At 47.9% G+C, this 576,716-nt stretch overlaps 12 protein-coding genes across 18 annotated transcripts; 3 read left to right on the top strand and 9 right to left on the bottom strand.

The window, feature by feature from the left end:
- The first annotated feature begins 25,619 nt into the window (after window positions 1–25,619).
- LOC144932922 (UDP-N-acetylhexosamine pyrophosphorylase-like protein 1) lies at window positions 25,620–36,045 on the top strand. The gene is made up of 10 exons (XM_078857321.1): window positions 25,620–25,793; window positions 27,169–27,265; window positions 27,801–27,993; window positions 28,600–28,775; window positions 29,731–29,903; window positions 30,211–30,404; window positions 31,418–31,558; window positions 32,571–32,726; window positions 34,226–34,280; window positions 35,906–36,045. The coding sequence occupies exons 1-10, from the start codon at window positions 25,620–25,622 to the stop codon at window positions 35,960–35,962; spliced, it is 1,416 nt and encodes a 471-aa protein (XP_078713447.1). The 3' UTR covers window positions 35,963–36,045.
- Window positions 36,046–38,966: 2,921 nt separating this feature from the next.
- LOC144933179 (uncharacterized) lies at window positions 38,967–78,478 on the top strand. 2 transcript variants are annotated; one of them, XM_078857798.1, is made up of 13 exons: window positions 38,967–39,010; window positions 46,611–49,212; window positions 51,490–51,551; window positions 53,920–53,946; window positions 55,268–55,730; window positions 56,968–57,029; window positions 61,642–61,668; window positions 62,041–62,347; window positions 66,849–67,128; window positions 68,942–69,022; window positions 69,442–69,534; window positions 70,312–70,424; window positions 71,502–78,478. In XM_078857798.1, the coding sequence occupies exons 2-13, from the start codon at window positions 46,978–46,980 to the stop codon at window positions 71,517–71,519; spliced, it is 3,768 nt and encodes a 1,255-aa protein (XP_078713924.1). In that variant the 5' UTR covers window positions 38,967–39,010; window positions 46,611–46,977; the 3' UTR covers window positions 71,520–78,478. The 2 variants fall into 2 exon arrangements, with proteins under 2 accessions (XP_078713924.1, XP_078713923.1); XM_078857797.1 differs by having other exon boundaries at window positions 68,942–69,061.
- Window positions 78,479–100,097: 21,619 nt separating this feature from the next.
- LOC144933177 (uncharacterized) lies at window positions 100,098–134,454 on the bottom strand. Of its 2 annotated transcripts, XM_078857795.1 has the most exons (18): window positions 134,350–134,454; window positions 129,921–131,627; window positions 128,205–128,266; window positions 127,342–127,368; window positions 126,441–126,780; window positions 121,490–121,543; window positions 116,731–118,368; window positions 115,274–115,751; window positions 112,994–113,314; window positions 111,676–111,771; window positions 111,002–111,118; window positions 110,199–110,312; window positions 106,738–108,228; window positions 105,603–105,731; window positions 105,232–105,321; window positions 104,552–104,659; window positions 103,265–103,380; window positions 100,098–101,437 (listed from the first exon to the last, which is right to left on the bottom strand). In XM_078857795.1, the coding sequence occupies exons 2-18, from the start codon at window positions 131,397–131,399 to the stop codon at window positions 101,378–101,380; spliced, it is 6,720 nt and encodes a 2,239-aa protein (XP_078713921.1). In that variant the 5' UTR covers window positions 131,400–131,627; window positions 134,350–134,454; the 3' UTR covers window positions 100,098–101,377. The 2 variants fall into 2 exon arrangements, with proteins under 2 accessions (XP_078713921.1, XP_078713922.1); XM_078857796.1 differs by lacking the exon at window positions 103,265–103,380.
- Window positions 134,455–136,744: 2,290 nt separating this feature from the next.
- On the bottom strand, window positions 136,745–164,905 carry ABCF1 (ATP binding cassette subfamily F member 1). The gene is made up of 25 exons (XM_078857794.1): window positions 164,724–164,905; window positions 162,183–162,223; window positions 160,179–160,268; window positions 159,358–159,487; window positions 158,534–158,598; window positions 158,285–158,401; window positions 156,958–157,131; window positions 156,268–156,384; window positions 155,743–155,826; window positions 154,791–154,913; window positions 153,648–153,748; window positions 153,102–153,187; window positions 152,112–152,251; window positions 150,457–150,605; window positions 149,066–149,149; window positions 148,257–148,381; window positions 147,155–147,267; window positions 146,287–146,455; window positions 145,179–145,253; window positions 144,637–144,707; window positions 143,244–143,276; window positions 142,444–142,612; window positions 139,880–139,944; window positions 139,281–139,353; window positions 136,745–137,839 (listed from the first exon to the last, which is right to left on the bottom strand). Exons 1-25 carry the CDS (start codon window positions 164,794–164,796, stop codon window positions 137,556–137,558), a joined length of 2,751 nt encoding a protein of 916 aa, XP_078713920.1. The 5' UTR covers window positions 164,797–164,905; the 3' UTR covers window positions 136,745–137,555.
- Window positions 164,906–177,227: 12,322 nt separating this feature from the next.
- CASZ1 (castor zinc finger 1) lies at window positions 177,228–306,839 on the bottom strand. The gene is made up of 24 exons (XM_078857793.1): window positions 306,793–306,839; window positions 280,218–280,393; window positions 227,640–227,685; window positions 218,286–218,384; window positions 217,635–217,758; window positions 215,120–215,318; window positions 209,972–211,241; window positions 207,518–207,586; window positions 204,138–204,228; window positions 202,738–202,902; window positions 200,520–200,692; window positions 196,775–198,951; window positions 195,542–195,632; window positions 195,188–195,239; window positions 193,027–193,160; window positions 192,537–192,659; window positions 191,418–191,981; window positions 190,368–190,566; window positions 188,992–189,163; window positions 188,224–188,357; window positions 184,915–184,966; window positions 182,599–182,811; window positions 178,817–181,135; window positions 177,228–178,679 (listed from the first exon to the last, which is right to left on the bottom strand). Exons 4-24 carry the CDS (start codon window positions 218,360–218,362, stop codon window positions 177,667–177,669), a joined length of 9,411 nt encoding a protein of 3,136 aa, XP_078713919.1. The 5' UTR covers window positions 218,363–218,384; window positions 227,640–227,685; window positions 280,218–280,393; window positions 306,793–306,839; the 3' UTR covers window positions 177,228–177,666.
- Window positions 306,840–312,633: 5,794 nt separating this feature from the next.
- On the bottom strand, window positions 312,634–319,644 carry MRPS16 (mitochondrial ribosomal protein S16). Its single transcript, XM_078857320.1, has 5 exons — window positions 319,551–319,644; window positions 317,863–317,919; window positions 315,294–315,430; window positions 314,505–314,628; window positions 312,634–313,895 (listed from the first exon to the last, which is right to left on the bottom strand). The coding sequence occupies exons 1-5, from the start codon at window positions 319,642–319,644 to the stop codon at window positions 313,768–313,770; spliced, it is 540 nt and encodes a 179-aa protein (XP_078713446.1). The 3' UTR covers window positions 312,634–313,767.
- A 6,044-nt stretch (window positions 319,645–325,688) lies between these two features.
- LOC144933174 (arginine-glutamic acid dipeptide repeats protein-like) lies at window positions 325,689–375,174 on the bottom strand. Its single transcript, XM_078857792.1, is given in 26 exon segments — window positions 325,689–331,133; window positions 331,681–331,870; window positions 333,792–333,935; window positions 334,449–334,746; window positions 334,748–335,581; window positions 335,583–335,627; window positions 337,105–337,279; window positions 338,114–340,740; window positions 341,471–341,578; window positions 342,919–343,029; window positions 344,715–344,776; window positions 345,627–345,821; window positions 347,033–347,125; window positions 348,609–348,777; window positions 350,182–350,262; window positions 350,468–350,566; window positions 351,343–351,442; window positions 354,917–355,059; window positions 355,657–355,705; window positions 356,744–356,848; window positions 358,481–358,577; window positions 359,657–359,762; window positions 361,105–361,175; window positions 363,809–363,937; window positions 364,608–365,754; window positions 374,857–375,174. Coding segments are annotated over 25 exon segments (6,318 nt in total). The 5' UTR covers window positions 364,861–365,754; window positions 374,857–375,174; the 3' UTR covers window positions 325,689–331,099.
- Window positions 375,175–380,244: 5,070 nt separating this feature from the next.
- Window positions 380,245–388,498, bottom strand: SPAG7 (sperm associated antigen 7). The gene is made up of 7 exons (XM_078857790.1): window positions 388,352–388,498; window positions 387,694–387,761; window positions 385,637–385,725; window positions 385,045–385,129; window positions 383,749–383,832; window positions 382,983–383,151; window positions 380,245–382,516 (listed from the first exon to the last, which is right to left on the bottom strand). The coding sequence occupies exons 1-7, from the start codon at window positions 388,431–388,433 to the stop codon at window positions 382,287–382,289; spliced, it is 807 nt and encodes a 268-aa protein (XP_078713916.1). The 5' UTR covers window positions 388,434–388,498; the 3' UTR covers window positions 380,245–382,286.
- Window positions 388,499–404,739: 16,241 nt separating this feature from the next.
- On the bottom strand, window positions 404,740–425,564 carry EXOSC10 (exosome component 10). Of its 4 annotated transcripts, none has more exons than XM_078857786.1 (25): window positions 425,428–425,564; window positions 423,820–423,956; window positions 423,334–423,448; window positions 422,207–422,311; window positions 421,486–421,648; window positions 420,661–420,760; window positions 420,066–420,141; window positions 419,411–419,521; window positions 418,741–418,884; window positions 417,909–418,099; window positions 416,868–417,024; window positions 416,096–416,244; window positions 415,442–415,492; window positions 414,298–414,409; window positions 412,844–412,894; window positions 412,405–412,486; window positions 411,311–411,366; window positions 410,948–411,049; window positions 410,473–410,547; window positions 410,038–410,122; window positions 409,512–409,585; window positions 408,591–408,741; window positions 407,741–407,793; window positions 406,993–407,081; window positions 404,740–405,546 (listed from the first exon to the last, which is right to left on the bottom strand). In XM_078857786.1, the coding sequence occupies exons 1-25, from the start codon at window positions 425,527–425,529 to the stop codon at window positions 405,513–405,515; spliced, it is 2,565 nt and encodes an 854-aa protein (XP_078713912.1). In that variant the 5' UTR covers window positions 425,530–425,564; the 3' UTR covers window positions 404,740–405,512. The 4 variants fall into 4 exon arrangements, with proteins under 4 accessions (XP_078713912.1, XP_078713913.1, XP_078713915.1 ...); XM_078857787.1 differs by having other exon boundaries at window positions 406,993–407,078; XM_078857789.1 differs by having other exon boundaries at window positions 412,414–412,486.
- Window positions 425,565–427,208: 1,644 nt separating this feature from the next.
- Window positions 427,209–432,969, top strand: NOC2L (NOC2 like nucleolar associated transcriptional repressor). Its single transcript, XM_078857785.1, has 2 exons — window positions 427,209–427,321; window positions 429,280–432,969. The coding sequence occupies exon 2, from the start codon at window positions 429,293–429,295 to the stop codon at window positions 431,780–431,782; it is 2,490 nt and encodes an 829-aa protein (XP_078713911.1). The 5' UTR covers window positions 427,209–427,321; window positions 429,280–429,292; the 3' UTR covers window positions 431,783–432,969.
- A 1,927-nt stretch (window positions 432,970–434,896) lies between these two features.
- On the bottom strand, window positions 434,897–460,668 carry LOC144932919 (alpha-enolase-like). Of its 2 annotated transcripts, XM_078857318.1 has the most exons (14): window positions 460,430–460,668; window positions 454,999–455,085; window positions 453,868–453,963; window positions 452,884–452,942; window positions 451,295–451,364; window positions 447,381–447,514; window positions 445,957–446,185; window positions 444,412–444,530; window positions 443,190–443,268; window positions 442,371–442,450; window positions 438,369–438,490; window positions 437,006–437,114; window positions 435,895–435,953; window positions 434,897–435,537 (listed from the first exon to the last, which is right to left on the bottom strand). In XM_078857318.1, the coding sequence occupies exons 2-14, from the start codon at window positions 455,081–455,083 to the stop codon at window positions 435,468–435,470; spliced, it is 1,311 nt and encodes a 436-aa protein (XP_078713444.1). In that variant the 5' UTR covers window positions 455,084–455,085; window positions 460,430–460,668; the 3' UTR covers window positions 434,897–435,467. The 2 variants fall into 2 exon arrangements, with proteins under 2 accessions (XP_078713444.1, XP_078713445.1); XM_078857319.1 differs by lacking the exons at window positions 452,884–452,942; window positions 454,999–455,085; window positions 460,430–460,668 and having other exon boundaries at window positions 453,868–453,879.
- A 7,474-nt stretch (window positions 460,669–468,142) lies between these two features.
- SRM (spermidine synthase) lies at window positions 468,143–481,150 on the bottom strand. The gene is made up of 8 exons (XM_078857784.1): window positions 480,967–481,150; window positions 477,353–477,473; window positions 476,011–476,103; window positions 475,493–475,646; window positions 474,669–474,752; window positions 472,353–472,498; window positions 470,921–471,043; window positions 468,143–470,063 (listed from the first exon to the last, which is right to left on the bottom strand). The coding sequence occupies exons 1-8, from the start codon at window positions 481,095–481,097 to the stop codon at window positions 470,043–470,045; spliced, it is 873 nt and encodes a 290-aa protein (XP_078713910.1). The 5' UTR covers window positions 481,098–481,150; the 3' UTR covers window positions 468,143–470,042.
- Between the last annotated feature and the right edge of the window lie 95,566 nt (window positions 481,151–576,716).

Raw genomic sequence — 576,716 nt, 5'->3', positions numbered from 1 at the left:
ATCATTGGAAAAGCGTCATAACCTAGTTTTAAAAACAACATACAAATGGCATGCAGGGGAACTCAAAGCCAGGCTATACCGGTGCACTACGTGGAGGGGTTTTTTAAATCCTTTATATTAAGTTCGCTTGCTTGCTTAGGACCGTGCAAATCTTTCGGTCGTTTTTTTACCCCACTTCCCGTGATCCAATCGAGCTGACATTTTCAACACAGACTCGTTGTGCGTGACAATTAATGTTTGTGGAAAAATTTTTCCAAAATTTTACACTTTTTAGGACAAAAATATTATATTTAATTTCCAATTGCTTAACGGTGCAATGCAATCATCTGACCCATAGGTGGCAGCCATCTCAAGCCAGAGGACGAGAAGACTCTAGCCGCCACACATATAACGGATTTATAGTGAAAAACTTTGTTTTTACGGGTTATACTTATTTCCGTGTGAAATAAACATCGGCGGAAATGTAACCACCACAAAAAGTCCGCGGTCGCACAAATGAAATCTTGCCGAGGCGTTTTCTGCGTCAAAAAGCAGCGACTATGAGGCGTGTGCACTGCCACCGTTCTTTGCACAGAGAGCTGAGACGCAAACTATGAGACTAGGTTTTCCCCTTTTTTCTGGCAACAAAACAGGTGTTAAGATGTTAAAACACCAAACTGAAACCTTTTACAAGGAATCATGTCTGCATTAGCCACAATACTTGTGGTCAGAATGCAAAAAAAAAATACTCTGATAATATATGCATTGTCTTTGAAACGGATTGTGGTTAATGCAGACATGATGTAAAAGGTTTCAGTTTGGTGTTACAACATCTTAACACAACTTTTTTGTTGCCAGAAAATAGGGAGAAACATATTCTCATATTTTGCTACTGGCAAAGGAGGTCCCAAGATGTAGCTGCAGAAGCGTCGTCTTGAGGAGCCGAAGCAGACGATCCGGCAAACACCGTCCCAGAGTCGAAGCAGACGATCCAGGAATAGAAAAGCCAGCTGTCTTGTTTGCAATCATCCCTAGCCCTTCTACATCTATTGACAGATATATAGACATACCCACGGTCAATTTTTTCCCAATAAATTTGAAGCCACTGGGGGTCAAGAAGGAGCTCACTTTGCAATCACACGATGCCTCACGCTCCACAAGGCAGCCCTTGCAGCAGGGAGCACAGCCGCATTGAGACTGAGCGTGATGACACTGAGGCCACGCTTCGTGGTGTCCACGTGGTGACGACAGCTCAAGAGGAGCCCAGCAAGGGCACCCGGCCCCTGACCCAGAGCTCAGAAATCTGCAAGAGATGTCGGTGCCAGTGGCGGTGGTACCACGGGCTGCTGTTGTGCTTCACCGTGCTGATTCTTATCGCTCTGCTTCTGCTGGTCGTCACGGTCGCCATCACATGCAAGGTCCATGTGAAGAACAAAGAGGTAATGGGGGGGGGGGTGACGGGGGGGGGGCACAAGGGTGGGGCCCGGCATATGTCGGTGGCGGGTTATTCGTAGTGTATCTCTCTGCAGATATGATATTTAATCTATGAAAATTCATATCGGTTAAGCATGTGAATGCCGTATTGATTTGCCTTTTCCAAAATCTGACTGATAAGTACGTGTACGTGGTTAGGGCTAAAGACATCCTTTCCTTAACTCGGTGAGCTTCGTGGAGATGGGTTTACAACGTTCTTTTCCCTAAAATATTAAACATTTCTTATGAAATCGGTGCAACCATTCCAAATTAATGTGGACAGTTGAACTGAGATTACGAGAAGTAAGCTTGTGTAATTATAGTGCATATTATAATCAGTGCCGGATTATCCTAGTGGCAAAAGTAGCAATGATTCAAGCCCCGCAACTTTAAAGGACGCCGCGCAAAATTCTTTCAAGCTATCAATTCCCGTTCAGTGATTCTGCACTTGCTCTATTACTATAGTACTATACTGCCTTCAACTTTTATGAACGACTGGGTGTTTAAGGTTAGCGATTTGTCGTATTATCTGGCTTTACAGCAAATAAACAAAATACAGTTACTTTACTATGCAAATAAAAAAATTATGTTTTAATATTTTTTTTTTATTTAGGGCCCCGTTATAACATACTACAGGCCGCGCACTAGCTTAATATGAAACTGATGATAGTGTATCTGCCCTATTGTACATGGACCATGTTATTGATGGTGATTAAGTGGTCAAACTCTAGTCGATCAATTCAAATTAATTGGAAAAAATGTTATTTGTTTTTATGTTACTGAAACTAAAAGTAAACACTCTTCTTTCGAAATGTAAAAACAAAATCTTGGAAAATACTTCTTCCCTAAGAAGCCAGCAACAGATAACAATAGTCTCAGTACTATTTTAATTTATTCAAACTGTCGCATACCAATCTCGACTCAGTCAAATCACACGCAATAGCAAGGCACCAGGGTCGCAAACGGGTACCCGTACCCGGCCGGGTACGGGTAGCCGGGTATCGGGTAGGGTACGGGTATCGGGTACCCGGTTGCGACCTCTGCAAGGCACATACAATTAATCAACAACAATGTAACGGTAACATCCTCCATGAAAACGTGCATCTGGGGCTTCCCTGATTAAAATAAAGAATGAGGTTTGATCATTATAAACGGCGAACAAGAAAGCCCTGGGGATTTATCTGACGTGATTTCAACTCAATCCCGTGACGTATTTTTCGTCGTGCTTAAAGAAAAAACCCGATAAATTTATGAACTTTAAACCATGCACACGTTCGCAATGCATATACCACACCGCAAGTGTGTAACGATAACGTTTACAATTCACTTTTACATAGACACACTGCGCGATTAACGTTTTGTTGACAGGAAATTACGCTGCTAGACATTGAGCTACTGCGGAATTTTAGAACTGAAAGTTGTGTCTTGTGTTAATTGTGTGGTGAAATTATTGTTCTGCTCTGTAATGTGAAAGGTGCGGTGTCCATAATAGCCAATTGTTGGCTGATAGTGATCATTAATGAAAAGGTAAGAATAATTAATGACAATATTTAGGTTGATAAGATTCATATCTGGCGTTCTTTTTTCCGCTTTGTAGCAGAAGCAGGAACACCTAAAATTCGGTAAGCACGGCTTGAACTTATCTAATGAGGCACACGAAGACTCACACCCACACTTAGATTTATTAATACGTTGCTGCTGACTTAAGTGAAATGATTATCGCTTTAAGCAGCTCAATGTGTTCTCGCTCGACATTTGCTCATCACAAATGATGGTTTTGTTTATTCACAGATGAGGTAATCAACAAAATAGACGTCATGTCAATTCGATCTCCACTTCCAAGTGCTCACCTTCTAGCTCTATGGGAACACACCGGTCCAGGTGAGTGTCATGCTGCGTGACGTCACTCGTCAGTTTTAAGTGCAAATTGTTTCAGGAAGCAGCCGTGAAGCGTTCATGCGATGTGTACTATTCAATGCCTGGACTAATTCTGGGGTATGAGACAATGCAAGAGAAAAAAATGTCTGACTGGCCATTATACATTTTTATTTGTTCTCTTTATGGTAAGTTATTTTGTTTGGCTATACCAGGGGTCGGCAACCTACGGCTCCAGAGCCGCATGCGGCTCTTTACGGGCTGCTTCTTGACAATATGTACGTATGTACAGTATGTACTCAGATGCATTGCGGCTCTTGAAATACTGAATTTTGTACCGAATTGGAAAGAAATGGCTCTTCTTGTTATTTTGGTTGCCGACCCCTGGGCTATACCTTACCATGCTGATCACAGTGCATATTGGTCAATGGAGACAGAATTGACGTGGGGACATATAGCATTGCAATGCCTATTTTGCTGCACCACCATCTGACGCCCACCAGCCATGCAGCTGCCCAGGACTGTACCTGGCATTCACTGTGGTCGCCCATCCAAGCACTGGCCAAGCTTCTCTGCTTAGCCTGTGGGATTTCGTCCAAGTTTGAGCACATTAATGGGTGATTTGGTGAGAGCCTAATTAAACCCATGACCCACACGGCATGAGGAGGCCCTCAACCAGCAGTGGATTGACATGTAAATGTGTGCATGCGTACTAACGCTGGATTTTGTGTTTACTAGGCACATATACAACCAATTGGGACTGCAATTTTACAATACATGGAGAATCCTTCCTCATGGGAGGCATGAGGTGTGAAGATGACATGCGTAAAGTCACCGTTCCCCTTGATGGAATATACAGAGTGTACGCTCGCATCACACTCGCGTGCAAGACAAACTTCGAGCAAAGTGCCACCTTAGTGGTTAACTCTGACAGTTACCGATTACCACAAAACCTTTCCACTGTTATAGTACACAAGTGTGAGTATGACTCCAGGAAAAGAGTGGCCTTGATTTTTGGAATGTTTGAACTTCGTGCAAATAATACATTATCTTTGGCTTTGTCAGATCCATCCTTACTGAGATTCGGATACGAATTTACATCACTGGATGTATACATGGTGTCAAATTAAATACAGACCAAAATAATTTAAAGTTACTGTTATCCAAGTACAAACTACAGTACTGCCACATCATAATAGATATATATGTTAATATCGTATTATATTCTCAATGCCAGACATTAGGAGTGGTGAAATGGAGTTTATTTGGGAACTTTATAGAATGTATATATCCAGGCGGTACTGGGTAGACTGGGCCCTACCATAAACAAGTGGAATTTTCATCACTCGTGTAATTAGGGAGACAATTTCACTTCATTCAGCATGAACAGGGGATATCACAATGCCATTTAAATGTTGGATACTGTATAGAATGTGACATTGCTAAATATGCAGTGTTTGTGTTGCAGTATAAGTAGATTGACAGCACAGTACCTGAATAGTAGTATCGTGTACCATATTTAATCTCCATATACGAATGCCAACTTAGATGTAAGGAAACTTTTTTTTTTACTCAAACTAAAGAAACCTTGGTAAACGTTCATCTTATCTTCAGTGAGTATTTTGTCATCTCAACAAAACTCGGGGATCACAAGCTTAGCTTACTCCTCTTTGCTCCCTGTGGAGCATAAGGCCACAACAAGCCCACGCCATGCCGGACGGTCTTTAGCAGCCTTCGCTGCTTCACCCCAAGCATGGCCCATGGTCTTCAGGTATCACCAGCAGTCATGGAGTTAAAAGCGTGTATGCATTTCCTGCGAGAAACAACCATGACAATAGCGGTAGAAGATAGACCAGTAGAATCTTGACTTAAAGCTTTCGTGACTGCAGGAATTCATATTCTTGGGTCTTTCGGTAAAGTCACGTAGATAGGTTCAAAGAAAATAACAAAAAATAACAAAAAACGACGACGTTTCGATCGCAACACAAGCGGTCGTCTTCAGGAAAAGGAGGGTTAGCTTCCAAGGCAAACTGTTTATAAGGGTTTGAAATGGGTGTAGCCCAAATGTCAGCAGCCAATGATAATGTAAGTGGTGGGCAGCCAGCCTGACGGTGGTTGGTCTTTCACCAATCAAAAGGCTGACAGGTGAAAATTAGCATGTTAATGAGAGATTAGCATGCTAATGAGAGATTAGCATATTAATGGAATATCGCAGATCCGCAACCAAGAGGTCGGCGAGCGAAGTGGCTGTGCTAGTGTGAACCCTGTGAAAGCGCAAGTTTGAAATGGGCGTAAAGTACAACTAACATCGGAAGGTGGTAGGATAGGAACATCATAGCCAATTATAACTTAAACTGGTTGATACGGTCCTTCCAATGATTGCTCAGTTTGTACCCATCTTCTCGGTTGAAATTGTGTCTGTGTCTATATATATATGGATGGCTTCATGAACGAATCTTTGTTGATAGCCAGTGGGCTTGCAAAGTACCTTCGTCTTGGAGAAATCAATTTCGTGTGAGCCCACCGCATTGAAACAATGATCAGCCACAGCTGAGGTATTGGTCCTACCCTGTTTCAGATCTGCCTTATGTTTCCCCAATCTAACTACTGTCGCAGACACAGCTTAGTTTGTAGACGGCGGGGTATTGCATGTCAGGGATCACATCCTTCACAGATGGGATCAGATCACAAATTTTATGTACTGTGTTAAATCTTATGTATGCTCATGATTTTGGAAATATTTTTAGTGACCCCTGCTATGTATGGCAATGTGATGGTTTTGATTGGGTCCTCAGATGGTTCTTTCCCAATGGTTGGGGTGATAGCTTTACGGATTGTGTAGTCTGAATATCCATTCATCTTGAGAACTGGGTGTACGTGTTCCAGTTCACTGGCTATGTGATGATGGTTGGAGATACATCGAGCTCTATGGTGTAGAGTTTTGATGAGGGAATTCTTCTGGGATGGATGGTGGTGGGAGTCAAGTTTTAGGTAGGCATCAGTATGGGTGGCTTTCCTGTAGACAGTGTCCCATTGAGCCATCTGGTCTCTTTCGATTAAAACATCCAATAACTTGCTGTCCATTTCCACCTCCATGGTGAATTTGATGGCTGGGTGTATGGAATTGATGTGGTTGAGGAATTGGTTCAGAGCTGCTCGACCATGTGGCCAGATGACGAACGTGTCATCTACGTACCTCTTCCACAAGGACAGACGTAGAGTGGATGCCTGGATGGCATCTGTCTCAAATTTCCCCATGAAAACATTGGCTACAACTGGAGATAAGGGAGAACACATTGGGGTACCTTCAACTTGTTTGTAGAATTTCCCATTCCAGGTGAAGTAAGTGTTGGTGAGGCAGTGTCTCACCAGGGCCGGTACATAAACATTCAGTCCTTATTGGACCAAATCTTCAATGATTGCAATGGTGTCAAGCACAGGAACTTTGGTAAACAAAGAGACAACATCGAAACTAACGAGCAAATCACTTGGAGATAGTGAGATGTCCTTAATTAATGATACCAAGTGAGCTGAGTTGAGTACAGCTGAGGTGGGCTTACTAGTGAATGGTTGTAAGGTCTCAGACAGAAATGGGTCCAGTTTGTAGGTGGGTGAGTCAATGGTGGAGACGATAGGACGAAGGGGTGTCCCTTCTTTATGGATTTTTGGTAAGCCATACAATCTGGGTGGTCTAGCAGCAGATGGTTTTAAAGAAAACCGCTTGGTTGGTTCTATCAATGATGTCGAATCAGTGATGATATTGACTTAAAACTTTCATGACTGTACGAATTCATATTCTTTGTGTCTTTCGGTAAAGCCACATAGATAGAAAAATAATCAAATTAATAAAAATAATAACAATGTCACGACGTTTCGATCGCAACACAAGCAATCGTCACCAGGTGAAAAATATAGCGGGAGAGCTGCTGAGGCAGGAAAGATTATATGTCGGGAGCGCTGCTAAGGCAGGGAGTTATAAAGATTTTAGATGGGTGTAGCCCAAGGGTCAGTGGGCGGGGCTAGAGATGAAATTTGCATGTAAATGTAAGATCGGGTAAATCTTGGCAAACGAAGCTGTGGCCGTTCAGGTGACGGACGCTTGTGTTGCGACCGAAACGTCGTATTTTGTTTTGTAATTTTTTCTATCTACGTGACTTTACCGAAAGACCCAAAGAATATGAATTCCTGCAGTCACGAAAGCTTCAAATCAAGACTGAATAATATAATGTATTTAAATGCACATTAAATGTGTTCCGGTTCAACAAAAAGGGAAGCATTGTTAAATGTGTAGTGTTGTTTGTAACGGTCCTTATCCAATCCCACGCTCCCTCGTGGGACCCTCTGATTGGTTCTTTACAATCTGCGTTTTAGATCCTCTTTTACCTCATCTGACCCCTGGCCGTTGGTCTGGCAGGAATCTGTGTTTACGATCCGCTCTCACCTATCCCTGACCCCGGCCGTTGGTCCCAGAGCGGTAACTCTACATTGTCCCTCTAATACATAGTGGCCCCGCAGATTACCGAATAGAGTGTCTAGCACCTCTAGAAATGCATAAATAATAAGAAATATTGTACATGTGCATGCAACACTGTAATACATACTGTATAGTGAATAAAACAAAATGAAGTAACGTAAATAAAACATTCAATAAATCTGATTTATTTCACTTACCTTTAGTCTTGATTTTGGCTTTCTTGTCAGAAGGGGCACAATGAGTACCACAATTGCACACATTGGCTACGTACGGTGCGAAATAAATTAATCATACCACCAACGACGACAAACGGTCCCCAGTATGGCCTTAACAAACTGTTGGGGCAAGCACTTATGAAGGCCGGCATGGCACACGAGGAGGTGGGTGGATAGCACCACGCCCGGCCGCCTTTGTCTCCCGAGTGGCGATGTTTACACACCGCACCAGGTACTACATTTTAATCTGAGTCTACCTGCGGAAGGCCCAGGACAAGTTCATAGAATCGTCACTAATGTTGGCTATGAGCAGGTATCGAACTCAGGTCGCCGGGATTCGTAGCGCAGTGCGCTAACCACTACACTACCGCTCTCCATACCCGTTTTGGATTATCATCATCAGTAAATACATTTCTTTTTTATTTAGTTGGCATACAGTAGGTACTTATTTCAATGGTGATGTGTCTATTTTTGGTTACCGTGTACCTAATCCTATAATTCAGGTAAGGCTTAAGTATTGGATATCGCGGTTTTGGCATTCGCGGCACTTTCCAAGAACGTACCCCCAGCGACATTTAAGGGTCTCCTGTACCTCAATAAATTTGGCACGCATGGTCAAATCCGCGATGGGAAAACAGTGGATCTCAATACTCAGTACAGTCGTTTATCCAGTGTTCATGTCTTAACTACGGTATATCTGCTTGCACCAGATGTATTCTCTGCTTTTAAATGACAGCAGCACATTTTCATTAAAATTTCCACGGGTAAACCAGTTGGGTGAGGGTTGGCGTTATCGTCTTGCTCGGCCCTCGGGACATAAAACAGTAGGGCAGGCGTTTCAGGGCTACATATACTGAAGTGTATTTTGCTAAACTGTTGGTATTTTTTTTTTACACATTTACATAAACATTAAAGACACAAGCCACAGTGGTGCGATTGTGGCCATACAATCCAAACTATGGACCACAGCAAAACCATTGTAGTCTGAGCTCCTTCAAAGGAGTATCAAAACTACACAAACTCTCTCCTTGAAGCCCTATTGGCGTGGCAAGCGGACCTCGACAACTGGCATTTAGCTCCTGGACATATTGCCGTATGAAAAAATAGAACACAATCAAGTTTTACTTTTAAATTATTTGCCATCGGCCAGAAAGGAAATTGGTATACGTGTAACCCATGTCCATTGTCTCGTTCTCCTGGCTGTGATGATCAACGAGAACACACGGGTTGGTGTTCAATAAATGAAATTGTCAAAAGAGTTTGAGCGGCACTCCGCGTCATATACCTATTTCAGCTGTCGATTCCTGTGACATTGCAGCACACCCACGCTGCAATCTCTCATGCACCTTGCCACTGCATACAGGGAAGTCTCCAGGAGATGATGACGATCCACGACGGTGCCCGTTTGTTCACGCACGAACGGACAAAGAGGGCCTGTAATGTGACCACAGGATCACGACTCGGCCAGCAGACGCAGCACACTTAATCGAAACTTTATTTTACCAGGCTAGGCCCGCTGAGCTGTATAGCTATTTTTCAGAAGCGATCTGGCCACAAATTATAGATCAACGAAGTGGCTTATCGCGTGGAAATTTATAGCAGCAGCCAAATACTTTTAACGCATGTTTCTAAATGTGGAGGAAAAACCCGGAGGACCCGGAGAGAAATCCACGCGCCCACAGGGGGAACATGCAAACTCCAAATATACAAGCGTTAAAGTCGGGGACCTCCTGTATACCAGGCGAGATAGTTAACATATCGCCACTGTGCCGCCCCCTTCCCTACTCCCCAACAAAGGACAGCGCCTCGTATTGTAAATTTTCCATAGTTCTAGATATTGTAAAAAATATATCGTTTAACTATTTTTCCCAAATGATGGTCATTTTAGATTTGACAACTCTAGAATTATGCTCCAAAAGCGAGACGTGATATTGTGTTACTCTGTAATTGCGGATGACTTTAGATTAGAATTCATATGTTCGAAATGCGTGCGCACACATCCTCAGATCTCAGCGCACCGCGTGACTCTGAACTACACGTGTCCAGAGGAAGGGGCAGGGGCGCAACTGTGGGAGGGAGGGGTATGCAGCAGAGTTATGCGGCGCATCGGGGGCCAGTCGGCCACAAGGGGGCCCTAATTAACAAATAAACAAGTAAAAATAAAAAAAATATATTCAGAAAAAAGAAATACCATGGACTAAACCCGATTAACACATCTGGCTATAATTTCAAAAGAGCAGCATCAAATCTAGATTTGAAGTTTTCGTGAATGCAGGGATCCATACTCTTTGATTCTTTCGGGAAAGTCACGTAGGTATAAAATATACCGAAAGAACCAAAGAGTATGAGCAGCATAAAGTTGCGCGATCAACCCCCTTTGAGGAAGTCCCCGACCGATGGGGCCGGCATGAAAGCAAGACGCAAGTCATAATTGTGAGTTATTGTAGCTTTAAATATTTTTTTTTATTAATACTGTCACTGTGATACTGTCTTCTAAACCCAATACACGGTGCAATACAAATATATCGATATAGTTATAGCCTACATATTGGATACGGGGTTAAAAACATCCATGGCTTTTTCAGGAAAAGTGAGTCGGGAGGAGGGGGGGCCCACAGTCACGTCATGCATAGCCCCCCCCCCCCCCCCCCGTTGAAACATACCCGTCAACCCCTTACCAGTGCCTATCTTATTTCAGACCAATTCAGACCTTATTGGTCACCCCGTGCCCTTAATAAATCTCAACGTTCATCCTACAAAGTCTCATCACAAGGGAGAAACACAGACAAATAGACAAAAATATTGTTTGCCCGACTTGAAACAGTTGTACGCCGTATGGAACTAAAAACTCAATTTCCCTCTACAAGAATACGGAGTAAACCGTATGGGTTGACAGCGATGTTGAAATAGGTCGTCAAGCTTCCTGAGCGGGGGCTAAAGGACTGCCCATCTGCTCGAAGCCAATCGAGACCCAGCACTCTCCACGCCACTATTGTTTTCTATTCTGGCGTGTGACGATACGTTCAGGAGCTAGATGCCAATGTCGAGGTCAGCTGGGGCCCAGGAGAGAGTTTGTGCCAATGTCGAGGTCAGAGAGGGCCCTAGGAGAGAGTTTGTGTTGTTTTGCTATTCCTCCATTAATGGAGCATAGACCACATCGTGGTCCAGATGTCTTGTGACCCCAAATTAATTGACCCATATTTCTTCCCCGTTGCTTATTCCTTTATATTTTCACACCCATTAGTATAAAAAAAACAAGATAATTAAATGGGGGGGGGGGGGGGGGGGGGGGGGAGGTGGTGTCACAAGACATAGGGACCACCCTGTCCAGTGGTTTACTTATAGTCCATAGTTTGAGTTGCATAACCACAGTCACACCGTGGCTTGTATTTCATTTTTAATTAGACTTTGATGTCAGTATTTGTTCCAATTTGTCCTGAGATCTATAAAACATGTTATACATCTTTTATAGATCTCAGTATTGGCCGCCACTGCTTGAGACCGGCAATAATGTAATCGTCATTTATTTAAAGGACATTAACATTTCTATAATTAAAGTTACAAAAAGGTAATCTGGTCTGCCTCACAATTGCCTGCTCACACCACTGATGACGGAAGAACCTCCACTAAGACGGAGCTCTATAAAGCCCCTTCTTTCGGGCATTTAACCGACGGTTCAATGCTATGATGACAACTGCACGATTCAGTAACCTGCCACATCGCGCCTTTACACGTCTTTATTTTCAACAGCAATAAACATTAGGCACACGTTCATCCAACCCCACAGCAACGGTCATGGGGCCAAGATTTGCTCTGCCCAAACTTGCAGCCACGCCCATTGGCCCGAAGACCAATGGGCGTGGCTGCACTCCTCCCCCCGGAGGTGCGTGACGTCACGTGTGGCTCACGGTTCGCCAGCCGACACGGGTCGGGTAAAATGCGTCGCGAGGAACCACCGAAATTGTTTCAACAAAAATCCAAGATACTGTATTACAGTTGAGAATCTTAGTTTCAGGCTGGAGGAATCCGGTGGAGCTGTGAAGCTCTTTTTTACACGGGGACGGGTCAGCAAATTACAACGACAACAAAACGAAAGGAGTGCAAAATAGAGAAAAAAGGTAAGCAAGTCATTAAATAAGAATACACGTCACTTACATAAGTCCGATTTTTCTGCACGAAATGCAAGCTTGGACAAGGCAGCAACAACAACAAAACAGTCCCATACCACACCAAGATAACACACAGTCCATCAATAAAATGGCACGTTAAAATGTAACTATCGATACGCGGGTAATGATCAAAGTTGCCACCTAGGAGTTTGCATTATTATTCATGGTGTTACGCCTATTACTGGCTTTACAGGGTTTATGGAATGTGTGTAGGCGCATTCATGATTGTGAGTACAATAAACAATGTTGCAGCCCTTTTGTCAGTCTAAAGCTGCACGATGTTCTCCCTGCATTGTCCTGGGGCAGCTGTTGTTTGGCCATATTTCACTGAGATGGCCAATTTCGGTTTGTGAAGGGGGGTAACCCTACACCGGTTCAAGTTTCACACTCGCCGGAAATTATTTTAGCCATGGCCGCGACTCGAACTCAGGTTTGCTGACTTCATCCCGTAGTGCGCTAACCACTGTGCCAACGTTCCACCCAGTGGCGCTGTAATGTAGAAATAATATTCGTCAAAAGTCAACATTATTCTAAACAAATAGCTGTTTGGCTATTTATAATCTACATTATTGGTTTTAAGCTCGTCGTGGAAATTCCACATTCATATGGCAGGGGACACATGAGACAAGTGAGATCACAGAGATGGCATGCCTATGCAGATGTAAGGACAGTACGGGTCTATAGAGGGACAGCAAGGCTCCCCGGGACCATGGTTACTAATTATCATGTTCGGGTACAGGGTCATGTTAGGGTAATGTGGGACCTAAATAGTTGTTAATAATTATTGATGGTTTAAAGCTTTCATGACTGCAGGGATTCATCTTCTTGGTTCTTTCGGTAAACTCACGTAAAAGGGAAATAATAAAAAGAAAACATAATAAAATAAATTTACCGAAAGAACCAAGAAAATGATTGATGGGCCAAGCATTGACAGGATCACGTGAGGGGAAGCACGGGACCCCAACGGCCGTAAATGGTAATAAGGGCAGAGAGATATTCTTAGGGTTTTTCGGTAAAGTCACGTAGGTAAAAAAATTAAATTAATAAAAGTAAAAGAAAAGAAAAATCACGACGTTTCGGAGGCAACACAAGCTTCCGTCTTCAGGTGGAACCTCCACAGCACGCTTGCTGTGCACGCTTGCTAAATTACTCGCGGTTGGGTCCCGTCCATAAATGACGTCACGCGATTTTGGACGATTTTTTACCCCCCCGCCCCCTCGTCACACGGCGTAACAAAAAGTCAGACCCCCCCTCAAATATGACGTCACAAAGCTCTGCCCCCCCAACCCCAAAAAAATTTTAACATGCTTCAAATCGCTTTAAACTATTGTCATTGTAGTGCTTATTTAATGTGGCGCTGCACTCTGATGTAGGAGAAAACATGTATTAAAACAAGTCTATTTAATTAAGTAGAACGTGTTGACTATATTTATTTAAAGTTGCGCATTTTGATGTGACGTCACATTTCTCAAACCCCCCCCCTCGTCACACATCGTCACAAATGTCTGACCCCCCCCCCCCCCAGGTGCGTGACGTCATTTATGGACGGCCCCTTACTCGTTAAGTTGTCAACTGACTTTATTCATAAAAAATATACATAAAGAACAAGACGGTGTCTCTGAGTGCAACATTACACAGGTAACTGGAACACCAGGCCAAAGCTACTTAACCACTATCTATAACAGCCTTGAAACTCATTATGGAGTATGTTAAATACGTAGACAGTAATTTGGAAAGTTAAAATCATTGAACACTTAAAAACTATAATAGATAGTTCCACTCTGAGACTGTTAATTTTAAAGTGCTAAAGTATTTGCAGACAATGGTGCGACATCACTGCCCACACACACGATGATTAGGTATCCCATCATCCCTCTGGGGTGAGTAAAATATGTACCACTGAGTAGGACATCAATAGTGGTCAATCTATGGACAAACTGGCCATGCCATGGTAATATCGAGTTTCCACCGCTGCTTTGGGTGCAATTTTAGAGTTGAGTGCCAACCCAAAGCTTGTTTGAGCAGGGAAACACGATGATGTGCTACTCTGAAGTGACTTTTCAGTTTTAATCTACGCCACCTTTGTCAATCCACTGCTGGCTAAATTCCTCCTCCCCCACATTGTGTCAGTCATGGTGGGTGCCTGGCCATACCGCACCACGTTGGTTTGGTGGCGAAGGGGCGCTCAGGACTGCTTCAGATATCCTTGGCGCCACTGATTTAGCCGTGGGCAGAAATGAAGTGTCACAATAGTCGTCTTCATAACGCAATACAGGATGCTCCGTGTTCCCGCTCCAGTCATGTATATCGTGTACAGTATTTGATCTGTAACACCTCAAATCGACCCAACACTCTGGTTGCCCGTGCTGTCACACATCTCTCTACCCACCCACCCATCTGCCCACAACGCTGCAACTCTCCAGGAACTCCTGCGAATCGAAGAAAATAGTCGCCTTCCCATTCCCCAGGACCTTAATAACGTCCCTCGTCATCACTTGTGGCCACGCCAAGCCCCTTTTGGACCCATGCGCTTAACCTTCAACAATGCGAATTCAACTCCGATGAAGCCTGGAGAGCTGAATGGAGTTCAATCGAACTCACAAACAAGCACCACTTTGTGAAAGACCCAACGCAGAAGATCCCTGGGTTTGATCATCTATGAAGCTCATAGTCCACACTAAATCGCATCCACTGCACAAACCATAGCAGATGCGTCTAGCTGATGCACAAATGGAAATTTGAAATCTCTCCAGCATCTGACTGTGGTCATCCAGAACAGACCGTACAATATATAACGACGCAATGGCCGATCCACAAATACGAAAGAGACATCACAGCGATGATACACTCCGCTGCTCTTGACGCAGTTGTCTGGCTTGACCACCTGAATGTGAAATTGTAGATGTCACTCTGCATCGCCTTATATGGTTATGTGGTGTGTGCTCTGCTAATATTTACACATAACTTTACATGTTGACTGAAGACAAGGATACAACCCTGGCATTCTCTTGTGCATTACTTGTAGTGTGGTGTTGGTACCGGGGTACGCACACGCCAAACCGGCTGACTTGTAATACTTCCCGGTGGAAGCGAGTGTGTCATCCCGGGCCAGACCTCCTGGGGGGAGGGAGGCTGCGGGGCGTGTAGGGGTTCACAAAGCACCGCCCTAGGGGAGAGCGGTACAAACCTGATCTGGGCGGTTGTGTAAGGGACGCCCAGGGCCTCCTGAGGGGAGGGGGCTGGGGGGCTCGTGTGATCCCACAGAACCCCGCCCCTCAGGGGGAAATCGTATATAAGTGGGTCCCGGAGAGCAGAGCTCAGTTCGACTCAGCCCAAGACGAAGAACCAGTGAAGACTGAAGGCCAGCTAGCGGGACCCTGGAACTCCTCTGACTCGCTGCCCTTCTGAGGGCCAGGCAGAGCAAGCCAGAGGTGCGACCCCCAGAGCAACGAGGCCCGATGTCCTTGTGAGGGCCGGGCTCGTGTGGCTGAGGTTCGGGACCTGTGCCGAAGCTGGGCCAGGCTAGCTAGCCTCCATTTGAGGAAGGTCTAGGACAGAGGGAAGTAGGGACTTAACGTGGAGCGTTAACTGGGGACCACTTCCCCTGAATAGACCGGGTGAAGAGGCCGATACCTCTTCGAGTGTTAGAGTCGTTACTCTGCTGTATTGAAGTTATCTGTAATCAATACGTATTGCCTCCATCAACCATTCCCGTCGTCACATAATCTCATTACAGTAGCACCGTTGCAAGTGATCATCTCAAACATTATCGAGTGCCTGCCCCATTCACCAATCCGCATTGACCAGTGTGGTGAAGTATGGTTAAATTTACCTCCATTTCGGACGTGGCATGAGGGGGGGGGGTGCTTCATCCAGGAGTAATAAAACTTAAATTTTATAAAGCGTCATTCACGCTAATAGCATCCCATAACGCTGTACATTAATCTCCATATATAGAAAATGCAAAGTTGTGATTACGTGTGTCTGTTCAAAATGTTTAGCGTACTTCCCGACATGCAACAAACTTTAAATGTGCCATGTGGATACTTTCCAGACTGTACACCATGCAACAATTATACAAATAGACTTTTTTTTGCTCGGCAGGTGAGCTGTGAGGTAACATCTGTCATGTGACCCGCGCACGTGGAAGCGTAACGCATAGTAGTGTAGTGGTTAGCACGCTGCGCTACGAACCCGGCGACCCGAGTTCGATTCCCGCTCACGGCCACCACCGGTGTCGATTATTTGAACCGGTCCTGGGCCTCCCCTAGGTCGACTCAGCCTCAAACGAGTAACTGGTGTGCTGTGTGAACATCGCCACTGGGGGGATAAAGGCGGCCGGGCACGGTGAATCCAAGTCCCGGGCGAAGCTGGGTAGTAAAGCTAGTTATATATAAAGACCAAATCCCACATACAGCCACTACCACCAAGCAAATGTAAACCCTATTACCAAGCAAAATAAAAAAAAGATTAATAAAGTCGTGATCAGTTGGGGTTAATTTATTCACGGCCTCACGATTCAGCGTCAAGATTTGAGTCAATAATCGATCATTATTTTTGTTAGTTTTACATTGTGGTGAATGTAGTAGGCTCCCATGGCTGGAATGGTAATGTGAATCTGTTATGTACAACATGGATTGAAAAACATTCATTCCCATGTAATTTAATGTATCTATCTACCGTCAGCATAAGGATCTCTTTCGGAATAAATATAGTCACTCAAATATCAAATGTAATAATATAGAATTCGTAACGTGCCCAGTTTACGTTCACTCTCAGAGAGATTAGATAATGAGTCAGAGGCGTTGGAAACCACACACAAGCAGGAAGTCAACCAGCACTTCCGATTAGCGCGGTTGGCTACGTACGGTATTAAATAAGTTCAACATACATACATAAACTGTCCAAGCTCTCGTGTCCTGTATTTGGATTTTGGCCACCTGCATTAATGAGTATATATGTATGGGAGGAAACTGAAGTGAACAGAGTAAACCAACACGTTCGAGGGGAGTTCACGATCATTCATCATACGGATGGAAATTAATGAGCCTCAGTACGAGCTGCATGAGAACTCATATAGCTGACACAGTAGGCGCTCAGATAGCGTTGAAACTGGGATGTAGTCGTTTTAAATCCACACAAATGCTATTGAAGGGCTTGGCCAAATACACAACAATAATAATGATTATTGTTAATTATTCTTTACCAGTGCTGTGTTTTGTTGTTGTATGGTGCCAAGTCCTGGACATTGCTTCAAGCTAAGGGGCCGTCCATAAATGACGTCACGCGATTTTGGACGATTTTTGCCCCCCCCCCCCCCTCGTCACACGGCGTCACAAATATGACGTCACAAAGGTCTGCCCCCCCCCCCCAAATAAAAACATGCTTCAAATCGCTTTAAACTATTGTCATTGTAGTGCGTATTTAATGTGGCGCTGTAATCTGATGTTGTAGGAGAAAACATTTATTTAAAAATTATATTTAATTAAGTAGAACGTGTTGTCTATATTCATTAAAAGTTGCGCATTTTGATGTGACGTCACATTTCTAAACCCCCCCCCCTCGTCACACATCGTCACAAATGTCTGACCCCCCCCCCCCCACTAGGTGCGTGACGTCATTTATGGACGGCCCCTTATTTGGATTGGCTACAATCCTTCCACACGGGATGCCAACGACGCATTCTCGGCATACGATGGTTCGACTTTGTCAGAGATATAACCATTGCATCTGCGACCGGTCTCCTAGTGATCGAGAGCTTAGTTCGAGGAAGTCGCAAACTCCTGCAGAGCAAATTGCGCGCACTTCAGTTGGCGGTTGACCTTCAAAGCGGACTTGCGACCCTCAAATGAATCCCTCCGTCCACGTGGTCATCCCCCATGATACCTGTGATGAGATTGTATCACTGCCGACGATGCTCACCTGACGTGGTCGACACGGCGTGACACGGACAGTCGAGAAAGTATAAACAAAGCCCTCTGATGGGTACTGAACGGACCTGAAAGGGGACTGGTTAGAGGCAGGGAAATGTAAGGGATTGAGAGAAGCACAACATGGAAAGAGCGGCGAAACAGAGGATGATTGACAGGGAGGTCGGTTGGGATCGATTCGGAAAAGTGGAAGGTGATTGGCTGGAGGGAAAGTGGGTCAAGGAACCTTCGAGAAAGGGGCTTGAGGGAAATATATAAGGGGGGAAGTGCGAGAGCTCGGGACGCTTGGATAAAAGGGAATCTTTGAAGACCGTGCCTCTGCCTGAAGAAATAAAGACTCCTGCTGTTGAAGGCTGCTGTGTCGAGTGTCACTACACGTGGATCAAACAAATCACTCGAAACGCCGGTGTATGGCAGCAAGAGCAGTTGATGCGAATGCTGTCGCAAGAGGTCACACGTTTGGCGCAACGATCCTTCACTATGCGTGATGCATTAAAACAATTCTATTACCACGTGGCATTAATGATGTTTGTTTTCAAATACAGGCGATCTAGATATATGCTCCGCGTAACTTTGCTGCGTTCAAGTTCGGTCTTGCTTTGGGAGTTTACTTCCTCATATGTGTGGTTCATCATGGCGACCGCACAGAATAGAAACACCGTGAAATTGTACGCAAGCACGATTCTGATGAATGGCGTAAATTCCCATAAAACGTCAGTTTAATTCCCCACATTCAAAACTGACGTCCCAACAAATTCCCCGCGTACGTGTGAACGATATGTGTTTTAGTATGTATGTATGTTCAACTTGTTTCGTACCGTACGTGGCTAATCCTGCTAATGCGTGGCGTGAGAATATGTAACGGTTGGCAAATCACAGCAATAATATTCACAGCCCCCTGTCGTCAGTCCAGTGATGGACTGCCGCCATGCGGATTTAGAAGTCGTCGTGGGGGTGATTGGAGCATACTTCAACACACTGGTCAGTGCAGATTTGTGAAGGTGGTAGAGCATAAATGTGGGAGCGTAGAAGTACAGCGCAACCACGGATTGTGCTACACAGCCCTCTACTGCACGTCTCCGCAACCGCCTCTGACAACTTGGCGTGCCATCCAAGCATGATCCAGGCTAAAACCTGCTTAGATTCCCAGATCTGATAGGGTGCATTACGGGTGATTGATTGGGTCATAGGATATTCAGTAGAATGGCCGACAAATATGTATCCTGCGTGCAAAGGAGTCATTCGATCATTTAACAGATTTTCTGGCCACGAAAATATACGCTCGGTCACGATCCCGGATGTGAAGGGCTCCTTGACATTGCAGAGCTCACTTGTAGATACTACACGCTCGTGGATTTAAAATGCCATGATCCCTCTATGTGTGGTGCAATGTTGATTTAGTTTTTCCCTTCTTGATGTCCATTCTGTAAATTTGACTTGAATCCAAATTACTGCTGCGTTGGCAGTTGTGCATAAGCACAAATAACACAAAATACCTTCACAGATGTATCAACAACACTGGCCTTACAAAGTAAAAATACGAAGGAAATTACCTTCATTTATCTGCTATGAAGAAGGGCCAGCGCACGGAACGTCACCAATTATATATATTTTATCTTTTAAGGTCACATGCACAGTGGTATCGATGTGTTTTACATATAGAGCAGTGGTTCTTAACCTGGGATGCACGCACCTCCAGGGGGTGCGAGATGCCCTTTCTGGGGGTGCGAGACGTGGCCAGATTGTTTTTAGAATGTAAATCATCGAAACACATATTAAGCACGGGCACGTAAGTACAACTACTTTGTTTCATCAAACCCATGTGTTTATTAATTATGTCCATTCTGTAAATTTGACTTGAATCCAAATTACTGCTGCGTTGGCAGTTGTGCATGAGCACAAATAACACAAAATACCTTCACAGATGTATCTACTTTGTTTCATCAAACCCATGTGTTTATTAACATTATTTAAAACAAATTACGATTGAGAACAAAAGGGGTGCAAGGCTGCAGTAAAGGTTAAGAACCACTGATCTAGACAACGTGATTATCGTCGTGCAGGACCTGTGTCGAATTAACGACAGTGCATGTTGGTATTAATATTCCCGTACTTGTGTAGGCCTGTACATGCTTTGTAGAATGTTCATTTAACGACGTCTATTGACTATGCGAATTTGCACAACGCTTTTAAGGAGTTGCCAACACTGGCTCAGCCCAAGCCCAGCGTCACGCACTTGGCAATTGATTCAACCTTTGGGGCCAGCACTTTGGCAGTGGGCGGTGTCGGCCCACACGTGTCACCTTTGGGCGAGACGCGCTGAGTGTAAGTTACTAAGTTTTTCCCGCAGCGTGTGTGTGTCTGTGTGTATGCATATGTGGGTGGGTGGGTGTGTTTGTGTATGGGGTGTTCACTACCGAGTCATTCGTTCCCCCTGAGTCATTGCACGCTCCACGAAACCACGGCGAGCGAAAAGACCGGCGATCCATCCCCGGGTGTCGAAGCGACACTTGAAGAGCGTCGCTGCGTTGTTCATTGAGTCAGGAGGTGGGTGATGGTGGTGGTGATGTGTGGTGGTGGTTCATGTGTGATAGTGATGTTGATTGATATATGTAATAATGATGGTGGTTGATGTGTGATAGTGGTGGTTGGTGGTGGTTGATGTGTGGTGGTGTTGGTGGCGGTAGTGATGTGTTGTGGTGGTGGTTGATGTGTGATGATGGTTGATGTGTGAAGTGGTTGGTGGTGGTTCATGCGTGCTAGTCGTGGTAGTAGTGATGTGTGAAGTTGGTTGATGTTCGATGGTGGTAGTAATCACGTGTGATAGTGATGTTGGTTGCTGTGTGATGGCCGATGTATGAGTGATGGTGATGTGTGATGGTGCTTGTTGAGTGTTTATAACATAAGGTTTCTATGGTCAATGTGTTCTCTTGCGAATCTCGTGTACAACTCGCAGATTTGATCCCTTGAGTAAGGGCGCAATACAAGTCTGAATTATAATGTTTATTACTCTATTTGGTGATGGTGGTGGTGGTCGGGTGTGACAGTGGTGGATGTGTGCTTAAACGAGCCTTGGGGTGAGCTCTCATCTCCACTGGCGGAGCTTCGCCTGCAGTGGTGGAAATTCCACATTCCCATGGCGGGAGCCGGTTTTTCCCAGAGCTGGACCCGCTGCTCGGGGGACTGCTCTTGCGGGTATAAGATACTGACGCTTAAATTTCGATTTAAAGATGAAGCTGTCGTGACTGCAGGGATCATATTCTTGGTTCTTTCGGTAAAGTCACGTAGAAGGGAAACAATCAAATAATAAAAATTAAACAATAAAATTCTTAGGACGTTTCGTTTGCAACACAAGCAATCATCATCAGGTGGGAAAACCACAGCAAGAAATGTTTTCTTGAGAAGTTAATTGTTATATTATTTCCATTCTACGTGACTTTACCGAAAGAACCAGGAATATACTGAAGCTTGTGTGAGCGCCGTGAACTTGTTTACACTTACACGCAGCTCGATCTCAAAACTACTGCTGGATGACACCCTACTCAACGCGCCGTTTCGGTAGTTTTGACCATACTTCACCGCGCTGGTCAGTGCGGGTTGGTGAGGGCACCCGGGGAGCATAGACGCTTACAACATAGGACGACAATGGATTTAGCCACCACTGCTCTCTGCGATGTAATTCCCCGCAGGAGCCTATAAGACCCCGTTATGCACGGTGCTTGCACAGATGCTATTGTGTTGTCCGAGACCCATTTATGTATCTAATTGTTATACAAGTACTGTATACTATTGTCCCGATGTCTTGTGACCCCCAGTTAATTGACCCCTGACAAAAAAAATATTCCTTTCCATATTCAATTCTGTTTTAAATAAACGTTGGTTTAAAACTATATGTTTTAGACAATTAAATGGGGGGGGGGGGGGGTTGGCGGATCACAATACATCTGGACCACCCTATACAATGTTACCCCATGAGGTATCCCCCCCCACCCCCACATATTTACAATTAGCTATGTTCAGTGTGAACCCTAAGAATCGCGTTTCTGCCACGTCAGTGAAGTTCCCAGTCGCCACATCCCCCCCCCCTCTGCCTTCATCACAGACACAGCAGGGCCCCCCCCTCTCACTGCCCTCATCACAGACACAGCAGCCCCCCCCCCCCGTCTCTGCCTTCATCACAGACACAGCAGCCCCCCCCCCTCTCTGCCTTCATCACAGACACAGCAGGCCCCCCCCCCTCTCTGCCTTCATCACAGACACAGCAAGGGCCCCCCCTCCTCTCACTGCCTTCATCACAGACACAGCAGGCCCCCCCCTCTCTGCCTTCATCACAGACACAGCAGCCCCCCCCTCTCTCTCTCTCTGCCTTCATCACAGACACAGCAGCCCCCCCCCTCTCTCTGCCTTCATCACAGACACAGCAAGGGCCCCCCCCTCCTCTCACTGCCTTCATCACAGACACAGCAGGCCCCCCCCCTCTCTCTGCCTTCATCACAGACACAGCAGCCCCCCCCCTCTCTCTCTCTGCCTTCATCACAGACACAGCAGGGCCCCCCCTCTCTCTGCCTTCATCACAGACACAGCAGGGCCCCCCCCCCCTCTCTCTGCCTTCATCACAGACACAGCAGGGACCCCCCCCCCTGCCTTCATCACAGACACAGCAGAGCCCCCCCCCCTCTCTCTCTCTGCCTTCATCACAGACACAGCAGGGCCCCCCCTCTCTCTGCCTTCATCACAGACACAGCAGAGCCCCCCCCTCTCTTTGCCTTCATCACAGACACAGCACGCCCCCCCCTCTCACTGCCTTCATCACAGACACAGCAGAGCCCCCCCCCCTCTGCCTTCATCACAGACACAGCAGAGCCCCCCCCCCCCTCTGCCTTCATCACAGACACAGCAGGACCCCCCCCCCCCCCTCTCTCTTTTTGCCTTCATCACAGACACAGCAGGACCCCCCCCTCTCTCTGCCTTCATCACAGACACAGCACGCCCCCCCCCCCTCTCTCTTTCTGCCTTCATCACAGACACAGCAGGACCCCCCCCCCTCTCTGCCTGCAGGGCACTCCCACTCCCTGGCGACCTGTCTCACGGCGTCATCGGCCAACAAGCTCCCTTCATCGTCATCACTAAACACTGCCACTCCCCTCACTCCTTTCGTGAATTCTCGCCTTGTTAAACAAGATAAACACAATTAAACTTGAGCTACCGTACATCATCATCATCGAATAAGGCAAATTTCAACAAAATTACCTGCAAAATGTACTCAATTGGGATTATGCACGAACAATAGTCGGCCACCCTTCTGTGAATATTTGGCAGCACCTCCCTAGAATCGAGTCATGAGACTCCGTGGGCCATTCCTGGGTAAGCAAGCCTACATGTTAAACAAGCATCATACTAATTATTATGTATATCATCAATAATACATTCTCTCTAAATCACCCATTCTTATCATTATCATCCTCATAATTAAACACTGCCATTCTCTATCACCCATCCTCGCCATTAAACACTTCCCTTCTCTCTCTCTCTGCCTCCCACCCTGTGGCACTACTCCTCCGTTAATTCGAACCACATTAAAACTGAGCCCATTACAATTTTCAAAAGAAACGCAAATTTCAGGAAGTTGGGTAATAAAAAAAACCAAGGATCCAGCTTTGTAACACGTTGGCAAGCCATGGCATGTTGTGCCTACGCGTTTGAGGTGCCCCAGCGATGAAGACGACGTGTGAAGTGGCGGTACGGTACTGTATTCTGACCACATTGTGCCAGGGTGGGTTATTTTTGTCACAACATGTCTTCGCATCCTGGTTAAATCTGCTGTGACCTCATTGCATGGCACCTGGAGGTCGAGGTCAGGTTAAAGTTTAGGGTTGAGCTTGTAGGCTAACGTTAGATTTAATGCTAAGGCAAGATGAAGGATTACAGTCAGATTATTGAATAATGTCAAGGGAGGATTCAACATGAGCTCAGAATAGAAAGGGACATCGTAGACGTCATCCGAAGGGGACGACTCATTATGTTACGTCCCGCGCGCAGGGTGGACAAAGAGAGATTTCAGAACATCGCTCTGTATGTCAACAACGGTGGAGTCCAAGGACTAGAGGACATCTGAAGAAACATATGGCTCGATGACTTCAAACAAGAAGCAGAGAGTCTAGAACATCGATTTCCAACCCATCGGGCCACAAGGCTGTAGGAAGTTGTCCGTGGAACTGTTGTAGAAACGAGTTACGGTCACAAAACACCAAATATTGTACCGCAAAATTTAGTTTAGGGTTGACGGTGATCCAATGGTCCAGAAAGGTTGTGCGGACCACTGGTCTATAGAAGATGATCTGAAATGGGGAATCGCACTCCCATACGTGGTTAGGCTAGAAGATCGTCAATTGCTACTCTTTCTGCACAAGCAGACTAGATAGGCAGACATACAGTTGGAAGCAGCCATTAATGGGCTGCCAGCCTGTACCAACCCATCAGTAGTGTCCCCAAGGGATGAAATCAAGACAAGTCAAAAGATTTACATTTCAGACTAATTTTTAGATCTAAGCCCTGGATCCAATAAACTATTAAACCATCCAGAACTTTCTTGAATATGAAGCTTTTGTGACTGCAGGAATCCATACTCTTTGGTTCTTTCGGTAAAGTCACGTAGGTGACGGACGCTTGTGTTGTGCCCGAAACGTGATCTATTTTATTTTATACTTACGTGCCTTTACCGAAAGAACCAAAGAGTATGGCATCCTGAACTTCATAACACGGGTTTTTGTTGGGTTAGATCGCGTAAATATATGAATGTGTCGTTAAACCCACCACCACCAGACACAGCTAATTAATAAGGTTTGTCATGTAAACAGAACATGCCAATCAGTTGTACAGCACACCTGTGTGTCGGAGAGCCAAACCACAACATTTACAATATGAGTACGACGTTTTGCTAGTAATCACAAATAGCATCATCAGGCGACAGCCAGATTTATGGAGAAGTTCTCCTGTTTCGTTCCTTAAATAGAGGGGTAATATCTGGTGTGGTGGCATGGTCATGAACTCTATCATCATCCGTTATTGTCATCTTTGTCACTGTCATCATCATTATTGCGAATACATTGAGATGCAAACCATCAGATATGTCACCGGTGACTGCCCAATACAACCAAGCGTACTCTGATGGAACAAGCAGACACCACTCATCAACCACTCTGGATGCTGCGGAATGGCTCACAACATTAATAACACAATTGTAGTCTCTTTATTTATTTTCAAACACCATACGAAAGGAGGAGATGGTCATGAAGATCACCATTGAGGAGATGAAAACGGCCGACCGTGCATAACGCTGCCTCCGCTGTGACCACATCGCCGCGTGCCTTTTGCCGGGCTTTCAAGCCCCAGCGATGAACACACGTGCACATCGCTTGTGCACATCGCTCATGCGCCCCACGGTGTCCAGGGCTGAATGCTCGGTGTGGCGATTTCTGTGTCCGTGCCACAGAGAGAGACAGCCATGTCGGCGAACGTGGACGAGCAGCGTGCGCGCTACGAGGCAGCCGGCCAGGGCCACGTGTTCCGCTTCTGGGAGCAGCTGTCCCAGGGTCAGCGCGACACTCTGCTCTCCCAGCTGAAGGACATTGACCCCGAGGAGGTGGGGCGATCCTACCGGGCGATGCAACGTGGGCAGGTGAGACCCGTCATATCATCACCGAAATTGTCATCGTGCATAGCTGGCATTACTGTATCATCATCATCATCATCGTCGTCGTCATCATCATTCGTTGTTATCATTGTTCCTTATCGTTATTATCAAGATTATAAATGCCTTCATCATCATCGCAGCAGACTAATGCCTAGCGAGTGCTGCGTACTTAGCTAGATGGCAGCAGGCCATCGGAATGGTTGAGATGAGAAGTTGTTATAAGGCTCTCTTCTTTGCCGAAGCATTTAGTCGTCCTGTAAGTGCATCGTCACAGTCATAGTAAGCATCGTCGACGTTATAATTGTCAACAACATTCACATCATCATCATCATCTCTGTCATCATTATCGCTATCTCCATTACATTGCGGTCATTGTCACTTTGCAACTAAGATGGACATGGCAGAGGCAAGAGGTCAACGTCATACTTCTTGCTGCAAACGTGAAAATAAAAAATATGTTGCAATGCGTCTCAGTTTGGAGATGCGAGCCTCTGTGGCTGTGAGTAGACCCAGTCCCTTGGGCCTATGTACGCTTCAACGCACAAATTACTCAAGTGTCCCCAACGCAACACATTTCAGTGGCGATTTCCAGAACAAATGAGAGGGGAAATAAACACAAAATTGGCCTTCGACCAAATCTTTGAGAATGCGCCCAATCTCATCAAAACCTCAGAAGCTAAGCATGGGTGAGCCGAATGATAGTGCTTGGATGGGCGACCATCACACGTGGTTACAAAGCGGGCAGCAGAGGGAAGTACAGCAACATTCACTGTTGTACTGGACTTCTATGCTCTCACGTCTGTGCTCCCCGCCTTCACCAACGCACACAATTACACGAGCGGTGAAGTACATCCTTCGGTTCAATGCCCCATGCCTCGCACTGTGTGGGAAGGCGGTCATCCAGCAGTGGATTGACAACAGTTCTGCCTGCACGTATGCAATTGCAGGCGGGCAGCGATGGTGACTTTTTGACCCCTGTTTTAAAACTATTAAACTATTTTTTTTATTTTACCAGCTAGGGCCCACTGAGCTATATAGTTGTTTTTCAGAAGTGACCTGGGCACAAATGATAGCTCAATGAAGTGGCGTTATTATTTATAGCAGCCAAATACTCAAAACGCATGTTGATTCTAAATGTGGAAATCGGAGGACCCGAAGAAAATCCACGCGACTACGGGGAGAGAGAGAACATGCAAACTACATATACACAGCAGGCGTCAGGGTAAAGATCGAACCCATGACCTCCTACGTACCAGGCGAGGTAGTTAACATCTCGCCACCATGGAGCCCACTGTTACGGTGTGTGTGTACCGTGCCCCACGCGGTTCCTGGGTGACCCCTGCCCCCTGCACAGGGGGAGTCCGAGGCTCCAGAGGACGTGAAGCCGGTGCCGGAGGACGCATTTGGCAGCATGTTGCGCTCCCCCGCCAGCCTGCTCAGCCAGTGGGAAAAGCAAGGTGAGCGCCGAGCCGTGCTGGTTCGGCTCGTATAGCCCCGTCCCACCACCCTGCACCCCGCCCCCACCCCATCCCTTCACCTTACACCCCGCCCCAACCCCCGCTCCCCCCGTGCCCCCCCCCCCCCACCCGCCCAAAATGTCTCTTAGCACAGACATATTAACAATAATACATTTGGTAATCATACATAACTATCATAACAAGTGTGCTACGTTTCACAGACAGGTGCAGCCTGTCTATAGGGGGCGATGTGGTTTTCCTCGAGTCAGTCATTTGCGGGGATGTCGTTGCTAAAATGTGGACCGTGACACTGGCACACGTCGCCTAATCTCTTTCGAATGACGTCGCGGGAACCTTAATGTCCACCGTGAAGCGGACGGCGGGACGCGGTTTGCTTCATACACGCGCGTTGTGTTCACGAGGGCTCCCGCCACGGTGTGACACCACCGCTACCCGGTGGCGATTGACAACTGTCGTTGCTGCCGTTTTGTTTGGCGTAGTTGCGGATGCTGTGGGTTGTTGTGCGCTGCCCTAGGCCTGGAGCAGATCGCCGAGGGGCGGATGGCGGTGCTGCTGCTGGCCGGTGGGCAGGGCACGCGTCTCGGCATGTCGTGCCCCAAGGGCATGGTGTCGGTGGGACTGCCCTCGGGGAAGTCCCTCTTTCAGCTCCAGGCAGAGCGCATTCGTGCCCTGCAGAGGCTGGCCGGCACCGCTAAGCCCGTGCCCTGGTGGGTGTTCCACAGTGCGTGTGAGTGGTCCCGGCGGAGGGCTTTAGTTGGTACCAATGCATAGGGCTTCATGGCCATGCAGTGTAGCTTTCTTCCTGAAGAGGTTTTCTGAGCAGCGAAACTTTGGACATCGTCCCGAACAACGCAAGGTACAACGCGAACGCACGTCGGAGAGTTTTAAGTAGCTTCGCAAAAGAGAGGTGATGAACGTACCCACTGGGCCGGTTATTTGCCATGCGCCAAATTAATGTACGCGGACAAAATCACGTTCGGTGTGGGTGTGCTGGCTGCGATGCAGAAGCACGCATGTCAAAAACCACTCGCGTCTGTCAATAAGGCCATCATCCCTTCCAGCCTCACAAACCTATCTCAGTGCTGCGCTTGAGCTAATTGATGTTATTGTTCCACCTTTCACAGTGGCCATCTTCTAAGCTGCCTTTCTTTCACTCTCCTGCCTGTCATCCCATCATCGTTCCTCCTTTTAGTGAGAGGAGGTCCCGCCCCAAGCGTTGTTAATCTGTTGTGAATCGCAGCGTTATTGACGGTCGGGGGTGGGTGGTGGAGGCCCATTTGCATTGCGTATCGTTGGCTCGCGTGTCGCACCAGGTACATCGTGACGAGTGCCCACACACATGTCCCCACCGAGGCTTTCTTCCGGGAGCATGCCTGGTTCGGGCTGGATCCGGACTCGGTGCGCTTCTTCCAGCAAGGGCAGCTGCCGGCGCTCACCGTCTCCGGCAAAATCATCCTGCAGGACAAGGGGCTCATAGCCATGGCTCCCAGTGAGAGGCTCGCACGGGGGGGGGGGGGGTCGCAGGGTGAGGTCGCAAGGGTCGCTTGTACGGGGGGGGGGGTCGCACGGGGCGGTCACAGGGGGGGTCGTATGGGGGGTTCAGATTGCTTTGATGAGGCGTGGCACGAGGTCCTGTGTTGGGGAGATCAATAACAGTGGCGAATATTTGAACCAGTGATGTGCCACCGTTAGGTCGACTCAGTGAGGTGTGAAAACATCATCACTGGAGAGACAAAGTGGGCCGGGCGTGGTGTTGGCCACCCAACTCCCTCATAGCTGCACTGTGACAGCATTCATAGGTGCTACTTGCTAACAGCACTTACTCCAATAGCCTGTTAAGGCTATAGGGGGGGGGGGTCTTTGTCGTCTTTGTATCATCATTATCGTCGGTTACAATCTCTCATGATCTATCCTCCAAGCCAACAGTCAGCTAGGGAATCTATCGTGGGGATCTTGCGTATTTATTTGAACGTGCTAGTGCAGGGCTCTTCACACATTTTCAGAGGGTGGGGGGGCACCTCCGCTGATAAGACATCAGCGTGGGGTTTGTCACACCACCTGCAAGGAGCGTTTTCACATTTTGCGTCTTGTTGGTGGGGGACCGCGCATCAGGGGCCACACTAAATGCCAATCAGGGGCTGCCAGTGCATAGCTGTTAACCCGTACGGGTTACCCGCATTCTTATACAGGAAAATTGAGTTTTCAGGTCCATATGGCATACAGCCGTTTCAATACAGGCAAATATTTTTTTGTCTATTTCTGTTTCTCCCTTGTAGGATGAACGTTGAGATTTATAAGGGCACGTAATGACCAATAAGGCCTAAATTGATCTGTAATGAGGTTGGCACTGATAAGGGGTTGACAGGTATGTGGCCCGTGGGCTTTGCAATGAAGAACACTGCGTGCGCGTGTGCATGTGTGTGTGCGTGCTGTGCGCGTGGCAGATGGTAACGGCGGCGTGTACCGCGCACTCAGCTCGTCGGGCGCGCTGGCCGACATGCAGGCACGCGGTGTGCGCCACGTGCACACCTACTGCGTGGACAACGTGCTGGTGCGTGTCGGGGATCCCGCATTTCTCGGCTTCTGTATCCACAAGAACACCGACTGCGGCGCCGAGGTGAGATGAATCCTCGTGTGCTCGCGATGAGCGTCACGCGCCACGTCGTCGGCGTGATGGGCAATATTGACGTGAGTAAGAGATGCTCACGAAATGTTGCACCCCTTTGGTTCAACGTGCACAGCGAACATGCACAGCAGACGCAAGACAAAGATGAGAATACTCATCACCATGTAGCCTTAAAAGACCGTTGGGGGCAGGAGCTGTGGTGCTAGCCACTCAACACACACGAGGTGTTGAGTGGATAGCACCACTCATGTGTTATAGCATGCTGTGCTATGACACGGCGTGGCCGTGTGTGGTGCAGGTGGTGGAGAAGGTGGACCCCACAGAGTCCGTGGGCGTGGTGTGCCGGGTGGGCGACCACTATCGCGTGCTCGAGTACAGCGAGATCTCGTCCGAGTTGGCGTCACGGCGGGACACCCACGGCCGCCTGGAGTTCAGCGCCGCCAGCATCTGCAACCACTACTTCAGCGTCGATTTCCTGCAGAAGGTGGTGCGGTAAGTGTGCGCGTCTGCACGTCAAGCACAGCCGCTCCCATTCACCTGCCCAGAGTCTTTCAGTGCCGCTCCAATCAGCCGGTGCCTAGGTCAGTCGGTCCCATGATCCCCTGCTCAGGGAGGCTTCACCACTCCGTCATTCGAGCCACTGAGTCTGTTTGTCCCTTGAGCCTCTTTAGTCAGGGATCCTTCACCACTGCGTACGACAATTTAGATTCTATCTTGATTTGAAGCTTTTGTGACTGCAGGAATCCATACTTTCTGGTTATTTCGGTAAAGTCACGTAGATAGAAAAAATAAGAATTTATAAGAATTTCTTATTTTTTCTATCTGTAATAATTCAATATTTTTTCTATCTACGTGACTTTACCGAAAGAACCAGAGAATTTAGATTCTCTCTACATCGGTAGAGATAATCTAAATTGGTCCTGGGTCTCCCTGAGGGCAACTCGGACCTTAAAATAAGCACCTGGTATATGATGCATAAGCGTCAGCACTGGGGAGACAAAGGTAGTCAGGCGTGGTGAATTGTACACCATCACTCCCTTGTGTGCCGTGCTGGCCTAAATAGGTTATCGCGAACAAAACTTGCCTCAGCATGATTTATAATTGATTTGTCGGTCAGATTGCGTGAGTAAAATGTGTGTCATCAACCCTCCTCCACCCAACACGGCCAATTAATAAAGTTGTCACATAAACAAATGTGCCAATTTATTACTGCTTCAGCACCACGAGTGTGTTGTTGGAGAGCAATTCACACACATTCATTAATATGGTTCGATGTTTTGCTGGTGGTTCCATCCAGCGTCTTCAGGCAATTCCCAGAAGCCTGAAAATGTCCTCTAGTCTTGGGCTTTATATAGGTGGTGTAATGTCATCAATGTGCGCTCTCACCCAAAAATCTATTACGAATCATGTTGATCGCAAAAGCCTCTGTGCGTTAAACTTGCCTCGACGGCCTACGTCGGCTATACGATGGATCCTTTGCGTGTTTTATGTTTTGTTTCAACCAGGCAGTACGAGCCGCAGATGCTGTACCACGTAGCGCACAAGAAGGTGGGCTACGTGGACGACGAGGGTCGACCCGTGGCACCCGACAAGCCCAACGGCATCAAGATGGAGAAGTTCATCTTTGACGTATTCCCATTCTCAAAGTGAGGGGCACTCTCGCCAGGCGGTGCCACCTCGCCAGGTGTCACTCGTTTACCCTGCCCCCCTCTTTGTAGCCCGGCACCTGGCCCGTTGTTATGGCCCCTGGTGCAGTTGAAATTCCTACACCAAACTCAATGGCGACAGATGATAGCTCAACGAAGTTGTTTATTGTATGGAAATGCATATCAGCCAGATACTCTGAACGCACGTGGAGAAAAATCCACACGACCACGGGGAGAGCATGCAAACTGCAAATGTAAAGGCGTCAGGGTCAGGATCAAACCCACAATCTCCTGCATACCAGGCGAGGTATTTAACATCTCGCTACTCTCCACAGTGCAGCAGTAATCGCCATCTGGGTAATGGTCGAGCATTGGGAATTCATCAGAAGCCATTTTGTGGTATCGTCACTATCCTTTGGGATTTTTCCTATCACAGATATCGCCTTGTTGTTTAGCAAGTATGCCAAGTAACATTTTGCTCCCTATGCAATTGGATATTCTTGTGATTTGGGGGTCACAATTCACTTATCAACTCTTCTTTTTATCATTTGCATTGTGTTTATTTCGTTCCATCAGCCTCAATGTGATTTCACGTTGTATCTAATTTTCACGAAAGATAAATGACTGATTTTCAATTGCATGATTCAAATACGTATATATGTTTAGAGTAAGAAGATACTTCAGGTGATGAACTGCCAAATCATTACACGCCATTTAGAAAGGTTAATTATATTGTCCTGACTATGTACCAAATTCACATAATGACAAAATGCCCCAAACACAACACGTTGGCGATTTACTCCATTTCTAGTAACGGAGATCTCACCACACATTCACCAACAGAAATTCAGAACAACAGGAAATGTATCTGGCAACGCATGAATCGGCTCCGATATCTCGTGACCTGCCTCTGATTGAGCAAGGCCCTTGACTGGTCCTGGCTGCCTGTGGGACTGGGTCCGATGGCCCACGCCCTTGACGCGTTTAAGCGTGCGTACACGCCCTGTTACAGGAACTTCGCCGTGTTCGAGGTGCTGCGTGAGGACGCCTTCTCGCCGCTGAAGAATGCGGACAAGCCGGGTCAGGTGGATTGTCCGAGTACGGCGCGGAAGGCCGTGTACAGCCTGCACGCACACTGGGTGGAGAAGGCGGGGGGCCACGTGAGCAGGTTCGTGACATCATCATCATTATTATTATTGTTAGCCTGACGGTGGTGGCTGTGGACGTGTCCTGTAATCCAGCACTGTGGAGGGGAGGGCCGGTGGATCACGGTCATGTTGTGAAACTCCCTTCTCATGAGCATCCAGGTGCCATAACCTTGCTCGCCGGGAGAAGGCAGTACAGCAAAAATGTGGACTTCACCTGTTCCATCTGTATGGGACAAAGTGTTTCCCCTACACACACGTGGGTTTTCTCCGGTGCTGTAGTTTTCTCCCAGATGTAAGCCTTCATTAATTGACCGATAACACCTTAATAAATAGAGGACTGCAGAGCTTTGGCAGTTTTTGGCGCCGGCTCATTGCGTAGCTGCCTTCCCGCTTGTCTGTGGTTCTTTGCACCTCTGAGTCGTCGTCTCTCTACGACAGGAAGCGAATACTGTGCGTATTTATATTATTTTTACTACTGCTATTTTAATTTTACCAGGTAAGGCCCACTGAACTATAAAACTCTTTTTCAGAAGCGACCTGGCCACAAATGATAGCTCACCAAAGTAGCTGATCATGTGGACATTTATATCGCTAAATACTCTAAACGCATGATGTTCATTCTAAATGTGGAGGGAAAAACCGGAGGACCCGGAGAAAAATCCACGTGACCACGGGGAGAGAGAACATGCAAACTCAAAATATACATGCGTCAAGGTCATGATCAAACCCACGAACTCCTGTATACCAGGCAAAGTAGGTAATATCTCGCCACCGTCGGGGAATATTTAACGTCCACTGTGAAGCAGTCAGCGAGTATTATTACAATGGTTAATACACCCGCAGTATTAACCAGGGAGGCCGATGGAATCGAACCGTGAACCTCTACAACAAGCAGCGAACGTGCAAACCTGGGCCATGGTAGAACCTATTCAACAGCTGCTAAATCTTACTGAGCATAGTCAGACAGCTGCAAGTTAAAATCCCTGCTGGCATTAACTCTACCTATCATTATTTCCACATCTGTAAAATGCATGAGTCAAAAGCAGATTTCCTATTAACCCTTTCGTACACGTACATACACGTACATCATCAAAATTAAACCAGAAGAAAATTATTACGTAACTTTATCAGTACCGAGGCTCTCACAAGGCGCGTATGGCACAGTTTGGCGCCAGCTATCATAGAGTGCGGTCGTGTCACTACAGTTCTCTGCGGTGAGTGCCATGTCTTTAAAAACAACGGCGTTATGCCTCTCTAAAGAAAATTAACGCTAACTGCTTGCGCGTTCTGAGATTCAGCAGTGAACAGGACACCCACCATGCAACTGGCAGATGTCTCGAAATGGAAAAGGGTTAAAGATACTGATATATGTAATCGGAATGTGGAATTTCCACCAATGGAGATAAGAACCTCCCAACACCCGTTTGAGCAAGGACACACTTTTTTCTTGCAGAAGTGGCGTGAAGTGGAATGCTTCAAAGATTGATATTCACTTGAAAATGTTTGTTTTTGTTCACAGTGGCTCTGGCGGAGTGGTGTGTGAGATATCGCCACTTGTGTCCTACGCTGGTGAGGTAGGTACCACTGGCAGCTGAAAGAAGGGACTTTGCTAGCAATTGTTGTAATAAGTGTTTTGTTCATTTGCACAGAGTGCGGGAAGTGACTGTGTTAACGCTTAGTATTTCCAAGTGTCCGTATAAACATTTATGACAAGGCTTGTCTCATTGCTACTGTCAAGAAGCGTGGGATTTGTTTTTTACCAGAGGTCAAGCTTACTGGCAGTCTGTATTTATTATTCTCACTAAACATGAGAAGAGTGTAATTCTTGTAGCCGGCCAATTTTTGGCAGGTCAGCAAAATATGCGCAGTATTGGATAAAAGGGACATCATCATTATTATACTGGCATCGTGCCACACACCTATAATCCCATTGGTGGTGGAACGTACGTACAGTAATTCACTGACATCATGTATGCAAGACACCCCGAGACATCCATTATTTTTTTTTTAAATGCAACATAGTTCGTAAATGGCAGGACATCTAATAGGTTGCAATAGTGTATGTGGGCTTTACTTGGCAACTCAAATTTCATCCCACATCCTTGAGGGGTCCTTCACCGAGAAGTGGATTGATATTGCTGTTCATAATATTGTAAAAATAAGCCGTAATTTTCCGAATGGTATCACAAAGTCCTGAGCCGATTGTGACTTCTGCCACTGCTAATGAGAATTAGGTCATTGTATAGTTTGGCTGGTGCACTTTGGGATCGTATGTAACGATCCACTCATTGTGTAAAACCTGACTTTACCAAGTAATTGGGCAAGAAAGATATTATTCAGGGGCCACAGCCGCACTCCTGGAAGCTGGGGGGTGTCCTACGAACAATTGGTTATCAGTGGTTATCGGTGACGTTGCAGATCTGCTAAGTTCGCGCCCCCCCCCCCCCCCCCGTTCATGGCCCAGCGGCGATGAGTTAGCTGCTTGTTTCAGAGGTTCACAGTCCGAAGCCAGCGGCTGCCCCGATTAATACTGCGTGTGGCCATTAAAGATCCCCTGACGTCATTGGCAAGGCTAGGCCATTGTGTGCCGGTATCAGGGGCCACGTTTGTCAATTTCTAGAATTGTGCAAAGCAATCGTCGCCCTCCACTGACAAGCTTCCTGTTAGCAGGTCAGTTGCTTTGTCACCTCGTGCCACAGGGTCAGTTGCCACTGGGGGTGCCCTGTCAAATGTTTGACATGAGCCATGATGTAATTCACATCTACGCAACGACTGTCTATTGACTCAGTATTGAGACCGACTGTTTTTTTAACCGTCTCTTTAAAGGTTTCGTCATCAGCATGAACAGCATTTGCGTTGCCTTGTTGACTCAAACAAAACCATGATTATAATAGAGGGTTTTTTTTAGTTAGGTCATTCAAATATAAATGTGTCGTTAAACCCGTCACCACCTGACACAGCCAATCTAACTCAAAAACAAAAACTTCTCATGGATAATATTGGTCGCGAAGGCCTATATGTAAAAAAAAACGTGATTTTTTTCCAAAATATTGTCAGTATTTCTTAGGCATGACACCGAGGACATCCACTGAGAATATTTAAATGTGACACAGAAGACATCCAGAGTGGCCGTGCAGGGGAGAGGAAACCGCGTGTAACGGTCGAGTTCAATGTGTACCACTCTCCCTTACCCTGGCAGGCTCTGCAAGAACGCGTCAAGGGCAAGACTTTCCCTTCACCATTCGTTCTGGATTAGTAGAGAGTTTGAAGAAATGGCCGTGCGAACAAAAACCTTCGCCTCCTGCTATAAATACAATAACACTGTCATTACAATGTGGGAAACGGTAGTATTGTATTTTTCTGTTGCAATATATACAGTAATCTAAATGAGTTTTACTGTGTAACACAATTAACTCTTTAATGGTCGTATTTATTCCAAAGGAATCCCATTCATTTTTTAAAATTGGTTCGGTTTACATTGTTGCCTATCCTGATCTCTCTAGAGCTCTGCTTCTGTATCAATCGTTGTCTTTGTTTTTTTATTTGTTTGTGAAAACTGTTCACTTTGGTTGCCATGGAAATGTTGAAATAACAATATGCAGGGTGTGACTGCCTTTGTGTGAATATGAGCCACATGTAATCATTTAATGCAACATTCACATTTGTGGATGACACCGTTTATTCATAATTGAGATGGGGGGGGGGGGGTGCACCGCGTAAAATTGTGTTGTAAACCCTCCTCCACCCGATAAAGGCAATTAATAAAAGTGTCAGATTCATAAAACGTGCCAAATGTATTCCTGCTTCAGAACCACCAGTGTGTTGGAGAGTAATCGTACAAAATTGAAATGGGTGCTACGTTTCACTTGAGATTACATCCAGCATATTCAGGTTAACAAGAACCCGGATAACACAATTACCTGAAGTCACAATAATAAGTGGCTAAGGATTTCTTTAATTGCAAAAGGGAACGTGTTTTATTATTCAAATCGTTTTTCAGGAGCATTTACTTAAGGCAACCTCAAACTGCTTTTGACTTCACATAATAACCAATTAATAGGGCCTCATCAAAGCCACGCCTGTGACCAACACAACCGGAATGTGCCCAATCTCGTGAAATTTCACAAGTTCGGCAGGGTTGAGCCTGGATGACTCTGGGATGGGTGACTCACCATACATGCAAGGTCTGTCATAAGCTGCCATGTAATCTGCTGGGCAGCAGAGGGCATTGTACGAACCCCCCATAAACCAGTGTGGTGCAATATGGTCAAATTAATTCCCACAATGCTCTCATCCAGGAGTGGATTGGCAAAGGATTGGCAGATTTCACAGGGAGGTTGTATATAAGGCTCATTGGGCAATGGTTGAAATGTTAAAATCATGTTTTCATTGAGATAATGGCAATGGCTGAAGCAGCACAAACATTAGTTTTGTTTCTTTTATCGCCTTTGTAAATTTTGGGAATGGAATGCCATAAGTTTTAATAATCAGGATGCCGTGTTTTAAAGTGATGTATGTAGATTCATTGGTTTCCAAATGTATGTTAATCACACTATCCCACACCACACTTGTGTATTTTCATTTGTCAAGCAAATGCGCACCAAGGTGAAATTGTATGTTTAGCATGGAAACGTTACAACACATTGCAAATCTTTCTTTTGTGCGTACAAGATATGTACGATAGGGTGTTTATGAACTTTTCAAAAGGCTATAGGCAGGGCTTAATTTCTCAATGATTATTTTCCAGTTTGCTGGTAGGCATATATGCCAACAACCCCTACATACAAGAGTCAGTAGTATCTGCACACGGGGTGGGGGGGGGGGGACATCAGTGGGGGCGACGCGCTAAGCACTGAGAAACCCTCAGCATAAGCTAGAATCAAGCGCCCACAGGCCGCCGAAATTCCAGTTTCCCAATATGCCATTTCCCATTCATAACGGGTGAAAATGTTCAGCGTTTTTAATTAATATTAGGAATTATGAGATTTTGGACTTACATTTTTGTTTGTAAATTCGAGCAAAAAAATAAAACATTTACAGAAGATATAATTTTTAAACGTAAAGAACTTTGGGGCCATCCATAAATGACGTCACGCACCTAGGGGGGGAGGGGGGTCAGACATTTGTGACGAGGGGGGGAGGGGGGGGGGTTTGAGAAATGTGACGTCACATCAAAATGCGCAACTTTAAATAAATATAAACAACACGTTCTGCTTCATTAAATAGAATTGCTATAACAACACTAATTTTGTTTAATTTTCATTATTAATTATTTGATTACTTAGATTTACTAAGGTCACCTTTATTTATTGCATGAAGGAGTATTTGCTTCTCCATGGGAGAATGCTTCTCCATGGGAGAATTGAGAAGCATAAATTTTGTAAAAAATGTTAATGATTGTTATTAAACATTTTTCTTTTTATGATTCTACTTGGGCTTTTCATTCTGTGGAATTAATATGTGATTGTTATAATTGTACTCTCCATTTTGCTTCGTTCTACTACAAAGTTTCAAGTATTTTTTTTAGTTATAATTACTTTTAATATTTTATAATTATAAGAGAATTTCAATAAAATATTCTGAACATCTGCAGTTTTAGTTAGACGTTGAATATTTTCAAGTGAATTTTATGCTAAATTTCAGCTTTCCAACGCCTCCTTTTTAATACATGTTTTCTCCTACAACATCAGAGTGCAGCGCCACATTAAATACGCACTACAATGACAATAGTTTAAGTTATTTGAAGCATGTTTTATTTTCAAAATGTAAATATGGTTTGGGGGGGGGGCAGAGCTTTGTGACGTCATATTTGAGGGGGGGGGTCTGACTTTTTGTGACGCCGTGTGACAAGGGGGGGTTCAAAAATCGGCCGAAATCACGTGACGTCGTTTATGGACGACCCCTTTAGAGGCTGTTTTTTTCTTCTTCCGGTACGAAATGTTACCGTACTGGTACGGTACGCATTTTTTTTCAAAGATACGTACCGTTCGCACGTGGGCGTGCGCCCGGCAGTCACGTGGTCCCACTGCGGTGACGTCACGCGTGCAATGCCCCGGCGATCGCCCCCACCGCACGTTTAACCTGACCGCGCAATAACATTTATTTTTAGTTTACGGCAAAAATAAAAATTACTTATCCTCTATTAGCGTTTTAGTGTGGAAATAAAAGTAAGGTACGCTCTCTCCGTTAGTAAAACTAAAATAGTAAAAAAAACATGTTTTACGAATACTGTATCCGGAACTCAATGTGACCTCTGACCCATGTGAAGCGTGGGCCCAGTCGCGCTGGACTAGGCTGCGTGCGGGTAAGAAACCAAACTCGTCGCGAATTTTCATTCGTTTTGTTAAAGCGCGCACACACACACACACGGGACCACCGAAGCAGCGGCAAATGTTACCGTCGTTGCGAGCGCACGCGACAAGGGGCAAGGGCAGAGGCAGAGGAGGAAGGGGGCTGACGAGGGGAGAACGCGCCACGGGCCTCGCGATTCTTGGGGTTCGACGTCGGAGCGGAGGAGGTTCGCTGTCGAACAGCGTTGATCGCCGCCGTTCTGTCGAGTGCCCGGGGAGGTTAGAAGTCTATATTCTTAGATTTTTTTCGGTAAAGTCACGTAGGTAAAAATTTCAAAATAATAAAAATAAAATAAAAATCACGACGTTTCGGAGGCAACACAAGCTTCCGTCTTCAGGTGGAACCGTCACAGCACGACTGCTGCATCAAGTAAAAGTAATTTTAATTTTTTACCCACGTGACTTTACCGAAAAAAACCTAAGAATATGAATCCTTGCAGTCACGAAAGCTTCAAATCTAGGGTTAGAAATCTCTCCATCACGAGAGAGGGAGAATAGAGAGAGAGCTTTCGAGAGAACCCCCTCTCTACACCCTCGTATTGCAGACCAATTCAGACCTTATTGGTCACGCCGTGCCCCCTTATAAATCTCAACGTTCGTCGTGCAAAGTCCCATCGTAAGGGAGAAACGCAAATGGATAGACACAAATTTGTTTTATTGTTGCTCGTATTGAAACGGCTGTGCGCCTTATGGACCTGAAAACTACATTTTCACGGTACAAAAATGGGTAAATCGTGTTAGAGGGTAGTACGTGGGTAGTACGTGGGTTCAAACTCTGACGCCTGCGGTATATGTGGAGTTCGTATGCGAACTCTCCTCGTGGTCTACCATGGCCCAGGTTTGCACGTTCGCCGCTTGTTGTAGAGGTTCACGGTTCGATTCCATCGGCCTCCCTGGTTAATAATGTTGGTGTATTAACCATTGTAATAATACTCGCTGACTGCTTCACAGTGGACGTTAAAGATTCCCCCGATGGTGGCGAGATGTTAACTACTTTGCCTGGTATACAGGAGTTCGTGGGTTTGATCATGACCTTGACGCATGTATATGTGGAGTTTGTATGCTTACTCTCCTCGTGGTCACTGAATGGATTTTTCTCCGGGTCCTCCTGGTTTTTTTCCACCACCACATTTAGAATCAACATCACGCGTTTTGAGTATTTGTGCTGCTATACGGTTTGCACGTGATAATCCATTTCGTAGGGATGTTATTGTGGCCAGGTCACTTCTGAAAAAGAGTTGTAGGGTATAGCTCAGTGGGCCTTACCTGGTAAACTAAAAACGTAATTGAGTATCATCTGGAGTTTAAAGATGGGGGATTTTGAGAGGGCGTAGAGCAGAGCGCTGCAGCAGTCAGGATATGATGAATGCGTGGATAAGGGTCTCGACAGTAGCTGGACTAAGAAAGTGGCCGAGTTCACGTAACATTAACTCACGTATTATATTCATTTTCTATATATATAACAGGACCCTGCGGGGTGGGATGGTAGGAATAATACTTAGTACCGGTACAGGGATATCGACCGGGTATAGAGGAGTTAAAGAAAAAATTACTGTATTCTAGTGTAACGTTAATTAAAAGTGTTTGTTTTGACAATAAACGCTGTGAGATTTAAAGACTCGTAGTCTTTCATTTCCAAACGATCACATCTGAGATTAATTGACCACGACCTTCTGCACTGGGCCTCGCGAAGCCTCCCGCACTAGGCCTCGTGAAGCCTGCCGCACTAGGCCTCGCGAAGCCTTTTCTGCAGTAGACTTAGCGAAGCCTTCTGCACTAGGCCTCGCGAAGCCTCTGCAGTAGGTCTCGCGAAGCCTTCCCTGCAGTAGGCCTCACGAAGCCTTCTCTGCAGTAGGCCTCGCGATGCCTTTTCTGCAGTAGGCCTCGCAAAGCCTGCCGCACTAGGCCTCGCGAAGCCTGCCGCACTAGGCCTCGCGCCGTGCTTTTCGTGCACAAATAAGGCGATTAAATGTATCTCGTCTCTGTGTTAATAAATGTATCTTGTCTCTGTGTTAAAAAAACGTGCTGCGTTTCAGTAAAGTAAATTTGAAGTGAAGTTTAAAGTTTCGCCGTGAGGCGCCGGAAGCGACGGCCATCTTGTTTAGTTCACAGATCGCAGGGGGAGCGGGCGGCCATCTTGACGGACGGACGGACGGACACATTAATCTATTGGTGGTCTGGTCCACTTCGTTCCTACCAGTAAAAGGGAAATCTGTGATTATGTGTGTCTGTTCGAAATGTTTAGCATACTTCCCGATATGCAACAAACGTGAAATTTGGCATGTGGGTAGCTTCCAGACTGTACACAATGCAAAAAGTATAAAAATTTACTTGTATTTGAGGGGCAGGGGGGAATAATGGATACATTTTGCACGCAAGTGAGTGGTGACGTCACATCTCTGTCATGTCACCCGCATGCGGCAGCGTCACGCAGTGTGCCTGCTGACGTCACCCCCCCCCCCCCAAACCCTCGTAGGCCGTGTATCCCGCACATGCGCGGCTGGGGGGGGGAAATAATGTATATAATATACTAGGTTACAAACTTTTAATTTGCTATGTGGCTAGCTCCCATACTGTACACAATGTAAAACGTATAAAAATAGACTTTTGTATTTGGGGGGGGGGGGAATGACCATGAAGTGTGTGACGTCATACCCGCATACAGGACTGGCGAGAATCGATATCTGGTGAGCGTTTGTGGTATTGATTAAACGGGAATAGGCCGATTCTAAATAAATCTACATCCTTCGAATCCTTTGCACGATTTATAGATAGGAATCTTGGCCCGCGAGCGTAAGTTTTTTTTCCACCGCGCGTTGGATTTCATTTTTATTAATGAGGTAATGATCAAAGTTTTTTTTCATTTGTATATATTATGTTTTTAAGTTTTTAGTAGTTTATAAATATATTTTTCTCCTGGGCAACGCCGGGTACTTCCCGCTAGTAATATATACATGCTGTTTAGAAATCAAACAAAATGTACAATCGTAATAATAACATGTTCATAATGATAACTCATATAGCACTTAAATAGAAATCACGTTACTATAATGTTTGGTTATTTATAACGGTTTATGACTGTCCCTGTAGATTTGTATCCAATCATAGACCAGATATGTGTCCACAAAGGCACAGTGTCTTGAATAGTGCTTACCCTATTTGCCGTCCTTCCCAATTCTTCCTTCTTTAAATTTAACTTGATGACATATGAAGTCATGCAACTTGTTTAGGGGATATGGATAGGGCTCATGGTTAGAGGTTAAGTTTAAGACTTTCGGGGTTAGGGTGAGCTTTTTGGGGAATTTCTACTACGAGTTCAGGGCTGTGAATCGGAGATGAGCACCACCTCAATGCTCATTCGAGCATTGAGTTTTTCAGCATTTTCACTTGGGGGTTATAGTTTAGCGTTAGTGACTCGGTTTGAGACAATAGTGTCTAATGGGAGGAGAGAGGATTGAGATGAGGCAGTAGTTATTTGGGTAATCCGTAGCAGCGGGTGTACGAAGGGGTTTTCCAATGAGGTTTGCCGCACGGTGTAGGGCAAAGATGGTAAGGCCATCGGCACCATCACCAGAATAACTTTTTTTTTATTGGAGGAGAGCATGGTTAAGACTTCAAGGCCTGACATTGGTAGGAATTTAAATTTATTTTTAGTGGGGGGGGGTGGGGTAAAAGGTCAATTTGAGGGTCAAAACGGGTACAATCGGACCGGGGATTCTACCAAATAAATGGCCTGCAGATACAAAGTGTGCGTTAAACCCATTTCAGAATTGGAGTTTGATCAATTAGACAACTGCCACTTTGCAAGAGCCTTGGCTGTACCCCAGTCAGACATTTTACCTTCAAGGGTCTTCGTGACTTTCCCGGAAAGTTTGGAATCATCTTGTAAATCTAAGAGTGTCCTGGAAATACCGGTGTTCAGTCTGCCGAATTAGCTTGGTACAGCAGTTCCTTAATACTCTGTAATTGGTCCAGTTTGAGTGCAAATTAGTTTATTAGGGAGCTGTGTTTTTGATGCGGATAAGTTGGGAGATTTCCAGAGCCTGGTTTCCCTTAATTTTGAACTTTTTCAATGCAGTGTGTTTGTCACATATGGTGAGAATGGTCTTTCTAAAGCAAATCTATGTGGTGTCTCAGGTGGGGATTTCACAGACAATAGATACATTGGAATTGGCAATATCGTGGGCAAAAGCCTGATTATTGAAACACTTCAAGGAACGTTTGAAGATGATTGTATATGAGAATGTATGTCGCTTTACTTGTCTGGTACCAAATATGATAGAATGATTGCTAAGTTGATTTCCCAGGACAGCCACTTAAAAAAAAACTTTTCGGGAACATTTGACATAATGACATCGAGAATTGAATTGCGATCTGGATTTTTCATGTTGGGCCGCGTCAGTGAGCAGATGAGTTGGGAAAGATTGAATTCGTCATTGAGCGTTCAGGCTTCCATCGGGGAATTGTCTCGGTCAGTTCCAGTTTGAAGTCGGCAGTATTAATCAGTCCCCCTCAGGAAGGGCTGAGATGGAGCTCAAGAGGAGTTCTAGTGACTCAGAGCTATGTTTTTTTCCACAGTCGATATCAGCTCATGAGGATGAAATGTCATTTGTCGAGGAGGTTTATTTCCAGTAAGAAGGCTTCAAAATGGTTCTGGTCCATGGTGGATTGGAGTATTGGAGTAAGAAACATGCGATGTCACTTCAGACCTAGGTCAGGATGCCACCGCCTTTTAAAGTCGTAAGGAGTTGAAGTTATCTATACCAAGTGTGTCAATGTGTGTGTTTTTTACGTGAGAGACAAGTTTCAGCAACAATGTCTGGGCAGAGTTTGTCAAATTAAATTTTGAGATTGTCTAGCTTTTTTTAGAAATTTGGAATATTCATTTGAAGGATTCCCAGACCAGAATGCCTAGCAAATTTAGAAGCATTCAATTAAAGAGAGAAAGGAAGAAGCGGTAAAAGATCTGGGATGCATTCTATTCCATCTAGAGGGAAGAAAAGCAAGACAAGTAGTCTGCTGAAAGATTTTTCGCGAGATTAACTGGTAGGGCTAATTAGGGAGGTTTTTTTGCAGCACAGGAGAGAAGAGAGGATAAGTTGGGAAAGAAACTAAGGAGTTGTGAGAAAGGGAGAGAGAAGAACGGAGAGGAGAGGAGGTGGAGAGCACTGTGCTGCGTAGATTTTTTTACACTCCACCGACCCGGCATAGCCAACCACACAATGCTGTCACGTGTCCAGGTGTTTTAATGTCAATTATTATTGTGTCACCTCACTGGGAAATTGAAGAGCAATTCTAATAACAAAATTTATCAACAGACACGACAACTTTTGTTTGGAAATTTGCTCATTATCATGAGGGATAAATACCAGGGCCTGAAAATATGAATCTTGGAATTGAGATAAACTGAGTCAGTTGATAAAACTTCCATAATTATGCGCCACGACATTAGAGGGAACAGCCAATCATATTTCAAGTAAGTTTTAGCAATAATTTATTTTTGTATGTTGAACTTCTTTCGCACCATACATAGCCAACCATGCTAATTGGAAGTACAATTAGATTATTACATTGTCCAAATATAATGGACTAGCATTACTACCCGGCTTCGCCCAGGACTTTGATTCACCACGCCCGGCCGCCTTTGTCTCCCAGTGGCGATGTTCACACCACACCAGTTATTCGTTTGAGGCTGAGTCGACCTAGGGGAGGCCCAGGATCGGTTTAAAGAATCGTCACCGGTGGTGGCCTTGAGCAGGAATCAAAGTCGGGTCGCCGGGTTCGTAGCGCAGCGCGCTAACCACTACACTACCGCTCCCCCCACACACACACGCGCGCGCGTCCATAGGTACACATACACGCGCTTGCTGCAGACACACAACTTTCAGGGTGCGTACGGCAGGAAACGGCTAAAATAAAAACCAATGCTGCGCGAAGAACGCCTTAGACCTGCAACACATTTGTATTTCACTTTACCCGCGGAGGGTTGGGGGGGGTGCGTGACATCAGCAGGCACACTCCATTACGCTTCCGCATACGGGTCACATGACAGATGTGACGTCACAGCTCACTTGCCGTGCAAAATATATGCATTATTGCGACCCCCCCCAAAAAATACAATAGAAATGCAAGTCTATTTTTATAATTTTTGCATGGTGTACAGTCTGGAAAGTACCCACATGGCAAATTTAAAGTTTGTTGCATGTCGGGAAGTATGCTAAACATTTAAAACAGACACACATTCACAAATTTCCCTTTTATATAGATAGATAGACTAGCGGGAAGTACCCAGCGTTGCCCGAGGGAAAAATATATTTTAAAAACTTAAAAACATAACATATACAAATTTAAAGATGCATTTGTTCATTACCTCATTAATTTTAAATAAAATAAAACCCAACGCGCGGTGAAAAATAAACTAACGCTCACGCGCCAAGATTCGATTTTCTAAATTGCGCAAAGGAATCGAAGATTGTAGATTTCTTTAGAATTGGCCTATTCCCGTTTTAATCAATACCATAAACGTTCACTAGATATCGATTCTCGCTATTCATGTATGCGGGTTGATGCCACACACTTAATGGTCATTTCCCTCCCCAAAATACAAAAGTATATTTTTAGACTTTTTTCATTGTGTACAGTCTGGAAGCTACCCAAATTCCAAATTTCAAGTTTGTTGCATATCGGGAAGTATGCTAAATATTTCGAACAGACACACATTCACAAATGTCCCTTTTATATATAAGATAGATGCATCATAATAGTCACTCACAAATCTATGCGTTTAGATATGTTATGGTACCATTTACTACTATTTTGAGCCAAGAATGTCTGTGTGTCCCGCGCGTGACGTCACCTCACGTCGACCAGCCCCCCTCATTAATAATCATCAACAGATTACGTCCTCCACAGGGACCTTACCCCTCATTAATAATCATGAGCGGGTGACGTCCTCCAAATGGACACTTCCCCCTCCATTAATAATAATTAGTGGGTGATGTCACTCCACATGGGGGGGGCGAGGCACCTCTGCCCCCCTCCTCAGCGTCAACTTACAACCCTCACTACAAAGGCAGAAGAACCCTCACGTCACGCGATCTCCGTAACGCTATTGAGACATAGAAGTAAAAAGGACGTCATGATGAACAAGGGATTATCACCTTTAAATGAAATAAGTCTGTGTCACTGCGGCCTTACAAATTGCACACGCATTGATGCAATGAATATCACGTTGCGGTCAGCTTTTTGTTTGCAAGTTTCAGATTTACTGCAATACACCCGTCCTTGGATGGGCAAAAGGCTAGTAGTTCATAATTTCCAAATCTAAAATTCTTTCACAATTTCAGCATTGCTTTTCTGTTTAAAGGTTATTAGTTTCCTTTGCAGAAAAAAACACAAATTTACAGTGTCACAGATATTTGAGCCATATATTTATAATGCTCGTACCTACATTACTTGAAATGGCTGATCTGGTGTTTCATGACTGGCATTCAGTGCACGTGTACAAGTTGATACTGCTGTTCTGTGGGTCATGTATGTTATGTTTTCTTCCAGTGGCAGGTGTTAAGGAGTTGACCTGATCTTGGAGTCGTGACGTCATCGCAGTGGGTCGGAGATGCTTTCTCACCATCTTCTGAAAACATTTTCTAAGAAGATCCTAATCTGACAATTGTTCTGCAGTCATTTAGCAAGGATAAGTTTAACTCATGTTACATATACACTGAATCCTTTCACGTCGATTCTTCATACCGCCACAAGTAAATCCACAGAAAATGTTTTGGCATTTAATGAATATTTATACCTGAAATGAGTAATAGAGAATAATATAATTTTTCATTATCCATTTGGTTATATTTTTCAACCTCAATAAATTGGACATTCAATTGAAACATTCGATTTGTAGTTTAATTAATGTGACAAGATGACTGATAAAGGTTACCCTGTTAAAGACTGGGATTTACCAATGCCTAGCGAAAGTACAGATGATCAATGTGTGTTTGAAGTGCTACAAACATTTGGACTTTCACAGGAAGACTTGCACAGTCTTAGCCAGTACTCAGCAGAAGAGCTCACTGTAGAAAACCTTCCAGGCATCCTTCAAACCTACATGAAGAAAAAGTTAGTGCAGACACAGATATCAAGTACGGATCAGTCGACTCATTCAACGCCACCTGCCTCTCTCCCAACATCAGTGCAAGGGCAACAAATAAGAAAGTATCCTTCACCTTCGCCACAGTCTATCTTGCACTCAAGATCTGGACATACGCTGAAAGGAAGATTGGATCCGTCAGCTTCATCGCAACCCGTCTCTCGTTCAGAACCCCAACGTGTGCAAAAAGAATGGGGTCATCGTTCACATTTATCACCGTCTGTCAATTATGAGAAACCTCCATGTGAGAACAATCGGAGCCCTCGCCGGTCTTCTTCACTGGCAGCTGTTTCCCGCTTCACAGCTTTACAGGTGCAAAAAGCACGGGAGCCATATCGTTCACGGTCACCTTCGCCGCTGCCTGTCATACGCTCGACGTTTGAACATATAAATACGTCAGGAACTGGTCAGCCGTCTTCAAAGCCATCCGCATTTGTCGCCCACAGTGACATGGGCGCCAGTAGCCTCGCACACAAGGTGGATAACTCTTTTGAGGATGCTCGAGTTGTGGATTATGATCATGGCTTTTCATCTAAAGAGAGAGTGAAAGAGAAACGGTTCACATTTTCCGATGCCACAAAGGCGAAATTGGACCAGTTTGGACAGACTTATGAAAGAAAGTCACCGGTGGAGAAACCCAAAAGGAGTAATTATACCCAAGATGTAGCTGCACCTTTGCAGCATCATGCAGAGAAAATACGTGTGATACAATCTAGGCATCGGGAGGCTCAGAAGGACATTGTAGAATCCCAACCGTCTCGGCATCAAACAGAGGATTCTAGTTCATGTTCCGGGACTAAAATAATACAACCACAATCAGAAAGTACTGAGAAATTAAAAAAAACACAGCGAGGGCAAGGGGTCGATTTAAACCAGCGCATTGATGTTCTTCGATTATTTCTACTTGATCAACAGAAACTACAACATTCTAAAAACATTCAAAACAAAGGACAACAAATTGAAGGCCCCTCAGTTGAAAATTTAGAGCAGAAGCAAATACAGAACCTTGCAATCGAATTGAATCCGCTGCCGCAAGAACAGATGCCTTCAGTTAACATTACCCATCAATCAATGCAGGGCTCTCATGGCTTCCAGCAACATGTACCAATATGTGCACCTCCAGTATTTGAAAGTATACCACCACAGCCAGTATTTGAAAGTTTTCCACCACCACAGCCAGTATTTCAAAGTTTTCCACCACCACAGTTTTTTGGGAATATAGCACCACCACAAACAAACATAATATCAGGATATGTCGGACTTTCTCAACCAAACCCACCGATTCATGGTCATCTGGGTGGTGGTAATGTCTACCCACCATTCCTAGGATATGCTGGACCTTCACCACCAATCCCACCTGTGATTGTGGATCCAAGCATTCGAAATATAGCACCATCTCCATTCCCAGTATATGGTAAACCTCCACAAGTAAATCTACCAATGCCTGCGACTTTGGGATTCAACAACGTACCTCCTTATTTTCATGGAAATCCAAGCCCTTCACCAAGTTGGCCACCGATGTTTCCTCCTCCCCAAACAATCAACAATGTTTATTCAACTTTCCCAGGAACTGCAGGACCTCCACAGACAAACCCAACGATGCCTCCGCTGCCGACAGGATATCCACCGCGAATGTATTCCATTACACAAACACCAGGCACAAAGGTCTATCGACAATGGATGATGAAAGGACCCAATAAATCCTCCAACAATATCAGAATTCTGACAAATGTGTCACATGGGTTAAACCCTTATCAGCATAAATCCTCTTCCACCTCCGAGACTGTACAAGCCAAATTAGAAACTCCAAGTGTTTGTGAAGCAAAGAAAACAGAGCTCAGCGCTGATCCCCGTGGCAATGAAGTAGACAACAAAACATCGGATGATATGTCATTCAGACAAAGAGGTTATCCCTTGCTTGAAGAGATGCAAAATTATATTGGGGATTATCGACACAATAAAACTTTGAAATGCTTCTTATGCAGTTGCAGTTTTGACAACCAAACGGTGAGTGTATATCTCATGATACTCTGAAGATGATATTTAAAACCATAATATAGATGAGCAGTGTCTCCTTCATATATCTGTGTCTTCACACCTATTGCGTTATGCAATACTGTATATACCTTAACATCAAACTATTACCTATATCTTTTTAAAGGGAGAGTTCCTCGTCTATTACATTTGGCAGGTCAGCAGCATTGATTCAAGCAAGCCTGACTGCTGATCTGACAATGCTGCTGAAATTGTCCACTCCCACAAGGCCCTGAGGCCTGTTGAGTTGTGTTAAACAAGCCTTTTATATTTTCTATATGTGGAGAGACATTTTACGAGAGTGAATCTTGTCTGCTAATATATCAATTATGCTAATTCTGTATTTGTATATTATAATTGAAGCCAGATTGTCGTATGTAAAGAACGGCTTCATGGGGATCCCTTAAATACATCATGTGTAGACTTTGTTTTAAATGTAAAGTGCAGTGAAGTTGTTTTTATGTAAAAATGTATTATCCTCAGCCTTCATGATATCTGTAAACATAGTTATGTTTTTTTGTCATAGTGGCATTTTTCGATGTTCTAAATAACTTGGCTACAATTGGAAATATTTACTGAAATTACGAATGAACAATCTGCCAATGTCTAGCGATATTTTGGGGGCGTAAAATAACATTGTGATGTGATGCATAGGTGCTTTTGCTTTGAACATGCACCAGACTGTTCCTTTACAGTATCTCCATGAAGATAATAATAGGTGTTCAACTAATTCATGTCGATACAAAGCTTTCGTTTAGACTCTCAGTTCAGATTTGAGTGGAACTACTTTTAACATTGCCCTCGCCTTAAATATCCACTTTAACCCACCTCGTGTTTTTACTATGTCTTTAGTACGCTCACAAATGTGCGAGTTTATCTAGTATGTAGATAGGGGCCTACTATTAAAATATAGTGAGGACAAAATATAATGTATGGACAACAGTGCTACACATAATAAATATACTGTAGTACACGATGATAGCTGTGCGTTCTATTATCCATATTTATCCCAAAATATAACTACTTTTATTCGTGGAATGGGCGTGGAATAAAAGAGGTCGAATTGTACGTGCCATATATTTATCATCATTGCCTTCAACATCATCGCCAACAGCAGGATCATCAACATCATCCATTGTATAGCCACCGGGCTGTCGCTGTCCTTGGGGACCTGCGATGTCACAATAATCTTATTCACATTAACAGATCTCGGCTCTCCATCTCCACTGTAGGCGACTTTGACGAGTTCTCGTTATCGCCGTGTGTAGCGCGAATGACCTCCGCCAATGCTCGGACCAAGGCCTTGCACAGATCACGATTGTACTTGGCGAGATACCACCATCATCTTCAAGGGGTGGCGAGATATTAACTGCCTTGCCTGATATACAGAAGGTCGTGGGTTCAATCCCGACCCTGACACTTGTATATTTGGAGTTTACGTGTCTCCCCGTGATCCCGTGGATTTTTCTCCGGGTCCTCCGGTTTTTCCCTCCACATTTAGAAACATGAGTTGAGAGTATTTGGCTGCTATACATTTACACACAATAAGCCACTTTGTCATTTGTAGCCAGGTCGCTTCTGAAACAGCTATATTGCTCAGTGGGCCTTGCCTGGTAAAATAAAAGTGGTTTGTTTTATGAACACCATCGTAAATCCCATCACTCTTCAGCGGGAGAACTCGGAGATGTTATTCCACGGATAAATGTGGATATTAGGAATGATTCAGCTCGCCGACGTGACTTATCCACGGAATGGGCACGAATAACAGGTGCCTGCAGCGGCACTATCTAGCTGTGGAAACTGGCCAGAAATTACTGCGAGACTCCTATCAATGGAATGGCCGTGGATAACAGGAGGGGTATCTGTACCATGGATGACAGGAGTTTCTGCTAATATATTCTAATAGATTGTAGTCACGTGGTAGTCGCGTGGATGATACTGTTTCAACTGCGTTCGTACATGTCCTTGCTAAGTTTTGTGGCACAATGCTACACATTGGAAAGACTTTCTCTAAAAGCTGACGTGCATGATTCTAGGACGTAAGCATTTATAGGCAGATATTTTATCATGAAGTTGGCGCTTATTTCCATTGTATGGAGTTGACAATAGTAATTTTGTTTCTCGTGAGTTTCAGTCCTCTGCCAGTTAATAGGCTTTGTTTTCCACATGCAGACCTATTTGTTTTTCTAAATGCTTATTAAATTGGTGATTTTGATTTACGTTTGCGTGTTCATGATTTTCTTTGCCCAGGAACTGGACGACCACCTGAGGAATCCCTTACATAAGATGAACATTCAAATTTTCAGTATCCAGTGAGTGCTTTGGAATGTTGTCATCATTCATTGTGAATATCAGTACTAAATATTTCCTTAATTTTTTATATGTTTTGCTGGTCATTGCAGCTGTGCGTGGTCCTGAGTGAGGCGAATGCCACGTGTTAATTTAATGTTCGTAACTGGAATAACAATTTTGCTGTAATTTATGTATGCCTAATGGAAATCTCTTGGCAAGGGTGATGTGTAGGATTGACTTTCTCAGCCATTGATTTGTATGAAATTTCTGTGCAATTGTGTATAACTTTGTTGGCATGAAAGCTGCGTATTGTACTTAATAATTTGGGTGTGGCATTCCCCCCCCCCCACTCCTCTGACATTTACTATTATATTTACCCAAGAATGTCAGTGTGTAATGCGCATGACGTCACTCCACATCGATCAGCCCCCACATTAATAATCATGAACAGGTTACATCCTCCAAATGGACACCCCCGCTCCATTAATAATAATTAGCGGGTGCCGTCACTCCAAATGGAGGGGCGAGGCGCCTCCTCCCCCCTGCTTAGCGGCAACTTATAACCCTCACTACAAAGGCAGAACCCTCACGTCACGCGATCTCCATCACGCTATTGAGACAAAAAAGTAAAAAGGACGTCATGATGAACAAGGGATTATCACCTTCAAATGAAATAAGTTTGTCACCGCGGCCTTACAAATTGCACATTAATGGATGCAGTTAATTATCTTGGTTCTTTCGGTAAAGTCACGTAGATAGAAAATAAAATTAAAAAATAACTTGCTTTTTAAAATAAAAGCAAAAAACCACGACCTTTCGATCGCAACACAAGCGGTCTTCATTAGGCAGAGAGAAAAGAGGAGGAAAGCCTCCAAATGCAACAAGTTGCTTTAAGTACATTTTTTTGTTTTCTATTTACGTGACTTTCCCAAAAGAACCAAGAATATGAATTCCTGCAGTCACGAGAGTTTTACGTCAAAATTGGATGCAATGAATATCACATCGCAGTCTGCATTTCGCTTGCAAGTTTCAGATTTACTGCAATACACCCATCCTTGGACGGGAAAAAGGCTAGTTTAAAATAACATCATTTGCAGTTAAAGTGTTTGTCTTACAAGTAAACCGTACTGCACCGTGCAGGCAGCAAGGGTTGGTGAATCTCACAAATGTTACAAACTTCCTGTGGCCATTAAGGTGCTATACCCTGGTTTTGCCAAGGGAAAGGAGTACAGTAGAACCCCTCTTAACGACTGTAATTTAATTCTAGATTTGAAGCTTTCGTGACTGCAAGGATTCATATTCTTAGGTTTTTTCGGTAAAGTCACGTAGGTAAAACATTAAAATTAATGAAAGTAAAATAATATATAATAAAATTATTTTACTTTCATTAATTTGAATGTTTTACCTACGTGACTTTACTGAAAAAACCTAAGAATACGACTGTAATTTGTTCCACGAAACCGGTCGTCAAGTGATTTGGTCATTAGGCGAGTATAGGAAATACATGTTAAAGGCTTAGTTTATTCTGATAGCATCGAAAGTTACCCTTTTTCACCATAAAAAACTTATTTTATAATATTTCAACTGGATATTAATACATAAAGATACTAACAACATTAACACATAATATTAAAATAAACATGGTTAATCAATGCGTTAATTTAAATTTACTGTACCTACAACAGCCCGTAGTTAACAGGGAAATGGTGAGTAAGCGAACACATTGGGCTCGATGGAGGACTGTCATTAAGCGATTACAGTAGCATAGTGAGAGGTTCTACTATACAGCAAAAAATGTGGACTCGACCTGTTGCCGTTCGTATGGAATAGTGTTACCTCCTCGCACGCGTGAATTTTCTCTGGGTGCTCCAATTTCCTCCCACGTGGAAGCACTCATTAATTAGCTGAAAACATCTTAATAAATAACGGGCAGCAGAGCTTGGGCAATTTTTGGTGCCAACTCACTGCCTGCCTTCCTGCTCGTCTGGTTCCTCCTCGTGCCTCTGATTCAGTCTTTGAGAGTGAACGATTGCTGTGCATGTTACAAGTTGAAATTATTATTTACCAATGTTCATTGTGCACAGTATATATCATCATATGCCTTACATATAATATTTCTTGCTAGTCTCACGCAAATATAAGACCATGGTTACTCTTTGGTTCTTTCGCTAAAGTCACATTGGTAGAAAAAATAATAGATCACGACGTTTCAATCGCCACAAGCAATCGTCCTCTCTCCCACCTGAGGACAATTGCTTGTGTGGCGATCGTGATCTATTATTTTTTATACCTCCGTGACTTTACCGAAAGATCCAAGGAGTATGGATTCCTACAGTAACGAAAGCTTCAAATTAAGATAAGACCATGGTTATTTGTCTTTCTTTGTAGGTTTCGCGTTGAATTGAACAACATGAAGTAAGTGTAATATTTATTTTATGTACTTACCTATAGCTGTCTTGTCATTGTTTAAATCATTTGTTACTTTTCCAGCAACAGCTAATTTACAGTACACTATGATGATTTGTAGTCAGGCCCAGTTAAAGCTCACATAAATGCAAAATGTATGATTAAATAGTTACTTACATTTCTATGTGGAGTTATTATGAACACTGTGCATTGCACTTCATAACTGAGGTCAGATTGTACCAGTCGCAAATATGTGGACAATTTCTCAGTTGTGGGGATGCCATAGCATTACATATGGATTTGTTAATAGCTACTGCTTCATTTATAAGTTATGGAGTTAACTTGCTGCACGTAATGTTCGTTTGTGATGTTGAAGAAAGTGCGGCCTTGCGGTCCGCTTCTGTGTGTCCTCTTAACATGAGGGGTTCCCGTCTTCTGCTCATGAATTTTGGCACGGAAAACAGTTGTGCCAAGCGCTCTTCTATCCCATTGGTTAAAGGGCCTTGATGTGCATATTTTCGCCCATCCTTCTGGTTACCACAGTCATGCACAAAATCAGCAGGGACAGGGCAAAAAATATTCTGTTAGCCCTATTTTATGGATTCATAATATAGGTTTTTTATTTTATGGAGTCAGTGTTATTTGTTTTAGAGCTGGTGGAGGTGTCATCAGTGGACACTCTGTGCAGGCTCCTGTTAAGGCAGGATATTCTGCAACACTGGTCTATTTTGCACTCAAGGGGAATTTTTCAATCCAGCAGCTTGGAAAATATAACCACTTAATCTGACGACACATCCGCTGGTTCGTTGGTGTTTCTGATATCAGCTTGCAAGCCCATGGGGGCTGTTCATGCCATTGTGTTGGGAGTTTCTTATCCACCTCAGGAAGTGTGACATTGCACTGGACGTCCTTGAATTCCTGGTGAGCAATTCCATAAAGACTTAGCGGCAGCCACCATCGGAGCTCAACTGGCCACTGTTATGGCATTCTCACAAGAGATTTTCTGTGGTTCCTTTTGCCAAGAGTCCATTCATTCACATAATTATCAAGGGGGTGTCATCCACATCATCACCTGGTCAATTTAAGGCATTGTATTTTGTATTGTTCAGAGGCCCTCTCGGCAGGACCCATGCCACCTAATCAGATCTTCCCTTCGAGATGTGCTCTGCAAGGGTACACACACGCAGAGCATCTAGAATATTTAAGATGTAGCATCTGATATGCTGCCGCGATCATCTTTGTTCATGTAATGTGGCTGTGTTTGTGTTCATATGACAGTTCAGGGGTAACTATCACCCCAACAAATTATTAATCATGCTTTCTTTTTTAGTTATTTCAGATATGATACCGACAACATGAAATCGACAAAGGCAGTTCCAAAACATCAATCTGCAGATGGGGTTAAACCAGATCTTTGTAAAGATGGAAAAGATGCCAAGCCTGCTATAAATGTTGAACCCCCTAGCAGTGTTAAACCTGTGGTTCAAGATAAATCAGTTACTGATAACACCAAACCAGTTACTGATAACACCAAACCAGTTGATACGAAATCTACCGGTATTGTTACCACTGCTACTGTGGCCAAACAAGCGTCTAGTGTTTCTGTAGCTACCCCTGTCAGTTCCACGAATACTAATATCAGCAAAGCAGTCCCGGCTGCCATCGAGAATCCCAGTTTTCTGCAGCGTGACCAACCAACACAGGCAGAGATTTCCAACTACAATGGGTTTTTCCCAAGAAGGAACGGCGTGTTTACATGCCATTTTTGTATGATCGTCTGTAAATCTGCTCAGGTAAGTGGATTTTTCCACCTACAAGTGTTAAGCTCTTAAGTAAATTAATGAATGTGAATTAGATTTTTATATGCAGCATAAACCCTTAGCACACCCAACTATGTTGTAACAGACATCGGTCTAAATGTGATGAAAACGTGTCAATATCCAAAATAAAGAAGCATTCATGTCTCCACATATCCATCTCTCAACATAAAAACAAATTGCACAACCCATTCTGAGAGTGCATTATTTCAGCAGCATTGATTTCAAGAAAAGCAGACTGGACTGGTTTTGACACACACTCATCAGCAGCACCAGGCTTGATTAAATGCTGATGAACTGCCAGTCTCGCAGGCAAGGACCCTGTCTCTAACATATTAGAACCTATTTCGACATGCAAATATATGATACGTATCTCACAATAATCAGCGTCGCTGTGGTGAAGCAGACAATAGAACGCCTTCACATATCCATTTCTCCAGTTAAAAAATAAAAGTTTTTTACACAACCTAAATCCTCGCGCTGCATGCGGGGCCGCCTTCTCCCTCAGCCTTAAGATGACAAAAGCGCACCATAAGCACTCGATCGCTCATTCATCATTTGCTTTGGCATCTTAAGTGAGTGCATATTGCAGGAGGGGGTGAGGTTGACATGGTTGTGTTGTGTCGGTGTAACTTGCAACTATAGCCCATTGTAGCCCGTTCTTGAGCTCTCCAACCTCTCAATTGGAACCGTTCCATGAGTTGTAACCAGGAAGGTTTGGTGAGCTCACAAGAAAGGCGAGTGGGCTACAGGAGCTTATTTGACCGACACGAGGTGAATTTGACCTCCGTAGAGTACATTGTCACTTTTTTTTCTTTTACTTCATTATTCAGTACTGTCTTCTGCATTTACCAGGGTAATTTTGTTTTGAGCATTTCTCAAGTTATGATACCTCTTTCATGGTTTTGGCTGTGTAATAATCAGGATTTCCAAAATACCTTGGCTAGTCACAACTGATCCACTGCCGCCATCTCCTTGATTTTGGTGCTGTCATACCCTTGACATTTGTATGGAAAAGAGGGAACGACACGCGGTCTGATTAGTTGATTCATTTGTGACCATACAAACTTCAGTGCAATCCAATTTGGCTGTGAAATAAAAGAAAGCATGTTTCCTAATTACTGTTAACATTGCCAAATGTTTGTCCTTTCATTTGTGAATCACTTAAGTCGCATGTGTGTTCTCTCCCCCCTCCCACCCCCCTCGTTGACAGGAAATGTTGGTCCACAGGAATATACAGGAACATTCGGGCCACCGGAATGCATTTGGCAAAAGGTACGGTTGAGCATGGTTTCAGGCTGCTGTGACATAACGACTAAGATATTTCACCATACGATTTGTGCACGCGCTGTGCGATGGAAAGACAGTGTCATACAGAGAGACGTGGAGACAGACATAGAGAAAGACAGAGAGAGGGTCCAAGTGTGACAATAACCTAAAGATGGAGATGGATACGAAGAGAAATGTATGGAGACATCGAGAGACAGACACATGACATGTAGTGTTTATAAAAAGTACTCACACCGACACGGAGTAACAAGTCACCTGCTTACACTTTATTTCTCCGGTCTCGCGCCAGTTGTAGGCACTCCTATATCTATATTCTCAGGTTTTTTCGGTAAAGTCACGTAGGTAAAAAACATTAAAATTAATGAAAGTAAAATAAAACAAAACAAAATAAAATTCACGACGTTTCGGAGGCAACACAAGTCTCCGTCATCAGGTGGGACCGTCACAGCCGAATTAGCTGCATCAAGTGAAGCAATGATTCAAGATGTAATCCCTTATAAGCAAGTTGAAGGGAGGTGGAGAGGGGGGGGAGCTTATCAGGCTGTGGTAGCCAATGAATGGAAACGTATCGGGAGGGAGGAGGAGCGGTGATCAAAGACTGCACGCAGTGCTCAACACAATGAATGGAGACGTGTCGGGACGGAGGGCGAGCGGCGATCAAAGACTGCACGCAGTGCTCAACACAATGAATGGAGACGCGCCGGGACGGAGGGCGAGCGGTGATCAAAGACATCACGTAGTGCTCAACACAATGAATGGAAACGTGGCGAGCGGTGATCAAAGAACAATGAAGAGATTACTGTTAAACACTGTGGATGTTAACACTCGGTGAAGTAAATTAAAATAGTGCCTGTCAGATAAGATGGTCCAAAAAGTGTAATTAAGTCTTTTTTGCGTGGTTAATAACATCTTTCCAGTGATTACTGAGTTTGTACCCATCATCACGGTTGAAATTATGTCTGTGTTTGTATATTTGTATGGCTTCGTGTACAAACCTTTGATGGTAGCTCGGAGGTTTGCAGAGAACCTTGGTCTCGGAAAAGACAATTTCATGAGAGCCCGCCGAGTTGTAGCAATGATCGGCAACGGCCGAAGAATCAGTTCTGCCGTGTTTCAGATCTGACTTGTGCTCGCGGACACGATCAGCAACATGACGTTTTGTTTCTCCAATGTAGCAATCACCACAAATGCAACTCAATTTGTAGACTCCAGGATACTGTAAGTCAGGAACGACATCCTTCACAGATGGAATCAGATCACGGATTTTATGCACTGTACTGAATAGGACTTGGATCTTATGTTTGTTTAGAATTTTGGAGATCTTTTTGGTCACGACTGCTATGTATGGTAACGTGATAGTTTTGGTCAGAGTTTCATGTGGTTGTTTCTGTGTGGTGGGAGAGACAGCTTGGCGGATAGTGCGGTCAGAGTATCCGTTCATCCTGAGGGCCCGATGTACATGTCTTAATTCATCAGTCAGGTGGTGTTGGTCAGAAATGCCATGGGCTCTGTGGTATAGCGTTTTGATGAGAGAATTCTTTTGAGATGGGTGGTGGTGGGAATCCGGTTTCAAGTAGGAATTTGTGTGGGTTTTTTTTTTTATGGTGACATACACTTGACTTCTCCCCACTCTAATCTATTCTGCACCTCACCTATCCTGCACTCAGAAACTCTGCACTCAGTGACTGCACAGCAACTCCACACTCAGTGACTGCACACAGCAACTCTGCACTCAGCGACTCTGCACACAGCAACTCCGCACTCAGCGACTCTCCATCTCCACCGCTGCCTCATGCCCACTCACTCGTCTGTCCCGGGTGGGGGGTTCAGGTAACACCCGCCCGGCGACGGTGTGAGGGTTGAGGTCTCGTTAAGGGCTTGAGTGGCAGCGGCGAGATGTCTTCACTCTTGGTTCCCGGCAACTCCCCCGCGCACGCACACTCCTGCTTCTATATCCCTCCTCATTCCGAGTCCTCACGTGCTCCCCCTTAGGCCGCCGCCGGCATGGCGCCTGTTGCCCTCATTAATCCCTTATCATCACTCCCCATCTCCCGTCACCCCAACGCCAACCTCCGGCCTCAACGTTCCCACCTGCTCGGCCTCGTTTGCATCCGATTCTCCCCTTAATTACTGTCGGTTTGTCAGTGCAAACCTCATGTTGCAACGCGCACACCTGTTTGTCCTCAGTTGCATCCGTTTAACGGCACGCACCACCTATATCTCTACAGATATACAGAGAGACACAAACAGAGACAGAGGCACTGATAAAGAGAAGCAACAGATACCAAGAAACTTGGAATATGCAGGCACAAAGATGTAGATGCACAGAGAGACAGATTAACGAAAATGTACTTCTGGACTTATATAATATTTGATACTAGTTCATAAAGCCTGTCGTCGCCAGGAAAAAGTTTTGAATAAATATAATAATTAACCTGATTATTTTTTTACAATTTTTATCTTCGATCATTGTTGATGACTTGATTAAACTTATATTTAAAGACGTACCAATCAGAAACCACCTAATTTAAAGATTCCATTTTTTATTATTAAAAACAAAAATTAATTAATTTAATACTCTGAGGTTAAGCTCATCTTATCTTTTACCGTTTTCTAATTATTAAGATTTGAACATAAAATACGGATTTTTTTCGTTCAAAACCGCTTTCATCCGAAATATCTCAAAAACCAAAGATAGAAATGGTTTTCACTTACATTTTATTTGCTGTTTAGCGCTCTATCAAACGAAAAAACGACAATCTTTATATTTTGAACGGTTTCTGAATGAGGCACACATTTTTATGGGGCACTTAAAATCAAGATTTGGAGGCCTTAAAATAAAAAATCTCGGATTTTCAGTTTTCTTTGTGTTTCTGTCCTAAAAGCTAACTACCAAATTTCAGCTTTCTACCTTGTCGGGAAGTACTCGAGAGGTTTTTGAAACGTACATACATATATACACCTGAGGACGGCTGCTTGCGTTGTGGCCGAAACGTCGTGAGAATTGTATTTTATTATGTTTTATTTTTATTATTTGATTATTTCCCTTCTACGTGACTTTACCGAAAGAACCAAGAAGATGAATCCCTGCAGTCACGAAAGCTTTAAATCGAACAATATATACATATAGATTACTCGTGGGAAGTACCCGACATTGCCCGGGCGAAAAATATATTTCAAAACTTCTCTTAAAAGCATTACATATACATACACAGATACTAAGCTATTGTTTGTCCATTTGTCCACCAACAAAATTATAAGAGGCTTGCATAAGTCCAAAAAGTAATATAAAGTAGGGGATAAATATAGTTAAAAAAATATTTTTACCCCCTCGTAGGTATATAAACCTACACACAATACATACAACAGAGTATGTAATATCTATTGACTTTGTAGTTGTATCTACTGACTGTACAGTAGTATCTACTGAGCCAGTAGTATTTACTGACTGTAGTAACTACTGACCACAGTAGTATCTACTGGCCCTACAGTACTATCTACTGACTGCAGTAGTAACTAATGGCCGTAGTAGTATCTACTGACCCGACAGTAGTATCTACCGACTCTATAGTAGTAACTACTAATTCTATAGCAGTATCTACAATCACTACAGCAGTGCATACCGATTGTGGTGGTACCTGCTTTAACTACAGCTGTGCATACCGATTGTGGTGGTACCTGCTTTAACTACAGCAGTGCATACCGATTGTGGTGGTACCTGCTTTAACTACAGCTGTGCCATACCGACTGGTGGTACCTGCTATTACTACAGCAGTGCATACTGACTGTGGTGGCAACTGCTATCACTACATAAGTGCATACCGACTGTGATGGTGCCTGCTTTAACTACAGCAGTGCATACCGACTGTGGTGCATCCTGCTATCACTAGAGCAGTGCCTACTGACTGGTGGTATCCTGCTATTACTACAGCAGTGCATACTGACTGGTGGTACCTGCTATGACTACAGCAGTGCATACCAACTTTGGTGGTAACTTCTTTCACTACATCAGTGCATACCGACTGTAGTGGTGCCTGCTTTAACTACAGCAGTGCATATCGACTGGTGGTTCCCTGTACATGCTGGCGATGTATAAATTCATCTCTCTGGCATTCTGTCTTTGCAGCTGTGCTTATAAATAACCAAGTTGATTGAATATTGCTTTGAATTATAATTTTTTCTGCATTGCTACTTGCCACTCATCATCAGGCTATTTAATACAACATGTGTATGTGAACAACAATCATATTTACATTTTGCAACCAAAATCAAGCATTTTAAGTTCACCCAGTTCATGGGCCAGACCATACCTTTGTACCACTTGAATAAATTAAACTTCATTGTCACCGATGTCTCTTAATGGATCAGAAAAAGTGTATTGGTGGATAACCAACCGTGTGGAAGAGTTGTATTAGTTGACAGCGTTATGGCCTGAATTAATAAATTGGTATCACTGTAGTTCTGTCAACTTGTGTGATACCGATCAAGGAAATATCTAGCCTAGGCCTGCTCTATATTTGCGTACCTGCTGACGTTGTATGCTTGGTATCAAAACACTGCTTGCTAACTTCATACCCTTCTGTTCCTATCATTATAGGTTTGCTAAAGAGCTACAGTGTATGAGGTATGTGGCAATCATTGTAAAGAACCCTTCACAACACTTAACACCTAATTTGACATCATGTCGTATGAAGGTTTGATAATAATTGTGTTAATTTGGATACTGCACCATTCTTATAGCGACAAGGCTATCATGATGGCTTTGCATTTCACAGATAGGTATAGTCTGCCAGTAGGGGGTAATGTTGCTGTCTGGTTTTACCCAATTAAGCAATTTGCGAATATTCTAACTTGCCAAATTTAGACTATGACCCCAGCACACTGCCAACTCCTTTTTTAATAACACCATAGCATATATAAAATTGCTGACCCCTTTCTCTATTTGTATTCTTATATTGTGATATCTTCTGTTGTGTTCTTTTATGGACATTTCAAGACTACGCAGAAAAGTAGATCGTCCTCCGAAAGTTGTGGCAGCAACTATAAAATCTGCTGACGACACTGAGCAGTCTGCTCAAGCAGCCAAAATCAAGACATCACAGCCACATGCACTGTCTGCCAAAGACACAGCGCCTGTACAAACTGAGGGTGGGAACATTTTACAACCAGAAGTACCTGCCACTGCGTCTACGGAGTCTGTTCAAACAGCTGATGTGAAGACGTCAGATTCAGCATCTAAGACTGCGCCCGTCGGCGCTCCTTCAAAGCCGTCAGATGTCAAGCCTCGGCTTGTCGTCAAAACCGTGAGTACTTCTCTGCCTTCAAATTTTCATTTGGTATCGAGTTAGTATGTGCACGTGGAATAGCGAGTAAAAGTGAAGTGGATTGTATAAAATTGGTTAGAACACTGAGCCAGTACCACTTGTGTCCTGGGTTCAAATCCAGGTTTCAGCCACCCGTAATTAAACCATATTCTTAAGTGTAGTGGGTTGTTAGGCCTCAGCCCTCTCACCGATAACTTAACAAAAACTTCAATTTAGTTTTGAATTGACTTTTGATGTATCCCAGATTTGAGGGGTTGTAAAAGTAAAATTTAACATGCGATTAATGTTTTTAATTGGGCATATAAAATGTGCCCCTAGCGCAGATAAATATGCCTTCTGTGACACGGGTTGATGTACTGCTTGCTACGGAGTTCTAAATGTAAATTTCACCTTGTCACTTGAAGCTGTGATGAAAGAAAAATAATACTCACATGAATGTGGTCACATAGCATAAGTCTTTTTGAAACAGGAAACCAGCCTTCGGGTCCCTGTAGGGGTGTGTGTGATTCTGCCTTCATCTGTCAGTAGACAAGCACTGATGAAACCATTGGTTGGAAGTGACTTGTCTTTGGGTTCTTTCCAGAATAAAAAAACCAGTCTCCTGTGAGCAATGTTGCCTTACACATTCTTTATATCACAGACATCTACAGTATATGATGAGGGTCCTTCAACCTTAACCTGCATTTTTGTTCTCGAACATTTGAAAGTGGCACTGTTAAACCATATCCTATTTGATAATTGATTTTTTACCCTTCTATCTGGCAACAAAACTGACACCTTTTTTTTTTGTTGCCAGATAGAAGGGTAAAAAATCAATTATCATATTTTTACTGGCAAATGAGGTTCCCATAGCATATCCTATTTGTACAATGTGGTTTATATTTACACCGGATCTAAATGCAACCACATTTCAAGGTACTCTATTGCTACACGTATGCGGTTGTCCCATTGGCGTTATAATAGCGTCATAATTTCAGCCATATCCACATTGACTTCTGGACATTTGCTTTTATGTCGTTTGGAACCCACCTATGCATTATTAAATCTAAAATGAAAACTAATTTTTTTAGAACAGGTTTTTGCATTTAGTTTGTTGTCCTTCCTCCGATTAGCACGGTTGGCTATGTACGGTATGAAAGAAGTTCGACATACATATGGCATTCTTATTGATTTTAAGGTGCAACAGACTTTTGATTGAGTTATTTGTTTAGCGCATGTGTTTGCGCCAAGCCAGGCTTCATCATTTTCAGAATGTGACGCATCCTAGCATGGCACGTTGATCCACAGCGGGTGCCGTGATTGCAGAAAAGTAGAGGGCGGGCGGGCAGGCGGGCGGGCTAAAGAGATCGACGTGCAGCAGCAGCAGACTTGGGTTAGCGCGCATCTTGCCAGCTGCAGAATCCTGACAGACGTGTGGAGGGGTAGTGTTACTCATAACTGGAAACTAAACAGGGAGGGACGTCTGTCGGAAGAGTTCTTGAGATGAAGCACATTGTCGAACGTGACTGCGCGTCAACGAGCTCGGTACACGACATCCGATCCCAGACGGGCGTGCACGGTGTTTTGCCGTCGAGTACAAGACTGCGAATGCCGACGTCCGTGGAGTTGGAGCACTGGCCTCCATTACGAGCCAGTAAAATTGCCAGGGAAGTTAATACGAGTCTTCACTTTCCCCGTGGCTGTCTTCTAGAGATGATCGTGGCAGCTTTGTGTCGGGTCCGTAGTTACACCATGGTAGACTGAGTGCAGGTTGTGTCTTGGCCTCTGCCCATTGAGGCACATGTTAATATCGTGGGCAGCACTGGCGGTGTGAAGGTGGAACACGCTCAACAACGTCTTGGTAACACCCGGCTGAAGAGGTTACATTTCGCAGTCGCCTATTGACATCATTTAGCATTTTGTCCAGTTCAAGAAACGTCTGGGCCCCGAGCTTTGCAGCAGATGTCGTCTGCATAGACTCTAAACAAGGTTGGAGCGAGCATGGAGCCCTGCAGCAGGCCGTTGATTTGCCTCCTCCAAGCACTTGTCTTCTCTCCCATGTGTACTCTGAACCTTGTGTCACGCAGAACAAGTTCAGCGACATCGACCACCCATCTCAACAATACTATGCATCATGCACATTGCTGCAGAGATTGTTCCAGAACCAACGTTAACATGGCTAATCATTGCATAAATCGCAGCATGTGAGCATATTCATCATCCATCACTTGTATCTTGTGCATTTGCAAACCTCTTGTAACCCCAATCTCCTATTTCATTAGAAATTGCACAATGCTGATTTTCCACAACACAATACACTTTTCCGCCTTATTCAAAATACCCAGACTGCTTGGATCATCTGTAATGTAATTTTACACAGGAATTGACATATATAGCCCATCACCTTTGCACCGACATTCAGACGTCTGTATTTTACATTTAATAATAACAAACGTGTGCAGGTTAATCTTGAACAACCTTTGTTACCCGACATGAAGATCACAAATTCTATTTGTGTTTTGAGATGGCCATGACACTCGGGGATTAATTCCTCTGCTAAACATCTGGGCTGGCACGGCTGAGGTTTTGGGTTCATTTCCAGATAAAAAAATTATTCTCAATTAGCTAATTGATCGCCCTAAGCATGGGCATCAATATCTTAGAAAAAGTAATCATGCTTTAGGATTGTAGTTAGCCTTGCCCACCTGTTGAAGAATACATTTGTACATTTAACATAATTTTAATTATTGTCTTTATGACATTGCAAAAGGTTGACGACCACAAACAAATGAGCACTGTATGAAGTTGGCTAGAGAAAAAAAACATTGTAATCAGTTCTGTGGAAAATTTTGCAGAGCCGTTCTTGGATGTTGTTAGCTTGAGGCTCTGCTTTTGTGTATGAGATCTGGTTGATCCAGACCATCATTCCTCTCGGGGTAAATAAAATGAATACACAGAGTAGTTGTTTTATGTAGAGACTCACCTCTGCCTTGAGAATGTATACTTTATACAACTCGCTTTGGGGCTGCAAACAGGAGATTAGCACCACCTCAACACTCATTTGATTGATATGACTGACATTAAAATATGGATGTAATTGGGCAATCATGTTTATTATTGAAAGTGATAGTTTGCTTATATTTGAACAACCACCTCCAGTGGTGTTGTGCCGTTCTCCAATTTGACGTGTGGCCTGCCCATCTTGGGGGAGTCCAGGTGGGGTTTCATTTGAAACACAAGGGTGGAAGCACAAATAAAATGTTCTGTTTTTGGTGAATAAAATGGCACAGTTGCCCATAATGTGCGGTTTTAGGGATGAATTGAAGTTTTTTTGAAATGTGATTTTCAAAGACAATTTCACATCCCTTTTGGATCTTGTACATTGTGTATCATTGTAACGCGTCTTCGTCTTTACAAAAGTAATGTCACCCGATGCCACCTGACAAGACTTTTGGCAGTAAGAGCATGGACATAATGTGATTTTAGTGATGTCACTTCCTGTGGTGTAATTTTAGTGATGCGACTACACCGTGATGCCATATTTATTTTCAAAAAAATAGGATTGCCCTAAATTTTGTATCGAGGCTTAATTTTTCTTATTTTTGCGGCTTAATTCCAAGTAAGAACTGGATGCTTCATACCAGGTATGACAGTGGCAGGATTCCAGCAGCCCAATTAGTGCTTTGTACAGCAGTCGTAGTTATTCGGAGTTGAAGAAGGCATTGGCAGGGAAAAGAAAACCTAGCTTATTTGATGCCTTCTTAGTCAGATTGGTTATACAGCCATTCTATGACATGTTGGCTGAGGTTGTTGTACCCAGAAGGTTTACACAATGGATACAAGTATATCAGTGTTAAATATAATGGGAGGAACTATGGACTTGCCAGTCATACGTGATATGATCGTTGACTGGGTTGTTCAGTTTAACGTGACCAGGTTATTATTGTCACCCCAATCAAGAATTGTTTTCAAGTCGGTTGTGATTGATGGTGATGCTTCTGTGCATTGGGGAAGTAAGTGTCTTATTACTTCAGCCTGTGACTGAAATATGTACAATGCTTGTATGTTGAACTTCTTTGGCACCGTATGTAGCCATCCATGCTAATCGGAGGTGCTTATTTGAGATATAGACAGACTATACAATATCCCTGCTCTTCTTTGCCTCTACTTGTTTAATCTAGCCACTTTCCAGAAATTATATGTTGTATATTTAACTTTTTGGATTGTGATGCACCTCATTGACTTAGTCTTACTCACAAATGTTTATTAAATGAATGTAAAACATGGTGTAGATTTGTTACATGCAATTATTATTTTTTTAACCACGATCGTTGCCCTTTAAAATGAGGCGATGTTGCATACGTCTCAATGGGCTTACATTTCATCTCCCGGTTAAGTAAAGGATAATTACATACATATACATATATATAAAATAGAGACATAAGGAGAATAGAAATATATACGAGGAAGGGTGTATTCACCCGAAACATCATCGTTGAAGGTGGCAGGAGCAGAGTCTCGGAACAGGCGTCCGGGGAAGGTGATCGTCCAGCCCCGACACGCAACGAGCAAAGCTCCGGGAGACGGGCACGCCGGCGTCCGGGGAGATACAACGGTGACGACTACGTCAGCCTCGACGAACAAGAAGAGAGACGACGATGTGCCGGGTGGAGAGACGAAGACAGCGGAGGAAGTGGAAAGACGGCAGTCGCACGGGTGTCTGACACGAGAGAGCGCCGTTCATAGCTTGCAGAAAGGGCCCACAGCCAAGGCACTCGGAGGTGTGACCTGCGTTAAGATTTCTCATGATTGATGTTCAGACCCAGTACGTTTTGCATCCATAAGTTTTTTTATTATGGAAAGGCTTCCTCCTGTACTCACACTCCCTAATAGTTCCTTGGAGAAAAATAGTTATTCTGTGTTTTATGTAAAGTGATTGAGGAAAAATGTGAAGATGTTTTTACAACTGCAAGCTCTCACTGTGTTTATAATTAAGGCAACGATTTTGTCATGGATGTCACGAAAATCATTAGTTTGAATATTGAAGTCTGGGAAATCTTGGAAATGGCTGTTGAAACACACTTTAGCTTAGGCACTTCCAAGGTTGCACTATGGGGAAATCGAACAGTGCTGGCAACCATGAGCAAATCGGCTTGTGGAGGTACACAGAGGGAGTCAGATGCACAGACAGAGACTTGGAAATGTACACGCAGAGAAACGGAGACACAAAGTTATGGAGATACATACAGAGACATGCATATACACAGATGCAGAGATACAGCCTCAGATACAGAGATATGCACACGTGGGTGGTGCGGGGGAAAGGGTGCACCACTCCACCTTATTCATTGTTCTTTCTGTGAATTTTTGGGGGGGGGTTTCCTGCATTTCAGCTGTGAAATTCAAGACAAATTTCCGTGACAAAATCGTAGGCTTAATGGAATTATGTCATGTATTGATCCGTGAAATACTCATTTAGTCTCAAGGCAGCTCTTCAAGAGGGTCTTGCATTGTGATAATTGGCCAATTCCCTCCAGGTTGCACAGTGCATTCACCCTTTGCACAGGGGAGTGATCCTCTGATTTATTATATTAAAATAAATTATAAAACCGCATACTGGACTTTCAAATCCTGTGTTCTTGAGCTCTGGGTGTTTACGAGCTGCCTGGGCTAAGCTGCCATATAGAAGATTATCAGGATTAATTGGAAACTCCAAAGACGAGATAAACTTCCTAAAGCTCATCTGCAGAGTTGCTGTGTTTGATCACAGAAGTCAATTTGGTTTTTGTCGAACCTGCAGACACTTAATCATTTAATGATGTAGCAAAGAAGACTTGTACTATTGCTTTGTTACTTCACTTCAAGATTTCTAGAGGGGGACTCCTTGTATGCAGTCCCAGGATGAGCTTTAGAAACATGTTTTAACAATGTGTGTATTTCCCATTTTTATTGTCATGTACGGCAAGTTTACTTAGAAATTTTAAGGTTTCTGTCGGGACAAAAACTGGATACAGCAGAGTGTGTTAAACTAGGACCGTTGTTGTAGGTGGACTGGAATCGAAATAATGGAAATTAAGAGTGGTGCCATAGCAGATTTTGTAGTACTTTGGGAAATCTTAACTTGACGATGAAAAGAAACAGCAATGAGCCTGAAGAAGATTTATTTAATCAGGGTGTATCTACTTGCCATGACATGAAACGTGTCCGTTAACATCAACAGTAGAAGAAACACTGAAAAGTGTACAAAAACATGGACAGGATGCACGCTTGGAATTGCATTGAGAGGCAGAAAGAGGAGCACATTTATTGAGAAAAAAATATACGTAGGTTACGGATATAATCCAAACTGTTAAGCAAAAGTGGGTTTGGGAGGTACATGTAGCCAGAAGGGATGATGGGCCAGAGGTTCAGAATAATTGGCGTCGAAGAAGCAGAACGAATCTGAGGGGGCGTCCACCGATGAGATGGAGCGATTAAATTAGTTCAGGTTCTAGGGTGGAGTATTACCTTACAGAATCCTTAAGAGATGGCAACGGCTTGGAAACACCTTCATCCAGGAGTGAATTGATCTTGGACAATTATGATATTCCACAGAAACGAGCAATGATGCACGAGCACCCAAGGAGAACAAGCTGATGATGAAACGTGGTGCGGCCCATGGTGAGAAACGTGGAGGTGAGGCTTGGAGGGAAGCACGTCCAACCCTTGTATCGGGTAGGCGAACCAGTGAACACGTCCATACGGTTGCCAGGGTGACTGAGGAAGCTAATGACTATATCAGCACAGTGGGCAAGCATTGTTGAGAGCCTGGGTTCAACTCTGGGCAGGCACCAATGGATTAAGCCGTCGCCCAACACGGCAGCAATCCGTGAATTAATGTTTGGCAACATTGGTGGTCTCAGAACCTCGCACATTAGTGCACTAAAAGCCCATCTTCATACGTTAGATTTGAACCGGGGTACTCGCCGATGTGAACTAAACTATTGCTGCACTGGAGTGAATGTGGTGTTGTTGGCTTGTATTAAAAGGATTGCCTCGTGCAGTCATCACAAAAGACGTGCTTCAATGTAACAACCTACCCCATCTTGTTCCAGATGCTGAACAAGGTAAAAATGAGAAGCCAGTTTCCAAGAAAGCCAAAATTCGGGCAAAAGACACACCCCCTCCCCTGAATATAGACCCCATTGGTGAGTATCTTTCCTAAAAAATATTCACCTATGGTGACCAAAATTTCATAACATTTAGTGTCTTTGCTGAACAAGTGGGGCCTCACAAGACCCACTCGCTTAAGGCCCTACAGCCCAGCGTAGCTGCACTGCAGATAAGGAGCAGCTGGGTGGAATATCTCCCAGTGCATATTGTGTTTATGAATGAAGGTGCTCGGTTCCTGTGAGTGCTCACACCATCCTTAAACAGGTGCAGTGACGAACTCGGAGACAGTAAGACCTGGAGGCACTTCTTTATTTAGCAAGCACCATCAGGATAAACACTATTATTAACACCGTCTATTGTCGGTGGCACTACTTAGAACAGTTGGTAGGCTCTCTGACTAGTGGCGCCCCGGGATGGTGAAGATGGAGCCGACGACGAGAAGAATGGTGACGACGGCGAGAAGAATGGTGACGATGGACTTGAGCAGCACGACGGGGATCCCACTTCCAGCAACAGCCACGAGGTCTCCTACAGGGGCCCCTCATACACTCAGCGTGGCCTCGCTCCGCCCCAGCCACGCCCCCTTTCTGGAACCTACTAGCGAGTTCCCGAGGCTTCTCGATTGGCCCCTTCTGTGACCTTTCCCCTAGATCCCCCTCGTGTATATCATGGCCTGCTGACGTCAGTACTGCCGTACACCGCAGATCCCCTTTTTTGCCAGCAGCCAGCGCTATGCTACTACATAGGTTAACCGACTCTGGGTTTAATGAACCCCCTCACTAACTTTCGCCCCCTGCCACTTTTTTTTGTAGGAGTGGAATTCATGCTGCCGGGCTTCTATTGCAAACTGTGCTGGAGTTTCTTCGCAAAGGAAGAGTTCGTCAGGAAGCACTGCCACAAACACGAGCACCAACAAAACCTGCAGGCATGTCTCTTGGCTACAGTAGTAATGGGAGAGTTGTCTCGTTATGCAGATGCCTCTCTTGTAATGACACTGGGTATTAGCACTTCTCCACGCTTGGTGTAACTGGGCCCAGCAATGTACTTAAAACAGCTTGCATGGATTATGTGAGATACTCCAAAAGTAATGCCTCCAATTTTTCTCTCTTTTAACCTTTTATTTAACTGATACTAAATGTTGGAGATTTATTCATAAGAATGTCTAGAACATGTCTACATTTCAACTTTGTTTCCATTATAGTTATCTGCACTCGCAGCAATATGTAATAAGGATCAGCATTCCAACACAGTAATGGGGTTGATCAAAGTCTCGTGATCATTTGCAAACAGCATCCTATACAGTGCCATTTTCAGAATGTTGACCACAGGTTATCTTCGTGGGTCAAATAGCTGGAAACCTGATGGTACTGGATCTGGGCTGTATGGTGGATGGGGCAGCATGGTCCTCCCCAATTGTGTAGTGGCTTCTGATATTCTCCAGCTTGTATGTGCTCTAGTTTTGTGTTTAATGTGAGGGAGTTTTCCATCTGACAAATGTTTCTTAATTTTTCCAAAAATTAGAATCCAACATTTTTAATCAGTTCAATAAACAGTTCTTGAGGAAAAAAAGAGGCATTGTTTTTGCAGTATCCCTCGTAGCTTAAAAAATGAGTAACAATCCGTGTAGCTGTAGCCAGAACCTTGATTTTCATGAGGTCAACATGGGCCCCAGGGAGACAAAGGTAGCTGTTGGCCATAATCACACCCTAATGTGCTGAGTCGGTCGCAATAGATTCTTGCTCACAACATTTGTCCTCAAAGTTGTGCTAAAATGTTACGCTAAAAAAGGAATTTTTTTGGGTAATTCACATTGTGGCTCTTGATAGAAGATTTTATCCAGCATACGTATTCCTGCATGATGCATCCATCCGACTTCCACGCCACTGGATTGAAAGTTTGCCTCGGCACAATTCCGATGATTATAAGAACGTGCAGTTGCCAACATCCTCCAGATTGTTTCAGAAACAGTGATGTGTTGCCTCTTTTTTGTCTCTGCCTTTAGAAAAAAGAACCTCAGTGAAGGAGTCCAAAAGGAGCCAACACAAGAAGTGGCGGGGAGAGTCACAGGAAAAGTTAAGTTTCTTCCTGGGCCTGGACAAGACCAGACTACTGAGATGCAAATCGTTAACCATGGCTATGGAGTGGTTGTGTGGTACTGGAAAAGAGGCGTTGTGTGTCCACTTCTAAGGAGATCCTGAGTTTCAATCTTGACAGACATCTGTGACCAAATCAGTTGTAGCGAACTCCGCGTAGCCACTTATGTATGTATGTATGTTCAACTTCTTTCGCACTGTAAAAATCCAACCATGCTAATCGGAGGTGCGACGCAGAAGTTATAACGACGCAGAAGTTTGATTTCAATGGGTTCTATTTAATTATCCTAAGCCAGCTCATGAGAGCTGAATTTGGTATAAATTTGTATCCGATGATTGTCAAGTGGTGGACCACTTACATAGCATGTGTAAGTATGAAGGATGCAGCAGTCTTCAGTTTTTTTAGGTGATAAGATCTTTTGAGATGCCAAGAGTAGTTTTGTGATATATTTTCAGCATTATCTATCAACGATGTTATGAAAATGGAACAAGACGCTTCATGTTACGCCTTTATAATGGGGAATCGGTGTTGCAATGGGCAATTAATATATTAAATGTTTATTTTGTTTAATAGCAAAAATAATCTCACAATGTAGCCGATTTAGTTGCTTCCAAATAATTTCAGTAAGGTTTGAAATATAAAACTGAATTCCAGATTACGAAGTGACGGCTGTGATGTTTTTTTTTCTCATCGACAATACCTGACCTAAGAAAGCCTCTTGCTGGTTAGTTTTTTTTTATATATAAAAAAACATGTTCCTCCTTAGTAGTGCTGAATTGTATTTTCCTGAAAGCATACAAAAATAACAATTTAAATTATTCATTGTTACGTTCAAGGTGCACCATTCACCCCAAGCGTGGGTGGGGTATTTCTGGTTGGGACACGCTTCCTCTAGCTCTCGTCACACAACTGCAGATGTCAGGAGTTAAAAGAATACCCGTGGCCCAATCAAAGTGTAAATATTGCCCTTGGATTACAAGCGCCTGCGAAAGCTTGTTCATTATAAGTGCACCATTCCATGTGACTTTTGTGTTGCATGTGAGTGATAATTGAGTTGTTTTCTAACTGTTAATCTTGGTTTAATAAAAAAAAAATTGTTGATTATAAAATGTATTGTGGCGCCACGGGAGACGCCGCCAATCAGCTGGTACCCAGCTTGGCGACATCACCCCAAACCTCCACCTCTCCCCCTCTTTTCCCCATGATGAAATACACACCCCACAATACATATGGCATCATCCTCTAGACGGCCATTGCGCCCCCCTCAACCCTTGCTTCCCCCCCCCATTATCGGTTGGACGCACCCACACAATAGGTCCTGATGAGGTCAATTGGCTAAGCGGGTTTTAAACCATGGCATTGCAGACAATGATCAAAGGCTTCCTGACCATCTGGGACCAATTTGCTTGAGCTCAAGGTGATAATTAACAGTGGGCGCAGGTGGAGTCGGACTCCTTAGTATGTTACATTTTGACTTGAAACTTTCGTGACTGCAGGAATTCATATTCTTTAGTTCTTTCTGGTAAAGTCATGTAGATAGAAAAAAAAAAAAAAGTGAAAAAATTATGAAAATAATAACAAAAAACTATTCATGTAGACTGTAGCCTGGTTCTTAATCGGAGTGAGTGTACTGGCAGTCTGTAATGTAGACTGTAGCCTGGTTATTAAGTTTGATGAGTGTACTGGCAGTCTATAATGTATACTTATTCTTGGTTCTTTCGGTAATAAAAATAAAATAAACAAAAAACCACGACGTTTCGATCACAACACAAGCGATCGTCTTCAGGAGGAAAGGGGGGAGGTCACCGAAGGCAACCGTGTCACAGTATGTTGTCACAAAGAATTGCCGGTCCCCCATGATGAGTTATATATTCGAAGAGATAGCGCTGGGTAGGGGTGGAGTGAAACGGCAGGACAAGGAGCCCAATGGAAGGCATGAGTGATTTACAGATGCAAGTAAGCGCACGATTGGCTGTGCAGAGATCACAGGTCCAAGCCTTTGATGTGAGGACATAAGAGCCATGAGACGGAGTGTAGTGCTGTGATTAGCTCGGTGTGGGAGTGCGAGTGGACATCATCGAGTCGTGTGAGTGGACATCATCGAGTAGTGTGTGTTGACGTACGTCGGGGTGTGGCGCGATGCGCGCAAATCGCGAGCAGCCCCAGTCAGCCAACATGTCTTATCGAAACGATGTTAATGGGGGCGCCAGCTACCCAGGCGGCGTGTGCCAGACAGGCATGGTCTGACGAGGTGGATGAGAGGGAAGAGGAGAGGGTGGCGTCCCACCCTCCCCGTGAGGGCGATGGGGTGGACGTCGAGCCTCACAGTATCATTGTTAATTCTGTAATACTCCAGCTTTGCATTATGGTTTATTTTGATTGTCTTCCTATGCTGTTGTTGCTTTGAAGGCTGGTGTGGAATTTATGTAATGTTGTCCATAACGTGGGAACGCCACTTGAGAAAGTATGATCACCGAATTGGCAGGAAAAGACTACACATTTTAAGTGCTTGTAAAGTATTGGCTGGGAGTTAGAAAACATGTTTTAGACCTACTTGTGTTGGATGAATTAAAAAGCAGTTGATGGAGGTGAATTGATTTAGGTGGTTTAATCATCTGCTGACAGAATATTAGCCAAAGGAGCAAACATCCACGAGGTTAACCACCGTGGAGATTGAGCAAATAAATCAAGTTGAGATTAATTGCGTCATTGCAGAATCATGGGGTATGATGATGGCTTGGAAATGCCTTCCTTTAGTTTATGAAAGTGGCTGATGAATAAATAAAGTTTTTTATATGTGTAAGGACAGTGCGTGGCTTAGTGGCCACTAGTGATGGTTACAGTGACAGGAGGGGGCAGGGCTCCGAGACAGTAAGCCAAGCAAGGAGAGCTGCGAGAGAGACTTGTCGAGAGAGGGGCGGGAGCTGAGCTCAGAGGAGTATAGAGGGGAGCGGAGGAACGGGGCTCGGGGCCGCCGTGGGGAGTGAAGTCCGGATCGTCGTCGCTGCGATCATCGCTGTCGTCTAATTTGTTTAAGTCAACGATCATCGACGTCTCCTTATATAGTCAACCAGCTGTATAGGGAGCGTTGTGTAGTAGCTACATATAGTCAGCCTACGTCCTTCTGTGACACTTAAATAAATATAAAACATCAAGACATCATCTCCGAGTGCTACATTACATCTGGTGTCCGGAGAGGCTAAAATAGAATTGTCTAAGAATTTAAAATGTATAAACCCACCTGTAGCATCTTTGGATAAGGACGACAACCAGCAGACCCCCCAGGCAGCCCCGGGAACCGGGGTCCCGGTGACCGACCCCGTGGGTGCAGGATGGACAGCGCCGTAGACGTAGGAGGGAGCCGCTCCTCCCCAGCAACACGCCACGGAGGGGTGGCGGGAGTTGGCGGCTCAGGTGGACCTACTCCACTCCATCGCACAGCTCATGGTGATGATGGGAGCCACGGCAGCGAGAGGAGATGCTGCCGAGAGGGTGCTGCAGGTCCCGCCGGAGAAAGAAGAATGGCCACCTGCAGCCGGGGTTCCGCGCTGGGAGCCGCGCGGTTGTCGGCCACCATTTTGCGGGAGGCGACACGACCGTCGGCCGCCATTTCGCAGGCTGTGTGGGAAGCAGCAGAGTCGGTGGCAACTCCGGCAGCGAGGTGTCAGCCTGGAAAAGATGGGGTTGGCATTGAAGATGGGTGTTGTGCTGCCGGTGGCTGAGGAGGACACACAGTCATGCGGCAGTGGTCTCGGGTGGCCGCGTGGACCGGGGAACCTGGGCCAGGTGACGGCACGGCCGCCCGATCAACATGGGCCGCCGCGGGGCCAGCGGAGGAAGGTCCGGAGCCAGTGGGAGAGGTGGTGGCAGCGGTACGCGGATGGGACCGGCGGCGAGAGGAGACATCGCGACGATCCCGGGAGTGGCGATCCCAGGAGGAAGCGACCCCTCCGCTGCGGAGATCCACAGTCACCTGCTTCCGCTGTGGCAGCTTGGACACTTCACGCGGGGGTGCCAGAATGACGCCCGGACATCGTCGGCATCGCCGACATCCTCTGTCCCTTCGCCAACTACAGCCCAGCCCCGACAGTCGTGATGCATCAAGACACCCGGCCGCAAAAATCACATTACGCATCTAGGCCGTCACGCATTTCAGAGATCATCTCTACCCCTTGTCCCCTTGTATGGCAGGCGACTGGCAAGTGCAGCCGGCAAATGGGTGGCCGAATTCAGGCTCAAAGTGGAGAAAGCTGGCGTGCCGAGTGGTAGCAGCCGCAGCAGGGTCGTCGGCGGTAGCCGGGTCCATCCAGGGGGTGGAAGTACGTGTCTTGGTGGACACCGGTGCCTCGGCTGCTACTATATCCAAAGTAATTTGGAATTGCTGCCATTGATAAATCGTGTGATGCCCGGTGGTAAATGCGTGCGTGGCGGCTAATGGAGGGAGTATGGGAATTGTGGGGCAGATAGAGGGCTGCATCAAAATTGTGGAAATTGAGATGTCAGGACCAGTAGTGAACTCAAAGATGCTGGCGGTGCCTTACCTCTTGGGCACTGACTTTTTGAGATGCCCCTGAAATTTTTTCCCCACCGGGGGTGTGTTGAGATGCCGTCGGAGCGGCGAGTTTTTTTTTTAGATTCCCTGCATCAGCGTGCGGTGGAGAATGTCACAGTTCAGGCCCTGGTAAGGGAATCTCTAGAGATCCTGCTGATGCTGGTTGATGCACAAACAATTTTGCGGGGGAATCAGCAACCGTTTCTACAGATCCTTAATGTGGGTGTAGGACCAGCTGTAGTTCAGGCATTAACGGTGCTGGCCCATGCAGCAGCGGTGGGTAGCGAGGCTGTCGACACCTCCGCGGAAGCAGTTATAGGCGTGGTAGAGCAGGCAGTTGAGGACGACGAGAAATGGATGGACAAATTGTGTGATGAGAACCAAAAATTGTCCCAGGTGCGCAGCGGCTTCAGTTGCAATCGCTACTGCGGGAGTTTTATTACGTGTTCAGTAAAGGCAAATTTGACATCAGCCGTACCTCCTTGCTGCAACACCATATTGACACGGGAAATGCAGCCCCTATTCGACAAAACCCATATAGGTTGAGCCCGCTGGAAAAAGAAAATATACAGCAGGCAGTGGAGGAAATGTTAGCGGCAGACATTATTTCTCCCTCCACTAGCCTTTCGGGAGCTCCTGTGGTGCTGGTAAAGAAGGCCGATGGAACCCTGCGGTTTAGCGTTGATTTTCAGAAATTTGTTAAAGTTTCAGTCACAGACGCATAGCCGCTCCCACGAATGGACGATTCCCTGGATGCGTTGTCGGGCGCTCGGTTTTTCTAAACTTTAGACCTGTTGTCGGGTTTTGGCAACTTCCCCTGGATGAGTCATCCAAGCTGAAAACAGCATTCCGAACACCCGAGGGATTGTACCACTTTAATTGCCTTCCGATGGGGTTGTATTCGGCCCCTGCCACATTTCAGAGGTTAATGGAATTGGTTCTGGCAGGCCTGCAGTGTGACTCGTGCCTCATATATCTTGACAATGTCATTGTGTTTGGCCACACTTTTGAGGAGCACTTGCAACAGTTGCGTTCTGTGTTATCTAGGGTACGGTTGGCTAATCTCAAATTAAAACCCGCCAAGTGCCATTTGTTGCAAACATTGGTGCGATATTTGGGTCACATCGGGAGTGATTCCAGAATAGCGACGGACCCCGACAAAACGGTGTACGTGCGCAACTGGCCATATTTCAAGTCGGTGGGGGAAGTGCACAGTTTTGTCGGGTTTGCGTCCTACTACCGGCAGTTCATCCCACAATTCGCAATGGTTGAAAAACCCCTCCATGCTTTGACTGCGAAGGGCCAGAAGTTTAGATGGGAGGAGGAGGCCGCGTTGCGTTACGTGAACTTCTTGCCAGCGCGCCTTCCCTTGAGTATTCAAGTTTTTCCTTGACGTTCATTTTGGACACGGATGCGAGTGACACGGACATCGGGGCTGTCCTGTCAAGTTAAGAACAGAGTGGAGAGAGTGGTGGCATATGGGAATCGCGTCCTGTCGACCGCGGAGCAGCGTTACTGCATAACACGGAGGGAACTGTTGGCCATTGTACATTTTTGCAACAGTACAGACACTACCTTTACGGGAGGGGTTTCGTGGTCCGCATGGATCACGCGGCCCTCCAGTACTCCCTACATGTAGACCAGCCCTCCAGCCAGCTTTCATGCCGGCTGGTCTATCGAAAGGGGTTATGGCACAGTAATGCTGTAATCCCGATTGCTGTGGAGCGAACAGCGTACATGTTCATTGGGTACGGGGCGGTGTAAACTGCCGGTGGCAAAGCCGTTAGATGTCATGGCGATGTTAAGTGACGCTGCACCTGTCAGGGAGGTCGCGAAAAGGGATAAAGCATTACACCTCACGCATGCAGAGTGGGGACAGCTGCAGTTGGAGGATGTTTCATTATTGAAATTGTGGCGGCGTGCCGAGCAGGAGCACGGAAAACCTGGCCCCGTGATAGTCTCGCTGATTGTCCTTCGGGAAGGACTGCCTATACGGTGAGACGAAGGGTTGCAGCGTTTTGGCATTGTAGTTCCCACTGCCCTGCGGGGTAAGCTAATGCAGGTGCTATACGAAGAGAAATTGTTATACCTCGGCTTTCGAAAAACATTGCTAACCCTGCAAAGAGACTTTTTTTGGCTGGGAATGTCGGATGTGTACCACCTTGTTATGGGTTGCACCGACTGCACGCCGGAAACCACCTGCCAAAAAGTGTCAACCCCCATTGCAGTCCATCACAGTGTCCCGTGTCTATGAGCTGGTCGCGTTTGACATTCTGGGACCTTTCCCCTGTACGCAAAAAGGGAATAAATTCCTCCTTGTCTGGGTGGAATATTTTTCCCGGTGGTCAATGCATCGGCTATAGACGCAGCAGACAGCTGCGTCTATAGCCGATGCATTTTTGCACAGCTATGTGATGGATAAAGGGGCTTTCGAGCAGTTCCTTACAGACCAGGGCAGGAATTTTTCCTCTAAGCTGCTGCGCGAGGTGTGCAACATGCTGGGCACGAAAAAGATTTGGACGTCGCCTTACCATCCTCAGACAGATGGCATGATAAAACGCCTCCACAGGACCTTGACATTGATGCTTTGCCAGGCAGTCAATGAGACACAAACAGATTGGGACTTGTACGTTCCTGGGGTCCTTGCAGCATATAGGATGGCCCCTCATGCCTCCATGGGATTTTCCCCGTTATAATGTATGGGTGGGAAAACGAACCCCCCATTGAGGTTAAATTTGGCATGGCCTCCGGGAAAAAGAAGTCGACCATGCCCATGCCCCTGCAAGTCATGCTGGATTGGGTATCGGAAGCACACGAAGCAGCCAGAGAAAACTGCCAGGGCGCAGGCCGCTAATGAAAAGAACGCGGCCCACCGGGCGCATGTGCTCCCGTGGACAATAGGGGACATGGCACTGCCCGCAAGTATCGCTGCATACATCCCTTAAATTGCACCGGCCATGGCAAGGCCCTGTGGAAATTATAGAAATTAAGCGCCCACAGTGTGTGCGAGTGCAGGCGGGACGTCACCGTTGGTTTGTCCACCCATTGTGCCTAAAACCTTATGTGCATTCCCAGTTAGATAGCTCATCGCCAACATCTGCGCGGCCGGTGTCTGGTGTGTCCGGCGAGTCGGGGCTGCTGGCCAAAGTAATCGTAGGCCTGGAAAAGTGCATTGTGCCGTGCGCAGCTTCCGAGCCTCTGATGTCGGGGGAGCCCCAGGATTCTTCCACGGGTGATGGACCGCCGACAGGGGACCGGTTGGTTTCTTCTGGGATGACCAAAGAGGAGCCCACCCCTTCCAGGCTTGTGTGCAAGCCCCCGGTTTGCAAGCCCCTGTTGCCGGGGGAGGCTCAGCAATCCGCCCGGAATGATGGACCGGCATCAAGGACCCAGTCGAAGTGCTTGACATTCCGTTCGCGGATCGCCGGAATTTGCGTTGTGTTAATGTTCATCGGTTGCTGCGTTGATTGGGTTGGTTCACGCCACTTGTGTTGTATCAGAAATGTGTTTTTCTTTTCTCTCGGGTGAGTCAGGTTATACCGCTCATTCGTCCTAATACGCGTTGTGTTCGTCGGTCTTCGGGTTGTTTTTAATACAGATGGTTCTGCCCTAAGGTTAAATTTAAAAAATGAGTGTTAGCTTTGATGGCTATTTTTGTTAGAAGGGGGGGAGGGGGGGTGATTTAAGGACAGTGCTTGGCTTAGTGGCCGCTGATGAAGGAATACGGTGACAGGAGGGGGCAGGGTTCTGAGAGAGTAAGCCGAGAGAGGGGTGGGAGCTGAGCCTAAAGGAGTATAGAGGGGGACTGAGGGAACGGGGCTCGGGGCTGCTGTGGGGAGTCGGGGTAGGGATCGTCGTCGCTGCGATCATCGCTGTCCTCATCTTTGTTGGAGTTGCTGCAATCGTCGATTATCGTCTAATTTATTACGTTAACATCGTTGCTGGCGGCTACATCGACATCTCCCAAAAAAAACAACCAGCTATATAGGGAACGTCGTGTAGTAGCTATATTTAGTTAGCCTACGTCCTTTTGTGACACTTAAATATATATAAAACATCAAGACATCTCCGACTGCTACATTACATATGTGTAGTAAGTCCAACTGAGTCGCAGATGCTGTTCCTTTTAGAGGCAACACATTTATTTGTAACATGTAACACAAGGGGTAACTACCCCTTCACCAGATACAGCCTAGGGTGGTGACCACCCAGCTAACTACTCTATGCAGAGGAGTTACTGCTACGAAGGGTCGGGTCCCTACTCGGCGTGACCACGTGTTTGCCTCAAAGACGTAGAGCTTCCAGCTTGAGATGTTGGGCTTCAGCTGGTGGACTTGGAGCTTCAGCTTGTAAAATTCAGCGACCCTGGTCCCTCTCAGGGACCCGCCTTATATCCCTCTACGGTCGGGGCTGTTCCGCCCTTGGCCCTGCCCGCCTTCTGGAGCCTTCTAGCTCCCTCTCGATCCCTCTCGAGAGCTCGACCTGGACACGTGATCACCCCCTAGCCCCCCCACCTGGGGGCCTCTCTATGGACACTCTAGATCACACTACCTGATTTGCATCACCTAGATCCAAAGTTACGTCGCTGAAAGAATCATCCGTCATTTTTCGTATCTATCGCTTTGGCCTTCACCTCCACCTACCCTGTACACAAACAACTTTGTATCGCACGTAAAGAAATGTACCGTACTGTCAAGTAGAATATATTATACAGTTTTTTTTCTGATTTTTATAGTGAACTCTATCTTATTGTACACTATAATTCGTGTTCAAATTTGTTTCTGTACGCTAGTGTTGAGTACAGTGTTTTTAGTAATTTAATAGAATGTGGGTACGTCTAGGATGAAGATGCGCGCATGAACACAGCTTCACCATATCTTCTGTTGTCTTTGTTTTGCTCTCGTAGAAAAATTGCTTTGATTTACGTCGTTTAGATATTTGTCGTCGCACCTTTCAGGAATGTGTCCCAGACTTGAAACAGGGTATTACCGTAATTAAGAATAAAGTACTGTACTTTACTATGTGGTTTCGAAGATGAAACTAGAATCCTCCAAATAAAACAAGGGGCACTAAATGGGCCATAACTTACATGTGTAGTGGGTTCCACAGAGGTGCACACTCGAACTTGGAAGCAACACGTTTATTATTAATACAATGGGGTAACTATATAGCCACTTGAGGGGATAACGACATAGGGTGGTAACGACCACTACTACATAAACACTCTATGGGATAACAACTTAGGGTGGTGACCACCACGGATAACTATATACTCCAACCAGGTCAGCTAATGCCCTGCCTGGTCCACGATGCCGTGCGTGAAGACCGAAGACGTAGCCGGCGGATTCCATTCCCAGTGACGAACAGCCAAGATTGCTGTCGGGAGTCGGCCTTTATTGGCTGCGGAGTGACCAGGCTCCACCCTTGGCCACGCCCCCCTTCCAGATCCTTCTCGGAGACTCTGGGCCCACATTACGTGTCCCTCTCACCTCCTCTTTGGCCCTCGTTACTACCTCATCCGGTCATGTGCCTTCTCGGGTTCACCCAGACTACCATGTCCTCACCCGATCTCTCTCTCGCTGTCACCCAAACTATGCCCCCTAGGGGCCCTTACGTTCCGTACTCATCCCGGTGCTAGAGAGAGACGCTACACCACAGAGACACGATACACGCCACTACACATGTGTAAAGACAGTACGGAGTGATAGAGGGACTATGGTTACTAATGGACATGCTAATGATGATTGATGGGACAAGCTTTGACAGGATCAAGTGAGGGGAGCACGGGATCCAATGGCGGGAATGTGTAATAAGGGTGGACATTGACAGAGCCAGGTGCGGTGAGGAGAATTCGAGAATAGGGGCGTGGACAGATCGGGCGAGGCATAAGAGCCGGCACGAACCGGACCTGGGGGCTGTTGGTGTGGGGAATCGCCATCGTCGTCGTCGCTTTGGAACGGGTCGTCTCCATCATCTTCGAGTTGTCTTGAGACTAGAAGCTATGTTGTCTCAGAATAGAGTCGTTTAACTACCCAAGTGTATATAGTCACTCGTGGTTACTTGTTGAGTTGTCAGTGGATTTTATTCATAATAAATATACTGAAAGACAAGACGGTGTCTCTGAGAGCTACATTACAGTGGTGTCAGAAGTGGCTATTGTAAAATGCCGAAGAAAGGAAATAGTAATAACCCACCTGTAGCATCTTCAGAGATGCAGAAGGGAGACGACTAAGGAGTTCCCCCAGCAGCCCCGGGAGCCCGGTGACGAAGACCGAGGGTGCAGAGAAAGCGGCACCTGCGAAGGAAGAGTGGCAAGACCTGGTGGCGGAGGCAGATCGGTTCCGTTCGACCATCACTGAATTGGTGGCGACGAGGAGAGCGGCGACTTTGAGAGCCGGCGCAGCTGAGGACAAGCTGCAAAGTCGTGCGGTGGGGATTCCCGCGCTGGAGACCATGCGGTCGGGGGCCGCCATTTCGCAGGAGGCGACGCAACCGATGGTCGCCATTTTGGAGCCTGCGCAGGAGGCAGCGGAGGCAATGTCTTCTCGGGCGGCGGGGCGAGGAGCCGCCAAGCAACCACAAAGGTTGTCCTAGATCAGAGAATTGGCGGCGTGGGGGGGGGCGGGGGGATTGCAGTGCCTTCACCTGCCGGTTTGGAGCAGCATACCGGTCTGTCGGCTGGACGGACGAAGGAGAAGGCGTTGAGAGCTCTTGACGATGACGGCCTCGCAGTGTTCTTGGCCATCCCTGAGGAGAATAGTGCTACGCTTCAGGATGCCTACAAGAAGATGTCTGCAGTATACGACCCACCGTTGGGCCCGAGGGATGCCTGCAAGCGTGCAAAACCTTGCAAAGATGGACTGGGGTGGCTGCATAGATCGGAAAATCTCGGCTTGGAGACGAATGGGCCGGCCAACCATCCAAGATTGTTGTGGAGCCATCGCAAGAAGAAACGGAGTCTACGGGGGAAGTTATGGCAGCGGATCATGGAGGGGACCGGCGGCGAGGGGGAACGCCGGGACGGCTCCGGGAGTGGTGATCCTGGTCCAATTCGGCGCCTTCGCCGCGGGCGCCCAGGCTCGCCTGCCAAGCATCGTGGGGACATTATGGAGCCCCTTGCGTTCATTGCCTCGTCAACAGCTACGGCCCGGCCCAGGCGAGTCACGATGCACCAGACACCCGACCGCTAAAAATCACCTCGCACATCGGGGTCATCGGGGATTCGTAGAGGCCGAACTCGGGCACGCAGTAACTGAAGCAGGCAGGCCGAGTATTGGTAGGGGTGGCTGGTTCATCAGGAATAGTAGATAGTGTGTATGGTGTTAAATTTTGTGTTAAGGGATGAGTGCCTTGGACTTGTGATTCTGGAGTCGTTTTGTCACGATGCCCTTTAAATTAAGGGATCGTTGTGGTTCGCTGTGGTGATTGCGTGTGTAGCGGTGAACGGAGGAATGTGGGGTGTTGTAGCCTGCATCAAAGTGAGTGGAGGTTGAGAGTGGTGCCAGTATTGGATTGGGATGCTGGCTGTGGCCTATCTGGGGCACGGATCCTGACCAGGATGCCCCGAAATTGTTGAATGACCAGGGTGTGTTCGGATGCCATGGGGCCACGAATGTTACATGGATCCCCCATCAGCGAGCATTAGTTGGCTCAGGTAAAATTTAAGGAATCTCTAGAGAGCTGCCTGACACGAGAGTAGTGGTCCCGTCGTGTTGCGGCAGACGGCTTGACCTGATGGCCCGCAGGTCGAGACCCTCCGTGGCACGTCTAGAGCACTGGGCTGGGCTCATATTGCTCAGGAGTAGTGGTCCCGTCATGTTGCGGCAGACGGTTTGACCTGACAGCCCGGAGGTCGAGACCCTCTGTGGCACGTCCGGAACAGTGGGCTGGGGGCTCACTTTATTCGGTGATAGTGGTCCCGTTGCATTGTTGGAACGGTTTGACCTGGCGGGCAGGAAGCGGAGGTCCTCCTTGGCCCATCTAGAGTAGAAGGGCCGCGGACTCACACCGTTCTGCTAACGCTGTTAAGTGGAAGTTTGGAAGCGTTCCTGCATATCCTATTCAGGGATCTGGAAATTGCGGGGGTTTATGTAAAGAAGGTATTGCTTAAGCGAGGTTAGCAAGGAGCGATGGATTGGGACCAACCGTTGAGACAGGAGTGTGTTCGGACACATGCTGTGAAGCGTGGAAAGGTGAGTTGTTGCAGTTAAACCGAAGTTGTTCGGGACACAGGAGGTTGAGTGCGACTCCTGTTGAATGTGATTCCTGTTGAGTGAATGTTGGCCGTGGAAGCTCATCCCTATGGATGTTGGATCGGGTCCGGCCTCAGGAAGTGACAAACCTTCATTACCAATAAAACCTGTGGGTCAGGCTGGCTGGTATGTCGAAACTATGTGAGTCAGAGGAGGTGTAGTACAGGATAGAGCATGGCTGAGTCGGTTGCGAAGTGCCCATTGCTTTCGTCCCCGAAATTGCACTGGCCAGGGAAATAGCCAGTGGAGGTTGTTGAAATTTGACGGCCGCGGTGTGGGCAAGGGCGAGTGAGATGTTGCCACTGAGTTGCCCATAAGTTGGAGCCATATGTTCATCTAGACTTGAATCATTCATCCCCAGTGTTGTGCGGTCGGGGTCTGGGATGTCGGACGGGCCGGGCCAGTGGGCCGGATTAATCGGACACCGAGGGATGTGTGTTGTTCCGCCCGAAGACCTCAAACCCCCCCCCCCCCCCGCGGGGGCTTGAGTGAAAGCCCTCTTGGCCATTGACGGCCATAAATCTGCCCGGGGAGAAGGACCGACGTCAATAAATGGACATTAAGTTTACGGATCGCCGTGAAATTGTTGGTTGCCTTGTGTGTTGTTGGGCGATCGCGTGTTCAAAATAAAGTTTTGACCGCGGGGGTTGCGTTGCGTGTGTGTTCGGATTTTGGTATTGTTGTTGGGTTGGTTGTGGTTGTCCGCATTGTTCTTATAAGGAGTAAGTTGTTCCCCTTCAATCCTAGAACGTTTGTTATGCGATGCATTGTGTTAAAGGGTTGATTCGGCCTAAAAGAAGTTGTTTAAAATTGTGTTAGCCGAGGACGGCTATTTTTTTAGATAGGGTGGGGTGATGTAAAGACAGTCCGGAGCGATCCCCGGGACCATGGTTACTAATGGACGTGCTAATGATGATTGATGGGACAAGCGTTGACAGGGTCACGTGAGGGGGAGCACGAAATCCTATGGCAGGAAAGTGTAATAAGGACAGAAATTGACAGAGCCGGTGAGGAGAATTCAAGAATAGGGTCGTGGCCGGATCGGGCGAGGCATAAGAGTCGGCGCGTACCGGACCTGGGGGCTGTTGGTGTGGGGAATCGCCATCGTCGTCGCCTTGGAACGGGTTGTCTCCATCGTCTTCAAGTTGTCTTCAGACTAGAAGCTATGTTGTCTCAGAATAGAGTCGTCTAACTACCCAAGTGTATATAGTCACTCGTGGTTACTCGTTGAGTTGTCAGTGGACTTTATTCATAATAAATATACAGAAATACTAGATGGTGTCTCTGAGAGCTACATTACACATGTAATGGCTTTCTTTGATCTTAAAACACCATGTTAACCAATAATGCGACAATCATGATTTGCGCTGTCATTTCCTTGGCCTGCCGCTTTCTTTATATAGCCGATGTGGACATGGCGAATGCCATTTTACTGTAACTGGGTGTAGGCGTTTCATTGATCAGGGCAGATGTGTGACAATCAGATGTAGCAATGTTATATACTGTGTACTTCAATTTACACTCCACTCCCTAGTGCTGTTCTCTGCTACTTTTAGGAGGTCTCCACTCCTTTTAGGAGGTCTAAACTGCTACTGCTGGTCAACCTCCACCCAGGCGGCATCAATTTCTCCAAGGTGGCTTCCATTACACAAAGATACAAAGATGGCCATTACTAGACTGAATATGCCTCTACACAAGGGTGTATTTCATTACACAGTGGTAGTAGCTTTACTCCATGATGGCCTACACTACGCCAGGATTGTCTACATTTCATGGTGTCCTGCACTAGGCCAGGATGGCCTGTGCTACGCCAGGATAGCCTGCACGACTCAACGGTGGCCTATGTTACGCTGGGATGGTCTACACTACTCAACGATTGCCTGCACTTCCACGGTGGCCTGCACAACGTCAGGATGGCCTGCATTCCTCCACAGTGGCCTGCAGTCCTCCCAATGATGGCCTTTGTCATGAGATTGATTGGTTTCACAAATTAGATAGTCTTGTCACAGTTGACAGCGTTCTGAGTGGAATCACTTGTGCATTGGTTTCCAGTTTTTGAATTAAGTGGGCGACGGTGGAGACGCGATGATTCTGAATGGTATTTGACTACATTTGTAGGGGGATGCCCTGCCATTGTTATTGCTTAAATTGGGAAAGCATGGGACAGCACCTGATCTTAATTATTGAATTCGTGGGCGAAGGTTGCACAACACCCAGGATACTGACTATGCAAAGACAAGCTCTTAAGTGCATTAAGCACTGTGTAAGTGCTGTTGTGGATTCTGGCTGGGGCAAGATACACGTTTGAATGGATTGAGATTTGATATAAGTTATATCGTGTACACATACAGTCTTTAGAAAATTGTCGAATGTTAGTATAAAGTGTAGCAATGAGGGCAAAGGAGTTTCAGAAGTAAGTTGTAAAAAAAGACTACAGTATTATACTCTTGTGTTGCTTGACTGGGAATTTCTAGCTCTTATTAATCTATAAGGTCTAAATGTACTTTTTTCAACGGTTTAACGTAACTTGATTTGTCTTTCTCGTGGTCAAATTTTGTAATGAAAATTTCGTCCTCTTCCCGTTGTCCAATCAATTCCACATTTTGCACACATACTCAGATCCGGTGACAATGCATTCCTGTATCAAAATCGGTATCAATTAATTCGCTACTTTAAAGCAATTTACATTGTGTATGGACGCCTTATTATTTATATATATGTAATGAGAGAGCGCACTGACGGGCGACGGAGGGCTGCATAGGCACTGCTGAATCAGTCATAGCCAATTAGAGCTAACGGTTCCATCTGGGCCAAAGTGAATTGGCGGAGCTCGTGGGTACATGCGGGAACCATCGGGAAAGTTCTGAGGGGGGCGTGGCTATAGGCGGAGCTTTTTTAGGTGTCAGTGTCAAAAAGGTGTCAGTTTTGTTGCCAGATAAAAGGGTAAAAAAACAATTATATTTTACTGGCAAATGAGGTTCCAATGGTGTAAATGCTTACCCCGAGCTCTCATACTATGATGGTGCATTGTCTTTGAGTTGTGTGCCTTTTGGCGGCATCTGGTCCAAAACCATGTGAGACTAGGCTCTAAGGAAAGCTGTCTCGGGTGTGGACCAATCAACTTCAAGGACAGTGCATACATGATCAGAGTTATGTTTTTTGTTTGCATTATGACTGCAGGTATTGTGGTCTATACAAACAGGACTCCTTGTAAAAAAGGTGTCAGTTTTGTTGCCAGATAAAAGGGTTAAAAACCAATTATCATATTTTTTACTGGCAAATGAGGTTCCAATGAAGGATTGTGCTATTTATATATGATGTGTGTGTGTGTATATATAGTATCTTAACTTAAAAGTATTGTTTAAGATTGACGTAACTTGTGTGTGTGCATACATAATATTTTATCTTTTATAGATTTAGATAGCACGTTATTCCAAGGCACTTTACAACAATTATAAAATCATACACAAGATGATGGTGTTTGAGATAAAGTGGGGTTATTAAAAGTGGTGATGTTATGGTGATAGGATAACAGGCATTAAGGAGGGGTTGGGGTAGGCCTGGTCGTCACTGGGGGTGGGGGGAGTACTGTAATATCATTGGAAGAGTCTTAATTTTGATGATTTGGTGGTTTGTATAGCGAGCCACCCAAGCTTGGAAGCTACGGAGCGATCGGAGCTAAGTGTGGTCGCGACTGCACGGGGGATGTGGCCATGTTTGGGCGTTACTGCTAAAGGCGTGGTCCATCTAGGAGCCACCTGGAGCCACCTGGAGCCACCTGGAGCCACAAGTTCCCTGTGAGTCTGGACGACTCGAGGGAGCTCGGAGACCTCAAGAGAAAAGGCCATCTCGCTGGTGTACAGATATTCAAGTGGCAGACACGCTCGTTGCATGCACACAGCACGATGTTGTGAGCTGTGACTTACCTGTCAAGAGTACAGAGATACAGGGGGCCCTCGATATACGTCGGGTTAGGCACCGGAAAGTTATGACTTATAAGGAAACAACAAAACAGTAACCAAAATACGTACCGTACATGTACACTATCTGCACTATACTGCACAACACATAATCTACACAACCAATTTTGATTTCAAAAACACTTAATTGAAAACCATTTTATGAGCATTTCGACGCAGCCCTTTACACTTTGAAAGTTTTCCTTTTTTTAATAGAAAACGTATTTGTGACATTTTTAAGCAGACTCAAACAGAAAACTATATTTGTGTAAAACACAATCTTAAACGGCATTTTAAAATGATTTTACCTTAACCTGCAATTTTTATCTTACCTTGAGGAATGGATGAGTTGTTGTTCAAGGGTTGCGATGATATCTTCCGATAAAGTCTGCGCCGATTACATGGAGCACTCGCGATGCACGTGAGAGAATATGATGGGACTGAGAAGATGACAGCGCACACGCAAAATCCGAATTGTACAGCAGTCCCTCCACCCCCCGCTCCTTCGAGCTGAATTCAGCAGAGCCGAGTCGAAAACGATCATCGTTACTGGTGTTGGCCGTCAGTGAGAACCGAAGTAAGGTCACCGGGCTCGTAGCGCAGCACACGAATGAACCTTATGGCGGGACCCCGGAGTCCCATAAGCCCCCGGCTCTCGCGAAAACATTAAATTATAATGTTAACAAAAACTTTGCTCTATTTCACCAATGGGTTTGAAGAATGGTGGCAAGTGTTGTCATGTTAGACTATGCCTTTAAAACTGAAAACTACTTGCCTGCAGTACCTTTATTTAAATACACTATCGATAAAATTATTTACACCCCTCTGTCAATAATCGTGTTTCTCAGTGTGGATTTGTGAACACACTTTGTATACATGAAATAAGTACGCATTTTTAATGCACTGTTCATATTGTAACACGCGTTTATACCAATGTTGCTCTACAGAGTAGTGGGTCGCCGCTCTTGTCCGCATTGATACGAGCGGTATGTGCCGACTGTCTAAACCGCAAAAAAAACCTATCTGCATAGATGCATACGGACAAGAGAAGTATTATCAAACAGGATGAATTAATGTTGCAACGCATCTCATCTGTTAAATATCTGCAGGTAATAGGATTGTCATCGATTGATCCTGGCTGCAGACATTGGTAGGTCACAAATCATGAAGATAAGAAAACAGTTTCACTGTATTATGCATACCGTTATGACAAATAAAGGACTTAAGTCGTGTAGGCAGTTTGAGCAGCTTTGGATAAGACTTATGATCCTGCCCATACCCGAGCATGGAGTGCATTTCCTTGTTCAGCTCTTCTGCGCTTCGTCCTCGCTGCGCTTGGACACGACATGACAACAGAATGATCCGCGCCAGGTGGGTCACGGCGTTTATGTGCGCGGTGGGATGAAGTCGCCAAAAATAAATTACGATTTTGACTTCCGTTTATTCGGGATCCCGGGGTCCTGCCATAAGGTTCATATATGCGGGGAAATGTAATGTGTTCCTCAAAAAAGCGAGTGATGTGAGTGCGAAACAACATATCGGGGACCCCCTTGATGTTTCCAAGTTGAGCTATGCTTTTTTTTCAGAACAGCTTTGAGACCATGAGATCAGAGTTGAGCTGTTACTTCTAAGTCATAAGGATACAGACCATAGGGTCTTGAGTGAGCGACTCGGTGAGATTGAATCGTACACCATACAGATATGATAGCTGTGTTTTGGTATGGGAGAGTGTCCACCTAACCCTTGCCACCAATGTAGCGTTGGTGTTTTGCATATACACGCGTATAATAATTATTAGGCTTTGTTTTATGGGTCTGTAATTGGGATTCTTTGTCTATATTTTCTCCGAATAGCCTGTGATTTTAATACGACTTACCATTTCAAACCAGGGCTTGGTATTTCACCCCCCCCTCCACCCCGATACAAACAGTCCCGTGAGAATGTTAGTGGAGTCCTTGACTTTCACCAGCTTTAACCCAGCAACCCTATGACAGTCTGCCCTACTACACGGTGACCACTACTCTGCGCTGACCTCCACTACTGACCGCCATTTTGCTTCTATTCTCCCAACTACGCTCATGCTTATTTTGAACTAGGACCCAATTCCTGAAGACAGAGGGTCCTTGCCTATTTCTTCACCAGCATTGATTCAAGTGAGCCTGACTGCCGATGAGACGCCGAGTGTCGAAACCGGACGAGAGTTTTGCTTGTACTGAATCTGCTGCTGAAATGCACTTCCAGGAGACTGGGGGGCCAGTGGGTGATTTAAAACAAATTAGGTGGAGGCAGATGGATGGAGACATTGTTAGCTTATACATTTTGTTCCTCTATGCCAAGGTGGCCTCTGCTACTCCAATGGTGATATCCACTGCTCCACGGTGACCTGCACCACTCCATGGAAGCCTTCGCTACTCCAATGTGGACTCTTGCTACTCCTGAGCGGTCATCGAGAGCCTGTCCAAAAAATCATCTACAAAGACTGCATCGAATTTGGAGAATGCCCATTCATCCACAATTGCTGTGCTTGCCTGTAACGATCTTACATCATATCTGCAGTTAACGTGTGTTCCCCTCGAAATCACGATTACCCAAATCTGAATACTTTGAAAAAAGTTATTCGCCCTTGTGCTTTATGACACTGCCATTCGCCACTAAGTGGCGGTGACATCACGGCGCTTGTGCCAGGCTATGTGCACGTTTAGGCCACGTGAAGTGTCGAATGCCCGCTGGCAGGAGTTCACAGGGCAGACGCAGGTGCCATGGGTCGACTGACTGAGATGACTGGCTGATCCACCACCTGTGCCCCCTATTGTGCCAACTTGCTGTGCTTTAGCCACCTGGCACTCTGCTCATTGTTGTGAGCGTCGCACTGCCCTCCGTTGTTGCTGGAAGGTGACTGCCTCCACCTGCCCAGTAGCATCCTTGACACCGCTGGTACCAGTCATTGGCAAGTCCACTTCGCTCCACATCCTCTTGTAAAACATCACTATCTCTTCTCTAGCCCGTGCCATGCCTGTTTAGCCCCCTCTATCTGGCCAAACAAAAGCTGTTTAGCCATGCGGCGGCTGGGCATGTGGGCGACATGAACCAGCCAACGCAGCCTTGCCTGCCGGAGGAACCTCGGAGGGTCCCCCCTTGGTGAATACGGCCGCCATTTTGGGTGGGGTAGAGACGGCCGCCATTTCGCAGTTCCCGTCAAGTTCGCGTGTCATGGCCGCCATTTTGTCCACCGCTAAGGAGAGCGGTACGTCGGCCGCTGATTCGTCGCTGCCGCGCGAGGCTTTGCCGTCCATCGCGACTCCCGCTGCGAAGGAGAGCACCGACCGGAGTCGACGCCTGCCCCACGTGCGCAAGTTTGTGGCAGCGGGCGGCGACTGGAGTGCTTTTCGCTGGAGCTTCGAGGCCGCCTACAAATCCGTCCGATGGTCGGTAGAAGAGGCGCTCATTGCCTTGCCCACCATGCTGGACGACGATGTGTTGGCCGTGTTTCGCTCCATTCCCGCCGACAAGAAGAAGACCCTTACACAAGCCTTTCAAGAGCTGGCGGAGGTCTACGAGCCGCCAGACGACAGAATGAGGAAATTTCAGCACCGTAGGTGGGGAAGCTGAGAGTCGCCCCTCACCTACAGAAGTGCCTTGATGGCCTTGGCAGTGGATGCATACTCCAATGTAACACAGGATCTGTTAGACCCGCTGGTGATGTAATGCATGTTGGCGTTGGCTAGGGAAATGGATGTTGTCCTTCCTACGTGCGGCCACGAAATGAAGACGTCCTTGTGGGTCGCGCGTTGCCTCAACGCACATGAAAATTTGAAGCGTTGGGCACAGATGGCGGCAAGGACGGGGGACCCAGCTAAGAATGGTCAGCCCATCGGCTGGTCTCCATCGAAAGTGGTCGTCATTCCCGAGGAGGCGCCGTTGATGGGCGATGTTGCAGCGGCTATCCCTCGCTGAAATCGGTGCCCTAAAGATGGTCGGCGTCGCCAGAACATCTCCCGGCCGCGACAGGACGACGATCTGCTTCCACCGGCCGGAGTTCCTGTTCTTCTTCCGCCCCTGGTGGATGGACCGGCTATGCACACACGCTCTAAAACGTCTCGTTTTTCCTGAAGCAGTTTGGGTCCCTTATTGCGTGCAGCTAGTTCTATTGCATTGTTCTGTTAATGTTCCGTTCCTCTCTCTTTAATTGTTGCACTTCATGATTGATGGCACTCGACATTATGCCTTGCTCTTCCTTAGCCGGGACGGCTAGATTTTTTTCATCATGGGGGGGGGGGGGGGTGATTTAATGAGAGTGCCATCTCCTGTATTATGTGAGGCGTTTGCTTTGCAGTTATGGTTTATCTGGGGTAAGGGTTTACATTTAGAGCAAAGGTGAAAGGGCAGAGCCACCCGGGAAGCCTCTGGAATGTTCCCAAAGGTTTCATGAGGGGCGTGGTCAGAGGCGGGGTTTAGTCGCCGGGGAGCGTATACAAGCGGGGGCCGGAGCAAGGTGCGGGGTTGGTGTGAAGAATCAAGAGGAGCTCCCCATCGCTGCTGCTCCGCCATCTCCATCGGCGACGTGGCGGCTCGACCTCCAGCTGCTCAACCGCTCCCTAGCACGCCGTCAGCCAGCAGCGTGTTAGAGAGTTGGTGAGCGCCACGTGGCGCAGGGCAGCGAAGCCGCCTGGGCGGAAATCATTCCGTAGTGAGAGAGATAAGAGACAACCAAGCTGTACTGAAGATTTATTAATAAACGACTTGAGTTCTTATGTCGGAGCCACTTATTACACTACTATAGAGTCAGTAGTTACTACTAAAGAGTCGGCATCTACTACTATTGAGTCTATAGATACTACTGCAGTCAATAGCACTACGGTCGGTAAATACTGCTACAGTCAGATGCTACTATACAGTCAGTAGATACGACTATGGTCAGTAGAAACAACTATAGAGTGAGTAGATACTACTGTAGAGGTAGTAGATACTACTACAGTCAGTAAATACTTCTACAGTCAGTATATACTACTATAGAGTCAGTTACTATAGATAGTACTGTAGGGTCGGTAGATATTACTAGAGTCAGTAGATAATACTACATTCAGTAGATACCACTATAGTCAGTATATACTGCTGCAGAGTCGGTAGATACTATAGAGTCAACAGATACTGCTATAAAGTCTGCACATACTACTATAAAGTCAGCAGATACTATGGAATTAGTAGTTACTACTATAGTCATTAGATAATATGTAGCAGAGGTGTGGACTCGAGTCATGTGACTTGGACTCGAGTCAGACTCGAGTCATGAATTTGATGACTTGCGACTCGACTTGGACTTGCATAACAATGACTTTGTCCCACCTATGAGATGTGGACTCGAGTCATGTGACTTGGACTCGAGTCAGACTCGAGTCATGAATTTGATGACTTGCGACTCGACTTGGACTTGCATAACAATGACTTTGTCCCACCTCTGATATGTAGTCATTAGATACTACTGCAGAGTCGGTAGTTACTGCGAAAGAGCCGGTAGATACTACTATAGTCGGTAGATACTACCGTAGAGTTGGTAGATACTACAATAGTCAATAGATAATAGTACAGTCAGTAGATTCCACTAAAGTCAGTTTATACTGCTGCAGAGTCCAGTAGTAATGACAAAAGAGTCAGATACTGCTATAGTCAGCAGATACTGCTTTTGAGTCGATACTACTGGAGAGCCAGATACTACTATAGAGTCACTAGACACTTTTCACTCTATTGTATGTAGGTTGTGTAGGTATATATGCCTACGGGGGGGGGGGTCGACAATTTTCGGAAATCTTTTAGATAAACTATTTACCCGCCACTTTCTATAACTTTTTGATTCAGGACTCCTTCAAGCCTTTTGTAATTTTGTTGATGGACAAATGGGACGCCGGTCTTTCACAATAGCTTAGTACTTGTGTATGTATATGTTATGTTTTTAAGAGAAGTTTTGAAATATATTTTTTCCACCGGGCAACGCCGGGTACTTCCCACTATTAGTGAATAAATTGAAGAAAAACATTTTATTTTCACGTACCTTGTGTCCTGATGCTAGCTTGCTTGTCAGAAGGGGGCAAGGAGTCCCCACAATTGAACCTTATGGCGGGACACCGGGGTCACGAATAAACGGAAGTCAAAATCGTAATGAATTTATTTTTGGCGACTCCGTCCCACCACGTACATAAACGCCGCGACCCACCTGGTGCGGATCATTCTGTTGTCATGTCGTCCAAGCGCAGCAGCGAGGATGAATGCGCAGAAGAAACAAGACTTTGAAACGTTGATTAGCGCATCGTATAGAGCTCGTCGAGAGGAATAGATTGCCGTATCGTTCGCCTTCAACAGACATAAAATGACGTCGCAAAGCAGTTGATGTGAGAGCCGGGGGCTTATGGGACCCCGGAGTCCCGCCATAATGTTCAATTGAACACAGACACACACGAGGGCATGCGCGTGCAAAGTCAACAATCCCTTATCTCGCTTTAACAGACTTTAGGCAAGTGCTGTTAGCGAGCAACGCTTTTAAAGACCGGGCACGGCACACGGGGGGAGGGGTGGGGTGGCTTTCCACTACCACGCCCGGCCGCCTTTGTCTCCCCAGTGGCAATGTTACACAGTGCATCAGGTACTCATTTGTGGCCGGGTCGACCTAGGGGAGGCCCCCAGGACCGGTTCAGATAATCATCACTGCTGTTGACGGAGTATGATTTGAACCCGGTTGGCCAGATTCGTGGCGCAGCACACTACACTACCACAATGGGACATGCAAACAACAGCCTCCATTCGCCACTCAGTGGTGGTGACCTCACGATAGTGCCTGCGTCAGGCCATACACGAAGGCGACGACTAAGATCCTTCATATAACCTGTAAAAGACTGTTAGCACCTATGAAGGCCAGAATGGCACACGAGGGGGTGGATGGCCAGCACCACGCCCTGGCTGCTTTTGTCTCCCCAGTGGGGAGCCAATTTGAGGCCGGGTCAACCTAGGGGAGGCCTAGGACCGGTTCATACATGAGGGCAGGCACGCACACTCACACGCACATTAAATCTCACGGCGGATCGCTGCAGTAAACAAAAGTTATGCGGTTTGCAAGTCGAAAGGTTAAAAAACATCTTATGGAGGTTCGTTCGTAAGTCAGGTGTTCATAAGTTGGGGAACTGCCTGTTATTGTTACACTCTTATTGAAGCTACCGTGTTGTCTGCTTATCTTCTTTGGAATATGACGCTTAATATCTTCGAATCTACGAAGCTTTAACGAGCTGAAATTTTCTACACACTCGTCTACTCACGTGGGAATTCAAGATTTCATAATAAAAATGATTATGATTGCGATCGCTAAAATAATTACGTAGTTATAATCTTAATAAATAGCATTTTCGTTTGTCATGCCCGTTCCGACTTGCGGAGGGCAACAGGGTTACCGTATTTTCCCGCATATAACCCGCGGGGTATACCACTTTTTACAAACAAAACAAGACCCTGCGGGGTATATGGAGGTGCGGGCTATCCTAAAAATATTTTACACGTGTGACATGTCATAACTCGCTTAATGTTTTCATGGTAGGACTATCCACTATGCAACAATTACCTTTGACTAAAGCACTGCTGAATAAACCACTCACTAAAATTGCACATGTTATCACGTAAATGATTCGAATTGTTTGTTAAATGAAACGACAATGTTTGAAGTGGGCGCAATACTTTCAGTGGCTGTAGGGGAGTGCGACATTTTCAGCTGAGGCTATGGATTGCACAATGGGAAGGGCCTTAACAAGCGTCTACCAGACGCAGAATCATAATTGTTGAGTCCCTTAGGCCGCTGCTATTAGTTGAGCACTATACAGTCGTGACCATGAGCTTTTTTTTTAAACTTCCAATGGCTTTGTTGCCAGGAGGCAATGGCGTTACCGTAGTGCCGCTATTGTCTGCGCAGCGCGCAATCTACCAGTGCTAAAACTGTACAGGGGTAACTACCGGTCCAGTAGCTGGTAAGCCTAACAGTACGCTTACTTACGGTACTTATCTACCAGTTATGTTACTTATTTATTGGATATTTACTTTTGTTACTTATTTACTGTTTTAAGTTCACTCGTTTCCGGTTAGTTTGTTTTCTTTGTGCACGTTATGATTATAATGTTAACAATTGATAGTGGAATGTATTACAAATGTAAACGTTGTATTAATGATGGAATTAAGCTGCGGTAACGACGTTAAAGATATGAATGCATGCGGGGTATATGGAGGTGCGGGCTATCTGAAATTTGTTTTACACAAAACGCTATTTTTGCGGGGTATATGCGTCTGCGGGTTATATGCGTATGCGGGTTATATGCGGGAAAATACGGTATACTAAAGTTGATCGAGCAGGTGAGAACGGTTGTTTTCGAATTAAATGCCGTAATGCTATTCCTGTTTTAATTGCTCAAATGTTTTCATTATGATTGTTGATATTAGTGCTTTAAATTAAAATGCTAAATCTACACGTTGAATACGGTCTCGTGATATGCACTGCTGTCCATATGCGCACATTATAGCATTGCAGTATACATGCCTTAACAGAAGATGCCTTAACAGTCTTTCATACAGTACAGTAATGATCGCAAATACGACAATAAAATGTTATTTCACGACTTTGAAATCGGCATGATCGTTATCGGGAGGTAATGACAGGGGAGTCAGCTTGCAGTACGAATGCACTGGTGGCTATGGAATGATCGAGAATTGGTGCGTGGCCAGGTGACGGAAGAGGACGGTGGAGTCTGCTGGTAGAGCTAGCGTCTAGAACCAGCTAGAAGGTTCAGGAATGGGGGCGTGGCCTCGGTCCATATAGAATGGAGATGAGCAGGAGACTCGGCTGTTGGAGTGGGGTCTCTTGCCTGTTCAAGTGAACGTGTCTTCAATAAAAGAAACCACCTCAAGAAAGTGTCAAGTCGTCATTATAACTGGTGTCAGAAGTGGGATCTTGTCATCATGTCACGATATAACCGTTGAGGGAACCCACCGGAAACGACTTCTGATGAGGAAAAGAGGGAGCGGAGACCCCCTTCAGCAAGCCCTGGGCGGCGGGGATCCGGTGAACAACACAGCAGGTGAGGACGAAGCTGCGGCGGCAACGAGGAAGGAGGCCGACCGACAGTAACAAACTACAGATGGATGGGACGAGGTAGCGGGACGTCTGGACTGCCTGTTGGCAGCAGTCTCGCAGCTCACCGTACAGCTTTTCGTGGCTGCGGCAAGATGGGGAGCAGCAGAGAGCATGGTGGGGATCCTAAATGGCGGCCAAGTAAACTACAGCTCCAAGTGCGTGGGAGAGAGCAACGGACCATCCACGGTGGATGACTCCTGTAAAGGAGTTTGTGCTTCCTCCATCTGATGGATCTGATGGATGGAGGAAGCACTGAGTGCCCTGCCTACCGCCCTTGATCACGACGCCCTCGCGGTTCCGAGCTGAGATGGCTTAATGGTGAGTGGACTAGTGGCCACAGGAGGTAATGACAGGGATCAGCCTTCAGTGCGAATGGACTAGTGGCCACAGGAGGTAATGATAGGGGAGTACGCCTGCAGTACGAATTGACTCGTGGCTACGGTAATGATCGAGAATAGGAGCGTGGCCAGGTGACGAAAGAGGACAGGAGAGTCTGCTGGTAGAGCGTCTAGAACCAGTGAAAAGGTTCGGGAATGGGGGCGTGGCCTCGGACCGTATATGAGATGCGCGGGAGACTCGGGGCTGTTGCAGTTGGGGTCTCCACCTGTTCAAGTGAATGTCTCCAACCAAAGAAACCATCTCAAGAAAGTGTGTCAAGTCGTCATTACAATTTTATGTACAAGGGTTGACAGGCAAGAAATCATTGTCATGAAAAAAACTTAGGTAAACAAGCTTATTAATGCACACACTTTAGTTTGCACTCTAAAGTACAAAATCAATTATTGACTTCCAAATGACTCACATTTGAATGGCTTAATAAAAGTGGGTGACTTACATAAAAAAATGAAACATCAGAAAGGACGCCACATACTTTTATTCAGCACGTGAAATGTGATTAATTCTGGTGAAAATTATGTATTTTGTACTTGAGAGTGCAAATAAAATTGTGCATTGAAAGGATTGGGTTTTTGTGCTTCTGTCCATTAAGGAATGGTGCTTAACACTGCCTTCTCTTTTATTGTTTTTCAATATATGCGAGTGGCTGATTGGCAAGTGTAGCATTAGTGTGAGGAACACGAATTCATAGCCAGCAGGGGCATGAACATAATGAACACTTTCCAAAAGTAGTCAGGCGAATGGACATGGAGATATTAACTTAATTCTATTGGAAAACCAACCCCCAGGTTGGCATGATACAACATACCTAGAGGGAAAGGCTAATCACAAAGACTTAACCAAAATATAGGTTAGGAGGTATAAGTATCTAGACGAAGTCGGTTCATATACTTAATTGTAAACTGATAAGACGCCCCCAATTTAATCCTGCAATAGCATATTAATGGACAATGCAAACAAAACGAGTTATTTTAAACCACAAGTGCCATGATCTGATTTGAAATAGGAGTATTTTGTTACATTTTTTTTTTACAGAAATAAAGTAGAAAGCCTGGAAGTTTATTATGAACCAGTATGCATCTCGGCAGCGCACAAGAATAGTTGAAATTTATTTCAGAATTGTTCAATTATTTCAACAGACTATAGCAGATATTTTAAGACCCGAATGGTTCCAACTTTGCATCGGGCGATTTCCCTATTTCTGGAATCAGGAACGGTGGATGCAAAGTGTGTTGGCAGACCTCGAACCAGTAGATCTCAAGACTTCTATTGAGCAACGGAGAGTGTCAATAAGTGATGGAAAATGCCGTTGAAAGAGCACGGATTTTCCAACGCAACGCAGGCGGTCATAAGTTATTATTCTTCATACATGATTATATCGAGTCTCCACGAATTAAATAATTTTCGATCATTTAGAGTTTGTGTTTTTATTTGTAGGCAAAATAATCGGGTAGTTACTTATGGCTCACCCTGTATAAATGATGGGTTATAATTATATGAACAAGACTTGGGGAATGTTCTGGTAAAGTGGGATGCTCGTCTGTAAAATGAGTAGGGGAGAGATTGCAAGAAGCCATTTGACAAAATATTCAGCAGTTAATGTTTCTGGTAATGGAAACGTTTATTCCATGCTTATATACAAATGTTCTACCACAAATTTGTGATGGGATAAATCTATTTTCACGACTTGATAAAACAAATTTACAAATGACCGCAGTCAAATGTTTTTCTCATAAAAGCAGTATCAGCAATTCATAACCTGCATGGTAATTACTTCTCAAAATGTTACAAGACCGTGAGTCATAATGCACTGCAGAGTTTTACTCTAGTCATGAATAATCAAGAATTAAGCCATAATGGTCATTATTTGTCCTGGAAAGCCTCAACAAAAATCACGTTTTTTCTCACATTAGGATAATCAATTCCTTTTAGTGTTTTGTATGTGGGATAAGTGCCAGGAGAAAACCGGCACATGTGGAGAAGGAACACTCAAATTGCAAAAATCGACATGGAAGAAACGTACTATACAGGTAACCCCGGCACACCTACGACCTAATGTGTTGCTGGACACAATTCGAGCCGTCTAAGTCGAACCCTTATATCCCAGTTGCAATGTTATCAATTGGGGTTCCGTATCTGGAAACCCATTACATACCATAAAAATACCAAAATTGACCACAAAAATAAATGAAAATAACCCTAACATTTATTGCAACTTAACATAACTTTTACAAACATTAAGTAAAAATAATATTAAAATATACTTATATTTGAAAATTCTCAAGTACTTTTCTGCGTGACAGTTCCTCTTCTCAGACACAGAAGAGGTCGAAGATTCGAGTTTTCATCTCATGTGGGGGGGGGGGGTCTTACTATAAGAAAGGTCGTAAAAGTGTGGGGTTGCAAGTCAAGCCGTCCTAAGTCAGGGGTCACCAGTACTATTATACACTTGCCATCTCGACCAGCAGGCTGGGATTCTCGCAAATATGAGAAACTGCGTAATTCCGACTTTTTTGCTGAAAGGTAAATTTTGGCCAAGACATTACCAAGTTATGCCGTAAATATCGCCGTGCTGCAGCGAGGGTTTCATTGGTAGTTTCTTGAACCATTGACAAACATCCCAGTTCCAACAGATGCGTATAACTTCGAGCTTTTAAGCAAAAAAAAGTAAAACACAATCTGCAATGACTACTTGCGGTCACATCACATTTTTTTCATAAACAAAAGAGTAGGAACACTGCTACAGGTGAACAGTGCAGACAGGCGTTCACTGCTGGCATTACACAATGTTGACAATGCCTTGTGTGGTATAGAGTACATCTTACAATCTTACACTGAAATATCCATAACTGTACACGACTAGAATTCTGCATCAGGCCAGATACCCGTGAGTGCCCATGGGTGATCCACAAGCTGGTTTATTTCGGGTCTGAACAAAGTCTGTACTATTGATTGCGGGTCACGTTCATTGTAGGTCCTCTTTGTACACGGCTCTTTAGCTTTCTTAACAGAACTTTAAACATTGGGTGACACATTTCAAACTTGAAATGCACATTTTCACTTTCATATAAACATCTGGACTCATTCTAAGTAACAGCCACTGCATACTATTGGCAAAGTACTATGTCAATAGCTCGTCTTTAATGGATGTTGTTGCTGAAACACCGCGAGAATGTAACCAGATGTAAATCATCACTGAATATTTGTTGCAGGTTTTGGTTAGATTACAGGTCAATAAGTTACACCTGTGCAGGACTGCTGTATATCACTGATATTAATAAACACAATGACGGTTGTATCATGCTCTCAGCCTGTTTCCACACCAGTGCACCACCCAATTGCGTGTAAGCTGTCATCAGCAGGTTAACTCTATATTTTGCCACATGCCCATGACAAATCGCTTCTATGGAGGAGTTTCACAGTCACAGGATATTATTCCGGATGCAAGCCACAATCGTAACACCGCTGTCACTTTCCATCGCCACTCGCCTTGCACGGTTCACTCTGCGCCTTCTCCTCCATGTATTTCTGGAGAGGAAAATCATCATCATCAGGGTGTGCTGGCAATATTATACATCAGCAATAGTTTATTAGACTGAAACACCATCGGTAACGATCTAGCTAAACACAACTCTTGACACACAAACAGCCATCACACACACCTTTTATGCCACATTCAACTTCCAGTGCTGCATATTTACTGAGATAATACATTTAAAGAAATTAACACACTCATCGACCAGCTGAAATTACCTGATAAAAGAGCCACCCAGTATGGAGGCCTTACTTAAAAGCAGACACAAAGGTCCATGGGTTCTGTCTGTATATGTAACTCAAATCCAATGGTTCCTATTTTAAGTCTTGAGTTCTATGTTCATCTGTGTGTCTGACAGTAAGCCAGTCCTTTGTAAGTGTATGGGCTATCTGTTTTGAGTCCTGACTAGAACTCGGCATCAATAACAATACAATTAAAGTTCTCTTAGAAAATAATCAATGACCTCACATCAGCTATCTACTGTCCATCTGCTTGACTCTGATCTCTATGTTAGTCAACAGACACAAAATCTTGGGTTTCATTCTTGACTCTAAGCTGTCCTCTCCTCACATGTCCTTTATGTGCAAGACCATCTTCGCAAAATTTATCGTATCCGTGACTCTCCAATATGGCTGTAGAAACAATAATTAATGAAATTGTAAAATCCAGGCTAGACTACTACAATTCTGTTATTTAGTCTGTTGTCTCTCATCCAACGTTTACAGTACGTTCAAAACGCAGCTGCAAGAGTACCCACTCATACCCGTAAGCATCATATTGTAATGTTGTGACCTGCCCCGACTGGACATCTGTGAAAAAGAGCTTTATAACTCATCAGATTCCTCCAGTAAGAATATTCTGATATTACCCCCATTTTACGATCCGTCCACTGGCTACCTATGTAGTCCAGAATCACCACAAAGATTGCACTCACGGTTTTACAAAATTCTTCACGGGTTAGCCCCTGCCGATCTTTCTCCTCTGATTTCAGTTTACTCCCCTCCCCGGGTTCTCCGTTTATCTTCTCTAGATCTGCTCTCTAAAACCAATGGTGGACGAGCTTTCTCATTCGCAGCCCCTGCAGTCTGGAATACCCTCCTCCCAATGCATTATCCGACAAATCATTTCCATCATATTATAAAAATCTGACGAAAGGCATTTTTAGTCATCCAGGCATACGCTGAACAATGAGTTAGTTACATAATGGACATTTGACCGACTGGTATAAATTAGTCTAAACTTCTTGGCACTCCACCGGCCTTCCTGTGAAGGTTTTCTGGCTTGGTTGGGAAGTTGGGATTGTGGTCTCAGATGTTGTAGGCCTCATCCACTCATCTCTCTGTTGTAAAAAAAATTATGCTGTTGTGTCTTTTAGTTTGGTGCCATTTCTTTATTTGATTATTCATTTTTAGTTTTTGGTAGTACAGTTTTTATTTGCTTGGTATTGATTGTATGTGGGTTTTGGTGCCTATATATATAATTAATCTACAGCATCATGGGCCGCTATTAGCATGAATGATTCTTTATAAAAATGTTATTATTTATTTGGATGGCTGCAGTTGTGACACAAGATGCCTTGTGTAACGTTGGAGGAAATTTGGCAAGCCCTGCCACCGGCACTGGCCAGATGGATTGGTAGCACTGCTAGTTTTCATTCACCGATCGCAGTACAGTGCCCATGATACATCGTACGGTGTAATAAATGCACAGGCGGAAGCAGTCAACATTATGATCACGAATATACAACTGATTAATTATTTCACTGGAGTCTGATGCTACTAAACTGACCACCCCCCCCTTCCCGCGCTGGGCTGACGTGCCTGGTAGTTCAGGTGGTGCTGGGCGCTTCTGCAGTGCTTAATCTTGGCAACTTCACTATTGGTGGAGAGGATGCGGCAGAGCTTGCAGTAGAAGCTTCGGGTGATGTACTCCCAGCCTGAGCACAGCAGATGGCTATTGTTAAAAACACCACGACCGCCACCAATGACTTGCTCGGGCCGCCCGTTGGTCTGCGGCGTGGCAAGAGGCAACTCCCTCATCCTCATCATCTGCGAGTCTCCAGCAATACAGGAAAACCTTGTCAAACGCGGCGATTACGTTCCTGGAAGAGACCATGTTGGGCAAAACTACGTTTGACAAATAACAGACCTTGTGGAGTCCGAAATTATCACCCCCCCCTCCCTTATTGTTTAACTAATTGTACATGATTTTCCCCCAACTTGGTATCACATACAAATGATAGCATCGCCAAATTCCATCTCCAAAACTCGTGCGGTCTGACTCTTTAATCATGGCCCCAAGCGTAAGTTGAGTGGTGGTGATTGTTGTGAGAAAAAGCAGAGACAAGTAATGACTCGAGTGCAAACAGTGCAGTTGTTAGATAGGATTAGTACAGTACTACGGTGTGAATGAATCAACTGAGTATTATTTATATACCATGTGTGTTCTTTGTGAATATTTTTTGTGTGATAATGTAACACATACTGTACACAACACGCTCATTCATAAAGCAAATGTTGACACAGTGTCGCAAGCATCTAGCCATACACTAATTGAGGACGATAGTCATACGGACGGCTAGATGGCAAATCATTCGCGTTCAAGTGACAGTGTTAGGGGCGAGCGTCAGGCTGTTAGATGCGAGTGTTGGGCGTGAGTGCCTCTGTGCGGAGAGAGTAATGTCTCGAGGTGAAATTAAAAAATAAAGCATCCTTTAGTACAGTAAGAAGGGCAGAAATCATGTAGAATTAGTTATATAATGAGGGAGGGGGTGATCAATTCAGACCCAGGAATGCAATCCATTTTTCCTGAGGTCAATTATTTGTCTGATTAGCATAGTTGGCTATGTAATGTGTAAAAGAAGTTCAACATAAATACATACATAGTCGAACGCGGTTTTGCCCAACACGGCATTTTACAGGAACGTAACCCCTGCTTTCGGCGAGGTTTTCCCATAAATGTTTACGTTAAATACACAAATGTTTCGAATTGTATTGTATATTTTGTTATTTATAACTTAATTTATATATTCAGGTGCAAGCCTATAATAGCAGCCCTCTGAAGGCAACTTTGGGATCACAGGCAATGTCCGAGAGCTGAAGTCTTACCAGGAGGGTCCTGCTGCGGGGTGTCTTTGTGTTCAGACGACCCCATTTCATTTGCCTGGCTTCTGGCTTCATTGACTGGCGGATTTCCCCCTTCACGATGCTCAGTGTCTAAGGAAGGACAGCGAGGAGAAAAGCAGGAATGGAAATTTAAAAAAAACACGTGAATTTCCTCCACTGCGTTGCAATAGACAGCAAAAAATGTTGCTCAAATATCTGGCCAATGTCTACACTGCATCTCTGTAACGGACCCTCTGAATACAAGCACTCACATTCGTACGTGGCCTGTTGCAGACAGGCTGGGCATTAGCCATTCACGTAACGAGGACTACATCACAGGAACATGTTCACAAATTCTAATGCGTAACAGTATTCCCTCGTTATTCACGAACTTTCTATCCGCAAATTTTGGCAATCCGCGAATCGCATCTGGAACTCTACACGACTGCATCTCGAGAGAAAGTGATCAGATAAATTAATGACGGATAAAGTGATGAGAATGTGATGAGATAATTTTAATGTATTTAATAGCTTATTTTCGTAATTATTTTAAGTAATTCATTAGAAAGAGGGATGTCTGTAGGCCAATATAACTATTCCCAAAGTGTACTATTCACGAACATCTCCGGAACGTATCCCTCGCGAATAACGAGGGAATATGGTACTCAGTGTATCGCGCTTACCGGGAGGCTGCTTCTCTGAACTCGGAACATCTTTCGGCATCGACGCATCCTCTACCTGGATCCTGGACTTCTTAGCTGCCGGCTCCTCCTCTGGGAAGGGAAGAAGAGCGACCAGAAAAAAGGGAAAAAATTATGATTAATCATGCACCTTTAATTACCATGGTAAAAAATATATATTTTACTTCACGGCTTTGCTCGTTCTCATTTCTCTCTCAAGGTGACAAAAGAGGAGCAATGCTGTTGATGCTACACCTCGCCATCAATTCCTCCAAGCACTATTCTGAGATCCTCATCATTGCCACTCAGCTTTAGAGCTTTCCCGAGGTCTGCAACCTCTGGGTACCTTAAGTTAATCCGACTCACTGACCCACCTGGATTCTCTCTCTTAGAGGTTTGGCCATCCCCCAGAGTCTGGTTTTCCTCTGCCTGGCTCTTGGCTTCCTCGGCGATGGGTTCCTCCTTTTTACACTGCTCAGATCCAGCATGAGGATCTTCCAATCCTGTCAAAAGTCACTCATTAACAGTGACTCCACAAGTAAATATTCATCAAGTCAACAGGAACATAGCAACACCAAATTTAACATGGTGGCTTTTTGTGTGCAGTCATTCTCACTGGGTTGAAATAATTGGCTTTTCTATCCTTGAGAACCTGGTTTTATCACAAGTGGCTGCCCAGACTAAAAGCCAGCACCACTAACAAGCAAACACACTCGAGATTAGACTTAGATTGTTTACATTCCTTGTCAATCTACTCCTGAATGAAGGCCTCCCATGCCATGTCAGTCACAGAGGGTTGTTTGACCCCAATTCACCAGTGTCAGGATGACGAAAGAGACCCAAGGCTAGTCCATCCATTACTCGCCAGTGATGTTAATCTTGGCTGGGAATAGACCTGCGTATCACTGCGTTTAAAGAGTGGTGCATTAATCACTGCGTTACCGCCCAATCCTTATATTCCTCAAATTTTTTCTCAAGTTTCCTGTGGTGGGGAGATGTTACGTCTCGATGGGCTCTCACTTGGTTTAAATAATGCTTGAATAATATTTTATATGCAGAAGAACCAATTGTGGTGCACGAGAGTAAGATTCATTTAATAATAGAGGTTTTTTGGGTTAGATCATGTAAATATATAAATGCGTCGTTAAACCCACCACCACCCAACACAGCCAACTAGTAAGGGTTGTCACAAACAGAACGTTCCAATTCGTCACAAGTACAGCACACCGGTGTGTTGGAGAGCCAAGCCACAACATTTAGCAGCATCTGGTACTAGGAGGAGAGCATACAAATGGGCACAGACATCAGTACAACACAATTCAGCTGTCTACACTATACAAGATAAAGCCATCGGCACAATAAAACTATCATTACCCATGATCTATACACTATTAGATTAACGCCTTCCCAACTCGTCACAATGGAATACACACAGCCATGAATGCAATACAGAATTGGCATTACAGCAATTTTCTGGATTGAGGGGGTAAGTTTTAAAATAATGCTTACTAGAAAGCTCTCCTTCTGAGGCCTTGGCATCTTTTGGCATGTGATGTTCCCTTGGCTGCTTCGTGTCTACCCCAGACTGTTTTGTCTCTTCCCCAGACTGCTTCGTATCTACCCCAGACTGCTTCGTGTCTACCCCAGACTGCTTCGTGTCTACCCCAGACTGCTTTGTGTCTACCCCAGGCTGCTTTGTGTCTACCCCAGACTGCTTTGTGTCTGCCCCAGACTGCTTCGTATCTACCCCAGACTGCTTCGTGTCTACCCCAGGCTGCTTTTTGTCTACCCCAGACTGCTTCGTGTCTACCCCAGACTGCTTCGTATCTACCCCAGACTGCTTTTTGTCTACCCCAGACTGCTTCGTGTCTACCCCAGACTGCTTTGTGTCTACCCCAGACTGCTTCGTGTCTACCCCAGACTGCTTCGTGTCTACCTCTGGCTGCTTCGTGTCTACCCCAGACTGCTTCGTGTCTACCCCAGGCTGCTTTGTGTCTACCCCAGGCTGCTTCGTGTCTACCCCAGACTGCTTCGTGTCTACCCCAGACTGCTTCGTGTCTACCTCAGACTGTTTTGTGTCTACCCCAGGCTGCTTTGTGTCTACCCCAGACTGTTTCGTGTCTACCCCAGACTGTTTTGTTTCTACCCCAGACTGCTTCGTGTCTACCTCAGACTGTTTTGTGTCTACCCCAGGCTGCTTCGTGTCTACCCCAGACTGTTTCCTGTCTACCCCAGACTGATTCGTCTCTACCCCAGACTGATTCGTCTCTACCTCTGGCTGCTTCGTGTCTACCCCAGACTGCTTTGTGTCTTGCCCTGAATGCTTCGTGTCCACCCCAGGCTGCTTCGTGTCTACCCCAGACTGCTTCGTGTCTACCCCAGACTGCTTTGTGTCTTGCCCTGACTGCTTCGTGTCCACCCCAGGCTGCTTCGTGTCTACCTCTGGCTGCTTTGTGTCTACCCCAGACTGCTTCATGTCTACCCCAGACTGCTTCGTCTCTTCCCCAGGCTGCTTTGTGTCTTGCCCTGACTGCTTCGTGTCTATCCCAGGCTGCTTCGTGTCTACGCCAGACTGCTTCGTGTCTACCCCAGACTGCTTTGTGTCTACCCCAAACTGCTTTGTCTCTACCCTAGACTGCTTTGTCTCTACCCCAGATTGCTTCGTGTCTACCCCAGGCTGCCTCGTGTCTACCTCAGACTGTTTTGTGTCTACCCCAGACTGCTTCGTCTCTTCCCCTGGCTGCTTCGCGTCTTCCTCTGGTTGCTTTGTGTCTTCCTCTGCCTGCTTTGTGTCTTCCTCTGGCTGCTTTGTGTCTACCCCAGACTGCTTCGTCTCTTCCCCTGGCTGTTTCGCATCTTCCTCCGACTGCTTCGTATCTTCCGCTGCCTGCTTTGTGTCTTGGTCTGGTGGCTTAGTGTCTTCCTGTGGCTGCTTCGTGTCTTCTTCTGGCTGTTTCATGTCTTTCTTGGCTGTCGGCTCCTCTTCACCCTGCTCAGATCCTAGGAGTTGGAAGATAGTTGTTAGTTTGTGGTATGGCCCCTCACTTCTGCTACAGCAGAGGATACAGACTAATATCTTCCTAATAGCCTTTAAATACACTGTCTAGGCCAGGGGTCGGCAACCTGCGGCTCCGGAGCCGCATGCGGCTCTTTTGAACCTTGACCGCGGCTCCGGGGCGGATGCTAGCGAGGGGAGGAGGCGCACTGTGACACCTGCTCTGGCGTTGCCGCTGCTGACAGGTCGCCGCTCAGCTCCACACTGCCCGCCCGGTGACAGGCAATAACGTTGCCGTTGCTTTGTCACATGTTTGGAAGAAGTAAAAACCTTCCTGGGCAGCAAAGAGCTCACCTTTGCTGAGCTGGAACAGCCAGAGTGGCTGGAAAAATTACATTTTATGGTAGACATGACAGCACATCTAAACACGCTAAATACAACCCTTCAGGGGAAAGGAGGCACAGCCCTGCACATGCTGGAGGAGGTTTTGGCATTCGAGCGCAAGTTGACAGTGTTTGTCAAAGATTTACAGAGAGGTACACTGTCTCACTTTCCCTCTTTGAGAGAGTTCAAACAAAGTCATGATACGATAAATTTGGAATATTTCAAGTCTGCAATCACCACAATGCAAAGTTCGTTTGGGAAACGATTCTGTGAGTTCAGAGAGGAAAAAACGACATTATCCTTCCCTGTCACTCCCCTGGCGATCGATCCATCCCTATTGAATGACTGCATTTGCAGGTGTAAGTCAACCTGATCTTGAGATGGAACTGGCCGATATAGCCGACAAAGATATATGGGTGTCCAAGTTCAAATGCTTGACCGCTACTCTTGAGGATGTTGCCCGTCAGAAGGCCATTCTGGCTCAGAATCATAAATGGAGTGATATTGAAAACCTTCCCAAACAGGACAAACTTGTATTCGAAACATGGAATGCCATCCCCAACACTTATATAAACATGAAAAAGTATGCATTTGGAGTCCTGTCGATCTTCGGCTCCACATATGTATGTGAGCAGGTCTTCTCCAACATGAACTATATTAAAAACAAACATCGATCACGCCTCACAGATGACAGCTTGCAAGCCTGTGTGAAAATGAAGGTGACGTCTTACAGCCCTGATGTGCAGACACTGTGCACTGAGGTTCAGGAGCAAAAATCCCATTAACCAGGTAATTTAGCTATTCATTTGCAAAAATATATTTTACATTGTTAAGTGAAAAAGTCCTTTTTTTATTCAGATTGACAGCTGACTGCACGATCCTGTATATAGCAATAAGGTAAGAAACAATATATGCGGTGTTATATTTGTTTTAATAGTTGCAATGGTTTTGCGGCTCCCAGTTTATTTTTTCCTTCGGAAACGGGTCCAAGTGGCTCTTTATGTCTTAAAGGTTGCAGACCCCTGGTCTAGGCAAGTGATGTTAGCAAGCACTTATGAAGGCCAGGGCAGCACATGAGGGGATGGGTGGCCAACACCACGCCCGGCCACCTTTGTCTCCCCAAGTCTGATGTTTAGACACTGCACCTGATACTCAATTAAGGTGGAGTCAAAATCTTGGGTAGGATCAGGACCGGTTCAAATATTCACCACTATTATTGGTCATGAGCTAATATTAAACTTGGGTCGTCAGGTTTGGAGCGCAGTCAACTAACCACCACACTACCGCTCCCCAGTGGATGGGCACAGCAAGACTCCCATAGAGTACAGCGAGACACCCACATCATCAGCAGCAGAATAGAGTGAATGAAATTGGTCAGGCATGGCAACACACCTGCAGTCCAGCATTGTGGAAGCAAGGGAGCATGGATATTTAAAATTGAGATGAGGGTGTAAATGAGGATCTGTTGTGTGGTTAGGGTGTTCTGGGAGTTAAGGCTTTTGTCAAGTGATATGAGAAGACTTCGGAAGGTGTTAACACTGTGACATTTCATAGGCACAGTCCAGTGCATTTGTAAATGTCTCACACTCACCAGGTACCTTCCCCTCTGAGGTCCGTGCATCTTCAGGCCTAAGGGCTTCCTCTGCCTGCCTCTTGGCTTCTTCACCTACCTTCTCTTCAACCTGTTCAGAGACACGGACTGGGGCTGGAACGGAAGACACCGGGGTGATGAGTGAGGCCATTTCTAGTGTTAAAGTTTGAGACGAACATTACAGCACGGTGGCCAGTCAAAAAGTGAGCCGAACAGTCACATAAAATGCTGTGGGTGCATTATCGTCGCATTTGTGTTTTTAGAAGTTTTACTGTTATTATTCACAAGAATTTGTGATCATCAAAATACATCGTAATGGGACACGGGTTTTGTATGGGATGGGATAAGTGTGCTTTATGAATTACGTATTGGATTCTCATTTGGATGAGGAAAAAGTTATGTGTTTCAAGGGTCACCGCTACAGTATTTATCAAGGGTTGAAGTGCAGAAGTCACTTAGACTGCAAACAGCATCCTTGGCAGGAAAACTAATGTCAGCAATTTTGTTTTAATTCTCCCAACTATATTTTAATAATGCTATTGGTGTCTTCACACAAATTCCTATACGGAACTCTCCCAGTGAGCACACAACCACCGGTCCTGGAAGATGACATTACACAGAACCGCTCCTATAATCACTTCAATACAATTCTCGAAATGTTATGCATATGGCTCAAATAAAACTATTGGTGGCATGTAAATTCTCAGAAATGGAATGAAACAATTATTTTTAATTGAATTCAATAAAACAAGAGACTCATTGCAGGAGCAGCACAACTGTTGGACTCAAACCCGTTCTCTCACCAGGAGGCTCCTGCTCAGAGGTCTGGCTGCTGCCCGGTGTCAGAGTTTCCTCGATCTGGCTCTTGGTTTTGTCGGGTGCCAGCTTCTCTTCACCCTGCTTCGGGCCGATGTCAACACCTGGGAGTTGAACGACCACAAGAATGTGCACCGTTAGTAATGGCAGAGTTTGTGAGATTCGAAGTCTCCACACTTGAAAAATGCATTTGATCATCACAGGTGACTCTGGGATTGAGCCCAATGCTGGCTCAGTGCCTCTAGACATGCTCATTGGCTCTCTGAGCCACCTTGCCACTAACTTTCAGTCAAATTATGTCCTTTATCTGACAGAGCTTGTATACAACACATTTACAAAACAATTCCTGGTTGAGTATGCAAGAGACTGACTGAAATGTATCTGTTGTGATCCACATGTAATAGATCAACAGATCAGCGAACATTGGGGATTAGTGCCCTTGAATTGGTTTAGTTTTTATTTTACCAGGTAAGGCCCACCGATCGAAAAAGGTCTTGTTCAGACGCGACCTGGCCACAAATGATAGCTCAACGAAGTGGCTTATCACATTGAAATGTATAGCGGCCAAATACTCTCTGGTCGAGTCTTCAGACAATACACGGACATATCGGCATCGTGGGCGTGTGCACTGAATGCGTGACCCTTCACAAACATCACTCACTTGCGTCTTTTCGTACTCTGGACCGGGTGACCCTGGATGTTGGTGCCACCATCTCCACCCGGGCTTTCTTGGCTGCTGGACTGCGACTGCCCTGCTCTGATGTCAGCAAAGACATTTGAGATATACGGATATCCAGATCAGTCTCCACAAAACTTTAAAATCTCATAGCTTAAAATAATTTCATTTACTCAGGAAACGAGTCACAAAAATACTCGAGAATGGTCCGGCATCGGTAAGTTTGGACAATTATTTTTTATGTTTTGTATGTGGGAGGAAACTAGAGCACCCAGAGAAAAAACAGTAGGACAGGATGATGCTCAGAGGGTCACACGGATGGATTTACAAGCCACTTGATAGCCCCCTTGCGGCCAAGTGGATTTGGAAGTTGAACAAATCTACACAATCCATCAAGCATTGCCTTTAAAGTGCTGGATCACAATACCAGCGTTACACCAACCTACAGGATAGCACTACTCCATGCATACGTGCAGCTTAAAAGTTTTATTATGTTCACCAAATGATGGACATTTTTTTAAGGGATACTCTAAAATCAATTCGAGGCTTTAGTTCATGAAAATGTCAAGCACATTTGACTTTTTTAACCATTCAACAACGTTTTCTGTTCACTTGGACAAGTGTGGGGCTAGGGACAGCATTCAGTCATGGTTATAGAATTCATCAGTGTCATGTAACCATTTGCAAACAACACCCTATACAGTAGTGTCATTTGGAAAACATTGCTCAAAGAGGCCATCCTCCCGATATGCCGAACTAATAAAAATGTGATGGTTGCAGCTCTGAACTGTGCAGTGGATGAGGCAGCAGTCGACCACAACTGTGCAATAGCCTCGAATGTTCTGGGCTCGTGTGTGATCTGGCATTGTTGCGCTGCCGAGGAGGGTGTTTGTCATGTGAATGTCTGGGCGTATTCACTGAATATGGACTCAGAATTTCATCAGCATCGAAAAAACACGTTAGACATTTAAAAAAAATATATACTGCATATTGAGAAACATATTTTTAGTATCCTTAGAAAACTTTGTAAGCAGACCAAATGCTATGCCATGAGAGCCACAAAAGGGATAATAAAAATTCCGTCACACAAACCAACCCGAACAATATCCAGTTAAGTTATTTTTTTTTAAATAAGCAGACTAATTACACGTTATCAGCTTCATAAAGCATTCCATATATGATTGCCAAATAGTGATTAATCTGTGAGGTTAGATTTAAGATAGCGAGGATAAACGTAAACTGCAGGACGCAATGCCATTCCATGCAGCTTGAGACAGAAGGAAACTTCAAGACACACCCTTACCCCTTAACGGCACACTTAGAGTCGCGCTTCGTTGGCGTCCAGCACGGCGCCGGCCCCTCTTGCCCCCTCTACATCCCGGCTGTTTCTCCACTTCCTCCTCCTCATCCCTCGTCGCTCCGCAAGGAACCTCTTCCTTGATTGTAGATGGCGCCGCCATTGCGTCTCCCTGCTCGCCAGCTTGCTCGTCTGGCGTGGCCGGGTTGGATTCCACCGTGACACACACACTCGCTGTTCCCTCCATCTCTGTCGGTGCCTCGTCCTTTGCTGCCTTATGCTTTCCTTCTTCCTCCTGCCTCCCCTCCTTCTCCTTGGCTTCCCCTGCTGAAGACGGTGCACAGGCATTGTTAAGAGCAGTGTAGCAGGTCTATAATGCACTGATGGTTGCTAAATTGAAGTGAGACTGGTACACTGTTGACATTTACAGCAGCACTCATGATCACAAAACCTGGTTAAATTATCACCTTTTTCCCACCAGTGGAGATGTTTACTACACACTGCACTAGGTGCTCATTTGAGGCTGAGTTGACCGAGGTAAGACCCAGAACCAGTTCAGATAATCACTGGTGTTGACCTTGAGCGGGAATCGAACCTAGGTCGCCAGGTTCGTAGTGCAGAGCGCTAACCGCTGCACTATTGCTCCCCTATAATGTAAACACAAACGCCATGACACATCATTCATTATTTTCAAATGTGAAATTCGACAAACATCAATTATTTTCCATTCTCACAACAATCTCAACCAGAGGATTTATGCCAGTTAACGATATCCATTTTGGGGAAGAGAGTAGAACAATTAAACTTCCAGAATAAACACCTCACTACAGACGTAAACATCTTCGCGTCTCCTAGCGTAGATACTCCTCGAAGATGGCGGTGTAATCAACCGCATCAGAACATCAACAGGCCGATGCCCATATCTCCTTCATGAATGGAAATTTCAAGACAAGCCACAGAACGACTGTGGCCATGCAACCCAAATTGCGGACCATACAAGTAGACCACTGTAGTCTGTGCTTCTTCAATGGAGGAATAGCAAAATTATACCAACTCTCTCTTGATATTCTAAACTATTTAGGTCACTTACAGAGTCGACATAGTGGGGTCGGGAAAAAAGCTCTCCATCAACAACATGCTCCACCTGGTGAGAAGAAACCTGAATAGATCAGGCGATTCTGATACAAGCTAAGACTTCAATAATCATGCTCCTCCTACTGTCATTATACAATCTGTTGCTGCGCTGTCAAGCATGCCACTGCTATTACTAGTGTAATGAGCCAAGAATGTCTGTGTGTAATGCGTGTGACGTCACTCCACATGCCGCACCCCCCCGATCATTAATATTCACGAACGGGTGGATTTTTACACTCACGCAAGAAGGTCGAGCGGAAATATTTTTATCCGCAAATTCACTATAAGTTTGACGTTTATATATTGAAAGTGAATCTAACAAATAATTCTACGCAGCAACAAAGTGGATTTGGTGTCTTTATTTCTTCAAGCACTTGAGACGAAAGATAAGTCTAATTTATGCTTCTACATTATAGTAACAGACATTTCTCGGTGATTTTCCAGATATTGTATCGAATTCAAATTTATTTCAACCCCAGTGACCGAAAGCAGAAGAATAAAGTATCACAGCAGTGAATTTGAACAAATTAAAGGTCAATTATATACAGTGTTACAGCGACATGATGTGTTTTCTGACGGTAGTTTTGTGCAAGAAACACTGCCATTAATAGTGCTACAGTGAACTGCAGTGAAGTGTTTTATGACTTCGTTTTGTGGCAGATTCACTGCCATTAATAGTGCTACGATGAAATGCAGTGAAGTTTGATGACATACTTTTGTGCAAGATTCACTGCCATTAAATTTACACATGACACAATTATACTCTGCTCAATTTTTACATAAACATTACAGCTTCCAAACTAGGATGGGCAAAGAAGCTAGTATATTCATAATATAATTCATCTGCTGCTATACAAAAGCCACATAGTCTACAGCAAGTGATGTGTATCGTAACAAACTGCAAGCATGACGTGTACTCACTTCCCACTCCTAATTCGTTGTATGCATGTGGCCTATGGAGACTGGGTAAAAAGAGGGCTACTCTTAAGCAACAAATGGTGATGACATCACACATACAGTGATACCAAAATAAAGTGTAAAAGTTAAAATGTTAGGATGGGGATAAAAATCGAACTCTACCACCTCTGGACATCTTGGTTGAAGTTCCCATTTCTTGGGAATCATCCCAAAGGAAACGCTTCGGACCCTCACCTCTTGTAGAGGACGGCTGCCTTCCCGCCATCACTCCGCTTGGTGTTGCCTCGTCTTCTGTCAATAAAGTCACCGTTGTGGCTCTCTCGTCACCAGCCCGCGTGTTTTCTGGGTCTGCATCATTGCTGCTTTGTGGCCGGACAGAACCCCCTTCCGGTTCCACCATAACCTCAATTTTACCTTCGTGCATTTCCAGTTCCACATTGCCAGCTGCTGTCTTTTCTTCTGTCATCTGCACCAGTGTCGTCATCTCGTCTTGCTCCTGGTCCTTCGTTCCAGTCACGCATTTCTCTACCTTTTTCCTCGCTGAATTTCCCTTTCCATGCCAATTCTTTTCCATGAGCAGAGGAGCACCTTCTTGGTCTTGTTGTAGCACTTCATCCTCTTTTACCTCGTCCAGGGTTACCATGTTCTCCATGCTCAGGGGAAACCAGGTCTTCTCCGTGTTCTCAGGAGTCATCCCACCAACACCGCTGATCTGTTGCCCAAAAAATTATGTTTTTGGAAAAGAGATCTAGATTCATTGCCATACTGTGTTATGGTTCCATCAAGCAGTCACCTGATGCACAAATTGCGCATCAAAGACTCGGCGGCCACAAATCCCAAATCATCAAGCACATTGTAAACACGCGCCTGCTGCTGCTGCTGTCTTTACTCCTTTAGAGGAGGAATGGACGAGATCCACTCTTCTTCTGAACAGCAATTGAGTGGATAACAAATAAGAAATTACATATTTAATCTGCTATTAATACATACGAAAGAAACTATCAGTGATTTACTTAGGGTTTCTGGCGATATATCGTACGTTATAAAATCAAGAATAATTGTTTCATCTGCTATACAAAATATTGTCATATAGCGATTGTTACTCGGTTAACTTAACAAAAAAACATTCTTGAAAACATATGAAATAATAATTCAAGTTCATAATAATTAATGGAATAAATAAGCTTTTACTAATTCGTGTTGAAATACATTTTCCAGATAAAATTGGCAGCAGAGTGCTTTTCCTCATTTTCTGACAGCATGTGTGATTTAAGCATGGTGGTGGTGTCCGTGATAGTGCTGGTGGCAATGGTATTGTTGGTGGTGCTAGCAGTATACACTAACATATTACCCCTTATGTGGCAGCGTACATTGTTCGCACATGACATTTCCATAAAAAACTTTACAAATCTTCATAGATATAAAAAATGTTTAGAATTAGAACTATCTTATAGCTAGTCACAAGATTAGAGCATGTAGGACCTTGATAAATGTAATAATCGAACATAACCTATTCTTAAACGTACAGTTCGAGGGATGTTTAATGAGCCCAAGAATGTTTGATTTGATTACTGCTAACATGAAGTTAACAAGGATGGTGGTGCCGAGTGGTAGTGTTGTCGGTGGTGATGCTAGTGGTGGCAAATGTATCGGTGGTGCTGGTGGTGCTCAAGGAATACACGAAAAATCACCTTTTCTGTGGCATCACATATTGCTGGAGTCTCTTCTCTCTCACGGAGGTTACTCTTGGATGTCTGCTCGCTCAAATCCCCTGCATCACTCTTGGTATCTGAATCCTGCTTCACGTCTGTGTCTTTCTTTGTACTTGAGTCCCTCTGATCATCTACACTTCTTGTATCCGATACTTTATTTGTGTCATCATTTTTCTCTGTACACGAATCTCTCTTATCATCTTCATTTCTTGAATCTGAGCCTTTCTTGGTGTGCATGTATTTTTTTGTATCGGAATCCCTCTTATCCGTACGTCTGGAATCCGAGGCTCTCTTGGTGTCAGGATCTTTCTCTGTACGGGAACGCATCCTATCATCCGTACTTCTTCTATCTGATGCTTTCTGGGTGTCAGCAGCTTTCTCCACAAATGAATTCATCTTTGCATCCGTACTTCTTGTATTTGAGATTTTCCTGGTTTCACCGTATCTATTTGTACCGGAATCCATCTTATCATCCGTACTACGTCTTGTATCTGAGACTTTCTTCGTGTCAGTATCTTTCTTTCCATACACATCCCATTTACTAGCTGCTATTCTTGAATCTGAGCCTTTCCTGGTGTGCATGTATTTTTTTGTATCCGAATACCTCTTATCTACACTTCTTGTATCCGAGACTTTCCTGATGTCAGCATCTTTCTTTGTATCTGAACCCTGACTATCATCTGTACCTTTTGTATCTGAGACTTTCTGGGTGTCGGCATCTTTGTATATACCAGAATGCATCTTATCATCCGTACGTCTTGTATCTGAGACTTTATTTGCGTCAGTATCTTTCTTTGTATCCAAATCCCTTCTATATGTACTTCTGGAATCCGAGGCTTTCCTGGTGTCAGCATCTTTCTCTGTACCAGAACGCATCTTATCATCCGTACGTCTTGTATCCGAGACTTTATTTGCGTCAGTATGTTTTTTTGTATACGAATCCCTCCAACCATCTACGCTTTTTGAATTAGAGCCTCTCTCGGTGTGCATGTATTTTTTTGTATCGGAATCCCTCTTATCTACACTTCTTGTATCCGAGACTGTCCTGATGTCAGCATCTTTCTTTGTATCTGAACCCTGACTATCATCTGTACCTTTTGTATCTGAGACTTTCTGGGTGTCGGCATCTTTGTATATACCAGAATGCATCTTATCATCCGTACGTCTTGTATCTGAGACTTTATTTGCGTCAGTATCTTTCTTTGTATCCAAATCCCTTCTATATGTACTTCTGGAATCCGAGGCTTTCCTGGTGTCAGCATCTTTCTCTGTACCAGAACGCATCTTATCATCCGTACGTCTTGTATCCGAGACTTTATTTGCGTCAGTATGTTTTTTTGTATACGAATCCCTCCAACCATCTACGCTTTTTGAATTAGAGCCTCTCTCGGTGTGCATGTATTTTTTTGTATCGGAATCCCTCTTATCTACACTTCTTGTATCCAAGACTTTCTTTGTGTCTATTTTTGTCTTTGAGTCTCCCTCAATGAGTCTGTCTCTCCTCTTATCCAGGTATTTTATGGTACCTGGGCCTCCCTTTGTATAAAGGTCCCTATTGCTAACTGCATCTCGCTTTGCATCTCTCTCCGATTCTTTGAAGTATTCTGTCCTGGAGAACTGCAGTGGGGAAATAAAACAAATAATTTAGGACCATAAAACGGCCTGTATGAACATTCACTTAATTATTCATTTGCCAAAGGAAACTTAACAAATGTGGCAGTCAAGCAGAACTGTTTGGGATGGTTCTACTGAAACTCTTAGGACACTTCAATGCCTTGTTCAGTTTGGTCAAAGGTCTTTAGCGCTAAATATGAACAATTTTAGATACAGGCATTCCTCGACTTACAAACACTCCAACTTACGAACTTGGTTCCATGAGATTTTTTTACATCAACTTGTGAAAGTGAACTCGCACTTGGGAACTGAACCACGGAACTATTTTGTTCAGAAGAGCGATCCTCCGCGAGATGTAATGGGTCTCAGCCTCCCTCTGGAAATTAATGTGTGCAGGCTTGCCCCCATGTGCATGTCTGTGTGGGGGGAGCGGTAGTGCAACGGTTAGCGCTTTGCAATTCCAACCAAGTGACCCGACGTAGATTCTCGCTTACGATCAACACTAGTGACAATTAACCAAATAGGTCCTGAACATCCCCTGGTTGACTCAGCCTCAAATGAGTACCTGGTGTGGTGTGTAAACATCGCTAGTGAGAAGTCAAAGGCGGCCAGGCGTGGTGATGGCCAGCCACCCACTGCTCGTATTCCGCCGGCCTTCATAGGCACTGCTTGCTAAGTGCACTCGGACCAACAGTCTGTTAAGGCTACACGGGGGACCGTTGGTTTGTGTGCGAGCGCGTGCCGCCATGTGTGTGTGCAATTGTGGGTGGATCGTATAAGACTGAGCTCACTCCAGGGGTCGACTCGGTGGTGCTGGGACATTATTTCGGTGAGGTGTCTTTGTGCAGCATTTTGGTCCAAAGCAGTAGGCATAAGATTTATCGAGGTGGGTGATCTTTTTACCGAGGGAAGGTAAAAACATTTAAGCAATTGTGGGCACACCATATCCCAGGCTCATATTTATTTTGATTCCATCAGATCTGGGACATCATAACCAAAGTCCCAGATAAAAAACTGGATCTTATTTTCCCCACCCAATTTTAGACTGGTTGGGGGGAAAAGAAGGAAATATACTAATTGGCAGATGCATTAATGGAGAGAGAATGTGGGTAAGACCCAAAACTAGAAATTTCTGGGAAAGGTTTACGGGACACGACATTCCTCCTAGGAAGTGGACCCAGATATGGCGGGCCCAAGCTACAGACCCCAGGTCACTTTAATCAAAACCCATCCAGTTTAAGTTTATCCACGGGACCTATGTGACAGGACAGCTAAATTAACTAATTCCTCCCCCAAATGCGCTAAGATCCCGACCAGGCACAGTGCAGACAGACTCGCATGCCTTTTGGACATGCCTTGATATCCCTGGATTTTACTAGGATATTATGGACTACTTCAACCGTATTTCTGACATGGTGGTGAACCTTTCAGTTGACTCAACCCTATTGGGGTTAAGACCTAAATGACTAACAAAGTACCAGCACGCTCGACTCCAAACCTTCTACATAGCAGTGAGGAAAACTATTCTCACCGCTTGGGGACTGTGGCATAGAACTCTCCTCTCCCTAGTGGGAATGGAACATCTTAGCTATAAGTTAAAAGGGAAGGAAAGCGAATATAAGGCCATGCGGACCCGTCTTTGCTGAACTCAGCATGAATAACTGTGAAATTGTGGGCCGGAAAGAAGGGATAGGAGAGTTGGGGTGGACTCCGGACACTACGCCAACCTCTCTTCCACATAGTTATCGTTAAAATAAAATGTAACAAAAATAAGGTTGATGTTATTTTAGTTTGGGTCTTGTTTGGTTACATTATTTCCTCTCCTCCCCACATCCCTGCCATTTTCCCCTATTCCTTTTCCTCCCCCTTGAAATACTTTATCCCCGATCGTTTCCCCTGCCATAGAAGGGTGCCGAACCCAGGTGCTCTCGTCTGTTCCCTAATCACGAGGGTGTAGTTACTTTCTATATCAGTTGCACATCTGTTACAAGCTGTCTCGCCCTTCCCTGCGATATTGCTACTGTATCCTTGGCTCTTGGTTGGCATTGTGCTTCCTAGAATTGGGGGGGGGGGGCGGTGGGGAGTGGGCGAGTGGGGATTTGGCTGTACCACTCTGGAAATGAAAAAAACCTGGTGGGAGGGGAAGGCCCAACTATCGGGTCCAGGAGGGGATCTTTTTGGTCAACTTCCAGTGGTATCCAAAGTGTAGGCACTAGGGCAGGAGTGTCAATTGGACAGCAGGCCAGTTTGGATTGAAATGCACCTCCCGCAGGCCACACAGTTGGGCCTATGAAAATGAATAGCAAAATACGGTATTAATTTACCGATTTAAAATCTGAAAGCGTGGGAAAAGAGAGTTGATTTCTTTTTTTGCGGCTAGGCACACCAAATCCCCAATCTCAATGTACGGTTTAAATTCAGGTTGTGTTTAGGTAGAAGCTTTAAAATATATATATAAAATCATTCATACAAATTTAAGCACGTGGTGGGCCGGAGGAAAGGGTTTGGGGGGGGCTGGGTCCGGCTCGTGGGTCGTGTGTTTGACACCCCTGCTCAAGGGCGAGACCTGTGAGTCAGGTGGGCGGGTTTCTTATCTAACTCAGAGGACACTATACTCAGGGCGATACAATCATAGAACATATAGCTCTGAAACACGCAACAATTCAACGCCGACATTCTTTACTATTTAAAGTACACTAACCAGGCCCGGTTTCGTCGATGGGGTAATGTGGGGGGGCGGGGTACAAGAAGACCCGTCCGACATATCCAAACTATTTCAACCAAGTAATAAACAATTGTAGATCTAACTTCACAGCCATAACCATACACGAACTTTACTTGTCCGATACGGTAACGATGACTGGGGGGGGGAGGCAGTGGTGAAGATGTGGTTGTGAGGATGTAGGGGGCCGGAAGTGTATGTGCAGGGGGGAATTATTGAACATTCATGGCCGTCGTTTAAGCAGTTTTTCAGATGTCTAATAGCGGTGGGCCAGAAAATTATAACAATCAGAAAATTACAACAAATGTGAGACATAGGCTTTAACGTGAGACACAGCTAATCAGCACTCTCGGCTAACCAAAGCATCACCGATATGTGCCGTAATATGCAGAGGACCATTACCTTGTCCTTAATGGAACTTGAAGTCTCTCTTCTCCCCTTACTGCTGCTCAAGATCTGGGCAGGATCAGTGACACACAAGGGAACAAATTTTGTACAATTTTCAATGCTATATCTGGGTTGGTGATGTGGTGCACTCATACATAAGAGGTTTTTTTGGTTAGAGCACATAAATGTGTCGTTAAACCCGCCACCACCCGACAGAGCCAACAAGTAAGGGTTGTCACGTAAACAGAACATGTCAATTTGTCACTAGTACAGCACATCGGTGTGTTGGAGAGCCAAGCCACAACATTTACAATCTGAGTACGACGTTTCACCAGTAATTACAACTAACTTCATCAGGCGGCAGCCAGATTTGTGGAGAAGTCCACATGTTTCAGTCTTTATAGAGACGTAGATGTGGTGACCACACTTCTGCGCTCTTGAGACAACGTACATTATGCATGCGAATTATGCGAACCCATTGAACTTGTCCTTCCTGTCCATTGTCAATATTAAAATAGCCTTACCAATGGTAATCCCTATTGAAGTATGGCAGCCTACATAGGCTTGCATTTAAATGTATTATTTGATGATCCTCTTCCATGCAGCAACTAAGTCGGTAACTATCCAAAAGGTTAATATTTTTTTTTTCCAATTTCGATAGATTCTCTAATTAATCTTGCCCAGTAGTAGCTAGTTTTGCACAATTTCAACGTTATCAATATCAATTGAGTGTCCTTGTTGGCACGCATGTTCTGCTACTGCGGACAGTTGTATTACGGAGTATTTAATATTTATTTGGTGTTCTTTTAGTCTTGCGCTGATTATTCGTCCTGTTTTCCCAACATAGCATTTGCCACAAGTGCAGTTAATCCGATACACACCTTCCGTTGGTAGCTTCGGTAATACATCTTTTGTACCAGATATTAATTTCTGTATTTTATGTACCGTGCCAAATCTGACTCGGATGTTTTGTTTTTCCAAACATCTGGCAGATTTTGAAACAAGCAATAGCTTCAAGTACACTAAAACCCTCTGCTTGGTTTAGATATGTGGATGACACATTTGTGGTCTGGCCACACGCCAAAGATACATTTAACGAATTTCTAAATCTCAACTCGCAAAACCCATCCATCCAGTTCACCACGGAAGTGGAAGCTGACAGAACTCTACCATTTCTGGGTATTCTGCTCGGACGGGGTCAAAATGGTAAAATAACACAGCGTTTATCGAAACACTGATGCCTATCTGAATGCAGTCACACCATCACCCCGCACAGAAATCTGCTCTTATCAAGACGCTCATTCATCGGGCTAAGAAAGTGTAAGATGGTGATAGTCTGAGAAGTTAAATTAAACATATTAAAGAAGCGCTGCAAATTAATGGTTACAATGATGCACACATCAACAGGACATTGAATGCTAAAACCAAATCAAATAACACGAGCATTGAAACTGCCCAGTAATTAAAATGATCAAAATACCGTACATCGCGGGAGTAACTGATAAACTAGCCAGATTTTTGGAAAAACAAAACATCCGAGTCAGATTTGGCACGGTACATAAAATACAGAAATTAATATCTGGTACAAAAGATGTATTACCGAAGCTACCAACGGAAGGTGTGTATCGGATTAACTGCACTTGTGGCAAATGCTATGTTGGGAAAACAGGACGAATAATCAGCGCAAGACTAAAAGAACACCAAATAAATATTAAATACTCCGTAATACAACTGTCCGCAGTAGCAGAACATGCGTGCCAACAAGGACACTCAATTGATATTGATAACGTTGAAATTGTGCAAAACTAGCTACTACTGGGCAAGATTAATTAGAGAATCTATCGAAATTGGGAAAAAAAAATATTAACCTTTTGGATAGTTACCGACTTAGTTGCTGCTTACTTAGTTACTCCCGCGATGTACGGTATTTTGATCATTTTAATTACTGGGCAGTTTCAATGCTCGTGTTATTTGATTTGGTTTTAGCATTCAATGTCCTGTTGATGTGTGCATCATTGTAACCATTCATTTGCAGCGCTTCTTTAATATGTTTAATTTAACTTCTCAGACTATCACCATCTTACACTTTCTTAGCCCGATGAATGAGCGTCTTAATAAGAGCAGATTTCTGTGCGGGGTGATGGTGTGACTGCATTCAGATAGGCATCAGTGTTTCGATAAACGCTGTGTTATTTTACCATTTTGACCCCGTCCGAGCAGAATACCCAGAAATGGTAGAGTTCTGTCAGCTTCCACTTCCGTGGTGAACTGGATGGATGGGTTTTGCGAGTTGAGATTTAGAAATTCGTTAAATGTATCTTTGGCGTGTGGCCAGACCACAAATGTGTCATCCACATATCTAAACCAAGCAGAGGGTTTTAGTGTACTTGAAGCTATTGCTTGTTTCAAAATCTGCCACATACAAATGCGCTATCACAGGAGACAAAGGAGAACCCATTGCTGCTCCTTCCTTTTGTTTATAGAAGTCACTTTTCCACAAGATATAGTTGTTCGAATTGGCATGTTCTGTTTACATGACAACCCTTACTAGTTGGCTGTGTTGAGAGGTGGCAGGTTTAACGACACATTCATATATTTACGCCATCTAAACTAAAAAAAACCTCGATTATGGATGATATTGGTATGGATGATATTGGCCACAAAGTGTTACAATGTGGTGCACTGAAAATTAACACAGCAGACACATGACAAATCTAATTCCATTTCTTGATTTGAAGCTTTCGTGACTGCAGGAATCAATACTCTTCAGTTCTTTCGGTAAAGTCACGCAGGTAGAAATAAACTAAAATAAATCACGACGTTTCGGAGGCAACACAAGCCCCCGTCATGAGGTGAGAACTGGCGAGACAACCGTTTAAGCAAGGGTTGACATACGTTTGAGAAGGAGCTTGTATACGTTTGAGAAGGTTTAGCAAGTCAAAGAGAATATATGTAAAAGGAGCTCAGGAACGAGCTTAGGGGAATAGATTCTTAGCAAGTTGGATTATAGTGCAAAGTTAATGAGCTTCCGTCATCGCATAAGAAAGGAGAATATGTAGAAAGGGCTTAGGGAAATAAGTTATTAGCATGTTGGAATTATAGTGCAAAGTTAATGAGCTTCCGTCAACGACTAAGAAAGGCTCATAAGAGAGAACGAGCTTAGGGAAAGAAAGTCGCATGTTAACGTTGATGAACTACAGTGAAGTCACGCCGGTAGACTGAACAAAGGCGGCCAAGTTGTCTACTGCGCTGTGGGGGATGCAGAAGCAGCTGAGTGTCTGCTGGAGCAAGTGCCGTCTGCTGGGCTGTGAGGGGATCACAGCAAGTTCGGACCAACCTGGTTAATGACATCCTTCCAGTGGTTGTTCAGCTTATACCCATCTTCTCGGTTGAAGATGTCTCTATGTTTATATATCTGGATAGCTTCATGGACAAATCTTTGATGTAGGCCTGAAGGTTTGCTGAGTACCTTGTTCTCGGAAAAAACTATATCGTGCGAGCCCACCTGATCAGCCACGGCAGAGGTATTGGTTGTGCCGTGTTTAAAATCTGCCTTGTGTTCGTGAACCCAGTCCGAGACATGTCGTTTCGTTTCCCCAATGTAACTGCGACCGCAGGTACAACTCAGTTTGTAGACTCCAGGGTATTGCATGTCAAGAATGACCTCCTTCACAGCTGGGATCAGATCACAGATTTTGTGTACTGTATTGAATCGGACCTGGATCTTGTGTTTGTTTAAGATTTTGGAAATCTTTTTGGTAACAACTGCTATGTATGGTAAAGTGATGGTTTTGTCAGGCTTTAGATAGGAATACGTGTGGATAGCTTTCCTGTAGACAGAATGTCCCAACAAGCCATGACTGAATTTCACACCAACATACGTTTTTCGCAAATTGCTTTGCGCTTCATCAGAAATTGATTGGGCTGCATCAGCTGACTGTACTTTAAATACCCACCATGAGAATGGTCTTGCACCTGAATGTGTATATGAACATGGGGTCGGCAGTATAGATGGTCGGGGGAGGAGGCAGATATGAGGTGACCGCCATTCAGTGGATGATTGACTTTTTAAACAAAAGGCATTCGTTTCTGGAGCACAGATCATGTGAAAAGGAGTTGCATTAGTTTAGAGCAGATAGTTAGATGGGAGCAAGCCTATGGAGAATCTTGAAGATAGCGGGATAAATCTCGTCGTTGTTTCGGGATTTAATTGGGAGCCTGCGGGGGTCTCCGAGGACTGGGGTAAGTCGTGTAGTTTGTGGGAACGGATGAGAAGTCTGATGACAGTATTTACAATCTTTACAAGTTTGGAAGCAATGGATTTGGGAAGGCCATAGGAGAGTTGGAGAAGTCGAGATGTGATGAAAGCTAGGATAAGGAACTGAGCTGCAGATAGGGAACTGCTTTTTTTGTGTTTAGTGTATTGTCCTTCCCCCGCACTTCCGATTAGCTATGTACAGTGTGAGAGAAGTTCAACATACATGTGGAAGACATTGTGTAGGAGGTAGACCATATTAGAGGAAAGTTGGAAGGGGAATAAGCTTAAGATCACTTATGATTCCTGAATTATGTAGTCTTTCAAATGTGATATCAGCATTGAGGTGGCATGTTTTAACAGGAATATTTACACGGTTTTGCTGATGAGTATGGCCTCGAATAGAGGGAGCTCGAGGCAGCATTGTCGACTCTTTAATGCTGACCACACGTGTTAGGTCAGGTGGGAGTACTCACACTTTACCGTACCGCATGCAATCTATCGATCGAATAGTTGTGGTGTTCCCCATTTATACTGTTGGGTAACGGAGCCAGGGGGATATTAAGAAACTTGCCCAATCGTTTCAAGTGTTGCGCCAGAAGTTCAAATTGAACCGGCGGACATCTGGATTGCTGCTCATTGTGCTAACCATTACACCACCAGAGCTTGTAGTTGATTTTAATCATACGTTATAACATGCACATCCATTACCTTTTCACAGCTCCTCTCCCGGCTTATACCTCTTGTGGAGCCCACAGTCATCTCTCTGCTCCTGTTGGAGCTTCTTGACCTCTTCATATCTCTACTTTTGTTGAAGCCCTGCTGTGTCTCCTTGCTCCGGCTACAGCTCCGGCTACTGCTCCGGCTACTGCTCCGGCTCCTGCTCCGGCTCCTGCTCCGGCTCCTGCTCCGGCTCCTGCTCCGGCTCCTTTTTCGGCCACTGGGTTGCTCCCTGCTCCTGTTCCAGCCACCACGTCGCTCCTCGCTACTGCTCCTTTTCCAGCCACTGGGATGCTCCCTGCTAGTGCTCCTGCGCAGGTCCTGTTTTCTCCTGAAAAACAATAGCCGTTTTATTGTGAAGTACATGAATAGCAGCTGGAAATGAAGCTGGTGACATGTTTGAGGCTATCAGGATGTTTTGATTGCAGAAAAGAGATTGTCATCATTATCTGAAATTTTCTCACCAGTGGAGTAGAATTAAGTATACAGAACCTGTTCAACTGTCATGTGCTAAGAAGGGCCATTGCCCAAAAATCGCCTATTATATATTTTTTTCCTTCCAGTTTGGGCGGTGTTATTTACTAACATGTTGAATTTATGTTGAACTATGGCGCACCTCGATGGGTTCTGCGCTCACTTAAGTCCACGGTGATGATGGGTACATTTTAGGCTGATGAGGGCTACCATTTTTTTGCTGTAGTCCAAACACCAAATAAAAAATCATGTTTAGTTTATATAAAGTTGTTCATGTAAACTGTACAACACACTACAAATGCATGAAGAATAACGGCCAAAAGGGTGGTGGTGCTCGTCTCCGATGATGGCCCTGAACAGTTGTGGAAATTCATTTTTTTCCCATGGCAGGGGCCAAAGGGTAATTTCATATACTTACAGGGCATTGCGGCACTCCTGAACAAACCTTGAAAGAAACAAAGACACGAGGCATATCATAAGTTCAGGCACTGTTTCCTATGTGACTGGCAATATTGACATTCATTCCTTTCGTAATACAAAGCAGGAGGGACGTGATGCAGCAGATGACACACTGTGCTATGAAATTGACGACATGAGAACAACTCCTGGCCCTGCCTAAAATTTCTGGCGAGTGATACATGAATAAGTCCTATGCACCCCCCACCCCTCCATCAACCTGCACTAACCGGCACAATAAAACAATACCCCATGATCAATATGGCACGGGAAGGCCTTCATCCAGCAGTGGAATGAAAAATGGCTGTACATAACACAGAATGCCCAACCAGTTGTCTTATCTGACCTCTCAAAACTCCACGTGCATCTCACGACAGCGGTGTTAAAGTAATCGGCGTGGGTTTTCAGCAGCCAGCCCACGCCGTAACTCGGCATCGTGAAAAGTAGATGCTTTTAGATGGCATTTGTAACACAATGTATTTCAAACTAAAGCAAAATATTACAAGACTTAAGGTATGCAGATCACCGTGTTTGACATAAATGTTTGGCCAATACAAAGAGTGCATGCACTCATCATCAACTTAATTTCACCAGTTGCAAAAGCCCATGTAGACTAAATGTCTCATTCTCAAGTAAGTTTGAGGTCACAAACGACCATCCCATATTTCATTTATGCAACGACTAAATGCAACCGCCATCTTGAGATGAAATGTCACAAAACATTCAACAATGGTATAACTAAAATATACATTAACTTTCAATAAGATGTATTTCGGATATATGCATGCAGAAAAGTTCAAAAACACATTTGGAGTGACCACTCACCGATTTGAAAACAAAAACGAGTTATATCTGTGTCGTTCTGAATCCTTGTGAGTTTTCAATTCCTGTTGAGGGGAAGATGGGGAGCATAATAACGAATCGAATGCGTTTTAATAGTTCACAAAGACGAGGCATGAAGGGTGGTCTGATATTAGTCCTTTCATGAATCTGATTTACAATGTGGCCCATTACTAATCACAGATTAACCTCTCAAGAGGCCAACTGCACCCACAACAGTGGTGTGAATCTGTCTTCTGTTGATTATCAAAGCCCAAGTAGTCTTGCTTTGGATGTTCGAAAATTTTGTTGGGTGCATTGACAAATTGCCGGTAGAAAACCTACATGCTGGAGCTTACATTATTCAAACTCTGCTCTACATATAGCCTGCTAACTTTACTACCCGGCTTCGCCCGGGACTTGGATTCTTGTCTTGGATTAATACATGGCCAACGCGAAGGGTGAGGGGGTTGCGTGACGTCAGCAGACACACTGCATAATGCTTCCGCATGCGATGTCACCGCTCACTTGTCGTGCAAAATATATCCATTATTGCGCTCCCCCCCCCCCCCACCAAAATTTATACTTTTTGCATTGTGTAGTCTGGAAGCTACCCACGTGCCAAAATCAAGTTTGTTGCATGTCGGGAAGTATGCTAAACATTTTGAACAGACACACATATTAATACATTTCCTTTTAATATATAACGAGGGGGTGGGTGACAGCACCACGCCCGGCCGCCTTTGTCCCCCCAGTGGCGATGTTCCCAGCACACGAGTTACTCCTTTGAGGCTGAGTCGACCTAGGGGAGGCCCAGGACCGGTTAAAATAATCGTCACCGGTGGTGGCCGTGTGCGGGAATGGAACTCGGGTAGCCGGGTGCGTAGCGCAGCGCACTAACCACTACACTACAATATGTTACGCTTCCACATGCGTGGGTCATATGACAGATTTGACGTCACAGCTCACTTGCTGTGCAAACAAAATATGCATTATTGAGCTCCCCCCCCAAAAAAACGTGTATACCCACATGGCAAATTTCAAGTTTGTTGCATGTCGGGAAGTACACTAAACATTTTGAACAGACACATATTCACAAATTTCCCTTTTATATATATGGAGATAATGAAAAGCCTACTTGGTGCCCTGCCCCCTACAGGCACCACGCTGCATCTCTTCCTCATGATGATCCCATCTCAATGCTCAACCACACCTGTGTAAGGACAGTACAGGGCCTAAGGGCCGCAAATAAGGATTGTAGCGATGAGGGCAGGCAGGGTCAAGTGAGGTAACTGGGTGAGGAGTCACCGCGGGGGGAGGTGTGGAACCCACGAGGTGTTAGCGAGGCGAAGGAGATCTCCGATAGGAGAGAGTTCAGGAAAAGGGGTGTGGCGGAGCCGAGGTGAGATAAAAGGCAGCGCGGAGTGAGGCTCGAGGCTGCCGTGGGGGAGTCCGGACCGTCGTCACCGTCATCGCTGTGGATCGACCTCATCGTCTTGGAAGACTAGCGAAGGGAGTTATATATTTACGCCGTAGCTACTACGCCAACGGCTCCTACAGTCAGCTATGTAGCGAGTGTCGTGTAGCAGATACATAGAAGTCACCCAGTTGTAAATTAGTCAACCTGCGTCCAGTCGGGTGGAATGTATTTTATATATTAACTTATGGCAGCGTCTCTGAGTGCTACATTACACCTGCATGGGTGGGAATGTTCTATCTCACCTGATCGCTGGTTAGTCCCACGTCGCAAATGCTGCAGTGCTTCTCTTTTCCGTTGACGAAATTTCCCAAGTAGCAATGTATCTCCGCCCTCAGCGGGAAGCTTCTTGTCATGAATTTTGTTTCACAGGCAACAGGAGGGGTCTTCAGCAGAAGCGGAGGAGGGGTCTTCAGCAGAAGCGGAGGAGGGGTCTTCAGCAGAGCTTCGCCACACGCAACTTTGGGCCACGAGCAGTTTTTAGGAGGCATGGTGGATGTTGCCGAGGTAACTCCCGGTTTCCAGGGTTCCTGAAATGAGTTACACGGAGCCTTGTCTGGGGGCTTATTCGTGCTCTGGAATGGCGGTTGTCCCTCTGGGCCCTGTCCCATTGGAAGCTGCTGCTGCAAGTTGTGAGAAGTAGGCTGAAGCTGCTGTTGTGAGTGGTGAGGCATAATGCTAGGCTGCTGCTGATTTTGCAAGCTCGGAGGCATCGAGGGAAAGTAAGATTGCTGCCGTTGCAGGCTCTGAGGCATGGGGGGAGGGTAATGATGCTGCTGTTGCACGCTTGGAGGCATGGGGAGGTGATGCTGCAAGCTCTGAGGCATGGGGGGAGGGTGATTATGCTGCTGTTGCAAGCTCTGATGCATGGGGGGAGGGTGATTATGCTGCTGTTGCAAGCTCTGATGCATGGGGGGAGGGTGATTATGCTGCTGTTGCAAGCTCTGAGGCATGGGGGGTGGGTGATTATGCTGCTGTTGCAAGCTCTGATGCATGGGGGGAGGGTGATTATGCTGCTGTTGCAAGCTCTGAGGCATGGGGATAGGGTGATGCTGCTGTTGCAAGCTCTGATGCATGGGGGGAGGGTGATTATGCTGCTGTTGCAAGCTCTGAGGCATGGGGTGAGGGTGATTATGCTGCTGTTGCAAGCTCTGAGGCATGGGGGGAGGGTGATTATGCTGCTGTTGCAAGCTCTGAGACATGGGGGGAGGGTGATGATGCTGCTGTTGCAAGCTCTGAGGCATGGGGGGAGGGTGATGATGCTGCTGTTGCAAGCTCTGAGGCATGGGGGGTGGGTGATTATGCTGCTGTTGCAAGCTCTGAGGCATGGGGGGAGGGTGATTATGCTGCTGTTGCAAGCTCTGAGGACTGGGGGGAGGGGGATAATGCTCTTGATGTTGCTGCTGCTGCCCAGGTAGCACTAATTCAGGTATATCCACATCACGCAGGACCTTAAGCACCTGCTGTGGATGCACCATCTCCGCATGCTGTGACTGCTTTTGCCTTAGGTCCCTTCTTTTGCATACCTCCTCAAGGAGGTTGGGCAGGTTTTCGGGTGTTAGCTTGTCAGAGGGATAGCGGCAGAGCTCAGTCACATCCTCCTCAGAGAGGCCGAATGACTCCAGTAACCCAGACACGATGCCTTCACTGCTGTCGCCATTAGCCAATAGCAAAGCATCGTCAGCCATCTTGCTCTCTCGCACGTACTCTTGATCTCTTTCCATTGGTCCCTGTACGGTGTCGAATTGTGAGACGCGATGACCAAGAGAACCAAAGTCTTAAGAGCACTGCATTCAATTACGTTCCATTTAATAAAGGCCGACTGACAGGATGTACTTTGAGAGCAATCACTGTGCGGAGTGCGAAGGGACTGTCTTTAGAGAGGTGGATGCAGATGCAGTCTCAGAGTATGTTGAGGCAATGGACGCAGCTCCAACTCCCATCAGCAAAACCTATTCAAAACAAACCATTAGTGCACTTGAAAGGCAGTTTTGTACAAGTATAATGCCTAGATGTTTGAACAAATAACCATTTTAATGGGAATTAACTCACTAGAGAACAAAAGACAAGTATCACATTCTTGTCTTCATGGATAAGTAATATTTAAAAAAACCTTTTTAAAAGCACACTTGTATTAAATGTACCGTACTAGCAATGGAAGAACTCCATGACTCCAGGAAGTGGCCCCGAAGCTTGCCATAACATAAGGGGCCGTGGTGATTTACAGCCAACGTCAGTTGACCATGGACAATTAGAGTCAAGCCGAAACATAACATATAAAAAAGGAATTTTTAAAATATATATTTTTATGATAGAATCTAGTATTGTCGTCAGTATGACATAAGTACACCAAGTTTGCAGTCGATACCACATTGGGAAGTGGGTAAAAATTGAGTTGCAAGATTTGAGGATACAACAACGACAACAACAGTGAGTTAATAAAAAAAGCGTGTAAAAAGAGATGCAATCAAGAATGGAATACAGGAATAAAACTGCTGGATGCAGACCTCCGTCGCAATCCCTCACAGTCCTGTGATGCCAGTCCATATGAATTGATCACATTGTTCCATCAGTCATCTCAAGAGGGCTCTCTCATTTGGCTGCCATTCTGCCCCCAGTCTATCAGCCACTGTCCCTTCTAGCGATGTAACCTGCTCAAACCCACCTACTTTCCTCAACAGTCAACATGTGTTTTGATTTAAAGCTTTCGTGACTGCAGGGATTCATATTCTTGGTTCTTTCGGTAAAGTCACGTAGAAGGGAAATAATAAAATAATAATAAATATCAAACATATAGTATTGTCATCAGTATGATATAAGTATACCAAGTTTGCAGTCGATACCACATTGGGAAGTGGGTATATTTTTATTACTTGATTGTTTCCCTTCTACGTGACTTTACCGAAAGAACCAAGAATATAGTCGATATATGGTTTATATAATTTAACCCACGTACTCTTGTCAGTGCAAGTGCAAACGTGCACATCATCAAGCTCCTTCATACACATCCAGCTTTTGTCGACATTCATGTTTATACTTTATACCCCATGCAATAGCAGGCAATATGCAGACTGAAAACTATCTTCCTCATGCAAATGTTTACGTTGCTCTTCATTATAAATGTCAACGTTTCAAAATAATCCCCATGCCGCTGTTATTCCACTGTAGCTATGCATTTTTTAAAATATAGATTTAAAACAGACTTCTTTACAACTACTTTTTGTGTTAAGAGTTTGTTGTGCTCCCACCGCACCGATTAGCACGTTGGGCTACGTCCGGTGCGAAAGAAGTTCAAAATACAACCACCTCGCCTCGTATACAGGAGGTCGTGGCTTCGATCCCGACCTTGACGCCTGCTGCTGTATATTCTTGGTTCTTTCGGTAAAGTCACGTAGAAGGGAAACAATAAAATAATAATAAAAATAAAACAATAAATTATTGTTTTGTATACAATAAATTATTGTCACGTAAAAGGGAAATAATACAATTTAAAAAATAAAATAATAAAATGCTCACGACGCTTCGATTGCAACACAAGCAATCATCATCAGAAATGTCTTGCTGTGGTTTTCACAGCTGATGATGATTGCTGTGTTGCAATCGAAACGTCGTGATAATTTTATTGTTTTATTTTTTATTATTGTATTGTTTCCCTTCTACGTGACAATAATTTATTGTATATTAAACAATAATTTACTGTTTTATATTTTTATTATTTTGTTTCCCTTCTACGTGACTTTACCGAAAGAACCAAGAATATGAATCCCTGCAGTCACGAAAGCTTTAAATCGAATAAAGCCTGCTGCTGTATACTTGGGAGTTTGTGGTGTCTCTCTCCGTGGTCGTGTGGATTTTTCTCTGGGTCCTCCGGGTTTCTCCCTCCACATTTAGCATCAACATCACACCACGCGTTCAGTCTTTCGTCCGCTGTACATTTATTTACACATGATAAGCCACTAAGCTGAGCCATCATTTGTGGCCAGGTCGCTTCTGAAAACTGAGATACACAGCTCAGTGGGCCTCACCTGGTAAAGTAAAGCTAGTTAAGTGGGATTTAGGTTTGGCTTTCTAATTGGCGTATTCGATTCTCGCTGGCCACATTACTTCCAGGAGTTAAATGCCCAGCCACGGGGGAGGGCTTTTCAAGGTTGTTTCCGTGTAGTTTATGGGTGGACAGCACCACCCACGGCCGCTTTTGTCTCCCACAGTGATGATGCTTAACCACCGTGGTCACTCGTTTAAAGCCCCGGAGTCGAGGCAAGAGAGAAGCCCCCAGGGAATTGCGATCAGATATTCGCCACCGATGTTGGCCGTGAGCAGCTTCAGGAAACACAAAACGGGCCGCCATTTGACACCAAGCCGCCGGTGACAGTCGCAACCAATGCCCCCCCCCCCTGTTTGTGCCCAACTAGTTGCACGGTTACGGAACCAGGCTAGGTGCACCTTTCATGAGACGGGGCTTCCCGGCAGCTGCTGCTGCTGCTTGTTGCGAGCTCACAGAGGCCGAGGCGCCAACCGATTGCCCGACCGCGGAGTCGGCGTTGTTGAGGAGTCTCGGAACGAAGCCCCGCTCGCGATGAATTATTCTCGACCGTCGCCGATTATCGCTCGGCGTAGAGGAGAGGGTGGGTGGTGCGGGTGGGTGGGCAGCGAGAGCGTCGTTGCGAGACTCACGGCCGACGAAGATGGACGCGGATTGAACGGGAGACGGAAGGACGCGGACCAGACGCAGCACAGCAGACATGTTGGGTGGGGGGGAGGGGGGACGCTGATAGGTCCGCGGTGAACTGCGCCCGTGTCGCACCAAAAAAAAACATGTTAGTGTAAGGGACCGCGGTGAATTGGCGCTCTCTATTCGAGTTGACCGTGCAGTTGACACGGTAAGGGGGTGGGGGTCATCTCAGTCTGTCAACCCATGGCACCTGGCTGGGTCTGTACCGTGACCTCCTGCATTTAGGGGCCGTCCATAAATGACGATTTTTGACCCCCCCCCCCTTCGTCACACGGCGTCACAAAAAGTCAGACCCCCCCTCAAATATGACGTCACAAAGCTCTGCCCCCCCCCCCCCCCCAAAAAAACATGCTTCAAATCGCTTTAAACTATTGTCATTGTAGTGCGTATTTAATGTGCCGCTGCACTCTGATGTTGTAGGAGAAAACATTTATTAAAAAGTCTATTTAATTAAGTAGAACGTGTTTATATTTATTTAAAGTTGCGCATTTTGATGTGACGTCACATTTCTCAAACACCCCCCCCCCCTCGTCACACATCGCCACAAATGTCTGACCCCCCCCCCCCAGGTGCGTGACGTCATTTATGGACGGCCCCTTAACACCGAGGTCTCGAAATAGAGGCGCAGTGACACAGCGCCGCCTGCTGTACAGCAGCTGTAACTGCAGGTGGACACAGCGCACACGCCGTTGATCACACATACACGGCTGTGTGCCGGCAGGGCAGAGGAACTGGGGCAAGGGTCACGGTAGACCTCATAGGAAGGCCCTTGGAACCCTCTGGTGGGTTCGAGAAGGGAGGCGTGGCTAGGGCGGAGCCAAGTCGCGCCAAGGGGAATAAAAGCAGCGGAGAGTGAGGGCTCGGGGCTGCCGGTTCTGGGGAGTGGACTCGTCTCGTCGTCGCCGTCTTCGTCACTGCCGCCTTGACCTGATCATTGCGTGGCCGAACAGTAGTTGGCCGTCTCGGTCGACGCCGTCAGTGCAACGCGGGCAGGGTCGTACGGCAGCGTGGTCGTGAGAGGGGGTCGGAGTTGGTGGCATGAACATAATAAAGGAAAGCCAGTGCCTCCTGCGACTACCTCGTCTCCGACTGAATGTGTGCGCCACACGCCACCCACACGCCTCAAGAGAGAGAAGAGACATACGACACTACAGATGTACAACCAAGCAACACAGTGAGCAGGTTAACACTTTGAGTAATTAGAATCACCAAGGCCTTAACAGAAACTGTGGGATTTTTTTATACTTTGAAAAAACCTTCAATTTCTTCATTACATGTTCAACTTTCAGGAGTCATGAAATAGCTTGCAAAACAGCTTCCACACGGATGACTGCAACAACTTAATTCCGCAGTCTCTAAATTCCACGGTGAATGACACCTTTTAAATTTTGACCAAATTAATAACTCAAATCGGCAGCCTTTATGGACCGCAATGATGTTTGACCAGGCGCTCAAACCGTCAACATAACCCTAATCGGCCATTATCCACTGCTGGATGATCGGCCTCCCCAAAATCGAAAAAGCCTCATGTCATAATCCACATCCCCTGCTGCGGGTGAGTTGATCTCACCTCCCATTAGCACGGTTGGCTACGTACGGTGGGAAAGAAATTCAACATACATCACTCCGTTTGTCTGCCCTCTTCGTCGTTTCCTCCTAGCAAAGGACATATTTGTAAACATTGTAACGTTGTAACCCTTAGGCTTTCGCGACCAATATAAAATCCGAATTGTTTTTTGGGTCAGATCGCCCCAGTATGTCGTAAACCCTCCTCCACCCGACACAGCTAAGTCACGTGAACAAACGTGCCAATACCTGCTTCAGCAGCACACCGCCGGTGTTAGGAGTGATCCAGTTTCAACCAGCATTAGCGGACAGTTGCTACAAATATGAAAATATCATATCTAACAATTGTAACCATCATTTATTCAAACACATTGAACTTTATGTACCACTTCCCGTTCTCTTGTGGGTGCACATTGATGACATCACACCACCTACTAAAGGCCCATGGCGTGAGAGGACATTTTCGGGTTTCCAGAAACTTCCTGATGATGCTGGTTGTGACCATCAGTGAAACACCAAACCAACTTGATGTGTGGATTGCTCGCCAACACACTGATTTGCTTAAGCAGTCGTACACCAGCCCATTTGTCCAAGTGGAAATTTTATTAATTGGCTGTTGAGTGGAAAAAGGCTCAGCACACATTTTACTTTAGAGATATGACGCAAAAATCAATCATTAATTGTGACTCCAGCGATTGTAGTTTTCAAGTGCAAAGTGTTTATAATCATTCACTTCAAGAACGCGGGTTGTCAAAGAACTAAACGACACGGTTTAGACTTTCTTGCCATGTTTATTAGATGCAGTCATTACACGATCGTGCGAGGGACATTGGAAATGGCTAACACTGACAGATTGCGCTAAAAGGATTGTGCCGACGGTGAGTGTACAAGGAGCTGTTGAGGGCTTGAGAAGACGGCTACTGTTGATCACCGTGTGAGGTGACAGCTTACGTAGGCTGTCGAGTTGTGTCCAAAACTTGTGTTGAGAGATTGGTTTGAGTGGCCTGCATTATAGCGCTGGGTCTATTGCTTACGTTGACAGCTTGCGGAATGAAAAAATGAAGTTGTTTTGCTGGGTTGCATTTACACCTTAAATTTACCACTTGTGCTGGCAGACTAAATTAAGGCTCATGTCGATACATTTGTGTTGCTGTGCCGAGAGCTTGTGGGGACAGTGACAGCTTGTGTTCAGTGTGTATTGAGAGATTGTGTAAGCAGTGTGATCAAATATGTTTGAGCTTGCGTTGATGACGTTTAGTGAAGGATTGTATTGAGTGTGTCGACAGCATGTGGTGAAGGATTGTATTTAGAGGTTGTGCTTACGGTTGTGGTGACAGCATGTGATAACAGCATGTGGCGACAGTTGTGTGTTCCTGACCGATGCTAAAAGCTCATGTTGACAGCTTACATCAACAGCCTGCACTGTGTTCTTGCGTTACAGGCATTTGTTACAGTCTTTATTGCCCAGGGCTTAGGAGGGGAGACCGGGGTTTACAATCCACCAGACCAAGGCACTGGCCAAAGCCTCGCTTCATGAGCTGCACTTGTGCAGACGGTGGTGCGTCATCGGAGACCTGTGCCATCACGGCTTGGAGGTGCCCGTGCCAGCAGCAGCCGTGCCGGTGGCCGTGCCGGTGGCCGCGCCGGTGGCCACACCGGCGGCCGCACCGGCAGCCGCATTGGCAGCCGTCTGTTTGGCCGTGACGGAAGCCGTGGCGATGATCTTCTCGCCGAGCGACTCCAGCACCTCGCGCTTGTAGTCCTCGAAGTCGCCCTCCACCTGGTTCACAGTTGACTCCTCCACCACCCAGAGCTGGCAATTCGTCTCCGTTATGAGCCGAGCATCGTGACTCACGATCACGACACCTAGATGTGAGCACGCACGCAAGCACGAGGATAAAGATTAAGCATTAAGCTTTATACTCCATTTCTGAAACCGTACTGTGATCTGAATACGTGTCACGTGTGTTCGAGCTAAGGGCAGAGTAGAGCCAGGAGGGGGGGCTAGGGGTGGGGCTAATAATAGCAGCGTTGCTGCATCACAGACACGCACTCTCGTTTAATGTGTGTGATATAACCGGCACAGCTGGGGGTTCTACAATGGAAAACCACTGAGGTGTGCCAAGCTGGCTTGGAATGGCCCCGGCCCAGGTTGGTTGTACAGTGGATAAAAAAGGTAACAGTGACAAGTGCTGTTAGAATGGAGGGCACAAAGAAGTGACGTGGCTAAAGTACAGCACACAAAGAACTGACGCTGAGCCGTCTTATTTTATTCTCTGCAGTGCTGATTTTCAACGCACTTCCACACTGGTGGACAGTGAACTACACAAGGCATTGTGAACTGTTCTTTGCCATGTTTGGTGTACGCGGTTGTCTCAGGAGTGTAAAAGTTATTGTTGGGCCAATTCAATCTAGGGGCGCCCAAAGATAGGTTCATTTCCCATGGTGAAGAATCAAATGCAGGTCACTTGGATCAGAGCGTAGTACGTGAATCACTATGTCACAGCTCTGCGCAACAAGCACCGCATCCACCATTCACAACTAGGTTGCGGTGACATAACCACAGCACTTGTGCCAGGCTGGGTGCACTTTGAGACCATGTTCGCTGACAGCAAGTCACAGTACAAACCCAGGAGTTATGGGTTAACTGAATAACATGACAACATGCACAAACCCACAGACTTGGGTTCTCACCTGATTAAAAAAACGTTGAAACATTTACTCACAAATGCACACATAGATAACCCACTTGGGACTTATAAATTGCCATAGCAAGTGACGCATTGCGCCAAGGAATAGCGAGGTCAGTAATACGGCCATTTTTCCCTTCCCAGTGCTGATGTTTCAGTTTTCAGTTTCATTTATTAGGATTTACCCTGTGAGCCATTCGGCTCTTGATTTGGGTGCAACCGCAACAAACAATAAAATTTCAAGATACGCCGAAAATTCATTGTACACAAATCTAAACATCACATACGTAAACAATAAAATCCTACAGAAAAAGCACCACCCGTCCATGCTGCGTACAAAAAGTGCAAAAAATCCCATTTCGATGTTTGATCCCAATAACAATCATAATACAATACAGATTAAAATTTTAAGTATAACTCTAAACTAAATCAAATGTGTGAACATGTGTGACATCAGCACTGGGATATCGACTTGAGGGAACCTGATTATCTGGGATTACCAGGACCATTCCACAGCCAAACCCTGGCTGTTACAATAACCCTGAGGATGAGGAGATCAAGGCAGCAGCTACAAGGTAATCTCCTGACATGCTCTAAATCACACCCACACCCCTCACCTCCTTTGTACTGGTTGATGGCTTCACCGAGGGCATCAATGGACTCTATGTCCAGGTTGTTTGTCGGTTCATCCTGCGCACACACACAGCATGCGTAGGGACAATGTCATTGATTGACCCCTTATCTGGATGTGAACTTGCAACCTGCAGATTGTGAGTCCAGCGCTATGCCGGTGCCATTCTGGAGCTGTTGTGGCTGTGATATGAACTGCATGTTGTGTTGTAAACGAGTTCAGTGTCTTTATAGTCGGGTGGCTCAGGGTTCAGAGCACCAAGCCGGTAGCAATGATTTCCTGAGTTCTAATCCAGGTTTCGGCTGGCGATGATTAAACCGGGTTCTCTGAGTTAATGTCGCACCCTGGTCAATAACGAATGAATACATTTTCCCAATGTGTTTATGTTATGTTCATGCTGTGGCTTATTAAATTGTGTTTATGCTGTGTTTATGTTGTAGCTAAGTTAAGATTTTGTTAATACTGTGTTTATGCTTTGGCTGAGCTTAGATTGTGTTTATGCTGTGTGTATGTTACAGTTGAGTTAAGAGCTTGTTTAAGCTGTCTTCATGTTGTAGCTGTGTGCACTGGGTTGTTGTTTTTTACCAATATGAGGATATCTGGCTCTCGACAGCTCAGCTCCGCAAACACCACTCGGGCCTTTTGCCCGCCTGGATGAAAGGGGGACAGCCACAAACGCACGGATATATACACATACAACCCAACATATACACACAGCCACTGAGCGTGCCATGTGATGGGGTGTGTGAGGCATGGTATGGTCATTGTGTGGTGTGTGGGTGGGTTGTGCAGTGTGAGTGTGTGTTATATATGTGGAATGGGAAGTGTACATGGTATGTGTGGTGTACGTGGCATGGTCGGTCTATGTGGTGTATGTGTAGTATGTGGTGTGTGCAGTGTGCGCGGTGTATGTGCAGTGTGCGCGGTGTATGTGGTGTGTGCGCTATTACAGTTTGAACCCCCTACCTCCTCGTGGTGCCGGACGGCAATGCTGTGATGGGCAGTACCGAGGGGGGAGGGCCAACTTAAATTGGAAACTCCACTCATGGCGTCTGTAACCACCACAGCGGCCAAATGGGGGCTGTGGACTGGTGCGAGGGGCTGGTAACCCCTCCACCTTCAATTAATTACCACTAAACTACGAGTTAAAACATTTATTAAGCTTGTGCCGGAGGCCCCGGGGGGACAGGCATCTATGACGTCTCCTGGCCAAACCCCTTACCCTCGGGGCTCCTCCAGAAACAACAAAAAAACACTACGTGTGGCCACGTAGAATGTTCGAATGCTCACTGCGGAGGAGAGGCTACCACTCCTCTGTCGGGAGCTGGACTGGTACCGCCTGGATCTCTGTGGCATTCAGGGGGTCTGGTGGACAGGCACTGGCTCGTGCCACCACGAGGGGTGGACAGTCCTCTACTCGGGACAGGAGACTGCCAAACAACAGGGAGTAGCTCTTCTTCTGAACAAAAGAATGAAGGGGGAGTGGGAGCGTGACGGTGAGTTGTGGCAAGCTGTAAGCCCCAGACGACGTTGGGCTCGCCTTCCCATCAACCAGAGGCAAGGAGTGGTGGTCGTGGTTACTTATGCCCCCACCGAAGATGCAGGCAAGGCCGATGAGTCAGATGCCTTCTATGACCTCCTGTCACAGGTGCTAGCTAAAGTGATCCCTCGGGATAGAGTCATCCTGTTGGGTGACTTCAATGCCTGAGTTGGTCATGATGTTGGCACCTGGTCTGGAGTGATTGCAAGACATGGGCCAGATCAACTCAATAACAACGGCAGGAGGCTGCTAGATTTTTGTGCAGCCAATGAGCTTGTAATTACCAACACGCTGTTCCGGCATCGGCGCATCCACACAACATCATGGATGCATGCCGGGTCCAAGCAAGAACATCTGCTGGACTACATAGTGATGGACCAGCGGATGCGAGCCCATGTCCTTGACACCAAGACCTACCGTGGAGCTGATCTGCCCTCTGACCATCGACTCGTCATCTGTAAGATGCACCTGCCATTCTTCCACTCCGGTGGAGGATGTACACTCAGGACCCGATTCAAACCCATAGTGGCATGGTCTCAGCTAGCTGATGAAAGTTGCAAGCGAGAATTTCATAATCGCTTGCGGCTGGGGTTGACATCGTTCCTGACTCATCCTGATGTCGAGGGGAAATGGACGAGGTTTAGGACTGTGGCTCATGCAGCTGCAATGGCTGCTTTGGGTACGCGGTCCAGACCTCCCCAGAGACCCTGGCTGACAGAAGAGGTGTTCATGCTGGCTGAGAAAAAGCGACAGGCCCACTTTCATCAACTACAGCATCCCACGTCTGAAAATGACGAGGCTTACCGCAGACTTCGTTTGGAGGTTCGTGAGACGCTGCAAGGATGGGTGGTGGTTACAGGTTGCTGGGGAGATGGAGTCTGCCTCAATGGCCCGCGATCACAAATCGCTCTTTAATTCCATCAAAAAAGTAACCTGCAGCTCCTCCGGCAGGCAAGGCTGCATTGGCTGGGTCATGTAGCCCGCATGCCCAGTCACCGCATGCCTAAACAGCTTTTGTTCGGCTGGATCGAGGGGGCTAAATAGGCGCGGCATGGGCTGGAGAAGAGATGGAGTGATGCGGTACAGGAGAATGCGGAGCTGTGTGGACTTGCCGATGACTGGTACCAGCGGTGTCAAGATCGGCCTCTGTGGAGGATGCTCGTGAATGACGCTACTGGGCAGTTGGAGGCAGTCGTCCTCCAACAACAACGGAGGGGGGAGGAGCGACGCTCACAACAACGAGCGGAGCGCCGGGTGGCGAAAGCACAGCAAGTTGGCACAGTAGGGGGCACATGTGGTGCATCAGCCAGTCATCTCAGTCGTCTCAGTCAGTCGACCCGTGGAACCTGGGTCTGCCCCGTTACCTCCTGCCAGTGGGCATTCAAGACTTCACGGGGCCTCAACGTGCACATAGCCTAGCACAAGCGTCGTGGTGACGTCACCGCCACTTAGTGGCAAATGGCGGTTGTTGTTGTTGTTATTATAGTTTTGAGTCTGCAGTGAATGCGTTGTATATGGTGTGTGCATTGAACATGGTGTATGCGGTGTGCATTATATACGCGGTGTATGCGGTGTTGTATGCATTGCGGGCGGTGTGTGTGTCTCCTACCGGACAGCTTGTTGATCTGGATGGTGTGCGCATGGCTCTCCAGGCCGAAGCGTCCCAGGCGCTTGCGCGCCTCCTGGTAGGGCAGGTTGAAGCAGCGCTGCAGGTACTCAGTGGCAGTCTCCTCCATGGCCAGCTGATCCGCGTACTGCTGGTTGAAAAAGCCGATCTTCTGCTCGCACACACAGGACACGTGCAGACACACCAGCGTTAACATTAAAATCACTGCTGTTTTCAGTCTTCATCATCGTCGTCGTCGTCACCACGACTTTCGTCATCATCGGTGTCGGAATTGCTGGGGTCAGTGGTGACGACACTCCGTAGAATAAGCAAAAGCTCAAAGCCCCAAGGAGCTCAAGGTCCCTGGTTTCAGGGGAAATAAATCAACGTGTGCCACATACCAACTCAGTAGATCTATATGCATGTGATGTCGTGGTCTCCTATCCCTACATCTCCATCGCAAATGTCTTACACTCCACATCTGTGCTGTGTGTGTGTGTCACTCTTCTCTCAGCCGTACATCTGTCTCTTGTCTCCATCACTTACACCTCACTACATTTATATATTTTTTACACCATTCATCTCTACATCTGTCGCTTGTCTACATACCTTCTCTCCTCTCACTAAGTCTCTGCTGTCTACATTTCCATCTGTCATATCGTATTTTTTTTTATCTCGACACCTTTTGTTATCTTACTAAGAATTGACTAAAATTAAGCATTGACCAGGGTGTTGGGCAGGGGCTGTGTTGTGAGTGTAGGGTGGGTGGGACAAGCGAGATGTTGTGGGGGGTGACCACTCACCAGACGGTGATTTTTCCTGCGTTCACCTTTATTCTGCAGTGCACACACACACATACGCACACGTGGTTAAATATACACGCACGCCCACAAATAAAACACGTGGTTAAATGAACCTTATGGCAGGGCCCCAGGGTTCAATAAGCTCCCGGCTCTCGCATAAACTGGCATTGCGACGTCATTTTATGTCTGTTGAAGGCAAACGATACGGCAATCTATTCCTCTGGACGAGCTCTACACGATGCGCTAATCAAAGTTTTGTTTATGACTACGGAAATTTTGGCAACGACAGGTGCTTGGTGAATGATCCGCGCCAGGTGGATCGCGGCGTTGATGTACGCGGTGGGACGGAGTCGCCAAAAAATTATTAATTAATTACGATTATTCGGGACCCCGGGGTCCCGCCATAAGGTTCAAATCTATACGCACACAAAACACACGGGTAAATATACACGCTCACACACACAAGGTTGAATATAAAAACACACAAAACACATGGTTAAGTATACACACACGGTTAAATATATATACAAAGAAAAAGATCCCCTATATAGCCTTAACAGACTGTAGGGGAAAGTGCTGTTTGCGAGCACCTATGAAGGCCGGCACAGGAAAACAAAGGGGTGGGTGGTCAGCACCACCCTTGACCGCCTTTGTCTCCCCCAGAGGGGATGTTTACACTATGCACAAGGTCCTAATTTGAGGTTGAGTCGACCTAGGGGAGGCCTGGGACCAATTCTGATAACCGTCACTGGTGTTGGCCATGAGCGGGAATCGAACTTGGGTCGCTGGGTTCGTAGCGCAGTGCACTAAACACTACACTGCACACACACAAAAAGCACATGGGCAATTATATACACACACTCTGTGGGGAGCGGTAGTGTCGTGGTTAGCGCTATGCTACAAACCCCAGTGACCCCAGTGACCCCAGTTAGATTTCTACTCACAGCCAACACCAGCGACAATGATCTGAACTAGTCCTGGGCATCTCCTAGGTCGATTTAAACTCAAATGACTACCTGAAGCGCTGTGTAAATTTTGCCCCCCCTGCATCCCTCCTCCCTGGATCTTACCCTATATAATCGCTTGTCACATACAGCTCTCTCTGCCCACTACAGTAAAATATGTTTTGCTGTGGTTGTCCCACCTGATGACGAAAGCTTGTGTTGCCTCCGAAACGTTGTGATTTAGTTAATTATTTTATTTTATTTTCATCTACGTGACTTTACCGAAAGAACCAAAGAGTATGAGTGTAGAGACAAAGGCCGTCAGGCATGGTGCTGGCCACTCACCCCTTCATGTGCCGTGCCGGCCTTCACAGGTGCCCGCTAACAGCACTAGCCCCAACAGTCTGTTACATGCTGTACGGGGGATCTTTGTCTTTGTGCATGCGTACCGGTTCTAGTGCCGCGGTGAGCAGTCCCAGCAGTGTACTCTTCCCCACGCCGTTCGGACCCACGATGGAGACTGCGCACGGGCGAACACACGGCAGTGAATGGTGCTGCAGTGGTACCGTTGTGTTTTAACAGGGTGCACTGCGAATTACCATGGCCTACTACGGTGTGCTGCAGTGGTGCGCTGCTGTTTATTACAATTGACTTCAGTAAGCTGCGTTTCATGGTGGTGCAATGCACTTCACTCTGGTGGGTTGTAGCTCACTGTGGCGTGTTATGACGTATCGGTAATCGTGGCGTGATGTGGTTCACCGTGGTGTGCTGTGTGTTTGTGGATTGTGGTGTATGGAGGAGTGCTGTGGTCACACTGTGGTGTGTGCAGGAGTGCTATGGCTACTCTGGTAAATGGAGGAGTGCTATTATCCACTGTGGAAAACAGTAGTGCGGTGGTCACACTCTGGCGTACAGAGTTGTGCTGTTAACCACTGAGGTGTATGGTAGTATTATTGTGCATGAAAGGCTGTAGAGTTTTACGAGAACTCACTGCGAGACTCCAAGTCCAACCCAAAGTCCACGTTCTTGAAGAGCAGGGGATGGCCCTCATAGCCAAAGTCAACCCCTGCATGGGCACACACACACCAGACAGATCCTCCATTTAGCCTTAACAGACTTTTGAGCAAATGCTCTTCGCGAGCAACTATGAAAGAACAGCACTATCCTGTGTATGGCATGACATGCAGTTTGCCTTCTAAATACCAGGCTAATTCAGTGGGGTGGGGTACGTTGGCATGTTCGTTATATGAATAAACCCTAATTATGTCCATTAAGACCAAATTTTGCCCATTTATACAGCTCGTAATATAATCAATAACGTATTTTTTTTGCTTTGTATGAAACACATAGTTTAAAAATCACCACTGAAACCACCGAAAATTACAAGCCAATTTAGGAATGAACAATCGAATGCCACGAAAGTTGCTGTACAGTACGTAACCATACTGGGACTGTGCTTGCGCGTCCCGTTGCTGCATAGCGCGAAGATGGAGCTATTCCTGGGTTTTTTTCCACAATGTATTTTATGTTTTTGGGTCCGCAAAGAAAATACCTGTCGGCTCTCGCGACAAATATTATCCATAATAAGTTTTTTTTTTATTAGATCGCGCAAATATAAGTGTACAAGTATACACGTGTAGAAATGTGCACCTGATAGGATGAAAGGGATGACATCACCTTTACTATATTTAAGACCAAAACAGGAAGACGTCTTCACAATTCTGGGAAATCGCCCGATGAAGCTGGCTGTAATCACCAGTGAAACGTCGTGCTCGAATTATAAATGCCGTGGGTTTGTGGTTTTACTCTCCAACACCATGGTGTGCTGTTAGTAGTAACTAACTGGCACGTTTTGTTTACGTGACAAACCTTACTAATTGGCTGTGGCAGGTGGTGGTGGGTTAACGACACGTTTATATTTACACGATCTAACCCAAGAAAACCTTTATTATGAAAATATACCCGTTCCCTTATTTGCGGGACACGGTATTATGCACGGCCATGGAAACCCCTGAGGACTTGCTGTGCCACAGCGAGCTGCACAGAGCCACGGCAAAGCAGCGCGACGCCGTACCGCGCCGCGGCCGCGCTCTCCTCACCGTGCAGGCCGAGGATGGGCGGGGAGAGCGGCGGCGGGTTGGGGAAGGTGAACTTGACCGTGTACTCGCGCGGTCGCGCCAGCAGGCCCTGCGGGGCGCCCTCCTCCTCCTTCTTGCCGGTGCGACCCTTCTGCTGCTTCCGTGTCAGCGCCTCCTTCGTCTGCTTCTCCTGCGTGGGGCCAACATGGGCGCGTGAGCGGGAGGGCAGGGTGGGTGGGTGGGTGGATGGGTGGTATGGCAGGAGAGAGGGCAGGCGGGTGGACGGACGGACGGGCAGAAGGGTGGGAAACGACGGTGGGCGGGTGGGTGTGGGAGAGAGAAATATTTAGGGAGCATGGCATATCGCGCTCTTCATACAAAGCATCCCGGGGCGATTTATAATGAAAACTCAGGACCATCCCTCCCGGAGATAGACAAGAGGTAATCACTGCTCTACGGAACTTGATAAGCTGACTTGGCGTGTGTAGGTTATTTTGTTTGGAAGATTTTGTAATGTGCACTTCCCCTCCACCAATTAGCACGGTTGGCTCCATACAGTGCAAAAGAAGTTCAACATAACTCCCCCCCCCACCCTTTTTTCCCCTTTACTTCTGTCCCTGTTTCCTTACCGACATTCCCGCTTGCAGTCCCTATAGCACTGAATACGGACTTTGGTCCGTGGAATTGTTGTACCCCTACCCCTCTCTTATTACGGTTGTGCCTTTTACCAGGCTCTTGCCAAATAAAAAAAACAATAATAATTTTTTTTTACTCTCGACAGGGCCTGCATTCCCGATATGTGGCGTATCAAAGGCAGGGATCCCAACAACTGAAGGCCCTTGCCGTGCTGCGTTGTGCCAAACCTCTCCCAACAGAGCACCCCACGCACCGCCTGCTTCGTGGATTTTCCGCCAGCCTTGAGCTCCTTGAGCCGTCGCTCCTGCTTATCGTAGAGCTTCTGCAGCTCCTTCTGCTTCTGCACATACATCTTCTTGAACGTCACTGCACGTGCCACACATGCCGCACACACACCGGGAGGGACAAAGATAAAGATCCTCCACATAGTCTTAAAAGGCTGCTTGGGCAAGGGCAGTTAGTGAACACCTATTAAGGCCAGAACAGCACTAGATGGGGTGGTGTTGGCAGCACTACACCCGGCTGCCTTTTTATCTCCACTACTAATGATTATCCACCGCGTTATGTTTCATTCCTGATGTTGGTCAAGACAAAGATCCCCCGTATAGCCTTAACATACTTTTGGGGCCAGTGTTGTTAGCGAGCACCTATGAAGGCTGGCACGGTACGATGGGGTGGATGGCCATCACCACGCCCAACTACCTTTGACTCCCTAGTGGCGATGTTAACACACCAAACCAAGTACTCATTTGAGGCTGATCTACCTAGGGGAGGCCCAGGAACAGTTCAGATATTCGTCACTGGTGTTGATCGTGAGCGGGAATCGAAGCTGGTTCACTGGTTTGTAACTGCTGCAATACCGCTCCACAACAGAGGCACGTACACACAAACACACATGCTTGCATTCACACGATCAGGGTAAGGGGGAAAGGTTAACATTATAGGCTTTATAGGCTCATTGGAGGAGTGTGGACACTCATTTGATGGTTCTGAAGAACTAAAGAAGAGTGCTGGGAGCGATGCATTTTTTTATGTTTTAGCTATGTTTTTTTTTTATCGCACTTGCCGAGCACAGGCCCAAAACGCCAAGCGAGCCAACCCCCAACCAGCAGGACTATCCGTAATGGCTCTAACCCTTAACACAACCAAGGAGCTATCAAATCTGCCATCGATCGTAAATTCACATTATTGGTAGTAATATTTTTTAAGATAGGAAACTCTCCCAACTGATCACTCGGGGCTAGGCCCACCTGCCCAGATCCCGTACAATATTTCTAAGTCAAAGCCCGAATCGTTTCCCAAATGATCGGGAGTAAACGGAGACCGATCCGGCAGCAGCGTGACCACACACTCACAGTAGTTGCCGCGGTAGTAGAAAAGCTTCTGGTAGTCGAGGTGGACGATGTCTGTGCACACGTCATCCAGGAAGCTCTGGTCGTGGGACACGATGAGCAGTGTCTTCCGCCACGTCAGCAGGTAGCTGAACAAAGACAAAGATCCTCCGTTATAGCCTTTAGCAGACTGTGAAGGGCAAGAGCTGTTCCTATGAAGGCCGGCAAGTGCAAATGAGGGGGAGGGCAACACGAGGCCTGACCACCATTGTCTCCCCACTGCTGATGTTTGCATACCGCACCAGGTACTTGTTTAAAGCCGAGTCGATTGGCACGGTTGGCTACAGACGTTCAACATACATGCATAGGAGAGAAACAGAAACGGTTCAGATATATTCGTCATTATAATTGGTCGTGAGCGGGAATTGAACTCCGATCTCTGCATAGGTAGCCAAATTTTTTAATTGTCAAATTTGGACCCTGATGCCAGCACACACTGACCAAGTTTTGCGAACGATGCCATGGGATCTTTAACGTCCACTTTGAAGCAGGCAGTGCATAGAAGTATTATACACTGGCAGGAATAACCAGGGCGGCTGCTGGGATTCGAAATCGCAAACTTCTGCAACAAGCGGCAAATGGGCTATACCACTGGGCCATTTGTATGCGCACCTGTGTTTGCACACGTGTGTTGTATGCATCTGTCTTTGTTTGTGTGCGTGCAATTGTTCTCGCGTGCCTTGCCGGCCTTAATAGGTATTTGCTAACAGCACTTGCGTGTGTCAGGCTACATGGAGGGGGGGGTGGAGGGGATCACTGTCTCTCTGACATACTTGTTGAGCCAGATGACGGCATTGAGATCCAGGTGGTTGGTAGGCTCGTCCAGCATGAGCAGCGTCGGCTCCATGAAGAGGGCCCTGAGAGACCGACAAAACCGCACTGCTGCTTGAGGAAAGACGCAATCGACAAAGTAACTTTTAAATCACACCTTCACAGCGTCTGCTTCTTCCCGCTTCCTCTATCACTTTGCCCAAAAATCAACAGCCCCCTCTGTATAAAGTAAATATGGCCACTGCTTCTGTACGGCGTCTTGAGTTGCGGTCGCATTTACACGCCGTATAATTCCAAGTCATATTACACTGCATAGCAAAGCCATATGGAGCTGTGAGAAAAGATCCGCAATGCCTTGCAAACCCTTAATTGTGACAGCAGGTTTACCACTCTAAAAGAGCATGTGGATGAATGTAGGAGTCCAAGGGCAAAGGTTGGCCAGATTTTACCCAACAGATATGTACAAGATATAGCTTTGTAAATGCAGTGCAAATAGGCACGCTGATTCCTACTTTCCTACCACAAGCAGAATAATTCGTGTGAAGTCTTCTGCTCAGATATTTTTGGTCTCTTTTTTTTTAAGCACAAAAGAAACATTCCAAGTGATCTCCTGCTCAAACAAGCAGATTGTGGTGCTCATCTCCCATTTACAGGCCGAGCCAGCGGTGGAAATTCCGCATTAATATGGCATGGGTGAGTCTATCCATAGGACAACTGTTGACTTCCCCACAGAGTGGTACTAATTTTATTCACTCTGGAAGGATGATGGGCTGAGCCAACCCCCAACCAGGATTTTAACTTGTAACTTTCCAATTGCGATCCTGTCTCTCTACCTTCGAGCCACTTGGCCAGTTCTATTTTCAATTTCATAAAAAAAATTCAGGACACCTTCTAAGCCCAAAATTATTTTCAACCATGTTCATATCAAAATCATTCTGTAAATAAAAGTTGACGTATCATATACACCCAGATAGATGGCATTCAAGCATGCACTTAAATTGCCATCATTTTCCTCTCGGAGATCAGTTGGTTCGAATGGTGTTTTAAACAGTAGCTTGGTAGGATACTGGAACAATGTCCCAAACAGAATGAGAATTATTGACAAGATTTAAAATATTTTTTTTTTATAATTCTTCTTATTAACAATAACAGTATATTTGTTTTTTTCTTACTTGTGCATTGTTAAGTATATGTCAGCTCTTTGTTCTTTAGTGAGGATTTAAGAAATACCCAAGCCTGTGCTCTCCGGCTGCCTGGGTGAGAAAAGTAGGCAACGTCATTGCCCAATCCTAGCCCGCTGGCTCGCATCTTCATAAATAAATCTTGCCGCGTGCCGAGCGTCATGTGCCGTGCGCAGCGTGCCACGTGCCGTGAGCCTCTTGCGCCGCGTTACCGTGCCAGCGACACTCGCATGCGCCAGCCCCCGGAGAACTTCTTGGTGGGACGTCCCTGCATCTCGGGGGTGAAGCCCAGACCGGCGAGGATCCTGCGCGCCTTCGCCTCTGCCGCGTCGGCACCCATCGCTCGCAGCTCCTCGATCACCTGACGTGCGCGCGGGACAGCGCAGAGGCCGCGGCGTGCAAGTTACAGTACATGGCGAACGCAGCGCAAGACGAGAGCACGCACGCCGGACTCCACTTGGGTGGAATGTGGAGTTTGTAAGTTCTCACCCTCCGCTGTTCTGCGTGTTTCTCCGGTTTTCCGCCCACAGTTAAAAGGAAAACATTCAGCGGAATTGACATTGGCCAAAACAACCCAATGCTGAAAATGTATCTGCAAATTACTCATTTGGGGTTACACACAGCAGCAATATTTCCCGCCACTGCCAGACCTTCACAGGACTCTCTTGAAAAGAGTCATGAGACTCGGTGAAACTTTCCTGGCTAAACAAGCAGAATCTCGTTGATAAGAGATATCATGTGACACTAGGCCTCGGCAAGGTAAGGTAATTTACCCTTTTTAAATCCTTTATATTAAGTTCGCTTGCTTGCTTGCGTGCTTGCTTGCTTGCTTACGACCGTGCAAATCTTTCGGTCGTTTTTTAACCCACTTCCCGTGATCCAATCGAGCTGACATTTTCCACACAAACTCGTTGTGCGAGACAATTAATGTTCGTGAAAAAAAATTCCCAAAATTTGACACTTTTTAGGCAAACAAAAATTATTTTACATATATTCAAATATAACTCATTCATGGCTTTGGCTGAACATCACAGTATAAGAGCCCAGAGCGTAACCCCTCCACAGGCCGTGGCGGAGTAGCGCAGTTGGTAGCGCCCTCGCTTCCCATGCCAAAGGTCGCGGGATCGATCCCCGCGTCCTCCACAGGCGAATATATTTTTAAATCCTTTATATTAAGTTTGCTGCCACACATATAAAGGATTTATAGTGAAAAACTTTGTTTTTACGGGTTATACTTATTACCGGGTAAAAGGGTAAAGGTAGGCTCGTTGTTTTTACCTTTTAACTTTTACCTTACCTTGCCGAGGCCTATGTGACACACACAATGAATAGGACAACACGTCACGCATACACGACAAAAGGGCTCAATCTGTGGTGTAGCATGGGGCAATATTGGGCGTACTTTGATATGGCTATGTGAACGGTGCAGACTGCCGTGCCGCTGTGTGGCAGGCTAGGTGCGTGGTGTATCATGGGCAAGGCGTGGTGTAGTGTGGTGTGATGTGATGTAGAAAGGTGGCATGGGTGGTGCGGTTCGGTGTGCCATAGCATTGCACAGCTGGGAGTGTGGCGTGCAATAATACGGTGACTGGTGCGGCGTAGTTAGGCGTGGCATAGACGTGGCGTGTTGTGGCATGGTGTGGCAGAGCATGGGGGTGTTTTAACGTGGGGCACTGTGACGTGGTGGTGTGTGACGTGGTGCAGTGACATGGTGCGTTGTAGCGTGGCACGGCGTGGAGGTTCGCGGCGTGGGGTGGCACAGTGTGAGGTGTTGCGAGGTGCCGTGGCATAGCGTGGCGCGGTGGGCCACGACGTGCGAAGTTTGCATTCGTGTGGTTTGGCACGGAGTGATGTAGCGTGGCGTCACCTTCTCGAGGCGAGGGCCGACCGAGTCGTCTCCGCTCTCGAGCCGCGCCTGCAGCTTCGACTCCTCCTGCAGCAGCACGCCGCGGCGCACGTCGGCGCGCAGCACGGCCTGCACTGCCGGGGTCGAGTCCGCCACCACCTCTACGCACGCACACACACACAGTACATACACACACGGTAACTACACGGTACATACACACACGGTACACATACACACAAGGTACATACACACACAGTAACTACACGGTACATACACGGATACATACACGGGTACATACACACACGCAGGTACATACACATGGTACACATACACACAAGGTACATACACACGGTACAAAGACAAAGATCCCCCGTATAGCCTGTAACAGATTGTTCAGGAAAGTGCTGTTCGCGAGAACCTATGAAGGCTGGCATGGCACACGAAGGGGGTGGGTGGCCAACACCACGCTCGGCTGCCTTTGTCTCCCCAGTGGTGATGGTTACACACCACACCAGTACTCATTTGAGGCTGAGTCGACCTACGGGAGGCCCAGGACCGGTTCAGACAATCATCACTGCTGTTGGCGGTGAGTGCCAATCGAACTCGGGTAGCCGAGTTCGTAACGCAGCATGCTAACCCCTCCACTACCATTCCCCACATGTACACGGGTACATACACACATGGTACACACATGGGTACATAGACACAAGGGTACACGAACACACCAAGCACACAAATGGACACACTCAACACACAGACATGTATGTATGTTAAACTTATTTTGCACTGTACGTAGCCAACCGTGCAAACAGGACATGCACACACAGCAGCACATAGGCATGCACTCAAACACAGCAACACACAGGCATGTACTCACACACACACAGGCATGCTCTCACCCAGACTCAGACGGTCACATAAACAAAGGTACACACGACCACACACATCACTGTGCGGGACTTAATAGGTGCCCACGAACAGCCCCTGAATCACGGGCTTGCACAAACTCACCCTGCTCACAAAGCAGCACGTCGATGTTAGGTGGGATGTTGAGAGCTCGGTTAGAGATGTGCTTGAGCAGTGTTGTTTTCCCCTTTCTGGGGAAAGAGTGACGAATTACAACACAAACATTCAACACAAATTTTTTTAATCTACCGCGACACAAATGATCACAACACGGGATTATCACCACCGTTCATGAGTTGTTTAGACGTCGCTATGAACATTCAGCGATTGCTCTGGTAGATTCTTTCCAGTTCCCATGGTGTCAAAAACACCGCTGTCACATCTGGGACAGAGCACCCAAATTCCTACCTCCTGGACTATACCAGACTTCCGCGTGTACGCACAACATGTGACAACGGTAGCAACGATGTCAATGTACACAAATAACCAATCGAGTCGGTGTGACGACGCGGTGAACGGCAAAGCAAGGCGACGGGAGAGGACGGCATCCCAAATTGGTCGGCGTGTTACTCTTGGTAAGCACGGCAGGTGCGGTAGCTGTGTGGTGTTTTGCGGGGTGCATAGCGTCTGCGGTCAAGGCGGTGCCCGTACCCGTTGGGCCCCACGAGGCCGTATCTGCGCCCGGCCACAATGTTGAGCTCAGCGTTCACAAACAGCTCCTTGCCGTGCGCAGAGATGCTAAACTTCTCTATCTGCACTCATGGTGGGGGGTAAGTGGGGCGGGAGGCACGGGGATGAATGGGAATTCATACTCTTCAAATCTAGAATGAATGGGAATTGCACGAAAAACGCGAGGGGATCAACGGGACAGCACAGGAAACAAAAGGGGGTGCAACACAGGTATGCATAGGGGTGCGTAGAGGGACGCGGAGATGCACGGGCACACGGGAAGGCACAGGATTGCAAAGGGATATTCTGAGATGCATAGGAACACACAAATCAGGTCCGGAGGGGTTTAGAATGAATAGAATTAGCGACCATTAACATCCCACGTAACGTCTGATTTTCTGGAAACTGTGGTACATATATGGCGACGCTTCATTACACATCCAGTGTTGTATCGATTAAGCCAATCAAATCGATTGATTCAGGGCTCACAATGCATGCATCAAAACATGAACTTAAGAATCATCTATATACGATTTATATATAAATATTACACAAATATTACCTAGAGGGTAATCGAATCAAAAGAACAGGACAAGAAAGAACAAGATGGTAGAAACAGACAGTGTAAACACAACCAAATCTAAGCAATTCTTTAACCTAATTGGGACAGGGGAAACTGGCAATTCACAACATCGTGGAAAAGGCAAGTCACTCCACGCCTATGGCCCATGACTAGTTTGCTGGTAGACAGGAGACACGTGACTAATGGTGGCCATAGCCAAAGTGAGAGAGAATACTTGATGCGGTGAGTGGGGTGTGCGGAAATCTGTTCCAAACTTATTTCTGTTCCAAACTGCCGACCCAAACAGACCCGGCTGAAATAAGCTCCAGTTACTTACTAATATCGGAAGGAAGGGCATACCAGACGGCCGCAAAAGCGCATCCGAAAGCATGCGATGCAGTGAGCGTCTCGCCAATGCGAGAAAGAATGGTGGATGCGGTTAGCGGGGTGTGTGGAAATCTGTTCTGAACTACCAACCGGGACAGACTCGGCTGAAATAACCCCTAAATATGATGTGCCGCATCAACGAAAGGGCAAGCGAGTGAGTGAGCGAGTGCCCATGCCTTGATGTCGGAAGCATTCTCGAGCGCGGCCTTGCGCGACGTCAGCTCCTGCTGCGACACTGCAAAGTCTCCCTCGGCCTCGGCACACGCGCGAAGAGACTCCACCTGACGCTCATACGCACGCTGCGCGGAGATATAGACACACGTGTGCACGCACGGACGCATAATGTGACAGGAGGCATGCACACACATATGGGGAGGCGGAAGATGCACAAAGACAAAGGTCCCCCATATAGCCTTTTGTGCAATTCCTATGTGAACACCTTTGAAGGCCAACATGGGACACGAGGGGATGTGCCCAACACCATGCCCAGCTGCTTTTGTCTCCCAAGTGGCAATGTTTACCACATCCCACCAGGCACTCATTTAAAGTTCACTCGACCTAGAGGTGGCCTAGGACCGATTGCTATGTGTTATCCCAATTGAGTAATTTCACGCTGGCACACAATGGCCTACTCTTTTGCAAATAACGTCAGCAGGTTTGTAATGTCCACTGTGAAGCAGACGGTGTGTATATTATTATCGTATTATAACCGCAGCATTAATCAGGGCAGCCATCGGTTTTAAACTGCAAACCTCTGCAATAAGTGGCGAACGTGCAACCACTGAGCCACGTCACCACACAAGGTAGGTTGATGGTTCGCAACTTACAACACCAAAAGTGGCTAACCATTCACCACTGCAGGCAGCAAAGGCGCCTTGTGCCAGGCCAGGTGCAATCTTTAGGCCACGGCTCGCTGTCAGGAGGTAGCGGGACAGACCCAGGTATTATGGGTTGGCTGACAAAGAATAACTGGCAGATGCAGCAACCCTCAATCCTCACTGCACCAACTGTGCCACATACACACGCAAGCCGTGCAATGGTGTAGTGCTCGATGCTGTTTCTCAAGTCGGTGCTCACTCTTCAGTGCCAGGTGCTACACACGCAGCGAGGTGGAGAGAGGGTACATACCTGCTTCTCGAGTTTCTTCCGCTCTTTGCGGCTAAGGTTAGAGGAGGGATCGGCTCCATCGTCGGCGGCAGGAATACTGGCATCCTGAGCACGCACACACACACGTCCCTTTGTATGGCCTTGAACACTGTTGGGGCAGGTGCTGTTAGCGAACACCTATGAAGGCAGGAACATATTCTTAGGTTTTTTCGGTAAAGTCACGTAGGTAAAAAATTTTAATTAATAAAAGTAAAATAAAATAGAAATCACAACGTTTCGGAGGCAACACAGCCACGACAGCTGTCGTGGCTGTGACGGTTCCACCTGAAGACGGAAGCTTGTGTTGCCTCCGAAACGGAAGATTGTGTTGCCTCCGAAACGTCGTGATTTTAATTTTATTTTTATTAATTAAAATTTTTTACCTACGTGACTTTACCGAAAAAACCTAAGAATATGAATCCTTGCAGTCACGAAAGCTTCAAATCTAGAATAAAGACAGGAACAGTACAAGAGGCGTGGTAGTAAAATAAATCAAACAAGGATCACCTCCGCATCCTTGTCATTTTGAGCGCTCTTCCCATCCTCATTTTTACTGGGGGCATCCTCATCCTCCTCCTCTTCTTCATCGTCATCGTCATCGTCCCTGGAGTGCTTGCCTTTGCCCTGGAGACAGATGAGACATGCTCGATGTGATGAGATGTGTTTGGCGGATCACGCCGGGATAAGACGCACAATGAAGTGCACCCAGGAGGCATTGGTCAAGATGTGAATCTCACCCCCAGAGTTGATCAAAACCACAGGTGACAACTTCTCACGGTGGGAGATATCAACATGTCTTGGGAGACTCAGTCATGCCTTCCTAACCGCGCACGTTAGAAAGCCGAGGCCCCGCAATTGCTTGGTCGCGTCACTGCTGGTGGAAGGGCCTCCATTAGGGGGAGCTCTAGAGGGTTTTTTTTTACCTACTCGTTCACACTGGCTAGAAGTCGTGGAAGAGGTAGGAGCACCCATACTTTACCTCACCACCTATGGTGTACCTGTTACTGCCATATGGGTGGATAGAGGGAGGGGGATTTAAGAGACTTGCTCGCTGTTTCACCGGCCACGTGCTTAGCGTTACACCATGGTAGCATCCCACTCAGAAGGAATGACCACATTAAGCATACACAACAGATAGACCTGCCTATTGCATGGACGGACCGTCAGGGCAAATGATGATGCTGCTACTGCTGTTACCGTTCCTCTTTGCCTGCCCTTGCTGTCGCTGCTGCTGCCGCTGATTTTCTTGCCGGGTTTCCCCGGCCTTTTGTCATGACTGCCAGCCGAGTCGTGCCCAGACTCGTTGGCATCCTCGTCGTCATCATCGTTTTCATCATCGCTCTGTGCGAGCGCAGCAAACACATTCCCTCCCTGCGGGGAGACGGAGGCAGCCGGAGTGAGGTGATGAGAGTGAGGCTCACAGACTCGTAGACGGTTCACTTAAGAGGATAAGCAACAGAGATGCGTAGAAGTGCATCATAGCAGAAACTGGAAGACATGTGTGGACACAAACTCAAGAATGAGGTTTTATAAATACGAATAGGGGAGATTCAAAGGTGACGTGTATTCAAGGTGGACTTGTATGCATGTGGGAGAATCAGAGTGATGCAAGTCAGAGACACAGGAGATTCCAGTGTAATTCAAGCAAACTCGCGGAGCTCAACAAAGACTCAAATATGCGAATGAGGGAACACCCACACAGACTCAAAAACAACTGTCAATCCCCACGAAGTGGCGATGACATCACCACAGCGCTAGTACCAGGTTAGGCACAATTTGAGAATGGATGAAGTATCAAAGGCTCGCTGGCAAGAGGTCACAGGACATATCCAGGTTTTATATGCTACTAGCTGTACTACCCGGCTTTGCCCGAGACTTGGATTCACCACGCCCGCCGCCTTTGTCTCCCCAGTGGCGATGTTCACACAGCAGAGCAGTTACTGGTTTGATGCTGAGTCGACCTAGAGGCCCAGGACCGGTAAAAATAATCGTCACCGGTGGTGGCCGTGAGCGGGTAATCGAACTCGGGTCGCCGGATTCGTAGTGCGGCGCGCTAATCACTACACTACAATGCGTTAAGCTTCCACATGCGCAGGTCATATGACAGATTTGACATAACAGCTCACTTGCCATGCAAAAAAAATATTATTGAGCTCCCCCCCCCCAAAAAAAAAAGCTAAAGTGTATTTTTGAAATTTTTGCATGGTGTACAGTCTGGAAAGTACCCACATGGCAAATTTCAAGTTTGTTGCATGTCTGGAAGTACGCTAAACATTTTGAACACTCACATATTCACAACTTTGCCTTTTATATATATGGAGATGAAGAAGGGTCATTCCCCTAAACTTCCCCAATTAGAATTTTTTTTATTTTAATGTGTTATTAACGAATGTGCAAAAATTTGTGTTGCGTGCGCTCGTGCACCACTGCCAATGTAACAGCAGCATCACCAAATAATCGTGGTAAAATGTTAATGGTCCACTGTAGGAGCCCCCCCCCTCCCAGTGTCGGGCACTCTCATCACCTTCACAGGCCCCTTCTGCTTCCCGTTTTTCCTCTTCTCTGCCTTCTTGTTGTCACTGCCATTGGCCTCGTGCTCGTCCTCGTCGCGGTTGACTTTGTCACGCGTCTTGTTTCCACCCTGGAAGAGAAACCGTCCCGTCACCAAATTTGCAGCCACGATCCCCCCTCACACCACCCCCACCGCGTGATTTGGCCTCAAGCGATGATCGCCCACTTCTGTGCGTTTACTCGTTACTCGTGAAATCCGTACCTTGTCTGCCTTGTCTGACTTGCCTGCCTTGCCTGTCACCTTCTTTGTACCCTGCTTGGTGGCTTCTACAAAGAGAGGGAGAATGTATTTACGAGAAATAGTCGAGCGTATACATTCTACAAGTACAAGCCGTGCTCTGTATGTAAAAAAAAAAAATATCAAAAGCATTTTTCTCAATTGTTTTCATGAAAAAAACAACCTTGCTCGATTGCAGAACTCTCTCCAGGATGGTCACACGCTTGGGTTGTTTTGCCAATTGCGTTTCTAGTTTATGGTAGTGGTGTTAAGAGTAGTGTTGGTAGTGCCAGTGTTAGACATAGCAGTGACAGTGGTAGTGGTATTGATAGTGGTAGCAGCAGGAAGCAGTGAGTGGTGGTCGTGAGTGGTAGTAGTAGTAATGGTGGTGGTAGTGACAGTGGTAGTAGCAGTGAGACCAGTGGTAGTAATAGTGATAGCAGTGGTAGCAGTGACAGTGGTAGTAGCAGTGACATTGGCACAAGCAGTGACACTTGCGATAGTGACAGTGATAGAAGCAGTGATAGTTATGGTAGTTACAGTGGTAGTAGCAGTAACAGTCGTTGTAGCAGTAATGATGGCAGTAGCAGTGATGGTAGTGGTAGTCACAGTGGCAGCAGCAGTGACACCAGTGACAGTGGTAGTAGCAGTGAGAGTAGTGGTCGCGACAGTGTAAGTAGCAGTGTCTGCAGTGGTCGTAACAGTGGCAGAAACAGTAACGGTATCGAAAGTGACTTTGGGAGCAGCAGTGACAGTATTGTTGTTGTTGTTCTTGTTGAGGGTTTGCCGGCCGGGGGATGCTTCCTCACCATCATCCTCGCTAGCGCTGTCCTGCAGGGCCAGGCGCTTCAGCTTCTCCATCGCATCCTCATCGTCGTCATCATCATCGTCGCCGGCCTTGCGGCGGCCGGCTTTCCGTTCCTTCTTTTTCTTCGCCTGCTGAGCCTGACAGGGTGAGGATGAAACGCTCGGCTTGTAAGGGCGGCTGGGATAAGTTGTGCCAACGAGCGCCTAATTCGGCCGGTGGCAAATGCACATATACAACCCACTCGTACATACACTCATGTATGCACAGGCTCATTCACACAAAGCTATACATACGCACCAATGCACACACTAATGCTTATACACATGCACATATATAGTACACACATGTAAACTCCGACCTTTGCACATGAACACCGATGCATTCACTAACCAATACACATATACACACAAGCACATACCTATCAATACACATACACTAATTCACACATGCATAAAGACAAAGATCCCCGTTATAGCCTTTAGCTGACTGTCGGGATTAGTGCTGTTAGCGAGCACCTATGAATGCCGGCACAGCACACGAGGTGGGTGGCAAGCACCATGCCCGGCCGCCTTTGTCTCCCCAGTTGCGATGTTTACACATCGCTCCAGGGACTAATTTGAGGCTGAGTCAACTTAGAGGAAGCACAGCACCAATTCAGATAATCATCACTGGTGTTGGCCTTGGGCGGGAATCGAACTCAGAATCGCCGGGTTCGAAGTGCAGTGCGCTAAACACTACACTTCCGCTCCCCACTAATACACAGTACATACACACGCACACACAGAGACACACGTCCACAGATTCTCACACACACACACAAACACGTGCCTGTTGAAGCTGCTGCTGTTGTTTTTCTTTTTCCTCCTTGGCTTCTATGGCTTGCTTGTTATCAGAAGAAATTTCATCGAAAAACTGCAACATCAGCAAAGGACATGAGGAGAAACCGGTGACCAAAAACGAATGGGTTAATTTAACCTGAATTGCACACGTCCATTACAAACTAAAATGTATAAGTTGAACACGTAGGCTATCGCGACCAATATTATCCATAAGAGGCTTTTGGGTTACATCACGTAAATATGTGTCGTTAAACCCGCCACCACCTGACACAGCCAATTAGTCAGGTCTGTCACAGCACACACATATGTGTGCTCTACTAGTAACAAATTGGCATGTTCTGTTTACATGACAAACCTTACTAACTGGCTGTGTCGGGTGGTGGTGGGTTTAACAACACATTTATAATTACGCGATCTAACCCAAAAACCTCCATTATGGATGCAATTTGTAAATATGCATTGGATGACAGATGCATAGCAAAATCGTTATCCAAGTCTCCAAAATAATCCTACAAGAAGACAACCGTCTCAAGGTTGGCGTTTAATGATTGAGACTCGCATTGAAGTGAATATGGTGGGAGGAGACTCTTAGTATATGGGTAAGGGCAGAAAGTGACACCGCTTAAAGTAGCAAAACTCATACCGAAGTATTTTTTATGACCGATGAGAGTGAATTATTAGATACCCCACTCATTTAAAATGGTTATAGTATAATTCATTGTTTTGGCCACATTAAGAAACTGAAACCACAAAAGTAATGCCACCTCAGGTGATGCTGACAAGTGAAATATCTGGTCTGGGTTCACAAACTATCTCTTTTGGTGCGGCTTCCCAACATGACGAGCTGCGTCTTTGCCGTCCATAAACAAACCTTTGGATCAGACGCTTCTTTGCCTACGACCAAATTGCCATGAAAGTGCCCGGTCATATCAGATCTCGGAAGCTAAGCAATGCCGAGCCTGGTCCGTACTCGGATGTTTGACCAGTCGACCTCGTCAGGTGTTGTAACCGTGAGGCTGTGAGGTTGTCAACTGGGTATTCTCTGGGTTCTCAGTTTATGCCCACACAACCAATCATTAATGGTCCTGGTCAAACATTGCAAAGCAGAACTCTTCTAAAATAAAGAAACCCGAGTTGAATTCCAATTATACATCCAGAAATTCCTGCACATATAATTTCCATTCACTGTGCGCCTCGACTCTGACAACATGAGTATTTTGGCCGTATAAACAGTATTGCGGTCATTTGAATCATTGCCAATCGCAATATTCAAGTTCTGTAATAATGCTTAAAATTTGGCCTTTCATTGAATGCTCCATTCCCATAAATGCAAGTCACACACATACTTCAGTTGTCAATTATTTGTTAGTTTTACAATAAAATGTTTAACCAAATTAAGTACAGTGTACATATATTATTGTGCAGTCAGTGGTCCCTGGGCTTAGACCAATCAACTTGGCGAGACCAAACCCAGGATATCAGTAGGGCTGGTTTAACACTGACCTCTGTGCCATGTTAATTTCAGACTTCATTTTAAAATATGCAACAACTCATTTTCATTTATGGCTTTAATAATACCAGCTAAGCTCATGCAGGCCAAAATGCCTCAACCCGCCTTGACCCCTTGCCTAAATTGAGAGAGATCTGTGTGCTGGGAAGCTTATACAAGATGCAGGGTGGAGTTGGGCCTTCATGCACAGGGCATGACATTTCACAAACAGGCAACTTCTGAGATTATAGATATGATGTCGTCACTAACGTTATCGACAGCATTGGTGGGAGGGGGGGCGAGGTGGAATGTGTTTCGAGTATGGTGGGGTAAGTGAAGGGACGTTGAACACTGGCAGCTTATAGATGGCAAGTGGTGGTAGGGTTAGGCCTGAACGGTTAAATTTAACAGAGCGGCATTAATATTATACTATATTGTTTATGAATCAGAACATTTAAATATGACCAATACAGGGCACGAGTGGTGTCAAGAACTCACCGACTTTTTTCCCTTCTTGTCCTTCTTCTCTTTCTTGGGAGCTGCATGAGTGAGCGTGCGCACGTGGTTGCGAACACACAGATAGTGTGTACGAATGTATGAATGCATATGGATACGTGTGCATCCATACATGTACGTGAGTGTGAGTGTGTGTGCGTGTAGATGTGATGCATGTGAAAAGACAAAACAGTTGCAACAAACAAGATATTACGTTAACTTCAGGTATAGGAATTGAGACAGCCCACACACCCTTTACAAGTGACAAAGCACCTAAGCAAGCATGGAACACCACACAAAAACAAAGATCCTCCAGTTAGTCATCTAAACTATTGAGGCAAGTGCTAATAGTGAGAAACTATTAGGGGCATCATGGCACACGAGAGAGTTGTGTGGCTACAATCCAATCTAACTGGGTTTGTTAATCGTGAGCTGATGTTTACACTACACCCCTCTACTTATTAGGGGTGAGTCAACCTAGGGGTGACTTGGGAAGCAGGGTTTGTAGCGCAGCAGCAAGATAACCACTGCACCACCGTTCCCCTCCAAGCAAAAAATAATGCCTAAGTATATACGACACAACCCAAAAATATAATTGACTCGACTGAAAATAGTGTTATGCCAAAGAGCTGCGTGCGCTCAATGCACACGCGTGATGGACTGCACGATAACACATGTGCATGCTTAACATCACGCCACATTATTTTCCTCGCCTGTACGTTCTCCCCATGGTGGTGTGGATATTTCCACGTGATTTGTGAGCAGGTCACGTCTGAAAAATAAGGTAATAGCTCAGTGGGCTTGACCTGGTAAAACATTTTTTGTTTATATTTAACGAGATGTGCTTACCTTTCCTATACTTTGCACTCCTGCCGTGTTTTTTGTATTTTTTGTTGTTGTAATGTTATGACCCGCCCCTACTGGACACATGTGAAAAAGAGCTTTATAGCTTATCGGATTCCTCCGCTATAAATAAAGATTCTGAATCTGAAACACCACGACAATAAATGACAAAGCCACTTTTGGACACCTCTCCACACGCAGGGCATGACGGCACCAAACACTTTCTCACATCAAGCAACCAATTAATACATGCCCCATCACCACACACGTGACACATACCTGTCAACCCCTTATCAGTGCCTACCTACCTTATTACAGACCAATTCAGACCTTACTGGTCACCCCGTGCCCTTAAAAATCTCAACGTTCAACCTCTCAAGTCCCATCACAAGGGAGAAACACAAACAAATAAACAAATTGCCCGTATTTCTGAAATAGCTGAACGTCGTATGGACCTGAAAACTCCAATCAGCACATTTACACACAAATGCCACATAACGCGAAATAACGCCACCAGTTTCCCCACACAAACACAACACACACAACACTTGTGACCACTTCCAGAACTACTGGACTCCAACAAAACTATCCCACAACGATGGCACACGCCACACGAGTCAGCATTACTCAATTCCACACTCACGGACACCGCACTAATTGGCAGACCACTCAACAGCACACTGAATCCCACACTAATTGACAACCCCACACTAATTGACACCCCCCTCAATCCACACTAATCGGCACACGGCTCGGAAAACGCCATGGCCCAGCCGGTAGCTCGTTCGCTGCTTGTTGCAAAAAGTTGACGGTTCAAATCCAGCGGCCGCCCTGGTTAATACTGCGGGTGTAATATCCATGAAACTACGCGGCGTCTGCCTCGCTGTGGACGTTAAAGATCCTCTTGCGTCATTCGTAAGGCAAGGCCGTTGCGTGTTGGAGCCAGGGTCACGACATTTACCCGCAAATTACTCAAATTGGGATTGGACGCATAGCAATCATGGCCCTCCACCCCTACTGGGAAACTCGTGATTATGTTGCCCCGACTCGCTCTCGAAAATGAATCACCCTGGGCCTTCTGGAGGAGTTCTTATCGTGGTCAAACAAAACTAGCAGGTAACAACACCAACACGAACCCTACACCACAGCAATTTGACACAAAATCATTCTGGCCCACACTAATTAACACCACACGACGTAAACGTTTCAGTTTTCAGTTTCACACCGACTGAACCCACGAACCACTCCACGCCTTGCTAAATGGACAACCTAACATCGCTCCATAACCACACGAACTGAAACCACACAACCAACTGAAACCACACAACTGAAACCACACAACCTTCGCACCACCACCACTGTTGACACCTCCCCACACACACACAGAGGACCTGACAAATCCACACGCCGTGTCACCAATGGCTGGTGCCAGGCGAGGTACACTTTAAGGCCACTCACATCCACACCATGACAAGCACACACACTTACACACAATCTCAGACACACATACTCAGACACACACACTGAGACACACACACACACACTTACACACACACTCAGACACACACACTTACACACACTCAGACACACACACACGCAGACAGACGCCATCCGCCACTCAAAGTGGCGGAGACGCGACCATGATGCTGGTGCCAGGCGAGGTGCACTTTGAAAATCCCTCTCCCGCCACGGCCTCCGTACCCTCTGTCGCCGGGGCCTCCTCTTCCACCCAATCCTCCTCGCCCTTCGCTTTGCCCGACTTCTTCTTCGGCATCTCGGGAGGCTGGGAGGGAGACGCGAGGAGGGAGACCAGAGGCGGTAAGGGAGCGACCACGCCGCCCGGCCTGGCCACAGTGCGCGTGCGCGGAGTGACGCCACAGGGTCACGTGACAAGAAGCACCCCCCCCCCACCGCTTCTCCCCCCCCTACCGCTTCTCCCCCCCCCCACCACCGCTTCCCCCCCCCCACCACCGCTTCCCCCCCCCACCACCGCTTCCCCCCCCCACCACCGCTTCCCCCCCCCCACCACCGCTTCCCCCCCCCCACCACCGCTTCTCCCACCACCGCTTCTCCCCCCACCGCTTCACCCCCCCACCCCACCGCTTCTCTCCCCCTTCCACCGCTTCTCACCACCGCTTCCCCTCCCCCCACCGCTTCTCCCCCCTCCCCACCGCTTCTCCCCCCTCCCCACCGCTTCTCCCCCCCCACCGCTTCTCCCCCCCCCCCACCGCTTCACCCCCCCCCCCCCACCGCTTCCCCCCCCACCGCTTCTTCCCCCCACCGCTTCTCCCCCCCCCCCACCGCTTCACCCCCCCCCCACCGCTTCACCCCCCCCCACCACCGCTTCACCCCCCCACCACCGCTTCACCCCCCCACCACCGCTTCACCCCCCCACCACCGCTTCACCCCCCCCCCGCTTCTCCCCCCCCCCCACCACCGCTTCACCCCCCCCCCCCACCGCTTCTCCCCCCCCCCCCCACCGCTTCTCCCCCCCCCCCCCCACCGCTTCTCCCCCCCCACCGCTTATCCCCCCCCACCGCTTATCCCCCCCCACCACCGCTTCACCCCCCCCCCACCGCTTCACCCCCCCCCCCCACCGCTTCATCCCCCCCCCCACCGCTTCACCCCCTTCCCCACCGCTTCCCCCACCACCGCTTCCCCCCCCCCTCGCTCCCCCACCCCGCCTCGCATCCCCCCTAAACCACGCCCCCGCTCCTCCCAAACTCCACCCCGCTCCTCCCAACCCCCCCTGCCCCCCCCCAAACCCCCCGCTGCCCCCAAACCTCCTCCAGCCCCCAACCCCCCTCCCCACTACCCCAACCCCCCTCGCTCCCCCCCCCCCCGCTCCTGCACAGGCAAACCTCGCTTAGCGCGACCCCATAAAACGCTCTTTGTCCTGGACACATAATTTTTTACTCAAATTTTTAATTAAAAAAATCTACAAAGCGCTTACGAGTGAGAGAACACACAGCAGCGTTGGCCGAGAAAACGTACCCGCCCCCATCATTCGCTCAGTCAATGAGAGCGATGAGTAGCAATGTGTAATAATAGGGGTTTCCCCCCTTTTTTTGGCAACTAAGCTGAAACCTTTTTACAAGGATTAATGTCTGCATTAACCACAATACTTGCAGTCAAAATGCAAAAAAAAACCCACTATGCTAATATATGCATTGTCCTTGAAACTGATTGGTCCACACCAAGGGACGGCTTTCTTTTGAGCCTCGACCCAATTGGTGCTCAACCAGAGGACACCAAAAGGCGTACAGCTCAAACACAATGCACTATCAAAGTAATGAGGGCTCGGGGTGGGCATCTACATCGAGCACCAATTGGGTCGAGGCTCAAAAGAAAGCCGTCCCTTGGTGTGGACCAATCAGTTTCAAGGACAATGCATATATTATCATAGTGTGTTTTTTGTTTGCATTTTGACTGCAAGTATTGTGGTTAACGCAGACATGAATCATCGTAAAAATGTTTCCGTTTTGTTGCCAGAAAAAAGGGGAAAACCCCTATTATTATATTTTGGTACTGCCAAAAGAGGTCTAATGATGGAGTAGCAATGTGATTAATCATTCATAGTTTGGGTGAGATCACCGCGTGACTAAAATGTGTGTCGTATACCCTGCTCCACCCGACAACAACCAATTAATAAACGTGTGTCAGAAGTGAGAAAACGTGTCGATTTATTAATAACTGTTTTTTTTTAGATCAGAGCCACCGAGTGAGGAGATGTGTGTCGTAAACCCTCCTCCACCCGACACTATTACTCATTCAACAGACCACCTAAATTAAGTTCAGCCCCGATGAAGCTTGAAGACCTGGAGTTCAAAATAACTCTCACACAAACACCTTCTAAAACACCCAATGCAGAATATCCCTGGGTTTGATCTTCCACGAAGCTCATGGTCCATCCTAAACCACATCCACTGCACAAACCGTGGCAGATGCGGATACCTGATGCACAAATGCAAAAACACTCCAATATGCGACTGTGGTCATCCAGAACAAATCGTACGACATTTCACGACGCAATTCCCCGATCCGCAAATAATACGAAGGAGACATCACAGCGACACCCTCCACTACTCCTGATGCGGTTATCTGCCTTGACCACCTGGAATGTGAAGTTGTGGTTGTTGCTCTGCATCTAGACCAACTAAAGAAGAAGAAGAAGCAGAAAACCTACCGGGTGTGTCGGGAGAGCAATACACACACATTTGTAGAGGTGATAGCTACTCATTATTCGGGGACCTACGGTACAGCGTTGCCTCCCTCGGTAAACGGTCGGGGTCAGGGAGAGGTGAGATCGGATCGTATTTACAGATTCCCGCCAGACTAACGGCCAAGGGTCAGATAAGGGGAAAAAGGATCCAAACGACAGATTTGGAAGAACCGATCAGAGAGTAGCGTGGCATTGGACAAGCCAAGCCACGAACCAGTATAAAAGTCAGAGCGCTGAGAGCTCTGGCTCAGTTCTCCCCACACGAAGACCGAAGCCCAGGCTGAAGAAAATAGGACCCTGGACCAAGCCTTCCAGCCCTTCTGGGGGCTGAGGCTCAGTGTTCCTAGAGGTCAGGGGAGAATAGGTCCTGGATAGGCAGGACCCTGGGTCCCAGCCTTCCAGCTCTTCTAAGGGCTGAGGCTCTGCGTGACCAGAGGTCGGGTACCCACCGAGCCAGCGGTGGGTCAGTTAGCCTCCCTTAGGTCCCAGCCGGAGGACGCTAGGTTATGCGGGTAGACTCGAGTATAGTCCCCGCCAAGTCCGGAGGGTGTACCTCCTTAGGTTAGCAGGTAGGCTGTGTGTAGGTCACGCCAAGCCCGGAGGCTGTACCTCCTCAGGTTAAGGGGACCGTATACCTCCTTGTGTGTTAGGGACCGTGTCGAAAGAAAGACAATAATTCTAGATTTGAAGCTTTCGTTACTGCAAGGATTCATACTCTTAGGGTTTTTTTCGGTAAAGTCACGTAGGTAAAAATTAAAATTAATAATAGAAATAAAATAATAAATCACGACGTTTCGGAGGCAACACAAGTCTCCGTCATCAGGTGGGTAAATCTAGCTATGACGGTCCCACCTGATGACGGAGACTTGTGTTGTCTCCAAAACGTCGTGATTTATTATTTTATTTCTATTATTAATTTTAATTTCATTTTTTACCTATACGTGACTTTACCGAAAAAAACCTAAGAGTAGAAAGACAATAAACAGTGTGTGCCTCAAAGGAGTCTATTCGTCCGTGATTCAAGACACTACACATTTAACAAGTCGCTAGGGGACGTTTCGTTGGCAGTTACAACCGGCATCATCAGGCGGTTGCCAAAGAATTGTGCAACGATAATTGCGCAACGATTCCGGCAATTGCTGTAGCGGTAATGCATTTGGCAGCGTTTGTTAACGAGGCAGTTTCGTGAATTGGGTGCGTCGGGTGGATGAGATTGCACGGCACATATTTTACTCACACGCGATCGGACCCAACATCAATTATTGATCACAGCGTACGTAACTTGACAGAGCCAATTCCTTTTCGTCTACAACGGCTGTCTAAGCTGAGGAATATCAATTTACAGATGTTACAAATGTAAAGTTTGTTGCAATACCCAGACGGTTTTAGATCCCTACAGGGTGATCTCCAACTACAAGTCAGTCGTATGCTAAGAAGGGCCATTGCGCGAAACGTCGCCTATTAAATATATATTTTTTACTTTTAAGGCCACTGTTGTTGATGAACGTGTTGAGCGTTATTGTTGTTAATTATACAAGTCAGTCAACCTATCTAGACTCTGAAGACGTCCGTTCCACACTATTACGTAACCGATGAGTCTATGATTAATACGTGTCAGACTTCACACTTACAGTAGTACGTACATACTCTTTGGTTCTTCCGGTAAAGTCACGTAGGTATAAAATAAAATCAATCACGACGTTTCGGGCGCAACACAAGCGTCCGTCACCTGATGACCTGATGTGACTTTACGTGACTTTACCGAAAGAACCAAAGAGTATGGATTCCTGCAGTCACGAAAGCTTCAAATCAAGTATTTGGTACCTCCGATTGTCATGATTGGCTCGGTGCGGTACAAACGAAGTTCAACATCCATACCCGAGGAGTCTCTGGTAAATACGTGACATCTCGTGGCTGATGATGGTACTGTAGCCAATATGAAATTCGGCGATGCTGCTGCGTTGGCAGTGGTGCATAATAATCACAGTTGACAAAAACTCTTTCTTAGCAGGGACATTGCCCAAAACGTCGCCGATTATATGTTCTATTAAATATTTTTACTTCTTAGGCCACAGTGTTATTGACGAAAGTGTTGAGTTCTCGTGCAATAACAGATATGCAGTCTTCTTAGGTTTTTTCGGTAAAGTCACGTAGAAAGCCTAACAAATGTAACGGATAGGTCCGTTACATTTGTTATGCTCTTAAACTTTTCTACTGTACTTTATGCAAGCTATATGATTAGTGAACAGTTCCTCCCAATTGATGCTTTAACAAGGGCTCCCGTTTCTTTGATATTGTACACATTTACCATCTGGTCCAGAAGTTCTTCTCACACTTTTCATACCATGAAGGCCAGAATTTACTTCCAGTGGGGACACGTTTAAGACGGTCCATATCCAGGACAAAAAAAATGTTTTGATAAGAAAGGTTTTTTGGGTTAGATCGCGTCATTATAAATGTGTCGTAACCCTCCACCACCCGACACAGCCAGTAAGGTTTGTCACGTAAACAAAACGTGCAAATTCGTTACTTCTTCAGCTCACGGGTGTGTTGGAGAGTAAATGCACAACATTTGCTGGCTGTGTCGGGTGGTGGAAGGTTACGACACATTTATACTTACGCGATCTAACCCGTACGCTTTTGCGACCAATATCATCCATAATACAGGGTTTTTTTCCGGGTTATATCGCGTAAATTTATGCGATCTAACTTCACGTAAATTTACGCGATTGAACCGAAAAAAACCTGTATTATGGCGATCTAACACAAAACTTTTATTATGAATATATTAGTCGCGAAAGCCTGCGTGTTAAACACTTTTTGGCTTTGCACATCCCCCCCCCCCACCACCTAATTTCAATAGTCTATTTCAATCGTAAGTTATGGTTACATCTCTCTCCCCGAAGAGCGACCGGTTTTTATGATTAAAAACTTATTTTATTGAACTTGCCTCGTTGTCTACTTACATTCTTTGGAATATTTGCCGCTTAATATCTTCGGATCTACGAAGCCTGGCGAACTGAACTCGTATACAGTCGCCTACTCGCATGACAATTCAATATTTCATTATTTTGTATTTGTTCCAGGTCCTGCCGATCCTGGGCCGATTCGTGTTTTTTTACTTAATTTGAATAATTAATCATGCTCAAGTTGAGCGAGCAGGCGAGACATAGGCAACCCTGATCATGATTTACAATTAAATGCCGTAATGTTGTTCCTATTTTGATTGCCAAAATCTTCTAATTATGATTGTTGATATGAATTATTTAAATGAAAGTGCTAAATCTGTGCACGTTGAATACGGTGTTAAGATAAGCACCGTTGTGCATATGCGGGCATTATGGCATTGCAGTATATGGGGCCGTCCATAAATGACGTCACGCACCTAGGGGGGAGGGGTCAGACATTTGTGACGATGTGTGACGAGGGGGGGGGGTGAAAAATGTGACGTCACATGAAAATGCGCAACTTTCAATAAATATAGACAACACATTCTACTTAATTAAATAGACTTTTTAATAAATGTCTTTCCTACAACATCAGAGTGCAGCACTGCAGCGGCACATTAAATACGCACTACAATGACAATACTGTAAAGCGATTTGAAGCATGTTTTATTTTTTGGGTGGGGGGGGGGCAGAGCTTTGTGACGTCACATTTGAGGGGGGGTCTGACTTTTTGTGACGCCGTGTGACGAGGGGGGGGGGGGTCAAAAATCGTCCAAAATCGCGTGACGTCATTTATGGACGGACCCTATATGTGTATTGCCGTCTTTCGTACAGAACAGTACTTAATGATTGCAAACACGAAAATTTAATGCATTGTACGTTTTGGGTTGTTATAAATGTAATTTCACTACTTTGCAATCGTGGCGATCGGTATTGTAATTGTAATAGCCGTGCTGCATGCTATAAAATTTTCATAACGTAGACTGTTGTAAAGCAATGCGCATGCTTCTATGTATTGTAGGGTCAACGGTTGACGTAGGCAAGTGATCATTGTCATCTCTACAGGGTCATACAATTTGTACCAAGTAGTCAGTGGTTGTTAAAGATGGTCCCTGGCATGAGTGAGAATGCAGGATTTCGACTGGTTGGAGATGAGCTCTGCACAATGCCCGTAGGAGCATAGAGACCTGGTGTCAATCCACTGCTGGATGAGGGCCTCCCCACGCCGTGCTGGTTGTGGAGGCCGTTTGACCATACTTCACCCCGGCTGGTCAGTGCGGATTGTTAAGGCGACCATCATAATGACGATGTTTACACACCGCACTAGGTAATCATTTTGAGGCTGAGTCGACCTAGGGGAGGCCCAGGACGGGTTCAGATAATCACTGGTGTTGGCCGTGAGCGGGAATCAAACTCGGGTCGCCATGTTCATAGGGCAGTATGCTAACTGCTACGCTACCACTCCCTACACACACCTGTACACACACCACACTACGTACGGTGCGAAAGAAGTTAAACGTACATAAAGTAATCCGTTAAGACGAGACGAACCCAGCGCAGTCCCATACCAGGTTTACATGTGCCAATTCTAGATTTGAAGCTTTCGTGACTGCATGGATTCATATTCTTAGGTTTTTTCGGTAAAGTCACGTAGGTAAAACATCAAAATTAATAAAAATAAAATAAAGATCACGACGTTTCGGAGGCAACACAAGTCTCCGTCATCAGGTGGGACCGTCACAGCCAGATTAGCTGCATCAAGTGAGGCAATTCTTTTAAGGGATTACATATTGAATCATTGCCTCACTTGATGCAGCTAATCTGGCTGTGACGGTCCCACCTGATGACGGAGACTTGTGTTGCCTCCGAAACGTCGTGATCTTTATTTTATTTTTTATTAATTTTGATGTTTTACCTACGTGACTTTACCGAAAAAAACCTAAGAATATGATTACATGTGCCAGTTGCCTCCAACTCGCATGGCGAGGGGAGATTGAACCCAGGTCGTCCACGATCTTAGGAGCAAGCACACAAAAAAATCCCACTGCTCCACTTCGCTCCACCGACACAATTTTTTGAATATAGACAAGAATAAAACCGTAAACATTAAATATACGCACACGCATATACAAGTTAAAGTGTTTAAAAAAGGTTTATTTGAAAAGCCATTTTTAGTGAAATTCCTAACAACTACAAGAAAGCCAGTACATGAGAGGAAGAGACAGAAACAGGAAGACGGAGGGAGGGAGAGAGAGACAGAAAGGAGGGGCAAATGATGGACAGTGAATGAGAGAGAGAGAGACAGACAAGGTGAGACGTAGAGGAAGGTGGACCGGAGGGCCAAAGGGAGATAGAGAGACAGAGAGGTGAGAAGAGAACAGGTCAATAATTGTCCCATTCCACCAAAATGTATATGACAGTTCGATAGTACATTAAAACTCACAGCACACTCCACGCCAATGAACTTAAATTACATTCAATTAACTTAAATTAACATCAACAACAAGCGTATAACTTAAATCTCAAACACATGTGCTTTCAAAATCGTTAATAATAACAACAAATTAAGTTAATAGATAAGTAGTGTACGTCTCAATTCAATATCCGTCGGTCAATTTGTCATGGTTTGTTTTGCTACTGAATGCTCTGTGGTTAACGTGTCACGATTGAACACAATCTTCAAGGCCCTTTTTGGGTCGCACACAAACCAAGGCCAGACCTTTCTTACTTAATCCTTCGGTCCTCGTGTTCATAAGGGAAGAAATGCTGTCTGCCGTCACGATTCATTGATCATCTACTCGTTTTGTCAACCAGCTGGACCTGTTTGGAGTGTTCGATGCAATGTGTGGAAATGCCAATAAATTGGTAAGCAGCTTTGACCAACAGATTTAAATTTTTAAATTTTTACTCACGGGAGGTGTATTATATATTTTTTTATGAAAAGCCATACTCTTTGCCTTTCCTACACCAGGAGTTATTAACCGAAACAATGACGATGCAATTGTTGTAATTCTGATACAGTACATGCCAACTTAATGGTCAAAGTGTGAACACTGGTAAACGTGGATTGAATTCATAATTTATTTGTAAATTTCGATTTAAAGCTTTCGTGACTGCATGGATTCATATTCTTGGTTCTTTCGGTAAAGTCACGAGGACGGCTACTTGCGTTGTGGCCGAGACGTCGTGAGAATGTTATCTTATTATGTTTTATTTTTATTATTTTATTATTTCCCTTCTACGTGACTGTACCGAAAGAACCAAGAATATAAAACATAATTGATTTGTTCGGTCAGATCGCGCATTTAAAATGTGTGCCGTAAACCGTCTACCTCTCAATGTTGCTACATGTGAGATCGTGATTTAGGTCTGCATGAGAGCCTGGGGTCCTAACCATCGTGGTGCTGGTTCAGTTTCCCTGAGCCATCCAAACACTGTGAATCCGAAGAGACAAAACAGACAGCATTACTCCCCTCTCTTAAACTAATCTTGTGCCCAAGCCACTGATTAATCGTGGTCACCGATGACACAAGCCATTTCGAACGGTTCAGTGAGACATTCATTTATCCAGTTAAATCAGCTTCTTCCAAATAAGAACACGAAGTGTAAGCCAACCTCTCGAACCATCAATTTACTGTGTACAATCGTATAACACAACCCAGTCACAAATTCGTTTTATGACATTCTGCAAAAGCTGGTCTGTCTGAAAGCATGGGTGGAATGAACTGAGCTGCGTCAGGGCTTGCGAAACAAACCGCATCAGTTTCCCAGTAATTTCCCTGTATTCACATTTCCCTGTTTTCCTGTATGTCCCCCCCTGAATAAAAGTCACGTAATTGTCAATTTCCAGTGAATCCCACTCGCAAGGATAAACCCATTCCAGTCAAAAGTTACACACATATCCCTGGGTCAGTTTCTCCCAAGCTTGCGTGCACATGGTGAGGTTAGCTTTTCTCGACAGTAGTCCTCTTATAGTTTTCCAGTTTTAACTGTGCTGCATTTTCCAGTGAAACTACCACTGACAGAACCCACTCGTTCCTACAACGCCCCACACATTACAATGCGAATTATTACAGGTATTATTATTCGTGTTACAACAGTGCCAGATATATAGCTTAAGTTGGTAGAGCAGGTGAGTTCCCAAACTGTACGATTGGGAGTTCAAATCCGATCAAGGAGCGGACACATCATTACCACCACCATAATTATCATCACTCCGGGCACAGTGGTATGGATATCACCTAAAGTATTCGAAAACACCATCTTACCACTTGTTTTGCATACAGTGCCAAAGCATAGCCGATTACAGTCAACATATCCAACAACGCACAACTGTTCTAAGAATGGGGGTCTATGCAGGGGAATCATTGTATAAAGCTGCTCATTGGTACCGATTGATGGGCAGTCATGGAAGTTTTGAAACCAGACGAGGGCCCATAAAAGAGAGGACGGCTCTTTGCAAGGCGACTCAATACGTTGCATGACCATCCCACAATGCACAGCGGCACTCACGGGGTCATGCCTGGGAAGCAGTGTGAAGGCTATTTTTGCTTTTGTGCTTTCGGACAATAATAATTATAACAATATGACCATCAGCATCATCCTCCTCATCGATTGCTATTGTAATCAATAATATATAATTTCAAAAATAACTTATATAACAACAAAAAACATGTAAATCTATAAATACTACACAACAAACACATTTGAAACCTGTATGGAAGCATAAGTTAGAAATTATTTATATTAATTGAAAATAACTAACTCGTTAAATTTTGGAAGCATTTGCACTTTCAACGAGAATCGATCCTTTGCCGACAGAACAAATCAGTCGTAAATAAATAAAAAGTGTGCACTTTAGCCCTGTGGTGTCGTTTAAACGAGCCTTCACGGAGACTTGGGAACGGCCTGATTTAACCTCGCCTCCTCACGCACATGTGAACAATGCGAGCTCAAAGTGTGTGTGCGTGTCCATGCACCCCTGAACACGTGAGCTGTGCGCTTGGCACACCAGAAATGCAGCTTCCATTGGAGGTCCATGGGCCACAGCAGAAATCTGTACCACCTCAGGCAGCATACACTTGAACAATGACAATGTCAACTCATGTGGCGCACAGTATTCGCTCGCTCTCGAAGCGAGAGAGAACAACTCGGAGGCGCCAGGAGGAACCCAAGCTCTGCGGTCATCTACATATGAAGATGTTTCCAGCCAATTAAAAAAAGTGTGTACATGTGGGATGAAATCGCAGCGATCGGAGAAAACTCACGCGTCCGAGGGGGCAACACTGTCCCAAACAGATGGAACAGGTGGAGTCCACATTTTTGTAATAATGATTTATATACATGGCCAATAGTGAATTACTTGATATCCACTCTCTTTTACAATAGGTATTATTTAAAAAAAGCACTGTTATTGGCCACACAAAGGAATTTGAACTGAAAGAGATATACCATCAAAGGTGATAACATGTCAAATATCTTCCTTGGCTCATGGACTACCAATGAATCGAATCTGTAAATGGCGAGAAACCCCATCGTTACAGACTATGCCATTCTGATGAGTACGAATGACAGAACCAGTCTAATTTTCTCTTTATAGTTCTTCAGGAACTGTTGTTTTTTGTTTGCATAACGTACAAAGGCCGAGTGCTCTTTGTGCATGTCCTTGGAAAATCCCGAAGCCAAAAAACTGATAGCCATGGTCGGGCACACATCATGCAGTCCATTGGTTTATACTAGGCGCTAGCGGACCGCATTGAGATCATGCGAGAATGTATAGACATTTCTCTTTGTTGAGTGGTAAATTCAAGTACAGATAAAATACAGTTAATATCAAGGATGCATCCAGTTTTCAGAGTCGGGTCACATCCAAGTGTGCCTGATGAACTTAGAATTGTTGTGGCACTCATCTCTGCTGGTTGTCCTGAACCAGTGGTGGAAAATGTGGCACATTTCCACGCTGGGGACCTTGATTATCTGTAAGGATAACCGATGTTGGTTTCCTGTAAAATAGTACTTATCGACCCCTTAGGGACGATGACTTTAGCCTGGCCAGGATATGAAGCTGCAACTTTTTGTTTTCCCGACTGTGCTTTGAGCACTCTTCAAACATTTCACCTGGCTAGATAATCATAAGATTTGGTTGCAAAATAACATTGGTTGCAAAATCGCACGACATTTTCCAGTGAACACGTGCGCACGTTGGGCCAACACGTGCCAACGTTGGGCTAACGTTGGCCTGTGGTTGGAAACGTTCAGGAGTGCTTCGGGTGTAATTGCTTTGTCTCAGAATAAGCGATCCGACTGTGATTATCGGAGGCACCGGTTGATGCGTGACGTCGATGAAATGAAATAATCTCCCGTCAGTGAGGTAATAACCGAGCCACAAGCATGTGGATCAGGTGCACGCTCAGCTCCCGTTGCCTGTGTTAAACACCAACGTGAAGGCTCCATTAATGCCTGGGCCAGGCCAGGGTGTCGTAACCGTCGCGTGCCATCTTCTTCTTCTCCTCTTTAAATAAACGTAAAACAGTTACAATGCACAAGTCACTCTTTCCTGATTATAGCCTCAAACCAACCAAAACTGAAAACTTAAAATATTCAAAACCGTCTTAACACCATTGCATCACGCGAAACCACATTCAATAAAGTCTGCATATTACATAAATTAGCATACATTTGCATACATTATATCCAGCTCAAAACAGCGGGCGAGCGATCGCATTGGCCGGCTTAAATTATCGTAACTTTTGCATACATTAATCTGAGCTCTCCCATTGGCCAGCTCTGCATCGTTTTGCATACATCGTGCAGCCCAGTGTCGGCGATTGTTCCGATTGGCCGGCACGCCATTAAATCTACACATTTTAGTGTTTGCATCCACGAGCAACTCCCTCCTCCTCACGCGCCGCACCATCGGCTGGCATAAATTAGCATAAATTTGCATACACTTCCTACAAAAAGTTTTTTTTTTATGAGGCAAAGTACGCTCACTCCGCCTCCTCGATTGCCCCCCCCCCCGCCTCCCCCCAGCCTGTTAGCAATGTGCGCACCGTGCACGACCCACGGCGCACCCAAAGGTGCAAAGGTCGCGCTGATCGTCGACATGTGTGACATGTGTGAGCTGTGTGAGCGCGCATTGTTTTGCCCACGGCACGCCTGCAAGTAAACACCTATTGCATATTCTCACGTCGTAATCGATCCCCAAGTAAAAGTCCCCCCAAAAAAAGTTGTATTCTTTTTTTTTTCTTCCAGATTTCATCGTTGAGTCTTTGTGTGTGGGGGGGGGAGGGGGGGGTTTACACGTATCATATAACCCATTACACACAACATGCGTGTGTAAGCTTTTCCCTGCATGTGTTGGTAGGCTATAAACCCGTTTCGATCGGTTTGTTGATGGGGAGGGTGGGGGAAGGGTTTGTTTTTTGGAGATTTGGGCTGCTGCTGAGGCGGCGGTGACGATTCGATAGGGGGGCTACGACGACGCACTCTGCACGACGACGGATTCCACAGCGACCGACGAGGAGGATGACGAAGGCGGCGAGGCTGCCGATGGCGACGGCGACGACGACGACGAGGAGGACGGCGAGGAGAAAGAGTTGCCATCCTGCTCGCCCCTCAAGGAGTCATCTTCCACAGTCGCTTGCACGGCCGCGTTGTCCTGCTCCCTCTCCTGTTGCTGCTGCTGCTGCTGCTCAGGAGGTTGCTGCTGCTGCTGCAGTTGCAACTGCTCGTGCGGTAGGGGCTGCTGCAGCTGCTGTTGTGGTTGTATGCGCTGATTCTGCTGCTGCGGCGTATGTCGCTGCTGCAACTGAATCATCTCGCACTGTTGCTTTAGCAGCTGCTGCTGCAACAGTGGTTGGTGTAACTGCTGCTGTTGCTTTTTCAATGCCACCACATCCTCCTGCTGCTGCACAACATTCAGCTGCTGCTGCTGTAGTCTCCCACGCAGCTGTTGGCCCTGCTGCTGTACCTGACGTAACAACCCAGCCTGCTGAACCGTCAAAAGCTGGGGCCGTACCACCAGCGGTTGAAACTGCTGCGTTAAATGCGGCTGCTTCCACTGCCACTCCAGTTCCAGCGCACGTTGATGCTGATGCTGCTGATGCTGTTGATTTTGCGATGGCAATCGTGTTACCTGCTGCTGCTGCTGCAATGATAGCTGTTGCAACAACTGCTGCTGCTGCGGTTTTATCGGAGATTGTTGAGGTTTCATCGGAGATTGTTGCTGGATTCGAGTTGGGTTGGTGCTCACGAGGAGGTGAGGGTTGCTCTGGTTGTTGTGCGGGTACGAGAGGACGATGTTGCTGTTGCTGCTGTTGCTGCCGCTGCTGCCGCTGCTGCCGCTGTTGTTGCGCTGGTGGCGCCGACGGTGGGACTCCATCTGAGCGGTGCCCACGACGGCGTGGCCACAGCCGGCGACGGCGCAGTGGAAGTGCGAACAGCGTAAGCGGTAGCGACACTCGATGACAACCAACGTGCTTGGCCCTTCAACGACAGCAGCAGCAAAGGTTAAAATGTCATCATTTGCGTGAGCGGCTGAAGCACTGAAATCGGCACTTACAACAAACTATATTATTTTATAAAGGGAGAGGGAGTTTGGAAATAAGACGAACGATCCTCACCATTATTTATGGCGCTGGGATTTCCGCCGCCGATGCCACTGTTGTCGCCGGCCGTCTGGCTCGCCACGCACCCGGCCTGCTGCCCTGCGTCGGGGCTCACGATCGCGATGGCCGCGACAGCATCACCCGTTGGCGCAACCGTCCCCCCCCTGTCGTCCTTCACCGCCGCCACCTCCGTCGCCTTCGCCACCTCCGAACATGCGGCATCTTCACCATCGACTTCCGGTTTCGGCAGAGCTGGTGGATTTTCCGAGATGTTCCCACCCAGAGCATCGCTCACCTCCTCAGGATCTATGGGACCTGGACTGGTAGCGGCAGTGGTGGTGGCTGCGGCGGCCATCACCCCTCCATTCGCCGTCGCTTCCTCACTCCGGGTGGCTGCCATCCTTTCTGCTGGATCTGTCGCGGCCGCCGCAGCTGCTGCCACCGCTGTCAGGATCGCGGCGACGGCTGGCGCGCAGTCCACGGCCGAGCCGAACTGCCGGAACCCTGCGTTTGCAGTGGTCGCCGCAGTAGCCGAAGCTGCTGCCGTGGCATCCACGATGGCCGCCACCCCGGCATTACTCCATTCGGCGGCGGTTGCCCCCACGCCCGGCACAATAGGCACCACGGCGTTGGTGCAACCCAACGTCACCGCACAAGGCAGGACCGACGCAGCAGACACTCCCGCTATTGTAGTGCTCGATTCCCCCAATGTGACCACTGCGCTTGTCGGCAAAGGCCCAGCCACCTCACCATCGACGCCTCCGCCCCTGCCGCCAGTTGCCGTAGCAGCGGCAGCACCCGCACTCAGGATGGCAGCCACGGCAGGGGCGCAGTCGACGGCCGAACCGAACTGGCGGAAGCCTGCCGCTTGCACGGCGGCCATCTTGGCGTGCTGTTTGCGGTGGGCGGGAACCTTGGTGGAGTCGGCGCAGGCGAATGCGCAGCGCAGGCAGTGGAAGTGCGTCGCGCGGCCCGCGAACGGGCAACCCACTATCACTGTGTCGCCCCTGGAGGCCAACGGCGCCATCGCCGCCGCCGCTGCTCTCCTTGCGCTCGCCGGTTTTCCACCGCTGCCGCGTGATGCGTCTTCGTCCACTGCCGGTCTGTCCAGCGGTGCGGTCACTGGCTTCTTCAGGTCTGGTTGTGCGTCATTTTCCGCAGCGGTAGCAGCGGCACCATCCATCGCAATTGAGTTTATTGTCGTCATCGAGCCATCTTCACCGCACGAGGATGGACTGGGTGGCGCCGCCGTCTCCGCTTTCTCTGGTGCAACTGCTCGTTCACTTCCTGGTGCGGACTCGGTGGCCTCCGTGCCGCTCGGCCGTTCGCCCGCTTCCTCGTCATTTTCTCCGCCAGCTGCGTCCGTTGCGACCGCAGATTTGCCATCACCAGAGGCATCCGAGAGCTTGCTATCCATGCTCACCAACTGCTGCCCAGCTGTATTTTTGCTCCCGCTACTTTCTCCACCTCCTTCGCTTGCGTCACTGCTGTCCAACCCACAGCGATGCTGCTGCTGCGCAGAGTCGTGGCCGGGCACGGACAACACAGGGATGTAGCGTGCATACGGGCAGAGCGCACCGGCCTTATAGCGGCGGAAGTCGTCGAGCACCAGGCTGTCGACGCGCTCGTGGTGCATAGCGTGCTTGTGCATGTGTGTGCGCCCGCAGAAGCGGTAGCCGCAGCCGTCGCGCGCGCAGTGGAAGTGTGTGGCGCGCCGTGCAAAGTGGCAGCCCACGTCCGCGCAGTCGGCGCGCAGGTCGAAGCGCAGGAAGCCCGACAGGACGCTGTTGGCCACCGCCGTCTTGTCCACCGCCGCGCCGTCAGCTGCCACAGGGCTCCTATTCGCCCCCAACGCGGCCGACGCCACCACCACCACCGCCGGAGGAGCGCCGCCGATCGCTTTAGCTGGAATGCATCCGGCCTGCACCGCCTCGAACGCCAGCGGAGCGACGCACGCTCCGGCCGTGGGCGAGCACTCGCCGCTTCCGCCGCTGCTGCCGGGCACCGCCGACGACGGCGTCACGGCCGCGCCGGCGTCAAAGCTGTCGGCACTGTTCCCCCAGTCATCGCCCAGAGTCGGCGCCGGCTCCGCCTTGATGGGCACGGAGCCCAGAAACTCCACGCTGGGAACGTAACCATCGTCTCCCAGCTCAGACTTGTGGCCACCGATGCTAGTGCTGCTGCTGCTGGTGTAGCTGCTGTTGTTCGTGTTGCCGTCCATATTCGTCGCTGATCTCACCACGGTCATTGGCAATGTCTTCTTGGTGGTCGTTGTCTTGCGTCGCTTGCCGAAGGGGGACATGTCCTCTATGATCCACACGCGACGCTTTATTCCTGCCGTCGCACACGGGAGCCGCAAACAATTATTTTCAATTCACTTCATTTCGTTTAAAAGCATTTTTTTACTCATAAAGCAAATACCTAATCTTCTTGGTTCTTTCGGTAAAGTCACGTAGAAGGGAAGTAATAAAATAATAAAAATAAAACATAATAAAACAATTCTCACGACGTTTCGGCCACAACGCAAGCAGCCGTCCTCAGGCGAAGTCAGGCGAAGTCTGAGGACGGCTGCTTGCGTTGTGGCCGAAACGTCGTGAGAATTGTTTTATTATGTTTTATTTTTATTATTTTATTACTTCCCTTCTACGTGACTTTACCGAAAGAACCAAGAAGATGAATCCCTGCAGTCACGAAAGCTTTAAATCGAAACAAATACCTAATGTTCGTGTGGTTTTTTTACACGTTTCACCAATTGTTATTCTTCTTTTCATGTTTGCACTGCGCTCGTGTAAATAAAAGTCGTTGACGTGAGGTGGAAAGATGTCCTAACAGAACTCCTACAGTGAAGAGAAAAAACGTGTGGCCAGATAATCAATTCATGACACTTTAAAGCTGGATTATTCAGAGATGACTTACAGCTAGATTTCAGCAGTATTGGCTCAGTTTTGGATGCTGTCACTAGTATCTCCTTCAAACAAACGTCATTACCATCCCTCTAAGATCAGTAAAACAAGTAACCCAAAATTGGCTGCAGTATTTCTATAAAAATCAGAGCATTGCCATAGCAAAATAGAATTTCCACCACGAAACTCAATACCAATGATAGACATGCAGGGCTGTGGGTGCCACGGGGGCGAGATATTAACTACATCACCTAGTATGCAGCTATGGGTTCGACTCCGACCATGACGCCTATATATTAGGAGTTTGCATGTTTCCCCGTGCCCACGTGGATTTTTCTCTGGGTCCTCCGGTTTTTCCCTCCACATTTCGAAACGTGTGTGTAGGGTATTTGGCTGCGATAAATTTTCACGTGATAAGGCACTTCGTTGGGCTATCATTTGTGGTGGCCAGGTTGCTTCTGAAAAAGAGCTACATAGCTCAGTGGGCCTTACCTGTTAAAATAGAAATAGTTAAATAGTAAAATTTTTTCACTGTATTTTCCAGGTCTCTGGTATAGCGAGAGGTATGCTGGATCTGGGGTGCTGGGTGTGGAGATATTTTTGACCTAGACGGTCCCAGCTGTTTAATTAACAACACAAATATAAAAAGATGCAACATAGCATGTAAAGAAGGGCCATTGCCCAAAAGTTTCCTATTATATATTTTCCTTTTAAAGCCATAACGAATTTGTTGACTTATTTGTGCTTTTGCACCGCTGACGCAGTGGGAGCATCACCAAACAATCAGCTGAAATTCCGCCCTGTGGACAAGAGCTCTATCAAATTCGAGGGCAATAGATGTTTTCTGTGCGAGCAATTTTTAATTAACATAACATTATCATTGTCAGGTGTTACCTGATGTGGGTGCAGGCTGCAGCAATGATTGACAGGAGGTAGGCGGTGCCAGACAGGGAGTAGGTAGGGCCAGGCATGAGATGGGTGGTGGAAGCGAGAGTGAATGACAGGAGGTGGAGGGAGCTTGTGCCAGTGGCTGAGGCATTGGTGTTGGAAGGGAGAAAGGCACGGGGAGAGACGGGGAGAGCGAAGGGGAGATGGGCAGAGAGGCTCCTGTGTGTGTGTGTGCACGCGAGAAGAAAAGGGACACACACACACGCAGAGTGAATAAACACAGGAAGCCAAGAAAAGTGGTTAAAGTGAAAATCCATGAACACACCGGTGCTAAGGTTTTAAGTGGTATCACACACACTTGTACTGCGTTAACTAGGCACACACAACTGTGCTATATGCAACACATCTATGTCCATGATCTAATTAATCAGTTTGTTAGTGGACTGGCAAGCAACTATTTTGCAACAAAAAATTACTAAAGCCGGGTTGCACATGCACCTAATCTGGCGGTTGGGCTTGGAAGTGGCACAATGGCCAATTTTTTCCCAAAATTCCATGCAGCTTGACCACAGTAGAATTTATAAGGGTCTGACAAATACAGACCTTGAATGCGCAATTCAGATGGCAGGGCGCACGTTACTTTGTTCGCAGTAAGAAAATCTATTTGGAAAATGGCGCTTTGGCGTTTAAATTCCACCTCCAGGATTTAGCATTTTTCCTACCCATTCACAACAAAACGGCCGCATTCAACAATGCCGTGTGCATCGCACCACCACCACCTCCTCCCGACGTCCCGCTCGCAGTTGACTCCCAACCGGGACCAAGTTTCACGGAATTTCTGTCTTAACTGAATAATTTACGAGGTCGCAAGGATGGCTCGCCACGCCGCTGTACAGTGCACGTAATAACGGCAAAGGACACGCGGTGCGTGCACATCTCCGATGTTCCGCACTCTTGCTGTGCAAAACATACGCGGCTCAGTGAGGTATCGATGCGTTTTTGTTCTATTTTTCACCCAATTTCATCCGAATTTTGCCATTGGCAGCATCACGCCGCTCAGAACCCTTGCGGAGCGATGCATCAGTCCACATCGCAGGAAGGTTTCGCAGGAGATATCGCCGAACTACTATTTGTAAAATCTGCAGTGACTCCTTGTCCAGTCTAAAGGGCAGCACTCTCCCACCTGTTCTTCAGAGTAATGCTCATCGCATGACAGTAAAATTGGATAGGTTCGATTCTCATAGCTGGAATTCAGCAAGATTTGAAGTTTTCGTGACTGCAAGGATCCACACTCTTTGGTTCTTTGGGTAAAGTCACGTAGGTAAAAAATTAAATCACGACGTTTCAGATGCTTGTGTTGCGTCAGAAACGTCGTGATTTAATTTATTTGTATATTTTACCTACGTGACTTTACCGAAAGAACCAAAGAGCATGGAATTCAGCAAATTGAAATACAAAAGCAAATTAAATGCGATGTATATAAAAACAAATGTGCGTAGGACAATGCCGCTGGGCCAAGTACCACGAACGTCACTACACTTGAGAACCCGGTTTAATTACGGGCGGCGGAAAAAACCGAGATTCCAACCCCGGATTTCAGCGGTGCCAGCTCAGCTCTCTAACCTGTGAGCCGACACTGCACATTACGTTTGGTGGATCTACGGTGCACAGGACAATTTCAGTACCAAACACAGCCATGAGTACTTGTTAATTTAGGTCATCCTCTAAAGTCTTTAAACAATCAAACAAAAATCACCCTCACAGTCACTTATCTCCATTGACAGCCTTGTGCATGTGGTGAAATTTGCACATTCTCATGGCAGGGGCTGGTCCACAGGCCAACCGCCACGAGCTGACTTCCCACAAAGTTTGTGCTGCAACGACCGGGAGTGTGAGAAAAGCCCCGCCGTCTCAAGGCTTTGCTTCAGGAGACTCCGGGTCTTTATTGAGTCGTTTCGCAATGGCAGAAGCAGCGGCAGAAGCGGCGGCGTCGGTGGTGTTGTGTGCGCGTATTTTGTTAGGGAATCGCTTGTCACTAGGGTTGCCACCTCTTGAGGTACAAAAATCCAGGACATAATTACGGGAAGAAGAATACCTCACAATGCCAGAAGGGGGGAGAACTGCGCCTTAATGCAATTAACCTTGAGCGGTGCGGTATTGTTACGCAACTGACAAACGCCATGACTTGTAAGTGTCCCGGGGAAGACTTACAGAGTTTCCCAGGATGGGGCAACTACTTCCTCCTCAAAACGATACAATGTTCCTGGGAAAACCAGGAAAGGTTGGCAACCCTAGTGGTGATGCGGGTGAAGCCGTGATTACCTCGGGCCCTCTCCGCGTGCACGTCCATGGCGACGGGCGGAGTGGGCGGAGTCTGAAAGTGACCAATCACATGGCTCCGTGAGTCACAAGTTAACGCGGCAGGGGGGGGGGGGACTGGGGGGGGGGGGTAAGGGGGTAACATTTGGTTCCTTGAGGAAAATCTCACTTAGTCCCGTATAAAACCTATAATAGTAATAATAGTCCACGAATTACTCACATTAACCTCAACGATTGTTTAGAACTCTTTTACCAAGAGGCTATGGCTTGGATTATTAGAGAAAACCCTTGCGTACGAGGGGATTCGCACTAAAAATTCCTCACAACATTGCTCAGCAGTCGTGCCTCATATTCAGCAAACGTACAATGGGCCAACGTTGGTATGTGGTTGGAACTGTTAGACCAAAGTTGACCCAAAGTTGACCAAACGTTCCATATTTACTGGGTACAGGCCTTTTCCTAAATAAACATGCAGCGTCGGGGCCAATGTTGGTTGACGTTGAGACAACGTTCGTCCAACGTCAACCAATGTCGGCCCAACGTTTGCATGCTTACTGGGTTGTAGTCACGCAGCTGGCTGTCTCAAGTACATTAGGAATTCAACTGGGGATCCACCCAACCTCTTCATCCTCGGAGCACGAATTTACCAGCGTGGATTACAGATTTACTGGCGCAGATCACGGATTTACCAGCGTGGATTACGGATTTACCGGTGCGGTTCACGGATTTGCTTGCATGTATCACGGATTTACCGACGTAGATCACGGATTTACCGGCGTGGATTACAGATTTACTGGCGCAGATCACGGATTTACCAGCGTGGATCATGGATTTACCGGCGTGAATCATGGATTTACCGACGTGAATCATGGATTTACCGACGTGAATCATAGATTTACCGGTATGTGCCGCCACGCCCCACCCCCGTTCTAACAAGCGGCTCAAAAAAACCGAGCAGAGGATCCAAGAAAACTTTTGAGAACAGCCCTGGCGCGTGTCTTAAAACCCACCCCGAGGTGCCTATCATCCAGCAGCGCTTTAGTAACCTCCGTCCGAGTTCGGCAGGAATTACGATTGGTTTAATTTGCATTAAATCGTCAAGTAGTGTGTGATGCCGATTTGGAACTAAAACCACCAGCCGACAGAGCTGATCACATCAAGTTGTCACACCATGGGCAAATGTGCCGCCAACTGATTTGGTTTATCAGCTTCCTCGTGGCTGACACAGACAGCGTGGGGAAGCCTACTACACCCAGACACCGGTCAATAAATACCTTTGAATTAGAACCATTGACGACAGCTTTATTTATTATTTATCAACGTTAATTCCCAGTTCTGAGCTCGTGTTAAACGCCTGACGATGCTGGATGTAATCTCCAGCACAACTCAGAATATAAATTGTCAAAAATATTGTGTCTTTCAACATTCCTCCTCCTCCGGTTTTGCTGATAAACCAACACGATTTGCATACAGTATTTTCCCGCGACGTGATAACTGTAATTAATTGGCTCCATCAATAAATAGTTACAAAACGGGCATTATACCCACACAGTGATCTAACCCAAAATTTACTCACTATGAATCGTGATATTGGTCGTGAAAGCCTCCAAATAAAATTCCTCCAAAGGAATTGACGAATTATAATCAAACAACAATCCCTTCCAGCTCCCGCACACTGGCCGATTTCATAACTACATTTTCGCGGTGGACACCATCATAGGCGCATTCCCTCCTTTGCCTGCTACTCTGGCGTTGGTCGACCACCTTTGCCATCGTCCCTTCTAGCCGTGACACGTCCTGCCCAAGCCCGCCTACTTTTTTTAAACGTTGGATTTATGACTCTAAACTTGCCGCATCATCATAATCGTCATTGTCATCATCAGCCATGATCAATCGACTGCTGGATGAAGGCCTCCCCCCAAGCCTAAGCCACATCTCACAGCTGTGACGAAATGCCTGGCACCTGCACACGGGTAACCCCATCAATATCACAGATGTGACACCCGGTAACACTCTTTGGAGAAGTGACAGAAACAAAAGCAGCCAGGACAGAGCAGCAGAGTTCACGGCGGCTTCGTGTGTGGGCACGACAGCCGAAGGTGGTCAGAGTGGGGTAGAGGGCGATTTGGCAGTGTGTGAAGTGCACGAGTGCGTGGTTGCGTTTGTGTGAGCGTTGACGTCAGAATCATAGAACTCCCCAGTAATGTAGCGATTAGTGCGCTCCGCTATGAACCCCGCGATCCAAGTTCAACTCCCACTCATGACCAAGAATAATGACGAATATATTTGAACCAGTCCTGGGCCTCCCTTAGGTCGCCTGAGCCATAAATGAGTACCTGGTGCAGTGTGTATAACACATTAGTACTGGGGAGACAAAGATGGCCGGGCGTGGCGTTAACCACCCACCCACATCTTCATGGACCCTGCTGGCCTTCATAGGTGCTCGCTGATAACACTTGCCCCAACAACTTTTAAGACTATACTGGGGATCTTTGTCTTTGTGTGCGCGTGTGTGTATGCATATGTATGTGCATGTGTGCGTGCATACTTATGTGTGGATGTGTGTGAATGTGTTTAGTATTAGTGAGTGAGTATGTTATTCTTTTTTTAATTCTTCAGCATGTGGGGCTGCTAGTGAGCGAGTCTTTATTGCCATTCCCTCGTTGCTGTGAGCAAGGCATTGGAAGCGGTGTTCGTACTGGGCCTTCTCTTCCAGCCACTGCAGTCCAATGCTGCCACGATAGGGAGTTCTTTGATTCTGACTCATGCCAACGTTGGCATGGGATGGAACCGTTGGCCTCGACGTTAGCCCAACGCTTCCAATGTTTACTGCAGTATACACGTTTGCGTGCGCGCGTTTGTGTGTTCGCGTGCTTGCGCGTGTGTGTGTCAATATGTACGAGCATGTGTGTATCCGAGTGTGTGCATGGGAGTACGCATGTTAACACGTGTAAGCGTATGTGAGTGCGCATGCACCTATGTATGCGTATGCGTGTATGTGCATAGATTTGTGAAAGCGTACACAAAAGCATAGACTTAAACACCTACTACGGAAAACTGTAAAATATGTCAGACACACATATACGTGCGTTTGTGTATGTGTACGTGCGTGTCTATACCTGTATGACAATGTGCATTTGTGCGGTTGTGTGTGCACCTAGCGTGGCACAAGCGTCGTGGTGGCGTCACCGCCAATTAGCGGCGAACGGCCGCTGTTATCGTTGTTGTACACGCACACGCGTTCGTGTTCATCTATGTGCACGTGTGTGTACGTGCATACGCGTGCGTGCGTGCGCCTGCGTGCATGCGCACCTGGTTTCCGAGGGATAGGGCACGGCGCGCGTGCTTGCGCGCGTGCGATGTCATCTGGTGCTTGAGCAGGAAGGAGAACGAGCAGCCGTCCCTGATGCAGTGGAAGTGACTGCTCACCCGGCCGTACTTGCACCCTGACGACACGGCACAGACAGGCACTGTTAGCGAGCGCCTATCACTCTTAGCGAGCGCCTATTACTGCTAGCGAGCACCTATCACTCTTAGCGGGTGCGTAGTACGGACACAGGAGGGGCCCACGACACAGCAAATAAACATGATTTCAGGACATAGACAGTTTTTTGTTCACTCTCAGAGGGTGAGAATAATGGGAAGGCAGCCAGAGGCTGGGTTACCAAAACCATGCCTGGCCACCTTCGTCTACCCAGTACTGATGTTTACACACAGCACAAGCTACTAATTTGAGGCCGAGTGGACCTCCAGGGAGGCACAGAATCGGTTCAAATATTCGTCATTGTTATTAGACATGAGTGGGAATTGAATTCGGGTCGACGGATTCGTAGCGCAGCACGCTAACCACTACGCCACCGCTGCCCACACACACGCACACTCATCACGCACGTACAACAACAACCGCCATTTCCAATTAAGTGGTGGTAACTTCACTACAACCCTTGTGCCAGGCTAGGTGTACTTTGAGGCTTCGTGACCTGTTGAAGGCTCGCTAGCAGGTCACGGGACAGACCCAGGTGCCATGGGTTGACTGACTGAGATTTGCACACACATACACACACGCGCGTACGCACGTACCGTCACGCCCGCACTCGTCGCGCTTGGTGTAGTACTTGAAGCCATTGGCCGCGCGTCGCTCGGCCTTGTCGTGCTTCTTGACGTGCCACGGCAGCTTGGTGCTCACGTTGGTGGCGAACTCGCACCCCCCGCGTGCGCAGTGGTAGTGGCCGCGTGAGCGGAACTCGCACTCCTGCGCATGGGGCCCACGTGTGTGCCACACGCAGGGACACACACACACACCTCTGATTAGCATGGTTGGCCAAGTTCAATATACATACGTAGATACACACACGGGGAGACACACGCACTCGGGGACACACGCACACACGGAAACGTGTGCATAAGTGTCATGGCCTCACATAAAGACATGGTCACGAAAGCAAAGATTGTGGTAGTCGGGGAGACAAATCGTGTTACTTAGGGTAACTGTCATAAAACATTGGTTAATCCCTGTCATTAAATGTAACCTACAAAAGGCAATTTGTAATGAGTAAATAGTCATGGTAATAAATGTTTGTAGGGAGCTGTAAATCCGTGCGTGTTACCTTGCGCAGTGTCTACACGAAAGAGAATTCCCCCCTCACCCCCACCGAACGCGTGTGACTTGGTAGCGGCCCTCCCCCCAACCGAACGCGTGTGAGTTGGTAGCGGCCGTCCCCCGCACCGAACGCATGTGAGTTGGTAGGGTCGAGCATGCGCTAGCTAATAAATAACCAAAAACAGCACTAAATCGCTAATTAAACTACTTTAAAGGTGACGGACGTGAAATCAGAATAGCGGTAGCTCAGCACGGGGCTTATGGCGTGGTACCTGACAACTTTTTTAAACATAAACCCCACGGTTTGCGAGCCAAATCCTTCGCAAGTTGTGTCCACACACAGACAGACAGACAGAGAGACAGACAGACAAAAAATGACGTTTATATATAAGCTATCCCTGTTGTTTTTAAAGACAATGTCTTCACCGCAGAGAACCGTAGCGACACGACCACCACACTCTACGATAGCTTGCGCCAAACTGTGCCACACGCCCTCCCGCATGGCCTTGTGGAAGCCCCGGTACCGATACATTTATTTTAGTTTTCTTCTGGTTATGCTCCGATGACTTACACGTATGTCGTAGTTTTAGCGTTAGGGGAGAGCGTAAGACGTCGGTTTAGGTTTAGCATCAGAGTCATCTGCGCGACGGTAGGGAAAGAAGCGATCGTCTCTTGTGGGCATGGGGCAGGGTTGTTGTTGTTGTTGTTGTTCGGGTTTCGGGTTGGGGTTACGTTGAGGGTTCAATGTAGGTTTACCGTCTTTACCGTCGGCTTTATATTTTAAAGTCACGACAGTGAAAGAGGGGGGAGTAGTGGGGGGGGTCGAGGTGGTGTGGGGGGGGTCATCATTGCTCACCGGTAGGGGGCAGGGCTCCTGCGCGGAGTGGTAGTGGAAGTGGCGGCGAGCGCTCTCCGTGCAGTGCGTGGGCGTCACGTGGTCGGTGCAGTGCGACTCCGCCTTGGCCGCGCTCTTGCACACGTACTTGCACGCGCCGAACAGGCAGTGGAAGTGACGTGCGCGTGCGTACTTGCACTCGGGACTCAGGCATGGGTCGCTGCGGGATGACGCAAGGGGGAGACGGAAGGTGGAGACAGACGCAGAGATTCACCCACCACCCCACCCACACTGAAGACAAAGATCCCCCGTAGAGTCTTAACGGACTTTTCGGTACGACAAACTAGAGGGGTGGGTGGTCACCACCCTCCATATCCGGCCGCTTTTGTCTCCCCTCTCCCCAATGGCAATGTTTACCGCACCATTTGAGGCTGAGTCTACCTAAGGGAGGTCCAATACCGGTTCAGATAATCGTCACTGGTGTTGACCGTGAGCGGTCAACACAATATGTATTGTTTCTAAAAATAAATATATCCCGCAGATATGGTTTCCTTAGGTCCCATGAGCCTAAGTGTAACATCATCTGAAGCTATGAACACAATTTGGGATGAATCGTAAATAAAATCTCACGTGCGTGACTTTACGCATGCAATGTGAGTTTAGGAAAATCCACACCAAACGGTCAGCGCCACCATAAACGATACAAAAGCCAAGTCACGCCGCCTCTATTCCCCAACGAGCAATGGGGGCAGCGCTGACCACTATTCGCATCGCTGAACCACTGGTGTCAAATTCCACATTCTCATGGCAGGGGTCAGTCTCTTCACAGGACAACCACCGGTGACCTCTCACAGTGACGCTGGATTAGTGTTTTTGATGCAGCCATTGCGAGGGTCCTCAGAGAGAGTCCCAGACCCTGGCTTGAACCCCAATTCTCCGAGGTAAATGGCTCAAGTGTTTTTTTATACGGCCGCAAACCCACAATCCAGTTTGGTGTCCCTGGCAAAGCCATGATAAAAATGCAGTGCAATCTACCCTCTCGTAATGGTCTCAATAAACACAAATACTTACTTCTCATCGAACTGCAGGAAGCCTGGCTTAATCTGTGGCTTCGATTCTTGAAGCCGGGCCGTGTGAGACTGCTGCTGATGCTGCTGCTGATGCTGCTGATGCGCTGACTGCTGCGAATCCATGTGCGTGCGCAGCAAATGCTGGTACTGCTGCTGTACTTGCACAACCGCCTGCTGCTCCTGCAGATTCATCTGCTGCCCATTCAGCTGCTGACCCGTCACCACCTGCTGCGGTTGCAAGTGGTTGTTCATCGCAAACGGCTTCAGCAACTGCTGCTGAAGCACGGGTCGTTGTTGCGGCTGTTGCTGCTGCTGTTGCTGCACACCTATCAGGTCCGGCTGTAATTGAGTGGGGAGTGGTTGCCTGTGCAGTGCAGAACCCATATGCTGCTGCTGTTGCTGTGGCTGCAGGGCAGCTTGGTGCAGCGGTTGATGGAGAGACAGCTGCTGTTCCTGCTGCTGCTGCTGTTGCTGCTGTTGCTGCTGTGTCCAGGCGAGCAGGGAGGGAAGCAGGGAGCCAGTCACCACGGCGACAGGCCCACAGCCATCGACGCGGCCGTGGAAACTGGAGGAGATGGTGATCGCAAGCATCAGCAACAAACGAGGAAACAGCTCGGACATTTGCAGAGGCAACAGTGTGGGTCCCGGCACCGCCTGTCACAAAGCCTTCGCACACTTACACCCAGAATACCAAGGTCTGATGAATACGGTTGGCTACGTAGGGTGTGAAAGAAGTTCAACATATATACATAGGTCTGCCCCACAATAAAATTCCATGTGTGTATGTCTATGTGGGAGCGGTAGCGTAGCGGTTAGCGGGCTGCGATACGAACCCAGCGACCCGAGTTCGATTCCTGCTCCAAGCCAACATCAGTTACGATTATCTGAACCTGACCTGGGACTCCCCTAGGTCGACTCAGCCTCAAATGAGTACCTGTTGTGGTGTGTAAACATCACCACTGAGGAGACAAAGTCGGCCAGGTGTGGTGCTGGCCACCCACCCCCTTGTGTGCCATGCGGCCTTCATTCCTGCCCGCTAACAGCACTTACCCCAGTCTATTACGGCTATAAGGGGGATCTTTGTATTTGTGTGTATGTGCGTGCGTGCGTGTGTGTGCACCTTGCGTGTTTGTTGGCACCGTCCATGGTACGGAAGATAGCACCGCAGCCGTCGACACGACAGTGCACGTGGTCCGAGTGCGAGAAATCGCACGACGGCTCCCGGCACGCGCCGTCCGTAAACCTGCACCAACACGCAAAGACAAAGATTCTCCATGTAGCCTACACAGACTGTTGGGGCAAGGGCGGTTAGCGAGCACTTATGAAGGTCGGTACGGCGCACTTCTGAGGGGGTGGTGTGGCCGAAAAGCACGCCTGGCTGCCTTCGTCTCCCCAGTGCTGATGTTTACACACCACACCAAGTACTCACATCAGGTTGAAGTTGCGCCTCAGTGTAGGTTCAGAAATAACTCGCCATGGCTGGGAATATGATCCCAGGTTGCTACGATCATTGCACGACTGCTATGTACATACACACGTAAGCTCGTTCGTAAAAAAAATCTTTAAAAATATACACAATAAAACAATCAAAGAAAAAAACAGTACTTTACCGTTGTAGGTATTTTTCCCATAATGCCGTTGGGTTTTCACGTTTGATGGCAGCCCTCAGGGATTGGTTGATGAAAGTTGCGCCTGATTGGCCGCTCGTCTGCAGGTTCAGCGAATCAGAGAGCCCCATTCCAGTCTGCAAGAGAAAGAGAGCGTTGCGTTGCTATGACATAATTTTTGACTGTACGACATGACGCCAATTGTGAATTCTGTTCCCCGTAACTTTTAAACGTATTGGATTTGTTTTTTGGTGTCCTCCTTGTAAGAATAAACATCACGAAAACGGTCTTCAACTGCTGTTCACTTGGCAAAGGTCTGCCGTAAAGTTCTAACCATCGTAACTTTACAATCTATAACAGCTATCTTCTTCTTGCGTATGTCACAAAGTGCTTGCCACAAATTTCGATTTAAAGCTTTCGTGACTGCAGGGATTCATCTTCTTGGTTCTTTCGGTAAAGTCACGTAGAATGGAAATAATAAAATAATAAAAATAAAACATCATTAAAAAAATTCACGACGTTTCGGCCACAACGCAAGTAGCCGTCCTCAGGTGGAGAACAGGTCTGTCGAGGTGACAGAGTCCGGATCAGATCATCTGTCTCCTCGACAGACCTGTTCTCCACCTGAGGATGGCTACTTGTGTTGTGGCCGAAACGTCGTGAGAATAATTTTATTGTTTTATTTTTATTATTTTATTATTTCCATTCTACGTGACTTTACCAAAAGAACCAAGAAGATGCTTGCCACAAATGAACCACAATACCTTGCTGATCTCGTTAAGGAGCATAAACCATCATTCCAAGCCCGGTCATCCTAGCAGCGGCTTTGGCTAGCCATCGAAGACGTTCACTGCATCCAACGCTTTCAGATATGCTTCTGCAGCCGTCTGGAACACTCTTCCTTCCGATATTAGGAAGCCATTGGAGCTATGCACTTTTAAGTCGAGATTGAAAACTCATTTCTTTATAACTGCTTTTCGTCTTTAGTTTGTTGTCCTTCCCCTGCAGCTGCGATTAGCACGGTTGGCTATGCACGGTGCGAAAGAAGTTCAACATACGTACGAACATGTCTCTGTTAATAGCCACATCAAGATCTACATCCAAGTTTGTGAAAGCCACGCGATGGCCTCATGCGAGGCTGAATGAATTGCTGCGGCTGTTGCTGCTGCTACCTCCATTGAATTTGCAAAGTTGCCAGTGGTTCACAGTGCACTCTATGATTTGGCCAGGGTCTCACCGCAGTCACAACCCGACCTTCCTTCAATTTGACACGACTCAAGGAGGTGACCGGACCTGGCATCGTGCGGAGTTGATTTAATCACGCGCTCCATTGCGTTCGGAGGAAGGGCGGCACCCGGATTTCTCGGTGCTAGGATCCGATATCGAACTTTTGCTTGGGACGCCGCTGTTAATGCTTACACGGTAATAAAGACATAATTATTAATGAATTACTACTACTGACAATACGAAAACAATTTAAAAACCAGGGCACAAATTTCAAGTCTTTATTCGATCGTGTACTCGGAGAGGCGGAGGAGCACAGGGGGTCAGGGTTCGTCCGTGACCCCTGTGCCACCATGCCCTGAGCGACAGCGGCGTCCTTCAGCAGACTCCTGCAGCTAGGAGGGAGTGCGTGGCACTTCGTGTGTGGAGCGGGAGACAATGTTCCAGTTGACGGGAGAGGCCACGGAGAATTGCCACTCAGCCAGGTTCGGACAGTCCGGGATTTGGGGACGATCAACAGGTCTTTCTCCGTGGTATGTATGTTGCTGAACATCTTTCGCACCATACGTAGCCAACTGTGCTAATCAGAGATGGTCAGACAACAACCTCGGCATAATTTGAGTTACGATGCTGAAAGACGAGCACGTTTAATGGGCAATAACACCTTTAATTGTTGCGTTATATCGTAATTTGTCAGAAAATGTTAAGTTTTAAAGAATTAAATTTGTAAAAAAAAATGATATCATGCAACAACAAAAAAGCGGCTGAGGAAATCGTAGTGGATCGTATGTCTGTGATTAAACCTGGCAAGCCTGGGGGAGAAGAGAGGCAGAGATTGGGCAGTATGGAAAGCAGGTGGCATGTTGGACCCCGTGACCTCTCCTCCACATGGCCTGTGAATCGACTGCTGTTGCCGAGTACATTTTTATCAGGCACTCACCCTGAGCAGAAAAGACGACAGGGATCCAGCCAAGGGTCCTTCCATCAATGGCCTGCAATAGAGATGTATTGCTCATAAGCTGTCACCACAGTTATTACAATTGTGAGGTGACAGGTTTAAATACATATCATGAACATAAAAGTCAAGGTACAATGAAACATTAAATTTTATGTAGAAAAGTTATATTACTCTATGTGTGTTTGAAGTTTCTATGAAGCAGATATAAAGCCTTACCCTTAAATACATATCATAAACATAAAAGTCAAGGTACAATGAAACATTACATTTTACGTAGAAAAGTTATAGTACTCTATGTGTGTTTGTAGTTTCTATGAAGCAGACACAAGGCCTTACCCATGATGCTTTGGGCTTGGGTCGGGGTTTACATTATCGCAGGGTTCTTGTTTGATTTGAACTCTGGCCGAGCCTTCCCATTGGCTGAGTCCTGGTCATTTGATGGCAGTGGGAAGAGAGCGAGGGAGCACATGAGTAGTGCCATGGGGTGTGTGCATTTCATGTTTTTGTATGTGTGTGTGAGTCGGTGTTTTTGTATGTGCATGTAAGTATGGGTTCATATTTGTTTATTTCTCTTTTTACGCAAGATTATGTGTGTCCAGGGTTAGGGTGGGAAGCCATCCTATCGCGGTTAGCTCGCTGCGCTACGAACCCAGCGACCCAAATTCTGATTCCTGCTTATGACCAAACCAGTGACAAATATCTGAACCACTGCAGAGACAAAGGCGGCCAGGTATGGTGCTGGCCACCCACCCCATTGTGTGCTGTACTGGCCATTACCAGGTAACGCTCACCGAGCTGGAGAGCTCTTTTGCAGAAGCAACCTGGCTACAAATGATAGCTCTACCAAGTGGCTTATCATGTCGAAAGTTATAGCAGCCAAAAAAATTTAAGTGCACGTTTCTAAATATGGAGGGAAAAACCGGAGGACCCGGATAAAAATACACGCGACCACGGGGAGAACATGCAAACTCCAAATATACAGCCATCAGGGTAGGGATCGAACCTACAACCTCCTGTATACCAGGCGAGGTAGTTAACATCTCGCCACCGTGGCGCTAAAAGCACTTGCCCCAAAAGTCTGTTAAGGCTATATGGGGGATCTTTGCCTTTGTAAGAGAACCGGTATAGTAAAAATACAGGTTGTGCTTTTACACGTCACAACAAACATGGAATGTAAAGTGCAAATCATCCCTTGCTCATAGGATCTAAATTAAAACGCTGTCAGCGTACGGAATGTTTCCTTGCAAATAGGAATAAAACATCCCCGACTTACCTTCAGTGTCAATACAACTCAAGCACAATCCCCACACTATGGAAGAAAACTAATCTGGTAACAGTGGGGGGGGGGGGGGGCTATGTTCTTGAAATGGAACGTGATTTTCCACAGCAGATTAACTTAAGAACCTTCTAATTTTGTCCCAAAGGAATCAATAGCACGGGAGAGGAGTGCATGCTACAAAATTACCGGTTCAAAGCAAAATGCCATCATCGTCGTCATCGTCATTATCACCGGGTGGAGGGGGGGGGGGCGGTAAGAGAAGGAAAAGTGATCGAGGCCTCTAGGCTCACCGTCTCCCACGCCATCCTCGTGCTCCTTCTTCACAGACCCCATCGCGGCCGCCGGCGGGGGAGGCCTCAGAGCCCTGGCCGCCAGGCGCGCCATCTCCGGCGAAATCCTGAGGCACGGGGAGCCGGCCCTCGCGCCGCCGCCCTGCGGCCCACGCGACGCCGGGCCCGACGACAACTCCGTCAACTCGTCACCATCCCCTCCGGCGCTGTCGCCGCTGTCGCCCACCTCTTCCCCTTCCTCGTCGTCTTCGTCGTCATCATCACCGTCTTCTCCTCCTCTTCCTTTGTCCTCTGCTTCCTTCTCTCTGTTGCGTGGCCCAGGTACGTGTTGCTTCGCGGGTAGCTCACCGTTGTCGGTGTAGCCGCCGCTGTCATCGTCGCCATCATCGTAGTTGGTGACGTCCGCCTGGTCTCCCAACCGGCGGCGCTTCCTCCGCTCGCCGAGCTCTTGCTGCTGCTGCCGCCGCCGCTCTCTTCGCATTCCATGCTTCCTCTTCCCCGTCTTCTCTCCATCACCTCCAGCCACCATCTCCCCCTCGTCCTCATCTTCCTCGTCCTTTACGATGATGGCCGCATGATCACCGCTGCCCTCCACCTCCGAATCCTTGCACTTTGCTTGATCTAGACTGTCGTCAACGTCCACGTCATTTTCATCATCCTCATCATCATCCTCATCATCATCTGCATCCTTGTCATCATCGTCATCATCATCGTCATCATCATCGTCATCATCGTCGTCGTCATTGTCTTCCTCCTCCCCCTCCTCTTCTTCGTTGTCATTGTCGTCTGCCGCTTCTGCGTTGCTGCCTCTGCCAAAGGTGGTGGTGGTAGTGGTAGCGGCCGTGTGGCCGGCAGAGCCTAGGGGTTTTGAGGCAGCACCGTCGTCTCCACGAGCGTCTCCAAAGCGCGTGCCGAAGTGAGCGCCGCCAACACCGGCGGCCGCTGCGGCTGCTGCCAGCTGCAGAAGCTGCACGGGAATCTGGCGCAAGGGAACGCCGATCGGGATCGGACCGAGACCCAGGCCAAGGCCTAAACCCAGGCTGATCGCCGGCATGATGCCGTGGATCTGGGAACCGGACGAAGCCTTCGACTCGGGCCTTGGGGGCACACCCGGCGCAGACAGCAGCACGCCAGCCTGCTGCACGTCCGACTGCTGCTGCTGCATTCTGAAATGCTGCTGCTGCATTCTGAAATGCTGCTGCGTCAAAAGCATGATCGACGACGGGTGGAACGCCGTCGACGACGACACCGAAGCGACAGAGGACGGTAAAGACGAACAGGCTGACGAAACGGAATTGCTGCCCCCCGCTCCGACAAGTGCCACCACGGGGCCGAAGCAGGCGCTCGCCGACGCCCGGCAGCCATCCTCTGACGTGCCCGCGTGCCCGTCGAGTGGGCAGCAGCTGCCGGCTGGCGCTCCGCACCCGTCGATGGCGCACACAGGCAGGGTGACAGGTGCCACTTGCGCGGGGCCGGCCGCAGCCTCCGTGTCGGACGTGGGCGTCGACTGCTCCGCGGCCGCGCTCATGGCCGCCGTCAAATCGGCCGCGGTCGCCGTCGTCATGGTTGTGGTCGCGGTCGTCGTTGTCGTCGCTGCCCCCACTGCTGCGGTGGAAAGTAGAAACGGGGAGCCGGTCGAATAATTTGTCGCCTGCAGCAAGGTCTCGGAGAGGCCGGGCTGCTTGCCGAAGTTTGACGCAGCCGTCGCGGCCGGGAAGAGGGTGGCGCTGAAATTCGCCGGCGCCTCGAAGCGGAACTGGGCCGTGCCGGAGAACCCGGGCGGAGTGAATGCCGTGAATGTGCTGCTGCCGGCCAGCGCCAGTTCAGCCTGAAGCGGTTTCCTATCCAGGGGCGAAGGCACCAGGTTGAGAGTGGAGATGCAGCCGGTCCCAGTCGGGGCTCCGGGGCGGTCGCAGCTGCGCACGGAGCTGCGTCGCTCATGCTTGCGCTTGTGCGACGTCATCTGGCTCGTGGAGGTGAAGGTGAAGGCGCAGCCCGAGCGGATGCAGTGGAAGTGGTTGGTGGCGCGCGCGTATGCACAGCCCGCGAAGCCGCACGACTCGTACTTGTAGAACTTTTTGAAGCCGTCGCGGGCATAGGCATCGTCGCGCACGTGGTACGACTTGTGCTTCTCCACGTCGCACTTGTTCTTGAAGGTGAAGTAGCAGCCGCTGCGCCTGTGCCGCGGGCAAGATGGAGACGGGAAGGAGGGATGTAGGGGGCAAATGAGAGGGAATATTAACCCCATTAACTGTGCTGCGCCGGCATCACACAACTCCCGAATCAGTTAAAGCCAAACAGGGCAGGCAGAGGGGGGGCTGACGACGGCATCACTGCGTTGTCTGCACGCATCTCGATTCATCCGTCGAGCATGACTGTAAGCGGCACGGCTCGGCTCTCCCAGTGAGAAAAATGGCCCGATGTTTCCTGAACTGCCGCCGATGGGGGCCGTACAACCCAACCGAGATGCGCCAAGCCAGCCGGGCGCCAGGCTTGGCACGGCTCGGTTCGGGTGTACGGCTTAAAAAGAGGCATGGGACAGAATAGAAGGTACGAAGTAGAACAAGAAGGGAAACAGGTGGACGAACAAAAAGGTGAGATGGGTAGGAAGACGGGTAAGAGACGGGAGAGAGTAATGGCAGAGAGAAGAGAGAGATGACGTGTCTTCGTGGTGGATGTAGCGACGGTGATGACGTTGGCCGGTGTCACAGTTGTCACCTGGACAGGGCGCTATATAAATATGAAATAAAATAGAATACACGTTGGGGTGAGCAATGCGGAGGTGGGACTGCAAGGCATCATGGGGGGAGGAGACGAACTCTCACGAGGCTGCGTGTGTACGGACGGCAGCCCAATCACAGCTGCTGCTGCTCGTGAGGCTACTGGCTGTCGTCAGAGTCAGTAACCCTCTAAATTATATATTTGTTTTATTATTATTATGCTTGTTTACCCAGGAAAGTCTCACCGAATCTCAGGGCTTATTTTCACGAGGGTCCTGTCAGGTTTTTGCAGTAGGGGGCGACGTTGCTACGTGTGACAATAAATCGAGGCATTTGTGGGTAATGTATTCAGCATTGTGGCATGTTTGGACAATCCACGTAGCATTGTGTGTGGTTTGTTAGCCATGGGAGGAAATTAGAGAACCTGGAGGATAACAAGGGGAGAACATACAAACGCCACACACAAAGGGCGTTGGGAATCAAACCCAGGCCCTTCTTGCTGTGAGGCCCAAGTGTAACTGCTGTTCTGCCCTGGAGCCCAACAAATGCCCGTAACTATTCTGCTGCTCGTCACGGTGCTGCTGGTCACACAGCTGCTCAGCCGCTGCTCCTTGTGGCTGTGAAGCTGATGCTGCTGATAGCGGCTATCGTACTGCTGCTGCTGCTGTTGCTGCTGCTGTTACTATTGCTGTTACTGACACTACTGCGACAACTACAAACACTACTGCTGTTGCTACTGCTACTATTGCTGTTACTGACACTACTAATGTTGCTGCTACTCCTACAAACACTACTGCTGTTACTGCTGCTACTACTGCTGTTGTTGCTGCTCCTATTACTCCAAATACTACTACAACTGCTGTTGCTGCTGCTACGAACTCAATTACTACTGCTGCTGCTGCTCCTATTACTCCAAATACTACTGCTGTTGCTGCTGCTGCGACTGTTTTTGCTGCTGCTACGACTACAATTACTGATGCTGCTGTTGCTGCCGCTCAAGGTGTAGGTGAGAGCGCGTCGCGTGCCGGCAATGGAAGTGCGTCGTCTTGTGCCCGTGGAAGGTGCAGGTGGGCGTGCCGCAATCCTCGGTGGCGCGGTAGCGCTGGAAGCCGTCGCTGATGAGCTGCGCGTTCTTCTTATGGAAGTTTTCATGCGTCATCACGTCCGACGTGCTCGTGTACACCTTGGTGCAGCCAACCTACATCGACGGCAACGGCAACAGCGACGACGAGGATGACGCTCAAGCAGGTGCGCACGTGTGTGCTTGTGTGTGTGTGTGTGCGGGCGTTCGCCACTTCGCGTGGCCTTAAAGTGCACTTAGCCTGGCACAAGCACCGTGGTGACGTCACCGCCACTTAAGTGGTGTGTGTGCCGTGGTTAGCACACCGCTGTGCTACGAACCCAGCGAGCCGAGTTCGATTTCCTCTCACGGACAATAATAGTGGAGAATACCCTGAACTGTTGTTCGACCTCCGCTAGGTCGACTCAGCCTGAAATGAATACCCTGTGTAATGTGTTAAAACATCAGCACTGGGCAGAGGAAGGCAGTTGAGCGTGGTGCTAGATAGCCGCCCATCCCCTCGTGCGCCGTACGGGGGATATTTGTCTTTTGTGTGTGGCGTGGTAGTGCAGTGGTTCGCGCACCACTGCGCTATGAACCCGGCGACCCGAGTTCAATAATCTGAGTCAACCCAGGAGAGGCTCTGGACCAGGTTCAGATATTTGTCACTGACGTTGGTCGTGTGTGGGAATTTAACTTGGGTCGCCTGGTTTGTAGCACTTTGCGCGAACCACTGCACCACCACTCCCCAAGCATATTTACACACACACTTGCATCGTAACATAGATGTAAATCATCTTGAATGCACATCCAGTGAAGAAAGTGTGTGTGTGTGCACATACCCAGATGGTGGGGAATGGTTGTGCAGCGGTTAGCGCTACGAAGCCGACGAGCCGAATTCGTTTCCCACTCAAGGCCAATAATGGTGGCGAATATCCCAAACTGTTGTTAGCACTGTGGAGGTGAAGGGTGCCGGGCGGTGGTGCCAATCACACCACCCCTCGGTCCACCAATCCAGTCTTCATAGGTGCCAACAGCACTTGCCTCAACATTTTTTTGGCAAAACGAGGCATCTTCGGGTGTGTGTGTGAGCATGCACATGAGAGGAGCGGTGGTGTAGTGGTTAGGCCATCGCTGTGCTACAAACCCAGAGACCCGAGTTCGATTTCCGCTCGGAGACCAACATCGGAGAGGAATATCCGGAGCTGGTGCTGGGCCTCCTCCTAGATCGACTCAGCCTTAAATGAGTAGCCGGCGCAGGAGACAAAGGTGGCCGTGCCTGGTGTTGGATACACCACCCACCTCGTGTGCCGTGCAAGCCTTCATAGGTGCTCGCTAACTTTCCCCAGCAGCCTTTAAATGCTATACAGGGGATCTTTGTGTGTGATGAGGTAATTGTATGCAGGTGTGTACATAGGCTTAGAGAGTAGATGGGTCACCACCAAAGATGAACACCCGAGGAGGGACGCATGCAAGGCTGATGAGTCAGATGCCTCCTATGACCTCCTGTCCCAGATGTTGAATAAAGTGGCCTCTTGGGATAGAGTCATCTTATTCAGGGTCTTTACTGCCCAAGTGGGTTATGATGCTAGCACTTGGGCAAGAGTTATTGCATGACCCGGGCCAGATAGGTTCAACAATAACGGTAAGAGGCGACTAGATTTCTGTGCTGCCGATGAGTGTATAATTATGAAGATAATATTGTGTATTTGCCGGCGTTTCCACATGGCGACTTGGGTGCATGCCAGGTTCACGCAAGAACATCAGTTTGGCTATTTAGTGGCTGAGCAGCAATTATAGGGCCCATATCCTTGACACCAGGATCTCATTTGTCCAGTGCTAATGATAGTGCATCCGTGTGCGTGAGCATCTCTGGCAGGCGAGGCTGTGTTGGCTGGGTCATGTGGCCCGCACGCTCAGCCACTGCATGCACGAGAAGTTTCTGTTTGGCCGGAAAGAGAGAAGGCTAAACGGACCCCAGTAGCCGATGCGATGCATGAACATCTGCATCGAGGAGATGGAGGCGGTGTTGGTATGGCGCTGGCCACACCAACCCATCACAGGTGCGCCGTGCCGGCCTTCATAGGTGCTACTCGCTAACAGTATGTGCCCCAACGGCCTGTTAGAGGCCATGTGGGGGCAGGGGGGGGGATGTGGAGGATCTTTGTCTGGTGTCTGTGTACCTGCATGCAGTGGTAATGGGTGCTGCGCCCGTTGAGGTGGCAGCTGCTGTAGTGCGCAGAGCAGTCGTCGAGCGGGCTGAAGCGCATGAAGCCGTGCTGCAGGCTGTTGTCGCGCTTCTTGTGCATGTTGTAGTGACGGATCACGTCCTGCTTGCTCGTGAAGCGCTGGCACACGCACACACACACACGCACGAGCGCGCACGCGCACGCACGCGCAGACATGTCCAAGCACACAGCCAGCACACACGCATACACACGCGCACGCATGACCAACCACACAACCGTGCACTCGCGCATGCAAAGACGTGTCCAAACGCACACGCGCAAACGTACACGCGTGCGTACGTTCACATGGACAGACATGACCAACGACCCACCCAGAAAAACAATGAAAGATCCACTATCTAGCCTTACAGACTTTTTGGGTAAGTGCTGCTAGCGAGCACCTACGAAGGCCGGCACGGGACACGAGGGGGTGGGTGGCCAGCACCACACCTGGCCACCTTGATCTCCTGAGTGGCGATGTTTTACACACTGCACCAGATGCTTCATTTGAGGCTCAGTCAGCCTAAGGGAGGCCCAGGACAAGGTTTAGATACTCTTCACTGGTGTTGGCCATGGGTGGGAATCGAACTCACATCTCCGGGTTTTGAGTGCAAAAACAACATAAATAAAAGCTGCCATTCGCCACTAAGTGGTGGTGATTTCACCAGGGCGCCTGTGCCAGGCCAAGTGCACTTCCAGGCCACGTGAAGTGTCCAAGGATCGCTGGCAGGAGGTCACGGGACAGACCCAGGTGCCATGGATTGACTGACTTTGATGACTGGCAAATGCATCACCTGTGCCCCCTGCTGTGCCAACTCGCTGCATTTTCGTAGCGCACCACATGCACACACTCGTGCACAAGCAAATGCACATGCACTCATACACACAGATGCACAAGCACGCACAGAAACACATACATCCAACCACACATCCATCCACAACCACGAATGTATTTGCACACACATTTACATGCACGCACGCACGCAGGCACAGTTGCAGAGTACAACTCTTGGTCTATGCGCTGGTCATGCTCCTTGTACTAGTAAGTGTGATCGTGAGTGTTGGTGAGTGTGAGCGAGTGTGATAGTGAGCGTTGGTAAATGTGACTGTTGGCATGCTGGTGAGTGACTGTGGTAATGAGTGTTGCTAAGTGAGTGTGATAGTGAGAGTTGGTGAGTGTGTGAGTGTCGGTGAGTGAGTGTGGTAGTGAGAGTTGGTGAGTGTGTGAGTGTCGGTGAGTGAGTGTGATAGTGAGAGTTGGTGAATGTGAGTGTGTGTGTGTCGGTGAGTGAGTGTGATAGCTAGTGTTGCGTGATAACGAGTGTGTGAGCGCGAGTGCGAGTGAGGAGCAGTACTTGGTAGTTGCACTCGGGGTCGATGCAGTGATAATGCTCCTTGTACTGGTAGGCGCAATGGGCATGGCCGCACTGCTGAGTGCTCCCGAACCTGGGGGGGGGGGGGGGGCACGGGATGGACAGGGTGACACAGAGTTAAAGACAGAGTGAGACACCGAGGGACCGAGAGACACAGTGAAACGCAGAGAGGCATAGAGAGAGAGAGTGCTAGGCACAGAAACACATAGTGCCACAACAATTACTTTGGCAAAGACGGGACATGGACAGGAATGGAGTGAGTAAAAGTGACGGATCATACAAGAGAACCGCCATGGAGGAGAGGGAGCAAAGGGAGAGCGGTGAGAGAGAGATGTGGAGAGATATATAAATCCTTTATATGCGTGGCATCGGTTTTATTTTATTATTCATTTCTGTTTTTCTTGATTAAAAGTTTCATTTTTATCACATTGGTATTTGAAATTAAATGAAATTTATTTTTTCCTAAAAAGTGGAAAATTTTGGAAAAAAATTTTCACGAAAATTAATTGTCACGCACAACGAGTCTGTGTGCAAAATGTCAGCTCGATTGGATCACGGGAAGTGGGTTAAAAAACGACTTAAAGATTTGCACGGTCGTAAGCGCACAAGCAAGCAAGCAAGTGAACTTAATATAAAGGATTTAAAAAGAGATGAAATGACAGGGAGGGATGGGACAGAGGGTTTGGTGGGGAATGGTGGAGAGGGAGGCCAGACAAGGAGGATGGGGTGGTCAGGTGGAATACAATATAAGAGAGAGAAGAAAAAAAACTATTAAAATAAATGGGAGAATTTTTTTTTTAAAATGAACGATACGGTGAAATTCGAGACGATGGCAACATTTTTTGTGGTGAAATAAACGCGCGAACGGACACATGACACCGGCAAGGTCAGACGGGAACATGTGCATGTCAATAGCACACGCGTGTGCAGAAGCACACGCACACGCGTACACACCCACCAGTGCACACACAAGCACACACCACATGCACACACACTCGCATACACCCACACATATCCATACACCCATGCACCCCCGCGCATACATACACCCACGCACACAGGCGCATGTACACAGGCACACACGCATATATATGCATATACAACAACAGCAGCCATTCACAAATAAGTGGCGGTGATTTGCCAAAATAGGTGCACTTTGAGGCCACAAAGTGTACGCGTGCATGCACACACACGTGCATGCACACACACGTGCATGCACACACACGTGCATGCACACACACGTGCATGCACACACACGTGCATGCACACACACGTGCATGCACACACACGTGCATGCACACACACGTGCATGCACACACACGTGCATGCACACACACGTGCATGCACACACACGTGCACACAGGTGCACACAAATACGTACAAAGAAAAAATCCCCCGCATAGCCTTAACAAACTGTGGGAGAAAGTGCTGCTAGCAAGCACCTATGAAGGCCAGCACGGCACACGAGGGGGTGGGTGGTCAGCACCACGCCCGGCCGCCCTTGTCTCCCCAGTGCTGATTTTTACACACTGAACCAGGTACTCATTTGAGGCTGAGTCGACCTAGGGGAAGCCCAGGACCGGTTCAGATAATCGTCACTGGTGTTGGCCGTGAGTGGGAATCCCCATAAATACATACATACACACATGCACACACATGTGTAGTGAGTCCAAGTCGCAGACGTTGTCTTGGGAGCAACACGTTTTATTAAAATCTTAGCACAACATACTCCAGGCTATTAACACAACATACTCTCGGGTGGTGACCACCCAACTAACCACGCTACGGCGGAACTAGACACGGTTCCGCTATCCCGGTCCGGACCACAAGCTGGGTCCCGGACCGCGTGGTTGGAGGCTTATTCAAGCTTGACGTGGATCTCCTGCCTCTCCAACAGTAAGAACCCCGAGCCCCTCAGGGCCCCCCTTATATCTGGCTGGGCTGGCTCCGCCTCTCGCCCCGCCCACCTTGATCTCTCGCCCTTTCCCGAAGGTTCTCGAGAGTTCTTCTTGGACCATGTGACCACCCATTGGCCCCCTCCACCGGTGGCCCCCCTCCAGTATCATCCGGTCACGTGTCCCCAGGTCAGCCAGAGTATCATGCCCCCAACGTAACCCTAGCTGGCTGACACTCTCTCGCTATCTCAACGGGAGCCCGCACCGCACGCTGTGCATGGTGCCACCGCACTTAACCAGCGCTCACCCAAGCCCCCACTAGGGCTGGTACTACACCCCGTGTCCTGGGGTGGACACACAACAGTAGACATCCCGCCGTGGCCTCGCAGGCCCGGCACCACACAGTGACATTCTCACTCACTACACGTGCACACAGATGCCCACACAGGCACAAATATACACACACATATGAACGCACACATACTCGCACGATACAAGGAACTCTTGTAAGGCAGAGTCAACCAAGCGGAGGCCAACGAGCGGTACTCATCACTTGCCACTGATGTTAGCCGTGGCCGAAAATCACACCCACGTCATGGTGAGTGCCCTGACCACTGCGCCACCGCTCCCCATATGAACCAACACACACAAGTACATGTATGTGTGCAGGCAAGCAGGGGATACGAGTACATGCGCGTGTGGTGTGTGAATACGTGTGAAAAAGTGAGCGTGCGTCCGTGTGGTGCATTTGCCAGTCATCTCCTTCATTCAACCCATGGCACCCAGGTCTGTCCCGTGAACTCCTGTCAGCGAACCTTCCTCACTTCCCGGGGCCTCAAAGTGCACCTAGCCTGCCACAAATGCTGTTGTGACGTCACCGCCACTTCATGGCGACTATTGTCGTGTGTCTGTCGATGTATGGGAAGTGATGGTGTGGCGGTTAGCACACCCGGCGACCCAAGTTCGATTTCTGAAAACAATAGCGAATATTTGAACTTGACCTAGGCCTCCCCTTTGTTGGCGCAGCCTGAAATGAGCACCTGGTGCAGTGTATACACATCAGCACTGGGGAGACAAAGGTGGCCAAGCGTGGTGCCGGCGAAAACCACCCCTTCATGTGCTCTGTCGGCCTTCAATGGTGCTCGCTAACAGCACTTGCCCCCAACAGCCTGTTAAGGCTATATAGGGGATATTTGTCTTTGTGTGTCAGTGAAAAGTAACTGTGTGTGTGTGTACGTGTGCCTGGTTGTTTTTGCAGACAAGGCTGTTTGTGTTTAATTGCTCAAATTAAATATTCATGGCTAAAATGGAAAAAATTACTCCTCCATAAAGCATGTGCGGGTGTGGGCGTGCGTGCGTGTATGTATGTGCGGGTGCATGTGTGCGTGTACTTGGTGTGTGCGTGTGTGCTTGTCCATGTGTGTTCTTGCGTTGTGTGCGCGTCTGTGGGTGCGTTTGTGCTCTCACTTGGTAATATATTTCTGGTAGATGTTTGATTCATCTCCGTTTGGAACTTTCTCCACTGGTAGGCCGTTCCTGACAAAACGACAATGCGCACGCACACACACAAACACACAGACAGAGACAGACGTGTTGTGAGCCGGCAAGGAGGAACATTTGTAAGACAGCCCGATCGACAAACAGGTGGAGAGATGGGACAGCGAAAAGAGACAAGCGGAGAGAAAAATTTACAAAAAGTGAAAGTAGCAGAGAAGGAAAGAGAAAGGGACGAGACAGAATGATGGGACAGATGAAGTGGAATAGACAGAAACCAATGGATAGACCGACAGAGGGACAGGAGTAAAAACAGACGGAGTAGGGACGTCGGTGAGAGGTGGAGAGAGAGGAGGAGATGTTGGGATAATTGAAAGGAGAGATGCTCGATCGGACGAGAGTCGATGAACAACGGTTTCAATGGGGCGCAAAGAGAGCGAGAGGATGGCAGGAGCGGAGGAGGATGAGAAGATATACATTTCAGTAGAGGGCACAAGGAGATAAGAGAGAGAGCGCGGGGAGATAGCAGGAGATAGAGCGAGGGAGGGAAAGTGAGAGAGGTCATATTTTGTCTCGGGTCAAGGCAGGCCAGTGCAATCGATTCAATCACACGTCAGACTAAATCAATCGCACACACGGCACACACAGTTTTAGTCAATAACATAATTTTTTCTCTCCAATTTAAATTTTAATTAATTTATAAAATGGAATTACCTTAGGGACATTCAAAATGTATGCTTTTTTTTTTTTAAAGGGACCACGTTTCTGCTTTATTTTTGTGCGCGCGCAGGAGCTCGAACCCGTGCATCGCGGGCCCGGTTCGGCAGTAAAGCATGTGACCCAAAGCTCAGCCAATGGGCCGCTCTCCAATTACCCTATGTCAGGGGTCGGCAACCCACGGCTCCGGAGCCGCATGCGGCTCTTTACGGGCTGCTTCTTGACGATATGTACGTATGTACTCAGATGCATTGCGGCTCTTGAAATACTGAATTTTGTACCGAATTGGAAAGAAATGGCTCTTCTTGTTATTTTGGTTGCCGACCCCTGCCCTATGTAAATGGAAGATTTTTTTCTTGTGAATTGTAAATCAAGTCTTTGTGGCAGTTCCTGTTGGCAAATAAATGTTGACAAATGCCTTCTCGTTGGAAGCCAAACGACTGTTGAACAAGATGCAAAAATTGTGTGAACAAATAAAAAAAATCACACGGCCATTGCGCACACGCGCAAGCGAATAAACACCGTTTTAGCATCTCTTTTCCAACTTTACGGGGTTTTCGAGCCCGCACCGGTATTCTCTTCTGATGGGTCTTTCTCTGTCATTTATAGATTTGGCCGGTGCGACTGTCGGTGGTTTATAGCCCTTTCGGATGAATTGGGTGACCTCGCAACTTGGAAACCACGTAACGGTTTGGATGAGAATGCGTAGAGTTCAACGTCCAACGAAACAGCGAAGCTATTTTGTGCTCAACAACAACAAAGCAATTGGGAGTCAGCAGATAAACTTTTGCTTCTTCATTAAGAAATTGCTTCCCAATTAAAGCCAAATTTCCCCTGATAACATTCACAATCTTACCACCCAAGCAAATATGCCAACGTTGACTCAATGTTAGCCCCAACGTTCCAAGTAAATGGGACACCAGGTACACATTTTCGGCTGAGTTGACCTATGGGGTGGTCCAGGCCAGTATTCGAAACCAACAGCCGTAGACGATGCACACAACCAAAAATTGAAACCCGGATGCTGCCGAGGTCACCGATTCCACCACAATTCTCGATACACAGAAAGAAAGGTCACCCCCCGTAGCCATTACCATTGGTGTCAGTGCTATCAGCGAGCCACCTATTAAGTCTGGCACGGCACACGAGGGGGCAGTGTGGCCGGGACAACCTTTGCATTCTCGGTGATGAGGCTTACACACCGCACCGGGAACTCATTTAAGGCTGAGTAGACATAGGGGAGGCCCAGTTCCGGTTCAGATATCTGTCACCAAAAATAGCTGTGAACCAGGGTCGTCAGTTTCATTGTGCAGCACACTTATCACTACACGACTGCTTCCCCGTACACACAAAGACAAAGATCCGCCATATAGCCTTCACAGACTGTAGGAGCGAGCGCTGTGAGGAGCACTTATGAAGCCCGACACGGCACTCCAGGGGGTGGGTGGCCAGCAACACGCCCGGCCGTCTTTGTCTCCCGAGTGATGATGTTTACACACCGTATCAGATACTCATTTGAGGCTGAGTCGACGTAGTGGAGGCCCAGGACCAGTTCAGATAATCGCCACTAGTGTTAACCATGAGCTGCAATCAAACTCTGGTCTCCGGGTTCGTAGCACAGCGCACTAACCGCTAACACTACCGCACCTCACACACAAACAGACAGACACGGATGCGAGTACACACAGACAAGCGCGAATACACACTCACTTGACGGAAGACACCGTGCCGCTCGTGATGGACTCTGCTCGCAGGAATGCAGCCGCCACAGCCGCAGCTTCGAGTCCTCCCCTCTGCCCGCTCGCAAAGTGGCCACCACCACCACCGACGACGCCGCCGCCACCACCACCACCCGTCAGCAGCAGATGCTGCTGCTCTCCCTTCACCACAACCTCGCTCTTCACCCCAAAGTCGCTCGGGAAAAAGCTTAGCATCCTGCCATGCGACAGAGCAATGCAGGTCTTGCCGCTGGCTCCGGGGCTGTGCAGGGGAGGTGCCGCCTGTCCCTGTCCCTGCCGCTGCTGCTGGTGCTGGTGCGGGTGGTGATTCTGCAATATGGCGGCCGAGTTGGCGTTGGCGAGCGCGCGGATCTGCGAGATCTTGTCGGCCCCCTTCACGTCGTACTTGGAGGGCCGTCCCACGCGGCCCGTCTTGAAGGCGATGGCGCCCCCGGCCATGAGTGGCGTCGAGCCCCCCCGTGAGCCGGGTCCCCCCGAGCCCTCCTCTCCTGGCCGAAACAGGTGCAGGTACTTGACGTTCTCCAAGTCGTACTTGGAGACTCGCCGGTTGGTTTGGGCGCCGCTGGTGCCGCCGTTGCTCCCAGCGGTAACGTGATTGCAGGTGGCCGCCGCGGCGTTGCTCGAGCTGCCACCGCCGGCGCCGTCGTGGCTCACCCGCGGTAACTTCAGGAGCTGCGGCGCGTGGGACTTGGCGACGCCGAACCCGTCGGAGATCTTGGTGGTGGCGGCGCCGGCGGGGCCTGCGGATGGCGACGTGGCGGTGCCCGGCGCCGGCTCGTGCTCCTGCGGGGGGGCAATGCTCTCGCCGGCGCGCAGCTTTCGGATGAAGAAGTCGTACTTGGAGGCGCGGGCGTGGGGAAGCGCGTGCTGCCCGGCCCTCGCGGCGGAGTCGGACAACTCGGCTGTGTCGCAGGCTGGCTGCGCCTCCTCGTACGCCTTGCCGAAGTCCGGCGCTGGCTCCTGCGGCGGGCCGTTGGCGCAGGCCGCGCGAGCGTGGGCGGGGTTGCCGTTGCCATGTGGGTGCTGCTGCTGCGATGGCTGTAGGTGGTGGTGGGGGTGCTGGGGGTGCTGGTGGTGCTGGTGGTGCTGGTGGTTCGCTGCCACAGCCGTGGTTGTCGTCATCACCAGCGAGGGGGAGGAGGGGGTGGAAGAGGAGGACATGATGACGGAGGCCGCTCGCTCCAGCTCGCATCGCGTCCTCGGATCGAGGAGGCCCAGGGCACCCAGGAGGTCACTCACTCCTGAAATCACAGGCACCATCACCGCCATCACCACCTCAATCACTACTATCATCACCACAATCATCAACACTGGCATCACCATTACCACTACCACCACCATCACCATCACCACTAGCATCACCACCACTATCTTCATTATCGCCACTACCACCATCATCATTACCACCACCAACATCATCACCAACATTACCACCACCATCACTGATGCCATTTTTGAGTCTTATTTTTAGGATATTTTTTACAGTGGCTTCGTGGCTTGTGTCCACATTTAAATACTAACCAAGTGCATCATCAGTCTTAAGTTCGTATGACACGTTTGTTAATTTATTTCACATTCACAGGTAAATATACTGCGTATTTGTGAACTGATAAAACTCTCTGTCACACAAGCTTTAGGTTTTGGCACATCCTTTGCTTAGGCCAAAGACCTCAAGTCTACCACTTGTGGAAGTGAGACAATAACATTTGAGTGTTATTTCCGCTCTCAGAAGCTTTTCACATTCATCGTGCAGTGCTGCAAAGACGCAGATCCCCTATACAGCCATTAACAGACTATTAGGGCAAGTGCTGTTAGCGCGCACCTATGAAAGACGGCATGGAACACGAGAGGGTTGGTGGTCTAGAACCACGCCTGGCCGCCTTTGTCTCCCCAATGTTGATGCATTACACACTACACCAGGTACTTATTTTAAGGCTGAGTCAACCTAGAAGAGAGCCAGCACCAGTCCAGATATTCGTCACTGGTACTGGCCGTGAGTGGGAATCGAACTCAGGTAGCCGGGTTCGTAGCGCAGCGCGCTAACAGCTACACCACCGCTCCCCCACCTGTAGTACAACACTCACGCACGCACGCTCGTGCGTACTCGTAGACGGCACGCCATTCAAATGTTCCCGTTCGTGCAAGCGTACACACGCGTGCGTGATCCCATGCACTGGCGCGTGCGTATGCAACGTGTATGCGTGCTCCAACAGAAAAAAATCGAGCCGGCGCCCGTGCGCACGCACACGCGCGCGCACACTGCGCACGCACACACTTTTTGGCACACACAATTAATTCCGTGAGATTATATTATGTCGTAAATTCAGAGCCATTCCGTAGAGACCAAAAATAATAACAATAAAACTCTCCCTCCTTCGCTCTCCACGACCATCTCTCGCTCTCTCTCTCTCTCTTAGGCTCTCACTCCACTCTGTGACTCTCCCTCGTTCTTCATTTCTATCTCTCTCTCTCTCTCCCTGCCTCCTTCATCTACCCTCTCCCGTTTTTAACGCTCCCTATGTCTTTCCCTTTCACTCTCTTTCATCCGGAGCATTAGTTACCCCATGTCCTTCCCTTGTCCACATCGTTTCTGTCCCTTCCTGGACCGCATCGCCGTATTTGGCCCTTAACATCGCCACAGATTTTCTTTTCCTCTTTCTTTCAGCGCTCACTTTTCACCATTTAATCTTCCCGTGTCCAATTAATCACCCCACTTTAATCTGTCCATCGCATCCCCCACTCCCATATTTTCTCTGCCCTCCAGCATTTTCCTCCCAACTCTCCCCGAATCCTCTTCATTTCTCTTTCTCACCGTACGTAGTTTTTAAAGGCGACATAACTCGGCGGCGTCCAGCTCCGCAAGTGGAATGCGATGGTGTCGAATGTTAACTGCCTCGCCTGGTATACAGTAGGTCGTGGGTTCGATCCAAACCCTGATGCCTGTATATTTCGATTTTGCATGTTCTCTCTCCCCGTGGTCACGTGGATTTTTCTTCGGGTCCTCAGGTCTTTTCCCTCCATGTTTCGAATCAACAACACGCATTTAGAGTATTTGGCTGCTATAAATTCCCACACGATAAGCCACTTCGTCGAGCTATCTTCTCTGATAGCCAGGTCACTTCTGAGAAAGAGCTGGACAGCGAAGTGGGCCTTCCATGGTAAATTAAAAAGAGTTCAGCGTTTTTTTTAGTTTTGTTGCACAGGCAATATTTGCGCACGGTGCTTCACTCCTCGCATGGCAATGGGCGTCCGCGTCCCACGCGTCCCCTTTATCGTTTTCTAACATCGCGGTCGAATTCAATGTCACAAATGTAAATCGCCGATCGAAAATGACGAAAAGCCAAAAGTGCAGGCATCTGCCGTAGTCATGTAAATGTCTTTTTCCCCAAATGTAATTGTTTTAGAATTTCCAGCCAATGTTACGATATTGTGGATGAAGAGTTTGTGTCTTCGCACATTTCGCACTTTTGGCGTTCTCTGGTTTAACACTGGTGGTGAGACAAGGCCATAAAAAAGAAGGCTGCTATCTCTGGTGTAGGCCAATCAGCTTCAAAGACAATGCAAATATTATCAGAGCATGTTCGTTTGCAAGTTTTGCCACAAGCATGTGTGGTTAATGCAGACTTGATGCCTTGCAATAGGCGTCTATTTGGTGTTTGAACATCTTAACACCTCCTGTTTTATTGCCAGAAAGGTATTCTTTTTTTCCATCATTTTGACACTATGTTTCTGTTTCAAGATCGCGAGCCAACATTGAAATGCTTTTAAGGGATGCTAACCGCGGCAGTCCTGTGAAGAGAGATAGACTCCCCCACACAGGAATGTGGAATTTCCACCACCGGCTGAGGGTCACCAATATAAACGATCGCTGTGCCACACCTCAGTAAGCATAGAGACAGACTTCTTACACTCTGCAGCTATTACGACTACGGTCAATAGAAACGTCTCTCCACACTCAAACGAGCAATGGAGCAACATCCATCTCCACTGGTGGGTAATTCCACACTCCTATGGCAGGGACCAGTCCCTCCATAAGTGAACCGTTGCCTCGTAGCAATTGTGGCCCCTGCCAAACGAATGTGGTATATTCACAACTTACTCAACAGGAGTGATGAGTCCTCTGGCCAAATAACCGTGAATGAGCCAGAACTTGTCAGATCTTGGAAGCTAAACAGAGGCTGGAGCCTGATTCGTACTTGGATGGGAGAATGACTCGGAGCACCGGGTGTTTCAGGCTTCGCCCACAAAGTGGCCAATGAATAAAAGGACAGCAATGGATTCTTGAATCCATGTGTGCAGAGTTTTGAGCGCTACTTCTCTTGGTATGCATGGGGCTTCTGCCCACATGCCACTGACTCACTAAAGGGGGTGATGTGGCCGGGTAGTGGTGCGTTCGCCGATCATTGCAGAGGTTTGTGGTTTTAAACAAATGGCCGCCCTGGTTAATACTGGTGTGACTCTCCAATTTGTCAAATGAACCTCATGGCGGGACCCCGGAATCCCTTAAGCCCCCAGCTCTCGCATAAACTGCGTTGCGACATCATTTTATGTCTGTTGAAGGTGAATGATATGGCAATCTATTCCTCTCGACGAGCTCTACACGATGCGCTAATCAAAGTTTAAAAGTTTTGTTTCTTCTGCACATTCGTCCTCGCTGCGCTTGGACGACATGACAACAAAATAAATAAATTATTTACGATATTGACTGACGTTTATTCGGGACCCGGGGTCCCACCATAAGGTTCAAATGTAAAATAAAATACTCGAAAATTACTTAATTGGGTAGAAACCACAGAGCATCATCGGCCTGCACAGGCAGACTATATTTATCTGTGAACATAGCAGCTTCATGATAGCCTTGAGATCGCCGCGAATATACCAACCAAACTGAATTATTAGCATTATCAATGGCAATGGACAAACTTTTCAATGAGCAGCACCCTCCTGCCATTTAGAGCATCTGTGCAAAAGAGCTTCATAGCTCCTCCAGTCTAAATACAGATTCTGATGAAAGATTCTGATTCTGATTACTACTCCCGAGTCTGTCCCACACTCGTTTGAGCGGGGGAGACATTTGGGACTTGACGCTGTGGAACAAGCGCGATCACAACTCTCTCACCGGCTGGGGCCTGCACTTCCAGGAGAGGCCTTTCCTCGGCCGCCCTCGGGGAGTGGGAAGCGTCGTCGCCGTCCGCGTCATCGGCGTCGTCTTCATCGGCGACGCCAGTGCGTGGGCCCTGCTGCCCGCCCCCCGAGTCGCCCAGGCCCAGCTCCCCGTTGGCCCAGCGCTCGATGAGCTCCCGGCGCCGCTCGGCACACTGACGGCGGCAACGGGGCAAAGGGGGTGTGAGTGGCGAGTGGCGAACCGCGCGATGATCGTTTGTTTTGTTTCACCAGGGACGAGACCTCGAGTGGCGAGGATGGAGGTCTCACTCGCAAGGGTGGCGGCCTGGGGTCACCACCACGATCGGAAAAGCCATGGTTAACGATGCGAATAGAAACCCGGGCAAAGCAATAGCGTTGCAGGAAGAAAAACATATTAATAAACGGTGCAGGAACATAATCGATATTAAATCAACTACATTACAAGTTCGAAAAGTTAGTTCGGACAAATTACTTTTGAAAACATTCTTAAAAATACTTTTAAAAACCTGATGAACATCATCATCAGCCGTGCACTGTAAGACACGTAACTGCGTTGCTACGAGGCGGTGCTATGCCCGCAGCTGAGGCCGGGTCACACGGAGACTTCTGAGTTTGCTTTACGATGGTTGCTGAGCTAAATCGCAGCACTGTGGTAATCTGGCCGTACCACTGTGGTAACCGTGATAATTTGGCAATCAAAGCCATTGCATTACAGTGTGTATTTTGACCAGTTATTTTCCGCAATTAAAAGCTTTCTTCTTTTTAACTTTGATTTAGCTTTACAATTCGTATATCATCACATTTTAAAGTTAGAGCTCATATAACCAGGGTGAATAACAATGTTTCGCATCAGGTATGGGTGGTGGGAAATCACTCTCGGGAAATAATTTTACATACAAAGAGTGGCCCCCTCAAAACTATAATAAAGCCCCGAGTCCCCCTTAAAACTTAACGTGGCACTGAGTACAGTAAGCGGGTGGCACGGGTTCATATACTGGGGTGGCACCAGAAAGAACGCTGGGTAATGGCGGCAGTGACAGCTCTGGCAGTGGTGGTACGACGCTGGCGAACCAAGCTTTAGAGGTCAGGGTGGTGGATTACACAGATCGAGGTAACTGCTTGCTTTCAAACTCTGTCTTGCAGGGATACCGTAAAGTGGGCATTGGTGTAACCATCAACTGGATCAGAACATCAACAGGCCTGATGCGCACATCTCCCTCATATGAGTGGAAAATTAAACACTCAAACCACAGCAGTGCAATTGTGGCCAAGCAACCCAAACTATGGACCACATAGTGAATCACTATAGTCTGTATGTTGAACCTCTTTCGCACCGTACATAGCCAACCGTGTTAATCGGAGGTGTGCAGGGGAAGGACAACAAATTGAAGGCAAAAAGCAGTTCTAAAGAAATGAGTTTGCAATTTAGATATAAAAGTGCATAACTCCAGTGGCTTCCTAATATCAGAAGGAAGAGCATTCCAGACGGCCGCAGAAGCGCATCTGGAAGTGCGCGATGAAGTGATTGTCTTTGTTCAATGGTTAGCCAGAAGTCGCTGCTCCTTCAATGGAGGAGGAAAAGCAAGATGACACAAACTGTCTCCTGAAGCCCTCCCCTGGCCAGCAGATCTCGACATTGGCATTTAGCTCCTAAACATATTGCCATATGCAAAAGAAAAGTGGACAGCAGGCATCAGTGCAGCAAATAGGTAGTTGACTTATATACATAAGGATTGGAGAGTGTTGTTCCTTTGACCGAGTGTGCGTGTGGGGTATTCTCTGGCTGTCTCCCCACCACCGTGCAAAACAACTGCGGATTTGGACAAAACGTCACGACCCCTGGACCCTACTCATAAAAGGAGTCCTGAAACTCAGCAAGGCTTTTTCCTGGACAAGAGGAAATTATTGCGGCATAGCATGAACTGTCGAACATGCCAACGGAACTGTGAAACGCTTATCGAAAAGTATGAAAACCACAAAGTGGAGTGCGTGTCCATCAGCGAAGGCACAATAACTAAACCTCTATTTTATCCAGCGCCATTCACACAAGGCCTCACAGCACTTTACATAAAATATCCCAACCCTTAACAAACCCTTAATGACTAAAGCAGAATGAAATACTTAACAGATAAAACCCTAAACAAATGAAACGAAAAATAATAAACACAATGTAAAAGGCACATAGTCTACACAGACGGATACGCAAGTGAAAACATGTTTTCAGATGGGACCTAAAAAACTAAACTGAGAGTTCCTAATGTTCTGGGTAAGAGCGTGATTCCACAGACATGGAGGCGCCTTGGCTGCTGCTGCCGAAGGCTCTATCACCATTGATAGCAATGGCATTTATTTGTTGTTGATATACGATGGCATACTAACAAACCTCCAATAAAAGCGCAACACAAAAATTCAATAGATTTCACTCCACTCTCATCAACTTGCATGAAGGAATTTGAGTCAGACACCAGGTTAACACCCATCCACCGTACCTCCACATCTGCCATCTTTCCATCTACCTCGTCACCACTCCCCTCCGCCATCTTGTTTCCAGTGGCCATTTTGTTTTCGTCGCCATCATCATCTTCGCTCGCAGACTGTGACGAGGTTTGGGTCCTTGGCAAAGAGACAGAAATGTGTGAAATGACATTAACAAAAAAATAGCAAACATTCACCACTTTCATTCAAAACTTTTGCTCAAACTATCGATCACTGCTACTGTCAGGTGACGAAGGTACCAATATCTGAGGTACAAAGAGCAAGGGATGTCATAGGAAGAACAATATCTCACATTACCCAAATAGGAATTACTACCTCAAAAAAAGGAATGAGCCTAGAAAAAAGAGGACCTGTGGATATGCTGCAGATAGCTCTGAAGGCTCATCATAATGGCCTATATCAGACTATATTTTAGTCAAATTTAGTTTTTTTCCTCTGAAAATCGACTCCCTTATCGAATCGGAGTTCATGACTGAGTCTCGACTTATGCATTATTTAGAATTGTGTGAATCGTTCTGTACCGAGTTCGAATCCCAGCATGATTAAAATGTCTTTGTCTCATTTAAAGGACTCTATTGGTACAATAAACACCACTTCAAGTTTAATTTCGTCAAGGCCAATTCCAAGAACTAAATGACACTCACTGTGTGTGGCCGGGCCGGGCGTGAAGCTTGGCGCAGATGGCATTGAGTTTCAGGCCTCCCTTTCTGCGAGAGGCCATCATGAACGCACTCTCTCCCCTCCTGCACGCACACACGCACACAGCAGTGTCAAAAAAGTGCTCGTGCCAGGCTAGATTCATTCCATTGCACAAAGTGGGCGTTGTGATGCTTCGGAGGTTGAGAGGGCACCAGGGGACAGATCCAAGCACTGTTGGGTGGAGTGATAAAGTTTCAATGTCAAGGGTTCATAGGGGCAAAGACCAGGGTTGTGTCACCCTTGAGGTACGAAAAATATGAGCATAACATGGGAAAGTAAAAGAATGTTGCGCGATACCAAAATAGGGGAGAACTAAATTGAGTGGTGGATTATTACACAAATGCCCCAAAAAATGGGGTATTCAATACCCCTGGGAAGACCTCCAGATTTCCTGGGACTGATACCTCAATCCTGGGAAAATCTGGACAGGTGCCAACCGTAGTATAAAGACCCAGGTGGGGTGCGTGTAGTGGTGAAAGCTTAGTGACAGGAAGCATACAAGAGGTGGGCAAGGTGCAGGCAATGCAATACAATTACAATAATAAAATGTGTTGTGAATGTGACCACATGTTAAGACGCTCAACTGAAACAGTGGGCATATTTGTTTTGTAGCTAGAGGCAGTTGGTCATCGGTAGAGAAAAAAAGGAAGGCTCTGAGCGTGTAAACCCACGAATGGAACTAAATTAACCTTTCCCAGCTCTTTCCAGGGTCTGCGAGTTCCTCAGTGTAACCGATAATAAACTCAACTTGGAAAGCAAAGGAGGCTGGTCTGTGTGGGTGTGTTGATGTGTCGACGTGTGTGTGTTATGGTGTATGGTTATCAGGATCTGCGTCAGTGTTTCAGGTACTGTCAGATTCGGTGTCGTGGTGTGCGTATATTTCATGCTGTGTCAAGGCATGTGTCGCAGTATGTGTGAGGACGCGTGTCAGATGTGTGTCAGACAGTGTTACAGTAAATGTGTGTATGTCAGTGTATCAGGGTGTGTCGGGCAGGAGAAGCGGTGGCATAGTGGTTAGCGTGCTGCTCTACAAACACAGTGACCCCACAATTTTGGCTCACAACCAATCATAGTTCCGAATATCTGAACCTGTCCTGGGCCACCCCAAGGTCGACTCGACCTTAAATAAGTACCTGGTACTATGTGTGAACATCGCCACTTGGGAGATAAAGGCAGCTGGGTGTGGTGCTGGCCACCCACCCCCTCGTGCGCCGTGCCGGCCTTCATAGGTGCTCACTAACAGCACTTGCCCCAACAGCCTGTGCAGGCTACACAAGGCACCTCGGTCTTTGACATTTTTACCAGGGTGTGTGTCAAGAGTATGGATGCATGTAAATGTCAGTTTCAGGGTGTGTGTCAAGGTGTGTGTGTGTGCGCGTGTGTCAGTGTCATGTGTGTGCGTGTCAGCGTGTGTGTGGCGTGTGTCAGTGTCATGGTGTGTGTGTGTCAGCGATGTGCGCGGGCGTAATGAATAAATGAGTCCACGCCGCAATAAATGACCTCACTTTGCCCAGGTTTCCATGGAAACTAAGCTCATTCTCAAAAATTTCATTATGGGACATCGATTGGGAGCGCGAGCGAGGATGGCGAGGGGGGAGGGAGCGCGCGGGGAGAGCGAGCGCGGGTGTCTGGTAATGCTTTAATTGTTGTTTCTCACCCATGTCAAAGTAACCCCAACCCTCACCCCCCCGAGGAGAAGAGAGACGTGCGAGCGAGCGAGCAACCGTGTTCAGGGCGTCTGCGTGTCACGGCGGGCTGGGGAGTGGCGGCGCAGCGGCGGTTCATGCGTCGTCGCTGTGCTCTGACCTTGGCGACCTTTGGTTCGATTCCAAGCCCCGTTGTATGTATATATGAACGCATGTTGAAGTTCTTCCGCACCGTTGTCCGTGAACCTGAGAGTGGTCCGTTCATGGACGGGGCCTCGATTGGGTTCGACTTGGCCTTCAAATGGCTACGCGATGTGGTGTACGTGTGAACGTCCGCACTGGGGATACAAAGATGGCCGGGTATGGTCCTGGTGACGCCACCACCTCACGCACTGGCACTGACCATAATGGGTGCTTGCTAACAGCACTTGTGCAAGTGTAAACGAGAGTTTACACAAATCCACAAATTTGTCTGCTGCCTGATGATGCCGATTGTAATTACTGGCGAAACGTCCTAAAAGTTGTGGAGTTTCTCTCCAACACACCGGTGTGCTGTACTAGTAACGAATTGGCATGTTCTGTTTACGTGACAAACCTTACTAACTGGCTGTGTCCGGTGGTGGTGGGTTTAACGACACATTTACGCGATCTAACCCAAAAAAACCTGTATTATGGATGATATTGGTCGCAAAAGTCTACTACGTGTTAAACTAAACGAGAGTGTATGTCAAATTGTTAATGTGTGTGTGCGTGAAACTGTGTGTTGCGCTACGAACCCGCCAACCCGAGTTCGATTCCTGATAAAGGCCAACACCAGTGACGATTATCTGAAGCGGTCCTGGGCCTCCGCTCGGTCGACTCAACCTCAAATGAGTATCTCATGCGGTGTGTAAACATCACCACTGGGGAGACAAAGGCGGCCGGGCGTGGTGCTGATAACCCACCCCCTGGTGTGCCGTGCCAGCATTTCATAGGTGCTCGCGAACAGCATTTCCCCCTACAGTCTATTAAGGATACACAGGCGATCTCTGTCTTTGTCTTTATGGGTGTTCTCTGTGTCTGTATACAGGAATATAGGGTGGGAGGGGGCGGTGGCATTGGTCAGCACTGCGACCCGAGTTCAATTCCTGGCCACAGCTATCTGAAGCAGTGCTCCCTCCCTCTCCCCCAAACCCCCCCTATTTCACAAACCCACATTAACCATGGCGGTGAAGTATCGTTTAACAACACTTATTACTGACATGAGAGTGAGGTTATAATTCGCAAGTCAATTGACTAAGGGCTGAACATTATTCCGTTATTATTATGGGTATAAGTGTGTTTATGAGTGTGCGTGTTTTGAATGTGCATGTGTGTACGTTGGTTGCGTGGATGTGAATGCGTGAATTGGCATTAGGTCAGCGTGAATGTGTTTGGTTACGTGCGTGTGATGCCGAACGATTTCAGATTCCTGCACAAATCGTGATATTTTTTTTTTCCATTGGATGATTCCCAGGTTCAATTCTCCCTTCGTGTGAATGGGTTTCTGACGTGTATTCTGCTTGGGAAGGATTCACGCAACGGAATGTGATTCTACTCGCAGTCAACATGTGAACGTTGGACCAACGTCAGCATGTGGTTGGACCAACGTCACATGTTTACTTGTTATTTTGTGATGCGAACCTAACCTATCCAATGCTTAGCTTAGCTAGCTATGCATTGCCAAGTTCAGGGTGGCAAATCAGATTCCAAGTGGCCAGAATCGCCATTGCAATGCATGGCTAATTTATTCTATTTATTTTTGCCAGGTACGGCCCACTGAGCAATATAGCTCTTTTTCAGAAGCGACCTGGCAACAAATTATAGCTCAACGAAGTGGCTTATCGCGTGTAAATGTATAGCCGCCAAATTACTCTAAACGCACGTTGATTATAAATGTGGAGGGAAAAACCGAAGGATCCAGATAAAAAAAATCCACACGTCAACAGGGTGAGAGACACGCAAACTACAAATACACAGCAGGCGTCAGGGTCGGGATCGAACCCACGACCTCCTGTATACCAGGCGAGGTAGTTAACATCTAGCCACCGTGGCGCCAATGCCGAGTGCACACAGAACGGACCTTATTCCACCTCTGTTTCCATGTGGCATTCAGGCACGAAGGGAGGGCACACGGGACTTGGACGGCCTCGTGTACAGCCAAAGCATGTAGCTGTCCATGCAGGTGTCTTTGTATTTGTGCATTCGGCGTGCGTATGTATTACGTGTACTTTATTAGGGGTGTGTGGGGAGCGGTAGTGCAGTGGTTAGCACACTGCACTAAGAACCCGGCGACCCAAGTTAATGCCAGCCTTCATAGGTGCTCACTAACAGCACTTGACCCAACAGTCTGTTAAAGGCTATACGTACGGGAGATCTTTGTATTTGTCTGTGTGCTTGATATGTGTATGAAGTATGTGTATGATACGTGAGTGTATTAGTCATGTGTATATTAGTTGGTTGTGTGTATGTATAGGCATGTGTATATGTGTGTGTATTTAGATACGTGTACTGCATGTAGAGCTATATTAATGTGCTCAGCGTGTGTACGAGTATTAGTGGTGTATATGGGTGTATCACTTATTGTGTGTGCGCGTCTTTATGTGTATGCACGTGTACGCGTGCATACTGCCCGTAGACTCAACATGCACGTATATATATGTGTGCGTCAGAGCATTAGGTGTGTGCGCTGCATGTATATATATTTTAATGTGCGTGCGTGTGTGCGTGTGTGCGCGCGCGCGATCTCGGTGTGTGCCGCATGCCCGCGCGGTAATTTCCGATAAAAGCCGCCCGCTTTCACCAAAATCAATATTTTTCGCTAAAACGCCCTGGAATGACGCTGACGTGGGGGGTATTATTTATTAAGCTGCGCATCACCCCTCCCCTTCCCCCGCTGTCCACCCAACCCCTCCGTCCACCCATCCGTCGGCGCACGGCACCCTTCATCCCCGACCTCGCGGCCTTCGTTTAACCACGTGTGGGCCCCCCCTCCTCTGCCACCCTTCGTACCTGCGGGGCCATAGGAACACTCTGGATGATTGCCGTAATGACTTTACACATCCTGGCGGCCGCCGAGTGCGGAGGTCTAACGCTGCTGCGGCGTACGTGCTGTCTCTCCAACGCCGTTATCAGCCCGTAGTCGCTGTTGCTCGTTAGCTGTCCAATGGCACGCTTGAATAATTGCTATTGTTACGGCGTATGTAGCGTTTTTTTCATCCTAAATTCTGGGGGCGTTTTACATCAATAACAGTGGGGGGGGGGGGGAAGAATTTAAAACAGCAAATTAAATTAAAATAGGAAATGCCTTAAAATAGGAAATTCCTTCTGAAAGGGAAATGTGTTTTTTTAAGACGGTGACGTGAAGATCTCAACCGAACCGGACTCCCCCGACAGTCTTCGGCCAGAGAGTTCCACAGTCTGCGTGCCACGGAAGCAAAGGCTGCCATCGCCCATGGGACCTGAGCTTCGGTCTGGCGATGCAAGAGGAGGTCTAATCCGCCGACCTCAGAGTCCATGTTGGAATGTAGGGGGCGCAGCAGTAGCAGCTCTCAAATATATTGTGGTGTGCGAAATCATCCAGGGTGTTAACTCCTCTCGAGGATTTGTCTGCAAGCTAGCCCCGTGCCACAACGTGCCCATCGCGTGTTGTTGTGTTAGCTTCCTTGAGATGCTGCTCCGGGCACGTGCAGCGGAACGTCGGATGTTGCGTCGACGCAACACACGGTGCAACCCGAAAACGCATCGGAGAGCTTTAAACCGCAACCGCGAAAAACGGATTAATAATAATCTTCTATTGTGAATGCATTACTATTATTATGACTCCGCTTGTTTACCCAGGAATGCCTCGCTGAATATCAAAGCCTCTTTCAGGAGGGTCCTGTCAGGTTTTTTGCAGTAGTTGGGGGGGTCAATGTTGCTGCTGTAGTAATTTAGTAATTTTGCTGGTAAATACTCATTGGGAGGTTTGGCTAATAGCAGGAGAGAACTATTGAAACTAAAAAGACAAGCAATGCTGCTATTTTACAGCAGCATTGCTGTGGCTGTGCCGCAGCAATGCTGCTGTGGCAGTCGGTATGGACAATTTAAACTATTAAACCGAACTATTTTTTTTAGCCAGGTAAGGCCCACTGAGCTATGTAGCTCTTTTTCAGAAGCGACCTGGCCACATGGCTTAACACGTGGGAATGTATAGCGGCCAAATACTCTAAATACATGTTTCTAAATGTGGAGGAAAAAACCTGAGGATCCGGAGAAAAATCCAGACGGGCACGGGGAAAAAGAGAGACATGCAAACTCCAAATATACAGCAGGCATCAGGGTCAGGATCGAACCCACGATAGCCTGTATCCCAGGCGAGGGAGTTAACATCTCGCCACCGTTGCTCCCACATACAACGACCTCCACAGGGAATGGCACCGAGTTAGGAATGGAAGCCAGGCCCATCTTGTTGTGGGGCACAAGTCCTGCGTGTTGTTCAGCAAGCCGCAGAAGCTCTGTGTGGTGGGACATCGTGCCAAACAACAAGTGAACAACGCACCAGAGGCTGCAGACACCCTTTCTCACTCTCTCTCTCTCTCACTCTCTCTCAAGCCTGGCTCTTTAAACAGAGTCAAGGGCTAGGCTCCAGCGCGAACTCGATCCTTGGAGTACGCTGTACGATGGTCGATCCTAGATGGTAGCTGGGCTGATGCTGGCACCTTAAGTTCCTCTTATTTATTTTTTTGGTTTGTTGTACGTATATACGTGGTAATCTGAGGTGCCGTGTTGAGTCTATGGGCAGTGTTGAGTCTACGGGTAGTGTTGAGTCTACGGGTAGTGTTGAGTCTACGGGTAGTGTTGAGTCTACGGGTAGTGTGAAGTCTACGGGCAGTGTTGAGTCTACGGGCAGTGTTGAGTCTACGGGCAGTGTTGAGTCTACGGGTAGTGTTGAGTCTACGGGTAGTGTTGAGTCTATGGGTAGTGTTGAGTCTACGGGCAGTGTTGAGTCTACGGGCAGTGTTGAGTCTACGAGCAGTATTGAGTCTACGGGCAGTGTTGAGTCTACGGGCAGTGTTGAGTCTATGGGCAGTGTTGAGTCTACGGGCAGTATTGAGTCTACGGGCAGTGTTGAGTCTATGGGCAGTGTTGAGTCTACGTGCAGTGGTAGTCTATGGGTAGTGTTGAGTCTACGGGCAGTGTTGAGTCTATGGTTAGTGTTGAGTCTATGGGTAGTGTTAGTCTATGGGTAGTGTTAGACTATGGGCAGTGTTAGTCTATGGGCAGTACGTATGTATGGTGAACTTTTTTCGCACCGAACGTAGCCAACCGTGCTAATCGGAGGTGCGAGTTATCTTCGTGAGCCACCCCTCCCCCATTCCCCATCCCTCCCCCCATTTGTCTCTCATTTTCCCCTAACCCTCCCCCAATCCCCATCTCATGGCCAGGTCAGAAAGTGAACCTGGTACACCGTCGTAAACAGCTCCCGTTCGAGGAGGTAAGCCTACCCAGAAAGCTCCCCCCACCCCTCCCCCGACATGCTGGTGTTACCCGTGTATTGTAATGTACCCTCCGATGTGATCGTTGATATTCGTTCGAAGAAAGAGAAAACCCAAGAGACACCGCGACTGCCGACGTTCAATTCACAGGAGATGGCACGACTCTGGCCAATCCCCATCAACATTAACCTGGCACCATTGGAACCTCGTTTGCCAAAATAAAAGGCGCCTTTTGGCGTCATCTGGTCCAACCCATGTGAGACTAGGCTCTAAGGAAAGCTGTCTCTCGGGTGTGGACCAATCAACATCAAGGACAGTGCACATTCTCAGAGTTATGTTTTTTGTTTGCATTATAACTGCAGGTATTGTGGTCTATGCAAACATAACTCCTTGTAAAAAAGGTGTCAGTTTTGTTGCCAGATAGAAGGGTAAAAAACCAATTATCATTAACCTGGCAATCAACCGTTGATAAAATAATAAAACAATAAATAAACGATTCTAATTCAAAGGTATTTATTGACCGGTTGCCGGGCGAGGTCGGCTTCCCCACCGTGTCTGCGTCAGCCACGAGGAAGTTGATTAAACAAATCAGTTGGCCGCGACGTCACAAACCCGATCTGATCGCCTCTGTCCCAGTTGGTGGGAGGGTTATAGTTAAGGCTTGACATTGTGTAGGGCTGTTACAGAGAGCCCGTTATGCATGGCAGCCTATGGTAAACAAGCACAGTGGGCGGGGCTACGTCAGTGCACGGGCAGGTGCCCTCTACGACGTCCGCGCTTCGGACGTTACGATCCCCCGGGGCCCCACCCCTCAGGGAGGGGGGTGTATAAAAGGGGAATGTATCGGGGGGCTCGGGAGTGATGTGTTAGCTAAGAAGAGAAGACGGAAGACGTCCTAGATAGAGCCCTGGTCTCCCCCTGGTACGCCGTCCTTATCAGGACCGCGCAGGCTCGAGCCAGTGGCGTGGTACCAGAGCCAGAGCCAGTGCTGGTCTGGACTCTGGGTACCGGGCCCGACTGACCAGTGTCGGGCCAAGATAGCCTCCCCTAGCCCATTAGTGGAGGACTCAGAGGCAGGCTAGGGTGAGCTAAGAGGTGTGTCCTCAGATAGACGGGTGAGGGGGCCGATACCCCCTCAGTGTGTATGTCACAAGGTGTGGTGTTAAATAAACCAGTGTGCCTCCAACTATCCGGTGTGAACGAGTCGTGAGCATTACTACAATTGTATAGAGGCACTGCACGACGATCTCGCCCAAAAATAACAAGATGACGTTATACAGGCGATAAGAGAGTGGGTTGGTATCGCGCGTGTTGCGTGAACGAATTCGCCAGCAGAGGGCGCGTCTCTCCCCGAAACAAGGGGAGAATTTCACGAGGGGAAAAAAAACTTCACGCAAGTTTAGCGAAGAGTGCAAACAGGTGTGTACGCAGGTACACACACAGGTAAACACACACACACGTGTAACATACAGCCCCACGAGCATTTACACTTTCATGAACACCACGTGTGTACGTACAGACGCACACAGCTAGGTACACATACAAGCGACAGACAGGCAACGCAATGTATACACGTACTGCTAAAATTGAGTGTGAACACACAGCGATGTGAACACAAAGCGAAACCGCAGGAGACAGCACATAGAGTGCATAGAGTACACGTAGTACACACACAGTACACACACAGTACACACACACAATGTTATCCCACATCCGACCGCAAAGCCGCATCCGAGCGAATGAAAACAGCCCAAAGCGAGGGAAACTTGTGCTCGAACAGGTGTTATGGGTGAGGGATCATCATGCACTCCAACATCCATCGCACCATTACGCTCAGGTCCATTAACATCACCATCACCACCCCCATCATCATCATCTCTGCCATAATCAAAAGATAAGATCCCTATCAACATCCCCACGATCTTTACTCCATCATCATCAACAACCCCATCTTCATTCAAACAATCATCACCCCCATCAAAATCATCACTCAAATATAATCAACCCATCATGACTGTCACAATAATCATCATGAGAGAGCACCTTGACTGGGAGTCAAACCTTGAATCTCAATTTCAGCAGCATTGGGTTGGCCGGGGGTGTTTCGGTGTCGGCTCACGATGGCCGTGTCAGAGCAAAACGGGAGGCAGGGACTCACCTTAGTCGGTCCTCTCACGCGTGTGTGATGGCAGGCTCATGGTGCCCTGTAAAACACAAAGACACACACGCACACAGCGATTGTGTGCTCCATTACATCTCAAGAGGCGTCTGTGACTCATCACATCAAATACAAAAAAAGTCTAAATGTCTACATGTTCAAACAAGCAAATCGGGGTTGGGGGGGGGAGGTGGACGTTCGCATGCTTTGGCTGCCATGGGCCAGTCGAAATGTCACATTTCCATGGCAGGGGCCAGTCTCTCCATGGGACGACCAATCCGAGGCAGATCTGGAAACATGCGCCCTGGACGATAGGGAGGGCGGGTGTTCCTGAAATGTCAAGCTTTAAAATAGGGCCCTGCAGCTTCAACTTAAACAAAACACATTCCACCGATTGTCTCTGCTGAATATCAATTAAGTACCAATAATACCGATTTTCGGGGATCTCAAGGGAAGAGGGACCAGTGGGGGGAGGGGGGGACGCCCCTCGGATCGTCAACTGGGACCACTGCTGACTTTAAAAACTTGAACGATCCGGGAGATATGATGGCGGTCATGGCGATGATAGGGATGTTGACGATCGTGATTGGAACAAAGGTGGCGATGATGATGATACATGATAGGGATGGTGGTGATGGTGATGATGGTGGTGATGTTGGTGACGATGGTGGTGATAGGGATGAGGATGACGATGGTGATGATAGGGATGATGATGACGATGGTGGTGATGGTGGTGACTATGATGGCGATGATGATGGCGATGGCGGTGATTTGAAGGGGTCAGTGACCTGTATTGAACTTGCGATATCCTGACCGGGGAGCCCGAGGGCTTTGGCCACAGCGACGCACACACACAGCGACGGCTGGCCGCACGTATTACTATAGTCGTCGCGTGTTCACACAACACCTGTGGGCCTGCAGCACTTACTATGCATTACGATAATATAAGGTTCTGTGATGGGAGAGAAAGAGAGAGAGAGAAAGATGTAGTGAGAAGGGAGAGCGACTAAGGAAGTGAGATGGCGAGAGGGGAGAGAAATGGTGACAGTTATAATTGAGAGAGAGCGATGGAGCGAGATGCACGGAAACATAAAATGACAGAGACACACACACACTGACACACAGAGAGGGAGAGAGATGCACGGAGCGATACGGGGAGGGAGAGAACCACACAGAGAGGGGAAAAACAACAAAAACCCGGCAATCGTGCAGATAAGCGAAACGCTGACTCGCGCGATGCAAAAAAAAGTTCCCGATCGGCGTGGAACAAAGCAGAGAAAGAGAGAATTGGGAGCCGAGCTGGGCTTGGGCGAATGAAGAGAACACATTGCACGTACACAATGGGGGGTATTTGTGTGCAGGCGCCGGTGACCGAGGCTGAGACCGTAAACCCGCCGCTACTCTGGTGATCCGATTAAATCGCGAGTGGCGCCTGGAGCCCGGATTCGAACCCAGGTTCTCCCGTGGTGACGGCTCTACTTCTCTTGACACGGCCATTGTAAACCCTCCGCTAGAACAAGACACCACCAGCCCCAGGATCTCACTGGCACGCTCTGACACCCGGTTCAATGCTCTGTCGTGGCCATTATAAACCACCCTGAGAGACACCCAGGGCCCAGGACTCGAACCCAGGTTGCCCAGCGGCACTCCCAACACGGCCCCGTTTATAAAACCAGCGAGCACCGCGGCCGCCTCAATCTCTTTTGCTGCTCAAACTTTAAATTTCCTCAGCAATGGCGTTCGCCAAACGGCGATCACATCCGACCCGGTAAGCGGCGGCCACGACAGGTTTGATTTGCGGTGCTGCTTTGCGGTGAATCGTCCAGGAACACGTGCTGCACACGGGGGGGTGGGGGGGGGGTGATGCTGTCACCCGTCACCAAAACCGAGTTAAGAACTCAATGCAAAAAGGACACGCACTTGATCGTTCGCTCGCAACTACGCCAAAGTCCCGCCGTGAATCTTAACGCGCCCCACGCTTTTGCTTCCGCAGCTGATATCAGAGCAGGACTATCGAGATCCCATACCCTCAATGTAGTTTTCCCAAGCTTTGTAGGCGCTGCGCTGACGAGCTGTTTAATTTATCGTGCCGTCATTTGGGGGGGGGGAGTGCAGGAAGGGTGTAAATGGGTAGCTCCGTGCTTTTGCGTGCCACCGCTCCATTGTGGTGGATGTTGGCAAACGCATGTGAACATCTTAAATGCAAGTCCCTGCAGGAAAAGCCTGTATTGCAGTATGTATGTATTTAAAACTTATTTCGCACCGTACCTAGCCAGCCATGCTAATCGGAGGTGCGGATATCAATCAATCTGTTGGCTATGTGCAGCTATGGAGAGGTACATTATGTCTTGTACGGGGATGGCAATTATATAATCAGTCCAACTTCTTAACATTTTTTCGGCTTTTATGTAAAAAAAAAATTCCAGCGATGGGTGTGGAATTGGAGAGGCGTGCTTTTTGCGTCACGCCAGGGATCCAGCAACTGTGATGACCTAAGGGGTCATATACCTCGTGCGTATGGGACGGCCAAACCTGAGTCCACGTTATTTGACCTGAAGTTTTGCCCGATTTCTCCCGGAACTCGAGATGAAGGGCAACTCGACCAGGCCAACAAATGAGGTGTTTCCTACGACATGCCGATTTCTATTCAAGGAATACCGCAAAAGTAAAATGCCAAGACTGCGTGTTGCTGAGAAAATATACTTTTAACCGTTAAATCATAGATATCTGCCACCGGCAACACATTTGTTTTTTTTATCGTAACACTTTTGGTGATGTATTTGTGCTGGACCCTGAATTTTAACAAAGGCAATTCAGGCCAGGATGAGAAGAAAAATCACCCCAAACTATTTGGGCTGCCGCGCGATTTAGCAGTCAGTTTGCCAAAGAAAATGTGAGGAAACGTGCTGTGAAAACGCCAAACTCGAGCTCAAACTTTGGTTACGAGGATCATGGAAAACCACTCCTTAGAGGGCTAATGCCGGTGTCAGGATCGCTACGGGCAGGGTGGCTAAGACTCACGATGGTCATGTCAGAGGACTGAGCCAAGCAACGGTGAGACCCGAGGTTGGCGTGAAGGTGTTGGTCACCTGAGATTAAAACAAGGTGCTCACGTGCAACAAGTCAGCAGTCTCAGCCCGGTCACCGATGACCGAATAAAATCCCACAATTGAATTCGCTTTTTTGGTTAATCCGTACTTAATCAAGTTCCGAGGACAAACACTTTGGTTGAATGACGTGCGATGCACCGCTGTTCACAATGCGTAAAGAAGCAGCCTTGTGGCCCTGTACATAAGAGGCCTACGGAAGTCACTCCTGTTGATGTGTTCTGCCGTGTCACTGGCCAGAGCCGTTGTGAATCAGATGATGGAGAGTTCTGGAAGGAGAGCTTTCATCTCGTGACTGGACACCCCTAAAAGGCAATTGGGATGTATTCCAGCCATTCCCAATCCACTAATGGATGAAGGTTTCGTGAATTTTTTGTTGTTTTACTATACTTCTCCGCGGGTTGGTGAAGTAGTGGTGGGGGGGGGAGTGTTCAGATATCACTGGCCAACGATTTTGGCCGTGGCCTGGAATCGAATTCTGGGTCCCAAGGTTCAGTGTGCAGTGCGCTCACCTCTGCAACCACCGCTCCCACCAACCGGTGATGCGATTTGGGATAGAATGTAAACAACACATTTTTGTAGTTTTGATTTAAAGCTTTCATGACTGCAGGGATTCATATTCTTGGTTCTTTCGGTAAAGTCACGTAGAAGGGAAATAATAAAATAATATAAATATAAAACATATATAAATATAAAACATATTTATATTATTTTATTAATATTTATATTATTTTATTATTTCCCTTCTACGTGACTTTACCGAAAGAACCAAGAATATTTTTGTAGTTGTTTGAGTTTGTGCCTTGACAAAAGAACTTAAGGTATTTTTGTCGAGCTGTTGTGGCTTATAAAGTTTTTTTTTTGCAGGAACTTGTAAAAGAAGCCTGCCCACGGGTGTCGCATCTCTTCCGTTCCTAAACGTCGCTGAATAATTCAGAAATTACGGAATGTCTTTTTTTGCGATGTTTTATTCTAGAAAATACACCCACCCGTAGTTTAATTAAAATAAATTACAGGTGGTAACTATGAACTGGAATTTCTGGTTGTGAGCACGGATCTTCTACTAAATGTGGGCGTTAGCGTGGGTGTGTGTGCAGTGTTGCATTTTTGTAAAATGCTAAATCGAATTAAAGGTGTGTGCATGCGTGTGTATGTGCGCATGTGTGGGGAGCGGTAGTGTAGTGGTTAGCGCGCTGCACTACGAATCTGGCGACCTGCTCACGGCCATCACCAGTGACGATTATCTAAACCGGTCCTGGGCCTCCCCTAGGTCGACTCAGCCTCAAATGAGTACCTGGTGCGATGTGTAAACATGGCCACTAGGGAGACAAAGGTGGCCGGGCGTGGTGTTGGCCACCCACCCCCTCGTGTGCCGTGCTGGCCTTCATAGGTGCTCGCTAACAGCACTTGCCCCAACAGTCTATACATGGGATATTAGATTTTTTTGTGTGCGTGTTTGTTTGTCTTTTTGCATGTGCACGCATATGTGCATGCGGCACAGTGGAGAGCACAGGTGATGCATCTGCCAGTAATCTCAGCCAGGTGAACCCACGCCACTTGGGTCTTTCCCTTGACCTCCTTCCAGCGAGCCTTTGACACTTCACGTGGCCTCAAAGTGCACCTAGCCTGGCACAAGCGCCGTGGTGTTGTTTTTTGTTGTGTGTGTGTGTTAACACGGACTGTTGGTGCAAGTGCTGTTAGCGAGCACCTATTAAGGCCGGCACGGCACACGAGGGGGTGGGTGGCCAGCACCTCTGCTGAGGCTAAACGAAAGAGTTTTGGCTAAAGTCCCCCATTTATCCGTAAAGGCCACGACAGCGGCTGCTGTGCCGACGAGCTGTTTCACGACACATGACGGGTAGGGTGTGGTCAGCACCACAACAGGCAGTCTCCCCATTGCCGATGCTGAGTTGACTAAAAGGAGGCTCAGATTTATTTCGGATTTAAATAACAAAAAACTGTACACAGAATACTGGCTTGCTAACCGTGCAGATTGAAAATATGTAATCGTCGGCTTTTGGGGAAATGGACCTTCTTCATTGCGGAGAAGTCCAACATCACCGATTTTATATTTGTACATTTCCTTTTTGAGCAGTGTTAATTATATTTTGAGTTTTGGTTTACATGCGCGAAACGGCCCATTGATGGCTCAGCTCCTACTCCCCACTTCCAAAGCAGTTATCGCAAGTTCTTTCCGCAAGACTACCGATCGAACTCGGAACGTTTATCCGAACGACTGGAGTGATTTCATCTCCAGACGTATCGATGGCCAACCCTGAGACCTTTACTTCCTGCCGGTTCACGAACCAGATTCCTAGCTTTTTGACTGCTCAGGAGGTCCCAGTGATGACCTCGCTGTCCTTGTCTGCCGAGAAACGTTCTAAGAGGAAGGCCGCCGACCTTTGAACCCTTCCACCGCCTACTGATTCTCAAGCCTAATCTTGCAGCTTTGTAAAAACGTTCGAAAATTAATTTCTTCGGGACCATTTTTTGTCTTGGTGTGACAAACATGGTTTTCAAAATTTGCAGCCCACAGCTCCGACCCATAGGGTTCGCGAGTGTGCTAATTTGCGTGGCCGGGAGTCGGAGAATGGAACACATTCAGGGGAACTGATACCTCGTGGGAGACCTTTGAGATTCCGAATTAAAATCCATGTTTACAGCCACCCTATGATTAATCCGGGTTCGAGAGTGTAGCGAGCTGGTGGTCTCAGCCTGGTCACAAAATGACTGCACAAAAAAAAACCCATCTCATGTTAAATGTCTATTCACCCATTTTGGTTTCTTCCAACACTGAGAATCAAATGGTTTGATTTTGAGATGAGACGCACACGTTTCTCGTCGATGGTGCATAAAAGGCGGCGGCGACTCCGATGTGGAGTAAGAGACAGATTGGACCGACTTCCGAAGAAGTTTTGCTCCGGGAGCCAGAAGGAGTCTCTGCGGCATCATCTTCTGTAGCCGATCTCTGACACGAGGCGATTCGCTGCTCTCTCTCTCTCCCTCTGCGCTGGTTCCGAATGGAAACGTCTTCGTCTCAGCAACGCGGCGTTGCCGATCGCGCGATCGCAAGACGGTCACAAGTCGTGTCGTGAAATCAACAACGCAAAAACTGAAGCAAAGTCGATCTCGACCAATCAGGTGACTTCCTTTCAAAAGTAGGAAAATGTGAGAGCAGTCAGCCAGCCAGTCAGTGTGTGTGTGATTGGCGATTGGCGAGTGGTGCAGCGGTTCGTGTGCTGCATTCAAAACCCGGCGACCTGGGTCCATTTCCACTTATCTTAAACATTTGTGACGAATTTCTGAACATGTCATGGGCCTCCCCGAGGTCGACTCAGCCTTAAATGAGTAACTGGTGCAGTGTGTAAACATCAGTCCTGTGAAGACCAACTCTGTCGGGCGTGGTGTTGGCCACCCACCCATTCATGTGCCAATGTTGGCCTTCATAGGTGCTCGCTCGCAGCATTTGCTCCAACAGTCCATTTAAGGCTATTGCCTTTGTGTGAACACAGCATGCGTATGAACGACGTAGAAAAGTCAGCATAGGGGAGACAAAGACGGCTGGTCGTGGTGTTGGCTCAACCATCGTTTCCGAACAACCCGAGTAGGCGCTTGCTAACAGTTCTTTGCGTTCCAGTCTAAAAGACTAAATGGGGTGATCTTTGTCTTTGTGTGTGTGTGTGCATGCGTCTGTGTGTGCGCGCGTGTAAGTGCGTGTGTGTCAAATTTTGTAACTTCACAAAAATGTTCCAGTGATTAAAACCGTTCTGTGACAGCAATCTATGAATAGACACCGCGAGTGTGAGTGCGCGTGTGTGTGTGTGTCCTAACCTCAGCTGTTTTTGGCCCAAATGTGTATGTGCGTGTGTCAGACAGCGAGCGTGTGAGCATGTGCAAGCGTCAGTTAGTGCGTACGCATGAAGTGTACTTGCGCGTACGGTGCACACGTGTGTGTCGACATGTACGCTCGCAACGGCATTCAACTGGGATCAATGTGTGTTGGGATCTTTGCACGTGGTATGGATGTTTGTATCATCAGTGTGTTTGTTTTGGGGAAGAAGTGGTATACGTGTGCTTGATTGTAAAGTGAAATGGAGTGTGCAGTATACGTGTGCTTGTGTTTACAATTTTGTGTGTGTGTGTGTTTACTCGGGGAGCGGTGGTGCAGCGGTTAGCATGCTGCGCTACAAACGAGTTAGATTCCCGTTCACGGCCAACACCAGTGGCAATTATCTGAACTGGACCTGGACCTCCCCTAGGTCAGCTCAGCCTCAAATTAGTACCTCATGTGATGTGAACACCCACCCCCTCGTGTGCCGTGCCGGCATTCATAGGTGCTCGCTAACATACACATAGCAGTACTTGCCCAAAAAGTTCGGGGAAGCCAATGAGAGGGGATCTTTGTCTTTGTTGTGTTTCACTTGTTGGTGGGGAGTTTATGTGCGACATTACGAGCGAACTGTGTGAACGCGGGCATATGGTGTACACCACCCCACGGATACGATCGGTAGAGTTCGTATGGCGAGTGAGCGTACGTGAGCACGTGCGTGCGTGCGTGCACAGCGTGGTTACATATTGAGCGGCTGTGTTTAGCGGCCAACAGCCGTGATGATTATCTGAACCAGTCCTGAACATTGACTCAGCCTCAAATGAGTATCTGGTGCGCGGTGTGTAAACATCACCGCTGAGGAGACAAAGGCGGTCGGGCGTGGTGCTGGCCACCCACCCCCTCGTGTGCCGTGCTCGCTAACAGCACTTGCCCCAACAGTGTGTGTAAGGCTACACGGGGGATCTTCGTCTTTGTGCGCTACTGGGTGCGTGAATGCGTGTGTAGCGGTGTTAGTTATGGTATATAACTGTGAAATGTGAGCGCGCATCTGTGCTACGACACGCAGCACGTGCGAGCGTGTGTGTGTCAGTGTTTCAAGTGTGTCAGTGCGTGTGTGAGTGTGTGTGTCAGTGCGTGTGTGTCAGTGCGTGTGTGAGTGTGTCAGTGTGTGAGTGTGTCAGTGCGTGAGTGTGTCAGTGCGTGTGTGTGTCAGTGCGTGTGTGTGTGTGTCAGTGTGTGTGTGTCAGTGCGTGTGTGAGTGTGTGTGTGTCAGTGCGTGTGTGAGTGCGTGTGTGTGTGTCAGTGCTACTGTGTGTGTGTCAGTGCGTGTGTGAGTGTGTGTGTCAGTGCGTGTGTGAGTGCGTGTGTGTGTCAGTGCGTGTGTGTGTGTGTGTCAGTGTGTGTGTCAGGGCGTGCGTGAGTGTGTCAGTGCGTGTGTGTGTGTGTCAGTGCGTGTGTCAGTGCGCATGTGTGTGTGTCAGTGCGTGTGTGTGTCAGTGCGTGTGTCAGTGCGTGTGTGTGTGTCAGTGCGTGTGTGTGTGTCAGTGCGTGTGTGTGTGTCAGTGCGTGTGTGTGTCAGTGCGTGTGCGTGTGCGTCAGCGTGCGCGCGTCCACGCATGCGCCTCCAAACCTCAGCTGTTTTGGGATATCAGCCGGTTCGTTTTTTCCCCCCTCTTTTTTTGCGCCTTTTATGGGAAAGAGGCAGCCGCAAACAGGAGCACCTGTCTCCCTGCCTCTCTCCCCCCCTGCCTCTCTCCCCCCCTGCCCGCCCGGCCGGCCGGCAAGCCGCTCGCTTCCTCTTGGGTGTGACCTTGACAGGCGCACCACGGGCGGAGCGTGCGGATGGGGGGGGGTGTGTGTGCCGTGTGACAGTGTGCGCGCCGTGTGTGGAGTTGAGTGTGTGCGGTGTGTGGAGTTGAGTGTGTGCGGTGTGTAGTTGTGTGTGTGCGGTGTGGAGTTGAGTGTGTGCGGTGTGTGGAGTTGAGTGTGCGCGCCGTGTGTGGAGTTGAGTGTGTGCGGTGTGGAGTTGAGTGTGTGCGCGTGTGTAGTTGAGTGTGTGCGGTGTGGAGTTGAGTGTGTGCGCGTGTGGAGTTGAGTGTGTGCGGTGTGTGGAGTTGAGTGTGCGCGCCGTGTGTGGAGTTGAGTGTGTGCGGTGTGTGGAGTTGAGTGTGCGCGCCGTGTGTGGAGTTGAGTGTGTGCGGTGTGCAGTTGAGTGTGTGCGGTGTGTGGAGCTGAGTGTGTGCGGTGTGGAGTTGAGTGTGTGCGGTGTGGAGTTGAGTGTGTGCGGTGTGTGGAGTTGAGTGTGTGCGGTGTGTGAAGTTGAGTGTGTGCGGTGTGTGGAGTTGAGTGTGTGCGCGTGTGGAGTTGAGTGTGTGCGGTGTGGAGTTGAGTGTGTGCGGTGTGTGGAGTTGAGTGTGTGCGGTGTGTGGAGTTGAGTGTGTGTGGTGTGCAGTTGAGTGTGTGCCGTGTGTGGAGTTGAGTGTGTGCGGTGTGTGGAGTTGAGTGTGTGCGGTGTGTGGAGTTGAGTGTGTGCGGTGTGTGGAGTTGAGTGTGTGCGGTGTGCAGTTGAGTGTGTGCCGTGTGTGGAGTTGAGTGTGTGCGGTGTGTGGAGTTGAGTGTGTGCGGAGTGATGTTGAGTGTGCGCCGTGTGTGGAGTTGAGTGTGTGCGGTGTGAAGTTGAGTGTGCGCCGTGTGTGGAGTTGAATTTGTGCGCGTGTGGAGTTGAGTGTGTGCGGTGTGGAGTTGAGTGTGTGCGGTGTGTGGAGTTGTGTGTGTGTGGTGTGTGGAGTTGAGTGTGTGCGGTGTGGAGTTGAGTGTGTGCGGTGTGTGGAGTTGTGTGTGTGCGGTGTGGAGTTGAGTGTGTGCAGTGTGTGGAGTTGAGTGTGTGCGGTGTGTGGAGTTGAGTGTGTGCGGTGTGGAGTTGAGTGTGTGCAGTGTGTGGAGTTGAGTGTGTGCCGTGTGTGGAGTTGAGTGTGTACAGTGTGGAGTTGAGTGTGCGCGGTGTGGAGTTGAGTGTGCGCGGTGTGGAGTTGAGTGTGCGCGGTGTGGAGTTGAGTGTGTGCGGTGTGGAGTTGAGTGTGTGCGGTGTGAAGTTGAGTGTGTGCGGTGTGGAGTTGAGTGTGTGCGGTGTGGAGTTGAGTGTGTGCGGTGTGGAGTTGAGTGTGTGCGGTTGTTGAGTTGTGTGTGTGCGGTGTGGAGTTGAGTGTGTGCGGTGTGGAGTTGAGTGTGTGCGGTGTGGAGTTGAGTGTGTACGGTGTGGAGTTGAGTGTGTGGAGTTGAGTGTGTGCGGTGTGGAGTTGAGTGTGTGCGGTGTGGAGTTGAGTGTGCGCGTGTTGATCGTGGGGGTTGTGTGTGTGTGTCAGTGTGTGCGTGTGTGGAGTTGAGTGTGTGCGCGTGTTGATCACGGGGCGGTGTGCGTGGTGTGCGAGAGTCGAGGGAGGGAAAACAGAGGGTTGAGAGAGAGAGTGGGAGAAGAGGAGGGTGGGCGGAGAGCGTTATTTATTGGATAAACGAGTTATACACACACACTATTTTTGTCCTCTCTCTCTCTCCCCCCTCTCTCCCCCCCCTCTCTCTCCCCCCTCTCTCTCGGTCACTTCCCAAGGACAGAGCTCCAGCTATTAATTACATAAAACAGGAAAAACGATAAAATTATACACACGCGTGCACGCACACACACACGCACACGCGCACACTCGCACAAAGACGCACACACGCACACACACGCTCACATACACAAAAGTACAATCACAATCACTTAAACACTCAACCAACACAAACACACACTCTCTTACACACATGCGCACACGCACATGCACACACACACACTTGAAACACTCACGCAGTACAAACACCCTCACGCAGGCTTACACACATTACACACACACATGCGTAAACTACACACACACAATATCACTGAAATACACACAGACTCACCCGCATATACAAATGAACACACACATATACGTGCATACTGTCACATACACACATAGACCAAGTGTAAGATTTTACCCCCCAGGTAGCCTTTAACAGAATATTGGGGCAAGTGTGCTGTTAGCGAGCACCGACATACACACACACGCTCACCTAAGCGCACAAAAGACAAAGATCCCCCATATAGCCTGAACAAGCTGTTGGGGCAAGTGCTGTTAGCGAGCACCTATGAAGGCCGGCACGGCACACGAGGGGGTCGCTGGTCAGTACCACGCCCGGCCGCCTTTGTCTCCCCCATTGGTGACGTGTACACAGCACTCCAGGTGCTCATTTGAGGCTGAGTTGACCTAGGGGAGGCCCAGCACCGGTCCAGATAATAGTCACTGGCCATTGGCCGTGAGCGGGAATCGAACTCGGGTCGCTGGGTTCATGGCTCAGCCCGATAGCCGTTTGCACCACCGCTCCCACACACTGGGTCACAGTATCGGTTGTGACACCGACAACATCGATACGACATTACGACTGCGTTAGTCCGACTGTCATCAGCATTCTCCATCCTTGCTATTGGGTACCGCCAGCAGTAAGTAGCCGCTTGCTATCATTACACGTATATAAATTTTTTTCGGGAAGCGGGGGGGGGGGCATTACAGTGTATGGGCTCTCTCCCAATCACGTTGTAATCGCCCTGCTATCCGAGTAAAATTCACGAAGATTCAGAAACGTCCGTCCTTCCAGAATCCCCTCCGTCAGCAGCACCTCCTCGCTGTCGGCAGCAGTGGTGGAGGAGGAGGAGGGGGTAATGGCCCCGGAAGGCCACGCTGCGTACAGAGGCATCCCTTGGGGTACGGCGAATCGGGGCGATCGCCCCGGGCCCCCTGCTTTGGGACCCCCCCCCCCCGGCTTCGACGTCACGCTATCGTGTTGGCAGGCGATGTGCGCGTCGCGGCCGTGCGGCATTCACTCCTTGCTCTCGTAGAGAGAGGACCACTCGCAGGCTCCAGGAAGTACCGCAGACGAGCGAAAAGGCAGCAGCAGCAGTAGCAGCCAGGCGGTGAGTCGGTGCCAACAATTGCCCAAGCTCTGTGGCCCTCTACGTATTAAAAGTGGTATCGGCTAATTCATGCGTTTTTACACGTGGGGGGGGGGGGGGGGAAACCGGAGCACTCACAAAAATAACCCAGCGCGCGCGTGCAAGGAGGAAACACTCTATCCCATACAGACGGAACAGGTGGATTTCACATTTTTGCTGTGCCCTGTCCCACATTCTCCTGGACAGCCTGGACACGGCTCTCCAGGAGAACGCAGAGATCCACCAACTCTCGCTGCTGCATGCACAGCGCTGGACTACAGCAGGCACTAGCATAGCCAGCACACTCACAAAACAGCTAAGTACAACTCAACACATCCACCAATAGCGTCATCCGTCCTCTGTCAGCTTCGGCGGCGGCGACAGGGCCCAACGGACTGTCCGCCATGCGTCTCTTTTTTCTCCCTGGCCAGGTGTTCTTCTTGCATTGTTCATCCTTTGCTCGGTTCTCTTTTAAGATCTCTTGCTCCACCATCTCCTCTCCGTCTGGCGAGCTCTTCGCTACATACGGGATAGTGTCCCAGCTCAGTCACGAGCTGCCCGTGGCCTTCGTTACTTCACGTCATCCCACGAGGTCATTATCGCCTTCAGCCGCTTTCTTACGTCGTCATTTAGATTATTTGGCTGCCGTAAATTTCCACGCAAAAGAAGCCACTTCGTGGAGCTGTCGTTTATGGCCAGGTCACTTCTGAAAGAGAAGCTAAAAACTAGGTAGGCTTTACCTGCTAAAATTAAAATAGTTTCATTTTATTTGCATTTTCTTGTGTAATTGGCTTACCTTTGCTATCTTTTTGCACTCCTATCGTGTTCTGTGTATTGTTTATTGTTGTAACGTTCTGACCCGCCCCGACTGGACATCTGTGAAAAAGAGCTTTATAGCTCATCAGATTCTTCCTGCGGTATAAATATTCAGATGTTTCACTCTCCGCCATCTGGAAATCTCCAGGCCTCTTCTCAACTGGCCCATCTCGGCCACTAATGTCGTCCTTTCGTCAGCCTTTCTTGTCGTCCGAACGTTCTGCACCGTCGATAACACCGTGGCCTTAAAATGAAACACAAATATATATTGACGTTTGGGGCAATGGCCCTTTTTAAAACCACATAAAAGCCATCAACCCAAAACGTCACCCGTATTTTATACATGTGCATATTTTCCTTTTAAGGCCACAGTGTTATTAATCAATGTATTGAGTTTTCAGAAACTCATGAGCTGTGTTGCGTTTGTTGCTGGCATGGGCTGAATAAAATATAAAACCCAAATGTAAACGCCGGGTTCTTTCGTGGCAGGGCTGAGACCTCACAGTTCCAGCAGCCAGAACCGGGATTAACAATTGGCGGCTGCTCAGATTTGACCCAAGAATCTTAGTATGACAGGGCCTTTTGGGCTCTCAATTAAAAACGATGCCGGAATGAAACGTTTAAGATTACTGTTTGTGGAGTGCTACCTAGCGATGGGAGAGACAGACCTATTGAAGTAACATCCCTATTAAAGTGACAGCCTTATACTGGTAGAAACCTCCTGGTTACACCAGCCCACAGGGGATTATTGTGTCCGTCGTGCAGGGAGGGGCTGGGTGGGGAGGGGCTGGGTGGGGAGGGGAGGGTGGGGAGGGGCTGGGTGGGAAATGTGGGGCTAGGTGGGGAGGGGGGGTGGGGAGGGGCTGGGTGGGGAGGGTGGGGCTGGGTGAGGAGGGGCTGGTCACCCCGTGGTGCCCTTATAAAACTCAACGTTTAACAAACTCACGCCGGCTTGTGCCCGCCCTCACAGTTGGGCATATTTGCGGTATACACCACGCCGCCGTTGACCATGGCTATTGACGTTCCTACCAGCTCCCTCCGCAGGAATGTGTTTCAAGTGTCAGGCCTATTCAAATTGGTTCTGTGGTATCACTTTCCAGGGACATTCATTGACGTTTCGTGAGATTTCTGCTGGAAAGCACATTTCCTCATCGCGCTACGTAACTCTGATCTCAGGACTGAGACGTGATTTCTCACAAAATCAGAAACACAGAAGCGCACACACATGCACGCACCCACAGATACATTCATCACAGCAAAGAGAGAGCACTTTGCTAACTCAGCAGTGGCAATCCGGCAGAGGCTACAGCGCAAGCCACACTCGGAGTCGAACCGGCGCGGCCGTGTGGAGTGGCCGTGGTGTGAATGTTTCGGCAGCCTGTTGGCATAAAAATTACGGGGGCCAAAAGTGGCTCCTTTCGCGTGGACATTTTCGATGGAAAACTGATTTACGTCTCCGATGAAATGTATGCAAATGCATAGGAGAAAAAAAACATTCCCATAAATTTGCGACCGTGGGCGCAAACATTTCGCAAATTGTTTTGGCTCGCCATCGCACACTTGCGACGTCGAGAGTAGGTTTCAAAAACTCGAAGTAAAAATCTCGGCCCTGACACAGCCGCAAACTACGGGGAAGACAGGTGGTGGGGAGTAGGTTTTAACAAGCTGGGCCAAGCCAGTCCGTCAGCTGAGACAGGGAACAGACTCTTCACTCTGACCACATCAGGAGGCACTCTCCGCTTGGTGTGAGTGTCTGTGTTTTTGTGTGTGTATGTTGGGAGCGGTGGTGTAGCGGTTAACGTGTTGTGCTACGAACCCGGAGACCACAGTTCGATTCCCATTCATGGTGGTTATCTAAAGCAGTCCTAGGTCTCCCCCTAGGTTGACTCAGCTGCAAATGAGCAATGTGTTAACATCGCCACTCGGGAGACAATGGCAGCCGGGCATGGTTTTGACTACCTACCCCCTCGTGCACCGTGCCGGCCCTTCATAGGTACTCGCTAAGAGCAATTGCCCCAATAGCCTGTGTGAGCTACAAGGGGGATCTTTGCTTTTGCCTTTGTATCAAGCCTGTAACAGCACGACTCGGGGTAAACAATCTAATTCAGAACTCCATTCTCAACCGTCTCGTTTTTTTACTGGAGTTTCAAGTAATATATCTTAGTATATGTTGGTGATGTATGTATTACTTGCATGTTCAAAATTTACCGCACCATACGCAACCAACCGTGCTAATCTCACGTTACGCGCATTCGTATACGTTGTACGTAATTGGGTTCCCGTCACCCCTCCAGCCACTAGAGGCCGCTACACTCATAACAATGTTTCGTGCAGCAACAAAAAATCGATTCGCGAGTGCAATTGTGACCCTGAATCCCGACAATTCGTCGAATCTCCTGGAAGTGAGGGCGATTCATTGCCACGCTCGATTATAATTACCACCGTCCCGTTTGTATTATTGTTTTCCTATTTTGTTCTGTGCCGCGTCCCACTGGGATTTTTATTTGCTGTTTTTCCCCTGGATTTTCAGTTTGCACATAGTCACATTGTCACTTTAAGATGTTTTATTGTTCATGTTTTTGTTTTTTGTTTGTTGAGGTTGCACCCGATTCAAGAGCCGAATGGCTCACAGGGCTATACCTAATAAATGAAACTTGAAACTTGAACTGGCGTGCACGGTTTTGGTCGCTCCCTTCGCCTCGATGTAACATCAGCACACCATCTGCATGTGATTTGCATAAATTGCAAATCATTGATTTTCACGCACACAACTTGATGCGTGTATCCTAAGCGCAATAATCAATTTTTATTACTAAAATCAATACATCATCACACATGCCTTTTGCGCATGTAAGCGTATCTGTGTGTGTATGGGGAGACAAAAGCGGCTGGGCGTGGTGCTGGCCATCCAACCTCCTCGTGTGCCGTGCCGGCCCTTTACAGGTGCTCGCTAACAACACTTTCCCTAAACAGCTAAAAAGCTATACGGGGGATCTTTGTCTTTCTCTCCGTGTGCGAGTGGACGAATGTGCATGGCTGAACACGTTTGCATACGCGCAGGTACACGTGCGAGCAGGTGAGCGCGCGTGCGCACGAGAGTGCGTGTGCTGGTGTGCGAGCGGGCGCACACACGCACACCCACGCACGCGCGCACACGCACACCCACGCACGCGCGCACACACACCCACGCACGCACCCACGCACACACACGCGCACGCACCCACGCACACCTACGCACGCGCGCACACACACCCATGCGCGCGCACGCTAATATAAGTGTCCATCCGTCCGGTTGTCATGTCAACACGTGGTCACGCTCGTTAAGCACATTATCCCACAATCCCTTTCATCTTTTCATCCACAACCGCCGCTTTCGTGGCACGTTCCCACGCGTGTCCGCGCGTCCAAACCTGGTCGTTCCAGGGCACGTGTGTGCGCGTGCGTGCGCGCGCGTGCGTGGGTGTGTGCGTGGGTGGGTGTGCACGCGTGTGTGTGTGTGCGCGTGCGTGGGGGTGTGCGTGTTTGTGGGAGGGGTAGCGTAGTGGTTCGCGCATTGCGCTATAAATTCAGCGACTCGAGTTCGATTCCCGCTCAGCCAACATCGGTGACATATCTTAACCGCTCCTGGGCCTCCCCTAAGTCGACCTAGCCTGAAATAGGTAGCTGGTACAGTGTGCAAACATCAACCCTGGGAAGACAAAGACGGCCTGGTGTGGTGCGAGCGGCCCACACCCTCGTGCTCCATCCTGGCCTTAATGGGTGCGCACTTGCCCCAACAGTTTGTGTAGACTACAAAGGGCAGCTTTATCTGTGTGCGCGTGCGTTCACACCAATACCAGTTGAAACATCTTTAGCTACCGCTAATAAAACATACAAATAAAATCATTCATCGGCAGCAGCCATGGTCAATCCACTGCTGGATTAAGGCCTTCTCCAACCCTGCCACCGCCACCGGCTACACTCCTGCGATGTAACAATCCGCCCGGCACCTGGACATAAACTGATTTCGTCGCTCCATCTCCTTTGCGGTTCCGTGCACTCGAATGATGATTTTGTTTGTTTAAGTCGCGAGCGAACGTAAACATAAACAGGGTGGTGATCCATTTATAGATGCCCCACAGATTTCCAATGGTCCTGTGGCCCCCTTCCCAATGGCCGAGTGAATATTGCGAACGTGATGGCCCCATATCTTACAGAGCGGAGCGTTAAAAGAGATTTCACAAGCCTACCGGAGATTGGTGGGGAGAGGTGCAAAGGCTTTGAAATAAAAAGTTAGTCGTCCCTGCGATTGCTCCACATTTTTTTAAACTGGGTTGTCTATAAATGGATCACCCTGTGCTCCGGATTTGTTTGTTGGCGAGGCGGCTGGATTGGATGGCTCACAATTGCGGTGTCATGTAGACACCAAGCCCATCGCCACTGAGGTCCCTAGGACTCAACGTTCCTCTCTTTCTCTCTTTCCGGCGACCCATAACGGCCGTCAACAATCTTTCACCCAGCGCCTTTCCAGGTCCTGGGATCAAGGCCAGGTTTCATCTCCGTAGATTAAAACCGGGTTCTCGAGCCGTCGTGAATCGGTGGTCTCAGCCAAATCGCCGAAGCCTGCACCAAACGTATCCAGGTTTCACAATAACGTAGTTTTTGTTCCACTCAATGTGAGTGATACGCAGTGAACTACTCCAGGAACAGACTGTTGGGCGTTGGTTGAGTGAAGCCGACTCAGAACAACTTCAACTGGCGTGATGCAAATCGAAGCTGCTTGTTCGGGGCCACGATGCCATTAGAAGCCACCCAAATCAAAATCACCGCCTGGACAGGAGATCTTCAATGACGTCGAATCTGTTGGTTTTCGCGGCTGTGCTCTGCATACGGCTTTCTGGCGCGTTTTCCGGCCGTACCGCGTTACTGTTCAGCACCACGTCCGATGCGTCACTCCGCGTTCTGTGGCAGCTTCTTTGGGGAATACCATCAAACGTGGTGCCGAACAGCATACAGGGACAACAAAACACGCCGAAGCGTTGTTATAAGACTTTAAATCGCCACCGTGAGCACTACGGTAGCGAGATGTTAACTACCTCGTCTGGTATACAGGAGGTCGTGGGTTCGATCCCGACCCTGACGCCTGTATATTTGGAGTTTGCGTGTCTCTCTCCCCGTGGTCGTGTGGATTTTTCTCCAGGTCCTCCGGTTTTTCCCTCCACATTTAGAATCAACATGCATTTAGAGTATTTGGCTACTGTACATTTCCACACGATAAGCCACTTAATTGAGCTATCATTTGTGATAGCCAGGTAGTTTCTGAAAACGAGCTACATAGCTCAGTGGGCCTTACCTGGCAAAAAAAAATAGTTCAGTTTAATAGTTTAAATTGACCATACCGACCGCCACAGCAGCATTGCTGCAGGGCAACCAACACACGACGGTTAAGCTGTTGACATGGCCCAGCAGCATTACATTCACCGCTTGACACAGAGGTCCGTAGTTCGAATCCATTGGCTGCCCTGGTTATTCCTGCCGATGTAAATAACCGTAATGATACTGCGCACCGCCTGCTTCGCAGTGGACCCTAAAGACCCCCTGACATAATTCGCCAAAGAGTAGGTCGGTGCCAGGATCGCAAATTTGCCAAGTTTCTCAAATGGGATTATACACGGCAGCAATGATTGTCCCTTCCCTGCAGACTAATGCCCCAGGTCACTCTTGCAAATGAGACTCATCGTGGTTTCTCTTGAGTTCTCACCTCGTTAGAGAAAATAAACTTGGACAAATTTTTATAACCAAAGCCGTTGGAGTGATACCAATGTAGTGCTGCGGTGTCCGACCTCCGCCAATCATTTTGAAAGTCTCTTTCTCATTAACGGAACTCCTCACTTTGCACAGCCGTGGACTCACAGCCCGAGGTGTCTAAAATATAAAGGTGGCATACCTGAAATTGCTTGCTTACGCCATTGCTGGCAGGAGTGCCTCCACTTGAGGGAGCTGTCCTAGAAATACCCCTCTATAGGGTATGTGGCGTATTCTTGGAATAGATGGGAGTACCCAGATTTTACCCTACCACACGCAACCGGCTGACCGCCTAACCTGAGAGCGCTTGTACCCATTGATACTGCTGGGTGGATGGAGGCGGTGGGTGAGGGGCATTTAAAAAACAAAACTTGCCAATGTATTTAAAACTACCACGCTGGAAGATCAGATTAAATCGGCGACCATTGCCATTCGGGGGCCGTGCTAACCGTGCAAACACCACAGCAAGCATCCCCAGCCGGTGGACAGCTACAAGAGCTGACTGTTTTGTTTGATGCACCTGCCCGTGTAATGGAAGAGGCCGCTGGTAAAGAAAACATATGCGGGGAACGGACGACCCTGTGGTTAAGTGGACGCTAGAGTGTACGCAAGCGGTGTCATCGTTCGTGGGGTCTGGCCATCATGTACGCGCCGTGACGAGATGTTAGCTACCTCGCCCGGTGTACAGGAGGTCGTGGGTCGATCCCAACCCTGAGTCCTCCGGTTTTTCCCTCCACATTTAGAATCAACGTGCGTTCCGAGTAATTGGTTACTATACATTTCCACGTGATAAGCCACTTGGCTGAACTATCATTTGTGGCCAGGTCGCTTCTGTAAAAGAGCTACATAGCTCAGTGGGCCGTACCTGGTAAAATAGAGTAAAAGAGTAAAAATAGTTTTAAAAATAGTACCCGCAGCATCCATGCCCCTGCCGCGTGCCAGGGTGCGTTTGGCCGGGGAGCAATGTTGAGTTGAGCCCCTCCCAGATGCCGGGGTCCGTGCGCACGATGATGGAAAAAAACACTAAATGGGCACAATTGTAAATATATCTCATAATCCGATTGGGGCTAATCGACACAGCCAATCAGAATTAAGCACTAATCCGATCAGCCAATCAGCAAAGAGCTTAATCCCACCCATACACACGCGTGGGCGCGCACATACATATGCGTGTACACATCCCTTACATACACACACATGCATCCTCACACACACACAATGGCCACACATCCTTACAGATTGGCTCGCACACTCCTACATACTCAGCTCAATCACACCCTTGCTTATGCACTCAACAAAGACAACGATCCCCCGTATAGCCTTTAACAGACTCTTGGGGCTATTAGCGAGCACCTATGAAGGACGGTACGGGACACGAGATGGTGGGTGGCAAGGACCACGTCCGGCTGCCTTTGTCTCCCCAGTGGCGGTGTTTATGACGCATCGCACCAGGTACTCATGTGAGGCTGAGTCGACCTATGGCAGGCACAAGACCGGTTCACTGGTGTTGGTGGCCGTGAGCGGGCATTGAACTCGGGTTGCCTGGCTCAAAGCGCAGCGCACTAACCACTACACTACCGCCCCCACCGTACACAGCCGCTTACACAGACACGCTCAGACACACACATACACAAACGCCCTCCTTTTCAACCTCTACAGGCGATTTTATGGTTTAGTTTTTGGTCTTATTTCTATTTTGCTGTGTTTTATAATATTCGTTTTGACTTTGTCATTTTGGTGACCCGGGTCAGCCCACTCTCGCAAATGAGACTCATCCTGGTCTCTTGAGTTCTCACCTGATTCAAGCAAAACGAAGCTGAAATATTCGTGCTATTAGCAAGCTCCTATCAGGCCCAGCCGCCATACACACGAGTCAAGTGGTGATGTGACCCGTAACCGCACGGACACGCCTGCCCACCTGGTGCTTAACTCTTTCAGTCTGAGTCAACCTATGGGTGCCCCAGGTCAGTTTTAAGTCCACCCTGGGTCTGGCTGAAGTGGTGGTGCAGTAATTCACGCACTGCTCTACGAACCCCTGTGCGTAAGTTCGATCCCTGGCTGTTGCTAACATCAGCTGCGATTGGTTTTCCGAACTCCTGTCTTTACCGGCCTGAGCTGACCAGCGTGGTGAAGTATGGTCAACTTCTTGGTTCTTTCGGTAAAGTCACGTAGAATGGAAATAATAAAATAAAAAAAATAAAACATTATAATTATTATTATTTCCATTCTACGTTACTTTACCGAAAGAACCAAGAAGATGAATCCCTGCAGTCACGAAAGCTTTAAATCGAAATTTAAGTATGGTCAAAACAACACCCAGAACCATCACAGTGTAGTGAGTCCAACTGAGTTGCAGACGTTGTCTTGGGAGCAACACTATCTATTACATCAAGTTTCATTAATCAGGTATAGCCCTGTGAGCCCTGTGAGCCATGCGGCTCTTGAGTCGGGTGCAACCGCAACAAACAACATATGAACAGAGAACATCTTAAAGCGACGACGCGCAACAGAAACATCCTGGATAAGCCAGCAAATCTTCCAAAAAAAACCCCACCGTATTACAACGCTGTGTGCAAAAATCCCAGTGTGATGCAAGTCAAACAATAACAACCATAAGACAATTTAGATTAAAGTTATCAGGCCAACTCCGCACTTCCGCAAGAAACATGGCTTAACCATATGTTTTCGAAATCACCAAAATAAAGCTATAAAATCAATGTAACAACAGTAATCATAGGAACTGTGATTCAAATTTAACAATAAACGATATACATAACATGTACGACCAAACTTGCAGCCATAGCTAGCAGCATAACACTCCCAGTGTATGATGTGTGAGTGAGTCAGTGGTAGTGTGAGTGAGTGTATGATGTGTGAGTGAGTTAGCGTATGATGAGTGAGTCAGTGTATGATGTGTGAGTGAGTCAGTGTATGATGTGTGAGTCAGTGTATGATGTGTGAGTCAGTGTAAGATGAGTGAGTGAATCACGGCCTCCTCCACGCCATCACGGCCTCCTCCACGCCATCACGGCCTCCTCCACGCCATCACGGCCTCCTCCACGCCATCACGGCCTCCTCCACGCCATCACGGCCTCCTCCACGCCATCACGGCCTCCTCCACGCTATCACGGCCTCCTTCACGCCATCACGGCCTCCTCCACGCTATCACAGCCTCCTCCACGCCATCACGGTACAGACAAAGGAGGCTCGAGACTCAGTGAGTCAGTGGTAGTGAGGGATGCTCAACACAACATAACGTAACCTACACTCGGGTGTTGAACGCCCATCTAACCACGCTATGGTAGAACTAGACACGGTCTCGCTATCCCGATCCAGACCACGAGCTGGGTTCTGGACCGCGTGGCTAGAGGCTTCTTCAATCCGACGTGGATCTTCTCTCACCAACAGTCAAGAACCCCGAGCTCCACACGGGGCCCCCGTTATATTGGCCTGGGCTGGGGCTGGCTCCGCCTCTCGCCCCGCCCACCTTCTAGATCTCTCGAGCTCTTTCCCGAAGGCTTCCGAGAGCTCCTCTATACCACGTGACCACCCAGCGGCCCCCGTCCACCGGTGGCCCCCCTCCAATATCATCCGGTCACGTGTCGGCAGGTCAACCAGCGTATCATGCCCCAACGTAACCCTGGCTGGCTGACACTCTCTCTCGCTCCCTCACCGGGAGCCCTCACCGCACACTGTACGTGGTGCCTCTGCGCTAACCAGCGCAGGAGTCCCAGCGTCCACTAGGGCTTGTAATACGCCCACTAACCGGGCTGCACATAATGACAACATATTATCCGCCGTGGCCTCGCAAGGCCAGCACCGCACAGTGACATTCACAGTCATTACAACGGTGTCGCGAGGCCTTCATCCCTGTAACTAATGGGCTCTAACCTGGCCAAACACAAGTACACATGCAGCCTCATGACAATCTACTGCTTGACAAGGGCCTCCTCACACTGTGTCGAACCTGGGGGGGTCATTTGACCATACTTCACCACGCTGGTCAGCGATGGTGGGGGACCATATGCACTGGAGCATAGCACAGTCATCATCAAAATCATCATGGTCCATGGGCACATAGTCCGTAGGTGTTCACTGCACATTTCGTCATTTGTTTCCACTTTCCTTTGTCTTATACAAATATGCTCAAGCAGTGCCACATCTTTCTAGCACCAACCCCTTATGTCGAATCAAGTCATTATCTGGAGTGATGCCACTTTCCGGTTTCTTTCCACGTCTCCATACAGCACACTTTTAATGTTCCTGTTGTTGTCTAACCCACATAATGGTGTCATCACTGCCTGCATCATCAGGCCATCTTCTATGTGCAACCTTTTTCTTACTTCTATATTGGTCACTCTTTGGGTGCGGCTTAGATGCAGCAGTATCCTTCTGTGGTAATACATTCGAATGCCGACATCTTGTCTCCGTCAGTCTGTTTCAATGTCCAAGTCTCGCAGGCATGCAAAACTGTTGAACATGCACGCTCTTTCACCGTGTTCAGTTTGGTCTCACAGCTGACTTTAGCACTAAACAACAATGGATATTGCTGGACTGCCGTCTACGGCCGATATCACCACTATGCAGGCGCAGCCCTGCTTAGCTTCCAAGAATCGATGAGATTGGTGGGGTTGGAGGGGGGGGGCACATTCCCAGGGAGATTTCATCACAAGCTGGCTAGTTGTAGCTGGACAAGAGCAAAGGTGATTTTTCTCTCTCTCCGTTCTGCCCGCCAGTGGAGATACCAATTGTCCAATGTGATGATTTACTGGAATCAACACTTGGTTTGCGAGGACTGCAAGGAATGTGTACGAGTCACAACAGGTGGCATGCGAAGCTGTACATACACACACACACTGACAAACAAAACAAAGGTCCCCAGTATAGGCTTTTATATAAACTATTTATGCTTGCGTAAGTGCAGTTGGTTAGCACTCATAAAGGCTGGCACGGCGCACAAGTGTTTTGGTGGAGTCAAGAACCACGTTCGACCGCCTTTGTCTCCCCAGTGCTGATGATCACACGCATCATGTCAGTAAATCATTAGGACTAAGTCATCATTCGAAGAGACCAAAGCAAAGTCTGATATCAATCACCACTGATGTTCGCCATAGCCTGGAATTGAATTCAGGTCACCAGGTTTGATGCACACTACGATCAACTCTGTGCCGCCACTTATCACAAATACACACACCCTCATCACAAATACACATACACTCGCACACACACACACTCGCGCACACACACACACACACACTCGCGCACACACACACGCACGCTCATCACACAACACTCAAAGACAAAGATCCCCAGTATTGCCTTATAGTACAAGTGCCGTTAGAGAGCACCTGTTAAGACCAGCACAGCACATGTGTGAAGGGGGTGGAAGGGCCAACACCACACGTGCCCATACTCACACATTCCCATACATGCATGGCACTCGGACACGTGCACACACACACAAACAAAGGTTACCCGTATAGCCTTCAACGGACTGTTGGGTTAAATGCTGTGAGCAAGGACCTTCAAAGGCCGTCATGGCACACATGTTGGTTGGTAGCCAACACCACGTCCGACCGCCTTTGTCTCCCCAGTGCTAATCTTTACACACTGTATCAGGCACTCATTTAAGACTGAGTTGACCTAGGGGAGATCCAGGATCGGTTCACGTATTGGCCACTGCAATTGCAATCCCCATAACGCACATGAACACTCTCATACACACTCATGTTGTGAGGCACACACACACACACTGCAATGCTCACACGTGCACTTATTCAGATATGACAAAGACAAGCTTACACGTACACACTCACGCATGGCACTCCCATACATACGCACACATACACTCTCCCATGCACACAGACACGGCTCTGTGTTCATATAAGGAGTTGATGCCACTTATTCCTAGAAACTCTGATAACCGAGACAAGCACTGGATGTGCATGTGTCTGCGTGCGTGTGCGTTTTTAGAAATGCACAAAATACACACACAGCTGCAGTGAAGTGTTACGGCTCGATTCCTGGCCGTGATTCACATCATCACCACTGGCAATTGGCAAGTTGACGCCTGAAAGTGGGTTTCAATTCATCAATAATAATATAATAATTTAAACTCGTAACGCGACGCTACCGCGTGGTGTTCACTTTCCCCTGCTCTCGAAGACGGAGGACGACTCAGAGGCTCGAGGAGGAACCAAAAACGAGAGGGAAGGCAGCAGCAGTAGCAGCTGTGAGCCGGTGCCAATAATTGCCCAAGCTCTGCAAACCTATCCATACGAACCCTTTTCCGTTCCGATGACGTAGTGTACATCACCAGTTTTTCTTCTGATTCCATTTATTATGTACGTGTACATCATCAAAACGAGACCGGTAGAAAAACTAAAATAACACTATCCGTACTGAGGCTCCCACAATGCCATGGGGGAAGGGCACGTGCCACAGTTTGGCGCCAGCTATCATAGAGCGCAGTCGTGTCGCTACGGTTCTCTGCGGCGAGGAACAATATCTTTATTAAAAAAACGATGCTACGCCTCTCTAAATAAAACTAACGGTGAGCCGCTTGCATGTTCCAAGATTCAGAGGTGAACGGGACTGACCCTAAGACTTGCAGACGTCCCGCAACGGGAATGGGTTGATGTGTTATCCGCCAATTTACTACGATAATGAGCCAAGAATGTCTGTGTGTCCCGCGCGTGACGTCACTCCACGTCGGCCAGCCCCCCTCATTAATAATCATGAACAGGTGACGTCCTCCACATGGACCCCCCCCCTCATTATTAATCATGAGCGGGTGACGTCACTCTACATGTAGCACCCCCCCCTCATTAATAATCATGAGCAGATGAAGTCACTCCACAACGAACAGCCCCCGTCATTAATAATCATGAATAGGTGATGTCTTCCAAATGGACCCCCCCCCCCCCCATTAACGATACTTAGCGGGTGACGTCACTCCTCATGGAGGGGGGGGGGCGAGTCGCCTCCTCCCCCCTCCTCAGCGTCAACTCACAACCCTCTCTCTACAAAGGCAGAACCCTCACGTTAAGCGATCTCCTGAACGCTGTTGAGACATAGAAGTAAAAAGGACGTCATGATGAACAAGGGATGATAACCTTTAAATGAAATAGGTCTGTGTCACCGCGCCCTTACAAACTGCACACGAATTCATGCAATGAATATCTCGTCGCGGTCTGCTTTTCGCTTGCAAGTTTCAGATTTACTGCAATACACCCGTCCTTGGACGGGCAAAAGGCTAGTTAATGATCATTTATACACGTGAATAGAAAGCGGAGCACCCGGAGAAAACCCACGAATGTGCGAGGGGAGAACACTATCCCATACGCCCATGGAAAGGAAGTTTTAAAACATCTGCGCACTGATCCACTAACCCTCGCAGCATAACGTAGCGCAAAGTGGCACTCATCTCCGTTGGCGACCCTGAATCAGAGGTGGAAATTCCACGTTCCAATGGCAATAGTGAGTATTGTTTATCCACAAAACAACCGCTATTGGCATCCCACAAAGTGGTTATTATTTTATCAATCCTGGAAGGATGATGGGCTGCATGTTACGTGATTTATAGGTTATATATGTACTCTAAACATGACATAATTCCCAGACACTCTCTGTGTGGCAGAGGTGTGGACTCGAGTCATGTGACTTGGACTCGAGTCAGACTCGAGTCATGAATTTGATGACTTGCGACTCGACTTGGACTTGCATAACAATGACTTTGTCCCACCTATGAGATGTGGACTCGAGTCATGTGACTTGGACTCGAGTCAGACTCGAGTCATGAATTTGATGACTTGCGACTCGACTTGGACTTGCATAACAATGACTTTGTCCCACCTCTGCTGTGTGGAATATATATTACATAAGTACTGACATGTGTAAGTTATAAACACCGAGTGGACACATATACATACATGCATACAAAGACAAAGATCCCCCGTAACGTCTTAACAGATTGTAGGAGCAAGTTATTTTAACGAGCACCAATGAAGGCCGGCACGGCACACGAGGGGGTGGGTGGGTGGCCAGCACCACACCCGGCCACCTTTGTCTCCCTAGAGGCGATGTTTACACACCACACCAGTTACACATTTGAGGTTGAGTCGAGCTAGGGAAGGCCCAGGACCGTCACTGGTGTTGACCGTGAACGGGAATGGAACTGATTGCCAGGTTCGTAGTGCAGCGTGCGAACCGCTACAATACCGCTCCCCTACACACATAGATGTTACCACACACAAAGATTACCCATATAGCCTCCTTAAAATTTTGAGGAAAGTGCTATTAATGAGCACGGTGTACGAGGGCGTGGTGCTGTCAGCACCGTGCTTGTCCGCCTTTGTCTCCCCAATGCCGATGTTTAAACATTACACTCGGTACTCAATTTGTAGTACTGTCGACCTAGTGGAGGCCCAGGATCAATTCAGATATCATTCACCACTGATATTAGCCATGGCCATGGAGTTCAACTCAGGTCGCCGGGATTCATAACACAGCACGCTAATCAATGCGCCACCACTCCCCACTCTCACATACACACAAAACACATGCATATACATATGCATATATACACACACACTAGTGCATACACACAACAACAACAAAAACATATATCCCCCGTATAGCCTTCACAGACCGTTGGGGCAAGTGCTGTTAGCGAGCATCTATGAAGGCCGGCACGGCACACGAGGGGGTGGCTGGCCAGGGACCACACTCAGCCGCCTTTGCCTCCAAAGTGGCGATGTTCACTTATTGCACCAGGTTACCCATTTGAGGCCGATTCAAAGTAGAGGAGGCCCAGGAATCCTTTCAGATATCTGTCACTGGTGTTGGCCATGAGCGGGAATCAAACTCAGGCGCCGGGTGAGTAGTACAACAGCGCGCTAACCACTGCGCCACGACCCCCCACACACACACACTCCCGTGTATACGTGTGCATAAAAATGTTGGCAAATTCATAGGCATAGCAACATGTATTGTGTGCGCAGGCACAAACACGCACATGTTCACACACTGCTCGCAATACGGCCCTTCTCTCTCCACAATAATTATACAGATATTGTTACATTTTACTGCTATCTGGTTAATGCTATTTTAGGGATTTTTTTTATCTGTTTTGCAAATTTAGAGGCATTTTTGTGGCAAGAGCGTGAAATGTGCGATAATAACGGAAAATACCACACTCAGGCGAGAGAGGGGCAGTGACAGGGAAGAGACACGCAAGGACACACGGAGACACCCAGCATATGTGGAGACGCGCACAGAGACACACGGAGAGACACAGGGACACACACAAACACACAAAGGAAGACAGAGAGAGACAGCTCTGGAGAGGTGAAGAGACACAGAGAGAGACACGGAGACAGACACGGAGACACACACAGGCATACGCAAACAGGGAGACAGAGATACAGACAGAGTAAGGAAATTGATAGAGGTGGAGAGACACAGAGGGGAAAGAGACACGCAGGGACACACAGACTGGGCTCCACAAAGACAAACACAGGGAGACAGAGAGAAAGACACAAGGCAAGAGATGGAGACCGGTGGAAAGACACAGTGAGAGGAGGAAACAGAGAATAAGACATTGCGCTAAGAAAGATAGAAAGACACTGAATGTCTCCATTAGCGTACACCAAGACAAAGATCACCCGCATAGCCTTAATTGAGTTTTGGGGTGAGTGCTGTTAGTGAGCACCTATTAAGGCTGGCACGGCACACAAGGGGGGGGGGGGTATGGTCAGTACCACACAATGCCAGGAACTCATTTAAGACCGATTCATCTTTAGAAGAAGCACTCCTACGAACCTGCAGAGTTCGATTCCTGTCGATGGCCAACATTGGCGAGTGATGTCTAAATCAAACCTGGGTTGCCCCTTCACAAACCCTCACCGGGGCCAGCAAAGTGAAGTTTGGTCAATCAACCCCAATGACCAACACGGCGTGGGGAGGCCTTCAGCCAGCAGTGGATTGACAAAGAACATAGGCTGTAAAGTAAAGTAAGATGATGCTGCCGCTGCTACCGATGACGATGATTATGGTAGTCATGGAAATAATGAAAATGCTATTGGGGCAGATGATGATGATGATGTTGCTACTGGCTCAACATTGGGCCGACGCTCCATATCTACTGTGATGATGCTGGTCCTCCTACCGATGCTGATGATAATGATTGCGACGGTTATTTATAATCACCGAATTCGATCAATAAATCACCGTCACCCATCATCATCGTCACCATCATCTCTAATATGTTTTTGCTCTTCATCGGCCAAACAAGATCATCATCACCATCATCTTATCTTTAATAGATGTATATATAGCGCTTTATTCGAAGGCGCTTTACAGGCATGATAAAAAAAAATTGTACACGAGATAATACTGGTTGAGATAAAGTGGCGGTGTGGTTACGGTGACAGTTAGGAGGGTAGGCGGGAGAGGTTAAGGATAGGTTAAGTCGGGGTTGGGGTAGGGTTAGTAATAGGGTTACGGGTGATGATAGGGGTTGGGGTAGGATTAGGTGTTGGGATAGGGGTTGGGTTAGGCGGTAGTGATAGGGGTTGGGGTAGAGTTAGGGGCAGTATTAGGGGTTAGGATACTGGTTGGGGTAGGGTTATTTGTTGGGTTAGGGGTTGGGTTAGGGGTGATGACAGGGGTTGGGGGTAGGCCTGGGTCATAGCCGGGGGAAGAGAGAGAGAGTGGGGGAATAGCGGGTGAATTGTCTAGGCTAGAAGAGACGTTGATTTTTGGGGGCTGAACGGCAAGCAGGCTATGGTGAAGATGATTGCTTTACGCGCTGCAGCACGAGTTGGTTCCATCATAGGTGGGGGGGAGCAAGGAGATGCGGGAAAATGAACGAAAGCGTGACCCGGGTGTGATGACGGAGCGACAGAGGGCTACTTATTATTATTATTTACCGCTTTCTATTAACTCACTTTGTCTGTTTTTGTTGTTGTCGTTGTTGTTGTAGTATCCTAAAATCTTGTAACTCAATTTTAACCCACTTCCCAATGTGGTATCGACTGCAAACTTGGTATACTTATGTCATACTGATGACAATACTATATTGTATCATAAAAAAAAAAATTAAGCAATCTTTTTTATATGTTATATTTCGCCTTGGCTCTAATTGTCCACGCTCAACTGACGTTGGCTGTAATTGCCCACGGCCCCTTACGTTGTGGTAAGCTTCGGGGCCACTTCCTGCAGGCGTGGAGTTCTGCCATTGCTAGTAGGGTACATTTCATTAAAGCGTGTTTAAAAAAATAGTTTTAAAAAAATATTACTTATTTTATCAACACCGACACAGTCGGTCACACCTTGACCGCCAGGGCGCCGGGCACACACACACCAGGTATCCCGTCGCCTTGGAAGATGAAGGATGGTTGGGGAAAAAAATATAATGAACAAAATATAACGATGATGATGGAGATGGTGGTGGTGGTGGTGGTGACGAAATCCTTAACAAACAGTTAATGTTTAAGAACTCTCTCGCTTGGTTGTCACGGCAACCAGCTAACCACATTACCGGAGCGTCAGTGAGACGCTGCCCTGGCAACAGAGTAATTGTGTTAAACATTAATGTGTGCGTATACGTGCGCGTGTGTGTGTGTAGATGCGTGTGTGTGTGTGTGTGTCTTTGTAGGTGTGTAGGTGTATGTGTGTCTTTGTATGTGCGTGGGTGTAGGTGTGTGTGTGTCTTTGTAGGTGCGTGGGTGTAGGTGTGTGTGTGTGTCTTTGTAGTTGCGTGGTGTAGGTGTAGGTGCGTGGTTGTAGGTGCGTGGGTGTAGTGTGTGTATGTGTCTTTGTAGGTGCGTGGGTGTAGGTGTGTGTGTGTATTTGTAGGTGCGTGGGTGTAGGTGTGTGTGTGTGTATTTGTAGGTGCGTGGGTGTAGGTGTGTATGTCTTTGTAGGTGCGCGGGTGTAGGTGTGTGTCTTTGTATGTGCGTGGGTGTAGGTGTCTGTGTGTCTTTGTAGGTGCGCGTGTGTGTGTCTTTGTGTGTGTGTCTTTGTAGGTTCGTGGGTGTAGGTGTGTGTGTGTCTTTGTAGGTGCGTGGGTGTGTGTGTGTGTGTCTTTGTGGTGCGTGGGTGTAGGTGTAGGTGCGTGTGTGGGGGGGAGCGGTGGCACAGTGGTTAGCGCACTGCGTTACGAACCCGGCGATCAGAGTTCGATTCCCGCTCGCGGCCAACACCGGTGACGAACATCTGAACCTGTCCTGGGCATCTCCTTGGTCGACTGTGTATACATATCAGCACTGGGGAGACAAAGGCGGCCGGGCATGGCGCTGGCCACCCACCCCCTCGTGTGCCGTGCTGGCCTTCACAGGTGCCCGTTAACAGCACTTGCCCCCAGTCCGTTCCAGGCTATGTAGGGAATATTTGTCTTTTGTGTGTGTGTATAGGTGTGTACAAGGGTGTATGTAAAGGTGTGTGTGTCTTTCGTTGTCTGTGTGTAAGGTGTGCAAGTGTCTATGTGTAGGTATATGTGTGTCTTTATTTGTTCGTGCGAGTTTCTATGCAAAGGTGTGTGTATGTCTGTCTTTATTTGTGTGTATATGTGTATGCGCGTATATAGTTGTGTGTGTAACGGTGTGAGTGTGTCTGTGTAGGTGTGTGTGTGCGTATATAATTGTGTGTGTCTATGTAAAGGTGTGTGTGCGTATATAGTTGTGTGTGTGCATGTAAAGGTGCGTGTCTATGTAAAGGTGTGTGTGTATATAATTGTGTGTGTGTGTATGTAAAGGTGTGTACGTGTCTATGTATTGGTGTGTGCGCGCGCTTATATGGCTGTGCGTGTGTGTATGTAAAGGTGTGTGTGTGCGTGTGTCACAGAGAGTGTGTTTTGGTCTATTTCCATGGAAACAGGGTTGGGCTATGTCACCAGCCTTTAAAGAAACACAAACGCAGCGTTACCACTCATACACGGCCAACATTATCACTACAGTAATACACTTACGTACACGGACATGGGCACACACACACACACACGGTTCGCCGTTCAGCACTATATACTGCCAGGGTAGTCCTGTTTGAGAGCACCTATTAGTCTTGCGCAGCACACATTTGAGGGTGTGGGGTGGAACCAGCACTGTGCATGCCCGGGCCACCTTTGTATTCCCACTGTTAATGTTCCTGAGCACTTCACAGGACAATTTATTCAGTTCAGGCTGAGTAGATCTAGGGGAGGACAGATCCAGGTGTAGATATCCACACGTGGTATATGGCCAGGGACTGACCCCAGTCTGAAGGGACTGTGGTGTCCGTGCAAACTACTTATGATATCACTGCCGACTAGTATATACTACCACACTGAATCACATAGACACAGAGACAAAGACACACACACACACCCCGTGTAGCCTGTAAAGAGACACCAACACTTAGACACATACACACGTGTAGACACATACAGAGACACATATCTCACATTTAGCCTCTAATAGTCCAGGGAGAAGTGCTGTTAGCGAGCACCTGTTATTTTGTATACAATGTATCGATTGCACATGCTTGTGGAATACTCTGTCGGTGTGTGTGTCCTGACACAAAGCCAAAGATCCCCCACAGAGCCTTCAACAGACTGCTGGGGAAAGTGCTCTTAACGAGCACCTATAAAGGCCGGCAGGTGTGTAAAAATTTAAGGCTGAGTCAACCTAGGAGAGGCCCAGGACCAGATTCAGATATCTGTCACCGAGGTATGTCGTGCGTGGGAATTTAACTTGGGTCGCCTGGTCCGTGGCGCTGTGCACAAACCACTGCTCCACTGCTCCCCAAGCACATCTACACACACACACTTGCATCATAACGAAGATGTCAATCATCTTCAATGTGTGTGTGTGCACATACACAGATGGTGGAGAGCAGTGTCGCAGTGGACAGCGGACATTCCCGCTCACGGCCGACATGGGTGAAGATTATCTGAACAGGTCCTGGGCCTCCCCTAGGTCGACTCAGCCTCAAAATGAGTACCTGTTGAGGTGCGATGTGTAAACATCAGAACTGGTGAGACAAAGGCTGGGTTGGGTTGGCCACCCATCCTCTATGCGCTCGCTAATTGTACTTGCCCCAATAGTTTGCTGAAGGCTACATGGGGGAATCTGTGTTTACATACACACTTACTGTACGAATACGATTCTAGGAAAAGGCATTTGTGGGCTCGGGAAAGGCATTTGATTCTGCAAACACTGATACAGACCCAAGGGCCCTCATGGAAATACATGGCAGCAATCAAAACCCGTTTGCAAACAGAACGGCCACACTGAGAAGTCACGAAACACAAATCAGAGCGAGGCAAGGAGACGCCGCTCGCTCTCACCAAGGCGATTTGCGTCAACAACTTCGAAGATGTTTGCCCAAAAACTGGATTAGGATAAATAAATCGATTGTCCTGCTCGCTCGCTCAAAGACGGAGAACGACGCAGAAGGAGGTGAGGGGGGACCGCAGACAGCGGGGGAGGCAGCAGCGGCAGCAGCAGCAGACACAAATCTAACCCCCCCCCCAACCCCAAGCTCTGCGGTTCTCTCAATATGAAGGTGTTATCGGCCAGTTCACGAGTGGTGACATGTAAGGAGAACGGAGCACCCCGGAGAAAAAAAACACCCCAATGCCAGGGGGGCAAAGGCTCTACCCCATAAAACGTGGAACCAGTGGGGGTCCATGTTTGGTGCACTGGATTCTCCGAGCGAGCCAGGGTATGGCACCTCCTCGATGCCCGTGGGAAAGGAGCGTCACAGCACCTGCACGGTGATCCATCAACCCTCGCTGCCTCCACAGCACTGGACCACAGGCCCCGCGCAGCAGTGTAGCCACCACCACTACCACCCTCCGTCCGGCTTATAATAAAGATGAGCGGTGAAAGAGCGAACCGACTCAGATTCACTAACCGATGGAAATTAACGACCGAGAAACTATTGGATTGACAAACGAATGAGGCGACACAGTTGGGCGTGAAGATCACTCCGAGCATGGCACAACTGGGGTGCAACAAGTTGGCCACACAAGCAGGAGGAAGTCAGTCACGGGGGGAACACAACTGTGAGACACGACGGAGTCCGTGTGACACGGGAGGTATTGCACTCGCGCGATCTGCTCCGAAAACCACAATGACGAGATCACAACAGGAGGGCCTTGCACACCGAGGGCTTCCAAGGCCCTCCTGCAGGTAGGGTTGGCTCCTTTGCACCCCCCTGCCCACCCCTTCCCCCCCACCACGGAGTGGCCGAAACCTTACGCCCCTGTGCGGCGACGTCGCTCCACAGACTCTGGTCACCTGAGCGTGGCCTTGGACTAAACCTGGGCGCCGTGGTGGTGAGGTGTTAACTACCTCGCCTGGTATACAGGAGGAGGTCGCGGGTTCGATCCCGACCCTGACGCCTGCTGTATATTTGGAGTTTGCGTGTCTCTCCCCGTGGTCGTGTGGAATTTTCTCCGGGTCCTGTTTTTTCCTCCACATTTAGAATCAACGGGTGTTTAGAGTATTTGGCTGATATAAACTTCCAAGTGATAAACCACTTCGTTGAGCTATGATTTGCGGCCTGGTCGCTTCTGAAAAGAGCTGTAATAGCTCAGTAGGCCTCACATGGTAAATTAAAAAAAGGTTTTTTTTTAGTTTCGTTTTACGCTCAGTGGGTGATAGAGTCCTCAGCAACAGCAGCAGCGAGGTGCCTCCTAGTCTGAGGAACCTCACTCTTCCCCAGAACATTCGGGAATCTCGGTCGGTTGAGTCTTTTATGTCTCTGTTTTAAGTCACATCCGTTTTCTCTTGCGTGTCCGTCTGTGTAGGTTTTTTTTGGCATCAATATAGGGTTTTTTTTATCCCTTCTAGTTTTATTCGTTAAGGGTTTGTTGAGGGTCAGTTTGATTTATGTATGGTTCTGTGAGGCCTCGCGCGAATGGTGCCACGTAAACTCCGGGTTTTAGTTAACTGGTGCAAATACGGAGGGTGTACGGCAGAATGAAAATTATGATGGGTAAAGAGGTGAGCGAGAGGCAGGTTGAAGCGGCTGCTTTCGGAAAGCGTAACTTCATTAACGACAAGCGACGTAGCAAATGTGCCCAGAGAAGAGCATGGTCGGCCGTGTGTCGCTGCTGTCGTGATGTACGAATCAGGAACGTGGGACTTGGACAAAAGCCGAGAGACATATGCATTAAGAATAATTTAAAGAAACGTGGTTTATTATGATTATTATTAGTACCGCAATTCACAAGAAGGCCTCAAAGCGCTTTAGATGAAGCTTAAGTTATGGAGAACGCCTGTTGTGAAAACAGGTGAGTGTTAAGAAGCTATTTAAAAAGTGTAACAGACTCCCGAATGGACCGAGAAGGAATGGAATTCCACAATCACGGAGTCTGACTGCAAAAATCTGTCTCCCACAGAAGAAGGTTTGGTCTTGGTTATAATCAGTTTATACCAGAATCAGCAGATCTACGTTTTTCGCAGTGGAATATAAAACTAAAGCTGATTGGTGGTCAGATCTGTAGCATTCCACAGTGGAGTAGTGCGAGGGAAGAAGCCGAGAGAGGAGTGAGGTGACCTGCAGTGTGGTGAGTGAGTGGGTGAGTTGTTGTGACCCGCAGTGTGGTGAGTGAGTGGGTGAGTGAGTGAGTCAGTTGTTGTGACCCACAGTGTGGTGAGTGAGTGGGTGAAGAAGTGAGTTAGTTGTAAACCGCAGTGTGGTGAGTGAGTGAGTTGTTGTGACCCGCAGTGTGGTGAGTGAGTGAGTGGGTGAGTGAGTGAGTGAGTCAGTTGTTGTGACCCGCAGTGTGGTGAATAAGTGGGCGAGTGAGTGAGTTAGTTGTAAACCGCAGTGTGGTGAGTGAGTGGGTGAGTGAGTGAGTGAGTTGTTGTGACCCGCAGTGTGGTGAGTGAAACCGTCAGTCCGGTAGAGGTCTAGTCCTAAGCATGAGTGGAGGAATCAATGAGCGAAGTTCACGGGAAACAGAAACAGTAGTGGCAATAAAATAGTGATGAGGAGGCGACTGGCCTCCAGCGAGTTCCTGGAGTGAATCACTGAGTGCTGGATCATCAATCAACCGTGACCGCTCTCCACGCTGAATTTCTATCAACGTGCGGTGAGGTAGGAGACTGGGTCCCCTCTCCTATTATGTTGGCAACCGTATCAACAGAATCCTCCATCTCCTGCACAGCGAGGCTCACCACGTGTCAGTCGTCTCACATGCTCGTACGTTCCAGCCCTTGGCGCTGAACTCAGCGAATTAATCAAAGAGCCACACGTCACTTGCACCGAATACGCACGCAGCAGCCACTGGATATGGTCGGCGGAGCGGAAACACCCGCATCTGCTAGCTAACGGTGAACGAGCAAGGAGGCGGCGCTCCTGAGACGTTGGCGGAAATTCCACGGTTATGTGGCAGTGGCCAGTTGTGTCGTTTTTTTTATTGGTGCAGTCACCAGTGACGGGGAACTGCGCGACGATGCTCGTGCAAACATTCAGTGCCATAAATTAAATTGTCACGCTCTGTCTCTCTGTGAAAAACAAATAACCCGTTAGTCTATCGTCTATTTTTTGTACTGAGAGAGACCCAAATAATTAAGGGTGAGCATATGGTAAAATCAGCAGCATTCGTTTGGCAGGCATGACTCTGCTGATGATCCCCAGAAGGTCAAAACCCGGTCCCATAGCTTGTCCTCTTAATGTTGCTGGTTAACATACGGCTAGAAGACCTGGCGACTGATAAGCCTCATCATCATAGGCCTTGTGTCTCGAGAGACAATTTATTTTGCGCCTTACGAGGTCAGCTGTAGGTTTTGCAGCGCCTAGAATGACTTAGTAGGCCAATCCTTGAGTGACGATCCTTGCCACAACAATTGCAAGTGAATGCGGTGGCAGCTCCAGAGGTGTTTGTTGCTTGTTCTTTACGTCGCTCCCTCTTGGTCTGTCAAGCGGTGTGTCTTCTCTCCTCACCTCTCCTGAGGCCTGTTTTCACAGCCTGCTGCCAGCTGAGTCGGTGACCGGCAGTTTTCTCCCAGTCTACAACACATCTTATTGTGTAAGCGAATAGACTTGAACGGAAGGGCCAATTTCATTCTTGGGGTGTGCTCTTGAAGGCTGCTCTCCCCGGATCGCCGTGGCAAGCGCTGCTCCTCTCTCCTTCGCGATGTTTCGCCTCCCACGTTGGGAGGAATCTTCAGAGGCAGCGTCTTCAGCCATGGCTATGCCGAAAGAGCAGCTTTTGAAGACCACGTCCCATACATCGCGCTGTGAAAACCTCCAATGCATTTATCCGTTTGGGTCTGACTATGGGCGGTTTCCAGATACAAGCGCGCACTCCTGAGTCTGTGACTCGCACCTGGGACGCTGCGCTTGCTTGGCTGTGAATGTGATGCGGGATGCAGCGCAGCAAGTAGGCTTCGGAACCGGCTGTCTAATACACGGGCGTTGTTGGTTTTGTGTTCTCCCTGCACCCAGACGAATTTTCCCTCTGTCACTTCGCTTTCCCTCCCACGCGTAAACACTCAATACGCATCGATCACACATCGCTAACGGGGCGACCCCCTCCTGAAAAACAAGAGTCTCGGCGAAAATTTCCCCCGCGTGAATGAAGGACATTCATGCTGATGATGATAACGACAACGACGATGATGATGATGATGATATTAAGCCACCTCACTCCAATTCTGGCTCTGAATTTAAACTCCCAATCTTACAGTTGCCAAAATTCTTGTGCCACAGTAATTAATTGCACTGCAGCTAAGAACCCGAGAACCACGAGTTTGATTCCCCGGCCATGGCGAAGGTTAAGTGGCGAGCGGCGTTTACGTCTGTAGTTGGCCTCTGCTAGGTCGACTCAGCATTAGAATGAGGTGGGGTCAGTCCTGGTGCTGGTCACGTCATTGCTTTGTCTGGCATGCTCGCCTTAATAGGAGCTCGCGGAGTGCACTTTCCCGAAAAGTCTAGTAGGCTACACAGGGAACCGCTGATTTTTGGTGTTTACAGGACTTTGGAGTCCTGAACTCTAAAACATTACACATTTTTTTTTATTATAAACAACTCCATTGACGGCTATTTCCTACAACAACATCCAAGCATCATCATCATCATAACGCCTTGGCGCCTGTGTAAAGTGGCTTTGGGCTAACTGATGAGAGGTAAAAAGTAAAAAAAAACCCACACAAAACCAAACCCAGGCTTTTGTGGAGCACAACACCTTTGCGTGTTCACTGAAGAGCAGCGAGCGGGTGAATCTGGACCCGGTCTCTTTGTGGCGAGCTCAGGTGGCGGCGTGGGGAAGCCGCTGACCTTAAGAGCGCTCTCTGTCTAAAGATTGTTCTCTGTTATTATTTTCTTCCCCCTTTCAGAAAAAATTTCCGCTCGTCTTGTTGCGCTGCGGACTTTCATGAGCTCCTCCAGTATGGCCGTCTGGTGGTGTTAATGTTCGCGTAACATTTAGATGGGGTGCAACAACGGTGACCCAGCACTTCGCACGTTTGGGCTACAAGCCCCGGCAACCCGGGTTCGATTCCCGGCCACGGCCACCAGCAGCAGCTGTGAGCAATTGCCGAGCCAGTCCCTGAACCCTCTCGCCCGGCACCCACCCACACTAACCAGCATGTTGAAGTATGGTGAAACAAATAAACACCGCCCCCCCCCCCCCGCCATAGCATGACAACAGATTTCCAAGGGGTTGGCGATAATCGTTTATGTTGAGCCGACACCAGACTGAGTTCTTCTTCATTGAGGTGCTGCCTTGATGTAGGGGTGGCGTTTGTGAGCGCTGCGGGGCTGAGAAGCTACCCTCGAGAGAGTGGGGGGAGGGGGGGGGGCTACCCTAGCGACATTGAGCAACGTGTGGACATGGCGAGAGACACGGAACTGCAGGGCACCTTTGGTTGAGTCTCTTGGCTCCTGGACAAGCCGGGCCACCGTGGACACCACCATCGTCACCATCACCACCACCACCACATGCCATGGTCTATCCACTGATGGCCATACGATCATCACCACGTGCCTGAGACTGGACAAATGTACCGGCTGTGCAGCTAGGATTGCAGGAGGAGGCGCAGAAGGAGCTCGACAAGGGAGGAGATGCTCTCTCCCTTTGCCAACCCATACGGACCAACGTGAAGTGTGGTGACGAATGGTGAAATAATTATTATTTATAATATATATAAGCCAGCAAACGATGCATACACACAGCGCACACGCGGCTACGCAGGCAATGCCACAAACACAAAGATCCCCCTTACAGCCTTGACAGGTAGTTGGGGCAAGTGCTGTTAGCGCTAAGCTGTGCACTACCACTTCCCATATGCTACAAAGACTAAGATCCCCTGTATAGCCTTAATACACTTTTGGGGCAAGTACTGTTAGCGCTAACCTGTGCACTACCACTCCCCATATGCTACACACGCACAAATACAGGAGGCCAAGCGATGAAGAAACACGCAATTGCGTTCAACTAAATATTTGGCGATGGTGCTGCTGCGTTGGCAGTGGTGCACAAGCACAATTAACAACAACAACAACAACTCGATGAATAGGAATAAAAGTTCATCATAAGCGACGTTACAGGGCACTGGACTCTCTTTATGGCTCATAAACAGCTACACGATAGTCCAACAAGCAAACACAAAGGTACACAAAACAACAACAACAACAAGCTCTGACCCCATCATAATGAACCACATGGTGAACCCACAACACAAAGATCCCCCATGTAGCCTTGACAGACTGTTGGGGCAAGTGCTGTTAGCGAGCACCTCTGTAAGTCAGCATCACGGCTGGCCACTGCTCCACCGCTTCCCCACTATCCACACAGCCAAACGTATTTACAGAGAACAAAAATAAAGATCCCCCGTGTAGCCTTGACAGACTGTTGGGGCAAGTGCTGTTAGCGAGTAACACCTATGAAGGCCGGAACGGTACACGAGGGAGTGGGTGGCCAGCACCACGCCCGACCGCCTTTGTCTCCCCAGTGGCGATGATTACACACCGCACCAGGCACTCATTTGAGGCCGAGTCGACCTAGGGGAAACCCAGGACCGGATCAGATAATCGTCAGTGTTGTTGGTGGCCGCGAGCAGGAATCGAACTCGGTTGACTTGGGTTCGTGTGCCACCCACGAAAACACGCGCTGTCCCCCCCCCCACCAACAAACGCGGGCACATTTTGCAGAGAAAACACGCGCGTGTGCACGTTCATACATAAATAATCACACACATTAACACGCACGCACACACACACATTTTCCGCAATAAAAATCGTAATTTTGTTAAAAGCTGTGAGCGACCTCTTTGGAAAGGGGAGCACGGGATTGGGGGAGGGAGCGTTCGTGGGGGTGGTGGCGGAAGAGGGGGGGGCTCTGTCATTAAAGGAAAAAGGGCATTTGTATGATGCCTCCACTAGTCCAGAATGTCTGTGTGGAACACCGGTCATATCTCTGACACGGTCTCTTTCTTATCTCTGATATTGACTGCTTTCTCTAACACTGACGCCTATCAACAACACTGACTCCTATCTCTAACACTCGTATCTCTAAAACCGTCTCATATCTCTAAAATTTACTCCTATCTCTGACACTTACTCCTATCCTTATTTTATAACACCGGTCCCACTTCTAACACAGCCTCCTATCTCGAATGCCATCTCCTGTCTCTTACACTGGGGACTGCCCCCTACCCCCATCTCTCCCAGTACACTCGGACAAGAAACAAGTGACTGTATAAGCGTGCGCATTGATCCACGTCTCCCATTATTTACCCAGGTGAGAACCCACCGAGATTCATCATCCCTTGAACAAGTCTCTAATTACTCGGTAATTGGGACGCACTTTTACAATTCACTTGCTCCGGCTCGTCATTTTCCAAGGTGAGATTGGAGAAACACCTGTGAATAAGATATTGGCTTTCGGAAGTGAATTGCTGCAGAAGGATTCTGCATCTAAGCCGCACCCAAAGAGTGACCAATGTAGAAGAAAGAAAAAAGGGTTGCACGTAGAAGAAGATGACCTGATGATGCAGCCAGTGATGACAAGGAAACTGGCACTGTGTGGACATCATTTTGTGTAGGGTGGACAATAGGGGAATTAAAAGTGTGTTGTTCGAAGAATTGGAAGGAACCGTAAAGGGAGGAAGACCTAATGGCTTGATGACGACATTAGAGATTGGTGCCACAAAGATGTGGCCACTACTTGAGCGTATTGGCACAAGACAGAGGAAAGTGAAAACAAGTTACGAAATGTGCAGTGGACACCTACGGGCTTTCTGCCCATGGATCGTGATGATGATGATGATGTGAATACATTTGGAACATTTCACAAAGGCGGTCCCCAATACAAAACGTTACACTCCATCAGCTTTCCACACACACCCCCTATTGCCGTTGAAATCTGAGAAAAAGATCTTTATAGCTCATCGGATTCCTCCAGTATGAATACAGCATTTGATTCTGAAATGCATGAGAGGTGCTGGGAGACGTCTGCCCTTTGCTCTCACGCTCTCACGCTCTCACGCTCTCACTCTGCCTCTTTCTTCCATCTCTCTCCCAAACGTTACTCTGCTCTCCCCTCTCGTGCTCAGACTTGCCGTAAGAGTGATGCATTGTTTGGAAGACGCTGTTTTAAACATAATTCACATTTTCCCACAATTACACGGAACCACCCCCAAGACACCACGCGCGCACACACACACTCATACATACACGCACATACAGATGCACTCACATACATACACACATACACGCATTAATGCATACAAGCACACATACACACACAAGGACACAGATTCCCCCGTATAGCCTTAACATACTGTTGGGGCAAGAGCTGTTATCGAAGGCTGGCACGGCACACCCTGAAGGGCTGGGTGGCCAACACCGCGCCCGGCCTTGATAGGCGCTCACTAAGAGAACTTGCCGTAACAGTCTGTTAAAGGCTATATGGGGGATTTGTGTCTTGGTGTACGAGTGCGAGTCAATGGATGAGTGTATTTATGTAGGGATGTGTGTAGGGGAGCGGGAGTGTAGTGGTTAGCACGCTGAGTTTTGAACACGGTGAGTTCGATTCCCGCTCACGGCCAACACCAGTGACGATTATCTGAAACGCTCCTGGGCATCCCCTTGGTCGACTCGGCCTCAAATGAGTACCTGGTGCAGTGTGTAAATATCGCCACTAGGGAGACAAAGACGGTAGGGCGTGGTGCTGGCCACCCACCCGCTCATGTGCCGTGTTCACCTAAATAGGTGCTCGCAAACAGCACTTGCCCCAAAACTGTGTTAAGAGTATATAGGTGAGGATCTTTGTCTTGTGTGTTTATGAGTGTGTGTGTGTATTAATGTATGCGAGTGTGTATGAGTGTGTATGAGTGTATGTGTGCATATATACGTGTGTGTGAGTGTATGACAGGATGTGTGCATGAGTGTATGTATGAGTTTGTGTATGAGTGTATGTGTGTACGAGTGTGTATATGTATGTACGTGTGCATGTGTGTGTGTGTGTATATGAATGTGTGTGTATATGTGTGTATGTATGTGTGTGTATGTGTGTGTGTATATGAATGTGTGTGTATATGTGTGTATGTATGTATGAGTGTGTGTGTATGAATGTGTGTGTATATGTGTGTATGAGTGTATGAGTGTGTGTTTGTATGAATGTATGTGTGTATATGTGTGTATGTATGTGTGTGTCTGCCGTTAGCTGACGCCACACAAATTGACAAACCCTTAAATCTAGAAGCGCGAGAGAGATGTGGTCGTCCGTCCTCTCTTCCAGTAAAAATGGAAAGGGGGGGGATAGAAAAATAACTCAATTAATAAATTACCTCACGTTGCCTGGCAACGGGATTTAAGGGATTCGGTGGAAAATGGAAAAAAAATGGAAAAAGCTATAAATTATAAAATTACATCATTTTCGCTCGAAAGTAATTTTGAAAATTGACAGGTTAAAATTATACGTTTTGTAGACGCATGCAAGCACGCACATTAATACACAAACACACACTGACAAAGATCCCCCATATAGCCTCCAACCGTTGGTGCAAGTCCCGTTAGCGAGCACCTATAAAGGCATTGCACGGCACACATGGGTAGCCCGGCCGCTTTTGTCTCCCCAGTGATTTTGTTTACACTTCGCACCGAGTGCTCATTTCTAAGGTTCAGTCCACCTATAGGGGAGGAGGCCCAGAACGAGTTCAGAGATTCATCACTGATATTTGGCCCGTAAGCGGTAATCGAACTTGGTTAGCCCGGGTTCGGAACACAGCGCACACAAACCACTCCACTACCACTCCCCACGGACATCCACGCACGCACGGTCACAGTCGCAGTCAAGAGCCTTTATTTAAACAGATGAGGATGAGAGCCCTCTTCTCGTCATGGGGTCTCTTTTGCAAGAGAGTTGAGATCAATGTAATAAGGGGGAAAAAACTGGGTTAAAAATAGTCAAGGGGATAATTCATTAATAGTTTATCTCGGGTTAGATCACGTAGTGTACGATGTCAGTTGTTTTGTTTGTCAACTATATCCCTCCACCAGCCGACAGAGGCCAAAGTTATCATGTTGCCACGTCACGGGCAAATGTGCCGATGGATTTGGTCTTTCGGCAAAACCGGAAGACGGAGAGGAGGAGGAACGACGAAAAGGCCATGCAAAATGTGACAATTGTCATCACTAGATTTGATTGGCTCCGATCGGGTGGTGGAGGGCTTTAGCAACAACAACAAAATTACATTACACCTCAACGATCTGACTCAAAAGAAATTCATTACGAATGGCGATACTGGGCGTAAAAACCTCGGTATGAAAACGAACGTCATAAATAAGTAGACTTTACATTGCACTTATAAACATTCACACACACGGTCATCGTGCGCCAGTGGGGGAAATTCCACATTCCCGTGGCAGGGACTCACAGCTCCCCATAGGACTACCACTGTTGTGGTTGCTCATTCTATTGATCTGCCCGGAGTAATGACGGGTCAGAAAAAAAAAACCACTGACCTAGGATTGAACTCGTGCCCTTCTGACCGTGCAGGTCAATCTCTCCACCACTCGACCCCTCCGGATGAATTTAATTAAAATTTCAAACGCATATCTGCAAATTCACAATCGGCCCACTCCATGATGAAAAACTGTGCCGCTACAGTCACTGCTCACGGTGTTGTAAACAGCCTGGTGTGGCACTGCAACAGTGTCCTGGATAGTATGTGAACCACTGATGCGATTTAAGCTTTGAAAACATTTTTCTCTTCTTGGTTCTTTTGGTAAAGTCACGTAGAATGGAAATAATAGAGCAGGTCTGTCGAGTAGACTACTCGACAGACCTGCTCTCCACCTGAGGACGGCTGCTTGCGTTGTGGCCGAAACGTCGTGAGAATTATTTTATAATGTTTTATTTGTATTATTTTATTATTTCCATTTTACTTGACTTTACCGAAAGAACCAAGAAGATGAATCCCTGCAGTCACGAAAGCTTTAAATCGAAATTTAAACTTTGAAAACATTGTTTATTGAAAGTCTTCTTTTTAATAGTACATGTCGTCGTGTCTCTGAATTGTGATTCTTGAATATGTTCTCGTTCAGTTTGAATGTTACGTTAGAAACACTAAAGTCTGTGCTCTCCATCTTTCCTGGGTGAAAAGTGGGTGAAGTTTTTTGGCCAATCCTGGCCAGCTGGCTCAGAAGCTGAATTAACTTCACGACTGCAGTGGGAGCCGTGAAGAAGGGACGCTACCCCGGCGATCAGCCCCTAAAGCGTTCGCGTGGACACAACGTGCCCTTGTTAAGCACTGAAGTTGGTTAACTCCACGCTTTGTCATTAACGGCATTTACTCGGCAAACGTCTGTTGTCGGCCGACCAAAGCCAGTGGTGGCGCTATATGTAACCACACAAACCAAGCTCAAGGGACCCTGGAGTCTTGCATTAATAGTGGCGCCTCAAATATCGTCCCAAATTTAAATACGTAGCAAAATATTTCACGTGAAAGCCAACGAATCTATCTCGACTCCATTCTGTCTGCATCACTATTCTTTCATCTCACTAGTTCTCTATTTTTACCGACATGCATAATATCTAACGACACCGCTACCTTTTATAAGAAGCAAATAGACTCCCACAGACTCACACAAGACACCCAGAGACTCACAATGACAGCCACATGCTCGTCCAGAACCACGCAGCCAAAGATACACACAGACTCACACGGAATCACACTGCCTGAAACACAATCATACAATCGCACAGATGCACACAGACACACACACACTATCTTCTGTCATCGCATTTGGATTTTTAAATGGAAGAGACCCCCAAAAGTAATGTCGATGGGGTCAGCACCCCCCACTGCCCGAGGACGAACCCCCGTCTCGTGAGCGTGGGTGCAAGTTCAGCCGAGATCTGTCAATGGCCGCACAGTTCTGTATGGGACAGAAACCCACCCCGCAGACTCACTAAACTTTCCACCCAGCGGTTTGAGCGGTGGGGAAATTAAAATCGTGAAACGGCGCAGCGATTTCATTGAAACGTAAATAAATGCAAATCTGCCGGATGTGTTATCCCCCACATTATCGTCCCTTTTAAAAGCTTCATATATTAGTTTTTTTTCGCCTATGACATTAACTTCGCTTGAGATGCTTCGTACACTTCTGAATTTGGAAGCCGTGCGTCCATGAATTGAGCAGCTGTGTTTACGCCAGACGTTAACATGGAATGCTAAGAATCATGAGAATCCCTTAGTCTAGTTCTCGTAAGCTTAGTCATTACCAGTGGACCCTGGGAATCATTAAGGGTGCCATCGTCTGGCTCTCGGATCCTTAGATAATACTCACAATTCATTTGAAAAATCCTAAGGGTGTTTTGGTCTGGCTCTATACAGCTTCAGGCACTAACTCTGTCCCCTTCCCCCGTACCTCCGATTAGCAGTTGGCTACGTACAGTGCGAATGAAGTTCAACATGCATATGTGCTTGAAACCCTAAGAATGTTGAACCCCAAGCCTACTGGGTGAGACTGTGGCAGAGAGATGAACTCACAACCGGAAGAGCTTAGAGATCAACTTGGCCAATTGTTCTTGAGAGGTCGATCAAATATTCACAACTTTGTGATTGGCCTATGCCACAAGAATGCAGAATCTCCCACTTTTATCTCAGAGGGACACACTTTGACTCTTGACCTCGACTGGGAATGCTCAGTGCGCCTTAGCCTGACCGACTTTGCATCGGGCATTCACGGTAAACCCTGAGCATCTCGTCGGCGCCTTAGTCTGGCCCAGCGAGCTTCGATAAATCTCATGGAATATTTGGTTGCAAGTATATAAATAAACCCATCGGGGGCCCCAAGATGTCGGGTCTGCAAATTGAGTCACATGACTCCCGGTTTCCCATAAATCTAATTTCGATATTCAATGCTCAATTTTTGTATGTGCCCTTTATTTCATTATTTAGAAACGTTAACCCTTGCTCAGGCCCAAAATGCGAGGCTCAAATCCGTGACTGTTGGGGGCATGCGACATTTAACTTCCTCCAGCGATTCGCTGGAATTTGGAGTAACAGGTCAAAGGTGACAATTCGATTCTTTACGAGCTCCTTAACATTGCATCCATCACGTCGCTTCTCATTTGTTCCCTCTTCTCTATGTTCTGCCCCGGTTTTTTTCCATAAGGCTAAATATCAAATATGTGTGTAAACTGCATGAAATTTGTACCACCAGTAGATCAGCTATCGTCACGAGCATAACTCCATGCACGTGCTTCCGAGTGTAAGCATCAATTTTATATGTATGCGTCGTGACACGATCGATGCCCTCCTGCTCTCTTACCTCCCCCACCCCTCCCTTGCTGCTTTCTTAGGGACTCACACGGACTCAAACAGATTTACACAGCCTCACACAGCCTCACACAGCCTCACACAGCCTCACACAGCCTCACACAGCCTCACACAGCCTCACACAGCCTCACACAGCCTCACACAGCCTCACACAGCCTCACACAGACACCTGCAGACTCACACAAAACCACACAGACTCGCACAGACACTAAAAGACTTCCACAAAATATACACAGGAATTATTCCAACATCTCAGTGTAGGACCCACCTGATAACGTGAGGATCCGTGAAGCAATTCTGAATAAATAAAGGACATTTATGTATGTATAATTCACTGTGCAAAGCCTGTTGAGTCAATGGCACTGGGTTATGCCTATCCATTGTATGATTTAGACACAGGGCCCTCATCATGTGCCTGGCTATTGTAATTCATAAAATGGATAACATCTCCAGGTCCAATAAGCCAAATTATTGGCTTAAAGTTCAATTTAGTTTTTTATGTTTTTCAGGTTTTATAGTACACGTTGCAAGCATTCAAAACGACGCCTCATTCTGTGAAAGCGGTAGAACGGCCTAGAAGATGTTCACTGGACGAAATATGAACATCACATTCCGTTCCGCGTCAAAACTGGCAACACGTCCTAATTTTGCATGGTGCTGTGAACCACCTCTTCAATAGAGGGGTCCTTGCCCTTCACAACTGTCAGTTCACCAACATCGGTTCAAAGAAAGTTGATGAGACACCGCATGTAGATACCGGTCCACAGATTGTTTTTCTTACGTTGAATCAATGCTGCTGAAGTTATCAGAAATTATTAAAAGTTTATTTCCCCCCAAGTAAAAAAGCCCATCGAGCCGAGACGCTCTTTTTCAAGGGCGATTCAGCCGGAAGACATCAAAGCATACCACAATTACAGGTTTATAAAAGAAACTTAACGAGTGCAATTATGTTGAAAAATCACATTGACACTTAACCTTCCGTGAATTTAATAGTCAGTTAAATTGAGGACAGAGACGGCAGAATGGAGATGCCGCCAAGAGACGAAGCTAGATATTTCCAAAACTTTTGGGGCAGCTACATTCAATGCTTTTGAGCATTCCCAGAAGGCCACGGGGGGCTCATGGGTTGCGTGCAGAGACAGATGCAGAAGGGAGACACGTTGCCTGCGTATCTAGCTTGTCATGAACACAACAGATGCGGTTTATCTGGCCGTGGAGTGCGACAGTTAGAACACTTGACCCACAAGTTCAAATCCTGGTCGAGGTTAACTCAACACCATTACCATCATCATCGTCAGCCTAGTCCTCTGTCTGCGGTGCCACTTCAAAGGAAGTGAACAACGTTTACCCTGCAAAGAGACCAGGGTCCCGGCCAGAGAATCGGGAGGTTTCCACAGGCGCATCAAAGTTGCCATCGTAAGCGAGTGCCACCATCATCCATGGACTGGTGGTCAATAGATGTCTTGATATGGACTGGGCCACCCCCCCCCCCCCACTAGGTAGACTCAGCCTTAAATGAGTAGCACCTTTGTTGGGTGACAATGTGGTTTACGAGCACCAGCACCGGTGATACAAAGGGCAGCAGGGCATTGTGTGTGATGCTAATTGCACCACTACCCCCCTCATAAATAGGTGCTCGCTGACAGAACTTGCTCCAACAGCGAATCTCTGTGGGTTTGTGTGTGCATCTTGACTATTTTACAAAATATACCCACACTGAGCTTGTGTACATACCGATTCAATGTGCGCATGTATTATGTATGTAAGTATCTATGTGTGTATATGAATGCGCATTTATGTATTATTAAGGACCACCACTTCGGCAGGCATTATAGAGCATTATACACTTACACCGAGGTGCGTACAGTACAGTGGCTGGCCAGGGAGGGAAAGATGTTTGTTTCCCGTCAGAGGAACGTGGAATTTCCACCACTGGCTTAGGACCATCGTCTATAGGGCTGACCCACACTCGTTTTATGCGGAGAGAAGATCCTTGACCTTGAATTGAGATGATCGTCGAAGTTATCAACTTTCGACTGCATATTCCTTATTCGATGCCCCACGATGGATTGATGTGAATCAACCTTAAAGAATACCTACTTGTTAAGTTAACCTTCCAACCTGCTTTATTGAAGACAATTTGAGCGGGAGACGTGGGCGATGCCTGCACTGCCCTCCGCTGCCCACATCAAAGCCCCCGCAGCTGCCTATAGCACCTGTTATTACAGGGTCGTCACCCGTCCAAGCAATGCCCTGGCTTACCCGCCGATTATTTTCTTAGATCTGATGGAAATGGGGCCTATTCCAAGGAGATGTGGTCAGAGGCTGTGTGTGTACACAACGTCTGTATCTCAATAGGATAGTTGAGGATGCTTGCTATAAATGTGGCACCGCCAGGCGGGTGAAGGAATCCATTTTTTTCCCCTCCCAGAAAATCTGAGAGCTGGCGAGGTTCAAATTTAGTAAATAAAATACAGTGAAGCGGTGGCTCACGGATCAGAGCACGGGGGGGGGAGCCAGCACCACTGAGATCCTGGTTTGGAAACTTTGGTTTCAGCCACAAGTGGTTAATCCAGGGTTGTCATTAAAGTGATTTAACCGGATTTGCAAGTGTAGTAGAGTTGACGGTCTGAGCCGTTTCACGAATGTACTGAACACCAAAAACACATGTAAAAAGCTAGTTTTTTAAAGCACACACTTTATTTACACTGTAAAGTATAACATAAAATATTTTGACCTCACAAATTAATAAAAAATTATGTGCTGAATAAAAGTGGATGGTTTGCATAACGAAAATCTCATTAATTTTTCGGGTAAAAATAATGAAATTTCTACTTGAGTGCAAATGAAAGTGCCTCCATTGAAAAACTTGTTTTGTACCTCTTTTTACCGTGAAGACCATTTTAAATATTTAACTGCTATTTTATTTTACCAGGTAAGGCACACTCCAGCTATTTAGTTCTTAATCATAAGCGACCAGGCCGCAAATGAAAGGCCAACGAAGTGGCTTATCGCGTGGAAATTTATAGCAGCCAAATGCTCGAAGCACATGTTTCCAAATGTGGAGGGGAAAATCGGAGGGCCTGGAGAAAACCCCACGCGACAATGGGGAGAACATTGCAAACTCCAAATATACAGGCGCGAGGGTCAGCATCAAACCTACGACCTCCTGTATACAAGGCGAGGTAGTTAACATCTCGCCAAGCAGATCTGAGCTTGGGCAGTGCCGGAGATGGGTGTCTACCATGCACAAACAGGTTGTTATAGGGTTGTGGGGCCACGTTATGGTTATATCCAGTTGTACTGTACGTCTATGCTGCCCGTCTGTACCAATCTGCATTGACCAGCCGGGGTGAAGTATGGTCAAACGGCCTCCACAACCAGCAAGGCGTGGGGAGGCCCTCATCCAGCAGTGGATTGAAAAAAGGTCTCTATGCTCCTACGGGCATTGTGCAGAGCTCATCTCCACCAGTGGCAATTCCACATTCCCATGGCAGGGAACACCTTTAACAACCACTGACGACTTCGCACAAAGTGGTACAAATTGTATGATCCTGTATAGATGACAATGATGGCTTGCCTATGTGAACCCTTGACCATACAATAAAAGCATGCGCATTGCTATACAACAGTCTACGTAATTAAAGTTTGATAGCACGCAGCACGGCTATTACAATTTGAATAACGATCACCCCGATTGCAAAGTAGTGAAATTACATTTAGAACAACACGAAAACGAATAACGCGTTTAATTGTCGTATTTGCGATCATTAAGTACTGTACTGTATGAAAGACGGTAAGACACATTTAGACTGCAATGGTAGAACGATGCGTGCATATTTAGCACTTTAATTGAAAGCACTTATATCAACAATCATAATGAGGAAATTTAGGCTATTAAAATGGGGATAGGATCACGGCATTTAATTGTAAATCACGACCACGGTTCTCACCTGCCCGCTCAACTTGAGCATAACACCTGTTGCCCTCAGCATGTCGGAACGGGCGCGACAAAACAAACGACATTTCAATTCATTAAGATTATAACTATGTAATTATTGTACCAATAGCAATCGCAGTAATTATTAGACTTGTCGTAACTGTTGTAATTGTTGGTCACGTGCTCAGAGGGAACCACAGCGGCCGCTCCGGCGCCAAGACGAGCGGCGATGTCAGCGCGGCCTCTCATTGGTCAGAGGCAACCCCAACAGCAGGCGCTCTGATTGGACGAGACGTTAAGCTGCGTGGCTGGGCGTGACCATTCGTAATTTCAATAAGGCAGTGGAAGGGGGTAAAATGTACGATTGTTAATTATTAAAATTAATACTCTTAGGTTTTTTCGGTAAAGTCACGTAGGTAAAGAAAATTAAAATAAATCAATTAAATCACGACGTTTCAGAGGCAACACAAGTCTCCGTCTTCAGGTGGGACCGTCACAGCTAAATTTACTGTATCAAGTGACCTACGTGACTTTACCGAAAAGACCTAAGAGTATGAATCCTTGCAGTCACGAAAGCTTCAAATCTAGTATTAAAATTAAGTAAAAAATTCATAATAAAGGTTTTTGGGTTAGATCGCGTAAGTATAAATGTGTTGAAACCCTCCACCACCCCACCACCTTGTCGCACACGTTCCTCATAATTAATGGCAAAGTAAACTAAAACTAAATACATTTTTTTGGTACGGAGTGTCTGCGGTTCGAGCAGGAGGAAAGGGAACGCGATAGATGCTAGAAGGAGGCGCGCGAGCAGTGACGTGAGTCTAAATACATAAAAAATACCTTGCCAGGTAAGGCCCACAGAGCTGTATAGCTCTCTTTCAGAAGCAAACTGGCCACAAATGACAGCTCAACGAAATGGCTTGTCATGTGGAAATTTATAGCAGCCAAATACTCGAAACGCACATTGGTTCTAAATGTGGAGAGAAAAACCGGAGGACGCAGAGAAAAATCGACGCGACCACGGGGATAAAGAGAGAGAGACATGCAAACTCCAATTATACAGGCTTCAGGGTCGGGATCGAACCGACGACCTACTGAATATCAGGCTCGGTAGTGAACATCTCGCTACCGTGGCGCAAAGGTGCAGCTCTTCAACTGCTTGCTTGTGCCACTGCTGCCAGAAGTGCCTCAACTGCACAGGATCTCTGTAGGGATCGCCCCTCTAAAGGGTGTTGGGCCTACTGCTCCACGCCGGGCAAAGGTTTTAGAGGCAGGAGGTGGCGGTACCCACATTTTACCCCACTGCTCGCGACCTGCGGGGTTGAAGCAACTTCCCCGTTGCTTCACCTGCGACCTCTAAATTGCGAGTCCACAGTGCCAACCGCGGCGTGCCCACGTCATCCGGCTTCCCTCGCTCCGTGCGGTAGTAGATACACTCCAACAAAAGGGCACACAAAGGGGAAATCGCGTAGTGCGGACCGCACAGTCAAACAACCCACGTTCGCATTGCACGAGGAGACGGCTACCTGCCGAGTAGCGTGCACGCTACACACAGTAGTACGTGGAGTATACAGCAAATCTAGCTGTGACGGTCCCACCTGAAGACGGAGACTTGTGTTGCCTCCGAAACGTCGTGATTTATTATTATTTTATTTCTATTATTACTTTTATTAATTTTAATTTCATTTTTTACCTACGTGACTTTACCGAAAAAACCTAAGAGTATGAATCCTTGCAGTCACGAAAGCTTCAAATATAGAATTAATACACACACACACTATTTTGTCCCATGTCTGACCGCATAGCCGCATCTGAGTTAATACAAACCATATAATATCGCGAATTTTGCGTAGAAATAAAGTTTTGCTGCGTTTACGCAAAATCGAACGGAGCAAAAGGGGAACCTGTAACAGTTCCCCCGCTTTCACGAGGCGATGCGTTCCTGGAATCCCCGTCGTAAACTGGACCCCTATTTTCCCACAGACAGTATAAATAGTAGGAACATCACTTTTTGGTGTTTTCTTTTTCCCTTTTATCGGCCACATTTAGCAGGGCTTAAGAGGTAAAAAATACACAAAAACAACTGTTGGGTTGACAAAAGATCCACGCCAAGCAAACATCGGAAACCAGACTGACTGGTCCGAGTCGTGTCAGAAGCTGCGTCGCAAATCAAGTTGCCGAGTCGTACATCGATCCATCGGTGGCAGAATATAAACGTCGTAAAACCGTAGACCGCCTGCACATGCATAAACGCAATCGGAGTAACGTTGGCCTTGCGACGTTTCACGCGATGGTGCACGGGGCCAAACGTTCACCTCGATTTCGTGTGGCTGCGACGTCGAGGACGGTGTCGTCGTCGTTTGAACGTCGCGCAGCTTGAAGCACGGAGATTCCCGGGAGCAGCGTGGACGGACGACGTGGGGGCTGCGTGGGGCGGCGGCGGCGGCGGCGAAGTGGTGGCAGGGGGGGAGGAAGGCTTCGTCGGTGCGAGCTGTGAGAACGCGGGAATAAATAATTAAAATTAATAATCGCGCCGACGACCGCGCTTTCTCTGCGCGGACCTATAATGGCACAAAAAGTAACAGAGTCATAATGAGCCAACGTGCAAACGAAAACCGTCCAAGCCAGCCCAATGTCTGAGCCTCAAGTGGGCGAATATTGATACTTAGATTTTTTGGGGGGGATGGGGGAGGGTTTAAACCAGATTTCTGTTTCCTTTTCCCGACTTCCCGCAGCCCTGCTGGTTGTAGACGTTGGTCAATGCCCCATGGTCACTATTATAACTTTGGCGAATGTAATTTTACAAGGGAACAGTTTGTTGACCTTTATGTAACCGAATGTCCTTTATTTAAACCAAACGGGGGTCCGATCGAGCTTCAAATTTGTCTATTTTGGTAATTTGAGGACAGAGTGGCTTTAGCTATCTATCGACACATTTTATGTATACATAAACTCATCCTTATTAAGTTGTGGATACGTTGTTTTATGTGATTTTATGAAACACAAATTGACCACCTCTTTTAGCAAAAGAGGATGATGGCGATGATGCTTTGGCTGTTGCTGCTGCTGATGCGAATTCCACTAAATGGTGAAGTTTCTGTTGCCACTTTTGCTGCGGATGAGACTGCGGATGGTAATGCTGCTGCCGATATGATAACAATGCGTCTGCTACTACAACTGCTGCTTGTATTGCTACTACCACTGCTGTTGTCTGTGACCCCGGCAATGACTTAAACTCACGATCTCACAAAAGGAAACTTTGCTTCATTCTTCACCACCACCACCATTATCAGCATGAACCGATTGGCACGGTTGGCTACGTACGGTGCGAAAGAAGTTCAACATACATACAGTCGAGCCAGATTCCTTCCTGAAGGAGCAATGTGATTGTTCCACCACACGGCCGTAAGCAATGTGAGAGGCGCAGCGCTGCCACCACTATAGCAAAACAGTTCCCTCCAGAAAAACGCGATTATGCGATCGCAAGATTCCACGCAAAATCAGCCAAAGTCCGCATATTTATGCGGGGGGGGCGCGTTTTTTCAAAAACGCCGCACTTTCGCCGCATAAATTGCAGATTTCCGCGCGCAAAATATGCGGGCTTGCATGATTTCATAATCCCCGCATTTTCGTTGCAAAAAGTCACATATATCTTAGCAGAAAGTTGAAAAATGTTGCGTTTACTTCACACAAGCGCAGCCATTTCCCCTGTTGCCATGGGAACGTTATGAAGTGACGTCACTCATTACGTGACATCATTGAAAAGCTGCAAACCCCGCGATGCCAATGAAACGATGATGAAGAGTTTATGCAACTTTACAGTTGTAAGATTGCACTTTTTTGTTAGTAGTATTTAAATTTAGATTACTGTAAGACTGTACTGTTACTGTATTGCTTACGTTACTGTGCACTGAAAACACGTATATTAACAGAAGATGTCTGTTTTGTATAGCTACCTCTGTAAAACAGGAAGCACACATTTTATTTTTTAATATTTTATTTATTCATTTTTACAGAAGTTGTAGCATATTCATTTTGTAAAGCTACAGAACTTGTTCGACTCAATGTTTTGTAAGTTTGAGCCATCTGTTTGTTAAGGTCTGAAATAAAACAAGATGAGAACTTAAATATTCCCAGCACTTTCTGTGATGTAGTATGCTTGCTTATCATAGGAAGTAATAAGAAATGACTCTTTACATTAAAGTAGTAGCCTAGTGAATAGGGTGTTGGGGGAATCACTTTTTTTTCTCTTTTTCATCAAACCGCAGTTTTTGCAAGTTCCCGCAATTTTTGCAAGTTCCCGCAATTTTTGCAAGTTCCCGCAATTTAATCGCATAAAATTGCATAAATATCCCGCATATTCCATCGCATTTTTTAAGAAAACGTGCCGCATAATCAACGATTTTTGCCCGCAACAATCACCAAAAACTCCGCGTTTTTCTGGAGGGACTGGCAAAAGTGCCATGCCACAGATCGCATCCTCTAAGCTAGCGTCCCAAACGATGAAATGCCCCCCTCAGCAAATTTGCAATTTATTGAGGACAAACGTTCCCCCTGCTTTTTTTTGCGTATTACGCAAATGCAGCTGATTTTGTGTCAATCGGATGAAACCTTGTGCAGGCGGTTGGGGGTGAGTGTGTGTGTATTACATTATGCGTATGCGAGTTTGAGAGTGTACGTGTGTGTGTGTGTGATGGTACACAAGTGTGTGTGTTACATTACGCGTGTGTGAGTTTCAGTGTGTCCGTGTGTGTGTGTGTGTGAGGGTACACAATTGTGCGTGTGGGTGTTTGTTCAAAAGTTAATGTTTTCACGTGTTTCGAAGTGTGTGAGTGGGGAGCAGTGGCATAGTGGTTAGCACATTGCAGTATGAACCCGGCAGACATCCAATTTAGGTTCCCGCTTACAACCAATGACAATGACAGCGAGTGTTTGAACATATCCTGGGTCTCCCCTAGGTCGACTCAGCCTTAAACGAGTACCTGGTGCACTGTGTAAACATCGCCACTATGGAGACAAAGGCGGCCGGGCGTGGTGCTGGCCACGCCCAGTGCTCGCTAACATCACTTGCCCCAAAAGTCTGTTACGGCTCTACGGGTGGGATCTTCGTCTTTGTTTTGTGGTGTGAACACTGCTTCACCAACTGTACACCATGTGGACCCAGGTTCCAATCCCGTCCATGCCTGCATATCACCACCACCACCACCACACGAGCACAGTTTACTAATCTCACAGTCCCCATCTCTCCTTTGGTGAAGCAGGCACCGAGCCTGCTCTCCCCTAGGGTGACTCAGCCTTAACGAGAACCTAAATGCAACACACGCTCGTCAAAAAAAACACCGCCCTAATAAGCAAGAAGATATATTCGAAGTTTCGGGCGATGTTATGAGGGAGGACCATTCCCCGAAACGTCTAATGTTAGATATTTATTTTGTATGTGTTGAGTTTGTGTTTTTTGTGTGCTTGTGTAACCGCTGCCAACGCAGCAGCGGCAACATCAGAAATAAATGTTGAACTTAAATCCATTTCATCCCGTCAAAAATCAGCCCTGGAGATACAAAGACGATTGGGCGTAAGCCTTTGCCACACTGTGTGTGTGTGTGTCTTTTTGACCTTAATAGCTGCTCGCTAACACCACTTGCTCCGTGGGTCGATGTGGGTGAAGATGACATTTTTGTGTGTGTCTGAGAGAGTGTGTGAGAGTGTGCGTGTGTGTGAGAGAGGGAGAGAGTGTATGTGTGAATGTGTCACATTTTTTTTCAGGATTTCATAATAAAAAATAAAAAATAAAAACCGAAAAATAATTAAACGGAAAGCTCATAAAATCATGAAAAGTGATAAAAACGTCAAAGCGTGAAAAACGCGCACGTGAGCTCATAAACTCACACACACACATCAACACGTACACTCATACATACACATATACACACCAACGCACTCATACAAAGACACTAACACAAAAAAAGACAAAGATCCCACCGTATGGACTGAACATATTTTTGGGGCAAGTGCTGTTAGCGAGCATCTATGAAAGCCGACACGGGACACACGAGGTGGTCGGTGTTAGCAGAACCAATAATCCTTGGCCACCTTGGTTTCCCCACTACTGATATGTTACACACCGCACCAGGTACTAATTTGAGGCTGAGTCGACCTTGGGGAGGCCAAAAGTCTGGGTTCAGACATTCAGCACTGTTATTGGTCGCGAGTGAGAATCCAACTCGGGTAGCCGGGTTCACAGCGGAGTGCAACGTTCACAGCTACGCCACCGCTCCTCAATATACACAAAAAGACAAAGATCCCCCGTATAGCCTTAACAGACTATTGGGGCAAGTGCTGTTAGCGAGCACCTATGAAGGCCGGAACGACACACGAGGGGGTGGGTGGCCAGCACCACGCCCGACCACCTTTCTCTCCCCAGTGGTGATGTTTACACACCGCACCAGCTACTCACTTGAGGCTGAGTCGACCTAGGCGAGGCCCAGGACCGGTTCAAATAACACACGCACGTTGAGCACCATGGGTTACACGTGTCATGTACGATCTTATTGCGAGGCAGCGCATGTCTTTCTATCACGGACGGACAAAACAAATAACGGAACTGAGCACACGGAGACACTGACAGACGGACAGACTCCTCGCACGTGGAGACAGTGAGAGGCAGAGGAACAACAATGAGAGACGTGAAAGGACATAAGAGTGAGAGAGAAAGACACACACACGGATAGTCACAGGGACCGGAATACGCACGTGGAAAGACAGACGCGGAGACAGACGCACAGACAGACAGAGGCAGACACAACGTGGAAAGAGACGAGAGACAACACAGAGGTGACACAACAAGAGACACGGGAGCAGTAGAAAGAGCTGGAAAGACACAGGAACAGAGTGGGGAGGACAGAAACACGTGGAAAGCCAGACACGGAGACAGACATGGAGAGATCGGGACCAGACAGACAGACACACACAGGCAAAGCGTGTCACTGAGAGACAGGGCGGCGCTGCGACATATACATAAGGAAAATGGCAAGGACACAGGGAGACGGACATACGAGAATACAAAAAACAAAACATACAAAAACAAAGATCGTTCTTGACCCATCACCTTACCACCCCCCTCTAACCGTGACGTGTCCTGCACAAGCCCCACTTAGCATACTCAAGTTTAAATGATGGCACTAGCCAGCATACGCTCTCTAAATGCACGTCTTCCTCTGTACGCATCGCGCGCTTTCAGATGGTATTCTGCGGCCGTCTGGAACGCTCTTCCTTCCGATATCTGGAAGCCACTGGGAGCTAGGCACTTTTAAATCAAGACTGGAAATGAAATTCTTTCGAACCGACGTTTGCGTTTAGTTTGTTGCCCTTGGGTTGGCTACGTATGGCGCGAAAGAAGTTTACATGCGTCTCAGCGTCTCTCTGCCAATGTCATTTCAAGAGCGCACGCCTTTAAGCGTGGCCTCTTTGCGCACTTTTTCAGACTTTTTGATCCGTTTTTTTCGTTCAGGGGCCGTTGTTTCACATAGTCACTTTAAGATGTTTTCTTGGTCATGTTTTTGTTTTTTACACGCTTTTATTTAACTCATTATGTCTGTTGTTGTTGTTGTATCCTCAAATCGTGTAACTCAATTTTAACCCACTTCCCAATGTGGCATTGACTGCAAACTTGGTATACTTATGTCATACTGATGACAATACTATATTCTGTCATAAAAAATAAAATAAAAAGTATTTTTAAACATTATTTTTCTATATGTTATGTTTCGGCTTGGGTTTAATTGTCCACGCTCAACTGACGTTGGCTGTAAATTACCACGGTGCCCTTACGTTGTGGCAAGCCTCGGGGCCACTTCCTGGAGTCGTGGAGTTCTGCCATTACTAGTAGGGTACATTTCATTAAAGCGTGTTTAAAAAAAAGTATTTTTTTTATATTACTTATTGTTTGTTGCGGTTGCACCCGATGCAAGAGCCGAATGGCTCACAGGGCTTTACCTAATAAATAAAACTGTCTGAACCATGCGTCACAGCAGGTTGTAGCGCACTCGTACGTGCTCTTCTTCAGGCACGTTTAGGCACACTGCTTTTCACGATCAGATTCTCAAAAAAACAAGCATTCGCGGTTATTTTTCTCAATTCACAAACGTGGAAGCACAATTCTCCTCCGTCCTGCGGCTGATGCAGAGCAACAGCTATCATTTTGCACTGGGGGTGGTTGAGCCGGGTAATTGCGCCGGGAGTAGCCGAATGCGTCGCTGTGATAACGCCTCCTTCTGCGTTATTTGTGAATCGGCCATTGAGGTCGTTACGGTGTTCCAACGATTCTGTTCTGGGTGATCGCAGTCGCATCCTGCCCGAGAATTATCGATTGAGAAATCCACACGCGGAGCAATTGAGGCACGTTGGCCCGACTCCCTCCTCCTGGCTTCAACAACCCCGCACTGATTCACGTGGTGAAGTATGGTCAAACAAAGCCCCCTCCACCATTCTATGTCCCAACACAACGTGGGAAGAGAGGCCTTCGTGACAAAGAGCTTGCACATCCACGTGTGGGTATAAAACAATGCGCATACTACCATCTGTGACTGAGTATGCGAGTCCATACAATCTTTGTCAAACTGCCTATATGTACATGTGTATAAATCCTGTGCCATGAAACATGAATACATTTCTGCGGAGGGAGCTGGTAGGAACGTTGGGTTGCTGGGTCAATGGCCAGGGTCAACGTGGGCATGGTGTATTCCGCAAATATGCCCGACTGTGAGGGCGGGCACAAGCCGGCGTGAGTAGGTTAAACGTTGCGTTTTATAAGGGCACCACGGGGTGACCAGCCCCTCCCCACCCAGCCCCTCCCCACTCAGTCCCTCCCCACCCTCCCCACCCAGCCCCTCCCCACCCTCCCCTCCCCACCCAGCCCTCCCCACCCTCCCCTCCCCACCCAGCCCATCCCTGCACGACGGACACAATAATCCCCTGTGGGCTGGTGTAACCAGGAGCTTCCTACCAGTAATAAACGCGCGTACAGGTGTCTGTGGCTATGAGTGGGGAGCGGTGGCGCAGTGGTTAGCGCACTACGCTACAAACCCGGCATGACAGAAGTTCATTTCCCTCCCCTCAAAACCTGGCGAGACACAAGTTCGATTCTCGTGCCGGCACCTTAATAGGTGCTCGCAAACTGGCACTTGTCCCAACAACACTTCGTACATTAAAGGCCACGTATGCATCACACGTGTGATGCACGCACGCGTATGCAAAGGCACACGTGCACTCGATGTAAGTGCACGTATACGAGTGTGTGAGAGCATGCATGTTGCATGTTGTGGGGAGCGGTTCGGAACGGCCACCAACACCCAGTGACGATTATCTAAACCGGTCCTGGGCCTCCCCTAGGTCGACTCAGCCTCAAACGAGTACCTGGTGCGGTGCGTTCAAAAAGCGACCGGGCGTGGTGTTGGCTACCCACCCCCTCGTGTGCCGTGCCGGCCTTCATAGGTGCTCGCTAACAGCACTTGCCCCAACAGTATGTCAAGGCTATACGGGGGATCTTTGTATGTGTTGCATGTATATGGAGCGGTGGTGGGGGGGGAGTCATTAATTAGTAATGGCAGCGAGCGGGACAACAATAACAGAGGTGCTCTCCCGTCGCCGTGGCAACTCCGCCGTGTGCGCCTTTTAAACAATGACGGGCGCCGAATGCACCCCCCCCCCTTGTCCTTTCTCTCTCCCCTTAAAGGGGGGGCGAGGGGGGGCAGGGGGGTAGGGGGGGCGGGAGGGGGTAGGGGGGGCGATAAAGGGTAGGGGAGGCAGGGGGGCGAGGGGGGGGGTAGGGGAGGCGGAAGGGGGTAGGGGGGGCGAGGGGGGGCAGGAGGGGTAGGGGGGGCGAGGGGGGTATGGGGGCGAGGGGGTAGGGGGGGTAGGGGGGGCGAGGGGGAGTAGGGGAGGTGAAAACGATTCACAAATTCGCGACCGCGTGTCGGGGAGACCCTCCACCACCCGTCCGTGAGTGGGCTGGGTGAGTTGGGCAGCGTGGGGTGTGGGGGGGTAGCAACGAATACCGCCCTCGTCAAAACTGCAGGGCTCAACGATTTGGGAAAAATATCTAATTGCGACTTTTCTGACAGATATCGCGATTTGATTTGCGATTAACATTTTTTAAGTCAAGCTTCAGTTCAATACTTACTAAAACATGTGATGGAGCATTACCACATGATGATAACTTAAAATGTATTATTTGCTTCCAACATGAATTTAATTCAAATAATTAATTGAAATAGAACAATCAAAACATAGAGCAATTGTTAAGTTAAATAAAGCAATTATATAAAAAAAATTCCAATTCCAATAAGAAAGTAAGAGGACTTTTCAAATCGCAAAAAAAATCGCAGTCTTTGCGATTTGCTCATCGCATTGTTTCAAATTGCGATTTCGATTTGAAATCGATTAATAGTTCAGCCCCAGACTGGGCTTTGTCTGACCGCCCCCACCCGCCGTTCCCAACAACAACAAACAACAACACCCCACAATAATATTTGTATACGCTATTCCTAAGAGGCGCTGCTCTATGCTCTTTGTTATTTGTATATCCTTTGTTAAATGCCTTGTTTGCTCTCGATTGAAGGGAAAAAAATCTGTTTACTTCGTCTTCAAAAGTCCGTGTGTACTGGCGTTATAAAGTCCGCATGTACTGGCGTTAGAAAGTTCGTGTGTACTGGCGTTAGAAAGTCTGTGTGTAGTGGCGTTAGAAAGTTCGTGTGTACTGGCGTTAGAAAGTCCGTGTGTAGTGGCGTTAGAAAGTACGCGTGTAGTGGCGTTAGAAAGTCCGTGCTACTGGCGTTAGAATGTCCGCGTGCAGTGGCGTTAGAAAGTCCGTGTGTAGTGGCGTTAGAAAGTCCGTTTGTAGTGGCGTTAGAAAGTCCGTGTGTAGTGGCGTTAGAAAGTCCGCGTGTAGTGGCGTTAGAAAGTCCGTGTGTAGTGGCGTTAGAAAGTCCGCGTGTAGTGGCGTTAGAAAGTTCGTGTGTACTGGCGTTAGAAAGTCCGTGTGTAGTGGCGTTAGAAAGTCCGTGTGTAGTGGCGTTAGAAAGTACGCGTGTAGTGGCGTTAGAAAGTCCGTGCTACTGGCGTTAGAATGTCCGCGTGTAGTGGCGTTAGAAAGTCCGTGTGTAGTGGCGTTAGAAAGTCCGTGTGTAGTGGCGTTAGAAAGTCCGTGTGTAGTGGCGTTAGAAAGTCCGCGTGTAGTGGCGTTAGAAAGTCCGTGTGTAGTGGCGTTAGAAAGTCCGCGTGTAGTGGCGTTAGAAAGTTCGTGTGTACTGGCGTTAGAAAGTCCGTGTGTAGTGGCGTTAGAAAGTACGCGTGTAGTGGCGTTAGAAAGTCCGTGCTACTGGCGTTAGAATGTCCGCGTGTAGTGGCGTTAGAAAGTCCGTGTGTAGTGGCGTTAGAAAGTCCGTGTGTAGTGGCGTTAGAAAGTCCGTGTGTAGTGGCGTTAGAAAGTCCGCGTGTAGTGGCGTTAGAAAGTCCGTGTGTAGTGGCGTTAGAAAGTCCGCGTGTAGTGGCGTTAGAAAGTCCGCATGTACTGGCGTTAGAAAGTTCGTGTGTACTGGCGTTAGAAAGTCCGCGTGTAGTGGCGTTAGAAAGTCCGTGCTACTGGCGTTAGAATGTCCGCGTGTAGTGGCGTTAGAAAGTCCGTGTGTAGTGGCGTTAGAAAGTCCGTGTGTATTGGCGTTAGAATGTCCGCGTGTAGTGGCGTTAGAAAGTCCGCGTGTAGTGGCGTTAGAAAGTCCGTGTGTAGTGGCGTTAGAAAGTCCGCGTGTAGTGGCGTTAGAAAGTCCACATGTACTGGCGTTAGAAAGTTCGTGTGTACTGGCGTTATAAAGTCCGCGTGTAGTGGCGTTAGAAAGTCCGTGCTACTGGCGTTTGAATGTCCGCGTGTAGTGGCGTTAGAAAGTCCGTGTGTAGTGGCGTTAGAAAGTCCGTGTGTATTGGCGTTAGAATGTCCGCGTGTAGTGGCGTTAGAAAGTCCGTGTGTAGTGGCGTTAGAAAGTCCGTGTGTAGTGGCGTTAGAAAGTCCGTGTGTAGTGGCGTTAGAAAGTCCGCGTGTGGTGGCGTTAGAAAGTCCGCGTGTAGTGGCGTTAGAATGTACCGTGTGTAGTGGCGTTAGAAAGTTCGTGTGTAGTGGCGTTAGAAAGTTCGTGTGTAGTGGCGTTAGAAAGTACGTGTGTAGTGGCGTTAGAAAGTTCGTGTGTACTGGCGTTAGAAAGTCCGTGTCTACTGGCGTTAGAAAGTGCGTGTGTATTGGCGTTAGAAAGTCTGTGTGTACTGCCGTTAGAAAGTCTGTGTGTACTGGCGTTAGAAAGTCCGTGTCTGCTGGCGTTAGAAAGTCCGTGTCTACTGGCGTTAGAAAGTCCGCGTGTACTGGCGTTAGAAAATCCGTGTGTAGTGGCGTTAGAAACTCCGTGTGTTCTGGCGCTATCTAATAACGCACACCTGTACGAACTGTTCGTCTCGTTAAATAAGCTCTGCGGACTCTTTCCTCTCCGCTCAACGAGACGGGTAACACAATCAACTACAGAGGCTCTGCATGCACCCTCCATGTACGTCCTGCGTCCTCACTCCGTCATTACAATTTGTCTTAAAGACCCTCTCCGTTAAATAGGTTCTAGGGTGCTCTTTCGACTAAAGAGGTCGCTGGCTCCTTCTGTACGCTTATTAAGATGCCTCGTGAACTCTGACCCATTAAAGAGGCTCTGTAAAACCTTATATCAATTCAAAAGGCTGCGTGGACTGTACTACTGAGACATTAAAAATCCCACCTATACACTCCGTCACTTACACTGGTCAACACACTTTTTCTGGCATAAGGTATTCCAACGGTTTTAAGGTAATTTTGGGGTGCTGATTCCAAATCTGTCATCAGTTTCTATCACATCAGGTTTTTGAGATATCAAATATTGCATTTTCAATAAAAACTGCAGAAGAAAAATATTTAATAAATGTGGATATCTACATAAAATTATATTATAAACACACTATCCTAAAAATACAGCACCATATTTTAACACTAAAGCAGTCACTGACTCGCAACAACTTGCAATCATAAGTGACAGAGTTAATTTCGGGTAAAATCAATGAAAATGGGGTATGCCGATAGCATAAAAATGAGATGTGATAGAGCAAATCTGAGATCAGATTTGGAATCAGCACCCTGAAATTAGTCTAAAACAGCTGAAAAAGTCCAGGCCAGAAAAAAATGTTTTTTTTTGTTGACCAGTGTTATTAAAGATGCCACACGCTCTTCGTCATGTGTTTGTATACTGCATTCAAGTGGATCCCCAGCGTCCCCTTCAACAAACGAGGTTCTGCATCCTCTCACTGTTGCACGGTACTCTCATGCAGAGGCTGTGCGTTATATGTTAAAGAGGTGGTTCTGTTTGTTAAAGAGGCGGTGTCTTGTACTTGCATTGCTAAATTAATTAGAAGAAACGCCGCATACACTCTCTCTCAACCACATCATGTGAATGAATGCCCCGTGTCTACCTGCACACGCCTCTAAAGCCAATCCCTGTGTGTGCCACACAGCATTCACACAACGGGATCTTGTCAAGTGTTATTTGGTGACCGGGCCCGTCAATCCGCCGCTACACTTGAGAACCCGGTTTAATCGCGGATGCCGAGAAACCCAGATTCGAGTCTATGACGGGGCCATTATGGAGCCATCCAAAGAGAGCCATGGGGAGAGACACCCCCGGTGCCCTGGGGCTTGACAAACCCAAAGCTCTCAGGAAATGCAGCCTCAGTCTCTTATCTGGCCATTGTGAACCCACACCATTGAAAAAAAACTGTGCAACAGGCGGAATTTGGTTAAAAAGCTACACGCCACCACCACCACGACGACGAGGCAGGCGTGTGTACACTGCAGCACACACGGGTGTGTTGAGGGCCAGGAAGGGGAGGGGCAGAGAAAGATGAAATAGGATCGGTGGATTTGACTGTGGTAGTGGAAAAAAAAACCGCCCCGGTGAGGTCTGATCACGATCCAGCGCTTTGGAGGAGGGTCATGGTTGGCGGATCACACAACGAACCTCAACCCTGCTGGACTGTCAGGTTGCCAGCGTACGTGGCAGTATGACAAGTAGGTTACGTGACCGAATCGGCGTGGACTTTAGAGTGCTATTCCCGTGTTTGAGGTTTTGGCCAAGCCTACAGATCCACGACCCTCCTGAAGCAAGCGTCTTGAGACTCGGCGTTCACTGGACGTGTACAGGAATATAGGTTCACATTCGACATGACACTTTACAATATGACACAGGGAAATATACCACAATGATGCATTCGTAATTCTAATTTCTACTCTTTGTCACGAAAAAAATAACTTCAAAGCCTCACTGAGTCCTCCCAAGATTCCTTTTCAGGAGGGTCCTGCTTGAGATGTTTAGCCGGTTTCTTTATGATTGACGTTATAGCCTACTTGCTGTACTTACGTAATCCAGCAACCCTACATTGTGAAGTCGCAGGCTGCATATCAACTTCATCATCATGAACCACCATCATTAATCATCATTACCAATAAACATCAATCACCATCATTAATCATTAATAATCACAATCCATCAACATCATCAATTCACCATCATTAATCATTAATAATCATCCATCAACATCACCAATCACCATCATTAATCATAAATAATCATGTTATCATCAGTCATCACCATCATTAATCATTATCAATAAACATCAATCACCATCAATAATAATGAATAATAATGTCATCAATCATCACCATCATTACTCATCATTAATCATAATCAATAAACATAAATCAACATAATTGATTATGATTAATGATGATTAATAATCATCACAATGAATCACCATCATTAGTCTTCAATAATCTTCATCAATCAACATCATCATCAATCAACACCATCAATCATAATCATCAATCATAATCATCATCAATACCCAACATCATCATTACCCCCCCCCCCCCCATAGAATAAACAAGAAAAACACTTAGTGTGGGAAAGTGATTGTCCGGTGATAAGACCGATCCTCGCCAGAGGAATGAAGAAATTTCCACCGCTAACGCAGAACCGGCAGCAGACAGAGACACAGAGAGATCAGCACCGCCCAAAGATCCTTTGAACATTTGTGGGACCGAGACCTCTTTTAAAAAAAAAATATGAACATAAAGTGGCGCTGTCGATGACAATCACGATGGTGGCGATGACGCCGGTGATACATTTTCACGATTTGCACGATGATTACAACCCCCTGCGTGACTCACGAAGGTGAAGATTCTTTTTTGCTGTTGCTCTATGGCTGACGCTATTGTTCATCACCAGCAAATCCGTGTCTCCCCACCGCCTCCGTGTTCCGTGCGCCGTCTCGCCCAGCTCTCCATAACGCGTTTCCGTGACAACGAAAGGTAAACTCACACCCTAACAACGACTCAAACCAGAAATTCTAGATTCAAACACAAACACGCACATTTTAGGCATTTAAATATTTATGTACACACACACACGCGCGCACGCAATTATATGAGAGAATTGTAGAAATGTAATGCGGCTTTTTAAATAATTCATGGGGCGTGTGTGTGTGTGTTTGTGCAAATGTACACTCGAATTCGCACAAACGCACGCACGCACACGCGCACACAGATGACACACACGCACTTAACCTTACAGGACTGTCAGGGCAAGTGTTGTTAGCGAGCACCTATTAAGGTCGACACAGTGGCGTTGGCTTGAAGTGGTGATGGAGATTTGCACAAAGACCACGAGAAAGATCCCCCGTGTAGCCTCAACATACTTTTGGGGGCAAGTGCTGTTAGCGAGCACCGATGAAAGCCAGCACCGGCACACGAGGGGGTTGGTGGCCAACACCACGCCCGGCCGCCTTTGACTCCCCAGTAGTGATATTTACACACCACACCAGGTACTCATTTGAGACCGAGTCGACCTAGAGGAGGCCCAAGACCGATTCTGATAATCGTCACTGGTGTTTACCATGAATGGGAATTGTACTCGGGTCAACTGCTTCGTAGCCCAGTGTGCTAACCACCGCGCCACTGCTCCCACACAAGACAAAGATCTCCCGTATAGCCGTCATATATTTTTGTGGACAAGTGCTGTTACCGAGCACATACGAAGGCCGACACAGACACACATACGCAACCCACCCCTGTGACTATCCCAAGGCAGAGTAAACCTTGAGGAAGCCCTGGGCTGGCAAATGAGTTCGCGACTTGCCACGGGATGTTGCTGCACATCCTGGCCAAGAATCAAACCATGGCCACGGCCATTGCCGCCCTGTGTTTAAACCACTATGCTTCCACTCCCGTCGCACACACGAGCACGTGTGGAGTCGTTGGATCACACCGAGATGGAGAAGCCATTGTGACCCGTCACATTCACACTGCCTACACAGCAAGGAGGCGGTGCCTGTGGGAGGCAGTACAGCAAGTTGGTTACTACTTTTTTCCCGATAAGGGCTACCCCCTTGCAATGAAGTCCTTGAATTACCTCCCCGGGTACGTGTGGATTTTCTCCTCCGGTATCCTCTCAGAATGCAACAACAACAAACACCGCACCAAAAACCCGAGAGAGAAATTGGGCCGAATGTCGCCAGCACCAAAACCGTCCTGACAAAGAGCCTCGGAACCATCAGTGAGGCTTTGCCGGATAAATATCGCATCAATTGTCTTATATATTTTCTAGCAAGAAACCTGTCCTGGAATTTCAAACAGAAGTTTTCTCCAATGGACACAAAATAGTTTGTGAATGAAAAAAAAGCAAGTCCGGGTCTCGCTCAAACAACGTGCAGTGCTGTGGGTGGGGGGGGGCACGAGAAAACACTAGGACACTAGTAACTTTTTTTTAAAACTAAAACTAATATTTTTTACTAAGTTAGTCCCACTGAACTATATAGCTATTTTTTTCGAAAGCAACCTGGCCACAAATGGCAGCTCAACGAAGTGGCTTAGCACGTGGAAATTTATAGCAGCCAAAATAGCCAAAATGCGTAAACGACACATTTATATTTATATTTACGCGATATAACCCAAAAAACCTCTATGATAGAAAATGGGGACCTAATCAGCTGGCATGATGATGATGATAATAATAGTACAGTACAGTGTATACATTTCTAAAGTGTCGCTTTGTGTGCAAGCGTCTACAAAAACGACCAAATGGTGACCCAGACGTGGTCTTGTTGAATGCTCGAAAGGTGAAATTGTTGGGCAACCTTCAGCTTGCGTGCGGGTGACGTTTCTTCTATGGGAGTCGCATGGAGTGGACCAACTTTTAAGATGACAGCAACAGGCATCTTGTCGCGGTGGCGAGATGTTAACTGCCTCGCCTGGTATACAATGTGGCGGGCAAAACCGGAGGACCCGGAGAAAAATCCACGTGACCACAGGGAGAGAGAGCATGCAAACTCCAATTATACAGCAGGCGTCAGGGTCGGGATCGAACCCATAACCTCCTGTATACCAGGCGAGGCAGTTAACATCTCGCCACCGCGACAAGATGCCTGTTGCTGTCATCTTAAAAGTTGGTCCACTCCATGCGACTCCCATAGAAGAAACGTCACCCGCACGCAAGCTGAAGGTTGCCCAACAATTTCACCTTTCGAGCATTCAACAAGACCACGTCTGGGTCACCATTTGGTCGTTTTTGTAGACGCTTGCACACAAAGCGACACTTTAGAAATGTATACACTGTACTGTACTATTATTATCATCATCATCATGCCAGCTGATTAGGTCCCCATTTTCTATCATAGAGGTTTTTTGGGTTATATCGCGTAAATATAAATGTGTCGTTAAACCCGCCACCACCCGACACAGCCAACTCGTAAGGGTTGTCACGTAAACAGAACGTGCCAATTCGTCACTAGTACAGCACTAACCGGTGTATTGGAGAGCCAAGCCACAACATTTACAAACTGAACACGACGTTTCGCCAGTAATTACAACCAGCTTCATCAGGCGACAGCCAGATTGTATCTGTTGTGGCTTGGCTCTCCAACACACCGGTGTGCTGTACTAGCGACGAATTGGCACGTTCTGTTTACGTGACAGCCCTTACTTGTTGGCTGTGTCAGGTGGTGGCGGGTTTTAACGACACATTTATATATTTACGCGATCTAACCCAAAAAAAACTCTATTATGGATGATATTGTTCGCGAAAGCCTACGTGTTAAACTTCCCATTTTCTGGTTAGAGGATATAAATCGATTAAAACACGCATTTCCCCCACTGCCAAAGTGGTCTCACGTGAGGTTAACCTCTGACCTATTACAGAATGTACGTTTTTTAATGTTTTCTGTGTGTGTGTTTATGTGTGGTACTGTATAATGATGCGAGTTTACATTAGTGCGTATGTTTATGAATGTGAAGGAATATGATTGTGTAAGGATGTTTGTAAATATGCATATGTAGTCGTGTGCAGGTGTACATATAGGAGTGTATAAATTCGTGTATGTAGAGCTATAAGCTTGTTTATGAAGGCATATCAGTTGGTTGAATGTCTTTCTCCATCACCATGTCTATTTGAGTGTGTGTAGAGTCGACTAGAGTGTGTTTTATGTGTGTGTGTGTTTTATGTGTGTGTGTGTGTTTTATGTGTGTGTGTTTTATGTGTGTTGGAAGTGTAGCGGTTAGCGCGCTGCACTACGAACCCTGCCGCACAAGCTCGATTCCCACTCACGGCCAAAACCAGTGGGCCTCCCCTAGGTCGACTCAACATGAAATGAGAAACTGGTCCGTTGTATAAACATCGTCACTAGGAAGACAAAGGCGGTCGGGCGTAGTGCTGGGGACCCACCCCCTCGTGTGCTGTGCCGGCCTTCATAACTGCTTTCTAACAGCACTTGCCCCAACATTATGTCATGGCAATACCGGGATCTTTGTCTTGCTTTATGTGAATAAGTGTGTTCATGTCGTAGTGTGCACATGATCGTGGTGTATGGAAGTGTATAGGAGTTGTGTATTTAATGATTAACAAGCAAACGTATCCAGGTGTATAGCAAGGCCGTAGCCATGGAGTCAACATTGGGGGGGGGGCAAATCTTCCTGGGGGTCTGGGGGTCCCCCCCCAGAAAAAAAAATCTAAATTTGAAAACGAATTTCCTGCCTAAAATATTAAAAAATTCACTTACACATAGGATTGACTTTTTATGTATTTTTTACAATAATGTCTAATAGTGTATTGTATTACATTGCTCTGTTTTTTTCTTTTTTTTACCTTTTCTTGTGTCATTGTATGTAATGGCAGAGATTAGGGATTAATAAAGTACAACCATAACCACAATAATATAAACAGAAATACATTTTATAGCAATATATTGGCGGGGGGGGACATTTTGAGCATATTTGAATATTGGGGGGGGGGGGTGTGTGTGTCCCCAACATATATTCTAATTATGGCCTTGGTGTATAGAATCTGTGAGTGTGAGTATACTGGGCACAGTGTGGATGACTTGAGTGCATGGATGTATGTACTTGAGAATGCATGAGTGTGCGTATTTGAGAGTCGAAAAGTATATTACATCAGTGTCTATGAGTGTATGTATTTCAGTGTCGATCAGTGTATATATTCGTCTATGAGTACAGTACATCACATGAGTGTGTATGAGTGTGTGCATTTGAGAGCATGCGACGGTGAGTGAGTGAATGTATGTGAGTGTGCATGAGCATTCGAGAGCTTAGTCAGTGAGCTGTGTTACGAACCTGGTGGCCTGGTTCGATTCTCGCTCACGGTCAACACCAGTGACGATTATTTAAACCGGTTCTGGGCCTCCCCTAGCTCGACTCAGCCCCAAATGAGTACCTAGTGCGGTGTGTACACATCGCCACCGGGGAGACAAAGGCGGCCGGGCGTGTTGCTGGCCACCCCAAGCCCTCGTGTGTCTTGCCGGCCCTTCATAACCGCACTTGCCCCAAAAGTCTGTCCAGGCTTGAAGGGGGATCTCTGTGTATCTGTGCGCGTGCGTGCGCGTGTGTGTGTTGTTCGTGTGCATTAGTCTCTCAATCTGGGCTAATTCGGCCGAAACCGGATTATATTGATGACCAGAAAAATCCGACCTTCACAGAAAAGACACGGGGGGGGGGGGAAGAGAGGGAGAGAGAGAGAATGGCGAGAGAGGGGGGGGGAGAGGGGATTTGTGGGGAACCGTTCCACGTGCAGGGTTAAGGCGACAGGGGACAGCGAGCAATGACAACGGGAGACATACGGGGTGGGGGGGGGCACGGCTCCCTCTCTCTCTCTCTGGACGATGATGCGTCCCACAGTCCACAAAGTGAACAACGCAGCGGCTCTTTGCGGCGATTAAAGCCGCTTCGTGTGGGGCGTTTTGGGCTTATTTTTAGGATTGATTACGCACCAAACGCACGTACGTACACATACACACACACTGGCACGTGCGTACACACGTACACAACTGTGTACACACAAAGGCAATGATCCCCCGTGTAGCCTTTATCAGACTGGTGGGGCAAGTGCTGTTAGCGAGCACCTATGAAGGCCGGCACGGCACACGAGGTGGTGGGTGGCCGGCACCACGCCCGGCTCCCCACTACACACACAGACCAACATTAATTTCATCGATACACAACCCATACATGCTCCTACACACACCAGCAGTCACACACTCTCACCCGCACACACACACACGCACACTCTCACGCATAGCACACACACACGCACACACACCACACTCTCACGCATAGCACACACACACATTCACGCACACAGACTCACACTCGGCTCACACACACACACTGGCACAGCACACACACATGCACTAAGAACACATAATCGCAGCACGCACGTTCACCACACACACCACCAACAGCACACACACTGGCACCACACACACACCACACACACACACACTGGGACACCACACACACACTCACACACACTGGGACACCACACACACACCACACAAACACTCACACCACACACACACACCATACACCACACACACCAGACACACACTCACACACTGGCACCACACACACTCACACACCACACGCACACACACTGGCACACACTCACACACCACATACACTGGCACACACACACTGGCATACACTCACACACACTGGCACACACCACCCACACACACTAGCACACACCACCCACACACACTGGCACACACACACTCACACCACGCACACACTGGCACCACACACACACTCACCACTCACAGCACACTCACACACTCACCACACACACACCACACACACACACACCACATACTCACACCATACACACCACACACACACAAACACCACACACACACCACACACACACCAGCACACACACCACACACACACCACACACCACATACTCACACCATACACACCACACACACACACCACACACACACCACACACACACCACACACACACTGGCACACTCACACAGTGGCACAACACACACACTGGCACAACACACACTCACACACACACAGTGGCACACACACACAGTGGCACACACACACGCACACTACACACACAGTGGCACACACACTGGCACACACACAGTGGCACACACACCACACACACACACTGGCACACACACCACACACACACTGGCACACTCACACACTTAAACACGAGGCGCGCACAGCACTGCGCGCGCTTTGGGTTGAGAGGCAGCGATAGTGCGCGATAGTGCGAGCAGGGACGCGGTTATTTTAGGGACTGGAACGCGCAGAACGCACACACACATGCGGATTTATAAGGAAAAAGAGAGAGAGACAGGGAGAGTGGGAGGGAGAGCAGCAAGGAGAGAGAGGGGGTAGAGAGAGAGGGGGGGTAGAGAGAGAGATGGAAGGGGTTAGGAGTGCAAAACGTGAAATCTTTCGTGAAATCTTTCATCTACATAAAGCAAAGCATTATAAAAAAAAACAACGAAATGATGAACGAAGAAAAGTTCCGACTACACCGAGCATCTTCTTGTTTCCTGTGATCGTAAAAAAAGAGAGTGAGGTTTGGGATGGAGGGATTGAAAGAGTTACCGATGGAGAGTCGTTACGGACACACATCACAAACAATTGCATTTGGGCTTCGTCAAAGAATCAAATTAATATTTGATATGCAGATGCACACGCTGAGTTCAGTGTTATATACAGTGCACACATGTATTAGTTATACGTGCGTGTTTGCATAGGAAATACACTGTGTGTGTGCGTCGTCATGGATATGTGTGTGGATGACTTCATGGTGTATATAGTTTATTTATGAACGCTTATCAATCAGTACGTCACCAATCCGTGTTGACCAGCGTGGTGAAGTATGGTCATTTAACCCCAGCGGGGGGAGCTGCGCATGTTCACGTAACTTGGGGAGCGGTGGCGCAGTGCTTAGGGCACTGCACTACGAACCCGAGTTCGATTCCTGCTCTATACAAAGACATAGGCAAAGATCCCCCGTGTAGCCTTAACATACTGTAGGGGCAAGTGCTGTTAGCGAGCACCTATGAAAGGCCGGCACGGCACACGAGGGGGTGGGTGGCCAGGACCACGTCCGACCGCCTTTGTCTTCCCAGTGGCGATGTTTACACACCGCACCGGGTACTCATTTGATGCTGAGTCGACCTAGGGGAGGCCCAGTACCGGTTCAGATAATCGATAATCGTTACCGATGTTGACCGTGAGCGTGAATCGAACCCGGGACGCCGGGTTCGTAGCGCTAACCGCTACACCACCGCTCCCCACACACACGTGTGTATTCACATACACACGGTGTGTATCCCATCCATCGATGTGTGTGTTCCACTCCACGTGTGTGCACGCAGATCCACGTGTGTGGGTTCATCATCACGGCACATGACACGTGTGTGTTGTTCTTGTGTGTGAATTGAACGAGAGAGTGTGTGTGGAGCGGTGGTGCAGTGGTTAGCGCACTAACAGCACACTGGACGATGAACCACAGTTTCGAGATGAAAATTGAACCGGTTAGATTCACCAACACCACCAAGACCACCCACTAACCTCCCTCACCACAAACCGGTGCTAACAACCGGCGTGGTGAAGTATGGTCAAGCAACATTCGGGGGGGGGGTGGAACCTTTTTCATCCATCAGTGGATTTACACAACCGTGGGTTGTTTACCGATGCCAAACAGAGTGGGGTTGCGTGCGCGTGTCCATACATCATGTGCACGTGGTGTGCACAATGCTTGTGGCGTATATATTTATATGCAATGACATGTCCCCTTGCTCTGTGGTTCATTGCGTTTTAACTTCTGGCTTCAGAGAAACGGGAGAGGGAGTGGAGGGGGAGGAGAGGAGAGGGAGTAGGAGAGGGGGGAGAGAGAGTGGGGAAAAACTTTGCGAAGATTGTCCTTGTTTGGGAAGGGGGAGAGAGGGCCAGGCGACAGGTGTGAGGCTCTGGTCTGTGTCAATCACGCGAACACACACTCGCATACATACACACACACATACACACTCACATACACACTCGTACATACACACACACTCGTACATACACACTCAGATACATACACACTCGTACATACACACACAGATACACACATACACACACAGATACACATACACACACAGATACACACATACACACACACACTCATACTCCCCCCACACACTCACACACTCGCACACTCACACACTCACACACTCGCACACTCACTCACTCACACTCAGATACACATACACACCCAGATACACTCTCACACACACACTCAGATACACTCTCACACACACACACTCAGATACACTCAGATACACACTCACACACTCATAAACACGCTCACATGTACTCAGATACACACACTCAGATAAACATATACACATACACTCTCACACACACTCTCACACACATTCAGATACACACTCACATATATATTCACACACACATACACACACTCACATACACGCTCACTCACACTCACATACACACACACTCGGATACACACTCACAAATATACACACTGGCATACACACTTATACTCTCACACACATACTCGTATATACATACACACAATTCACACTCAAAAATACATGTACACATAGACGCATACACACAAATTCTCGTGCAAATGTGTACATACACACATTTACACAATCACACATACACGTACAAATAGCCTGTAACAGACTGTTGGGGCAAGTGCTGTTAGCGAGCACCTATGAAGGCCGGCACGGTACACGAGGGGGTGGTGGCCAACACCACGCCCGGCCGCCTTTGTCTCCCTAGAGGCGAGGTGTACACACATCGCACCAGGTACTCATTTGAGGCTGAGTCGACCCAGAGGAGGCCCAAGACCGGTTCAGATAATCGTCACTGGTGGTGTTGGCCGTGAGCGGGAATCGAACCTGGGTCGCCAGGTTCGCAGCGTAGCGCTGACCACTACACCACCGCTCCCCACGTCATTACACAATCACAAACATACACTAACACACACATACACAAACACATCAACACATACACACTTTAACACGTACATACATATCTATTCGTACGCTTACTGACTTAACACACATGCACTAACACACGTGGACATTCACACACTAACACACTTAGACACCCACAAACACGCACGAGATGAACACACACACACACTTGTACACACGAAACACTCACACGAATATGCTGACACAACAATGCACACACTAACAGACACACACACGATACTAATCGTACACACAACTAAACACACACACACCGTACTAAAACGTACATACAAAGACAAAGATACCCCCGTATAGCTTGACCAGGCTATTGGGCCAAATGCTGTTATCGAGCAGCCCCTATGAAGGGGGGGGGGTGCAACAACAACAACGCCCGACCGCCTTTGTCTCTCCCCGGGTGCTGAATATTTTACACACCGCACCGGCTTAAACCTGGGGGGGGGGGGAGGGGTGGTGATGTCTCCGTGGCCGTGTATCAAAAACATTTTGCCACTCGTCAATGATGAATGATGAATCGAACTCAATGCGCCGCCGGGTTTCGCGTTCCTGTGCGCTCATCAGCCGCGCCACCGCGTGCCCACAAACAGCACCACCACGCGCCCCTATTGGGATTATCTTCGAAGTTTTCATCATCGATTGTTCAACAGTCAAGAGGAGTCTCTAACCTCAGCGTCGCCCCCCCCCTCCTCCGGCTCTACGTAACTATAAATTCTGACTCACCGTTGGAATGTTCACATTCATGTGATGAAGAACAAGTACATCCTCGAATATAAATTATTAAAAAAAACCTCCACTGGGCGGCGTTGAGTTCCACATTCATATGGCAGAGCAGATGCTGTTGTCACAACAAAACGACAACCGCTGGCGAAAGTCTTCAAACGGTGTCAAATCCACGGTTCTATGGCGGGGCCCAGTATCTACATGCGTAAAATATAATCCAGCCCTACAGTAGAAAGCAAATTCGGTATATGTGTGTAATTGAATACGGATGTATACGTACACACAGATACACTGACAATGAGTCCCACTGGAGCCGCACGGGCTGCTGGAATCAGTGTTGTTAGCGAGCACCTATTAAACCCAAAGCGTGACACACGTGTCTCCTATGTGTATATTTATATGGGTTGACGAAAGTGGCCCAACTATACGTGCGGAGTTTGCGGTGTATTCCCCTCGGCGTGTGGAGGTTTTCTCCGGGTACGCGAGGAAATTGCCCCCCCCCCACCCAAGGAGGGGGACATTACCTCCTGACAAATGGGTCTCCAGACTCCGCGATGTTTTCCGGGGCTAAACCGAGAAACGGGGGATCGCCTCTGACAACATTTCTCGCAAGACCTCGGATGCCAAGCAGGGGTTGAGCCTGCATGGATGGTGCTTGGATCACTGGCAACACCATCTGCCCACGCCAACCAGCGTGGTTGAAGAATGCTCATTTAAAACCCTCACTGCCAGCAGAGGCGTGGAGGAGGCCCTCATATACACCGGTACACGACACGTGTAAGTCCCTCTTTATGTGGTCCTCGTCACGGTCCTCGTCACGGTAACGTGGAATTTCCACCATTGCCAAGTGGACAGAAACGAATGTGATCGATCGCCTTCGCTCGCTTCGACCGAGGTCGACCTGGACTGATCACACATGCGACACAATGGCCAGTGCGCGTGATTATCCTGTGCAGTTACACAAATCATGAACACGATGAACACTCACACACACGTTGTACTGCATTGTAGATTGCCAACAGCCTAGAGAGGCCGTTACGCAGTTAAGTCAGCCCTGCCTCTTGGACGTGTGGCGTGCAATATATTAAACGACAATACTACTCAACGTTGGCCAACGTTGGCATGTGGTTGGAACCGTTGGACGAACGTTGGCCTAACGTTGGTATGTGGTTGGAACCGTTGAACGAACGTTGTCTCAACGTTGTCATTTGGTTGAAACCGTTGTACGAACGTTGGCCCAACGTTGGTACTTGGTTGGAACCGTTGGACGAACGTTGGCCCAACGTTGGCATTTGGTTGGAACCGTTGGACGAACGTTGACCCAACGTTGACCCAACGTTGGCATATGGTTGGAACCGTTGGACGAACGTTGTCTCAACGTTGGCATTTGGTTGGAACCGTTGGACGAACGTTGACCCAACGATGACCCAACGTTGGCATATGGTTGGAACCGTTGGACGAACGTTGTCTCAACGTTGGCATTTGGTTGGAACCGTTGGACGAACGTTGGACGAACGTTGGCCCAACGTTGGCATGTGGTTGGAATCGTTGGACTAACGTTGGCCTAAAGTTCCATGTTTACTGGATATATGTGTGTGTATATAATTTTGTATACGTTTGTGTGCTGTGTGTGTATACACATCCGAGTTAGTCTTGTGTATTGTACGTATATTTTAGTGTGTGTGTACAGTTGTGTGTGTGTTTATATGCGCGTGGGTGTACGTGCTGTATAGTTGTGTCTGTATGTGTGTTTCGTGTGTAGGCGTGGTTGTGTTGTGTGTCGTTATGTGGGTGCACGTGTCAGTTGTGTATTGTCTGTGTCTCTAATTCTCTGTTCCCTTCTTGATACGAGCTGAACGTGTTTCTGTGCAGCGAGTTCGCGCCTAACTCACTCCACAACAACACTCTCACAGACACACGGTCTCACACACACACACAGAATCTCACACAGACACACGGTCACACACACACACTCTCACACAGACACACGGTCACACACACAAACTCTCACACACACAGACTCTCACACACTCTCACACAGACACACACAGACTCACAGACACACACTCGCTCACAGACACACACACAGACACACACACACAGACTCTCACACACTCTCACACAGACACACACACACTCGCTCACAGACACACGGTCACACACACAGACTCTCACACAGACACACACAGACACACATACACACTCTCACACAGACACACGGTCACACACACACACGGTCACACACACACACGCTCACACACAAAGACAAAGATCCCCCGTATAGCCTTAACAGACTGTAGGGGCAAGTGCTGTTAGCGAGCACCTATGAAGGCCGGCACGGTGGCACGCGGAGGGGCTGGGTGGGTGGCCAGCACCACTCCCGACCGTCTTTGTCTCCCTCGCTGGCGATGTTTACACACCGCAAACTCATTTGAGGCTGAGTCGATCTAGGGGAGGAGACCCGGGAACCGGTTCAGATAATCGTCATCGTTGTGGGTGGCCGTGAGCGGGAATCGAACTCGGCTCGCCGGGTTCGCAGCGTAGCACCACTCACACAGGTAAAGACAAAGATCCCCCGGATAGCTTCGACAGACTTGTTGGGGGCAAGTGCTGTTAGCGAGCGCCTACTAAGGCCGGCACGGCACAGCGTGTCACACACACAAACACTCACACACACAGACACACACACTCACACACACTATCTCACACACACTCACACACACACTCTCTCTCACACACACAGACACAATCTCATACACACACACACACACCGTGACATACACACCGTGACATACACACAAACTCTCTCACACACAGACACACTCACTCACACACACTATCTCACACACTCACACACACTATCTCCCACACAGACACACTCTCACACACACACTCCGTGTCACACACAAAGATAAAGATCCCCCGTATAGCCTGTAACAGACTGTAGGGGCAAGTGCTGTTAGCGAGCACCTATAAAGGCCGGAACGGTACACGAGGGAGTGGGTGGCCAGCACCACGCCCGACCGCCTTTGTCTCCCCAGTGGCGATGTTTACACACCGCACCAGGTACTCATTTGAGGCTGAGTCACACACACTCTCACACACTCTCTCACACACAGACACAATCTCATACACACACACTCCGTGACATACACACACTCACACACATACACGCGTAACACACCACTCCCCCGGGTCGCTCCATCTCTTGATAATAACTTTAGCGCACAGTGCGAGTTTAATTATATATAGCTATGATTTACACTGTACACACACAAACAATGAGACACAATGTGTCTCTTGGCACACACACGGACACGTGCGCGCGCGTGTCCGTGTCTGTCAGGGTATCATTGTCTGTGTGTCCTAGTCTCACTGGCGGTGTATGTGTATCTGTGTTGATCTCTACGTGTCTGTGTATCTGTGTGTTATCTCTACGTCTCTCCTATATTGTGCGTCCGTCCCTGTCTGTCCGTCGTTGTCTCTCGGTTTCTGACTCTCTCTCTCTCTATCCGTCCGTCCCTGCCTCTGTCCGTCGTTGTACAGAGATGTTCCACTCTGAATCATCTGTATTGTGTCCGTGAGTTTCTCTTGCAGCGTCTATGTATCTCACCGTGTCTCTCTCTATCTCTCCCCGTGTGTGTGTGTGTCTCTCCCGAGTCTCACTCCGAGTCTCCAGGTGAAACTTTTTCGACAAAGGGGTAAAGGAAGCGATAATGCCACTCACCTCTGCGCTGCGCGGAGTCACCGACTGTGCCTCTCTTTCTCCCCTCCCCTCCTCTCTCTCCTCCCCGTGTCCCCTCCTCCCTCCCCACTCTCTCCACCTCTCCTCCCTCTCTGTCTCTCTCGAAATCTCTCCTCCCTCTTCCGTCCCTCTCTCCCTACCTCTCCTGCCTCTCTCTCTCTATCTCACCTCTCCTCCCTCCCTCCATGTCTCCTCCCTCGCCCCCCCTCTCTCTCTCCACCTCCCCTCTCATTTTTTTCGATCAGAGGGAACCAGAAGATGCTCAGTGTAGTCGGCACTTCGCTTCGTTCATCATTTAGTTTTTTAAAGCTTTGCTTTATGTAACCCCCCCTTTTTTAAATGAAATATTTCACGTTCTGCTCTCCTTACCCCCTTACATCTCTCTCTACCCCCCTCTCTACACCCCCCCCCCCCTCTCAGTGGCGATGTTTACAAAGCGCACCAGGTACTCATTTGAGGCTGAGTCGACCTACACTCACCCTCCATCTGACAACTCACCAGCCCTCTCACACAAACACTCTCAACATGCATACAAACAGCCTCCACCAAGTCGCTTGTGCCAGGCTAGGTGCACTTTTAATTCCGCGTGAAGTGTGGAAGGCTCCCTGCTGGACTGGCAATATGTCACGAGGCAGACCCAGGCACTGTGGGTTGACTGACTGAGATGATGACTGACAGACCCTTCACCTGTGCTCCCCACTGCGACAAGTCAAGTATTTGCGCACACACAAAGACAAAGGCTCCCCCCCATGTAGCCGGAACAAACTGTTCGGGGCAAGTTCTGTTAGCGAGCACCTATGGAAATCCGGCACGGCACGCGCAAGAGTGGCTAGCACCACGCCCGACCACCTTTGTCTCCCCAGTGGCGATGTTGACACACTTGAGGCTGAGTCGCCACGCACACGCTCACGAACACTCCCCCCTCTCACTCTCTTGCGTCCACGCCTCTCCCCACCCCCATCTCCCTCACTCTCACTCCGTCCCTCTCCCCGAACTCCCACCACTCGACGCAACACGCATCAGCCGCTCACTTGCTCGCTCTCCATCTCAACCCGCTCCTCCATCTCCCTCGTGTGTGTGTGTGGTCGCCTCCTGCTGGACTCGCGGGGCACAGTCCACGCACGCTCATAGCCTGGCTCAATCAGCCCACGTGAGCGTGCAGAAATGCGCGTGTGGACATATATACGTCGGAACTTTTTTCGCACCGTACGTAACCAATCGTGCTAATCGAAGGTGCGGGGGAAGGACAACAAACGAAAGACAACGAGCAGTTCTCAAGAAGTGAGTTTTCAATCCTGATGATTTCAAAGTCCATAGCGCCAGTGGCGTCCTAATATCGTAAGGGAGAGCGTTCCAGACGGCCGCAGAAGCGCATCTGAAAGCGCGCGACGCAGTGACCGTCTTTGTTCGATGGCTCAGCCAAAAGCCACTGCCGCTGCTGCTGCGGCGAGGATGACCGGAGTTTGCGTGATGGTTTATGTTATTTTACGAGATCAGCGAAGTATCGTTCATTTGCGGCACGCAGGTTGTGTGTAAGGGGCCGACCATAAATGACGTCACGCACCTAGGGGGGGGGGGGCAGACATTTGTGACGATGTGTGACGAGGGCGGGTGGGGGTTGAGAAATGTGACGTCACATCAAAATGCGCAACTTTAAATAAATATAGACAACATGTTCTACTTAATTAAATAGACTTTTTAATGAATGTTTCCTCCTACAACATCAGAGTGCGGCGCCACATTAAATACACACTACAATGACAATAGTTTAAAGCGATTTGAAGCATGCTTTTTTTTGGGGGTGGGGGGGGAATACAAAAGAATAAAACGTGAAAATTGTTCTGCCACAGCCTCACAAATTTTTACTCTAACGTGGTTCAGCAGTGTCTATAACACGGACAGTCGTGGCCATATCTGGCCGCTGGGGTTGCCGATGCTGACTGTTTTGTTTTGGTAACAACTCTCAAAGGGAAATGCAAACATTGTGAGCTACCAAATCGCTCACACCAGGGAGATGTTCTTATTTTTGGTCGGTGCCTTGTCATGAAAACAACTATTCACCAAATTGCCAGAAATATGTAACATATTCCAGCGGAGGGAGCTGGTAGGAACGTTGGGTTGCTCGGTCAATGGCCAGGGTCAACGGCGGCGTGGTGTATTCCGCAAATATGCCCGACTGTAAGGGCGGGCACAAGCCGGCGTGAGTAGGTTAAACGTTGAGTTTTATAAGGGCACCACGGGGTGACCAGCCCCTCCCCACCCAGCCCCTCCCCACCCAGCCCCTCCCCACCCAGCCCCTCCCCATCCAGCCCCTCCCCACCCTCCCCACCCAGCCGCTCCCCACCCTCCCCTCTCCACCCAGCCCCACCCCTCCCATTTTTGGATGCACGACGGACGGACACAATAATCCCCTGTAGGCTGGTGTAACCAGGAGGTTCCTACCAGTATTATTCTCAGTGCCAACGTCCTCAAACATTCAACGATAGTTTATAACAACAGGAGGAGGCCTTCCTCCCTTATTGGTCCGCAATACATTACAGTATGGCAAATAATGCACAGGTAAGTCCTCGTTTAACGCGGTAGACGCGTTCCTGAAAAGTGCCGCGTTAAGCGAAAATAATGTAATGATGCAGTTTGGCGAGATTACCGTACGATGTACTACGCACACACATCACTGTGCTCAGCTGTGCAGCTCAAGAAAGTAGTTCGTCGTCGATCACTCAGAAACCGCCAGAGGTGGGACAAAGTCATTGTTATGCAAGTCCAAGTCGAGTCGCAAGTCATCAAATTCATGACTCGAGTCTGACTCGAGTCCAAGTCACATGACTCGAGTCCACATCTCATAGGTGGGACAAAGTCATTGTTATGCAAGTCCAAGTCGAGTCGCAAGTCATCAAATTCATGACTCGAGTCTGACTCGAGTCCAAGTCACATGACTCGAGTCCACATCTCATAGGTGGGACAAAGTCATTGTTATGCAAGTCCAAGTCGAGTCGCAAGTCATCAAATTCATGACTCGAGTCTGACTCGAGTCCAAGTCACATGACTCGAGTCCACATCTCATAGGTGGGACAAAGTCATTGTTATGCAAGTCCAAGTCGAGTCGCAAGTCATCAAATTCATGACTCGAGTCTGACTCGAGTCCAAGTCACATGACTCGAGTCCACATCTCATAGGTGGGACAAAGTCATTGTTATGCAAGTCCAAGTCGAGTCGCAAGTCATCAAATTCATGACTCGAGTCTGACTCGAGTCCAAGTCACATGACTCGAGTCCAAGTCACATGACTCGAGTCCACACCTCTGGAAACCGCGGTGTAACAGGCGTGTGCGTTACACATTATAAGGAGCACATTCCGCGCTGTGCGAAGTGTTCCCGATTGGGAGAACCGCGTTATATCGAAAACGCGTTGTATGAACACGCATACAGTATTGCAAATAGGCATACCTCGGTATACGACCGCTTTGGAATACGTCGAATTTGGTATACGTCGTGTTTTGACGAGAAAAATGTCTTGGGATACGACGTCTTGCTTGGGATACGACGCGCTTGCTAGAACTTGTATGGGTCGGGATGAGTCACCGTGTACCTGCGTCTACCCCGTTCACGACTCCTCCTCTTCCTCACCACCATCCTCGTAGGCTATCAACTCCTCTCAGCAAGGTAAAGTGATGTTAAATTGTATTTTTATTTCAATTTATTTATGCATTTATTTTAATGTATGTATGCATTTTAGTAATAAGTAGTGTCTAAATTATTTTATACAACCCCATTAATGTATAATATGACATATAAAATATAATTTCTTATACTCTGGAACGGATTATTTACTTTCCGTTTATTTCTTATGGGAAAAATTCGTTTGGTATGCGTCATTTTCGGTATAAGTCTTACCTTCTGGAACGAATTAACAACGTATACCGAGGTACCACTGTAGTAATATCAATTCACACATTAAACATTTACATTTGGTACTTTTACGTGTAAATAACAAGTAACACTTGGCTGCTGTACGAACTAAACACTATTTACCACTCTATTAAGTACACACGTACAATTCAATTACGCTTAGGATATCGCTATAGTTTAATTAATCAGTCGCCATCAACCGCGAAGCAGAGATGCAGCGAGGGCTGGCTGATGTTCACTGCATGTGTAGTCGGTTTAGATTATCTGATGAGTTTTAGAAGTCCACAAACTTGTCGAAACACATCTGGCAGTTTAACACATAATGATGCTAGTTGTAATTACTGGCGAAACGTCGTACTCCGATTGTAAATGTTGTGGATTTACTCTCCAACGCACCTGTGTGCTGTACTAGTACCGAATTGGCATGTTCTGTTTACGTAAAAACCCTTACTAATTGGCTGTGTCGGGTGGTGGCGGGGCTAACGACACATTTATATTTACGCGATCTAATCCAAAATAAGAAATATTTAAAAATACTTTTTTTTAAACACGCTTTAATGAAATGTACCGTACGAGTAATGGCAGAACTCCACGACTCCATGAAGTGGCCCCGAGGTTTGCCATAACGTAAGGGGCCGTGGTGATTTACAGCCAACGTTAGTTGAGCGTCGACAATTAGAGCCAAGCCGAAACATAACATATAAAAATTATGTTTAAAAATATGTTATATATTTTTTATGATAGAACCTAGTAATGTCATCAGTATGACATAAGCATACCAAGTTTGCAGTCGATACCACATTGGGAAGTGGGTTAAAATTGAGTTACAAGATTTGAGGATACGACAACAGAGTGCGTTAAATAAAAGCGTGTAATTAAAAAACACCTGTATTATGGAAGCTTTGCTAAGTATGGAGATGCGTTTGTCAAAAGCGATACAACATAATGCGTACGTTTCATTGTCTTTGAAAAGTTAGGAAATGTTCCGCTGACAACTGGCAGGGTAACATCTTGCCATGTAACGTGTTCCATTAGATTTCCATGAGGTCTCATCTTAGCTAATCCATGAAAGGCAATAAATGTTAAAATCCACACACAAATCGTCATTCTTTGTTGCACATCTATTTATCCCACACACACAAATCGAGACTTTATTTTCGTGATACGGTATACTTCTCCGATGTGTTCACCACGGAGATGGAGCGATGGGCCCTGGTTGCGTGCAGGCGATAACCCAGTGCAAGTATGCAACGTTGAGCCACCGTTGGCCCAACGTGGGGCGCCGGCTCTATCCAAATGCCAATTACGGGCCCACCGTTCCATGTTTACTGGATTGTTCCATCGCAGGACCGTGAGAAACGGTGACAACTTGGTGTGGCCTTCATTCGGCAGTGGATCGATCACGACTGATATTTGGTGGTGGTAGAATATAAACAGAGCAATAGTGTGTTGGGTGCTTATTAGGAATGTGAACTCAAATGCCAACGTCTACCTTGAATTAATAGCAGTTGGCAGTTTAAACCACTCTAGGGCAATGGTTGGATATACCAACTACCATGCGAATCAATGGTGCCACACATTCAATGGTTATAGTTCACCGTGTGCTGCTAATCCACATGTCAATGTTGCCATGAGCTCAATACTTTCTCCTAAAAGCAGTGGTGACATTGTACATCAGTCAAGCCTGCCACATCAGCAAGTTTGGCTTTGTGCTGCATCGCTCACAGATTTTTTTTATTGTAATGATTATTTCAAAGCTTCCCTTTCTGTTGTAATGGCAAAACAAATGTTGGTATTTTATGGCAGTACGACTTGTCTCCTGTTAAGTAGAATAACTTTTTTTTTTAAATCAATAGTACATGAAGAAAACCACATTTAATGGGTAAATGTTCGTCAGAAAAGCACACAGGTCCAGTTATAGTTTTACAGGTACTTTTTATTTACAAATATTTTATGTAAAAAGATATTTTCACATTTAGGTTTCACACCACAAGTAGGCCTCAGCTCTCCTCCTAGATCTTCTGCCCAATTCAGGTGAGCTCAGAGAAGTGGTTTCTAGGCGAGAGGGGAGGATGGGTTCTGCTTTTGAGCCCATTCAGCAAAAATATTTATGCTCGACACCAGTAAAAAAAGAATTAGTGTTCGTAAATAATTCCTGCCGCAAACACCAGAACCATTGGCATTGGTTTAGGCGGCCATGCCTTGCTGACGATGCTCTGTAAAGTAGAAATCGGTCTAATATAGCCTCAATAAATGCTATTGTGCAACATTGATCTGGAAGTAGGCCCATATTCCTGGAGTGATTCATTTCAACCACCCCACCTTCCCAACGTATTTAATTTATTAATGCAATAATTTGCTGAAGCGGCCAAAAGAAGCATTTTTATTGTGAGTGGCTGAGAAAAATAACATATATTCACATTCACATCATGCCTGTGCGTGTTTGTGCATGCGTATGCGCTTGTGTGTATCGGCGTATGTGCGGGCCTATGCATGACTGTGAGCATAGGCGTGTCCGCGTGCGTGCTCGTGTGTACGCGTTTGTGTACACGTGTGAGCCAGTGTATGTGTAAGCATAAGCGCGGTGTTTGCATGTGAGTATTGTATGTGTTATTGTGTAAGGTTATACGGGGGATCTTTGTCTTAGTTGTTATGTGGGGAGCGGTAGTGTCATGTTTAGCTCGCTGTGCTACAAAGCCGGTGACCCGAATTCTGATTCCCGCTCACGGCCAACACCAGTGACGATTATCTGAACTGGTCCTGGGCCTCTCCTTAAGGTCGCGTCAGCCTCAAATGAATACCTGGTGCAATGTGAACATCGCCGTTGGGGAGAAAAGATGGCCGGGTGTGGTGCTAGCCACCCACCCTCTCATGTACCGTACCGGCCTTCATAGGTCATCTCTAACAGCACTTGCCACAAGTCTGTAAAGGCTATACAGAGGATCTGTGTCTTTGTCTTTGCGTTAGTACGTGAGTGTGTATGTGTGCGAGTATGTGAGTGAGTGTGTGAGTGAGTATGCGAGTACATGAGTGTGTGTGTCGGTGACCACTAGCTCTCCGCCTTCTCCTCCACTCGCGAGGCCTCGGCCTCCGCTCTCTGCTGCTTCTCGTGCTGCCGCTGCTTCCTCTCGGCCGCCGTAATCGTCATTGGGTGCAGCGGCAGGTACCCCGAGAGGCCTGCGTGAGCAAAGGGGAGCAAACGGGATCGGGGTGAGTGAGAGGAGACCCCCCTTGGTCACAGCAACTCTCACCCTCCCCTGCCCACCACTGCAACCTGCTTTCTTCACAATCAGACTGTCAGTAGAACTTCTGCCCGCAAGCAGAGCTCCCAAAATGCTGCATCTACGGAGCAATGCCAGGGCAAGGCGGGAGCAGCATGGGGAGCAGGCAGGAGGCAGAAGAGGCTGCGGTGAGAATGTGGAAAGTAGGGGAAGGCATGGAGGAAGCAAGGACAAACAGCAAGCAGGGGAGAGGAGTAAGGGAAGCAAAGGGAGCAGGGAGAACGTTGGGAGTGCGAATCTTGGAGTAAAGACAGGAAAGGTGAGGAGAAAGCAGTTGAAGAGGGAGGGAATACTTGGAGCAGGGAACAGCAAAGAAGAGGCAGGGGGGATTATAATGAGTGGGCAGGCGGGGAGGCAGAGGGAACGTAGAGCGTAAAGATCGCAGGGAGAGGAGAGGCAGGGAGTAGCTGGGAGGCAGAGGGAACGGGCAAGAGGAGAACTTGCAGCACGAAGCGTGCGGATGGCTCTGGGGTGGTGGGGGGGAGGGTGGGGAATGAGAACGCACCGAGCAGCTTGGCGACGGGCGTGGAGAGCTGGGCACCCGACGCGAGCCAGTAGGAGATGCGCTCCAGGTTCACCCCCACGAGGCGCTGGCCCCACGCGTTGGGCATGGGGTCGTACGTGCCGACCTGCCGCGCCGGAGGAGTGATGCTCAGCACGGGCGCACGCAGCCGCGGTGTGTGTGTGTGTGTGCGTACCCACGCAGGAGATAGCGACGACAGTGCCAACGATGATAGTGTATTTTTTCTTTTGTATGGCAGGGAGTCATGTTGAGGTTGGTGAGCGAGCCCTCGGACAGCATTATGTTGAATATCTGAAATGCTGCCAGCGAATGATCAAATTGTGCCGTGGTGTGACTATGTGGTCCATGCTTTGAATTTACTCACCACAGTCACACTGTGGATTATTCGCAAGTGTCCATCAGTGTAAGAGACAGTCGCATCTGGCGTGTGATGTTCTGAATTCATGATGATGGACGTGAAGATGATGGCAATCATGATGGTGGGGATGGTGGAATTGTCAATATTGGTGATGACGGTGGTGATGACAGTGAAGATAATGAAGATGATGATATTGATGGTAATGACACTGGTGATGATGTGAATAATGACGATGGAGAACTGAGTGATGGTGGTGGTGGTGACGACCACGACAATGGTGCCGATGTTAATAATGGTGCTGCTCGTGATGGTGGCGATGCTGATGCTGCTTTTTCCCATTATGATGTGAGAACCAGTGATGATGCTGGCGATGACGGTAATGGCAGTGTTGATGTTGCTGGCGATGCGGGTACCTGCTCCAGGTAGGGTGCATCACGGGCACGCTTGTTGAACATCGTGACGATGTTGTAAACCGGGCGATTAGTACAGCCGCCCAGCGCCATGCGAATAACGATGTGACCGCTCGCGTAGCGACGGCACAGCGCCAAGCCTACACGTCCAGACACCGACCGACCGACACAGACACATCAACACACTCATCCTCAGACCCCCACCAACACACTAAATCGTCACACTCCAACAACAGAGCTCGTCACATTCATCATCACATCGCATCGCCACACATAATACACCTCATCACAACACCTTATTAGCACACTCAATATACTCACACTCAACAGATTCATTAACAAACACACATCATCCCAGGCCAACATTCATTACCAACATATCATAAACACTTAATACACTGAAACCCACTAATAATCAAAACACCACACCTCATCAGCACACGAGATGACATAACCGCTTGTACAAAGACACGTTCACGCAGAACGCGGCACACTCGCAATCGCAGCTTCATGAATGCATCTTTGCTCAACGCATTCAAAAACACAATCAATATCCATTACACTCATCGCACTCTTCAACGCAGCATATTGATACATTCACACTCAGCGCCGCAACCTCTTCAACTAACCAGGCAACGGCTGCTCACATAACGCAACAGCGCCACACCTGCACACTAAGACTAACAAAGACAAAGATCCCCCCCCCCAGCCATTACCAGAATGTTGGGGCAAGTGCTGTTAGCGAGCACCTATGAAGACCCTCACGGCACATGAGGGGGTGGGTGACCAGCACCATGCCTGAGCGCCTTTGTCTCTCCAATACACACTGCTCTAGGTACTCATTTAAAGCTAAGTCGACCGAGGGGAGCTCCAAGACCAGTTCAGATATTCATCAGCAATGTTGGCCGTGAGCGGGAATCAAACAGGGTTCATCAGATTCGTCGGGTAATACGTTAATCATTGCGCCACCGTTCCCCGTGTGAGTGTGCAACTCTTGACGACGTTCATAATCAGGGGCCGGAACAAGTTGATTCCCTAGATTCTATGCATTTCATCTGCATGGAGTGATGATTTTATTCCCAAATCAAATATTTTTTTTCTTCCCATCAGTCAACTAAAAGTGAATCTGATTCGTAATTTATTTTTTGGTTCAGCCACATAATTGAGTGATCTGGCAACATGTTTGTCTCGTAACCCTCTTACCACACGACGCGTGTATAAGCGTTTAACGCGTCAATTATGACCGTTTCAGCTCGCACCGGAAAATGCTAAATACGTCACAACCAAATTTAGTAATGACTTTTGAATACTTTTTTTTACATCATTATTATTGAGGATTACATTCACGACCATGTATTTAACACGCAATAATCTCACAATTCACAACACATGATTCGATCTCTATTTCTCAACACTGCCTCCAGTGGCTGCCGAGCTTACACGAACCATGGCAAATATACAATACAGTACTCTAATCGATTCTTACATGCGGAATTCCGTGCATGTATCTTTCAAGTGTAAGAATCGCTTTAAACTCGACCTAAAACGTAGGTGCCAATAGCCAATGTAATGATCCTTGCTCAACTTCCGAACTCTCCCACTCCCCAATGTTGAAGGCAGTTCCAGCGAAACACTGTCCCGACACTGATTTCGTTAAGTTTTATGCCACTAGTCATCACTATCATTGAAACGTGCGAACCAAATAGTTAAATGTCGTGGATTACTCTCCAAAACACAGACTGGCGTGCTCAAGTTGTTTTTTCGTGACAACTTAATTAACTTCCTGTGTCAGGTGGTGGAGGGTTTACGACACACATTTAAACTCCCGCAATCTGACCCTAAGAAATAGGTTACGAATCATATTGGTCGCGAAATCCTGCGTGTTACATTTTTTTTCTAATTCAGCCACGAAAAGTCTGAAGCCACTGGTGACCGGGAAGCTTCATTGGTCACAACTTGATTATCACATTGGCACGTATAAATAATATCTTTGTGAACGTGGCAATTTTGTCGGGTGGTGGAGGGTTAATGAAAATAATTTTGGAATAATGCCACCATGCGGACGAAAACTATGGGAACAAAACATCGGTCAAACGTTTTCAAATTAACTTTAGTTTAACAATCCCTTCATTACGGGCCTATTGAATGACATTTGTTGTTCCGCTGCTGATGGATGGTACTCATGTAAATGGTGCTGATAACGAAGATGATGGTGATGGTGTCAATGCTGCTGAAACTGTTGGTGGGAGCGGCAACCCGATTTCAATTCCCGCTCACGGCCACCACCAGCGATGATTATTTGAACCGGTCCTGGGCATCCCCTAGGTCGACTCAGCCTCAAATGAGTGTGTGGTGTGTAAACATCACCACTGGGGAGACGAAGGCGGCCGGGCGTGGTTCTGGCCACCCACCCCCTCGTGTATCGTTCCGGCCTTCATAGGTGCTCGCTAACAGCACTTGCTCCCAACAGTCTGTTTAGGCTATACGGGGGATCTTTGTCTTGGATGAATACGACTCTCGCCTCCTCCACCACTGAACCCACCACATCCGGGAATCCAACCCAGCTCCTCACCTAGGTGCACCATGGTCACCTTCTTGCTTGTGTCTCTCTCTTTCCGCTGCACAGGCCCTGTACAGCAGCAACAACAGCAGCAGCAACAGCGATTACACAGTACCAACAACACTCATCCTTTCGATTTAAAGCTTTCGTGACTGCAGGGATTCATATTCTTGGTCCTTTCGGTAAAGTCACGTAGAAGGATGTTGATTGTTTGTGTTGCAATTGAAACGTCGTGAGAATGTATTTTTTATTTGTATTATTTTATTATTTCCCTTCTACGTGACTTTACCGAAAGAACCAAGAATAGCACTCATCTTCTTCCCAAAGGTTGTCGTGGCCTGCGTTGTCAGAGTAGGCCCAGGAACCCTCCGCCCCCCCCCTCGAATGGGGGGCTGTGTAGGGGCACCCTCTAATGGAGGAGGCCCTTTTGCCAGCAGAGGCGTGAAACACCTTTAATCAACCCTGAGCGACCTTCACCATTTACGGAACCGGGGTGGGGTAAAGTGTGAGTACTATCACCCACAACCCGAAACGTCCGGTTATAGCAATGGAAGAGGAGTCGGTAGGCCACCAATACCACCGCCATTCGCCACCACGGCGCCTGTGCCAGGCTAGGTGCACTTTGAGGCCACGTGAAGTTGTCGAAGGCTCGCTGACAGGAAAGTTCACGAGACAGACCCAGGTGGTGCCATTGGTTGACTGCTGTGCCAGGCTAGGTGCAGGAGGTCACGGAACAGACCCAGGTGGTGCCATCGGTTGACTGCTGTGCCAGGCTAGGTGCAGGTCACGGGACAGATCCAGGTGGTGCCATTGGTTGACTGCTGTGCCAGGCTAGGTACAGGAGGTCACAGAACAGACCCAGGTGGTGGCATTGGTTGACTGCTGTGCCAGGCTAGGTGCAGGAGATCACGGAACAGACCCAGGTGGTGCCATTGCTTGACTACTGTGCCAGGCTAGGTGCACGTCACGGAACAGACCCAGGTGGTGCCATTGGTTGACTGCTGTGCCAGGCTAGGTGCAGGTCACGCAACAGACCCAGGCAGGTGCCATGGGTTGACCGAATTACATGACAGGCTGATGCACCAGCTGATCGACCAGCTGTGCCCCCGACTGTGCCAACTTGCTTTTCATTTTATCCTCCCGGCACTCCGCTCGTTGTTGTGAGCGTCGTTGCTGCTACTGCCCAGTAGCAGCAGCGTCCTTCCCGAGCCTCCTCCTCCACCACAGAGGCCGATCTTGACACCCGCGGGGTACCAGTCGTCGGCAGCTCCACTCAGCTCCACGTCCTTGCCGCACCGCATCAGCTCCATCTCTTCCCCGGGCCCCCCTCCTAAGCGGTCAAAACAGAAGCTGCCTGGCCACGCGTGTGGGTGGCCGGGCCAGGCCCTGACTCGAACAACCCCCCTCGTGTCGCTCTCTCTGGACTCCTAAACCCAGAGCTTCCTTCCAAGCAGCGGCGTGGGCACGCGATTTCAGGGGCTGCGCCTTGGCATTTGTGGGGTGGCAGCCGCGTTGGGGGGGGAGGAGGCCCCGCGTGTCTGCCACCCCCTTAGGCCTAAACGCCTCCCCAAGCACCGCACCGGTACAATTGCTCAGCTTAGCAATGAAGAAGGGAAACCTACACACCCACCCTCACCCACCACACACACCACGTTCAACTATTTAGTTTTAATTAACAGTCTCAATAACAAGGCCCTCACCTCGGGAGACGAAAGAGGCCTCGCGTGCCCGGGCCCAGTCCTCAATGACAGCGGCGGGCGGGTGGGGGGAGTGGTGACGGCGATGAATATTCATGAGCGTGACGTCACAGGCCCCTCCCCCTTCCCCCGGGGCCTTGTTAATTATTCATGAGCCCCCCCCCCTCACCCCCCGCCGCTAACACAACGCGTGGCTGTGTAAACTCGGCTCGAGCCTTTCGTGATCGCAGGAATTCATATTTTTTGGGTCTTTCGGTAAACATTGACACCATTGGAACCTCCTTTGCCAGTAGCAAAATATGATAATTGTTTTTTTACCCTTTTATCTGGCAACAAAACTGACACCTTTTTTTTACAAGGAGTCATGTTTGCATTGACCACAATACCTATTCTGATGGTGCATTGTCTTTGAGTTGTGCGCCTTTTGGCGTCATCTGGTCCAACACCATGTGAGACTAGGCTCTAAGGAAAGCTGTCTCGGGTGTGGACCAATCAATTTCAAGGACAGTGCATATATTATCAGAGTTGTGTTTTTGTTTGCATTCCGACCGCAGGTATTGTGGTCGATGCAAACATGACTCCTTGTAAAAAAGGTGTCAGTTTTGTTGCCAGATAGAAGGGTAAAACTATTATCATATTTTGCTACTGGCAAAGGAGGTTCCAATGGTGTAAATGCTTACCCCGAGCTCTCATACTCTGATGGTGCATCGTCTTTGAGTTGTGCGCCTTTTGGCGTCATCTGGTCCAACACCATGTGAGACTAGGCTCTAAGAAAAGCTTGTCTCGGGTGTGGACCAATCAATTTCAAGGACAGTGCATACATTATCAGAGTTGTGTTTCTTGTTTGCATTCCGACCGCAGGTATTGTGGTCAATGCAAACATGACTCCTTGTAAAAAAGATGTCAGTTTTGTTGCCAGATAAAAGGGTAAAAAAAACAATTATCATCTTTCGGTAAAGTCACGTAGATGGGTTCAAAGGACGTTTCGATCGCAACGCAAGCGTTCGTCATCAGGAAGACCTCTTCCTGATGACCTCTTCCTGGTGACGGTTGCGTATGATGACGATGGCATGCGCGAAATCTGAAATGGTTCCAATAAAGTTCGTTATTTAGCCGTGCTTGTTATTCAGCCGCGCGATACCACGTCAAGGGGAGTCGAGTGAAGGATGTCGTGGAAAATAACGATCTGGGGGTTGTCCGTGAGAATCGAGTCCATCGTGTTTGCTTAATTCACCACCTGGGTTCCATGCATGTCCACTTAATGGACTCCTTTTCGAAAAAAAAAAAAGTGATTATAGCCATGCCTCCGTTTGTATGTTGAACTTCTTAGCGTACGTAGCCAGCCGTAGCAAAAAACGTAGCCGACCGTGCTAATCGGAGGTGCCTCTGCGAGCCATCTCGAGTCTACAGACAGGCATTCTTCTCTGATAAAGAGCTGTGAATTGAAATGAAAGAACGCAGACAGAGGAGAGAAGCAGAGCACAGATAAGACCATCGCTAATGGACCGCAGGTCACTTGGAGTGGCAGTGGTGGCACATAACAGCAAGTTGTTCAACGAGTGCTGCTGCATTTGATTATTTTATAAACATAAACATGCTTCAGTTTGTTTTTTAATACTCTAGGTAACGTCATTAATGATGCATGATCATGATGTAAGACAGCTTGAAAGCCCAGTAATTATTCATGATCCTGGGAGTGTGTCCCAGGGATGATGCGAACAGATCCACGGACTCGAAGGCCATTGATGCAAGCCGTGGGTCTAAGGCGCTCATAATGGCCGTGTCAGCAGAGGCTGAGCCAGCGCCTCGGTGTTTGGGTTCCGAGCTTGAAGATGGGTTTCACGCCGTCTCGGCTCATAATGGTTGTCTTGGACAACGAGATTCATAATAATGAGCTTTGTCCATCCAGAAATGAGACTTTTTCAGGAGTGTTTCTGAATTGCGATGTTTGTTCAATTTCATCAACGAAACTAGTCTCCAATGAGCTCTTAGATCAGCTCAAAATTGATTACCAATTTTAAACTTCAATGACTATGATAATCGTCGTTATAATCATGGATGTAATTAGCATCAGAACATTGTGCTCGAACTTGCTATTATCTTAATTAATTTCACCTTCATTGTAAATATTTCCATCACCATAATTTCACTTGACTTGTAATCTTGGCAAGATGCAGAGATGACGGTGTTTTTGGCCGAGAGAAAAATTAAATGTGAAACCACCGTCAAGACGTGAATTTGTCCCTTGGGCCTGTGGCTTGGCTCCCCATCACCGAGCCTCTGGGTAAGCCACATCACTGATCCGTCCCGTCGAGCGTGCAAAAAAAAGACCTCCCGAAAGGCTCAATTCACTTAGGATGTTTATTTATTGTACTTCTCAAGACAACATCACTTAAATTTCTGGCGACGCTCACTCATATCTCGTTAATTTAATTACAGAGCCTCCTCTCTACACCTACAACGTGGGCGGTTCGGGACGCAATGACGTCGAGACTCACTCTACCGCACGCGGCACCGACACCTCGTTTCAACATTGCCTACTGAGCCCCGAGCAGGGTAAGGGGGGGAGGGGGGGCCTGGAGGAGACGCAGTGCGGCTGGCGGTGACGGCTCACGCAGCTCGCCCACGGAAAACGAGGTTGGTGGCGGCTCCGTACGAAAACCACAACAGTTGTCTCCTCGTGCAACAGTTGTGGTCGCTGCCAAACGCTGTCCATCAACAAAACCCAACACCCCATCCCCCAATCCACCCACCCCCCAAACAACGATGCGTCGCTCGCGACGGCGTGAACACACACTGGGCAACGACACAGAACGTGGTTCCATCAATTGGTTTGCTGGACAACTTTTTACGCGGTGCCACCCAGACTAGATCTCAGAGATTCACATTCAAATGACATTTGAGTTCCGTTTGTGGAAAAGTCTTCCCCGTGTTGCTAAACATATCACGCGATCCCTTTGTGCAGGGTGCAACATCGTGAAATCGTGACATCATTAGGCCGGGAGTGGTGGTTTGGTGGGTAAGTTACCTTCGATGAAAAATGAACACGTAAAGCAGCATAGATTTGTATTTATGCTAACGTGCCACCTCAGATCCACGTCGGAGGGAGGTGATGGATCATAATTATCAGGTGGGCCAGTAGCCTTCACTCGTCAGCCTTCCCCAGCAACAATGCGCTGCCGTTTCTTCAAATGCTCGACGACGACAGGAACGAGAAATTACACCATGGGGCAATACGTCATCACATACTGACATCACAAAACAGACGCTGTGTCATGTTTGACGCGGTGTTTTGCTGCCCTCCGGCATCGTGGGACACCTGACACTCATTGCACGCTCGAGCGCAAATGGAAGAGACGCTATATATATTTTTAAACCCCGCTCGCCAGATATGACTTACGGCGTTTGCATCCAAACTTTTCTGGCTAGTGACTTCCAAGATTGGCAAGAGCTACGGTTGACCACCAGCAGGCTCACATGGCTGCCACGTTGGTGGTCTGCCAGGTTGGTGGCGAGTAATGACGGCTTTGGATGTGGGTTGGTTGTACGTGAATATCGATCACCGTACAACTGGACGTGACGGCGTTATTTGTTAACTTGGGGATGGACGCGCTACGGGCGCTTTCTCGAGACAGATTGTGCTTGTAAAGGTATAGTTAGATGTACAAAGTGTTAAGCAGGAAATCCTCATCGAGTCTTTAACATCGTTTAAAATCAAGGGTCAAGTTCTGGGCGTTTGCCTAATTGTGATTTCTGTTGAGGTTTAATGAGTGTCTGGAGAAAAACCGTGCGTACAAAGAATAACAACCGATACTTCGATACACAGTCGAATCTTACTTGCTGTACAAGCGGAGGGCACATTTCTGTACTACCTGAACATTGACCAAACCACAGGTGAATATCCCACATCTCATCATGATTAACCGTGACTCCAATCCCATGCGTAATCCACTGACACCACCATTCACGCCAACAGAGGGCTCACACCAGACAGCATTGTCAATCAGCCAGCCTAGGCCACTGTTAAGACCCCAACCCTAACCATAACCCTGGACGCAGCTCAGGGCATCTGTCGTTCATAGTCACAATCTACCCAACCGTTGATTAAATATTAACCGGCGCTAGGAGCTGAAGAGACCAAGGATTAGAGGTTAGAGCTAGGGTCATACTGGCCATTTACCCAAGTAAACAGAACCTTTGTAAAACATTTATTGAACAACAAAAAACACGTCGTTACGTTTCCGCATTGTGGGATTACCAATGGGTGGGTATTTTACAAAACTCCCAATACAGTCCCCAATGCAGTTTGTTCACGAGACCAAAATGGAGAAGGCGCACTATTTGGGGCATGCAGTATCGTCGAGTGATACACGTGGGTATATTGCATCAATACCCGCAATGCCAGCATCGGTGGTAACTGCTGGTTTATGCATTTGCCATTTCAAAGTATTAATACTGTATCCTTTCCTCGATGAGCTTTTAAAAGGTGTATACAAAATATGTGGCTTGTTGGGAAGCTCATACATTTTTTTCAGAGTTCAACATTTATGCAATTAACAGTGTGATCAAGTACAACACAAACATGTGCAGGATTGTTAACATCTGCTGGGGTATTCCTGATTGGGCATGGGCTGAATTAGTCTTAAAGCCACATTGAAGTGACTGCTTAAATCATGTTTCTGTCGACAACACCATACACAACCTATATAGCCCGAGCGACCAATCCAGATCACAACTCTTCTCGTCAATACTGAAAACCTGACTTGGAACGGTCCCGTCTCCTCCAACAGAGAACCCTCATCTCATCCGATATTTTATCCTCAAATCATCCAATGCAGAACCCTCTCACCACAATCATCTCGACTCATGTGATGCAGAATCTCCATCTTCCATCGATATAGAATCCCCCACCCCCAACTCACCTGATACATAACCGACAGCACATCTCATCTCATACAGCACTTGCTGTATTTAATACTTATCGCCTGACCCCATCCAACATATAACTCTAATGTCACACAATACGGCACACTCAAACAACACAACTGTGCCCCTTACTCTTGCCCAAGACCGAACACAGAATTGTACTGCCCCCTTGTTTCGGCACCAGCCACATGGGTCGTAACCCGACTCGTCGTACTGCCTCCTAAAGGCACCAACTAGATGCCAAGAATACCACACGTCTCACGCACGTCATCATAATCGCTGCCCGCACCACAACGGGAATCTCGGGAGCGGTCGTTACCCCCACGAATCCACAAACTCGGCCTCCCGAGTGGCCGGGAAGGAGAGGGGGGGGGGGTCAAATGCGTCCACCCACGGCGCTCACAATCATCCCGCTGCAACAGACTTGGAAGTGCCGCACTCAAGCTCGAGGACGTGAGTTCGACTCCTAGCGTGGGCTTCTTTGGCCGAACTCGCGTAAATGTCCATAGGATTCCGCGGTGATGAATGCGGTTTGTCCACAATGTATGGGGTTCTGAGACAGGTGGAGACGGTGTCAAATAGGTGGGGGGGGGGGGGTAAGAGTCAGGTCGAGGGACCCCAACCCGAGGCTAGGGTTTCTCTTTGGCAGCTTCTCTGAACCAGGTGGTTCCATCGCCCACTACCATCGTTGATCCTTTCACATCGACGGTCGATGCGCGTCCTATTCCACAGGCTACTCTTAAGCCTCTTTCCTCCATCAAAGCGCCTCTGCTCCATCTGAAGATACCTCTATCTCGGTCATCTCTTCTCAATTTGAAGGCCTCGTCTCCCCCCCCCCCAATTTCCCACAATTGTCAGCGATTGTCCCATCCCGTGTTTCAGTGCTCCCTGTCAGCTCCTCGTCAAGGGTTCCCACTCCCACCTACCGACTTGCGTACAAGATGCAGTCACACACATGATTTAAATTAAAATCATGATTGTTATCTCCTGCGTACTGGGCTTCTCTCTGTATATCCTTTAAATTGGCCTCTTTTATCGCTCTTCTCCACCACGGCTCAAAACTCATCATTTACGAAAAATCCCGCTCTGTGCCAACAATCACCCTCCTCCCTCCCCGGAAAGACACACAAACACGCGCACACGCACGCGTGTCCCCCTTGATCCTCTCTGCTTACACAATCCCCACCCCTTTACTTGGTACCCCACAAGCCCCCCCACCCCCCGCAAGACGTCACATGACACCGATAACCGAAAGAGCACAGCATGTAGAAGCACAAAGTATGGACGAACGCTAAATCACGTCGCTGTACAGTTGTGCCGGCCGGGCTTTGTATACGAAGTTTTAGTTAGTTTGTGTAATATATATTTATTCAATGTATATTTATATGTTTTGTGCGAGTGTCGGGTTTTAAAAACGTAGTTACACGCGCAAACGAGAGCTAAAAAAAAGAGATGGAAGAGGTGAGGACGACCGCCACGACAAACCTGGGTGGGGGACGCGAACCCTCAACACGGGTCACTTGCATGAGCGCGACACGGAGGGGAAACACAGCGTGGCCTCGAGTGACACAGCGTGGCCCAGCGTGACACAGCGTGGCCTAGAGTGACCCAGAGTGACACAGCGTGACCCTGAGTGACACAGCGTGGCCCAGCGTGACCCTGAGTGGCACAGCGTGACCTAGCGTGACACAGCATGGCCCAGTGACACAGCGTGACCCAGCGTGGCCCAGCGTGACCCAGCGTGACCTAGCGTGACACAGCGTGGCCTAGAGTGACACAGCGTGACCCTGAGTGACACAGCGTGGCCCAGCGTGACCCTGAGTGGCACAGCGTGACCTAGCGTGACACAGCGTGGCCCAGAGTGACACAGCGTGACCCAGCGTGGCCCAGCGTGACCCAGCGTGGCCCAGCGTGGCCCAGCGTGACCTCGCGTGACACAGCGTGGCCTAGAGTGACACAGCATGACCCTGAGTGACACAGCGTGGCCCAGCGTGACCCTGAGTGGCACAGCGTGACCTAGCGTGACACAGCGTGGCCCAGAGTGACACAGCGTGACACAGCGTGACCCAGCGTGGCCCAGCGTGACCCAGCGTGGCCTAGAGTGACACAGCGTGGCCCAGAGTGACACAGCGTGACCCAGCGTGGCCCAGCGTGACCCAGCGTGGCCTAGAGTGACACAGCGTGACACAGCGTGGCCCAGAGTGACACCGCGTGGCCCTGAGTGACAGCGTGGCCCATCGTGGCTCAGAGTGACAAGGCCGGGCCAGTGTGGCCTAGCATGACACAGCGTGGGGTGTCCCGGTTACATGGAGGGCCCGGTGCAAATTAAGTCGAGGTTCCTTTACGAAAACGAGAGATTCATAATGGCCACTGCAAGCGCACGCCTTAAGAACACACGCCATGTCGATTGCTTCCACGCACGTGCATACGCAAACGTAGAGGGTTGCACACGAATGTGTTGACAAGTTCACAGGCAAACATGAATATGCGTGTGTGAATGCAGCGCATGCAAGCGCAGAGGCGAGGGGCCAAGCAGGCGAGTCCAGATGTACTCAACACAACGGCTGTTGCTTTGTAAGATGCTTTATATACACACATGAACACAAGCTGCTTGCATATAAATGAAAACACGAACTACACACACATGTATCCTGAATAGACATATACACTATAAGTACACACCAACGCACACAAACTCAGGTACAGAATGTGAACACGTGCCCACCTACACAAATACATTACCATGCACAAACTCAAGTACACACACAAATACACTCTAGCACACCGACACAATACACACAAAGTACACACATTCATCGCATACCAACACAAATGAACACGTATGCAAACAAATTAATGCACAAACGCACCCATTATTATCTCCATGTGTGAATTGTACAGCATGCCTAGTCCCGTGTGCATGGACTGAGCTATGTTGACTGTGCTGATTTAGTGTCATTCTCCCCCTCTCTCTGGCCCCCGAGGCTCCGCTGGACAGCGTTGAGTTCTGCTCAAGAGCACGGATTAGTGTTCATACCTCCTGCCAACGCGGTCACATTACCACCTATTTGAACAATCATCGTATCCAAGATAAGCAGTGCGACCTTGCCAATTTCATTTTACCAACCGACATGAATTTCATTCCAAGCCAGGGCTAACACCAAGGGTGGTCAGCAGGCGACACGGCAATTGGTCAGTCGGCACCCAGCCCCTCCACGGGCAGCCCATCAACAAATCCACGCTTGCCAGTGCGGTGAAGTATGGTTAAACAGCCCCCCCATGATTGACGCAGTGTGTGGGAAGGCCTTAATTCATGGACTGACAAAAGGGCTGTAATTATTAACGATGACGAGAGTTCGAAGTTTTTTACCCAGGAAAACCTTTAATGAGTCTCAGGACTCCTTTTAGGGAGGGTTGTGCTTGGCGCGCCCAGTGAATGCCTTGTTTAGAATTTTTATTCCAGGCAGTAGGAAACCAGAGGGCCCGCGAGTAACAACACGCATAATACAAAGGGAAGAACAACCCTAAAATCCCTACGTGCAGTTAGGCTGAAAACTCCTTGCTGTACTGCACTAAAATCGACTGTCTGCCTCATATCATCATCATCATACAATATAATGGAGCAAGTTTGAGTTTGTTACCGTCTGTCCGTATATATTTTTAAAGCCCATTTTTTAAACCGTGTAACACATTGTGAAACAATATTCTTCAATTAAGTATTGATTTTGTGTAGTTTTAAATGTCGGGAAAATAGTCGATTGAAAATTTGGGAAACATTACAACCCATTTACAAAACCGGATGTAATGCAATACACATTTACAATGTGTATACAGTATAAGGCGACCATTTCAACGATTTACGACACAAAACTTCATTTACGACCAAATATTTCGACATGACTGAGCACATTTGAAGGGTGATATTTCGACTGTGCAACGTAGTATAAAGTCGGTGAGGGTTTTTTTCTTCTTTCAAAAGGTCAAGTCACTTAAGCACAGCAAGGAAGGTAAGAAAAACATATTTTAAATATTCATAAAAATTGACGTAAATTTCAGTAAACATTTAATGTTCAGTACTGCACTGTACACTTAGCACTCTTGGCCTATCAATTTATAGCACTAAGGGACTGCTTTCTCACATGTTATAGCATTAAGAATGGTTAAAACTGCATATATATTTAACTAAATCACATATTTCTGGACTTTTTTGCGAAAAAAATCGGTTTCTAGCCCGTGCTCAGAGACGTAACCCCCATTGCGACGTAACCCCCATAACATTGCGTCTATGGCAACCTGGGGTCCGAAAAATGATCTCATTTACGACTGGGTATCCAGCGGCGCATTGTGTCGTAAACGCGGACACCGCCTGTAGTTCTCTTTCAGTTTGATGAACGTACAATTCGCGGAAAACTCGACATTAACGTCAATATCTGAATTTTCCCACAATATTGGAATTTTACGGAGACGTCGGAGTTTTTGCGGCAATCTTCGAAAAGATAATTCCCCCGACTTCTAACGGGCAGCTTCTACACTTCAAAACGAGTGGCATTTACCTACTTCCATTTGAGAACCTCCGCTATCTCTGTGATTTTGTCTTTTTTATGGCCTGAAAATTTACTTCAGTGATACCACATGCCTTGCAAACCATGGTAAATTTGTCTACAAACTGTTGATTTGATCAATGAAATGACAATTAACTGTTTTCCTGGTGAAGAGTCTACAAAATTTCCGATACAGTCGACAATTAATTCATCAACTGGCTCAACCTCACGTGCTCAAACTGAAGGTTGGCTCCTACATGATACTCCTTTGGAATTTTGATTCAAGCAATGGAACACGCTACATCTGGACAAGGAACAATCACATAATTGAAGCCTTGGTTGGATGTGAACTTCACAACAAGAAGAAGCCCTCGGATTCCACTGGCTCCTGTTGAAAACATAATTCCATTCTCGATGACAAAAACAAATTCCAATTTATCCTGCTTTTCGGAGTCACTGCCGATAAGAGCCTAGGACAAACACTGCAGAAAATTGGAATTTTCCTCCCTTCTGGCATATTTAATCACGCGCAATATTGCGTGGCAACCTCGCGCGTTGGATCCAACGAAGCTATCAAGATTCTGGCTCAGAAGGCTTCGTATCTGGACACAGATGGAAAATGCACAGATATTGTGGCCTATAAAGAGATTGTGTAAAATTATGTTTGCTTTTGAAATACAAACAAAAAAATCCTGAATGTTGTTAATTTCTTACTTACAGTAGTTTATACTTTACTATTGTATTTAAGTACCTTAGTTTAGCCTTCATAGGTTACAATTGAAGCCCGGAGACCCTTAAGTTCTCTGGAGAACCGAGGAGATGAACGCCCGTAGGGCCCGAAGTTTTCTAGTTTGTTTAATGCGCTGCGATTCTTTGAGATGAGAGGACTGAAAATAGCAAGACGAGGAATGGGCGGTGGAAAAAATAAGCACGCTAGTGCAGGAGCACACAAACGCACGCCAGAGTTACACGAGCATTAACACACACACACGTTTATGGTATTTACACACGTACACAGCCAGGCGCACAGGGTCACGCACGAACGCCAAGCAGGATCACAGTGGACACAGAGAGAGCGGGCACTCGCAGAGCCAGCCTCTGGCTATGAATCGCATGTTGTTAATGCACTGCGAGCAAAGTGCGGGCTACCCCTGGAAGTCAACCGGTGGTCGCAAGTTAGTGCCTCTCTATGCTCAAGCGTGAATGGGTTAACGCTTCTCGGCTGGAGGTCAGTGGAAAAAAATCCACATTCATGTGGCAGGTGTCAGTCCATCCAAGGAACACCCCGATGTCGACTTCTCACCACGTGGCGCTCATGGTGTTGTCCCTGGAACAATGATGATGGCGACGATGGTGACGATGATTGGTCGAGACAGGGATTGAACTTGAAGAGGGCAAGGTTTTGAGTCAGACTCTCTACAACAGTGCCACTCGTACTGTTTCCCCTTCACTATTTATTTGTACATTTGCTCTCTATTATGACTCTACTCCTGCTCCCCACACTTATGTTCCAGACTCATTTATTTCTGCACCTTTCTGGTGCTCTCCCCTCCACTCTCTCCTCCCACCTGCACCGTTCTTTTTAGAGAACCTCTGCAACAGACGGACACTCTCCTTCCTCCAACTCCCCACAAAAAAAAGCTTAAAAAAACATCGGCAAGTCAACGCGTAAATCTCAATTCCCAGACAGGCAAACGGACGGAGAGACCGACGGCACGCGAAGGACCGGGGTTGACAAGGGTTAAGACTCTCGTGTACAGCACACAAAGAAAGACACGTGCGCGAGGACGCTACAGGCCAGCATCAATCGGGTAAGTGACGTGCCTTCTCACGCGACCCGGGCAGCGACCGCGGTGCTGTCTACGGTGACGGCACCAGGCGACAGCGTAGGGAGGGGCGAGTCGGCGCGTGGCCACGGCCGCCACCCACCGCCGCCGCCACCGCCCCACGTCGGCTACACCAGGCTGGACTGGGTGAACACGAGCCACTATCTGGGTAACGAGCGGCGTGGTGAGTGGGCGAGCAGGTGGATGGGTGTGCTGGTGGGGCTGGCGGGGCTGGCGGGTAGAGGAGCAAGTTGGTCTCTCACAGCGGCTTCTCGTTCTCTTTCTTCAGTCGGCTGCACACGCAAAGACACGCGCGCACGCACGCACGCGAGCTCAACCCTCGTCTCTACACGTACTGCAGTATTTTCAGTGTCGCTGTATGTCTCGTGTGTGTGTCGGTCCGCCTTCCGTGTGTCCCCATGTCTTTCCTGTCTCGTTCGTGTCCTGTGCTCCGAGCTCCCCTGCATGTGTCTTGTGTCCGTTTGTGTTCCCGTCCGTTCCCCTGCGCATCTCTGCGTCTCAACAGATCCCACTTGTGTCACGTGCGTCCCTGTGCATCCCCACATGTACCAGAATACCCGTGTACATCTCCCTATTCACACCTGCGTACATGCGTTTACACATCTCCCTATAACAATCCCGATTTTACAGTGCGACCCTGTGCATCCCCGTGTGCCCGTCTGTCCCTGTGCATTCCTGTGCGTCACTTCACCACGCATCGCTATCAGCCCCCGAGCATCCCTTGCCCAACCCTGAGCATCTCCGCGCGTTCCTGTATGCCCGCCCGGTATCTCACCGCCTCCCCCCACCCCCCATCAGCTCCCCCCGCAGTGCGGCCACCTGTAGTAGTCGTCGTGGGCGCTGGCGAGGTGCGCGGCGGCGGCGTGGTGGGCGTGGTGGGCACTCGCATGCAGCCACTGCTGCTGCTCCAGCGCCAGACGTTGCATCTCGGCGCTCTGATGCACCGCCTGCAGCTGGTGCGCTGCAGACATGTGTGGCGGCAGCGGGGGCAGGTCCCGGTAGCCAGGGGCTGCACGCACACGGATGCAAACAAACATGAAATGAGGGGCCGTCCTAATCTAATTCAGAGGCTGATCCATTTTCTAAGTGAAACTGCTATGCAACAAGAGGTTTTTTTGGGTTAGGTCGTGTAAATATGTGTCGTTAAACCCGCCACCACCCGACACAGCCAACTAGTAAGGGTTGTCACGTAAACAGAACGTGCCAAATCGTCACTAGTACAGCACACCGGTGTGTTGGAGAGCCAAGCCACAACATTTACAATCTTGAGGACGATGTTTCGCCAGTAATTACAACTAGCTTCATCAGGCGACAGCCATATTTGTGGAGAAGTCCACCTGTTTCGTTCCTCATATAAAGGCGTCCCTGTATGCCTGCCTTAGTCCCCGCTATGTATTTAGAGTCAGCTGTGGCCAATACAATGAGCCATGTTTGGGTTCAAACTACACAGTTCTAGATTTGAAGCTTTCGTGACTGCAAGGATTCATACTCTTAGGTTTTTTCGGCAAAGTCACGTAGGTAAAAATAAATAATACAAATAATATAAATAATAATAGAAATAAAATAATAAATCACGACGTTTCGGAGGCAACGGAGACTTGTGTTGCCTCCGAAACGTCGTGATTTATCATTTTATTTCTATTATTATTTCTATTAATTTTATTATTTATTTTTACGCACGTGACTTTACCGAAAAAAACCTAAGAGTACAAACTACATAGCTCTAATAGAGCATAAAAAGTCAGCTAAAAAATATATATATACTAAAAGTTACTTGGTTCAGCAGCGGGTGAGTATACGTTATATTGCCTTCTTTAGGTATTGGATTATCCACCACATGAGTTAGCCAGCGTTTGGTCCTGTACCTACATTCGTGTGAAGAGTTACTGTAACATTACCGCTCTATCTGGTGTCACGGGAATGTGTAAGTTTGGAGATGATTTGCTGTAAAATCTCTCAAAGCTGGCCTAGATTAAGCCAGAATTCGGAGTAAGCCTGTAAGCTCCCTGGAAAAAAACATTCCGACGGGAATCTTGTTCAGCGCATAGTCGGAGGCGTTCGTACATTTGTACACGAAACATTCTAAAGCAACGTACAAGCACTGAACTTATCTGCTGGAACAGAATTATCTGCCGATTTTGCGTTGGCAGTGGTGCAAAAGTAGAAGAGAACAACTCAACAGTTTCATCAATAACACTGCCTTCACGTGCCATGAAGAGAGGGCCATTGCCAAAAAGGTCGCCGATTATATACTTTGCCTTTTAAGGCCACAGTTGTCATTGAGGAATGTGTTGAGGTTTTTTGTTTTGATGTTGTGTAGAATTCGGGAATCCGTTACCTTGGATGCCCCAGCTCTGTTCGTGCTCCCTCTAGTTTTGTTTACATTTATTTTTTGCGTTTATTTGACAAATAAGAGTAAATGCATCAAGCGCATTGCAAAATCTTTTCAGCCTCCACCCTCGGACTCACGTTAGCGGTGAGCGATTAAAACTGTCCAGAAGTGATCTGTTGTTGTTAAATTGTAAATATTGCATTGTTATTCAGTGTTAATGAAATGTTTAAGTTGTTAATACCATATAAACATAATTTAAATGAATTGCCATGTGATATCAATAGTTTTTCAAGTTAGGCCACGTAATCATGTAGCCAAATTTGTGCCGTGAAACTCTCCACCACAATTCTCACAGCCAAAGTTCGCAAACTATTTTTTTTTCGACTTACCTGTGAGCCAAACAGAGTAACTTATAAAATTAAACACTTGTAAAGGTGAACAATGAATTTGTACGTCTGGCGGTGGTTGGGATTTACGACAAGAAAAAAATTGGGCCAGATTCATTACGTGGCCTAACATAAAAAAAATCAATTATGAAGTATATTAGCTGTATTAGGTTTACGTGTGCACAGTGAGTGAGGGCTCGTGTGCGCATTACCGAAGAGCGGATGCCGAAGGAGCTCATGCTCGGGTCCGGTGGGAGGTGGCGGCCCCATGAGGGGCGAGGCGAGGGGCCCTGGTGGGTACGGGAAGCGTCCAACGTGAGGGACGAGGGGATCCATCAGTGGATGCACGCCTGAGCCTGCAGTGAGAACACGCGAGGACATGTGGGAGTTTTACAGAGGGGACACGACACACGCACACGGGGTCACAGGAAGGAGGTCGTGCTTACATACACATGCGCATGACACAAGAGGGAAGACACGGAGAATAATACCACAGAACACCGGCAAACACATACGGATTACCGTTCGCGCCAGAACCATGACAGAGACAAACGTGGAGGGTATATGGACAAAGATCTCCCGTATAGCCTTGAACAAACTTTTGCGGCAAGTACCCATTTAAGTCAACCTCAGGGAGGCCCAAGACTGGTTCAAGAATTTGGTCAATTGTCTTGAGCAGGAATCGAACTCGGTCGCAAGCTTTATAGCGCTTCGTAGCGCAATGCGCGAATCACTACACAACCACTCCCAATATGTGAACACACAGACATACATGGACAAGGCAGTGTTAAAATACGCCTCTGAAAACAGACACATGCGCCGTCAAATGCACAAACTGGGGGCTCGTCCGGGCTGGCGTGCGGTCGTACCTGGATGGATCGAGTCCGGCTGGTGCAGATGCAGGTGCGAGTGGATGTGCGAGTGCTGGTGGTGGTGTGGCGTCACGTTGTACATCTGCAGACGCGCCGCTGCGATCGGGTCGTTGGCCGCGAGCGAGGCCAGCCGCTCTGCGTGAAGCCTCTCGGCGTACGCCATCTCCTGCCGCGACTGAGCAACGCCGCCCGGCACCACGCCCAGCCGTTCCGCAGCACCCCCGGCTCCCGAGCCGCCTCCTCCGCCGCCGCCGCCGCCCCCTCCTCCGGCGCCGCCCGCGCCACCGCCCCCCCCCTCCGCCTCCGCCGTGGCCGTGCCCGCGCTCCCCCGCGGGGAACGCGGCGAAGTGGTGCGGGTTCACGCCGAGCGAGGCGTGCGCGCCGGCGCGCTGCAGCGCAAAAGGGTCCAGCGACCCCGCCGGGTTGAAGTGCAGCGCCAGCGCGCTCGCCATCGACGCGCCGCCCTGCGTGCTGGGCCCCGCTGGTGCAGAGCCCCCGCCGCCCGCGCCGTCCATCTCCGGTGGCTTCATCTCGTAGCCCGGCTTGAAACGCATCTCTCGCAGGTCCCGCTCGCTCGACTGCTGCTGCTGCTGCTGCACGGAGGCCGCCTGCTGCTGCGCCTGCTGCTGGGCCTGCTGCTGCGCCTGCTGCTGGCTGATCTGCTGGCTGATCTGCTGGCTGATCTGCTGCTGCTGTTGCTGCGAGTACATGTGTGCCGCCGCCGCCATGTTGTGCGGGTGGTAGAAGATGGTGGCCACGTCGCTGCTGGGGATGGCGAAGAATGGGTGGTGGTGGTGGTGTGGGTGGTGGTGCGGGTGGTGGTGCGGATGGTGGTGCGCTGCCTGGTGGTGGTGCGGGGGACCATGCCCGGCTGCGGCAGCGGCCGCAGCCGCAGCTGCCGCGGCCGCCACCCCCGCCACCCCCGAGCGCACGAGGGCGCTGCCCGAGGTGGGGGAGAGCACGTGTGGGCGCGCATACTCGCTGAGCGTGCGCAGCGCCGGCGTGTCGGGGCCCAGGTACGGGTGGACGGCCGCCACGGCCGCAGCCGACTGTGGAGTGTCGTAGGGGGTCCCGCGTAGGTGGTGTGGAGGGGGGCCCGGCGGACCCGGTGGGGGGCCCGGGGGGGGGGGGTCCGCCGGATGGGGGGCCGTCCAGACCAGAGCCCAAGGACGAGCGCTGTGCGTGTTTGTGCGAACAGAGTTTAGCGCGTGCATGTACGTGTGTGTTTATTTGGGTATGTGTGTTCACAGTTGTGTGAATGGTAGTTTTCATATGAAAGATTCATGTTTGCATGCAATTGATTTTTGTTTATGTGGACATGTGATGGAATATTCATGCGTGGGAGTACACACGCAAGTGTGTGTGTGAATGTTAAGTAATGGGGAGAGAAATGCAATGTGTTAATGCCATCTTGCCAAACACAACCCCATACATTTAGTCTTCATTACTGTCGAAGAAATAATAACAGGCTACACTGTGGTGACAACTTCTAACGATGGTAAAACCTGTATGTAGTTTGTCATATATGATAACATGCATATTCTTTGGGTCTTTCGGTAAAGTCACGTAGATAGGTTCAAAGAAAATAACAAAAAACTACGACGTTTCGATCGCAACACAAGCCTTCAGGAAAGACGACCGCTTGTGTTGCGATTGAAACATCGTAGTTTTTTAAATATTTTCTTTGAACCCATCTACGTGACTTTACCTAAAGACCCAAAGAATATGAATTCCTGCAGTCACGAAAGCTTTACGTTACGATAATATGCACTTGTTAAATAAAGGTGGTTTTAAGGCTTTCTATCGAAGCCTGTAGTCAACCTATGATCAGCAAGGAGTTGCTCATTCTCCTTTGTTGCCCCAGTTATCTGGAACACTTCCCTCTGCCATTTGTGCTGTCGACTACATGCCCCTGTTCAGTTCTAGGCCGATCCATGACTGATTGCCTCAGTCTACAGAGAAAAGATGCCCAGTTTCTTTACAGCATCTTGAGTTGCGTCCACATTCAGACACAAATTCACACCGTATTTTATTGACATTGAAGGAACGATGTTGTACCTGGCCAACTCGTGCTATGTTAAGAGGGCTCGGGTTCGACTCACAAGTATAAGACTGCAAGTTAAAATCCTGGTCAGGGATCACCTCAGCCCATAATTCTCATCACCATCCTTTGGGGCAACAATGGTTGTCCAACGGAGAGACTGGCTCATGCAAATGGGACGTAGAATATTGACTACCAACTCTGGGCCACCACTTTACAACCTAAAATTTGGCAGTGGCCTGTCTTTCTTTCAGACAATAAGACCCCTGGATAGATAAAAGCAGCTATGGTGCTCTTGGCATCATGGGGTGCCACGGTGGCAAGATATTAACTACCTCGCCCGGTATACAGGAGATCATAGGTTCAATCCCGACCCTGATGCCTGGATGATTGGAGTTTACATGTTCTCCCTGTGGTCACATGGATTTTTCTCAAGGTCCTCTGGTTTTTCCCTCCACATTTAGAAACATGTGCTTAAAGTACTTGGCTGCTATAGATTTCCACGTGATAAGCCACTTCGTTAAGCCATCTGAAAAGGAGCTGTATCGCTCAGTGGAACATACCTGGTAAAATAATAAAAATTAGGAAAACAATTGTATAGTTTAGACTCACGTCGCGCTCGCGCGCCTCCCTCTCGCGTCCGTCGCGTTCCCTCTCCTCCCGCTCGCGCCGCAGACGCTCTGCGCCGTCCTCACGCTTCTTGGCGAGCTTGGAGCCCGCAAGGGGCTCGAAGCACAGGTCAGTGCGTGCACACGAGTTGTAGCCGCGGTCCAGGTGCTTCGTGAAACTGCGCGAGTGGGGGCGAGGGAGGGGTCGGTGACAGATAGACGCATGTTAAAGTGGCCGTCTCTCTCTCCCAATACAAAGACTGGGATTCCCCCTCCCGCCCCTCGTTAGCCTAACAGACTGTTGGGATCTAAGTGATGTTAGCGAGAACCTTTGAAGGCCAACAAAGCACACGAGGGAGCGGTGTGGCTGGCACCACTCCTGGCCGCCTTTGTCTCTCCGGTGCGGATACTTAGGCACTGCACAGCGCCAGGTACAGCACCACATCAGGTACTCATTTAAGGCTGAATCGACCAAGAAGAGGCCCAGTAACGGTTCAAATATTGCTCACCTATGTTGAGGAAATCCAACTCGGGTTTCCGGGTTTGGAGCATGGCATGCTACCCATCACAATACCGCTTCCCACAACATTCATAGACCTCAACATTAAGTGATAAACAATCTAATGATGTTCTAGAAGAGCTTGCAAGCTGACACTTAGCAAAAACATAGAATATATGTACACAAATCTGAAAAAGATTTGGCAACAAATATTTTAGAGCTAGTGAAAGTTTGTACTTTGAGGCTTGGAAGAATGAAGATATATTTAAAAATTATTTCAAAATCCAAAAACATGAGATGGGGAGAGGTATCGACACCATCCTTACAAAGGTCGATTAAATAAGCACAACTCTGTATCTCGTGAGCAAGTGGTTATACTTTTGGGAAACTAGTGCCTGCCATGGAAATGTACAAAATTTAACCATCGAATCAGGGCTGCCCCACGCCCAGACTTGAATAAAAACAAATGTTACATGACAGCCAGAGCAGACAGAGAAAGTGAAAGGTGCCGTACCGTGCGCTGGCGCTGACGTGGCTCGGCGTGTCCACAACGATGGGCTCTGGGGAGGGGGTACGTCGCACGGGAGGCGGGGGACTTCCGGGAGATCCCGGCGACTCCTCCGCCGCCATGGAAACTGCCGCCCCCACTGCCCCCGTAGCCGATACCGAGCCCCCTCCCTCCTCCTTCACCATGCCGAATCCGGGAGGGACGGCCGAAGGGAGGGCGGACGGCGCCGATGAGGAAGAGGACGAAGCCGTCGCGGACGGTGGTGGCAGAGATGATGCGGACAGGCTCGCCGGGGCGCAGCTAAGCGACGACGAGGAGACGGACGCCACCGACGCCGTGAGGGACAGGGCGGCCGCCCCCGCTGACCCCATCATCGAGGCCGATGACACGGCGCCCATCCCGCCCACATTCGACATCAGCCCGGGATTGGCGGCCAGGAACGGCGGGATCCCACCTGCTCCTCCGCCGCCGCTGCCGGAACCACCTCCGCTCCCGCCCTGCGGCTTCCCGCCGTAAGCCAAAGCCTGAGGGTCGCCCAGCGAGTGCGGGCCGGACTGGGTGAGGGCGGGCGGGTGCGCCGGCCCCATCATGGATCCCCCGCCACCGCCGCCGCTGAGTGGGCCCGGGTAGGCCGAAGCGAGGGACTCGCCCAGCGTGGCAGGGCCGCCCTGCTGGCCCGCGGCACCGCCCTGCGTGAGCGCCGGTGGCGGGTGTGCCTGCATCTGCAGTGGGGGCGGCAGCTGAGGTAAACCCTGACCCGGGCCCATGCCCTGTGTCGGCCCCCCGCCGCCGACGCCGCCGCCGCCTCCCTGCGCAAGGGCCGACAGCGGCTTCAGGGCTGGCGGCGGCGGCAAGTTCAGGTTGGGTGGGGGCAGCTGCCCCCCAAAGTGGCCCGCGAGGGCGCCGCCGCCGCCACCGCCGCCGCCGCCACCGCCACCGCAAGCTCCACCCGACTGACCGCTTGAGTTCGATTGCTTTGGTGGCAGAGGTGGGATGGGAGTCGTGGGCGGGGGAATCGGAACGCCCGAATTGGCAGCCATGTTCGAGGGCAGGTTCTGCTGCTGTTGTTGTTGCATGTTTGCCGGCAGGCAAGACGAGAGGCCCTGCATAGGGGCACCGTGCCCTCCCGGTGGCGGTGGAGGCACAGGCGGTGCCTGGCCCTGCGAGTGCACGCTCATCGGGTGCTTGTGCATCGCACCACCGCCACCGCCGCCGCCACCGCCTCCACCGCCACTCAGGTGTGGCGCCATCAAATTTGGGGGCCCCCCCACTCCGCTGCCGCCGCCGCCACCAGCACATATCGACATGCCGCCACCCGGCTTGTCGTAGGCCGAGCCTTGCCCCATTGCGGCCAGATTTCCTTTGGATGAGCCAAAGACAGACGCCGCCGAAGAAGGAGGCAGTGGCAGAAGCTGAGCTGGCATCACTCCAGCCAGAGGCGGCGATGGTGCGTGGACCCTGGCCTGCTCCACATGGTGCTGCTGGTGCTGGTGGTGATGGTGATGCCCACCGAAGTGCGCAGAGGCGTGGTGATGCTGCTGCTGCTGCTGGTGGTGTTGGTGCGGGCCGCGCTGGTGGTGTTGCTGCTGTAGGTGGTGCAACTGGTGGTGCTGGTGCTGATGCTGGTGGTGGTGGTGGTGCTGGTGCTGGTGGTGCTGCTGGCTCAGGTGCGGCAGATGGAGCGACGACGACGAGGACGACGATGACATAGACGACGAAAACGTCTGGGACATCATGAGGCCGCTGCCGACACCGCTGACGCCGCCGACGCCACCACCGCCATAGACACCGCCGATGGCCTGGGTATGCAGCGACAGCGACGAGGAGAGGGATGACCCCGAAGAGGAGGACGAGGACGACGCCGACACCACGCTCATGCTCGCCGCGCCGCCCGCACCACCGCCGCCCACGACGGACACCGATTGCTGCATGGAGCTTACACCGCCACCAGACACCACCGAGTGAAACGCCTGCGCCACTGCGCAGCTGCCCATGGGGGCCACGTTCATCTGCGCCACCGCTGCTGCCGCCGCCGCAGCGGCAGCCGCGGACGGCGGTCCGCACGGCCCCACGTTCGCCACCGCGACCGGAGGCACCCCCCCGGATGCGCCGCCGCCACCGCTGCTCATGGCCACCTGGCTCAGGCTGGATCCCAGACCTCCCATCAAGGTCGGCATGTTCAGACCGGCGCCGCCACCGCCGCCACCACTGCTACCACTACCGCCACCTCCGCCGCCGCTGCTGCCGCCACCACCAGACAGGAGGCTACTGCTGATGGAGGTTGAGGTGCCGCCGGGAGGTATGGCGGTGTTGGAGCCGAGTCCGCCGTTTGTGGCCGGGCTGCCGGGCATGAGGCCGCTGATGGGGGCCATGAGGCAGCCGCCCTGGTTGAGGCCATTCGCAGCGGCGGGGGCTGGCGGCGTGACGGTGGAGGAGATGGTGGGCACGATAGTGGCATCGGCGTTGTGGGTGGAGCAGTCCGAGTCGGACTCGGGCTCGGGCGGGCTCGGCAGGCTGGGTGAGGTGCTGCGGTTGTCCTGGTCGATGTCTTTGAGGTCGTTGATGAGGTCGTCGTTAAGGCTGGGGGCGTCCGAGCTGTCGCCCTCCGAGGGAGATCCCGGCGGAGACGTGCTCTGTGGTGGGCGGACACACACAGGGATGTCACGTACACAATGTACACACATATCCGTCATATATTCACCACGTCTGCATGCACACATCATATATACACACAATGCATGTAACGATGGATTAATTCATACATAAATGCACCAACACAGAAGTACAGACACTGATACCCCTCTCCACTCATATGAACTCGAGGCTGCAGGGTTCAAAGCACAGTGCAAAAACCATGCATACATACATACACCTACAACAGCATAGAGACCACGGTGAATAATGCGCATTCATACACATGCCCATCTTCTACACAAGTGGAAGAAAAAAAGACAGCGCCACCTGAAAATGCGGAGCAGAACAATCGATGGAATACACGGTCAACCGCTGCCCACCAAGACGACTGAACGGTGGCACCAAAGCGATTCATCGACTCACAACCAATGCCAGTCAACAGATAGAGAAGCTAGAAAAATCACTCGCTTATCTCTCTCCGCAAGAAACCGCACTACGGCGTCCGAGCCGAGCCAGGTTAGGTGCATTGCCGCTACATGGTCTCAGTCTGGATGCCCACTTTACACAACCAGGTGAGAGCCTTGCTATGCCTCAAGCGTCTTTGTCACGTCACAGAGCCGCGGCTAGAGGCCCTGAGCCCTGTGTGCGAACAGCTGTGCGTGCGACGCCTCTGCCACGGGGAGAGGCGGAGACCGCTCGTTGGCGCCGGGCCAGAGGGCACAAACTCACGGGCGTTTTGGGCTTCTTGGGCTTCTCAGCGTCCTCGCCATCAGAGAGGCTCTTGTCACGCAAGCGCTTGCCGGCATGCGGAGGTGGCGTCTCCGCCTCCGGGGCCTTCTGTGGCATATGCACACAAGCATACAAAGATCCCCTCCCGATCCCGTGTAGCCTTGATCAGACTGTTGGGGCATGTGCTGTTATAGCGAGTAGCACCTATGAATTCCCGCATGGCACACTAAGGGGGTGGGTGGCCAGCACCACCACACCCGGGCTGCCCTTTGCCTCCCCAGTGGCGATGTTTGCACACCGCACCATGTCTGAGTGATGATGGTAGCGAGGATGACAATTGTAAGATTTTTTAAAATAAAGGTTGCTAAGCACAGGGCCAGAGGCTCAATTAGGCAATCGGCCAAGAACTAACAGCACTATTGACAGTGTGTTTCTTGAATTGAGAAAGGTTATAAGAAGTTGTGAAAAGAGACAATGAAGAGACAGCATGAGAAGAAATAGATTTTTCCAAGACGGAGGTACTCTGCAAACCGACCGACTACCTTCAGAGATTTGTGCATGAAGCCATCCAGATATATAAACAGACACAGAAGATGGGTATAAACTGAGCAATCATTGGAAGGATGTTATTAACCAGGTAAAGTCTTAACTGACTGTGAAGTTTCCATCCTACCTGCCTATGTCAGCTGTTATTTCCGACTCTCTGTGTGTGTCTCTCTCTATGCCTCTCTCTTAGATCTCTCATGCTCACATGTCCTTTGGATTGCACCTCTCAGTCTCACATGCCTTTTGGATTGCACTTTCATGCTCACGTCCTTTGGATTGCACTCTAATGGTGCTAATCTCTCATTAACACTGCTGTTGTGAGCATATGCGGGCATGATACTCTTATGCGGCGACAGAAGCTCATTCATGCTAATTTCCCTCCCTAATCAGCTCTCTCCCTAATCTCCCCCATTAACACAACTGACGTGCTTACGTCCGTGGATGGAATTCCTTACCAGCTCAGACCCCGCTTGCTTGCCCATCGTCACGTATATAACCTTGTTGTAACAGCTCTCTCGCTGGTTCAGCAGTTCCACTGCTGGATTATATTTTTTTCACCTGAGGACGACCGCTTGTGTTGCAATCGAAACGTCGTGATCTATTTTACCTCATATACCTATGTGACTTTACCGAAAGAACCAAAGAGTATGGATTCCTGCAGTCACGAAAGCTTCAAATCAAGATAGAATGAGAAGAGTTTTGACCTGCAGTGTGGTGGTCGAACACAGTATGGTCGATGGGATGGTGACGTTAAGGGATGAAGATGATAATGACACTGCCGCTGGTGTCACTGATGACGATGCTGCCGCCGTCCACGCCGATGCTGTTGCTGACGCCGATGCTGTTGCTGACGCCGATGAAGATGATGACGACGAAGGTGATGGTAGCGGCTGTGCCATCACCTTGCTGTGTTTGTCGAGGTCCGTGCTGTCCGTGCTGGTCGCCCCAGGCGATGTGCGGCCACACGCGCGGGAGTCGTCCGCTGTTGGCTCCCCAGCCTGAGCACGGGCAGACTAACATGCGGGGACGCACGGGGAGGCACGAGGAAGTGTGGGGATACGAGGAGAGGCACCATGACACGTAGAAGGTCATCGGCACAGGCAGTCATATAGAAGAACACAAGAAGTACAGGAAGGCACGGGGAGGAGTGGGGAGTTACAAGGAGGACCAGAGATACGCAGGGAGGTGCAGAGGTGCATGAAGTGACATGGAGAGAGACCGGTCAACATGGGGATGTAAGGAGATTTACAGAAAAGGACGAGGAGGGATGCAGACAAATGGAAGCACCGACAAAGGGGGATGTATGCACACACTTGCACGCACATTTCACCACGCGTACAAAGACAAAAACCCCCCTGTGTAGCCTATATAGACTGTTTGGGCAAGTGCTCTTAGCAAGCACCTATGCTCACGAACACAGTCATCGCACATTTAGGTACACCCGTGAACATTTGCATACAAACTTGTATAACAACAAAAACAACCGCCATTCGCCACTAAGTGGCGGTGACGTCACCACGACGCTTGTGCCAGGCTAGGTGCACGTTGAGGCCACGTGAAGTGTCGAACGCCCGCTGGCACGAGGTCACGGGACAGAACCAGGTGCCACGGGTCGATTGACTGAGATGAATGGCTGATGCACCACCTGTGCCACCTACTGTGCCAACTTGCTGTGCTTTAGCCACCCGGCGCTCCGCTCATTTTTTGTGAGCTGTTTAGGCATGCGGTGACTGGGCATGCAGGCTACATGACCCAGCCAACGCAGCCTTGCCTGCCGTAGAAACTCACCGATGCGACTTTGTCCAGATTTCTCAAATATTTGTGAGCTCCTCACATAATACAGCCTGGTTATACCCAGGATGGATCGTAGGCAGGCCAGCCTAAATGTTTTTAGCCGGGAGGGAATGACTGTGGCCGAGAAGACCTGAAGCTTCGTGTGGAGCGACAGACCAGGTAGCTTCCACACAACGTCACGCAACCGATGAAAATATGCCGCTCGACAGATTCGGAGTTAGACCTCTGCTGTCAAACCGGAGCCGATCATGAGCACACTGCCCAGGTATGAGAAACACTCCACCCTCTCCACAACTGCCCCATCACCAATTGGGAGTTGTGGGGTGGAGTGTCCAAAGGTACAAAATACCCAGGCAGGTGCTTAGTTTTGGTGGGGCTGCTGGTAAGGCCCCACCTCTTAGTGGCAAACTCCAGGTTCAACAGCAGCGCCTCCAACTCCTCCTCTGAGTGAGCAGCAATTACCAGATCATCGGCATACATAACATGGTTGAGCAATAGGGAGCCATCCCTTGACCACACCCAGGCATCGATCAGCCTCCCAATGTATCTGTACCAGATGGAAATTCCTCCGGTACAGCGATTGAAGGATTCACGAACTACGTGGTCAAAATAGATGTTAAATTATGTGGGAGCCAGAGGACATCCCTGTCGCACCGCAAGGTGTACAGGGAATGACTCCCGGCCACGTAGTTTAACCCGGGCCCGCTCACCATCATTAAGGTCCTTAATGATCGTGAGCAAGAGGGTCAGGGACTCCGAAAGCTCGAAGAACAACCCAGAGCCCAGGCCTACTAATGGTATCATAGGCCTTGACCAAATATGTATACACACTAACACACACATGCTCGTCATGCTTGTCACTCTCGCACGTGCACATTACTGTGTCCCCCATGTCTGTACTCACTGTTCGGCTGCGTCGAGTTCGCATGCTGTGTTTTCCAACGGGAGGAGTTGCAGCGCCTCCGCCTGCAACAACCACAACCCGAGTCAACCACCTGCAGCCACCGTCATCACCAACCACCCATACCCAAACACTCGTGCAAACACAAAATCGCATACAACAGCCACCAGTAACAATCTTAATCAATGTCACTAACACACACAGTGATGACTGTGCGGGTTTTTTTTTACTATTTTTTATTTTACCAGGTAAGACCCACTGAGCTATATCGCTATTTTTCTGAAGGAACCTGGCCACAAATGAGAGCTCGACAAAGTGGCTTATCACGTGGAAATTTATAGCAACCATGGGAAGAACATTCAAATATATGGGATTGAACTCATGACCTCCTGCATACAAGGCGAGGGAGTTAACATCTCGCCACCGCGGTGTGTGTTAGTGAGATGGAAGGTGGGCAAGGAGTGTCTAAATAGCTAAGCAGGTGGGTGAGTGAATGATTTAGTGATGGTGAGGAAGTGGTTGAGTGAATATGAAGGGGAGTTGAACGAGGAGTGAGACAGGAAGTGAACCGAGTGAATAACAAGGCGAGCGAGTGAAGACTTAACAAGTGTGAAAAAGCAGATGAGCAAGCAACCAATTGTGAGAATGAATGAACCAATGATGCACGCGTGCGAGTGAGTTGCATGAGGGACCGAGCTATTGAGGCGAGCGAGTGAATGAAGAGGTAAAAGCGCTGACAAGCGGGTGGCGGCAAGATAGATTACCTGAGAAAACTGGTGAGTAAACGAGGGAGGGAGTGAGTGGGCGGGCGAGTGATAAGACAGGAGAAAACGGTGAGCGTTTCATTAAAATTCACGCACAGAGGGGAGCGAGCAAGCATGCGATTGAGATGCAGCCATGGGCTTGAACTCTGACCTGCACTGCCGGGCACCCCGGGCCCCTGGTTGTTGGGGGCGGTGGCGTCGTCGTCCCGCACGGGTTTGAACATGAACGGCGGTGGTGGTGCCTGGTGCTGAATGGGCGGCATCTCCCCGTACTTCTTGAAGTACAAGCGGCAGTCGTAGCACAACAGCAGGCGGTCGCGCCCGCCGTGATGCCAATCGCGCGACGCTGTACAAGACAAAGATCCCCCGTATAGCCTTAACAAACTTTTGGGGCAAGCGCGATTCGGGAGCACCTACGATTGCTGGCATGGCACATGCCTGGCCACCTTTGTCTCCTGAGCGGCGATGCTGACACATCGCACCAGGTACTCATATGAGGCTGATACGACCAAGAGGTGGCCCGGGACTGGTTGAGATAATCGTCACTGGTGTTGGCCGAATACAATTATCTGGTAGCCGGGTTCATAGCTCAACACGCCTATATTATCGCTCCAAGCAGAAAGATCCCCATATATCCTTAACAGACGTCTGGGACAAGTGATATTAGCGAGCACCTATGAAATGCCGGTACAGCACACGAGGCGGTGAGTGCCCAGTACCATGCCGGGCCACCAGTTCAAATCACCATCACTGGTGTTGGCCGTGAGCAGGAATTTAGCTCAGTTATCTGGGTTCAAAGCGCAGGATGCTAACCGCTACACCACCCTCCCCACGACCTCACACACAAGCATGTACATGATTGCAAAGGCACACACCCATTCGTACGCGGAAATACAAACAAACGTGCTAATTATTTAGATTGTTGTGGCTGTTTACGATTCTGTACGTTGTGGTTGATGGTGATTGTTGTGGCTGTTGCTGTCTTGAGGTTGTTTGCAATGGTTGTTTGGTTTGCCGAGATTGTGATTGTGTTCACCAAGGTTGTGTGTTTTTATGTTGTGCTTTAATAGTGATGTGGTTCTGGTGAGGTTGTTGGTCGTGGTTGCTGTTGTTGTGGATGTTGTGGTTGCAGCTGCCATGGTTATGGCTGTAGTTTCTGTTGTTAGTGTTGCTATGGTTATAGTTGTTATGGTTGTTGTTACAATGTTTGTAATTGAAGTTATGGTTGTGGCTGCTGTAGTTATGGTTGCTCTGATTGTAATTGCTGAGGTGGCTGTTGGTATGGTTGTTGTGTTTGAAGTTAACTTAAGATGTGGCTTATATGGCTGCAGATGTTGTTGTTGTGGTTGCTGTGATAGTGATTGTAATTGCTGTAGTTGTAGCTGCTGTAGTTGACATGGTTGCAGTGATTGTGGTTAAATATGCTGCAGTTGTAGTTGCTGTGGTTGTGGTTCTAGCTGCCAGGGTTGTAGTTGCGGTTTCTGTGGTTGCAGCTGCTGTCGCTGTGGTTGCAGCTGCCATGGATGTGGCTGTTGTTGTTGCTGCCGCCGCTCTCACTGGTGGTGAAGCAATGTCTGCAGGCGTAACCACGCAGCTCCTGGTCACTGTCTTCACTATCAAAGTCGTCCTCACTCGCAGAGCTCAGATCCACTGCAGGGAGACATGGGAGACACGAAGACACGACCACAGAGAGACATGGGGGGGGGGACACAGGGATACGGAGTCACGGGGACACAAAGACACAGGTATGTGTTACAATTACCATTATCTTGATTAGCAAACAGGGCCAGTGGGCTCAAGATTCCCACAGCAAGCTTACAAAGGCAAGCGAGCACTCAACGGGCTGCGTGTCCCACTTTCCAAAGAGAAATACACATTTTTAGCAGAACGGCCTGTGACGAAATGTGCTTGAAATTGTTGGCTCCGAATTATAAAATATATGGAGGTTATTTTCTTTGTCTACCTGAGATATATGTGCGTGTGTTGCTGGGAAGAACTTTTTACAGGGTTTTTACAACTTCTTTTTGAATAATAAAGTGGATAAATAGCAGGTCGTAAAGGATGCTTGCCCAAATAATTAACAAGGGTTATGGGTCCTTTGAAAGCAAGGTGGGAGGGGGGAACCAGCTCAAGGATCAGAGGGAGGAGGCAACGGTTACACAATAGGTTTTGTTTATGCCGTGGTGCCTTACACTGCCATAGTTGCGTGCTGCAAATGGGGCCTCTTGCATAGGGCAACTTTTTTTTCATAAAAAAACTAAAGAAGTGTACGTTTTATACCTTGCCAAAAAATATTCGGGGGGAAAAAAAGTTTCACAATCGTGTCCCTCCTGCTGTAGCGGGAAGGGAGGAGAAACGTAGCCAAAACCCACAGACGAGATGAAAGAACAAGCGGTGCTGTGGACCGCTCAAGGTGCGGCCTGGCATGGGCGCCGATTCTCAGTAGCCGTGAAAGCGCAGCAATTTAAGAATAAACCAAACGAAAACGAGCGGCAGCTCGCTGCTTTTCTAAACGACAGCTGTGGAAGGACGCCGCCATATTTAATCTGGCCATTCGCCTGCCATTACAACAGCAAAATTGAGAACAAAAAAACACGGCACATGAGCACCGGGGTCATGCTACAGCCACGATGCAAATGTTGACTAAAATTACACAGACTCGAAAAATAGAAATCTGAAAACACTCTTGTAGTATCCACTAAAGTTATGGGGCCTTCGGCGTGAAATCTGAACATCGTGAGATCTAATTCCAGGTAAGGGATCAACTAGGCCAATCATCCCTCCACCACTTTTACAGAAAGTCAAGGGATTGATAATTATGGTGTACATATATATATCTGTAGCCTGCTGCCAATCTACTGCTAGTTGGTCTCGCTATACAATGTCAGTCATGGCGGTTGTTTGACCATACTTCACCATAATGGCTGGTAAGTGTCGGTTCGTGAAGGAGGATATAGCCCAGGACCAGTTTTGGTTAGCACCCGCCACCAATGTTAGCCGAGGTCAGGAAACAATCTCAGGTCATCAGTTTGGTAGCACAGTTCGCTAACCACTGCGCCACCGCTCTACCCAATTACACTGCGCATTAACAGGACACACGACGATGAGGCATGAGCTGTGTGCACATGCGTACAGAACTCGCTGGAGGGCGGCCGTGATTGGCTCGCTGGGGGCGTTGCCGTGGGGATGGTGCGGGTCTTGATGCGGCGGAACACGGCCTGGCGGCGGTGACGGCGGTGCGGGCGCGAGTGCGACGCCTCGGGCGTCTTCTTCCAGTAATAGTAGAATGTGACGAGCTCGCCCTGCACAGTGCAAGTTGGCAATTGTTGGACGCGACCTCTCAGAGCGTCAAACGCTTCAAGACTCAACCACGGACGACGAGACCATTCCACCGCTTTCCCACTGGACACATCAGAGCCACGCCAGCATTGGTCCCTCGCGGTACGGGCGGTGGTTGTACCAGATATTTGGCATGCTGAGCCAGAACCAAACAGTGTAACTCTTGCGTCACAATACTTCTGAATCTGGCTCAGGGCCAAGCAGAGCCAGGTTAATGATTTCCGTCATAAATAGCATCAGTCATTTTACTTGATGGTGTAAAACTGATTTCACAAGTTCATTGACTAGGTCAGCGACACAGTTCGGATTCTGCAGTTAAAAAAACAACCTGTCAACTCCTGGATCACTCAGGGCCGGCTCGGTACGGTCCTGGCATGGCTCAGTTGTACAATGGAAAAGTCAAACACAATATTCTGGAAACACTCACACCGCTGATGAGATGTCTCTCGTTTAAAAAATTTCCCAATCGCCATCACATCATGAGATGAAGGATCCATTCAGATGTCTAGCAGAGCAGCGCATCCCTTTGTGTTAGACAATGGCCGACAGAAGCGGATATCAAAGAACTACTATCCCTCTGAGATTCCTTCAAGACACGGGCACTTGATTTAAGATTCAATCACAAATTTTGTGAACAATCAAGACAAAGACACACCAGACAACACAAGAGATACAACCACAGGTCTCTCGAGACAGCAGATAACATGAAAGGCGGAACCAGTAAAAATGTGTTCACTGGAAACACAACCAATGATGATTGTCATGGTCGTAGTCTCAGCCCCCTCCCCGTTGTTTTGACTGTAATTGTGCGTCATGATAGTGGTGGCGGCTATTTGCAGTGCTCTTGTCCCACTGTGTCCTTGCTATCATTTGTGTAGTGTATCTTATATTTAGTTGCTGTTACAGTTAAATTAGCTATGGTGTGTATATAAAATGCAATGTGTTATTTTATACAGCGATGTTCATGTAAATTGCATCACACAATGCTGTACATTTTCTAACGCGCGTAGTTTTTTTAACACGGGAAAGCACAGACAAGCCAAAAGGTAGCCAGAATCGGTGCCGTTAACAATTTCCCAATCTTTGCCGTCTGCCAAAAGGAGGCGAAACTTGCCATATATAATCCAAATTTATTAATGTGCCGGTCAAGTTTTGGACCATTATGCTGGAACACAAATGGTCTACTCTTGCGAAAGACGTCGCATGATCTTTGACGTTCACTACGAAGCACACGATGCATAGTATTATCATGATCGTTACACCAGCAAAAATAATTAGGGAGCTTTGTGGTTGTTAGAATTGTAGCGGTGGTGGTGATGGTGGTGTTTGTGACAGGTGCGTTGGCTGTTGCTTTGTGCGTCTCTCACCGTCTCTTTGTGAGGCAGCAGCTCTTTGCGGATTCGGAAAAAGTTCTTCCCAAACTGCCTGAGCCCACGCACAAAACGTTTCTGTGGAAGCAAGCAGGACATGGGTTAGAATATGTAGAGAGAATGTATGTTAATTTGCATTATGTAGGTAGCAGAGTGTGTGTGTTGTGCAAATCTGTGTGCCCTGCTGGCCTTAATGGGTGCTTGCTGATAGTACTTTCCTCAAACGGTCTGTAAAAGGGTTATGTTGTGTATCACATAGACACGTGTGTGTGTGGGTATGTACAGTCTCATCGTCACTCCAGCGCTTGTCCACGGAACGAGGGAATGGTTTGAGCAGCAGTGTTTGCAAGGCCTTGCCCCGGTCATAGCCGCTTGCATGCAGCTGCACACACAGGACACAGCGACACACACGTAATGCAGGACACAAGTCACTCAGTCATACAGATACAAAGACACACATGGAACGCATTGACCCGCAGATACAGATACCGATATACATACACATACAGAACGCTGGGACAGATGCGGATATACATAGACAAACAAAGACAAGATCCCCATATAGCTTTAACAGACTGTTGGGGAAAGTGCTGTTAGCGAGTCACATCAATCAAGGCCAGAATGGTACACGAGGTGGATGACCAGCACCAGGCCTGGCCGCCTTTGTCTCCCAAGTGCCGATGTTGAAACACCGTACCAGGTACTCATTTGAGGCTGAGTCAACCTAGGGGAGGCTCCGAACCGGTTCAGATAATCATCATTGGTGTGGGCCGTGAGTGGAAATCGAATCCCTGTCGCCAGGGTTCGTAGCACGGCACGCTAACCGCTACACAACCGCTCCCCTTAAATACATAGACACACACACGGAACGCAGTAACAGATAGGCATACGCACATGCAGATACACACACGTGGAACGCAGTGGCAGATATATACGGAACGCAGAAGCAGATACACGCACACATGAAGATATGCACACGTACGGAAAGCAGCGACAGATACAGCACGTCTCGTTATCACATGGCTCATTAAAACGTGGCTCCTTATAGCACGGCGCCCATTATCACGCAGCTCATTATAATGCGTCTCATTACAGCACGGCTCGTCATCCCATGGCTCATTATAACACGGATCGTTCGTGGATCGTTTGGGGCCATACCACGTCCAGAGCGTTGATGGTCGTGTCATCCCTCGAGGCAGCGAGGCATCCGTCCTCCGTGAGGCCCCCGTCGCACATCCCCGCATAGGCAGCCATGCTCCTGCAAACAAAGACCCCCCCCCGTATAGCCTTATTAGACTGTTGGGGCAAGTGCTGTTAATGAGCACCTACGAAGGCTGGTATGGCACACGAGGGGGTGGGTGGCCAATACCACTCAAGGCCGCCTTTGCCTCTCCGGTGGTACTCATTTGAGGCTGAATCGACCAGGGGGAGGCCCAGGACCGGTTCAAATAACCGTCACCGGTGTTAGCAGTGAACGGGAACTGAACTCTGGTTGCCGGGTTCGTAGCGCATCGCTATAACTGCTGCGCTACCGCAGGAGCATGTGTGTGTGCTTGCTCCTGCACACACACATCATGGGCCAAGGTCTATCCACTGCTGGATAGGTAGGAAGGCATACCTACGCTCAAACCATTCACCATGGTTCTGCCATGCCACTATCCACCTGATCCGATTTCCTCTCATTGAATTGAACTGCTTGTTATCTCAGAAAATGTAATTGCCATTTGGTAGCCTACATTTTGGAAACTATCTTTTCATGTTATTGTGAACAGGCTTGAGAGTGCATCTTCTTGTGGACAGCCCTTGAGAGTGCATTTTCTTGGTGAGATCGCATCTTATAGTCTGAATCATCTTCATATTTGTATTTTGTTGTTCTTTGAGCAATCCCAAAGCAGCAGGTCTTGTTTTGTAAGTGTTTTATTGGTGCCGTTTTTTTTTTATTAAACTTGTTGGCACAGAAAAGCTTCACCGAGTCTCATGACTCTTTCAGCAGGGTCCTGCCAATATTTCTCAAGTCGTACATTTCTATATTTTAAAAAATAATATTCTTTAAAAAAAAATCCTTTCTGGTGTCTCTATAAAAAGAAGGGCCATTGCCTCAAAACGTTGCCTCAAATATACTTTTTCTAATACGGTCTAATTGATGAATGCGTCAAAAGTCTTTTTGTTATATTCTTTTAATGCCTTGGTGTGCAAAAGCTTGGATGACTGCTTACAAATCCCATTACGGAATCAATAAAAGCTAACCATGACGGTATTTGATACTCATTTGGATCGGACTGATGGTTTGTAAGTGGTCATCTGTGGAAAAAACTTTTCCTAAATGCAGCATGTGCACTTGATCGGCAGGCCTCTAAAATATCAGTACATTTCTATACATCTCATAGGATAATTACAGACCATTTACCTCCAAGCAAGCACATATACCGTACATACACAGACATGTGCACAAATGCCTACGAGCACATACTGCAGATTATACAGATCATAAATCTCGCTGCAGTTGGAAGATGACACATGACCTACAAGGTTTTCTCTTGCTCTCTCCTCGTGAATATTCAGTTTTAGGCCTAAACAAAAAAGCATCATATGCATTCACACATGTATACATACACATCAATATTCATCAGACTATTGGGGCAAATTATGTTAGCGAGCACCTATTAAGGCCGACATGACACGCGAGGGAGTGGTTTGGCCAACACCACGCCTGGTTGCCTTTGGCTCCTCAGTGCTGACGTTTATGCACAGTATCAGGTACTCATTTAAGGCTGAGATGACATGGGGGAGGCCCAGGCTCTGTCAAATATTCACAACTGTTGTTGGCCATGAGCAAAAATCGAACTCAGCTTGCCAGGTGTGTAGCTGTGCATTCACTACTACACTACTGCTCTCCACAAATACAAAGAGGCACACACATACAAAATTAAATAATATGGGAAAGGTATTCTACACAATAGTTTGTTGTGTGCGGTCATTGGTAACCGGGCTGAGACAATCAACGAGTTGCGCATGAGAACTCAGTTTAATGAGAACTCAGGTAGCTGAAACCCCGACTCGAACCCTGGACCCTCAAGCGATTTGACTGGGTACCTCAACACGTTCATTATGAGCCACCTCATTTAGATTAAATAATGCCCTTCGGGCGGGAAAAGACACCCAGACTCCTCAGTCAGGTCAGGACATTAAGTGGCTTAGCAGCAGCAAAGAGCGCCTCTGTTTTTTTTTGCTTCCATTTCCCCTGCAGACAGCGGCTCGCAGAGTGGAGTTATGACATCAGTAGTGGATCGATACGAGAGCCTGCGCCGTGTGCAGACAAATGAGATTAATTCGTAGCAGGAGGCAGTAATGCTATGGTGGGTGCGTGTGTCTGTGTATGTGTGTAAGGGAGCTGTGTCTCAAATATTGGAAGAAGTCACCCCCTGTGACTGGCTGGCTGAGGTGCCATCTGTTGAGGAAAGGCGATCCAGAGTCTGAGACCAGTAAAGGCACTGGGCAGAGATGATCTCCCAAGCGAAATGCTGAGGGAGGGTGGCGTTTGTGCACAGGCTGCCCTACATGACATCATAACAACAGTCTGGACCACTGGACGGGTTCCGCAGGATTGGAAGGATGCCCTGGTGGTCCCCCTCTTTAAGAAGGGGGACCACACTTCTTCTTCTTTAGTGCTGCCTAACGGCGTGTGCGACTTCACGATGATATTGGTCCCGGTCTAGCACGGCGTGTAGAGTTTGTGCTGTTGTTAATTGTAGCCATGTTTTGATGTTACTGAGCCATGTCGTTTTTGGCCGTCCTGGTCGTTTTTTCCCTTCGATTTTTCCTTCCAGGATTTGCTTTAATAGCTGGTATTTGTGGTCGTTTCGGACAATGTGGCCTAGGTAGTAACACTTCCTGCTAATGATGGTCTTCAGCAGTTGCCTGTCAGTGCCCATATCTTGCAGAACTTGTGTATTGGTGGTTTTGGCTGTCCATGGGATTTTCAGCATTCTTCGATACAGCCACATCTCGAAAGCTTCAAGCCTTTTTGTTGTAACAACTACAGGATAATCTCACTCCTCACTGTGCCGAGAAAGGTCCTGGCAAGGATTATTCAACATCGCCTTGCTAGGCACGCTGAGGAGAGGCTTGCGAAGCCCCAATGCAGTTTCAGGAAAGGGCGGTCCTGCACAGATTACATATTTTCTGTCCGTCTGCTAAAGCAGAGGTGTAGGGAATTCCAACAAAACCTACATCTCTGCTTTAAGACATGGTCAAGGCCTATGATACCATCAGTAGGCCTAGGCTCTGGGTTACTCTTCGTGCTTTCGGAGTCCCTGATCCTCTGCTCACGATCATTAAGGACTTTGATGATGATGATGAACGGGCCCGGGTAAAACTACGTGGCCGGGAGTCGGAGCCATTCCCTGTTCCCCTTGGGGTGCGACAGGGGTGTCCCTCTGGCTCCCACATTATTTAACATCTTTCTCGACCACGTAGTTCGTGAAGCGGCGATGTTTACACATCGCACCAGGTACTGATTTGAGGCTGAGTCGACCTAGGGTAGGCCCAGGACCGGTTCAGATAATCGTCACTGGTGTTCGCCGTGAGCGGGAATCGAACCCGGGTCGCCAGGTTCGTAGCGCAGCGCGCTAACCGCTACACTACCGCTCCCCACTTACAACACACACAGACACACAGACACATACGCGTGCACGCATGGGTATGCGTGGATGTTAATATCCCTGCGTCTCACCGTGCCGCTCGCAGGTACATGATGAGGTCGCAGTCGGAGATGCCGGGGATCCAGACGCGCTCCTCGAACGCAGTGCCCTCGCCGCCACTTTCAGAGTCCGGCACCAGTGAACCCGGGGGAACCAGCAGCTCCGGCAGCTTCGCCTGCACACGCACGCGTGCACACACACACAATGCTCCCCCTATATAGCCATAACAAACTTTTGGGGCAATTGTTGTGGGTGGCCAGCACCACACCCGACCGACTTTGTCTCCCGGGTCACGATGCTTACATACAGCATCCAGATACTGATTTGAGGCCGAGACCACCTAGGAGAGGCCCAGGACCTGATTGGATAATCATCACTGGTATTGGCCTACCACATGCACGCAAACACACATACATATACAGCAACACAGACACAGGAAGACGAAGACCATTTGATAAAACTGAAAATTCGTATCTTTATAACTGCTTTTTATGTTTCGTTTGTCGTCCTTCCCTCGCACCTCCGATTGGCACGGTTTGGCATCGTACTGTTAAAAAGAATTTCAACATACATGAATACATGTAACTTTCAAAACTGTTAGGGTGCTGGGGCCAGGAATCAAACTGAGGTCGCCAGGTTCATAACGCAGTGTTTTAACTAGCTAAGTATACTCACACACTAATCAACAAAAGCAGACACACACAGAAATGCTGTCACCATAGCACCTGTGCCAGGCTAGGTTCACTCCAAGGCTACAATGCGTGGTCTTTACCTGGTGGCTTGGTCCAACTCTGATCTCTCCCTGGGTGCTGTTCAGCCTCCTGTAGCAGGACAACACATCATCACAGCATCACCACACGACATCGCAATCACGCGAAACCCACGCACACGCATGGCAAACATCACGTTACCACCATCACCGCCGCCTTTGCCAACTCACAGTCTCCACCGCACCAGCAACGTCAGTGGATTGCTTTCTGCCGGGCTGTCACGCACCGTGCGCTGCTAAATGCATCTTGAAACTGAATGTGAGGCCAAGTGACCTACAAACCCTTTGTCCTAAAAATAGCAGCATGTGATTAAATCCCTGGTGGTGCCACAATGAAATGAGTTACTCTTTGATTCTGGTTGCAAGTAGCCAAAGCAGACAGTGCAAGTGAATGACATTTGTCACGCGCAGGACAACGGCGCAGATGTGAAAAGGCGAGTTAAGTGAAACATTTGTTGAAAATGACAGTTGGCGAATGAAACCGTAAAGCACAAAGAGGTGAATGGACAAATAAAAAACAGCAAGCTGCATTAAAAGCACAGGGAAGAGCGTTGCTGTGCTTCGAAAGTTAGCGATGTACACCAAAGTTGAGATGGCATTCCTGTTTGTTAAAAAGTTGGGTTTGTGAACATCTATCGAAAATAACAGTTCCGCCATCACGCACAAGTACTACGCTGAATGTGGGTGGTTAATTTGCTGAGGGCGGATACGTAGCGGTCGGATAACCAACATTGTACTGTACACCGACCCGCATACCTCCCCACAGCTCTTGCAACTATTATAAAAAATGGTAAAACACATTTCACACTCCTGAAGATTTAGATCCCACAGTGTGCTTGCCTAAAGACTAACTCAATTTCCTCGGAATTAGACGTGCAAGAAACCACGGAGAAGTGCCAACAATCGCCCACACTCAGGATGTCTGGAATACAGATGTACATCTATTACTACCAACACAAACATCATCAGAGTGATTAGCCCGAGATCATCAACATCCACCGTACCTATAACCCTACATCCTTATACCACCAATAGGAGATCTGGGGCTCGAGCCCAGGCTGTAGGAGATCTGGAGCCAGAGTTTCCTCACCTCGTCTCGGGGTTGTATCCGAGGATGTAGAAGAATGTGTCGGACTTTGCTTTGAAATCCTTTGCAGCAAAGATGTCCGAAAAGTGCGACACGCCACACTTACCCCTATAAAAAAACACAAAAAAACAACAGCTGACATTCACCACTCTAGTCCTGTGCCCAGGCTAAGTGCACTTCGAGGCCACCTGAAGTCTCAAACGGTCTCTGGCAGGAGGTCACAGGATAGACCCAGGTGTCATGAATTAACTGAATTAGATGATTAGCAGATGCACCACAGCAAACGCTGGTGTCAAGGAAATTAGTTCATGTTCGCTGTTCTGCCACTACAAAGACCAACAGATGTTCTTGCTTGGACCCGGAATGCATCCAAGGTGTTGTGTGGATGCGTCAGTGGTGGCACAACGTCTTGGTGATTACAAGCCCACGGGCTGCATGAAAGTCTTTTAGCCTCCTAATGTCATTACTAAGCTGACTTGGCCCATGTCTTCCAATCCAAGCGATGGCGTCATGACCCGCTTTGGAATTAGGGTCACCTAATAAGAGGACTCTCTGCCGAGGGACTATTTTAGCCAACATACAGGACAGGTCAAAGAAAGCTTTTTACCCATCAGCTTTGCCTGCTCCCCTAAACAGATATTCACCTTCAATGAGGGTTAAGGCAAACACCACCACAATTCCCCAACTCCTTTTGATAGGTAGGCGAGACCACAGCAGCTGCCTGAGACTTATGACTTACCACACATCACCACCATGCTCCCACATTCATAAAATGTAATCAGATGAAAAGCCACTTCAGACTAAAAGCCAGTTATTTGATGTTATTCTGCCTTGGTTATAGGACTGTTCACCCCTTGTGGTGACAGGAGCACAAACCAGTCCACTGGACCTCCTGAATTACACATATGTCAAGGCAGGACTGGTCCAGTTCCCGAAAGAAGAATGGTAGCCCCTTCACATTCCACCCCCCACCCAGTGAATGTTTTGACATTCCAAGTGGCTAGCGACAGTGATTGTCTGTTGATTGTGGAGGCTCCTGAAGTAAAGGGGATTCTGTTCTCTGGGTCCATCTAACAGTGCTTGGCCATCATAAACGTATTTCATTCAGAGACATCGGAAAAATTCCTGCATTGGTTTTAATGACTGTGGTTATATGGTAAGAGAATAACCTAATGTACACAAAAAACACGTAACTAAACTCAGACGCACATACTAATACATATATACGTATAGGTATACACACAGGCACACGATGAGCTGAAGAAATCTCTGCATGGTGTGTTATAGACAGAGCTGTTTGGCATGCTAGAGGTGGACAGCTGTTGAGTGTATGCAAATGGATATGGGACATGCCGTATTAATAGACGGCTGAAGGGCATGTTGTATGGATAGACGGCTGTAGGGGGTGCTGTGTGGATTGACGGATATACGGCACGCTGTACGAAAAGTCGGCTGTAGGATATTCTGTATGGATAGGTGGCTTATAGGAGGAATGTTGTGTGGATAGACGGCTGGTGTTCTGTAGACAGCTGTAGGTTATGCTGTATGGATAGACTATAGGGGTGATGTGTGGATAGATGGCTGTGAATGGTCTGGAGACAGCTGTAGGACACGCTGTATAGATAGACCGCTGTAGGAGGTGCTGTGTGATGGATAGACGGCTGTCGAGTGTAGTTTCGAGGTAGGTGTAGAGTAAACGCAGGCAGCTGTGGGGCGTGCTGTGCGGTGCGAGCGTCGTACCGGAGTGCCGACGCGTGGTACGTGTCAATGCAGTCCGATATGAAGAGTTCCCGGCTCCTGATGACGGGGTCCACAATCACGAGGTCCCGGCCAGAATCTAAACAATAACACCAGCAGCAGCAGCGACTGTCATTCACCACTATATGTATAACTTATTTCGCACCATACATAGCCAACCGTGCTAATCGGCGGTGCGGGGGAGGACAACAAACTAAATGCGTAATAATGCTAATTGGAATTTTTTGCATAGCTTGAGGTGGCGCAACAGAAATTCACCAGTGCATATGCGGAGAAAGAGTGGTCAAATGGCCCTCGAGAGTGCTGATGGCAATCCCACAGCAGCCGTACCAGGCTAGGTTCACTTTGAGACCACCTGGAGTAGGTAGGTAGGTGAAGGTTTGCTAACGGCAAGCGATGACTCGCTGATAGGGAGGCCACGGGATCGACTGAGGAGTTACGCGCTCAAGGACTGTGGTGACGAGAAGATGCACCATTGCACCCGTTTAGGCCGAGGTGACCCAGTGGATGACCAGAGCAGATTGAAATATCGGATACCATTGTTGATGTATCATGGCAAGGGATTTAACTTGAGCATTCAGGCTCGTAGTGCTGCGAGCTAGCTATCGATATTACTCTTTGAACTCCGATCGTTTTTTGTATTGTTTGTTGTTATAAATTTCTGACTCGCCCCTGCTGGACATCTGTGAAACAGAGCTTCATAGCTCATCAGATCTCTCCAGGACAAATAAAGATTCCGATTCTTAAAGGTGAACACAAGTGTTCACCCATATATGCATGCGAACATGCACACCACAAACACGATCAGTGTACAACGCAAAGATCCACAGAGTATAGCCGACATACTGTCAGGGCAAGTGCTGTTAGCGAGCACCGATCAAGGTCGGCACAGGGCACGAAACGGTGGTATCGTTCGACCGCCTTTATCTCTCTAGGGTTGGTATATACACACCACGCCAGGCAATAATGTAAGGCTAAGTCGACCTACAATCATTTCAGATATCTCTCACCGCTGATTTTCACCGTGACCACGAATCGAAAGTCCGCCGCCAAATTCCTAGCAACATGCACACTAACCACTGCGCCGCCGCTCCCCAGGACAAAAGAAAAGACGCACAAAAACACACGCACATGACACACGTGTGCATGGGAGTATACCGTTCTCATTGTGCCGGTCTTGGACTAGTAGTTGGTAGACTGAGTCCGGCACCTCGGATTGCCGGTAGTACCACTTGACGTTCATCATGAGGTGGTCCCTCTTGCTCTGCAAAACCCCACCCCCCACATTCCTTAGACCTTGCACAAAACACTGTCGTCATGCAGAACTATTAGCGAGGGAGTGCGTAACTATGGCATATCCCACATTAACCACAATGATTTGTTGATGGAGGGATTGTTGAAAAAAGGGCATGGGGCAAAGGGGAATATTGAATGCGAATAATTGCCTTCATCAAGACGAGACAACATCAACAATGTCATCGACAGTCACAAAGGCAAAGACCCCCTAGACAGCCTTTAACAGACTGTTGGGGCAAGTGCTGTTAGCGAGCAATAATTGAGACTGGGATGAGTCTGGCACAATGACCGGTGAGGCCAGTACCACACTTGGCCATACTTTTTCTCCCCAATGCCGATTGCTCATATATCACACCAGGTACTCGTCTAAAACTAAATCAACCTAGGGGAGGATCAGGACCGGTTCAGATATCACTCACCACTGATGTCAGCCGTGGCCGGGAATAGAACTCGGTGTGCTAACCACGGCGCCGCCACTCCCCACAATCAACACAAACACAATGAAGACCAACAACACCATCGACATAAACAACAAAATTAACATCACCGATCCCATTAACAATATCAACACCATTAACACGAGGAATGTAACGATTAACAGACTAAAATATTTTCTCAACAACAAAGTTCACAAACTCAAATTTGTGCAAATTACATTGGAAATGTTCAGATCTGGCCAGGTGGCCTGGCGGTAGAATGGGCGAGTTCAAATACTTGTTCGGGGTTGACTCAACCAATCATGCCTTCGGGGAGGGTTGATAAAATCATACCAACTTGTCAGGAAATTGTTCTACGGGTAGGCTCACCCCGGCCATAGGAATTTGGAATTTGCAGCAAGGGGCTCAGGGCTATAAACAGAAGACCATCCGGCCTCAATGCTCATTTGAGCAGGAAATCATAATGACAGCAACCTCTCAACTTGAAATGCATCACACAGTATTCGCTTACGCTCTAAGAGAGAACGACTCGGAGACGCGAGAAGGAACGAGAGCCGAGTGGGAAGGGCAGTAGTTAGATGGTGAGCCGGTGCCAAAAATCCCACGCCCCACAAAGCTCTGTCGTCCTCTATATATTAAAATGTTATCGGCCAAATAATAAGCGATTACAAAATCACTTGGACTTGTTAGTTTTAGGCTAATGGTACAAAACGAAGCAACAAATCGAGCAGGCAATAGAATGAGAAAAGAGTAATCAATATTTGCATTGAACTGTGTTAAATTGCACTGATAATAATCGTTACATGCCTTATTGACAACCAAGCCACCGCAATCAAGATAACACAGCGCAGAGGGTTTGAGTACAGTGCTCACAAGTTTGAAGTCCTGGATGCTGCAGATGAAGTAGGGGATGTCTGGCCGTCGCGACTCTATGTACACGCAGTCTGCAACATGCGCACACGCAAGCAACAAAGATTCCCTTACATCCTTCATACACTGTTGTGGTAGGTGCTGCTCGCGAGAGCCTATGGAGGCCAGCACAGCACACCAGGAGATGGTGTGGCTACAACCATGGACGGCCACTTATGTCTCCCCAATGCTGATCTTTATACACCACGTCAGGTACTCTTTTAAGGCTGAGTCGATCTCGGGGAGACCCAGAACTAATTCAAGTAGTCTCCTCTGTTAATGGTCGTTAGCAGGAATAAAACTCGGGTCGTCGAGTTAGTAGCGCAGTGCGCTAACCACCGCACGACTGCTCCCCATCGCGCACACAGGTAAACACACACATGTAAACACACGACACACGTTTGTTAAATAGCAGGATCAAGAAACAACTTCTGGTATTGTGAATACTGTTCTTCTTGTTTACATTTGCTATTGCAGTATCAAAGATCCCCCGTATAGCCATAACAGATTGTTGGGGCAAGTGCTGTTAGCGAGAAACTATGAAGGCCGGAACGGCACACGAAGGAGGGTGGGTGGCAATAACTACGCCCTGCCGCATTTGTCTCCTCAGTGGCGATGTTTACGCATCGCACCATGTACAAATTTGAGGCTGAGTCGACCTAGGGGAGGCCCAGGACCGGTTCAGATAATCGTCACTGGTGTTGGCCATGAGCGGGAATCGAACTTGGGCCGCTGGGTTCGTAGCGCAGCGCGCTAACGGCTACACTACTGCTCCCCATTACAGTTTCACACACTGTATCAGTATCATGAAACCACCGAGGTAATTTGGCAGCGCGTGATGTCTCTTGTGGTCTTGCGTCAATTGTGCCGTTGTGGTTATTGCGCGGTTGGTCTAATGGTGGTCATGTGTGTGATGGTAATTTTTTTGTTGCCATGTGGTCGTTAGGTAGTCCTCCGGTCTCCAGGCTGTGAAAACCGTAACTACAGTGCCAAATACAGGCGTTTATTGTTATTTAGATAACAGGACACTGTAATCAGTCTTTTATTGATCTGTCAAAACCATGTGATAGGGTTGACCAACAAATCGTATCGCACAGATAAGGCACCTGTGGCATCAGCAGTAAAGCAACGGGTTGGTTCACAACTACTTGGAAGATTAGATGAGATGGCCTGAATTTGGCATCAAAGGGTGACCACCTGCGGCTGTTGTGCTCTGCTGATGTGATTATGTTCATGTCTCGACCTGATCCCATCTATGTTTGGGACGAAAGTAAAGCAGGCCCCATACCAATTATCAACACAAAGTAATAATAATAATAATAAACTTCCCTTTGTCAATCCACTGCTGGAAGGCGGCCCTCCCCCCACATTGTTCATCAGTCATGGGGGTTGTTTGATGACACTTCACAACGCTGGTAAGTGCGGACTAGTGCACGAGGGCCCGAAGACCGGTTAGAATATAATACGCCACCGATTTTGGCCATGGCGAGGAATAAAACTCAGGTCGCTGGGCTCATAGCACAAACCACTGCGCCACTGCTCAACACCCAAAACAATGTATTTAAGACTATCACTAAATAACAATGAAACTATGCACTTCAGAATTAGAAAACAGATAATCTCTTCGGGAGTTAACCTCCGTGAATTAACAGTGAACACTTAATGTGGATCTACCATCAAAAATGTGATGTGCTCTAAGTAGTTGGCGATCGGTTGGTTAATCGTCGAAACGTTAGCCCAACAAATAAGCAGACAACACACCTTACTATTCCTGTCTCCCCACAATAATAAATACATGTTTTTGTTTCAAATCCGATTGACCACACAACCTCCTTGGAAGTATTTGTTTTATTATAAACTGTAAAAAAACGTGGAAACCATTATTAAGTTATTAAAAAGCTATGTGTGATTGATGTACAGAGGTGTCCACCCAACTCATAATCTCTAATCTAGACCTTTCATGCCAATTACTGAAGATGGTGAAGTGGCCTACAAATCGGCTCATGCTGCAGCCAAAAGAGGCTTCCACTTGGCCCACTTCATCTCTTGAGGACGGTCACTGTACCTATCACTGCGAGCTCTGTTGTCACCGGTAATCTCTCAGTGACAGCAATAAAAGGATATTGGACAGAGTGTATATGGAGGTGTGGTCATGGTAGTAACAACCACCTTCCACGTGCCATTCTGTGCTCTCTGATCTTTGTTACGTTATTTGTGCGTTAACAAACGTAAGTTGATTTAGTTGTTGGAGCATTTGTACAGTTGGTGTTGGTTTGGTTCATGTGTTGTTGTTCTTGTGGAGTCAATACCATCAGGCTGATACATGGCGGCGTCGTCAGTAATTTATGTGGTGGTAGAGGTTTTAGTTGTTTTGTGCTGCCGTGTAGTTGTTGCTGTGTGTTTCGGCAATGTGGTTGGCGGGTGGTGATTGCGGAATTGTGCGAGTTCTGTTTTTGTTGTGTTGCAGTTGCGGCGTCATTCTTGTGTTTTTGTCACCGTGTGGTAGCTGTATTGTGATTGTTGTGCTGTGGTTGTTGTGTGCTCTCGTACCCACAGGCATGTAGGTAGTGGTGCTGTCTGTCGTGTGTGTGGTGTCAGGAGGTGATGTGCCGTGTTAGTTGTGCTGTGGTTGTTGTGCTGTGGTAGAGGTGGTTTTGTGTTACCGTACCTCCAGGCTGGTAGATGGTGGCGTCATCCGTCGTGTACGTGGCGATGTCTCCGTTGTCGTTCCTCTGGAATCGAGGTTTCCTCTTCGCCGACTTCCGAGGCTTCGACTTCCGGCCCTCATCAGGGAGGCCTGAGACCGGAAGAGACACGAGATGCGCAATGCTGTAATAACAAGCACGAAAAACACAACACACACAGCACAACATACAAACACGCAAAACTACACACCATACACAATGCTTGTTTATAAATGTGGAGGGAAAAACTGAGAAAAATCCACATGACCACAGGGACAACATGCAAACTCCAAATATAAAGCAGGCTACAGGGTCAGCATCGAACCCACGACCTCCTGTATACCAGGCGAGGGAGATAACATCTCACCACCGTGGTGCTGGGGGGCAGCAGAAGAGTAAGGAGTAACACACAATCTGTGAAAAATTTTGCACGTGTGATGCACACGACAAAGTGTAAGTAACCATGAATAAGAAAACTGGTGTAACCATCAACCGCATCAGAACATAAACAGGCGGATATGTACATCTTCTATTCCTCCAAAAGAGGAAGAGCAAAACTACACAAACTCTCTCGTGAAGCCCCCTCATGGCTAGGAGGCCTCAACATTGGCATTTATCTTTTGAACGTATTTCCAAATGCAAAAACAGAATACAAAAAAAACCACGGCGCACTCAAAATGGATAAGACTGTCTCACAACCATAACACACACAACAGCAAGTGCGGCAATCAGCACCCACAGCAATGCTTATGCTGTACACAGCAGCACATAACACACATTCACCTGCCATCTCCTTCTCCATCTCATCCTCGTCCACGCAGTCACTGTCAGCTCCTCCTCCTCCGCCGCTCACTCCGGTCACCACCCCCCCGCCCCCAGCACTGCCACCCCCACCGCCGTCCACCGTGCAGCTCCGCCTTCTGCGCCCGCTACCGCCCCCACAGTGCACCGGGGCCCCCCCACAATGCACGGCGGTGGCGTTGTTGGCAGTGGCGGGCGGGGCGTGCCCGTCACTCGACGACCGTGAGGAGGCCATGATGGTCCACGAGCCTTGCCGGCGGTGCGTGAACGTCGCCGAGCCGCCCCTCTTTCCCCCGGACGAGGCCGACGAGGAGGAGGAGGCGGCGGCCGGAGGGGGCTGCTGCTGCTGCAGTTGCTGCAGTGGCGATGAGGGGGGCTGCCCCCCCCCGCCGGCGGCACGCGCCGAGGGCCCGCTAGTGCGCCGCGATAGGCACACGGTCAACCGAGGGCGGCTCACCGGCGCACCTCCCCCGCTCCCCGCCTCCGCTATTTTTCCTCGATGGCTCGCAATTATTTACCGAGACGGGGCCAAAAACGCATGTGTCGGCGGGCCCTACGGTGCATCCAAAAAGAAGCCAGAAGTACAATGATTTTTCGATCGAGTTTTGAAATCGATAGGGCAATCGAGGGTTTGTCTTCACGTTGAGCTAAAATGCTTAAATGTGTTTGTGATTGTTATGCCTCCGAGTCACATTTGTGCAGAGTTTGTCGCAAGTGAGGTGTCGACTCAGTGCTTAAAACACTTGGCGCTGGAGATGTTTGTAATGGTGGTTTTTGTTTTCAGCCTTTGTTCGTGCAGATTTAGCGCCTTATTACAAAACTAATGTTAAAATACTGCCGTGTTATTCAACTGCCATACATCTTAAAATATTTTTTAATCCTTCTTAAGCTGTATTAAAAAAAAAATCACGTGATTGTAAGGTCGTATAAATTCAAGTTAACTTTAATGGCATAACAATGAGCTCAACGACACCAATGTTTCCTTCTGTAAATATTATTTGTCAGCTCCTGTGTGCCCAAGTGAATGCTCTTGGCCCCAGTTCTTGTCGTTGTTGGTATCGTTGTTGCTTTTTGCCGTGTAGTCGGAGCGCTTGTGTCAGTCAGTGTGCCGATTTATCCACAACTCCACCTAGCAGAAGAAACCACAAAACAAACATCAAGAATGAGTCATTACACACGAAACAATGAAACACACAAGATAAAGATCCCCCCAATAGCCTCGTCAAACTGTAGGAGCAAGTGCTATTAGCGAGCACCTACAAAGGCCAGCAAGGCACACGAGGGGGTGGGTGGCCAGCACCACACCCGGCTGCCTTTGTCTCCCTAGTGGCGATGTTTACACACTGCACCAGATACTCATTTGGGGCTGAGTCGACCTTGGGAAGGCCCAGGACCGGTTCAGATAATCGTCACTGGTGTTGGCCGTGAGCGGGAATTGAACCTGCGTCGCCAGGTTTGTAGCGCAGTGTTTAATTTAAGCTAATCTTCTGAATTAACGAGACGGAACACGCGGAGATGAAAAAGACAACGCAGTACAGACGAGACACCGTACAGCTCAGATAATACAGAAACACAGAACAAAGAAAAGACTTTAGACAAGACATACAGTAGACTCAAAAGATGTTACTAATGTGGCAATTAAACTAGAGCGTTAAACAAGGCAGTACACAAGGTAAACGGCACAGACCTGAGACAATACACATCGAAAATTAGAAAGGCGACAACACGTATAAAACACCAGCACAAACGAGATAGTAGAAACAAGACTAAAAAAAAATCTATTCTGGAATCAAATCATAACCCTGGAAATGAGAGAGTTTATCGACTGACGTGGGGAAGGGCCGAATCATTACATACATAGTAGCCAAATCCACACTGTCCCCACAAACACCGCTCTTGAAAGTGCTAAACGACCTAATGATGACTCTGCCAAATGATGCACTGTTGCCGAGATGCACACCGCTTCATTGCAGTCCTGTAACTGACGACCCATCGCATCACTGCCCTTGTGCTACACCTAATCCCACGGTCATTGCTGTTGATTCAGGGCCAGTGAATCTCATTTCACCAAGGCCAGCGCCACCATCATTCAAACACGTTCCTTTTTTTGGCATTTCCCCAATTATTTTACAACTGCGCTCTTGACACTCTTCCGCAAGATGAAAAAATTTCAATTATGAAATCTCACAGAAAGCAGTGTAACATAACCCTATGTTGGAGAATGGCCCTTGGTAGGCGATATCACAGAACTGCTTCTAAGATCCTTTCAATTGGCTCGTATCCACCCGAGGCAATTTATCATTGTACAAGCGCCGCTGCTACAGAGGTGATTGTCCCATGAAAACCAGAGCTAGAAATTTACCGTTAAAATGAAAGAAAAATTGTATTCAATGGGTTTTTTGTGCAGTCATTGGTAATCAGGCTTAGACCATCGACTGCACATCTGAGAAGCTGGTTTATTAATCACTGGTGGATGAAACCCAGACTTGAACGCATAATCTATGCAGTGCCAGCCCAGCGCTGACATCATATTAGCCCGAGCCAAGCCTGTCACCTCAATTCGACTCTTGTTTTGACCCCTGACATCCAGACAAGCCTGACTCTTCATTTACACTGACATCCTTGTCACCCTGATTTATTATTTATCCCAAGCTTCTCAACAACACAGCTCGCTGCTTACGTGCGTCTTCATTCATTAAACTCATAATCCGCCGTGCCGTGTCTGAACATGATTTGACAAGCAAAGATTATCTTCATTTTATTCCTCTCCATCATGATCATATTACTAGAGGTCTAAAGACAACACACTGACAGACCAGTCTCCGGTGGGCTCATGAGACAATAAACTGACAGACCAGTCTATGATAATGTTATGAGACAACAAACTGACAAACCAATTTCTGATCGGGTCCTTAAAAGCATAGTTGAGGATAGCGCTCTCCGACAACAATCTTTAGACATCGGACTGACAAACGAGTGTCTTGTCAGCCCCATTAAATTAAACCCAACAAGACCTGAAACTGGAACCTTGCTTAATGGGCCTAGCCCTGCCAAGCTTATGACATTAATTCAGGCATCTGGCTCTGGTGAACGTTGTCCACACCCTGCATCGTTAGCAAAACGCAGTGGCATGTAGCACAGCGGCGAAACGCCGTTATAACCGACACTGTTGCAGGCACACATGCGGCAAAGTGTTGCCCTGCAGCAGTTTATCCCGGGACCCAGTTGCTATTTTGAACGCTGTAATTTCAGTAAAAGAGTTGAGAGCACAGCGCTGCGATTGCTAAAGATTGATGCGGCTGAATTTTTGCAGCGTACGTAAAAATGGCCTAACAGGACATGAGGGCTTCGTCGTGTTTCAGAGGCAACGTCGTTAATACGGAGGAATAACGGCGCTGTGAGAGTTAATGCTCCGTGGAACCTGGCATCGCAGCATCAACATGACAGAGACATCCCCTGGCATCACCACAATCATTTTGCAGTAAAACAAACGGCACAACATCAATATTGGAATGTCAAAAGCGCATTACCACCATCACAGCGACAGTCGACGTCTACGTATAAAAAAAATGCAATCACCATGTTAACATCGCCACCAACATTCTCATGCTGAACATCGTCATCACCAAACTATCATAACCACGCAATCAACATTGCGTGGTTACATTCACATCACGAACATCAAAATCACATTTTATATGCTATTATCGATATTACTGGCATTAAAAACGTTAACATCACATAGAATTAAAAAGATTGTTGTTAGCGTGAAACTATTGCTGGCATGACGCCCGGCCACCTTTATTTCCCCAATGTTCATGTATACACACAGCAGCGGGTCAACATAGGCGAGGTCCCAAGGATCGCCTCGCATATCATTCCCCATTAATGTTAGCCATGGCGGAGACTCAAACTCAGGTCTCTGGGTTTGTAGCCGTAGTTGTGTCTGTGAATAACTCGACACCCCCCCCCCACCCTGCTGGCCCCCGCCCCACCAATGCACCCCGTGCAGCTGACACATTTACAGCCGCATGCATCAGCACACACGCGCATTAAGGAGCACTGGACCAACTAATGTCCGCAGTAACTGTATTATCCCCACAGGTTTGCATATTTGCCCAAACAAAGTCCACGGTGAACCATTTCTGCTCCCTTAGCGCTCCCTGCCAGCCACCCGTTTCCCTAACTCCCCTTTAACACCCAGTTGGTTGTTGTACGGATGCCTTGATTCAGAAATTAATATCGATCCATAAGCTCACGACACGTGCATGATTCCGTGCACATTGTAAGTAATGTGTTCCGAGTGACCCCTGCAGTCACTAGAGGCCGTTACTCTAACCGCAATGCAAAATAAGAATCGATTCTTGCCACATCGAATCACGACAATAAATAACAATCACTGCGTGAAGAGAGGTCACTGCTACCTTCTCTGCTGCTCACAATTTCTGGAAACAACACAGCCCCCCCCCCTCGTCCTTATGTATAATAATCATGTACAGTACTGTACTGTACTCGGATGGATTTTCATGTCGGTGACCCACGTCAAATGAGGCTCTCGAGTTGTCTCTCTGAGTTCCCACCCTGGTGAAATTAAATAAACGTGAACATTTTTTTCCCACATTTTACCAGGTAAGGAGGCCCACTGAGCTCTTTTCAGAAGCGTCCTGGCCACACAAATGATAGCTGCTCCACGCAGTGGCTTATCGAATGGAAATGTACATCACCCAAATCTCCAAAATGCGTGATATTCATTCTTAATGAGGGGGAAACTGGACGACTCGGAGAAAAATCCACGCGACCACGGGGAGAGAGAGAGAGAACATGCAAACTCCAAATATACAGGGTCAAAATCGAATCCACAAAACCTCCTACATACGAGACGAACGTGGAGAGGTAGTAGTTAACATCTCACTATCGCGGCACCCCCGATATTTTGTGAAACCATGGGAGGGGGTGGAGATGACATTTGGATAACAAGTACAGTATCTTTTTATAAAGGGTGGGTGGGGGGTCATCATGGTTGGGGGATGTTTGGCCAATAACTTAGAGTGTGTGTGGGAGGTTATCTGAGTAACTCAGCAATACAAACATGCATGAGCTACACGCACGCAATGCATTACACTGAATAAACACGCAGACACTACACATTATAAACTTGGGCTTACACAATACTATACAAACACACACTATAAACATATCGACTGTATTTCTCCAGGATAAATAAAGGTTCTGAGTCTGTATATGCCAGCGTAAGCCACACACACTTAAAACGCACACAGACACTATACACAAACTAAACACACGAATATACAGTATTGTACACACATAATTCAACACGTAAAATATTCTACACACACACAATGAGACACCAAGTACATAATATAAACGTGATATTTAAGTACTGTTCTACACACACACATGCTTTAAAAGCCTGCCATACACTATACACCAGTTATCATTATCATCGTCAGCCATTATCCATCCAATGCTGGATAATACTCCCAAAGTAGTCGCAGTCTCTAACGATCCGGTGATGTAACAATCCATCGAGCGTTGATACAAATGAGCCAATTTCATCGCTCCATCCACTCTAAATCCCTCCTTTGGATGCCGCTCCATCATTACTCTCTCCCACCAGCCATCCTTCCAGCGACGGGCCTTGCCCAAGCCGCACTCAGTTTCCTTAAAAGTCAACATTTTCCTGAACCCGATGTATGTACAACTAAAAAAGAAGCTATATTTATCTTACAAGATAAGGCGCACTGAAATTAGAGGTCAACGAAGTGGCTTATAACGTGGAAATAACATTGCAGCCAAATACTCTTAACGCACGTTTCGAAATGTGGAGGGGAAAAGTCCCAGAGAAAAATTCACGGCGACCACGGGGAGAACTTGCAAACTCCAAGTCTTCAGGCGTCAGGGTCAGGATCGAACCCACAAACAACCTCCTGCATACCAGGCGATGACGATAACGTCTCGCCACCGCCATCAGGGCGCCACGTGGTGAGATGTTAACCACTTCGCCTGGTATACAGGAGGTCGCGGGTTCGATCCCAACCCCTGACCGCCTGCAGTACATTTGGAGTGTGCACGTCACTCTCCCCCTGTGGTCGCGTGGATTTTCTCTCCGGGCCGTCTGGTTTTTCCTTCCACATTTAGAATCAGCAACGCGCGTTTAGAGTATTTATTTGGCTGCTTTAAATTTCCAGATGATGACGATAAGCCACTTCGTTGAGCTATCATTTGTCGCCAAGGTGCTTTTGAAAAAAAGAGCCGTATAGCTTAGTGGGCCTTACCTGGAAAACATTTTAAAATAGTTCAGTATACATACTTTTACTGCTGGATGCGGGCCTCCCCCCGCCGTGCGGGTTGTGGTGGGGGGTTAATGGACCATACTTCACCACACAGGTCTGTGCGGGTTGGTTCGAACCATAGAGGTATAATACAACCATTGCTTTTGCCGCACTGCCCTATACTACCCACCCACCATGCATCTCCACTTATGCATGTGTGGTGTATACATACAGTATAATATTGTGGGTGGTGAGCAACACGCCCATCCGCCTTCGTCTCCCTCGTGGTGATGTTTACACACCTCACCAGGTACTCATTTGAGGTCGAGTCGACCTAGGGAAGACCCAGGGGACCGGTTCAGATAATCATCAACGGTGTTGGCCGTGCACGGGAATCGAACTCTGGTGGTCCGGTGAGTAATCCATTTAAATACAAAAACACACGCACTTTCACCACAAATAGTGCAAAAATACACAATCAGTAACAACACATTCACTCGCATACACAAATACAAAGTTAATATTCCTCAATCAAATCATACCGTATAATACTATACACATATGCACACTTAAGTATACGCCTTAGTATATCCATACCGCACACAATTAAAACAACACGAGAACTCTACACATTTCAGACTTCACGTAAATAACCACAGGCGTGTAAACATAACCAAACACAAACAGTACAGATACACAAAGACTTAAATACAGACGCATGTGAATTTTACATTGTGCATGCTATATGCTATACCAATACGTTTAAACAAACACACAGGCATATAGATTTACACACCTATACAAAGTACACACACAGAAATACACATGTATACAAAGACATGATAGATTTTACCCTTTAACGGACTGTACAAGGCTAAACGCTCACAGCACGTGTAGGCACACAAAACCACAGACACAACCGCTTATACATAAACACAACCACACACAAACAGACAATAACACTCACACATGCATACAAACACGTAAACATATAAACACACACACACATTAACAAGAACATAAACAAATATGCTAAACCACACACGTTGAAACACAAACAAGCAGTGTACATTCACTCAGTCTACACGCACATCAAGAACAAAAACTACACACGTAAACATAAACAAACGAAAATATCACACGAACACCAACAGGCTGGTGCCAGACTAGGCACACACATACATGCAAAAATACACATACACGCACAAGCACATTTATAAACAGACAAAAAACACACAATCACAAAAGAAAATCCCACGTATAAACACACGGTACTCTACCTTACAAGGATACACACTGAAGCACACGCATTCAAAACACACAAGCACAGAGATGCACACGTGCATATACATTCATCTCACACACAGAAAATCAAGACGCAGCACACCACTTCCTGGCATTCGTCAATGCTGGCTCCCCACCAACACCACTCACTGCTCCTTATGATTAACAGTGACACCACAGTAACTAGAACCAACACTGCTCCTTATGATTAACAGTTTCACCACAGTAACTACAACCAACACTGCTCCTTATGATTAACAGTTTCACCACAGTAACTACAACCAACACTGCTCCTTATGATTAATAGTTTCACCACAGTAACTACAACCAACACTGCTCCTTATGATTAACAGTGACACCACAGTAACTACAACCAACACTGCTCCTTATGATTAACAGTGACACCACAGTAACTACAACCAACACTGCTCCTTATGATTAACAGTTTCACCACAGTAACTACAACCAGCACTGCTCCTTATGATTAACAGTTTCACCACAGTAACTACAACCAACACTGCTCCTTATGATTAACAGTTTCACCACAGTAACTACAACCAACACTGCTCCTTATGATTAACAGTTTCACCACAGTAACTAGAACCAACACTGCTCCTTATGATTAACAGTTTCACCACAGTAACTAAAACCACCACTGATCATTATAACTATGCCACCACAGTAACCACCATCGCCATCACTGATCCTTATAAAAGTGTCATCACATTAACCACCCCTGCTCCATATGATTAACAGTGCTTCCACAGTAACCACCATCATCATCACTGTTCCTTATGAATAAATGCCACCAGTCACCATGACATCGATCCTTATAACAGTTCCACCACAGTAATCATCACCACCACTGAACCTTATAACAGTGCCACCATCACTGTTCCATATGAATAAGTGCCACCATTGTGACCACCAGCACTGCCCCTTATGACAGTACCACCACAATCACCACCATCACCACCTCGTTATTAGTACCACCAAAGAAACCATCACTGTTTCTTACAATAATAACAGTACCGCCACAATAACCACCATCACCACTCGTTATTAGTACCACCAAAGTAACCATCACTGTTTCTTACAATAATAACAGTACCAACACAATAACCACCATCACAACTCGTTGTTGCAGTACCACCACCGTAACCACCACTGTTCCTTACAATGATGACAGTACCACCACAATAACCACCATGACCACTCATTATTGCAGTACCACCACAATAACCACCACTGATCCTTACAATGATAACAGTACCACCACAATAACCACCATCACCACCTCGTTATTAGTGCCACCACAATAACCACCACTGATCCTTAAAATTAAAGTTCCACCACAGGAACTACCGTCACCAGCAACTGTGCCTTATAATAAGTGACACCACAGCAATCACAACCACGACTGCTCCTTCTAAAAACAGTATCACCCTAGTAAACACCACTGCTCCTTATAATAATACAACCGGAGTAACCATCAACACCACGACTGTACTCCTTATAAACAACACCGCAATAACCACCACTGCTCCTTGTATCAGTAACGCCACAGTAACCACCACTACTTGTTATAACAAGAGTATCATCACAATAACCACCACGACACCTTATAACAAGAGTATCATCACAGTAACAAGAGTATCATCACAATAACACCACTACTTGTTATAACAAGAGTACCACCACAATAACCACCACTACTTGTTATAACAAGAGTACCACCACAATAACCACCACTACTTGTTATACCAAGATTACCACTACAATAACCACCACTACTTGTTCTAACAAGATTACCACTACAATAACCACCACTACTTGTTCTAACAAGAGTATCACCACAGTAACCACCACTACTTGTTCTAACAAGAGTATCACCACAGTAACCACCACTACTTGTTATAACAAGAGTATCATCACAATAACCACCACTACTTGTTATAACAAGAGTACGACTACAATAACCACCACTACTTGTTCTAACAAGAGTATCATCACAGTAACCACCACTACTTGTTATAACAAGAGTATCGTCACAATAACCACCACTACTTGTTATAACAAGAGTATCGTCACAATAACCACCACTACTTGTTATAACAATAACCACCACTACTTGTTATAACAAGAATATCATCACAGTAACCACCACTACTTGTTATAACAAGAGTATCATCACAGTAACCACCACTACTTGTTATAACAAGAGTATCATCACAGTAACCACCACTACTTGTTATAACAAGAGTATCATCACAATAACCACCACTACTTGTTATAACAATAACCACCACTACTTGTTATAACAAGAGTATCACCACAATAACCACCACCACTGCTCATAACAGCACCACCACTGTAATCACCACCCAACGCTGTGCTCCTTATAAATAACACGTGCCACCACCAGTAACCACCATCATCATCATGACCACCTTAACATCCAACAACAAGAGGGACAACAAACCACAGCGGCGGCACCAGCAATCACAACAACAACAAATCACCACCATCATCACCACCACCACGCCGGAGTAGTTTCACGGCACGGGTCACCCAGCACCCCAAAGGCCGCCCGCGTCTTCCTCACGCTGCCAAACACAACGAGGAGAAAACAATCATTACAATGCATCTCTCACCGGCGGCTCCGTCGCCGCCACCGTGGCCGCGTCGTCCTCCTCCTTCCTCCCTCCCCACCACCCCCCTCGTCTCGACGCGCACGTCGGCTCGGCCCAAAACACGCGCCCGCCGCCGCCGCCGCCCCCTCTCCAGCCGTCCGTCGAGTGACGACCCCCGCCTCCGATCTCTGCGCAAATCTCCCCGCCGCCGATAATCGCCGAGCGACCCCCGGCCAAACAGCGGCGGTGGAGGCAGCGGCAAAGGCAGCAAAACGGCAGCAACAGCAGCGGCGGCGGCCACTCGCCCCTGAGAACAAAGGCGACTGCTGCTGCCCTCCACGGCAGAGCCACAGCTTCCGGTGGCGAGCTACCGGAAGCCGGTAGACGTCTTCCGGAAGAATCTTCCACTTCCGGAAGACGGTAGACGACTTCCAAAAGGATCTTCCACTTCCGGAAGCCGCGGAAGTCCGTTGGGCGCGCAGGCGTTTGAGGGCACGCGATCGTTTTTTTGGAGGGGGAGTGGGGGGCGGGGCGTTGTTTTGTCATCTTCCGGAAGACGTCTTCTGTCTTCTGTCGTTCACCGCCGAACGCCCCCCCCCACTCCTCCACCTCCCCCCGCCCCGCCCCCCTCCCTCGCCCCGCCCCCTCCCTCGCCCCGCCCCTCTCCCTCGCCCCGCCCCCTCCCTCGCCCCGCCTCCCTCCGTAAAGAAATCAACGGTGGAGTCAAGATGGCCGACGCGCTGCTGGTGGGAATTCTTCCTCTTCCGGAAGATGAGCACGGGTGCTTGTGTTTTTTTTGTCTTCCGGTAGAAGGATTCTTCCGTATTGATGATGTGAAATGCTGATGATGGTGGTGGTGGTGTCAATACTCTGAGGTTTTTTCGGTAAAGTCACGTAGGTAAAATATTGTAAATGCTTTAAATCTTGACTTAAAGCTTTCGTGACTGCAGGAATTAATACTCGTTGGTTCTTCCGGTAAAGCCACGTAGATAGAAAAAAAATATAAAAATTATCACGACGTTTCAATGACAACACAAGCAATCGTCATCAGGTGAAAAAATAGCGAGAGCTGCTTAGGCAGGATGTTATTTAGATCTAAATCTAGATTGATGTTATCAAGGTTTGTGATGGGTGTAGCCCAATGGTCATAAGCGAAGAAATTTGCATGTTAATGTAAGATCGGAGAGCTGAGCTACCTCCACTACGACAAAGCTACAGAGGAGACATAGACAAAGATCCCCCGTATAGGCTTGACAGACTGTAGGGGCAAGTGCTGTTAGCGAGCACCTATGAAGGCCGGAACGGTACACGAGGGGGTGGGTGGGTCAGCACCACGCACGACCGCCTTTGTCTCCACAGTGGCGATTTTTACACACCGCACCAGGTACTCATTTGAGGCTGAGTCGATCTAGGGGAGGCCCAGGACCGGTTCAGATAATCGTCACTGGTGTTGGCCGTGAGCGGGAATCGAACCTGCGTCGCCGGGTTCATAGCGCAGCGCGCTAACCGCTACACTACCGCACACGCATATAAAATGCACATCGGCCGAAATCTTCTCGCTTACAATCAAAGTTCACGAATGCTTGTGTTGCGATCGAAACGTCGTTTTTTGTTATTTACTTTGAACATATCTACGTGACTTTACTGAAAGACCCAAAGAATATGAATTCCTAGAGTCACGAAAGCTTTCATTCAAAAGTTAGCAATGATCAGAGAAGATAATTGCTAACTTTGGTTGTGAGCTGAAAGAATAACAATTGGCGTGAAAACGCTTGTGCACGTGATAATTCAATGTGTATGGCTGTCCCTTGTGGCGGAGGGTCAGATGATTTGCGTGGCCTCACACAAAAATCAATAACGAATGAATCCTCCCCAACATCGGCAGCAAAAACCTACCTGTTGAGTTGGCCTCGAGAAAATGTCATTGTCTAACAATAGTCTACATCAGTGTTTTTCACTAATTTTCAGAGGGAGCCACATTCGCCGTTAAGACGTCAGTGTTGAGGGCTGCCTCACATTTTCAGAGGGGGCCACATTCGCCGTTAAGACGTCAGTGTTGAGGGCTGCCACACATTTTCAGAGGGGGCCACATTCGCCGTTAAGACATCAGTGTTGAGGGCTGCCACACATTTTCAGAGGAGGCCATATTCGACGTTAAGTCGTCAGTGTTGAGGGCGGCCACACATTTTCAGAGGAGGCCACATTCGCCGTTAAGTCGTCAGTGTTGAGGGCTGTCACACATTTTCAGAGGGGGCCACATTCGCCGTTAAGACATCAGTGTTGAGGGCTGCTACACATTTTCAGAGGAGGCCACATTCGCCGTTAAGACGTCAGTGTTGAGGGCTGCGACACATTTTCAGAGGGGGCCACATTCGCCGTTAAGACATCAATGTTGAGGGCTGCCACACATTTTCAAAGGGGGCCACATTCATCGTTAAGACGTCAGTGTTGAGAGCTGCCACACATTTTCAGAGGGGGCCACATTCGCCGTTAAGACGTCAGTGTTGAGGGCTGCCACACATTTTCAGAGGGGGCCACATTCGCCGTTAAGACATCAATGTTGAGGGCTGCCACACATTTTCAAAGGGGGCCACATTCATCGTTAAGACGTCAGTGTTGAGAGCTGCCACACATTTTCAGAGGGGGCCACATTCGCCGTTAAGACGTCAGTGTTGAGAGCTGCCACACATTTTCAGAGGGGGCCACATTCGCCGTTAAGTCATCAGTGTTGAGGGCTGCCTCACATTTTCAGAGGGGGCCACATTCGCCGTTAAGACGTCAGTGTTGAGGGCTGCCACACATTTTCAGAGGGGGCCACATTCGCCGTTAAGACTTCAGTGTTGAGGGCTGCCACACATTTTCAGAGGAGGCCACATTCGCCGTTAAGACGTCAGTGTTGAGGGCTGCGACACATTTTCAGAGGGGGCCACATTCGCCTTTAAGACATCAATGTTGAGGGCTGCCACACATTTTCAAAGGGGGCCACAGTGTTGAGGGCTGCTACACATTTTCAGAGGAGGCCAAATTCACCGTTAAGACATCAGTGTTGAGGGCTGCCACACATTTTCAGAGGGGGCCACGTTCGCCGTTAAGACGTCAGTGTTGAGGGCTGCCACACATTTTCAGAGGGGGCCACGTTCGCCGTTAAGACGTCAGTGTTGAGGGCTGCCACACATTTGAAACCGTTGCGTCAGAAGCCACACTAAAAGCCACCAGGGGACGCCAGTGGCCCACGGGCCTTGCAATGACGAACACTTGTCGACACCGTTGCAGAATCGTCAATCTCCACAAAAAGTAACACATTATCACTGAGTGGAATTAATTTGCAGCTCGGGGTGTGTTAAGGGTCTGATGGGCTAGGAGGGTGAACACAATACCAACAATCTTATCTAATTTCTTAAAAACAAATCATGAAGCACAAATCAAGGACAACAATTTAACATGAAGACTAAAGCTAGACAGCACATCAGCACTCCGGTTTTGCACACTCCGCTGTAAGTCTACGCAGAGGTACAGGAGGGATACAACTTCCTTGGAAGCTTCATTTCTTCGAGCACTTTCTTCTGTGGCCAGAAAGTTGTGGCAACGACAACCGTACGGGCAGGAGTGGAATGGGTCTCTTGGGTCGTCCCGAAGACGAGCAGGAAGTCCGATGGCCCTCTCCCTGACAATCGTGGAATCACTCTTCAAGTCTTCTCGCACGGCCTGACGACTTCGGATAACGCTCTCAGCAGTTACCACCAACCTCATCCACCACCTCCCATTATAGCTTCTGCTCCACATAGCGTGTCTGGGACAATGAGTAACACTGCTCGTCACTAATAGTTAATACTCTCGGCACGTGCTCGTTCGGTTCCAAACCCCCTGGGTTCAAGGCGTGATTTGTTCATGGACCTGGGTTCAGATGAGTATACTTTTTTTCCCTATCACGGTTGCCAAGTACAGAAACATCATGATTGAAAGTAATATTTAAGGGTGAATATGGTGTCTTGAATTGAGCAAAGCTACCGTAAGAATTCGTGAAAAAGAGACGATGGGAGGGAATTCCAAAGTGCAGCAGCGCTCGAGAAGAAGCAGAAAGAGACGTGTGATATGTCGTGTGGTGATTGAACACAGCGTGGTTGAGACGAAACGGTCAGCCAAATAGATCTGGTTCATGGAAACAATAACCTTAGTCATCGCAACATCAGAGTGATAAGGAGACTGATCACCGGAGAACTAGTGAATCACCCAGTAACACATTCCTGCGGAGGGAGCTGGTAGGAACGTTGGGTTGCTCGGTCAATGGCCAGGGTCAACGGCCGCGTGGTGTATTCCGCAAATATGCCCGACTGTGAGGGCGGGCACAAGCCGGCGTGAGTAGGTTAAACGTTTAGTTTTATAAGGGCACCACGGGGTGACCAGCCCCACCTTCCCCATCCAGCCCCACCCTCCCCACCCAGCCCCTCCCTCCCACCCAGCCCCTCCCCTCCCCACCCAGCCCCTCCCTCCCCACCCAGCCCCTCCCTGCACGACGGACAAAATAATCCCCTGTGGGCTGGTATAACTAGGAGGTTCCTACCAGTATAAACGTTGTCTACCTTAACAGGTGCTTGTAAACTACATTTGACCCTCAAACGTCATAGGGGTATTACATAAAACTACGGCGCGAACAATTTAAACCCTTGTGCCATGCACATGCACAGCCGTTGAGTCAATTAACTGCTGGATGAGGGCTTCCCCACGCTGTGTGGCCGCGGAGGTTATCTGACCAAACTTCACGAAGCTGGTCAGTGCGGGTTGATGGCCAGGCACATATAACTACAGTACAACAATGTATTTTAGTCCACTGCCATCTGCTACAAACCACTAGTCCAATCTCGTCAAATCTCGGATGCGAAGCATGGTTGAGGCTGGATGGGCGATCTGCATGCATGAAACACGTGCTAGACTAGCTAAAGGCTGCTGCGGCGCTACAGTGTCAGCAGAGGGCAGTGCAGCTGTTGCACAATAGCGACACTCCCCACCTGCGTCAACCCGCACTGACCAGCAGCACCGTCCATAGGGAGGTGCAGGGCCCCCCCAGATGCCTGCAAACTAAACCGGAAGTATTACATCTGACACCACAACGTCCAAGCGCGGGGCCTCCCAAAGTGCGGGGCCCGGGGCAGTCGCCCGGATTCGCCATACCCTAGGTATGCCTCTGCCGTGTCAAATAACCCATGTGACCTGCTCGGCGGGGGCAGGCCCTCATCCAGCAGCGGATTGACAAAAAGGATGTGCATGTACACGGGCTTCCATTATCATTGCTCCACAGTATCATTTGTTGATTGAGCAAGAGAGCTTGCACCTTGTCCAGTTTTCCTGGGTGGGTCTCATCAGTAAGTGACGAACCTGGAGGTTGTAAAGCAGACACTGGAGATTACGCTGTCAAATCGTTGTAAATACATACCGTCTTTAATTCTGTAATCTTAGATACACTATACAAACACAATTTAAGCCAACAACAGTTAAATCTGAAAACGCATGATGCAACAAAACAAGCAGCGCTCATGGCCGCAAAATACTTTCATTCGTTGGTAAATAAAACAATCGACAATCCTCGAAATAACCATAAAATCGCAATACACACATGCAGCGTTGCGTGTGCTGTACATGCGCATGTGCAGTCGTGCTCACATACGTGGCTTGCTCGTATTGAGTGCATGTGCCGTCATAGGTGGTTCTGGGGGTTGTACGGGGGGAGAATGAGAAAATATATGAAATACTATGAAATACATTCTTTGAGAGAATGAAGCCTGAAAACGAAAGGGCATGGTTCATAGTGCAAAAGTTCACCATGAAAACTACTCCTGGTGACCTCGTGCCATCTCGTTATCGGACATTGTCTCGCCTAATAAAATGTGTGTTCGCCGATTACATTAGCCAACTACAATACTCTCCTAGTATTGACCTTGCACTCGGTCCCCCGCTGCGTCAGGCTTCAAAAAGCTTGCAGAATTGGCTGCATGTGAATCCCAGTTGCTAGACATAACCACCTGTAATATATCCGTGCATCTCAGTGCGTCTGTGTATCGCAGTATGTCCTCGGGAGTGCTGCAGTCTCCCTGTGTCTCCGTATTTCTCCATGTGTTCTTGTGTCCTTGTGTATCTCAATGTTTTCCTATTAGTTGCAGTGTATAGTCGTGCATTGGTACCCATAGCATGACTTTATTAGCCATGTAATGTTTCGCCTTCCTCGCAATTCCGTGAGCTTTAATGGTCAGGGATTTTGATTCAGTAAAAAATATTGTCAATAAAGTCAAAAAAATGCTAAAAGTCCTTTCTTTATCTTAGATCCATGACAGATTTGGGCCATTTTGATCTAAGAAAACATGTAACCTCCTAATCTGCAAATTTACCGTGGATTAAATTAGCCACTTGCGCATTTACCCTGTAATCTGCTAATTATTTGTAGATTAATCGCGTGGCTCTTTTCCCCAAGATTCGTGGCACACTGCGCCGGTGCGAAAATAACTCGTGCATTATTTTCTCTAACCTCTGCAGTGTGCCGCAAATTACAGGATGCTCATTGATATGGCCCCCCCCCCCTTTCCAACATCAACGTAGATGACTGGATTTCTGCTGTACATTCGATGTATAGGAATTAAGGGGAAGCGGTGGTTCACGTATAATGCTATGAACGCGTAGACCGGAGTTCGATTCACAGACATGGCTGTCATCAGTGGCGAGTGATATCTAAACCGGTCCTTTAGTGCACCTTCCCATTAACCAACCCGAACTGAGCAGTGTGGTGAAATATGATCAAACAACCCCTTTTGACATCCTCTGGTCTAGCACCGTTTGAGACGAAAGAAAGCTGTCTCTGGTGTGGACCAATCAGTTTCAAAGACAATGCATAAATGATCAGTGTGTTTTTTTTGTTTGCATTCTGACCACAAGTATTGTGGTTAATGCAAACATGATTCCTTGTAAAAAGGTTTCATTTTTGTTGCCAGAAAAAAGGGGGAAATCCTATTCTTATAACCCCATGGTTGACATGGCGTGAGGATGCCATCATCCAGCAGAGGATTGGCTAAAGTCTTTAAACAATTTTTTTTGAAAGAAAAAAAAACAATTCCTATACAGTAGATGCAATTCAATGAATTGATCGTGATTTTAATTGATAAGTTGCATGCCCAGTCTTTATTAAATCAATTGAGTCCATTTGTGCCACTGCAAGTCCCACTCCATCCTTCAATTGTCTCTGCTAGTTCTCTATTCAAGTTAAGTTTTTGCATGTCCCAATGTGAACCAGTGTCGAGACTCAGTGTGTCCACGTGTCTGTGTATGCCCATGGCTCGCCGCACATTTCTGCACGAGCCTGTGCATCCCTCTGCATCTCTGCGTGTCCCCGTTCGTCCCTGTGTATCACTGCATGTCCCCCTCGTTCATCCGTGTCTCGCTGCGCCTTCCTGCGTGTCCCAGTGTGTCTACACCCCGCTTGGCTCGGCAGCATTTGTGTCAGTTGTGCTCGTCTCGACCACGGTCGTCTCGACCACGGTCGTTTCGACCACGCTCGTCTCGACGCCGCTCGACTCTGTGCCGCTCGACTCTGCCGATCTCGGCTCAGCCGTGTTGGCCGCGCGCAGTTTTTTCTTGGCCCGAATGTCGTTCATGGCCTCTTCGATGGAGCGCTTGTCTAGCTTGTTCACCGTGGGCACTGCAGGAGGAGGGAAGTGGTACGAACCCAATCATTACAATGCATCTTGCATTTACAAAATGTCTAAATGCCACCGTAATTTCAAGTTGGTGCACAGTATGCACTGCCACAGAGTGACGAATGCTGGATGTTGCTTATATGTGTGGAGTGATGGTGCAGTGGTCAGTGCACTGCGCTACAAATCTTACCCGCCGAGTTCCATTGCCGGCTTTGGCTAACATCAGTGGCGAGTGATATCCAAACCGGTTTGAGCCACTCCTAGGTGAACTTCGCTTTAAAAAGAGTACCTAGTACGGTGTGTACACATCGGCACTGGGGAGACAAAGGTGGCTGGGAATGATGTTAGCCACACCACATCCTCATGTGCCATGTTGGCCTTCATAGGTGCTTGCCAACAGTACTTGCCCCAACAGTCTGTTAAGGCTATACGGGGGATATGTCTTTGCTGTGCGAATGAGACAGTCACCACAGCCGTAGGCGACGTTAGCGTGCAGCGTGTGTGCCGCCTGCTCGGCTGACTCCGTGCCGATCAGGTGCCGGTATTTGTCTCGGTAGTTGAGCTGCGGCTCCGGAGCTGCCGTCCCCGGCCCCTCGGCTTTCCCTGCCGCCTCCTCCTCCTCCAGCCGCTTTCGTTCCTGTACACAGACACAACCCCCCCCCCCCCCCATATTGTCATCAACAGACTGTTGAAGTAAATGTTCTTAGCAAGCACGAGGGGTTGGGTGGACACAGCATCAAGTCCGGTCGCCTTTCTTTGCACACCGTGCCAGGTACTCATTTGAGGCCGAGTAGACCTAGGGGAGGCCCACAACCAGTTCAGATATCCGTCACCAATGATGGCCATGATTGTGAATCAAACTTTCCTCTTTGGGTTCATATCAAAGCGCGCCAACTGCTGCACTACCGCTCCCCACATACCAAGCGCACAAAGACATGCCCCTGGTCACACACGCACTCGCACAATCATGAGTTTTCACCCTCATGTGCTGCTAGTCCCGCATCTCCTCAAGATGACCCCTTCTGACTTGCCACCACAGGGCGGCACTCATCTTTTAGCCATTGAGGGACGATGACGATTCTAAGAAAGATGACGATCATGAAGATCACGATGATGACGATGGGTTGTTGACCCCCAACCAGGATTTGCGACCTCCGGGTTGCGAGTCAAGTGATCTAACCACAGAGACATGTGGCGGACATGTGGGTTGACGGTGCGGGAGGTGAAGGGAGACCTGCAGCTTGAGCTGGTGCAACAGAGGGTCCCATTCTTCTCCCCGTCTGTACGCCTCCAGCTCATCATCACATGGCGCAAACTCCTACAGAAACATCAACATCACGATTACCACCATTAACATCACGATCGCCATTAATGTCACCACCATCAACATCATTATTTACACCATTTACCAACATCAACACATGATAAGCCACTTCGCTAAGCTAACATTTGTGGCCAGGTCACTTCTGACAAAAGAGCTATACAGCTCAGTAGGCCTTACCTGGTAAAATAAAAAAAGTTTAGTTGAGAACATTCCACCTAGCTCCTGCACACAAGCCAATCTCTTCACTCCATCTCTGTGGTACATGTACTCTCATGCACGTTCCCTCCTTTTGCTGCCACTCCATGTTTGAGTGTCATTAACCAGCCATCATTTGTTCGAGCAACATATCCTCACCAAGCTCACTTAAATTTCGATTTAAAGCTTTCGTGACTGCTTGGATTCATCTTCTTGGTTCTTTCGGTAAAGTCACGTAGAAGGGAAATAATAAAATAATAAAAAATTAACATCATAAAATACAATTCTCACGACGTTTCGGCCACAACGCAAGCAGCCGTCCTCAGGTGAAGAACAGGGCTGTCGGAAAGACAGCGTCTGAATGAACACCACCAAGCTTGGCAGCGTATATTTAAGCTGGGTTAGAGGAGGAGAGCGCCTTGACAAAGGAATTTACATATGTGACTTTACCGAAAGAACCAAGAAGACAAGCTCACTTACTCTTCTTTACACTCAATATGGACCATAAGATCAGCACACAATGGCCTACTCTTGCAAATGACGTCACATGATCTTTAACGTGCATTGTGAAGCAGACGGCGTTTACTATTCTTACAGTTGATACACGTGGAGTAATAAACAGGGCGGCCACTGGATTTGAATCATGAACCTCTGCCAAAAGTGGCAAACGTGCTACCGCTGGGACATGTAACCACTATAATCATAATCACCACCACAATCACAAGTGAAGTCAACATCACCAACACTGCCACCATCATCAGCAGCATTACCACCATCAGTGGGAGTAGCCTGGTTGGCATGGGCCCTTGTGCAAGGCATTAAATGAGGCCTTTCGTTCAATTTTCCCCTCTTCGTAGGCTGACACCTGGGCCCCTCTGGTCCATGGGACCCAGTGCAATTGCACCGCCTGCACACCTTCGATTAGCACGGTTGGCTACGTATGGTGCAAAGAAGTTCAACACAGCTATGCCACTGGCCACTGCTATGGATGTCGCCACACTCGCGCCACACCTTCTTGAAGACCATGACGTGTCGGCTTTCCTCGTCATCGCCAAACGAGAACGAAGCCAGCCCCGCAACCTCCGCCACATCGTGCCTGCATGTGCAGGGAGACGACAAGATATTTGATGACACGTGGGGATGTATGAAGACGTGGAGGAAAACATGAAAGACATGGGGACACTTTGGAATGCATGAGGAACACATGGGAACAGGTGGGAAAGTATCAAATATAGCGCACGTAAAGAAAAGTAGGTACACGTGAAACACCACTGCGTACAAATGGGACACACGGTCACACTCGGTGACAATCAGAAATGCACGGAGCCAAAGGGGACATGTGATCACGTGTGGAGGGTCATATGGAGACACAACGGGACACACAGGCACAAAGTGGGGATGCACGGGAATTCACAGGGGATAGATAGGGGCAAACAGGAATGCACAGGATGTGAAGGAACACAACAATACACAGGGACACACAAGGATATAGAGGGCCACCGGCATACATATGTATGCACGGAGATGCAGGAAAATGCACAGGGATACTCATTGATATCAGGAGACGGACAAGGATATGTTTTGTGTACGGTGCAATGCGTACAGTATGCTGCGCTCCAGCTTTCCCATTGGCTCAAAGCGTTTCTTCTTCTCAGAGCTGTCCTTTATGAAGGCGGTCACTCGTGCCTCCATCTAACCCAGACAGAGACAAAGAAATAAAAAGGTAAACACACAGACAAAAAGAAACAGAGAAAGGCATGATAATGGAAGGAAGAGACACACAGAGAGGCACAGACAGAGAGGGTGAGACACATAACACAAAGGGGCACAACATGAGAGAAGAGTAGACACATCAATAAAGGATGGCGAGAGAAAAGGAAAAATAATTGGATAGGGGGAAAGCACAGGTGGGTCACAGAGGGAGGGACCAACAGTGAGAAAAAGGCACAGGGAAAAAAATTGAGATAAGGAGAAAGAAACAGGAAGAAAGTGAGAGAGAGGCAAAGAGAAAGGGAAGGACAGAGAGAGATACGAGTATACAATAGTACGGTAATCTAATTAACAGGATGTTGTGTAAGATACACCAGGCTGGCTCCTCCCACACGTTACGACTAAATCATTGGCCGATAACACCTTAATATACAGGGGACTACAGAAGTTTGGGGGGGGGGGAATTTGTCACTGGCTGAATTTACTGGTTGTCTATGGTTCCTCACACCTCAAGAGTCGTTCTCTCTTTTCGAGAGTGAGCATGTTACAAGTTTAAACGATTATTCAATCAGATCCTCAAGTCTAGTACATTCATGTTATCATCCTGGTCACCAATGACTGCACAAAAAACCCACCATATTAAATTAAAGTTGAACTTAGTCCATGTTATTTAAACTCGGAAAATAAACCAAATGTTGGTTTATTTGATATGCAACTAATACTATTTGTGGGGCATAAAATGGAGTCCCAAGTATGGATAAACCTTTTTCGATGTATGTGTGTTGTCACTATTAGATGAAAATATAGAGCCTATGTGTACTTCTAAATAGCATTTTAATATTACAATTGCACTGTTTTAACTTGTGTGTATTTTGTTAACGAAAGTCAAATACTTTGATCGTTAGTTGTGCAATATTCCTTAATGATCCTGTATTTATTCTCTGTAATATTGAGGTTTTGTTTTTGTTGTTGCTGTGCTCACACATTGCACGATGGATCTCCCTTGTAAAATAGCCAGGAAACTGGTTAAATGGGATTACCTGTGTAACACATTACAATAAACTTTAAACTTAGGAGGTGATTCAGAAGGAATTCGGGGTAATCTTCCAGAGCTAATCTCTGACACAACATAGTAACACTGTGAGAATACCTTCATCTCAGGACATGTTATAGAGAAATTGGAGTTTTACTGGCATGAAAAGCAACTTAAAAAATAAAACATTAAATGTAAATAACCTAATGAGCTCTTATCTATTCGCTGCAAGATGAAGGCCTTCCCACATTCCTTCATTGTCTGCAATGCTACAATCCAATTCGCTCCTGCACATGAGCTAATCTCATTTCTCCAACTCCTCTGGTTGCCATTCGATCACCAACCTCCACCATCGGCCAGCATCCCTTCAGTGTGAGCTTTCCAAATACTATATTCTTGAGAGTCCATGGACTCTTATTCTCCTTTGTTCTCTGATCCATGTGTTCCTCTTCCTGTCTCTCAGTGCAATTCCAAGCATCCACATCCCCATGCTTCTTTGCGCACTTTCATCTCACACATGGAAAAATATTGATGGAATATGAGTGGGGCAGTACCACAGTGGTTAGTTCACTACGCAATTAATCTGGTGACCTCGGTTAGATTTCCGGCTGACATAAGAGGCAAGTGATAATTAGTTGAACTGGTCTTGGGCAATTCCTTCCCCAATCTGCATTGACCAGCGACAGAAAATATGGTGGTCAAGGTCGAGCATAGCAGGGGAGATCTTACTCGAGCAGTTGACTGTCAAAGGGATGTAAATGTGTTTGTCTTAAAGATGCCTGCACAAGCCCCTGTCTGTCTTCCCTCTTCGTATCCTGGTGCATGGGCCCTTCCAGCCCATGGGCCCCAGTGCAATAGCAACCCCTTCGCACTGTTCTATGCCACTATCTGGTGCGCAAGTGAACTAGTACACACACCTGTTTCCTGAACTCTGCCTTGTGTTTCCTCTCCTGATCTTGAAGGGTCTGTAGACGGGCTGCCTGTTCTGCGAACCCAACAAACGGATCACCACCACCGGCACAACAATCACCACGACACGAACCCACAATTACACCACATACAACAATACCAACACAACCAAACCTCCAATGCCCCTAACACAACAAAAGCACCAGAAACACAGAGACACGTGGGATTAAACGTGCAAGACTCAGGACTAACATAACAAATCAGAGTGTGGAAAAGTGTAACTCTGAAAAACACATTTGAATTTGAAATTATTTGATTTGTTACACGGATGATCCGTTTAAGGCATGTTGCGCACGAGATGAGGTAATTGATTTGGAGTAACCAAAACACCCTAGCCCCCAGTGCCTGACCACCCGTAGCAACAAGTTACAGAACTCTCGACACAGAGACGAATGTGAGAGAAGCGAAACCCGTTCCAACACTCCCCCCACCCCCATCGCTACAATGTTTTCCCTGCCAGGTCGTGCGCCTCGCCCGGCCGCAGCGTCCAGGCAAGAGCGTAGGCACCGCGGAAAGCTAGGCCGCACGCACAGCGACCCCGCGAACGCCGGCGCTGAGGAGCGCAGGAGTTGGGTGTGAGAGGTGGAGTCCGCCACGGGGAGATACCTCGGGCTTTCTTGCGCGACTCCTTGTCGCCCACACTGGGCGGCTTCTCCATGGAGCTCAGAATAGAGCCGAGCAGATCCATGCTTGCAGGGAGCCCGGGCAGTGGGTGAGGACTGCTCCGCTGAACCTAAGGAACAGAACGTGGATCGATTCCTACTTTGGGAATCGACGGTGGTCAGTTTCGGTTAGGGAATCGATTCGATTTGGCAGTTTTCAGTTCAGAGTCCGTTATTAAATCTTGATTTGAAGTTTTCGTGGTTCTTTCGGTAAAGTCACGTAGGTATAAAATAAAATAAATTAAATGACGACGTTTCGGGCGCAACACAAGCGCCCGTCACCAGGTGGGGCAACCACAGCAAGAAACAATTGCTGAAGTGGGCACTTGCCCACTGGTGACGGACGCTTCTGATATTTAACTATGTTGAGACTGTCAACCCCATATGGCTTACCCCGTATTCTTGTACAGTACAGGCAAATTGAGTGTTTAGGTCCATACGGCGTACAGCCGTTTCAATACGGGCAAAAGCAATGTCGGTATGTTTGTGTTTCTACCTTGTGATTGGACTTTGTAGGATGAACATTGAGATGTATAAGGGCACAGGGTGACCAATAAGGTCTGAATTGGTCAGTAATAAGGTAGGTACTGATGAGAGGTTAACAGGTATGATGTGGAAATGTTGGACTTATTTCGCACCGTTCGTAGCCAATCGTGCTAATTGGAGGTGTGTGGGGAATGACAAACTAAATCCGATGAGCTATGAAGCTCTTTTTAAACAGATTGTAAGTAGGGACAGGGTCAACCTCTTACCACGGAAACTCTCTCTCCCACTTCAGCAAAAAAATATTGCTGTGGTTTTCCCACCTGATGATGATTGCTTGTGTTTGCAATCGAAACGTCGTGATTTATTTTATTTTATACCTACGTGACTTTACCGAAAGAACCAAAGAGTATGGATCCCTGCAGTCACGGAAACTTCAAATATAGATTACAAAGACCGATAGGAGTGTAAAATACAAAAGAGGTAAGTGAGTTACTATAAATAACAATATATTGCTGTTGCTTTCTTGCAACCGAGAGAGGAGAACGATCAAGAGGCCAAGTTGAGTCTCGTTTGCAAGAGTGACCAGGAGGTCATCCAAAAGCAAAACAAATGAAGTATCTTTTGATGTAAAGATTTCGTGACTGCAGGGATTCATATTCTTGTTTTTTTTCGGTAAAGTCACGTAGAAGGGAAATAATACAATAAAAACTATAAAACAATAAAAAAATGTATCACGACGTTTCGACTGCAACACAAGCAATCGTCATCAGGTGTGAAATCCACAGGAATAAATCTTGTTTTTTTTTATTTCAAATTTTCTTGCTGTAGATTTCACACCTGATGATTGCTTGTGTTGCAGTCGAAACGTCGTGACAATTTTTGTTTTATATTTTTATTATTTCCCTTCTACGTGACTTTACCGAAAGAACCAAGAAAAACGAAGTGTCGTAAAATAAAACTAAAGCAGACACTTTGAGTGCAAAAACAACTGCTTTGCATGAAAAATCGTGCACAAAGCGTAAACTTGTTTAACAATAATATTCCTCGCAGCAGAAGTCAGCTTGGGTGGATTTTTTTCAGACGGATCACAATTTACTTTTCTCTGTGTCTCTGTGTGTGTCTCTCTGCGTGTCTCTCCCCCATGTGTTTCTCTATGTCTTTCTCCCCCATGTGCCTCTCTCTCTGTGTTTGTCTCTCTCTCTGTATGTGTGTCTCTCTCCGAGCTTGCATTCATTCACGCCTGATGACGGTTGCTTGTAGTGCAATCGGAATGTCATATTCTATTGTTTATTTTCTTTTCTTTCTACACGACTTTACCGAAAGAACCAAAGAGTAATTCATCCAGTCACGAAAGCTTCAAATCAAGTTTGGATCATAATTAAGTTACACAATTAAGGTATAAAAAAGTTGAACAAGATATAGGGGTGACTATCGATGTGTAAAGAAATAACGATTCGTTGATTCGGTTTGAAGTTTAGGTTCACCAGGTGAGAAGAGCGCAAGACCTGGGTCACCAACATGACAAAAGCGATAAAGTGAAAACATGTACATGTACAACGGTGCAGAAAATAGAAATTAGAGCCAAAACAACCAAACAAAAATGAACACGAAACAAAACTCTACACACTCGTCATTAACACCGCTGAAAACGGACAGTCTGCGAAATGGCCCTTCTTCATAGCGCATATAATTTAGATAAATTATCACTGGTAGAACTCTAACACAATAATTTAAATTTTCGCAAAAAAGTTGTATCATTATATATTTTTAAAATATAACTGACGCTGTTAGCAGGGATATACATATTAATAGCTATATTTCCGTTCACAATGCATTCACTGAATTATATAGATTAATATCTATGTTCAGAAATGTTTCGCAATGTATATATTTACAAATGTACAGAGTTGGGGAACATGGATAGAGAACGCGGGCGTCAATGTACAACAGCCGTGCCCATAGAGGCGGGGCCCGTGTTGGGGGAGTGGCGTGAGAGGGGGCGGGGCTACAGCTGGAGGGGCGTGGCTACGCCTGAAGGGGGAGGGGCTGTGCAGCTGAGCGTCGTCACGTGGGCAGGGCGATTTTTCTGTGACGTCACAAACCTAAATTGGTGACGACAACCTGGAGCGGGTTTGGGCCACCACGACGGCTGCGAGCAGCAAAATCGAGTCTCCCAAACTTCAAGAGATTGTTTCTTCTCAACGCAAGGTAATAATAACCTATGTATTTATTAAGGAAAACATAAAGCTATGATATATACCAAAATTACAAGTATCGGACGTTTCGGTCGCAACACAGGCGGCCGTCTTCAGGTGAGAAAAAGTATCTGCTGTTGTGGCTTTATATAGGCACTGGAGGGGGGTGACAGAGGAGTTTGGCTGTAGGGGTTAGGCACGGGGGGGGGGGAGTTTGGCTGTAGGAGTTAGGCACGGGGGGGGGGGAGGAGTTTGGCTGTAGGGGTTAGGCACGGGGGGGGGGAATTTGGCTGTAGGGGTTAGGCACGGGGGGGGGGGGGGGAGAAGTTTGGCTGTAGGAGTTAGGCACGGGGGGGGGGGGGTGGGAGTTTGGCTGTAGGGGTTAGGCACGGGGGGGGGGGGAGGTGGAGTTTGGCTGTAGGGGTTAGGCACGGGGGGGGGGGGAGGAGTTTGGCTGTAGGGGTTAGGCACGGGTGGGGGGGGGGGAGGAGTTTGGCTGTAGGGGTTAGGCACGGGGGGGGGGGGGGAGTTTGGCTGTAGGGGTTAGGCACGGGAAGGGGGGGAGGAGTCTGGCTGTAGGGGTTAGGCACGGGGGGGGGGAGGAGTTTGGCTGTAGGGGTTAGGCACGGGGGGGGGGAGGAGTTTGGCTGTAGGGGTTAGGCACGGGGGGGGGAGGAGTTTGGCTGTAGGGGTTAGGCACGGGGGGGGGGAGGAGGAGTTTGGCTGTAGGAGTTAGGCACGGGGGGGAGGGTGGGAGGAGTTTGGTTGTAGGGGTTAGGCACGGGGGGGGGGGGAGGTGGAGTTTGGCTGTAGGGGTTAGACACGAGGGGGGGGGGAGGTGGAGTTAGGCTGTAGGGGTTAGGCACGGGGGGGGGGGGAGTTTGGCTGTAGGGTTTAGGCACGGGGGGGGGGGGGGAGTTTGGCTGTAGGGGTTAGGCACGGGGGGGGGGGGAGGAGTTTGGCTGTAGGGGTTAGGCACGGGGCGGGGGGAGCCACACTCCTCCTCTACCCCCCTCCCGTGCCTAACTCCTACAGCCAAACTCCTTCCCCCCCCACCTCCCGTGTCTAACTCCTCCAGCCACACTCCATCCCTCCCCCTCCCGTGCCTATATAAAACCACAATAGCAGCATATTTTTCTCACTAAACGAAAGTTTTTGTTTATGAAAACATGGCAAATGATATAGACCGCAGTTTGAAATATGCACGGGCACATATATGCACGGGAGGTCTGCGCTTTGCCAGTGGATAGGAACGCCGGACAGAGTTTGGTTCAGAGACTCGGGGAATTAACCCATCAGTGTGGAGCTTGTAAATGTTATCTCCACGATGTGTTTTTTCTCTCGATTCTCTGGTTTCATTCCAATACGAAGCAAAACTCTCATTCATGGAATTTGCTCAAACATCCCAATGCAGCAGCACAATCCTGAGAAAAAGTCAGTGATGCTTTCTGGGTGAAATAACTGGGATGGCGAAGAGGGAAAGAGAAAACTGAAGAGTGGAGATGGTGGACAGACGTATTCATGTCCTGTCTGTACTGCATACCTATGCCTGTGCTTTAGCTTTATCACGTGTGTATGAACCCAGGGGGCATGCCGGTTTGAGTTAACCCCATGTGGATTTTTAATTGAAACTGATTTCAATTTAAAGAGTAATGAGGGGTTAGGAAGCTACTGTCGAAACGGCCACCTGTACTGATTGCTCGCACTCTTCTTCACCATTCCCTCTTGACCAGATGGCGACAAATCTCCTCAGCAATCGCTATGCGGTTTTGGAAAAACTGGGTGAAGGAACATTTGGCGAGGTGTTCAGATGCTGGGACCACAGGAACCGCAAGGAGATGGCCCTCAAGAAGATTGACGTCACATTAAGGTGAGAGAGAGAGACCAAGTCATGATGTGCTTCACAATCTTCACTGGAAAGTTTTCCTGCAACACAAACTCACGTGTGCCTACCGAGACAAGAGGCAAGAATAATAATGATCCTATTTCCGACATTCTCGGAAGTATATTCTTGGTTCTTTCGGTAAAGTCACGTAGAAGGGAAATAATAAAATAAAAAATATATAAATTCTCACCACAGCAAGAAACCACAGCAAGAAATGTCCTTGCCGTGGTTTCCACACCTGATGATGATTGCTTGTGTTGCAATCGAAACGTCGTGAGAGATTTTTATTTTATTTTATTATTTCCCTTCTACGTGACTTTACCGAAAGAACCAAGAATATGAATCCCTGCAGTCACGAAACCTTTAAATCGAAATTCTCAGAAGTGTTTGTATTTCTTCACGCAGCATCACGGACGCGGAAGCATATAACGAGGCTGGCTTCCTCAAGATGTTGAGACACAATAGCATCCTCCGGCTTGAGGAAGACTTTGTCGTGGGAGATTACCATTATCTCGTGTTGGACTACATCAGGTAAGAACACCAAGTCCATTACAACCGTGGCATATACAGGATGTGCACAACTACAAGCTTGGCAGCTGCTTAATCTAGATCAGTGCTCAATAAATAAGCTATGCTATACTGCATTGTTAAGAAGCAGCTGCATTAACCATTTCATAACCAGTTTGTTAAAAAAAAAGCTATCTGCAGTCAGCACGTATTCCATGCATTGTTACACCTCGAATGTCTTACCTCACCTTTAGTGTTCTAGGACTTGCCGTGCATGTGTGGATGTGCTGGTGCCTTTGTGCTTGATGCTGTGTTTAACCATGTTGCACTGTGTGTGTTGTACGTTTTCCCTTGTCAGCGCGGGCAGCCTCTTTGACGTGGCGAACGCGAACGGAGCGTTTACTCTGTCCTCCGTCAAGAGATATGCCCGGTCCCTGATGGAAGCGCTGGCCTTCCTGAAGAAGAACGGCGTAGTCCATGGGGACCTCAAACTGGTAAGGGTTTATCATAACATTTATTTTAGAGGAATTAAGCAGGTCTAAGGGACGCTGCCACGGTCTAATGGATAGCACACTAGACGTTAAATCCAGAGGGAATCGATTCAATTTGATCTCCCGGCATGGCAATTACAACAGTGGACAGGTTCTGAAATCCCAACTCTCCAACCACCCACCCACCACCTATATACACCCAGAAGCATAAATAGGTACGCCACAGTTCATCACAACGTCACGAGTGGTGGGGTAAAGTGTGGGTACTCCCACAACTTCTGAAACATTTGGCTGTGTATAAGACCAATTAAGTGAGCAAATAATTGCAGGGCTGTACCTCTACAGTTATCTTTTAAACAGATCTCGCAGTGTATGCGCCTCATGCACCTGTAGCTCTTTGCCACGTGGTGGCCATTTTAATTCCCATCACAGCTGCCTCATACAGAAGAGCTCTTATTCGTGATCATATTACCTATGACTCCCATTATCCATGGCAACTGTAGAGTCCACAGGAACACCAATTATCCGTGACCCTATTTTCCTTTCTGTACGTAATTATTCAGTTTTTTTTTACCATCCTGCATTGCGGAACAACTCCGTTCGCGCCAATGAGAAGTCACCATGTCAATTCTTCTCATAATAAGTGTTTTGTTTTCATGAACAACTTCAATGCAAGATTTTGTATTGGATCATCTTTACGAGAGTTATTGATCCCCCTGCTTCCGACTCGAGAAACAATGCATTTACACGTATAACGTTAGATGGACAGTGCACAAAATAGACGCCATTCTTCCATGCAGACAGTGATCACCTTAATAGACTCTCATTTGGTTAAATACAAAACATGTAAATGCATCCGTTTTCTTAATTCTCTCAGGAAAACATCTTGGTGAAAGATCACCACACGGCAGCCATCCGATTGGCCGACTTCGGAGGAAGTTTTTTTGAATATGAACTTCGTAAGTTACACTTTATATACATTTATACACATCATCGCATTTCTAAATCTTTCTACAGATCCTGTTATCTGGAATAATTTTGTATTTTATATCGCGTCGTTCATGCAAATTGCGTGAACGATGCTGACATGAAGTTAATATAGGAGATATTACAAGAGTTCACGCAGTGATGCCTGTGCATGGTAGCTCCACACGAGGTATGAAGGGAATGCTCACAACTCCTTACGACCTCCATTTAACAACCGTGCATTGGGAATGTTCACTTCCGTGTAAAATAACGTCCTGTCACATATCATGCAGGACAGGGTGCGAACACATTGGAGATTATTTTAGTAAAACTGTGACTCCTACAGGCCACCTAAGCAATATTGTATTTTTATTTTTCTCCAGCCGATCATTGCTTTGGTACGCCCGGATACAAGGCTCCCGAAGTCTTGCTGGGCCAGCCGTTTGGAACATCAATTGACATGTGGGCTGTCGGTTGCATACTAGCTGAGATATCTGTCGGAAAACGACTGCTGTCAATACGCAGCAAGATTCAGGAGATCCCTGGCATCACAAAGGTAACATTAATTTTCTTTTTTTTTATTTAACTGCGATGTAAGTACGGATATCAGTGTTCCGTGTTTGACTGGCTGTTGCTGTTGTATGTTGGTTCGGCAAAAGATTATGAGTTCAAATCTGGTAGGGGTTTATTCAGCCCTACAGTGTCGATCAAATGAGTACTATTTTTTTGTGAAGTCGACATTGGTCGTCATAGAGATAGATTCACCGGTGACATGAATGGAGTTTTACCACTGACTCAGGGCTGCAGCCTCGATGCTCATTTGACTTTGAGTACACATACAATTTTAAACAGCTTCATTTTACGTGAATTCAAGTGATTACTCAATAATGAATAATTAAATCAATGGGATATGAACCATGTATGTAAGTCCGTACAGAAAACGCCTCCCAACTATCCAGTGACATAAGAGCAAATGTATCGTTTATTTTCAGATTGTGGGAACACCACCCTTAGAGATGCTGCACGCTGCACCACATGGTCATCGGTATTTCAGTGAGTACTGCAAATTGTATATTCAATATGCGATTAGGTGTTATAACATCACTCATCTGGCTGCACAATGACGTGAAAGTTGAGTTGTTTCCCCACGTCCTTCACATACTTAATTGTACATCACAGCCTTGTACACATGAATAATATTCTAATGCATGACATCGTTTGCGATTGTACCCACTGCAGACTTCTTTGGGCAACTCACCGAGGAATGTCTGCAGGAGACCCCTCAGTGTTGCCCGCTCAAGGAGTTTCTGAAAACGAGAGACCCATTGTTCCTGGACTTCATCAGCTCCATCCTATGGTGAGTATCCCACTCTTTGAGTTTCTCTCAACTGTAACAAACTCCAGTCAATTTCTAGATCATAAGGGAATATGCATCCCCTTTGCAAAGTATAGCTATCTTGCATCTCTCTGCAGAAGAAACTAGGTCAAGAATGAAAGGGCAAATGCAGTACTGTATCCTCATTTAATGCGCTAGTTGATGCTTTTATGAAAAGTTCTGCATTAATAAAAAAATGCATTTATCGATGAATTACCGTTTACACATTACAGAGATAAACAAATAAAAATCATGCATATTTGCACATTTTCACTATAAAATTAGCCTGCAGTCATCCCATGGCAAGAAAAAAAAACTGTGATGAGGGAATGCCACCGCCTACTATATATCATTATATTATTCCGCGCATATATCTAGAATTCCCATAATGCTCAGCCACGCAGCTGAATAAAGTTGTTTGTCATGAACCGCTCAGAAAGCCCGTTCCCGAATGGAGGAACTGTATTTTAGCGATAACACGTTGTGTAAGCACACTTTGAGCGTGGACTTACCATTCCTAACTTCACTCACCTGCAAACCCTTAGATGCTTTATCAAGTGGATGTACGTTTATTGTATCACTATAATGTGTAATATGGGTATGTATATTTTGCTGATCTTCTCATCGGTACTTGTCTCTTTGTTTTCAGCTGGAACCCAGATGACCGCCTGACTCCGGAAAGTGCTCTCAAGCAACCATGGATGAGTGCAGCCCCAGCTCTACCACCTGGATTTCACCAGGCACCAGCATGCAAGATCAACTCCCACCTGGCTCCGTCAACGATGGCCTTTCCGATTCTGGACCTCTGCAACTTCCACTTCCCAACTCTGGACCCCAACAACATCCCTTTCAAGACAATGGACCCCTACAAATTATGCTGGCTGGATTCGGACCCCAACAACTTCTCCATCCCGGCTCCAGCACCTTGCCACCTTCCCTCAATTTCACGACTTCCTTCTCCTGGCCAAATTCCAGTCGCATCATTTTGCAGCAGCTCTTCCGGAGTGGAAATATCCATTTTGGCCACTGAGGTGTCCACTGCCATTTTCCTTCCATCTCCAGCTGCCATTCCAGTCCCCTTCATTCAACCAAGGACTGACACCTTCCTGGCTTCTGCTTCTGTTGCATTAAGCATCGGAACCAATTTGGATGTGGAGATGCCTACAGCCACTAGCTCAATATCCACCACAAAATGCAGCATTCAGGTGGAAGATTTGAACACTGCTGTGTCTCATACAGCATCAATTGCTGACCCCCTTACAGAGTCGGAGACCAGAATTGATGTGGACATCAAGCCTCAGGATTTTGAGGAAATTCTTATTTCAATTGAGGCAATCGATGAGACGACCCAAAATGGAGCCGAGACGAGCATTGGCTCCATATTGTCTCTGCCTATAAACGCAGACGACACTGTTAACCCTATCCTGGAGTCCGAGAGCACGGTTAAGGCAGACTCTAAGCCTCACGATGCTGAACAAAAGCAAGCCATGGTGCAGAGTGACATGAACAGTGCAGAAAAAATGCAGATCCCCAAATTCAAATCACTAACCATCCGCAAGAGATTGCGTCGGTTCGGACGTGCTCTTATTGAGTTGGTCTGTGGTTGTGGGAGAAGTGGACAGGTGGAGTAAATGTTTTAATATTGTAAAATATATGGGCAGCCCTCAACTTATAAACAGGTTTCATTCCTGGGACCTGTTCATAAGTAGAACGGTTTATAAGTTGGTCGTCAAAAATGTATTATATTTAAATGGACATAACTCATTGCTGTAAAAAAAATTACTGTTTTAAAAAGGAAAATATTGTTAATCTCATAGTACATTGTACATTTGCATGTTATATTGTATTAAATACTATATTGTACATAACATACCAAATAAATGTTGGTAAATAGAAAGAAAAATCAGTTTTAACTTCAATTGCCTTGATTCCCGGTGACGCTGGCTTGCTTGTCGGAAGTCGCATAATGAATCCCAACAATTGCACACACACGAGGGGGCACGCAAGCACACACACACAAAGACACACACGACAACGATCTCCCGTATAGCCTGCCTTCACAGCGCTTATGAAGGCCGCCTTTGACTCACCAGTAGCGATGATTACACACACCGCACCAGGTACTCATTTGAGGCCGAGTTGACCTAAGGGAGGCCCAGGACCCATTCAGATTATCGTCACTGATGTTGGTTGTGAGTGGGAATTAAATGTTTTAATATTGTTAAGTATGTAGTTGAACGACTCTGGAGACATAAACTGTAGAGGCTTCTCCTTTATTTCCTCACACGACTACGACTCGGTAGTACGAAATAAAACGCTGACAGTCTAGCTTGATGGCGCCGACTTGACTAGATAGCTGGCTGACTATCTAGCGACGATGACGACGAAGCGATGACAGCGATGACGAAGATAACAGCGACGACGACCAGGACTCCGACCCCCCACGACAGCCCAGAACCCCGTTCCTCGCTCCTTTATATCCTCCCAGCGTGGCCGTGGCTCCGCTCTGGCCACGCCCCCTTTCTCGAACTCTCCAGCTGGTTTTGGGAACTCCCAGATGGATCCCCTCTCTGACCCTTGGCCCAGATATTCCCCCTTGTGGTCGCGCTCTACATCACACCCCCCGCCTCCCCCCTTATAAAAAAGATAGTCGTCCTGGCTAATACTTTTTTTAAATCAACTATGTGATTAGCGCAGAACAATCCGCAATGAGAGGAGATTATGATCCCGATGTGCTTAGCATAACAACGCACTGCAAGTGATCCAAACCAACCCGATGGATAACGACAATTATCAATACATTGCCGAAGGCATAGCTCGGTGCACATATCACCCACACACAACTCAGCGCGGTGCCGCAAGCTCGACAATGGCACATCCCCTACCTGCAGCCGCCCCCACTTGGCCTGCGTGAGACCCAACATGTTGTCCCCAGGTGTGACCATCTTGGGCGGTTCTGCATCACTCAACATTGCCCCAAGCTTTGGTGGCCCGCGCCCGATGAACATGCACAACGTTCACTCAGCGGCAAGCGGGACAATGCGTCCACATTAGAGTGCCGCAGACCTTTCCGTAAATTACCCGGAATGAGTACTTTTGGAGCTTTTCCAGCCAGCATGAAAGCTAGCCGGAAGGCTGGTCAACTTTTAGAAAGAACTGGAATGCTGCATGGTCCGTGCGGACTACAAAGTCCTTGCCATAAAGATAAAGCCTAAATTGCTGTATAAAGTACACCATGGCCAAAAGTTCCCTATGCAGTGGACAGGACGTGGCTGCCATACACAACCACTCTTTCCACCCCGTTCTTTAGCTGCGATAGGACAGTCCCTATGCCTGTGTCACTAGCATCTGTGTCCAATATGAATAGCAGGGAGAAATCTGTATAGTCAAGGGGAGGCGCGTTGGAAAGGAGATCATGCAACGCAACGAACACAGCCTCTTCCTCCTCCCCCCATCTAAACTTTTGGTTCTTAGCGGTCAAAGCACAGAGAGGTTTTACAATTGTCACAAACTGTGGAATGAACCGTCGGTAATAGGATACAAACTCGACAAAACTGCGCAATTCATCCACCGATTTGAGGGGTTGGCCAATCGCGTACACACGGCGTTTTGTCCGGGACCATGGCTATTCCGGTAGTGCTCACGATGTGACCCAAATATCGTACCGAGATTTGTAGCAAATGGCACTTCGCAGGTTTCAATTTGAGATTAGCTGACCGCACCCTGGAGAACACCGAACGCAACTGCTGTAAATGCTCCTCAAAAGTGCATCCAAACACAATTATGTCGTCGAGGTAAATGAGGCGCGAGTCCCATTACAGGCCCGCCAGGACCAATTCCATAAGTCTCTGGAATGTGGCTGGCGCCGAGTGCAATCCCATGGGGAGACAGTTAAACTTGGTATAGTCCCTGGGGTGTTCGAAATGCAGTCATTGGTTTGGAAGCCTCGTCCAGGGGTAGCTGCCAAAACCCTGATAACAAATCAAGTGTTGAAAAAAAACGTGCACCCGATAACGCGTCCAGCGAATCGTCCATTCATGGAAGCGAATTTGCATCTGCCACTGAAACCTTATTCAACTTCCAAAAATCGATGCAAAACCACAGGCTTCCATTCTGTTTTTTGAACTAACACTAGGGGGCACCCCAGGGGCAGATTGAGGGAGAAATAATGTAAGCAGCCAACATCTCCTCCACCGCCTGCTGTACATGTTATTTTTCCCTTGGACTCATGCGATATCAGTTCTGCCTAATATGCAGTGTTGTAGCAATGAGGTATGGCCAATATAAAATTTACTTTGGCTGAAGATATCAGCAAATTCCCGCAGCAACGCCCCCAACTCGATCTGTTGCTCTCGGGACAAATTTAAATTTTCTGCGAACAATTTTTCCAACTATGTCCCATCAAACTGACCTCCTTGATCCACCGCACCTACGACCTCCCCTTCAGTGAAGTTGACAGCCTCACAATACGCAGCCATCGCGTGAGCCATAACCGTACCTGCCTGAACAACAGCTGGTCCACTCCTATGTTTAAGACCTGTAAAAATGGCTCTTGATCCATTCGGAGGGTTGTTTGAGCACCCACCAGCGTAAGCCCACGGATCGCCATGTTGGATAGTGTTAAGAGGACTCCCGCCTGGAGATCAGCTAACTGCAGCCGTTTGCGGTATCACAACGGGACCAGAATTTGCGTACCAGGCGGAATCTCTAAAGATTATTTCACCAAGGCCTGAACAGTAACGTTCGCGAATGTCTTCCTGCGCAGAGAATCCAAAAAGAATAAGCGCTGTCCTGATGGCATCTCGACACATTCTTGGTAGGTTAAAAATGTTAGGGACATCATGCTCAAGAAATCCGTATCCAAGAGGCAAGGCACCGCCAGTATTTTCGAAATCATAACAGGACCCGACATTTCGATCTCACAGATTCTGATACATGCCTCTATTTACCCCGCAATTGCCATGCTCCTCTCGTTAGCTGCAACACACGCAATCACAACCAGCCTGACACAACGGTTCGTTAATGGTAACAAATTGTAAATCACGTCCGAGATAATAGTAGCCGAGGCACCGTGTCAACCAAGACCCGTACCTCAACCTCCTGGATGGAACCAGCTAATGACGACGAACCTGCCGCAACTGCTATTACTCGGCGTGCTAATCTCTTCCACTTTGTACCGGAAATTGGCCACCCATATGCAGACTGAACCCCCTGTTGATGAGGTCCAAAATATAGGTTTTTTTTGGGTTAGATCGTGTAAATATATAAATGTGTCGTTAAAACGACGCGTGTGCGGCGATGGCGCAGCCATCGACCGAGGGCCGAATTCGAACAGCGTTGTGTGATCGGCATCGCGCTCGCTGAAGGTGAATGCCTTCAGGGAAGTCGTGTCCTGTATACGCAACTGCGCACAATTATGTGAGTCAATTATAACTGCTTTGCCGTTACTTATTGCCAATTATGGATTCAGACAATTGTCCTATCATCTCATAGTCCCTGGCACGTAATAATATGCTCCACAGTGGCAGTGGCGGTCGCAAAATGCCGATTTATTACTAATAAACCCCAATGATCCTATCGAAATTGGGGATTTCGATCGGATAATTGGGGGGGGGGGAGGCACGTGTCACCCCCCCCCCCCACTGGCTCCGCCAGTGAGCAAGTTACAGGCCTATCTTTGTAAGCAAATCCACTACTCTCACTCTCGATCGGGACAGTTTTCTCCCACCCCTCAAAAATATTTATATTAAGGCCTCGAGCAATAAACAAATAATATATTGATCTTTTTAACTAGATCAACGAAGGGATATTTCATGGTGTAATATGTGTAGCACACTGGATCTGCAATCCCAGAGGTCACTAGATCAATTCGAGATCCTGGTGTGGCAAATGAAACCATGGGGCAAATGTCTGAAATCCCCCCTCCTCTGTCCACCTTGCAGAATAAATTGGTCCACCACAGTTAGTTCATCGGCAGATTGTGTGTGGTGGAGTAAGAGTCGGCCAAAAGACTGTTGGGGTGAACGACTCATGAAGAAAAACACCCCAGTATAGCCTGAATAGACTGTTGGGGGAAATGCTGTTAGCGGGCCACTAATAAGGCCGACATGGCACACAACAGGGTGGGTCTCAGCACCACGCCCGACCACCTTTGCCTCCCCAAAGCAGATGTTTAAACACCGCACCAGATCCACATTTGAGGCTGAGTCGACGACCCAGGTGAGGCCCAAGACTGTTTAGAATATTCATCACCGATGTCGGTCCCAAGTGGGCATCGAATTCAGGTTGACTGGTTCGGGGTGCTGCGCGCTAACAGGGCACTGCGACACATTCGACCACGTGACATAGCCAATAGTTTCACATGTAGACTTTCGTGACCAACATCATCCATAATACAGGTTTTTTTTGTTAGGTTAGATCGTATAAATATGTCAATGTGTAACGAATTGGCATATTCTGTTGACGTGACAAACCTTACCAATTCAATTGGCTGTCGGGTGGTGGCGGGTTTAACAACACATGTATATATTCACGCGATCCAACCAAAAAAAACTGTATTATAGTCAACACTTTGGCGTTTACTATAGTATCCACAAGGCTCGATTAATACAACTCAATACTCTACGGGACATCTGGCAAAAACATTACCAAGCTGCAGGGTGTATAAGATTATTTTGAACGTATCGTGATGGGTACTGCAAAATCCAACCATACCCGTCCAGTGCATGCCGAGTTGTATTGGCTTCCGGTTGTCGAGAAAATAGATAAGGTCGCACTCATTAATAATACACAAAGTGCTTGCCACAAATTAACCACAATACCTTGCTGATCTCGTCAAGGCACATAAACCATCACGCGAATCTTGGTCATCCTCTCAGTGACTTTTGGCGAGCCATCAAAAAAAGACGGTAACTGCATCGTGCGCTTTCATATGCTTTTCTTACGATATTAGGAAACCACTGGAGCTATGCACTTTTAAATCTAGATTAAAAACTAATTTCTTTAAAAATTGTGTTGTTTGTCCTTCCCCCGCATCCCCGATTAGCACGGTTGAATACAGACGGTGCGAAAGACGTCCAACAACCTCCATTCGCCACTAAGTGGCGGTGACATCACCACGGTGCTTATGCCAGGCGATGTGCACTTTAAAGTGAGGAGACGGGCCGATGCACCACCTGTGCACCAAACTGTGCCCACCTGCTGTGTTTAGCCGCCTGGCGCTTGCTCGGTTTTGTGAGCGTCGCTCCTCCGCCTTCCGTTCATGCTGAAGGGCGACTGCCTCCAACTGCCCAGTAGCGTCCTTCACAAGCCTCCTGCACAGAGACCGATCTTGACACCGCTGGTACCAGTCATCGGTAAGTACACTTAGCTCTACATCCTCCTGTACCACATAATTCCATCTCTTCTCTAGCCCCTGCCACGTCCATTTAGCCCCCTCTATCTGGCTGAACAAAAGCTATTTAGGCATGCGGTGGCTGTACATGCAGGCTCCATAACCCAGCCAATGCAGACTTGCCTGCCGGAGCTCACCGATGGACTTTGTCGAGCTCTTTCAAGGATTTGTGGTCTTCACACAATCCAACCTGGTTAAACCCAGGATGAATCGTAGGCATGCCAGCCTAAATATTTCTTTCTGGCGAAGATATTCCATTAGGGGGGGGGGGGGGTCCGCTTTCCGCAAGCATACAGGAGGGCATGACGGTGGCCGTGAATACCCGAGGCTTCATGCGGAGCAACAGCCCAGGTAGCTTCCACACAGCTTTACGCAGCCGATGAACAGATGCCACTCAACTGATTCGGAGTGAGACTTCTGCTATCAAATCGGAACTGGTCATAAGCACACGGGCCAGGTATGGAAGACTCTCCACTCTCTCTACAACTGCCCCATCACCAATCGGGAGTTGAGGGGGTGGAGTGTTTGATGGCACAAAATACCCAGCCAGGTGCTTAGTTTTGGTGGGGCTCTTAGGAGCACGCTCCAGGTCTAGCAGTAGTGCCTTCCAACTTCTTCTACGTGAGCAGCAATCACCAGATCATCAGCATATATACATGGTTGACCAATAGGGAGCTATCCCTCGACCGCATTGATCAGCCTCCCACTGTATCTGTACCAGATGTAGATTCCGCCAGTACAGCCAAGGAAGACTTCTCGAACTGCGTTGTCGAAAAATATATTAAGTAATGTTGGAGCCAGAGGACATCCCTGTCGCATCCCAAGGTGAACAAGGAATGGCTCCGACTCCCAGCCACGTAGCTCTACTCGGGCCTGCCCACCATCATCAAGGTCCTTAATGATTGTGAGCAGTCAGGGACTCCAAAAGCATGAAGAAAAAAGTTCAACATACATTACCACTCCCTACCTTAAACACCCACACACACAGCAACAAGAGACACGTTTGACAAAGTCTCTCCTGCAGGAGAGAAGGCTTAAAAACGTGAAACCAAATTTATTTCGAAATCATTTCTTTGCGGTCTACTTGTCAGCACCACAGCATCCATGTGGGAACAAGTCAGTAAACTGGTAATGCAGGGGTGCAGGGTTATCAAAAAAGCTTGCGCGTATGTGTGTGCACATGTGAGTGTTAACATCTATGTGCATGTGATTGTGTGAGAGTGCATGGGCATGCATGTGTGAAAACTTATCATTTACAAGCGCAGGACATGAGTTTCTCGTTATTTTATGGAAAGCTGGTTTATCACTCATTTTGCTGGTGATGCTCAATGTAGCTGGCTGTAGCTGATATTATCAGCTGTTAATGATAATCTGAGATGATGTTGGTGACACTGGGTGTGTTTTGGGTGTCGCCGTTGAGTCTGGGTGTTACTGGCCACACAGGGTACTTGTATCCGTGTGTTGTTAACGTCGCAGTTACAGGAGACCCTGTCTGACTCGAGCAATTGGTGCAAACTGTGTGTCTTATTTGTACTGTGGTAGACTTTAGGAGTTGCTGTGAACTGTTGCTAGAATTTACTGGCCGAATAGATGTTGCTATTAACTCCCGTGTATTGTTCGATACTCCGGTTGACTCGGTGTTGCTGTTAACCGTGTGTTGTTAAAATTCGCCAGTTGATGCTGGGTGTTGCTGTTAACTGCGTTTGTTGTTGATGTCGCCTCGTATCAATGGGAGACGTTTGTTGTCCTCCCTGCACCAATGCCAGTTCACTCCCCTCCAGGACTCTCACCGCCTCTCTTCACATCTTCATTTTTTCGGCCACGCCTGCCGGGAGCCTCCCCTGCATCACGGAGAAATGAGCGACCGCGGGTCGCACTGGGATGAAAAGCGGAACACTCCTGACCCACATGCCGGCCGCTCAATATAGGACCAGAGCTTGAGCAATTGTTGGCACTGGTTCTGGCTCCTTTCCCGCTTGTCTGTGGCTTATCATTCCTCCATGCGAAAACTGCATGCGTTACAAATTCTACCACGTTTAGAGATGGAATTTTCATGCAAGATGCTAAATACATGCAGAATATTATTTTGAAGATGTGGAAGCACACACAGGACACACACACACGTGGAAATGCAAGCATCAGGATTTTAGGACATAGTGACCAGTGAATAAATTAAGACAACAGCCGCCATTTGCTACTGAGTGACATGACCGTAGCACCTGTGCCAGGCTAGGTGCATTTTGAGATTATGGAACACAAAGTCACTCACATGGAGATATGCAGACATGTGCTTAGCACAGAGGCACATGCAAACGAATGGTTCTTCAGAAGTATTATCTGGCGGGCTACAAAAAAGTTAGCGGCGTAATATCATGTGCCACGTGTACATGTTACGTCACATGACTTCTTGACGTCATAACGTCCGTACATGTGACAGATAATCACCATAGTTTGTCTCCAACTCTCTAATCTCTATCTCTTGTATATCACTTTTCATCTCACTAAGCTGTATCTACAGATTTCCATAGTTTATTCAGGTTTGGTTTGTGCAATTTCACGTACATGCGGCTTAACTATTTCTCCACAAAATTCGCTACTTGTTTTTTGGACGCACTCTATATGCCACTTTGTGGTCAGATATGACACAACATTGCATGTGTACGTATATAATACTCGGCAGGCCGCTGTCTTGTGCGGTTTCACTTTGTGTGCCCTTTTTTTGGAACGTATCTACCGCATAAAGTGAGGGAAACCTGTATTTGTACCTCGACAGGCCACTACAAAAGCCTTCCCGGGCCAGATGTGCCAGTGGGAGAACCCTGTGTGATGACATGTGCTATAACGCATAGGTGACACACTGACACGCATGGTAACAATGCTACAAAGGGACCCGTGAAGACACAAGCAGACACGAAGTGGACACTGACACAAAGCAACACTTAACACTGTTGACACTGAGACACACAAACGCACGCAGATGCATGTGCAGACACAAAGGCATACATATACACAGGAACACACGTGAAAATGCACAGAACCGTGATCTATGATCTAAAGGAAGACGCAGCATGCGTAGTGACACGGAGGGACATGGGGACATGCGGGGAACTAACCGAGAGATGGAGGGACATACAGAGACATGTGGGTACACATTTGGACATGCGGCGACCCACAGGGACACACAAGGACACGTGGGGTAAACATTTAGATATGCAAGGTCCGACGCGGACACAAAAGACGCGTGAGGGCACGCGGGGTGACATAGGGGTGGGAGAGGGATCCCCTACCGGCCGCTGTGTCCCTGCATGTACGTCACGCCCCGTGCCGATCCTCTGAAGACTGTACGACCACCTTGCCCCCGCCCGCGCAACTTCTGCTGCACAAACACACAACGGATACATTCAAATGTGTACTCAACATCAAACACACACACCACACAATGCGCGTTTATGCGCACAACAGACACCACGCACACGACACAAAAAGCATGCTGAGCATAAAGATTTAACACACTGCGCAATGCACCACACGACGTGGGAATGAAGATTATGTTTTTAGTGGTACCAATTAATGTGTTTATGATGGTGGTGACGGGCATTAATGGTGGTGTTAATGACGGTAAAGGTAGTGATTGGTGAAGGCAACACTGGTTACAGAGATGATGGTAATGGTGTTGATGGTGATGGTAACGGTGATGGATATGGTGGTTTTGACAGTGATCATGGTAGCGGAGATGGTGTTAAAAGTAGTGGATATAAAAGTATTAACTTTAGTCGTAGGGGTGATGGTTGTGTTATTGATGGTAATGGTGGTGGTGATGACAATGATAGTGGTGATGATGGTGATGAATATGGGGGTTATGATAGTGATGTTGGTAGCAGTGATTGTGATGATGGTGATAATGATAGCTGTGATGGTGTTGATGGTAGTGGTGATGGTAATAAAACTGGAATATTAGGGGTGGTGTGATGACAATGGTAGTGGTGGTTATGATGGTGACGATGATGATAGCGGTGATGTTAAATACGCACGCACCTTGTTCTGCCGAGTCGTGTGTCTGTTGTTATCTCTTCCTCGAGAGCACCCGGCTGGAACAGAGAACAACACGCTCACTCAAACTCACTCACATGGACGTTCACACACCCACCCTCACACTTTGACCTTACCTGTGAAGATGTGTGTGTGTGTCAGAGGTCGCAAACGGGTTTTGTTTCCTTACCCGTACCCGGCCGCACCAGGGTCGCAAATGGGTACCCATACCCGTACCCGGCTGGGTACGGGTACCCGTTCCCTACCCGTACCCTACCCGAAATGAGTGACAAATGGTTACTCACCAGTGACTCGGCCGCACCAGGGTCGCAAACGGGTACCCGTACCCGGCCGGGTACGGGTAGCCGGGTATCGGGTACCCGGTTGCGACCTCTGGTGTGTGTGTATCTGGGAAGATGTGTGTTTTCCCATGATGATGGAAATGTGCACGTGTCTGTGTACCTGTGAAGATGTGTGTGTGTGTGTATCTGGGAAGATGTGTGTTTTTCCCACGATGATGGAAATGTGTGCGTGTCTGTGTACCTGTGAAGATGTGTGTGTGTGTATCTGGGAAGATGTGTGTTTTCCCATGATGATGGAAATGTGCGCGTGTCTGTGTACCTGTGAAGATGTGTGTGTATCTGGGAAGATGTGTGTTTTTCCCACGATGATGGAAATGTGCGCGTGTCTATGTACCTGTGAAGATGTGTGTGTGTATCTGGGAAGATGTGTGTTTTTCCCACGATGATGGAAATGTGCGCGTGTCTGTGTACCTGTGAAGATGTGTGTGTGTGTGTGTATCTGGGAAGATGTGTGTTTTTCTCATGATGATGGAAATGTGCGCGTGTCTGTGTACCTGTGAAGATGTGAGCATCGGCCTCCGTGTACTCGTGGGGGGTGAAGTCATCTGGCACGAGTGGTGGCGCTGGCGAGGAGTTCGCGCGCTGCCTCTTCCCTCCGACCTCCGTGACCTCGGCTGCCCCCGGTGCCTCTCTCCGTGTGGCACCCTGCCCATGGAAAGGGGGTAAGGGAGAGGCCGAACGAGAAAGAATGAAGACAACACAGTGGGAGGGGGTGGGGAGGGGAGAGCGGCAGTGGGGAGGTATTCTGGTTTGTGTCAGATTTTTGTCTTTTCCCCCAATGTTATCCCCACGATGCTATCAGCATCAAGTCGCGAGTCACAGGATAGGGTACCAATTCGTTAACCCTCATCGAGTTATCACCAGCGCACCAGGGAAAGGGAAGAAAAAACTGTATATTTCATTATTATTTACTCCTTACCTTTCTTATGCGATTCCCTGTGCACTTTATTTTTCATGCGGTTGCAATTTATTTTGCTCAGTCGGTATAAGCCACCGAGTTCGTGACGGGTTTCTTTTTTAATTTGTATTGCTCTATTTACCATTCCCATTCCGCTGTGATGCGCACCGATGCCTACTTTCTTGAGCGCAATATTTGCACGCCACGACGTCATTCGCTCAAACACATGCAGAACGTTCACAAGCATAACGCATTTTTATTCGTGTGCAATTTTGTAAGCAATGTCTACCCCAACACAGGCTGGTGTTCAGATGGAATGGGAAAGGGCAGCAGTGAGTGGGGAGGGGGTGGGTGGGTGGGGACTTAAGGGCACCAGGAGGGGCCGGGCCCCACGAAGCCCAGTCACAAACGCAAGGCACGGGGGGTGCTGGTCTTGGGCCGTTGCTGGGCCAGCACCAGGGTTCCCAGTTCCCCCATAGGTCGTGGAAACGCCGGAGCGCGAGTGAGCGGGGCGCACCTGTTTCTGCTCTCGCACGGTCGGTACGGCGACCGGCTCCTCTTGAGGGCGCTCCACCTTGATCTTCTTCTCCGCTGCAGACACAGGGATCCATCACTCATGGCGTGCGCGCAGTAGTGTGCTGGTTAATGCACTGCAAACCCAGTGACCCGATTTCAATTTCCGCTTGCGATCAATAGCAGTGGCAAATATTTGATCAGTCCTGGGCCTCCCCGAGGTCGACGGAGCCTTAAATGAGTACCGGGTACGATGTGTAATCATCAGTGCTGGGGAAACAAAGGCAGCCGAGCCTGGTGTTGGCTACCCACCCCTCAGGTCATCCTGGCTCTTCAGAGATGCTCGCTATCAGCACTTGCCAAGTTTGTTAAAGGCTATACGATTTTTGTTTTTGTCGTGTGTGTGTGAGCAACTCCTCGACTTCTGTACGTGTCTGCATGTGTCTGTGTGCACATGCACGTGCAAGTGTTAGCGACTGCTGGATTAGTGCATGTCTCTGTGTACATGGTGTGTGTGTGTGTGCCTTCACCGTGTTTGGCTTTTGCAGGCTGTGCAGAGCTCTTCTTCGGTTTCACTGCCTCTGGCGCTTTCATCAGTTTCCAGCGACTACAGATCTACACAGACGAGTGAGATAGCACCCAACGGGTTCTCATCACTCACTCAGTGAACTACTTAAACACTCATTCACTTACTCAGCCACTCAGGTACTCGTTCAACGATCCAACCACTCATGCACTCAACTACACTCTCACCTACCCAACCACACTCAACCATTCACTCACCCACTCATCTGCTCAAACATGCACTCAACGAACCACATTAATCACCAAACCACTAAAATTCCTCACTCAGCACCCATCCGCACGTGTGCACAAGTGGTTTGTGAAATGGTATGATGGAGGTAATGATGATGAGGGAGATGATGATGTGAGCAAGATGTTAGCACACAACAATCACGTGTTACCTCAAACACTTTTGAGTTAGGATCCAATTTCTTTTCTTGAAATGGCAGAGATTTCCCGTCACTGGATGGTAGATACTGCAAGCACAAGCACAGATGCACAAGCGAACTTGGACACACACACGCGCCAGCAAGTAAACAAACAAACGACCCTGTGCATGTCCTCTTTTTATTTTCAATCACTTCCTCAAGTCCCCACACGTCTTCATGTTGCCAGAATTTCTGTGTCTCTGAAGACTGTTTTATCTACATTCTAAGTGTCCCCGTATTTCGTGTGACCCTGTGCTAATATTGTGTCCCTATGCCTCCAATCTGTCTCTCTGTTCTCATGCCTCCTGTGTGTCCCCACGTCCCTGAGTCACTTGTATCTCTGTGTTGTCGTGGTGTCCTTGTAATTCCCGTGTCTCAAAGTCCACGTATCTCCATGCCACTCAACTACCCCTGTGCCTCCACATGTCCCTGTCTACCCATGTCTCACCATGCCAAAGGGGTTGACGAACGTCTGCAGGACACGCGCTGCCTTCATCTGGGACGTGGAGCTCTGAGCAGTGCGAGCCTCGTTCTGCTGCTCTTCGCTGTCCTGCACAGCACAGCAGAGCGCAGAGCGCTACAGCACATCGCAGCACACTATAGCAACATGACAGCAATTTCAGCACAGCTCAGAATGCGACAGCACACAAGAGAACGCACAGAACGCTCCAGCACATGATGGCTGACACAGCAAACACAGCACAGTACAGAAAACTACAGCACACGAGATCACACACAGTGCTTTCGCCGGCGGTGGGTGTGGGAGATGAGACATGGGTTGGTTGTAGTTGGGTGAGGATGTTGGGCTCACGTCGAACAGGGCGAGGACCGGGCGCGTGGCAGGCACCGCCCTCCGTGCTCCCTCCACTGCACCACACAAAGACAAAAGTCAAAGATCCTCAATATAGCCTTGAAAATGCTTTTAGGGCAAGTGCTATTAGCGAGCATTTACGAAGGTCAGCACGGAACACGAAGGGGATGGGAGGACCAACACTACACCCAGCCACCTTTGTCTCCCCAGTGCTGATGCTTTACACGCACCGAGTACTCATTTAAGGCTGAATTAATCTAAGGGAGCCCAAGGACCGGTTCAGATATTCGTCACTGGTGTTGGCCATAAGCAGCAATCGAACTTGGGTCACCAGGTTAATAGTGCAGCACGCTAACCAGCTCAACTACTGCTGTTCGTCGTGACCGGGAATGGAACTTAGGCCATCAGGATCGTACCACTACACACTACCACTGCACAAACGCTCTCCAGTGACATACAGACATACGCTAGCACAGAAGATGCACAGCGATAAACTGAAGAATACACACGTGAACACACACACACCCACACACACCCACACACAATAATATACACGGCCACACACCTGTTGCAACCGCTGACACACAGACATACGCATGCAAACAGGCAAATAAAGACACGCTAACAGAGACACAGGAATGAATACACACACATATGAATGAAAATGCACGCAATTGAACACAGACATAGACACAAAGATAGTCACAGAAATAATACGCACATACACGCAGCAGCCAAAGAAGGGTCATTGCTTAAAATATCACCTATTATGTAAGTTTTACTTTTAGGACAATGTTACTGAAAAGTATTTTGTTATTTTTGCTTGTGCCCCACTGTCAATGCAGTCATGACATCATGTTATTTTTTTCACCAAATTATGTTTAATTTGTACATAGAACATGGAAATTATTTGTATGATTACTACTCAAATTATGAGTGTGATATTCAAAAACAGCACAGTATGTTTTCATGTCAATAAAATGAAATCCACTCGTGACAGGCTAGGTGTACTCATCACTGTCACGAATAAAAAAAAGATATCATCCATATCATGAGCTTTGCCGATATAACCAGCACAACTAAGTGTGAGCTACCTTCAGTACCGTGCCTTGTGATTGGCTGCCCGTCGTCCAATGATAAGCCATCGTGAGGACAGAAGAGAGGGTTTTCCAATCGCTGTCAAAATACAGAAGAAAATTGATTGAACAATCAGTGCCACACTAGGGTGGGCATACAAATGATACCATTAATGTCACCCTTGGGGGATTAAAACATCTAGATTGTACCGTCAGGGTCAGGCCATGAACCAACAAAATCACACAGGGGTGTCAACCTACACAAGAATCGGAACATTATTCACACTCTAAGGACGGACATGAACTGAACTCCTCATTGTCACGACTGTTGGGGGATGTGGAATAAAAAAAAAAATTACCACAAATGAGAGTTCTGTGCCGGATGAGAAAATTAGATGTAGAGTTAATAATCGCAAGTCAAGAGGGCATTTGTGTGATGAGCTTTGTCGCTCGTCACCTCTGTCCGGTTGATGACTGTTCTCGATGGAGTCTTGATGGGCGTTTCGCTCTGTGGGAACAGCAGCAAAGATGATTAAACAAACGCAACCTTTACTGCAACGAGTCATTATTTTTGCAGTCACTTGTGCCTTGTTGTGACCATCGACTCGCAACATTTGTGAACGTCATTTAACCGCGGGTGGCTGAAACTCCATGATCCAAAACCTAGGATCATAGCCAGGTGGTGTTGGTGGCGAAGGCCTGTAATCCAGCACAATGGAGGCAACAAGGGTTGGTGGATCACACAAATGTTGTTAAACTCCCTTTCCTGTTGCTTTTCAGGTGTCATATCATGGCCTGCAAGAAGGGGGTACAGCAAAGGTTGACTCCACCTGTTCGGTCTGTATGGGATAGACTGTTGCCTCCTCGCATGCGTGGGTTTTCTCCGGGAACTCCGGTTCCCTCCCATATGTAAACACTCATTCATTGGTTGATAAAACCTTCATATATAGACGACCACAAAGCTTGGGAGAAAATTTGCCACCGGCTCACCACCTGGTAGCCTTTCCCGCTCGTCCGTGGTTCCTCCTCACGCCTCTGAGTCGTTCTCGCTCTTCGAGTGAGCGAATAATGTGCAGTGCGTCACAAGTTAAAATTATTATTGAAAGTGCCGGACCATTGTGTTTGACCCAGTATTGGCCCCAGGAGCCACCGAGTCACCACCTATATTCAATGTAAACTTTTTGGTTCTTTCGGTAAAGTCACGTAGGTAGAAAAATAATAGATCACGACGTTTCCATTGCAGCACAAGTAATCGTCATCAGGTGGGACAACCACAGAAACTGCTGTCTTCAGCAGTTTTTCTTGCTGTGACTTTATCGAAAAAACAAAGAGTATGGATTCCTGCAGTCACGAAAGCTTCAAATCAAGATGATATTAAATGTTTATTATAATTATATTTTATGAACATTCTGTCTCTGACCACTCACTATCCCTCTCCCCCCCTATGACTTTCAGTCTCCCACTCTCTTTGTCTCTGTTCTCGTTCTTCGACTCTCTTGCCCCATCTAACCTTCATCCGTTTGTTCATGTTTGTTCATGTTTGTTTGTTGTAGTACAGAGTTAGACTGATGGCCTTAATCTAAGTTGTCTTGTGGTTGTTGTTGGTTGTTTGACTTGCATCCCACTGCGATTTTTGTACACAGCGTTGGTGCACGGTGTTTTTTCTGCAATATTTTGCTGTCTTTTCTTGGATTTTCTGTTTGCACTCAGTCACATATTCACTTTAAGATGTTTTCTTGTTCATGTTTTTGTTTTTTGTTTGTTGCGGTTGCACCCGATTCAAGAGCCGAATGGCTCACAGGGCTATACCTAATAAATGAATTTGAACTTGAACTTGAATCCGTATCTCGACCCTGGCCGTCCATTACGAACCCCGCTGCTCCACCGAGCCGCCTCCGCTTCTGCGCTCACCTTGATGAGCGGGATGAGGCGCGCCTGCTTGACGAGCTGCCACAGCTCATTGGCATTCTGCCTCACGAGGGGCGGCACCGGATTGCAGCACGCGAGCACGCCCTGCAGCTCCCTGCGTCAGCAACAACGGGACATGACGGCAACGACAATGTCAACATGTTAGAGCAGCGACACACATCACAACACGCCAGAGCAATGCAACATCACGGCAAAACCACGTCACAGCAACAATACAATCTCACAGAAACAGCACGTTACAAACCGGCACTCCCTCTCTGTCTTGCAAACAGCAATGGCGTGGACTAGGGTGTATATAGCCGTTGATACTGGCAAAAGCATATCCGTTCAAGATGGCGTACATATATCCTATTCATGCTGGTGTACATACGTATATTGTTCATTCCGGCGTACGTGCGTATAGGCAGCTCAGGCTAGTATACGTATGTATAGCCTGTTCATCCTGACGTATGTATAGCCTGTTCATCCTGGCGTACGTATGTATATTCTTCAGGCTGGCATACGTACATAAAGCCTGTCTTGTCTGGCGTACATATATATAGCCTGGTCATTATCAGGATCATACTGACCAATGCTATTACCACAATGCAACCTTAATCATCATCATCATACTATCACCATATGCATATCATCACCAGCATCCAGATCACCATCCACATCAAAACATTATGAGTGGCACCACCATCAACACTATCACTACCACTCTCACTACTACCAGCACAATCATCAGCCACCACCACTATTACCAACAACAAGAACAGGCGCCTTCTGCCACTAAGTGGCGGTGACATCACCACGGCGGTTGTGCCAGGCCAGGTGCACTCCGAAGCCACGTGCAGTATCGAAGGCTCGCTGACAGGAGCTCACGGAACAGAGCCAGGTGCCATGGGTTGACTGACTGCAATGACTGGGGCAGATACACCAGCTGTGCACACGACTGTGCCAACTTTCTGCGTTTCAGCCGCCCGGCGCTCCGCTCTTTATTGCAAGCATCGCTCCTCTGCCCTTCGTTGTTGTTGGAGGGCGACTATTACCACCACTGTCAATATCATCATCGGTATCACTCGCACCACCATCCCAACTCTCCCTGCCACCACCGGCCCCACCACCACCGTGCGCGGCTCACCGAGGCATCTCCTCGGCGATCTTCATGAGCATGTGGTTTGGGAGGACGTATCTGTGACAGCAGGGGCACAACACACACCGGTCAGGCCAAGGCACTAAGCACGTCTCGGCAATAACAATAATCACACAGGCCGTACGAGCCCAACAACGCCATAGCTACAGTAATCGTACTATGCAACCATTGACCTCCGGCACTGGAATGTGCAATTTCTACCACTGGTTCAGGATCGCGATCAGGGAAATTAAAAAGTGCTGCGTCGTACACCCCAGTGTATTACCGTGCTATATTATAAACACCCGCGTATCGATATTTCCATTTTAATGTGCAATTTTACTGAGGGACTCCGTGTTGTTTTGGTGCGGTCTTGGATCGTTTGTGTTGTTGTTTCGCTGCCTTGCCCCAGAGTGCACTGAGTGTTAAAAAATCTACAGTAATTCATGTAATTATGCAATTTGTACTTATATACTTTATATTCATACATTCTTCGCTACTCTGGACATCTGTGATAAAGAGTTTCGCAGCTCATCGGATTCCTCCAGTCTAAATAAATATTCTGATAAATCAAGAGAAAGATTTTGAACACTGTCCCGTGCTTTGCTGTACTATGCTATGCAGTGCAGTACACGGCTATTTCAGCGCCGCGTGCACTCTCACCCCGTGCTCTCGTCCTCGGCGCGCGCCGTGCGGTCGCGCCACGCGTACAGGAGCCGCGCGGCGCTACTTTGCTGCACATCCAGTGGCTGCTTGTGCTTGTGCAGCAGCTCCAGGTAGGAGTCCTCGGTGAACACCGGCTTGTGGTAGCGCTGAGACACACACAGGGAAGAGAGATGGAACAACGCAAGTCGTGACAGCGGCAGCAATAATTACCAGGGTTGTTAAAACGATAATCGGTTTACTGGTAATTGTTTTCAGCATCAATTACCAGTTCTAAAAGTCGGCAACCAATGTTCCCAGTGGAATTTTTATTGTGAATGCACTAATTAGGATGCGTGAACATTAAAACCGTATGGCGGTCTAAGTCCCCGCTTTGAAAATAAATCGGCATTTTGCAACCCCCACTACCACTGTGTAGCATATTATTATGTTCCAGGGACTCTATGAGATGATAGGACAATAGTCTCAGTCCATAATTGGCAATAAGTAACGGCAAAGCAGTTATAAGTGACTCACAGAATTATGCGCAGTTGCGTATACAGGACACGACTTCCCTGAAGGCAAACACCTTCAGCGAGCGCGATGCCGATCACACAACACGGTTCAAACTCGACCCTCAATTGATGGCTGCGCCATCGCCGCACACGCGTCAAATAAAAAGCAAGGGACAAGTCCTTACTTACTAACAACTCCTCTATCATTTTTCATTGCTGGAGGGGTTGCCACCCCTACCTGAAAATCCTGGCTCCGCCATTGTCCACGCGCCACTCACCTTGAGTGCCACAGTTCGGCTCTGGTCCCACACAAGCTGCAGGAGATTGGGTCGGCCCAGCGCCTTGGTGAGCAGGTCGGCGCGGGCGCGGTCGTACACGTACAGCAGGTAGTGCGTGTCGGCACGCGCATAGTGCAGCATGTCTGGCAGGAGAGGCCTGTGTGTGTGCGTGCATAAGTGAATGTGTGCAAGTGTTGGTGTGCGTGTGTATGCAATTGTGTGAGTGTGTATGTGTTTGTGTGCGAGTGTGTGTATGCAAGTGTGTTATGAGACGCAGATGTTAATGTACTGCAACATTTTATCTGGTGACCCATGTTTCATTTCCGGTGAAGGCTAACATCATTTGGGAGTGATATCAAAACCAGTATTGGACCTCCCCCAAAACTGACTGGGCCTTAAATGAGTACCTAGTATAAGAGATGAACATCAGTACCGGGGAAACAAAGGAGGTCAGGCATGATGCTAACCACACTACCATCTCATTCATTGTGCCAGCCTTAATCGCGGCTCGCTAAGATGACTTGAGTGGGGAGGGGGGGGTGCAAGTGGTTCATATGTACTGTGCTATGAACCCAGTGATGGGACTTAAATTCCTCGCCATGGCCAACTCGATTCAGCAGTCTATTCAGGCTACACGGGGGATCTTTGTCCTTGTGTGTGAATCTGTAAGCAGTAGAGTAGCGGCTAGCACCCTGTGCTACGAACCTGGTGAAACGAGTTCCATTTCTGTTCATGGCCAACACCTGTGACAATTATCTGAACCGGTCCTGGGCCTCCCCTAGCTCGACTCAGCCTCAAATGAGTACCTGGTGCGATGTGTAAACATCACCACTGGGGAGACAAAGACAGCCGTGCATGGTAGTATACACCCATCCGCTCCTGTGTCGTGCTGGCCTTCACAGGTGTATGTTAACAGCACTTGCCCCAACGATTAGTTGAGGATATACAGGGGATCTTTGCCTTTGTTTTTGTACGTGTGTACAAGTTAGCCCGTGCATGCGCGCGCGTATGCAGAGGTTCGAGCAAGTGCGGCGTGTGTACCGGATGCGCCAGTCAGCCAGCTGGTACTGCTTGTCGGTAGACAGGCTGCAGTAGTGCATGAGGAGGTGGGCGAGCGAGTTTCTGGCAAGGCCGAGGGAGCGCGCCGCTGCGTGCGTGTCGAACAGGCCCACCACGTACAGGCCCAGGTCACGTTGCAGCCACTCAATGTCCGAGTCCGCTCCGTGGAAAACCTGCGCCCCCGACACACCGCAGCGTCAATCACCACGTCACCGTGGCAATCACTGCGCCACTGCGTCGCCGCGTCAAGCACCACGCCTCTCACGTGGCTGGTGCTCGAGATATGGTTACAACGTTCCTAGTAACCGTCGCAGCCAACAAGGCATGGCTGCAGCCCCCCCCCCCTTAATTGCTTCCTTTCTCTATTTCCCTTGCTCGGTCCGACCTGCTCCCTCCGTGTAATTCCGCGCCCCGAGATGTTTGTTAGGCTTTAGGCGCAATACAAGTGCAATTTATTGTTGTAAAGATTCACCCAATGGCATTCATATCGAGTGTGCAGGCAGTGCAATTATACATTGGCCGTAAGCTGGAGGGACCCAGGCGTCGTGCTACAAAGTCGGCGAAGGAGAGGGGTGTCTCTCGTTTTTTGCTGTCGTTCTCAAATGTTTGGTTTATGTTGTTCGTGTGTACATGCGCTTGAGTGCACGTGGGTGTGCGCGCATGCGTGCGTAAACCTGTGCGTGTGTCAACGCTCATTTTGTGCGGGCGTGTTTACACGCGCACATCTGTGTGTCCACGCTCATGCAAGTGTATACACGTAGGCATGCATAAGTGCACACACGTATGCATGTCTACGTGCACGCGTGCCTCTCACCTTGATAATGTTGGGGTTGGTGAAGGCCTCGTTGAGGATGTGCAGGTCGTCGCGCAGCATCAGTGTGTCGATAATGAAGTCCTCTTCGCGCGTCGAGATTTGCATGAGGCAGGTGATGCCCAGGAAGGAACGGTACGAGTGATGCTACGGGGCCACCGCACAGGAATAGCCGCTCAACGGTCGGTGGACAAACAACAGTAAGAGAGGCGGACAAGCGGGACGAAACCACACAGACAGCACAACCCAACAAACCAACCGCACATCACAACTGGATATTATACGACCACACACGTCACACACACATGCTGGCACTCACCCAAATAACAAACACAGATCCCCCGTATAACTTTAACAGACTGTTGGGGAAAGTGCTGTTAGAGAGCACCTATGAAGGCCGAAATGGCATACGAGGGGTTGGGTGGCCAGTACCACACCCGGCCGCCTTTGTCTCCCAAGCAGACATGTTTTTAAACATCACACCAGGTACTCAATTGAGGCTGAGTCGAGCTAGGGGAGGCCCAGGACCGGTTCAGATCATTGTCACGGGTGTTGCCCATGAGTGGGAATCGAACTCGGGTGGCTGGGTTGATAGTGCAGCATGCTAACCGCTACACTACCGCTTCCCACAAACTGACACTCACACCGACACACACACTCGCACCCCCCTTACCTCAAGGTCTACAGCGAACTCCTTGCACTGGAGCAGCTTTTCGTTGACCTGCGCTAGTTCTTCCAAGGAGGTCACCAAGGTCAGTGGCGTCTCCTCCAGAGGGCGGAACTTCTGCTCAACGGCACCATCAAAACCATCAACATTACAAGCAGAACCAACAACATCAGCACCATCAACAATAACACCAACAACATCATCAGAAAATCCATCATCCTCACCACTACCAGCTCCATGTTCATCATCTCCATCAACATCAACACTGTTAACAGTAACATCACCAGCAGCAGCACCAGCACTTTGTTGTGTGTATACGTGTATGTGAGGAGCAGTCGCACACTACGCCATGAACCCAGCGACCCAAGTTCGATTCCTGCTCAAGGCCAACACCAGTGACGATCATTTGAACCGGTTCTGGGCCCCCCCTTGGTCGACTCAGCCTCAACTGAGTAAATGGTGCAGTGCGTAAACATTAGTACTGAGGCGATAAAGATGGCCGGGTGTGGTATCGGCCACCCACCCTATTTGCCATGCCGGCCTTCGGAGGTGCTCGCTAACAGCACTTGCCGCAAAAGTATGTTCAGGTTATACAAGGGATCTTTGTCTTTGTATGTATATATACATTCGTGTGTGTACTTGTGTGTACGTGTGTGTTCACCTGTGGTTCTGGCTCTTGAAGGAGCTCCTCACTGGGAGTGAAACTCTCCAGCTCAAACTGGTATGGGTGGGCAAAGCTGCACACACACATGGGCACACAACAGCAGCAACAATTCAACACTGGCTGGTACCCATCTTTGCGTTACCTTTTACATCAGTGTATAAGTCGATATCTTTGTGCCTCACATTACAATTGGAGAATTTCTGAACTGGTCCTGAGCCTCCGCTAGGTCAACTCAGACTTGCATGAGTACCTGGTGCAGTGTATATACATCCGTAATGGGGAGATAAACAGCACCTGGGCATTGTGTTTCCCACACTACCCCCTCGTGTGCTGTGCCAATCTTACAAACAGCACAACAATCTATATTATCTCCTGCCAGTGAGCTTTCAACACTTTACGTGGCCTCAGAGTGTACCTAGCCTAGCACTAGTGCTAAATTGTGCTTGTTGTTGTTTTATATGTGCCTGCATGAGTACGTATATACATGCATCTTATTGTGTTAATGCATGCATGAGTACATATTTTTGTGCCTCCGATGGTGTTGGTGTGTGCATATGTGCGTGTGTCTGTATGTTAGTGTGTGTGTACGTACACGTCTTCCTGTGTATGCGTACGCTGCTGGTGCAGGAGGTCAGCGAGGGCGGGGGGTACGTCCAAGTCATCCGGGCGCACATCCCGGCGAGAACTCAGTGCTGCAATCACACAAACACATTCACACCAACCTCATTAGCCGTGGTTTATCACTGTTGGGTGAAGGCCTCCCCACGCCGTTGCCATACTTCACTGTAGAGTGATTCAACAACTCATCTCACGTCTGTGCATGAGCAAATCTCATCACCCAATCACCACGGTGGTCATATTAAAAGATTCACTCCTTTGGCTGTTATTTCATTACCTTTCTTGTCCATCCCTTTGAGTAAAGCTTCGTGCTAAAGGCAACTTGATTCCCCAAAACAATCAATATTTTATTTCCATTTGTTTTCCAGTTTGTATTCGTCTTCTTCTTGTCAGTAATTCCCAGCATGCACCTCGATGTAATTATTTGCATACTATACAGCTTTTATGCAATATTCTTTGTTAGAAGAGCCTATATTTTTAATCCATGTCACAGCATGAGAAGATTTGAGATTCATTAGTCATTTATTACATATTAACACATGTGCTTATGTGTACGAGTGTGATGAATATTCAGTAGAGATTAATATTCTTTGAGTGCCATTTCAAAATAGTTGGCCTCATGTGCTTACGGCCTATATAAAATGCAGTGGCACCTCTGATTTTCACGGTTGGCTACGTAAGACGGTGAAAAAAAATGTCAACATACATCAAAGTCATGGGTTGTATGAAATGTGGTTGCATGCCATATGGCCCCGTGGGCTGTATGTGCCCCAGCCCTTACCCTGATGTGTTTCCGTACCTGCTGGCAGCGGCTTGAGGGCATTGGGCTTCACACGCAGCTTGGGCAGGAAAGGCGCGTTGGAGTTGTCCACTCTCTGCGTGAAGCTGAGTTGTGGCCGTGCGATGTTCTTGGCCTGCAGCGCGTGGAATGTGCGGCCTCGCGCTGAGGCAGACTCCTGGTTCTGCGTGAGAATGGAGGCATTGAGAGCCGAGATGTTGACTCAGCAGAGTACTGAAACGTTGAGTCAGCGGATCACACTGTCGTGACATCTAGGCATGTAACGATACATCGATTCATAAAAATTGATTCGTACGTTTAAGACACACGCTTTGAATTGAGCGTGTCACATTATTTATGTTTTATGTTAATTATAGTGATACAGCAGTGAATTGACAGAAGGTTGAAACGTGTTTTCAATCTTCTGTTGACTAAATGGAGACCATCTCAATACACCTGAGATTTCGGTGGCTGAAACCCAGATTCAAACCCAGGATCACAGTATATCTGATCCAGTATTAATCCTAAGCCACCCAACCACTTCATACATATGTCTTGTGTGTGTGGGGGTCCCAAATGCTTTTGTTGTGTGTGTATGTCACAGTTGGTGCATCTGCCAATCATCTAAGACCGTCTCCTGTGATCTTCAAGCAGCGAAGGATACAACACTTCACGTATAATGCGTGTGAAGTTGGTGCATACTCGTCGTGTGTTGCGTCGTGAGTGTCGTGTGTTTGTGTACCCGACGATTCCATGAGGACACGATGGTCTTGGGGGGTAGGGTTCCCTTGGGGAGCACGGGGGCCTTATTTTTGTTCACCCCTGATACCTCGTCCAACAACGTGCCCTGCACCACACAGGGAAAAATTATTACACAACCACATACACTACAGATGACAATCACTACACAAAGCAAAACAATAACACAACCACATACACAACACAACTATGTAATTACACATAGCGACATAAATACACAATTGCATAAAAGGCAAAAAAGCCGCAGAAAATAATTACACAATCACAAACAACACTCAACAATCACATGACATCACATATGACACCTACTTCTCATGTCGCAACAACCATACACCCTATTTACAACTCCATTTACAACTCACTCAATCAGCACTTCATCGATGAGGGCCTCCCCATGCCATTTGGGTTGAGGGGGTTAATTGTCCATACTTCGTGTGTTGGTGGGGAGCATCAATGTGGGAACGTAGAGGAGAGAATGAAATTAATTTTGTATGTTGAACTTATTTCACACCGTATGTAGCCAACCATGCTAATCGGAGGTGCAGGGAACATATAATAACGATTAGGAATTGTGACCACGCATGCAAGCAATATCCATGCACAATCCTGCTAATTATTGGAGATCAAGTGAGATCATGCACATTCTGGGTGGTTTGGTCAATACATGTGTTTCCACACATCCGATGTCTAATACAACCATACATCCTACATATTACACATGAACACAACATGTAAACACAACCAGTAACATAGAAATATACACCATCACATATTACCACACATCACCATACTCACAACCAGACATGTACTTGTGCGTCGATACAAAGTGCAATAAGCAAGCACAGTCACACGTACAAACTACACACGTGTAAAATACACAACCACATCAGCATAACTAGTCTTCAATCCAAACGCCTTGCATTTCAGACTTCAGTGTCTCTGCTTAGCAACTGTAAGACCATACGGCCAGACGAGGGTTGCTGGGAACTGAGAGCTGGTCAATAAGAGGGGTGCGTGGAAAGCACGGTAGAAAAACACTACAGTTCATGGACATACAGATCAGCCCAGCACTAGCCCAGCTGCACTCGTACTAAAGTGAAATTCACTCACCACACGCTCCAGGATGGTATCGGTGGCATCCACCAGCCCTTCGAATCGCTCCTCCGGGTCCATCGAGTCCATCACGTGACCACGGCAGCCATAATAACGCGACAGATTGGAGATGCTGCGCGGTATTTTGGGTAATGCAGAATCGCATGCAATCAACTGTTAACAATGGCTATTGTATGGAGAGGCTGCATGATGGTTTTGGGGCTGCCCATTACTCATTTTAGCAGTGAGACACAGACTGAAAAGCCAATAGGCCAATGTGCTAGATTTATACATAGAGACAGAGCAGAGTTCTGATATATTTCCTTTTGGTATGACATTTTAGGTTTTAGAATGGTGTGCTGTTTAGCACAAAACGAGAGCAACATGACGTGCGGTGATGTAGTTTGGAGCAGTATAATTACTGGTGTTGTAGTTACGTGTTCTTTAATGGTGTGATGTCTCGGAGTGCATTCAGGGCTATGTCGACAGTGTTAAAACATATACCCATTGAGCAGTCTTTGCGCTGAATTCTCGTAGACGTTCCGTACAGCCGGGAAAGTCTGGTAAAAATCCAGCTCCTCCCCGGGGCTCGGCATCCCCATGGATGCCCGCGTCGCCTTCACCACACTTCCCAGCACGTGCTGTACATGCAGAGACAAGAGATTCATCCCCTTTAGACTTAGGGGCCATGCATTTAGTACGTACGCATGGAGGGGGGTTAACTAAAATGCGTACGCTTGGGTATGGGGTCGTTCTATAGGATTCGAGGGGGGGGGGGGGTGCGTCAAGCGTACGCACGCAGGTGGGGGGGGGGTGTAAAAAGTACGCGTGCGTACAGGGAGGGGGGGTCAAGTTTTGACAGATTTTTGCAAACGTACTAAATGGATGGCCCCTTACCAAATAGGGAACCCAGTGCGGTTAATTCATGCAAATTAATCCCCGTAGAATACAAACGGGGCGTGCTGTGGCTAATACTACGCCCAGTCGCCTTTATCTCCCCAGTGCTGATATTGATCACGTACACACTTCACCAGGTACTCATCTTTCGATTTTAAGCTTTCGTGACTGCAGGAATTCATCTTCTTGGTTTTTTCGGTAAAGTCACGTAGAAGGGAAGTAATAAAATAATAAAAATAAAACATAAAAAATTGTTTTATTATGTTTTATTTTTATTATTTTATTACTTCCCTTCTACGTGACTTTACCGAAAAAACCAAGAAGACAGGTACTCATCATTTAAGACAGAGTCGATCTCGGGGAGGGCTCTGGACAAGTTTAGACAAAATTGATCACAAATCATGGAAATGTGAACCCCACATTGATGATGAATGCCTCCATACACTTTGTCAGTAATTGGGGTTATTTGACCATACTACATCACATTGGTCAGTGCTGATGTTAGCCGTGGCAGGAATTCTAGCGCATTCCGCGCGGTTCATATCTCAGCGAGAAAACGAATGCGCCACCGCTCCATCCAGTCACATGAGTAGTCCCTTAACACAGAGTAAATACACAAACGATACCTATACATTACACACACAGATGCACGTGTGTATCTGTTAGAGAGCACTTCGTAAGTGTGGCCACGGGACAAGAGCTGGCATGACGAGTGGGACAAAGCCCCACTCAGTGTTGTCAACTAGTTTTGGTTCAGTGGACATAGGGGAGACCGTATGCAGATGCCGATACCCAAATTGGCCTCCGTTGAGAATCCCCGCAAACCTCTTCAACGTCCCTTTAAGACAGACGCCGGCACTCATGTAACTCACACAGGTACTTTTACAGGCTCGAGACACAACACAATCGAATCGACAACGTTCACTTGTATTGTTCTACGCGTTCAAACGATTACAACAACTTTTATTTAAATTTCAAAGAACTCAAATCGAAATCAACACGTGGAATTGAGGCCCGGCACGCCCCGTGAGGCCTACGGCTTTTCCTAGAACTCCTCCCCCGTTTCTGGCTTCGTTCGCCCGCCGCAGAGGAAGGCGAGGAAAGGGGGGGGGGGGGTCGTCGACCTTAACGCCTCCGCGTGAAATCCCTTTCAGAGGAAACACAGCCACGTTTTCATTTGCGCGTGAAGCGAGACGGGGAGCGTCGGTTCGTTACCTGCACGTAGGCGTCGACATCGGCAAAGCCCGGGATGGGCTCTCGGCTGAGCGGTTCGGGGTTCGGGCCTCCGTCACCCCCATTGCTCACGGAGTCGGCCATGGTGGTGGCAATGGGAATGCTTCCGGAAGCGGAAGATGACGGGAGCGAACTGAACGGGCGGTGGAGATCTTCTGGAAGATTGCTTTGCGGTAACTCCGAAAATCCGCGGGACACCGCGACGACAACAAAATAAGTAAATTTTGATTTAAAGCTTTCGTGACTGCAGCGATTCATATTGTTGGTTCTTTCGGTAAAGTCACGTAGAAGGGAAATAATAAAATAGTAAAAATATAAAACAACAAAAATTCTTGAGACGTTTCGACTGCAACACAAGCAATCATTATAAGGTGTGAAATCCACAGCAAGACAAACATATTTCTTGCTGTGGATTTCACACCTGATGATGATTGCTTGTGTTGCAGTCGAAACGTCGTGATAATTTTTATTGTTTTTTTATTTTATTATTTCCCTTATACGTGACTTCCCCGAAAGAACCAAGAAAAATAAGTAATATATATTTTTAATTTTTTTTTTTAAACACGCTTTAATGAAATGTAGCGTACTCGGAAGTGGCTCCGAAGCTTGCCATAACGTCAGGGACCGTGGCCAATTACAGCCAACGTGAGTTGAGCGTGGACAATTAGAGCCAATCCAAAACATAAAATATAAAAATAATGGTTACATTTTAATTTTGTATTTTTAATGATAGAATATAGCAGAGGTGGGACAAAGTCATTGTTATGCAAGTCCAAGTCGAGTCGCAAGTCATCAAATTCATGACTCGAGTCTGACTCGAGTCCAAGTCACATGACTCGAGTCCACATCTCATAGGTGGGACAAAGTCATTGTTATGCAAGTCCAAGTCGAGTCGCAAGTCATCAAATTCATGACTCGAGTCTGACTCGAGTCCAAGTCACATGACTCGAGTCCACACCTCTGGAATATAGTATTGTCATCAGTATGCCATAAGTATACCAAGTTTGCAGTCCATACCACATTGGGAAGTGGGTTAAAATTGAGTTACAAGATTTGAGGATAGAACAACGACAACAACAAAGTGAGTTAAATGAAAGCGTGTAAAAATAGGTAAATTTCAAAATATCACTGTATAATAATCCACTCCATTAATAACACTGTCCTGGTCACAAAAGCAAAGTTTGTGGGGAATAATATCCATTTTCTGTACTGTTGAGGCATGAGCAATTGTAAAATAACACTTACTACCCAGGAACAATTTTATTTTTATTACCCAGTGAATTATTACTGCACAATATACGGTGTATAGAAAAATGGGTCGTCACAAGACATGTATTGTACGCCAAATACGAATGCAGGTACATATTTTAGCATAACACAGAATAATTATTGGCGTCGTTACGAAATATATAAATATTTCTTAAACCATACAAAGCTATGGGGTCCACGTCTTCCGGTAGAGGAAGATATCTTCCAATAGAAAACACGCGGACCAATACAAACCAATGGGGTCGACATCTTCCGGAAGAGGAAGATATCTTCCAATAGAAAACACGCGAACCAATACAAACCAATGGGGTCGACATCTTCCGGAAGAGGAAGATATCTTCCAATAGAAAACACGCGGACCAATACAAACCAATGGGGTCGACATCTTCCGGAAGAGGAAGAAACTTCCAATAGAAAACACGCAGACCAATACAAACCAATGGGGTCGACATCTTCCGGAAGACGCAGACATCTTCCGGAAGATGGAGAGAGACTTCCGGCCCCGTTGCACGACTGCCATTTTCACACGACGACCGGTCGCGAGTGTGCGGCCGATTCGAGACCTGCGACCCGCGTTCAGGAGAAAGTAGAGACCATCTGACCCCCGGTAACGCAGCAACACGTTGTTAACTCGTCGTCTCCGCCTCGCCTGCAGTGCAGCCACCGCCGAAAGCGCTTTTAGTTTAGATCAGAAACGCGCGCGCGAGCCCACGTGTGCGCACTGTACGCACTGTACAGCCACGTGTATGGTGCGGGCTGCATGGTGATTTATAATCGGGCTTGTTTATCGCAATTGTTTGACGATTGAGTGACACCGTTGCCCAATGCTGGCTGATTGGCCTCCTGACGCCGTGTCGGTCATGGGGATTGGTTTGACCATACTTCACCGCGCTGGTCATTGCGTGTTGGGTGGAGATGAGGCCTGGGAGCGTTGTAATTTTGTGTTGTAATTGCGTGTTGCCTGTTGTTCAGCTTGAGAGTACCTGTGCATTTGTTAACGATGTTGTGTCTCGAGTAACTTAAATGCAGTACAACTTCGTACCACAGTACTAGTCGAGCGGTGGCGTAGTGGTTAGCGCAAAGCGGCGTGGAATCAGGCGATCTGAGTTCGATTATCGGCCACGACTAACATCGGTGGCGAGTTGTATTTGAACCAGTCCTGAGCCTCCTTAAAACATTTCCATTGGTTCGATTTTGTGTTCGTAAGGGAGACGTGGATGCAGGGCGAATCGTGCCAATCCACTGCTGGATGCACCAGCGTGGTGCGGTATGGTCAGACGACCCTAATGGCAGCAACTGCGTGGGAAAGACTTCATCCAACATTGGAATGACAGTGGATTGTAAATTATTTTTGTAATCGCATATCAAGAGTTGTGGAACGTGTGACATTTCCACCACTCGTTCAGGGCGGACAACGGAGATGGAAGATCCATAGAGGTGTTTTGGGTTAGATCGCGTGAGTAACAATGTCGTTAAACCCGCCGCCAATTAGTTACTAGCTTGGCACACCCGGTGTGTTGGAGAGTAAACCCTCAACATTTACGACGTTTCGTCGGTAATTACAACTAGCATCATCAGGCGATAGCCAGCATTTTTGGTGGTTAGTTGAACGACGCATTTATATTTACGCGATCTAACCAAAAGGAAAACCTTTTACGGATAGAATTGGTCGCGAAAGCCTGCGCGTTAAACGTAGACGTAAGATGTCGTACACGCTCGCTTCTCCGAACATTACTTGGCGAAGCGCGTCTCGGATTTGTGTTCATAATGGAGACGTGAACACAGAAGCGAATCGTGTCATTCCACTGCTGGATGAGGTTCCTCTGAACGCCGTCGCACTGTAAATGCGGTTTGAAGGTGGGGGAGCATCGATGTGGGTGGGAGCGTGTACAAGTACGTTACGATAGATTTCATTACACTGCCCTCTGCTGCCCATAACGTAGCAACGCAGCGGCCTTATAGCGCCTGGTAATTGCATGGTAGTCGTCCATTAAGGCACTGACCAGGTTCTAACCTGTCGAGCCATTGAGGTATGTCGAAATTGAATACATTCTTGGTGATTTGGTGTAAATCTAACGCAAAATAAATACATTTGGCAGTGGCCCTGCAAAGAGCGGCCATAGCTCCAAACGCCCCTGCAAGAGCCTTAAGCCACCTTTGCAATTAAATGACCTAAATTTCGATTTAAAACTTTCGTGACTGCAGGCATTCATCTTCTTGGTTCTTTCAGTAAAGTCACGTAGAAGGGAAATAATAAAATAATAAAAGTAAAACATAATAAAATACAATTCTCACGACATTTCGGCCACAACGCAAGCAGCCGTCCTCAGACGCTGTCTTTCCGACAGACCTGTTCTTCACCTGAGGACGGCTGCTTGCGTTGTGGCCGAAACGTCGTGAGAATTGTATTTTATTATGTTTTATTTTTATTATTTTATTATTATTTCCCTTCTACGTCACTTTACCGAAAGAACCAAGAAGATTAAAGGACTTGTTATGAATACGTGACCTTCGACCTCTCACCTGCTGCCCTCTTTCACTCTGCCCCCACTCCCCCCCCCCCAGCCCTTCGCCCCCCATGGCTCCCAAGAGCGGCCGGCGCAAGAGCCGCGTAAAGCCGGACTTGGCCAACCTGAGTGTCGACGAGTTCTTTGCATCAGCAGTTGTTGATGACGACGACGAGAGCGCCGCCATCAACGACAAGGAGACGATCCAGGATGAGCAGGTGGAGCCGGCGGTTCTCCGTGACGAAGGTGGTGGTGGTGCTGCCGGGCGTGCTAGCCAGCACAAGCAGGACCTGGTGAAGCTGCGCGACAAAGATCCTGAGTTCTACAAGTTCCTCGAGGAGAACGACCGCTCGCTGCTGAACTTTAACGACTCGGACACGGAGTCCGACTCAGATGGTGATACTCGCGTGCATCGCCCGCCCAAGCACCTCAAAGAAGCGCCCAGCGGAAGCGACGACGATAGCGATTTGGACGACGAAGAGGAAAAGCGATCTAAACGCAAGCCTGGTCGCTCGACTTCGTCAGCCGTGAAGGTGACGGCCGAAATGGTGTCGCAGTGGCGCGAGGCGGTGCGCGGCGGCAACCTCTCCCCGGGGCTGCTGCGTGACGTCACGCTCGCCTTCAGCGCCGCCGTGGCGGCCACGCGGGGCGGCGCCGGCGGGCCCGACTCGGCCACGCCAGCTGCCGCGGCCGCACGATTCAAGGTGGAGGGTGGCACCGTGTTCAACGCGCTGGTGAGCTGCGCCGTGCGTGACCTCGCGCCCGCTCTCAACAGCCTGCTCCAACTCCAGCCCTCCGATGACGCCGGCGGCAAGATCGCGCTGCCGAACACGAGCCGACTGTGGCGGCGCGTGCGGCGTGACGTGCGCACGTACCTGTGCGACGTGCTGCAGCTGGCGGCCGTGCTGGCGGAGCCCTCGGTGCTGCGCGCCGCGCTGCGCCATGCGCACGCGCTCGTGCCTTACTACCTGAGCTTCCCCAAGCTGGCACGTCGCCTGCTGCGCTCGATGGTGCGGCAGTGGAGCGCCGGCAGCGACGACTCGTGCCGCGTGCTTGCCTTCCTGGCGCTGGCGCGCGTGACGCGCCACAACCTATCGGCATACCACGGCACGGTGGTGCGCGCCATGTACTTGGCGTATGTGCGCAACGCGCGCTTCTCCTCGCCCGACTCGTTGCCCCTTATCGGCTTCATGCAGCGCTGCCTGTGCGAGGTGCTCGCCATGGACCCCGCCGGCGCGCACGCCCATGCCTTCGCCTACGTGCGCCAGCTCGCTGTGCACCTGCGCGGAGCACTGGCGACGCGCCGTCGCGATAGCTTCCGCACCGTTTACAACTGGCAGTTTGTGCGTTGCGTGGAGCTGTGGTGCCGCGCGCTGCCCGCTCTCAACGCCGCTGCGCCTGGCTCGGCCACGTCGCTCGTGTACCCGCTGGCACAGGTGGCGTGGGGCTGCGCGCGCCTCGTGCCCTCGGAGCGCTTCTACCCGCTGCGCCTGCACGTGGCGCGTGCCCTCACGTTGCTGTCGGCCGGCACGGGCACCTTCGTGCCGGTGCTGCCGCTGCTGGGCGAGGTGCTGGAGCGCACCGACTTCAACCGGCGGCCAGGCCGCCTGAGCACACGCCCCATCAACTTCGCGACGACGCTGCGGCTGAGCCGCGCCGAGCTCCAGGAGAAGTCGTTCTGCGACGGCCTCGTCGAGCAGCTCTGCGACGCGACGCTGGAGCACCTGCGCACGCATGCGCACCGCGTCGCCTTTCCCGAGCTGGTACTGCCCTTCTCTCTGCAGCTGCGCGCCTTCCTCAAGCGCTGCAAAGTGGCCAATTACTGCCGGCAGGCACGCCAGCTGCTGGACAAGCTGACGGAGAACGCGACGTTCGTGTCGGGGCGACGCGGAGTGGCGGGGGCGCCGGCCGTGACTGACGTGGCGGCCGTGGAGGCATGGGAGGAGCGGCTGCTCGCCGAGGGCACGCCGCTGAGCCGCTACTACGACGCGTGGAAGCGCCTGCGTGAGCACGAGCTGCGACTGGAAGTGAGCGGCAAGGAGAGGATGGAGGACGCGGGGCTCCCGGCCATCGTGAAGCGGAGGCGCGCAGAGGCCGAACGGGACGCCGACAAGGACAGCGACCGGAAAGAGCTCACAGAGCTCTTCCCGTCCGACGACGACGAAGATGACGACGATGATATCGACGACGATGGCGCTGGTGACGACGAGGAAGATCGTAGCCGGAGTTTGATCAAGGTTAAGACGAAGAAGGGTGCGAAGAAAAGTGATGATGACGACGTAGATTTTGACATGGATGACTTTTCAGGTAGCGACCTGGAGGACTTGTCCGACAGTGAAGACGAAGTTGATGTCAGAGGTAATAAAAAGGGGAATAAGGTCCAGAAGATGATGGCAAAGAAGGGGAAAGAAACGAAGGGGAAAGAAACGAAGGGGAAGGAAACGAAGGGGAAGAAGGGGAAAGAGCCAGCGAAACCTATCCCGGTCGCAGTGCTGAAGGACCTCGCTGAGGGAGGAGATGACGTTGTGGAAGACCTGGCGCTGTCGTCCGACGAGGGGTGATGACGACGACCTCCTCGGGGCACCAAGGCCCCACCCCCTCTCTCCTGCTCTCCATGACTCCTCGCCTGCTGCCCAACTTTCCCCTTCTCTCCTCGAGTCTCCTGGACTCTGCCTAAATGTCCGCTCAAGTCCCCAGGACTTTCGACTCTCCCCAGCTCTCCCATCCTCCCCATTCCAGACCTCTACTCACAGTGAAACAATAACGTGAGGATTTCTCAACCAGTCGCGGTTGACCGTTTGTCAGCTGTCTTGTGGTTAATTCTAGATTTGAAGCTTTCGTGACTGCAAGGAATCATCTTCTTAGGTTCTTTCGGTAAAGCCACGCAGAAAGTAAAATAAAATAAAAACAAATTGTTTTTATTTTATTTGATGTCTTGTGGTTGTGCAGATGCAACGACGACAAACGTTGGCCAGCAGCAGTCGCGCACTCACAGCGAGAGGCCCGACGCTTTGTGCTGCTAACCATACAATGGTTAGTCAAAAGGTTCTGAGCTGAACATAAATACACCAGAGTAGGTAAGCAAATTAAGAACCACGTTATTTATCAACCGATTTAACAGGACGTTTCTCGTGTTCCTGAAGCGTTTTAATTCCCTCCGCCAATGTCTTTTTCCAGCCCAATAACCTTCAGCTCATCATCATGATCTTCAAAGTGCTTATCACTTGGATGATCCTTTAATTTTGGAAAACAGGTGGAAGTCATTGGGTGCCAGGTCCGAAGAAGAGGCGTTGATGCGGGAGTTTCTCCAAGTAGTTGATTGTTGACGTCGGTCTTGGACTGTGTGCTGGGACATTGTGAAACAAACAAAATGGGCATGCGATTCTCATTTTTCCACGTTGCAGTCCATGGAGCCTGTCTAGTATTGAGCTGTGACCGTTTCCTTGTGTGGCATGAAGTCGACGTGCACCACAGCTCTAACAATCCACCACGTGGTGCACATGGACTTGTAGAAAACTCGGGACTTTAATTTCTTTGGTCCTGGAGAAGTTGGACCTTTCCTACTGCATGAACCGCCGTTTGGGACTGGGCGTGGTCAGAATTGTGAATCCAAGAGACCTACAATGCTGTGCCCTGCCGTGTTGACGATACTTAACGTGGACTAAAAGTAGCTGCATTATACTGGTAGGAACCTCCTAGTTACACCAGCCCACAGGGGATTATTGTGTCCGTCCGTCGTGCATCCAAAAATGGGAGGGGTGGGGCTGGGTGAGGAGGGTGGGGACGGGCTGGGGAGGGTGGGGCTGGGTGAGGAGGGGCTGGTCACCCCGTGGTGCCCTTATAAAACTCAACGTTTAACCTACTCAAGCCGGCTTGTGCCCGCCCTCACAGTCGGGCATATTTGCGGAATACACCACGCCGCCGTTGACCCTGGCCATTGACCGAGCAACCCAACGTTCCTACCAGCTCCCTCCGCAGGAATGTGTTCAATGGGCTCTGGTATTTCTTTTTCTGGAACGTAACTTTTTGTACCGCCCACGTAACACCCATTTGTAACCGTTCGGTGAGGCTCTGTGAAGATGACACCAGTTCAAAGTTGCATTGCTTAAATGCAATCCAACAAGAGTCTCACAAGGTGGTGGATGAAATGGTTCCCAAGGTGATTTAACAGATTCCTTTACCAACTTTGTACCAAGTTTTTTATTTAACTGCCACACGGACAAACCTGGACTTTACGACTGGATAAGATGTTTCAGTTGTGCTGTACAGTTCTCCGATGCTTTTTCGAGTTGTACCGCGTGTTGTTTAGCACAGTGTCCAACATTTTACTCCACATGCTGGAAAGCTCCTTTCTGTGGTGTCCGACGTTTCATTCCACATCATGAGAAGCTCCCAGGACATGGTACAACCCGGAAACACGTCGTAAGTTAGAACCTGGCTTTATTTCTTTTCGTATTAACAGAGTTTTTCATGCGTTTCACAGCCGGGGGTATGATTTCAATGTTACGTGACATCTGATCAACTTTGTTTTTGTTATTATCTTGAGTAGTTATGCCTGTTATTATGGTGCCGTGTTTGTAACAAGACTATAATTCCTTGGCAATAAATTCCTTTATCAATTGAATTGTTTCAGCCCTCGTGAAAACGATTGAAAGAATCATTACTCACACGCGCAGTTCCCCCGTTTAGTCCCAATAAGAGACAATTAAACACATTCTATTGGCGAGAGCCTATTAAGGCCAGAAACGAACGTCTACAAGGGTGGTGGGGTCAGCACCGCATGCCCAGCCACTTTGTCTCGCCACATGCTACAACAGGCATATCCTTACAGGAACCCCCCCCCCCCACTGCCCCAGCCGCATAGGAAGTCAGTGAAATTTAAGTCCAATATCACTAGCAAGTAGGTTATTAAATCCATGCTGACGTGCAACGAAACAACCCAGGTTTCCCTCTACCAGCCCCCCCCTGTGTCCACCGTTCGAATACAAATTAATCTCCGTTCAAATACCAAGGAGATTGTTACACGCTGCACGTGTCTGATGATTGCTAAACAAGACCCACGTGATGTTGACGTAGACAGCACCGATCCAAATTCAGAGCTCTCGCATGAATTGCATTTACTCGTCCTGTCATGATGCTTCGACTTATTTATTAACATCGATTCGTAAGAATGAAATATTTTCTCATCTGTCATTTTGTACATGATTTGACGGTGACATGGCCCAGCAGTAGGATGGTTGCTCCTTTGTCGCAGAGGTTTGCAGTTTGAATCTGACGGGCCATCTTGGTTATTACCATGGGTGTATTAACCACACATTCCATCCGCTTGACAGTGGAAGTTAAAGAGCCCTTGAGATTTGAGGCCACCGTTCCAGTGTCATGGTTCAAATTTGCCAAATTCCAAATAATACTGAAAAATTACTCGATTGGGAAAGCAATCATCACCTCCTGACAGACTAATGCTCGCTTGCATTCCAGGTGCCGAGTCCCTCTGTTCCGCACAGACAGCTGTCACTGGGGGGCCCTTTATATGTTTGTAACGAGGTGCGGCTGCAGGGTTGCACAGCACTGTTCAAATTGTATGCTTTTATTCCCCCGCTATGGGAGGAATCTGGACAACCTGGAGGAAAACCCATGGACCTCCGATGAGCACGGTTGGCTACGTACGGTGCGAAAAGTTCAACATACGTGCAAAACAGGGGGAGAACATAGAAGTGCCACACAGAGATAAGTGCCCGAGTTGGCAATTGAATCCAGGCCAGTTGTTGAGAGGCCGAAACAACTGTAAACACGTTGCATTTGATCGCAGTAAACACAGGTTTATTATGGTGGGTCGCAAGGCCTGGAGTTGGACAACCCTGCCACAGCGTGTAGTTCATGCATACTGCGTGTGGTTTGTGGTGGTTTGGTCTATGTGTGGTAGTTCACTGGTTGAGTGGGGTTTGTAGTTAACTGTGGTAGTTCACGTTATGAGTGGGGTTTGTAGTTCAATGTGTGTGGTAGTTCACTGTGTGGTAGTACACTGGTTGAGTGGGGTTTGTAGTTAACTGTATGTGTTGTAGTTCACTGTGTGAGTGGGGTTTGTAGTTAACTGTGTGAGTGGGGTTGGTAGTTCACTGTTGTAGTTTACTGTGTGTGTGGGGTTTGTAGTTCACTGTGTGGTAGTTCACTGTGTATGAGTGGGGTTTGTAGTTCACTGTGGTAGTTCACTGTGTGAGTGGGGTTTGTAGTTCACTGTGTGGTAGTTCAGCCGGCATGTGGGTTGCGGTAGTTCCTCCCAGCGTATTTTGCCTCTGAGCCGAGCTCCTCTTCAATTCTGTTGGAACAGATGCAGCTTTAGACACAGGCGCGTATACACTCAGATTCATACAGGTGTGTGTGTCTGTGTACAAGAGCACAGGTACATACCAGGCGTGTGTGTAAACGTGTCTGTGTTAGTGACGAATTTCTGAACCGATCTTCGGCCTCCTAGGTCAACTGAGCCTTAAATGAGATCCTCTGGCGTGTAAACATCAGCACTGGGGAGAGCACCCACACCCTCGTGTGCCATTGCCTCCCTTAATAAGTGCTCGCTAACAGCACTTGTCCCAGGAGCCTGTTAAAGACTTTATGGGGCATCTTTGTCATTGCTTTTGTGTGTGTGTGTGTGTGCGCGCGAGAAGAAGCGTGGTACCGCATGAGCTGGTTGTATTTCGCCAGCCTCTCGGAGCGACACGCAGCACCCGTCTTGATCTGGAACCGCACACAGGAGAGGGGGGTGCGCACCAGTAGACAAAGTGTACACATGTCCATAGACGTGTGTGTGTGTTATTGTTGCGTGTGTAGTGAGTCCAACTGAGTCGCAGACTTTATCTTGGGAGCAACACTATTTATTACGCAACTTTAACACAACATCACACAATCTACACTCGGGTCTCAAACACCCATCTAACCACGCTACGGCAGAACTAGACACGGTTCGCTATCCCGGCCCGGACCACAAGCTGGGTCCCGGACCGCGTGGCTAGAGGCTTCTTCTCCCCGACGTGGATCTTCTTCACACCAGCACACGAAGAACCCCGAGCTCCTCACGGGGCCCCCGTTTTCCCCCCTGGGCTGGGGCTGGCTCCGCCCTTCGCCCCGCCCACATTCCAGATCTCTCGAGCTCCTTCTCGAAGGCTCCCGAGAGCTCTTTTAGACCACGTGACCGCTCAGCGGCCCCCGTCCACCGGTGGCCCCCTCCAATATCATCCGGTCACGTGACAGCAGGTCAACCAGCGTATCATGCCCCAACGTAACCCTGGCTGGCTGACGCTCCCTCGCTCCCTCACCGGGAGCCTGCACCGCACACTGCTCGCGGTGCCTCCGCGCTGACCCCGCGTTGACCAGCGCTCACCCAAACCCCGCTCGGGCTGGTACTACGCCCCGTAAGCGGGCTACACATAATATCAGCACATTAACCGCCGTGGCTTCGTAAGCCCAGCACCACACAGTGACAATCACAGTCACCACACCTGTGTGTGCGTGTGTCTGTGTCGACTAAGCCTCAAATGAGTACCTGGTGGGGTGTGTAAAATCATTGCCACTGGGGAGACTGTCGGCCGGGCGTGGTGCTGGCCACCCACCCCCTCATTTGCCATTCCGACCTTCATAGGTGCTCGCTAACAGCACTTGCCCCAACAGTCTGTTAGAGGCTATATGGGAGGGGGGTGGTCTTTGTCTTCTTTTATATATGTGATGTGGGGAGCGGTAGCGCACTAAGTTTTAAACCCGTCGACCCGTGCTCGATCTTTGTCTTTGTTTACCTGTCCGGCTCCGAGGCCTACGGCAAGGTCTGCGATGAAGGGATCTTCAGTCTCCCCGGAGCGGTGGCTCACCACGACTCCCCACCCGTGCCGGCGAGCAGCCCTCCACCTGCAGCACAACGCGGCACACGACTCGGTACGGCATATGCTGGACTACTGACCACAGCATACACTCTACAACACAGGTCACGTAGCATACACCATACACTACACATTACTCATACAATACACTATACACTACTCATGGCATACACGATACACTTCATAGTGTACACTATACACTACTCGTAGCGTACACGACGCTACACAGCATTCATAACTACAGCATGCACAATGTATGTACGTGGATATCTGTATGCGAGTATGTGCATATGCGGTGTATAAACATCGCCACAAGGGGGACAAAGACGGCTGGGCGTGGTGCTGGCCACCAACCCCCTCATTTGCCGTGCCTGCCTTCATAGGTGCTACTCGCTAACAGTAATGACCCCATATTCTGATGCAGCTAATCTGGCTGTGACGGTCCCACCTGATGACGGAGACTTGTGTTGCCTCCAAAACGTCGTGATTTTTGTTTTATTTTATTTTATTTTCATTAATTTTGATGTTTTACCTACGTGACTTTACCGAAAAAACCTAAGAATATGATTCCTTGCAGTCACGAAAGCTTCAAATCTAGAAGTAATGACCCCAACAGTCTGTTAAGGCTATATAGGGGATATTTATGTGTGAGTGACGTACGCGCGGATGGTCTGCGTGAGTATGTGTGTGTGATTGTGTGTGGTTGTGTGTGTGAGTGACCTACGCGCGGATGGTCTGCGCGAGTATGTGTCTGTTTGAGTGTGTGTGTGTGATTGTGTGTGGTTGTGTGTGTGAGTGACCTATGCGCGGACGGTCTGTGTGAGTATGTGTGTGAGTGTGTGTGGTTGTGTGTGTATGATTGTGTGTGGTTGTGTGTGTGAGTGACCTACGTACGGATGGTCTGCGTAAGTATGTGTCTGTTTGAGTGTGTGATTGTGTGATTGTGTGTGGTTGTGTGTGTGAGTGACCTACGTACGGATGGTCTGCGTAAGTATGTGATTGTGTGTGTGGTTGTGTGTGAGTGTGTGTGTGAGTGTGTGTGTGAGTGTGTGTGATTGCGTGTGTGATTGTGTGTGTGAGTGTGTGTGTGAGTGACCTACGCGCGGATGGTCTGCGCGAGTATGTGTGTGGTTGTGTGTGTGATTGTGTGTGGTTGTGTGTGTGTGAGTGTGTGTGTGATTGTGTGTGTGTGGTTATGTGTGAGTGTGTGTGTGATTGTGTGAGTGATTGTGTGTGATTGCGTGTGTGATTGCGTATGTGATTGTGTGTGTGAGTGACCTACGCGCGGATGGTCTGCGTGAGCGTCCCCGTGTGAGTAAGTGACAGCGTGAGGCTGTTGCACGCTCGCTGTCCAGCCGCCAGCTCCACGCGTGACTCACTGCTCACGGTCAGAGAGTCTCCCACCTACACACCCACACAATCGGCGTGTAAACACACAGGTATTATATACAGGTACAGATACACACGTATATACAACTGCCGTTTGCCACTCGGTGGCGGTGACGTCACCGTGGCATCTGTGCCAGGCTAGGTGCACCTTAAGGCATACCTGTCAATCCCTTATCAGTGCCTACCTTATTCATCCTACGAAGTCCCATCACAAGGGAGAAACACAAACAAATTGATCATTTTTTGCCCGCATTGAAACGGCTGTACGCCGTATTGACCTGAAAACTCAATTCGCTTGTACAAGAATACGGGTAAACCGTATGGGTTGATGGGTATGTTGAGGCCACGTGAAGTGTTAAGGTGCAGTTATACACAAAAACAAAGATTCCCCATTTTACCATAACATACTGTTGGGGCAAATGCTGTTTGCAAGCATCTATGAAGGCCAGCACGGCATACGAGGTGATGTGGCCAGCACCACGCCCGGCCACCCTTGTCTCCCCAGTGGCGATGTTTACACACCATACCAGGTACTCATTTGAGGCTGAGTCAACCTAGAGGAGGCCCAAAACTGGTTCAGATATTCATCACAATTATTATCTGCGAGTGGGAATTGAACCCGATCGCCGGGTTCAAAGCGTGATGTGCTAACGCAGGGGTCCTCAAACTTTTTAAACAGGGGGCCAGTTCACTGTCCCTCAGACCGTTGGAGGGCCGGACTATAGTTAAAAAAAACTATGAACAAATTCCTATGCACACTGCATATATCTTATTTTGAAGTGAAGAAACAAAACGGGAACAAATACAATATTTAAAATGAAGAACAAGTAAAGTTAAATCAACAAACTTGCTAGTATTTCAATGGGAACTATGGGCCTGCTTTTGGCTAATGAGATGGTCAATGTCCGGTTTCATATTTGTCACTGCTAGTCGTAACAAGTGATGCAAGTGTGCATCCGTTAGTCTAGATCTGGTTGGAGATTTCAAATGTTTCTTTCTGGAAAAAGTCTGTGCACAGACATAAGTGCTGCCAAAGATGGTTGCCATTTTGAGTGCATGGTTCCTGAGATGAGGATATGTCTCAGAGGGGAGAGATGCATAGAAATTATGAAGGCTGCTTGACTTGAATGCGTCTTTCAGAGTCACAATTCTGCAGTTCAGCCAGTTCCATTTGGTAAATTGTATCCACATTTTCAATGTCAATAGAAAATGGGTTACGGAAAAGCTGTATGTCCTGTTCATGGAGATGAAGCTCTTTAAATCTAAATTGGAACTCCTTTTGCAATTTTTCCAGTGAATCCACACATGTTTTGTTTGGGAATTGCAACCAATGGTTTTTCCGCTAACAGATTTTGAGTTGTGGGGAGATGGCAGAAGTTTTCCTCCTTAACTTGTTTGATGAGGAGGCCTAATTTTACTTCAAATGCTTTGACATGTGATTGCATATCACAGAGGAGCTTCCCCTTTCCTTGAAGTTGCACATTGAAACTGTTGAGTAGCTCTGTTACATCTGTCAGAAAGGCAAGGTGCCATTTCCATTCTGCATCATTGAGCTCTGGTACTTCTTTGTTTTTTGAAAGCAGAAAAGCTGTAATATGTGGAAGTAAGTCATAGAAACGTTTCAAAACTCTCCCTCGACTCAGCCAACGGACTTCTGTGTGGTACAGAACATCTTCATAGTCAACATTTAGTTCAGACAGAAATTCCTGAAATTGTCTGTGGTTTAGTGCATGAGCTCTAATGAAGTTAACACAAGATACCACAATTTTCATAACAGAGTTCCACTTCAGTGATTTACTACACAGCGCTTGTTGGTGGATGAGGCAGTGTATGGCTATTGGATTAGAATGGTTATGTTTGTCCATCTCTTGGTTAATGCGAGCAATTACTCCTTTCTTAGACCCCACCATGCTAGGAGCACCATCAGTTGTCACACTGGCTAGTTTAGCCCAAATCAGCTCCAAACCATTCACAGTTTGGCAAACCTTTTCATAGATATCCTCTCCTGTAGTTGTTCCTTTGATGCTTTGCAGTTCAGCAAGCTCTTCTGTGACTTCGAAATAGTCATTCATCCCACGAATAAAAATTAGAAGTTGTGCAGAATCACGAACATCATTGCTTTCGTCGAGTGCCAAGGAAAAATAGGAAAGTTTTTTTGTGGAGTTTTGCAAATGCTGATGCAAATTGTCTCCCATTTCTTCAATCCTCCGTGTAATTGTAGGTCCTGAAAGACTCACTGTACTAAATAAATCGGCCTTCTCTGGACACATCTCTTTGGCAACAGAAAGAAGGCATTCTTTAACAAATTCTCCCTCCACGAATGGTCTGCCAGTGCACGCTATTAGCTTGGCAACTTGCAAACTTGCTCGCAGTGATGAAATATTTAGCTGCTTCTGCTTCACAAAAGTATTTTGCTGAGTTGTTAATGTATTTTTCAGTTTTAATATTTTATCTTTTCTCACTTCTCCGACCAAACAATCATATTTATCTTTATGTTGAGTTTCATAGTGTTGACGTAAATTGTATTCTTTGATCACAGACACTATATTCTGGCATATCAGACACACAGCTCTTTCCTTGTACTGCATGAAAAAGTAATCATAAGTCCACTGTTCTTTGAATATCCTACACTTCGAGTCAATTTTTCTCTTTCTTGACATCAGTTTCCTAGGGAGTCAAAATTGCTATTAGTAAAATACCAATATATATATACAGCGCTACAAAAACAATATACCAGCAATAACTTTGCCCACACAGAGACATACAGACTGCACTGCCCATCAATGCAGTCTGATTGGGGGAACTCCGCTTTTACCCCAGGCTCACACTGGTGCGGGTGCCATTAAAAAGTTAATTACACCTGCAGTTTTGTTCACAGATCGCAGTACATCCCCAGCACACAGGAATATCACTGGGAGTGGAGCCGAGGGGCAAGTGAGGGAGCTGAGGGAGGGAGAGCCAGTCAAGCGCAGCCAGGGGAGGGCTGGCAGCCTTAGGCCTGGGGGGCAAGTCCAGTCAATTGGCCCATTGAACCATTCACCAGCGCAGCCCAATGAGTGCCCACCGCCGCAGCTCAATCAGTGCCCACCGCCGCAGCTCAATCAGTGCTCACCAGCGCAGCCAAATCAGTGCTCGCCACCGCAGCCCAATCAGTGCCCACCACCGCAGCCCAATGAGTGCTCACCAGCGCAGCCCAATTAGTGCTCACCAGCGCAGCCCAATTAGTGCTCACAAGCGCAGCCCAATTAGTGACCATGGGCCGGATAAATGTCCTCGGCGGGCCGCATGTGGCCCGCGGGCCGTAGTTTGAGGACCCCTGTGCTAACGTATACACAGGTTCATAGTAAAGGTTTTTTGGGTTGGATCGCGTAAGTATAAATGTGTCGAAACCCTCCACAACCCGACACAACCAATTAGTAAGGGATTTGTCACGTAAAGAAAACGCGCCAATCGGTTATTACTTCAGCCCACCGGTGTGTTGGAGAGTAAATCCACAACATTTACAATTTGAGTAGTGCAACGTTTTGCCGGTAATTACATCCAGCATCATCGGGCGATTTGCCAGAATGGTGAAGCAATCCACCTGCTTCCGGTCGTAAATAGAGTAAGATGACGTCATCACTGAACCCATCAGGTGCACACACATTTACATATACACGGGTATGCACACACGTTCACGAGCACATACAGTGACACATACAGGTAAACTACAGGTAAAGATGGTTCATTAAATCGGGTTTATCAATGGTTAATTGCAGTGAATGTGTTAAATCTGACGTAATGCTGGTTACTGTCTGGAATGACGTTAAATCTTGCTTAATGTTGATTACAGCTAGTTAATGAGTTAATTTTGGTTCAGGAATGGTTACTGGCTGATTTATGCATTACATCTCACCACTTGGAACGATCCAGACTCTGTGAATTTAGACCAGGCTGTCCAGTCATCTTGGTCGAACGGATCTTCAAACGACACCACTGCAACAACAACAACATCATCATCGTGGAATCACGAGGACATTTGGTATGTGCGCCATTCTTATAGCGCAAGGCTATCGCGAAACGCACCGTGTTTCACAGTCTGCAGTAGTTTTGCACGAGGGGGGGGGGGGGCGATGTTGCGACATGTTTTCCCAACGAAGCAAGTTGCTGATACATTTTCAAATTTGGACCATGACACTGGCACACTGCCAGAAGGCCATGTGGCTGATGGGATGAGTAAAATGAATTTTGTTTCCATGCAGAGAGAGAGAGAGCTATTAGAGTACGAAACGTCGTACTCAAAATGTAAATGTTGTGGGTTTACGCTCCAACACAGCAGTGTGCTCAAGTAGTAACTAATTGACACATTTTGTTCACGTGACAAACCTTACTAATTGGCTGTGTCAGGTGGTGGTGGGTTTACGACGTATTTGTATTGACGCGATCTAACCCAAAAAGCTCTGACTTATTATGAGGAGACATTGTCTGCTTATTTGTTTTATTACATTGGTACAAATGATAAGTTTGTGTTACTCTTTTCGTATGATGTCAAGGGATATTTAACATCCACTGTGATTTAGACACTGCATATTTCATGGTTAACACACCCGCAGTAGCGATATAAATCACCAGCACCACCATCACCACGAACATCACCAACACCACCGTCGTCACAGAGAAACACGACCGACACCACCATAATTATCATCGTCATCATCACACCGATATTAAGTACCTTGGAAATCCTTGGCGAGGTCTCGGTAGCTCTGAGCCAAAGTGTCTGCTGAGATTAGGGAATCCTCCTGCCCTTCCTCCTGCCGAGTGGTAAAGTCCGGGTCAGTGTCAAGTTCCATCACAGTGTACAGTCATGCAAAGTCAACGATGGTTATAAAGTTTATTTTTTATGCAGCCACTAGGCTACTAATTACAGTGCCTGGAAGATATAACGATATGTGAGCATTCCCGCGTGTGTGTGTCTGTGTATGTACGTGGGCATCGGTAGTCTAGCAATTAGCGCGCTGCTCTACGAACCCAGCCAACACCAGTGACGATTATCTGAAGTGATCCTGGGCCTCGCCTAGTTCGAGTCAGCCTCAAATGAGTACCCGGTGCGGTGTGTAAACATCGCCACTGGGGAGACAAAGGCAGTCGGGCATGGTGCTGGCAACCCACCCCCTCGTGTGCCGTTGTTTGGCCTTCATAGATGCTCGCTAACAGCATTTGCTCCAACAGTCTGTTAAGACTATACGTAGGATATTTGTATGTGTACGTATTTGTGTGTATATGTGCACGTGGTGTTGCAGTGGTTGATGCACTGCGTTGCGAACCGGGCAACCAGAGTTTAATTCTCGCTTACGATCAATATCGATGACTAATATATAATTTGGAACGAGGCCTTCCTTAGGTCAAGTCAGCCTTAATTGAGTACCTGGTGCAGTGTTTAAATTATCTGCAATGGGGAGACAAAGGCGGCCAGGCGAGGTGGCCACCCACCCCATCATGTGCCTTGTCCTTCATAGGTGCTCGCTAACAGAACTTGCCCCAACAGTCTGTTAAGGCTATATGGAGGATCTTTTTGTGGTAAATCTCGTGCTTACCTGTGTCTGTATTTACATGTGTGGTACATCCCGTGCATACCCGTGTGTATGTATGCACCTGTGTATGTGGTACATCCCGTGTGTGTACCTGTGTGTGCGGTATATGTCGCGTGTGTACTTGTGTGCAGAGCCGGCCCAGCCACTAAGCGACCCTTGCAATTGCAAAGGGCCCCGTGGCCAGCAGAGGGCCCCCTAGAGTCACTGCTAGCTTGTGGGTGAAAAAAATCATACATCAAAGGGGCCTCCAACCAAATTTTGCTTAGGGCCCCCAAAGGTCTAGGGCCGGTTCTGCCTGTGTGCGTGTGTACCTGTGTGTGTGGTACGTTGCATGTGTGCGTGTGCGGTACATGTCCTGTGTACCTGTGTGCGTTTGCGGTACATCCCATGCACGTGCAGGTCCGATGCGGCCGCGTCGATACCTAGCACCACTGCGTCCTGGTTTCCCGAGCGCTGCACAGCCTCACGCACCAGCTGTAGTGCTGCACACACACACATTACACACACATTACACACGCACACATTACACATACATTACACACATTGAATACAGACACAGACCCCGATACCCATTGTCACTTCTGCAGCAGGTAAACAACGTGGTGCATCCTGGGTTCGCAGTGCAGAAGAGGTGTTTGCGTGTTTTGTCTCGATGATTCCAATTTTAAATGGAGGCCACGGACTGCGCCACGGAGCTTTTAGCGAGCGGTAAACAAGGTAATACTTCACGCTACCTTTACCCTACCGGATCATTCTTCCGCGCTACCTTTACCCTACCCTTTACCTTACCCCTTGACATGTCGACACCTTTACCCTTTTACCCGGTAAAAAGGGTAAATTACCTTACCTTGCCGAGGCCTAATTGTAACGCTAAGTCGTCCGCAACAAAGGTGGGTTCACACTGGACTGCTTAATGCAGTGATGTAATGGCCACTTAAAACCCCATTATTATTTTCATCAGTTTTTAAGGACCATTTCAGATCGTTTTTGGCTCTTTGGGTCATTTACATTATGAAATAACGTAACGTCTTCATGCAAAAAAAAAAGTAATGTCAGTCTATGCAAGAGGACGCCACTTTTAGGAGCAAAGGCACAAAACTGATGTCATGTGTGACATTATTCAACATCAATCGGGAAAAAAAAATGTTTGGCTCATCAAAACCTTCAGACCTAGCATTGACATGTTAGTTTTTGAGAAGGATCTGAAAATTGGGAACACATCTCTACATCATATTATTATCACAAGCATCACTTAAGTGATTTTACAGGAGTGGTGGAGAGTTGGGGGCGCGGAGGAGCTTCCTTCAGACCGCACTATCGCACGGGAAGGGAGGGCTGGATTTGTGGGTTGCCCGTCAGACCGCACCATCGTACAGGAAGGGGAGCGAAGGGAGGGCTGGATTTGACTTATTTCCTTTTTTTATTCAAGGGGCACCACGGTAGTGAGACGTTATCTTCCTCGTCCAGTATGCAGGAGGTATATTTGGAGTTTGCAAGTTCTCACCGCGGTCGCGTGGATCTTTTGTCCGGGTCCTCCGGTTTGACCCTCCACATTTAGAAACATGCATTTAGTTTATTTTGCTGCTGTAAATTTCCACATGATAAGCCACTTTGTTTAGCTATCATTTGTGGCCAGTTTGCTTATGAACAATAAGCTAATAGCAGAGTGGGCTTTACCTGGTAGGGATAAAAATAGTTTAGTTTTATTTGTATATACTTTTATGTAAATTGTTTACCTTTCCTATACTTTTCACTCCTATCGTGGTTTTGCATTGTTTGTTGTTGCAACTTGCTGACCCGCCCCTACTGGACATCTGTGCAATGGAGCTTTAGAGCTCATCAGATTCTTCCAGTATAAATAAAGGTTCTGATTCGGGGCTGGATTCGTGGGTCACCGTCAGACCGTACCTTCGCGTGCAGAGGGCAGGCTGAGCGAGAACGCGCCCTGGTCACCCACGTTGGTCGCGCCCACCCCTTGGCGCTCGCGAAGCAGCGCGTGCAGCGCGTGGTGCACCTCGGCGCCACGCCGCACCGCGTCGTGCAGCGAGCTCGCGCCCACGGGCAGCACCAGCACCTCCTGCAGGCCCTGCACGCCCCCGCCATCCGCGTGCAAGCCCCCCGCCAGCACGTTCAGCACCTGCAACAGGGACGATGGGGGAGGCAGGGAAAGAGACGCGGGTGTGTGCGGAAGGATGGATGGATGGAGACAGCGGTAGACGCAGTAGCAGCAATGGTAGCAGCAACGGTAGCGGCAGCAGAATTATCAGCAACATTAATGCCATCGTTTAGATCAGCTACAGCTGCACTTGTATGTGGGGAGTGGTAGTGTAGCAGGTTAGCGCACTACACTACGAACCTGGCGACCTGAGTTCGATTCCTGCTCACGACCAACATCGGTGACGAATATCCTGGGCCTTGCCTAGTTCGACTCAGCCTCAAATGAGTATCTGGTGCGGTGTGTAAACATCGCCACTGGGGAGACAAAGGCGGCCGGGCGTGGGGTTGGCCACCCACTCCCTCGTGTGCCGTGCCGGCCTTCATAGGTGCTCGCTAACAGCACTTGTCACAACAGTCTGTTAAAGGCTATACGGGGGATCTTTGTGTTTGTCTTTGTGTGTGCGTGGGGAACGGTAGTGCAGCAAATAGCACGCTTCGCTATGAATTCGGTGGCCCAAGTTTGATTCCCGTTCACGGCCAACACCAGTGACAATTATCTGAACCAGTCCTGAGCCTCCCCTAGCCTGGCTCAGCCTCAATTAAGGGGCCGTACATAAACGACGTCACGCGATTTTGGCCGATTTTTACCCCCCCTCCCCCACTCGTCACACGGCGTCACAAAAAGTCAGACCCCCCCTCAAATATGACGTCACAAAGCTCTGCCCCCCCCCCAAACCATATTTCCATTTTGAAAATAAAACATGCTTCAAATCACTTTAAACTATTGTCATTGTAATGCGTATTTAATGTGGCGCTGCACTCTGATGTTGTCGGAGAAAACATTTATTAAAAAGTCTATTTAATTAAGTAGAACGTGTTGCCTATATTTATTTAAAGTTGTGCATTTCGATGTGACGTCACATTTCTCAAACCGCCCTCTCCCCCCCCTCGTCACACATCGTCACAAATGTCTGACCCTCCCTATGTGCATGACCTGTAGGGTGCAGTTCATTAACATCGCCATTCAGGAGACAAAAGTGGCCAGGAAATAGTGCTGAACACCCACCTCCTCGTGTGCCATGCCGGCTTTCATCGGCGCTCACAAACATCGCTTTCACCAAAAGGTCTGTTAAGGCTATACGGGGGATCTTTTGTTTTTTTTATGTGTGTGTTACCGGTACTGGGAGCACTAGGTTGGTGTTCCCCGCCAGATGGGCGATGTGTTTGTACAGCGGCACATCGTTCTCCACCGCGCCAGCCTTGCACACGGCCACGCTGACCCCCAGCAGACCGTTACACCCGAACCGAGCTGCACACACCCACAACAACAACAACTACATAGTTAGCAACACCATCAATAACACCGTTAACACCATCAGCAACAGCGTTAACAATATCAATTTCCCAGGGTTAACTGGTCAGGAGGCATTCATGATGCACATGCCGTCCTCTTCTGCATAGAAGTGCATCATGAAGACCTCCTGAGCAGTAAACCCTCGGAAACTGGCGCGTGGAGCAGCAGGAAGTAATGGTCTCAGCATCATTGAATGTTGAATAATCCGGAGATGAAATCACTACAGTTGGAGAAGCATTTTTCTGGTGAGATCTTTCTTTATCCATAAATTGTTCAGATATTCAGTCTCAACCCCAACCACCATAATGGATGTTACCAATAGCAACAACATTACCAGCAACTACCCCCAATAGCAATAAGGAAAGTAACAACAACATGAACAACACCATATTCTTTGGTTATTTTGGTAAAGTCACGTAGATAGAAAAATTATATTAAAAAAGTGAATACAAATGATAAAAAAACATTAATTTAGACTGTAGCCTGGTTCTTAATCGGAGTGAGTGTACTGGCAGTCGATAATGTAGACTGCTGCCTGGTTATTAAGTTTGGTGAGTGTACTGGCAGTCTCTAGCGTAGACTGTAGTAATGGTTATTAAGCTGGGTGGGTGTACTGGCAGTCTATAATGTAGACTGTAGCCTGGTTCTTAACCTCGGTGAGTGTACTGGCATTCTATAATGTAGACTGTAGCCTGGTTCTTAGCCTGAGTGAGCATACTGGCAGTCTATAATGGAGACTTATTATTGGTTCTTTCAGTAATAAAAAACTAAGGAAAAAAACCACGACGTTTTAATCACAACACAAGCGATCGTCTTAAGGAGGAAAGAGGGAGATGGGCGTGGCACAAGAGCAAAAGTTCCTGTGGTGCAACGAAGTGGGCGGGGCATATGTGCCCTGGGGTCAGAGAGCACCAATGTGAAGCACGGGACATGCAGTGCCACAAAACGTCTCGGTGTCAGAACGAAGTGGGCGGGGCACATGTGCCCTGGGGCAAGACAACAAGAAAACGACACAAATCAAGTCATGCCTTGACCTGTGCTCCCGCCGACAAGAAAACACAAATGAAGTCACGACCCAAAGTGGTTGATGACATCTTTCCAATGATTGCTGAGTTTATAACCATCCTCTCGGTGGAAATTGTGTCTGCGTCTGTATATATGGATGTCTTCATGAACGAATCTTTGTTGATAGCCAGTGGGCTTGCAAAGTACCATCGTATTCGAGAACTCAATTTCGTGTGAGCCAGCCGCATTAAAATGATGAACAGCCACGGCAGAAGTATTGGTCCTACCATGTTTAAAATCTGCCTTATGCTCATGAACACGGTCCGAGACATGTCGCTTAGTTTCCCCAATGTAACTGCTGCCGCAGACACAGCTTAGTTTGTAGACGCCGGGATATTGCATGTCAGAAATCTTGTTCTTCACAGATGGGATCAGATCACGAATTTTATTTACTGTTAAATCGGACCTGGATCATGTGTTTGTTGATGATTTTGAAAATATTTTTGGTTACCCCTGCTATGTATGGCAAGATGATGGTTTTGATTGGATCCTCAGATGGCTCCTTCCTCACAGTTGGGGTGATAGCTTTGCAGATTGTGTAGTCAGAATATCAATTCGCCTTGAGAGCTTGGTGTACGTGTTTGAGTTCACTGGTTAGGTGTTCATGGTCGAAGATACATTGAGCTCTATGGTGTAGTGTTTTGATGAGGGATTTCTTCTGGGATGGATGGTGGTCGGAATCAGGTTTTAGGTAGGCATCAGTATGGGTTACTTTCCTGTAGACAGAATGGCTCATTGAGCCATCTGATCTCTTTTTGATTAGGACATCCAAGAATGGTAGCATTCCATACTCTTCTACCTGCTTGGTGAATTTGATGGCTGGGTGTATGGAATTGATGTGGTTGAGGAATTGGTTCAGAGCCGGTTGGCCATGTGGCCGGATGACAAACGTGTCATCCACGTACCTCTTCCACAAGGACGGGCGTAGTGTGGATGCCTGGATGGCGTCCGTCTCAAAATTTTCCATTAAAATATTGGCTACAACCGGAGAATCAGTGATGATACTGTTCGTTTTTGTAACGAGGCTGTTGATGGGATCTCTTTAGATTTTTGTGTAGCTACCATCATTAAGTAGGTCCTGAATTTTGTTATTGTACACGGTTTTGTCCATGATGACCATGGCATTGCCCTTGTCGGCTGAGAGGATGACGATATCATCCCTCTTTTTCAATTGAGATAGCTCAAAACTCTCATCCTTACTGATGTTTTTGAACAACACCAGTCACAACAATGACATTAACAAAGACAAAGACCCCCCATTTTGACTTTTATACACTGCTCAATCTAGTGCTGTTAGTGAGCACTTATTCAGGCTGGCACAGAGTATTAGGTAGCAGTGTGGCCAACACTCCAAACCCAACCACCTCTGTCTTCCCAGTGCTGATGCTTTACACACTTCACCAGGTACTCATTTAAGGCTGAGTCGAAGTTGGGGAAGGGTCAGGACTGGTTGAGATATCACTCGCCACTGATGTTAACAATGGTTGAACTTGGGATGGCCAGGTTCTTCTTCCAGTGCATAAACTACTGCGCCACCACATCCCATAATAACAGGAAGAATATAGGCAACACCAGCCGACAGCCTCAGACTAATAATAATATCCTTTATCCTGAAAAGCCTTGCCGAGTCTCAAGACCCTTTTTTCATGAGGCTACTGCACTGGGATGTTTGGCCAATTCCATGAATGAGTGTTTCACTTTACGTGTGTAGTGGTATAGTGGTGGCTGCTGGCAGAAAAGGGGAACTGCGGTGTATGGCAGTACTCGCATCAGCAGGCCACGTTATATACGATAGGGGAGCATCTAGGGGAAAAGTCAGAGAAGGGGCGCACCAGGAAGCCCGGGAACCCGCTAACAGGTTCCAGAAAGGGGGCGTGGCCGAGGTGGAGCAAGGCCACGCTGGGAGTATAAGAGGGGGCTCTGAGCGGGAGCTCAGGGCTGTTACTGAAAATGGAATCCCCGTCGTGCTGTTCAAAATCATCGTCGTCATCGTCATCATCTCGTCATCGTCACCATCTCGTCGTCGTCATGTCCGTCTTTACCATCCCAGGGTGGTATTAGTCAGACAGCCTACCAACTGTTCTAACTAAGTAGTGCCACTAGGCAGTCTTAATTATAATAGTGTGCACCCACGTAGGGTGTGTATTATCCCGACGGTGCTTGTTAAAGAAGTCCCTCCAAGTATTACTGTCTCCGATCTGCGTCACTACACGTGGAAGCATAATAGTCGAGTACCCTGAGAAACCGACCACACATACGAGGGGCTACTCAAAGCTCCACCACATAGATTTACTCAAGAATCTATTTTACTCTACAGTACTGCCATTTACTAGCCATCTCAGGCCCTATGAGTTTTCCGAATCTCTGCATGATCCACCTACCCTTGCTCCACCGCACCGCAATGATGGATAACACCACAGCACCTGTGCCAGGCTAGGTGCACTTTGAGGCCAGTTTTGAAGGTTACCAGTGTTCTAGGCTCACTGAAACGACCGGAAGATGCACTACATGTGCTCACGACTGTGCCTCATTGCTGTGTTTTATCTGCCCGGCACTCCGCTTGTTGGTGTGAGCATCGCCCCAACATCTCCGTTGCTCAAGGGCGGCTGCTATCAGTCACCCTCCAGGAAATTTCAAGCGCGGTGAGGGGGAGGTGAGGTGAGAGCTCACACAGGTTAGCGGTTCCATCCATGGCCACGAGGAGGTCATCGATCTTCTCCTGATCCTTGACATTAACGTCCTGAAAACAAGAGGCACCACGACCACTCAACCACACGATGATGATGATGATGGCGACGATGATGATGATGTCATGCATCATCCCAGTAAACATGCAACGCTGGCCTAACGTTGCATATCTACTCAGGCACTTTACTGATAACCCAATTATCACACAACCGATAGCTTACGAGCCATTTGTAAGGCAACGTGCAGTGATTGACACAATAGCTTATACTGTATTTTCAAAAGCTGTCATTCAATGGACAAACTGGTCCTACTGTGGGAATGTGGACATTTTTTTGCACTGCTTCAGGGCCACCACAAATTGTGGATTACTATAGCGGTAGCATCGTGGCTCTATATTAAGGATTTAAAAAAGTTGTATAATTAATTCGAATAACTTAAAAAAAATATATAACGTTTTTATTTACAGTGTGTATGTTGAACTTCTTTCACACTGTATGTAGCCAACCGTGCTCATATATAGCACTGTACATACACAGAGTAATATACATACACATGTATACAGGATATAAACGGACACATACTGTGTATATTATTTATGTACGCTTATTTACCTCGGAGAGCTTCACTGAGTCTCAACTCCATTTTAGGAGGGTCCTGCCCAAGTTATCACAGTAGGGGGCGATGTTGCTGCTGTGTGTGATCCCAACTGCATTGGGATGTTTGCAGCAATGGGATCACACACAGCAGCAACATCGCACCGGTGTGCTGTACTAGTGACGAATTGGCATATTCTATTTTCGTGACAACCCTTACTAATTGGCCGTGTCGGGTGGTGGCGGGTTTAACGACACATTTATATATTTCCGTAATCTAACCCAAAAAAACCTGTATTATGGAGCATTGGGATGTTTGGCCAAAATTGTACGGGTTTGTTTTAGGCTTTGGGATGAAACCGGAACAAGGGGGGAGAATTTCGATTGAATGCTTTCGTGTCTGCAGGGATTCATCTTCTTGGTTCTTTCGGTAAAGTCACGTAGAAGGGAAATAATAAAATAAAAAAAATAAAAAAATACAATTCTCACGACGTTTCGGCCACAACGCAAGCAGCCGTCCTCAAGTGAAGAACAGGTCTGTCGGAAAGACAGCGTCTGAATGAACACCACCAAGCTGGGCAGCGTATATTTAAGCTGGGTTAGAGGAGGAAGGGCGCCTTGACAAAGGAATTTGCATATGAGCTTGTTGGTGGCGTTCATTCAGACGCTGTCTTTCCGACAGACCTGTTCTTCACCTGAGGACGGCTGCTTGCGTTGTGGCCGAAACGTCGTGAGAATTGTATTTTATTATGTTTTATTTGTATTATTTTATTATTTCCCTTCTACGTGACTTTACCGAAAGAACCAAGAAGAAGGGGGGAGAATACAAACTCCACAGAGAGAGGCGCCCAAGTCGGGAATCAAACCCAGGCCCTTGTTGCTGTGAGCCACACTGTGCCACGCTGCCGCCCTCCCGTTCACACACGTGCTAAATACATGCACAGCAAAGGCACATCCACAAGAGACACACATACTTGCCTGACTGCAGAGTGCAGGACCAATGTACTGATTGATGTACTTCACCACACGGGACACGCCTATACACACACACACAACCCAAGTTAATCCTTGCAGACTACTGAGGCGATTACTTTTAGTGAGCACCTATTAAGACCGGCACAACACATTAGGCAGAGGCAGTAGGGTTGCCACCTGTCCCGGGTTTGGTAGTATAGTGTTAAACGATATGATGGTACACTGTGCATACTGCCCAGTTCTGATAAACCTCGACTGGCTGAGATATATGGGAAAAGGTGGCAACCCTACCAACCCAATCGCCGACGAACTCACTCATAGATTCAATCATTCATTCACTCATTCATTTTCAAAGTCACCCACTCACTCACCCACTCGCTCTCTCACCCACTTGGGTTGCCACCAGTCCGGATATGATGTGGCCAGTCCAGAGTTGGCATCTGTGTTCGGGTGGCAAGGTTTGATTTGTCCTGATATTTGGTACTGGTATTGTGTTGAACTTTATTGCAGTCGACTGCACAGTTTTTGATAGACCTAGGCTGACTGAGAAATATCTGGGTTTTGTCAATGTGAGACGTGGCGACCCTAGGATGCAGTCATGCCAGCATCAGGGACACAACTGAGAACGTGATGACGAATTTTATTTCTAAATGTATAGATGCTCTGTCACCTTTGTCTCCCGATTGCTGATGTTCATGACCACACCACGGCATCGGGTTCTCATTTAGACTGAGTGTACTGTGAGGGGCCCTCATCCAGCCGTGCATTGACAAAGGGCTGTATGTGTATCGTGGAACGTGTTACAGGGTATCTCCATATCTTCCCGTCTCTACTTGTCTCCCAATGACATCGCCTGTCTCCCCGTATGTTCCCACTCCTTAACTAATTAGTATAGTTAGTTTCTTTGTGTTTGCCTATGGGTTTCTCCCCGTGCCTCCCCATGTCTGCCCATCTCTTCCCATGCCTCCCCGTATCTCCTCGTGTCACCTTGTCCGAAGAATCGCGTCTTGTCTCCGTCTCTCAGCTCCGTGGGCTCGTGAGCTCCGCGGGAGACGCCACTCGGCACAGACGCCCGAAAGAGCCCTGAGTGGAGACCAATGACACTCTGCTCACCTCACTCACCTGGCAGTTGTAGGGATACGTATGGGAACGATTCATTGAATGTGTGGATGAATTTACAAAGCATTGGCTGGGTTGCTATCAATGCTAATGGGAGGCCATTAAATCAACGGGATTCGTGATTAATGTGCACCTTTAATCAAATACCTGCATGTAGGTATCTGATTAAGCACTCATATGGTTGAAAATATCTTAACATATAGAGGACCACAAAGCTTGGATAACTCTTGTTAGTGTCGGCTCTGTCTCGCTGCCTCCCTGTTGTGGTTCCTTGTGACTCTTCCGTGTGTGTTACAAATTGTAAAGTATATTTTAGATGCAAGCTGCATGAATGATGACACTGTATAAAACTAAACCAGCATTCATAGGGGTCCCCATATTACAGATTAATTGTTAAGGGCATTTCACTTATCTTGAAACCCTCAGAGGACAACAATTAATCGTAGCTTACTGCCCTGTTACTCCCCAGTTGTGCAAGGGCACCACCATCTTTGATCACTGATGCATCTGAAATATATTGACTAAATAGAACTGAATATTGCACATGAATACCAGGGTTATGAACAATTCATCACACGATTAAAACTCTCTCACCGACCAAAGGGGCAGGGTGTCGCAGAGATAACACTTGTGCCTCACAGCAAATTATCCTGGTTTTGATTCCCAACTCGATTTGACGACTTTCTGTGGGGAGTTTGTATGTTCTCTCCCCCTGTCCTGCATGGGTTTCCTCGGCATTCTCCAGTTTCCTCCCATCGCTATAATGTAAGTGGACTTGGCCAAACATCCCAATGCAGACAAAATCACTTGAAAATTACTCAATTGGGATCACACATAGCGACTTATGTGAACACTTGGTAGGACCCTCCTTAAAGAGAGTCATGAGGCTCGCAAGGAAGCTTTAATGGGTAAATATGCAGAATAATAAATAGGCTACTGTGTGAGAACTTTGTTATTGAAACACCTTTGTATATGTATGTGTGTGTCTATGATCCTCACCTTTGTGTGTGTATAGATCCACCTCCACTGTGGGATTCCCTCTGGAGTCGAAAATTTGCCGAGCGTGAATCTTGAGCACAGACATGTCTGAGCACACAGACACACAAGGATACACAGATACAAAGACTAAGATGCCCCACATAGCCTTAATAGGTTGTGGGGGCAAGTGCTGTTCGTGAGCACCTATGAAGACCGGCACAGCATATGAGGGTGTGGGTGGCCCGGCCGCATTTGTCTCCTGGGTGGCAATGTTCCCACATTGTACCAGTTACTAATTTGAGACTAAGTCGACCTAGCTGAGGCCCAGGACATTATCGGGAATTGAACTCGGCTCACCGGATTTGAAAATACAAGGAACAAAATACATTATCAGACAATACACTTCCTTCACATATTCCTGGGAGTTGTTAAATTCGGGTTTTTTGTATTACCTTAACCATGCCGCACATAGATACAAGCATACACACGCACGCACACAGCAACACAACAATGAGACACACAGACAAAAAATTTATAAAATAAAATAATAATAAATCACGACGTTTCAGAGGCAACACAAGTCTCCGTCTTCAGGTGGGGCCGTCACAGCCAAATTACCTGTATCAAGTGTAAAAATGTATTGTATCAAGTGTAAATTTAGCTGTGACGGTCCCACCTGAAGATGGAGACTTGTATTGCCTCCGAAACGTCGTGATTTATTATGATTTTATTTTATTATTTTTTGCCTACGTGACTTTACCGAAAAAACCTAAGAGTATGAATCCCTACAGTCACGAAAGCATCAAATCTAGAAACATACAGACACACACATTTATGAGATCTCACACAGATACAATAATGTGGACTCCACCATGGAAGAGAATCTCTGGGGGAGTAGGGGTGGGGGTCATGTGTAATTAAATGACAGCAAATTTCAATGCGGAGATACGGGCAGAATCACAAAACTTTAAACGATGAAACAAAGCAAAATACGCCTACAGTGAAATGTGAATTGGTCCACAAAGGTCTCCCGGCAATGGCAAGTCGACACGTCCGGAGATGAAATCACGAAGGCTGGAGAAGCACTTTCTCGGTGAGATATGTCCTTACCCACAATGGTTTAGAAAGCCAGTCTAAATCCCTAAATCCCAACCGCCGTAATGAATGTTTCTGGAAAGGGTGAGCGTGATGAAATCATTTCTGAACAATATTTGAAGGCAACAAAACATTTTGACTCACTGTTGTGCGTTCTGAAGTTTTAAGATTCGCCTTTAACTGGCCACCGATGCATGGGCTTCTTGACAAGCACACGCAAGGGAGTGTTGTGGGGGTCATGTGGGCGGTTCCCATCCTTACAAGGCTGAAAATTGGACCTTAATCTGTATTGATATTTACCAGGAAATATACATTTAATGTTTTGTTTGCATTAATGTAGGGCTCTATTTAAGAAGCTTTACATTTTAGGACTGCCCCCCTCCCCTTCCTTTATTAAACCAGGACATTAATTTAATAATTTGAGACGAATGATACATTGCCTCTCTTGCAAGAACGACCTCGGTTACATGAAGTACAAGCTTTGCCTGTAACTAATAAAAGAATTTAAAATCTGTTCGAAATATATACCGACAACCAGTGTATTTTTTTTATATTGGTGCCACCTTTATATTTTCTACATTTGGAAATTACTCTTGGAGCTGCATTTTAAATTGATTGAAACTATTTCACTTGGGAAGCTGATCGGCCAAGAGAAGAGCTTTGCAATCGTTCAGTCTGAAGAAGACTATAATCGGATATTTTTTTTTAAGGGAAAACTCGACCCTGCTGATAAAGAATTAGACTTGGTGATGCTTTCCGACGACGTTCTACTCGTCATGATACGAGCAGATGAGTGCGATGATATAGAAGAGCAATGCAAGTTTCCAGTCTAAGAAACATGAGCATTTCCACGTGCAAATGTGTCCACACAGATCGTGGGCTACACAATCAACTATTGTCACGATTTTGGTTAAATGACTTGCAGCTGTATAAATCACCACATGTCACACTACTGAAAGATAAAATAAAACAATTTAACTAAACTATTTTTATTTTCCCAGGTAAGGCCCACTGAGCTATATAGCTATTTTTCAGAAGCAACCTGGCCACAAATGATACCTCAACAAAGTGGCTTATCACGTGGACATTTACAGCAGCAAAATACTCTAAACGCGTGTTTCTAAATTTGGAGGGAAAAACCGGAGGACCCGGAGAAAATTCCACGCGAGCCACGGAGAAGAAAATATACAGACATCAGGATCGGGATCTAACACACGACCTCCTGTATACCAGGCAAGTGAGTTACCATCTCGCCACGTCAACGACCATGGTGCCCCCACCGTCGTTGAGACATCTTCTTCTTCGCTGGAATCCAGGAAAGTAATGGCGTAATTCAAGTCTCCGAGTGGAAGATAACGTCTTGGAAATGTTTCATCTGGTAAGTAACCAGGGCACCCCCTGACCACCTGATCTGGGCCTCTAGGAGTTCAGACACTCCACGCTTGACGCGTCTCCTCCAACGCGTCAGCGCCTCGGTGTCCTTCCGAGATGCCGTCCTGCCATTTGATCCGCGTTGGGCAACGCAGGGGGAATGTGCTTGGGTTGCCTAATGTGGCAATCGTGGTTCGTCCACGTTTCACGTGCGTTGCAGTCGACGTTATACCAAAGTCGAAGATTCCCCCCTCCCCCACCATAGCTTTGAAGCAGACTGCTGGCAGAAGATCTATTAGCGAGCACCTATGACGGCCGGCACGACACACGAGAGAGTGGGTGGTCGCACACCACGGCCGGCCGCCTTTGTCTTCAAAATGCTGATGTTTACATACTGCACCAGGTACTCATTTAAAGGCTGAGTTGGCCTTGGGGAGGTCACGGACCAGTTCAGATATTAATCACCAATTTTTGGCTGAGAATGGTAATCCGACCTGCATCGCCAGGTTCATTGTGCAATGCGCTAACCACTGCGCCACCTTGTACAAAGACCCCTCCCCCCCACCACATATACTTAAACCATACACCCACACACCACACACATGACACACACGCAAACAGGTGGCTCAGCGGCAGAATGAGTGGCTTGCACTCCGAAGGTTGCAGGTTCATATCCTGTTAGAGGGTTTGCTCAGCTCATCATCCCTTCAGGGTCAATAAAATGACTGCCGCTGTGTTGGGAAGTCAACACTGGTTGTCTTATGGATATACTCGCCCCCCCCCCCGCCATAAGAATGTGGAATTTTCATCAATATGGCTCAAGGCTATAAATAGGAGATGAACACTGCCTCGATGTTTGACACACGCATGCACTGTACGTGATGTGCATTGTGACAGCACCAAGGCATCGTCATCTCACTGTTGGTCACCCCGGCTTGCGGTGGGAATTCCACATTCCATCGGCAGAGGCAACAAAATACAAACAAAAGTAAAACCACCGTTGAATTCCCACAAAGTCAGTGGCGCAGCTACAATTACACCGGGACCCATGTGCCAGAGGGCCCCACGAAGAGCAAGGGGGGTGGGTGATAAATTGGACAGGAGGCCCAATTCAAAACCTTGCACCAGGGCCCATGCCAATCACGCCAAGCTACTTCACCTTCACAAAGTGGGTAGTCCGTTTAATAACCCCCAGAGGGATGATGATGAGCTGAGTGGACCCCGCTATGGGATATGAATTCGCAACCTTTAAACCCGCGAGTCGAATCCTCGGGCCACTTGCAGCATCCTGACAACCCTGGACACCGTAGAAGCGAAGCTGCCTCGATATAGTTCGACTCGGCTTTTTTTTGCTACAAAATGACCGAGCTGAAGTCTTGTTAAACATCGTTTGACACAATCCTGTCGACTAATTCTTTTTTGTTTAAGCCGAGAGGGAATGTGGCAGGGTTAGCGTACCCGCGAGGCTAAAAATACGTTAATAAATAAATAAGACCCCCTTTCCCAATAGACAAATTTGGCCTGGGAATATATTTAGCCCTCAGAGACACCAGTGGGGTCGTGGAATAAAAACACAGACTCTGGACTGTGCTTGCTGCGTGGTGGCATCATCCTCAAGCCATGGTCCTCCTGCAGCAGATCCAGTCAATGTCCTTTATTTAAACAGACTTGGAGCCCACATCCTTTATTCTAACCACATCAGCATCATTCAATTAACCAAGCGAGACCCCAATACACCACTTTTTTCTTTTTCACGACAGCCCAACCTGACTGCCATGATACAGACGCACACTCTTATTGTGCTTAAAAGTATGACTGCGGCTACATATATTTTTTATTCTGGATGTCATAGGAGTGTGACATTTTCACCTCTGCTGTGGGGCAGTAAAGTAGCAAATCAAGCATTGCCCCGTGTTCGTTTGAGCAGGAAACGAATCTAATGTTTGACTAAAATAAACGGCGCCTCTGACCAAACCACATAGAATGCAATCAGATCAGATCCTGCAAGCTAAGCAGGTTTATAACCTGCAAGTGTTTTGATAGGCTGCCACGACGCATAAACTACGCATGTCTTATAGGCTGCTAATGCAGCAGTGCAGTAAATACACCATTGTACTGTACTAGACTCCAGCATCTATGCTCCCCACCTTCCCCAACCGGCGTTTATCGGCATTGGTGAAGTATGGTCAAATGACCCCCAAGATACGCATGACCTCGTCCAGCCGCAGATTGACTGTATTTACGTACATAAGTAATTATTATTATAATGATGCAAGGGGTTGGGCTGGTGGAATATTTTCCACCCAAACATCCAGACATCAGCCCATTGAGAAGGGCATCTCTTACCCGGAGGGTCACCTGGTTAATAAAAATGCAGAAATATAGTCCTAGGAATACAACACTGGGCCAGAACATTTTACACGAATGATACCGTTAATATTTTTGGAAAGATATTTAAAAAAACATTCGTATGCAAAGCTTAATTAGGCGTGGCCAAAGCTTTCTGTTCGACAAAGAACTTTGTAGCATACCGTGTTGCAGTCAGTCAGTCTTTACCACACACATTGACACGGGTGGACGATCCCTATACCACTAAAGCTCAGTAATTCAATCTACCACCATTCGTCCCAACGCTGGCTTCTACATCTCTCGCTCTCTCATACAAAGACAAAGATCCCGCGTGTAGCCTTCACAGACTGGTGGGGCGAGTGCTGTTAGCGAGCACCTATGAAGGACGGCACACTAGGGGGTGTTGTGGCCAGCATCGCGCCCGGCCGCCTTTGTCTCCCTATAGTGGCGATGTTTACACCGCGCACCAGGTACTCATTTGAGGCTGAGTCGACCTAGGGGGAGGCCCAGGTCCGGTTTCAGCTAATCGGGATACGAACTCTGGTCGCTACGCACAGCACTCAACTTCGCTTGGCACGAAGCTCTTCACCCAGCTACAGGGGGCGCGGTGTGACGATGAGAGCCTTGTAAACGTTACCTGCCCGGAGCCGTGTTCCCGTTGCGGAGAGGAAGGAGTTGGATCCAACAGGCGTGTGGCCGAGGAGCAGCGGCTGGGAGTGTGGAGGGGGAGGGGTCACTGTGGAGGGAGAGGCTGGCAGTGAGTGGGGTCACTGTGGTAGTGAGTGGGGTTACTGTGGAGGGAGAGGCTGGCAGTGAGTGGGGTCACTGTGGATGGAGATGCTGGCGGTGTGAGAGTTGGGTCACTGGAGCGAGAGGCTGGCAGTGAGTGGAGTCTGTGGAGGGGGACGCTGGCGGTGTGAGAGTGGGGTCACTGTGGAGGGAGGCTGGGGGGGGGTGTCCGAGGCGTGTCTGTGTGGAAGGAGGCTCCGCTCCGGGTAGCGATGGGGGGGGGGGGGTTCTACAGATATTCTCGTCGCATCTTATGAGAGCTAAATATGTTGTGCTTGATGTAGCTGGTCTCTCCGAGGGCTCGTAATGGCCATTTCTGTACAGCCACTGAGCCACTGTAACCGAGATCCTAGGTTTGAAGCCAGCTGGTTCAGTCACCCGTGATTAAACGCGGTTTTCTCAATTGTATCGAGTTGATGTTGTCAGCGGAAGGACAACAAACACAACACAAACATAATTTCTCAAGTAATGAGTTTTAAATCTTGGTGATTTAAAAGTCCATCGCTCCATTGGCTTCCTAATATCGTAAGGGAGAGCGTTCCAGACGGCCGCAGAAGCGCATCTGAAAGCGCGCGACGCAGTGGCCGTCTTTGTTCGATGGCTCAGCCAAAAGCCACTGCCGCTGCTGCTGATGCTGCTGCGAGGATGAGCGGAGATCGCTTGATGATTTATGCTGCTTGGCGAGATCAGCAAGGTATTGTGGTTCATTTGTGGCAAGCACTATGTGTGTAATAAGTGTGACCTTATAACAATGACACTTAATGAATGCGACTCTCAACATCAACACAGCATCATGAAGCAATTCGCACAGCGCTTACAAACCACAGTGCGCAAGACTGCACACGCACAGGCGCAAAACTATTGCTTCATGTAAAATGTGTCTCCTTAACTTTGCTAACCAGCAGCTCTTAGTAGCAGGGCAAGTGAGAAAGTGTACCCCGATTGTATAAATATAAAATAAAATCACTGGAAGGGAACTCAGAATTCGGTGATATGTTTCCACGGATCATTCTCTAAAATGGAGTATGCCCCAGTGAACATGGAACGTTGTTTGAGTCAACAACATCCCAAAGTGGGCCCAACCGTGCATGCTTTTCAAAGTTTCCGAATGAACACATCGAAATTGGGAAAAACAAAAATAAAATTGGGAAAAACTAAATAAGTTATAACCGAACACGTAGGTAAGTACTGTTAGATGATTCGTTATTGATATTTGGTTTGGGCATCAACATTGTCACGTTCCCGAAAATGTATTTTAAATAAAAACAAAGTCTGTCACCTGCTAGTCTTGCTTGAACTCTGTTGGTGGCTGCTTTGCATGAAACTTAACGCTATGGGTCTCCACTAAACAACTGTGATTGTATGTATGTGTAGAGACAGTGCGTGTGTAGAGATAGTGCGGGTGCAGGAACAGTACGTGGCCTAGTGGTCACGAGGGGGTAATTACAGGGTTGGACCTCAACAGAGAGCGAGTTGTGAGAAGGGGGGAACCAGCTGGGAAGTTCGGCAACGGGCGAGAGTTCGAGAAAGGGGGCGTGCCTGGGGGCGGAGCGAGGGCCACGCCGGGAATAAAAGGAGGCAAGACGCAAGGTTCGAGGCTGCCGTGGGATCGGGGTTGACTTTCTTCACGCCGTCGTCGCCTTCGCGTCGTCGCCTTCGCGTCGTCGCCTTCGCGTCGTCGCCTTCGCGTCGTCGCCTTCGCGTCGTCGCCTTCGTGTCGTCGCTGTCTTCAAGTCGTTGCCACTTGCATGCCTTCCCTGACCAAGTTATCTGTGCGTCATCCCTGACAAGTTATCTGCGTAAAAGCACTTTAAATAAGAAATAAAGACACCGCTAAAGTTCGTGTTGTTCGAGAGTAATTACATATGTACAACTACTTTCGCACCGTTCGGAGCCAACCGTGCTAATCGCATCTTACAAGAGCTGTCTACCACCCGTCCACCGATCTGAATAAAATAAGGCGGCAATATGGACCTGTTGTATCCTAGCCATATTCCATCATTGAGATATAATGAATGAAAACACACCAAGAAGCAGCAGGCTGCAAAACACCAGGTGTTGTTGAGTAATGAACTGAAGGAGGGCTAGGATGGCAGAATTTGCAACCTTGCTTCAAGGAAAGATAAGGCCTGATAAACGGGCACACGTCACCCGTGCAGGCGGCAGAGACAGTGGGAGAGTCAGCCAGACAGAGTCAAGGCAAAAAGCCCAACCATCTATGACCTCAGCACATGGGCGAATAATGGGGCAGTGTCGACTCGAAGGCAATGGAAGGAAGCAGAGGCGCCTTTGTCTGGATCACGGCCACAGAAGGCCGGGGGTCATCACTGATTGTGTGTTTAGGGATTTCGAGCTAATTGGAACACGTGCACACAGGGAGGAGAAATACGCCTTGTTCTCCTGCAGCTGAGGGAGCCAAGATAAACCCAGCTCAAGGCTGTGTACACAGGGGAGGGGGCCTGTGTCCTGAAATTAATCACACTCCCAGAGCAGAAGGTTGGATGACCACAGTGAGACGAGAATAAGGGTGTTGTGCCTCTCTTAAGGGCAGGCTCGGCTGAACAGCGAGGCTGCGGGGGTCACCAGAAGTTCGTGTTCGCCTAGTTAAGTCAAAAAGCTCAATTATTCTGTATTGCTATTAAAGTCACGTTAAAATCGATATTTAACAACAGGGTAGGCTAAAGTTATTGATATGAAATGCTATACCTTAATACTTTATATACAACTCGACCCGAAGCATAACGGGATGAATCACCACCAGGTCGAATATAAAATACATAATAAAAGAGCGATGTTAAACCCAGGGTCGGAGAGAAAGGGAGATCCCGGCCGTCTTTGTATTCCCGCAGCGCGGGATAGGAGTGTATACGCTCGGAGAAACACCTCCACTTGAGTCAAGCACCACGATGGGAAATGACAGACCTTAGGTTACATACAGAATCATAACTGTGAAATGGTAAGGGACAAATGTTAAAACTTTTACCCATTTCTTTGTGCGTCAGTGAGGGTCGGAGGGAGTGTGCCCCTCCCTCCAGGTGGTGCAACACGGACAAAGATGCCTATGAGACGATTTGTAACGTCTGTGTTTTGGTTCATGAAGAAGGCCAAACAAGAGATAATATCGCACCCAGACAGAGAGACGACCTCGAGGCAATTTGTAACACTTGACTGTTTGCTCGTGGATTTTATGGAGGAAGTATGACAACGGAATATACCGTGGGTGATGCACACAAGGACACACGGACGTACGGACACACACATGGACCCACCTACCTACGGACAGATCCTGACACAGTAAATCAAAAGAAACCCCGCCTTGTGGGCAGGGTCTAAAGGGATTTTTAGGCATAAAAGAAAGGACTCTGAGCATTGGAAACCAGTTCGACCAGGAGGGTCAACTCATCAGCCGAGTTCGACCAGTGGGTCGGCTCAGGAGCTCGACCGGGAGGGTTGGCTCAGGAGTTCGACCGGGAGGGTCGACTCAGGAGCGAGCTGCGACCAGCGGGTCGGCTCGACTCATCTTCAGCTCGACCGGGAGGGTCGACTCAGGAGCGAGCTGCGACCAGCGGGTCGGCTCGACTCTTCAGCTCGTCTGGGACTCAGCCGAGTTCAGCCGGCTCTCGGGGCTCGACTCAAGCGGCTCCCCATCTCCTCTGCAGGCGGGCAAGACCCGCTTGACAGCTCAACTCGGCCTGCGTGGGTCAACCTCTGCCGAGTCGGAGGTCTCTGCTGCCGCCAGCGTCGCGGTTTGGCGACGAGGCTCTGTGCTTCCCCTGGTTGACGACCCAACATTGCACGCTGCGAGCGAGCTGTGGGCGCCACCTACCGACCGGGTTCCGAACTACGACAGCGTATCAACAGGCATCCAACCAATTCACCACGGCGACAGGGGAGCGACTGATACGTATGACGCGCACCGCCCCCTCACCACACGACCACCAGGCGTCTGTTTGACATAAAGAACCGACTCCGAACACTGACTATTCAAGACAACTCTTACCACTCAAAAACACTCGAGACCGAGTGATGGCCATCCGTCGTTTATAAGAGTGTTCGTAATTTTTATCTTTAATACTTAGTGGGCTGTACTCTTAATCGCATAAATTCCCAACAGATCCATCAATACGAATTGATTCTTGGCACCTCCTTCCGCCAAGCCACGCTCACGTGGGGAGTGGTGGCCCACCAGATCCTTATCAGGTGATCTGGTCCCCAATTAGTAAACTTGATAAGATAACGATCTTCGGAAAAGGAGCACCGTTGCAGGCCCTTACTCCGAGCCATTCTGTTGTCAGATAACCTGCCGATGTATCTGTTGAGATTGGTGCCTTTAAGAATAATAACTGTTTTTGATTGTGTTTTTTTTTATCGCCGTATAATCTTTCAAGTATCTTTCAGTCATAATCGCCGCACGTACTCGCATCCTATCAATAAGGAGTACGGTACTGCGTGAACAATATTGAGTAATCATTCATTAACGTTAAGGTTTTTCTTAGCATAGTATTTGCATGTTTTAACGACTCTCTCTCACTAACAACCATCGCGTTATGCGGGATACATGTGCCGTTGTCAAAGTGAAATCAGACAATCATTGATGATACTGTATTGATGCCGTGTTGACGTTCCGGGATTGAGAGTTCGCATACTATATCATAGTTGAGGTTGAATTAGTAATAAATTGATTAATACAGAAGTGGTTGTGTGATTCTTTCCTGAAATCTATGCATAAGATCTGCTTCTGCGTTGAGATCTGAACTTGGTGACCTTAATAAACACACTAATACATACTCAGTAAATGTTAAAGCGATAACGGGGTGAACCGGGGACCTAAAATATAAGCGAGAATGAGACGAACCTAGACAACGATGCCGAGTTAATCTAAGTTAATCTTGCATACTTACACCACACCTGCATAACTGCATATGATTAATTGCCTTATTCCGATCGATAACCCACCCTCGTCACCGAGGCGGGGTCTGGTTATCATAACGACTTGCATTATCATAATTACACCCACTCGCATAATTACTACGATTACCTCTCGAATTGGCATAATTAAATGTGCATAATTACATAAATTAACATATTTCCGGATAATTACACATTTGGACAAATTTCATTTGATTATTATTATTTTCACTGAATATTCATAACCCACATATACAACATAATAATTTCACCCACGCACGCATACAACACATCAAAATTTCATAACCCAACATATACAACAGACCGGCTTCGGATCTTTCTCCCACTTCTTTTGAGGATATTTGATAAGTTGCTTTAGTTTGGCTGTTCAAGCCTTTGGCGTTTACATTGAAATGTCAAAACCCTGAAAATCGTCTGGCGTGTCTTGGGCAAATAACTGATTGCAGAGAACCCGTTGTTAAATGGGCTGGTTGCGAATACTTTTATTTTAAAATGTATATTCAGAGCAATAATGTAACCCTTGCAAATTGAACAAAGCTGTACGATCTCGACAGAATCAAATACAAGACAAGAGTGCAAAACGAGACAAAAAGATTTGACGAGAGTAGTGACTCTCAAACATGACAGATCAATACATTGTTGGTGGGGTTGAATCATTGCAGGACTCATTTATAATAAAGGTTTTGGGGTTCGATCGTGTAAATGTGTCGTTAACCCAACCACCACCCGACACTTCCCATCAGTTAGATTTATCACGTGAACAAAACGTGCCAATTAGCTATTACGTTAGCACATCGATGCGATGGCGAGTAAACACACATTTACAATCGAGTACGTTTCGCTGGTGATTACAACCAGTTTCACGAGGTGATTTGCCAGAATTGTTAATACGTCTTCCAGCTTCCGGTCTTAAACAGAGCAAAATAATGTCATCACCGTGAGCTTATTATGAATATTGGTCGCGAAAGCCAACGTGTTACATTCATTGCATGTTCTTGCTGTGGAGTGACTCATGCAGCCAGCTATGGCTATAGGGTTTTGGTGGCACATGTTGTTTGTCGTTTATTGTGAAATTTCGGTCACAGTTCCTATGATCACTGTTACATTGCTTTTATGGCTTTATTTTGGTGATTTCGAAAAGTTTATTGGTTTGGCCATGTTTGTTTGTTGTAGTACGGAGTTAGAATGATGGCTTTAATCTAAGTTGTCTTGTGGTTGTTGTTGTTTGACTTGCATCCCACTGGGATTTTTGCAGAGCGTTGGTGTATGGTGCTTTTTTTGGAAGATTTTTTATGTTTTTTCCTGGATTTTTCTGTTTGCGCATAGTTACTTTAAGATGCTTTCTTGTTCATGTTTTTCTTTTTTGTTTGTTGCGGTTGCACCCGATTCAAGAGCCGAATGGCTCACAGGGCTATACCAAATAAATGAATTTGAAACTGAAAACTTGCTGTTAATAAAGGGCTAGTGGGCGATTGTTGGCCGACAGGCGCGAGGTTGGCGACAGGGATGTAGTGATGTGGCCAGCCATCCACAGGGTGGCACTGTGGCGCTATATAAACATACTTCTCTTGACAGCACCCACAATTATTTTTATTGAGTTTGTAAAATGTGATACGATTCATTTCAGAATGTCATAACTAGAAGTTAGAAGCTTATATTTGACATAAGCCATATTTTTAGATTACGTGTAGATTGAGACAAGTGGTACCATCTGCCGAGGAAGTGCACAAGGATGCAATGGTGGCGAGATGTTAACCACCTCGCCCGGTATACTGGATGTTGTGGGTTCAATCCCGATCCCGACCCTGACCTCTGTATTTTTGGAATTTTCATGTTCTCCCTGTGCTCGCGTGGATGTTTCTTCGGGTCCTCCGGTTTTTCCCTTCACATTTAGAATCAACATACGTTTAGATTATTTGGCTGCTCTAAATTTATACATTATAAGCCACTTTGTTATCATTTGTGGCCTCTGAAAAAGAGCTTATAGCTCAGTGGGCTTCACCTGGTAAAATAAAAATGGTTAAGTTAGTTAGTACTTCAGTAGTGTACTGCATTCGTAACGACATTTATGTATTGCATTGAGAAAGATGGAGTACAACGGTAACGATGATGAACAACAGTGAATGATTTTCTACCTTGGTAGCGTTTATGACGAGCTACAATTGTACATTTCGTTTTAGTGATGTGCCTGATACTGTGCAACGCTGGGTAGGCTATGTGGATTTTCATGTAATTTTAAATATATTTTTTGTATTTCATGAAAGGCTTATTAAAATTGTAACTAATTATTAGTTTGTTAAAAGCCAAGTCCGCCCCTGTTTTTGTCTTTTATCTTTTCGTTTTACACACCATTACAACTATAGATTTGGTGATCTGTGCCTAACGCCCGACACTCTGTACACTGTGTGTAATTCCGAGACCAGTCGCCCGAGCAAAACCGGATTCCGAACTCCACCCCACCTGGCCAGGCCCACGGGCCCGACCCTCCCCATAGCCCGTGAGCCTAGCAGGTGACGTCGAGGTCCAAGCCCGAGACCAGGCCTCACTCCCTGGGATCGATACGTCAATTGTTAAGAGATGCATGAGAAAACCAGCGCCACCGCCCCCCCACGCCCCAAAGAACAGAGCAGGTGCGATATTCACCGGAGAATGACTCCATGATGCTGACATGGTATATACTTTATTCACCCAAGACAGTGAAAGCGCTGAGTTACCTACATCTCAGCGAGCCGACATAAGATCCAATCGCCACAACAACCAGGTACAACCCAACATCGTCAAGGGCATTGTTCCGCACACACATAAGCAGCATCCAGGCAGGCAATACGCACAAAACTCCCCCGTATAGCCTTTAACATACTTTTGGGGCAAGTGCTGTTAGCGAGCATCTATGAAGGTCAGCACGGCATACGAGGTGATGTGGCCAGTACCAAGCCTGACCGCCTTTGTCTCCCAAGTGGCAATATTTATACACCGCACCAGGTACTCATTTGAGGCCGAGTCGATCTAGGGGGAAAAAGCACAGGTTCAGCTAATCTGCCACTGGTGTTGGTGGCCATGAGAGGGAATCGAACTCGGGTCAATGGGTTTGTAGCGCAACGCACTAACCACTACGCCACCACTCCCCACATATATACCACCACACACACACACAGAGCTTACTCCTTTCACTACTGAGACAACTTCTGTTAAAGGGCACCTATTAAGGCCGAGTGCCTATTAGATGCTCGCTAACACATGGACACGCCCTGAAATAGACGTATGAATGTGAACGCATACACGCAGATACACATGTGAGCACAATGCTTGCAGGCACACACGTTACAAGCTCACGTTGATGCACGCACGTTTACACGCCACAGGTGCTCACCAATACCATGAACGTCTTGTAAAAACAGATGCTCAGGTTTGAAATGCCTTCTCCTTCAGTTTATCTCATTATATCGTTGTTCTACGAGTTTATTTTTAACAGCGTACGTGTAATAGTTTACTTTTTAAAAATATCACGTGCCATTTTTCATGCACGGTAATCGCCATGCGATTAGAAATGGGTTTTAAAAACTCCCAGCGTCATTCGAGCTCTAGAAAGCCAAGGATTCCCACTCTCCCCGTTGCTTCTCATATCACCACAACTGCACAGATTTCGGCGTCAAGATCCAATTCTTTCGCCACCATGATTCACTGAACCCTTCATGATTCAGGTTAAGATTCAGTTCAAGAGCCAATTTGTCTCATTCGTTCCATTAGCCTGGAGGAAACACGAGATAATTTACGCAAATGAGAATAATTGATTTGTGCGCCCGTGACCCAACCTTATATCAACAAATCATTGCATGCCTACCAGATAGATGTTTGTTTAGAGTTTGCAATGTAACAAAACTTTCTTGAGAATTTAAGTTTAAAATAAAGGTATCTTTTTGGTTCTAATTTGATAGATTTTATTCTGTAGAATTTTCCTTCAATTAATTGAAATAATCCTGGTACCTAGACCACACACTCAAAGACACACGCACCTGCCTTTTAACAAGCACACGATGTTTGTGAACACACAGTACATGCGCTACACAGCCCTTGGCAAACGTAAAGTTTGAAAATGCACAGTACACACACACCATGTAAACGCACACACGGATGCACACACACACAGATATACATGCCTTGTAAACAAACATCTTGCACACAATGTAAACACACACACACCTTAACAAATGCAATGTAAAAAACACGCACCTTGTACATGAACGGATTAAATACACAACTTGACAAATACGTAACACTCAGACGCAGACGACATGCACAATCCTTGTACACAGAAACAACAGACACAGATGCACGCACACACACACACACCTTGTACACATGATATACACCCGCACACGGTGCATAGACACCAGGTGCACACACTGAAACAAAGAGCAGCACAACCCAGCTCACCAGCGCGTCCTCATAGGTCACTACAACCGGTTTAAAAAAATACTTAAAACATCATCGTGGTCATCATCATCATGGTCATCACCATAGTTGCTACATCTTCAGTCCATTAACCCCAGTTCCTGAAAAACAAAAGGAAAAAGGGAGAGGATCAGTGAATTTGTAAACAAGCATCACGCAGCTCAACATAGCCTCTTGTGAAACATTCATGCATCCGTGTCAGCTCTGGGTTCAGAGTTCAACGGCCAGATGTCACACGTGTTTAAAATGTTGATTTTGTATGATGGAGATGAACAGTAATGAAGGCAACTAAACACGTAGGTTTTGCTGCCAATTTAACAATTTATATTTGATTTTCAGGTAAGGCCACGTAATAAATTGGCCAAATTTTCTGTCGTAAGATCTTCTGACATTGTCAAACAAATAAAATTGTCACAGGTACAAGCACTTCACTTGAAAAATTGTGGTTTCAGCTCACTGTAAATTTGAAAAATAAAAAAACAAATTCAGCAATTATATACGACGTTTCACTTGAAACCGCACAAAGCATTTTCAGGACAAGATTCAGGGAGTCAGAATAACAGTCTCCCACAGAAACACAAGCCAAAGATCATTCCTATAGCCTGAACAGACTGTTGGGGTAAGTGCTGTTAGCGAGCACCTATGAATGCTGGCATGGCACACGAGGGGGTGGGTGGCCAACACCATTCCCGGCCGCCTTTGTCTTCCTAGTGGCGACATTTACACATCGCACCAGGTACTAATTTCAGGGCGAGTTGACCAAGGGGAGGGTCCAGGACCGGTTCCGATAATCGTCAGATGTTGACCATAAGCAGGAATCGAACTTTGGTCACCGGATTCGTAGCGCAGTGCGCTCACTGCTACACTACCGATCCCTAAACAACAAAAAACCACCGCTGCATGCGCTCTGCCGTAAATACACACAAACACGCGCTTCTATATAGCATCTGTCAGGCACCTGTGCGCTGAACTGTGGTAGCACGAATGCAGCGCGGTGCATCGTGGAGTTGTAGTAGCGCAGCTTCATAGCCACCACCTCCTCGTTCGTGAACTCCCGCAGCGGATTCCGGAAACATGTATCCTAGCAACCGCGCACCCATAGCGACAACATTACGCTTAGTGATGGGGGCAGTGATAAAGACAGGGCACAGGGTGAGAGGTAAGGGACAGTGTTAGAGATTTCAATAGCGTTATAGAAAGGCGTCAGTGTTGAGATAGCAGAAAGTGTTGGAGATAAGGACAGACATAGTATTATTGCTATAAATAGTCAGTGTTTGGACAAGATTAGAGTTAGAGTCATAGGCAGTATTAGAGGTAAGGGACATTGTTGTAGATTGCAACAGCGTCAGTCTGGGGCCGTTACGAGATAGCATGAAGCTTGAGGAGATAAGGACAGTCACAGATGAGCATTGCAAAAAATTGGGTCACAATGTTAGAACAATACCAGTGTTATAAATATTGGCAGTGTTGGAGATTGAGGTAATGAGAGGCAGTACTAGGGTCAATGATATGGCTATGATTATGGTAAAAAAACAGGGCTCGTATCAGTGCCCAATAATGATAAGCATTACGAGAGATTGTGCTCACATCAAAGATATGGATAGCAGAGTAATAGTCAGAGCCATTTCAGAACTAGTGTAATGGGGTCACAAATAGGAGTAGCATTAAATCCAGACCAATGTTATGGTAACAGTCTCATGGTAATACATGTACAGCCCTATTTCTCAATCCACTGCTGGATGAAGGCTTTCTCACGTCGCGTGGATCATGAGGGTTATGTGACCATACTTCACCACGCTGGTCAGTGCAGGTTAGTGACGGTGATGGGGCATAAACATGGGCGCATAGCACAGAACTGATTTTGGTGTACCACCCTCTGCTGCCCACAAATTACCCTAGATGATTGACCAGCGGTGGGCTCATTGTAAAAGCAGTAGCTCAGAGTTGCACGGTTCTACGCAATGTGGCGATAATAATAATGATGACAGTTCTCTCGTGTTTGAGATTGTGTACTGCGTATTCTTTGGCTTGATGTCCGATGTTTTGCTATACATGCTGGGAGCTTCTTGAAGGAAGTAATGGAGCAACTCAAATTCTCCCTCGATTATGCAAAGTTCCTGGCTGCTGCCAATGTCTGATGTAAACCAGGCAATGTTATTTATGAACAGCAGCCGGGAATTTAATATAACTGAGAATACGAGCTGCCCCAAATCGTTTCCTGAAGAAGCTCGCAGCACATGTAGTGAAACGTCAAACACCGTGCAGCACAAAACGTAATACAATCCATAAATAAGTGAGAGAGCTATGTAGCACAACCGCGAAAAACCTACACCATGATAATAACATCAGTAATAACAGCCAGCGGATCGTGCGCGTGTAAACTGACGAACCTTGTTCTTGGAGCATAGCGTGAAACCGATCTGGCCGCACGGGTATGTGGGGATGGTGCAGTAGGCGTAGGCGACGGTGGGGAAGAGGGAGCGGCAGAACCCGGTCACTTTCTTGATCAGGGGCAGATGGATCCACTGGCACTCGCCTGCACACAAGCACACGCGCCCCCACCATGGTTAGCCTGCATAAACTAGGGTTGTTAAAAAAACAACCTCTTGCTTAACCGATTACTGGTTCCTAAATACAGGGACCGGTAATCGTTTTCAATAGAACGTTAATATGGATGGCACCGAATGGCATTGCGGTTACCGGCTATGCAAAATAAAGATGTTAACGACCCTCTCGCAAGTGGCATGGGCACATGCCATTCGAGAGCAACTATCACTGCCGGGCCTGTATGCGTGTGCGTGGTGGGGTGGCGATGTGGCCTGCTCCACGCACGCACGCTCCACTGTCCTTGTCTCCACTTTGCTTGTAGTGGCCCGTGATGAGGTCGCTCATCTGCATGTATGTATGTATGTGAAACTTATTTCGCACCATGCATAGCCAGCTGTGCTAATCGGAAGTGCGGCAGGTGGAGCGGTTGCGAGTGGTATTTGGGAAGGGGCCACAGGAACACGTTGCCATGTGCCCTGCAGTCTCTGACCTTCGACCCTTAGCCCATGGTGTCTGCAGTGGTTTGGGATTGACCGATGGGGTCAGCCGTGATGGATGGCAGGGAGCGCAGCGCGATGTGTTTGCATTGATTTCACAGACGTGTGCATTTGGCGTATATGTCAAACCATATGCATTTGGTGTGTCAAAGCATATGCTAAAAGCCAGCTGAAGGACATCACTCAATGTATACATGTACATATTGAGAATAACCCCCATCTGTCATCGTGAAAAGGAATGTGGATTACATGGAGAGTTGTGTACGAAGGATAACATACGCGAGCGTTTTTCGGAGGGATCGTACTGTACTGAATTTCTGCGCGTGCCAGCTAAAATGAAGAACAGTTGATCAGGCGGGCGCTGGACGTGTTAACCCAAATCAGTGCAACACTGTTGGGTGAAATGTTCAAGCATGTGACACACATCGTAGGATTGCAGAGAAAGGACCCCTAACATATCTAAAGCCAGAGTGGTGAGCCAACAGTCAGGGGGGCTTCAACTAAAGCTTTAACGGAAGTGGAGAATAAGGCTGCAGAGACCCTGAACAAATGGGGGGGGGGGGGGGAAATTGTCAATCACCGACTGCCAACTTCATAAGTTCAACGGAGGTACAGCAGCAGCAATTCATCAAGCCTCACCTGAAGCGGTCACGCGCCTTTCAAACTTGGATAAAAAAAAATGTACGTTGCTACTCAGAGCTATACGTAAGAAGAGAATCTGGACAAGTAAACAGTGTCTGGCGAGGATTGGAGTGATGAGCCAGTGGAAGGCTCAGAGCTCAGGGCCAAAGAACTCATGGTGGGAAAATCTATATTCCGTTTTGCAGTTGGTTACAAAAAAATTTAAGATGGCCCAACGAATATGCAACTTTGGGGATTGTATCCTTGGAGAGACAAAGCGAGCCCAAGACAAGCCTCAGGGGGATGCAGTTATGGAGCTTAGGACAATTTACAACTTGCCAATTGTACTACTGTTCATTGTGGTAGCAAGTGTGAAGCCATATTGTGATGTCGTTATGCATGAATAAACTTCAGTGGTGATCTGAAAACCCGGGACAATAGATCATGAATGTCTTATTTTCTTACAACTTAAATTTTGTCTACCGCAATATTTAAAATCGTGAATGTGTTTTTTGTGACAAGACCATGGGGTTGAGGGAAAGCCCCAGAACTCTATACACACAAGACTGTATAATCTTGATTTGAAGCTTTCGTGACTGCAGGAATCCATATACTTTGGTTCTTTCGGTAAAGTTACGTGGGTAGAAAAATAACGCCGTGATCTATTATTAGATCTATTATTATTCTACCTACGTGACTTTACCGAAAGAACCAAAGAGTAAAGACTGTACAAACTACATTCTTGGTTCTTTCGGTAAAGTACATAATAAAAATACATGTTTTATATTTTATTATTTTATCATTTCCCTTCTACGTGACTTTACCGAAAGAACCAAGAATATGAATCCCTGCAGTCACGAAAGCTTTAAATCAAAACTGCATAAACTGTTCTGTTCCAGAACTCAAGACTATTTCCCCTAGTTAGTATATGCCGACCGTCTTGACCATGCACGCAGGTGTGCGTAGGTCACACGGGGGATCTTTGCCTGTGTGTTGCATGTGTATGAACGCGTGCGTATGCGTGTGCGTGTGCGTATGCACCCTGCGTGCACAAGATGCCGCCCTCCTTCAGCGCCGTCTTCATCAGCTGGAAGTAGCTCTCCTGAAACAGTGACTCAGCTGGGCCTGAGTCAAAAGTGGTAAGGTGCACACAAAGAAACATTAAGATACACACACAAAGATCCCCCACATAGCCGTTAATAGACTGTTGGGGCACATGCTGTTAGTGAGCTCCTATGAAGGCTGGCAACAGCACACAAGGGGGTCCCCGGCTGCCTGTTTCCCCGATGCTGATGTTTATACTCTGCGTGACGTACTCATTTGAAGAGGAATCGACTTAGGATAGGCCCAGGACCGGTTCTGATACTAGTTGCTACTGTTAGCCATGGCCGGGAATCACACTCAGGCCGCTGGGTTAATAGTGGATTGCACGAATCACTGTGTTACACTCCCCATAGGTACGCACAAACTGACACACACACACGGAAAATGCGGACACGCATACAACACAGACATGCACACACTTGCACCTCCTTCATATCCAATATCTTATCTCTAACTGCACTATCTCCCATCATTATCACTCACCATTTGCATAAATGTCCTACTTTCTATCTGCCTGTGTCAGTGATGGGTCTGGTGATGTCAGCTGATGCGTCAATACCTGAGTTACCCCGTCGATAGCCTCAAGTTACTGCGTCGGCGCTTACAGTGCCACAAGTGACCATCAATTTCATTTTTGTATTGGTGCATCTGCTGTCAGCGACTATCAGTGTTGGCAGGGGCATCAACGACCTTGTCAATGACTGTCAGTGACTGACTGTGCCAGTGCTGTGGGTGGTGTTGGTGTGCGCGTGCATAGGCACCGATGGGGTCACTGGAGTCGGTGATAATGACGTCAAATGAGTCCTTGTTCTCCTTCATGAACTTGAAGCCATCGCCCACGTGTAGCGATAGCTTGGGGCTCGCAAAGCCCAAGCTCATACCCGGAAGGAAGCGCTTGCTCACTTCAATCACCTCCTGCACAAGCCCGGGCACGCACGTGCAACCACACACACACACACAAGTACATGAATAAAGATCTGCTTATGCACATGGATATGCAATTGACACACACACACATCTGTGTGCTACTTGTGTCTACCTGGGTGGAGTGATAACGTCTCTAGATGGACTCATTTTGATACGAATACCTGGTGCGATGTGTAATTACCACCACTGGGGAGATAAAGGCAGCTGGGCATGGTGCTGACCACCCATCCCCTCATGAGCCGTGTTGGCCTTCATATGTGGTCACTAACAGCAATTGCCGCAACAGTCCGTCTAGGTTATACGAGGGATCCAAGTCTTTGATTATACGCGTGTTTATGTGTGCGTACATCACCTCGTCAATCTCGCACTGCACCACAGACTCAACGGCCGGGTGTTTGATGACCTCACGCAGAACTCCGCCATCGCCTCCTCCGATGATCAGCACCTGTCACGTCGTGCAAGAGGCTGTGTCACAGAGGCTGCATGTCATAATAAGGGGCACCCACGCTTGCGAGATATTAACTACCTCGCCTGGTATACAGGAGGTCGTGGGTTCGATCTCGACCCTGGTACCTGTATATTTGGAGTTTGCATGTTTCTTCCATTGGTCGCGTGGATTTTTCTCCACGTCCTCCGGTTTTTCCCTCCACATTTAAAAACATGCGTATAGAGTGTTTGGCCGCTATACATTTTCACATAAGCCACTTCGTTGAGCTATAGTTTGTGGCCAGGTTACTTAAAAAAAATGGCTCTATAGCTCAGTGGGCCTTACCTGGTAAAAGAAAAACATTATTGAGTTTAGTTTTAGTTTAGAGCAATCATAATGGCCATGTGAGAGAAATTAGATAGCACAGTTGAGATCCAGAATTCCCGTCTCTTGGTATGATGGAGACTAGGCTAGAAACTCAAAGGTGTGTATGTACATGTATTGCGGGTAGCGGTGGCATAGTGGTTATCGTACTGCACTACGAACACGGCGACCTGAGTTTGATTCCTAGCCTCAGATGATGTCAGTGGCAACAGATATATATACAGATTCTTGGAAAAGCCTCAATCGAATCAACATTTAAATAGTACCTGGTGCAGTGTGAAAACAGCTCTGGGGAGACAAAGGCTGCCAGGCATGGTAGTGGCCACATTAACCTCTTGTACTTTGCAAAAGGCTTATTTAGATGTGCACTAAAGGCTGTACAGGGAATATTAGTCTCTCTGTATGCATGTGCATCATGTGCCGGTATGTGAATGAGTACGACTGGAAGCATGACGCTCGCCACACAACCCGTATATGGTGTTAGCTTTTATAGGTGCTCACTAACAGCACTTGCCAGAGCAACTGAAAGGCTCTTTGGCGGATTTGTGTTTGGCTGTGCACGCACGTACATGTGTGTGTGAGGGGAGCGGTGGTGTAGTGGTTAGCGCGCTACGAACCCAGCGACCCGAGTTCGAATCCTGCTCACGGCCAACACCAGTGACGATTATCTGAACCGGTCCTGGGCCTCCCCTACGTCGACTCAGCCTCAAATGAATACCCGGTGCGTAAACAATGCTACGGAGGAGACAAAGGCGGCTGGGCATGGTGTAGGCCACCCACGCCGTCGCGTACCGTGCCGGCCTTCGTAGGTGCTCGTGAACAGCACTTGCACCTGCAGTCTGTAAAGGCACCACGGGGGATGTGTTTCTGTGTGTAAACGTACCCGCTTGGGATCAGGGTGCGAGTTGAGGGGCAGGAGAGCGATCATCTCCTGGTAGGCGAACTCATCGCGCTCCGTGCACTGGATGCAGCCATCGAGAACCAGCACCGTCCCATACGACTTACTGAGGGCAACAACGCGAGATTGCTCCAGTCAACCGTCGCTACACGAAGTCAACCGTCACTACATTTTGTCGCCATAGGCAATCACCCTCTTAACATCGGAGCACAGACAACCATCACTACACAATTATCCACCACTCCACCAGCTCCACCATCAACACGACAATTAACTATAATTGTGTTGCTGATCGCTGTCAGGTCAAACATAATCAGTGTTCCGCCAGAAAAGCCATACTCGCCTACGTCAACCAAAACATCTATTGTTTGTATATCAAACGTTTTAATTATACTGTATATATTTCATAAGTAAAATTGTAACACGACCATCCTTAACACAAGTTGTCTGCTGCTTTTAAATAGTAAAGGAGGCATAGACTCAATAGTATGCATCCTGTTCTGGACAACCGTATAGCCTGGTATCCGCCACAAGTATGTGGAAGACTGGCTTTAGGGAACCAAACATAAATTGGCACATTCCCCCCAGCACCCCACCCCACACTAATTTGACGACTCCTATTATTGTCAACAATATACATTTTGAATGCACACACTTGGCATCGAGTCGTGTGCTTTTTTCTTAAAACGTACTATCCGTAATGTAATGAACATCAGGCAAGCCTGGCAGTTGAGTAATACATGTGCATTTTAAAGCCCCTGTGCAAAGCTGACAGTCCCACAGAACCGGTTGCTCACATTAATTATTAATAACACGACTGTGATTCAGATTAATTCCAGCAGTGAGTGAAGACTCGTATTGTGGCATTGACAACGCAGGGGAACCAACCGCACCACTTAAGATTCATTCTGCGTATTCCGTCCATAGACTCCAGTTAGACACCGTCCAAGATCTCAAGTATCTACAGATCCTATTGTTAGAGAAATTACAGTATATCCAGACTAGTATTAGACACCGTCTTAAGACTCCAGTGTATGCGGACTAAGCGTTAGCATTTGCCTGTCATAGGAATATGGGATTTTAACTGCGCCATTGTGGTTACTGGGTGGGCAGCAGAGATCATTGATTGCAGCAATATCCAAAGTCTCTTATCTACAGACAATACTGTCAAAAACCGTCTGCAGACTCTTTCTCAAAACTCATGGTAGGGCAGCCTGTGATCCAGCACAGGCTAGAGTTGGTAGCTCGAGTAGATTCGTGAAACACCCAAAAGACGTTGGGCTGAGGTCGTCAGAATACAGAAAGCATTGCAACTGGGTTCATGAACTTACTGGTGCAGACCTTTGAGCGTTATTCCCTCGTGTTCGTGTTTTTTCTCCCGGAATCTACGGTTCCTCCACATGCTAAGCACTCATTAGCATACTCGGTCAAAATTACTTTAATTATCCGTGCTTTCGTGGGTAATTTACAGCAATTATCACTAATTATAGCAATACGATATATTGCGTTATCTCTGGTATTCTTCAAGGCAGTTCACATACTGTTATTTTTTTTACTCAAGTCTCTACTCACTGTAGCGTCACCGTTCCGTACATACTAAATTTAGTTCAGTCTACAGATTTAATTACACCAGACGCAGCGTATAAGATGCAGCTATAATATTAGTAGTTGTGCAATATTCCTTAAGGACCCGTACTCCTTATCTGCAGCAGAAACGCTTTTATTTTGCTTGCGGTGCTTTACGCAGCACGGACCCTCCCCCCTTTGTAAAATAAGCCGGGCAACTGGTTAAACGGGATCACCCGCGTAGCAAATCAAAATAATTCGGAGATAAACTAAAACTTCTGTACAGCCAGTCCACACAGTGAGATATATTTAAAAAACAGGTTAAAGCAAGGCCGTAATTATAATAAAATTTGCCCAAGATGTCCCCCCTCCAATATATTGCTATAAAATAGATTTCTGTTTATATCATTGTGGTTATGTTTCGATTTAAAGCTTTCGTGACTGCAGGGATTCATCTTCTTGGTTCTTTCGGTAAAGTCACGTAACGTGACTTTACCGAAAGAACCAAGAAGATTGTGGTTATGGTTGTACTTTATTAATCCCCAATCTCTGCCATTACATACAATGAAACAAGAAAAGGTAAAAAAAGAAAAAAACAGAGCAATGTAATACAATACACTATTAGACATTATTGTAAAAAGTCCATCCCATGTGTTAGTGAATTTTTTTTTATATTTTAGGCAGGAAATGGCAGGAAATTATTTTTCAAATTTAGAAAAAAAAATTTCTGGGGGGGACCCCCTGAAAGATTTGGTCCCCCCCAATGTTGACTCCATGGCTACGGCCTTGGGTTAAAGACAACTACAGTAGTTATAATAATAGTGTACACGCCCCGCGCAATGCGTCCCCACACACTCTGGCTCCTAGCCCGGTTTGGCACGAGTCTTGGTGGCAAGAAGGGAGTGGGAAGTGATGAAGACGACGCCGCCGCCACTGACAAACACGTGGCACACGGCGGCATGATGCTGAATGGGGCGAGGGCGGGGAGGGAGTGCTTAAATGGGTCTAGGATTAGTTATATGCGTAACGTCGCCAAAATGTTTGATACTGCACCTTATATACTGTACAGTATATGGAAACAAGACGAGAGGAACTCCTACAGCTGTGTACGTTTGAAACGCAAATGGGTAACAAGGTTTTTAATAAAATTCTACTGTTCCACACTTGGTACAAATCGGTAGTGTGTCTACTTTCACTGTGACACATCTACAGTATGATATAATGGCATGTCGAGCTCTCAACTCGCTCTCTCCTCCCCATGTTTAACTGAACTTTAATTTCCCTGCCACCTTTTTATTTCACGACCTTCACTGCCGTTCAACTCCGTCCGCCGATCACAACTCCACGTCACACACACGAGCTGAAGGTCCGATCCGCTCATTTGGTGCTGTTGGTACAGATTCACATTCATCACCACGATTCGGGAGTCTCTGTAGCTCGCTGTTGTAGTGCAACGCATCCTTTGCCACGTAACCCATCAACTCCCCCACCCCCATTATACTTGAGGTCATAACTTTGTTAAAAAGCGGAGTACGTTTCACTCCATATGTTCACGCCGTACCGGTTGTGGGGGGTTCTGTGACCATACTTCACCGAGCTGGTCGTGCGCGGGCTAAAGGCACAGGCATCGAATATACGACAGCATAGCGGATACTTTACAACAATAGATTCTCTTGTTGCTGCTGCTGCTGTTGTCCTTTGGCGTCCACAACGCAGACAACAGCCGCAGGGGCGCCTATGACAACCACCTGGCATGCGTGGCGTGCTCACTCGTCAAAGTGCTAACCCAGGCTAAACCCGCTGAGCTTGCGAGATCTGGAGCATTACGGGGTGATTTTACGATGGGTCGAGTTAGTTCGGCAGGGCCGAGCGGAGAAAGTAACAGAGTTTGGGTGGGGGGGGTCGGTATCGCGCCCGGGCACAGCCGACCTCGGCCGGCGGGAAATCTATCCGAGCACCGGTGAGCCGCTAGGCCGCACCTCATTAAACCGAGACCCTCCTCATAGCCGGGTACGCAACTCAGGGGCACGCACCTCCTGAAGACGAGGATGTCCTGGTACTTGGATCGTGCGCTGTGCAGGACCTCCTCGACCTGCAACGAGAGCGCCTGGCCCGGCCAAAGGCTGCTCGTCTCCGTGAACCATCCGTCCCTGATCGAGTCCATCGCCGCCGCGGAGCCGCGAGGGGGCAGCAGCTTGCAACGCGATCGATTTATGGGTGGAGCTTCGTTCTCTTCCTGAAGAGGAAGATTCTTCCTCTTCAGGAAGAATCTTCCTCTTCAGGAAGAATCTTCCTGAAAAAATTTTCAAACAATAATTGTTTTAGATTTTTCTTATTTTATTGTTTCCCTTCTACGTGACTTTACCGAAGGAACCAGCTTCCAGAAGACGTCTTTGTGTTTTTGCGTTACTCTAACTATTCCTATTCTTTGTTCTTTCGGTGAAGTCACGTAAAAGAGGTAATAAGAAAACACAAATCAAGTCATGACTTGACCTGTGCTCCCTTGACAATAAAACACAAATCAAGTGATGACCCAAAGTGGTTGATAACATCTTTCCAATGATTGCTGAGTTTGTATCCATCCTCTCGGTGGAAATTGTGTCTGTGTCTGTATATATGGATGGCTACCTGAACGAATCTTTGTTGATAGCCAGTAGGCTTGCAAAGTACCATCATCTTAGAGAAATATATTTCCTATAAGCCAACCGCGTTAAAATAATGATCAGCCACGGCAGAAGTATGGGTCCTACCGTGTTTCAAATCTCCCTTAAGCTCACAAACACGGTCCGAGACATATTCTTGGTTCTTTCGGTAAAGTCACGTAGAAGGGAAATAATAAAATAATAAAAATAAAACATAATAAAACAAATCTCACGACGTTTCGGCCACAACGCAAGCAGCCATCCTCAGGTGAAGAACAGGGCTGTCGGAAAGACAGCGTCCTAATGAACACTGCTAAGCTTGGCAGCGTATTTTTAAGCTGGGTCAGAAGAGGAGAGAGCCTTGACAAAGGAGTTTACATTTCGATTTAAAGCTTTCGTGACTGCAGGGATTCATCTTCTTGGTTCTTTCGGTAAAGTCACGTAGAAGGGAAGTAATAAAATAATAAAAATAAAACATAATAAAACAATGTAATAAAATAATAAAAATAAAACATAATAAAACATTGTTTTATTATAAAAATAAAACATAATAAAACATTGTTTTATTATGTTTTATTTTTATTATTTTATTACTTCCCTTCTACGTGACTTTACCGAAAGAACCAAGAAGAGGAGTTTACATATCAACAGAGGAATTTAGCATATTGATGACAAATGCAGATATGGGATTAGTCACTACTTGTGGAATGTGTAGGTGGTGGGGGGTCTCAAAGTCATATTATGCTAGTATATTATGTAAGATTAGCAGTGATAAAGGGAGGGAAATAGGATTAGCAGTAATAAAGGGAGGGAAATTTTTATAGTAAAGAGCTGCAGCAGCCAAACCACCGCGTATCAAGCTCGTGCATTGTGTGGGCAACAAAGAAGGAGTTTTTAAAGAAGATATTACACTATTATACTATTTATTATTATACAATCTGCTATAAACCATACCATTGACAGTCACGTGAAGGTACTAAGAGGAAGCAAATAAATATGTCAATGGGAGAGCGGGTAGCTGGAAACTTGCAGTGGAGCAAAGATTCCGATCCGTGAAGAGAAAACATAAGCTATATCGTCAATGCCAGCGAATGTAATGCGGTCTGAAAGTCACCGTAAACATGAACACAATTGTAATAAAGGTCGTTGAAGCGACTTCCGGAATCCGGTCTTTATTCGTCTTTCATTACAACACTCCTTCACGCTGCTGACAGACAGCGTGAGAGGGATAGAAAGAGAGAGACGTGCGCAGCCACGTGGCAGCCTGGACCCCCACTCTCGCGTGGCCTCTTCCCTTCGTTCGTTCCAGTTCTGACCACGTGTTGTTCGTCTCCACCCCTATTTGATACCCGGGTCACGTGGTACGTTTCCACCAATCCTGGTTAGCCTCTATGGAATCTTCCAGACTCCACCATAGGCTCCCGGGACCACGCCCCCGACTCATCTCCCCATTGGCTGTGGCTAAAGTCAGCAGAACCAATCCTCTACTTACAGCTGTCACCTTTCCATTACGTCAGTGCCACGCCCCTAGGCTTCCCCCCATTGGCTATGGACCAGGACCGGCAGAGCCAATCATCGTGACGAGTTGTGATCCGTCAACGACCCAGGTATATCCTCACATTACACAATCAATCAAGACCCGAAATAGTTTATCACGTCCTTCCAATGATTGCTGAGCCAGAATCCATCTTCTCGGTTGAAATTGTCTCTGTGTTTGTATATGTCGATGGCCTCATGAACGAATCTCTCATGGTAGCCGGATGGCTTGCAGAGAACCTCCGTCTTGGAGAAGTCAATGTCAGCTTTAAATTGAATAGGTCCGAGACATGTCGCTTAGTTTCCCCAATGTAACTGCTGCCGAAGATACAGCTTAGTTTGGAGACGCCGGGATATTGCATGTCAAGGATTTTGTCCTTCACAGATGGGATTAGATCACGAATTTTATGTCCTGTGTTAAATCGGACCTGGATCTTGTGTTCATGGTCGGAAATCTTTTTGGTTACCCCTGCTATGTATTGCAAGGTGAGGGTTTTGATTGGATCCTCAGATGGCTCCTTCCTCTTGGTTGGGGTGATGGCTTTGCGTATTGCGTGGTCAGAATATCAATTCGCCTTGAGAGCTTGGTGTACGTGTTTGAGTTCACTGGTTAGGTGTTCATGGTCGGAGATACATTGAGCTTTATGGTGTAGAATTTTGATGAGGGAATTCTTCTGGGATGGATGGTGGTGGGAATCAAGTTTTAGGTAGGCATCAGTATGGGTTACTTTCCTGTAGACAAAATGGCTCATTGAGCTGTCTGGTCTCTTTTTGATTAGGACATCCAAGAAAGGTAGCTTGCCATCCTTTTCTACCTCCATGGTGGACAGCTCTGAGTCGTCAGCGAGCTGCGTGTTCCCAGCACACTGCAGCAGTGGATGGAGCCTACTAATCAACGCTCCCTGGTGGGACTTGAGATATTTTCGGATACGGAGGAAACGGAAGACGAACACTGACTCCTAAACGCACCCACCACGTGACTATACACTGCTTACAGTTCGTGACGCCACCTCATGCAAGGATCGCAGGTGAACGAACTCACATCACTATATATCATAACTGGTGGACCGTATATCATGATTGCCACCCTGATACACAAATCAACGGCACGCATATCGCGATCCGGTTGAATACTACCGTTTTGAGATATTCGCTGTTTTTTTATCGCATAATCTTGCTAATTCGATCGTTGATGTTCGTCTAATCATTGTGTAGCATCGGAAATACGTTTGCACACACCGCTTGTGCACTTACCTGCAGTTACGGCCAGGGGTCTGTAGGGGGTGCCAGCCTGTACAAGAGGAGAGAGAGAGAGCCGGACCACAGAGAGGCCGGGTTCCCATCCCCTACCCCAGGTGAGGGGCTGGGGGGATGCCTTTCCAGGACCCATTGGAAGGTTCCAGAAAGGGGGCGGAGAGTCTCTCAGGTCGGCTCGGGGGAGTGGTACGAAGACGAAGACTGAAGACCAGCTCGGCTAGGACCCTGGGACCCCGGGACCCGACGTCCTTATAAGGGCCGGGGCCGAGTGTGGACCAGTGGTCAGGACCCGCACCTTGGCTGGGTCGGGTCAGTCAGTCTCCCCTAGGTCACCCCTAGCCAGAGGGCTCTATATTACCCCAACTGATAGGGCACGTTAGCCCAGAGGCTGTACCTTCTTAGTGAGCGGGGTAAAGGGGGTATCGTGTTACATTGTTATAAATAAAGTGTTGCCTCTAAGTTACGTCGCAAGTCTCCTGGAAAGCTTCAAATCAAGTTTGAACCACCTCTACTTCTGATTTATCCATCCCTGTAATCAACCAGGCTATGTGTTAACTGTGTGTTAGCCGACTCTCTGCGTTGCATTGCATTTCCAAAAAATTGCTGAGTTTGTTTTCTGAAACTGCCTATTGCTCAATCAAATTACCCAGGCTCTCATAGGTCCATTCGCTCTTTCTCTACCCTGGCCGCTTCTGGGTGGATTTCCACACAACTCTCTCTAAAATATACCAGTCTTGACCAGACTTGCTGGGTCTTTCTCTCCCCCTCCCGCTGCGGGGTGGATTTCCACACAGCTCTCTCATTGGCATGCTAATTCCTCTGCTCCAGCAGACCCACATCTCTCTGCCCCCCTCTCTCTATTTGTAATGCGAGCAAGGACACGGTCACGTGAGTGTGGGCGGAGTCAGGGTCACGTACGGAGGAGGAGTCAGGGTCACGTGAGGGGGAGGATATAAGGGGAGAACCGGAAGGAGATCGGGAGTGGAGACAGAATAGAGAAGGGAGAGGCCACGCGGAGAGCTGGCGAGGAGTGGCGCGAGTGCCACGAGGCAGGAGTCATGGCACCGTCGGCCAGCGGTGTTCGCGGAGCAGCAGTGGTGTCTGCAGAGTGTGCGGGAGCACACGGAGCAGCAGGCTGGCTGCTGGGTGCGCGGGGAGCACACGGAGCAGCAAGGGGGCTGCAGAGTGTGCGGAGCATACGAGCAGCGGGGTGGCTGCAGAGAGAGAGTGAGCGGGAGCGGAGGACTCAGACGACGTGCGGAGGCACGAGGCGGAGAAGGCGCGGGTCGGAGCGGAGACATCGCGGGGTGCGAGCAGACGGTGCGGGTCGGAGCGGAGACATCGCGGGGTGCGAGCAAGAACCCAATAAAGGACACGGAGAACAACATCGGCTGAGAGTCCTTCATTACATATTTAAGGCCACGACACAGAGGCATTGGATCTCTGTATGTCTATGTTGTGTGTCTCTCTCTCTCTGTGTGTCTCGGTGTCTGCGTTTTGTCTCTCTCTCAAGTTTAGTTCTACCTGATGACGGTTGCTTGTGTTGTAATCGAAACGTCGTATTCTATTATATAATTTATTTTCTTTCTACGTGGCTTTACCGAAAGAACCAGAGTAATTCCTGCAGTTACGAAAGCTTCAAATCAAGTTTAATCACACTTAAATACAAATATTAACACATTTTACATAAATGTGCACATTTTTATATTTAATATTTACATTTCTTATCACAATATATACAACAATTCCCATTCACAACCAACATCAGCGACATCGGGAATCAAGGCAAGTGAAGTTAAAACTGATTTTTCTTTATATTTACCAGCATTTTTTTGGTATGTTATGTACAATACAATATTTATCTATATATATAAAAGGGAAATTTGTGAATATGTGTGTCTGTCCGAAATATGTATCATACTTCCCGACATGCAACACACTTGAAATTTGGCATATGGGTAGCTTCCAGACTGTATAAAAAATATACTTTTGTATTTTGGGGAGGGGGGGAGGGCGCAATAATTGATATATTTTGCACGGCAAATGAGCGGTAACATCACATCTGTGATGTCACCCGCATGCATCATGCATCCCACCCCACCCTCCGCATAGGCCTTGTATTAATCCCAGACGAGAATCCAAGTCTGGGGCGTAGCCGGGTAGTAAAGCTAGTTACAGTATCAAATGCATATCTACAATATTTCCTATGAGTTTAACAATGTTTCCCTTTTTAAAACGGTAAAAAATTTATAGCAATGAGTTACGTGCATTTAAATAAAATACATTTTAACGACCGACTTATAAAACCGTTCGACTTATGAACAGGTCACAGGAATGAAACCTGTTTATAAGTCGAGGGCTGCCCATATATTTTACAATATTAAAAAATTTAATCCCCCTCTCCACTTCTGCCACAACCACAGAACAACTTAATAAGAGCGCGTCCGAACCGACGCAATCTCTTGCGGATGGTTAGTGATATGGATTTGGGGACCTGCATTTTTTCTGCACTGTTCATGTCACTCTGCACCATGGCTTGCTTTTGTTCAGCATCGTGAGGCTTAGAGTCTGCCTTGACCGTGCTCTCGGACTCCAGGAGAGGGTTAACAGTGTAGTCTGCGTTTATAGGCAGACACAATATGGAGCCCATGCTCGTCTCGGCTCCATTTTGGGTCGTCTCGGCTCCATTTTGGGTCGTCTCGGCTCCATTTTGGGTCGTCTCGGCTCCATTTTGGGCCGTCTCGGCTCCATTTTGGCTCGTCTCGGCTCCATTTTGGCTTGTCTCGGCTCCATTTTGGCTTGTCTCGGCTCCATTTTGGGTCGTCTCGGCTCCATTTTGGGTCGTCTCGGCTCCATTTTGGGTCGTCTTGGCTCCATTTTGGGTCGTCTCGGCTCCATTTTGGGTCGTCTCATCGATTGCCTCAATTGAAATAGGAGATTCCTCAACATCCAGAGGCTTGATGTCCACATTCATTATGGTCTCCGACTCTGGGAGAGAGTCAGCAATTGATGCTGTAAGAGACACAGCAGTGTTAAAATCTTCCACCTGAATGCTGCATTTTGTGGTAGATGTTGAGCTAGTGGCTGTAGGCATCTCCCATTCCAAAATGGTTTCGATCAATGACCCAATAGAGATAGAAACCAGGAAGGCGTCAGTGCTTGGCTGAATGAAGGGGATTGGAACGGCGGCTGGAGGTGGAAGAAAAATGACACTGGACACCTTAGGAGCCAAAATCGGAATTGCCACTCCGGAAAAGCTGCTGCAAAATGATGAGACTGGAATTTGTCCAGGAGAAGTAAGTTGTGGAATTGAGGGAAGGTCGCAAGGTGCTGGAGCCAGGATGGAGGAGTTATTGGGGTCCGAATCCAGGAAGCATAATTTGTAGGGGTCCATTGTCGTGGAAGTGAAGTTGTTGCAGTCCAAATTTGCGAAGGCCTTGGTTGACGGAGCCAGATGGGAATTGATCTTGCATGCTGGTGCCAGGTGAAATCCAGGTGGTGGAGCTGGAGCTGCACTCATCCATGGTTGCTTGAGAGCACTTTCCGGAGTTAGGCGGTCATCTGGGTTCCAGCTGAAAACAAAGAGACAAGTACCGATGAGAAGATCAGCAAAATATACATACCCATATTACACATTATAGTGATACAATAAACTGACATCCACTTGACAAAGTAAGGGTTTGCAGGTGAGTGAAGTTAGGTATGGTAAGTCCTCACTCAAAGTGTGCTTACACAACGCGTTATCGCGAAAATACATTGCTTCCATTTGGGAACGAGCTTTCCGAGTGGTTCACGGCAAATTACTTTCTTCAGCTGTATGGCTGCAGCGAGATGCAGACTTGCTATACTTTACAAAGGGGATGCGTATTTCCTTATGATATAGAAACTGACTTGAATTTGTTGAAGTTGAGGGAAAGTCAAAGAATGGGATACTCACCATAGGATGGAGCTGATGAAGTCCAGGAACAATGGGTCTCTTGTTTTCAGAAACTCCTTGAGCGGGCAACACTGAGGGGTCTCCTGCAGACATTCCTTGGTGAGTTTCCCAAAGAAGTCTGCAGTGGGTACAATCGCAAACGATGTCATGCATTAGAATATTATTCATGTGTACAAGGCTGTGTTGTATAATTAAGGCTGTGAAGGACGTGGGGAAACAACCCAACTTTCACATCATTGTGCAGCCAGATGAGTGATGTTATAACACCTAATCACATGTTAAAAATAAAATTTGCATTACTCACGGAAATACCGATGACCGTCTGGTGCAGCGTGCAGCATCTTTAAGGGTGGTCTTCCCACAATCTGAAAATAAACGATACATTTGCTCTTATGTCACTGGAGAGTTCAGGAGTTTTTCTTTACGTATTTACATGCATGGTTTGTATCCTATTGATTCAATTATTCAAAATTGAGTAAACACTTGAAGTCACGTAAAACTAAGCAGTAAGTTAACTCAAAGTAAAACGATCACTGAGGCAGTGATCATCGCCTGGCTGCGCCCTGAGTGAATAGTAAAACTCTGCATTCCTACGGCAACGGCGAATCTACTTCTATGTCAACCAATATCGACTTCCCCAAAAAGTGGCACTCATTTTATCGACACTGGAGGGCTGAATAAACTCACAACGTTGCGATTGCGAGCCAATTACTCAACCGCTGAGCAAACATAGAACTGCAACAACCAATCAAACATGAACCACTTTCCGTAATAAAATAGTTAAATCAACTAATTACGAAACGAATCTTACCTTTGTGATCCCAGCGACGTCCTGAATCCTGTTGGTTCTTGGCAGCAGTCGTTTCCCAACAGAGATCTCGGCCAGTATGCAGCCTGCAGCCCACATGTCAACTGCTGTTCCGAACGGCAGGGCCAGCAAGACCTCGGGAGCCTGGTATCCGGCAGTCCCAAAGATATGGTCGGCTGGAGAAAAATAAGAATACAGTACAGGTCTTTCATAGCTAATGCAACTTTTAAGTCTATGTCACTCTGCAGCACAGACACTTTTTAAATGAATTCTGTCAACTTTCTCAGTTTCATTATTGGCAAAAAAACGTACATTCAGTCGTTTGAAATATCAGGTCCCGCCATAGGTGGGCATTACTAGGTCCCAAGAATAAATTGACCAGCTCTAAAGGGTTAAGTGGACGATCGGAGTCACAGTTTTACTGCAAGAATCTCCAATGTGTTCTCGCCCTGTCCTGCATGATATGTGAAAGAACGTGATTTTACACGGAAGTGGACATTCCCAATGCGCTGTTGTGAAACGGAGATCGCAAGGCATTGTAATCATACCTCGTGTGGAGCTACCATGCACAGGCAGCACTGAGTTCAGCTCTTGTAATATCACATATGTTAATTTAACATTATCATCGTTCACGCAATTTGCATGAACGATGCTATAGAAAAGAAAACATTGTTATTCCATATAACAGGATCTGTAGGAAGATTTAGAAATGCTACGGTATGTATAAATGTATATAAAGTGTAACTTACGAGGTTCATTGTCAAAAAAACTTCCTCCGAAGTCGGCCAATCGGATGGCTGCCGTGTGGTGATCTTTCACCAAGATGTTTTCCTGAAAGAAATATAAGAATGGAAGCATTTTATATATGTTATTTAACCAGATGAGGATCCGTTAAAATGATCACTGTCTGCATAGAAAATGGCGTTCATTTTTGCACTGTCCATCTAACGTTAAAAGTGTTTATGCAATATCTATGTCTGTTTGTAATGGAGAGGGAAGCAGGGGGATCAATAACTCTCGTAAAAATGATCCAATATGAAATCTTGCAATGAAGTTGTTCATGAAAACAAGACGCTTATAATTAGAAGAATTGCCAAACGACTCTTCTCATCAGCAATACCAGAGTTGTTCCACAATGCAGGATGGTAAAAAAACTCAAATATTACTTATAAGAAGAAAAATAGGGCCACGGATCATTAGTGGTTTTATAGACTCGACAGTTCCCCATGGATAATGGGAGTCATGGGTAATATTGTCACGGATAAGAGCTCCACTGTGTGAGGCAGCTGTGATGGGAATTAAACTGGCCAGTGTATGTGCATCATGCAGTGTATGTGCATGAGGCACATAAACTGCTAACTCTGCTTAAAATATCACAGTGAAGGTGCAGCCCTGCAATTACTTGCTCGCCCCTCTACTTATAGAAAGGCCTCCGCCATAGGTAGTTGAAGTGAGCCCCTCTAGATGGTTTTGGGCTACTGTTACACAGCATCAAATGTCTCGGAAGAAGGGGAAGTACCCACACTTCACCCGCCACTCGTGACATGATTAACTGTGGAGTACCTATTTATACTGATGGGTGTACAGAGGTGGTGGGTGGGTGGAGTTGGGATTTGAGAACCTGTCCACTGTTATAATTGCCAAGCCAGAGGATCAATTTAACCAATTCCCTCTGGGTTTCAAGTCTCGTGTGAGATCCAGACACCATGACAGCGTCCCTTAGACCTGTTTAATTCCTCTAAAAGAGATATTAATGATAATTGGTTTTTTAGCCTTCTATCTGGCAACAAAACTGACGCCTTTTTTTACAAGGAGTAAAAAAAAAGGTGTCAGTTTTGTTGCCAGATAGAAAGGTAAAAAAACAATTATCATATGTTTTTACTGGCAAATGAGGTTCCAATGGAGATATTAATGATAAACCCTTACCAGCTTGAGGTCCCCGTGGACTAAGCCGTTCTTCTTCAGGAAGGCCAGCACTTCCATCAGGGACTGGGCATATCTCTTGACGGAGGACAGAGTAAATGCTCCGTTCGCTTTCAGAACGTCAAAGAGGCTGCCCATGCTGATAACAGAAAACGAACACAGTGCAACATGGTTAAACAGCATGAAGCACAAAGGCACCAGCTCATCCACACATGCAAGTACTGGAACACTGACGGTGAGGTAAGGCATTCGACGGGTAACAATTACTTGAATACGTGCTGACTGCAGAGTTTTTTACCACTGGGCATGACTGGGTCCCGAGAATTGACAAACCAGCTATGAAATGGTTAATGCAGCTACTTGTTAACAATGCAGTGTAGCATAGCTAAGGATTGAGTACTGATGTGGATCAATCAGCTGCCAAGCTTATATTTGTATACATCCTGCAAGTGCCACGGTTGAAATGGACTTGGTGTTATTACCTGATATAGTCCAACACGAGATAATGGTAATCTCCCACGACAAAGTCTTCCTCGAACCGGATGATGCTATTGTGCCTCAGCAGTTTGAGGAAGACAGCCTCACGATATGCTTGCACTTCCTTGATGCTGCGTGAAGAAATACAAACACTTATGAGAATGTTGGAAATTGCATCATCATTAAAACGGAAAGTATTGCGTCTTGTCTAGGTAGGCACACGTGAGTTTCTCTGACAGGAAACTACTTTTCAGTGAAGATTATGAAGCACATCATTACTTGGTCTGTCTCTCACCTTAATGTGATGTCAATCTTCTTGAAGGCCATCTCCTTGTGGTTCCTATGGTCCCAGCATTTGTACACCTCGCCAAATCCTCCTTCGTCTAGTTTTTCCAAAACCGCATAACGATTGTTGAGGAGATTAGTCGCCATCTGGTCAAGAGAGAGTGTTGCAGTAAGAGCAAGATCAATAAGTACAGTGACAGTTTCGATAGTAGCTTCCTAACCCCTCCTTACTCTGAGTGATACAGCAGAAGGCCTACCTCAAAATCAGTTTCAATTCATAATCAATATGAGGTTTACTCAGCCAAGCATTCCCCTAGGATTGATAAAATAGGAACCACTTTGTGAGTCGAGAGAGGTTGCCTAATGGAGAGACTGGTCTTGGCCAGAAAAATGTGGATTTGACGGCACTTGCTCATGGCCACACGTGGGGGTTTGTGAGTTCATGTGAACAGACACTTTGATTATTTAAAATAATCAAGGCCTATTAACGGGTTATGACATTAAATTGGCCAAATAAGTGCTCAAATGGTCCTGAGCAATTGTTGCACTCAGTCTAATCAATTGTAAGCAAGCACATCCCTTCAATTGCTTGCTCAAATAGCTTATGGTGAAAGGGGCTCCACGGGAGGGATCTCTATCGAGTAGTCTATCTGCTCTTTCACGCTAATGAGACGTATTGATAAAGGTGGGAGTGGCCACATTCTACCACATCACACACGACATGCTGCCAAACTACGAACTGTGGTGTAACATTTTCACTTCTGGGTGAACATTAAATACACCCAAGAGGAGGGTTTCCATGGAGATGGAGCAATGAAATCAGCTCGTTCGTAGATACTAGGTGGATTGTTGCATCGAATGACTTTAGGGAGATAGTAAAGGCTTATCAGACCTTCATCCACCAGTAGATTAATCATGTCTGATGATAACCTTTATTTCCTTCTTGCAAACATTCCGCAAGTTCATGACATTTATCTCCCTTATCTACTTCTCTCATCGCTAAATAGGTATATCTTACTCTTTGGTTCTTTCGGTAAAGTCACGTAGGTAGAAAAATAATAGATCACGACGTTTCGAGCCAGTGGGCTTGCAAAGTACCATCATCTTAGAGATACCAATTTCGTGTGAGCCAGCAACATTGAAATAATGAACAGCCGCGGCAGAAGTATTGGTCCTACCGTGGTTCAGATCTGCCTTATGCTCATGAAAATGGTCCGAGACATGTCGCTTAGTTTCTCCAATGTAACTGTTGCTGCAGACACAGCTTAGTTTGTAGACATATGTCAGGGATCTTGTCCTTCGAAGATGGGATAAGATCATGAATTTCATGTACTGTGTTAAAACAGACTTGGATCTTGTGTTTGTTCATGATTTTGGAAACATGTTTGGCTATCCCAGCTATGTATGGTAAGGTGATGGTTTTGCTTTGATCCTCAGATGGCTCCTTCCTCATGGTAGGGGTGATGGCTTTGCGGATTGTGTAGTCATAGTATCCATTCGCCTTGAGAGCTTGGTGTACGTGTTTGAGTTCACTTGCTAGGTGTTCATAGTCGGAGAAACATTGAGCTCTATGGTGTAGAGTTTTGATGAGGGAATTCTTCTGGGATGGATAGTGGTGGGAGTCAGGTTTTAGGAAGGCATCAGTTTGGGTTGCTTTCCTGGAGACAGAATGGCTCATTGAGCCATCTGGTCTCTTTTTGATTAGGACATCCAAGAAAGGTAGCTTGCCATCCTTTTCTACCTCCATGGTGAATTTGATGACTTGGTGTTTGGAATTTATGTGGTTGAGGAATTGGTTCAGAGCCGATCGGCCATGTGGCCAGATGACAAACGTGTCATCCACGTACCTCTTCCGCAAGGACAGGCGTGGAGTGGATGCCTGGATGGCGTCCGTCTCAAATTTTTCCATGAAAACATTGGCTACAACTGGAGATATTTGAGAACCCATTGGGGTGCCTTCAGTTTGTTTGTAGAATGTTCCATTCCCTGTAAAGTATGTATTGGTGAGGCAGTGTCTCACCAGAGCCAGTACATAAGCATTACATCCTGGTTGGACCAAATCTTCAATATTTGCAATGGTATCAGGCACAGAAACTTTGGTGACTACATCGAAACTACATCAAAACTGACGAGCAAATCACCTGGGGACAGTGAAATGTCCTTAATTGACGATATGAGGTGAGCTGAGTTAAGTACAGAAGAGGTGGTCTAACCAGTAAATGACTGTAAGGTCTCAGACAGATATCGACCCAGTTTGTAGGTGGGTGAGCCAATGGTGGAGACGATGGGACGAAGGGGTGTAAATTCTTTATGGATTTTGGTAAGCCATATAATCTGGGTGGTCTAGCAGCAGAAGGTTTTAAGGAAAATTTTTTGTTTTGTTCAACTAATGAATCTGAATCAGTGATTATACTGTTCATTTTGTAACGAGGCTGTTGGTGAGATCTTTTAAGTTTTTGTGTAGCTTCCATCATTAAGTAGGTCATACATTTTGTTGTTGTACACGGTTTTGTCCACTTTACTTTTTTTTATATCTTCGTGACTTTACTGAAAGTACGAAAGAATATGAATTCCTGCAGTCATTAAAGTTTTAAGTCAAAAGATTCTGATAAAGTCATACCTCGGTATACGACCGCTTTGGAATACGTTGAATTTGGTACACGTCGTGTTTTGACGAAAACAAAATGTCTTGGGATACGTCGCCTTGCTTGGGATACGACGTCTTGCTTGGGATACGACGCTCTTGCCAGAACTTGTATGGGTCGGGATGAGTCACCGCGTACCCGCGTAAACCACGTTCACGACTGAAACAAAGCGCCGCTACTTAGTCTGCATGTACAGTAGATCTCGTTCAGTGCACAATTCTTGCTATAACTCTCTGTGAATTTTCAAGTGTTTTTTGTCATTTTAACTCCTCTCAGCAAGGTAAAGTGACGTAAAAAAATGATTTTTATTCCAATTTATTTGAATTTATTTATGCATTTTAGTACTAAGTAGTTTCTAAAGTATTTTATACAACCCCATTAATGTATAATATGCCATATAAAATATCATTTCATATACTCTGGAGCGGATTATTTCCTTTCCCTTTATTTCTTATGGGAAAAATTTGTTTGGTGTACGTCATTTTAGGTATAAGTCCTACCTTCTGGGACGAATTAACGACGTATACCGCGGTACCACTGTACTTGTAATTTTGGTTTATATCATAGCTTTATGTTTTCCTTAATAAATAAATACAAATATATAGTTTATTACCTTGCGTTGAGAATAAAAAATATCTTGAAGTTTGGGAGACTCGATTTTGCTGCTCTCAGCCGTCGTGGGGACCTAAACGCTCTCCAGGTTGTCGTCACCAATCAGGTTATTGACGTCAGCTGCATAGCCCCTCCCCCTTCTGGTGTAGCCCCGCCCCTCCAGCGGTAGCCCCGCCCCTCTCACGCCACTCCCCCAACACGGTCCCCGCCTCTATGGTGGCCACTGTCTCTCTCACGGGCACGGCTGCTGTACATTGGAGCCCACGTTCTCTATCCGTGTCCTCCCCACATCTATCCCATCTCGATGGAGAAGCCGGAGCCGTGCAAGAATGCTTGAGATGTCCCGTGGCGGGGTCCGTCTCCCCCCGCCTCAGCATCGCGTCCGCGGGAATCGCGTGCGCGCGGCCTAGTATTCCGCGGTGCCTACCGCCTTGCCTGGACTCTGCGGCCGGCCAAGGCGCGCGACCTGGTGTGGAAGATATCGGGGAGATGTGCGAGTGTGTGGGAAGTGTTGGAACGGGTTTCGCTTCTCTCACACATTCGTGTCTCTGTGTCGTGAGCTCTCTAACTGGTGCTGCAGGTTCTCTTGCTGGTGGCTGTCCTGTACGTGGCAAATAACCCAGCACTGTTATGGTCACTCAAACTTTGTTACTACCTCGTCTGCTGTGCAATATTCATTAAGCACCCTGAACTCGTTCGCTGCGATACTGATGATGTTGCTGTGTTCACGTACCACGGACCTTCCCTTGTAAAGTATCCGGTAAGTTGGCTACACGGAATCATTTGTGCAACATGAAATAAAATGATAACTCAAACAAAATTGTCTTGTATCAGAGTTACTTCCTGACAGTGATCTGTTATGATAGTCTCGAGTTGATTTTCACGTGTCTCTGTGTTGCTGTTTGTGGTTCTGTTGTGTTGTGGTGGTTTTTTTGTATTCGGGGCATTTGAGGCTTGGTGGTGTTCATTCGGTGGTGGTGTGGTGCTGGTCTTGTTCGTGGTGGTCTAATTGTGGAACGAGTGCTGTGGTGATGTATTCGGTTTTGTGTTTCTTGTATTGGTGGTGTTGTGTAGGTGGTGATCGTTTTATATGTATGTGTCGTTCGTAGAACAGGCTGCCCGCATTCAGAGCTTTCAAATATCAGGACCCATGCCAACCATGCTAAGCTAATTCATTTGTAGTGACTTAACTCGTAGATGCTTAGACTTGGAGGCATTTCTTTTATTTAACCGAGCACCCTTTGCACAATACACACCCTACACTGGTCCACACTCTTCTGTCGCTCGCTTATACACAACTCTGTCGGTTGCTAGCCTATACACAACACTAGCCATCAAACACTGACAGTGCTGAACCGAGACTGCCAACTACTGTCTAGCAGCGCAATATCGAGTGAAGACGACAGCGACCATGGCGACGATCTTCAACAGCACGACGGGTATCCCACTCCAAATGACAGCCCCGAGCTCTTGCTCAGGGCCCCCTTTTATGCTCCCAGCGTGGCCTCGCTCTGCCCCGGCCACGCCCCCTGTCTAGAACCTACCAGCGGGTTCCCGGGGCTTCCCCCTGTGCCCCTTCTGTAACCTTTCCCCCAGATATCCCCCTCTGGTGTATCGCCTAGCCTGTTGTAAACCAAATATCCCCTTCACCGCCAGCAGCTAGCGCTATACTGCTAGATTAATTATTCTATGCCACTACACATTGATGTCAGTATTTTGATATTTGTATTCACCTGCATACACCGATTGTACCACAATTACATTGGTGTGTGTGTGTACCTGTGCATATGCAGGTATGTTAACCAGCATTTGTATATTTTACATATTACAAATGCATGATCACAGACTTGTACAGGAATGCTTTAACAAAATAAATTAATTTAGATCCATTTGGAAATCCACTGTTGTATGAAGACCTCCCCACGCTATGTCGGCCCTAGATCACTATTCTTCACCTCGCTGGTCAATGCAGATTGAGAAAGGGTTCCCAAAGACCAGTTCAGATAACCGCTTGCCTCTGATGTCAGCCATGGCCAGAAATCGAACCAAGGTCACCAAATTAATTGCGAAGTGAACTAACCAATTTAGCATTGCCCAACTCCTTACATTTTTACATGACGTAGATACATTTATTTATCCAATGTGAGATCAAAGTGCGCAAAGAGGCATGGGGAGGCGACAGACAAATAGGAATAGATGGATCAAAGACCGACAGAAAAAGAGGCGTTTACTTTTTCGTTTTAAAGCTTTCGTGACTGCAGGGATTCATCTTCTTGGTTCTTTCGGTAAAGTCACGTAGAAGGGAAGTAATAAAATAATAAAAATAAAAGATAATAAAACAATTCTCACGACGTTTCGGCCACAACGCAAGCAGCCGTCCTCAGGTGAAAACCAGGTCTGTTGAGGCGACAGCGTCTGAATGAAACAGCACACGTGCTTGGAGCATATGTAATAAAGGACTCTTCCACAGTGTCGATCTCCGTTATCCTTTATTTGGGTTCGTGTAAATCTCGCTCCCACGGCGTCCTCGCTCAGGCCCGCGTCTCCTCCGTCGAGCACTCCGCAGCCACACTGCTGCTCCGCCCTGCAGCCACCCTGCTGCTCCGCCCTACAGCCACACTGCTGCTCCGCCCTGCAGCCACACTGCTGCTCCGCCCTGCAGCCACACTGCTGCTCCGCCCTGCAGCCACACTGCTGCTCCGCTCTGCAGCCACACTGCTGCTCCGCTCTGCAGCCACACTGCTGCTCCGCTCTGCAGCCACCCTGCTGCTCCGCTCTGCAGCCACACTGCTGCTCCGCTCCTCCTCGCTCACGGCCAGCCTTCCACAGCCTGCTAGCCCCCCTGCGCCCGGACACCGATGGCCGACGGTGCCGAGGTCTCCCAACACGTGGCGATCGCGCCACCCTCCCAATACTGCCCAGCGTGGCCTCCTCCCGTTTCACTCCGTCTTAACTCCCCGATCCCTTCCGGTTCTCTCCCTAAATCCTCTCCCCCACGTGACCCTAACTCCTCCCTCTCCTCACGTGACGCAGACTCCGCCCCCCTCAATCCTTGCTCGGATTACACATATATATAAGCTGGGTTGTAAGGGGGGAAAAGGGCGCCTTGACAAAAGAATATGCATATCAATAGGAATTTAGCATATTTATGGGAAATGCAGGTATGTGATTAGTACTACTTATGACCATGCATTATGCAGGATTAGCAGCATAAAAGGGAAGGGATATGGGAAATGCAGGTATGTGATTAGTACTACTTATGCCCGTGCATTATGCAGGATTAGCAGCATCAAAGGGAGGGGATATGGGAAATGCAGATATGTAAATAGTACTACTTATGCCCGTGCATTATGCAGGATTAGCAGCATCAAAGGGAGGGGATAGGGGTAGCATTAATAAAGGGAAGGAGTGTTAATAGTATGTAGCTGCAGTAACTAAAACCACCACGTAAACAACTAAAGTATAAACTAGACTCGTGTGATGTAAGAGAATAAAGTTTAGATGGAAGTATATATATTTTTTACGACGTAGAATTGTAATGTATTCCTTACTGTTAGTAACTCAGCTTATTGTAGAGTATATTTAGTATACTGATGATACTATGTAGTTGTTTACGTGGTGGTTTTAGTTACTCCGCACCCTACAGGCTACTTAATATCCCGCTCTTTCAGTGTCCTCTGACTGGACCTAGGGGATGTCTCCCCGACCACTGGTTACACTGAACCCTAGCCCTTATAAGGGTTGGAGGGCTTGGTCCAGGGTCCTAGGCTTCTTCCGCCGTCTTGGGTCTTCGTGTAGCCGAACTCCCTCAGAGCTCTGAGCGCTCTGGCTTTATACTTGTTCGTGGCCGGGTTGTCCAATCCCCGGCCACCTTGTGGAACTCTGCGATTGGTCGTTCCCAATCTGCTTTTGGATCCCAATTCACCCTATCTGACCCTGACCGTTTGGTCGCGCGGGAAAACCTTGTTTACGGTCAGCTCTCACAGCTTGTGAGACCCTGACCGTTAGTTTGAGCGGGAAAACCTTGTTAACGATTTGCTCTCCCAGTTTGTGAACATCGAGTAGTTAACTCTACTAAATCACCCTCCCCTTCGGAAGCCTCAGCCGTCCCGGCTGTTACAAGCAGAAAAATCCCAATCAACGAACCAAATTGTGTGCCAAAACCAACAAGAACAGGAACACCCACTATAAATACCCCCCCCATCAACAACGCAAAATATGTACATGGTCAGAACCAATCACAAATAACGACATTCGCGACGCACAATGCATGCAGCATTCAGCTTCCGCAAAAAAATGATGGACAATCAAGAAAACCGACGCGATCTAGCCCGTGTGTATTTCGCGGGCCCGTCGTAGGGGGTGGGTGCCCTTTTCCGGGCTGCAGGCTGACCAGGCATCCTGGCAAAAATGTCAGCAGGGGCAGGAGGCCTCTCTGCGGAGACCCTTGGAGCAGACGGGTCGGGCAGCCTGGCAAACATGTTGGGCGGGTCAGGCATCCTGGCAAACATGTTGGGTGGGTCAGAAGGTCTCTTTGCAGAGACTCTTGGTGTAGACGTGTCAGGCATCCTGGCAAACATGTTGGGTGGGCCCAGAGGCCTTTTTCTAGAGACTCGTGGCTCAACCCGGGTCCCTCAGTCCCGCATCATCTGCGGGAGGAATGACACGTCTGCGCTGTGGGTTAGGTACTAACGGTGCGACATCCGGCTCGTCGGGCATATCACACGCTCGGCCCTCGTGTTTTGAGTGTGACGCAGAGCCGTGCAGAGCAACAAATGGCTTCAGACGAGAGGGGTGCACGAACCAGCGACGTCGTCCCCAACGGATTTTAACACATTGTGGGCGCATTATCTCGACCACCTCAACCGGACCCCGCCATGGTTTAAGGAGTTTAGCCGATGTGGACACTGGCACCTGGGGGCAATGAAGCCACGCCACATCACCTGGAGCCCACTGATGCACGGACGTGCGAGTGGCTTGCAACCTTGAATTAGCCCGCTGGCGGGAGGCGGAATTTTCGATCGCCGCATCACGAGCCTCAGACAGCTTTTGTAGGTTGAACGGCAAATGGTCAGTGAGCTTCGATGACCGTGGAAGCTGCTCTATCCCAAGCCGCACGTCAGCGGGGGGAATGGCCTCCCTGCCATACATTAGGAAAAATGGGGAGAACCCTGTCGCTGCATGTGGCGCCATGCGGTAAGCAGCGAGGACCCCTGGGATCTGCAGGTCCCAGTCTACGTGGGATTCGTCAACCTGATGGCATAGCATAGAGGTGAGGGTTCTATGTAAACGTTCCACCATGCCATCTGTTTGGGGGTGATAGGGCGAAGTGCGCACCTTCTTAGTGCCCAACAGGCGGCATACCTCACTCAGCAGGGTACTTGAAAAATTTCTTCCCTGATCGGTCAGCAACCGTTCTGGAGCGCCCTTGTCCAGCACATAGCCTTGAACAAAGGCGTCCACCACGGCTGCTGCCGACTGGTTGGGGAGGGCCCAGGCCATAGGCCACCGTGTAAAATACTCCACCCCAACCAGAAGGTACTTGTTACCACGAGGCGTTGTAGGGAAAGGCCCCAAAATGTCGAGAGCAACCAGCTCGTTCACACGGGATACCGTGATGGGCTGCAGCGGTGGGCATGCCGGCTTCGCTGGAGGTTTACGTTGCGCACATTGGGTGCAGCCCGTCAAAATATCAGTTACGTCGCGAAGCATGCCCGGCCAGTAAAATTGTAATCTTAGCAACCCAATGGTTTTGTGCACACCCAGGTGCGACAATCGCTCGTGTGCCGTGCACACAGCCATACACCGCGAAGCCGATGGCACTACAATTTTGTACTGGCAAGAATCAGCATCCCAATGCATGAGCAGACCGCGGCGCATGGCAAAAGAGTTCGATTTACTTGAACGTGAGGACGAATCACATGCGCGACGACGCAGAGGCAACAATGACGCATCGTTCATTTGGTGCCGACCCCATTCGTCCAATGTTATCCCCAGCAAGTCGTCACTCGCTGGCGGATTTTCGTGGTCCGCACCCGGCGCAGGATCGGAAGGAAGGGCAGCAGAAACCGCTTCAGGAGGTGCAACCGGGCATACTATTTGCGGCTTGCACCGGCCTGAACCCGTAAAACAGGCGCATTCTTCTGTCGGGAGGCGAAATAGCGCATCCGCATTATTGTGCTGTGTACCCTTATGGTAAATCACCATAAAATTGTAGTCCTGGAGGACTTCAAGCCATCGGGAGAGCTGGCCAGACGGTTGGTCAATGCGCAAAGCGTATTGTAACGCAGAGTGATCGGAGCGCACGGTAAACTGTTGACCGTACAGGTATGGCCTGTATTGTTGTATAAAGTAAACAATGGCCAGCAGCTCGCATCGGGTTACGCAATAACGTTGCTCTGCAGGGGACAAAACCCTGCTTCCATAGGCAACCACCCTCTCAACGCCATCAACGATTTGGGACAGCACCCCGCCGATCCCGGTGTTACTGGCATCGGTGTCCAGAATAAACGGCTTTGCGAAATCGGGGTAAGCCAGGGGCGGTGCTGCTACTAGAGCGTTCCGTAAGGAGTCAAATGCGGCCTGTTCCGCGTCTCCCCAATGAAATTTCATCCCTTTTGCTGTAAGAGCGTGTAGTGGCTTGGCGATTGTAGCGAAACCAGCCACAAAGCGTCGGTAATACGACGCGAACCCGATAAAACTGCGAACATCCCCAGCAGAGGTGGGGGTAGGCCATTGGCTGACACATTTAGTCTTTTCAGGGTCTGTGGAAATACCCGAGTGGCTGACTATGTGGCCTTGATAGTGCACAGACTCACGCAGAAGGTAGCACTTCTGCGGTTTGAATTTGAGGTCCGCAGCTCGCATCTTTTCGAAAACAGCGCGCAACCGTTCAATGTGTTCGTTGAACGTGCAGCCAAAGACGATAACGTCATCAAGATAGAAAAGGCATGAGTCCCACTGGAGCCCAGCGAGGACCAGCTCCATAAGCCTCTGAAACGTCGCTGGAGCCGAGTGGAGCCCCATGGGCAATCTATTAAACTCGAAAAGGCCCTGTGGTGTCCGAAAAGCAGTCTTTGGCTTTGACGCTTCGTCGAGGGGGAGTTGCCAAAACCCTGACAGAAGGTCCAAAGTGGAAAAATAACGTGCCCTTGCCAGAGCATCCAATGACTCATCCATACGTGGAATAGGATATGTGTCAGCCACGGAAATTTTATTTAGGCGCCGAAAATCTACACAGAATCGAAGACTGCCATCGTGCTTTTTGACCAGCACTATCGGAGCACTCCAGGGGCTGTTGGAAGGAGAAATGATATCAGCCGCCAGCATGTCATCAACTGCCCATTTAACATGCTGTTTCTCCGCAGGGCTGAGCCGAAACGGGTTTTGGCGGATAGGGGCAGCGTCACCAGTGTCAATGTGGTGACGCAGCAGCTTGGTGCAGCCAATATCAAATTGTGATTTGCTGAACACATCCGATAATTCCCGCAAAAGAGCTCGCAATTTACTCTGCTGTAACACGGATAAATCGCCGGCATCCGCGCAAAGAGCGTCAATCCATCCCTCGTCTACGTTATGAGGGCGAGGCTGTTGACTGTTCGCTATGTGTCCAACAACCCCGGTCCCCAGGGGCGCCACCGTCGCATGAGCGAGCACTGTCCCCAGACCGACATTCAAAACTTGCATAAATGGCTCCCTGTCGCCCGCTACAAGAGTCTGTGCGGCCACCAACGATAGGCTCTTAACTGCTATGTTGGAGGGTCCCAATAAAATGCCATTTACCGAGGCGGTGAGAGCGAGCGGTTTCTTTAACCACAAGGGTACGAGCATTTGTGCCCCTGGCGGAATGCGTACGGCGCAAGCCGCAAAAGCCTGTACGGAGGCATTTTCCGTCCGTGAATGCGTTGTTCCGGGTAAAAATGCCATCCGCCGGCCCGACGGAAGTTCAATACATCCCTGATCGATAAGGATTTTAATGGGCATTTTGGCAAGAAAATCGGTTCCCAGAAGGCACGGCACCGCAAGGGAAGAAGACACAAAAACAGGGCCGGCCAATTTAATATCACCAATGGCAATTTGCGCCCGAATTTGCCCGAGAATCCCTAGCGAACTTCCATTTGCGGCAAAAAACGGAACGGAAACCTTTTCCAATGATCGACATCGCACGGGCAGTATGTTGTAAATTAACTCGGAGATGATAGTGGCCGATGCACCGGTATCGACAAGCACGCGCACTTCTACCCCCTCGATCGAACCAACAACCACCGAGGAACCCGCCGTCGCTGCAACCACTCTATGGGCCAGCTCTGACCACTGCCTGGGTCGTAGTGGTCGCGAAAAGTCGCCCGAACGCCGCGCGTCATACGCCATATTCCGAGCAAAGTCAATGGTGTGTTGTGGTGTGTATGAGGACCGAGCGGGTGGCGCGACTCGCCTGGTTATGCTGCGCCGCTCTGGAAGCTCTGTAGTCCCGGTCTCGGGATCCGAAGAAGCGGCGGCGAGGTGCACGGCAGTCGGAAGAAACGTGGCCTCGGCGGCCACAGTTGAAGCACGTCACGTCGCCGCGGGGGAAGAACCGTCCCCGCTCCCGGTCGTCGCGGCGTCCGATGCGATCCGGTGATCGATGGAGCGTCGTTTTGAACGTCGAGAAGACTCAATCTGGAGAGCGAGCGTTGTCCCTGCTGGCAGGCCCCACTGTCGTATCTGATGCGGTGATGGTCTCGTCCTGGTCGAGCATCAAGTGAGCATGAATGCTCCGGGCAGCTCGCAGTGAGCACATATCCTCATCATCCACGGCCTGGATGACAAGGCGCAGTCCCCTCGCCATCTCCAACAGCTTCTGTAGGACGAGTGCGTCGATAGCCTCATCGTAAGCCGCTCTTGCCATGGCGAGTAGCGCGGTGCGGAACGCCAATGGCGACTCCCTTGGCTTGCACCGTCTCTCGTAGAACTGGTGGCGAGTGGCGGAAGGAGGTCCGTAGACATCGGACAGCCGCCGAAGTGCTGCTTGTAGTGTCGCTCTTTGTCGCTTGGGAATGGAGATGAGTGCAGCGAGAGAGTCGTCGTCCAAGGTGGCTGGCAGTGCACTAAGGGCTTGTGCATCCGACCAGCCCACCATCTCCTGGTGGCTGAGGAAGCGACGCTGAAATGCCGCCCAGTCGCCCCCTGTGGACGAGAATTCGTGAAAGACAGGCAGTCGTTGCTGTAGAGCAGCTGTGTCGTCGTCTTCATCAAGGTCGGACTCGGTCCAACGCGGCGATCGCTTGGTCGATGACATGTACTGTACGGCGTCGCAGCCGTGATGACGTGGCGTTGCTGGAGGGTCCTGCAGAGGCAGCGTCGCGCTCTGATGACGCGGTGTGTCGTGATTGGCCCCCGGAGGTCCCAGCATGCACTTGGCTTCCGCCTCCGGCGAAACCACGTGACCCATCGGCGGGAAGGCCGACCTCCTCCGGGCTTGCGATAGCGGAAACGTTCGCTGTCGGCCGCTCCTCTCCGCCCGCAGCCCCCAGGGTAATTTCCTCCAGGATGCCTGCTGCAGCATGCAGTAGCTGGGCGATACGGGCGTGAGCAGCCTGGATGCCGTCGTTCGCGGCGGTCGGCTGCACTGCTGGTGGTGGGACGGCTGGAGACACGCCAGCGTCTTCAGCGCCGCCCTCAGCACCCACGGATGAGTCGGAGCTTGCATCGTCGGGACTTCGCGTGCGGTTCGTTCGTCTTGTTTCCATCTTCTGACACCAAATGTAGTGTTGTACAGACGGACTCTTCAACGTCTTTTGTAGCACACACCTTTATTTGTCTTATGAACACAGTCCCTATGTACTGAGGGGTATACGGTCCCCTCACCCGTTACACTCAGAAGGTACAAGCCTCCGCACCCTACAGGCTACTTAATATCCCGCTCTTTCAGTGTCCTCTGACTGGACCTAGGGGATGTCTCCCCGACCACTGGTTACACTGAACCCTAGCCCTTATAAGGGCTGGAGGGCTTGGTCCAGGGTCCTAGGCTTCTTCCGCCGTCTTGGGTCTTCGTGTAGCCGAACTCCCTCAGAGCTCTGAGCGCTCTGGCTTTATACTTGTTCGTGGCCGGGTTGTCCAATCCCCGGCCACCTTGTGGAACCCTGCGATTGGTCGTTCCCAATCTGCTTTTGGATCCCAATTCACCCTATCTGACCCTGACCGTTTGGTCGCGTGGGAAAACCTTGTTTACGGTCAGCTTTCACAGCTTGTGAGACCCTGACCGTTAGTTTGAGCGGGAAAACCTTGTTAACGATTTGCTCTCCCAGTTTGTGAACATCGAGTAGTTAACTCTACTACACAGGTGCACATGAGCTGTATATTTTTTATTTAACAGTGATATAAACACAAATCGAAAAGAATTTATCCACATTTAATGTTTATTTTTTCGCAGTCATTGGTGACCAGGCTGATTATATTAACTCCCTAAACTCGAGGATCTAATTGAACAGTAATATCTTAATAGCTCACTCTTGAAGAGAGAACTACTCGGAGGTGCGAAGAACCACAATTGGGCAAATCAGCCACAGGGGGCGCCTCACGCCCTGCTGACACGTCTCTTCAAGGCCGCCATCCTCCGATTCATGCGACCCCAGGGCCACGTCTTCCCACCCCCTGCTTACGATGGACCGTCGACCAGGACCCGGTCGAAATCTAAAACTTTTTCATGAACGCTGCCCTGCTCATTCGGCGTCCGCTGTTCTCGACCGGTTTGCGTGTTGTGTTTATTTGTGTACAGTGTTTATTTGTACAGGTGGGTTGGGTTATTTATTGGGGGATGTTCTGTTCGTGTTTTTGTTGTGTTATTGAGGCACACGTACTCGGTTTCGTTTTTGCAAGTTTTTTTTATTGTTGTTATTGACAGCCGAGACGGCTGTGTGCTACGTGGTGGGGAGACGTAGCATCGGAAATACGTATGCACACACCACCTGTGCACTTACTTGCAGTTACGGCCAGGGGTCTGTAGGGGGTGCCAGCCTGTACAAGGGGATAGAGAAAGAGCCGGACCACAGAGAGGCCGGGTTCCCCTCAGGTGAGGGTATGGGGGGGGGGCCTTTCCAGGACCCCCTGGAAGGTTCTAGAAAGGGGGCGGTACCGGGGGCGGAGAGTCCCCGGGATGTGTATAAAAGGCGGCTCTCAGGTCGGCTCGGGGGAGTGCTACGAAGACTGAAGACCAGCTCTGCTAGGACCCTGGGACCCCGGGACCCGACGTCCTTATAAGGGCCGGGGCCGAGCGTGGACCAGTGGTCAGGACCCGTACCTTGGCTGGGTCTGGTCAGCCAGTCTCCCCTAGGTCACCCCTAGCCAGAGGGCTCTAGATTACCCCAAGTGATATAGGGCACGTTAGCCCAGAGGCTGTACCTCCTTAATAGCAGGGTAAAGGGGGTATCGTGTTACATTGTTATAAATAAAGTGTTGCCTCTAAGTTATATCGCAAGTTTCCTGGAAAGCTTCAAATCAAGTTTGAACCACCTCTACGGGGAGGATATAAGTTTGTCTTCTCTCTCTGTGTGTCAATGTTAAATTTCACACTTAACTTCTGATTTATCCATCTCCGGAGAACGTAATCAACCAGGCTACGTGTTAACTGTGTATTAGCCGACTCTCTGCGTTGCATTGCATTTCATTTCCAAAAAAATTGCTGAGTTTGTTTTCTCAAACTGCCTATTTCTCAATCAAATTACCCAGGCTCTCATAGGTCCATTCGCTCTTTCTCTAACCCGGCCGCTTCAGGGTGGATTTCCACACAACTCTCTCTAAAATATACCAGTCTTGACCAGACTTGCTGGGTCTTTCTCTCCCCCTGCCGCTGCGGGGTGGATTTCCACACAGCTCTCTCATTGACATGCTAATTCCTCTGCTCCAGGAGACCCACATCTCTCTGCCCCCCCTCTCTCTATTTAAGGCCACGACACAGAGTCATTGGGTCTCTGTGTGTCTATGTTGTGTATCTCTCTCTGTGTGTCTCGGTGTCTGTGTTTTGTCTCTCTCTCAAGTTTAGTTCTATCTGATGACGGTTGCTTGTGTTGTAATCGAAACCTATTCTATTATTTAATTTATTTTCTTTCTACGTGGTTTTACCGAAAGAACCAGAGTAATTCCTGTAGTCACGAAAGCTTCAAATAAAGTTTAATCACACTTAACTACAAATATTAACACATTTTACTTAAATGTTTACATTTTTATATTTAATATTTACGTTTTTTTATCACAAGATATACAACAATTCCCACTCACAACCAACATCAGCGTCATCGGGAATCAAGGCAAGTGAAGTTAAAACTGATTTTTCTTTCTATTTACCAGCATTTTTTTGGTATGTTATGTACAATACAATATTTATCTATATATATACAAGGGAAATTTGTGAATATATCTGTCTGTTCAAAATGTTTAGCATACTTCCCGACATGCAAATGTACAATATTTCCTATGAGTTTAACAATGTTTCCCTTTTTAAAACGGTAAAACAATTTATAGCAATGAGTTATGTGCATTTAAATAGAATACATTTTTGACGACCGGCTTATAAAACCGTTCGACTTATGAACAGGTCCCAGGAATGAAATCTGTTTATAAGTCGAGGGCTGTCCATATATTTAACAATATTAAAACATTTAATCCACCTCTCCACTTCTCCCACAACCACAGACCAACTTAATAAGAGCACATCCGAACCGACGCAATCTCTTGCGGATGGTTAGTGATTTGGATTTGGGGATCTGCATTTTTTCTGCACTGTTCATGTCACTCTGCACCATGGGTTGCTTTTGTTCAGCATCGTCAGGCTTAGAGTCTGCCTTGACCGTGCTCTCGGACTCCAGGAGAGGGTTAACAGTATAGTCTGCGTTTATAGGCAGAGACAATATGGAGCCCATGCTCGTCTCGGCTTCATTTTGGGTCGTCTCGGCTCCATTTTGGGTCGTCTCGGCTACATTTTGGGTCGTCTCGGCTCCATTTTGGGTCATCTCGGCTCCATTTTGGGTCGTCTCGGCTCCATTTTGGGTCGTCTCGGCTCCATTTTGGGTCGTCTCGGCTCCATTTTGGGTCGCCTCGGCTCCATTTTGGGTCGTCTCATCGATTGCCTCAATTGAAATAGGAGATTCCTCAACATCCAGAGGCTTGATGTGCACATTCATTATGGTCTCCGACTCTGGGAGAGAGTCAGCAATTGATGCTGTAAGAGACGCAGCAGTGTTAAAATCTTCCACCTGAATGCTGCATTTTGTGGTGGATGTTGAGCTAGTGGCTGTAGGCATCTCCCATTCCAAAATGGTTTCAATCAATGACCCAATAGAGATAGAAACCAGGAAGGCGTCAGTGCTTGGCTGAATGAAGGGGATTGGAACGGCGGCTGGAGGTGGAAGGGAAATGACACTGGACACCTTAGGAGCCAAAATGGGAATTGTCACTCCGGAAAAGCTGCTGCAAAATGATGAGACTGGAATTTGTCCAGGAGAAGTAAGTTGTGGAATTGAGGGAAGGTGGCAAGGTGCTGGAGCCAGGATGGAAGAGTTATTGGGGTCCGAATCCAGGAAGCATAATTTGTAGGGGTCCATTGTCGTGGAAGTGAAGTTGTTGGAGTCCAAAGTTGCGAAGGCCTTGGTTGACGGAGCCAGATGGGAATTGATCTTGCATGCTGGTGCCAGGTGAAATCCAGGTGGTGGAGCTGGAGCTGCACTCATCCATGGTTGCTTGAGAGCACTTTCCGGAGTTAGGCGGTCATCTGGGTTCCAGCTGAAAACAAAGAGACAAGTACCGATAAGAAGATCAGCAAAATATACATACACATATTACACATTATAGTGATACAATAAACTGACATCCATTTGACAAAGTAAGGGTTTGCAGGTAAGTGAAGTTAGGTATGGTAAGTCCGCGCTCAAAGTGTGCTTACACAATGCGTTATCGCTAAAATACATTGCTTCCATTTGGGAACGGGCTTTATGAGTGGTTCACGGCAAATTACTTTCTTCAGCTGCGTGGCTGCAGCGAGATGCAGACTTGCTATACTTTGCAAAGGGGATGCGTATTTCCTTATGATATAGAAACTGACTTGAATTTGTTAAAGTTGAGGGAAAGTCAAGGAGTGGGATACTCACCATAGGATGGAGCTGATGAAGTCCAGAAACAATGGGTCTCTTGTTTTCAGAAACTCCTTGAGCGGGCAACACTGACGCGTCTCCTGCAGACATTCCTCGGTGAGTTGCCCAAAGAAGTCTGCAGTGGGTACAATCGCAAACGATGTCATGCATTAGAATATTATTCATGTGTACAAGGCTGTGTTGTATAATTAAGGCTGTGAAGGACGTGGGGAAACAACCCAACTTTCACGTCATTGTGCAGCCAGATGAGTGATGTTATAACACCTAATCACATATTAAAAATAAAATTTTCATTACTCACGGAAATACCGATGACCGTCTGGTGCAGCGTGCAGCATCTTTAAGGGTGGTCTTCCCACAATCTGAAAATAAACGATACATTTGCTCTTATGTCACTGGAGAGTTCAGGAGTTTTTCTTTACGTATTTACATGCATGGTTTGTATCCTATTGATTCAATTATTCATAATTGAGTAAACACTTGAAGTCACGTAAAACTAAGCAGTAAGTTAACTCAAAGTAAAACGATCACTGAGGCAGTGATCATCGCCTGGCTGCGCCCTGAATGAATAGTAAAACTCTGCATTCCTACGGCAACGGCGAATCTACTTCTATTTCAACCAATGTCGACTTCCCCAAAAAGTGGCACTCATTTTATCGACACTGGAGGGCTGAATGAACTTACAACGTTGCGATTGCGAGCCAATTACTCAACCGCTGAGCCAACATCGAACTGCAACAACCAATCAAACATGAAACACTTTCCGTAATAAAATAGTTAAATCAATTAATTACGAAACGAATCTTACCTTTGTGATCCCAGCGACCTCCTGAATCCTGTTGGTTCTTGGCAGCAGTCGTTTCCCAACAGAGATCTCGGCCAGTATGCAGCCTGCAGCCCACATGTCAACTGCTGTTCCGAACGGCAGGGCCAGCAAGACCTCGGGAGCCTGGTATCCGGCCGTCCCAAAGATATGGTCGGCTGGAGAAAAATAGGAATACAGTACAGGTCTTTCATAGCTAATGCAACTTTTAAGTCTATGTCACTCTGCAGCACAGACACTTTTTAAATGAATTCTGTCAACTTTCTCAGTTTCATTATTGGCAAAAAAACGTACATTCAGTCGTTTGAAATATCAGGTCCCGCCATAGGTGGGCATTACTAGGTCCCAAGAATAAATTGACCAGCTCTAAAGGGTTAAGTGGACGATCGGAGTCACAGTTTTACTGCAAGAATCTCCAATGTGTTCTCGCCCTGTCCTGCATGATATGTGAAAGGACGTGATTTTACACGGAAGTGGACATTCCCAATGCGCTGTTGTGAAACGGAGATCGCAAGGCGTTGTAATCATACCTCGTGTGGAGCTACCATGCACAGGCAGCACTGAGTTCAGCTCTTGTAATATCACATATGTTAATTTAACATTATCATCGTTCATGCAATTTGCATGAACGATGCTATAGAAAAGAAAACATTGTTATTCCATATAACAGGATCTGTAGGAAGATTTAGAAATGCTACGGTATGTATAAATGTATATAAAGTGTAACTTACGAGGTTCATTGTCAAAAAAACTTCCTCCGAAGTCGGCCAATCGGATGGCTGCCGTGTGGTGATCTTTCACCAAGATGTTTTCCTGAAAGAAATATAAGAATGGAAGCATTTTATATATATGTTATTTAACCAGATGAGGATCCGTTAAAATGATCACTGTCTGCATAGAAAATGGCGTTCATTTTTGCACTGTCCATCTAACGTTAAAAGTGTCTATTCATTATCTATGTCTGTTTGTAATGGAGAGGGAAGCAGGGGGATCAATAACTCTCGTAAAAATGATCCAATATGAAATCTTGCAATGAAGTTGTTCATGAAAACAAGATGCTTATAATTAGAAGAATTGCCAAACGACTCTTCTCATCAGCAATAACAGAGTTTTTCCACAATGCAGGATGGTAAAAAAACTCAAATATTACTTATAAGAAGAAAAATAGGGCCACGGATCATTAGTGGTTTTATAGACTCGACAGTTCCCCATGGATAATGGGAGTCATGGGTAATATTGTCACGGATAAGAGCTCTACTGTGTGAGGCAGCTGTGATGGGAATTAAACTGGCCAGTGTATGTGCATCATGCAGTGTATGTGCATGAGGCACATAAACTGCTAACTCTGCTTAAAATATCACAGTGAAGGTGCAGCCCTGCAATTACTTGCTCGCCCCTCTACTTATAGAAAGGCCTCCGCCATAGGTAGTTGAAGTGAGCCCCTCTAGATGGTTTTAGGCTACTGTTACACAGCGTCAAATGTCTCGGAAGAAGGGGAAGTACCCACATTTCACCCCGCCACTCGTGACATGATTAACTGTGGAGTACCTATTTATACTGATGGGTGTACAGAGGTGGTGGATGGGTGGAGTTGGGATTTGAGAACCTGTCCACTGTTATAATTGCCAAGCCAGAGGATCAATTTAACCAATTCCCTCTGGGTTTCAAGTCTCGTGTGAGATCCAGACACCATGACAGCGTCCCTTAGACCTGTTTAATTCCTCTAAAAGAGATATTAATGATAATTGGTTTTTTACCCTTCTATCTGGCAACAAAACTGACGCCTTTTTTTACAAGGAGTAAAAAAAAAGGTGTCAGTTTTGTTGCCAGATAGAGAGGTAAAAAAACAATAATCATATGTTTTTACTGGCAAATGAGGTTCCAATGGAGATATTAATGATAAACCCTTACCAGCTTGAGGTCCCCGTGGACTAAGCCGTTCTTCTTCAGGAAGGCCAGCACTTCCATCAGGGACTGGGCATATCTCTTGACGTAGGACAGAGTAAATGCTCCGTTCGCTTTCAGAACGTCAAAGAGGCTGCCCATGCTGATAACAGAAAACGAACACAGTGCAACATGGTTAAACAGCATGAAGCACAAAGGCACCAGCTCATCCACACATGCAAGTACTGGAACACTGACGGTGAGGTAAGGCATTCGACGGGTAACAATTACTTGAATACGTGTTGACTGCAGAGTTTTTTACCACTGGGCATGACTGGGTCCCGAGAATTGACAAACCAGATATGAAATGGTTAATGCAGCTACTTGTTAACAATGCAGTGTAGCATAGCTAAGGATTGAGTACTGATGTGGATCAATCAGCTGCCAAGCTTATATTTGTATACATCCTGCAAGTGCCACGGTTGTAATGGACTTGGTGTTATTACCTGATGTAGTCCAACACGAGATAATGGTAATCTCCCACGACAAAGTCTTCCTCGAACCGGATGATGCTATTGTGCCTCAGCAGTTTGAGGAAGACAGCCTCACGATATGCTTGCACTTCCTTGATGCTGCGTGAAGAAATACAAACACTTATGAGAATGTTGGAAATTGCATCATCATTAAAACGGAAAAGTATTGCGTCTTGTCTAGGTAGGCACACGTGAGTTTCTCTGACAGGAAACTACTTTTCAGTGAAGATTGTGAAGCACATCATTACTTGGTCTCTCTCTCACCTTAAAGTGATGTCAATCTTCTTGAAGGCCATCTCCTTGTGGTTCCTGTGGTCCCAGCATTTGTACACCTCGCCAAATCCTCCTTCGTCTAGTTTTTCCAAAACCGCATAACGATTGTTGAGGAGATTAGTCGCCATCTGGTCAAGAGAGAGTGTTGCAGTAAGAGCAAGATCAATAAGTACAGTGACAGTTTCGATAGTAGCTTCCTAACCCCTCCTTACTCTGAGTGATACAGCAGAAGGCCTACCTCAAAATCAGTTTCAATTCATAATCAATATGAGGTTTACTCAGCCAAGCATTCCCCTAGAATTGATAAAGTAGGAACCACTTTGTGAGTCGAGAGAGGTTGCCTAATGGAGAGACTGGTCTTGGCCAGAAAAATGTGGATTTGACGGCACTTGCTCATGGCCACACGTGGGGGTTTGTGAGTTTATGTGAACAGACACTTTGATTATTTAAAATAATCAAGGCCTATTAACGGGTTATGACATTAAATTGGCCAAATAAGTGCTCAAATGGTCCTGAGCAATTGTTGCACCCAGTCTAATCAATTGTAAGCAAGCACAGCCCTTCAATTGCTTGCTCAAATAGCTTATGGTGAAAGGGGCTCCACGGGAGGGATCTCTATCGGGTAGTCTATCTGCTCTTTCACGCTAATGAGACGTATTGATAAAGGTGGGAGTGGCCACATTCTACCACATCACACACGACATGCTGCCAAACTACGAACTGTGGTGTAACATTTTCACTTCTGGGTGAACATTAAATACACCCAAGAGGAGGGCTTCCATGGAGATGGAGCAATTAAATCAGCTCGTTAGTAGATACTAGGTGGATTGTTGCATCGAATGACTTTAGGGAGATAGTAAAGGCTTATCAGACCTTCATCCACCAGTAGATTAATCATGTCTGATGATAACCTTTATTTCCTTCTTGCAAACATTCCGCAAGTTCATCTCTACTTCTCTCATATCGCTAAATAGGTATATCTTACTCTTTGGTTCTTTCGGTAAAGTCACGTAGGTAGAAAAATAATAGATCACGACGTTTCGAGCCAGTGGGCTTGCAAAGTACCATCGTCTTAGAGATACCAATTTCGTGTGAGCCAGCAACATTGAAATAATGAACAGCCGCGGCAGAAGTATTGGTCCTACCGTGGTTCAGATCTGCCTTATGCTCATGAAAATTGTCCGAGACATGTCGCTTAGTTTCTCCAATGTAACTGCTGCTGCAGACACAGCTTAGTTTGTAGACATATGTCAGGGATCTTGTCCTTCGAAGATGGGATAAGATCATGAATTTCATGTACTGTGTTAAAACAGACTTGGATATTGTGTTTGTTCATGATTTTGGAAAAATGTTTGGCTACCCCTGCTATGTATGGTAAGGTGATGGTTTTGCTTTGATCCTCAGATGGCTCCTTCCTCATGGTAGGGGTGATGGCTTTGCGGATTGTGTAGTCATAGTATCCATTCGCCTTGAGAGCTTGGTGTACGTGTTTGAGTTCACATGCTAGGTGTTCATAGTCGGAGAAACATTGAGCTCTATGGTGTAGAGTTTTGATGAGGAATTCTTCTGGGATGGATAGTGGTGGGAGTCAGGTTTTAGGAAGGCATCAGTTTGGGTTGCTTTCCTGGAGACAGAATGGCTCATTGAGCCATCTGGTCTCTTTTTGATTAGGACATCCAAGAAAGGTAGCTTGCCATCCTTTTCTACCTCCATAGTGAATTTGATGGCTGGGTGTAGGAATTTATGTGTTTGAGGAATTGGTTCAGAGCCGATCGGCCATGTGGCCAGATGACAAACGTGTCATCCACGTACCTCTTCCGCAAGGACAGGCGTGGAGTGGATGCCTGGATGGCGTCCGTCTCAAATTTTTCCATGAAAACATTGGCTACAACTGGAGATATTTGAGAACCCATTGGGGTGCCTTCAGTTTGTTTGTAGAATGTTCCATTCCTGGTAAAGTATGTATTGGTGAGGCAGTGTCTCACCAGAGCCAGTACATCAGCATTACATCCTGGTTGGACCAAATCTTCAATATTTGCAATGGTATCAGGCACAGGAACTTTGGTGACTACATCGAAACTACATCGAAACTGACGAGCAAATCACCTGGGGACAGTGAAATGTTCTTAATTGATGATATGAGGTGAGCTGAGTTAAGTACAGAAAAGGTGGTCTAACCAGTAAATGACTGTAAGGTCTCAGACAGATATCGACCCAGTTTGTAGGTGGGTGAGCCAATGGTGGAGACGATGGGACGAAGGGGTGTAAATTCTTTATGGATTTTGGTAAGCCATATAATCTGGGTGGTCTAGCAGCAGAAGGTTTTAAGGAAAATTTTTTGTTTTGTTCAACTAATGAATCTGAATCAGTGATTATACTGTTCATTTTTGTAACGAGGCTGTTGGTGAGATCTTTTAAGTTTTTGTGTAGCTTCCATCATTAAGTCATGAATTTTGTTGTTGTACACGGTTTTGTCCACTTGACTTTTTTTATATCTTCGTGACTTTACCGAAAGTACGAAAGAATATGAATTCCTGCAGTCATTAAAGTTTTAAGTCAAAAGATTCTGATAAAGTCATACCTCGGTATACGACCGCTTTGGAATAAGTTGAATTTGGTACACGTCGTGTTTTGACGAAAACAAAATGTCTTGGGATACGTCGCCTTGCTTGGGATACGACGTCTTGCTTGGGATACGACGCGCTTGCTAGAACTTGTATGGGTCGGGATGAGTCACCGCGTACCCGCGTAGACCACGTTCACGACTGAAACAAGGCGCCGCTCCTCAGTCTGCATGTACAGTAGATCTCGTTCAGTGCACAATTCTTGCTATAACTCTCTGTGAATTTTCACGTGTTTTTTGTAATTTTAACTCCACTCAGCAAGGTAAAGTGACGTAAAAAATGATTTTTATTACAATTTATTTGAATTTATTTATGCATTTTAGTACTAAGTAGTGTCTAAAGTATTTTATACAACCCCATTAATGTATAATATGCCATATAAAATATCATTTCATATACTCTGGAGCGGATTATTTCCTTTCCCTTTATTTCTTATGGGAAAAATTTGTTTGGTGTACGTCATTTTAGGTATAAGTCCTACCTTCTGGGACGAATTAACGACGTATACCGCGGTACCACTGTACTTATAATTTTGGTTTATATCATAGCTTTATGTTTTCCTTAATAAATAAATACAAATATATAGTTTATTACCTTGCGTTGAGAATAAAAAATATCTTGAAGTTTGGGAGACTCGATTTTGCTGCTCGCAGCCGTCGTGGGGACCCAAACGCTCTCCAGGTTGTCGTCACCAATCAGGTTAGTGACGTCCGCTGTCCAGCCCCTCCCCCTTCTGGTGTAGCCCCGCCCCTCCAACTGTAGCCCCGCCCCTCTCACGCCACTCCCCCAACACGGGCCCCGCCTCTATGGTGGCCACTGTCTCTCTCACGGGCACGGCTGCTGTACTTTGGAGCCCATGTTCTCTATCCGTGTCCTCCCCACATCTATTCCATCTCCATGGAGAAGCCGGAGCCGTGCAAGAATGCTCGAGATGTCCCGTGACGGGGTCCGTCTCCCCCCGCCTCAGCATCGCGTCCGCGGGAATCGCGTGCGCGCGGCCTAGTATTCCGCGGTGCCTATCGCCTTGCCTGGACTCTGCGGCCTGCCAAGGTGCGCGACCTGGTGTGGAAGATATCGGGGAGATGTGCGAGTGTGTGGGAAGTGTTGGAACGGGTTTCGCTTCTTTCACACATTCGTGTCTCTGTGTCGTGAGCTCTCTAACTGGTGCTGCAGGTTCTCTTGCTGGTGGCTGTCCTGTACGTGGCAAATAACCCAGTACTGTTATGGTCACTCAAACTTTGTTACTACCTCGTCTGCTGTGCAATATTCATTAAGCACCCTGAACTCGTTCTCTGCGATACTGATGATGTTGCTGTGTTTACGTACCACGGACCTTCCCTTGTAAAGTATCCGGTAAGTTGGCTACACGGAATCATTTGTGCAACATGAAATAAAATGATAACTCAAACAAAATTGGCTTGTATCAGAGTTACTTCCTGTTATGATAGTCTCGAGTTGATTTTCACGTGTCTCTGTTGCTGTTTGTGGTTCTGTTGTGTTGTGGTGGTTTTTTTGTATTCGGGGCATTTGAGGCTTGGTGGTGTTCATTCGGTGGTGGTGTGGTGCTGGTCTTGTTTGTGGTGGTCTAATTGTGGAACGAGTGCTGTGGTGATGTATTCGGTTTTGTGTTTCTTGTATTGGTGGTGTTGTGTAGGTGGTGATCGTTTTATATGTATGTGTCGTTCGTAGAACAGGCTGCCCGCATTCAGAGCTTTCAAATATCAGGACCCATGCCAACCATGCTAAGCTAATTCATTTGTAGTGACTTAACTCGTAGATGCTTAGACTTGGAGGCATTTCTTTTATTTAACCGAGCACCCTTTGCACAATACACACCCTACACTGGTCCACACTCTTCTGTCGCTCGCTTATACACAACTCTGTCGGTTGCTAGCCTATACACAACACTAGCCATCAAACACTGACAGTGCTGAACCGAGACTGCCAACTACTGTCTAGCAGCGCAATATCGAGTGAAGACGACAGCGACCATGGCGACGATCTTCAACAGCACGACGGGTATCCCACTCCAAATGACAGCCCCGAGCTCTTGCTCAGGGCCCCCTTTTATGCTCCCAGCGTGGCCTCGCTCTGCCCCGGCCACGCCCCCTGTCTAGAACCTACCAGCGGGTTCCCGGGGCTTCCCCCTGTGCCCCTTCTGTAACCTTTCCCCCAGATATCTCCCTCTGGTGTATCGCCTAGCCTGTTGTAAACCAAATATCCCCTTCACCGCCAGCAGCTAGCGCTATACTGCTAAATTAATTATTCTATGCCACTACACATTGATGTCAGTATTTTGATATTTGTATTCACCTGCATACACCGATTGTACCACAATTACATTGGTGTGTGTGTGTACCTGTGCATATGCAGGTATGTTAACCAGCATTTGTATATTTTACATATTACAAATGCATGATCACAGACTTGTACAGGAATGCTTTAACAAAATAAATTAATTTAGATCCATTTGGAAATCCACTGTTGTATGAAGACCTCCCCACGCTATGTCGGCCCTAGATCACTATTCTTCACCTCGCTGGTCAATGCAGATTGAGAAAGGGTTCCCAAAGACCAGTTCAGATAACCGCTTGCCTCTGATGTCAGCCATGGCCAGAAATCGAACCAAGGTCACCAAATTAATTGCGAAGTGAACTAACCAATTTAGCATTGCCCAACTCCTTACATTTTTACATGACGTAGATACATTTATTTATCCAATGTGAGATCAAAGTGCGCAAAGAGGCATGGGGAGGCGACAGACAAATAGGAATAGATGGATCAAAGACTGACAGAAAAAGAGGCGTTTACTTTTTCGTTTTAAAGCTTTCGTGACTGCAGGGATTCATCTTCTTGGTTCTTTCGGTAAAGTCACATAGAAGGGAAGTAATAAAATAATAAAAATAAAACAATTCTCACGACACTATGGGAACCTCATTTGCCAGTAAAAATATGATAATTGTTTTTTTACCCTTCTATCTTGTTGCCAGATAGAAGGGTAAAAAACCAATTATCAATTCTCATGACGTTTCGGCCACAACGCAAGCAGCCGTCCTCAGGTGAAAACCAGGTCTGTCGAGGCGACAGCGTCTGAATGAAACAGCACACGTGCTTGGAGCATATGTAATAAAGGACTCTTCCACAGTGTCGATCTCCGTTATCCTTTATTTGGGTTTGTGTAAATCTCGCTCCCACGGCGTCCTCGCTCAGGCCCGCGTCTCCTCCGTCGAGCACTCCGCAGCCACACTGCTGCTCCGCCCTGCAGCCACCCTGCTGCGCCGCCCTGCAGCCACACTGCTGCTCCGCTCTGCAGCCACACTGCTGCTCCGCTCTGCAGCCACACTGCTGCTCCGCTCTGCAGCCACACTGCTGCTCTGCTCTGCAGCCACCCTGCTGCTCCGCTCTGCAGCCACACTGCTGCTCCGCTCCTCCTCGCTCACGGCCAGCCTTCCACAGCCCGCTAGCCCCCCTGCGCCCGGACACCGATGGCCGACGGTGCCGAGGTCTCCCAACACGTGGCGATCGCGCCACCCTCCCAATACTGCCCAGCGTGGCCTCCTCCCGTTTCACTCCGTCTTAACTCCCCGATCCCTTCCGGTTCTCTCCCTAAATCCTCTCCCCCACGTGACCCTAACTCCTCCCTCTCCTCACGTGACGCAGACTCCGCCCCTCTCAATCCTTGCTCGGATTACACATATATATAAGCTGGGTTGTAAGGGGGGAAAAGGGCGCCTTGACAAAAGAATATGCATATCAATAAGAATTTAGCATATTTATGAAAAATGCAGGTATGTGATTAGTACTACTTATGACCATGCATTATGCAGGATTAGCAGCATAAAAGGGAAGGGATATGGGAAATGCAGGTATGTGATTAGTACTACTTATGCCCGTGCATTATGCAGGATTAGCATCAAAGGGAGGGGATATGGGAAATGCAGATATGTAAATAGTACTACTTATGCCCGTGCATTATGCAGGATTAGCAGCATCAAAGGGAGGGGATAGGGGTAGCATTGATAAAGGGAAGGAGTGTTAATAGTATGTAGCTGCAGTAACTAAAACCACCACGTAAACAACTAAAGTATAAACTAGACTCGTGTGATGTAAGAGAATAAAGTTTAGATGGAAGCATATATTTTTTTACGACATAGAATTGTAATGTATTCCTTACTGTTAGTAACTCAGCTTATTGTAGAGTATATTTAGTATACTGATGATACTATGTAGTTGTTTACGTGGTGGTTTTAGTTACTGCAGCTACATACTATTAACACTCCTTCCTTTTATTAATGCTACCCCTATCCCCTCCCTTTGATGCTGCTAATCCTGCATAATGCACGGGCATAAGTAGTACTATTCACATACCTGCATTTTCCATAAATATGCTAAATTCCTCTTGATATGCATATTCTTTTGTCAAGGCGCCCTTTTCCCCCCTTCCAACCCACCTTATATATATGCTCCAAGCACGTGTGCTGTTTCATTCAGACGCTGTCGCCCCGACAGACCTGGTTTTCACCTGAGGACGGCTGCTTGCGTTGTGGCCGAAACGTCGTGAGAATTGTTTTATTATGTTTTATGTTTATTATTTTATTACTTCCCTTCTACGTGACTTTACCGAAAGAACCAAGAAGGCGTTTACTTGTCAATAATAGAGTTTTGTTTATCATACCAGTTATATTCCACTTGCTTTTATCTTTATCACGTCATGAAATTAATGTACTCTCACAGAGAGCAGTGTACTCTGTTGTGTCAGAGAATAGCTGTGGAAGATGTCAAAATTTGTTCAGAATTTCCTTGAATAATGATGATCCCGTTTAGCCAGTTTCCTGGCTATTTTCCAAGGGAGATCCAGAGAGCAGTGCACAAGCACAGCAACAACAAAAACAAATACGTCAACATTAGAGAATAAGTACAGGATCCTTAAGGAATATTGCACAACTAACAATCGAGCTATTTGACTTTGGTACGCAAATCAGACGTGAATAAAAACAGTGCAACTGTAATATCACCAGTTTGATACAGGTGTAGTGTTGTACAGACGGACTCTTCAACGTCTTTTGTAGCACACACCTTTATTTGTCTTATGAACACAGTCTCTATGCACTGAGGAGTATACGGTCCCCTCACCCGTTACACTCAGAAGGTACAAGCCTCCGCACCCTACAGGCTACTTAATATCCTGCTCTTTCAGTGTCCTCTGACTGGACCTAGGGGATGTCTCCCCGACCACTGGTTACACTGAACCCTAGCCCTTATAAGGGCTGGAGGGCTTGGTCCAGGGTCCTAGGCTTCTTCCGCCGTCTTGGGTCTTCGTGTAGCCGAACTCCCTGAGAGCTCTGAGCACTCTGGCTTTATACTTGTTCGTGGCCGGGTTGTCCAATCCCCGGCCACCTTGTGGAACCCTGCGGATTGGTCGTTCCCAATCTGCTTTTGGATCCCAATTCACCCTATCTGACCCTGACCGTTTGGTCGCGCGGGAAAACCTTGTTTACGGTCAGCTCTCACAGCTTGTGAGACCCTGACCGTTAGTTTGAGCGGGAAAACCTTGTTAACGATTTGCTCCCTCAGTTTGTGAACATCGAGTAGTTAACTCTACTACATCACCCTCCCCTTCGGAAGCCTCAGCCGTCCCGGCTGTTACAAGCAGAAAAATCCCAATCAACGAACCTAATTGTGTGCCAAAACCAACAAGAACAGGAACACCCACTATAAATACCCCCCCCCATCAACAACGCAACATATGTACATGGTCAGAACCAATCACAAATAACGACATTCGCGACGCACAACGCATGCAGCATTCAGCTGCCGCAAAAAAATGATGGACAATCAAGAAAACTGACGCAATCTAGCCCGTGTGTATTTCGCGGGCCCGTCGTAGGGGGTGGGTGCCCTTTTCCGGGCTGCAGGCTGACCAGGTATCCTGGCAAAAATGTCAGCAGGGGCAGGAGGCCTCTCTGCGGAGACCCTTGGAGCAGACGGGTCGGGCAGCCTGGCAAACATGTTGGGCGGGTCAGGCATCCTGGCAAACATGTTGGGTGGGTCAGAAGGTCTCTTTGCAGAGACTCTTGGTGTAGACGTGTCAGGCATCCTGGCAAACATGTTGGGTGGGCCCAGAGGCCTTTTTGCAGAGACTCGTGGCTCGCCCGGCTCCCTCAGTCCCGCATCATCTGCGGGAGGAATGACACGTCTGCGCTGTGGGTTAGGTACTAACGGTGCGACATCCGGCTCGTTGGGCATATCACACGCTCGGCCCTCGTGTTTTGAGTGTGACGCAGAGCCGTGCAGAGCAACAAATGGCTTCAGACGAGAGGGGTGCACGAACCAGCGACGTCGTCCCCAACGGATTTTAACACATTGTGGGCGCATTATCTCGACCACCTCAACCGGACCCCGCCATGGTTTAAGGAGTTTAGCCGATGTGGACACTGGCACCTGGGGGCAATGAAGCCACGCCATATCACCTGGAGCCCACTGATGCACGGACGTGCGAGTGGCTTGCAACCTTGAATTAGCCCGCTGGCGGGAGGCGGAATTTTCGATCGCCGCATCACGAGCCTCAGACAGCTTTTGTAGGTTGAACCGCAAATGGTCAGTGAGCTTCGATGACCGTGGAAGCTGCTCTATCCCAAGCCGCACGTCAGCGGGTGGAATGGCCTCCCTGCCATACATTAGGAAAAATGGGGAGAACCCTGTCGCTGCATGTGGCGCCATGCGGTAAGCAGCGAGGACCCCTGGGATCTGCAGGTCCCAGTCTACGTGGGATTCGTCAACCTGATGGCATAGCATATAGGTGAGGGTTCTATGTAACCGTTCCACCATGTCATCTGTTTGGGGGTGATAGGGCGAAGTGCGCACCTTCTTAGTGCCCAACAGGCGGCATACCTCACTCAGCAGGGTTCTTCAAAAAATTCTTCCCTGATCGGTCAGCAACCGTTCTGGAGCGCCCTTGTCCAGCACATAGCCTTGAGCAAAGGCGTCCACCACGGCTGCTGCCGACTGGTTGGGGAGGGCCCAGGCCATAGGCCACCGTGTAAAATACTCCACCCCAACCAGAAGGTACTTGTTACCACGAGGCGTTGTAGGGAAAGGCCCCAAAATGTCGAGAGCAACCAGCTCGTTCACACGGGATACCGTGATGGGCTGCAGCGGTGGGCATGCCGGCTTCGCTGGAGGTTTACGTTGCGCACATTCGGTGCAGCCCGTCAAAATATCAGTTACGTCGCGAAGCATGCCCGGCCAGTAAAATTGTAATCTTAGCAACCCAATGGTTTTGTGCACACCCAGGTGCGACAATCGCTCGTGTGCCGTGCACACAGCCATACACCGCAAAGCCGATGGCACTACAATTTTGTACTGGCAAGAATCAGCATCCCAATGCATGAGTAGACCGCGGCGCATGGCAAAAGAGTTCGATTTACTTGAACGTGAGGACGAATCACATGCGCGACGACGCAGAGGCAACAATGACGCATCATTCATTTGGTGCCGACCCCATTCGTCCAATGTTATCCCCAGCAAGTCGTCACTCGCTGGCGGATTTTCGTGGTCCGCACCCGGCGCAGGATCGAAAGGAAGGGCAGCAGAAACCGTTTCAGGAGGTGCAGCCGGGCATACTATTTGCGGTTTGCACCGGCCAGAACCCATAAAACAGGCGCATTCTTCTGACGGGAGGCGAGATAGCGCATCCGTATTATTGTGCTGTGTACCCTTACGGTAAATCACCATAAAATTGTAGTCCTGGAGGACTTCAAGCCATCGGGAGAGCTGGCCAGACGGTTGGTCAATGCGCAAAGCGTATTGTAACGCAGAGTGATCGGAGCGCACGGTAAACCGTTGACCGTACAGGTATTGTTGTATAAAGTAAACAATGGCCAGCAGCTCGCGTCGGGTTACGCAATAACGTTGCTCTGCAGGGGACAAAACCCTGCTTCCATAGGCAACCACCCTCTCAACGCCATCAACGATTTGGAACAGCACCCCGCCGATCCCGGTGTTACTGGCATCTGTGTCCAGAATAAACGGCTTTGCGAAATCGGGGTAAGCCAGGGGCGGTGCTGCTACTAGAGCGTTCCGTAAGGAGTCAAATGCGGCCTGTTCCGCATCTCCCCAATGAAATTTCATCCCTTTCGCTGTAAGAGCGTGTAGTGGCTTGGCGATTGTAGCGAAACCAGCCACAAAGCGTCGGTAATACGACGCGAACCCGATAAAACTGCGAACATCCCCAGCAGAGGTGGGGGTAGGCCATTGGCTGACACATTTAGTCTTTTCAGGGTCTGTGGAAATACCCGAGCGGCTGACTATGTGGCCTAGATAGCGCACAAACTCACGCAGAAGGTAGCACTTCTGCGGTTTGAATTTGAGGTCCGCAGCTCGCATCTTTTCGAAAACAGCGCGCAACTGTTCAATGTGTTCGTTGAACGTGCAGCCAAAGACGATAACGTCATCAAGATAGATAAGGCATGAGTCCCACTGGAGCCCAGCGAGGACCAGCTCCATGAGCCTCTGAAACGTCGCTGGAGCCGAGTGGAGCCCCATGGGCAATCTATTAAACTCGAAAAGGCCCTGTGGTGTCCGAAAAGCAGTCTTTGGCTTTGACGCTTCGTCGAGAGGGAGTTTCCAAAACCCCGACAGAAGGTCCAAAGTGGAAAAATAACGTGCCCCTTCCAGAGCATCCAATGACTCATCCATACGTGGAAGAGGATATGCGTCAGCCACGGAAATTTTATTTAGGCGCCGAAAATCTACACAGAATCGAAGACTGCCATCGTGCTTTTTGACCAGTACTATCGGAGCACTCCAGGGGCTGTTGGAAGGAGAAATGATATCAGCCGCCAGCATGTCGTCAACTGCCCATTTAACATGCTGTTTCTCCGCAGGGCTTAGCCGAAACGGGTTTTGGCGGATAGGGGCAGCGTCACCAGTGTCAATGTGGTGACGCAGCAGCTTGGTGCAGCCAATATCAAATTGTGATTTGCTGAACACATCCGATAATTCCCGCAAAAGAGCTCGCAATTTACTCTGCTGTAACACGGATAAATCGCCGGCATCCGCGCAAAGAGCGTCAATCCATCCCTCGTCTACGTTATGAGGGCGAGGCTGTTGACTGTTCGCTACGTGTCCAACAACCCCGGTCCCCAGGGGCGCCACCGTCGCATGAGCGAGCACTGTCCCCAGACCGACATTCAAAACTTGCATAAATGGCTCCCTGTCGCCCGCTACAAGAGTCTGTGCGGCCACCAACGATAGGCTCTTAACTGCTATGTTGGAGGGTCCCAATAAAATGCCATTTACCGAGGGGGTGAGAGCGAGCGGTTTCTTTAACCACAAGGGTACGAGCATTTGTGCCCCTGGCGGAATGCGTACGGCGCAAGCCGCAAAAGCCTGTACGGAGGCATTTTCCGTCCGTGAATGTGTGGTTGCGGGTAAAAATGCCATCCGCCGGCCCGACGGAAGTTCAATACATCCCTGATCGATAAGGATTTTAATGGGCATTTTGGCAAGAAAATCGGTTCCCAGAAGGCACGGCACCGCAAGGGAAGAAGACACAAAAACAGGGCCGGCCAATTTAATATTACCAATGGCAATTTGCGCCCGAATTTGCCTGAGAATCCCTAGCGAACTTCCATTTGCGGCAAAAAACGGAACGGAAACCTTTTCCAATGATCGACATCGCACGGGCAGTATGTTGTAAATTCACTCGGAGATGATAGTGGCCGATGCACCGGTATCGACAAGCACGCGCACTTCTACCCCCTCGATCGAACCAACAACCACCGAGGAACCCGCCGTCGCTGCAACCACTCTATGGGCCAGCTCTGACCACTGCCCGGGTCGTAGTGGTCGCGAAAAGTCGCCCGAACGCCGCGCGTCATACGCCATATTCCGAGCAAAGTCAATGGTGTGTTGTGGTGTGTATGAGGACCGAGCGTGAGGGGTGGCGCGACTCGCCTGGTTATGCTGCGCCGCTCTGGAAGCTCTGTAGTCCCGGTCTCGGGATCCGGAGAAGCGGCGGCGAGGTGCACGGCAGTCGGAAGAAACGTGGCCTCGGCGGCCACAGTTGAAGCACGTCACGTCGCCGCGGGGGAAGGACCGTCCCCGCTCCCGGTCGTCGCGGCGTCCGATGCGATCCGGTGATCGATGGAGCGTCGTTTTGAACGTCGAGAAGACTCAATCTGGAGAGCGAGCGTTGTCCCTGCTGGCAAGCCCCACTGTCGTATCTGATGCGGTGATGGTCTCGTCCTGGTCGAGCATCAAGTGAGCATGAATGCTCCGGGCAGCTCGCAGTGAGCACATATCCTCATCATCCACGGCCTGGATGACAAGGCGCAGTCCCCTCGCCATCTCCAACAGCTTCTGTAGTACGAGTGCGTCGATAGCCTCATCGTCCTTGCGGGGGTAAGCCGCTCTTGCCATGGCGAGTAGCGCGGTGCGGAACGCCAATGGCGACTCCCTTGGCTTGCACCGTCTCTCGTAGAACTGGTGGCGAGTGGCGGAAGGAGGTCCGTAGACATCGGACAGCCGCCGAAGTGCTGCTTGTAGTGTCGCTCTTTGTCGCTTGGGAATGGAGATGAGTGCAGCGAGAGAGTCGTCGTCCAAGGTGGCTGGCAGTGCACGAAGGGCTTGTGCATCCGACCAGCCCACCATCTCATGGTGGCTGAGGAAGCGACGCTGAAATGCCGCTCAGTCGCCCCGTGGACGAGAATTCGTGAAAGACAGGCAGTCGTTGCTGTAGAGCAGCTGTGTCGTCGTCTTCATCAAGGTCGGACTCGGTACCGAACGCGGCGATCGCTTGGTCGATGACATGTACTGTACGGCGTCGCAGCCGTGATGACGTGGCGTTGCTGGAGGGTCCTGCAGAGGCAGCGTCGCGCTCTGATGACGCGGTGTGTCGTGATTGGCCCCCGGAGGTCCCAGCATGCACTTGGCTTCCGCCTCCGGCGAAACCACGTGACCCATCGGCGGGAAGGCCGACCTCCTCCGGGCTTGCGATGGCGGAAACGCTGTCGGCCGCTCCTCTCCGCCCGCAGCCCCCAGGGTAATTTCCTCCAGGATGCCTGCTGCAGCATGCAGTAGCTGGGCGATACGGGCGTGAGCAGCCTGGATGCCGTCGTTCGCGGCGGTCGGCTGCACTGCTGGTGGTGGGACGGCTGGAGACACGCCAGCGTCTTCAGTGCCGCCCTCAGCACCCACGGATGAGTCGGAGCTTGCATCGTCGGGACTTCGCGTGCGGTTCGTTCGTCTTGTTTCCAACTTCTGACACCAAATGTAGTGTTGTACAGACGGACTCTTCAATGTCTTTTGTAGCACACACCTTTATTTGTCTTATGAACACAGTCCCTATGCACTGAGGGGTATACGGTCCCCTCACCCGTTACACTCAGAAGGTACAAGCCTCCGCACCCTACAGGCTACTTAATATCCCGCTCTTTCAGTGTCCTCTGACTGGACCTAGGGGATGTCTCCCCGACCACTGGTTACACTGAACCCTAGCCCTTATAAGGGCTGGAGGGCTTGGTCCAGGGTCCTAGGCTTCTTCCGCCGTCTTGGGTCTTCGTGTAGCCGAACTCCCTCAGAGCTCTGAGCGCTCTGGCTTTATACTTGTTCGTGGCCGGGTTGTCCAATCCCCGGCCACCTTGTAGAACCCTGCGATTGGTCGTTCCCAATCTGCTTTTGGATCCCAATTCACCCTATCTGACCCTGACCGTTTGGTCGCGTGGGAAAACCTTGTTTACGGTCAGCTCTCACAGCTTGTGAGACCCTGACCGTTAGTTTGAGCGGGAAAACCTTGTTAACGATTTGCTCTCCCAGTTTGTGAACATCGAGTAGTTAACTCTACTACACAAGTGCACATGAGCTGTATATTTTTTATTTAACAGTGATATAAACACAAATCGAAAAGAATTTATCCACATTTAATGTTTATTTTTTCGCAGTCATTGGTGACCAGGCTGATTATATTAACTCCCTAAACTCGAGGATCTAATTGAACAGTAATATCTTAATAGCTCACTCTTGAAGAGAGAACTACTCGGAGGTGCGAAGAACCACAACTGGGCAAATCAGCCACAGGGGGCGCCTCACGCCCTGCTGACACGTCTCTTCAAGGCCGCCATCCTCCGCTTCATGCGACCCCAGGGCCACGTCTTCCACCCGCTGCTTACGATGGACCGTCGACCAGGACCCGGTCCAAATCTAAAACTTTTTCATGAACGCTGCCCTGCTCATTCGGCGTCCGCTGTTCTCGACCGGTTTGCGTGTTGTGTTTATTTGTGTACATAGTGTTTATTTGTACAGGTGGGTTGGGTTATTTATTGGGGGATGTTCTGTTCGTGTTTTTGTTGTGTTATTGAGGCACACGTACTCGGTTTCGTTTTTGCAAGGTTTTTTTTATTGTTGTTATTGACAGCCGAGACGGCTGTGTGCTACGTGGGGGGGAGACGTAGCATCGGAACTACGTATGCACACACCAACCTGTGCACTTACTTGCAGTTACGGCCAGGGGTCTGTAGGGGGTGCCAGCCTGTACAAGGGGATAGAGAAAGAGCCGGGCCACAGAGAGGCCGGGTGAGGGGATGGGGGGGGGGGGCCTTTCCAGGACCCCCTGGAAGGTTCCAGAAAGGGGGCGGTACCGGGGGCGGAGAGTCCCCGGGATGTGTATAAAAGGCGGCTCTCAGGTCGGCTCGGGGGAGTGCTACGAAGACTGAAGACCAGCTCTGCTAGGACCCTGGGACCCCAGGACCCGACGTCCTTATAAGGGCCGGGGCCGAGCGTGGACCAGTGGTCAGGACCCGTACCTTGGCTGGGTCGGGTCAGCCAGTCTCCCCTAGGTCACCCCTAGCCAGAGGGCTCTAGATTACCCCAAGTGATATAGGGCACGTTAGCCCAGAGGCTGTACCTCCTTAATAGCGGGGTAAAGGGGGTATCGTGTTACATTGTTATAAATAAAGTGTTGCCTCTAAGTTATGTCGCAAGTTTCTTGGAAAGCTTCAAATCACGTTTGAACCACCTCTACGGGGAGGATATAAGTTTGTCTTCTTTCTCTGTGTGTCAATGTCAAATTTCACACTTAACTTCTGATTTATCCATCTCCGGAGAACGTAATCAACCAGGCTACGTGTTAACTGTGTATTAGCCGACTCTCTGCGTTGCATTGCATTACATTTCAAAAAAATTGCTGAGTTTGTTTTCTCAAACTGCCTATTTCTCAATCAAATTACCCAGGCTCTCATAGGTCCATTCGCTCTTTCTCTCCCCCGGCCGCTTCAGGGTGGATTTCCACACAACTCTCTCTAAAATATACCAGTCTTGACCAGACTTGCTGGGTCTTTCTCTCCCCCTGCCGCTGCGGGGTGGATTTCCACACAGCTCTCTCATTGACATGCTAATTCCTCTGCTCCAGGAGACCCACATCTCTCTGCCCCCCCCTCTCTCTATTTAAGGCCACGACACAGAGGCATTGGGTCTCTGTGTGTCTATGTTGTGTCTCTCTCTCTGTGTGTCTCGGTGTCTGTGTTTTGTCTCTCTCTCAAGTTTAGTTCTACCTGATGACGGTTGCTTGTGTTGTAATCAAAACGTATTCTATTATTTAATTTATTTTCTTTCTACGTGGCTTTACCGAAAGAACCAGAGTAATTCCTGTAGTCACGAAAGCTTCAAATAAAGTTTAATCACACTTAACTACAAATATTAACACATTTTACTTAAATGTTCACATTTTTATATTTAATATTTACGTTTTTTTATCACAAGATATACAACAATTCCCACTCACAACCAACATCAGCGTCATCGGGAATCAAGGTAAGTGAAGTTAAAACTGATTTTTCTTTCTATTTACCAGCATTTTTTTGGTATGTTATGTACAATACAATATTTATCTATATATATACAAGGGAAATTTGTGAATATATGTGTCTGTTCGAAATGTTTAGCATACTTCCCGACATGCAAATGTACAATATTTCCTATGAGTTTAACAATGTTTCCCTTTTTAAAACGGTAAAACAATTTATAGCAATGAGTTATGTGCATTTAAATATAATACATTTTTGACGACCGGCTTATAAAACCGTTCGACTTATGAACAGGTCCCAGGAATGAAATCTGTTTATAAGTCGAGGGCTGTCCATATATTTTACAATATTAAAACATTTAATCCACCTCTCCACTTCTCCCACAACCACAGACCAACTTAATAAGAGCACGCCCGAACCGACGCAATCTCTTGCGGATGGTTAGTGATTTGGATTTGGGGATCTGCATTTTTTCTGCACTGTTCATGTCACTCTGCACCATGGGTTGCTTTTGTTCAGCATCGTCAGGCTTAGAGTCTGCCTTGACCGTGCTCTCGGACTCCAGGAGAGGGTTAACAGTATAGTCTGCGTTTATAGGCAGAGACAATATGGAGCCCATGCTCGTCTCGGCTTCATTTTGGGTCGTCTCGGCTCCATTTTGGGTCGTCTCGGCTACATTTTCGGTCGTCTCGGCTCCATTTTGGGTCATCTCGGCTCCATTTTGGGTCGTCTCGGCTCCATTTTGGGTCGTCTCGGCTCCATTTTGGGTCGTCTCGGCTCCATTTTGGGTCGCCTCGGCTCCATTTTGGGTCGTCTCATCGATTGCCTCAATTGAAATAGGAGATTCCTCAACATCCAGAGGCTTGATGTCCACATTCATTATGGTCTCCGACTCTGGGAGAGAGTCAGCAATTGATGCTGTAAGAGACGCAGCAGTGTTAAAATCTTCCACCTGAATGCTGCATTTTGTTGTGGATGTTGAGCTAGTGGCTGTAGGCATCTCCCATTCCAAAATGGTTTCGATCAATGACCCAATAGAGATAGAAACCAGGAAGGCGTCAGTGCTTGGCTTAATGAAGGGGATTGGAACGGCGGCTGGAGGTGGAAGGGAAATGACACTGGACACCTTAGGAGCCAAAATCGGAATTGCCACTCCGGAAAAGCTGCTGCAAAATGATGAGACTGGAATTTGTCCAGGAGAAGTAAGTTGTGGAATTGAGGGAAGGTGGCAAGGTGCTGGAGCCAGGATGGAGGAGTTATTGGGGTCCGAATCCAGGAAGCATAATTTGTAGGGGTCCATTGTCGTGGAAGTGAAGTTGTTGCAGTCCAAATTTGCGAAGGCCTTGGTTGACGGAGCCAGATGGGAATTGATCTTGCATGCTGGTGCCAGGTGAAATCCAGGTGGTGGAGCTGGAGCTGCACTCATCCATGGTTGCTTGAGAGCACTTTCCGGAGTTAGGCGGTCATCTGGGTTCCAGCTGAAAACAAAGAGACAAGTACCGATGAGAAGATCAGCAAAATATACATACCCATATTACACATTATAGTGATACAATAAACTGACATCCACTTGACAAAGTAAGGGTTTGCAGGTGAGTGAAGTTAGGTATGGTAAGTCCGCGCTCAAAGTGTGCTTACACAACGCGTTATCGCTAAAATACATTGCTTCCATTTGGGAACGGGCTTTCCGAGTGGTTCACGGCAAATTACTTTCTTCAGCTGCGTGGCTGCAGCGAGATGCAGACTTGCTATACTTTGCAAAGGGGATGCGTATTTCCTTATGATATAGAAACTGACTTGAATTTGTTAAAGTTGAGGGAAAGTCAAGGAGTGGGATACTCACCATAGGATGGAGCTGATGAAGTCCAGAAACAATGGGTCTCTTGTTTTCAGAAACTCCTTGAGCGGGCAACACTGACGCGTCTCCTGCAGACATTCCTCGGTGAGTTGCCCAAAGAAGTCTGCAGTGGGTACAATCGCAAATGATGTCATGCATTAGAATATTATTCATGTGTACAAGGCTGTGTTGTATAATTAAGGCTGTGTTGTATAATTAAGGCTGTGAAGGACGTGGGGAAACAACCCAACTTTCACGTCATTGTGCAGCCAGATGAGTGATGTTATAACACCTAATCACATATTAAAAATAAAATTTGCATTACTCACGGAAATACCGATGACCGTCTGGTGCAGCGTGCAGCATCTTTAAGGGTGGTCTTCCCACAATCTGAAAATAAACGATACATTTGCTCTTATGTCACTGGAGAGTTCAGGAGTTTTTCTTTACGTATTTACATGCATGGTTTGTATCCTATTGATTCAATTATTCATAATTGAGTAAACACTTGAAGTCACGTAAAACTAAGCAGTAAGTTAACTCAAAGTAAAACGATCACTGAGGCAGTGATCATCGCCTGGCTGCGCCCTGAGTGAATAGAAAAATTCTGCATTCCTACGGCAACGGCGAATCTACTTCTATTTCAACCAATGTCGACTTCCCCAAAAAGTGGCACTCATTTTATCGACACTGGAGGGCTGAATGAACTTACAACGTTGCGATTGCGAGCCAATTACTCAACTGCTGAGCCAACATCGAACTGCAACAACCAATCAAACATGAAACACTTTCCGTAATAAAATAGTTAAATCAATTAATTACGAAACGAATCTTACCTTTGTGATCCCAGCGACCTCCTGAATCCTGTTGGTTCTTGGCAGCAGTCGTTTCCCAACAGAGATCTCGGCCAGTATGCAGCCTGCAGCCCACATGTCAACTGCTGTTCCGAACGGCAGGGCCAGCAAGACCTCGGGAGCCTGGTATCCGGCCGTCCCAAAGATATGGTCGGCTGGAGAAAAATAAGAATACACTACAGGTCTTTCATAGCTAATGCAACTTTTAAGTCTATGTCACTCTGCAGCACAGACACTTTTTAAATGAATTCTGTCAACTTTCTCAGTTTCATTATTGGCAAAAAAACGTACATTCAGTCGTTTGAAATATCAGGTCCCGCCATAGGTGGGCATTACTAGGTCCCAAGAATAAATTGACCAGCTCTAAAGGGTTAAGTGGACGATCGGAGTCACAGTTTTACTGCAAGAATCTCCAATGTGTTCTCGCCCTGTCCTGCATGATATGTGAAAGGACGTGATTTTACACGGAAGTGGACATTCCCAATGCGCTGTTGTGAAACGGAGATCGCAAGGCATTGTAATCATACCTCGTGTGGAGCTACCATGCACAGGCAGCACTGAGTTCAGCTCTTGTAATATCACATATGTTAATTTAACATTATCATCGTTCACGCAATTTGCATGAACGATGCTATAGAAAAGAAAACATTGTTATTCCATATAACAGGATCTGTAGGAAGATTTAGAAATGCTACGGTATGTATAAATGTATATAAAGTGTAACTTACGAGGTTCATTGTCAAAAAAACTTCCTCCGAAGTCGGCCAATCGGATGGCTGCCGTGTGGTGATCTTTCACCAAGATGTTTTCCTGAAAGAAATATAAGAATGGAAGCATTTTATATATATATGTTATTTAACCAGATGAGGATCCGTTAAAATGATTACTGTCTGCATAGAAAATGGCGTTCATTTTTGCACTGTCCATCTAACGTTAAAAGTGTTTATGTATTATCTATGTCTGTTTGTAATGGAGAGGGAAGCAGGGGGATCAATAACTCTCGTAAAAATGATCCAATATGAAATCTTGCAATGAAGTTGTTCATGAAAACAAGACGCTTATAATTAGAAGAATTGCCAAACGACTCTTCTCATCAGCAATAACAGAGTTGTTCCACAATGCAGGATGGTAAAAACAAACTCAAATATTACTTATAAGAAGAAAAATAGGGCCACGGATCATTAGTGGTTTTATAGACTCGACAGTTCCCCATGGATAATGGGAGTCATGGGTAACATTGTCACGGATAAGAGCTCCACTGTGTGAGGCAGCTGTGATGGGAATTAAACTGGCCAGTGTATGTGCATCATGCAGTGTATGTGCATGAGGCACATAAACTGCTAACTCTGCTTAAAATATCACAGTGAAGGTGCAGCCCTGCAATTACTTGCTCGCCCCTCTACTTATAGAAAGGCCTCCGCCATAGGTAGTTGAAGTGAGCCCCTCTAGATGGTTTTGGGCTACTGTTACACAGCATCAAATGTCTCGGAAGAAGGGGAAGTACCCACACTTCACCCCGCCACTCGTGACATGATTAACTGTGGAGTACCTATTTATACTGATGGGTGTACAGAGGTGGTGGGTGGGTGGAGTTGGGATTTGAGAACCTGTCCACTGTTATAATTGCCAAGCAAGAGGATCAATTTAACCAATTCCCTCTGGGTTTAAAGTCTCGTGTGAGATCCAGACACCATGACAGCGTCCCTTAGACATGTTTAATTCCTCTAAGAGATATTAATGATAATTGGTTTTTTACCCTTCTATCTGGCAACAAAACTGACGCCTTTTTTTACAAGGAGTAAAAAAAAAGGTGTCAGTTTTGTTGCCAGATAGAAAGGTAAAAAAACAATTATCATATGTTTTTACTGGCAAATGAGGTTCCAATGGAGATATTAATGATAAACCCTTACCAGCTTGAGGTCCCCGTGGACTAAGCCGTTCTTCTTCAGGAAGGCCAGCACTTCCATCAGGGACTGGGCATATCTCTTGACGTAGGACAGAGTAAATGCTCCGTTCGCTTTCAGAACGTCAAAGAGGCTGCCCATGCTGATAACAGAAAACGAACACAGTGCAACATGGTTAAACAGCATGAAGCACAAAGGCACCAGCTCATCCACACATGCAAGTACTGGAACACTGACGGTGAGGTAAGGCATTCGACGGGTAACAATTACTTGAATACGTGCTGACTGCAGAGTTTTTTACCACTGGGCATGACTGGGTCCCGAGAATTGACAAACCAGCTATGAAATGGTTAATGCAGCTACTTGTTAACAATGCAGTGTAGCATAGCTAAGGATTGAGTACTGATGTGGATCAATCAGCTGCCAAGCTTATATTTGTATACATCCTGCAAGTGCCACGGTTGTAATGGACTTGGTGTTATTACCTGATGTAGTCCAACACGAGATAATGGTAATCTCCCACGACAAAGTCTTCCTCGAACCGGATGATGCTATTGTGCCTCAGCAGTTTGAGGAAGACAGCCTCACGATATGCTTGCACTTCCTTGATGCTGCGTGAAGAAATACAAACACTTATGAGAATGTTGGAAATTGCATCATCATTAAAACGGAAAAGTATTGCGTCTTGTCTAGGTAGGCACACGTGAGTTTCTCTGACAGGAAACTACTTTTCAGTGAAGATTGTGAAGCACATCATTACTTGGTCTCTCTCTCACCTTAATGTGATGTCAATCTTCTTGAAGGCCATCTCCTTGTGGTTCCTGTGGTCCCAGCATTTGTACACCTCGCCAAATCCTCCTTCGTCTAGTTTTTCCAAAACCGCATAACGATTGTTGAGGAGATTAGTCGCCATCTGGTCAAGAGAGAGTGTTGCAGTAAGAGCAAGATCAATAAGTACAGTGACAGTTTCGATAGTAGCTTCCTAACCCCTCCTTACTCTGAGTGATACAGCAGAAGGCCTACCTCAAAATCAGTTTCAATTCATAATCAATATGAGGTTTACTCAGCCAAGCATTCCCCTAGAATTGATAAAATAGGAACCACTTTGTGAGTCGAGAGAGGTTGCCTAATGGAGAGACTGGTCTTGGCCAGAAAAATGTGGATTTGACGGCACTTGCTCATGGCCACACGTGGGGGTTTGTGAGTTTATGTGAACAGACACTTTGATTATTTAAAATAATCAAGGCCTATTAACGGGTTATGACATTAAATTGGCCAAATAAGTGCTCAAATGGTCCTGAGCAATTGTTGCACCCAGTCTAATCAATTGTTAGCAAGCACAGCCCTTCAATTGCTTGCTCAAATAGCGTATGGTGAAAGGGGCTCCACGGGAGGGATCTCTATTGGGTAGTCTATCTGCTCTTTCACGCTAATGAGACGTATTGATAAAGGTGGGAGTGGCCACATTCTACCACATCACACACGACATGCTGCCAAGCTACGAACTGTGGTGTAACATTTTCACTTCTGGGTGAACATTAAATACACCCAAGAGGAGGGCTTCCATGGAGATGGAGCAATGCAATCAGCTCGTTAGTAGATACTAGGTGGATTGTTGCATCGAATGAATTTAGGGAGATAGTAAAGGCTTATCAGACCTTCATCCACCAGTAGATTAATCATGTCTGATGATAACCTTTATTTCCTTCTTGCAAACATTCCACAAGTTCATGACATTTATCTCCCTTATCTACTTCTCTCATATCGCTAAATAGGTATATCTTACTCTTTGTTTCTTTCGGTAAAGTCACGTAGGTAGAAAAATAATAGATCACGACGTTTCGAACCAGTGGGCTTGCAAAGTACCATCGTCTTAGAGATACCAATTTCGTGTGAGCCAGCAACATTGAAATAATGAACAGCCGCGGCAGAAGTATTGGTCCTACCGTGGTTCAGATCTGCCTTATGCTCATGAAAATGGTCCGAGACATGTCGCTTAGTTTCTCCAATGTAACTGCTGCTGCAGACACAGCTTAGTTTGTAGACATATGTCAGGGATCTTGTCCTTCGAAGATGGGATAAGATCATGAATTTCATGTACTGTGTTAAAACAGACTTGGATCTTGTGTTTGTTCATGATTTTGGAAAAATGTTTGGCTACCCCTGCTATGCATGGTAAGGTGATGGTTTTGCTTTGATCCTCAGATGGCTCCTTCCTCATGGTAGGGGTGATGGCTTTGCGGATTGTGTAGTCATAGTATCCATTCGCCTTGAGAGCTTGGTGTACGTGTTTGAGTTCACTTGCTAGGTGTTCATAGTCGGAGAAACATTGAGCTCTATGGTGTAGAGTTTTGATGAGGGAATTCTTCTGGGATGGATAGTGGTGGGAGTCAGGTTTTAGGAAGGCATCAGTTTGGGTTGCTTTCCTGGAGACAGAATGGCTCATTGAGCCATCTGGTCTCTTTTTGATTAGGACATCCAAGAAAGGTAGCTTGCCATCCTTTTCTACCTCCATGGTGAATTTGATGGCTGGGTGTAGGAATTTATGTGTTTGAGGAATTGGTTCAGAGCCGATCGGCCATGTGGCCAGATGACAAACGTGTCATCCACGTACCTCTTCCGCAAGGACAGGCGTGGAGTGGATGCCTGGATGGCGTCCGTCTCAAATTTTTCCATGAAAACATTGGCTACAACTGGAGATACTTGAGAACCCATTGGGGTGCCTTCAGTTTGTTTGTAGACTGTTCCATTCCCGGTAAAGTATGTATTGGTGAGGCAGTGTCTCACCAGAGCCAGTACATCAGCATTACATTCTGGTTGGACCAAATCTTCAATATTTGCAATGGTATCAGGCACAGGAACTTTGGTGACTACATCGAAACTACATCGAAACTGACGAGCAAATCACCTGGGGACAGTGAAATGTTCTTAATTGACGATATGAGGTGAGCTGAGTTAAGTACAGAAAAGGTGGTCTAACCAGTAAATGACTGTAAGGTCTCAGACAGATATCGACCCAGTTTGTAGGTGGGTGAGCCAATGGCGGAGACGATGGGACGAAGGGGTGTAAATTCTTTATGTTTTGGTAAGCCATATAATCTGGGTGGTCTAGCAGCAGAAGGTTTTAAGGAAAAAATTTTGTTTTGTTCAACTAATGAATCTAAATCAGTGATTATACTGTTCATTTTTGTAACTAGGCTGTTGGTGAGATCTTTTAAGTTTTTGTGTAGCTTCCATCATTAAGTCATGAATTTTGTTGTTGTACACGGTTTTGTCCACTTGACTTTTTTTTATATCTTCGTGACTTTACCGAAAGTACGAAAGAATATGAATTCCTGCAGTCATTAAAGTTTTAAGTCAAAAGATTCTGATAAAGTCATACCTCGGTATACGACCGCTTTGGAATAAGTTGAATTTGGTACACGTCGTGTTTTGACGAAAACAAAATGTCTTGGGATACGTCGCCTTGCTTTGGATACGACGTCTTGCTTGGGATACGACGTGCTTGCTAGAACTTGTATGGGTCGGGATGAGTCACCGCGTACCCGCGTAGACCACGTTCACGACTGAAACAAAGCGCCGCTCCTCAGTCTGCATGTACAGTAGATCTCGTTCAGTGCACAATTCTTGCTATAACTCTCTGTGAATTTTCACGTGTTTTTTGTAATTTTAACTCCACTCAGCAAGGTAAAGTGACGTAAAAAAATGATTTTTATTCCAATTTATTTGAATTTATTTATGCATTTTAGTACTAAGTAGTGTCTAAAGTATTTTATACAACCCCATTAATGTATAATATGCCATATAAAATATCATTTCATATACTCTGGAGCGGATTATTTCCTTTCCCTTTATTTCTTATGGGAAAAATTCGTTTGGTGTACGTCATTTTAGGTATAAGTCCTACCTTCTGGGACGAATTAACGACGTATACCGCGGTACCACTGTACTTGTAATTTTGGTTTATATCATAGCTTTATGTTTTCCTTAATAAATAAATACAAATATATAGTTTATTACCTTGCGTTGAGAATAAAAAATATCTTGAAGTTTGGGAGACTCGATTTTGCCGCACGCAGCCGTCGTGGGGACCCAAACGCTCTCCAGGTTGTCGTCACCAATCAGGTTATTGACGTCAGCTGCACAGCCCCTCCCCCTTCTGGTGTAGCCCCGCCCCTCCAGCAGTAGCCCCGCCCCTCTCACGCCACTCCCCCAACACGGGCCCCGCCTCTATGGTGGCCACTGTCTCTCTCACGGGCACGGCTGCTGTACATTGGAGCCCACGTTCTCTATCCGTGTCCTCCCCACATCTATTCCATCTCCATGGAGAAGCCGGAGCCGTGCAAGAATGCTCGAGATGTCCCGTGGCGGGGTCCGTCTTCCCCCGCCTCAGCATCGCGTCCGCGGGAATCGCGTGCGCGCGGCCTAGTATTCCGCGGTGCCTACCGCCTTGCCTGGACTCTGCGGCCGGCCAAGGCGCGCGACCTGGTGTGGAAGATATCGGGGAGATGTGCGAGTGTGTGGGAAGTGTTGGAACGGGTTTCGCTTCTCTCACACATTCGTGTCTCTGTGTCGTGAGCTCTCTAACTGGTGCTGCAGGTTCTCTTGCTGGTGGCTGTCCTGTACGTGGCAAATAACCCAGTACTGTTATGGTCACTCAAACTTTGTTACTACCTCGTCTGCTGTGCAATATTCATTAAGCACCCTGAACTCGTTCTCTGCGATACTGATGATGTTGCTGTGTTTACGTACCACGGACCTTCCCTTGTAAAGTATCCGGTAAGTTGGCTACACGGAATCATTTGTGCAACATGAAATAAAATGATAACTCAAACAAAATTGGCTTGTATCAGAGTTACTTCCTGACAGTGATCTGTTATGATAGTCTCGAGTTGATTTTCACGTGTCTCTGTGTTGCTGTTTGTGGTTCTGTTGTGTTGTGATGGTTTTTTTGTATTCGGGGCATTTGAGGCTTGGTGGTGTTCATTCGGTGGTGGTGTGGTGCTGGTCTTGTTCGTGGTGGTCTAATTGTGGAACGAGTGCTGTGGTGATGTATTCGGTTTTGTGTTTCTTGTATTGGTGGCGTTGTGTAGGTGGTGATCGTTTTATATGTATGTGTCGTTCGTAGAACAGGCTGCCCGCATTCAGAGCTTTCAAATATCAGGACCCATGCCAACCATGCTAAGCTAATTCATTTGTAGTGACTTAACTCGTAGATGCTTAGACTTGGAGGCATTTCTTTTATTTAACCGAGCACCCTTTGCACAATACACACCCTACACTGGTCCACACTCTTCTGTCGCTCGCTTATACACAACTCTGTCGGTTGCTAGCCTATACACAACACTAGCCATCAAACATTGACAGTGCTGAACCGAGACTGCCAACTACTGTCTAGCAGCGCAATATCGAGTGAAGACGACAGCGACCATGGCGACGATCTTCAACAGCACGACGGGTATCCCACTCCAAATGACAGCCCCGAGCTCTTGCTCAGGGCCCCCTTTTATGCTCCCAGCGTGGCCTCGCTCTGCCCCGGCCACGCCCCCTGTCTAGAACCAACCAGCGGGTTCCCGGGGCTTCCCCCTGTGCCCCTTCTGTAACCTTTCCCCCAGATATCCCCCTCTGGTGTATCGCCTAGCCTGTTGTAAACCAAATATCCCCTTCACCGCCAGCAGCTAGCGCTATACTGCTAAATTAATTATTCCATGCCACTACACATTGATGTCAGTATTTTGATATTTGTATTCACCTGCATACACCGATTGTACCACAATTACATTGGTGTGTGTGTGTACCTGTGCATATGCAGGTATGTTAACCAGCATTTGTATATTTTACATATTACAAATGCATGATCACAGACTTGTACAGGAATGCTTTAACAAAATAAATTAATTTAGATCCATTTGGAATTCCACTGTTGTATGAAGACCTCCCCACGCTATGTCGGTCCTAGATCACTATTCTTCACCTCGCTGGTCAATGCAGATTGAGAAAGGGTTCCCAAAGACCAGTTCAGATAACCGCTTGCCTCTGATGTCAGCCATGGCCAGAAATCGAACCAAGGTCACCAAATTAATTGCGAAGTGAACTAACCAATTTAGCATTGCCCAACTCCTTACATTTTTATATGACGTAGATAAATTTATTTATCCAATGTGAGATCAAAGTGCGCAAAGAGGCATGGGGAGGCGACAGACAAATAGGAATAGATGGATCAAAGACCGACAGAAAAAGAGGCGTTTACTTTTTCGTTTTAAAGCTTTCGTGACTGCAGGGATTCATCTTCTTGGTTCTTTCGCTAAAGTCACATAGAAGGGAAGTAATACAATAATAAAAATGAAACATAATAAAACAATTCTCACGACGTTTCGGCCACAACGCAAGCAGCCGTCCTCAGGTGAAAACCAGGTCTGTCGAGGCGACAGCGTCTGAATGAAACAGCACATGTGCTTGGAGCATATGTAATAAAGGACTCTTCCACAGTGTCGATCTCCGTTATCTTTTATTTGGGTTCGTGTAAATCTCGCTCCCACGGCGTCCTCGCTCAGGCCCGCGTCTCCTCCGTCGAGCACTCCGCTGCCACACTGCTGCTCCGCCCTGCAGCCACCCTGCTGCTCCGCCCTGCAGCCACACTGCTGCTCCGCTCTGCAGCCACACTGCTGCTCCGCTCTGCAGCCACACTGCTGCTCCGCTCTGCAGCCACACTGCTGCTCTGCTCTGCAGCCACACTGCTGCTCCGCTCTACAGCCACCCTGCTGCTCCGCTCTGCAGCCACACTGCTGCTCCGCTCCACCTCGCTCACGGCCAGCCTTCCACAGCCCGCTAGCCTCCCTGCGCCCGGACACCGATGGCCGACGGTGCCGAGGTCTCCCAACACGTGGCGATCGCGCCACCCTCCCAATACTGCCCAGCGTGGCCTCCTCCCGTTTCACTCCGTCTTAACTCCCCGATCCCTTCCGGTTCTCTCCCTAAATCCTCTCCCCCACGTGACCCTAACTCCTCCCTCTCCTCACGTGACGCAGACTCCGCCCCCCTCAATCCTTGCTCGGATTACACATATAAGCTGGGTTGTAAGGGGGGAAAAGGGCGCCTTGACAAAAGAATATGCATATCAATAGGAATTTAGCATATTTATGGGAAATGCAGGTATGTGATTAGTACTACTTATGACCATGCATTATGCAGGATTAGCAGCATCAAAGGGAAGGGATATGGGAAATGCAGGTATGTGATTAGTACTACTTATGCCCGTGCATTATGCAGGATTAGCAGCATCAAAGGGAGGGGATATGGGAAATGCAGATATGTAGATAGTTCTACTTATGCCCGTGCATTATGCAGGATTAGCAGCATCAAAGGGAGGGGATAGGGGTAGCATTAATAAAGGGAAGGAGTGTTTATAGTATGTAGCTGCAGTAACTAAAACCACCACGTAAACAACTAAAGTATAAACTAGACTCGTGTGATGTAAGAGAATAAAGTTTAGATGGAAGCATATATTTTTTTTACGACGTAGAATTGTAATGTATTCCTTACTGTTAGTAACTCAGCTTATTGTAGAGTATATTTAGTATACTGATGATACTATGTAGTTGTTTACGTGGTGGTTTTAGTTACTGCAGCTACATACTATTAACACTCCTTCCTTTTATTAATGCTACCCCTATCCCCTCCCTTTGATGCTGCTAATCCTGCATAATGCACGGGCATAAGTAGTACTATTCACATACCTGCATTTTCCATAAATATGCTAAATTCCTCTTGATATGCATATTCTTTTGTCAAGGCGCCCTTTTCCCCCCTTCCAACCCACCTTATATATATGCTCCAAGCACGTGTGCTGTTTCATTCAGACGCTGTCGCCCCGACAGAACTGGTTTTCACCTGAGGACGGCAGCTTGCGTTGTGGCCGAAACGTCGTGAGAATTGTTTTATTATGTTTTATGTTTATTATTTTATTACTTCCCTTCTACGTGACTTTACCGAAAGAACCAAGAAGGCGTTTACTTGTCAATAATAGAGTTTTGTTTTTTATACCAGTTATATTCCACTTGCTTTTATCTTTATCACGTCATGAAATTAATGTACTCTCACAGAGAGCAGTGTACTCTGTTGTGTCAGAGAATAGCTGTGGAAGATGTCAAAATTTGTTCAGAATTTCCTTGAATAATGATGATCCCGTTTAGCCAGTTTCCTGGCTATTTTCCAAGGGAGATCCGTAGAGCAGTGCGCAAGCACAGCAACAACAACATGCAGCATTCAGCTGCCGCAAAAAAATGATGGACAATCAAGAAAACCGACGCGATCTAGCCCGTGTGTATTTCGCGGGCCCGTCGTAGGGGGTGGGTGCCCTTTTCCGGGCTGCAGGCTGACCAGGCATCCTGGCAAAAATGTCAGCAGGGGCAGGAGGCCTCTCTGCGGAAACCCTTGGAGCAGACGGGTCGGGCAGCCTGGCAAACATGTTGGGCGGGTCAGGCATCCTGGCAAACATGTTGGGTGGGTCAGAAGGTCTCTTTGCAGAGACTCTTGGTGTAGACGTGTCAGGCATCCTGGCAAACATGTTGGGTGGGCCCAGAGGCCTTTTTGCAGAGACTCGTGGCTCGCCCGGCTCCCTCAGTCCCGCATCATCTGCGGGAGGAATGACACGTCTGCGCTGTGGGTTAGGTACTAACGGTGCGACATCCGGCTCGTCGGGCATATCACACGCTCGGCCCTCGTGTTTTGAGTGTGACACAGAGCCGTGCAGAGCAACAAATGGCTTCAGACGAGAGGGGTGCACGAACCAGCGACGTCGTCCCCAACGGATTTTAACACATTGTGGGCGCATTATCTCGACCACCTCAACCGGACCCCGCCATGGTTTAAGGAGTTTAGCCGATGTGGACACTGGCACCTGGGGGCAATGAAGCCACGCCATATCACCTGGAGCCCACTGATGCACGGACGTGCGAGTGGCTTGCAACCTTGAATTAGCCCGCTGGCGGGAGGCGGAATTTTCGATCGCCGCATCACGAGCCTCAGACAGCTTTTGTAGGTTGAACGGCAAATGGTCAGTGAGCTTCGATGACCGTGGAAGCTGCTCGATCCCAAGCCGCACGTCAGCGGGGGGAATGGCCTCCCTGCCATACATTAGGAAAAATGGGGAGAACCCTGTCGCTGCATGTGGCGCCATGCGGTAAGCAGCGAGGACCCCTGGGATCTGCAGGTCCCAGTCTACGTGGGATTCGTCAACCTGATGGCATAGCATAGAGGTGAGGGTTCTATGTAAACGTTCCACCATGCCATCTGTTTGGGGGTGATAGGGCGAAGTGCGCACCTTCTTAGTGCCCAACAGGCGGCATACCTCACTCAGCAGGGTACTTGAAAAATTTCTTCCCTGATCGGTCAGCAACCGTTCTGGAGCGCCCTTGTCCAGCACATAGCCTTGAACAAAGGCGTCCACCACGGCTGCTGCCGACTGGTTGGGGAGGGCCCAGGCCATAGGCCACCGTGTAAAATACTCCACCCCAACCAGAAGGTACTTGTTACCACGAGGCGTTGTAGGGAAAGGCCCCAAAATGTCGAGAGCAACCAGCTCGTTCACACGGGATACCGTGATGGGCTGCAGCGGTGGGCATGCCGGCTTCGCTGGAGGTTTACGTTGCGCACATTGGGTGCAGCCCGTCAAAATATCAGTTACGTCGCGAAGCATGCCCGGCCAGTAAAATTGTAATCTTAGCAACCCAATGGTTTTGTGCACACCCAGGTGCGACAATCGCTCGTGTGCCGTGCACACAGCCATACACCGCGAAGCCGATGGCACTACAATTTTGTACTGGCAAGAATCAGCATCCCAATGCATGAGCAGACCGCGGCGCATGGCAAAAGAGTTCGATTTACTTGAACGTGAGGACGAATCACATGCGCGACGACGCAGAGGCAACAATGACGCATCGTTCATTTGGTGCCGACCCCATTCGTCCAATGTTATCCCCAGCAAGTCGTCACTCGCTGGCGGATTTTCGTGGTCCGCACCCGGCGCAGGATCGGAAGGAAGGGCAGCAGAAACCGTTTCAGGAGGTGCAACCGGGCATACTATTTGCGGTTTGCACCGGCCAGAACCCGTAAAACAGGCGCATTCTTCTGACGGGAGGCGAGATAGCGCATCCGTATTATTGTGCTGTGTACCCTTACGGTAAATCACCATAAAATTGTAGTCCTGGAGGACTTCAAGCCATCGGGAGAGCTGGCCAGACGGTTGGTCAATGCGCAAAGCGTATTGTAACGCAGAGTGATCGGAGCGCACGGTAAACCGTTGACCGTACAGGTATGGCCTGTATTGTTGTATAAAGTAAACAATGGCCAGCAGCTCGCGTCGGGTTTCGCAAAAACGTTGCTCTGCAGGGGACAAAACCCTGCTTCCATAGGCAACCACCCTCTCAACGCCATCAACGATTTGGGACAGCACCCCGCCGATCCCGGTGTTACTGGCATCGGTGTCCAGAATAAACGGCTTTGCGAAATCGGGGTAAGCCAGGGGCGGTGCTGCTACTAGAGCGTTCCGTAAGGAGTCAAATGCGGCCTGTTCCGCGTCTCCCCAATGAAATTTCATCCCTTTCGCTGTAAGAGCGTGTAGTGGCTTGGCGATTGTAGCGAAACCAGCCACAAAGCGTCGGTAATACGACGCGAACCCGATAAAACTGCGAACATCCCCAGCAGAGGTGGGGGTAGGCCATTCGCTGACACATTTAGTCTTTTCAGGGTCTGTGGAAATACCCGAGCGGCTGACTATGTGGCCTAGATAGCGCACAGACTCACGCAGAAGGTAGCACTTCTGCAGTTTGAATTTGAGGTCCGCAGCTCGCATCTTTTCGAAAACAGCGCGCAACCGTTCAATGTGTTCGTTGAACGTGCAGCCAAAGACGATAACGTCATCAAGATAGATAAGGCATGAGTCCCACTGGAGTCCAGCGAGGACCAGCTCCATGAGCCTCTGAAACGTCGCTGGAGCCGAGTGGAGCCCCATGGGCAATTTTTTAAACTCGATAAGGCCCTGTGGTGTCCGAAAAGCAGTCTTTGGCTTTGACGCTTCATCGAGGGGGAGTTGCCAAAACCCTGACAGAAGGTCCAAAGTGGAAAAATAACGTGCCCCTGCCAGAGCATCCAATGACTCATCCATACGTGGAAGAGGATATGCGTCAGCCACGGAAATTTTAATTAGGCGCCGAAAATCTACACAGAATCGAAGACTGCCATCGTGCTTTTTGACCAGCACTATCGGAGCACTCCAGGGGCTGTTGGAAGGAGAAATGATATCAGCCGCCAGCATGTCGTCAACTGCCCATTTAACATGCTGTTTCTCCGCAGTGCTGAGCCGAAACAGGTTTTGGCGGATAGGGGCAGCGTCACCAGTGTCAATGTGGTGACGCAGCAGCTTGGTGCAGCCAATATCAAATTGTGATTTGCTGAACACATCCGATAATTCCCGCAAAAGAGCTCGCAATTTACTCTGCTGTAACACGGATAAATCGCCGGCATCCGCGCAAAGAGCGTCAATCCATCCCTCGTCTACGTTATGAGGGTGAGGCTGTTGACTGTTCGCTACGTGTCCAACAACCCCGGTCCCCAGGGGCGCCACCGTCGCATGAGCGAGCACTGTCCCCTGCGGAATGACGGTGTCGGACAGACCGACATTCAAAACTTGCATAAATGGCTCCCTGTCGCCCGCTACAAGAGTCTGTGCGGCCACCAACGATAGGCTCTTAACTGCTGTGTTGGAGGGTCCCAATAAAATGCCATTTACCGAGGCGGTGAGAGCGAGCGGTTTCTTTAACCACAAGGGTACGAGCATTTGTGCCCCTGGCGGAATGCGTACGGCGCAAGCCGCAAAAGCCTGTACGGAGGCATTTTCCGTCCGTGAATGCGTGGTTGCGGGTAAAAATGCCATCCGCCGGCTCGACGGAAGTTCAATACATCCCTGATCTATAAGGATTTTAATGGGCATTTTGGCAAGAAAATCGGTTCCCAGAAAGCACGGCACCGCAAGGGAAGAAGACACAAAAACAGGGCCGGCCAATTTAATATCACCAATGGCAATTTGCGCCCGAATTTGCCCGAGAATCCCTAGCGAACTTCCATTTGCGGCAAAAAACGGAACGGAAACCTTTTCCAATGATCGACATCGCACGGGCAGTATGTTGTAAATTCACTCGGAGATGATAGTGGCCGATGCACCGGTATCGACAAGCACGCGCACTTCTACCCCCTCGATCGAACCAACAACCACCGAGGAACCCGCCGTCGCTGCAACCACTCTATGGGCCAGCTCTGACCACTGCCCGGGTCGTAGTGGTCGCGAAAAGTCGCCCGAACGCCGCGCGTCATACGCCGTATTCCGAGCAAAGTCAATGGTGTGTTGTGGTGTGTATGAGGACCGAGCGTGAGGGGTGGCGCGACTCGCCTGGTTATGCTGCGCCGCTCTGGAAGCTCTGTAGTCCCGGTCTCGGGATCCGGAGAAGCGGCGGCGAGGTGCACGGCAGTCGGAAGAAACGTGGCCTCGGCGGCCATAGTTGAAGCACGTCACGTCGCCGCGGGGGAAGGACCGTCCCCGCTCCCGGTCGTCGCGGCGTCCGATGCGATCCGGTGATCGATGGAGCGTCGTTTTGAACGTCGAGAAGACTCAATCTGGAGAGCGAGCGTTGTCCCTGCTGGCAGGCCCCATTGTCGTATCTGATGCGGTGATGGTCTCGTCCTGGTCGAGCATCAAGTGAGCATGAATGCTCCGGGCAGCTCGCAGTGAGCACATATCCTCATCATCCACGGCCTGGATGACAAGGCGCAGTCCCCTCGCCATCTCCAACAGCTTCTGTAGTACGAGTGCGTCGATAGCCTCATCGTCCATGCGGGGGTAAGCCGCTCTTGCCATGGCGAGTAGCGCGGTGCGGAACGCCAATGGCGACTCCCTTGGCTTGCACCGTCTCTCGTAGAACTGGTGGCGAGTGGCGGAAGGAGGTCCGTAGACATCGGACAGCCGCCGAAGTGCTGCTTGTAGTGTCGCTCTTTGTCGCTTGGGAATGGAGATGAGTGCAGCGAGAGAGTCGTCGTCCAAGGTGGCTGGCAGTGCACGAAGGGCTTGTGCATCCGACCAGCCCACCATCTCATGGTGGCTGAGGAAGCGACGCTGAAATGCCGCTCAGTCGCCCCGTGGACGAGAATTCGTGAAAGACAGGCAGTCGTTGCTGTAGAGCAGCTGTGTCGTCGTCTTCATCAAGGTCGGACTCGGTCCCGAACGCGGCGATCACGTGGTCGATGATATGTACTGTACGGCGTCGCAGCCGTGATGACGTGGCGTTGCTGGAGGGTCCTGCAGAGGCAGCGTCGCGCTCTGATGACGCGGTGTGTCGTGATTGGCCCCCGGAGGTCCCAGCATGCACTTGGCTTCCGCCTCCGGCGAAACCACGTGACCCATCGGCGGGAAGGCCGACCTCCTCCGGGCTTGCGATGGCGGAAGCGTTTGCTGTCGGCCGCTCCTCTCCGCCCGCAGCCCCCAGGGTAATTTCCTCCAGGATGCCTGCTGCAGCATGCAGTAGCTGGGCGATACGGGCGTGAGCAGCCTGGATGCCGTCGTTCGCGGCGGTCGGCTGCACTGCTGGTGGTGGGACGGCTGGAGACACGCCAGCGTCTTCAGCGCCGCCCTCAGCACCCACGGATGAGTCGGAGCTTGCATCGTCGGGACTTCGCGTGCGGTTCGTTCGTCTTGTTTCCATCTTCTGACACCAAATGTAGTTTGTACAGACGGACTCTTCAACGTCTTTTGTAGCACACACCTTTATTTGTCTTATGAACACAGTCCCTATGCACTGAGGGGTATACGGTACCCTCATCCGTTACACTCAGAAGGTACAAGCCTCCGCACCCTACAGGCTACTTAATATCCCGCTCTTTCAGTGTCCTCTGACTGGACCTAGGGGATGTCTCCCCGACCACTGGTTACACTGAACCCTAGCCCTTATAAGGGCTGGAGGGCTTGGTCCAGGGTCCTAGGCTTCTTCCGCCGTCTTGGGTCTTCGTGTAGCCGAACTCCCTCAGAGCTCTGAGCGCTCTGGCTTTATACTTGTTCGTGGCCGGGTTGTCCAATCCCCGGCCACCTTGTGGAACCCTGCGATTGGTCGATCCCAATCTGCTTTTGGATCCCAATTCACCCTATCTGACCCTGACCATTTGGTCGCATGGGAAAACCTTGTTTACGGTCAGCTCTCACAGCTTGTGAGACCCTGACCGTTAGTTTGAGCGGGAAAACCTTGTTAACGATTTGCTCTCCCAGTTTGTGAACATCGAGTAGTTAACTCTACTACACAGGTGCACATGAGCTGTATATTTTTTTATTTAACAGTGATTTAAACACAAATCGAAAATAATTTATCCACATTTAATGTTTATTTTTTCGCAGTCATTGGTGACCAGGCTGATTATATTAACTCCCTAAACTCGAGGATCTAATTGAACAGTAATATCTTAATAGCTCACTCTTGAAGAGAGAACTACTCGGAGGTGCGAAGAACCACAACTGGGCAAATCAGCCACAGGGGGCGCCTCACGCCCTGCTGACACGTCTCTTCAAGGCCGCCATCCTCCGCTTCATGCGACCCCAGGGCCACGTCTTCCATCCGCTGCTTACGATGGACCGTCGACCAGGACCCGGTCGAAATCTAAAACTTTTTCATGAACGCTGCCCTGCTCATTCGGCGTCCGCTGTTCTCGACCGGTTTGCGTGTTGTGTTTATTTGTGTACATAGTGTTTATTTGTACAGGTGGGTTGGGTTATTTATTGGGGGATGTTCTGTTCGTGTTTTTGTTGTGTTATTGAGGCACACGTACTCGGTTTCGTTTTTGCAAGGTTTTTTTTATTGTTGTTATTGACAGCCGAGACGGCTGTGTGCTACGTGGGGGGGAGACGTAGCATCGGAAATACGTATGCACACACCAACCTGTGCACTTACTTGCAGTTACGGCCAGGGGTCTGTAGGGGGTGCCAGCCTGTACAAGGGGATAGAGAAAGAGCCGGGCCACAGAGAGGCCGGGTGAGGGGATGGGGGGGGGCCTTTCCAGGACCCCCTGGAAGGTTCCAGAAAGGGGGCGGTACCGGGGGCAGAGAGTCCCCGGGATGTGTATAAAAGGCGGCTCTCAGGTCGGCTCGGGGGAGTGCTACAAAGACTGAAGACCAGCTCTGCTAGGACCCTGGGACCCCGGGACCCGACGTCCTTATAAGGGCCGGGGCCGAGCGTGGACCAGTGGTCAGGACCCGTACCTTGGCTGGGTCGGGTCAGCCAGTCTCCCCTAGGTCACCCCTAGCCAGAGGGCTCTAGATTACCCCAAGTGATATAGGGCACGTTAGCCCAGAGGCTGTACCTCCTTAATAGCGGGGTAAAGGGGGTATCGTGTTACATTGTTATAAATAAAGTGTTGCCTCTAAGTTACGTCGCAAGTTTCCTGGAAAGCTTCAAATCAAGTTTGAACCACCTCTACGGGGAGGATATAAGTTTGTCTTCTCTCTCTGTGTGTCATTGTCAAATTTCACACTTAACTTCTGATTTATCCATCTCCGGAGAACGTAATCAACCAGGCTACGTGTTAACTGTGTATTAGCCGACTCTCTGCGTTGCATTGCATTACATTTCCAAAAAAATTGCTGAGTTTGTTTTCTCAAACTGCCTATTTCTCAATCAAATTACCCAGGCTCTCATAGGTCAATTCGCTCTTTCTCTCCCCCGGCCGCTTCAGGGTGGATTTCCACACAACTCTCTCTAAAATATACCAGTCTTGACCAGACTTGCTGGGTCTTTCTCTCCCCCTGCCGCTGCGGGGTGGATTTCCACACAGCTCTCTCATTGACATGCTAATTCCTCTGCTCCAGGAGACCCACATCTCTCTGCCCCCCCTCTCTCTATTTAAGGCCACGACACAGAGGCATTGGGTCTCTGTGTGTCTATGTTGTGTCTCTCTCTCTGTGTGTCTCGGTGTCTGTGTTTTGTCTCTCTCTCAAGTTTAGTTCTACCTGATGACGGTTGCTTGTGTTGTAATCAAAACGTATTCTATTATTTAATTTATTTTCTTTCTACGTGGCTTTACCGAAAGAACCAGAGTAATTCCTGTAGTCACGAAAGCTTCAAATAAAGTTTAATCACACTTAACTACAAATATTAACACATTTTACTTAAATGTTCACATTTTTATATTTAATATTTACGTTTTTTTATCACAAGATATACAACAATTCCCACTCACAACCAACATCAGCGTCATCGGGAATCAAGGTAAGTGAAGTTAAAACTGATTTTTCTTTCTATTTACCAGCATTTTTTTGGTATGTTATGTACAATACAATATTTATCTATATATATACAAGGGAAATTTGTGAATATATGTGTCTGTTCGAAATGTTTAGCATACTTCCCGACATGCAAATGTACAATATTTCCTATGAGTTTAACAATGTTTCCCTTTTTAAAACGGTAAAACAATTTATAGCAATGAGTTATGTGCATTTAAATATAATACATTTTTGACGACCGGCTTATACAACCGTTCGACTTATGAACAGGTCCCAGGAATGAAATCTGTTTATAAGTCGAGGGCTGTCCATATATTTTACAATATTAAAACATTTAATCCACCTCTCCACTTCTCCCACAACCACAGACCAACTTAATAAGAGCACGTCCGAACCGACGCAATCTCTTGCGGATGGTTAGTGATTTGGATTTGGGGATCTGCATTTTTTCTGCACTGTTCATGTCACTCTGCACCATGGGTTGCTTTTGTTCAGCATCGTCAGGCTTAGAGTCTGCCTTGACCGTGCTCTCGGACTCCAGGAGAGGGTTAACAGTATAGTCTGCGTTTATAGGCAGAGACAATATGGAGCCCATGCTCGTCTCGGCTTCATTTTGGGTCGTCTCGGCTCCATTTTGGGTCGTCTCGGCTACATTTTCGGTCGTCTCGGCTCCATTTTGGGTCATCTCGGCTCCATTTTGGGTCGTCTCAGCTCCATTTTGGGTCGTCTCGGCTCCATTTTGGGTCGTCTCGGCTCCATTTTGGGTCGCCTCGGCTCCATTTTGGGTCGTCTCATCGATTGCCTCAATTGAAATAGGAGATTCCTCAACATCCAGAGGCTTGATGTCCACATTCATTATGGTCTTCGAATCTGGGAGAGAGTCAGCAATTGATGCTGTAAGAGACACAGCAGTGTTAAAATCTTCCACCTGAATGCTGCATTTTGTTGTGGATGTTGAGCTAGTGGCTGTAGGCATCTCCCATTCCAAAATGGTTTCGATCAATGACCCAATAGAGATAGAAACCAGGAAGGCGTCAGTGCTTGGCTGAATGAAGGGGATTGGAACGGCGGCTGGAGGTGGAAGGGAAATGACACTGGACACCTTAGGAGCCAAAATCAGAATTGCCACTCCGGAAAAGCTGCTGCAAAATGATGAGACTGGAATTTGTCCAGGAGAAGTAAGTTGTGGAATTGAGGGAAGGTGGCAAGGTGCTGGAGCCAGGATGGAGGAGTTATTGGGGTCCGAATCCAGGAAGCATAATTTGTAGGGGTCCATTGTCATGGAAGTGAAGTTGTTGCAGTCCAAAGTTGCGAAGGCCTTGGTTGACGGAGCCAGATGGGAATTGATCTTGCATGCTGGTGCCAGGTGAAATCCAGGTGGTGGAGCTGGAGCTGCACTCATCCATGGTTGCTTGAGAGCACTTTCCGGAGTTAGGCGGTCATCTGGGTTCCAGCTGAAAACAAAGAGACAAGTACCGATGAGAAGATCAGCAAAATATACATACCCATATTACACATTATAGTGATACAATAAACTGACATCCACTTGACAAAGTAAGGGTTTGCAGGTGAGTGAAGTTAGGTATGGTAAGTCCGCGCTCAAAGTGTGCTTACACAACGCGTTATCGCTAAAATACATTGCTTCCATTTGGGAACGGGCTTTCCGAGTGGTTCACGGCAAATTACTTTCTTCAGCTGCGTGGCTGCAGCGAGATGCAGACTTGCTATACTTTGCAAAGGGGATGCGTATTTCCTTATGATATAGAAACTGACTTGAATTTGTTAAAGTTGAGGGAAAGTCAAGGAGTGGGATACTCACCATAGGATGGAGCTGATGAAGTCCAGAAACAATGGGTCTCTTGTTTTCAGAAACTCCTTGAGCGGGCAACACTGACGCGTCTCCTGCAGACATTCCTCGGTGAGTTGCCCAAAGAAGTCTGCAGTGGGTACAATCGCAAACGATGTCATGCATTAGAATATTATTCATGTGTACAAGGCTGTGTTGTATAATTAAGGCTGTGTTGTATAATTAAGGCTGTGAAGGACGTGGGGAAACAACCCAACTTTCACGTCATTGTGCAGCCAGATGAGTGATGTTATAACACCTAATCACATATTAAAAATAAAATTTGCATTACTCACGGAAATACCGATGACCGTCTGGTGCAGCGTGCAGCATCTTTAAGGGTGGTCTTCCCACAATCTGAAAATAAACGATACATTTGCTCTTATGTCACTGGAGAGTTCAGGAGTTTTTCTTTACGTATTTACATGCATGGTTTGTATCCTATTGATTCAATTATTCATAATTGAGTAAACACTTGAAGTCACGTAAAACTAAGCAGTAAGTTAACTCAAAGTAAAACGATCACTGAGGCAGTGATCATCGCCTGGCTGCGCCCTGAGTGAATAGTAAAACTCTGCATTCCTACGGCAACGGCGAATCTACTTCTATTTCAACCAATGTCGACTTCCCCAAAAAGTGGCACTCATTTTATCGACACTGGAGGGCTGAATGAACTTACAACGTTGCGATTGCGAGCCAATTACTCAACCGCTGAGCCAACATCGAACTGCAACAACCAATCAAACATGAAACACTTTCCGTAATAAAATAGTTAAATCAATTAATTACGAAACGAATCTTACCTTTGTGATCCCAGCGACCTCCTGAATCCTGTTGGTTCTTGGCAACAGTCGTTTCCCAACAGAGATCTCGGCCAGTATGCAGCCTGCAGCCCACATGTCAACTGCTGTTCCGAACGGCAGGGCCAGCAAGACCTCGGGAGCCTGGTATCCGGCCGTCCCAAAGATATGGTCGGCTGGAGAAAAATAAGAATACAGTACAGGTCTTTCATAGCTAATGCAACTTTTAAGTCTATGTCACTCTGCAGCACAGACACTTTTTAAATGAATTCTGTCAACTTTCTCAGTTTCATTATTGGCAAAAAAACGTACATTCAGTCGTTTGGAATATCAGGTCCCGCCATAGGTGGGCATTACTAGGTCCCAAGAATAAATTGACCAGCTCTAAAGGGTTAAGTGGACGATCGGAGTCACAGTTTTACTGCAAGAATCTCCAATGTGTTCTCGCCCTGTCCTGCATGATATGTGAAAGGACGTGATTTTACACGGAAGTGGACATTCCCAATGCGCTGTTGTGAAACGGAGATCGCAAGGCATTGTAATCATACCTTGTGTGGAGCTACCATGCACAGGCAGCACTGAGTTCAGCTCTTGTAATATCACAAATGTTAATTTAACATTATCATCGTTCACGCAATTTGCATGAACGATGCTATAGAAAAGAAAACATTGTTATTCCATATAACAGGATCTGTAGGAAGATTTAGAAATGCTACGGTATGTATAAATGTATATAAAGTGTAACTTACGAGGTTCATTGTCAAAAAAACTTCCTCCGAAGTCGGCCAATCGGATGGCTGCCGTGTGGTGATCTTTCACCAAGATGTTTTCCTGAAAGAAATATAAGAATGGAAGCATTTTATATATATGTTATTTAACCAGATGAGGATCCGTTAAAATGATCACTGTCTGCATAGAAAATGGCGTTCATTTTTGCACTGTCCATCTAACGTTAAAAGTGTTTTTGCAATATCTATGTCTGTTTGTAATGGAGAGGGAAGCAGGGGGATCAATAACTCTCGTAAAAATGATCCAATATGAAATCTTGCAATGAAGTTGTTCATGAAAACAAGACGCTTATAATTAGAAGAATTGCCAAACGACTCTTCTCATCAGCAATAACAGAGTTGTTCCACAATGCAGGATGGTAAAAAAACTCTCAAATAGGGCCACGGATCATTAGTGGTTTTATAGACTAGATAGTTCTCCATGGATAATGGGAGTCATGGGTAATATTGTCACGGATAAGAGCTCCACTGTGTGAGGCAGCTGTGATGGGAATTAAACTGGCCAGTGTATGTGCATCATGCAGTGTATGTGCATGAGGCACATAAACTGCTAACTCTGCTTAAAATATCACAGTGAAGGTGCAGCCCTGCAATTACTTGCTCGCCCCTCTACTTATAGAAAGGCCTCCGCCATAGGTAGTTGAAGTGAGCCCCTCTAGATGGTTTTAGGCTACTGTTACACAGCATCAAATGTCTCGGAAGAAGGGGAAGTACCCACACTTCACCCCGCCACTCGTGACATGATTAACTGTGGAGTACCTATTTATACTGATGGGTGTACAGAGGTGGTGGGTGGGTGGAGTTGGGATTTGAGAACCTGTCCACTGTTATAATTGCCAAGCCAGAGGATCAATTTAACCAATTCCCTCTGGGTTTCAAGTCTCGTGTGAGATCCAGACACCATGACAGCGTCCCTTAGACCTGTTTAATTCCTCTAAAAGAGATATTAATGATAATTGGTTTTTTTACCCTTCTATCTGGCAACAAAACTGACGCCTTTTTTTACAAGGAATAAAAAAAAAGGTGTCAGTTTTGTTGCGAGATAGAAAGGTAAAAAAACAATTATCATATGTTTTTACTGGCAAATGAGGTTCCAATGGAGATATTAATGATAAACCCTTACCAGCTTGAGGTCCCCGTGGACTAAGCCGTTCTTCTTCAGGAAGGCCAGCACTTCCATCAGGGACTGGGCATATCTCTTGACGGAGGACAGAGTAAATGCTCCGTTCGCTTTCAGAACGTCAAAGAGGCTGCCCATGCTGATAACAGAAAACGAACACAGTGCAACATGGCTAAACAGCATGAAGCACAAAGGCACCAGCTCATCCACACATGCAAGTACTGGAACACTGACGGTGAGGTAAGGCATTCGACGGGTAACAATTACTTGAATACGTGCTGACTGCAGAGTTTTTTACCACTGGGCATGACTGGGTCCCGAGAATTGACAAACCAGCTATGAAATGGTTAATGCAGCTACTTGTTAACAATGCAGTGTAGCATAGCTAAGGATTGAGTACTGATGTGGATCAATCAGCTGCCAAGCTTATATTTGTATACATCCTGCAAGTGCCACGGTTGTAATGGACTTGGTGTTATTACCTGATGTAGTCCAACACGAGATAATGGTAATCTCCCACGACAAAGTCTTCCTCGAACCGGATGATGCTATTGTGCCTCAGCAGTTTGAGGAAGACAGCCTCACGATATGCTTGCACTTCCTTGATGCTGCGTGAAGAAATACAAACACTTATGAGAATGTTGGAAATTGCATCATCATTAAAACGGAAAAGTATTGCGTCTTGTCTAGGTAGGCACACGTGAGTTTCTCTGACAGGAAACTACTTTTCAGTGAAGATTGTGAAGCACATCATTACTTGGTCTCTCTCTCACCTTAATGTGATGTCAATCTTCTTGAAGGCCATCTCCTTGTGGTTCCTGTGGTCCCAGCATTTGTACACCTCGCCAAATCCTCCTTCGTCTAGTTTTTCCAAAACCGCATAACGATTGTTGAGGAGATTAGTCGCCATCTGGTCAAGAGAGAGTGTTGCAGTAAGAGCAAGATCAATAAGTACAGTGACAGTTTCGATAGTAGCTTCCTAACCCCTCCTTACTCTGAGTGATACAGCAGAAGGCCTACCTCAAAATCAGTTTCAATTCATAATCAATATGAGGTTTACTCAGCCAAGCATTCCCCTAGGATTGATAAAATAGGAACCACTTTGTGAGTCAAGAGAGGTTGCCTAATGGAGAGACTGGTCTTGGCCAGAAAAATGTGGATTTGACGGCACTTGCTCATGGCCACACGTGGGGGTTTGTGAGTTTATGTGAACACTTTTGATTATTTAAAATAATCAAGGCCTATTAACGGGTTATGAAATTAAATTGGCCAAATAAGTGCTCAAATGGTCCTGAGCAATTGTTGCACCCAGTCTAATCAATTGTAAGCAAGCACAGTCCTTCAATTGCTTGCTCAAACAGCTTATGGTGAAAGGGGCTCCACGGGAGGGATCTCTATCGGGTAGTCTATCTGCTCTTTCACGCTAATGAGACGTATTGATAAAGGTGGGAGTGGCCACATTCTACCACATCACACACGACATGCTGCCAAACTACGAACTGTGGTGTAACATTTTCACTTCTGGGTGAACATTAAATACACCCAAGAGGAGGCCTTCCATGGAGATGGAGCAATGAAATCAGCTCGTTAGTAGATACTAGGTGGATTGTTGCATCGAATGACTTTAGGGAGATAGTAAAGGCTTATCAGACCTTCATCCACCAGTAGATTAATCATGTCTGATGATAACCTTTATTTCCTTCTTGCAAACATTCCACAAGTTCATGACATTTATCTCCCTTATCTACTTCTCTCATATCGCTAAATAGGTATATCTTACTCTTTGGTTCTTTCGGTAAAGTCACGTAGGTAGAAAAATAATAGATCACGACGTTTCGAACCAGTGGGCTTGCAAAGTACCATCGTCTTAGAGATACCAATTTCGTGAGCCAGCAACATTTAAATAATGAACAGCCGCGGCAGAAGTATTGGTCCTACCGTGATTCAGATCTGCCTTATGCTCATGAAAATGGTCCGAGACATGTCGCTTAGTTTCTCCAATGTAACTGCTGCTGCAGACACGGCTTAGTTTGTAGACATATGTCAGGGATCTTGTCCTTCGAAGATGGGATAAGATCATGAATTTCATGTACTGTGTTAAAACAGACTTGGATCTTGTGTTTGTTCATGATTTTGGAAAAATGTTTGGCTACCCCTGCTATGTATGGTAAGGTGATTGTTTTGCTTTGATCCTCAGATGGCTCCTTCCTCATGGTAGGGGTGATGGCTTTGCGGATTGTGTAGTCATAGTATCCATTCGCCTTGAGAGCTTGGTGTACGTGTTTGAGTTCACTTGCTAGGTGTTCATAGTTGGAGAAACATTGAGCTCTATGGTGTAGAGTTTTGATGAGGGAATTCTTCTGGGATGGATAGTGGTTGGAGTCAGGTTTTAGGAAGGCATCAGTTTGGGTTGCTTTCCTGGAGACAGAATGGCTCATTGAGCCATCTGGTCTCTTTTGGATTAGGACATCCAAGAAAGGTAGCTTGCCATCCTTTTCTACCTCCATGGTGAATTTGATGGCTGGGTGTAGGAATTTATGTGTTTGAGGAATTGGTTCAGAGCCGATCGGCCATGTGGCCAGATGACAAACGTGTCATCCACGTACCTCTTCCGCAAGGACAGGCGTGGAGTGGATGCCTGGATGGCGTCCGTCTCAAATTTTTCCATGAAAACATTGGCTACAACTGGAGATATTTGAGAACCCATTGGGGTGCCTTCAGTTTGTTTGTAGACTGTTCCATTCCCGGTAAAGTATGTATTGGTGAGGCAGTGTCTCACCAGAGCCAGTACATCAGCATTACATTCTGGTTGGACCAAATCTTCAATATTTGCAATGGTATCAGGCACAGGAACTTTGGTGACTACATCGAAACTACATCGAAACTGACGAGCAAATCACCTGGGGACAGTGAAATGTTCTTAATTGACGATATGAGGTGAGCTGAGTTAAGTACAGAAAAGGTGGTCTAACCAGTAAATGACTGTAAGGTCTCAGACAGATATCGACCCAGTTTGTAGGTGGGTGAGCCAATGGCGGAGACGATGGGACGAAGGGGTGTAAATTCTTTATGTTTTGGTAAGCCATATAATCTGGGTGGTCTAGCAGCAGAAGGTTTTAAGGAAAAAATTTTGTTTTGTTCAACTAATGAATCTAAATCAGTGATTATACTGTTCATTTTTGTAACTAGGCTGTTGGTGAGATCTTTTAAGTTTTTGTGTAGCTTCCATCATTAAGTCATGAATTTTGTTGTTGTACACGGTTTTGTCCACTTGACTTTTTTTATATCTTCGTGACTTTACCGAAAGTACGAAAGAATATGAATTCCTGCAGTCATTAAAGTTTTAAGTCAAAAGATTCTGATAAAGTCATACCTCGGTATACGACCGCTTTGGAATAAGTTGAATTTGGTACACGTCGTGTTTTGACGAAAACAAAATGTCTTGGGATACGACGTCTTGCTTGGGATACGACGTGCTTGCTAGAACTTGTATGGGTCGGGATGAGTCACCGCGTACCCGCGTAGACCACGTTCACGACTGAAACAAAGCGCCGCTCCTCAGTCTGCATGTACAGTAGATCTCGTTCAGTGCACAATTCTTGCTATAACTCTCTGTGAATTTTCACGTGTTTTTTGTAATTTTAACTCCACTCAGCAAGGTAAAGTGACGTAAAAAAATGATTTTTATTCCAATTTATTTGAATTTATTTATGCATTTTAGTACTAAGTAGTGTCTAAAGTATTTTATACAACCCCATTAATGTATAATATGCCATATAAAATATCATTTCATATACTCTGGAGCGGATTATTTCCTTTCCCTTTATTTCTTATGGGAAAAATTCGTTTGGTGTACGTCATTTTAGGTATAAGTCCTACCTTCTGGGACGAATTAACGACGTATACCGCGGTACCACTGTACTTGTAATTTTGGTTTATATCATAGCTTTATGTTTTCCTTAATAAATAAATACAAATATATAGTTTATTACCTTGCGTTGAGAATAAAAAATATCTTGAAGTTTGGGAGACTCGATTTTGCTGCTCGCAGCCGTCGTGGGGACCCAAACGCTCTCCAGGTTGTCGTCACCAATCAGGTTAGTGACGTCAGCTGCACAGCCCCTCCCCCTTCTTGTGTAGCCCCGCCCCTCCAGCGTTAGCCCCGCCCCTCTCACGCCACTCCCCCAACACGGGCCCCGCCTCTATGGTGGCCACTGTCTCTCTCACGGGCACGGCTGCTGTACATTGGAGCCCACGTTCTCTATCCGTGTCCTCCCCACATCTATTCCATCTCCACGGAGAAGCCGGAGCCGTGCAAGAATGCTCGAGATGTCCCGTGGCGGGGTCCGTCTTCCCCCGCCTCAGCATCGCGTCCGCGGGAATCGCGTGCGCGCGGCCTAGTATTCCGCGGTGCCTACCGCCTTGCCTGGACTCTGCGGCCGTCCAAGGCGCGCAACCTAGTGTGGAAGATATCGGGGAGATGTGCGAGTGTGTGGGAAGTGTTGGAACGGGTTTCGCTTCTCTCACACATTCGTGTCTCTGTGTCGTGAGCTCTCTAACTGGTGCTGCAGGTTCTCTTGCTGGTGGCTGTCCTGTACGTGGCAAATAACCCAGTACTGTTATGGTCACTCAAACTTTGTTACTACCTCGTCTGCTGTGCAATATTCATTAAGCACCCTGAACTCGTTCTCTGCGATACTGATGATGTTGCTGTGTTTACGTACCACGGACCTTCCCTTGTAAAGTATCCGGTAAGTTGGCTACACGGAATCATTTGTGCAACATGAAATAAAATGATAACTCAAACAAAATTGGCTTGTATCAGAGTTACTTCCTGACAGTGATCTGTTATGATAATCTCGAGTTGATTTTCACGTGTCTCTGTGTTGCTGTTTGTGGTTCTGTTGTGTTGTGGTGGTTTTCTTGTATTCGGGGCATTTGAGGCTTGGTGGTGTTCATTCGGTGGTGGTGTGCTGGTCTTGTTCGTGGTGGTCTAATTGTGGAACGAGTGCTGTGGTGATGTATTCGGTTTTGTGTTTCTTGTATTGGTGGTGTTGTGTAGGTGGTGATCGTTTTATATGTATGTGTCGTTCGTAGAACAGGCTGCCCGCATTCAGAGCTTTCAAATATCAGGACCCATGCCAACCATGCTAAGCTAATTCATTTGTAGTGACTTAACTCGTAGATGCTTAGACTTGGAGGCATTTCTTTTATTTAACCGAGCACCCTTTGCACAATACACACCCTACACTGGTCCACACTCTTCTGTCGCTCGCTTATACACAACTCTGTCGGTTGCTAGCCTATACACAACACTAGCCATCAAACACTGACAGTGCTGAACCGAGACTGCCAACTACTGTCTAGCAGCGCAATATCGAGTGAAGACGACAGCGACCATGGCGACGATCTTCAACAGCACGACGGGTATCCCACTCCAAATGACAGCCCCGAGCTCTTGCTCAGGGCCCCCTTTTATGCTCCCAGCGTGGCCTCGCTCTGCCCCGGCCACGCCCCCTGTCTAGAACCTACCAGCGGGTTCCCGGGGCTTCCCCCTGTGCCCCTTCTGTAACCTTTCCCCCAGATATCCCCCTCTTGTGTATCCCCTTCACCGCCAGCAGCTAGCGCTATACTGCTAAATTAATTTTTCCATGCAACTACACATTGATGTCAGTATTTTGTTATTTGTTTTCACCTGCATACACCGATTGTACCACAATTACATTGGTGTACGTGTACCTGTGCATATGCAGGTATGTTAACCAGCATTTGTATATTTTACATATTACAAATGCATGATCACAGACTTGTACAGGAATGCTTTAACAAAATAAACTAATTAAGATCCATTTGGAAATCCACTGTTGTATGAAGACCTCCCCACGCTATGTCGGCCCTAGATCACTATACTTCACCTCGCTGGTCAATGCAGATTGAGAAAGGGTTCCCAAAGACCAGTTCAGATAACCGCTTGCCTCTGATGTCAGCCATGGCCAGAAATCGAACCAAGGTCACCAAATTAATTGCGAAGTGAACTAACCAATTTAGCACTGCCCAACTCCTTACATTTCTATATGACGTAGATAACTTTATTTATCCAATGTGAGATCAAAGTGCGCAAAGAGGCACGGGGAGGCGACAGACAAATAGGAATAGATGGATCAAAGACCGACATAGAAAAAGAGGCGTGTACTTTTCGATTTAAAGCTTTCGTGACTGCAGGGATTCATCTTCTTGGTTCTTTTGGTAAAGTCACGTAGAAGGGAAGTAATAAAATAATAAAAATAAAACATAATAAAACAATTCTCACGACGTTTCGGCCATAACGCACCCAGCCGTCCTCAGGTGAAAACCAGGTCTGTCGAGGCGACAGCGTCTGAATGAAACAGCACACGTGCTTGGAGCATATGTAATAAAGGACTCTTCCACAGTGTCGATCTCCGTTGTCCTTTATTTGGGTTCGTGTAAATCTCGCTCCCATGGCGTCCTCGCTCAGGCCCGCGTCTCCTCCGTCGAGCACTCCGCAGCCACACTGCTGCTCCGCCCTGCAGCCACCCTGCTGCTCCGCTCTGCAGCCACACTGCTGCTCCGCTCTGCAGCCACCCTGCTGCTCCGCTCTGCAGCCACACTGCTGCTCCGCTCCTCCTCGCTCACGGCCAGCCTTCCACAGCCCGCTAGCCCCCCTGCGCCCGGACACCGATGGCCGACGGTGCCGAGGTCTCCCAACACGTGGCGATCGCGCCACCCTCCCAGTACTTCCCAGCGTGGCCTCCCGTTTTACTCCTTCTTAACTCCCCGATCCCTTCCGGTTCTCTCCCTAAATCCTCTCCCCCAGTGACCCTAACTCCTCCCTCTCCTCACGTGACCCAGACTCCGCCCCCCTCAATCCTTGCTCGCATTACATGACCCCCCCCCCCCCCCGATGAAAAACCCAGCCGTCCCCGGCTGCAACAGAACAAAATAATGCGAGCAACTTTCAATCATCGGGCATCACCGGACAACGGAGATTATAACAAGACGATAACAAAGAACAACAAGAACAAGGAAAACAATCAACGAAAGGAAAGGGATTTGGAACGCGTGCGGGTCGCCGGCCCGTCCCAAACGGGCGGCGGCCCCCCCACAGGCCGAGAACGCAACGGGGTTTTAAGAGCGACGGGATTAGAACCGCCCGCCGCTGTTGGAGGCCCGTCAACGCCAAGGTCCCGTTCCCCAGAGAGACCCGAGTCCTGGGTCTCCCGCAACCGTGTCTTTGGTGGAGTTGGAGGGGCAGCGGGGTCAAGTGTCCCCGTCGCCGTGGTAGGCCCACCCAGAGCAGGATTCGCAGCATCCGCCTGTGTCATGGCCGGTTCGTCTGTAGAAGGCACGACAGGCGCGCTTGCAGGGTTAACATGCAAAGGCAGAGGTGCGTCGGATGCAACAGACACCGGCAAGGCAACATCAGGAGATGACGCATCCGTCAGCGGGGCCACGTCGGGTTTCAACCGAGACGTATGGACGTACCAGCACCGCGATCCGAACCGAACACGCGCGGACTGCGGGTTAGGAACCTCAATAAGCTTAACCGGCCCCTGCCATGGTTTGTGCAGCTTAGGGGAGGTCCCCGCCCGCACCTGCGGGCAGTGCAGCCAGGCCATGTCCCCCACTCGCCAGGGGCATTTCCCATTCGAGCGCCGAGCGCAGCGTTCGTTCCGGGCCTGGGTCTTGGCAGTAGCCAATCGGGCCCCCTCCCGTGCCTAGGTGATGCGTCGAACAGTGTCTTGAATGTACTCGGGGAGAGGCTTAACAGGACCCTTCACCCCCGTACCCAGCTGTACGTCCACCGGCGGCACATTCTCGCGGCCGAATGTGTCCGACGACATCCGTCGTCATGCCGTGCCAGAAGTAGTCTCGCTGCAACGTCAACAAGGTCTTCTGCACCCCGAGATGTAATAGAGTGTCGGAGTGCAGAGTCCGAACCAATTCGTACCGTAACGACGACGGTACAACCAGACGCCCGTGATCGTGCAACCCCTCCCTCCACATCAGCAACCCATCCCGGAGAGCGGCTCCCGGCGTCCCACTGGACAGCAGTCCCCCCGTACCCTTCGCAGCCCGACTCCGCAAGGCCCCCAGTGAGTCATCAAGCAATTGCTCGTGAATCCATACCGAGCGCGGCAGGTTCAGAACCCCATCGGCCGGTCCTGAGCACACGGGAGCCTCGGGCCCCTCGACAGCTGACACGACAGGCCGAGGGGGTTGCAGAACCGGCGTACACCTATTCGTACCCGAAGCGCAAGCGCAAGGGGACCCCTGCGGCAATCTGGAGAGCGCGTCGGCGTTCGCGTGACGCGACCCCTTCCCATACTGAATTTCGAAGGAAAATTGCTGCAGGGTTTCCAACCATCGTGCCAGTTGGCCAGATGGTTGGTCAACTCTCAGGGCATATTGCAAAACCGCATGGTCCGTGTGCACAATAAATGAACGGCCGTATAGATACGGCCGATATTGGCGGAGAAAGTAGACAATAGCCAGTAGTTCGCGGCGAGTAACGCAGTAGCGGGTCTCTGCCGGAGACAGCACGCGGCTACCGTAGGCTACCACGCGTTCCACGCCGCCCTTGGACTGTGGCAGAACGGCCCCGATCCCAGTGTCACTAGCATCCGTATCCAGAATAAAAGGGCGATCAAAATCCGGATAGTCCAATGTCAGCGCCGTCGCCAAACGATTGCGTAGGCCTTCAAACGCTGCTTCCTCCGGCGGGCCCCAACTGAACCTCCGACCCTTCCCCGTAAGGAGGTGCAGGGGCCTAGCAATCGTAGCAAAGTTCGGAACGAACCTGCGATAATATGAAGCGAACCCAAGGAAGCGACGTACGTCCCCTGCTGAGGCCGGGGTTGGCCAGTTGCGAACGCACGCCGTCTTCTCCGGGTCCGTGGCCACCCCGTCCGCATTGACTATGTGTCCCAAGTAGCGCACGGATCGTTGCAGTAGGTGACACTTTTTGGGTTTAAATTTCAAATTGGCGGAGCGCATCCTAGCAAACACCGCTTCAAATCTCTGTAGATGTTCATCAAACGTGCGGCTAAAGACGATAACATCGTCTAAATATATCAAACATGTCTCCCACTGCAGACCCGGTAACACCAGCTCCATCAACCGCTGAAAAGTGGCGGGGGCAGCATTCAAGCCCATAGGAAGACAATTAAACTGAAATAAGCCCTGCGGCGTACGGAAAGCCGTCTTTTCCCTCGAGGACTCATCCAGGGGAAGCTGCCAGAATCTCGAGGAGAGATCAAGCGTAGAAAAAAATTTCGCCCCGGACAAGGCATCGAGGGAATCATCCATACGCGGCAGGGGGTACGCGTCTGCCACGGACACTTTGTTTAATTTGCGAAAATCGACACAAAACCGCAATTTCCCATCCTTTATCTTCACAAGGACCACCGGCGCGCCCCACGGACTGTTAGACGGGGAAATTATGTCAGCAGCCAGCATGTCCTCCACTGCGCCACGAACATGATCCCGCTCCGTCGGGCTCAACCGATGCGGGTTCATCCGAATTGGAGCGGCATCCCCCGTATCAATGTGGTGGGAAAGCAAGGAGGTGCGTCCCAAGTCAAAATCATCCGAGCTGAAAACGTCGGAATAGCTTAGCAACAGCGCGCGAAGCGCAGACCGTTGTTCCCCACTCGGCAACCCAGCGATCATCCTGCCCCTTGGGGCCCGAAACCCCCCCTACCAGGTCCCGGCAGCCCAGGTCATCATGGGCCGTGAAAGCAGTCGTGGCGTGAGCCAAAACCGTTCCGGCCGGTATGCTAACATTATCCACACTCCCATTCAGCACTTGTAAAAACGGTGGCTGACCCGGCCGGACAATCGTCTGTGCCCCGACCAGCGCCAAGCCGGCCGTTATAGCCGTGGACGGCGATAACAAAACACCCGCCGCTCCCTCAACGCCAAGCACTGGTTTCCGATACCTCAACAGAATAAGCATCTGCGAACCAGGTGGAATATCAACAGATACCTTGGACAGCACCTGCACCTGGCAGACAGGGGCAGATTGGCCCCAGGGCGACGGCAAGAACGAAATATTCCTACCCCCCGGCAATTCAATGCCATTTTGATTCACCCTTATTTGAATGGGCATTTTTGCCAGGATATCGGTCCCCAACAAACAGGGCACCGCGAGGGACCTGGAAATCAACACGGTTCCTGAAGCCGACACCCCCCCGATCGATATGTTGGCATCCACCTGGCCCACAATGCCCATACTTCCCCCGTTCGCCGCTATGCAAGAGTCATAAACCGGTCGCACCCTTCCTGGCGGAATGCCTAAGAGATAAAAAATTACGTCTGAGATAATGGTCGCGGACGCACCTGAGTCCACCAAAATGCACACCTCGACCCCCTTTGATGCTGCTAATCCTGCATAATGCACGGGCATAAGTAGTACTATTCACATACCTGCATTTCCCATATCCCCTCCCTTTGATGCTGCTAATCCTGCATAATGCACGGGCATACGTAGTACTAATCACATACCTGCATTTCCCATATCCCTTCCCTTTGATGCTGCTAATCCTGCATAATGCACGGTCATAAGTAGTACTAATCACATACCTGCATTTCCCATAAATATGTAATAAAGGACTCTTTCACTGGGTCTGTCTCCGTTGTCCTTTATTGGGTTTTTTACACTTGTCCCACACGGCCCTCGCTCAGAGCCTCCCCGCTTGGCAGCTCGACAGCTGCCGTCGCTCCCGTAGCCTTTCTCCACTCCGATGCAGCTCCGCTGCAGCTTCCCTTTGTGCAGTCCTCCGGCTGCTCTCACTGCAGCTCCACCGCTGCTCCCTGTTCCTCCGTGCTCGGTCACCGCTGGCCGACGGTGCCGAGTCTCACTGTGTGGCGATCTCGCCACTCTCCACTCTTTGCCCTGCGTGGCCTCTCTCTGTCTCTATTCCCATACTCTCTCCCGTTTCTTCCGGTTCTCTCCCTTAAGACCTCACCCCTCTCTCTCACGTGACCTAACCCCTCCCCCCGTGACGTCATATCTGCGAGGCCGTTTACGCCCGCATTACACCACCCTCCCCCGTAGAGAAAATTCCAGCCGACCTCGGCTGAACAACAACAACAACAAGTAATGCGAGCGAAACACAACCATCACACATGCAAGGACAACGAAGCATACAATAAATATAACAATAACAACAAGAATACAACAGTAAAAATCAACGAAATGTAAGGGACTTCGACTGCGTGCGGGTCGCCGGTCCGTCCCGGACGGGCGGCGGCCCTCCTGCAGACCGGGAACGTGACGGGGTTTTAAGAGCGACAGGATGAAGTCCTCCTGTCGCTATTGGAGGCCCGCCAACGTCCCGGTCCCGTATCCCTGAAGGCCCAGAGTCGGGGGTGTCCCGCAATCGTGTCTGCGGCGGGGTCGGAAGGGCGGCGGGGCTCGGAGTCCCCGCAGCCGTGGTAGGCACACCCCGAGCAGAGTCCCCTGTCTCCTGCAGTGTCACGGCCGGCTTGTCTGTAAAAGGCACGACAGGCGCTCTTGCAGGGTCAACAGGCACAGGCAAGGGTGAGTCGGCAGCAACAGACCCCGGCAAGGCAACATCAGGAGATGACGCATCAGTTCGAGGGGCCACATATGGTTTCAAGCGAGACGTGTGAACGAACCAACGCCGAGATCCAAACCGAACACGTGCAGACTGTGGGTTGGGAACCTCGATGAGGCGAACCGGCCCTTGCCATGGTTTATGTAATTTAGGAGAGGTACCTGGCTGCACCTGTGGGCAATGGAGCCAGGCCATGTCCCCCACCTTCCAGGGCCACTCCCCCTTAGAGCGTCGAGCACGCGTTCGTTCCGGGCCTGGGCTTTGGCCGTAGCCATGCGGGCCCCTTCCCGCGCCTCAGTAACACGGCGAACGGTATCCTGAATGTAATCAGGAAGAGGCTTAGCAGGTCCTCTCACTCCTGTTCCCAACTGCACATCCATCGGCGGCACGTTTTCGCGACCGTACATAAGGAAAAACGGCGAATATCCTGTAGCCACATGCGGCGTCATCCGGTATGCCGAAAGTACCCCAGGGATATGCAAATCCCAATCTGATTGTTTTTCACTCACCGTGTGACACAGCATGGCGGACAAAGTCCGATTTAGCCGTTCGACCATACCATCTGTTTGTGGGTGGTAGGGAGATGTCCGTATCTTTTTAGTTCCAAGAGCCGCGCACACTTCCCCCAACAATTTAGAAGAAAAATTCCGGCCTTGATCTGTGAGGAGCCTCTCCGGCGCCCCCTTGTCCATAACGTACCCAAATAGAAAGGCGTCTGTAATGGACGCCGCTGACTGGTCGGGTAACGGCCAGGCCATCGGCCAGTGGGAGAGGTACTCCACCCCAACCAGCAAGTATTAATTACCTTTAGCGGATGGCGGGAAGGGTCCCAAAATATCTAACGCCACCAATTAATTAACTCGAGACACCTGAATAGACTGTATCGGCGGCACATATGGGGGTTTAGGTGGCTTCCGCCGGGCACAATCGGGACACGCGCGAACGTGATCGACGACATCTGTTGTCATGCCGTGCCAAAAGTAATCTCGCTGCAACGTCAATAGGGTCTTCTGCACCCCCAGATGTAAGAGCGTGTCGCAATGCAGAGTCCTAATCAATTCGTACCGCAAGGATGCCGGTACAACCAGACGCCAGCGTTCCTGTAACCCTTCCCTCCACATCAGCAGACCATCGCGGAGAGCGGTTTCTGCTTCGCAGGCCGATTCCGTAAGGTCAACAATGAATCGTCCAGCATTTGTTCCCGAATCCACACAGCCCTTGGAAGATTCAAAATCCCATCAGCCGGTCCCGGCTCCATTGGAGCTTCAGGCACCTCGACCACCAACGCAACAGGCTGAGGGGGATGCTGGATCGGCGCACATCTATGCGTCCCAGACGCGCACGCGCAAGGGGATCGCTGCGGCAACCTAGAAAGCGCGTCCGCATTCGCGTGACGCACTCCCTTCCGATGGTGAATTTGAAAGGAAAATTCTTGCAGCATGTCCAACCACCGCGCCAGCTGGCCGGATGGTTGGTCCATCTTGAGAGCATACTGCAAGGCCGCATGATCCGTGCGTACAATAAACGAACGACCGTAGAGATACGGTCGAAATTGGCGGAGAAAGTAAACAATAGCCACAAGTTCCCTGCGAGTGACGCAGTAGCGGGTTTCTGCGGGAGACAAAACCCGGCTACCGTACGCCACCACGCGCTCCACACCACCTTTGGACTGAGACAACACGGCCCCATGCCCGTGTCACTCGCGTCCATATCCAGAATGAAGGGGTGATCAAAATCTGGATAATCCAACGTCGGCGCCGTAGCCAACCGATCGCGCAGGCCTTGAAACGCCGCTTCTTCTGGCGGTCCCCAAGCAAATTTCCGTCCTTTACCCGTAAGGAGGTGCAAGGGCCTCGCGATCGTCGCAAAATTCGGAACAAATCTGCGATAATGAGGCAAACCCCAAAAACCGACGCACATCCCCCACCGTGGCCGGGGTTGGCCAGTCACGGACGCACGCTGTCTTGTCCGGATCCGTGGCCACCCCGACTGCACTAACGATATGCCCCAAATAGCGCACGGACCGTTGCAGTAGGTGACATTTCTTAGGCTTGAATTTCAAATTAGCGGAACGCATCCTGGCGAACACAGCCTCCAACCTCAGTAAATGCTCGTCAAATGTGCGGCTGAAGACGATAATATCGTCTAAATATATCAGACATGTCTCCCACTGCAACCCCGTTAATACCAGCTCCATCAACCTTTGAAATGTGGCAGGGGCAGCATTCAACCCCATCGGAAGACAATTAAATTGAAATAACCCCTGCGGCGTACGGAAAGCAGTCTTTTCCCGCAAGGGCTCGTCAAGGGGAAGCTGCCAGAATCCCGAAGAGAGATCTAGCGTTGAAAAGAACTTCGTCCCCGACAAGGCATCGAGGGAGTCGTCCATACGCGGCAGGGGGTACGCATCTGCCACGGACACTTTATTTAATTTCCGAAAATCTACACAAAATCGCAATTTGCCGTCTTTCTTTTTAACCAAAACAACAGGTGCGCCCCATGGGCTGTTAGATGGAGATATTATGTCCGCAGCCAACATGTCATCCACTGCCCCTCGAACATGATCTTTGCTCCGCCGGACTCATCCGATGCGAGTTTAACCGAATAGGGGCAGCGTCCCCTGTGTCAATATGATGGGAAAGCAATGAGGTGCGTCCCAAGTCCAAATCATTGGAGCTAAACACGTCAGAATAACTCAACAATAACTTACAAAGCGCGCAACATTGTTCCCCGGAAAGGGAAGGATTTTCCCCACACAATTCGGCGATCCAGCGATTATCTGCGGCCCCAGGGCCCGAAACACCACCAACCATGACCTGGCTGCCCAGATAATCCTGTGCCGTAAACGCCGTAGCGGCATGTGCCACAACCGTACCAGCCGGCACACACACATTTTCGGTACTTCCATTAAGCACCTGCAGAAATGGCTGCTGGTCCGGCCGAACAATAGTTTGCGCCCCGACGAGCGCCGATCCGCCCGTTATGGTGGCGGACGGCGACAACAAAACCCCAATTGCACCTTGACGACCAGGCACAGGTTTCCGATATCGCAAGGGGATAAGCATCTGTGAGCCAGGTGGAATGTCCACAGATACCTCGGACAGCGCCTGCACTTGGCCGACCGGAGCAGGTCGCCCCCAGGGCGACGGCAGAAATGTAATTTTACGACCCCCCGGTAATTCAATGCAGTTTTCATTAATTCTAATTAGAATGGGCATCTTGGCCAGAAAATCAGTTCCCAACAAACAAGGAACTGCAAGGGACCTCGAAATTAACACAATTCCCAAGGCCGACACTCCCCCGATAGATATATTGGCGTCCACCTGGCCCACAATGCCCATGCTACCCCCGTTCGCAGCGACACAGGAATCGTAAACCGGACGCACGGCCTCTGGAGGGATGCCCAACAGATGGAAAATTACATCCGATATAATGGTCGCGGACGCTCCGGAATCCACTAAAATACGCACGTCAACCCCCTGTATAGAACCAGGTACAGTGGACGAACCAGTAGCGCCGCGACGACCCGCCGTGCCAATTTACGCCACTGCGTTACCGAGCGACATGGCCCAGTCGATGGCCTCTCGTTATTAACAACACCCGGATCGCACGACAACGGTGATGAGTGAGGTGTCAAGCCTTGCCGGGTGTCTGGTGCGCACCGACTTGCCTGTCCTGGAGGATCCTTCCGCGGCGCGTCTGCTGTCGAGGCCTCCTGCTGGGGCGGACCTGGGACACGGGCCCAGCAGTCCCTGGCGTAATGGCCCTTACGACCGCAGCGGAAGCAGTCGATGTCGTTGCGCCACACCGCAGGCCCCCCGTCCTGACGCTCCCGTGTCGGCGGCGCAGATCGCGGCCCCGGCCTACTGCGGGCCAACCACTGAGCAGAGGCGGCTGTCAGCTCCTGCGGGCCCCCCCCATCAGGAACGTACACCGCCTTCTTGGGATCCCAACCCACGGCACCTCCTTCGACGATGGGCCCCCCCGTCCACGCCGTGACTTGCTTCCAACGGCGCAGGTTGAACTGGGCATCCAGACATTTAGCGGCTGCCCGGGATGTCAGCTTTTCGTGGCCACACACCGGCATAGGGATCCCCAAATCCCGGGACAACTAGAGCATTTTTCCCAAAATGAGAGGTTCGAGCAGGTCAGGCTCCGTCTCCGGGTATGCGGCCATGGCCAACTCCAAGACAGCACCTCTGTATGCCACCGGCGACTCCTCGGGTGCTCGCTGGCGTTGAACAAACCGGTGATGAGCATCATCCGGTGGCTCGTATGCATCTGCCATCTCGTCGAAAACTCCTCTCAACGTTTTCTTCTTCTCGGCCTTTATAGAACGGAAGAATCTCACCGACTCGTCGTCGAGAAGAGTCGGTAGAACCTCCAATGCCTCAGCGTCAGTCCACCTTGCAGAGCGTACCGCCGCCAAAAATCTGCAGGCGAAAGCACTCCAATCGCCACCGATGGAGAATTCTTTAACGGTTGTGAGATGACGACTGCGACTCCTTGTTGCGCCGTCCTCAGCCGATGACTCATCACGCGGCATATTCAAAATGGCGTCGCATCGCAACGTGTCCAAGATGGCAGCCTCCCGCCGCGGAGAGCGCAAGATGGCGGCTTCCCGCCGATCTTCCCCTGCCACGCCCAAGATGGCGTCTTCGTGCCGCGTGGCAGATGGCGCCGACAGCGCAGGCAAGGCGGCGGCCTGCAGACCACTATCGGCCCTCCCCAACGCCGTCCTCGGCGTGACGAGCTCGCACAATTGCGCCAGCACAATTTTCAAGGTCTCCAGCTGTGCCGCCATCTGTCTCCATCGTAAGTCCGCGTCCTCCGGCGCAGACGGGTCCACCAACGCGGCGACATCTTGGACTCCCGGACCCGTACTCGTTCCCGCACGGACCTCCTCCTCCATCACAGGCAGGTCCACCGCCTGAGGAAGGTCGTCGTCGTCGGATGATGTAGCAGATGATGGCGCAGGAATATTATTTCTTCTGAGCTGTTTTGACATTCCGTTTCACTTCTGACACCAGTGTAATAAAGCACTATTTCACTGGGTCTGTCTCCGTTGTCCTTTATTGGGTTCTTTACACTTGTCCCACACGGCCCTCGTTCAGAGCCTCCCCGCTTGGCTGCTCGACAGCTGCCGTCGCTCCCGTAGCCTTTCTCCACTCCGATGCAGCTCCGCTGCAGCTTCCCTTTGTGCAGTCCTCCGGCTGCTCTCACTGCAGCTCCACCGCTGCTCCCCGTTCCTCCGTGCTCGGTCACCGCTGGCCGACGGTGCCGAGTCTCACTGTGTGGCGATCTCGCCACTCTCCACTCTTTGCCCTGCGTGGCCTCTCTCTGTCTCTATTCCCATACTCTCTCCCGTTTCTTCCGGTTCTCTCCCTTAAGACCTCACCCCTCTCTCTCACGTGACCTAACCCCTCCCCCCGTGACGTCATATCTGCGAGGCCGTTTACGCCCGCATTACAAATATGCTAAATTCCTCTTGATATGCATGTTCTTTTGTCAAGGCGCCCTTTTCTCCCCTTCCAACCCAGCTTATATATATATATATGCTCCAAGCACGTGTGCTGTTTCATTCAGACGCTGTCGCCCCGACAGACCTGGTTTTCACCTGAGGACGGCTGCTTGCGTTGTGGCCGAAACGTCGTGAGAATTGTTTTATTATGTTTTATTTTTATTATTTTATTACTTCCCTTCTACGTGACTTTACCGAAAGAACCAAGAAGGCGTTTACTTGTCAATAATAGAGTTTTGTTTTTCATACCAGTTATATTCCACTTGCTTTTATCTTTATCACGTCATAAAATTAATGTACTCTCACAGAGAGCAGTGTACTCTGTTGTGTCAGAGAATAGCTGTGGAAGATGTCAAAATTTGTTCAGAATTTCCTTGAATAATGATCATCCCGTTTAGCCAGTTTCCTGGCTAATTTCCAAGGGAGATCCATAGAGCAGTGCGCAAGCACAGCAACAACAAAAACAAATACGTTAACATTACAGAGAATAAGTACAGGATCCTTAAGGAATATTGCACAACTAACAATTCGAGCTATTTGACTTTGGTACGCAAATCAGACGTGACTGTAATATCACAAGTTTGATACAGGTGCACATAACCTCTATATCTTCTTGGTTCTTTCGGTAAAGTCACGTAGAAGGGAAGTAATAAAATAATAAAAATAAAACAATAAAATTATTCTCACGACGTTTCGGCCACAACGCTAGCAGCCGTCCTCAGATGAAAACCAGGTCCGTCGAGGCGACAGAGTCTGAATGAAACAGCACACGAGCTTGGAGCATATATATAAGCTGGGCGCCTTGACAAAGGAATTTGCATATCAAGAGGAATTTAGCATATTTATGGGAAATGCAGGAATGTGATTAGTAATGCATATGCATGTGCATTATGCAGGATTAACAGCATCAAAGGGAGCTGCAGTTGCTGCTGCTGCAGTTGCTGCTGCTGCAATTGCTGCTGCTGCAGTTGCTGCTGCTGCAGTTGCTGCTGCTGCTGCAGTTGCTGCTGCTGCTGCAGTTGCTGCTGCTGCAGTTGCTGCTGCTGCTGCAGTTGCTGCTGCTGCTGCTGCAGTTGCTGCTGCAGTTGCTGCCTTATCCATTTTAATATAACACTATGTATTATTCTACCTACCCTAATGTGTATCACACTGCTATATATTTACTATACAATTACGACACCATGCATTACTCTGCACACTGCACCATGCCAGTGAGTGGAACGCGGTCTGAAAGTCACCGTAAACGTGAACACAATCAGTTAAGATCCAAAATGGTTTATTACGTTCTTCCAATGATTGCTAAGCCAGAATCCATCTTCTCGGTTGAAATTGTCTCTGTGTTTGTATATGTGGATCGCCTCATGAAAGAATCTCTCATGATAGCCAGATGGCTTGCAGAGAACCTCTGTCTTGGAGAAGTCAATGTCATGTGAGCCCACTGAATTGTAACAGTGATCTGCCACGGCTGAGGTGTTTGTCTTACCGTGTTTCAGGTCTGCTTTATGTTCACGGATGCCGTCTGAGACATGTCGTTTGGTTTCTCCAATTTAACTGCTACCAGAGAGGCAACTTAGTTTGTAGACGCCAGGGTACTGTATGTCTGGAACCACATCTTTTACAGACGGGACCAGATCACGGATTTTATGTACTGTGTTGAATCGGACCTGGATCTTGTGTTTAATCAGGATTTTGGAGATCTTTTTTGTGACCCCAGCAATGTAGGGTAAGGTGATGGTCTTGAAAGGCTCCTCAACAGGATCCTTCTTGATGGTTGGAGTGATGGCCTTGCGGATTGTGTAGTCGGAGTAACCATTAGCCTTAAGAGCTTGGCGTACGTGTTTGAGTTCACTGCCAATGTGTTCCTGGTCGGAAATGCATTGGGCTCTATGGTATAGAGTCTTGATGAGGGAATTCTTCTGGGATGGATGGTGGTGGGAATCCGGTTTTAGGTAAGCATGGAGAAACCAAACGACATGGACCGCATCCGTGAACATAAAGCAGACCTGAAACACGGTAGGACAAACACCTCAGCCGTGGCAGATCACTGTTACAATTCAGTGGGCTCACATGACATTGACTTCTCAAAGACAGAGGTTCTCTGCAAGCCATCTGGCTATCATGAGAGATTCGTTCATGAGGCGATCCACATATACAAACACAGAGACAATTTCAACCGAGAAGATGAATTCTGGCTTAGCAATAATTGGAAGGACGTAATAAACCATTTCGGATCTTAACTGATTGTGTTCACGTTTACGGTGACTTTCAGACCGCATTCCACTCACTGGCATGGTGCAGTGTGCAGAGTAATGTATGGTGTCGTAATTGTATAGTAAATATATAGCAGTGTGATACACATTAGGGTGGGTAGAATAATACATAGTGTTATATTAAAATGGATAAGGCAGCAACTGCAGCAGCAGTAGCAACTGCAGCAGCAGCAGCAACTGCAGCAGCAGCAGCAACTGCAGCAGCAGCAGCAACTGCAGCAGCAGCAGCAACTGCAGCAGCAGCAGCAACTGCAGCAGCAGCAGCAACTGCAGCAGCAGCAGCAACTGCAGCAGCAGCAGCAACTGCAGCAGCAGCAGCAACTGCAGCAGCAGCAGCAACTGCAGCAGCAGCAACTGCAGCAGCAGCAGCAACTGCAGCTCCCTTTGATGCTGTTAATACTGCATAATTCACATGCATATGTAGTACTAATCACATTCCTGCATTTCCCATAAATATGCTAAATTCCTCTTGATATGCAAATTCCTTTGTCAAGGCGCCCAGCTTATATGTATGCTCCAAGCTCGTGTGCTGTTTCATTCAGACTCTGTCGCCTCGACGGACCTGGTTTTCACTTGAGGACGGCTGCTTGCGTTGTGGCCGAAACGTCGTGAGAATAATTTTATTATGTTTTATTTTTATTATTTTATTACTTCCCTTCTACGTGACTTTACCGAAAGAACCAAGAAGATGAATCCCTGCAGTCACGAAAGCTTTAAATCAAAATATAACCTCTATATTTTCATTTAACAGTGATATAAACACAAATCGAAAAGGGTTTATCCACATTTAATGTTTATTTTTTCGCAGTCATTGGTGACCATGCTGATTATATTAACTCCCTAAACTCGAGGATCTAATTGAACAGTAATATCTTAATAGCTCACTCTTGAAGAGAGAACTACTCGGAGATGCGAAGAACCACAACTGGGCAAATCAGCCACAGGGGGCACCTCTCGCCCTGCTGACACGTCTCTTCAAGGCCGCCATCCTCCGCTTCATGCGACCCCAGGGCCACGTCTTCCACCCGCTGCTTACGATGGACCGTCGACCAGGACCCGGTCGAAATCTAAAACTTTTTCATGAACGCTGCCCTGCTCATTCGGCGTCTGCTCTTCTCGGCCGGTTTGCGTGTTGTGTATATTTGTGTCCATAGTGAAAATTTGTACAGGTGGGTTTGGGTTATTTATTGGGGGGTGTTCTGTTCGTGTTCTTGTTGTTGTGTTATTGAGGCACACGTACTCGGTTTCGTTCTTGCAAGTATATTTTTTATTGTTGTTATTGACTGCCGAGTTGGCTGTGTGCTACGGGGGGGGGCGGGTGATGTAGTATCGGAAATAAGTATGCACACACCGCCTGTACACTTACTTGCAGTTACGGCCAGGGGTCTGTAGGGGGTGCCAGCCTGTACAAGGGGATAGAGAGAGAGGACCACAGATAGGCTGGGTTCCCCCCAGGTGAGGGGATGGGGGGGGGCTTTCCAGGACCCCCTGGAAGGTTCCAGAAAGGGGGCGGTACCGGGGGCGGAGAGTCCCCGGGATGTGTATAAAAGGCGGCTCTCAGGTCGGCTCGGGGGAGTGCTACGAAGACTGAAGACCAGCTCTGCTAGGACTCTGGAACCCCGGTACCCGACGTGGACCAGTGGTCAGGACCCGTACCTTGGCTGGGTCGGGTCAGTCAGTCTCCCCTAGGTCACCCCTAGCCAGAGGGCTCTATATTACCCCAAGTGATATAGGGCACGTTAGCCCGGAGGCTGTACCTCCTTAATGAGCGGGGTAAAGGGGGTATCGTGTTACATTGTTATAAATAAAGTGTTGCCTCTAAGTTACGTCGCAAGTCTCCTGGAAAGCTTCAAATCAAGTTTGAACCACCTCTACGGGGAGGATATAAGTTTGTCTTCTCTCTCTGTGTCAATGTCAAATTTCACACTTAACTTCTGATTTATCCATCTCCGGAGAACGTAATCAACCAGGCTACGTGTTAACTGTGTGTTAGCCGACTGTCTGCGTTGCATTACATTACATTTCCAAAAAAATTGCTGAGTTTGTTTTCTCAAACTGCCTATTTCTCAATCAAATTACCCAGGCTCTCATAGGTTCATTCGCTCTTTCTCTCCCCCGGCCGCTTCGGGGTGGATTTCCACACAACTCTCTCTAAAATATACCAGTCTTGACCAGACTTGCTGGGTCTTTCTCTCCCTCTGCCGCTGCGGGGTGGATTTCCACACAGCTCTCTCATTGACATGCTAATTCCTCTGCTCCAGGAGACCCACATCTCTCTGCCCCCCCTCTCTCTATTTAAGGCCACGACACAGAGGCATTGGGTTTCTGTGTGTCTATGTTGTGTCTCTCTCTGTGTGTCTCGGTGTCTGTGTTTTGTCTCTCTCTCAAGTTAAGTTCTACATGATGACGGTTGCTTGTGTTGTAATCGAAACGTATTCTATTATTTAATTTATTTTCTTTCTACGTGGCTTTACCGATAGAACCAGAGTAATTCCTGCAGTCACGAAAGCTTCAAATCAAGTTTAATCACATTTTATTACAAATATTAACACATTTTACATAAATGTTCACATTTTTATATTTAATATTTACGTTTTTTTATCACAAGATATACAACAATTCCCACTCACAACCAACATCAGCGTCATCTGGTATCAAGGCAATTGAAGTTAAAACTAATTTTTCTTTCTATTTACCAGCATTTTTTTGGTATGTTATGTACAATACAATATTATCTATATATA

The sequence above is a fragment of the Lampetra fluviatilis genome, chromosome 6, assembly GCF_964198595.1.
Source record: "Lampetra fluviatilis chromosome 6, kcLamFluv1.1, whole genome shotgun sequence".
Taxonomy (NCBI): Eukaryota; Metazoa; Chordata; class Hyperoartia; order Petromyzontiformes; family Petromyzontidae; genus Lampetra; species Lampetra fluviatilis.
This window is presented reverse-complemented; position numbering and strand designations above follow the sequence as displayed.

Bases quoted from the DNA above. Each gene is read 5' to 3' on its own strand.
- LOC144932922 (XM_078857321.1), top strand. From the start codon at position 25,620: ATGTCGGCGAACGTGGACGAGCAGCGTGCGCGCTACGAGGCAGCCGGC. The intron at 25,794-27,168 runs GTGAGACCCGTC...GCACAGGGGGAG, and splicing joins GGGCGATGCAACGTGGGCAG to TCCGAGGCTCCAGAGGACGT. The intron at 28,776-29,730 runs GTGAGAGGCTCG...TGCGCGTGGCAG, and splicing joins GCTCATAGCCATGGCTCCCA to ATGGTAACGGCGGCGTGTAC.
- LOC144933179 (XM_078857797.1), top strand. From the start codon at position 46,978: ATGACTGATAAAGGTTACCCTGTTAAAGACTGGGATTTACCAATGCCT. The intron at 69,062-69,441 runs GTAGGCGAACCA...ATCTTGTTCCAG, and splicing joins ACGTCCAACCCTTGTATCGG to ATGCTGAACAAGGTAAAAAT. The intron at 69,535-70,311 runs GTGAGTATCTTT...TTTTTTTTGTAG, and splicing joins CCTGAATATAGACCCCATTG to GAGTGGAATTCATGCTGCCG.
- LOC144933177 (XM_078857795.1), bottom strand. From the start codon at position 131,399: ATGGAAAGAGATCAAGAGTACGTGCGAGAGAGCAAGATGGCTGACGAT. The intron at 111,772-112,993 runs GTAAGGGTGTGT...TGCTGACATCAG, and splicing joins TCTAAGTGTGCCGTTAAGGG to AGCAGGGCAGTCGCAGTCCA. The intron at 103,381-104,551 runs GTAAGACTTCAG...TGCTGTGCTCAG, and splicing joins CCCGCAGCAGGACCCTCCTG to GCTGGGAGTACATCACCCGA.
- ABCF1 (XM_078857794.1), bottom strand. From the start codon at position 164,796: ATGCCGAAGAAGAAGTCGGGCAAAGCGAAGGGCGAGGAGGATTGGGTG. The intron at 149,150-150,456 runs GTAACGCGGCGC...TCGGTCTCTCAG, and splicing joins ATGCGAGTGTCGCTGGCACG to GGCCCTCTTCATGGAGCCGA. The intron at 139,945-142,443 runs GTAGGAGACACA...CCTTTCATCCAG, and splicing joins CCAGATCAACAAGCTGTCCG to GCGGGCAAAAGGCCCGAGTG.
- CASZ1 (XM_078857793.1), bottom strand. From the start codon at position 218,362: ATGGCCTCTCGCAGAAAGGGAGGCCTGAAACTCAATGCCATCTGCGCC. The intron at 193,161-195,187 runs GTGAGTGCCTGA...TTTCTCTTGCAG, and splicing joins TGTCGTCTTTTCTGCTCAGG to ACTGGAATGGGGCTCTCTGA. The intron at 182,812-184,914 runs GTAATCACGGCT...ACACACACACAG, and splicing joins GCACGCGGAGAGGGCCCGAG to GAGCCTCTCTGCCCATCTCC.
- MRPS16 (XM_078857320.1), bottom strand. From the start codon at position 319,644: ATGAATATTCATCGCCGTCACCACTCCCCCCACCCGCCCGCCGCTGTC. The intron at 314,629-315,293 runs GTACCCGCATCG...CCGGCGCGGCAG, and splicing joins ATGCACCCTACCTGGAGCAG to GTCGGCACGTACGACCCCAT. The intron at 313,896-314,504 runs GTGCGTTCTCAT...TTGCTCACGCAG, and splicing joins GCCCGTCGCCAAGCTGCTCG to GCCTCTCGGGGTACCTGCCG.
- SPAG7 (XM_078857790.1), bottom strand. From the start codon at position 388,433: ATGGATCTGCTCGGCTCTATTCTGAGCTCCATGGAGAAGCCGCCCAGT. The intron at 383,833-385,044 runs GTGTGGCGCGAG...ATGTTTCTGTAG, and splicing joins ACGTCATGGTCTTCAAGAAG to GAGTTTGCGCCATGTGATGA. The intron at 382,517-382,982 runs GTGACTGTCTCA...CTCCTCCTGCAG, and splicing joins TAACGTCGCCTACGGCTGTG to TGCCCACGGTGAACAAGCTA.
- EXOSC10 (XM_078857786.1), bottom strand. From the start codon at position 425,529: ATGGCCGACTCCGTGAGCAATGGGGGTGACGGAGGCCCGAACCCCGAA. The intron at 423,957-425,427 runs GTAACGAACCGA...CTGCATGTACAG, and splicing joins ATGTCGACGCCTACGTGCAG to CACGTGCTGGGAAGTGTGGT. The intron at 412,487-412,843 runs GTGACGAGCGAC...GTATTTTGACAG, and splicing joins CAGTCATCAACCGGACAGAG to CGATTGGAAAACCCTCTCTT.
- NOC2L (XM_078857785.1), top strand. From the start codon at position 429,293: ATGGCTCCCAAGAGCGGCCGGCGCAAGAGCCGCGTAAAGCCGGACTTG.
- LOC144932919 (XM_078857318.1), bottom strand. From the start codon at position 455,083: ATGTCTGTGCTCAAGATTCACGCTCGGCAAATTTTCGACTCCAGAGGG. The intron at 451,365-452,883 runs GCAAGTATGTGT...TCTTGTTTTCAG, and splicing joins GTCCTGCACTCTGCAGTCAG to GACGTTAATGTCAAGGATCA. The intron at 435,954-437,005 runs GTAAACAAAGAC...GTGCGGTTCCAG, and splicing joins TAGGCCTCGGAGCCGGACAG to ATCAAGACGGGTGCTGCGTG.
- SRM (XM_078857784.1), bottom strand. From the start codon at position 481,097: ATGGACTCGATCAGGGACGGATGGTTCACGGAGACGAGCAGCCTTTGG. The intron at 477,474-480,966 runs GTGCGTGCCCCT...TGTTGCCCTCAG, and splicing joins GACATCCTCGTCTTCAGGAG to TAAGTCGTATGGGACGGTGC. The intron at 475,647-476,010 runs GTGATGTACGCA...GGGCTTGTGCAG, and splicing joins TGCAGTGCGAGATTGACGAG to GAGGTGATTGAAGTGAGCAA.